The 548,698-nt window shown below is 48.9% G+C and overlaps 30 protein-coding genes across 33 annotated transcripts; 21 read left to right on the top strand and 9 right to left on the bottom strand.

Annotated features, from left to right (window-relative positions):
* Positions 1–5,711: 5,711 nt before the first annotated feature.
* LOC143955444 (uncharacterized) lies at positions 5,712–37,417 on the bottom strand. The gene is made up of 5 exons (XM_077465490.1): positions 37,388–37,417; positions 33,619–35,814; positions 14,038–14,154; positions 13,789–13,854; positions 5,712–8,140 (listed from the first exon to the last, which is right to left on the bottom strand). The coding sequence occupies exons 1-5, from the start codon at positions 37,415–37,417 to the stop codon at positions 5,960–5,962; spliced, it is 4,590 nt and encodes a 1,529-aa protein (XP_077321616.1). The 3' UTR covers positions 5,712–5,959.
* LOC143955870 (uncharacterized) lies at positions 36,843–39,730 on the bottom strand. Its single transcript, XM_077465989.1, has 5 exons — positions 39,575–39,730; positions 39,033–39,156; positions 38,819–38,916; positions 38,370–38,729; positions 36,843–38,246 (listed from the first exon to the last, which is right to left on the bottom strand). The coding sequence occupies exons 1-5, from the start codon at positions 39,659–39,661 to the stop codon at positions 38,043–38,045; spliced, it is 873 nt and encodes a 290-aa protein (XP_077322115.1). The 5' UTR covers positions 39,662–39,730; the 3' UTR covers positions 36,843–38,042.
* A 46,691-nt stretch (positions 39,731–86,421) lies between these two features.
* LOC143955442 (uncharacterized) lies at positions 86,422–88,457 on the top strand. The gene is made up of 3 exons (XM_077465489.1): positions 86,422–86,496; positions 87,815–87,938; positions 88,055–88,457. Exons 1-3 carry the CDS (start codon positions 86,422–86,424, stop codon positions 88,216–88,218), a joined length of 363 nt encoding a protein of 120 aa, XP_077321615.1. The 3' UTR covers positions 88,219–88,457.
* Positions 88,458–88,509: 52 nt separating this feature from the next.
* On the top strand, positions 88,510–89,590 carry LOC143955441 (uncharacterized). Its single transcript, XM_077465488.1, has 2 exons — positions 88,510–88,740; positions 88,837–89,590. Exons 1-2 carry the CDS (start codon positions 88,510–88,512, stop codon positions 89,038–89,040), a joined length of 435 nt encoding a protein of 144 aa, XP_077321614.1. The 3' UTR covers positions 89,041–89,590.
* Positions 89,591–90,192: 602 nt separating this feature from the next.
* Positions 90,193–106,466, top strand: LOC143955440 (uncharacterized). The gene is made up of 2 exons (XM_077465487.1): positions 90,193–92,572; positions 104,322–106,466. Exons 1-2 carry the CDS (start codon positions 90,506–90,508, stop codon positions 106,191–106,193), a joined length of 3,939 nt encoding a protein of 1,312 aa, XP_077321613.1. The 5' UTR covers positions 90,193–90,505; the 3' UTR covers positions 106,194–106,466.
* LOC143956003 (uncharacterized) lies at positions 102,353–104,333 on the top strand. Its single transcript, XM_077466132.1, has 2 exons — positions 102,353–102,628; positions 102,751–104,333. Exons 1-2 carry the CDS (start codon positions 102,392–102,394, stop codon positions 102,955–102,957), a joined length of 444 nt encoding a protein of 147 aa, XP_077322258.1. The 5' UTR covers positions 102,353–102,391; the 3' UTR covers positions 102,958–104,333.
* A 16,802-nt stretch (positions 106,467–123,268) lies between the features above and the next one.
* On the top strand, positions 123,269–124,044 carry LOC143955961 (uncharacterized). The gene is made up of 3 exons (XM_077466088.1): positions 123,269–123,426; positions 123,541–123,638; positions 123,718–124,044. Exons 1-3 carry the CDS (start codon positions 123,342–123,344, stop codon positions 124,012–124,014), a joined length of 480 nt encoding a protein of 159 aa, XP_077322214.1. The 5' UTR covers positions 123,269–123,341; the 3' UTR covers positions 124,015–124,044.
* A 20,381-nt stretch (positions 124,045–144,425) lies between these two features.
* On the top strand, positions 144,426–148,963 carry LOC143955439 (uncharacterized). The gene is made up of 3 exons (XM_077465486.1): positions 144,426–144,662; positions 144,743–144,949; positions 145,075–148,963. The coding sequence occupies exons 1-3, from the start codon at positions 144,426–144,428 to the stop codon at positions 145,276–145,278; spliced, it is 648 nt and encodes a 215-aa protein (XP_077321612.1). The 3' UTR covers positions 145,279–148,963.
* A 105-nt stretch (positions 148,964–149,068) lies between these two features.
* Positions 149,069–205,662, top strand: LOC143955438 (uncharacterized). The gene is made up of 3 exons (XM_077465485.1): positions 149,069–153,810; positions 197,439–197,445; positions 202,937–205,662. Exons 1-3 carry the CDS (start codon positions 151,478–151,480, stop codon positions 205,373–205,375), a joined length of 4,779 nt encoding a protein of 1,592 aa, XP_077321611.1. The 5' UTR covers positions 149,069–151,477; the 3' UTR covers positions 205,376–205,662.
* On the top strand, positions 189,844–195,921 carry LOC143955840 (uncharacterized). Its single transcript, XM_077465959.1, has 6 exons — positions 189,844–191,047; positions 191,164–191,261; positions 191,341–191,547; positions 193,959–194,171; positions 194,253–194,456; positions 194,578–195,921. The coding sequence occupies exons 1-6, from the start codon at positions 190,963–190,965 to the stop codon at positions 194,779–194,781; spliced, it is 1,011 nt and encodes a 336-aa protein (XP_077322085.1). The 5' UTR covers positions 189,844–190,962; the 3' UTR covers positions 194,782–195,921.
* Positions 205,663–237,519: 31,857 nt separating the features above from the next.
* Positions 237,520–533,936, top strand: LOC143956045 (uncharacterized). The gene is made up of 4 exons (XM_077466175.1): positions 237,520–238,310; positions 530,993–531,116; positions 531,231–531,331; positions 531,430–533,936. Exons 2-4 carry the CDS (start codon positions 531,032–531,034, stop codon positions 531,634–531,636), a joined length of 393 nt encoding a protein of 130 aa, XP_077322301.1. The 5' UTR covers positions 237,520–238,310; positions 530,993–531,031; the 3' UTR covers positions 531,637–533,936.
* LOC143955742 (uncharacterized) lies at positions 238,344–511,343 on the top strand. Its single transcript, XM_077465863.1, has 8 exons — positions 238,344–238,812; positions 238,929–239,026; positions 239,106–239,312; positions 241,724–241,936; positions 282,899–283,105; positions 310,184–310,381; positions 510,137–510,496; positions 511,059–511,343. Exons 1-8 carry the CDS (start codon positions 238,728–238,730, stop codon positions 511,260–511,262), a joined length of 1,572 nt encoding a protein of 523 aa, XP_077321989.1. The 5' UTR covers positions 238,344–238,727; the 3' UTR covers positions 511,263–511,343.
* Positions 247,355–252,587, top strand: LOC143955746 (uncharacterized). The gene has a single exon (XM_077465866.1). The coding sequence runs from the start codon at positions 250,738–250,740 to the stop codon at positions 252,298–252,300; it is 1,563 nt and encodes a 520-aa protein (XP_077321992.1). The 5' UTR covers positions 247,355–250,737; the 3' UTR covers positions 252,301–252,587.
* LOC143955673 (uncharacterized) lies at positions 291,987–296,796 on the top strand. The gene has a single exon (XM_077465781.1). The coding sequence runs from the start codon at positions 294,605–294,607 to the stop codon at positions 296,507–296,509; it is 1,905 nt and encodes a 634-aa protein (XP_077321907.1). The 5' UTR covers positions 291,987–294,604; the 3' UTR covers positions 296,510–296,796.
* On the top strand, positions 312,673–315,068 carry LOC143955890 (uncharacterized). Its single transcript, XM_077466011.1, has one exon. The coding sequence runs from the start codon at positions 314,016–314,018 to the stop codon at positions 314,760–314,762; it is 747 nt and encodes a 248-aa protein (XP_077322137.1). The 5' UTR covers positions 312,673–314,015; the 3' UTR covers positions 314,763–315,068.
* Positions 318,563–325,621, top strand: LOC143955334 (uncharacterized). The gene is made up of 4 exons (XM_077465404.1): positions 318,563–318,601; positions 324,634–324,846; positions 324,927–325,130; positions 325,236–325,621. Exons 1-4 carry the CDS (start codon positions 318,563–318,565, stop codon positions 325,437–325,439), a joined length of 660 nt encoding a protein of 219 aa, XP_077321530.1. The 3' UTR covers positions 325,440–325,621.
* Positions 327,059–342,068, top strand: LOC143955333 (uncharacterized). The gene is given in 2 exon segments (XM_077465403.1): positions 327,059–328,818; positions 340,557–342,068. Coding segments are annotated over 2 exon segments (2,730 nt in total). The 5' UTR covers positions 327,059–327,228; the 3' UTR covers positions 341,697–342,068.
* Positions 334,277–339,194, top strand: LOC143955962 (oocyte zinc finger protein XlCOF29-like). Its single transcript, XM_077466089.1, has 3 exons — positions 334,277–334,352; positions 338,147–338,261; positions 338,602–339,194. Exons 2-3 carry the CDS (start codon positions 338,166–338,168, stop codon positions 338,983–338,985), a joined length of 480 nt encoding a protein of 159 aa, XP_077322215.1. The 5' UTR covers positions 334,277–334,352; positions 338,147–338,165; the 3' UTR covers positions 338,986–339,194.
* On the bottom strand, positions 364,456–422,608 carry LOC143955332 (uncharacterized). The gene is given in 8 exon segments (XM_077465402.1): positions 364,456–366,339; positions 381,396–382,150; positions 383,327–383,468; positions 383,616–383,825; positions 383,915–384,040; positions 395,831–396,019; positions 396,022–396,375; positions 420,871–422,608. Coding segments are annotated over 8 exon segments (5,190 nt in total). The 5' UTR covers positions 422,416–422,608; the 3' UTR covers positions 364,456–364,470.
* On the bottom strand, positions 366,339–367,369 carry LOC143956004 (uncharacterized). Its single transcript, XM_077466133.1, has 2 exons — positions 367,118–367,369; positions 366,339–367,007 (listed from the first exon to the last, which is right to left on the bottom strand). The coding sequence occupies exons 1-2, from the start codon at positions 367,352–367,354 to the stop codon at positions 366,804–366,806; spliced, it is 441 nt and encodes a 146-aa protein (XP_077322259.1). The 5' UTR covers positions 367,355–367,369; the 3' UTR covers positions 366,339–366,803.
* Positions 367,490–368,590, bottom strand: LOC143955976 (uncharacterized). Its single transcript, XM_077466101.1, has 3 exons — positions 368,476–368,590; positions 367,634–367,980; positions 367,490–367,517 (listed from the first exon to the last, which is right to left on the bottom strand). Exons 1-3 carry the CDS (start codon positions 368,569–368,571, stop codon positions 367,505–367,507), a joined length of 456 nt encoding a protein of 151 aa, XP_077322227.1. The 5' UTR covers positions 368,572–368,590; the 3' UTR covers positions 367,490–367,504.
* Positions 384,113–387,521, bottom strand: LOC143956059 (uncharacterized). Its single transcript, XM_077466187.1, has 3 exons — positions 387,477–387,521; positions 385,660–385,774; positions 384,113–384,431 (listed from the first exon to the last, which is right to left on the bottom strand). The coding sequence occupies exons 2-3, from the start codon at positions 385,753–385,755 to the stop codon at positions 384,192–384,194; spliced, it is 336 nt and encodes a 111-aa protein (XP_077322313.1). The 5' UTR covers positions 385,756–385,774; positions 387,477–387,521; the 3' UTR covers positions 384,113–384,191.
* On the bottom strand, positions 406,012–410,622 carry LOC143955937 (uncharacterized). Of its 3 annotated transcripts, XM_077466064.1 has the most exons (4): positions 409,269–409,896; positions 407,417–407,975; positions 407,131–407,337; positions 406,012–407,005 (listed from the first exon to the last, which is right to left on the bottom strand). In XM_077466064.1, the coding sequence occupies exons 3-4, from the start codon at positions 407,263–407,265 to the stop codon at positions 406,802–406,804; spliced, it is 339 nt and encodes a 112-aa protein (XP_077322190.1). In that variant the 5' UTR covers positions 407,266–407,337; positions 407,417–407,975; positions 409,269–409,896; the 3' UTR covers positions 406,012–406,801. The 3 variants fall into 3 exon arrangements, with proteins under 3 accessions (XP_077322190.1, XP_077322189.1, XP_077322188.1); XM_077466063.1 differs by lacking the exons at positions 406,012–407,005; positions 407,131–407,337 and adding an exon at positions 410,442–410,622 and having other exon boundaries at positions 407,422–407,975; positions 409,269–409,383; XM_077466062.1 differs by lacking the exons at positions 406,012–407,005; positions 407,131–407,337 and adding an exon at positions 409,905–410,435 and having other exon boundaries at positions 407,422–407,975; positions 409,269–409,383.
* Positions 442,079–472,709, bottom strand: LOC143955331 (uncharacterized). The gene is made up of 6 exons (XM_077465401.1): positions 472,701–472,709; positions 470,580–470,699; positions 470,131–470,490; positions 469,858–469,999; positions 460,329–461,842; positions 442,079–447,591 (listed from the first exon to the last, which is right to left on the bottom strand). The coding sequence occupies exons 1-6, from the start codon at positions 472,707–472,709 to the stop codon at positions 445,579–445,581; spliced, it is 4,158 nt and encodes a 1,385-aa protein (XP_077321527.1). The 3' UTR covers positions 442,079–445,578.
* LOC143955994 (uncharacterized) lies at positions 448,232–454,204 on the bottom strand. 2 transcript variants are annotated; one of them, XM_077466122.1, is made up of 5 exons: positions 454,123–454,203; positions 449,980–450,094; positions 449,219–449,779; positions 448,936–449,142; positions 448,232–448,810 (listed from the first exon to the last, which is right to left on the bottom strand). In XM_077466122.1, exons 4-5 carry the CDS (start codon positions 449,068–449,070, stop codon positions 448,607–448,609), a joined length of 339 nt encoding a protein of 112 aa, XP_077322248.1. In that variant the 5' UTR covers positions 449,071–449,142; positions 449,219–449,779; positions 449,980–450,094; positions 454,123–454,203; the 3' UTR covers positions 448,232–448,606. The 2 variants fall into 2 exon arrangements, with proteins under 2 accessions (XP_077322248.1, XP_077322247.1); XM_077466121.1 differs by lacking the exons at positions 448,232–448,810; positions 448,936–449,142 and having other exon boundaries at positions 449,224–449,779; positions 454,123–454,204.
* On the top strand, positions 484,599–486,156 carry LOC143955992 (uncharacterized). Its single transcript, XM_077466119.1, has 3 exons — positions 484,599–484,652; positions 485,088–485,216; positions 485,562–486,156. Exons 2-3 carry the CDS (start codon positions 485,121–485,123, stop codon positions 485,910–485,912), a joined length of 447 nt encoding a protein of 148 aa, XP_077322245.1. The 5' UTR covers positions 484,599–484,652; positions 485,088–485,120; the 3' UTR covers positions 485,913–486,156.
* LOC143955893 (uncharacterized) lies at positions 486,215–487,723 on the top strand. The gene has a single exon (XM_077466014.1). It carries the CDS (start codon positions 486,570–486,572, stop codon positions 487,296–487,298), a length of 729 nt encoding a protein of 242 aa, XP_077322140.1. The 5' UTR covers positions 486,215–486,569; the 3' UTR covers positions 487,299–487,723.
* Positions 492,793–495,126, top strand: LOC143956002 (uncharacterized). The gene is made up of 2 exons (XM_077466131.1): positions 492,793–493,870; positions 494,289–495,126. Exons 1-2 carry the CDS (start codon positions 493,775–493,777, stop codon positions 494,637–494,639), a joined length of 447 nt encoding a protein of 148 aa, XP_077322257.1. The 5' UTR covers positions 492,793–493,774; the 3' UTR covers positions 494,640–495,126.
* Positions 495,220–497,069, top strand: LOC143955820 (uncharacterized). The gene has a single exon (XM_077465941.1). It carries the CDS (start codon positions 495,637–495,639, stop codon positions 496,780–496,782), a length of 1,146 nt encoding a protein of 381 aa, XP_077322067.1. The 5' UTR covers positions 495,220–495,636; the 3' UTR covers positions 496,783–497,069.
* On the top strand, positions 511,449–536,411 carry LOC143955437 (uncharacterized). Its single transcript, XM_077465484.1, has 2 exons — positions 511,449–514,335; positions 533,853–536,411. Exons 1-2 carry the CDS (start codon positions 512,422–512,424, stop codon positions 536,148–536,150), a joined length of 4,212 nt encoding a protein of 1,403 aa, XP_077321610.1. The 5' UTR covers positions 511,449–512,421; the 3' UTR covers positions 536,151–536,411.
* Positions 536,412–548,698: the final 12,287 nt, after the last annotated feature.

The raw sequence follows: 548,698 nt of genomic DNA, 5'->3' as shown, positions 1-548,698 counted from the left end.
GTTAGAATCCTGAGATTAAACCTTAGGAAAACATTCCTGAGAGTTCGTATCCACAGGTCAGGGTGTTGTCTCAGGGTTAAACAAGGAGTTGTCCCACCTGTCCCATATTTTAGAAAATTTGGGTAGGGAGTCCTGTACCAGGGCAGTCATATGTTTCATCCTGCGTATATATGCAATGGCGGAGATTAGCTGTGAGTGAGTCGGGGGGGGAAGGGGACAACCAGAGGGCAGGGATCACTCTCTTAGCAGCTAGGAGGATATAAGCTGTCAGCTTCTTGGCGTGTTTAGATAGCGCCGCAATAGGTAGGCCTAGTAAATAATGCCTAGGGTCTAAAGGGATATCTGTCCCCAATACAGATTGGAGTAGGGATTGGACCATAGACCAAAAAGGTACAATCAAAGGGCAGCTCCAGAAAATATGATAATGGGTGCCTTCATTTCGTAGACACCTCCAACACAGCTTAGATACGGTGTGATCGTATTTGTGTAACATTTCAGGGGTCTTGTACCAAAACATCAGTATCTTATAAGCCGTCTCTCTCTGCTCCACACATCTAGAGACTTTAGAAGTGGACGTCCAGATGTCCTGCCATTGAGAAAGAGTTAAGGGAATCGGTAGAATTGTGGCTCATCTCCTCATGTAGAGGTGGGTTTCCGTGGTGGGAGAGATTGAATTGTGAAGGATGTTGTAAATAGAGGATATAAGGCCTTTCTGACAAGGACCCTGGGAGCACAAAGTTTCAAAGGCGCTAGGGTTGACTAAGGTCAGGTCAGGAGATCTGGAGTGAAAATAGTGTTTAAATTGGAGGTACGAAAAAAGGAGCTGGTTCGGGATGTCATATTTATTCTGAAGCTCGGGGAAAGATCGGAATTTGCGAGATATCGGGTGCACCAGGTGGCGGAGTTGGAAGATGCCCGAACTGAACCAAGGAAACATATTCTTCACAGAGAGACTGTCTGGCATATCTGGGTTGAAGATGACATTCAATAGGGGTGAGCATGGAGAAGAGAGAGAGAACCTCCTATGACACTTTTTCCATATGGACAGAGTAAAGAGCATCGGCCCAAGGCTTATGCGCCTAAGCTGAGCCATAGAGGAGGGCAGATCTGACCACAGCATGGAGCAAGGATGAACAGGATTGATAACACTCATTTCCAGCTCTGACCATCTACTGGTAGCGAAACACGACGACCAGGAGATAGCCGCCAGAAGATGAGTTGCATAATAATACTTCACTATATCGGGGGCTCCCAACCCTCCATGGGACCGTGGCGCAAAAACCACTGTTTGGGCTATTCTATGCAATTTATTCCCCCATATAAATTTAGTGAAGGCCCGTTGAATATTACTAAGCTGAGGCATGGGAATAGCAATTGGTAACGTTTCAAAGAGATATAAAAACTTAGGGAGTATGGCCATTTTTAATACATTAATCCTGCCCATGAGAGACAGAGGGCATGATGTCCAACCTCGAAGCAGGCTATGTGTTTCCGCGATCAGAGAGATGAAGTTAGCTTCGTAGAGGGAGCTGTACTTGGCGGTCAAGTTGATGCCAAGGTACTTGAGGGAAACAGGGCACCAATGATAGGGGAATTTGCGTTTCAAAGAAGCTAGAAGTGAGGGTGGAATATGAATAGAGGAGCGCTTCAGTTTTAGTTGTATTAACCCTATAACCCGAGAGTCCGCTAAATGTATCTAAAAGAGTGTGAAGTTTGGGAAGGGAGATGTGAGGTTTCGTCAAGGTGAGGAGTATGTCGTCTGCAAAAAGAGACAACTTGTATTCTTTCAGTCTGAGGGAGATTCCGCTTATGTCCGGGTCCTCCCGTATAGCTGCAGCCAAAGGCTCCAGGCATAATATAAACAGCAAGGGGGAGAGGGGACATCCCTGTCTAGTGCCATTACTGTGTGTAAAGAGCGGGGATCTATAAGATGCCAATTGGACTTGGGACGTGGGAAGCGAGTACAAGGCCTGCAGGGCTGACAGAAAAGAACCAGAAAAGCCAAAACGCTGGAGCGTGGCAAACATGTAGGGCCATCCAGTGGCGTAACTAGAACCTTCAGGGCCCCGATGCAAGAAACCATGAAAGGCCCCTCTGAACCCCAGCCAGGGCCCTTCCCTCAGAGTCCGGCGGTGGAACTCCAGGGCGTGGTCACAGGTATGACCTTTGTGAGCCCTGTAGTTCCACCACTGGTATCAGTAGTTTTTTTTTTATTATTTTTTTTTTTAGGTGCCCCATTGGGGGACTGTCCCTAGGCAGGATGGGGTCCCCGTCCCCAGAAGAGATGAGGTCCTTTTCTCCAGGGCAGATGAAGTTACTGCCCCCAGGTGAGAAGGGGTCCCTGTCCCCAGGGGAGTTGGGGGTCCCTGTCCCCACATGAGAAGGAGTCCCTTGTCCCCAGGGGGAGATGGAGGGGGTATGTAATGGTGTGTGGGGATGGGGTCCTCTCACTCACCATGACCAAGCTGTAGGCCGCGCATTCATCCATGTTGGCCTGGGCTCCATCCAGTGTGCTGGACGGGTGATGAGCATATCTCCCAGAAAGACCTTTCATCATCTGTGTATGACGGGGGAGGAGAGGGGGTGGCAGACAAGGCTGCAGTGTCCTCCGGGGGCTCTCATAGGGCGGCACTGCATCTGTGTGCTTAAAGTTTGTTTACCCGGGAGAAGTGCGCAGTGCAGTGTGGACCGGACTCAGGGGGGGGGGGGCGGGACTCTGGCTGGGGAGAACAGACATCGGACTGAGCGGCAATGCATGGAGCATGAGAGGGGTACTCTGAGGAGCCGGCTGAGGACACAGGTCATGCGGGGAATGCACAACTAAAGAGCAGCCAGTGCGATAGTCGAGCATGGAGCTCTGCTAGTGCATGGGCCCCCTGCATCACAGGGCCCGGTTGCGGTCGCGACTGCTGCACCCCCTATAGTTACGCCCCTGGGACCATCCCAGCCTGTCAAAGGCTTTTTGTGCGTCTAAACTCAAAATAATGGCAGGGCGGGACGTTGTATCGAGCAAATCTATAAGGTCTATGGTACGTCTAGTGTTGTCACCGGCCCGTCTACCCAGGACAAAACCCCACCTGGTCGTTGTGGACCAGGGCGGGAATCATTGAGGAAAGTCTATTAGCTAAAATTTTTGTGAAGATCTTATAGTCGGAGTTAAGTAAGGCTATGGGTCTGTAATTATCCGGTAGGGTAGGGGAATTTACCCGGTTTCGGGATAACCGTAATGTGCGCATGGAGGAACTGAGAATGAGGCACAATGCCCTTCTGTAGGGAGGTAAAAAGATTTAGCAAGCGGGGGCTTAGTGTCGGAAGAAAAGTTTTATAATAAATATAGGGAAGCCCATCGGGACCTGGGGATTTATGGGACGGGAGTTCTTTTACAACCGCTGCCAGTTCTTCTGGCGTGACGGTAGCATTAAGGGCATCTACTTGTGAAGAGGACAACACTGGCAATTTCAAGGAAGCACAGAAGAACACGTGATTGGGATCTGAAGCTAGGCAATTATATAATTTTTTGTAGAAAACACCAAAGACTTTAGACATTGTTAAGGGGCAGTAAGTCGGAGTGCCGTCTGACTGTAGAAGGAGATCAGGATAGGAATGAAATGGGCGGGGCTTAAGCTTGTTCAGCAACATCCTATGAGGCTTGTTGGCAAACTCATAAAATTTCTGTTTTGCCCAAAGTAGGGCTTTAAAGCATTTATGCACATCTAGGGATTTTAACCTTTCGCGTAGGGAGGTCACTGTGCGAAGACGAGGCACCGAAGGGGAGGACAAGAGCAGAGCCTCAGGCCGCGTACACACGGGCGGATTGTCTGGCCAACTAAGTTCATCAGACAATCCGACAGACAGTCCGTTCAACTTTTGAATGAACGGACTTGACCACACACGATGAACAGACAGTCCGCCGAAAGCTTGCGCGATGACGTGTACGGCACGTACGACGGGACTAGAAATTCGACGTCCAATACACTGCAATGCAACCTTCCGCCGTGTAAATCCTTTCTGAGCATGCGCCAAACTTAGTCCGTCGAACTAGCCTACTCACGAGCGGATTGTCCGCTGAAACCAAGTTTGGACGGACTGTATTACGGAAATTCCGAAAGACTAAGTCCGTCAGACTGTCCGCTGAAAAAATCCGCTGAAGCCCACACACGAGCGGACTGTCCGCTGAAACACGGTTCAGCGGACTAAGTTGGACAGACAGTCCGCCCGTGTGTACGCGGCCTCAGCTTTTTTGCAGTTGCGAAAGAATGTCCAGTCTCTGCGCAGCCGAGTCCCGCTTAAGGCGGGAGCCGGGCCGAAATACACAATCCTCTGAAAAAGGCCTTGAGGGCCTCCCAAAGGGTGGACACGTCCCGCACCGACCCTTCGTTAAGTTGAAAAAATTCGGCTAAACTTTGGGACAAATGAGTTTCAGTGAGCGGATCGCGGAGGAGAAAGTCATTGAGTCTCCAGTGGCAAGTCCTGGGTGTAGAGGAGGAAAGAGGCGAGGTCGAGTTGGACCGAGGCATGATCCGACCATGTCATGGGGTTCAACTCTGAGGCTACTGCAGACGTTAGTAGAGGAGCCGTAACAAAGATATAGTCCAATCTGGAGTACATCTTGTGTGGGGGAGAATAGAAGGAAAATTGCCGGTGTGTAGGGTGTTTAATCCTCCAGATGTCTAAAAAATTATGGGACCTAATGAGTTTGCGAAACGCAGTAGATTGACGTTCCGTTTTGGAGGAGGGGTTATCTGAGAACAGGGTCTGTCTATCCCTCCTAGCGGACATGGTCATATTGAAGTCCCCCCAATATTGTTGGTTTATGTTCTTCGATGTCTACTGTAGTCATAGGTGTATGGGTAGAATATCTCCGGGACTTGTAGGAAACCATGCCTGATGACGGGAACCAAGGGGTCAACGTACAGAAGATCTGATGGACGAGTGTGACAAGAATGAGCCCAGATGTGATCAATTCTGGCCGTATTGTAATTAGAGTGATTTCCTATGATTGTCAGCTCCATCTAGTGGCCATAATGAAATATTTTTCCTAAAATACCTCCATCTGTAAAAATATTGCGATACCGAATTATGGACACTAGATGGAGGCAATGATCATAGGAAATCACTGAGTTATATAAAATATGGACAATATTCGTCACGGCTGGGCAGACCTGTGCCACATTCCATTAACTATTTGTTTTCTTATTCATAATAGACCTCTAAGTCTCCATACCACAAAATGTACTCAGCCAATGAGGGGTAATGACTCAATTTTTATTTCAAAAGGCCTAGAGGACCGCCTTTTAAGTGGTGGGGTTTACGTGTTTCGTCCTGGAAGACGACTTGAGAAAACAGACCTCTTGCAAGAGAATAATAGACTTATAAGACTCCATACCACAAAATGTACTCAGCCAATGAGAGGTAGTGACTCCATTTTTATTTTAAAAGGCCTAGAGGACCACCTTTTAAGTGGTGGGGCTAACGTGTTTCGTCCTGGAAGACGACTTGAGAAAACAGACCTCTTGCAAGAGAATAATAGACCTCTAAGTCTCCATACCACAAAATGTACTCAGCCAATGAGAGATAATGACTACATTTTTATTTTAAAAGGCCTAGAGGGCAGCTTTTTAAGTGGTGGGGTTGACGTGTTTCGTCCTTGAAGACGACTTGAGAGAACAGACCTCTTTCAAGAGTTCACACCACAAAATGCACTCAGCCAATGAGAGGTAATGACTCCATTTTTATTTTTCTCCTGCTATCAATGGCCGACACGGTACAACACTTCATCCATGTCTTTGGTGATCTCTGATCTCCTTATCAACTGTTTCTTCCATGATGAAGATCAGCCATGGAGTATATCTGAGGTGTATATCAGGGGGTGCTTCTTCCCCACATGTCCAGCAACATTCATATACAAGACATTTCCCGCACTCACAGGAAGACAGGACTTCAGTGAGGAACATTTCCCTCACTCAGGACAGGAATACGGCTTCTCCCCCGTGTGAGATCTCTGATGTGCATATAAATACAACCTCCGTGAAAAACGTTTTCCGCACTCAGGACAGGAATACGGCTTTTCCCCCGTGTGAGATCTCTGATGTTTGACAAGTTGTGATTTTTCTACAAAACATTTCCCGCAATCAGAACAGGAGTACGGCTTCTCCCCCGTGTGAGATTTCTGATGCCTGGAAAGATGGGCTATCTGCGAAAAACATTTCCCGCACTCAGAACAGGAATACGGCTTCTCCCCCGTGTGCAATCTCTGATGTCTAAAAAGAGAGACCTTCTGTGAAAAACATTTCCCGCACTCAGAACAGGAAAATTGCTTCTCCATGTGAGATTTCTGATGTTTGACAAGGTCCGATTTTATTGCAAAACATTTCCAGCACTCAGAACAGGAATACGGTTTCTCACCCGTGTGAGAACTCTGATGTCTAAAAAGATGGTTTTTCTGTGAAAAACATTTCCCGCACTCAGAACAGAAAAATTGCTTCTGCTCCGTGTGATACCTCTGATGTTTGACAAGGTCCGATTCTACTGCAAAACATTTCCCGCACACAGAACAAGAAAATGGCTTTACCTCCATGTGAGATCTCTGATGTATGACAAGGCGCGACTTTAATACAAAACATTTCCCGCATTCAGAACAGGAATACGGTTTCTCACCCGTGTGCAATGTCTGATGTAGAGAAAGATAGTACTTCACTGCAAAACATTTCCCGCACACAGAACAGGAAAAAGGCTTCACCTCTACGTGAGACTTTTGATGATTGACAAGGCGTGATTTTACTGCGAAACATTTCCCGCATTCAGAACAAAAATATGGCTTCTCCCCGGTGTGTGATCTCTGATGTATGGAAAGATTGGCCTTCACTGAAAAACATTTCCCGCACTCAGAACAAAAATACGGCTTCTCCCCGGTGTGAGATCTCTGGTGTGTGTAAAGATGGTCTATCTGTGAATAACATTTCCCGCATTCAGAACAGGAATACGGCTTCTCCCCCGTATGTGATCTCTGATGTCTAAAAAGACTGGACTTCAATGAGAAACATTTCCCGCACTCGGAACAGAAAAATTGCTTCTCCTCCGTGTGAGACTTCTGATGTGTGAAAAGTTCTGATTTCATTTCAAAACATTTCCCACAATCGGGACAGGAATGCGGCTTCTCGCCCGTGTGCAATTTCTGATGTCTGTAAAGATTGGACATAAATGAAAAACATTTCCCGCACTCAGAACAAGAATACGGCTTTTCTTCTGTGTGAGATGTCTGATGTGTGTGAAGATTGGCCTTCCGTGAAAAACATTTCCCGCACTCAGGACAGGCATACTTTTTCTCCAAGTTTGGCTTTTCCCCTGTGTGAGATCTTTTATGCGCAATAAGACGGCATTTAAAACGGAAACACTTCCCACATTCAGTACAGGAAAATGTCTTATCTGTTGGAAGGACGGCACCATCCCGCACAGTCTGAGGTTCCTCGGGATAAGAGGAATACGATGGTCCGGCACCGTCCCGCACAGTCTGAGGTTCCTCAGGATAAGAGGAATACGATGGTCCGGCACCGTCCCGCACAGTCTGAGGTTCCTCAGGATAAGAGGAATACGATGGTCCGGCACCGTCCCGCACAGTCTGAGGTTCCTCGGGATAAGAGGAATACGATGGTCCGGCACCGTCCCGCACAGTCTGAGGTTCCTCAGGATAAGAGGAATACGATGGTCCGGCACCGTCCCGCACAGTCTGAGGTTCCTCGGGATAAGAGGAATACGATGGTCCGGCACCGTCCCGCACAGTCTGAGGTTCCTCGGGATAAGAGGAATACGATGGTCCGGCACCGTCCCGCACAGTCTGAGGTTCCTCGGGATAAGAGGAATACGATGGTCCGGCACCGTCCCGCACAGTCTGAGGTTCCTCGGGATAAGAGGAATACGATGGTCCATCTACACTGTGTGGTGCCGGATGGACATTTGAGGTAGTCGGGTTTTCTCCTGGACTATACTGTGTGATGTCCTCATCTTCTACTTTACAGTCTGGAGACAAAGTGAGACAATCCTCTGAGGTTTTCCTCATCTCCCGTCCATCTACTAAAATAGAAATACAAAAGATTATTACTAGACATGAGCTGATTGGTTCCCCTAAACCAGAACTCCGCCCACATCAGGCAGCTTTGTCTCTGAGGATCTTACAATTCCCCCCTCAAGGTATTTAGTAAATGGGTTGAAATGAATTAAATGTGATATCCACATACAGAATAACTAACAGTGTGCAAAATGGTCTAATAAAGTCCAAGTGCTTCGTTTTCTGCACAGTATCCTTATTCAATCCAATGCATAATTATTGTTATACAGGATTTATATAGCGCTTTACAACATCAGGGAAGACAGTACAATTACAATACAATTCAGTACAGGAGGGATCAGAGGGCCCTGCTCATTAGAGCTTACAATCTAGAAATCATATGTAGATCGATAGATAAACAGATAACTTGGTGTCTTCACACTGTGTGCACAAACTATCATAGTGCTGCCCTCCACCGGATGTGCCCTCACCTTATGGGCTTATTGAAAGCGCCTGTGATACAAATAAATCCAGTAAGATATTCCTCCTGTGGTTCCTCCTTCCTGTAGTGAAATCTCTAGCTCAGATGCCCGGTCAACATATGGACTACTCCTTCCTGATGGTAGCCGGTGACCTCCACTCACATTGACCGCATGAAAAGCAGCAGAAGCTTGCAATAGTGTATTAATCGTTTTAAATATTTATTCTAAAAAAAAAAAACACACCACATATATACACTCACATTTCTTTAAAATAGAACAAGCCTTGGTGTACCCATATGCTCTAGGGCGATGGCATCACCTGAAATCGGCTCTGCAGCCCCAGTCAGCGGTGTTCCCTCCATCTGTAGCACTGGAAGCCTTCGCTAAGGCGGTTGCTTTTCATGTGAGTCAATGTGAGTGGAGGTCACCGGCTACCATCAGGAAGGAGTACTCCATAATTTGACCGGGCATCTCAGCTAGAGATTTCACTACAGGAAGGAGGAACCGCAGGAGGAATATCTTAATGGATTTATTTGTATCACAGGAGCTTTCAATAAGCCCATAGGGTGAGGGCACATCCGGTGGAGGGCAGCACTACGATAGTTTGTCAATGTGAGTGGAGGTCACCGGCTACCATCAGGAAGGAGTAGTCCATATGTTGACTGGGCATCTGAGCTAGAGATTTCACTACAGGAAGGAGGAACCACAGGAAGAATATCTTACTGGATTTATTTGTATCACAGGCGCTTTCAATAAGCCCATTAGGGTGAGGGCACATCTGGTGGAGGGCAGCACTAGGATTGTTTGTGCACATAGTGTGAAGACACCAAGTTATCTATTTATCTACATATAATAGATTGTCACATTACGCATTGGATTGAATAAGGATACTGCGTGGAACAGGAAGCACTTGCACTTTATGTTTGGACGTTATTTGCACTTCATTAGACCATTTCGCACACTGTTAGTTATTTTCAACCATAGCATAATCTGTGTGTGGAGATCACATTTAATTCCTATATATATATACACACACACACACACACACATTTTATATATTTACTCATCGATTTAGCACCGCACTAATTGGTTTCAAATCAAAAATGCAGCTGACCCCACCCAGCCTATTCGGGAGACTTGATTATGGAAATGTAGGAAGTATGAACTTTCGGCTCCTGGACCTTTACGAAAAGGAAGATACTTTATACCAACCCAAAAATTTTTTTGAACATGGTAACAAGGCTTACTTACTTATTTGGCCAGACCTGACCCCACCCCCACTTCTATTTCCCCCATTTGCCTGTCTACCGGCAATATTAGTGCCGCCCCCGGCACAAGATACTGTGTCCTTCTACTCCTCTCTTTATACCTCTACTGGGAACTGGGATGACCAACAATTGTTTGATGATGTTTGATGATGAGCCTCTTCCCTTCCTGTCCTCACGTAAGCGGGAAGCCAATTTCTGAAGAAAAGATTGAAATTTTCCATTTTGCAGCTACCTGCTCATATGACCCCCGGGGGGGGGGGATAAATCTCCAGCTGAGCGCTACGTCCAATTTAAGCACTTTCCGCCAAATGACGGCTACAGCGCGGGCTTCCAGTGCAGGGAGCGGGCGTCAATAGACGTCCTCCCCCGATCGCGCTGCTCGAAAACCCAGAGTCCTTTGGGCTTGGATGATCACAGAGCAAGGTAAAAGGGCCAGTCGCAGTGGGCCCTTTACCAGGTGATCAGCTGATCAGGAAGTAAACAGAAGCTGGTTATCTGTTATTTCTCTTTCTCCTCACCATCAGCATGAGAAAAGAAAAAAAAAATCCGGTAATTGGCTTCTGTTACAGGGACATTGGTCCCGATCAGTGCCACCTATCAATGCCCACATGTGCTGCTAATCTGTGCCCACGAGTGCCACCTACCAGTGCCCACCAGTACCACCTGGCAGTGCCCACCAGTGCCACCTGGCAACGCCAATCAGTGCCCACTAGTGCCACCTTTCAGTCAGTGATGCCAATCAGTGCCCCCTATTAGTGCTGCCAATCAGTGCCTCATCATCAGTGTCATCTACCAGTGTTCCCTATCAGTGCTCATCAGTGGCACCTATCAGTGCCCACAAGTGCTGTTAATCAGTGCCCACCAGTGCCACCTTTCAGTGCCAATCAGGGTCTACTAGTGCCACCTTTCAGTGCAATCAGTGCTGCCAATCAGTGCCCCCTATTAGTGCTGCCAATCAGTGCCTCATCATCAGTGTCACCTACCAATGCCGCCTATCAGTGCCCACCAGTGCCACCTGGCAGCGCCAATCAGGGCCCACTAGTGCCACCTTTCAGTCAGTGATGCCAATCAGTGCCTCATATTAGTGCTGCCAATCAGTGCCTCATCATCAGTGTCATCTACCAGTGTTGCCTATCAGTGCTCATCAGTGGCATCTATCAGTGCCCACAAGTGCTGCTAATCAGTGCCCACCAGTGCCACCTTTCAGTGCCAATCAGGGCCCACTAATGCCACCTTTCAGTGCCAATCAGGGCCCACTAGTGCAACCTTTCAGTGCCAATCAGGGCCCACTAGTGCCACCTTTCAGTGCAATCAGTGCTGCCAATCAGTGCCCCCTATTAGTGCTGCCAATCAGTGCCTCATCATCAGTGTCACCTACCAGTGTCGCCTATCAGTGCTCATCAGTGGCACCTATCAGTTGCCCACAAGTGCTGCTAATCAGTGCCCACCAGTGCCACCTTTCAGTGCCAATCAGGGCCCACTAGTGCCACCTTTCAGTGCAATCAGTGCTGCCAATCAGTGCCCCCTATTAGTGCTGCCAATCAGTGCCTCATCATCAGTGTCACCTACCAGTGCCGCCTATCAGTGGCACCTATCAGTTGCCCACAAGTGCTGCTAATCAGTGCCCAACAGTGCCACCTGGCAGTGCCCACCAGTGCCACCTTTCAGTCAGTGATGCCAATCAGTGCCCCATATTAGTGCTGCCAATCAGTGCCTCATCATCAGTGGCACCTCTCAGTGCATCTATCAGTGCCCATTAGTGATGCATCTCAGTGCAGCCTCATCAGTGCCCTCCAGTGCCGCCTCATTAGTGAAGGAGAAAAATTACCCGTTTTCAAAATTTTATAACAAAATATGAAAACTTTTATTTTTTTTTTAAATTTTGGGTCAAAATTTCCCACCATTCCCATCTTACCCCAACTAGACCGTTCAATGACTCCCTCCCGCTCTATAGGCTTACTTCTGAAATACGAAAAAAACTAAAACTAAAAGGATTTAATAAGCTCTGGGGAGACATTATATTGGAATGCCATGTAGTTTGGAGACCATATATGCTTCTGGGGAAGTCCAATCAGGATGCAACGCATCAGATGGGCGTGGTTTGAGGACGTCATTACGTTAGGCGGAGTGCCCTCAAGTTTCACGGAGACTGGTGCTTGGGGAATCTGCAGTGATTATGTGTATTCAATGCTGGATTGGCTTTTTTTTTTAACCATGTGAGTGCTTTTCTATCTTATCCGTTTAATACATAGGACAGTGAGCACTATGTAGTCTCTTTATCTCTTCTTGAGTATATTCTGACTAAGAAAAGTGGAGTACATGGAAGGAGCTGGCAACTTAAAGAGGAGGCTCCATCTACATGGACCTGAAGGTGTGCGATTTCATGCTGGTTATGTCCTCTTGTTATTTAGCAATGGAGTCCATCTGAAGAGGTGAGAGCACACCTGGAGGTGTATGAGGGTATTGCAGATTGGCACATGGTCAGATTATTGTCTGTGACACGAGGAGGGTGGATTTGTGGCACATTCATGTTTGTGTGTATTGTGTAGATATAATATAGTTTATGTTTGGACATAGGGGTGCAGGGGGTCAGGAATATGTAAGGTACAACATAGAGTATATAGTGCGGGGGTCAGGAGTATGTAATGTACAACATACAAAGACATGCAGGTAGGTTAATTGGCTTCTGTCCAAAATTGGCCCCTAGTATAAGAATGGGGAATTTGGATTGTGGGCTCCTTGAGGGTAGGGACTGATGTGAGTGTGCAATGTACAGGGATAGGAATTGTAGACACTCACTCTGGTTGAACTGGATGGACTGGTGTCTTTATTCAACCTTACTAACTATGTAACTATATAGAGTATATAGTGCAGGGGTCAGGCTTATGTAATGTACAAGGTAGAGTATATAGTGCAGGGGTCAGGCTTATGTAATGTACAATAAAGAGAATATAGTGGTGGGGTCAGGACTATGTATTGTACAACAGTGTATATTGTGCAGGGGTCAGGACTATAATTTACAACATAAATGTACAATGTCATGTACAATATAAATGTTATACTGTGATGGACAGGACTCGTAATATTGATGATCAGTAAACAGTGGAAGATGAAATGTTTACATGAGACAAGTTGCAGAGGTCCCACACCGCTGCCTCCCATCTCCTGAGACTGCACTCAGTGACTTGGGTCTGAGACTATACAGACATATCCCTCCACCCGGCACAGCCACCAAATAACAGAGCAAGTAACCCCGGGGGGATTGTTCTGTCTGAGGTCTTGTTAGATCCAAGGATGGGGCAGAAGACCCAAGGTACATACCCCAGGTGTCTAGGCCAAGCAAACCCTATGGTGAAAATCAACATTTTGCTGATCCCCAGAATTTCCATAAATCCAGTCTAGATCCATAAATTGTGTCGGCAGCACAGAGAAGGAAGATTATCGGAGAGAAATCCAGGAATACAGGACGGGGAACACAGCTCAGGAAAGTGACCAGGGGATTACAGGCTGATATCACCCAGCCCCCGCCCTACTCTGGACCAATCAGTGAGCAGTATGGGTGGAGGAATGTATTTAGTGTTAATGACCCACCTGTGCTGATCTCTGTAGGAGTGTCCTCCTCTATAAATGTCCCCGTTATTCCATCCTCCTCCATAGACTGCTGATCATCCCTCACATACCTCTCTTCTTCTTCTGATTTCACCTCAAATTCTATATCCATTGGATCTCCACTCTAAACCAAGAAAATGAGAGAAAATATCATCTGTAAGATAGAAGATTTATTATTGTGACATCACATAGAAAATCCACACATCATCTCTAGGAGTCCATGTTCTAGATGCTCCGTCCCACCAACCTTGTAACAGTGGGGGATGGTGTGACCTTCCTGTGTGGAATCCCGGGAATACAGAGGACGGGGACATCTCTCTGGTGGGTTCCTGGTATTTGGTGGCTCCATCATATCCTTGTGTCCTTCAGAATACTTCTCCATCACTCCATACTCCTCATCCTCTTCTTTATACTCGTCTTTTACAACAATATTATCCTTGGGGTTTTCATTCTGAGAGATGTAATAAAACATTCATTGTAACAAACACAACACTATAACAATTTTAACTACCAATAATTGTTCCTCATCTACCTGATGATGGTGGGGGATGGTGTGACCTTCCTGTGTGGAATCCCGGGAATACAGAGGACGGGGACATCTCTCTGGTGGGTTTCTGTAGCTGGATGGCTCCACCATGGTGTCCTGGTACAGATCCTGGTGGTATTTTAGAAACTCCGACTCCTCCTTCACCCCATCCTCCTCTTTTATCTCTTCTTTAATAACAATTTTAAACTCACTCAGGTTTCCACTCTGAATATATAATAAAAATGACATCAATGGTAACAATGCAGATAATGTACAGATCCTAATGATACTATCAGTGATTGTTCCTCATCTACCTGATGATGGTGGGGGATGGTGTGACCTTCCTGTGTGGAATCCCGGGAATACAGAGGACGGGGACATCTCTCTGGTGGGTTCCCATTACTGGATCCATCTGTAGGAAACACACACACTGACTGAATACATTGTTTCTATGTGTTTATCAGATGATGGGGGATGGGTGGAGCCTCCGTACTGCTCTCTCCTTTACAATAAAGTCTCCTCTTACCCGGTGATGTGAGGGGCGGCTGATTGTCCATCATGACGTCCTTGTAGAGATCCTTGTGTCCTTCTAAATACTCCCACTCCTCCATGGAGAAATAGACAGTGACATCCTGACACCTTATAGGAACCTGACACACACAATGATACAGTCACCATCCAGACACATCCCTTGTGTGGGACCTTCACAGACATCAGGAATAGTTATTTTCCCTCTTCTACATAAAGCTTATAAAATACAAACATGTGCATTAAAAAAATCCATCTCCATCCCCCCCCCCCCCCCCCCCACACACACATCCCATATTATCGTATAATTATTTCGTATAGACTGATGAGGTGAGAAGGAAGGAAGGGCCGAAAGACCTCCCGTTTGGTTCGCACCAGAACTTTCGAACATCGGGAAAGTTTTGAACCAAATTATGAACTCCATTGAAGTCTATGGGCCCATTTTGAAGGCTTATATGCAAGTAATTGGACATAAATTGGTTATGGGGGTCCGGGGTACTGCCCTGGGGGGGGGGGGGGGGGCATGTATCAATAAAAAAAAAAAAAGGCAGAAGGTGCATTCTATGCATTAAAGTGGAAGTAAACTCCCCTATCGTTTTCAGCCAAGGAAGCGGCCATCTTTTCCTCTGTTTAATCCTCAACTGCTATGGTGCTGCACATGTGATTCATTATGACACCAGCCATTGGATGGTTTGATAGTTTGGCTGAGAGTACAGCCAATGTGCAGTTAGCATTCCCAGCATGCCTTCTTTTTTTTTTAACTATTTAAATCGATGGGTTTACTTCCACTTTAAGATAAAAAAAACCTCCTGTGTGCAGCAGCCACCCCCAGCACCCCCTAATACTTACCTGAGCCCCATCTCTATCCAGCGATGTCCACGACTGTCTCAGCCATTCGAGACTCTCCCTCCTGATAAGCCTCCCACTGCTGTTAAATCAAAGTCAGTCAGCCAATCAGGAGAGAGACGGGGGCGTGGCCAGGTCACAGCTTCCTGTCTGAATTAACACAGGAAGCTGTAACTTGGCTTGGCTGCCCCCATAGCAAGCGGCTTGCTGTGGGGGGAACGTGCCTGGAGGCCAGGAGCACAGTTATTTTTAGTGAAAAAACTAAAACAAAAACGGAGAATTTACAATCACTTTAAAGTGAAAGCATAAAAATGAGAAATATAGATAAAAATGAAAAAAGTAATTCAATATAGCGCTTTGGGGGTCCCCTTAGTCTGCCTGTAATGTGACACATCTGTACTGTGTATAGAACCCGCTGCAGCAATAATTGCATTTATAAAAGGCAAAAAAAAAGAAATTTTCCCTGCGAGCTTTCTTTATTTTATGGACAACAGCTTGGGGAGCCAGTCTGTATGATGAGGCCACAATGTAGTGCACTGGAAACAAGATTAGGGATTTTTTGGGATAAATTCTGGTGTCTCTTTCGCAGACTTTGTATAGGAGTAACAGCTGCGGAAAAATTGGTCTTTGGGTGTGCCGATGGCGCCTTCACGTTGTAACCCTATAGAGGTACTCTTGATGAAAAGGAAGAATTGCCTTGCTGTCAAAAATTTAAATGATATGCACCTGTCAAACATTTGCGGAAAAAGTGGTATTTGGGTGTTAATTGTGCCCATGAAACCTACACCAAAAAAAAAATCTTCCAGAAGAAATCAACACCCACAACACCAGGCAGCCTAGAAGACCTGCAGAGATTCCACATCCCAAAAACACTTAATCAGCGACATCTGCATCAGGGGCTTCATAGCTTCTGGTAATCCAGGACTAATTGATTTTGATAAATGTCAGCCGCTCCACAGAGTCTATGGACAGACGCGCTCTATTATCAGTAACAAAACCTCCAGCAGCACTGAATGCCCGTTCGGAAAGCACCCTGGATGCAGGGCAGCCCAGCAGCTCAATTGAATACTGGGCAAGTCCTGGCCAGTGGTCAATTCTCATTAATCCCAGTAATCCAGTGGATCATCAACTTGAAAGCTCTACATCTTTGTTTTCGCCCCTAAATAATCATCCACTGCATGATGCAGACCCTGCCTATGGGATGTGGAAGCTGACAGCCCTGGGCACGAGGACTAAAAAAAAAAATAGTGAAATGAATGAATGAATGAATGAAATACTTATATAGCGCACAATGCGAACTGAATCGCCTCTAGGTGGCCTCCTTCTCCACCACTCCTCTCCTGACCAACAGAAGCCTCAAAACTAAAATTTCCAGGACACTGTAACCTACCAGAGCCAGAAAAATAAGTAGATAAACTCCTCTTTATGGTGCCCTCAAGATGATTTCATCTTCTGCTCCCTCTATGGGGGCGGGATGAGTTCTGAGACTTTCCCTTTGTAACGGTGTTCAAGGAGGGTTGCCAACCAATAGTGATCCTTCTCCTTGATGTCACGTATTCTCAGGTCCTTTCGCAGGCTTAGAAGCATGAGGGAGCCCATGTACAGCAAGTTTGCGGAGGCATGAGAAGCAGAGACCACAGGGTCACTGACCATTAGTATCTAGTACGTGGCTGGGAGGAGGCAGTTCTACTCCCAAGGGTTCTGGGGATGGGAAAACTATCTCTTAAGGTTTGAAGTAGGTCTTCCTCTGCTTAAATCCTCCAGAATCCTTCTCCCCTTCCTCTCCTCATGTGTTCTGTGGTGTAAGAAGAATGGTGTCTGCATAAAGCGGGCCTTGAGAGGAAAGGAAGTCCTCCTTCCCCCACCGCCGTTGCTCTGCCTCAAGTGCCCTGTCCATAATGCCACACAGAGTCTGCTCCAGCAGGAAGACAACAGGGACTGTGTCACTGCATTGTCACAGCTCACCAGCCTTGTTGCATCTTACAATGGTGACAGTACAGTGCATGCATGCTTTATGAGTAGCTATTGGCGTAACCCAGCGGAACCCAGGAGGCCCTAGATAAACAAGCCTTCTGCCACAACAGGGCATAGCTCCTCTAAGCGAGCACTGTAAGGATACGTTTCCAAGGTCCCATTCCAAGCCCTTTTGCTATAATTGTATTAATAAACTAGCAGGGAAAGAAGCTTCAACCCTAAAGAAGAAGTTTCTTTCATCTAAACAGACAGAAATTCTGGCAACAGTCAAATCTTTCAGTGAAGCCCCAGGGAAAACAACGGCCCAGGGCCCTGATCCAGGAGGAGCTTGCCCCTAGAGTAGGCCCATCCTCCCAAGAATGTTCTTCTGGAGGGGGACCCAGTGCTCTTCTCCCGCCCTCACAATCACTACCTCTAACCCAGGGAGAGGAGGAAGAGGAATATGGAGGAGAAATAGAAAGCCAGGACAAATCAGACAGCAGCTTAGATGGGGAAGGGGATCCAGACCAGTTAAGTGAGACACAGGAGGATGTCAGGCTAAGGAGACACCTCTTCATCCCAGAGGATCTGGAAGGGCTTTTACAGGTGATATATGCCACCGAGAAAATTCCAGAGACACCCTGAGTGACCTCCGCACAGGATAAGGTATACAGGGGGCTAAGCAAGGCTGAATCCAGGGTGTTCCCACTTCATCATTCTCTTAAGGGTTTGATCTTTGATCATTCTCTTTAAAGAGGGTGACGAGGAGACATTCTTTAAGCTCCCAAAGCTGGATGCCGCTCTATCTCAGGTCACCAAAAGGTCTGACCTCTCCTTTGAGGATGCAGGGTGTACTGCATGGACCGTAGATCAGAATCCCTCCTTAAGAAAGCCTAGAATACAAATACATCAGCCATGGGTCCAGCCTTAGTGGCAGCCTGTGAAGCCAGGAATGCAGGCTTCTGGGTAGAGAAGCTGACCAATCACCTGTCACAGGAACCCAATTCAGACGACATCCTTGACTCCCTATCAGTGATAGGAAAAGCCATTACATACCTTGCGGATGCCGCAGTTGAATCCGTAAGGCCGCGTACACACGGGCGGATTGTCTGCCCAACTTAGTCCGCTGAACCGTGTTTCAGCGGACAATCCGCTCGTGTGTGGGCTTCAGCTGACTTTTTCAGCGGACAGTCTGACGGACTTTGTCTTTAGGAATTTCCGTAATTTTGTCCGTCCAAACTTGGTTTTGTCCGTTCAAACTTGGTTTCAGCGGACAGTCCGCTCATGTGTAGGCAAGTTGGACGGACTAAGTATGGCGCATGCTCAGAAAGGATTTACACGGCCGAAGGTTGCATTGCAGTGTATAGGACGTCGTTTTTCTAGTCCTGTTGTACGTGCCGTACACGTCATCGCGCAAGTTTTCAGCGGACTGTCTGTTCATCGTGTGTGGTCAAGTCCGTTCATTCAAAAGTAGGACGGACTGTCTGTCGGATTGTCTGACGAACTTAGTTGGGCAGACAATCCGCCCGTGTGTACGCGGCCTAAGAGCCTCACACAAGACGGTCGCATTTATCAATTCAGCTAGAAGGGCTGTCTGGATTAAGGCATGGGAAGGAGATGTCACACCAAAAGGTATGTGGCCTTCCATTTCAGGGCTCATTGCTGTTTGGCCCGGGCCTAGATGGAGGTCCTGTCTAGGTCCTTGGAAAATGGACAGGCGTTCCTAGTAAAACCCAAGAAAGAAAAACTTAAACCTTTTTTCATGGCCCCCCAGGGCAATCGCAGCATAGAGCCAGGAAAGAGCCCAACAGGAAGTGGGGCAATGGTAGGGGAAGGCAAAGGAGCAATTTAATGTTTCGTTTCCCGCAGAGTTTGGGGCCAAAGAAACTAAGCGATGCCAAGATAAGGGTGGGGGGGCCGGATGCCTTCATGGGTGGGAGGCTCTCCTAGAAAAAGTCAAAGCCCAGGACCAATGGAACAGCTCACTGGGTCGGAAGTCATCCAACCACAGGGTGCTCAGGGTGGTGGGATAGGCCTTGAAGGCCATCAAGGAAAACATCATAAACAGGGAGGTTGAGGTCAGCTCCAACAATGCCACTGTTGTAGCTTGAATAACCAAGGAGGTACCAGGTCCAGATCCCTCCTGGACTTATCCAAGGATATGCTGGACTGGGCCGAGGGGAAGATTCTCTCCATATCAGCTGTCCACATAAAAGGGAAAAGCAACACTGAGGCAGATTTCCTCAGCCATCAGCTAATAAGGCAAGGGGAATGGGAGTTGAACCCCGAGGTATTTCAAGACCTGGTGCAGTGCTTCCAAAATCCAGAAATCAATCTGTACGCCAATCGACAGAACAGGAAGATGAAGAGATAGTTCTCGATTTCCCAAGAGAGGGAGTCAGAAGGCTTAGGCGCCCTGACTCAGACTTGGCAGTGCAGGCTGGCATATGCCTTCCCTCCCCTAGCACTGATTCAGCGGGTCCTTTAGAAGCTCAACCAATCCCCAGCTCCTCCTGATAGCTCCCTGGTGGCCAAGGATGGCTTGGTTCATAAGCCTAAGATCCATGGTGATGGCAGAGCTGTGGAAGCTCCTGAACAGGCCGGATCTTCTCAGGCAGGATGGCTTGGTTCTTAAGTCTAAAATCCATGGCGATGGCAGAGCCGTGGAAGATCCTGAACAGGCCGGATCTTCTCAGGCAGGGTCCAGTGCTTCACCCAAGGCCGGAATTTTTCCAGCTGACGGCTTGTCTAGTGAGCACCAGATCTTAAAGAGTAAGGGCTGCTCAGAGAGAGTGATAGATACTCTTCTTCTGAGCAGAAAACCAGTTACTAGGAAAACTTTCTGTTCCTGGGGTAAACAAATCAGGTGACCTCTACCACTGTTCCGGTGATCCTGGAGTTTCTCCAGGACAGCATAGAGAAGTGATTAGTGGTCAGCACCCTTCGAGTACAGATCGCAGCACTCTGGGTCTACCCTGATACAAAACTAGCAAAGGATGACCTGATTAAGGGGTTTCTGGTAGCCAAGGAAAGGGTTACCCAAGTTTCCAAAGGTAGCTTCCCACCATGGGACCTGACAAGGGTGTTAGAGGCATTACTTAAACACCCAGTTGAACCTATAGGGGAGGTTCCCTTTAGGTTTCTAACTCTAAAATTATCATTTTTGTTAGCAATCACTTCGGCCAGGAGGGTTGGGGATCTCCAGGAGTTGTCCATGAAAGAACCCTTTTTATTGATCTAGCCAGAGTCACCCTCAGGCCGGATCCCTTACATCTACCGAAGGTAGCATCTTTATTTCATAGGAATATACAACATTGCCGTCAAAAAATGAAAAAGAATAGAAATTTCATTGCCTGGATGTACGGTGTCTCCTTACTTAGTTGCATAGAACAAAAGAGTTTAGGAGATCCAATCACCTACTAATTATATTCTCTGGACCAAGTAAGGAACTCCAGGTATCTAAGGCCTCAAGGTGGATCAGGGGAGCTATCTCCCTGGCTTCCGAGAGTTCTGGGGTCCCAGCACCAACAAAGGTTAAGGCCCATTCAACCAGGTTACTGTCAACTTCCTGGGCTGAGAAGGCAGGGGCCTCCTAGGAACAAATCTGCAGTGCAGTCACCTGGTACAGTCAATATACCATCCTGAAGCACTACCGAGTGTAACTGTTGTCACAGCATGAAGGAAGGTCCTACAAGCTGTGGTCCCACCGTGAAGGTAGGTCAGTGTTTACTTGACTATCCTCTCAGGTGTGCCATCCTGTAAGGTGATAGGAGAATAGCCCCTTGACCACTTAAGGGGGAACTTGTGGTTCATAGGACAATTCAGCAGAGGAGGGCATGGAGGTGGAGGAGGAGCTGGAGTTTAGAAATCTCGCATCATCACCACTAGCTGTATGGAGACGTGGCGGCACAACAAGCTGCATCACTGAGCCCTGTCCTGCAACCTTCAGAGTTGCAAGCAGAGTTCCTCAGTGTGCTCTGAACTAAATATATTGTCCCTGACCATGCTTGCTAGACCACGTGTCAGCAGTACTTGGATGGGCTGACTGCCTTGCCCAACGATGCCACAACATTGCCTTCGATGTTATGGTAGAGAGCTGGAATAGCCTTATGTTGAAAGAAATAGCAACTGGGAACCTGCCATTGTAGTACAGCACATTCTGCAAATTCACAGAAGGGGGCAGAATCCACCAGATGGAAAGTCAGAAGTTGTAGAGCCAGCAGCTTTGACAAGCATGCATTTAGACGCTGGGCATGTGGGTGTCAGTGACTATTTTTTATTTTTTTTGTGCTGCAGCAGAGAAATTTTCCAGTTATAGTCTACAGCTGGTGGAGAACTTCTGGCAGATGTGCTGCAAGGACCTGTGACACCCTTCACTATATCATCATCCCTGTCAGTGGAGGCTTCTGAGAAGCCATGAGGTATAGTGCGGGTAGACTGAGGCGAGTAAGGAGGATGAACAGAATTACGCCCCTTTTGTTTGGCTTTCAGGTGCCCTTGCTAAGGGGCCGAGTGGTTGGAGGTTAAATGCCTGGTCAAGCTTGTGGTACCCAAAAGGCTGGCGTTTTTTCCACTCTTGATGTGCTTGAGACAAAGTTCGCAAATTGCAACAGTGCGACAAAAGGCCCAGACAGCTGAGCTGTGGGAAGTGGGCCAGGAGATAACAGCTCCACAATGTGATGGAATAGGGTGGCTGCTCTCTACTCTTCCATGATGGTGGCCTTTTCGGGGGTTGTGCTTCACCCTCACCTTCCTCCTCTGCTCTATCCAACATCTGTCAATGACCTATCAGCATCATCTCCTCCATCCTCATTATTACTGGAGGCAACTTGGCAATACGCGTCGGCTGGGGGGGAACATAACCGCCAATTTGTGTGCCAGTATTCTCCCCTCTCTGTAGGCTCATCTGCCTTCCTTCCTCAATCTCCGACCCAACATCTGAATCAAGTAATGTCTGTACATTGTCAAGGGGCAAGTGGCTGACGTTGTGTTCAAATAACTCAGCCGACTCCTCAATGGCTGATGGTGGGGCTACGGCAGGAATAGATGTGGACAAGGAGGTAGGTTTAGCCACTCTGGCAGCTGCGGTGGACTGCACACTAGTCTCTGCTTGGGTGTCGGAGGAGGAGGAGGATGATGAGGAAGGTTTAGTAAGCCAGTCCACCACCTCCTCTGCATGCTGTGGCTGGATAGCACGGGCAACATCACTAAACAGAGGAAATTATGCCCTGCCTGAGGGCTGACCACGTCCACCTTTGCCTGTGGACACCTACACTTCTGGCCCCCTCACAGTGCCATGAGAACATCTGCCTCTCCTTGTTGTCCTCCCAGACATGATGAAGGGTGCTAATTAACAAAATGTAATAAAGATGTGGAAATGTGTAGGTGGATGCACTTTAATCAATGGAAAGTGGTGTTTGGATTACTTTAACCTGAGTACTCACTACACAGACACACTAAAATATACTGCATTAAACGTGCAGTAACACACAGAAATATACGTTAAACGTGCACTAACGCACTGCAATATACTGCGTTAAACTCATGTTCGGGCCAAACCATTTGTCCATCCCTAGTTAGAAAGTAATTGATGAAAAAGGTGACATCTCCAATATGAAGAGAATGTTTCGGCCCATAAGTGGGGGGAATGTTCTGCCCCTGAAGGGGGTAATCTAGGTTTCCACACTATATATGTGTGTATCATCATCTGCTGGAGATAAAAGACGTCACAGTGACTATGGAGGAAGAGGACAGACATGACGGGGGGCAGTTACGGGGTGTAAATAGAAAATAAGATCTTATTACCTCCTCTGCTGTCTCTTCCAATAATGTCTTCTCTCTATTTCCGCCTGACTCACCTTTTGTCCTTCTCTTTGTTTTAGTACCTGACATCACTTCCTGTCTTCCATAGAGACTTCCTGTCTCTATGGTAGAAGTGAGATCTCCACCTTGTGGAGATCAGAGGAACTGCATCCCCCGAGAAACGTCTCGTAGTGTGAACACGGCCTTATAGATGGGGTCATCTCCACTCCCACCAAGGTGTAGAGAAATACACTATATTACCAAAAGTATTGTGACGTCTGCCTTTACACGCACATGAACTTTAATGGCATCCCAGTCTTAGTCCGTGGGGTTCAGTATTGAGTTGGCCCCACCCTTTGCAGCTATAACAGCTTCAACTCTTCTAGGAAGACCGTCCACAAGGTTTAGGAGGGTGTCTATGGGAATATTTGGCCATTCTTCCAGAAGGGCATTTGTGAGGTGTGGCACTGATGTTGGACGAGAAGGCCTGGCCTGCAGTCTCCATTCTAATTCATTCCAAAGATGTTCTATCAGGTTGTGGTCAGGACTTTGTGCAGGCCAGTCAAGTTCCTCCACCCCAAACTCCCTCATCCATGTCTTTATGGACCTATGAAAGTGTTTTTTTTTTTTTTCTGCCTTTTTTTTTGTTTGCTTAGCAAAAAATAACCCTCCAGTGGTGATTAAATACCACCAAAAGAAATCTATATTTGTGTGAAAACAATGATAGAAATGTCCTATGTGTACAGTGCTGTATGACCGCTCAATTGTCATTCAAAGTGCGACAGCGCTGAAAGCTGAAAATTGGCCTGGGCAGGAAGGGGGTTTAAGTGCCCGGTAGGCAAGTGGTTAATTATTCACCTGGGGTGCCACTTTTATTGTTAACATAGTGTTCCATATTTGAATAAGCCCCCGTCCACAGACCACGTTACCCACCGCAGATTTGTGGGGAAGAGGCCCCTGTCCTCTCAACAGTGGAATAAGCTGCTTTGTCAATGCAGGGGTTTGGAAGCTGGCAGTGGGTTATAGGTGGGGGTGAGGATGACAGGGGGTGGGGTGTTAGTAAGGTGGCAGTGGGGTGCCAGGTGGGGTGAACATGAGAATGACAGGCAGTAGGTTGTTGGCAAGGTGGCAGTGGGATGAGGATGACAGAGGGTGGGGTGTTATCTAGGTGGCAGTGGGGTGCCAGGTGGGATGAACATCAGGATGACAGAGGGTGGGGTGTTATCTAGGTGGAAGTGGGGTGCCAGGTGGGATGAGAATGACAGTGAGTGGGGTGTTATCTAGGTGGCAGTAGGGTGCCAGGTGGGATGAGGATGACAGAGGGTGGGGTGTTATCTAGGTGGCAGTGGGGTGCCAGGTGGGATGAGGATGACAGAGAGTGGGGTGTTATCTAGGTGGAAGTGGGGTGCCAGGTGGGATGAGGATGACAGATGACGGGGTGTTATCTAGGTGGCAGTGGGGTGCCAGGTGGGATGAGGATGATAGAGGGTGGGGTGTTATCTAGGTGACAGTGGGGTGCCAGGTGGGATGATGATGACAGTGGGTGGGGTGTTATCTAGGTGGCAGTGGGGTGCCAGGTGGGATGAGGATGATAGAGGGTGGAGTGTTATCTAGGTGGCAGTGGGGTGCCAGGTGGGATGATGATGACAGTGGGTGGGATGTTATCTAGGTGGCAGTGGGGTGCCAGGTGGGATGATGATGACAGTGGGTGGGGTGTTATCTAGGTGGCAGTGGGGTGCCAGGTGGGATGAGGATGACAGAGGGTGGGGTGTTATCTAGGTGGCAGTGGGGTGCCAGGTGGGATGAGGATGATAGTGGGTGGAGTGTTATCTAGGTGGCAGTGGGGTGCCAGGTGGGATGAAGATGACAGAGGGTGGGGAGTTATCTAGGTGACAGTGGGGTGCCAGGTGGGATGAACATCAGGATGACAGAGGGTGGGATGTTATCTAGGTGGCAGTGGGGTGCCAGGTGGGATGAGGATGACAGAGGGTGGGGTGTTATCTAGGTGGCAGTGGGGTGCCAGGTGGGATGAGGATGACAGAGGGTGGAGTGTTATCTAGGTGGCAGTGGGGTGCCAGGTGGGATGAGGATGACCGAGGATGGAGTGTTATCTAGGTGGCAGTGGGGTGCCAGGTGGGATGAGGATGATAGAAGGTGGGGAGTTATCTAGGTGGCAGTGGGGTGCCAGGTGGGATGAGGATGACAGAGGGTGGGGTGTTATCTAGGTTGCAGTGGGGTGCCAGGTGGGATGAGGATGACAGAGGGTGGGGTGTTATCTAGGTGGCAGTGGGGTGCCAGGTGGGATGAGGATGACAGAGGGTGGAGTGTTATCTAGGTGGCAGTGGGGTGCCAGGTGGGATGAGGATGACAGAGGGTGGAGTGTTATCTAGGCGGCAGTGGGGTGCCAGGTGGGATGAGGATGACAGAGGGTGGGGTGTTATCTAGGTGGCAGTGGGGTGCCAGGTGGGATGAGGATGATAGAGGGTGGAGTGTTATCTAGGTGGCAGTGGGGTGCCAGGTGGGATGAAGATGACAGAGGGTGGGGAGTTATCTAGGTGACAGTGGGGTTCCAGGTGGGATGAACATCAGGATGACAGAGGGTGGGATGTTATCTAGGTGGCAGTGGGGTGCCAGGTGGGATGAGGATGACAGAGGATGGAGTGTTATCTAGGTGGCAGTGGGGTGCCAGGTGGGATGAGGATTACAGAGGGTGGAGTGTTATCTAGGTGGCAGTGGGGTGCCAGGTGGGATGAGGATGACAGAGGATGGAGTGTTATCTAGGTGGCAGTGGGGTGAGGATGACAGAGGATGGAGTGTTATCTAGGTGGCAGTGGGATGAGGATGACAGAGGATGGAGTGTTATCTAGGTGGCAGTGGGGTGCCAGGTGGGATGAGGATGACAGAGGATGGAGTGTTATCTAGGTGGCAGTGGGGTGCCAGGTGGGATGAGGATTACAGAGGGTGGAGTGTTATCTAGGTGGCAGTGGGGTGCCAGGTGGGATGAGGATGACAGAGGATGGAGTGTTATCTAGGTGGCAGTGGGGTGAGGATGACAGAGGATGGAGTGTTATCTAGGTGGCAGTGGGATGAGGATGACAGAGGATGGAGTGTTATCTAGGTGGCAGTGGGGTGCCAGGTGGGATGAGGATGACAGAGGATGGAGTGTTATCTAGGTGGCAGTGGGGTGCCAGGTGGGATGAGGATGACAGAGGATGGAGTGTTATCTAGGTGGCAGTGGAGTGCCAGGTGGGATGAACATCAGGATGACAGAGGGTGGGGTGTTATCTAGGTGGCAGTGGGGTGCCAGGTGGGATGAGGATAATAGAGGGTGGGGTGTTATCTAGGTGGCAGTGGAGTGCCAGGTGGGATGAGGATGACAAAGGGTGGGGTGTTATCTAGGTGGCAGTGGAGTGCCAGGTGGGATGAGGATGACAAAGGGTGGGGTGTTATCTAGGTGGCAGTGGGGTGCCAGGTGGGATGAGGATGACAGAGGGTGGGGTGTTATCTAGGTGGCAGTGGGGTGCCAGATGGGATGAGGATGACAGTGGGTGGGGTGTTATCTAGGTGGCAGTGAGGTGCCAGGTGGGATGAGGATGACAGAGGGTGGGGTGTTATCTAGGTGGCAGTGAGGTGCCAGGTGGGATGAGGATGACAGTGGATGGGGTGTTATCTAGGTGGAAGTGGGGTGCCAGGTGGGATGATGATGACGATGACGGGGGTAGGTTGTTAGCAAGGTTACATAGTCAGGTTGAAAAAATGACACAAGTCCATCTAGTTCAACCAAAAAAAAAAAAAACATACAATTCCATATACACGATCCTTCACCCACAGTTGATCCAGAGGAAGGGGAAAACCCCCAGCAAAGCATGATTCAATTTTCCTCTCGGGGGATCAAGAAGGAATTTTTTCCCTTGCTGTAGCAATCGGATTTTCCCCGGATAAACTTCACCTATAAATGTCAGTACCCAGTTATATTCTGTACATTTAGGAAATCATCCAGAACTTTTTAAAGCAATCTACTGAGCTGGACGGATCCACCTCTGCAGGGAGTCTATACCACACTTTCACAGCTCTTAGCCCTTGTACACACGGTCGGAGATTTCGACGGAATGTGTCCGATCGGAGCGTTTTGTCGGATATTCCAACTGTGTGTGTGTGGTCTGCATCGGACTGTTTCCGTCGGAGTATCCGACAAAATGCTCCGATCGGACATACTCCGATCATGTGTAGAGAATTCAGATCGGACAAAGTGCCACGCATGCTCAGATCAAATTCCTACACCAAAGCTATTGGCTACTAGCCTGAACGTAGTCCCGTCGTAACGAAATAACGTCACCACATTACGTACGATCTGATTTTCCGACAACTTTGTCCGACCGTGTGTATACAACAGTTTCGGACAAAATCCGACGGATTTGGTTGTCAGAATCTCCGACCGTGTGTACAAGGGCTTACTGTGAAGAAACCTTTCCGTATTTGGAGATGAAATCTCTTTTCCTCTAGATGTAAAGAGTGCCCCCCTTGTCCTCTGTGTTGGCTGTAAAGTGAACAACTCAACACCAAGTTCACTATATGGACCTCTTATATATTTATACATGGAGATCATATCCCCCCTTATCTCCTCTTATCAAGAGAGAATAAATTCAGTTCCTCCAATGCCGCGTACACACGAGCAGACTTTTGAACATCCAAAGTCCGATGGACTGATTCCGTCAGACTATTCGATCGTGTGTGGGCTGCAATGGACTTTTGATTCGCAAAAGTCTGACGGACTTTAGAATATGGAACATGCTTCAAATTTTTCCGACGGAACTCCGCCGGACCCGGTCCCTCCGAAAAATTTGCTCGTGTGTATGCTATTCCGACGGACTAAAACCGACGCTAGGGCAGCTATTGGCTACTGGCTATGAACTTCCTTATTCGAGTCGAGTCGTACGTCATCACGTTCGAATCCGTCGGAGTTTAGTGTGATTGTGTGTGGCCAAGTCCGCTCAGTCGAAAAGTCCGTCAGAACTCTTTTGGGACTCCGGCAGAACTCCTTCGGAAGTCTGTCGGACATAAGTCCTCTCATGTGTACGGGGCTTAATCTTTCCTCATAGCTGAGCTCCTCCATGCTTCTTATCAGTTTGGTTGCAAAACTACAAGTCCCATGAGGCATTTCAAGGCTGACAGTTACAAGCATGACTCCCATCAGGCAGAGGCATGACAGGACTTGTAGTTTCGCAACAGCTGGAGGATCACTAGTTGGAGACCCCTGCTCTAATCTGTCCTCATAGCTGAGCTCCTCCATGCCTCTTATCAGTTTGGTTGCCCTTCTCTGCACTTTCTCCAGTTCCCCGATATCCTTTTTGAGAACTGGTGCCCAAAACTGAACTGCATATTCCAGATGAGGTCTTACTAATGATTTGTACAGATGAGATCTCTCTCTCTGGAGTCCTTACCTCTCCTAATACAAGAAAGAACTTTGCTCACTTTTGGAAACTGCAGCTTGGCATTGCATGCTATTATTGAGCTTATGATCTACCACAACCCCCAGGTCCTTCTCCACTATTGATCCCCCCCAGATCCTTCTCCACTATGGATCCCCCCCAGATTCTTCTCCACCATGGATACCCCCCCCAGATCCTTCCCCACTATGGATTCCCCCAGATCCTTCTCCACTATGGATCCCCCCAGATCCTTCTCCACCATGGATCCCCCCCCCAGATTCTTCTCCACCATGGATACCCCCAGATTCTTCTCCACTATGGATTCCCCCCAGATCCTTCTCCACTATGGATCCCCCCAGATCCTTCTCCACTATGGATCCCCCCAGATCCTTCTCCGCCAAGCACTCCCCCAGATTCTTCTGTACTACGGATCCCCCCAGTCGTACTCCCTCTAGTATGTATGATGCATATTCTTAGCCCCCAAGTGCAGAACTTTACATTTATCACCATTAAACCTCATTTGCCACACAGTTGCCCAATTAGACAGAGCATTGAGGTTGGCTTGTAAGTTGGAGACATCCTGTAAGGACGTTATTCCACCACATAGCTTGGTGTCATCTGCAAAGACTGAAATGGTACTTCTAATATCAGACCCTATATAATTTATAAAGGTAATAAAAAGTAAAGGTCCCAGCATGGAACCTTGGGGTACACCACTGATAACCTTAGACCATTCAAAGTAAGAATCATTAACCATGACTCTCTGAATTCGTTTTTTTTAGCCAGTTTTCTATCCATTTACAAACTGATATTTCCAAACCTGTAGACTTTACCTTACACATGAGCCGTGTGTGGGGAACTGTGTCAAGCGCTTTTGCAAAATCCAGGTATACCACGTCTAAAACAGCCACCCCTCTGTCCAAGTATACCACGTCCATAGCCACCCCTCTGTCCAAGTATACCACGTCCATAGCCACCCCTCTGTCCAAGTATACCACATCCACCGCCACCCCTCTGTCCAAGTATACCACGTCCACAGCCATCCCTATGTCCAAGTATACAACGTCCACAGCCACCCTTCTATCCAAGTATAATACGTCCACCGCCACCCCTCTGTCCAAGTATACCACGTCCACAGGCACCCCTCTGTCCAATTATACAACGTCCACAGCCACCAGTCTGTCCAAGTATACCACATCCATAGCCACCCTTCTGTCCAAGTATACCACGTCCACAGGCACCCCTCTGTCTATGTATACAACATCCACAGCCACCCTTCTGTCCAAGTATACCACGTCCACCCCTCTGTCCAAGTATATAACTTCCATAGCCACCCCTCTGTCTAAGTATACCACGTCCACAGGCACCCCTCTGTCCAAGTATACAATGTCCACAGCCACCCTTTTGTCCAAGTATACCACATCCACAGCCACTCTTCTGTCCAAGTATACCAAGTCCACAGCCACCCCTCTGTCCAAGGTTTTACTTATCTCTTCATAAAAAGAAATCAGGTATGTTTGACAACTTCTGTCTTTCGTGAATCCATGCTGTCTGTTGTTTAAAATATTTTTTTACAGCAAGAACTCGTCAATGTGGTCTTTTATTAAACTCTCCAGTATCTTCCCGACTATAGAAGTTACACTAACAGGTCTATAGTTACTTGGTAAAGACTTTGATCCCTTTTAAATATGGTCACCACATTGGCCCATCGCCAATCCAGTGGTACAATTCCCATCATTAATGTGTCCCTAAAAATTAGATACAATGGCATTGAAATGACAGAGCTCAAATCATTTAGGTTCCGTGGGTGGATGCCATCTGGTCCAGGTGTTTTATCTTTACCTCTGTCTCAATATTTCTGGACCATATCACTTTTGAGCCTTTGTGGATCATTTGGGGCTGTGTCACTACCACCCCCCATTATGGACATGAGCTCCCCCATGCTCCTTTGTACACACAGAGCTGAAGAAAGTATTTAATAAATTAGCCTTCTCTTTGTCCCCAGTCACCCACTCTAGATTATTTTGTAAAGGGCCTACATGCTCAGACCTGACCTTTTTACTATTAATATATTTGAAGAATTTTTGGGGGGTTGTCCTACTATCTTTTGCAATCCACCATTCCTTTTGAATTTTATAATCCTTGATTTTCTTTTTACATATTCTGTTATATTCTTTGTAACATTTAAACGATGATAGTGTTCCTTCATTTTTATATGTTTTAAAAGTTATTTTCTTATTATTTATAGCCATTTTAACTTTGCTGCAGTGGGGTGCCAGGTGTAATGGACATGAGGATAACCGAAGTAGATATTAGCAGGTTTGCAATGGGGTGCCAGGTATGATGAGGATGACAGGGGGTGGGGTGTTATCAAGGTGGCAGTGGGGTACCAGGTGTGATGAAGATGATGATGACAAGGGTAGGTTGTTAGCAGGGTTGCAGTGGGGTGTCAGGTGAGAGGAGGATAAGACAGTATAGTGTGTTAGCAAGGTGGCAGTGTGGTGCCAGGTGGGAGGCTGAGAGGGAATAGTGTGTTAGCAAGAGGGCAGTGGGGTGCCAGGTATGAGAATGACAGGGGGTAGTGTGTTAGGAAGGTGGTATTGGGGTGCCAGGTGGGAGGATGACAGGGAGTAGTGTTAGCAAGGTGGCAGTGGGGTGCCAGGTGGGAGAATGAGTGGTTAGTGTGTTAGCAAGATGGCAGTGAGGTGACAGGTGGGATGATGAGAGGGGGTAGTGTGTTAGCAAGGTGGCAGTAGGGTGTCAGCTGGGAGGAGGATGAGAGGGAGTAGTGTGTTAGGAAGATGGAAGTGGGGTGCCAGATAGGATAATGAGAGGGAGTAGTGTGTTAAGAAGGTGGCAGTGGGGTGCCAGGGGGATGAGAGTGTGTTAGCAAACTGACAGTGGGGTGCCAGGTGGGAGGATGAGAGGGAGTAGGGTGTTAGGATGATGAGAGGGGGTAGTATGTTAGCAAGGTGACAGTGGGGTGCCAGGTGGGAGAAGGATGAGAGGGGGTAGTGTGTTAGCAAGCTGGCAGTGGTGTGCCAGATAGGAGGAGGATGAGAGGGGGTAGTGTGTTAGGAAGGTGGCAGTGGGGTACCAGGTGGGAGGAGGAAGAGAGGGGGTAGTGTGTTAGGAAGGTGGTAGTGGTGTACCAGGTGGGAGGAGGAAGAGAGGGGGTAGTGCGTTAGAAGGTGGCAGCGGGGTGCCAGGTGGGAGGAGGATGAGAGTGGGTAGTGCGTTAGAAGGTGGCAGCGGGGTGCCAGGTGGGATGAGGATGAGAGGGGGTAGTGCGTTAGAAGGTGGCAGCGGGGTGCCAGGTGGGATGAGGATGAGAAGAGGTAATGCGTTAGAAGGTGGCAGCGGGGTGCCAGGTGGGATGAGGATGAGAGGGGGTAGTATGTTAGAAATTGGCAGCGGGGTGCCAGGTGGGATGAGGATGAGAGGGGGTAGTGCGTTAGAAGGTGGCAGCGGGGTGCCAGGTGGGATGAGGATGAGAAGAGGTAATGCGTTAGAAGGTGGCAGCGGGGTGCCAGGTGGGATGAGGATGAGAGGGGGTAGTATGTTAGAAATTGGCAGCGGGGTGCCAGGTGGGATGAGGATGAGAGGGGGTAGTGCGTTAGAAGGTGGCAGCGAGGTGCCAGGTGGGATGAGGATGAGAGGGGGTAGTGCGTTAGAAGGTGGCAGCGAGGTGCCAGGTGGGATGAGGATGAGAGGAGGTAGTGCGTTAGAAGGTGGCAGTGGGGTGCCAGGTGGGATGAGGATGAGAAGAGGTAATGCGTTAGAAGGTGGCAGCGGGGTGCCAGGTGGGATGAGGATGAGAGGGGGTAGTGCGTTAGAAGGTGGCAGCGGGGTGCCAGGTGAGAGGAGGATGAGAGAGAGGGTAGTGCGTTAGAAGGTGGCATCGGGGTACCAGGTGAGATGAGGATGAGAGGGGGTAGTGCGTTAGAAGGTGGCAGCGGGGTACCAGGTGGGATGAGAGGGGGTAGTGCATTAGAAGGTGGCAGCGAGGTGCCAAGTGGGAGGAGGATGAGAGGGGGTAGTGCATTAGAAGGTGGCAGCGAGGTGCCAGGTGAGAGGAGGATGAGAGGGGGTACAGCATTAGAAGGTGGCAGTGGGGTGCCAGGTGGGAGGAGGAAGAGGGGGTAGTGCGTTAGAAGGTGGCATCGGGGTGCCAGGTGAGAGGAGGATGAGAGGGGGTAGTGCATTAGAAGGTGGCAGCGAGGTGCCAGGTGGGAGGAGGATGAGAGGGGTGAGAGAGAGAAAAAGAGGAAAGGCACAAAAAGAGAAAGAAGGATCACAAATATGAACAAAAGAAAACAACGCATTTTTTTTTTCAGGATTTGTTTTATTTTCTGAATGTAGAAATTGTGAAATAAATGTAATTATAAAAGGTGAGAAATCTCTCTTCCCTCACAGGAACGTCTGCCGATCAATGGTGTCTTCTCCTTTATGGGATTCCCCGCTTCTTGAAATCCAGCACAGCCGGCGTCCTCCCGCAGTTATGGGAGGCGGAGTTTCCGTCCATCAAGATGTGACATCCCACCCACTCTGTTCTTTTTTTAGTTACTGGGCATGGAGGAGGAAGGAGGGGGGGTGACTGGGCTGTCATATAGGACCTGTAGACCCGTCCAAATGTGTGACGTCATACCACGTGACCTGAATAGCTCGGTGCAAACAGGAAATGTTCTCTCCGGCAACAAAGACCAAACTGAGCATGTGCAGCCCCCGACTAACCTCGCTGTGTCTTATCCAGACTTGTCCAGTGTGACGGTGCAGGATCTGTGCATACAGGATCAAACAGCCTTTTTTTACACAAGGCAGAGGATTAACCACTTAAGTCCCATTGTGCAGAATAGCATGCTTGTTATAATCACGGAGTTTACTGTTGTGGGTTCAGTAACACTTTAAGTCTCTATACCAAAACATTTACTTTGCACAAAAAAAAAAAAAAAAGGTGAGGACTCCATTTTTATTTTAGTTTTTTTGTGCCTCTTTGCCACATGAGAGCTGCGATTGTCCAGGAACATTCATACAGAAGACATTTCCCGCACTCAAAGGCACAAATACACCTCTGGGGTTGTGTGGGACCCCCTGATGTACAGGAAGACAGCAAGGAACATTTCCCTCACTCAGGACAGGGATATGGCTTCTCCCCCGTGTGAGATCTCTGATGTGCATATAAATGCGACCTCCGTGAAAAACATTTTTTGCACTCAGGACAGGAATACGGCTTCTCCCCCGTGTGAGATCTCTGATGTGTGAGAAGTTGTGCTTTTTCTACAAAACATTTCCCGCACTCAGAACAGGAATACGGCTTCTCCCCCGTGTGCGATCTCTGGTGTCTGGAAAGATGGGCTATCTGCGAAAAACATTTCCCGCACTCAGGACAGGAATACGGCTTCTCCCCCGTGTGCGATCTCTGATGTCTATAAAGACTGGACTTCTGTGAAAAACATTTCCCGCACTCTGAACAGGAAAATTGCTTCTCCCCCCTGTGAGACCGCTGATGTATGACAAAGTCTGATTTCACTGCAAAGCATCTCCCGCACTCGGAACAGGAATACGGTTTCTCACCCGTGTGCGCTTTCTGATGTCTAAAAAGACTGAACTTCAGTGAAAAACATTTCCCGCACTCAGAACAGGAAAATTGCTTCTGCTCTGCGTGAGACTTCTGATGTGTGACAAGGTCTGATTTTACTGCAAAACATTTCCCGCACGCAGAACAGGAAAATGGCTTCACCTCTATGTGAGACCTGTGATGTTTGAGAAGGCGGGATTTTACTGCAAAGCTTTTCCCGCAATCAGAGCAGGAATACGGCTTCTCACCCGTGTGCAGTTTCTGATGTAAGGAAAGACTGAACTTCAATGAAAAACATTTCCCGCACACAGAACAGTAAAATGGCTTCACCTCCATGTGAGACCTCTGATGTTTGGCAAGGTCTGAACTTGCTGAAAAACTTTTCCCGCATTCAGAACAGGAATATGGTTTCTCCCCCGTGTGGCATCTCTGATGTATAGAAAGACTGGACTTGAATGAAAAACATTTCCCGCACTCAGGACAGGAATAAGGCTTCTCCCCAGTGTGAGATCTCTGATGTGTGTAAAGATGGGCTCTCTGTGAAAAACATTTCCCGCACTCAGAACAGGAATGCGGCTTCTCTCCCGTGTGTGATCTTTGATGTCTAAAAAGACTGGACTTCAATGAGAAACATTTCCCGCACTGCGAACAAGAAAATTGCTTCTCCTCCGTGTGAGATCGCTGATGTGTGGCAAGTTCTGATTTCATTTCAAAACATTTCCCGCAATCAGGGCAGGAATGCGGCTTCTTCCCCGTGTGCAATCTCTGATGTCTGTTAAGACCGAACTTCCCTGAAAAACATTTCCCACACTCAGAACAAGAATACGGCTTTTCTTCTGTGTGAGATGTCTGATGTGTGTGAAGATTGAACTTCCGTGAAAAACATTTCCCGCACTGGGGACAGGAATACGGCTTTTCCCCGTTTGGCTTCTCTCCTGTGTGAGATCTTTTATGCGCATTGAGACGGCACTGAAAACGGAAACACTTCCCGCACTCAGTACAGGAAAACGTCTTATCTGTTGGAAGGACGGCACCACCCCGCACAGTCTGAGGTTCCTCGGGATAAGAGGAATACGATGGTCCGGCACCGTCCCGCACAGTCTGAGGTTCCTCAGGATAAGAGGAATACGATGGTCCGGCACCGTCCCGCACAGTCTGAGGTTCCTCGGGATAAGAGGAATACGATGGTCCGGCACCGTCCCGCACAGTCTGAGGTTCCTCGGGATAAGAGGAATACGATGGTCCGGCACCGTCCCGCACAGTCTGAGGTTCCTCGGGATAAGAGGAATACGATGGTCCGGCACCGTCCCGCACAGTCTGAGGTTCCTCAGTATAAGAGGAATACGATGGTCCGGCACCGTCCCGCACAGTCTGAGGTTCCTCGGGATAAGAGGAATACGATGGTCCGGCACCGTCCCGCACAGTCTGAGGTTCCTCGGGATAAGAGGAATACAATGGTCCGGCACCGTCCCGCACAGTCTGAGGTTCCTCGGGATAAGAGGAATACGATGGTCCGGCACCGTCCCGCACAGTCTGAGGTTCCTCAGTATAAGAGGAATACGATGGTCCGGCACCGTCCCGCACAGTCTGAGGTTCCTCGGGATAAGAGGAATACGATGGTCCGGCACCGTCCCGCACAGTCTGAGGTTCCTCGGGATAAGAGGAATACGATGGTCCGGCACCGTCCCGCACAGTCTGAGGTTCCTCGGGATAAGAGGAATACGATGGTCCGGCACCGTCCCGCACAGTCTGAGGTTCCTCGGGATAAGAGGAATACGATGGTCCGGCACCGTCCCGCACAGTCTGAGGTTCCTCGGGATAAGAGGAATACGATGGTCCGGCACCGTCCCGCACAGTCTGAGGTTCCTCGGGATAAGAGGAATACGATGGTCCGGCACCGTCCCGCACAGTCTGAGGTTCCTCGGGATAAGAGGAATACGATGGTCCATCTACACTGTGTGGTGCCGGATGGACATTTGAGGTAGTCGGGTTTTCTCCTGGACTATACTGTGTGATGTCCTCATCTTCTACTTTACAGTCTGGAGACAAAGTGAGACAATCCTCTGAGGTTTTCCTCATCTCCCGTCCATCTACTAAAATAGAAATACAAAGATTATTACTAGACATCAGCTGATTGGTTCCCCTAAACCAGGACTCCGCCCACATCAGGCAGCTTTTCTACATTGAACCTCATTTGCCATGTAGTTGCCCCTCCCCCCATTCATTTGTTCAGATCTTCTTGGAAGGTTTCCACATCCTGCGGAGAAGTTATTGCCCTGCTTAGCTTAGAATCGTCCCCAAATATAGAGATTGAGCTGTTTCCCCCATCCTCCAGGTCATCTATAAACACATTAAATAGGATTGGTACCAGCACAGAACCCTGGGGGACCCCACTACCCACCTCCGACCATTCCGAGTACTCCCCATTTATCACCACCCTCTGAACTCGCCCTTGTAGCCAGTTTTCAATCCATCTACTCACCCTATGGTCCATGCCAACTGACCTTACTTTGTACAGTAAACGTTTATGGGGAACTGTGTCAAATGCTTTTGCAAAATCCAGATACACCACGTCTACGGGCCTTCCTTTATCTAGATACACCACGTCTACGGACCTTCCTTTATCCAGATACACCACGTTTATGGGCCTTCCTTTATCCAGATACACCAAGTCTACGGGCCTTTCTTTATCTAGATACACCACGTCTACAGGCCTTCCTTTATCTAGATACACCACATCTACAGGCCTTCCTTTATCTAGATACACCACATCTACAGGCCTTCCTTTATCTAGATACACCACATCTACGGGCCTTCCTTTATCTAGATGACAACTCACCTCCTCGTAGAAGGTTAGTAGATTGGTTTGGCAAGAACGATTCTTCATGAATCCATGCTGAATACTGCTAATGATAGCGTTCTCATTACTAAAATCTTGTATATAGTCCCTTATCATCCCCTCCAAGAGTTTACATACTATTGATGTTAGGCTAACTGGTCTGTAATTCCCAGGGATGTATTTTGGGCCCTTTTTAAAATATTGGTGCTACATTGGCTTTTCTCCAATCAGCTGGTACCATTCCAGTCAGTAGACTGTCAGTAAAAATTAGGAACAATGGTCTGGCAATTACTTGACTGAGTTCCCTAAGTACCCTCGGGTGCAAGCCATCTGGTCCCGGTGATTTATTAATGTTAAGTTTCCCAAGTCTAACTTTAATTCTGTCCTCTGATAACCATGGAGGTGCTTCCTGTGATGTGTCACGAGGACACTGCAGTTTTGATTACTGATCGTGTTAAATTTCTAAACCCCACAAAGACCCACTAAATTGTGACCCGTATAGCCCCATTTCATTAACCACTTCCTTCCCGGGCTATAGCCGAACAACGGTTCTGGAGGTGTATGAGGGCAGAGCCGATGCACAAGGTGCACGGCAAGCTGAGGAAGGGGGGGGGGGGCACCGAAGCTCAGGGGCAGAGTCCTCCCCTCCATCCTCCTCTCCTTGTGTATGCCACACAGAGCTGCGATCTCCCGCTGTGTCACAGAGCTTGGATCTGAAATGTTCGACTCCTGGACCGGTTCCTGTGATAAGATCCAATGCTCGGGAAATTGAGTGCGACGTCTATCACAGGAACCGGTCTAGGAGGTGCGACTTTGTTACAGTGGCCACTGAGTCATTCAAATCCAGGCTCTGTGACACAGCGGGAGATCGCCGTTGTGGGGCTGCATTTGAAGGGCACTGGTGAGCCCGAAATATGATGGGCACTGGTGGGGCTGCATTCATCTCTTGTAGTATGTCTGCAGTATATCTGGGGGGCTCTTTCTAACAGAATCTCCATAAATCCAGTCTAGATACATAAATTGAGTCGGCAGCACAGAGAAGGAAGATTATCGGAGAGAAATCCAGGAATACAGGACGGGGAACACAGCTCAGGAAAGTGACCAGGGGATTACAGGCTGATATCATCCAGCCCCTGCCCTACTCTGGACCAATCGGTGAGCAGTATGGGTGGAGGAATGTATTTAGTGTTAATGACCCACCTGTGCTGATCTCTGTAGGAGTGTCCTCCTCTATAAATGTCCCCGTTATTCCATCCTCCTCCATAGACTGCTGATCATCCCTCACATACCTCTCTTCTTCTTCTGATTTCACCTCAAATTCTATATCCATTGGATCTCCACTCTAAACCAAGAAAATGAGAGAGAAAATCATCTGTAAGATAGAAGATTTATTATTGTGACATCACATAGAAAATCCACACATCATCTCCATGAGTCTGTGTTTTATAAGCTCCATCCCACCAACCTTGTAACAGTGGGGGATGGTGTGATCTTCCTGTGTGGAATCCCGGGAATACAGAGGACGGGGACATCTCTCTGGTGGGTTCCTGGTATTTGGTGGCTCCATCATATCCTTGTGTCCTTCTGAAAACTCCTCCATCACTCCATACTCCTCATCCTCCTCTTTATACTCTTCTTTAACATCAATATTATCATCCCCGAGGTTTCCACGGGGACATCTCTCTGGTGGGTTCCTGTATCTGGATGACTCCACCATGGTGTCCTGGTACAGATCTTTGTGTTCTTCCTCCATCACCCCATCCTCATCATCCTCCTCTTTTATCTCTTCTTTAACCTCAACTTTAGGATCTCTCAGGTTTCCACTCTGAATATATAATAAAAATGACATCAATGGTAACAATGCAGATAATGTACAGATCCTAATGATACTATCAGTGATTGTTCCTCATCTACCTGATGATGGTGGGGGATGGTGTGATCTTCCTGTGTGGAATCCCGGGAATACAGAGGACGGGGACATCTCTCTGGTGGGTTCCCATTACTGGATCCATCTGTAGGAAACACACACACTGACTGAATACATTGTTTCTATGTGTTTATCAGATGATGGGGGATCTAGGTGGAGCCTCCGTACTGCTCTCTCCTTTACAATAAAGTCTCCTCTTACCCGGAGATGTGAGGGGCGGCTGATTGTCCATCATGACGTCCTTGTAGAGATCCTTGTGTCCTTCTAAATACTCCCACTCCTCCATGGAGAAATAGACAGTGACATCCTGACACCTTATAGGAACCTGACACACACAATGATACAGTCACCATCCAGACACATCCCTTGTGTGGGACCCTCACAGACATCGGGAATCTTTATTATCCCTCAATATATCTATAAAAAGCTTATAAAATACAAAAGTATGCATCATAAATCCACTGCTAAAAATAATAAAAACCCCATCCCGTAATATCTTATAATCTGTTAGTATAGACTGATGAGGTGATTGGTGGGAAAGGTGACACATCTCCAATATGAGGGGAATATTCCGGCCCCGTAAGTGGGGGAATGTTCTACCTCTGGAGGGGGTAATCTAGGTTTCCACACTATATATGTATCATCATCTGCTGGAGATAAAAGACATCACAGTGACTATGGAGGAAGAGGACGGACATGACGGGGGGGTTACTGGGTGTAAATAGAAAATAAGATCTTATTACCTCCTCTACTGCCTCATCCAGCGATGTCTCCTCAATACTACCGCCCGACTCACCTCTCACCTGGAACTTCCTGTCTGTACCTGACATCACTTCCTGTCTTCCATAGAGACTTCCTGTCTCTATGGTAGAAGTAAGAAGATCACCACCTTGTGGAGATCAGAGGAACTGCAGCCCCAAAGAACCGTCTCGTAGTGTGAACACGGCCTTGTGCTGTGTATGTACTGTATATCCTTATAGATGGGGTCATCTCCACTCCCACCAAGGGGGGGATCGCAATAGATGATATATCCAAAAGTATTGGGATGCCTGCCTTTACATGCACATGAACTTTAATGGCATCCCATTCTTAGTCCATAGGGTTCAATATTGAGTTGTCCTATGGCAGCTTCAACTCTTCTGGGAAGGCCGTCCACAAGGTTTAGGAGGGTGTCTATGAGAATGTTTGACCATTCTTCCAGAAGCGCATTAGTGAGGTCAGGCACTGATGTTGGACGGGAAGGCTTAGCTCGTAGTCTCTGCTATACTATTTCATCCCAAAGGTGATCTATGGGGTTGAGGTCAGGACTCTGTGCAGTTGGGAGCATGAAATTGTCCAAAATGTCTTGGTATGCTGACGCCTTAAGAGTTCCCTTCACTGGAACTAAGGGGCCAAGCCCAACCCCTGAAAAACAACCCTCACACTATAATCCTCCCTCCACCAAATGATTTGGACCAGTACACAAAGCAAGGTCCATAAAGACATGGATGAGCGAGTTTGGGATGCAGGAGCTTGACTGGCCTGCAGAGAGTCCTGTCCTCAACCGCTCAGCGCTCACCCCTCAGCGCTCACCTCTCACCGCTCAGCGCTCACCCCTCAGCGCTCACCCCTCAGCGCTCACCCCTCAGCGCTCACCTCTCAGCGCTCACCCCTCAGCGCTCACCTCTCACCGCTCAGCGCTCACCCCTCAGCGCTCACCCCTCAGCGCTCACCCCTCAGCGCTCACCCCTCAGCGCTCACCCCTCAGCGCTCACCCCTCAGCGCTCACCCCTCAGCGCTCACCTCTCACCCCTCAGCGCTCACCGATCACCCCTCAGCGCTCACCCCTCAGCGCTCACCTCTCAGCGCTCAGCGCTCACCTCTCACCGATCGCCCCTCAGCGCTCACCCCTCATCGCTCAGCGCTCACCTCTCAGCGCTCACCTCTCAGCGCTCACCTCTCAAGCGCTCACCTCTCAAGCGCTCACCTCTCAAGCGCTCACCTCTCAAGCGCTCACCTCTCAAGCGCTCACCTCTCAGCGCTCACCTCTCACCCCTCACCGCTCACCTCTCATCGCTCAGCGCTCACCTCTCAGCGCTCACCTCTCAAGCGCTCACCTCTCAAGCGCTCACCTCTCAAGCGCTCACCTCTCAAGCGCTCACCTCTCAGCGCTCACCTCTCAGCGCTCACCTCTCATCGCTCAGCGGTCACCTCTCAGCGCTCACCTCTCAAGCGATCACCTCTCAAGCGCTCACCTCTCAAGCGCTCACCTCTCAAGCGCTCACCTCTCAGGCGCTCACCTCTCAGGCGCTCACCTCTCAGGCGCTCACCTCTCAAGCGCTCACCTCTCAAGCGCTCACCTCTCAAGCGCTCACCTCTCAAGCGCTCACCTCTCAAGCGCTCACCTCTCAGCGCTCACCTCTCAGCGCTCACCTCTCAGCGCTCACCTCTCAAGCGCTCACCTCTCAAGCGCTCACCTCTCAAGCGCTCACCTCTCACCTCTCAAGCGCTCACCTCTCAAGCGCTCACCTCTCAAGCGCTCACCTCTCACCTCTCAAGCGCTCACCTCTCAAGCGCTCACCTCTCAAGCGCTCACCTCTCAAGCGCTCACCCCTCAAGCGCTCACCTCTCAAGCGCTCACCTCTCAAGCGCTCACCTCTCAAGCGCTCACCTCTCAGCGCTCACCTCTCAGCGCTCACCTCTCAGCGCTCACCTCTCAAGCGATCACCTCTCAGCGCTCTCGCACTTTGACTGACAATTGCGCGGTCCCCAAATGACATTTTTATTATTATTATCACACAAATAGAGCTTTCTTTTGGTGGTATTTATCCGCCACAATCCCGGGCACTTCCCAGCCCAGCGCTCAGCTCTCAGCGCTCTCGCACTTTGACTGACAATGGCGCGGTCGCGCTGCGCTCTACTCCCATGACATTTTTATCATTTTGTTCACACAAACAGAGCTTTAGTTCGGTGGTATTTATTCACGACTTTTTTTTATTTTTTTGCGATATAAGTGAAAAAAAGAGCAGAAATTTGGGGAAAAAAAAGCAATATTTTCTTCTTTCTATTTTAAAAGAAATCCAATAAAATCTAATTTTGTCATAAATTTAAGCCAAAATGTATTCCGCTACATGTCTTTGGTACAAAAAATCCCGTTAAGTGTATAATAATTGGTTTGTGATGATCATGTACAGATGTGCGCAGGTGATCACGGACATATGTGTGCAGATAATCAATGGGACATGTGATTTTAGTGGGACGTGTTTTTATTATTTGGGGACACTGTGTGGTGACATGTGTGTTTTGGGGACATGTGTGGGACATGTGTGTTTTGGGGACATGTGTGGGACATGTGTGTTTTGGGGACATGTGTGTTTTGGGGACATGTGTGGGGACATGTGTGTTTTGGGGACATGTGTGGGGACATGTATGTTTTGGGGACATGTATGTTTTGGGGACATGTGTGGGGACATGTGTGTTTTGGGGACATGTATGTTTTGGGGACATGTGTGGGGACATGTATGTTTTGGGGACATGTGTGCGGACATGTATGTTTTGGGGACATGTATGTTTTGGGGACATGTGTGGGGACATGTATGTTTTGGGGACATGTGTGGGGACATGTATGTTTTGGGGACATGCGTGTTTTACACTACACTGGTGATCAGTAAGTAAAAAGCTGTAAAAAGCAGCTCATACTCACTGATCACCAGCCGCCCGCAGTGATCAACCGGCTGTTTGTTTACATGACATGACGGCTGTGATTGGACACGGCCGTCATGTGATCAGGAGGGCCAATCACAGAACCCTCCTACCGACCCGAAATGCACCGTGTCCGGGTGACACGAGAGCATCGGGATCGCGCTGCTGCGCAGGCACACACGACCCCCCCCTCATTCTCAAGGCCGTTCAGGAACGTCCAGTCAGGAGGAGAGAGCGCCCCCCAGGCTGTATATAGATAGATTGGCCGGGTGGGAAGTCGTTACTGTTGTGGAACGAAAACAAAAAAGACCAAAAATTTAGAAGAAAAATAAATAATAATAATAATAATAATAATAATTTTTCATAGTTTGTTATAAAATTTTGAAAATAGGTAATTTTTCTCCTTCATTGATGTGCTCTGCTGAGGCGGCACTAATGAGCGGCACTGAAAACACTGGTAGGTGGCACTGGTGGGTACTGTTTGGTAGCACTGGTGGGTACTGATAGGTGGCACTGTTGGGCATTGATAGGTAGCACTGGTGGGCACTGATAGGTGGCACTGGTGGGCACTGATAGGTGGCACTGGTGGGTACTGATAAGTGGCACTGTTGGGCATTGATAGGTGGCACTGGTGGGTACTGATAGGTGGCACTGGTGGGTACTGATAGGTGGCACGGTTGGGCATTGATAGGTGGCACTGTTGGGCATTGATAGGTGTCACTGGTGGGCATTGATAGGTGTCACTGGTGGGCATTGATAGGTGTCACTGGTGGGTACTGTTTTGGTAGAAATTTGGGGTACTGTTTGGTAGCACTGTTGGGCATTGATAGGTGGCACTGGTGGGTACTGATAGGTGGCACTGTTGGGCATTGATAGGTGGCACTGTTGGGCATTGATAGGTGGCACTGTTGGGCATTGATAGGTGGCACTGTTGGGCATTGATAGGTAGCACTGGTGGGTACTGATAAGTAGCACTGTAGGGCATTGATAAGTGTCACTGGTGGGCATTGATAAGGTGTCACTGGTGGGTACTGTTTGGTAGAACTTTTGGGTACTGTTTGGTAGCACTGTTCGGCATTGCTAGGTGGCACTGTTGGGTACTGATAGGTGGCACTGGTGGGTACTGATAGGTGGCACTGGTGGGTACTGATAGGTGGCACTGGTGGGCATTGATAGGTGGCACTGGTGGGCATTGATAGGTGGCACTGGTGGGTACTGATAGGTGGCACTGTTGGGCATTGATAGGTGGCACTGTTGGGCATTGATATGTGGCACTGGTGGGTACTGATAGGTAGCACTGGTGGGCACAGATGAGGTAGCCGCAGCTCTCTGTGTGAGGGACCGATGTCCCTCTGACAGAAACATTTTCTTTTTTTTTTCCCCATGAAAATAGCGATTACCGATCTCCTGTTTACATCACGTGATCGGCTGTCTTTGGCTGACCGCTGATCACATGGTAAGGGGCCCCGGGTTTGGCCCTTTACTTTGATCTGCGATCAGCCGGGTGTCATAGACTCGGTGGTCACACAGCGCCCCACAGGGGGCGCCGCAGGCAGCTAATGCACGGGAGGATGTCATATGATGGAACTCCCGCCAACTAAGGCCCGGGCTGTAGACGTCATCCCGCTATAGCGCGGGCGGGAGGTGGTTAAGGTTTATGTGCGTGTAAAGGCAGGCGTCCCAATACTTTTGATAATATACTGTGTATTACTGTCTAGTCCAGCCGTTCTCAGCCCGGGGTTCCTCCAAAGGTGTAAAGAGAAAATAAGATCTTATTACCTCCTCTGCTGCCACTTCCAGCGACGTCTCCTCTCTACTTCCTCCCTCATGGATCTTCCTGTCTTTATCTAAGATTACTTCCTGTCTGTATCTGACATCACTTCCTGTCTCTATGGTAGAAGTGAGATCACCATCTTGTGGAGATCAGAGGAACTGCAGCCCCGAGAAACGTCTCATAGTGTGAACACGGCCTTGTGCTGTGTGTGTATGTACTGTATATCCTTATAGATGGGGGTCATCTCCACTCCCACCAAGGGGGAAAGAAATATATTACTGCCTAGTCCAGCCTTTCTCAGCCAGGGTTCCTCCAAAGGTTTCTAGGGGTTCCCTGAGCAATGAACAATTTCTGTCTCTCAGTAACAACTGATATCAATGATCTGTTAGGGGGGCAGTCAGGGTTGGCCCTACCATGGGCGCCAGAGGGTCTGATGGATCCAGGCGGCAAGTTGAGGGGGGGGGGGGCAGAGCAGGGTTGGCGCTACTCACACGATCCACACCGAGTGCAGACTCAGTGAGAGTGTCACGGGGTGCCTGTCTCAGCGCCGTCCCCGTCCATATCATAGAGCAGGGAAGAACTTCCTCACACCAGCTTCTGAGCAGGGGTTGTGCCAGGTGAGTCTGTATACACTAGCCCAGTGATGGCGAACCTTGGCACCCCAGATGTTTTGGAACTACATTTCCCATGATGCTCTGGCACTCTGCAGTGTAGTGGAGCATCATGGGAAATGTAGTTCCAAAACATCTGGGGTGCCAAGGTTCGCCATCACTGCACTAGCCTGTCTGTATACTACACTAGCCTGTCTGTATACTACACTAGCCTGTCTATATACTACACTAGCCTGTCTGTATACTACACTACCCTGTCTGTATACGGCACTAGCCTGTCTGTATACTACACTAGCCTGTCTGTATACTACACTAGCCTGTCTGTATACTACACTAGCCTGTCTGTATATAACCTAGCCTGTCTGTATACTACACTAGCCTGTCTGTATACTGCACTAGTCTGTCTGTATACTATACTAGCCTGTCTGTATACTACACTAGCCTGTCTATATACTACACTAGCCTGTCTGTATACTACACTAGCCTGTCTGTATATAACCTAGCCTGTCTGTATACTACACTAGCCTGTCTGTATACTGCACTAGTCTGTCTGTATACTATACTAGCCTGTCTGTATACTACACTAGCCTGTCTATATACTACACTAGCCTGTCTGTATACTACACTAGCCTGTCTGTATATAACCTAGCCTGTCTGTATACTACACTAGCCTGTCTGTATACTACACTAGCCTGTCTGTATACTGCACTAGTCTGTCTGTATACTGCACTAGCCTGTCTATATACTGCACTAGCCTGTCTGTATACTGCACTAGCCTGTCTATATACTACACTAACCTGTCTGTATACTACACTAGCCTGTCTATATACTACACTAACCTGTCTGTATACTACACTAGCCTGTCTGTATACTACACTAGCCTGTCTGTATACTACACTAACCTGTCTGTATACTACACTAGCCTGTCTGTATACTACACTAGCCTGTCTGTATACTGCACTAGTCTGTCTATATACTGCACTAGCCTGTCTATATAAAGCACTAGCCTGTCTGTATACTACACTAGCCTGTCTATATACTGTACTAGTCTGTCTATATACTGCACTAGTCTGTCTGTATATTGCACTAGTCTGTCTATATACTTGCACCAGACATAGCCAAAAAGTTCAATTTTAGTCTCATTAGACCAGATCACCTTCCTCCATACATCAGAGCAGATCACCTTCCTCCGTACATCAGAGCAGATCACCTTCCTCCATACATCAGACCAGATCACCTTCCTCCATACATCAGACCAGATCACCTTCCTCCATACATCAGAGCAGATCACCTTCATCCATACATCAGACCAGATCACCTTCCTCCATACATCAGAGCAGATCACCTTCCTCCATACATCAGACCAGAGCACCTTCCTCCATACATCAGAGCAGATCACCTTCATCCATACATCAGACCAGATCACCTTCCTCCATACATCAGAGCAGATCACCTTCCTCCATACATCAGACCAGAGCACCTTCCTCCATACATCAGAGCAGAGCACCTTCCTCCATACATCAGAGCAGATCACCTTCCTCCATACATCAGACCAGATCACCTTCCTCCGTACATCAGAGCAGATCACCTTCCTCCATACATCAGACCAGATCACCTTCCTCCATACATCAGACCAGAGCACCTTCCTCCATACATCAGAGCAGATCACCTTCCTCCATACATCAGACCAGATCACCTTCCTCCATACATCAGACCAGAGCACCTTCCTCCATACATCAGAGCAGATCACCTTCCTCCATACATCAGACCAGATCACCTCCCTCCATACATCAGACCAGATCACCTTCCTCCATACATCAGACCAGATCACCTCCCTCCATACATCAGACCAGATCACCTTTCTCCATACATCAGACCAGATCACCTTCCTCCATACATCAGACCAGAGCACCTTCCTCCATACATCAGAGCAGATCACCTTCCTCCATACATCAGAGCAGATCACCTTCCTCCATACATCAGAGCAGATCACCTTCCTCCATACATCAGAGCAGATCACCTTCCTCCATACATCAGACCAGATCACCTTCCTCCATACATCAGAGCAGATCACCTTCCTCCGTACATCAGACCAGATCACCTTCCTCCATACATCAGACCAGAGCACCTTCCTCCATACATCAGAGCAGATCACCTTTCTCCATACATCAGACCAAATCACCTTCCTCCGTACATCAGAGCAGATCACCTTCCTCCATACATCAGACCAGATCACCTTCCTCCATACATCAGACCAGATCACCTCCCTCCATACATCAGACCAGATCACCTTCCTCCATACATCAGAGCAGATCACCTTCCTCCATACATCAGAGCAGATCATCTTCCTCCATACATCAGACCAGATCACCTTCCTCCATACATCAGACCAGATCACCTTCCTCCATACATCAGAGCAGATCACCTCCATCCATACATCAGACCAGATCACCTTCCTCCATACATCAGAGCAGATCACCTTCCTCCATACATCAGAGCAGATCACCTTCCTCCATGCATCAGACCAGATCACCTTCCTCCATACATCAGACCAGATCACCTTCCTCCATACATCAGAGCAGATCACCTTCCTCCATACATCAGAGCAGATCACCTCCATCCATACATCAGACCAGATCACCTTCTTCCATACATCAAAGCAGATCACCTTCCTCCATACATCAGAGCAGATCACCTTCCTCCATACATCAGAGCAGATCACCTTCCTCCATACATCAGACCAGATCACCTTCCTCCATACATCAGAGCAGATCACCTTCCTCCATACATCAGAGCAAAGCACCTTCCTCCATACATCAGAGCAGATCACCTTCCTCCATACATCAGAGCAGATCACCTTCCTCCATACATCAGACCAGATCACCTTCCTTCGTACATCAGACCAGATCACCTTCCTCCATACATCAGAGCAGATCACCTTCCTCCATACATCAGACCAGATCACCTTCCTCCATACATCAGACCAGATCACCTTCCTCCATACATCAGACCAGATCACCTTCCTCCATACATCAGAGCAGATCACCTTCCTCCATACATCAGACCAGATCACCTTCCTCCATACATCAGAGCAGATCACCTTCCTCCATACATCAGACCAGAGCATCTTCCTCCATACATCAGACCAGATCACCTTCCTCCATACATCAGAGCAGATTACCTTCCTCCATCCATCAGAGCAGATCACCTTCCTCCATACATCAGACCAGATCACCTTCCTCCATACATCAGAGCAGATCACCTTCCTCCATACATCAGACCAGATCACCTCCCTCCATACATCAGAGCAGATCACCTTCCTCCATACATCAGACCAGATCACCTTCCTCCATACATCAGAGCAGATCACCTTCCTCCATACATCAGAGCAGATCACCTTCCTCCATACATCAGAGCAGATCACCTTCCTCCATACATCAGAGCAGATCACCTTCCTCCATACATCAGACCAGATCACCTTCCTCCGTACATCAGAGCAGAGCACCTTCCTCCATACATCAGACCAGATCACCTTCCTCCGTACATCAGAGCAGATCACCTTCCTCCGTACATCAGACCAGATCACCTTCCTCCATACATCAGAGCAGATCACCTTCCTCCATACATCAGAGCAGATCACCTTCCTCCATACATCAGACCAGATCACCTTCCTCCATACATCAGAGCAGATCACCTTCCTCCATACATCAGACCAGATCACCTTCCTCCGTACATCAGAGCAGATCACCTTCCTCCGTACATCAGAGCAGATCACCTTCCTCCATACATCAGAGCAGAGCACCTTCCTCCATACATCAGACCAGATCACCTTCCTCCGTACATCAGAGCAGATCACCTTCCTCCGTACATCAGAGCAGATCACCTTCCTCCATACATCAGAGCAGATCACCTTCCTCCATACATCAGAGCAGATCACCTTCCTCCATACATCAGAGCAGATCACCTTCCTCCATACATCAGAGCAGATCACCTTCCTCCATACATCAGACCAGATCACCTTCCTCAATACATCAGAGCAGATCACCTTCCTCCATACATCAGACCAAATCACCTTCCTCCATACATCAGAGCAGATCACCTTCCTCCATACATCAGAGCAGATCACCTTCCTCCATACATCAGAGCAGATCACCTTCCTCCACACATCAGAGCAGATCACCTTCCTCCATACATCAGACCAGATCACCTTCCTCCATACATCAGAGCAGATCACCTTCCTCCATACATCAGACCAGAGCACCTTCCTCCATACATCAGAGCAGATCACCTTCCTCCGTACATCAGAGCAGATCACCTTCCTCCATACATCAGACCAGATCACCTTCCTCCATACATCAGACCAGAGCACCTTCCTCCATACATCAGAGCAGATCACCTTCCTCCATACATCAGACCAGATCACCTTCCTCCATACATCAGACCAGAGCACCTTCCTCCATACATCAGAGCAGATCACCTTCCTCCATACATCAGACCAGATCACCTCCCTCCATACATCAGACCAGATCACCTTCCTCCATACATCAGACCAGATCACCTCCCTCCATACATCAGACCAGATCACCTTTCTCCATACATCAGACCAGATCACCTTCCTCCATACATCAGACCAGAGCACCTTCCTCCATACATCAGAGCAGATCACCTTCCTCCATACATCAGAGCAGATCACCTTCCTCCATACATCAGAGCAGATCACCTTCCTCCATACATCAGAGCAGATCACCTTCCTCCATACATCAGACCAGATCACCTTCCTCCATACATCAGAGCAGATCACCTTCCTCCGTACATCAGACCAGATCACCTTCCTCCATACATCAGACCAGAGCACCTTCCTCCATACATCAGAGCAGATCACCTTTCTCCATACATCAGACCAAATCACCTTCCTCCGTACATCAGAGCAGATCACCTTCCTCCATACATCAGACCAGATCACCTTCCTCCATACATCAGACCAGATCACCTCCCTCCATACATCAGACCAGATCACCTTCCTCCATACATCAGAGCAGATCACCTTCCTCCATACATCAGAGCAGATCATCTTCCTCCATACATCAGACCAGATCACCTTCCTCCATACATCAGACCAGATCACCTTCCTCCATACATCAGAGCAGATCACCTCCATCCATACATCAGACCAGATCACCTTCCTCCATACATCAGAGCAGATCACCTTCCTCCATACATCAGAGCAGATCACCTTCCTCCATGCATCAGACCAGATCACCTTCCTCCATACATCAGACCAGATCACCTTCCTCCATACATCAGAGCAGATCACCTTCCTCCATACATCAGAGCAGATCACCTCCATCCATACATCAGACCAGATCACCTTCTTCCATACATCAAAGCAGATCACCTTCCTCCATACATCAGAGCAGATCACCTTCCTCCATACATCAGAGCAGATCACCTTCCTCCATACATCAGACCAGATCACCTTCCTCCATACATCAGAGCAGATCACCTTCCTCCATACATCAGAGCAAAGCACCTTCCTCCATACATCAGAGCAGATCACCTTCCTCCATACATCAGAGCAGATCACCTTCCTCCATACATCAGACCAGATCACCTTCCTTCGTACATCAGACCAGATCACCTTCCTCCATACATCAGAGCAGATCACCTTCCTCCATACATCAGACCAGATCACCTTCCTCCATACATCAGACCAGATCACCTTCCTCCATACATCAGACCAGATCACCTTCCTCCATACATCAGAGCAGATCACCTTCCTCCATACATCAGACCAGATCACCTTCCTCCATACATCAGAGCAGATCACCTTCCTCCATACATCAGACCAGAGCATCTTCCTCCATACATCAGACCAGATCACCTTCCTCCATACATCAGAGCAGATCACCTTCCTCCATCCATCAGAGCAGATCACCTTCCTCCATACATCAGACCAGATCACCTTCCTCCATACATCAGACCAGATCACCTTCCTCCATACATCAGAGCAGATCACCTTCCTCCATACATCAGACCAGATCACCTTCCTCCATACATCAGAGCAGATCACCTTCCTCCATACATCAGAGCAGATCACCTTCCTCCATACATCAGAGCAGATCACCTTCCTCCATACATCAGAGCAGATCACCTTCCTCCATACATCAGACCAGATCACCTTCCTCCGTACATCAGAGCAGAGCACCTTCCTCCATACATCAGACCAGATCACCTTCCTCCGTACATCAGAGCAGATCACCTTCCTCCGTACATCAGACCAGATCACCTTCCTCCATACATCAGAGCAGATCACCTTCCTCCATACATCAGAGCAGATCACCTTCCTCCATACATCAGACCAGATCACCTTCCTCCATACATCAGAGCAGATCACCTTCCTCCATACATCAGACCAGATCACCTTCCTCCGTACATCAGAGCAGATCACCTTCCTCCGTACATCAGAGCAGATCACCTTCCTCCATACATCAGAGCAGAGCACCTTCCTCCATACATCAGACCAGATCACCTTCCTCCGTACATCAGAGCAGATCACCTTCCTCCGTACATCAGAGCAGATCACCTTCCTCCATACATCAGAGCAGATCACCTTCCTCCATACATCAGAGCAGATCACCTTCCTCCATACATCAGAGCAGATCACCTTCCTCCATACATCAGAGCAGATCACCTTCCTCCATACATCAGACCAGATCACCTTCCTCAATACATCAGAGCAGATCACCTTCCTCCATACATCAGACCAAATCACCTTCCTCCATACATCAGAGCAGATCACCTTCCTCCATACATCAGAGCAGATCACCTTCCTCCATACATCAGAGCAGATCACCTTCCTCCACACATCAGAGCAGAGCATCTTCCTCCATACATCAGACCAGATCACCTTCCTCCATACATCAGAGCAGATCACCTTCCTCCATACATCAGAGCAGATCACCTTCCTCCATCCATCAGACCAGATCACCTTCCTCCATACATCAGAGCAGATCACCTTCCTCCGTACATCAGACCAGATCACTTTCCTCCATACATCAGACCAGATCACCTTCCTCCGTACATCAGAGCAGATCACCTTCCTCCATACATCAGACCAGATCACCTTCCTCCATACATCAGAGCAGATCACCTTCCTCCATACATCAGAGCAGATCACCTTCCTCCGTACATCAGAGCAGATCACCTTCCTCCATACATCAGACCAGAGCACCTTCCTCCATACATCAGAGCAGATCACCTTCCTCCATACATCAGACCAGATCACCTTCCTCCGTACATCAGAGCAGATCACCTTCCTCCATACATCAGAGCAGATCACCTTCCTCCATACATCAGAGCAGATCACCTTCCTCCGTACATCAGAGCAGATCACCTTCCTCCATACATCAGACCAGATCACCTTCCTCCATACATCAGAGCAGATCACCTTCCTCCATACATCAGAGCAGATCACCTTCCTCCATACATCAGAGCAGATCACCTTCCTCCATACATCAGAGCAGATCACCTTCCTCCATACATCAGACCAGATCACCTTCCTCCATACATCAGAGCAGATCACCTTCCTCCATACATCAGAGCAAAGCACCTTCCTCCATACATCAGAGCAGATCACCTTCCTCCATACATCAGAGCAGATCACCTTCCTCCATACATCAGACCAGATCACCTTCCTCCGTACATCAGACCAGATCACCTTCCTCCATACATCAGAGCAGATCACCTTCCTCCATACATCAGACCAGATCACCTTCCTCCATACATCAGACCAGATCACCTTCCTCCATACATCAGACCAGATCACCTTCCTCCATACATCAGACCAGAGCATCTTCCTCCATACATCAGAGCAGATCACCTTCCTCCATACATCAGACCAGAGCATCTTCCTCCATACATCAGACCAGATCACCTTCCTCCATACATCAGACCAGATCACCTTCCTCCATACATCAGAGCAGATCACCTTCCTCCATCCATCAGAGCAGATCACCTTCCTCCATACATCAGACCAGATCACCTTCCTCCATACATCAGAGCAGATCACCTTCCTCCATACATCAGACCAGATCACCTCCCTCCATACATCAGAGCAGATCACCTTCCTCCATACATCAGACCAGATCACCTTCCTCCATACATCAGAGCAGATCACCTTCCTCCATACATCAGAGCAGATCACCTTCCTCCATACATCAGAGCAGATCACCTTCCTCCATACATCAGAGCAGATCACCTTCCTCCATACATCAGACCAGATCACCTTCCTCCGTACATCAGAGCAGAGCACCTTCCTCCATACATCAGACCAGATCACCTTCCTCCGTACATCAGAGCAGAGCACCTTCCTCTATACATCAGACCAGATCACCTTCCTCCGTACATCAGAGCAGATCACCTTCCTCCGTACATCAGAGCAGATCACCTTCCTCCATACATCAGAGCAGATCACCTTCCTCCATACATCAGAGCAGATCACCTTCCTCCATACATCAGACCAGATCACCTTCCTCCATACATCAGAGCAGATCACCTTCCTCCATACATCAGACCAGATCACCTTCCTCCATACATCAGAGCAGATCACCTTCCTCCATACATCAGAGCAGATCACCTTCCTCCATACATCAGAGCAGATCACCTTCCTCCACACATCAGAGCAGAGCATCTTCCTCCATACATCAGACCAGATCACCTTCCTCCATACATCAGAGCAGATCACCTTCCTCCATACATCAGAGCAGATCACCTTCCTCCATCCATCAGACCAGACCACCTTCCTCCATACATCAGAGCAGATCACCTTCCTCCGTACATCAGACCAGATCACTTTCCTCCATACATCAGACCAGATCACCTTCCTCCGTACATCAGAGCAGATCACCTTCCTCCATACATCAGAGCAGATCACCTTCCTCCATACATCAGAGCAGATCACCTTCCTCCATACATCAGAGCAGATCACCTTCCTCCATACATCAGACCAGAGCACCTTCCTCCATACATCAGAGCAGATCACCTTCCTCCATACATCAGACCAGATCACCTTCCTCCGTACATCAGAGCAGATCACCTTCCTCCATACATCAGAGCAGATCACCTTCCTCCATACATCAGAGCAGATCACCTTCCTCCATACATCAGAGCAGATCACCTTCCTCCGTACATCAGAGCAGATCACCTTCCTCCATACATCAGAGCAGATCACCTTCCTCCATACATCAGACCAGATCACCTTCCTCCATACATCAGACCAGATCACCTTCCTCCATACATCAGACCAGATCACCTTCCTCCGTACATAAGAGCAGATCACCTTCCTCCATACATCAGACCAGATCACCTTCCTCCATACATCAGACCAGATCACCTTCCTCCATACATCAGACCAGATCACCTTCCTCCGTACATCAGACCAGATCACCTTCCTCCATACATCAGACCAGATCACCTTCCTCCATACATCAGACCAGATCACCTTCCTCCATACATCAGACCAGATCACCTTCCTCCATACATCAGACCAGATCACCTTCCTCCATACATCAGACCAGATCACCTTCCTTCATACATCAGACCAGATCACCTTCCTCCATACATCAGACCAGATCACCTTCCTCCATACATCAGAGCAGAGCACCTTCCTCCATACATCAGACCAGATCACCTTCCTTCATACATCAGACCAGATCACCTTCCTCCATACATCAGACCAGATCACCTTCTTCCATACATCAGACCAGATCACCTTCCTCCATACATCAGACCAGATCACCTTCCTCCATACATCAGACCAGAGCACCTTCCTCCATACATCAGAGCAGATCACCTTCCTCCGTACATCAGAGCAGATCACCTTCCTCCATACATCAGAGCAGATCACCTTCCTCCATACATCAGAGCAGATCACCTTCCTCCATACATCAGACCAGATCACCTTCCTCCATACATCAGACCAGAGCACCTTCCTCCATACATCAGAGCAGATCACCTTCCTCCATACATCAGACCAGATCACCTCCCTCCATACATCAGACCAGATCACCTTCCTCCATACATCAGACCAGATCACCTCCCTCCATACATCAGACCAGATCACCTTTCTCCATACATCAGACCAGATCACCTTCCTCCATACATCAGACCAGAGCACCTTCCTCCATACATCAGAGCAGATCACCTTCCTCCATACATCAGAGCAGATCACCTTCCTCCATACATCAGAGCAGATCACCTTCCTCCATACATCAGAGCAGATCACCTTCCTCCATACATCAGACCAGATCACCTTCCTCCATACATCAGAGCAGATCACCTTCCTCCGTACATCAGACCAGATCACCTTCATCCATACATCAGAGCAGATCACCTTCCTCCATACATCAGAGTAGATCACCTTCCTCCATACATCAGACCAGATCACCTTCCTCCATACATCAGAGCAGATCACCTTCCTCCATACATCAGACCAGATCACCTTCCTCCATACATCAGAGAAAATCACCTTGTTCCATACATCAGAGCAGATCACCTTCCTCCATACATCAGAGCAGATCACCTTCCTCCATACATCAGAGCAGATCACCTTCCTCCATACATCAGACCAGATCACCTTCCTCCATCCATCAGACCAGATCACCTTCCTCCATACATCAGAGAAAATCACCTTGTTCCATACATCAGAGCAGATCACCTTCCTCCATACATCAGAGCAGATCACCTTCCTCCATACATCAGAGCAGATCACCTTCCTCCATACATCACACCAGATCACCTTCCTCCATACATCAGAGCAGATCACCGTCCTCCATACATCACACCAGATCACCTTCCTCTATACATCACACCAGATCACCTTCCTCCATACATCAGAGCAGATCACCTTCCTCCATACATCAGACCAGATCACCTTCCTCCATACATCAGACCAGAGCACCTCCTCCATACATCAGAGCAGATCACCTTCCTCCATACATCAGAGCAGATCACCTTCCTCCATACATCAGACCAGATCACCTTCCTCCATACATCAGAGCAGATCACCTTCCTCCATACATCATACCAGATCACCTTCCTCCATACATCAGAGCAGATCACCTTCCTCCATACATCAGAGCAAAGCACCTTCCTCCATACATCAGAGCAGATCACCTTCCTCCATACATCAGAGCAGATCACCTTCCTCCATACATCAGACCAGATCACCTTCCTCCGTACATCAGACCAGATCACCTTCCTCCATACATCAGAGCAGATCACCTTCCTCCATACATCAGACCAGATCACCTTCCTCCATACATCAGACCAGATCACCTTCCTCCATACATCAGACCAGATCACCTTCCTCCATACATCAGACCAGAGCATCTTCCTCCATACATCAGAGCAGATCACCTTCCTCCATACATCAGACCAGAGCATCTTCCTCCATACATCAGACCAGATCACCTTCCTCCATACATCAGACCAGATCACCTTCCTCCATACATCAGAGCAGATCACCTTCCTCCATCCATCAGAGCAGATCACCTTCCTCCATACATCAGACCAGATCACCTTCCTCCATACATCAGAGCAGATCACCTTCCTCCATACATCAGACCAGATCACCTCCCTCCATACATCAGAGCAGATCACCTTCCTCCATACATCAGAGCAGATCACCTTCCTCCATACATCAGACCAGATCACCTTCCTCCATACATCAGAGCAGATCACCTTCCTCCATACATCAGAGCAGATCACCTTCCTCCATACATCAGAGCAGATCACCTTCCTCCGTACATCAGAGCAGATCACCTTCCTCCATACATCAGACCAGATCACCTTCCTCCGTACATCAGAGCTGTAAGGATTGAGGTATGTTGAAACAAAATGGCTGACCGTATGTCATACTAAATACATGTATTTTTCTATCCTTCTCTTTAAAATAAGGACTAGTCATCTTTAGTCACGTACGCATAAGGAGAGGCCGCATCAGCCCTAAAAAGCAGTCTACGCCCAGAAGATTGTCTTATCAGCTGATAACACCCGGAGAATTGTCTTTACTTTGAAAATGTTGTTTTTTTTACATTTGCTGATGTTTGCCCTTTTCTGTCTATAAAAGATGTAATAAAGAAGCCTCAGAGCCAGAGTCAGTCAGAGACAGTCAGAGTTAACGACGGACTTCTGAGCAGAAATACTGAATAATACCTCCGTGTCTCTTTGCTTGGATAAGAACTCTAACTAACAATTGGGAAACGGTAACATAACCTGACAAATAGGTGACTTGTTGAGGTCACACCTAACATTTCTGGCGCCGCGAACACGGACTCGCTGAAGAAACTACAAGAGGCGAACGAACATAAGGACGGAACGAAATGGTCGGGCACATCAAAGAACCACAGACAAATCCTGCGCAGGTAAGAAAAGCTTTATTTTCTTATAAACTCTGTGCTTCTTAGATTTGTGCCCACCTGATCTGTCTGAATTGTTCTTCAGGTAAACACCAACCTCTGTAGTATGCGGGTCTTGAACTTAATATTTTGGCTTATGTTACCGTTGTTTCTTGTCTGTCTACTTGTCATCTGTCTGTTGTGAATGAGATAAGCCCTGTTTGTATGGTGTGAATTGAAACATATATCATCCCAATGGGTAACGGAATGCGCCCTTAACTCGTAAGAGTACTTTGGGGGTCCGACACTTAAGTTTGATATACGCTTTTTGATTCATGAGCCTAAAAACGGGTTGAAAGTATAAGTCCTGACTGCCTCGATAAAGCAGGAATAAGAAACGAATGCTGAGAGATTCCATGGTAATGGGACGGGAATAAAGGTCTCCACAAAGTCCCGGAGACCTAGTCATATGTGTTTGGCCACCAAAAGGGAATGCTTGTATATGTTGTAGCCGTCAGTCTGGTCATAATATTTGTCAGTTGGCTAGCATATAAAGTAATTCGATTTCAGAAATCTCATCCAGGAGAGGTTTTTAGTATTTTGGCACCCTAGGAGGAGAAGGCAACGAGACACTTAGTAAGTGATCCAAACGCCACCTAGGCAGGACTGTCAAAATGGGCCAGACACATGGTAAACCCCAGGAGGAATCTCAGAAATGTTATGCTGTTAAAGACATAATTACAATGTTGTATGGGAAGGATAAGGCACAGGGCACAAATAGGATTCTCAAGAAATTGGGGATGGATGGAGAAAATGGATTAAGTGTAGAAGGTTGGGAAGAAATAAAGAAAGACAGACAGGGAGAGATATTGCAGAACAGATGGGTATCACAAATACGATGTTTAATTAAGGTTTCCAACAGGGCTAAAGAGGAGGGATGGGAGTATTGTCAGGAAAAGGGTGGATGGGATATGAAGGTCCGACGCAAAAGTCTTCCTTCTGCTCCCGGCGATAGGGTAAATACGGGAGATACTCCACCTCCTTATAACACTACCACACCAGGTAATGAAAGACCAAAACTTTATCCTTCCTTAAGAGGAAGAGGATGGGTATGCCGAGTATGCGGTACCCAGAACCCAGACTGGGCACAGGAATGTGTGCATTGCGGCGCTCAAAGACCAGAGCCCGAAGCTCCAGTCCATAGTCGGACTAGGGTAATACAAGTAAATAATCCAAATGCGGGTCAAGCAGGACAGCCACCTACAGTGACCCGACAAGTCGTTCTGAGGACATGGACACCTTGGTCGGCTGACACTCTTATGGCATTAATACAGAATGCTCCTGATCCCGTAGCAAAACCTGCCGCATTCTGTAGATTCGTGACACAATTACTAGACACACATGAAGCGACTTGGCAAGATGGGGAAGATATATGTAGACATAAAATGACACTAACGATGTTTAATCAATTTATGAATGAAATTGCTCCACATAGACCACAAGGGGATCCAGCGGCAGATCCACCAGGAGTACACCCTCGTCATATAGACTCTAGACCCCTGTTTATTGCTCAGTTACGAGAATTTTGCCAAGGGAAACAGCAGGAAAGGGGTTCGACAGCGCCCATAAAACAGGCCCCAGGTCAGACTGTTACAGAATTTTACCTCAACATGGAAAGCATGATGGCTGACGAAGGTCTAGATTTAGCCTTACCCGTCACCATTAGGGCTTTCAATCGACAGTTTATGGAAGGACTAGTACCCCAAATAGGTGACAAACTGAAGGCATGTACTCCCGAATGGAGAGCCATACGGGACAGAGGAACATTGTTGCAGAAAGCACAAGGCATAGAGGCTGATTTAGCAGAAACTAAACCCAGAAGGACACCGGGAGTTAACACTGTTGCCCGGGTCAATGAAGGAGGGAATTCCTCCCGTAAACCTCTTACCTGTTATTACTGCAACAAGGTGGGACATATAAAAAGAGACTGTAGGAAAAGGATAAAAGACGAACAGGAAGGAAACACGGACAGAGACACGAGGGACTACAGACAGAGGCGTACCAATGATAGGGACGATCCGACTGCATGACTTGCCCCAGTCCTAGCTGAATCAGAGAACAAAATGCTCCACATGTTGATGAAGGTGGAAGGTAAACATATTCCTTGTTTGGTTGACACAGGAGCGTCACGCAGTCTGTTGTCTGATTCAGTAGTCCCTCCACACATGACATCCCGTGACACCATACCCATAAGTGGTTATGACGGTCTTTTGTCCGATGCCCCACTGACTAAACCTTAAAAAGTAAAAATAGGGGGAATGGCTACCGCCTGACACTTGTGTATTGTTGCAATATGTAGATGACCTATTGTTATGTTGTCCGGATAACGAAACTTGTTTAAAAGCCACTCTATCATTGTTACAATTCCTGGCTGAAAAAGGGTGCAAGGTGAATAGAACTAAGTTACAGGTATGTCAGAAAAAGGTTGTCTTTTTGGGCCACTGTATATCCCAGGGTACTCGACATCTCACTGAAGACCGAGTCCAGGCCATAAGACAAATGAATATCCCACGCAATTTTAAGCAACTTCGTATGTTTCTGGGAATGGTATCATATTGTAGACAATGGATACCACATGCCAGTTCTCTGATGCAGCCATTATATGATTGCTTGAAAATAGTACCCTATGTACTCACAGAAGCAGGTCATGAATCTTTTAGCACCTTAAAAAGGTTACTAATTTCGGCACCTGCGATCGGGATCCCTGATTATACCAAAACATTTCATTTGTACATTGCTGAAATCACGGGACACGCAACAGGGGTGTTGACACAACAACACATCAAACAAAGGCCGGTAGCATACTTCTCGGCGGCTCTCGATCCTGTCTCTAGAGGATCACCGTCCTGTGTACGAGCAGTTGCAGCAGTGTCAATTATCATTGACAAATCCTCAGAAATTGTCTTAGACAATCCTGTAGTGGTACATACCACACATGACATACACGCCATCTTATCACAGGTCCAACCAAAACACATATCAATGGCGAGGCAGCTGCGTCTGCAATGCACCTTGCTCCTACCTCCCAATGTTACCTTTCAGCGAAGCACAGCTTTTACCATTACAGACAGATTTGACAGGGGGGAGTAATGATGATAATGGTGTAGACACAGCACAAGATACTCAGGATTCTGACACACTTTCATTTCATGACATAACATCTGATGAACACGATTGTTTTCAACTTATGGAACAAGAAACCACGGGGTTCCCACATGTCACAGACATACCCATTGCAAATGCAGAACACACACTGTACATAGATGGTAGTAGATTTGCCGATGACAAAGGTAAATATCACACAGGTTATGCTGTGGTAACGGACACACAGGTAATTGAGGCAAAGTCACTACCAGCACACATGTCGGCACAAGAAGCGGAACTAACCGCTCTAGAGAAAGCCCTAGAACACTTGGAGGGACAAGAAGGGAACATTTACACTGATTCCGCATACGCCTACGGTGTGGCACATGATTATGGCCACATATGGAAAGCTAGAGGTTACCTTACAGCAGCAGGCACACCTGTTAAACATGGTGAAGGAATCAAAAGAGTCCTGAACAATCTTCAAAAGGTTATAAGAGTAGCCATCATGAAGATAGCGGCACACACGAGCGCAAAAACAACTGAGGCAAAAGGAAACGCATTTGCAGATTTAACTGCAAAGAAGGCAGCTCTAGGGGAAGTAAGCCCTGAGACCTTAGCTACGGTACAGGTGAGTATGCCCGAAACCACATGGCAGCAGCTAATGGAACTACAGGAACAAGCAGGGGCTATTGAGAAGGACCGTTGGGTTAAGGAGGGAGCTGCACCAGGCCTTGACAATGTATGGAGAGAAGGAGACAAAATATGTCTACCCGGTTCTCTATACCCAGCAATGGCAGCGGCTGTTCACTTACCCACTCATGTCAGCTCCAATTCTATGTATAGGATTGTAAGCCAAGGATGGCTAGCCCCTGGATTCAGTAGTACTGCAAGGAACTACTGTGCTGCATGCCAAATCTGTCTGATTAATAACCCAGGACAGAGAGTGAAAACCCCACGTAAACATCAGGTCCGGGCCCAATATCCCTTTCAGAGACTGCAGATTGACTACATACAAATGCCTAAGAGCGGCCCCTTTGAATTTGTTCTCGTGTGCATCTGCCTATTTTTCAGGCTGGTCCGAAAGTTATCCTGTGAAATCAGCTACGGCAAAAGCCACCGCCAAGAAACTGATTACTGAGCTGATACCTAGGTTTGGTCTCCCAGAAACAATAGAATCAGATAGGGGGACACATTTCACAGGAGAAATAATGCAAAATGTGATGGCAATGTTAGGGGTTCAACAAAGTTTTCATACTCCTTACCACCCACAGAGTTCAGGATCAGTAGAAAGAGTAAATGGTACAATCAAGCTGAAAATACAAAAAGCTATGCAGGAGTTGAACAAACCATGGCCTGAGTGCCTACCCTTAGCTTTGTTCTCTATTAGGTACACCCCAACAGGAAAAACAGGGTTATCCCCATATGAAATACTGTTTGGAAGTGCACCTAGATTAGGTTTATATTTTCCTCAAAGTATGCAATTACAATGTGATAGTACAGTTGCAACAACGTCTGACTAAAATCCACAAGAGTGTGTATTCTTCTCTTCCAGACCCTAATTCTGTCACAGGTACACACGATCTACAACCAGGAGACTATGTGTATGTAAAGAAACATACCAGAAAGACACTGGAACCAAGGTTTGAAGGTCCTTTCCAGGTGCTATTGATTACAGCAACCTCAGTGAAATTGGAAGGGAAACCTACCTGGATCCACGCTTCTCATTGTAAAAAGGAGCCAGTTGGCAAATGACAACATGTATCTTTTTATTGTTTCAGTAATCCTGGCTAATAGTTTGGTTACCTCACAGAATAAAATATACAAGGATGAAGGATTTTCTAAAAAAATGTTATTACTGAAGTTTAAATATGCTTATGCCCAGAAGTCAGGATATGAGAAATGTTGGATTTGTAGCGAATTACACCCCAGCACAGCAAGTATACCACTGATGGCAGTTCCTATAAACTATACTGATCTTGCTAACAGTAGCATTAACATAATTAGAACAAATACCAGTAAGACAGTAATGTTTAAGTCGAATGGTCTCGCCTTTTTCCCTGATTGGTGTTTCAACTTAGGGAACACAACGGGAGGAAATGGAGAATGCCAAGACAGCAAGTTTAATTTGTCCATTGTCGTATTAAATGGAAGCTTCTATCCCAGTAATTCCAGCACACACCAGACATTATCTGACTTCCTCACTAACATTGTGGATAATAATGTTAGGTGGTTAGTATCCAACTTATCCCTCTATGGATACACCTCTCGTTATAGAAATGATATCAGTTCAAGATCAGTAGCACTGGGAAATAATATATACATCTGTTGTGAGGATAAATGTTATACTTGGATACCTAGAAGAGCTCAGGGATGGTGCTACCTCGCAAGTTTAGTACCAGTAATGGGAGTAGTAGGTGATGAACGAGGTGATCACCTATTAGAAGCTAGCATGCATCCTAGATATCCCCTCAGGTATCGTAGTAAAAGAGAAATATTCCTGAAGAAGGACATGGCATGGGCTTGGTTCCCGTCCTGGACAGGATGGGGTATAGACTTAATGAAAAGACTAAATAACTATACAGGAATTATTAATGATGTTTTGGAGAAAAACTCTGATGACATTACTAAGTTAAATCTGGAGACCAGAGCCATCAGACAACAATTAGAATTACATGAATTAGCAATTGAAAGTATGAGTGCAGCACTGACAGGACTCTGTGAAACTACTGAGGACTATGAGTGCTGTACTTGGATACATAACACCAGCATTGAGGTACCTGACTATTATGACATCATTGCACAACACCGTACGGAAGTAAAGAATTTACAAGAGAAGGCCCGAAATATTGGTCGCGACTGGGATCCGTTTGGTGGAACTTTTAGTTTCTCAGGGTTATTCTCTTGGGTTAAGAAGGCAGCAATGACGATTATAGTGGTGCTCTTATTCGTATTTTTCTTTTATGCATGCTTTAAGTTGTTTATGTGCTTTTGCAAGAAAGCCAAGGTAAATGATGCGGAAAAGATGGAACTTTTGTGAAGATAGGTAGATTTAGTTTCTTGACATCACCCATCTGTCAGAAAAGCCACTCTTCCTGAATTTTAGATGTTGGTACTGTCCAGGGGGATGGGTGTATACCCCTCTGACAACTCGCGGTCAGGGAGAGTACTCTGGATATAGGCCGACTAGAACTTGTTCAGGTGGACCCAGGGCAAGAGGGAGGGGTGATGTCAAAGGGGGAAATGTAAGGATTGAGGTATGTTGAAACAAAATGGCTGACCGTATGTCATACTAAATACATGTATTTTTCTATCCTTCTCTTTAAAATAAGGACTAGTCATCTTTAGTCACGTACGCATAAGGAGAGGCCGCATCAGCCCTAAAAAGCAGTCTACGCCCAGAAGATTGTCTTATCAGCTGATAACACCCGGAGAATTGTCTTTACTTTGAAAATGTTGTTTTTTTTACATTTGCTGATGTTTGCCCTTTTCTGTCTATAAAAGATGTAATAAAGAAGCCTCAGAGCCACAGTCAGTCAGAGACAGTTAGAGTTAACGACGGACTTCTGAGCAGAAATACTGAATACTTCTGTGTCTCTTTGCTTGGATAAGAACTCTAACTAACAATTGGGAAACGGTAACATAACCTGACAAATAGGTGACTTGTTGAGGTCACACCTAACAGAGCAGATCACCTTCCTCCGTACATCAGAGCAGAGCACCTTCCTCCATACATCAGACCAGATCACCTTCCTCCGTACATCAGAGCAGATCACCTTCCTCCATACATCAGAGCAGATCACCTTCCTCCATACATCAGAGCAGATCACCTTCCTCCATACATCAGACCAGATCACCTTCCTCCATACATCAGAGCAGATCACCTTCCTCCATACATCAGACCAGATCACCTTCCTCCATACATCAGAGCAGATCACCTTCCTCCATACATCAGAGCAGATCACCTTCCTCCATACATCAGACCAGATCACCTTCCTCCATACATCAGACCAGATCACCTTCCTCCATATATCAGAGCAGATCACCTTCCTCCATCCATCAGACCAGATCACCTTCCTCCATACATCAGAGCAGATCACCTTCCTCCACACATCAGAGCAGATCACCTTCCTCCATACATCAGAGCAGATCACCTTCCTCCATCCATCAGACCAGATCACCTTCCTCCATACATCAGACCAGATCACCTTCCTCCGTACATCAGACCAGATCACTTTCCTCCGTACATCAGAGCAGATCACCTTCCTCCATACATCAGACCAGATCACCTTCCTCCATACATCAGAGCAGATCACCTTCCTCCGTACATCAGAGCAGATAACCTTCCTCCATACATCAGACCAGATCACCTTCCTCCATACATCAGACCAGATCACCTTCCTCCATACATCAGACCAGATCACCTTCCTCCATACATCAGACCAGAGCACCTTCCTCCATACATCAGAGCAGATCACCTTCCTCCATACATCAGACCAAATCACCTTCCTCCGTACATCAGAGCAGATCACCTTCCTCCATCCATCAGACCAGATCACCTTCCTCCATACATCAGAGCAGATCACCTTCCTCCACACATCAGAGCAGATCACCTTCCTCCATACATCAGAGCAGATCACCTTCCTCCATCCATCAGACCAGATCACCTTCCTCCATACATCAGACCAGATCACCTTCCTCCGTACATCAGACCAGATCACTTTCCTCCATACATCAGACCAGATCACCTTCCTCCGTACATCAGAGCAGATCACCTTCCTCCATACATCAGACCAGATCACCTTCCTCCATACATCAGAGCAGATCACCTTCCTCCATACATCAGAGCAGATCACCTTCCTCCGTACATCAGAGCAGATCACCTTCCTCCGTACATCAGAGCAGATCACCTTCCTCCATACATCAGACCAGAGCACCTTCCTCCATACATCAGACCAGAGCACCTTCCTCCATACATCAGAGCAGATCACCTTCCTCCATACATCAGACCAAACCACCTTCCTCCGTACATCAGAGCAGATCACCTTCCTCCATACATCAGACCAGATCACCTTCCTCCATACATCAGACCAGATCACCTTCCTCCATACATCAGAGCAGATCACCTTCCTCCGTACATCAGAGCAGATCACCTTCCTCCATCCATCAGACCAGAGCACCTTCCTCCATACATCAGAGCAGATCACCTTCCTCCGTACATCAGAGCAGATCACCTTCCTCCATACATCAGACCAGATCACCTTCCTCCGTACATCAAAGCAGAGCACCTTCCTCCATACATCAGACCAGAGAACCTTCCTCCATACATCAGAACAGATCACCTTCCTCCATACATCAGAGCAGATCACCTTCCTCCATAGATCAGAGCAGATCACCTTCCTCCATCCATCAGACCAGATCACCTTCCTCCATACATCAGAGCAGATCACCTTCCTCCATACATCAGACCAGATCACCTTCCTCCATACATCAGAGCAGATCACCTTCCTCCATACGTCAGACCAGATCACCCTCCTCCGTACATCAGAGCAGAGCACCTTCCTCCATACATCAGACCAGATCACCTTCCTCCATACATCAGAGCAGATCACCTTCCTCCATACATCAGAGCAGATCACCTTCCTCCATACATCAGAGCAGATCACCTTCCTCCATACATCAGAGCAGATCACCTTCCTCCATACATCAGACCAGATCACCTTCCTCCATACATCAGACCAGAGCACCTTCCTCCATACATCAGAGTGGATCACCTTCCTCCATACATCAGACCAGATCACCTTCCTCCATACATCAGAGCAGAGCACCTTCCTCCATACATCAGAGCAGATCACCTTCCTCCGTACATCAGAGCAGATCACCTTCCTCCATACATCAGACCAGATCACCTTCCTCCGTACATCAAAGCAGAGCACCTTCCTCCATACATCAGACCAGAGAACCTTCCTCCATACATCAGACCAGATCACCTTCCTCCGTACATCAGAGCAGATCACCTTCCTCCGTACATCAGAGCAGATCACCTTCCTCCATACATCAGACCAGAGCACCTTCCTCCATACATCAGACCAGAGCACCTTCCTCCATACATCAGAGCAGATCACCTTCCTCCATACATCAGACCAAATCACCTTCCTCCGTACATCAGAGCAGATCACCTTCCTCCATCCATCAGACCAGATCACCTTCCTCCATACATCAGAGCAGATCACCTTCCTCCACACATCAGAGCAGATCACCTTCCTCCATACATCAGAGCAGATCACCTTCCTCCATCCATCAGACCAGATCACCTTCCTCCATACATCAGACCAGATCACCTTCCTCCGTACATCAGACCAGATCACTTTCCTCCATACATCAGACCAGATCACCTTCCTCCGTACATCAGAGCAGATCACCTTCCTCCATACATCAGACCAGATCACCTTCCTCCATACATCAGAGCAGATCACCTTCCTCCATACATCAGAGCAGATCACCTTCCTCCGTACATCAGAGCAGATCACCTTCCTCCGTACATCAGAGCAGATCACCTTCCTCCATACATCAGACCAGAGCACCTTCCTCCATACATCAGACCAGAGCACCTTCCTCCATACATCAGAGCAGATCACCTTCCTCCATACATCAGACCAAATCACCTTCCTCCGTACATCAGAGCAGATCACCTTCCTCCATACATCAGACCAGATCACCTTCCTCCATACATCAGACCAGATCACCTTCCTCCATACATCAGAGCAGATCACCTTCCTCCGTACATCAGAGCAGATCACCTTCCTCCATCCATCAGACCAGAGCACCTTCCTCCATACATCAGAGCAGATCACCTTCCTCCGTACATCAGAGCAGATCACCTTCCTCCATACATCAGACCAGATCACCTTCCTCCGTACATCAGAGCAGATCACCTTCCTCCATACATCAGACCAGATCACCTTCCTCCATACATCAGAGCAGATCACCTTCCTCCATACATCAGAGCAGATCACCTTCCTCCGTACATCAGAGCAGATCACCTTCCTCCGTACATCAGAGCAGATCACCTTCCTCCATACATCAGACCAGAGCACCTTCCTCCATACATCAGACCAGAGCACCTTCCTCCATACATCAGAGCAGATCACCTTCCTCCATACATCAGACCAAACCACCTTCCTCCGTACATCAGAGCAGATCACCTTCCTCCATACATCAGACCAGATCACCTTCCTCCATACATCAGACCAGATCACCTTCCTCCATACATCAGAGCAGATCACCTTCCTCCGTACATCAGAGCAGATCACCTTCCTCCATCCATCAGACCAGAGCACCTTCCTCCATACATCAGAGCAGATCACCTTCCTCCGTACATCAGAGCAGATCACCTTCCTCCATACATCAGACCAGATCACCTTCCTCCGTACATCAAAGCAGAGCACCTTCCTCCATACATCAGACCAGAGAACCTTCCTCCATACATCAGAACAGATCACCTTCCTCCATACATCAGAGCAGATCACCTTCCTCCATAGATCAGAGCAGATCACCTTCCTCCATCCATCAGACCAGATCACCTTCCTCCATACATCAGAGCAGATCACCTTCCTCCATACATCAGACCAGATCACCTTCCTCCATACATCAGAGCAGATCACCTTCCTCCATACGTCAGACCAGATCACCCTCCTCCGTACATCAGAGCAGAGCACCTTCCTCCATACATCAGACCAGATCACCTTCCTCCATACATCAGAGCAGATCACCTTCCTCCATACATCAGAGCAGATCACCTTCCTCCATACATCAGAGCAGATCACCTTCCTCCATACATCAGAGCAGATCACCTTCCTCCATACATCAGACCAGATCACCTTCCTCCATACATCAGACCAGAGCACCTTCCTCCATACATCAGAGTGGATCACCTTCCTCCATACATCAGACCAGATCACCTTCCTCCATACATCAGAGCAGAGCACCTTCCTCCATACATCAGAGCAGATCACCTTCCTCCGTACATCAGAGCAGATCACCTTCCTCCATACATCAGACCAGATCACCTTCCTCCGTACATCAAAGCAGAGCACCTTCCTCCATACATCAGACCAGAGAACCTTCCTCCATACATCAGACCAGATCACCTTCCTCCGTACATCAGAGCAGATCACCTTCCTCCGTACATCAGAGCAGATCACCTTCCTCCATACATCAGACCAGAGCACCTTCCTCCATACATCAGACCAGAGCACCTTCCTCCATACATCAGAGCAGATCACCTTCCTCCATACATCAGACCAAATCACCTTCCTCCGTACATCAGAGCAGATCACCTTCCTCCATCCATCAGACCAGATCACCTTCCTCCATACATCAGAGCAGATCACCTTCCTCCACACATCAGAGCAGATCACCTTCCTCCATACATCAGAGCAGATCACCTTCCTCCATCCATCAGACCAGATCACCTTCCTCCATACATCAGACCAGATCACCTTCCTCCGTACATCAGACCAGATCACTTTCCTCCATACATCAGACCAGATCACCTTCCTCCGTACATCAGAGCAGATCACCTTCCTCCATACATCAGACCAGATCACCTTCCTCCATACATCAGAGCAGATCACCTTCCTCCATACATCAGAGCAGATCACCTTCCTCCGTACATCAGAGCAGATCACCTTCCTCCGTACATCAGAGCAGATCACCTTCCTCCATACATCAGACCAGAGCACCTTCCTCCATACATCAGACCAGAGCACCTTCCTCCATACATCAGAGCAGATCACCTTCCTCCATACATCAGACCAAATCACCTTCCTCCGTACATCAGAGCAGATCACCTTCCTCCATACATCAGACCAGATCACCTTCCTCCATACATCAGACCAGATCACCTTCCTCCATACATCAGAGCAGATCACCTTCCTCCGTACATCAGAGCAGATCACCTTCCTCCATCCATCAGACCAGAGCACCTTCCTCCATACATCAGAGCAGATCACCTTCCTCCGTACATCAGAGCAGATCACCTTCCTCCATACATCAGACCAGATCACCTTCCTCCGTACATCAAAGCAGAGCACCTTCCTCCATACATCAGACCAGAGAACCTTCCTCCATACATCAGAACAGATCACCTTCCTCCATACATCAGAGCAGATCACCTTCCTCCATAGATCAGAGCAGATCACCTTCCTCCATCCATCAGACCAGATCACCTTCCTCCATACGTCAGAGCAGATCACCTTCCTCCATACATCAGACCAGATCACCTTCCTCCATACATCAGAGCAGATCACCTTCCTCCATACGTCAGACCAGATCACCCTCCTCCGTACATCAGAGCAGAGCACCTTCCTCCATACATCAGACCAGATCACCTTCCTCCATACATCAGAGCAGATCACCTTCCTCCATACATCAGAGCAGATCACCTTCCTCCATACATCAGAGCAGATCACCTTCCTCCATACATCAGAGCAGATCACCTTCCTCCATACATCAGACCAGATCACCTTCCTCCATACATCAGACCAGAGCACCTTCCTCCATACATCAGAGCGGATCACCTTCCTCCATACATCAGACCAGATCACCTTCCTCCATACATCAGAGCAGAGCACCTTCCTCCATACATCAGAGCAGATCACCTTCCTCCGTACATCAGAGCAGATCACCTTCCTCCATACATCAGACCAGATCACCTTCCTCCGTACATCAAAGCAGAGCACCTTCCTCCATACATCAGACCAGAGAACCTTCCTCCATACATCAGAACAGATCACTTTCCTCCATACATCAGAGCAGATCACCTTCCTCCATAGATCAGAGCAGATCACCTTCCTCCATCCATCAGAGCAGATCACCTTCCTCCATAGATCAGAGCAGATCACCTTCCTCCATACATCAGACCAGATCACCTTCCTCCATACATCAGAGCAGATCACCTTCCTCCATACGTCAGACCAGATCACCCTCCTCCGTACATCAGAGCAGAACACCTTCCTCCATACATCATACCAGATCACCTTCCTCCATACATCAGACCAGATCACCTTCCTCCATACATCAGACCAGATCACCTTCCTCCATACATCAGACCAGATCACCTTCCTCCATACATCAGACCAGATCACCTTCCTCCATACATCAGACCAGAGCACCTTCCTCCATACATCAGAGCGGATCACCTTCCTCCATACATCAGACCAGATCACCTTCCTCCATACATCAGAGCAGATCACCTTCCTCCATACATCAGACCAGATCACCTTCCTCCGTACATCAGACCAGAGCACCTTCCTCCATACATCAGAGCAGATCACCTTCCTCCACACATCAGAGCAGAGCATCTTCCTCCATACATCAGACCAGATCACCTTCCTCCATACATCAGAGCAGATCACCTTCCTCCATCCATCAGACCAGATCACCTTCCTCCATACATCAGAGCAGATCACCTTCCTCCACACATCAGAGCAGATCACCTTCCTCCATACATCAGAGCAGATCACCTTCCTCCATCCATCAGACCAGATCACCTTCCTCCATACATCAGAACAGATCACCTTCCTCCATACATCAGAGCAGATCACCTTCCTCCATAGATCAGAGCAGATCACCATCCTCCATCCATCAGACCAGATCACCTTCCTCCATACATCAGAGCAGATCACCTTCCTCCATACATCAGACCAGATCACCTTCCTCCATACATCAGAGCAGATCACCTTCCTCCATACGTCAGACCAGATCACCCTCCTCCGTACATCAGAGCAGAGCACCTTCCTCCATACATCAGACCAGATCACCTTCCTCCATACATCAGAGCAGATCACCTTCCTCCATACATCAGAGCAGATCACCTTCCTCCATACATCAGAGCAGATCACCTTCCTCCATACATCAGAGCAGATCACCTTCCTCCATACATCAGACCAGATCACCTTCCTCCATACATCAGACCAGAGCACCTTCCTCCATACATCAGAGTGGATCACCTTCCTCCATACATCAGACCAGATCACCTTCCTCCATACATCAGAGCAGAGCACCTTCCTCCATACATCAGAGCAGATCACCTTCCTCCGTACATCAGAGCAGATCACCTTCCTCCATACATCAGACCAGATCACCTTCCTCCGTACATCAAAGCAGAGCACCTTCCTCCATACATCAGACCAGATCACCTTCCTCCGTACATCAAAGCAGAGCACCTTCCTCCATACATCAGACCACAGAACCTTCCTCCATACATCAGACCAGATCACCTTCCTCCGTACATCAGAGCAGATCACCTTCCTCCGTACATCAGAGCAGATCACCTTCCTCCATACATCAGACCAGAGCACCTTCCTCCATACATCAGACCAGAGCACCTTCCTCCATACATCAGAGCAGATCACCTTCCTCCATACATCAGACCAGAGCACCTTCCTCCATACATCAGACCAGAGCACCTTCCTCCATACATCAGAGCAGATCACCTTCCTCCATACATCAGACCAAATCACCTTCCTCCGTACATCAGAGCAGATCACCTTCCTCCATCCATCAGACCAGATCACCTTCCTCCATACATCAGAGCAGATCACCTTCCTCCACACATCAGAGCAGATCACCTTCCTCCATACATCAGAGCAGATCACCTTCCTCCATCCATCAGACCAGATCACCTTCCTCCATACATCAGACCAGATCACCTTCCTCCGTACATCAGACCAGATCACTTTCCTCCATACATCAGACCAGATCACCTTCCTCCGTACATCAGAGCAGATCACCTTCCTCCATACATCAGACCAGATCACCTTCCTCCATACATCAGAGCAGATCACCTTCCTCCATACATCAGAGCAGATCACCTTCCTCCGTACATCAGAGCAGATCACCTTCCTCCGTACATCAGAGCAGATCACCTTCCTCCATACATCAGACCAGAGCACCTTCCTCCATACATCAGACCAGAGCACCTTCCTCCATACATCAGAGCAGATCACCTTCCTCCATACATCAGACCAAATCACCTTCCTCCGTACATCAGAGCAGATCACCTTCCTCCATACATCAGACCAGATCACCTTCCTCCATACATCAGACCAGATCACCTTCCTCCATACATCAGAGCAGATCACCTTCCTCCGTACATCAGAGCAGATCACCTTCCTCCATCCATCAGACCAGAGCACCTTCCTCCATACATCAGAGCAGATCACCTTCCTCCGTACATCAGAGCAGATCACCTTCCTCCATACATCAGACCAGATCACCTTCCTCCGTACATCAAAGCAGAGCACCTTCCTCCATACATCAGACCAGAGAACCTTCCTCCATACATCAGAACAGATCACCTTCCTCCATACATCAGAGCAGATCACCTTCCTCCATAGATCAGAGCAGATCACCTTCCTCCATCCATCAGACCAGATCACCTTCCTCCATACATCAGAGCAGATCACCTTCCTCCATACATCAGAGCAGATCACCTTCCTCCATACATCAGAGCAGATCACCTTCCTCCATACATCAGAGCAGATCACCTTCCTCCATACATCAGACCAGATCACCTTCCTCCATACATCAGACCAGAGCACCTTCCTCCATACATCAGAGCGGATCACCTTCCTCCATACATCAGACCAGATCACCTTCCTCCATACATCAGAGCAGAGCACCTTCCTCCATACATCAGAGCAGATCACCTTCCTCCGTACATCAGAGCAGATCACCTTCCTCCATACATCAGACCAGATCACCTTCCTCCATACATCAAAGCAGAGCACCTTCCTCCATACATCAGACCAGAGAACCTTCCTCCATACATCAGAACAGATCACTTTCCTCCATACATCAGAGCAGATCACCTTCCTCCATAGATCAGAGCAGATCACCTTCCTCCATCCATCAGACCAGATCACCTTCCTCCATACATCAGAGCAGATCACCTTCCTCCATACATCAGAGCAGATCACCTTCCTCCATACATCAGACCAGATCACCTTCCTCCATACATCAGAGCAGATCACCTTCCTCCATACGTCAGACCAGATCACCCTCCTCCGTACATCAGAGCAGAGCACCTTCCTCCATACATCAGACCAGATCACCTTCCTCCATACATCAGAGCAGATCACCTTCCTCCATACATCAGAGCAGATCACCTTCCTCCATACATCAGAGCAGATCACCTTCCTCCATACATCAGAGCAGATCACCTTCCTCCATACATCAGACCAGATCACCTTCCTCCATACATCAGACCAGAGCACCTTCCTCCATACATCAGACCAGATCACCTTCCTCCATACATCAGAGCAGAGCACCTTCCTCCATACATCAGAGCAGATCACCTTCCTCCGTACATCAGAGCAGATCACCTTCCTCCATACATCAGACCAGATCACCTTCCTCCATACATCAGAGCAGATCACCTTCCTCCATACGTCAGACCAGATCACCCTCCTCCGTACATCAGAGCAGAGCACCTTCCTCCATACATCAGACCAGATCACCTTCCTCCATACATCAGAGCAGATCACCTTCCTCCATACATCAGAGCAGATCACCTTCCTCCATACATCAGAGCAGATCACCTTCCTCCATACATCAGAGCAGATCACCTTCCTCCATACATCAGACCAGATCACCTTCCTCCATACATCAGACCAGAGCACCTTCCTCCATACATCAGACCAGATCACCTTCCTCCATACATCAGAGCAGAGCACCTTCCTCCATACATCAGAGCAGATCACCTTCCTCCGTACATCAGAGCAGATCACCTTCCTCCATACATCAGACCAGATCACCTTCCTCCATACATCAGAGCAGAGCACCTTCCTCCATACATCAGAGCAGATCACCTTCCTCCGTACATCAGAGCAGATCACCTTCCTCCATACATCAGACCAGATCACCTTCCTCCGTACATCAAAGCAGAGCACCTTCCTCCATACATCAGACCAGAGAACCTTCCTCCATACATCAGACCAGATCACCTTCCTCCGTACATCAGAGCAGATCACCTTCCTCCGTACATCAGAGCAGATCACCTTCCTCCATACATCAGACCAGAGCACCTTCCTCCATACATCAGACCAGAGCACCTTCCTCCATACATCAGAGCAGATCACCTTCCTCCATACATCAGACCAGATCACCTTCCTCCATACATCAGACCAGAGCACCTTCCTCCATACATCAGACCAGATCACCTTCCTCCATACATCAGAGCAGAGCACCTTCCTCCATACATCAGAGCAGATCACCTTCCTCCGTACATCAGAGCAGATCACCTTCCTCCATACATCAGACCAGATCACCTTCCTCCATACATCAGAGCAGATCACCTTCCTCCATACGTCAGACCAGATCACCCTCCTCCGTACATCAGAGCAGAGCACCTTCCTCCATACATCAGACCAGATCACCTTCCTCCATACATCAGAGCAGATCACCTTCCTCCATACATCAGAGCAGATCACCTTCCTCCATACATCAGAGCAGATCACCTTCCTCCATACATCAGAGCAGATCACCTTCCTCCATACATCAGACCAGATCACCTTCCTCCATACATCAGACCAGAGCACCTTCCTCCATACATCAGACCAGATCACCTTCCTCCATACATCAGAGCAGAGCACCTTCCTCCATACATCAGAGCAGATCACCTTCCTCCGTACATCAGAGCAGATCACCTTCCTCCATACATCAGACCAGATCACCTTCCTCCATACATCAGAGCAGAGCACCTTCCTCCATACATCAGAGCAGATCACCTTCCTCCGTACATCAGAGCAGATCACCTTCCTCCATACATCAGACCAGATCACCTTCCTCCGTACATCAAAGCAGAGCACCTTCCTCCATACATCAGACCAGAGAACCTTCCTCCATACATCAGACCAGATCACCTTCCTCCGTACATCAGAGCAGATCACCTTCCTCCGTACATCAGAGCAGATCACCTTCCTCCATACATCAGACCAGAGCACCTTCCTCCATACATCAGACCAGAGCACCTTCCTCCATACATCAGAGCAGATCACCTTCCTCCATACATCAGACCAAATCACCTTCCTCCGTACATCAGAGCAGATCACCTTCCTCCATCCATCAGACCAGATCACCTTCCTCCATACATCAGAGCAGATCACCTTCCTCCACACATCAGAGCAGATCACCTTCCTCCATACATCAGAGCAGATCACCTTCCTCCATCCATCAGACCAGATCACCTTCCTCCATACATCAGACCAGATCACCTTCCTCCGTACATCAGACCAGATCACTTTCCTCCATACATCAGACCAGATCACCTTCCTCCGTACATCAGAGCAGATCACCTTCCTCCATACATCAGACCAGATCACCTTCCTCCATACATCAGAGCAGATCACCTTCCTCCATACATCAGAGCAGATCACCTTCCTCTGTACATCAGAGCAGATCACCTTCCTCCGTACATCAGAGCAGATCACCTTCCTCCATACATCAGACCAGAGCACCTTCCTCCATACATCAGACCAGAGCACCTTCCTCCATACATCAGAGCAGATCACCTTCCTCCGTACATCAGAGCAGATCACCTTCCTCCATACATCAGAGCAGATCACCTTCCTCCATACATCAGACCAAATCACCTTCCTCCGTACATCAGAGCAGATCACCTTCCTCCATACATCAGACCAGATCACCTTCCTCCATACATCAGACCAGATCACCTTCCTCCATACATCAGAGCAGATCACCTTCCTCCGTACATCAGAGCAGATCACCTTCCTCCATCCATCAGACCAGAGCACCTTCCTCCATACATCAGAGCAGATCACCTTCCTCCGTACATCAGAGCAGATCACCTTCCTCCATACATCAGACCAGATCACCTTCCTCCGTACATCAAAGCAGAGCACCTTCCTCCATACATCAGACCAGAGAACCTTCCTCCATACATCAGAACAGATCACCTTCCTCCATACATCAGAGCAGATCACCTTCCTCCATAGATCAGAGCAGATCACCTTCCTCCATCCATCAGACCAGATCACCTTCCTCCATACATCAGAGCAGATCACCTTCCTCCATACATCAGACCAGATCACCTTCCTCCATACATCAGAGCAGATCACCTTCCTCCATACGTCAGACCAGATCACCCTCCTCCGTACATCAGAGCAGAGCACCTTCCTCCATACATCAGAGCAGATCACCTTCCTCCATACATCAGAGCAGATCACCTTCCTCCATACATCAGAGCAGATCACCTTCCTCCATACATCAGAGCAGATCACCTTCCTCCATACATCAGAGCAGATCACCTTCCTCCATACATCAGACCAGATCACCTTCCTCCATACATCAGACCAGAGCACCTTCCTCCATACATCAGAGCGGATCACCTTCCTCCATACATCAGACCAGATCACCTTCCTCCATACATCAGAGCAGAGCACCTTCCTCCATACATCAGAGCAGATCACCTTCCTCCGTACATCAGAGCAGATCACCTTCCTCCATACATCAGACCAGATCACCTTCCTCCGTACATCAAAGCAGAGCACCTTCCTCCATACATCAGACCAGAGAACCTTCCTCCATACATCAGAACAGATCACTTTCCTCCATACATCAGAGCAGATCACCTTCCTCCATAGATCAGAGCAGATCACCTTCCTCCATCCATCAGACCAGATCACCTTCCTCCATACATCAGAGCAGATCACCTTCCTCCATACATCAGACCAGATCACCTTCCTCCATACATCAGAGCAGATCACCTTCCTCCATACGTCAGACCAGATCACCCTCCTCCGTACATCAGAGCAGAGCACCTTCCTCCATACATCATACCAGATCACCTTCCTCCATACATCAGACCAGATCACCTTCCTCCATACATCAGACCAGATCACCTTCCTCCATACATCAGAGCAGATCACCTTCCTCCATACATCAGACCAGATCACCTTCCTCCATACATCAGACCAGAGCACCTTCCTCCATACATCAGAGCGGATCACCTTCCTCCATACATCAGACCAGATCACCTTCCTCCATACATCAGAGCAGATCACCTTCCTCCATACATCAGACCAGATCACCTTCCTCCGTACATCAGACCAGAGCACCTTCCTCCATACATCAGAGCAGATCACCTTCCTCCACACATCAGAGCAGAGCATCTTCCTCCATACATCAGAGCAGATCACCTTCCTCCATCCATCAGACCAGATCACCTTCCTCCATACATCAGACCAGATCACCTTCCTCCGTACATCAGACCAGATCACTTTCCTCCATACATCAGAGCAGATCACCTTCCTCCGTACATCAGAGCAGATCACCTTCCTCCATACATCAGACCAGATCACCTTCCTCCATACATCAGACCAGATCACCTTCCTCCATACATCAGAGCAGATCACCTTCCTCCATACATCAGACCAGATCACCTTCCTCCGTACATCAGACCAGAGCACCTTCCTCCATACATCAGAGCAGATCACCTTCCTCCACACATCAGAGCAGAGCATCTTCCTCCATACATCAGAGCAGATCACCTTCCTCCATCCATCAGACCAGATCACCTTCCTCCATACATCAGACCAGATCACCTTCCTCCGTACATCAGACCAGATCACTTTCCTCCATACATCAGACCAGATCACCTTCCTCCGTACATCAGAGCAGATCACCTTCCTCCATACATCAGACCAGATCACCTTCCTCCATACATCAGAGCAGATCACCTTCCTCCATACATCAGAGCAGATCACCTTCCTCCGTACATCAGAGCAGATCACCTTCCTCCGTACATCAGAGCAGATCACCTTCCTCCATACATCAGACCAGAGCACCTTCCTCCATACATCAGACCAGAGCACCTTCCTCCATACATCAGAGCAGATCACCTTCCTCCATACATCAGACCAAATCACCTTCCTCCGTACATCAGAGCAGATCACCTTCCTCCATACATCAGACCAGATCACCTTCCTCCATACATCAGACCAGATCACCTTCCTCCATACATCAGAGCAGATCACCTTCCTCCGTACATCAGAGCAGATCACCTTCCTCCATCCATCAGACCAGAGCACCTTCCTCCATACATCAGAGCAGATCACCTTCCTCCGTACATCAGAGCAGATCACCTTCCTCCATACATCAGACCAGATCACCTTCCTCCGTACATCAAAGCAGAGCACCTTCCTCCATACATCAGACCATAGAACCTTCCTCCATACATCAGAACAGATCACCTTCCTCCATACATCAGAGCAGATCACCTTCCTCCATAGATCAGAGCAGATCACCTTCCTCCATCCATCAGACCAGATCACCTTCCTCCATACATCAGACCAGATCACCTTCCTCCATACATCAGACCAGATCACCTTCCTCCATACATCAGAGCAGATCACCTTCCTCCGTACATCAGAGCAGATCACCTTCCTCCATACATCAGACCAGATCACCTTCCTCCGTACATCAGAGCAGAGCACCTTCCTCCATACATCAGACCAGATCACCTTCCTCCATACATCAGAGCAGATCACCTTCCTCCATACATCAGAGCAGATCACCTTCCTCCATACATCAGAGCAGATCACCTTCCTCCATACATCAGACCAGAGCACCTTCCTCCATTCATCAGAGCAGATCACCTTCCTCCATACATCAGACCAGATCACCTTCCTCCATACATCAGACCAGAGCACCTTCCTCCATACATCAGGCCAGATCACCTTCCTCCATACATCAGACCAGATCACCTTCCTCCATACATCAGAGCAGATCACCTTCCTCCATACATCAGACCAGATCACCTTCCTCCGTACATCAGAGCAGATCAGCTTCCTCCATACATCATAGCAGATCACCTTCCTCCATACATCAGACCAGATCACCTTCCTCCGTACATCAGAGCAGATCACCTTCCTCCGTACATCAGAGCAGATCACCTTCCTCCATACATCAGAGCAGATCACCTTCCTCCATCCATCAGACCAGATCACCTTCCTCCATACATCAGAGCAGATCACCTTCCTCCATACATCAGACCAGATCACCTTCCTCCATACATCAGAGCAGATCACCTTCCTCCGTACATCAGAGCAGATCACCTTCCTCCATACATCAGACCAGATCACCTTCCTCTGTACATCAGAACAGAGCACCTTCCTCCATACATCAGAGCAGATCACCTTCCTCCATACATCAGAGCAGATCACCTTCCTCCATACATCAGAGCAGATCACCTTCCTCCATACATCAGACCAGAGCACCTTCCTCCATATATCAGAGCAGATCACCTTCCTCCATACATCAGACCAGATCACCTTCCTCCATACATCAGACCAGAGCACCTTCCTCCGTACATCAGAGCAGATCACCTTCCTCCATACATCAGAGCAGATCACCTTCCTCCATACATCAGAGCAGATCACCTTCCTCCATACATCAGACCAGATCACCTTCCTCCATACATCAGAGCAGATCACCTTCCTCCATACATCAGACCAGATCACCTTCCTCCGTACATCAGACCAGAGCACCTTCCTCCATACATCAGAGCAGATCACCTTCCTCCACACATCAGAGCAGAGCATCTTCCTCCATACATCAGAGCAGATCACCTTCCTCCATCCATCAGACCAGATCACCTTCCTCCATACATCAGACCAGATCACCTTCCTCCGTACATCAGACCAGATCACTTTCCTCCATACATCAGAGCAGATCACCTTCCTCCGTACATCAGAGCAGATCACCTTCCTCCATACATCAGACCAGATCACCTTCCTCCATACATCAGACCAGATCACCTTCCTCCATACATCAGAGCAGATCACCTTCCTCCATACATCAGACCAGATCACCTTCCTCCGTACATCAGACCAGAGCACCTTCCTCCATACATCAGAGCAGATCACCTTCCTCCACACATCAGAGCAGAGCATCTTCCTCCATACATCAGAGCAGATCACCTTCCTCCATCCATCAGACCAGATCACCTTCCTCCATACATCAGACCAGATCACCTTCCTCCGTACATCAGACCAGATCACTTTCCTCCATACATCAGACCAGATCACCTTCCTCCGTACATCAGAGCAGATCACCTTCCTCCATACATCAGACCAGATCACCTTCCTCCATACATCAGAGCAGATCACCTTCCTCCATACATCAGAGCAGATCACCTTCCTCCGTACATCAGAGCAGATCACCTTCCTCCGTACATCAGAGCAGATCACCTTCCTCCATACATCAGACCAGAGCACCTTCCTCCATACATCAGACCAGAGCACCTTCCTCCATACATCAGAGCAGATCACCTTCCTCCATACATCAGACCAAATCACCTTCCTCCGTACATCAGAGCAGATCACCTTCCTCCATACATCAGACCAGATCACCTTCCTCCATACATCAGACCAGATCACCTTCCTCCATACATCAGAGCAGATCACCTTCCTCCGTACATCAGAGCAGATCACCTTCCTCCATCCATCAGACCAGAGCACCTTCCTCCATACATCAGAGCAGATCACCTTCCTCCGTACATCAGAGCAGATCACCTTCCTCCATACATCAGACCAGATCACCTTCCTCCGTACATCAAAGGAGAGCACCTTCCTCCATACATCAGACCAGAGAACCTTCCTCCATACATCAGAACAGATCACCTTCCTCCATACATCAGAGCAGATCACCTTCCTCCATAGATCAGAGCAGATCACCTTCCTCCATCCATCAGACCAGATCACCTTCCTCCATACATCAGACCAGATCACCTTCCTCCATACATCAGACCAGATCACCTTCCTCCATACATCAGAGCAGATCACCTTCCTCCGTACATCAGAGCAGATCACCTTCCTCCATACATCAGACCAGATCACCTTCCTCCGTACATCAGAGCAGAGCACCTTCCTCCATACATCAGACCAGATCACCTTCCTCCATACATCAGAGCAGATCACCTTCCTCCATACATCAGAGCAGATCACCTTCCTCCATACATCAGAGCAGATCACCTTCCTCCATACATCAGACCAGAGCACCTTCCTCCATTCATCAGAGCAGATCACCTTCCTCCATACATCAGACCAGATCACCTTCCTCCATACATCAGACCAGAGCACCTTCCTCCATACATCAGGCCAGATCACCTTCCTCCATACATCAGACCAGATCACCTTCCTCCATACATCAGAGCAGATCACCTTCCTCCATACATCAGACCAGATCACCTTCCTCCGTACATCAGAGCAGATCAGCTTCCTCCATACATCATAGCAGATCACCTTCCTCCATACATCAGACCAGATCACCTTCCTCCGTACATCAGAGCAGATCACCTTCCTCCGTACATCAGAGCAGATCACCTTCCTCCATACATCAGAGCAGATCACCTTCCTCCATCCATCAGACCAGATCACCTTCCTCCATACATCAGAGCAGATCACCTTCCTCCATACATCAGACCAGATCACCTTCCTCCATACATCAGAGCAGATCACCTTCCTCCGTACATCAGAGCAGATCACCTTCCTCCATACATCAGACCAGATCACCTTCCTCTGTACATCAGAACAGAGCACCTTCCTCCATACATCAGAGCAGATCACCTTCCTCCATACATCAGAGCAGATCACCTTCCTCCATACATCAGAGCAGATCACCTTCCTCCATACATCAGACCAGAGCACCTTCCTCCATATATCAGAGCAGATCACCTTCCTCCATACATCAGACCAGATCACCTTCCTCCATACATCAGACCAGAGCACCTTCCTCCATACATCAGACCAGATCACCTTCCTCCATACATCAGAGCAAATCACCTTCCTCCATACATCAGAGCAGATCACCTTCCTCCATACATCAGAGCAGGTCACCTTCCTCCATACAACAGAGCAGATCACCTTCCTCCATACATCAGACCAGATCACCTTCCTCCATACATCAGAGCAGATCACCTTCCTCCATACATCAGAGCAGATCACCTTCCTCCATACATCAGAGCAGATCACCTTCCTCCATACATCAGACCAGATCACCTTCCTCCGTACATCAGAGCAGATCACCTTCCTCCGTACATCAGAGCAGATCACCTTCCTCCATACATCAGAGCAGATCACCTTCCTCCATACATCAGACCAGAGCACCTTCCTCCATACATCAGACCAGATCACCTTCCTCCATACATCAGACCAGATCACCTTCCTCCAGACATCAGACCAGATCACCTTCCTCCGTACATCAGACCAGATCACCTTCCTCCGTACATCAGAGCAGATCACCTTCCTCCATACATCAGAGCAGATCACCTTCCTCCATACATCAGACCAGATCACCTTCCTCCATACATCAGAGCAGATCACCTTCCTCCATAAATCAGACCAGATCACCTTCCTCCATACATCAGACCAGATCCCCTTCCTCCATACATCAGACCAGATCCCCTTCCTCCATACATCAGAGCAGATCACCTTCCTCCATACATCAGACCAGATCCCCTTCCTCCATACATCAGAGCAGATCACCTTCCTCCATACATCAGAGCAGATCACCTTCCTCCATACATCAGAGCAGATCACCTTCCTCCATACATCAGACCAGATCACCTCCCTCCATACATCAGACCAGATCACCTTCCTCCATACATCAGAGCAGATCACCTTCCTCCATACATCAGAGCAGATCACCTTCCTCCATACATCAGAGCAGATCACCTTCCTCCATACATCAGAGCAGATCACCTTCCTCCATACATCAGAGCAGATCACCTCCCTCCATACATCAGACCAGATACCTTCCTCCATACATCAGAGCAGATCACCTTCCTCCATACATCAGAGCAGATCACCTTCCTCCATACATCAGAGCAGATCACCTTCCTCCATACATCAGACCAGATCACCTTCCTCCGTACATCAGAGCAGATCACCTTCCTCCGTACATCAGACCAGAGAAGTCCAGGCGCCATCTTTAATTAACAATCCATATTATTCATTAGAATTTATATGATAAAAACATCACAAAGTGATTACTCCCCCCCCCCCCCCGGTAATGGTGGGTCCCCCGGCACACATCAGTAATGGTGGACCCTCCCTCCCCACACACCCCAGTAATAGTGGATCCTACCCCCGTACACCCGGGTAATGATAGGGCCACCCACACACCCAGGTAATGGTGGGTCCTACCACACAGCCTGGTAATGATGGGTCTCCCCCCCACCCACTCCAGTAATGATGGGTCTCCCCCACACACCCTGATAATAGTGGGTTCCCCCATACACCCCAGTAATGGTGGGTCCTCCCTGTGCACCCCTGTAATGATAGGACCCCCACACACCCGGTAATGATGGGTCCTACTGCATACCCTGGTATTGGTGGATCCTCCGCACACCCCAGCAATGATGGGTGCTCTGCGCACCTTGGTAATGGTGGGTCTTGCGCACACCCAAGTAACGGTGGGTTCTCTGCATCCCCCCAGTAATGATGGGTCCTCCGCACCCCCCCTGGTAATGGTAAGTCCCCTTGCACACCCCAGTAATAGTGTGTTCGAAGCACATCCTGATAATAGTGGGTCCTACACACACCCCTATAATGGTGGGTCCCCTAGCACACCCCAGTAATGATGGGTCCCCTGCGCACCCTAGTAATGGTGGGTCCCCCTGCACATGCCAGTAATAGTGGATTCTCTGCACACCCTTTTAATAGTGAGTTCTCCACAAACCCCTGTAAAGATGGGTCCCCGAGCATACCCCAGCAGTGGTGGGTCCCCCGGTACACAACAGTAATGATGCATCCCCCACTCACTCTGGTAATGGTGGGTCCTCCCACACCCTCCGGTAATGGTGGGTCCCCCTGCACACCCCAGTAATAGAACGTTCTCTGTACATCCTGATAATAGTGAGTTCTACACATACCCTGGTAATGGTGGGATTGTGTGTGGGGGGGGGGGGGGGGTGCTGGCCGAGAGGAGGAATTGCAAAGGATGTGATAAGAGGGGTGATTCAGGTGGGGGGGGGGGTTGTGCTGGAGGGGGAAGTCAGGGTGTGACAGGGGTAAGGTTAGCTTTGGCAAGGATGTGGAAAGGGTGTAATTTGTGGGGCGGGGGGTGCTGGAGGGGGAAGTTGGGGGGGGGGGCGTAACAGGGCTAAGATTTGAAAGGTGCTCAGTTGGGATAGAAGCAAACCAACTCCTCCTTTCCTTGGGCCTAGGTGAGTGAGTTCAGTGGCGGACCCCATGGGAGAGGAGAGTGGGAGAGGCAGGGTCAGATTCTTGAAGCCAGGTTTCACTGATTGCAAGTAGGCTAAGGGAATGGGAGACAAAAAGGTCATGGACAGAGGTGAGCATGTTACAGACAGAGGGGGCATTCCAAAGGAGAAGGGGGGGGGGTAGAAGCCGAGGAATATGGATTGCAGGTATTGCCAGAGGAAGGAGGGGGCTGGATGTGGGGTGACAGTGAGATACCGGAGGACTAGTAGTAGGGGAGATCTCCTCAGAGATTAGGAGAAGAAAGAGGGTGAAGAAAGTACGATGGGATGTATATGAGTGCATGGACCTCCCTGTCCTGGTGTTTGGGTTCAGTATTTACAAGAGGTGATGAGTACGGTAGTAGGGAGAGGGTAGAAGTGAGGGTGATAGGTAAAAGCTTTGGGGTTGAGAAGAGGGGTAAAGAAATGAGAATTTGAGAACGGAGGATGAGAAGGAAGAGAAGAAGGGGCATAGTAAAGGGTAGAGGGAGTAGGAATCTAGACTTGTAAGAGATGATTTACAAAATGTTGGTTTGCTTGCGGTCAGTCCAGGGTGAAGCCGATTTCTTTGCTGCTTTAGTTGCTGAACACTCTGTCAAAAAAAGACTAAAACAGCGAGTCTTGAAAGAAGAGAAGGATAAAGAGGGGGGGGGGGGGGTAGGAAGGACTTGAAAGGTGGGGATAGAAGAAAACCAGCACCACCTCCTTTCCGTCCACTTGGTCTGGGTGAGTCCAGTGGAGGCCTCTATGGGAGAGAGCAGCGGGAGAGGCAGAGTCAGATTCTTGAAGCCAGGTTTCAGCGATTGCAAGGAGGTTAAGAGATTGGGAGACAAAAAGATCATGGGCAGAGGTGAGCATGTTACAGACAGGGAAGGCATCCCAGAGGGCACATAATAAGGGGGGTTCGGAAGCCGGGGGGGGGGGATCAGGATAAACCTGAGTGGATTGCAGCTATTGCCAGAGCAAGGAGGGGGCTGGATGTGGGGTGGCAGTGAGATACCAGAGAACCAGGATTAGGGGAGATCTTCTCAGAGATCAGAAGAAGAAAGAGGGTGAAGAAAGTACGATGGGATGTATATGATTGCATGGACCTCCCTGTCCTGGTGTTTGGGTCAGCATGGGGGTTCAGTGTTTACAAGAGGTGATGAGTACGGTAGTAGGGAGAGGGTAGAAAAATGCCCTGACTGTGATTTGCCCCACATGCTGATCTAAATTCATAGGGAGATGGGGCGGGGAAGGATTAGTCGATTGATCAATTAGGAAGTGGTCCGTTTATTGGTCCCTTACATTGGTGGTCAATGGGAGAAGGATTTCCATATAGGAGTAGTCAGTGGGAGAAGGAAAATTATTGTTACTGAGAGACAGAAATTGTTCATTGCTCAAGGAACCCCTGGAGACCTTTGGAGGAACCCTGGCTGAGAAAGGCTGGACTAGGCAGTGATATATTTCTCTCCCCCTTGGTGGAAGTGGAGATGACCCCATCTATAAGGATATACAGTACATACACACACAGCACAAGGCCGTGTACACACTACGAGACGTTTCTCTGGGGCTGCAGTAACTCTGACCTCCACAAGGTGGTGAACTCACTTCTACCATAGAGACAGCAAGTCTCTATGGAAGACAGGAAGTGATGTCAGAACAGACAGGAAGTGATGTCAGAACAGACAGGAAGTGATGTCAGAACAGATAGGAAGTGATGTCAGGTACAAACAGGAAGTTCCATGTGCCACGGAGTAGCGAGGAGACATCGCTAGAAGTGGCAGCAGAGGAGGTAATAAGATCTTACTTTCTATTTACACCCAGTAACCCCCCCCCCGTCATGTCCATCCTCTTCCTCCATAGTCACTGTGACGTCTTTTATCTCCAGCAGATGATGATAAACACACTATATTGCCAAAAGTATTGGGACGCCTGCCTTTACACGCACATGAACTTTAATGACATCCCAGTCTTAGTCCGGAGGGTTCCATATTGAGTTGGTCCACCTTTTACAGCTACAAGAGCTTCAACTCTTCTGGGAAGGCCGTCCACAAGGTTTAGGAGGGTGTCTATGGGAATCTTTGACTATTCTTCCAGAAGAACATTTGTGAGGTCAGGCACCGATGTTGGACTTGAAGGCCTGGCTCGCAGTCTCCGCTCTAATTCATCCCAAAAGTGTTCTATCGGGTTGAGGTCAGGACCATTCAAGTTCCTCCACCACAAACTCGCTCCTCCATGTCTTTATGGACCTTGGTTTGTGCACTGGGGTGCAGTCATGTTGGAACAGGAAAGGGGCCGTCCCCCAAACTGTTCCCACAATGCTGGGAGGACGAAATTGTCCAAAATGTCTTGGTATGCTGACGCCTTTTACGAGTTCCCTTCACTGGAACTAAGGGGCCAAACCCAACCCCTAAAAAACAACCCCCCCACACCATAATCCCCCCTCCACCAAATAGTTTGGACCAGTGCACAAAGCAAGGTCCATAAAGACATGGACGAGCAAGTTTGGGGGTGGAGGAACTTGACTGGGTCCTGACCTCAACCCGATAGAACACTTTTGGGATGAATTCGAGTGGAGACTGTGAGCCAGACCTTCATATCCAACATCAGTGCCTGACCTCACAAATGCTCTTCTGGAAGAATGGTCAAACATTCCCATAGACACCCTCCTAAACCTTGTGGACAGCCTTCCTAGAAGAGGTGAAGCTGTTATAGCTGCAAAGGGCCAACTCAATATTGAATCCTACGGACTAAGACTGGGATGCCATTAAAGTTCATGTGTGTGTAAAGGCAGGCGTCCCAATACTTTTTGTAATATAGTATGGAAACCTAGATTAACCTCTTCAGGGTCAGAACATTCCCCGCTTAAGGGAGCAGGAACATTCTCTTCATTTTGGAGATGTTTCCTACCAATCACCTTCTCACCTCATGAATCTATGTTAACAGATTATACTATAATATGGGATGGGGGTTTTATTGAGAGGGGGATTTATAATACGTATGTTTGATTTTAAAATCTTTATGGAGGAAGAAACGATTATTCCCGATGTCTGTGAAGGTCCCACACAAGGGATGTGTCTGGATGGTGACTGTATCATTGTGTGTGTCAGGTTCCTATAAGGTGTCAGGATGTCACTGTCTATTTCTCCATGGAGGAGTGGGAGTATTTAGAAGGACACAAGGATCTCTACAAGGACGTCATGATGGACAATCAGCCGCCCCTCACATCACCGGGTAAGAGGAGACTTTATTGTAAAGGAGAGAGCAGTACGGAGGCTCCACCTAGATCCCCCATCATCTGATAAACACATAGAAACAATGTATTCAGTCAGTGTGTGTGTTTCCTACAGATGGATCCAGTAATGGGAACCCACCAGAGAGATGTCCCCGTCCTCTGTATTCCCGGGATTCCACACAGGAAGGTCACACCATCCCCCACCATCATCAGGTAGATGAGGAACAATCACTGATAGTATCATTAGGATCTGTACATTATCTGCATTGTTACCATTGATGTCATTTTTATTATATATTCAGAGTGGAAACCTGAGAGATCCTAAAGTTGAGGTGAAAGAAGAGATAAAAGAGGAGGATGATGAGGATGGGGTGATGGAGGAAATACACAAAGATCTGTACCAGGACACCATGGAGGAGTCATCCAGATACAGGAACCCACCAGAGAGATGTCCCCGTCCTCTGTATTCCCGGGATTCCACACAGGAAGGTCACACCATCCCCCACCATCATCAGGTAGATGAGGAACAATTATTGGAAGTTATGATTCATATACAGGATGTTTGTTACAATGAATGTTTTATTATATATTCAGAGTGGAAACCTCGGGGATGATAATATTAATGTTAAAGAAGAGTATAAAGAGGAGGATGAGGAGTATGGCGTGATGGAGGAGCTTTCAGAAGGACACAAGGATATGATGGAGCCACCAAATACCAGGAACCCACCAGAGAGATGTCCCCGTCCTCTGTATTCCCGGGATTCCACACAGGAAGATCACACCATCCCCCACTGTTATAAGGTTGGTGGGACGGAGCTTCTAGAACATGAACTGGTGGAGATGATGTGTGAATCTTCTATTTTACAGATGATATTTTCTCTCATTTTCTTGGTTTAGAGTGGAGATCCAATGGATATAGAATTTGAGGTGAAATCAGAAGAAGAAGAGAGGTATGTGAGGGATGATCAGCAGTCTATGGAGGAGGATGGAATAACGGGGACATTTATAGAGGAGGACACTCCTACAGAGATCAGCACAGGTGGGTCATTAACACTAAATCCATTCCTCCACCCATACTGCTCACTGATTGGTCCAGAGTAGGGCGGGGGCTGGGTGATATCAGCCTGTAATCCCCTGGTCACTTTCCTGAGCTGTGTTCCCCGTCCTGTATTCCTGGATTTCTCTCCGATAATCTTCCTTCTCTGTGCTGGCCAGAAAATGTTGACTTTTGGTATAGGCACTGCTCAGCATAGGCCCCTGGGGGATGTGTTTTAAATCTTGGCAAAAGGGGGACCTACCCAATTTTAGGTGGGTGGTTATGATTTCATGGCCAGTTGGTGTATTGCATGGTACATACTCCTGACCCCTGCACTGTATACTCCATGCTGTACATTACATACCCCTGACACTCGTCCTATAATCCCCTCATCACTGTCACTCCTATAAAAGACAGTTCTCGTTGTTTCCTCACTCTCTGACTAAGGTCCATGAATAAAGAAATGATCTGGTAGGAGATCAGAGGACCCATTTACTAGTTACCTTGAGGGGGGAATTGTAAGATCCTCAGAGACAAAGCTGCCTGATGTGGGCGGAGTCCTGGTTTAGGGGAACCAATCTGCTCGTGTCTAGTAATAATAAGCCAAATGGTCCGGGGCTGAAGTGATTAAACAATTCTACTTATAATTTGTCCTAAGTCACAACCTTTTTATTTTTACCTTATAACAGAATTATCATTAGGTCAGTAGATACTAAAATTGTAATCGTATCTGTGACCTGGAATATAATATGTATAATTTGAATGACTTATAACCACATGTATTTTAAACACAATACTGACTGCACCATTTGAAGTGAACTTTGGACAAACTCAGTGGATATTTAGAGATGGATTAGGTATCTACACAGCTCCTAAAATCTAACACAATGGGTTTTGCTGGACGAGGGTGATTTCTACGTGATAACAGTCTGTATAACCCTTTTGTCTAAGGCTGTCTGTCGCTTTTCTTTACCCACCAAAGATAGGTAAATATCTTCTTTGTTTTGTGAAATGGGACATTATTGTTCAGGCAAATCTGTTTCAACACCAGGTTTGTATAATCTAAAAATGGTTGATCCATTGAAATCATATGTTTTCCAAGTTTTCAATGGATCCGCCATTTTTTTTGTCACTCCTATAGAAGACAGTTCTCGTTGTTTCCTCCCTCTCTGACTAAGGTTCATGAATAAAGAAATGATCTGGTAGGAGATCAAAGGACCCATTTACTAGTTACCTTGAGGGGGGAATTGTAAGATCCTCAGAGACAAAGCTGCCTGATGTGGGCGGAGTCCTGGTTTAGGGGAACCAATCTGCTCGTGTCTAGTAATAATAAGCCAAATGGTCCGGGGCTGAAGTGGTTAAACAATTCTACTTATAATTTGTCCTAAGTCACAACCTTTATATTTTTACCTTATTACAGAATTATCATTAGGTCAGTAGATACTAAAATTGTAATCGTATCTGTGACCTGGAATATAATATGTATAATTTGAATGACTTTTGAATGATCCTCAGAGACAAAGCTGCCTGATGTGGGCGGAGTCCTGGTTTAGGGGAACCAATCAGCTCATGTCTAGTAATAATCTTTGTATTTCTATTTTAGTAGATGGACGGGAGATGAGGAAAACCTCAGAGGATTGTCTCACTTTGTCTCCAGACTGTAAAGTAGAAGATGAGGACATCACACAGTATAGTCCAGGAGAAAACCCGACTACCTCAAATGTCCATCCGGCACCACACAGTGTAGATGGACCATCGTATTCCTCTTATCCCGAGGAACCTCAGACTGTGCGGGACGGTGCCGGACCATCGTATTCCTCTTATCCTGAGGAACCTCAGACTGTGCGGGACGGTGCCGGACCATCGTATTCCTCTTATCCCGAGGAACCTCAGACTGTGCGGGACGGTGCCGGACCATCGTATTCCTCTTATCCCGAGGAACCTCAGACTGTGCGGGACGGTGCCGGACCATCGTATTCCTTTTATCCCGAGGAACCTCAGACTGTGAGGGAAAGTGCTGCTCTTCCAACACATAAGAGGTTTGCCTGTCCTGAGTGTGGGAAGTCTTTCCATTTTCAATCCAAACTTAATGTGCATATAAGATCTCACACAGGTGAGAAACCGTATTCCTGTGCTGAGTGCGGGAAATGTTTTTTAGTAAAGTCCCATCTTTCCCGACATCACCGAACTCACATGAGGGAAAAGCCATATTTCTGTTCTGAGTGCGGGACATTTTTTTCACAGATTGATAATTTTACTGCACATCAAAGATCTCATATGGGGAATAGTCCAGGAGAAAACCCGACTACCTCAAATGTCCATCCGGCACCACACAGTGTAGATGGACCATCGTATTCCTCTTATCCCGAGGAACCTCAGACTGTGCGGGACGGTGCCGGACCATCGTATTCCTCTTATCCCGAGGAACCTCAGACTGTGCGGGACGGTGCCGGACCATCGTATTCCTCTTATCCTGAGGAACCTCAGACTGTGCGGGACGGTGCCGGACCATCGTATTCCTCTTATCCTGAGGAACCTCAGACTGTGCGGGACGGTGCCGGACCATCGTATTCCTCTTATCCTGAGGAACCTCAGACTGTGCGGGACGGTGCCGGACCATCGTATTCCTCTTATCCTGAGGAACCTCAGACTGTGCGGGACGGTGCCGGACCATCGTATTCCTCTTATCCTGAGGAACCTCAGACTGTGCGGGACGGTGGCGTCCTTCCAACAGATAAGAAGTTTTCCTGCATTGAGTGCGGAAAACGTTTCGGTTTCAAATCCCATCTTAATGTGCATAAAAGATCTCACACAGGTGAGAAACCGTATTGCTGTCCCGAGTGTGGGAAATGTTTTATAGTAAAGTCCCATCTTTCCCGACATCTGCAATGTCACACAGGGGATAGGCCTTTTTTATGTTCCGAGTGCGGGAAACGTTTTTTTAAGAGGGATAATCTTACAGCACATCTGAGGTCTCACACAGGGGAGAAGCCGTATTCCTGCCCTGAGTGCGGGAAACATTTCAAAGCGAGGCGCAATGTTAGAGAGCATAAAAGAACTCACACAGGTGAGAAGCCATATTCCTGCCCCGAGTGCGGGAAATGCTTTTCAGTTAAGTCACATCTTTGCCGACATCAGAAATTGCACACGGGGAAGAATCTGTATCCCTGCCCTGAGTGCGGGAAATGTTTTTCACAGAAGTCCAGTCTTTGCAGACATCTGAAATCTCACACGGGGGAGAATCCGTATAGCTGCCCTGAGTGCGGGAAAGGTTTTGTAGAGAAATCATATCTTACCCGACATCAGAGGTATCACACGGGGGAGAAGCCTCATTCCTGCGCCGAGTGCGGAAAATGCTTTTTCAAAAAGGCAGAACTTCTCAAACATCAGAGATCCCACACGGGGGAGAAGCCGTATCCCTGTCCTGAGTGCGGGAAGCGTTTTTCACAGCAGTCCAGTCTTCACAGACATCTGAGATCCCACACTGGGGAGAAGCCGTATTTCTGTCCTGATTGCGGGAAGTGTTATTCAGATAAGTCCCATCTTCAAAGACATCAGAAATTGCACACGAGGGAGAAGCAACTTTCTGATACGGAGTGAGGGAAGTGTTCCTTACGGAAGTCCTTGGTTTACTACTAATTTCTGAGATCATCCTCCTACACTTTTTAGTTTAGTAGACATGAGGAACATAAGATGATTATAGGTCATCCCCTATTCTTTTTTTTTTGTCCATCTCCTCTATATATACGGTATATACTGTGTGTATGTGTATGTATGTGTATATATATAAATGACAATCTAGATCACCTTACTTGACTGTAGAAATCCCATGTACACTCACTTGATGGAACTCCTAAGCTGATTCCTTTTGTCGTTGTACTGCATCAAAAAACCTTCAATAAAGCTTGTATAAAAAAAAAAAAAAAAAAAAAAGATGAAGCTGCATTGTTCTTATTAGTGTCATCATCCCGCGTTCTGTCCATTTCCACACCAACATCTCCTCCACCATCCCGCTGTATTTGTTGTCTCACCATGTTTCCAATGGTGGAGATCCAGAGGTTGACCGGATTCTTCTTCTCCGTGTCACCAGACCTCTTCATCCTTAATTATTGGGGTGCTGGGCCTTTCTATGACTACTCAGGACCCCCAAATTTATCTAAAGGATTGTGAGGAATTCTAGTTGTCTCACCATGTTTCCAATGGTGGAGATCCAGAGGTTGACCGGAGTCTTCTTCTCCATGTCACCAGATCACCTCTTCCTCTACTATTGGAATGTTGGACCTTTCTATAACTACTCAGGACCCCCCAACTTTATCTATAGGATTGTGAGGAATTCTAGTTGTCTCACCATGTTTCCAATGGTGGAGATCCAGAGGTTGACCAGAGTCTTCTTCTCCATGTCACCAGACCACCTCTTCTTCAATTATTGGGGTTCTGGGCCTTTCTATGACAATTAAGAACCACCAACTTTATCTATAGATTTGTGAGGATTTCTAGTTGTCTCACAATGTTTTTATCCAATGGTGGAGATCCAGAGATTGACCGGAGTCTTCTTCTCCATGTCACCAGACCACCTGTTCCTCCTACTATTGGGGTACTGGGCCTTTCTATAACTACTCAGGACCCCCAACTTTATCTATAGGATTGTGAGGATTTCTAGTTGTCTCACCATGTTTCCAATGATGGAGATCCAGAGGTTGACCGGATTCTTCTTCTCCATGGCACCAGATCACCTCTTCCTCTATTATTGGGGTGCTGGACCTTTCTATGACCACTCAGGACCCCCAAATTTATCTATAGGATTGTGAGGAATTCTAGTTACCTTACGATGTTTCCAATGGTGGAGATCCAGAGGTTGACCGGATTCTTCTTCTCCATGTCACCCAACCACCTCTTCCTCAATTATTGGGGTGCTGGGCCTTTCTATGACAATTAAGGACCCCCAACTTTATCTATAGGATTGTGAGGATTTCTAGTTGTGCCACGATGTTTCCAATGGTGGAGATCCAGAGGTTGACCGGAATCTTCTTCTCCATGTCACCAGATCACCTCTTTCTCTACTATTGGAATGTTGGACCTTTCTATGACCACTCAGGACCCCCAACTTTATCTATAGGATTGTGAGGATCTCTAGTTGTCTCACCATGTTTCCAATGGTGGAGATCCAGAGGTTGACCGGATTCTTCTTCTCCATGTCACCAGACCACCTCTTCTTCAATTATTGGGGTTCTGGGCCTTTCTATGACAATTAAGAACCACCAACTTTATCTATAGATTTGTGAGGATTTCTAGTTGTCTCACAATGTTTTTTTCCAATAGTGGAGATCCAGAGATTGACCGGAGTCTTCTTCTCCATGTCACCAGACCACCTGTTCCTCTACTATTGGGGTACTGGGCCTTTCTATAACTACTCAGGACCCCCAACTTTATCTATAGGATTGTGAGGATTTCTAGTTGTCTCACGATGTTTCCAATGATGGAGATCCAGAGATTGACAGGATTCTTCTTTTCCATGTCACCAGACCACTTCCTCCTCTACTATTGGAATGCTGGACCTTTCTATGACCACTCAGGACCCCCAAGCTCTTCTATAGTATTGTAAGTATTTCTAGTTGTCTCACCATGTTTCCAATGGTGGAGATCCAGAGGTTGACCGGAGTCTTCTTCTCCATGTCACCAGACCACTTCTTCCTCTATTATTGGGGTACTGGGCCTTTCTATGACTACTCAGGACCCACCAACCTCTTCTATAGGATTGTGAGGATTTCTAGTTGTCTCACCATGTTTCCAATGGTGGGGATCCAGAGGTTGACCGGATTCTTCTCCATGTCAGCAGACCACTTCATCCTCTACTATTGGAATGTTGGACCTTTCTATGACTACTCAGGACACCCAACTTTATCTATAGGATTGTAAGTATTTCTAGTTGTCTCACCATGTTTCCAATGATGGAGATCCAGAGATTGACCAGGTTCTTCTTCTCCATGTCACCAGACCACCTCTTCCTCTACTATTGGGGTGCTGGGCCTTTCTATGACTACTCAGGACCCCCAACTTTATCTATAGGATTGTGAGGATTTCTAGTTGTCTCACCATGTTTCCAATGATGGATAAATATACAGTACATTTATATTTTTGGTTGTAACATGACAAAATGTGGAAAATTTCAAGGGGTGTGAATACTTTTTCAAAGCACTGTATAGTAGGAGCAGCATCAACCTTCACTCTGTAACCAAGTCCTAGTCTGGCAATGCCTAGAATGATACGAATTAGTCTCTGACCAATCTCACGGTTTGGATGGACTTTCTCCTTTTCACCATGTCCAGGTGACCATGAATTAGAGTTCCGATATCTCCCCTGTGTTCTGCAGACAGATATACATTTCCCGATGTCTTATGTTGTACAGATCCCTCATGTTCCCCGATACGAGCTCGTACATTGGACTTATTCAACTTTTCCAACCAGGAGGGAATGGACTAGGCAAGAGTTGGCATGTTGAGGACATATTACTGACACCGGGTATGGTTCAGAAGTGGGCATGCTCACTCCACCCCCCCCCCCCCACACTCTTTCCTACCCAGCCAGGCTTCATGTTCAAATGAGGATCTGGTATGGATTTTAGGGGTACCTCATATATGTAGCAGGTACCTCTCCAGGCTGATGAAATCCATGAGCGGGCAAGCTGCCTACTAGCAGTTGCTTTGGCTTTATCATACCCCCTTCCTCTCTTCTGACACACACACACAGAGATAAACAGAACTGCTTGCTTTGTAGCCTCCCTATTGGAAGAGACCGAGAGCCAATCATCAGGCAGCAGCAGCAAAGCACTGTGGAATATGAAGTCCCGGCACAAAGCAGCCTGACTGACTGGTGAGGGGGAGCAGGACTGCAAATCCCAGGCAGCACTACAGAGAGCAAGAGGATTGTGGGGGTGTCTATAAAAGACACAGGGCAGACTAGGCCGAGGAGCCTAGTTTCTGGACCCCGTCAGGAGAGCAACCCCTCTGTTGCTGTATGCAAGGGGGATTGCGGCCTACCGAGGGACACACAGCCTGTAGCTCTAGCCCAGAGGAACAGAACCTGCAGGCTTCCAGAAGGACGCTCTGTAGCCGTGCAGAACGTCATGGAAAAGGCTGTTTTAACAGCTCAGAGACTGAACGCCATCGTGACACACCTGCAGCCAGGAGAGTTGGTTGATCGCTCTGTGGAGGACCCCTGATTGTGTATAGGATTGGTGAGAGGGCTTTGCCCAGGAACCTTATTGCCTTCCATAAGATACCACACTTGAACACTGTGCACAGACACCTATTATCTGGCTCACATAGAGGAGTGCTATATCACAGCACCAGCTACTTTACATTCCTCCTCATCACCCTGTTATATTGAGGGACCCTTGCCCACAGAGCTCCTACATGCCGGTGAAGAGAACAAACGCAAAGCTTTGCTCATAGAACATTACTCTTATTGTTCTTAAAGGGGACACGCCACGGGTGCTTAAATGACTTAATTGTGTGTATTGGAGGTATTATAGGCCGGCCTGGGTTTCCTCTTTAGCCATAGCATTCTACATATATCAGTAGCTTGTTTGTGTACCTTGTTATTAGGGATGAGCCAAACACCCCCCCCCCCCCCAGTTCGGTTTAAGGCAGAAAATGCGAACAGACTAAAAATTTGTGCGAACCCCGCTAAAGTCTATGGGACTCGAATGTGAAAAATCAAAAGTGTGAATTTTAAAGGCTTATATGCAAGTTATTGTCCTAAAAAGTGTTTGGGGACCCGGCTCCTGCCCCAGGCTACATGTATCAATGCAAAAAAAAGTTTAAAAAACTTCAGTTTTTTGGGGGCTGTGATATTAATAATGCCTAAAGTGAAACAATAAAAGTGAAATATTCCTTTAAATCTCGTACCTGGGGGGTGTCTCTAGTATGCCTGTAAAGTGGCGCATTTTTCCAGTGATTAGAACAGTCCGAGAGCTTAATAAAATTTATAAAGGAAAAAAAGTCATTTAAAACTGCTTACGGCTGTAATGTTGCCCCCCCCCCCAGCCCATTACCAGGCCCTTTGGGTCCAGTATGGATATTAAGGTGAACCCAGCACCCAAATTAAAAAAAACAAAAGGCGTGGGGCCCCCAGGCCCTATATACTCTGAACAGCAGTATACAGGTGTTCCCCGGGTTACAAACAAAGTAGGTTTATTGTTAAGTTGAATCTGTTTGTAATTTGGAACTGGCACATTTTGTAAGTGTAATTCCTGCCAAAAAAAATCTATTTTAAAGCTTTTTGGAAAACATAGGGAAGGGTTATCACCCCTGTAACATTTGTTTTGCTGTCTGTTCAGAAGATTTCACCTCACTTTCTGTCCCAATGACAATTGGATTTTTGAAAATGTTGGGTTGTTGTAGAAACAAGGATTGGTGATAAAGCATCAGTGGGGAGACACCTTTTTCCCCATATTAACTCTTACAGGAGAGAATTGCCCTTCCTAGGGGTAGATTTCCTCTCACTTCCTGTTGTCTCCCTCCATTTCTAAGTAGGAGTCGTTTTTAATTTTGATCTTTGAAAATAGAGGACCGCCTGTATATACTATACAGCCTGCCTTATACACTCTGCGGAAAATTGGGCCTTAGGTGTTGGTGGTACCAGAACACTGTAAGCCCTCACAGTTACTTTTGGTGGGTGCTGGAACGGGCCCTGCTGCAAAATATTATATCAAGAATTGTAATTACATGCCCCTAAATAAATAAATATTGGGCCTTAGGTGGTGGTGGCACAACACTGTAAAGCCTCACAGATACTCTTGTTGAGTGCAGGAACGGGCCCTGCTGTGAAATATTAGAGCAAATATTGTAATTACATGCCCCTGTTAAACATGGGCAGAAAAATTGGCCCTTAGGCACTGGTTGTGGTGCCCTGAAACAAAAATGTTCTTAGAAGCTATCAACATGAACATTGAGGAGAAATAGGATAGACACTCAGTATAACAGGATAGTCACTCAGCATAGGCAGTCTTCAAGGAATCTCACATTCAAAGAAAAATGAATCGGTTACATAAGCATCAGGTACTTGGTAGCTGGTGATCTAAGACTGATTCATTTTTATGAAGGTGAGCCGATCAACTGAGTCTGTGGACAGACGCACTCTGTGATCAGTTACAAAGCCTCCAGCAACACTGAATGTGCATTCAGAAAGAATGCTGGATATCAGACAGGCCAGTAGCTCAATTGCATATTGTGCAAGCTCTGGCCAGTAATCCATCCTAAAGACCAAGTAACCCAGTGGATTTTCAGTTGGAAAGGTCTCCAAGTCTGCCCCTAGATAGTCCTGCACCATGTAAATCAGATGCTGGCGATGGTTGCAAACCTTTCTGCAAGGCCTCCCGAAGATGTCTCATCCTCTGCGAAGGCTGGATAAGTTCCGCAACCTTACCATTGTAACGTGGATCAAGAAGGGTTGACAGGCAGTAATGATCCCTCTCCTTGATACCACGAATCTGAGGGTCCTTTCACAGGCTTTGTAGGATCAGGGAGGCCATGCAGTGAGGGTTTGCTGATGCATTCGATCCTGAGTCCTCTTGGTCACTAAGGATGACATGATTCACAGCCACCTCCTCCCAGCCACATAAGTGCATGGGTTTCTGGGGACTGAAAACAATCCCTTGAAGACTGATGCTGAGTGCAATCCACCTCTTCCTGTGTGCTTGGCGAGCCACGCAGGAATGCTGTCAGGACAAAGGGGGACTTGAAAGGTAAGAAAGTCCTCCTCTTCCTCCCTCTGTTCTGCCTTAAGTGCCATGTTCATTATTCTATGCAGTGTGTGCTCCAACAGGAAGACAAGAGGGACAGTATCACTAATGCATGCAAAGTCACTGCTCACCATCCTCGTGGCCTCCTCAAATGGTGACAGGACAGTGCATGCATCCTTGATCAGTAGCCACTGCCATGGCGAAAAAAAGCCAAGCTCCCCTGACCCTGTCCTGGTGCCATACTCACACAGGAACTCATTGATGGCCCTCTGCTGCATGTGCAGCCGCTGCAGCATTGCCAACGTTGAGTTCCACCTGGTGTGCATGTCACAAATGAGGCGGTTCTTGAGCAGGTTGCATTGAAGGTCAGCCAGCTGAGCACTGGCATTATATGACCGGCGGAAATGCACACAGACTTTCCCGGTCTGCCTCAGGACATCCTGCAAGCCCGGGTACCTGCACAAGAACCGCTGCACCACCAAATTAGGGATGTGAGCCAAACAGGCAACATGGTTCAAGTGCCCCTGTCGGAGGGCGAAGAGGAGGTTGGTGTCATTGTCACAAACCACCATTCCTGCCTGAAGTTGGTGTGGCATCAACCACCTCTTAGTCTGCCCCTGCAGAGCTGACAGAATCTCTGCCCCAGTGTGGCTCCTGTCCCTTATAGCAGACCAACTCAAGCACCGCAGGGCATCTTTTTGCCTGAGTGCTTGCGTAGCCCCTTGAACGCCTACGGAGCACCGCGGGTTCAGGGGAGAAATCTGCAGAGGAAGAGGCCATAGAGGAAGAAGTAGAGGAGGTGGTGGAGCAGAGAGGTGTGGCAGAATCGCCACTACCAGCATTTTGGAGGTGTGGTGGCAGAACAAGCTCCAACATTACTGCACCCTGTCCTGCATCCTTCCCAGCTGCCAGTAGACTTACCCAGTGCGCAGTGGAAGAAAGGTAATGTCCCTGTCCATGCCTGCTGGACCATGAGTCAACGGTAATATGCCCCATACTGCTGACCACCGAGGCCAAGACATTGCCTTCCACATACCGGTAGAGAGCCGTAATGGCCTTCCATGAAAAGAAATGCCGTTTGGGAACCTGCCACTGAGGTACAGCACATTCCACAAATTCAGGAAAGGGGGGCAGATTCTACCAGCTGAAAAGGCAGCAGTTGGAGCGCTAGCAATTTAGCCAAGCTAGCATTCAGCCGCTGAGCATGTGGATGGCTGGGACCGAATTTCTTTTGACGGTTTAGCAACTGGGGTAGGGAAATTTAAAAAACAAAGCACAAACACAATATGAGAACGTATGAGATGCAAACTGAACACTATAGGCAATCACAAACACTTCCCGAATTTACAGAAATTCGTACGAAACTAATCACACGTGTCTACCAGGTACCCTCCCGGGAAATGCAGATAGGACAGGAAACATGACACATCCACTTCCACGTGTCGCTTCTAATGTCTAGTGAATGTTTGTTACAATAAAATTCATAAAAAAAAAAAAGTTGGAGCAGAGGCCACATGTTTCCTGCCAACAGTGGAGCTCCAGCTACAGCCATTCATTGATTGTTACATCTCAGGTACAGACAGGAAGTGATGTCAGGCGCAGACAGGAAGTGATGTCAGGCGCAGACAGGAAGTGATGTCAGGCACAGGCAGGAAGTAATATAAGGCACAGACAGGAATTTCCGGGTGAGAGGTGAGTCGGTAGGAAGTAGCGAGGACACATCGCTGGAATCGGCAGTAGAGGAGGTAATAAGATCTTATTTTCTATTTACACCCAGTAACCCCCCCGTCATGTTCCGTCCTCTTCCTCCATAGTCACTGTGACGTCTTTTATCTCCAGCAGATGATGATACTCACATATATAGTGTGGGAACCTAGATTACCCCCTTCATTCTCCCAGTTACAGGGCCTGAACATTCTCTTCATATTGGAGATGTGTCGCTGCTCCATCAATTTCATATTTTCAATTTATTCTAACGAATAATACGGGGTGGGGGTTTTATTTAGGGGGGGGGGGGGGTGTTTTCAAAATCTATGTTTGATTTTATAAGCTTTATGGTGGAGAATGTACTGTAACTATCCCTGATGTCTGTGAAGGTTCAACACAAGGGATGTGTCTGGATGGTGACTGTATCATTGTGTGTGTCAGGTTCCTATAAGACTGACCGGACTTGTAGGAACACCAGCCGCCACTGGATTGGGGGCCTTGCAGCCGGAGTTCTGGCAATTATCCTGATTAGCCGGCAACTCCGACCAAAAGGCAGCAAGTTCCCCTTCCTGGACATCATGATGACCCTCCATTGACCTCACAGCACTGCCTCAGAGCAAACAAGTCACAGGAAGGATCGTATTTATCATTCCTTGTCTGCAGATCTAATACTAATCAAATCCAGTTCAGAAACCAGAGAAAAGGGAATTTCTGATCCGGCATAAGACTCTCGGAAATGCAGAAAACACTAAACAGTCCAAACTAAATGTGTTCCCATGGAGGCAGTAGTTCCAAAATCTAAAAGAACCCTCCTATTATTGTGTGACCAATACCACCCAAATAATTCTTACTTTCATTTCCCCAAGTTATCCGTCTACAAGGAGACCTGTATAGATCAAATGACGCCACCAATGAGGATGGAGGAGGACCGGAGTCACATGACTGAGAAGATACTAAACCTCACCCTGGAGATCATCTACCTGCTGACCGGAGAGGTGAGGAGGATTCTGGGAGGTCACATGACATCACTCTTATCTCTATTAATAAAACACAGACCTGACCGGAGAGGTGAGGAGGATTCTGGGAGGTCACATGACATCACTCTTATCTCTATTATATAAAACACAGACCTGACCGGAGAGGTGAGGAGGATTCTGGGAGGTCACATGACATCACTCTTATCTCTATTAATAAAACACAGACCTGACCGGAGAGGTGAGGAGGATTCTGGGAGGTCACATGACATCACTCTTATCTCTATTAATAAAACACAGACCTGACTGGAGAGGTGAGGAGGATTCTGGGATCTAACATGATATTCCTATTGGTTCCTCAATACAGAGATTTCCTCTTGTGAAGTCAGGTGATCATATGACCATCACAGTGCCTCCATGTGACTCCCTAAAACCTGAGAGACACAACATGGAGAAGATTCTAGAAGTCACCAAGAAGATGATGGAGCTGCTGACAGGAGAGGTGAGGAGGATTCTGGGAATTCTGGGACATTATCCAGTAACAGACAAGGGATGTGTCTGGATGGTGACTGTATCATTGTGTGTGTCAGGTTCCTATAAGGTGTCAGGATGTCACTGTCTATTTCTCCATGGAGGAGTGGGAGTATTTAGAAGGACACAAGGATCTCTACAAGGACGTCATGATGGACAATCAGCCGCCCCTCACATCACCGGGTAAGAGGAGACTTTATTGTAAAGGAGAGAGCAGTACGGAGGCTCCACCTAGATCCCCCATCATCTGATAAACACATAGAAACAATGTATTCAGTCAGTGTGTGTGTTTCCTACAGATGGATCCAGTAATGGGAACCCACCAGAGAGATGTCCCCGTCCTCTGTATTCCCGGGATTCCACACAGGAAGATCACACCATCCCCCACCATCATCAGGTAGATGAGGAACAATCACTGATAGTATCATTAGGATCTGTACATTATCTGCATTGTTACCATTGATGTCATTTTTATTATATATTCAGAGTGGAAACCTGAGAGATGCTAAAGTTGAGATTAAAGAAGAGATAAAAGAGGAGGATGATGAGGATGGGGTGATGGAGGAAATACACAAATATCTGTACCAGGACACCATGGAGGAGTCATCCAGATACAGGAACCCACCAGAGAGATGTCCCCGTCCTCTGTATTCCCGGGATTCCACACAGGAAGGTCACACCATCCCCCACTGTTATAAGGTTGGTGGGATGGAGCCTCTAGAATAGGGAGTAGTGGAGATAGTGTTTGGATTTCTTATGTGATGTCACAAGCTAAAGCTTATATTTTACAGATGATATTTTCTCCAATTTTTTGGGTTTAGGGTGAAGATCTGATAGATATAAAAGTTGAGGTTAAATCGGAAGAAGAAGAAGAGAGGTATGTGAGGGATGATCAGCAGTCTATGGAGGAGGATGGAATAACGGGGACATTTATAGAGGAGGACACTCCTACAGAGATCAGCACAGGTGGGTCATTAACACTAAATCCATTCCTCCACCCATACTGCTCACTGATTGGTCCAGAGTAGGGCGGGGGCTGGGTGATATCAGCCTGTAATCCCCTGGTCACTTCCCTGAGCTGTGTTCCCCGTCCTGTATTCCTGGATTTCTCTCCGATAATCTTCCTTCTCTGTGCTGCCGACACAATTTATGGATCTAGACTGGTGGGGCTCAGCCCCGCTGTTATTCATGACTAAATCATGGACTAAATAAGGAAGTGCGGGACTTCTTGTGTTGGGAAGATGGCAATGAGTGATAGAGGGGGAGGGGACACTCGTCCTATAATCCCCTCATCACTGTCACTCCTATAGAAGACAGTTCTCGTTGTTTCCCCCGGCTGTGGCGGAACCGTCCAGCACCCAACCGTACAGCTTCCTCCTGTCTGGACCCAGGAACCAGGTATTAGAGCTGAGCACCCAAGAATCTAGCCCACACTGGGTTAGGTGCTCTGGAACTCACTTTATTGTAAAATCACACAGAATATATAGACCACTGGATCAGGTGAGCCTCATTACAATGTCGTATAAAAAGGAAACTATACAGGAATATAATTAACATAAGCAAGGAACAAGCAGCATAAACAGTATGCCAATCCACCTCTAACAACTAATAGCTGACAGCGATCTAATTTACAAGATCGAATTAATAATTAGCCACTTGAACCAGCCTCAGTGACCAGACCGTCCGGCACGCAGCCCACAACCCTGGATACAAAGTATATTACACGATATCATACACATAAACACTAAACATCTCACAATGGTCCCATAACAAGGTAAAGTGGTCACAATATTGATCTCATCTCTGAGCGATGATCAGACAGATGGAAACAATGGGTGACTCATTTACAACTGGCAATTCACACGCAGGAGGCACACTATGGGAGAGACACAAACGTGTGTAATCTTTCCACTATCAGAAGACACACAATGTAACAGTCTGATACAGTGGAATTCATTTATCTTTATAGATTTCTTGGGGGGGGGGGGGGGATATTATTGATGAATATTTCCATCCCCAAGTGAAGCCTCTCAAGTCTGCAGAAGGGCCACCATATTTCCTCTGACCATTAACCTGTACAAGATTCGTGTTATACCTTTCCAGCCACTCCAGAAGGGAAGCTTTATTTGTCCTTAGAATCCAGAGAATCCAAGCCTCGCTCTCCGCGTTCCTCACGCTGTTGTCCATCATTATAGAACAATCTGCTCTCTATAAAGCCAAGGCCCATAGTCTGTAGGCCAGGGGCCACCCTGCAGTCCCCTCCAAAAGCCCCTGTCCTGGTTGGGTCTGTCACACTCCCTCTCTGACTAAGGTCCATGAATAAAGAAATGATCTGGTAGGAGATCAGAGGACCCATTTACTAGTTACCTTGAGGGGGGAATTGTAAGATCCTCAGAGACAAAGCTGCCTGATGTGGGCGGAGTCCTGGTTTAGGGGAACCAATCAGCTGATGTCTAGTAATAATCTTTGTATTTCTATTTTAGTAGATGGACGGGAGATGAGGAAAACCTCAGAGGATTGTCTCACTTTGTCTCCAGACTGTAAAGTAGAAGATGAGGACATCACACAGTATAGTCCAGGAGAAAACCCGACTACCTCAAATGTCCATCCGGCACCACACAGTGTAGATGGACCATCGTATTCCTCTTATCCCGAGGAACCTCAGACTGTGCGGGACGGTGCCGGACCATCGTATTCCTCTTATCCCGAGGAACCTCAGACTGTGCGGGACGGTGCCGGACCATCGTATTCCTCTTATCCCGAGGAACCTCAGACTGTGAGGGACGGTGCCGGACCATCGTATTCCTCTTATCCCGAGGAACCTCAGACTGTGCGGGACGGTGCCGGACCATCGTATTCCTCTTATCCCGAGGAACCTCAGACTGTGCGGGACCGTGCCGGACCATCGTATTCCTCTTATCCTGAGGAACCTCAGACTGTGCGGGACGGTGCCGGACCATCGTATTCCTCTTATCCTGAGGAACCTCAGACTGTGTGGGACGGTGCCGGACCATCGTATTCCTCTTATCCCGAGGAACCTCAGACTGTGCGGGACGGTGCCGGACCATCGTATTCCTCTTATCCCGAGGAACCTCAGACTGTGCGGGACGGTGCCGGACCATCGTATTCCTCTTATCCCGAGGAACCTCAGACTGTGCGGGACGGTGCCGGACCATCGTATTCCTCTTATCCCGAGGAACCTCAGACTGTGCGGGACGGTGCCGGACCATCGTATTCCTCTTATCCCGAGGAACCTCAGACTGTGCGGGGCGGTGCCGGACCATCGTATTCCTCTTATCCCGAGGAACCTCAGACTGTGCGGGACGGTGCCGGACCATCGTATTCCTCTTATCCCGAGGAACCTCAGACTGTGCGGGGCGGTGCCATCCTTCCAACACAGAAGAGGTTTTTCTGTACTGACTGTGGGAAGTGTTTCGTTTCTAAATACAAACTCAATGTGCATAGAAGATCTCACACGGGTGAGAAGGTGTGTTCATGTCCTGAGTGCGGGAAATGTTTTTCACAGAAGCCACATCTTTACACACATCAGAGAACTCACACGGGGGAAAAACCACATTTCTGTTCTGAGTGCGGAAAATGCTTTTCACAGAAGTCTGATCTGAAAAGACACAAAATGTCTCACACGGGGGAGAAGCCGTATTCCTGTCCTGAGTGCGGGAGATGTTTTTCAAGGAAATCCGATCTCAATAAACACCAAATGACTCACACGGGGGAGAAGCTGCATTGCTGCCCTGAGTGTGGAAAATGTTTTGTAGAAAAATCAGTACTTGACTTACACCTGAGGTCTCACACGGGGGAAAAGCCATATTTCTGTTCTGAGTGTGGGGACAAATTTACGCAGCAGTCCCATCTTCTCATACATCAGAGGTCTCACACGGCTGAGAAGGCATATTCCTGTGCTGAGTGCGGGAAATGTTTTTTAGACAAGTCAACATTCCTCACACATCAAAGTTCTCACACGGGGGAAAAACCATATTCCTGTTTTGAGTGTGGGAAATGTTTTTTAAAGAAATCCACTCTCAATATTCACCAAAGGTCTCACACAGGTGAGAAGCCGTATTCCTGTCCGGAGTGCGGGAAATGTTTTTCACACAAGTCCTCTCTTAACAATCATCAGAGATTGCACACGGGGGAGAAGCCATATTCCTGTCCTGAGTGCGGGAAGAGTTTTTCAAATAAGCCCAATTTTTACAGACATCAGAGATCTCACAAGGGGGAGAAGCCGTATTCCTGTCCTGAGTGAGGGAATTGTTCCTCTTCCTGTACATCAGGGGGTCCCACCCAACCCTGGAGGTGTATTAGTGAGTGCGGGAAATGTCTTGTATATGAATGTTGCTGGACATGTGGGGAAGAAGCACCCCCTGATATACACCTCAGATATACTCCATGGCTGATCTTCATCATGGAAGAAACAGTTGATAAGGAGATCAGAGATCACCAAAGACATGGATGAAGTGTTGTACCGTGTCGGCCATTGATAGCAGGAGAAAAATAAAAATGGAGTCCTTACCTCTCATTGGCTGAGTACATTTTGTGGTGTAAATTCTTGCAAGAGGTCTGTTTTCTCAAGTCGTCTTCCAGGACGAAACGCGTTAACCCCACCACTTAAAAGTCAGTCCTCTAGGCCTTTTAAAATAAAAATGGAGTCCTTACCTCTCATTGGCTGAGTACATTTTGTGGGGGAAGATTTCACAAACACTTACAGGTCTGTTTCTATAAAACCTTTGTAGAATGAATGTGTAAAGGAAATGTGTGAGTTGTGTATAGAATTGTATTGTATTTTGTATGTATTGCACACGGCACTAATAATGTTTTCATTACATGTTTTGCATTCTTTCCAGTCCTGATTAGAATTAGCCTGCCTATGTTACGCCCCTTGTATTAGAATTAGTCTGCCTATGTTACGCCCCTTGTATTAGAATTAGCCTGCCTATGTTACGCCCCTTGTATTAGAATTAGCCTGCCTATGTTACGCCCCTTGTATTAGAATTAGCCTGCCTATGTTACGCCCCTTGTATTAGAATTAGCCTGCCTATGTTACGCCCCTTGTATTAGAATTAGCCTGCCTATGTTACGCCCCTTGTATTAGAATTAGCCTGCCTATGTTACGCCCCCTTGTTACCATAAAAGTACAATTGTAATATTAATGTGATGGCTACCTAATCATGGCGGAGTACATTTTTGTGGTGTAAACTTTTGCAAGAGGGTGGTGGCCTCCCTCGACATTGAAAAGGCCTTTGACACTGTCGAATGGCCTTTTCTCTGGGAGATCATCCGAAGGATGGGATTTCCCCTAAGTCTTCATCGAGTGGATCAAAGTCCTTTACCGTGACCCCCACCTCCGCCATAAGGCTGGGGGGGGGGGGGGGGCTGTCAAAGTCTTTTCGTTTTGTCCAGGGGTACGCGATAGGGCTGCCCTCTCTCCCTGGCTCTATTTGCCATTGCGATGGAGCCACTCGCAGAGGCCCTCGGCACCTCCCCTTGCGTTAGGGGGGGCTGCGGATTGGCTGGCTGGAGGAGAGGGTCGCCCTCTACGCGGACGACCTCCTGCTTTTTCTTAATGAAGCGGGTCCGTCACTCGAGGGAGCCCTACAGATCCTTAACTTCTTTTCCTCTGTCACGGGCCTCAGAGTCAACTGGACAAAATCTCTCTTGTTCCCCATAGACCCAGCAGCCCGAGCCAACAGCTTCTAATGTTCCTCTCCAATGGGTTGAGACCTTCAAGTACCTGGGGGTGGTGGTCTGCAGACAGGCCTCCGATTACCTACCCCTTAACCTCTCCCCAATAGTTCAGGAGACTGGGGGTGGTGGTCTCCAGACAGGCCTCCGATTACCTACCCCTTAACCTCTCCCCAATAGTTCAGGAGACTCGGCAACGACTGAAGGCATGGGAGTCATTACCACTCTCATTGCTGGGACGTATAAATGAAAATGTTACCCAAGTTCACATACCTATTTCGGCACTCCCCACGGTGGATACCCAAATCTTTTTTTTTACACGTTTACACCGCCTCCTTGCCTCTTTTCTGTGGAGATCTCAGTCCCCCAGATACAGCTGGACCACACTGATTAGACATGTGCAAATGGAAAAAATTTGTTTAGTTTCGTTTCGTTTTAATTCGTTAATTCATTAATTTCGTTTAGTTATATTCGTTAACTTCCTTAAATTCGTTTTTGGATTTCGTTTAGTTTTCTACCGAATTCGAAAAATCGGCCACATTCGAAAATATTTCAACCAAATTCGAAAATATTTCTACCGGATTCAAAATGTTTTCACCTGCATTCGAAATGGTTTCAACCGCATTCGAAATGGTTTCAACCGCATTCGAAATGAGTTCAACATGATTCGACATTATTTCAACCGCATTCGAAATGGTTACAACATGATTCGACATTATTTCAACCGCATTCGAAATGGTTACAACATGATTCGAAATTATTTCAACCGCATTCGAAATTATTTCAACATGATTTGAAATTATTTCAGCCGCATTCGAAATGGTTTCAACATGATTCGAAATTATTTCAACCGCATTCGAAATGATTTGAACATGATTAGAAATTATTTCAACCGCATTCGAAATGATTTCAACATGATTCTACATTATTTCAACCGCATTCGAAATTATTTCAACATGATTCTACATTATTTCAACCGCATTCGAAAGTATTTTGTGACCCGACTTTAGGGCCATGTATCTCGGGGTCACTTGCTGCTAGAAACTCCATATTTGGATATGTTGTAGTGCTAGTACTATTGTGTTTGTATACCAAATTTGGGGTTTCTAGCTATAAGTGACCCCGAGATATGTGGCCCCAAAATCGGGTCGCAAAATGTCATTCTCTGCTGCAGAAAAGTGCTTGACATTGTGTGACCCGAATTTGGGGCCACGTATCTCGGGATCGCTTGGTGCTAGAAACCCCAAATTTGGTATACAAACACAATAGTACTAGCACTACAACATATCCAAATATGGAGTTTCTAGCAGCAAGTGACCCCGAGATACATGGCCCTAAAGTCGGGTCACAAAATACTTTCGAATGCGGTTGAAATAATGTAGAATCATGTTGAAATAATTTCGAATGCGGTTGAAATAATGTAGAATCATGTTGAAATCATTTCGAATCATGTTCAAATCATTTCGAATGCGGTTGAAATAATTTCGAATCATGTTGAAACCATTTCGCAAACACAATAGTACTAGCACTACAACATATCCAAATTTGGAGTTTCTAGCACTAAGTGACCCCGAGATACATGGCCCTAAAGTCGGGTCACAAAATATTTTTCGAATGCGGTTGAAATAATGTCGAATCATGTTGAAATCATTTTGAATGCGGTTGAAATAGTGTCGAATCATGTTGAAATCATTTCGAATCCGGTATTGAGTCGAATTTCGGCCGAATTCGGTTGAATTCGTTAGCATTGTAATTTGGTCATTCGGATGCATCCGAATGTCCGAATAATGAAAATTTGTCCGAATTTCGAATCGGAACGAAACGAAACGCACATGTCTAACACTGATACGGCCGCTCTCTCGGGGTGGCTTGGCATGTCCGAACTTACATAAGTATTACTTAAGCCACCCAGCTAGTCACGGCGGCCGTTCAATCCGGAACACCTCCAATCCAGCTGCCCAGATTGAGACGGCGGTGCTGGGATCCCTTGAGGCCCTCAGATTTTTACTCTTTCGAAGGCCCTCGAGCCCCCTATCCACTGACGCCCTCCATGCACACCACGATACGTGCATGGGGAGCAGGTATAAAAAAAACATACAATACCCCAAACAGGCAATTTCACCCAGCGCCCCCCCCCCATGGCGAAACCCAACACTAGAGCACATCTACGAATTACCCGAGCCCCATGCCTGGACTAAAGTCAACATAAAAACAATATCACAGATTGTTTCCAACCAATCCCTGGTTCCGCTCTCCGAACGGAATTCTAACTTTAACGTGCCGCGGTCCAATTTTTTTTCGATACCATCAACTCTCCCATGCCTTCAGTAGTCAATTCTCCAGCTCCCCCCCCCCCCCCCCCCCCCTCAACCGACCCAGTCTTCACTAGAAGACCTCCTTAGATCTGATTTGCGCGAAAAAACCCACCACTCAATTGTACGCACACCTGATCATTACCTCCCTCCCAGCGTTGGAGGCGCTAAGAACTAAGTGGTCCTGTGACATCCCTGATCTTGGCAACGACGATTGGTACGACATTTGGGACTTCCCTTTTAAATCCCTGGTCTCTTTGAGAGACCGCCTGATCCAGTTCAAGACCGTCCAACCGGGCATACTTTACCCCCTACAGGTTACATAAAATGAACCCTGACTCCCCTCCCGGATGTTGGAGAAGTAGTGGGACTCCTGCAGACTTCACCCATGTCTTCTGGTCCTGCCCAGCAATTGCTGGTTACTGGAAAGAGATTCTGGCCTTCATTACGCAGGTTACCTCAGTGCCACTTCAACCGACAATGGCAATTTGCATATTAGGCCTGGTTGAGCAACTGATCCCCACAGTAGCTGGTCGCACGCTCGTGGGACTCCTGCTGTTCTATGCCCGCAAAGCAATAGCCCTCAGCTGGTGCAAACCAACCCCCCCTCCTCTCTCTCTCTGTGGAAACAACTCATCAATAATAGCCTACCTCTCTACAAAGACACTTACGCCAATAGGGGCTGTCCCAACAAGTATGACAAAATATGGTCCAAATGGCTCGCAGATCCCTACTCTGCTTCGGAGGTTGCCTGGGAGTACCTGCTCCTAACAGCTCCCACATGAGTACCAACTATGCACACCAAGTATATCCGATGTTATGCAAACGTACACAAAGGTTCACGATAGTACCCGGTGACACAGGACTCTCTGTTGATGTACAACAATGGGTATATGCCTGTTATTTATGTAAGACATAACCATACGGAGTCCCCCCGGGGATTCCAATGTTGCCATGTAAGACCAAAGTATGTTTAACTGTCTATGTTTTGTTTAAATAAATAAAAAAATATTTTAAAAAAATAAAAAAAAACTTTTGCAAGAGGTCTGTTTTCTCGAGTCGTCTTCCAGGACGAAACACGTTAACCCCACCACTTAAAAGGCGGTCCTCCAGGCCTTTTAAAATAAAAAATGGAGTCATTACCTCTCACTGGCTGAGTACATTTTGTGGTATGGAGACTTAGAGGTCTATTATTCTCTTGCAAGAGGTCTGTTTTTCTCGAGTCGTCTTCCAGGACGAAACACGTTAACCCCACCACTTAAAAGGCGGTCCTCCAAGCCTTTTAAAATAAAAAATGGAGTCTTTACCTCTCATTGGCTGAGTACATTTTGTGGTATGGAGACTTAGAGGTCTATTATTCTCTTGCAAGAGGTCTGTTTTCTCGAGTCGTCTTCCAGGACGAAACACATTAACCCCACCACTTAAAAGGCGGTCCTCCAGGCCTTTTAAAATAAAAAATGGAGTCATTACCTCTCATTGGCTGAGTACATTTTGTGGTATGGAGACTTAGGGGTCTAATATTCTCTTGCAAGAGGTCTGTTTTCTCGAGTCGTCTTCCAGGACGAAACACGTTAACCCCACCACTTAAAAGGTGGTCCTCCAGGCCTTTTAAAATAAAAAATGGAGGCGTTACCTCTCATTAGCTGAGTACATTCTGTGGTATGGAGACTTAGAGGTCTATTATGAATAAGAAAACAAATAGTTAATGGAATGCGGCACAGGTTTGCCCAGCCGTGACGAATATTGTCCATATTTTATATAACTCATTGATTTCCTATGATCATTGCCTCCATCTAGTGTCCATAATTCTGTATCACAATGTCTGTATCACAGAGTCCCCCCTGGGTCTACTGAAGGCGAGTGTCATCTCTTGAGGCAGGGGGTGAGCTAGCATGTACCCCCGGGCTGAGTCCATGGTTATAATGGGGAGTTTTGAACAAAAATTGGGTGCCAGTCACTTATGATCTTTTCAAAGCTTTAACCACTTTCGGACCGGGCCTATTTTTTTAACTTGCTGTTTACAAGTTAAAATAATTATTTTTTTTGGCTAGAAAATTACTTAGAACCCCCAAACATTATATGTTTTTTTTTCCAGACATCCTAGAAAATAAAATGGCGGTCGTTGCAATACTTTATGTCACACCTTATTTGCGCAGCGGTTTTACAAACGCAATTTTGTTTGAAAAAAATACACTTTTTTTTTAATAAAAAGAATAAGACAGCAGTAAAGTTTGCCCAATTTGGTTTTTATATTGTGAAAGATGATGTTACGCCGAGTAAATTGATACCCAACACGTCACGCTTCAAAATTTGCGCCCCGCTCGTGGAACGGAGACAAACTTTGACGCTTAAAAATCTTCATAGGCGACGTTTAATAGACTTCAGATCTTACATTTACACTTAAATGCAATAAAAAAATGTAAAAAATTTCCCTTTCAGGCCATTGGGCGGAAGTGACGTTTGATGTCACTTCCGTCATCCAATGGCATAGAGTCGAGTTGGGGGGGGCATCATTCCCTCACTTAACTTAGTGCCTCTGAGGAGAAAGGATCGGATTGTCTCTGCCGCTACCAACGGCTATCTGGTAAGCGTCTGAGACGACCGAAACGTGGCGGGAGGGGGGGTGGGCACCTCTCCCGCCGCCGATAAAAGTGATCTTGCGGCGCATCCGCCACTGAGACCACTTTTATTTTAGTGGACCGGGATCGTGGCAGCTATCTGCTGCCATAACCCCCCGGTATTTGACGTCAAAGTACTGGCGTATATATATATCGACGGCGGGCGGTCCTGAAGTCGTTAATGGAGAACGTGGAAGGAAGTAGTAGGAGAAAGGGTTGGGGGTCTCCCGATACCAGCAGCAGATCACTTATGGACTCCTTGGATCCAGAAAAAGTACAGCTTCGCATTAGTAGAACCTTTAAGCCGACCCGGCGATACTTCAAGCAGGTTTTCAGATGTAGAACAAAATTCGGCTTCACAGTGTCGGAAACTATAAGCCGACCCGTCGACACTGTAAGCAGGTTTTAGATGTAGGCGCCTCCTTCAAACGAGTCACCAGGCCCTTCCGGAAGACCAGCCTGCGTCCTGGCTCTCTCCACCATGGGTCCTCCCCCTGGATCTTCTCTATTTGGTTTGGTTTCCTCTACCCTGGACAAGACAGCCTAAGGACCACCTCCAGGATTAGTAGGCCCCAGACAGGCTTCTAGGCCTACTTGCAGAGCTCACTTCAGCAGCACATCCCCAGGCCAGGAGGGCCTGAGGCAAGAGAGTGAGCACATGGCCCAGCCCAAATATATATATCCTCTCCCAGAACGCACCACTGGTCAAGCACCTCCTACTGGGCTGACTGGAAGAAAAATGAATATTGATTATTGAATATTCAGCTCGGTTGAATATAACTCAACCTAGTTGTACTTCTCATAGTGGCCTGTGGCACCAGTGACTCCAACTGGCGATAGTGAGACACGTACAACCTAATTGAGTTTAGGGAAAGACCAGATAAGCGGTACAATCAATCTGAGATGCCTACAGCCCCAGCCCGAAACTACATTTATATTATAACCCCAGTTCCGGACCAGGGGGCTACAACAATCCTTTTATAGATGGAGGAATTTCAGGAAAAATACTTCATTATGGCCACTAGATGGAGCTGGCAATCATAGGAGATAACTCTGCTAATTACAATACGGCCAGAATTGATCGCATTTGGGCTAAAGCTTGTCACAGTCGTCCAACAAATCTTCTGTACATTGATCCCTTGGTTCCCGTCATCAGTCATGGTTTCCTACAAGTCCCGGAGATATTCTACCCATACACTTATGACTACAGTAGATATCGAAGAACATAAACCAACCACTGATTCAAAACCAAAATACTGAATTTGGACGTTCGTGCAATCTACATTTCGTATGTAGGCGCCCGTGACATGGCGTTTATGTTCATGGGGACTAAAAAATTTGGAGGGGGGGGGTAACTTTAATGTTTGCTTTATTTTACGTCACCCGGGGGGGGAGAGACAGAGCCGAGGGGTCACGTGATCGCATTGTAATATAAAATTAAATAGTTCAACTTACCACCATAATGCAGAATCAGTGGAAGTCCTGAGCGTGTCCCTTGCCACATCGCCTGCCACCAGATGCAGCTTGTCCCTCGCCACATCGCCTGCCACCAGATGCAGCTTGTCCCTTGCCACATCGCCTGCCACCAGATGCAGCTTGTCCCTTGCCACATCGCCTGCCACCAGATGCAGCTTGTCCCTTGCCACATCGCCTGCCACCAGATGCAGCTTGTCCCTTGTCACATCGCCTGCCACCAGATGCAGCTTGTCCCTCGCCACATCGCCTGCCACCAGATGCAGCTTGTCCCTCGCCACATCGCCTGCCACCAGATGCAGCTTGTCCCTTGCCACATCGCCTGCCACCAGATGCAGCTTGTCCCTTTCCACATCGCCTGCCACCAGATGCAGCTTGTTCCTCGCCACATCTCCTGCCACCATATGCAGCTTGTCCCTCGCCACATCGCCTGCTACCAGATGCAGCTTGTCCCTTTCCACATCGCCCGCCACCAGATGCAGTTTGTCCCTCGCCACATCTCCTGCCACCATATGCAGCTTGTCCCTCGCCACATCGCCTGCCACCAGATGCAGCTTGTCCCTTGCCACATCGCCTGCCACCAGATGCAGCTTGTCCCTCGCCACATCGCCTGCCACCAGATGCAGCTTGTCCCTCGCCACATCGCTTACCACCAGATGCAGCTTGTCCCTTGCTACATCTCCTGCCACCAGATGCAGCTTGTCCCTTGCCACATCTCCTGCCACCAGATGCAGCTTGTCCCTTGCCACATCGCCTGCCACCAGATGCAGCTTGTCCCTTGCCACATCTCCTGCCACCAGATGCAGCTTGTCCCTTGCCACATCGCCTGCCACCAGATGCAGCTTGTCCCTTGCCACATCTCCTGCCACCAGATGCAGCTTGTCCCTTGCCACATCGCCTACCACCAGATGCAGCTTGTCCCTTGCCACATCGCCTGCCACCAGATGCAGCTTGTCCCTTGCCACATCGCCTGCCAGCAGATGCAGCTTGTCCCTTGCCACATCTCCTGCCACCAGATGCAACTTGTCCCTTGCCACATCTCCTGGCACCAGATGCAGCTTGTCCCTCGCCACATCGCCTGCCACCAGATACAGCTTGTCCCTCGCCACATCACCTGCCACCAGATGCAGCTTGTCCCTCGCCACATCGCCTGCCACCAGATGCAGCTTGTCCCTTGCCACATCGCCTGCCACCAGATGCAGCTTGTCCCTCGCCACATCGCCTGGCAACAGATGCAGCTTGTCCCTTTCCACATCTCCTGCCACCAGATGCAGCTTGTCCCTTGCCACATCGCCTACCACCAGATGCAGCTTGTCCCTTGCCACATTGCCTGCCACCAGATGCAGCTTGTCCCTTGCCACATCGCCTGCCACCAGATGCAGTTTGTCCCTTGCCACATCGCCTGCCACCAGATGCAGCTTGTCCCTTGCCACATCTCCTGCCACCAGATGCAACTTGTCCCTTGCCACATCTCCTGGCACCAGATGCAGCTTGTCCCTTGCCACATCGCCTGGCACCAGATGCAGCTTGTCCCTTGCCACATCGCCTGCCGCCAGATGCAGCTTGTCCCTTTCCACATCGCCTGCCGCCAGATGCAGCTTGTCCCTTGCCACATCGCCTGCCACCAGATGCAGCTTGTCCCTTGCCACATCGCCTGCCACCAGATGCAGCTTGTCCCTTGCCACATCGCCTGCCACCAGATGCAGCTTGTCCCTTTCCACATCGCCTGCCACCAGATGCAGCTTGTTCCTCGCCACATCTCCTGCCACCATATGCAGCTTGTCCCTCGCCACATCGCCTGCCACCAGATGCAGCTTGTCCCTTTCAACATCGCCTGCCACCAGATGCAGTTTGTCCCTCGCCACATCTCCTGCCACCATATGCAGCTTGTCCCTCGCCACATCGCCTGCCACCAGATGCAGCTTGTCCCTTGCCACATCGCCTGCCACCAGATGCAGCTTGTCCCTCGCCACATCGCCTGCCACCAGATGCAGCTTGTCCCTCGCCACATCGCTTACCACCAGATGCAGCTTGTCCCTTGCTACATCTCCTGCCACCAGATGCAGCTTGTCCCTTGCCACATCTCCTGCCACCAGATGCAGCTTGTCCCTTGCCACATCGCCTGCCACCAGATGCAGCTTGTCCCTTGCCACATCTCCTGCCACCAGATGCAGCTTGTCCCTTGCCACATCGCCTGCCACCAGATGCAGCTTGTCCCTTGCCACATCTCCTGCCACCAGATGCAGCTTGTCCCTTGCCGCATCGCCTACCACCAGATGCCGCTTGTCCCTCGCCACATCGCCTGCCACCAGATGCAGCTTGTCCCTTGCCACATCGCCTGCCACCAGATGCAGCTTGTCCCTTGCCACATCTCCTGCCACCAGATGCAACTTGTCCCTTGCCACATCTCCTGGCACCAGATGCAGCTTGTCCCTTGCCACATCGCCTGCCACCAGATACAGCTTGTCCCTCGCCACATCACCTGCCACCAGATGCAGCTTGTCCCTCGCCACATCGCCTGCCACCAGATGCAGCTTGTCCCTTGCCACATCGCCTGCCACCAGATGCAGCTTGTCCCTCGCCACATCGCCTGCCACCAGATGCAGCTTGTCCCTTTCCACATCGCCTGCCACCAGATGCAGTTTGTCCCTCGCCACATCTCCTGCCACCATATGCAGCTTGTCCCTCGCCACATCGCCTGCCACCAGATGCAGCTTGTCCCTTGCCACATCGCCTGCCACCAGATGCAGCTTGTCCCTCGCCACATCGCCTGCCACCAGATGCAGCTTGTCCCTCGCCACATCGCTTACCACCAGATGCAGCTTGTCCCTTGCTACATCTCCTGCCACCAGATGCAGCTTGTCCCTTGCCACATCTCCTGCCACCAGATGCAGCTTGTCCCTTGCCACATCGCCTGCCACCAGATGCAGCTTGTCCCTTGCCACATCTCCTGCCACCAGATGCAGCTTGTCCCTTGCCACATCGCCTGCCACCAGATGCAGCTTGTCCCTTGCCACATCTCCTGCCACCAGATGCAGCTTGTCCCTTGCCACATCGCCTACCACCAGATGCCGCTTGTCCCTCGCCACATCGCCTGCCACCAGATGCAGCTTGTCCCTTGCCACATCGCCTGCCACCAGATGCAGCTTGTCCCTTGCCACATCTCCTGCCACCAGATGCAACTTGTCCCTTGCCACATCTCCTGGCACCAGATGCAGCTTGTCCCTTGCCACATCGCCTGCCACCAGATACAGCTTGTCCCTCGCCACATCACCTGCCACCAGATGCAGCTTGTCCCTCGCCACATCGCCTGCCACCAGATGCAGCTTGTCCCTTGCCACATCGCCTGCCACCAGATGCAGCTTGTCCCTCGCCACATCGCCTGGCAACAGATGCAGCTTGTCCCTTTCCACATCTCCTGCCACCAGATGCAGCTTGTCCCTTGCCACATCGCCTGCCACCAGATGCAGCTTGTCCCTTGCCACATTGCCTGCCACCAGATGCAGCTTGTCCCTTGCCACATCGCCTGCCACCAGATGCAGTTTGTCCCTTGCCACATCGCCTGCCACCAGATCCAGCTTGTCCCTTGCCACATCTCCTGCCACCAGATGCAGCTTGTCCCTTGCCACATCGCCCGCCACCAGATGCAGCTTGTCCCTTGCCACATCTCCTGCCACCAGATGCAGCTTGTCCCTTGCCACATCTCCTGCCACCAGATGCAGCTTGTCCCTTGCCACATCGCCCGCCACCAGATGCAGCTTGTCCCTTGCCACATCGCCTGCCACCAGATGCAGCTTGTCCCTCGCCACATCACCTGGCACCAGATGCAGCTTGTCCCTTTCCACATCTCCTGCCACCAGATGCAGCTTGTCCCTTGCCACATCGCCTACCACCAGATGCAGCTTGTCCCTCGCCACATCGCCTGCCACCAGATGCAGCTTGTCCCTCGCCACATCGCCTGCCACCAGATGCAACTTGTCCCTTGCCACATAGCCTGCCACCAGATGCAGCTTGTCCCTTGCCACATCTCCTGCCACCAGATGCAGCTTGTCCCTTGCCACATCGCCTACCACCAGATGCAGCTTGTCCCTTGCCACATCGCCTGCCACCAGATGCAGCTTGTCCCTTGCCACATCTCCTGCCACCAGATGCAGCTTGTCCCTTGCCACATTGCCTGCCACCAGATGCAGCTTGTCCCTTGCCACATCGCCTATGATGTCCCTTGCCACATCTCCTGGCACCAGATGCAGCTTGTCCCTTGCACCTGCCACCAGATACAGCTTGTCCCTTGCCACATCACCTGCCACCAGATGCAGCTTGTCCCTCACCACATCGCCTGCCACCAGATGCAGCTTGTCCCTTGCCACATCGCCTGCCACCAGATGCAGCTTGTCCCTCGCCACATCGCCTGGCAACAGATGCAGCTTGTCCCTTTCCACATCTCCTGCCACCAGATGCAGCTTGTCCCTTGCCACATCGCCTGCCACCAGATGCAGCTTGTCCCTTGCCACATCGCCTGCCACCAGATGCAGCTTGTCCCTCGCCACATCGCCTGGCAACAGATGCAGTTTGTCCCTTGCCACATCGCCTGCCACCAGATGCAGTCTGAGACGACCGAAACGTGGCGGGAGGGGGTGGGCACCTCTCTCGCCGCCAATAAAAGTGATCTTGCGGCGTATCCGCCACTGAGACCACTTTTATTTTAGTGGACCATTTCAGAAAATACCGGGATCGTGGCAGCTATCTGCTGCCATAACCCCCTGGTATTTGACGTCAAAGTACTGGCGTATATATCGACGACGGGTGGTCCTGAAGTCGGTAATGAAGAACGTGGAAGGAAGTAGTAGGAGAAAGGGTTGGGGATCTCCCGATACCAGCAGCAGATCACTTATGGACTCCTTGGATCCAGAAAAAGTACAGCTGCACATTAGTACAACCTTTGAGCCGACCCGGCGATACTTCAAGCAGGTTTTCAGATGTAGAACAAGATTCGGCTTCACAGTGTCGGGACCTATAAGCCGACCCGTCGACACTGTAAGCAGGATTTAGATGTAGGCGCCTCCTTCAAACGAGTCACCAGGCCCTTCCGGAAGACCAGCCTGCATCCTGGCTCTCTCCACCATGGGTCCTCCCCCTGGATCTTCTCTATTTGGTTTGGTTTCCTCTACCCTGGACAAGACAGCCTAAGGACCACCTCCAGGATTAGTATGCCCCAGATAGGCTTCTAGGCCTACTTGCAGAGCTCACTTCAGCAGCACATCCGCAGGCCAGGAGGGCCTGAGGCAAGAGAGTGAGCACATGGCCCAGCCCAAATATATATATATATATCCTCTCCCAGAACGCACCACTGGTCAAGGACCTCCTACTGGGCTGACTGGAAGAAAAATGAATATTGATTATTGAATATTCAGCTCGGTTGAATGTAACTCAACCTAGTTGTACTTCTCATAGTGGCCTGTGGCACCAGTGACTCCAACTGGCGACAGTGAGAAACGTACAACCTAATTGAGTTTAGGGAAAGACCAGATAAGCTGTACAATCAATCTGAGATGCCTACAGCCCCAGCCCGAAACTACATTTATATTATAACCCCAGTTCCGGACCAGGGGGCTACAACAATCCTTTTATAGATGGAGGAATTTCAGGAAAAATACTTCATTATGGCCACTAGATGGAGCTGGCAATCATAGGAGATAACTCTGCTAATTACAATACGGCCAGAATTGATCGCATTTGGGCTAAAGCTTGTCACAGTCATCCAACAAATCTTCTGTACATTGACCCCTTGGTTCCCGTCATCAGTCATGGTTTCCTACAAGTCCCGGAGATATTCTACCCATACACTTATGACTACAGTAGATATCGAAGAACATAAACCAACAATATTAAACCAACCACTGATTCAAAACCAAAATACTGAATTTGGACGTTCGTGCAATCTACATTTTGTATGTAGGCGCCCGTGACATGGCGTTTATGTTCATGGGGACTAAAAAATTTGGAGGGGGGGGGTAACTTTAATGTTTGCTTTATTTTACGTCACCCGGGGGGGAGAGACAGAGCCGAGGGGTCACATGATCGCATTGTAATATAAAGTGAAATAGTTCAACTCACCATAATGCAGAATCGGTGGGAGTCCTGAGCGTGTCCCTTGCCACATCGCCTGCCACCAGATGCAGTTTGTCCCTTGCCACATCGCCTGCCACCAGATGCAGCTTGTCCCTTGCCACATCGCCTGCCACCAGATGCAGCTTGTCCCTTGCCACATCGCCTTCCACCAGATGCAGCTTGTCCCTCGCCACATCGCCTGCCACCAGATGCAGTTTGTCCCTTGCCACATCGCCTGCCACCAGATGCAGTTTGTCCCTTTCCACATCTCCTGCCACCAGATGCAGCTTGTCCCTTGTCACATCGCCTGCCACCAGATGCAGCTTGTCCCTTGCCACATCGCCTGCCACCAGATGCAGTTTGTCCCTTGCCACATCGCCTGCCACCAGATGCAGCTTGTCCCTTGCCACATCGCCTGCCACCAGATGCAGCTTGTCCCTTGCCACATCGCCTGCCACCAGATGCAGCTTGTCCCTTGTCACATCGCCTGCCACCAGATGCAGCTTGTCCCTCACCACATCGCCTGCCACCAGATGCAGTTTGTCCCTTGCCACATCGCCTGCCACCAGATGCAGCTTGTCCCTTGCCACATCGCCTGCCACCAGATGCAGCTTGTCCCTTGCCACATCGCCTACCACCAGATGCAGCTTGTCCCTTGCCACATCGCCTGCCACCAGATGCAGCTTGTCCCTTGCCACATCGCCTGCCACCAGATGCAGCTTGTCCCTTGCCACATCGCCTGCCACCAGATGCAGCTTGTCCCTTGCCACATCACCTGCCACCAGATGCAGCTTGTCCCTTGCCACATCGCCTGCCACCAGATGCAGCTTGTCCCTTGCCACATCTCCTGCCACCAGATGCAGCTTGTCCCTTGCCACATTGCCTGCCACCAGATGCAGCTTGTCCCTTGCCACATCACCTATGATGTCCCTTGCCACATCTCCTGGCACCAGATGCAGCTTGTCCCTTGCACCTGCCACCAGATACAGCTTGTCCCTCGCCACATCACCTGCCACCAGATGCAGCTTGTCCCTCGCCACATCGCCTGCCACCAGATGCAGCTTGTCCCTTGCCACATCGCCTGCCACCAGATGCAGCTTGTCCCTCGCCACATCGCCTGGCAACAGATGCAGCTTGTCCCTTTCCACATCGCCTGCCACCAGATGCAGCTTGTCCCTTTCCACATCGCCTACCACCAGATGCAGCTTGTCCCTTGCCACATCTCCTGGCATCATCTAACCAACAAGACCAGACCTTCTGGAACTTAGAGGGGCATCCTCTATTAGTATAAGTGGCTTGGTACAGAGGCAAATTAGAGGCATCCAAAGGGGCATTGCGGGGGGGAGAGACTTTTTTCCAACACATAGTAATTGCCTTATGAGCCTAAAATAACAGGAGGCTGATAAGGGTCCTTTTATCCACCATCGCAGCCAACAATCCCACCAGACCCAGTAAACATTATTGTGGTGCAAGGGGAAAGACAATTTGTGTTGGGCGACCTGTCACTTCCAATACGTCTTGCCAATATTGTACTATAGCCGGAAAGGTCCAAAAGATGTGAAAAGAATTGGTGCAAGCAGTGCCAGCATGCTGGGGAAAGTGAGGTAATCATCTAAATTGGATAATTGTATCCCTAGCTGAGACTAAATGAGAGAAGGGAAAGTCACAGATCTCTTTCATCGTCCAGTCCAGGAATATCCACAGTCCATTTCTGGAGGAATGAAGATCGCTCGGGACTGGCCACCACGAAAAGATATAATTCAAAGGTGGGCTTCTCCATGTCTGGCGCTTTAAAGAGGAAGTAAACCCTGATGGGTATTACTTCCTCTTTCATTCCCTGCAAAGGTAATAATGGACTACTATGCATCGCATCGCATCGCATAGTAGCCCATTATGTGTCACTTACCTGACGCAGGAGCCAGCGAAGTCACCGATATCCCCTTGTGTACGGAGCCTCCGTCTTCTCGGTGGGTCTCGCTGCACCGACACTGTCATTCGACGGAGCCGCGATGACGTCACTCCCGCGCATGCGCACGGGAGCCGCCACTCGCGGCATTTCACCGTAGACAGCGGTGCCTGTCTTTTTTTTCAAATATCTCCTAAACCGTGTAGGTTTCGGAGATATTTCTTGGACCTACAGGTAAGCCTTGATGTAGGCTTACCTGTAGGTCAAAGTGGTTTGTAAGGGTTTACAACCACTTTAAGGTCAGGATAGCCTCCAGCTCAGAACATGAGAGGGACAATTGGTGCTCTGAAAATTGACAACTGAAGGCATGGGAAACCTGAAGGTATCTAAAATAATAATGGGAGGGTGAATTAAATTTGGATCTAAGGGTATGTAAGTGTAGTAGGCCAGTGCTTCCAGCTATATGCTTCAAGGTTTTTCTTTTCTTCTTTTTCTTTTATATTTGGATATTTGGATCCCCAAGCCTGGGGATCCCGGGGGAGTATAAAAGTGTGGAAGAGAAGGATTCAACCAAAGAGGGATATGTGGAGATGGGGTAGCAGGGGGAGAGATAGGAGGTGTTTATTTCTACCCCCCTTGGTGGGAGTGGAGATGACCCCATCTATAAGGATATTCAGTACATACACACACAGCACAAGGCTGTGTTCACACTACGAGACGTTTCTCAGGTGCTGCAGTTCCTCTGATCTCCACAAGATGGTGATCTCACTTCTACCCAGACAGGAAGTCTCTATGGAAGACAGGAAGTGATGTCAGGTTATAAATAGGCTGTTCCGGGTGAGAGGTGAGTCGAGAAGACGTAGAGAGGAGACATTGCTGGCAGCAGAGGAGGTAATAAGATCTAATTTTCTATTTACACCCAGTAACCCCCCCCCGTCATGTCCGTCCTCTTCCTCCATAGTCACTGTGACGCCTTTTATCTCCAGCAGATGATGATACACACATATATAGTGTGGAGACCTAGATTACCCCCTTCAGGGGCAGAACATTTCCTTCATTTTGGAGATGTGTCGCTGTTCCATCAATTTCACCTTTTCAGTTTATACGATAATACGGAATGGCGGTTTTATTTAGGGGGGGGGGGGGGTTGGGTTTACAAAATGTGCGATTTGAAGGATAATAACAATTCCTGATGTCTGTGAAGGTCCCACACAATTGATGTGTCTGGATGGTGACTGTATCATTGTGTGTGTCAGGTTCCTATAAGGTGTCAGGATGTCACTGTCTATTTCTCCATGGAGGAGTGGGAGTATTTAGAAGGACACAAGGATCTCTACAAGGACGTCATGATGGACAATCAGCCGCCCCTCACATCACCGGGTAAGAGGAGACTTTATTGTAAAGGAGAGAGCAGTACGGAGGCTCCACCCATCCCCCATCATCTGATAAACACATAGAAACAATGTATTCAGTCAGTGTGTGTGTTTCCTACAGATGGATCCAGTAATGGGAACCCACCAGAGAGATGTCCCCGTCCTCTGTATTCACGGGATTCCATACTAAAAGAACACGACTATGCAAAACATCATCAGGTAGATGAGGAACAATTATTGGTAGTTCTGATTTATACACAGCATGTTTGTTACAATGAATATTTTATTATATATTCAGAGTGGAAACCTCGGGGATGATAATATTGTTGTTAAAGAAGAGTATAAAGAGGAGGATGAGGAGTATGGAGTGATGGAGGAGTCTTCTGAAGGACACAAGGATATGATGGAGCCACCAAATACCAGGAACCCACCAGAGAGATGTCCCCGTCCTCTGTATTCCCGGGATTCCACACAGGAAGGTCACACCATCCCCCACCATCATCAGGTAGATAAGGAACAATCACTGATAGTATCATTAGGATTAGAGATGGGCCGAACACCCCCCTGTTCGGTTCGCAGGAGAACTCCCGCCTGAACAGGGGAAAAGTTCGGCCCCCGAACCACCAACTTCATTCGAGTCTATGGGAGCCGAGTATGAGAAAGAGAGTCCCCATTTTGAAGGCTTAAATGCAAGTTATTGCCCATAGAAAGGGGTTAAGGGGGTCAAGGTACCGCCCTTTGGGGACACGTATCAATGCAAAAAAAATTCTAAAAACAATCGTTTTTAACCACTTCCGCTCCGGAAGGTTTTACCCCCATCCCGACCAGGGCATTTTTTGCGATACGCCACTGCGTCCCTTTAACTGACAATTGCGCGGTCCTGCAATGCTGCACCCAAATAGAATTGATGTCCTTTTTTTTTTTCCCCCCACATATAGAGCTTTCTTTTGGTGGTATTTTATCACCTCTGCGGTTATAAGCAAAAAAAGAGCAACAAATTTACAAAAAAAAACAACAATTTTTTACTTTCTGCTATAAAACATCCAATAAAACAAATTTAAAAAAATCAAATTTCTTCATCAATTTAGGCCAATATGTATTCTGCTACGTATTTAAAAAAAAAAAAAAAATCCCAATAAGTGTATATCGATTTGGTTTGTGTAAAAGTTATAGCGCCTACAAACTTATGGGATAAATGTATGTACTTTAAATTTTTTTGTATTTTGTTTTTACTAGTAATAGTGGCGATCAGCGATTTTTAGTGGGACTGCGAGTCTGACACTTTTTTTTTTCCAATTCTGTTTTTATTTTCAATTATTATAAAGCATTATACATAATTAAGCAATTTCATACATATGAATATATATTGCTTGCATATATAATAATCACATTTATTATTTTATTTCCTCTTCCCTCCCTCCCTCCCTCCAAAGAGAAAAAAAAAAAAAAAAAAAAAACAATAAGGAGGAAAAGGGGAAGAATATATATCTGGTTTCTCCCCCTCCTCCACTTCTCACTCCTCTCTCCTCCACAAGTCCCTCCCTCCCCCCTCTTCCCTCCTAATTCCTCAGTCCTTTACCAATTTCCTATGCTGACTCCAAGGAGTCCAGACCGAGAGACACCTTTCATATGTATCTAATTCTTGAGCTAAGAGTATCTCTATTCTCTCTATGTTATCCATTTCTAAAGCCCATTCGTTTATCGTAGGGGATTGGGATGATCGCCAGTGTCGCGGTATTACAGTTCTTGCCGCCGTCAACCAGTATCCCAGAAGATTCTTTTTAACGTTTTTATATGTTCTTGGTAACATAGAAAGAAGGGTGACTTGTGGTGTATTTGGAATTACCTCCCCAGTGATTGTTGTATATAATTGCATAAGCTTTTCCCAAAATCTGAAAATTAGGGGGCATTCCCACCAGATGTGGAGCAATGTACCCTTGTCTCTATGGCACCGCCAACATATATCTGATTTTTCTGGGTATATACGATGGAGTGTCACTGGGCTCCAATACCATCTTGAGAGCAATTTATAATTCGTCTCTTGTGCTTTAATCGACGGTGATAAACAGTGAGTGAAACTAAATGCCTTCTCCCATTCCCCAACCGTAATCTGAGCGCTGATCTCATTAACCCATTTGTTTATATATTCTGGGGGCTCCGGGTGATTTTTAATGATAAACATCTTATACAGTACTGATATAACATGCTTTGGTTTCTGATCTTGTGTCAAGAGGGTTTCAAGTTGTGTTAAATCTCTACCCAGAGACTTATTTGAATGAATTGTACACCAAAATGACCGCAACTGCCAAAACTCCAACATTTGCATAGGTGATGGTCGCTGTGTAGAGAATAGATTTAATAAAGACGGAATTGTCCCCTGGCTTAGAATATTGCTCAATCTATAATGGGATTCCCTATTCCATATAAGAAAACTTGTCCTATTTAATGCCGGTGGAAAGAAAGGGTTGCCAAATAGAGGTGTCATAGGTCCTTCATAGGAGGAAAGTTCCAATTTTATAGCTGTTTTTCCCCATATATTCAGCACATGGGATGTGAGGGAGGGCATAGACTCTTTCAACTCCTGATTTAAATTGCTATCAGACAGATCTAACCATGGTAACACCTTTAAATCCAGTTGATTTAACCCTTGTTCTATTTTTACCCATTGTTTGGTTTCCGAGCAATAAAACCAGTCCACCAGTCTAGTCAAAACAGCCGAAACATAATAATAATATAAATCAGGTGCACCCGCACCTCCTTTTATTTTAGGTAATGATAATAATTTCTTTTGTAATCTTGGTTTTTTATGTCCCCAAATAAATTTTGTAAAAGCCGATTGCAGAGTGGAAAAAAATGATCGAGGGACACTAATTGGGATAGTTTGAAAAAAATACAGAAACCGCGGTATTATATCCATTTTCAATATATTAATCCTCCCAAACCATGAATATTGCTTAACATCATATTTTTTTAGATCTTGTAGGGTACGTTGCAGAAGAGGAACATAGTTCATTGAGTATAAATACTTTGAGTCCGGGGTGATTTTAACACCTAAATATTTTACAGCTACAGGGCAAATCCTAAACATAAAATTGGCTCTCAACCTTGCAACCTGTTCGGGTATGAGCGACACGTTGAGAATTTCTGATTTTGATACATTTACTTTAAAATTGCTCAATTTTCCAAACCGCTGGAATTCAGCTAACACAGAGGGAATTGCAATGTGTGGATTAGTGATATAAAGTAGTAAATCATCAGCAAACAAAGCCATTTTTATTTCCCTCTGTTTTATCTGTACACCAGAAATAGAGGGGTTCCGTCTAATAGCCGTCGCTAAATATTCCATTACTATAACATAAAGTAAAGGGGATAACGGGCATCCCTGGCGGGTACCATTTTGTATATTAAAACTTGTTGTCAATGAACCATTAATTTTTATTCTGGCTGCCGGTTTAGTATAAAGTGCCATAATCTTATGCAATATATTCGACCCCAGTCCTATTTGCATTAAAGAGTGTTTAAGAAAAGGCCATCCCACCCGATCAAATGCCTTTTCTGCATCAACTGAAAGAAGGCATACTGGAATTTTAGCCCTTTGTGCATAGTTCATCAACAGAAAAGTTTTGATCGTGTTATCGCGTGCTTCTCTATTCTGAACGAATCCTACCTGGTCCATATGTATTAAGCTTGGGAGGAGTGGTTGAAGACGGAGTGCAATCAGTTTAGCATATATCTTCAAATCTATCCCAATCAATGATATAGGTCGATAACTAGAGCAAACTGTTAAATCCTTTTCTGGTTTGGGGATCAAAGTAATATGAGATTCCAAGGTCTGTATTGGAAATTGGTTCATAGAAGAAATAGAATTAAACACTTGAAGCATAAACGTGGCTATATGCTCTTTAAACGTCTTATAGAATTTTGATGTAAACCCGTCGGGACCTGGGCTCTTATTTGTTGGAGTATTAGCAATTACTTCTAATAGTTCCTCGAGCGAAAATGGAGAATCCAAAGATTCCCTAGTAACATTATCTATTGTCGGAATAGCGTTTTCCCGCACATATTCCCCAATAATATCGTCTCCAGCTCCCTTATCCTCCAATAATGATGATGGAGTTAGATTATAGAGGCCTGAGAAATATTCCCTAAAGGTTTGTTGGAGCTCACGTGGATCCGATGTCAGTTCTCCTGATGATTTTTTTATACTTGGTATAAAAGTCTGTGATTGACGTGGGTGTAACATATCAGCCAACATTTTCCCACACTTATTCTCAAATCTATATCTACCCACTACCCGTCTTTGTCGGTATGAGTTCTGAGATGATTTGAATAGTTGTAACAAAGAAATCCTTGTGGAGAAGATATCGGCTGATATATCTGGAGAATGATGGGCTTTATGTCGAGTTTCTAAAGAATGAAGTTTTAATAACGTATTTTCGATAATTTTAGATTTTTCTTTTTTAAGACGGGAACCATGTTGAATAAATACCCCTCGTATTACTGCCTTTAAGGCCTCCCATTTCAAGGGTAGAGCAGTTTCATCCTGTTCATGGTCGGAGATAAAATTATCAATCGCCTCTGCAATTGCTTTATAACAGTTTTGATCTTGCATAAGTGTATCATTCAAACGCCACGACCAATTAGTACCCTGAGTCTGGGGGGGTGCTATTGTTAGAAATACTGGTGAATGGTCGGACCAAATGAATGAACCGATATCTATAGACGGGTTCCATTCCAATATTTTAGGACCAGTTAAGAAAAAATCTATTCTGCTATATGTTTTATGTGCTAAAGAAAAATATGTGTAGTTACGATCTTTAGGGTTAAGGGTCCGCCAGAGATCCATCAACCTATGTTCGTATAGTTTGTTTTTAAGTGCCCTCAGACGAGCATGTGAAATATTTGATCGTTGAGCTGACGTGTCTAGTGAAGGGTCCAAAGCTAGGTTAAAATCTCCTCCCACAATAACCGTACCTTCTGCAAAGTCTGCTAAGAGGCCAAGATAATTCACAATTGTCTTAGTTTGATCATAATTTGGAATATAAAAGTTTGCAATTGTGAAGATTTTATCCCACAATCTAATTTTAAGAAACAGATATCTTCCATCTAAATCAGCTCTATATTCCAAATTCTGAACTGGTAGGTGCTTATGCAAAGCAATAGAGACCCCTCTTGATTTTGAGCTCGACATAGTGCTATGGAACCACTGCGAGTATTGTTTACGAGAACACACTGGAATATTATCACTTCGGAAATGGGTCTCTTGAAAAAGTATAATATCTACCTTAGCTTTATATAAACTATATAGAATCTGACCTCTTTTTGATTTATTATTAAGACCTTTAATATTGTAGGTACATAATTTCAATGTCACTGGTGAGGAGAAAATCGCTGCCATAACAAATTATCAGGGGACTCAAAGAACACGAAAGAAAAAGGGGAAAAAGAAAGAGGGGAGAGAGGGAACGAGGAAAAAAAAAAAAAAAAACACACCCCGGCGCAGCAATTACCGAGTTGTGCTCTCTAAAATTGGAGAAGCTCCTTCTCCCCGATTCCCAAGTTACCTAGGGAAACGTTAACTATTTACCCCGAAAAAAAAAAAAAAAAAAAGAGAACTTATAAAAAAAAAAAAAAAAAACCCACCCAGTAAGGAATCTATCCCAAAAAAAACACCAAACCCTACCCGAGGGACGGTGATTCCTATGAGGGAAAAAAGTTAATGAGCATTGAGGATGGCTCTATGCAGTGACAATGGGCATCCACAACCAACATAATAATAATAGTCCGAAAAAAAATAAAAAAATAAATAACAATTCTTAATTCATTATTAAATTCAATGCCTACTACTCCAATTACATTTGGGATCATCAGCTGGTTTACTCTGCCTGATTGAATTATAGATTTTCAGAATGAATGTTTCTATTGTCCTCCCGAGGTTGCGATCTTCTAAACTGTGTATAAGTCTTGGGCCACGTTATTAATGGAAGATCGTGTAAACCTAGGGTAGATTGTATTGCAGGAATATCTGAGGGATCACGTAGATTTAGCCACCTGCCATCTTTCTTGATTTGTAGCTGAAAAGGGAAATTCCATCTATATACAATGTTACGATCTTGCAACATTTTTAGTAAAGGCCTTAACGCTTTCCTCTTCTCTAGTGATGGCCGAACGGTTCGCCCGGCGGTCGTTTCGCGGCGAATTTCCGACTTTCGCCGTCCGCGGGTTCGAACGCCTTTTTCCGTCGTTCGCCCCGGCGGACTTACGTGTTTAATGTATACAAGAACTTTAACCTTTCGTGACACGTTTATCATGTGTTACAGGACAACCAATTGAGACATGACAGCTCATGGACACTTGGACATTCCCCCTAACCTATAAATACACCCGATCCGGTGGCCATTTTACATTCTTTCTTCTGTCACTGTAGGGAAAGGATCCTGTGTGGAGTAGGGACAGAGAAAACGCTAGCTATTTGGTACACAAAAGTTCTTTTCAGGACTGGTATAGGTGTTAGGTCAGCAGCCTGAGTTTCTTTTGTCAGTTTAGATAAAGGGACAGAGCGCTGTATGCTGCTATTTTAGGGACAGCTCAGCCAGATTAGTCTTTCTTCATCATCATCATCATCATCATCATTAGCTGTTACTATCAGGTCCACAAAAGAGCTGTTCCAGCTAATCGTTCCAGCCTACTCTTTTTTGCCAATTTGTATAGGGACAGGCAGGAAGCAGTGTGTCAGGCAGTGAGGATAATTTTAAAGACTTGCTGTTACTATTAGTTCCACAAAGGTTCTTTTCAGGACTGGTATCAGTGGTACGGTAATAGGCTTGTACACGTATAATATTCTTTCTTCCAAATATAGAAAGAATATTATACTTGACTGCTGCCCTTCTGCTGCAGTCTGCTAATCATTCACAACTCACTTGTTCCACAAAGCTCTTTATCAGGACTGGTAACTTGGTCTGTCTAGGGTGCTACGGTACATAGGCTTGGGTGCGGTACAGTCTGCTGTTCTGTAAGGACCGCTATCGGTCCACAATACATAGGGTTGCCGTGCACTACTGCTGACCGCTGCCCTATACTGCAGCAGTCCTTCATTGGTATAGGGACTGACGTACAGTCTGCTAATCACTAACACACAACCTGCTTGGTCCACAAAAGTTCTTATAAGGACTGGTAACTTGGTATAGGGTGCTACGGTACATAGGCTTGAGTGCGGTACAGTCTGCTGTTCTGTAAGGACCGCTATCGGTCCACAATACATAGGGTTGCCGTGCACTACTGCTGACCGCTGCCCTATACTGCAGCAGTCCTTCATTGGTATAGGGACTGACGTACAGTCTGCTAATCACTAACACACAACCTGCTTGTTCCACAAAAGTTCTTATAAGGACTGGTAACTTGGTATAGGGTGCTACGGTACATAGGCTTGAGTGCGGTACAGTCTGCTGTTCTGTAAGGACCGCTATCGGTCCACAATAGATAGGGTTGACGTGCACCACTGCTGACCGCTGCCCTATACTGCAGCAGTCCTTCAGCGGTATAGGGACTGACGTACAGTCTGCTAAACACTAATACACAACCTGCTTGGTCCACAAAAGTTCTTATAAGGACTGGTAACTTGGTATAGGGTGCTACGGTACATAGGCTTGAGTGCGGTACAGTCTGCTGTTCTGTAAGGACCGCTATCGGTCCACAATAGATAGGGTTGACGTGCACCACTGCTGACCGCTGCCCTATACTGCAGCAGTCCTTCAGCGGTATAGGGACTGACGTACAGTCTGCTAAACACTAATACACAACCTGCTTGGTCCACAAAAGTTCTTATAAGGACTGGTAACTTGGTATAGGGTGCTACGGTACATAGGCTTGAGTGCGGTACAGTCTGCTGTTCTGTAAGGACCGCTATCGGTCCACAATAGATAGGGTTGACGTGCACCACTGCTGACCGCTGCCCTATACTGCAGCAGTCCTTCAGCGGTATAGGGACTGACGCACAGTCTGCTAAACACTAACACACAACCTGCTTGGTCCACAAAAGTTTTTATAAGGACTGGTAACTTGGTATAGGGTGCTACGGTACATAGGCCTGAGTGCGTTACAGTCTGCTGTTCTGTAAGGACCGCTATCGGTCCACAATACATAGGGTTGCCGTGCACTACTGCTGACCGCTGCCCTATACTGCAGCAGTCCTTCATTGGTATAGGGACTGACGTACAGTCTGCTAATCACTAACACACAACCTGCTTGGTCCACAAAAGTTCTTATAAGGACTGGTAACTTGGTATAGGGTGCTACGGTACATAGGCCTGAGTGCGTTACAGTCTGCTGTTCTGTAAGGACCGCTATCGGTCCACAATACATAGGGTTGACGTGCACCACTGCTGACCGCTGCCCTATACTGCAGCAGTCCTTCAGCGGTATAGGGACTGACGTACAGTCTGCTAAACACTAATACACAACCTGCTTGGTCCACAAAAGTTCTTATAAGGACTGGTAACTTGGTATAGGGTGCTACGGTACATAGGCTTGAGTGCGGTACAGTCTGCTGTTCTGTAAGGACCGCTATCGGTCCACAATAGATAGGGTTGACGTGCACCACTGCTGACCGCTGCCCTATACTGCAGCAGTCCTTCAGCGGTATAGGGACTGACGCACAGTCTGCTAAACACTAACACACAACCTGCTTGGTCCACAAAAGTTTTTATAAGGACTGGTAACTTGGTATAGGGTGCTACGGTACATAGGCCTGAGTGCGTTACAGTCTGCTGTTCTGTAAGGACCGCTATCGGTCCACAATACATAGGGTTGCCGTGCACTACTGCTGACCGCTGCCCTATACTGCAGCAGTCCTTCATTGGTATAGGGACTGACGTACAGTCTGCTAATCACTAACACACAACCTGCTTGGTCCACAAAAGTTCTTATAAGGACTGGTAACTTGGTATAGGGTGCTACGGTACATAGGCCTGAGTGCGTTACAGTCTGCTGTTCTGTAAGGACCGCTATCGGTCCACAATACATAGGGTTGACGTGCACCACTGCTGACCGCTGCCCTATACTGCAGCAGTCCTTCAGCGGTATAGGGACTGACGTACAGTCTGCTAAACACTAATACACAACCTGCTTGGTCCACAAAAGTTCTTATAAGGACTGGTAACTTGGTATAGGGTGCTACGGTACATAGGCTTGAGTGCGGTACAGTCTGCTGTTCTGTAAGGACCGCTATCGGTCCACAATACATAGGGTTGCCGTGCACTACTGCTGACCGCTGCCCTATACTGCAGCAGTCCTTCATTGGTATAGGGACTGACGTACAGTCTGCTAATCACTAACACACAACCTGCTTGTTCCACAAAAGTTCTTATAAGGACTGGTAACTTGGTATAGGGTGCTACGGTACATAGGCTTGAGTGCGGTACAGTCTGCTGTTCTGTAAGGACCGCTATCGGTCCACAATAGATAGGGTTGACGTGCACCACTGCTGACCGCTGCCCTATACTGCAGCAGTCCTTCAGCGGTATAGGGACTGACGTACAGTCTGCTAAACACTAATACACAACCTGCTTGGTCCACAAAAGTTCTTATAAGGACTGGTAACTTGGTATAGGGTGCTACGGTACATAGGCTTGAGTGCGGTACAGTCTGCTGTTCTGTAAGGACCGCTATCGGTCCACAATAGATAGGGTTGACGTGCACCACTGCTGACCGCTGCCCTATACTGCAGCAGTCCTTCAGCGGTATAGGGACTGACGTACAGTCTGCTAAACACTAATACACAACCTGCTTGGTCCACAAAAGTTCTTATAAGGACTGGTAACTTGGTATAGGGTGCTACGGTACATAGGCTTGAGTGCGGTACAGTCTGCTGTTCTGTAAGGACCGCTATAGGTCCACAATAGATAGGGTTGACGTGCACCACTGCTGACCGCTCACCTATACTGCAGCAGTCCTTCAGCGGTATAGGGACTAAGAGTTTTGTCACAGGGTCATTTAAAAAATGACATGCAGAGGAAGAGGCAGGCCCTTCCGCAGGGGTGGTAGGGGTAGGGCAGGAGCAACAGGCTTGAGCCAAAGTGGGAAGTTGCAGAAGGTGCGTTCAATTACTTTAAAGGATGCACCAGACTTGGTTGAGTGGCTCGCTCAGCCTTACTCTTCTGCACCCTCCTCATCCTCTCGATCTGCACCCTCTTCTTCACTCTCTGCTATGTGCACCCCCAAAGACACTACCACCAACAACACGACCACCACCACCACCACCACATACCTTCCGCTTGAGTCACTGGAATTATTTTCCGATCCATATCAAGAGGACATTTCTGATGCGCAGCCACTCTTGGTATTGGATCAGGAAGAGGAGGTAGCAACAAGCGCTACTCAGCAGTCTGACGCCAGTACCCAGATCAGCCCAAGGAGGAGGTTGGTCCCCGGTGTTGCTGCCTACTCTACTTATAGCGGTGGGGAAGGTGACGTTGATGATGACGTGTCTAGTGATGTCACGTGGGTGCCCACAAGAGAGGAAGAGGAGGGGAGTTCAGAGGGAGATATGGACCAGCAGATAGGGAGGAGAAGCAGCAATGACTTACATTGCACAGCAGGGACAAAGCAGACTGCAAATGTATCAGGAGCGAGTCATCGACCATGTACGGTCACATCTGGCGCTCCCAGGACACCGGCACATGGCTCCGCAGTGTGGGCTTTTTTTAACGTGTCCGCTGCTGACAATAGCGTTGCCATCTGCAATCTTTGCAGTCAACGCGTTAGTCGCGGTAAGCCCAATACTCACCTAGGGACGACCGCCTTAAGAAGGCACATGAGCAGCCATCACCGAGCCCAGTGGGAGCAACGGAACACACAAAGCCACACTGCAGGCTCTCACCGTCCAGCCTCGTCTTCTACTTCTCCTTCTCCTCTCTCCTCACAATTGTCCTCCACTCCACCTTCCATCACGCCAAGCTCACATTTTTCTGCAAAAAGGCAGGCTTCCGTGGGCCTAATGTTTGAGCGTAAAAAAATGATGACGCCGGATAACCCTCTTGCCCAACGGTTGGCGGCTGGCTTGTCAGAACTCATAGCCCGCCAACTACTGCCATATAAACTGGTGGACTCGGAGGCCTTTCGCAAATTTGTGGCCATTGGAACACCACAATGGAAGGTCCCAGGAAGGAAGTATTTCTCAGAGAAGGGCATCCCAGAGCTATATGGCCATGTTCAGCGGCAAGTGAATGTATCTCTGGCACACAGTGTCGGTGCCAAGATACATCTGACCACAGACACGTGGTCTAGCAAACACGGGCAGGGAAGGTATATCAGTTTTACTGCCCACTGGGTGAACCTTCTGACGGCCGTCAAGCATGTAACCCGTGGCACCCGTGTAGATTTGGTTTTACCGCCACGGATTGCATGCAGGCCTGACTCTTCTTCTCCTCCTCCTACTCCATCCTCCTCCCTCTCCTCCTCAGCTGCCTCCTCCTTTTCCGCTGCTAGCGTCTCTTCCACTGCACCGCCCAAGCTCCCCAGAACCTATTCCACATGCCAGGTGAGACGTTGCCATGCCGTGCTGCGTCTGTTGTGCCTGGAAGCAAAGAGCCACACTGGCCCGGCACTCCTTTCAGCTTTGCGTTCACAGGCAGATGAGTGGCTAACACCGCTCAATTTGACAGTTGGTAAAGTGGTGTGTGACAACGGTGCCAATCTGCTTAGCGCATTGAAACAGGGCAAAATCACGCACGTGCCGTGCATGGCACACGTCTTAAACTTGGTCGTGCAGCGATTCCTTGTCAAATACCCTGGGGTCCAGGACATCTTGCGGCAGGCAAGGAAAATCTCGGCCCATTTCAGAAGATCTTACACGGCCATGGCTCGCCTTGCTGACATTCAGCGGCGACACCATCTGCCGGTCAGACGTCTTATTTGCGATTGCCCGACGCGATGGAACTCAACCTTCTATATGCTTGATAGGCTGCTCCAGCAGAAACGTGCAGTTAACGTCTACCTGTATGAACTCTGCGAAAGAAACGGTTCTGGGGAGCTGGGTTTTTTTTCACCGCGCCAGTGGCTGCTCATGCGCGACACATGCAGACTTCTGCGGCCATTTGAGGAGATCACCAAACTGGTCAGTCGCAGCCATGGCGCCATCAGTGACATGGTACCTTATGCCTTCTTTCTGGAGCGTGCATTGCGTCGTGTCATTGATCAGGCTGTGGAGGAGCAGGAGCGGGAAGATGAGGAAGTCGCAATGCTGGATGAATTCCCAGGGGGGGCTACTCTATCTGAGACAAGTCAACAACAGGAGTCTGATGAGGAGTCAGAGGAGGATGGTGCCGGGGCGGATGAGCAGGAGCAAGAAGAGCATGCTTTAAACCTTTCTGGGATCCCTGTTGTGCGAGGATGGGGAGAGGAGAATGAAGAGGACGACATTATCCTGGATGATGAGCAGGAGCCAGGCCACCACACCGCTTCCACTTTAGTGCAAATGGGGGCCTTCATGCTCCAGTGTTTTAATAGGGACCCCCGTATAAAAAGCATGAGGGTCAAGGACCAGTACTGGGTGGCAACGTACTTAGACCCCCGGTACAAACACAAAATGGCGGAAATGTTACCGCCGTCGCAGAGGGCTGTCAGAATGCAGCACTTCCAGGCCTTGCTTCGAGAAATGCTGCATTCTGCTTTTGCGTGCGCTGGCAGAGGAGCAATTCCCACTCCCAGAGAAGGATTTGCGGGTACCAATCCAACAGCGCCTGCAAGAAGAGGCCGGTTTGAAGATGTGTTGGTGACTTCGGATATGAGGTCATTCTTTCAGCCGACCCATCGACAGGTGTCATCCGGATCCAGCATCAGGGAACGCCTAGACCGTCAGGTGTCCGACTACATTGGGTTAACGGCCGATGTGGACGCTCTGAGGAGTGATGAACCCCTAGACTACTGGGTGGGCAGGCTTGACCTCTGGCCAGAGCTTGCCCAATTTGCAATCGAACTGTTGGCTTGCCCCTCATCCAGTGTCCTGTCCGAAAGGACGTTCAGCGCAGCAGGGGGGATTGTGACCGATAAGCGTACTCGCCTAGCTCACCACAGTGTTAACTACCTCACATTTCTAAAAATGAATGAGGCATGGATCTCGGAGGAATTCAACACATGTGATCAGTAGACCATGTATATGTCTATAAACAATTTTTGGAATCAAGCACACAGACCTTCTTAATTCATTTGGCTCACTTCCCTGACCCAAAAAAGCACACCGTACTATATGCCCCTACCCTCCTCTTTGAAGAGGTTGAGCGGTGTCATATTTCTACTGGGGCTGCTTATTATGAGGGGTTCCCACCATCCCTGTGCTGTGCTGACTTCCTCCTGGGTGTTCTTATTATGAGGGGCTCCCACCATCCCTGTGCTGTGCTGACTTCCTCCTGGGGGTTCTTATTATGAGGGGATCACACCATCCCTGTGCTGTGCTGACTTCCTCCTGGGGCTGCTTACGGTGCTGCTGTCAGCGCTGTATGTCACGGAGCTGCTGTCAGCGCTGTATGTCACGGAGCTGCTGTCAGCGCTGTATGTCACGGAGCTGCTGTCAGCGCTGTATGTCACGGAGCTGCTGTCAGCGCTGTATGTCACGGAGCTGCTGTCAGCGCTGTATGTCACGGAGCTGCTGTCAGCGCTGTATGTCACGGAGCTGCTGTCAGCGCTGTATGTCACGGAGCTGCTGTCAGCGCTGTATGTCACGGAGCTGCTGTCAGCGCTGTATGTCACGGAGCTGCTGTCAGCGCTGTATGTCACGGAGCTGCTGTCAGCGCTGTATGTCACGGAGCTGCTGTCAGCGCTGTATGTCACGGAGCTGCTGTCAGCGCTGTATGTCACGGAGCTGCTGTCAGCGCTGTATGTCACGGTGCTGCTGTCAGCGCTGTATGTCACGGAGCTGCTGTCAGCGCTGTATGTCACGGAGCTGCTGTCAGCGCTGTATGTCACGGTGCTGCTGTCAGCGCTGTATGTCACGGAGCTGCTGTCAGCGCTGTATGTCACGGAGCTGCTGTCAGCGCTGTATGTCACGGAGCTGCTGTCAGCGCTGTATGTCACGGAGCTGCTGTCAGCGCTGTATGTCACGGAGCTGCTGTCAGCGCTGTATGTCACGGAGCTGCTGTCAGCGCTGTATGTCACGGAGCTGCTGTCAGCGCTGTATGTCACGGTGCTGCTGTCAGCGCTGTATGTCACGGAGCTGCTGTCAGCGCTGTATGTCACGGAGCTGCTGTCAGTGCTGTATGTCACGGAGCTGCTGTCAGCGCTGTATGTCACGGAGCTGCTGTCAGCGCTGTATGTCACGGAGCTGCTGTCAGCGCTGTATGTCACGGTGCTGCTGTCAGCGCTGTATGTCACGGAGCTGCTGTCAGCGCTGTATGTCACGGAGCTGCTGTCAGCGCTGTATGTCACGGAGCTGCTGTCAGCGCTGTATGTCACGGAGCTGCTGTCAGCGCTGTATGTCACGGAGCTGCTGTCAGCGCTGTATGTCACGGTGCTGCTGTCAGCGCTGTATGTCACGGAGCTGCTGTCAGCGCTGTATGTCACGGAGCTGCTGTCAGTGCTGTATGTCACGGAGCTGCTGTCAGCGCTGTATGTCACGGAGCTGCTGTCAGCGCTGTATGTCACGGAGCTGCTGTCAGCGCTGTATGTCACGGTGCTGCTGTCAGCGCTGTATGTCACGGAGCTGCTGTCAGCGCTGTATGTCACGGAGCTGCTGTCAGCGCTGTATGTCACGGAGCTGCTGTCAGCGCTGTATGTCACGGAGCTGCTGTCAGCGCTGTATGTCACGGAGCTGCTGTCAGCGCTGTATGTCACGGTGCTGATGTCAGTGCTCTGTATTACGGTGCTGCTGTCAGTGCTCTGTATCTCCTGCACCCTCTTGTTTGCCTACCCTGGTCCCTGACCTTCCCTCTCCTCCATTGCCTTCATTAGCTCCATAGTCCTGAATTGTCAGAACAATTTCCCAAATAAAAAAAAAATGCTTGTAGTTATCGATCCCAAATTCACCTCATACATGTATTATGCTATTGTCCAGGTGGTGGGACTACGTGCTACCCCCTAATAATTACCCCGTGGCCGCAAATTCGACCTAAAGGTTTGCGAAATTCGCCTCCCATTGAAGTCAATGGAGCCCGCGGCGAACGGTCGTTTTCGCGAACGTTTGTGTCCGTTCGCGTTTCGCGTTCGCGAAACGTCCCGTCGGAAGTTCGTCCATCACTACTCTTCTCCAGAGTAAATTGGCAAAGATCTTGTAACAATTGTATATTTGCTCCATTAACATTAATTCGTCCCCTCTCTCTTGCCCTTCTCATAATCTCCTCCTTATCCTTATAGAAATGTATTCGACATATTATATCTCTTGGTTTATCTGGGTCTAATTTACGTGGTCCCACTGTCCGATGTACTCTATCCAGTTCCAAATTTGATTCCTCGGGTTTTCCCAACAATGAGGTAAAAATTTGGTTAACTGTTATACCAAGCTCCTCATTTCTAACTGATTCTGGCAAACCCCTGATCCTAATATTATTTCTTCTATTACGGTTGTCTTGGTCCTCCCATAATTGAAATAGTGTATGAATATGGGGCTCTTGGGCATCTATGCGCTGTTCCTGTGATTGTACACGATCCACCAATATATCTACAGAACGTTCAACTTCTGTTATTTTCTTCCCAGTTGCCTGTAATTCTTTATGCACAGATTGAATCTCCTTGTGGAAACCATGTTCTAGACGCTGAATAAAAGCTTCCATTTCATGGCGAGTGGGCAGTGCTCTTAAATAAGTCCGTACATCCCCTACTTCTGATCCCAACTCTTCACTCATCGTATCACCTTTTGGATTCCCATCTATATTCTCACTATCCATTATATTCACTGGGTTATATCCCCCTAACAACGGGGGGGATGGGGTTGAATATTGAGGGCCACCCTCGGGTCCTCCCACATTCATATGCATATCTAATACGCCTATATCTGAGGTATTAGACACTTCGTTAATATCTACGGATTCTACAGATCCAATCGGTTCTTGTAACTCCAAAGCCGATTCCCTCATGTTTTTTATGGCCTCTGCACTATCCATTTTTGCTATCTGTGCGTTTTTTACTGCCCCAATGCCTAAGGAGCCCAACGGTATTACAGATGACACTGATGGTTTTATTATTGATACTACTGGTGTTAATATAGTTTTTTCTGCTTGTAATGATTGTATATGTGTATCCTGCATAGCAGCAGAGGCCAATGTTCCCCTGCTACTATCTATTGTTGTCTTCGATGTACGTGATCGTGTCCGGCCACCTACTGGAAAAAACTCTGCTATCCCTTGCTGAGCGTTAGAGGAGACTATTAATGGGTGTTTAGAAATATTACCTATTGTACCCTTATTGCACACAACCGGACTCGCCGGTTTACATACTGTGTTATACTCTCCTCTCCTCTTCCTCCGTCCCATTAGGTATTCCCAGTGGTCACTACTTTAGAGTCCTTTTCAAAGACAGCTTATCCACGCAGTCTACCTTCTGGTATAGCTATTGTTATTGAGTGCAGTCCTCCCAATGTTAATAACTTATGATCACTTCTATTGTCAAAACATGAAAGTCAATAGTTTCAGCAATAACAGCTGAATCTATGACATTCTTATTTTCTAAGATATTAATAATATCAGCAATTTTAGCGACATTAGCAATTTAGCACCAACGAAAAATTAGTAGTGTCTAAATTTCAGAAATATATCAGCAATTGGTCACCGTCAGCAGTTGAGCACCGTCACCCGCTGAATACCGTCAGTAATTGTGCACCGTCAGCAATAGAACATTATCGGCAGTTAAACGCTGTCATCAATTAGGCACTATCAATGATTGTGCGTTGCCAATAGTTGAACACTTTCAGCAGTTGGACACCGACAGCAATTGAGCACCAACAGCAGGTCGACACTGTCAGCAGTTAGACCCTCTCAGCAAACACTGTCAGCAGTCAAACACTGTCAGCGGCCGACCACCGCCAGTGGACAAACACCGTCAGTGGTCAAGCACCGCCAGCAATCGAATAATATCTGCAGTTTAGCAATGATAGCAGTTGAATACTATCAACAGTTAAGCACCAACAGCAGTTGGACACCAGCAGCAGATATTATCTAATATAGAAAACTGTCAACAGCTGGACCCAGTCAGTAGATGAACACCGTCGACAGTCAAACACTGTCAATAGCCAGACAGTTTCAATAATTGAACGATATCATTAATTAAACAATTTCAACATTTGAACAGTGACAAGATTTGAGAAATTTCGGCAGTTAAACAGTGTCTATAGTCATGCGATTTCAAAAGTTTAAGCAGTTTTAACAATTAAGCGACTCCCACAATAGAGCGATTTCATCAGTTGAACTGTTCCATCAGTTGAATGATTTCATCGGCTGAACAATTTCAGCAATTGAGCGATTTCAGCAATTGAGCGAATTCAACAGGTGAGCGAGTTCAACAAATGAACGAGTTCAACATTGAGCGAGTTCAACAAGTGAGCGGGTTCAACAAGTTAGCGGGTTCAACAATTGAACGAGTTCAACAATTGGGCAAATTCAACAGTTGGGCGAGTTTCAGCAATTGGGCAAGTTCAGCAATTGGGCGAATTCAGCAATTAGGCGAGTTCAGCAATTAGGCGAGTTCAGCAATAGAGCGATTTCAGCATTAATGCATTTTCAGCAATAGAGCATTTTCAGCAATAGAGCAGTTTCAGCAATCAATCAATTTCAGCAACTGAGCGATTTCCGCAATTATGCAATTTCGGCAGTTGAGCGATCTCAACACTTGAGCAATTCCAGCAATTGAGCAGTTTCAGCGATTGAGCAGTTTCAGCGATTGAGCAGTTTCAGCGATTGAGCAGTTTCAGCAATTGAGCAGTTTCACCAATTGAGCAGTTTCACCAATTGAGCATTTTCAGCAATTGTGCAGTTTCAGCACCTGAGCACTTTCAGCAATTGAGCACTTTCAGCAATTGAGCAGTTTCAGCAAATGAGCGATTTTAGCAAATGAGCGATTTTAGCAAATGAGCGATTTCAGCAAATGAGCGATTTCAGCAAATGGACGATTTCAGCAATTAAGCGATTTCAGGATTTGAGCGTTTTCAGTAACTGAGCGATTTTGAACAATGCCAGCTTTTGAACCCTGTCAACAGTTGAACCATATTAGTGGATTTCATCACGTCAACCAGATCTTCAGTTACAAAATGTCAACAGCTGGTTAATGATAATAATTAAGCAGTAGCTATAATAGTTGAGCGATGTCTGCAGTTTAACAATTAAGCGATATCAACAGTCAAGTGATACTAACATTTAGGCGATATCTGCGATTAAACGTTGTTAACCATTAAGCGATATCAATAGTTAATAGTCAAAATAGCAATGATTGCATAATATTTGCAGTTTTGCATTGCTGGTGAGTCTACATTTAGTATCAGTAGTTCAAATCGCATCGGTTCAACAATGCCAGCATTTCTCTGTTCACAATAGAAACTAAACTAAAATAATAGTATTAGCAATATTAGTATTCTCCTGGATACTGATGTCAATTGCAGAATTAGTTTATAGATGTTACTGATGGCATTAAATCTGTGATGCCTGCGATGCCTGCGATGCCTGTGATATCTAAGATAACAGTCAATATAGTATTCATAACTTTGTCATAACTTTGTCGGCCACATGAAGAAGTCAACTTCACCAAATAGCAAATAGTTCTCTGATAGATTTACTGAGTTGAAAGTGCTATCTGGAGGCATCTAAATCAGCAGCAGGAGCCTGTCTCACCAGTTGCTCAAGTCCTTATCCACATCTAAAGTACATCGAGGCCATCCACACCAGCATAGTTAACAAGCCCGACAGATCAGGCAGCCTTCACTCACCGCCCGCCCGAAGTCCAGCGTCCTCACTCCATGTGCTCTCTGCCGAATCCCCACAGGGCCTCCAAAGGATCCCTCAGACACCTCTGCCACCGCATCCGAGAAACATCAACACCAACACTGACGAGGGCCAACGGAAGCCGTCAGGGGGCGGCGGGAGCCGGCGGGAACCGGCGGGATCCGGCCAGCAGCGACGGAACAGCGGCAGCGGCAGTAGCGGTAACGGCAATGGCGGTGGTGGTAGTAATGATGATACTGGTACGGTGATGGTATAGTGATGGTACGGTGATGGTACGGTGATGGTACCACTATACTACAGCAGCGGTAGTGTTGGTAGCGATAGCGCCAGTGTTGATAGCGGTAGCGGTAGCGGCAGCGGTGGTATCGATGATAGCAGCAGTGGCGGTAGCAGCAGCAGCAGCTATTTCAAAAAAGTCCAGCCCAAGTCACTGCCAGAGCTCGGAGCACGTCTAGCACGCTCCCTCTTCCTCCATGCTCAGCCACTTCCTCTGACACTTTTTGAGCACCATCGATACATAAGGAGGGATATGATCACCATTCGAAATGGGCTGAACACTCCCCCCCAGTTTGGTTAGCTCCAGAACTCTCGAACAGTGTGAAAGTTCAGAGTTGAATAACGAACCCCCATCGAAGTCTATGGGACCCGAACTAGCACAATTAAACGTGCCCAATTTGACTTAGATGCAAGTAATTGGACATACAATGGGGATAGGGGTCCGGGTACGTCCTGGGGGACATGTATCAATGAAAAAAAGTTTGTAAAAAACATAATTTTTAAAGGTTCAGTGATATTAATCATGCTTAAAGTAAAACAATAAAAATGAAAAATTCCTTTAAATATAGTGCCTGGGGGGTCCTCTTAGCCTGCCTGTAAAGTGGCGTATATGTACCATGTATAGAACCTGCTGCAGCAAAACTGACATAGTTAAAGAAAAATAAAATGAGTAAAATCCCATTTAAATTCACTCGCGGTTGCTGGTACCCGGCTATTTAAAAAAAGAAAGAAAGAAAAAAAGGTGTGGGCCCCCCCCCCCCCCCCCCCCCAGGCCTTACCAGGCCCAAAATTTTAAAAAACAGTGTGGGGTCCCTCCTCAAAATCCATACCAGACCCTTATCTGAGCATGCAGCCTGGCAGACCAGTAAAGGGGGGGGGACAAGCAAGCACCCCCCTCCTGAACCATACCAGGCCACATACCCTCAACATGGCAGGGGGTGCTTTGGAGCATGTTGAAGGGGACAAGGGTCTCTTTCCCCCACAAACCTGGGCTGTGAATGAATAAATGAATGAAATACTTGTATAGCGCACAATGCGAACTGAATGGCCTCTAGGCGCTGGGCTGTGGTTGTTGGGGTCTGCTTATCGCAATCTGGAAGCAAGGGGGGCCTCCAGATCCCAACCCCCCTCATTATACCCCTACCCATTCACCGAAAAAAAGGGTCAAGAATAAATAAAAACCGTAGACAGGTTTTTAACAAGTCCTTTATTAAAAAAAACAATGTCCCTTGATGTAGAGCCGTCGCCCACCGCCACCACCGAAACCCAAAAAACGCTCCGTCGTACATGAAGGCTGACTGCCTACTGTTTGACGGTTCTAATAGGTAAGGGGCGGAGCCACCCGGTGACCTGTGCCTGGGGGGGTCCCCTTAGTCTGCCTGTAAAGTGGTGTATCTGTACCATGTATAGAACCTACTGCAGCAAAACTGACAATAATTAAAGAAAAAAAATTGTCAAATTTAATTTTCATTTCATAAATTGACTGGTGGCCCCACCCCATTGTGACATCACTGATCGATGCATGCTGGACCTGGTATGGAGGGGGGACCCCATAGCATTTTTTTTTTCTTTTCACTTTTTTATTGCCGACAATGCTGACAGCTGATGACTCAACGGTTGTTAAGGATGCCGCGGTCGGCTTCCTGGCTCCACTCCTTAACAACCAGCTATTCACTGTGTCCTGATTGAAGAAAGCTTTGCCCAATTAGGGCTTAGAATGCTCTGTGTAGCCTGAATTCGGGTGTTCACCGAATGGGGCCAAACCTTTCGCCCAACTCTAATTTGTATCTGTACATTATCTGCATTGTTACCATTGATGCCATTTTTATTATATATTCAGAGTGGAAACCTGAGAGATCCTAAAGTTGAGGTTAAAGAAGAGATAAAAGAGGAGGATGATGAGGATGGGGTGATGGAGGAAGAACACAAAGATCTGTACCAGGACACCATGGAGGAGTCATCCAGATACAGAAACCCACCAGAGAGATGTCCCCGTCCTCTGTATTCCCGGAATTTCACACTGGAAGATCACAACTACACGAAACATCATCAGGTAGATGAGGAACAATTATTGGTAGTTATACATTATACACAGCATGTGTGTTACAATAAATGTATTATAATATATTGCAGAGTGGAGATCTCTGGAATGATAATATTGATGTTAAAGAAGAGTATAAAGAGGAGGATGAGGAGTATGGAGTGATGGAGGAGTTTTCAGAAGGACACAAGGATATGATGGAGCCACCAAATACCAGGAACCCACCAGAGAGATGTCCCCGTCCTCTGTATTCCCGGGATTCCACACAGGAAGGTCACACCATCCCCCACTGTTACAAGGTTGGTGGGATGGAGCATCTTCTACATGGACTTGTGGAGAGGATGTGTGGATTTTTTTAATGTGATGTCACAATAATAAATCTTCTATCTTACAGATGATATTCTCTCTCATTTTCTTGGTTTAGAGTGGAGATCCAATGGATATAGAATTTGAGGTGAAATCAGAAGAAGAAGAGAGGTATGTGAGGGATGATCAGCAGTCTATGGAGGAGGATGGAATAACGGGGACATTTATAGAGGAGGACACTCCTACAGAGATCAGCACAGGTGGGTCATTAACACTAAATCCATTCCTCCACCCATACTGCTCACTGATTGGTCCAGAGTAGGGCGGGGGCTGGGTGATATCAGCCTGTAATCCCCTGGTCACTTTCCTGAGCTGTGTTCCCCGTCCTGTATTCCTGGATTTCTCTCTGATAATCTTCCTTCTCTGTGCTGCCGACACATTTTATATATCTAGACTGGATTTATGGAGATTCTGGGGATCAGCTGGCAGAAAAATGTTGATTTTCATCATAGATGTTGCTAAACATAAACCATTTATATTGTACATTACATACTCCTGACTTCTGCTCTCTCCCCTCCACCCACTGCTATATATACACATAATATGTATTCTCTTTTGTTACACCCATTTCCTACCAGCTGGACATTTTATATATGATGATTTGATTGGAGCACAGACTTTTACATGTTGATAATTGTCACGGTACTACTTACAGCGAACCCTCAGGCGAGCAGGTGACACGGGATCCCCCAGGGCGTGGAATCTAAGAGTCAGCCGGTGTTCTGCCAGGGACCTTCTCGCGAAGGTTTGGACTTAGCTGCGTGCTGACCCCAGGTCACGCCCCCCCGGGTTCACCCTGCTCGCTAGGGGAAGTACCAGAAGACACTGTAGACAAGGTTGGATGGATGAAGCAAGGAAAGCCAGGTAGTGAGCCAAGGTCAGGGCGGGCTGCAGACAATTGTAATCAGAACAAGCCGGGTTGGTACACAGAAGATCAGTTCACGAGAAGTCAGGTAAAACAGGTTACACAGGGGAGCTTCAGAAACAAACGTTGCTCAAGCAATGGTAGCTAGTTAGGAAGGGATTTAAATAGAGAAGCACATGAGGGGCTGGACAGGAAGTAGCAGGAAGGAAACATATATTAGGCAACAGGTGAAGGGCGGCGACACCCATAGCTGGAGAGTGCACAGAACTGAACACCAGACAGTGGACAACAGATGCCAGCCGACCCACTGCAGTAAAGGTGAGACACAGATCAGCTCCGCAGCTGATCAGTGACAGTACCCCCCCCTCTTACGAGGCCTCCCTACACGTCTGGGGGCTGGCTTGGAGGGAAATTTCTGATGGAAACTGGTCACCAGACGTGGGGCACAGACATCAGTGGCAGTGACCCAAGACCTCTCCTCCGGACCATAGCCCTTCCGATCAATGAGATAGAATAACTTTCCCCCGGGAGTACTTGGAGTCCAATATTACTTTAATCTCATACTGATCCATGGTATCACCCACAGGAGCGGGGTGAGAAGAAGGGCGAGAGAAGCAATTGAGGACCAGTGGCCTGAGCAGGGAGACATGGAAGGTGTTGGGTATCCTGAGATGAGAGGGTAGACGGAGCTTGAAAGCCACTGGATTGATCTGGCGGAGAATAGGAAATGGACCAATGAAGCGAGGGGCAAATTTCATTGAGGGTACCCGGAGTCGGATGTGCTTGGTAGAGAGCCAAACTCTATCGCCAGGCAGGAACTTAGGAGCCGGACAGCGATGACGATCTGCTGCTGTTTTATGCTTGGAAGCAGCTAGATGAAGATTCTCCGAGACTTCTTTCCAGATTGAGTTGAAGGACCTTTGGGTCTCGGCTGCTGCTGGTACCACAGGAGAAATGGGAACAGGAAAGGGAACAGAAGGATGCTGCCCATAAACTGTGAAGAAAGGAGATTTCCCAGAAATGGCATTGGCGTGATGGTTTAAGGCAAACTCTGCCCAGGGCAAAAGGTCCACCCAGTCATCTTGGTGGGCTGAAATGAAGGCACGGAGAAAACGTTCTACATTTTGATTGGCACGTTCCGTTTGCCCATTGGACTGGGGATGAAAGGCAGATGAAAAATCCAATTTAATCCCAAAGGAGCTGGCCAAGGCTCTCCAAAACCGGGCAGTAAATTGAACTCCTCTGTCAGAGACGATATGGGAAGGCATCCCATGAAGATGAAAGATCTCCTTAATGAAAGTTGTGGCAAGACTGGGAGCAGAAGGTAGGCCTGGGAGAGGAATCAAGTGACACATTTTGGAGAACCGATCCACCACTACCCAGATGACTGTAGAACCTGTTGAGGGAGGCAGATCTGATATAAAGTCCATGGCAATACAACGCCAAGGTACATCGGGCACTGGTAAGGGCAAAAGCAACCCAGCAGGGGCGGACGTGGAAGATTTGGAAAGTACACAAACCGAACAAGCTTGAACGTATTCCTTGACATCCTTATGAAGAGAAGGCCACCAATAATGACGCTGAAGAAGGTCACAAGTACGAGGAATGCCAGGATGTCCAGAGAACTTGGAGTCATGTGACCAGGCAAGGAGTTTGGGACGAAGTGCAGGGGCTACAAAAGTTTTACCAGGAGGAGGCTGAGTAGACTGGAGCTGAGTGATGGCTAGAATACGATGCGGAGGAATGATGGGACCAGGATCTAGGTGATTCTCAGAATCATTGACATCAAACGACCTGGACAGGGCATCGGCTCGAAGGTTCTTGGGACCAGGACGGAAAGTAATGTTAAAATTAAAGCGGGCGAAAAAGAGGGCCCAGCGAGCTTGACGTGGGTTCAAGCGTTTCGCGGAATGTAAATACTGCAGATTTTTATGATCAGTATAGATGGCAATACAATGGGGAGAACCCTCTAGAAGATGTCGCCATTCTTGAAGAGCTAGTTTAATGGCGAGTAGCTCACGGTCCCCAATGATATAGTTTTTCTCAGCATCAGAAAACTTCTTGGAAAAGAATCCACAAGGTTGAGACTTGCCCTGCTGAGCTTGAAGTAGGACGGCCCTGACTCCTACAGAAGAGGCATCAACCTCCAAAGAAAAGGGTTTAGTAATGTCCGGGCGTAGAAGAATAGGGGCGGAGAGGAAGGCTGCCTTGAGTTTGCGGAAAGCTTCAATGGCTTCAGGGGACCAGAGCCGAGCATTTACACCTTTTGCGTGTGAGCGATGTAATAGGAACCACCAAGGTGGAGTAGTTACGAACGAATTGGCGGTAGTAATTGGTGAAGCCCAAAAAGCGTTGGGTGGCTTTAAGACCAGAGGGCTGAGGCCACTCGGAGATGGATCGAAGTTTGGCTGGGTCCATGAGGAGACCTTGTGATGAGATTATATAGCCCAGGAATGGAACTTGTTTTTGTTCAAATAGACACTTCTCCAATTTAGCATATAGACAATTGTCCCGTAGGCGCTGTAGCACAGTTTTTACATGAAGACGATGGGTAGGTAAGTCTGGCGAGAAAATTTGAATATCATCCAGATATACGATAACACAGACATACAGAAGGTCGCGAAAGATCTCGTTAACAAAATTTTGGAAGACCGCTGGGGCACTGCATAAGCCGAAGGGCATCACCAGATACCTATAATGTCCATCCCTGGTGTTAAAGGCGGTCATCCATTCGTCTCCTTCCCGGATTCATATTAAATTGTAGGCCCCTCTAAGCCCCTGTACACACGGTCGGAGATTTCGACAACCAAATCCGTCTGATTTTCTCCGTCGGATTTTCTCCGTCGGATCTTGTCCGAAACTGTTGCATACACACGGTCGGGCTAAGTTGTCGAAAAATCCGATCTTTCAGAACGTGATGACGTAATTTCGTTACGATGGGACTACATTCAGGCTAGTAGCCAATAGCTTTGGTGTAGGAATTTGATCTGAGCATGCGTGGCACTTGGTCCGATCAAAATTCTCTACACGTGATCGGAGTATGTCCGATCGAACCAGTTGGTCGGAAAATATTTCCAACAAGTTGGAAAATTGGGTCCAACGGATATTCCGACGGAATCAGTCCGATGCATACCACACACAGTCGGATTATCTGACGACGCGGTCCGATAGGACACATTCCAACGGATTCTCCGACCGTGTGTACAAGGGCTTAGATTTCCTGATGAAACCCTTTTGTAGGTTTTCCCGAATGTATTCAGACATGGCTTGTGTCTCGGGGATAGATAGAGGGTAGACTCGGCCACGGGGAGGAGCGGTCCCAGGTAAAAGCTCAATGCAGCAGTCAAAGTCTCTATGAGGAGGAAGGCGATCGGCGGCCTTTTTGCAGAAAACATCTCGGAAGGACTGATATTGGGCAGGCAACATGGGCGTTGTGGAGGTCTCAGCAAGAGGAATGGAAGGAGGAGGTAGCACCTTGGAAATACATTGTTGTTGGCATGGAGGACTCCAAGCCAATACTTGTCCAGAATTCCAGTCAAGATATGGGGAGTGTTTCTGCAACCATGGAAGGCCCAGGATGATGGGACTGGAGGATTTAGGCAATATTAGGAAAGAGATCTCCTCTCTATGCAAAGCCCCAGTGCGTAACTCTATAGGAGAGGTTTTAAACCGGATTGGACTCATAGGCAAGAAGGAGCCGTCTACTGCGGTCACGGAGAGGGGTATAGCCAAGGCAACAAAGGCGATGCCCAACTCGGAAGCTAAAGATTGTTCAATGAAATTCCCGGCAGCACCAGAATCCACGTATGCAGAGAGTTGATAGGCATTCTGAGCCCAGCGGTTAGCCACGGGAAGGGTGAAACGAGAAAAATTAACGGATCGGTCTAGATCACCTCCCTCCGAATGAGATAGACCCTGGAGTTTTCCCGGACGGACTGGACAGGAGTTCAAAAGATGTCCTTTATCGCCACAGTAAAGGCACAAACCCAGTCCCATGCGTCGGCCACGCTCCTCGGGAGTGAGGCGGGTTCGCCCAAGCTGCATAGGTTCTTCCAACACGTGAGAGGTCGAAGACGGAGAGGATTGCACCGATCTATGGACTACCTGTGCTGGACAGCCAGCCGGGGGGATGACTGGATCTGGATTTCTCCAGAGCCCGCTCCTGGAAGCGAATGTCAGTTTGAATGCTCAATGCGATTAAGTCCATCCAATGTGGTGGGAATGGCGCGTCCAGCGAGTTCATCCTTGACACGGTCAGATAGGCCTTGCCAGAAGGTAGCAGTAAGGGCCTCATTATTCCATTGGAGTTCAGCGGCCAGCGTACGGAATCGAACTGCGTATTGGCCGACTGTCATTTCTTGCTGACGAAGACGAAGGAGGGCCCCAGCAGACGAAGACGCTCTGCCGGGCTCATCAAAAGTTTTCCCGAAATGCATCCAAAAAGAGCTGGAGGTCAGAGGTGATAGGAGCGTGTGATTCCTAGAGTGGAGAGGCCCAAGCTAAGGCATCATCGGAGAGGAGAGAGATGATGTATGCGACTTTGGTGCGATCAGTAGGAAAATGGTGGCTGGAAAGTTCGAAGGGGATGGAACACTGATTGATGAAGCCCCGACAAGCCTTAGGATCACCGGAGAACCGAGGTGGCGACGGCAGATGCAGGCAGGGATTGCCAGGTGCAGCAGGTAAAACCGGAGGAACAGAAGCAGGAGCCGGAACGGGAGGAGCTGAAGTTGCAGCGAGTTGCAGACGATCCAGACGAGAGGCAAGATCCTGGAGAACCAGCATTATTTGCTCTTGATTAGCTTGCTGGGAGTTAAGTCTCTGAACTAGATGTTGCATTGGATCCTCGGTCAATGGCCGATTCTCAGAGACGCTCATGGCTTGAGCAAACTGTCACGGTACTACTTACAGCAAACCCTCGGGCGAGCAGGTGACACGGGATCCCCCAGGGCGTGGAATCTAAGAGTCAGCCGGTGTTCTGCCAGGGACCCTCTCACGAAGGTTTGGACTTAGCTGCGTGCTGACCCCAGGTCACGACCCCCCGGTTCACCCTGCTCGCTAGGGAAGTACCAGAAGACACTGTAGACAAGGATGGATGGATGAAGCAAAGGAAAGCCAGGTAGTGAGCCAAGGTCAGGGCGGGCTGCAGACAACGTAATCAAAACAAGCCGGGTCGGTACACAGAAGATCAGATCACGAGAGGTCAGGTAAAACAGGTTACACAGGGGAGCTTCAGAAACAAACGTTGCTCAAGCAATGGTAGCTAGTTAGGAAGGGATTTAAATAGAGAAGCACATGAGGGGCTGGACAGGAAGTAGCAGGAAGGAAACATATATCAGGCAACAGGTGAAGGGCGGCGACACCCATAGCTGGAGAGTGCACAGAGCTGAACACCTGTCAGTGGACAACAGATACCAGCCGACCCACTGCAGTAAAGGTGAGACACAGATCAGCTCCGCAGCTGATCTGTGACAATAATAACATTGGAACCTTAAACAGAAAGTGATAATGAGGGAGGAGTCAGTAACCCAATGATGGGGGTCTTCAGGATCAGCCTGGTCTTTATCTTGGTTGGTTTAGGGGAACCAATCAGCTCATGTCTAGTAATAATCTTTGTATTTCTATTTTAGTAGATGGACGGGAGATGAGGAAAACCTCAGAGGATTGTCTCACTTTGTCTCCAGACTGTAAAGTAGAAGATGAGGACATCACACAGTATAGTCCAGGAGAAAACCCGACTACCTCAAATGTCCATCCGGCACCACACAGTGTAGATGGACCATCGTATTCCTCTTATCCCAAGGAACCTCAGACTGTGCGGGACGGTGCCGGACCATCGTATTCCTCTTATCCCGAGGAACCTCAGACTGTGCGGGACGGTGTCGGACCATCGTATTCCTCTTATCCCGAGGAACCTCAGACTGTGCGGGACGGTGTCGGACCATCGTATTCCTCTTATCCTGAGGAACCTCAGACTGTGCGGGACGGTGCCGGACCATCGTATTCCTCTTATCCCGAGGAACCTCAGACTGTGCGGGACGGTGTCGGACCATCGTATTCCTCTTATCCCGAGGACCCTCAGACTGTGCGGGACGGTGCCGGACCATCGTATTCCTCTTATCCCGAGGAACCTCAGACTGTGCGGGACGGTGCCGGACCACCGTATTCCTCTTATCCCGAGGAACCTCAGACTGTGCGGGACGGTGCCGGACCATCGTATTCCTCTTATCCCGAGGAACCTCAGACTGTGCGGGACGGTGTCGGACCATCGTATTCCTCTTATCCCGAGGACCCTCAGACTGTGCGGGACGGTGCCGGACCATCGTATTCCTCTTATCCTGAGGAACCTCAGACTGTGCGGGACGGTGCCGGACCATCGTATTCCTCTTATCCCGAGGAACCTCAGACTGTGCGGGACGGTGCCGGACCACCGTATTCCTCTTATCCCGAGGAACCTCAGACTGTGCGGGACGGTGCCGGACCATCGTATTCCTCTTATCCTGAGGAACCTCAGACTGTGCGGGACGGTGCCGGACCATCGTATTCCTCTTATCCTGAGGAACCTCAGACTGTGCGGGACGGTGCCGGACCATCGTATTCCTCTTATCCCGAGGAACCTCAGACTGTGCGGGACGGTGCCGGACCACCGTATTCCTCTTATCCTGAGGAACCTCAGACTGTGCGGGACAGTGCCGCCCTTCCAACACATAAGAGGCTTCCCTGTACTAAGTGTGGAAAGTGTTTCCATTCTAAATACTATCTTAATGTGCATAAAAGATCTCACACAGGAGAGAAGCCATATTCCTGTCCTGAGTGCGGGAAGGGTTTCAGTTTTAAAATCGGTCTTAATATTCATATAAAATCTCACACAGGGGAGAAGCTGTATTCCTGTCTTGAGTGCGGGAAAGGTTTTTCAAAGAAGTCTCGTCTTTCCCAGCATCAGAGATTTCACACGGGGCAAAAAACATATTTCTGTTCCGAGTGTGGAAAATGTTTTTCACAGAAGTCTCACCTTTTTAGACATCAGAGATCTCACACGGGGGAAAAACCATATTTTTGTTCTGAGTGCGGGAATTTTTTTTCCATGAAATCCGATCTCACCAGACACCAAAGGTCTCACACAGGGGAGAAGCCGTATTCTTGTCCTGAGTGCGGCAAACATTTCACAGAAAGAAGCACCCTTAATATCCATAAAAGAACTCACACGGGGGAGAAGCCCTATTCCTGTTCTGGGTGCGGAAAATGTTTTTCACAGAAGTCCAGTCTTTACACACATCAGAGACGTTTGTTCGGGAAATGTGTTCTAGAGAGATCAGATCTTGTCAGACATGGGAAATCTCACAGGGAAAAGAAGCCCTATTCCTGTCCTGAATGTGGGAAATGTTTTACACAGAAGTCCAGTCTTAGCTGTCATCAGAGATCTCACACGGGGGAGAAACCGTATTCCTGCCTTGAGTGCGGGAAATGTTTTGCTCAGAAGTCCAATCTTTCCGTACATCAGAGAACTCACACGGGGGAGAAACCTTATTCCTGCCTTGAGTGCGGGAAATGTTTTTCACAGAAGTCCTATCTTTCCGTACATCAAAGATGTCACACAGGAGAGAAGCCGTATTCCTGTCCTGTGTGCGGGAAATGTTGTTCACAGAAATCCAGTCTTTTGAACCATCAGATAAATTCCTGCGGGAAAAGTTTTGCAGAGAAATCAGAGCTTGTCACACATCGGAGATGTCACACGGGGGAGAAGCCGTATTCCTGTCCTGAGTGCGGGAAATGTTATTCACAGAAGTGCAATCTTCAAAAACATCAGAAATTGCACACGATGGAGAAGCAACTTTTCTGTAATGAGTGCGGGATTTGTTTTTCAAAGAAGTCCGATCTGTACAGACACCAGAGACTGCACATGGTGGTGAAGTCATTTTCCTGTCCTGAGTGAGGAAAATGTTCCTCGCTGAAGTCCGGTCTTCCTGTACATCAGGTGGTCCCACACAACCCTGGAGGTGTATTAGTGAGTGCGGGAAATGTCTTGTATATGAATGTTGCTGGACATGTGGGGAAGAAGCACCCCCTGATATACACCTCAGATATACTCCATGGCTGATCTTCATCATGGAAGAAACAGTTGATAAGGAGATCAGAGATCACCAAAGACATGGATGAAGTGTTGTACCGTGTCGGCCATTGATAGCAGGAGAAAAATAAAAATGGAGTCATTACCTCTCATTGGCTGAGTACATTTTGTGGTGTAAACTCTTGCATGACGTCTGTTTTTTCAAGTCGTCCTTTGCGACGAAACACGTAAACCCACCACTTAAAAAGTGGTCCTCTAGGCCTTTTAAAATAAAAAATGGAGTCCTTACCTCTCATTGGCTGAGTACATTCTGTGGTATGGAGACTTAGAGGTCTATTATGAATAAGAAAATAAATAGTTAATGGAATGCGGCACAGGTCTGCCCAGCCGTGACGAATATTGTCCATATTTTATATAACTCAGTGATTTCCTATGATCATTGCCTCCATCTAGTGTCCATAATTCGGTATCACAATGTAGAGTCCCCCCTGGGTCTACTGAAGGTGAGTGTCATCTCTTGAGGCAGGGGGCGAGCTAGCATGTACCCCCGGGCTGAGTCCATGGTTATAATGGGGAGTTTTGAACAAAAATTGGGCGCCAGTCACTTATGATCTTTTCAAAGCTTTAACCACTTTCGGACCGGGCCTATTTTTTTAACTTGCTGTTTACAAGTTAAAATCATTTATTTTTTTGGCTAGAAAATTACTTAGAACCCCCAAACATTATATGTTTTTTTTTTCCAGACATCCTAGAAAATAAAATGGCGGTCGTTGCAATACTTTATGTCACACCTTATTCGCGCAGCGGTTTTACAAACGCAATTTTGTTTGAAAAAAATACACTTTTTGGAATAAAAAAAAACAGTAAAATTTGCCCAATTTGATTTTTATATTGTGAAAGATGATGTTACGCCGAGTAAATTGATACCCAACACGTCACGCTTCAAAATTTGCGCTCCGCTCGTGGAACGGCGACAAACTTTGACGCTTAAAAATCTTCATAGGCGACGTTTAATAGACTTCACATCTTACATTTACACTTAAATGCAATAAAAAAATGTAAAAAATTTCCCTTTCAGGCCATTGGGCGGAAGTGACGTTTGATGTCACTTCCGTCATCCAATGGCATAGAGTCGAGTTGGGGGGGGGGGGGGCCATCATTCCCTCACTTAACTTAGTGCCTCTGAGGAGAAAGGATCGGATTGTCTCTGCCGCTACCAACAGCTATCCGGTAAGCGTCTGAGACGACCGAAACGTGGCGGGAGGGGGGGTGGGCACCTCTCCCGCCGCCGATAAAAGTGATCTTGCGGCGTATCCGCCACTGAGACCACTTTTATTTTAGTGGACCGCCCGACATTTAAGAAAATACCGGGATCGTGGCAGCTATCTGCTGCCATAACCCCCGGTATTTGACGTCAAAGTACTGGCGTATATATAGACGGCGGGCGGTCCTGAAGTCGTTAATGGAGAACGTGGAAGGAAGTAGTAGGAGAAAGGGTTGGGGGTCTCCCGATACCAGCAGCAGATCACTTATGGACTCCTTGGATCCAGAAAAAGTACAGCTTCGCATTAGTAGAACCTTTAAGCCGACCCGGCGATACTTCAAGCAGGTTTTCAGATGTAGAACAAAATTCGGCTTCACAGTGTTGGAAACTATAAGCCGACCCGTCGACACTGTAAGCAGGTTTTAGATGTAGGCGCCTCCTTCAAACGAGTCACCAGGCCCTTCCCGAAGACCAGCCTGCATCCTGGCTCTCTCCACCATGGGTCCTCCCCCTAGATCTTCTCTATTTGGTTTGGTTTCCTCTACCCTGGACAATACAGCCTAAGGACCACCTCCAGGATTAGTAGGCCCCAGACAGGCTTCTAGGCCTACTTGCAGAGCTCACTTCAGCAGCACATCCCCAGGCCAGGAGGGCCTGAGGCAAGAGATTGAGCACATGGCCCAGCCCAAATATATATATATATATCCTCTCCCAGAACGCACCACTGGTCAAGGACCTCCTACTGGGCTGACTGGAAGAAAAATGAATATTGATTATTGAATATTCAGCTCGGTTGAATATAACTCAACCTAGTTGTACTTCTCATAGTGGCCTGTGGCACCAGTGACTCCAACTGGCGACAGTGAGAAACGTACAACCTAATTGAGTTTAGGGAAAGACCAGATAAGCTGTACAATCAATCTGAGATGCCTACAGCCCCAGCCCGAAACTACATTTATATTATAACCCCAGTTCCGGACCAGGGGGCTACAACAATCCTTTTATAGATGGAGGAATTTCAGGAAAAATACTTCATTATGGCCACTAGATGGAGCTGACAATCATAGGAGATAACTCTGCTAATTACAATACGGCCAGAATTGATCGCATTTGGGCTAAAGCTTGTCACAGTCGTCCAACAAATCTTCTGTACATTGACCCCTTGGTTCCCGTCATCGGGCATGGTTTCCTACAAGTCCCGGAGATATTCTACCCATACACTTATGACTACAGTAGATATCGAAGAACATAAACCAACCACTGATTCAAAACCAAAATACTGAATTTGGACGTTCGTGCAATCTACATTTCGTATGTAGGCGCCCGTGACATGGCGTTTATGTTCATGGGGACTAAAAAATTTGGAGGGGGGGGGTAACTTTAATGTTTGCTTTATTTTACGTCACCCGGGGGGGAGAGACAGAGCCGAGGGGTCACATGATCGCATTGTAATATAAAATGAAATAGTTCAACTTACCACCATAATGCAGAATCAGTGGGAGTCCTGAGCGTGTCCCTTGCCACATCGCCTGCCACCAGATGCAGCTTGTCCCTTGCCACATCGCCTGCCACCAGATGCAGCTTGTCCCTCGCCACATCGCCTGCCACCAGATGCAGCTTGTCCCTTGCCACATCGCCTGCCACCAGATGCAGCTTGTCCCTTGCCACATCGCCTGCCACCAGATGCAGCTTGTCCCTTGCCACATCGCCTGCCACCAGATGCAGCTTGTCCCTTGCCACATCGCCTGCCACCAGATGCAGCTTGTCCCTCGCCACATCGCCTGCCACCAGATGCAGCTTGTCCCTCGCCACATCGCCTGCCACCAGATGCAGCTTGTCCCTCGCCACATCGCCTGCCACCAGATGCAGCTTGTCCCTTGCCACATCGCCTGCCACCAGATGCAGCTTGTCCCTTTCCACATCGCCTGCCACCAGATGAAGCTTGTTCCTCACCACATCTCCTGCCACCATATGCAGCTTGTCCCTCGCCACATCGCCTGCCACCAGATGCAGCTTGTCCCTTTCCACATCGCCTGCCACCAGATGCAGTTTGTCCCTCGCCACATCTCCTGCCACCATATGCAGCTTGTCCCTCGCCACATCGCCTGCCACCAGATGCAGCTTGTCCCTTGCCACATCGCCTGCCACCAGATGCAGCTTGTCCCTCGCCACATCGCCTGCCACCAGATGCAGCTTGTCCCTCGCCACATCGCTTACCACCAGATGCAGCTTGTCCCTTGCTACATCTCCTGCCACCAGATGCAGCTTGTCCCTTGCCACATCTCCTGCCACCAGATGCAGCTTGTCCCTTGCCACATCGCCTGCCACCAGATGCAGCTTGTCCCTTGCCACATCTCCTGCCACCAGATGCAGCTTGTCCCTTGCCACATCGCCTGCCACCAGATGCAGCTTGTCCCTTGCCACATCTCCTGCCACCAGATGCAGCTTGTCCCTTGCCACATCGCCTACCACCAGATGCAGCTTGTCCCTTGCCACATCGCCTGCCACCAGATGCAGCTTGTCCCTTGCCACATCGCCTGCCACCAGATGCAGCTTGTCCCTTGCCACATCTCCTGCCACCAGATGCAACTTGTCCCTTGCCACATCTCCTGGCACCAGATGCAGCTTGTCCCTTGCCACATCGCCTGCCACCAGATACAGCTTGTCCCTCGCCACATCACCTGCCACCAGATGCAGCTTGTCCCTCGCCACATCGCCTGCCACCAGATGCAGCTTGTCCCTCGCCACATCGCCTGCCACCAGATGCAGCTTGTCCCTCGCCACATCGCCTGGCAACAGATGCAGCTTGTCCCTTGCCACATTGCCTGCCACCAGATGCAGCTTGTCCCTTGCCACATCGCCTGCCACCAGATGCAGTTTGTCCCTTGCCACATCGCCTGCCACCAGATGCAGCTTGTCCCTTGCCACATCGCCTGCCACCAGATGCAGTTTGTCCCTTGCCACATCGCCTGCCACCAGATACAGCTTGTCCCTTGCCACATCTCCTGCCACCAGATGCAACTTGTCCCTTGCCACATCTCCTGGCACCAGATGCAGCTTGTCCCTTGCCACATCGCCTGGCACCAGATGCAGCTTGTCCCTTGCCACATCGCCTGGCACCAGATGCAGCTTGTCCCTTGCCACATCGCCTGGCACCAGATGCAGCTTGTCACTTGCCACATTGCCTGCCACCAGATGCAGCTTGTCCCTTTCCACATCGCCTGCCACCAGATGCAGCTTGTCCCTTGCCACATCGCCTGCCACCAGATGCAGCTTGTCCCTTGCCACATCGCCTGCCACCAGATGCAGCTTGTCCCTTGCCACATCGCCTGCCACCAGATGCAGCTTGTCCCTTGCCACATCGCCTGCCACCAGATGCAGCTTGTCCCTTGCCACATCTCCTGCCACCAGATGCAGCTTGTCCCTTGCCACATCGCCCGCCACCAGATGCAGCTTGTCCCTTGCCACATCGCCTGCCACCAGATGCAGCTTGTCCCTCGCCACATCGCCTGGCACCAGATGCAGCTTGTCCCTTGCCACATCGCCTGCCACCAGATGCAGCTTGTCCCTCGCCACATCGCCTGGCACCAGATGCAGCTTGTCCCTTTCCACATCTCCTGCCACCAGATGCAGCTTGTCCCTTGCCACATCGCCTACCACCAGATGCAGCTTGTCCCTTGCCACATCGCCTGCCACCAGATGCAGCTTGTCCCTTGACACATCGCCTGCCACCAGATGCAGCTTGTCCCTTGCCACATCTCCTGCCACCAGATGCAGCTTGTCCCTTGCCACATCGCCTACCACCAGATGCAGCTTGTCCCTTGCCACATTGCCTGCCACCAGATGCAGCTTGTCCCTTGCCACATCGCCTGCCACCAGATGCAGCTTGTCCCTTGCCACATCTCCTGCCACCAGATGCAACTTGTCCCTTGCCACATCTCCTGGCACCAGATGCAGCTTGTCCCTTGCACCTGCCACCAGATGCAGCTTGTCCCTCGCCACATCGCCTGGCACCAGATGCAGCTTGTCCCTTTCCACATCTCCTGCCACCAGATGCAGCTTGTCCCTTGCCACATCGCCTACCACCAGATGCAGCTTGTCCCTTGCCACATCGCCTGCCACCAGATGCAGCTTGTCCCTTGACACATCGCCTGCCACCAGATGCAGCTTGTCCCTTGCCACATCTCCTGCCACCAGATGCAGCTTGTCCCTTGCCACATCGCCTACCACCAGATGCATCTTGTCCCTTGCCACATCGCCTACCACCAGATGCAACTTGTCCCTTGCCACATCGCCTGCCACCAGATGCAGCTTGTCCCTTGCCACATCGCCTGCCACCAGATGCAGTTTGTCCCTCGCCACATCTCCTGCCACCATATGCAGCTTGTCCCTCGCCTCATCGCCTGCCACCAGATGCAGCTTGTCCCTTGCCACATCGCCTGCCACCAGATGCAGCTTGTCCCTTTCCACATCGCCTGCCACCAGATGCAGCTTGTCCCTTTCCACATCGCCTGCCACCAGATGCAGTTTGTCCCTCGCCACATCTCCTGCCACCATATGCAGCTTGTCCCTCGCCACATCGCCTGCCACCAGATGCAGCTTGTCCCTCGCCACATCGCCTGCCACCAGATGCAGCTTGTCCCTTTCCACATCGCCTGCCACCAGATGCAGTTTGTCCCTCGCCACATCTCCTGCCACCATATGCAGCTTGTCCCTCGCCACATCGCCTGCCACCAGATGCAGCTTGTCCCTTGCCACATCGCCTGCCACCAGATGCAGCTTGTCCCTCGCCACATCGCCTGCCACCAGATGCAGCTTGTCCCTCGCCACATCGCTTACCACCAGATGCAGCTTGTCCCTTGCTACATCTCCTGCCACCAGATGCAGCTTGTCCCTTGCCACATCTCCTGCCACCAGATGCAGCTTGTCCCTTGCCACATCGCCTGCCACCAGATGCAGCTTGTCCCTTGCCACATCTCCTGCCACCAGATGCAGCTTGTCCCTTGCCACATCGCCTGCCACCAGATGCAGCTTGTCCCTTGCCACATCTCCTGCCACCAGATGCAGCTTGTCCCTTGCCACATCGCCTACCACCAGATGCAGCTTGTCCCTTGCCACATCGCCTGCCACCAGATGCAGCTTGTCCCTTGCCACATCGCCTGCCACCAGATGCAGCTTGTCCCTTGCCACATCTCCTGCCACCAGATGCAACTTGTCCCTTGCCACATCTCCTGGCACCAGATGCAGCTTGTCCCTTGCCACATCGCCTGCCACCAGATACAGCTTGTCCCTCGCCACATCACCTGCCACCAGATGCAGCTTGTCCCTCGCCACATCGCCTGCCACCAGATGCAGCTTGTCCCTCGCCACATCGCCTGCCACCAGATGCAGCTTGTCCCTCGCCACATCGCCTGGCAACAGATGCAGCTTGTCCCTTGCCACATTGCCTGCCACCAGATGCAGCTTGTCCCTTGCCACATCGCCTGCCACCAGATGCAGTTTGTCCCTTGCCACATCGCCTGCCACCAGATGCAGCTTGTCCCTTGCCACATCGCCTGCCACCAGATGCAGCTTGTCCCTTGCCACATCGCCTGCCACCAGATGCAGTTTGTCCCTTGCCACATCGCCTGCCACCAGATACAGCTTGTCCCTTGCCACATCTCCTGCCACCAGATGCAACTTGTCCCTTGCCACATCTCCTGGCACCAGATGCAGCTTGTCCCTTGCCACATCGCCTGCCACCAGATGCAGCTTGTCCCTTGCCACATCTCCTGCCACCAGATGCAGCTTGTCCCTTGCCACATCGCCCGCCACCAGATGCAGCTTGTCCCTTGCCACATCGCCTGCCACCAGATGCAGCTTGTCCCTCGCCACATCGCCTGGCACCAGATGCAGCTTGTCCCTTGCCACATCGCCTGCCACCAGATGCAGCTTGTCCCTCGCCACATCGCCTGGCACCAGATGCAGCTTGTCCCTTTCCACATCTCCTGCCACCAGATGCAGCTTGTCCCTTGCCACATCGCCTACCACCAGATGCAGCTTGTCCCTTGCCACATCGCCTGCCACCAGATGCAGCTTGTCCCTTGACACCTCGCCTGCCACCAGATGCAGCTTGTCCCTTGCCACATCTCCTGCCACCAGATGCAGCTTGTCCCTTGCCACATCGCCTACCACCAGATGCAGCTTGTCCCTTGCCACATCGCCTGGCACCAGATGCAGCTTGTCCCTTTCCACATCTCCTGCCACCAGATGCAGCTTGTCCCTTGCCACATCGCCTACCACCAGATGCAGCTTGTCCCTTGCCACATCGCCTGCCACCAGATGCAGCTTGTCCCTTGCCACATCGCTTGGCTTCAGATGCAGCTTGTCCCTTGCCACATCGCCTGCCACCAGATGCAGCTTGTCCCTTGCCACATCGCCTGCCACCAGATGCAGCTTGTCCCTTGCCACATCTCCTGCCACCAGATGCAGCTTGTCCCTTGCCACATCGCCCGCCACCAGATGCAGCTTGTCCCTTGCCACATCGCCTGCCACCAGATGCAGCTTGTCCCTCGCCACATCGCCTGGCACCAGATGCAGCTTGTCCCTTTCCACATCTCCTGCCACCAGATGCAGCTTGTCCCTTGCCACATCGCCTACCACCAGATGCAGCTTGTCCCTTGCCACATCGCCTGCCACCAGATGCAGCTTGTCCCTTGCCACATCGCCTGCCACCAGATGCAGCTTGTCCCTTGCCACATCTCCTGCCACCAGATGCAGCTTGTCCCTTGCCAGATCGCCTACCACCAGATGCAGCTTGTCCCTTGCCACATCGCCTGCCACCAGATGCAGCTTGTCCCTTGCCACATCGCCTGCCACCAGATGCAGCTTGTCCCTTGCCACATCTCCTGCCACCAGATGCAACTTGTCCCTTGCCACATCTCCTGGCACCAGATGCAGCTTGTCCCTTGCACCTGCCACCAGATACAGCTTGTCCCTCGCCACATCACCTGCCACCAGATGCAGCTTGTCCCTCGTCACATCGCCTGCCACCAGATGCAGCTTGTCCCTCGCCACATCGCCTGGCAATAGATGCAGCTTGTCCCTTTCCACATCTCCTGCCACCAGATGCAGCTTGTCCCTTGCCACATCGCCTGCCACCAGATGCAGCTTGTCCCTCACCACATCGCCTGCCACCAGATGCAGCTTGTCCCTTGCCACATCGCCTGCCACCAGATGCAGCTTGTCCCTTGCCACATCGCCTGCCACCAGATGCAGCTTGTCCCTTGCCACATCGCCTGCCACGAGATGCAGCTTGTCCCTTGCCACATCACCTGCCACCAGATGCAGTTTGTCCCTTGCCACATCGCCTGCCACCAGATGCAGCTTGTCCTTTGCCACATCACCTGCCATCAGATGCAGGTTGTCCCTTGCCACATCGCCTGCCACCAGATGCAGCTTGTCCCTTGCCACATCACCTACCACCAGATGCAGCTTGTCCCTCGCCACATCGCCTGCCACCAGATGCAGCTTGTCCCTTGCCACATTGCCTGCCACCAGATGCAGCTTGTCCCTTGCCACATCGCTTGGCTTCAGATGCAGCTTGTCCCTTGCCACATCGCCTGCCACCAGATGCAGCTTGTTCCTTGCCACATCGCCTGCCACCAGATGCAGCTTGTCCCTTGCCACATCGCCTGCCACCAGATGCAGCTTGTCCCTTGCCACATCGCCTGCCACCAGATGCAGCTTGTCCCTTGCCACATCGCCTGCCACCAGATGCAGCTTGTCCCTTGCCACATCGCCTGCTACCAGATGCAGCTTGTCCCTTGCCACATCGCCTGCCACCAGATGCAGCTTGTCCCTTGCCACATCGCCTGCCACCAGATGCAGCTTGTCCCTTGCCACATCGCCTACCACCAGATGCAGCTTGTCCCTTGCCACATTGCCTGCCACCAGATGAAGCTTGTCCCTTGCCACATCGCCTGCCACCAGATGCAGTTTGTCCCTTGCCACATCGCCTGCCACCAGATGCAGCTTGTCCCTTGCCACATCTCCTGCCACCAGATGCAACTTGTCCCTTGCCACATCTCCTGGCACCAGATGCAGCTTGTCCCTTGCCACATCGCCTGGCACCAGATGCAGCTTGTCCCTTGCCACATCGCCTGCCACCAGATGCCGCTTGTCCCTTTCCACATCGCCTGCCGCCAGATGCAGCTTGTCCCTTGCCACATCGCCTGCCACCAGATGCAGCTTGTCCCTTTCCACATCGCCTGCCACCAGATGCAGCTTGTCCCTTGCCACATCACCTGCCACCAGATGCAGCTTGTCCCTTGCCACATCGCCCGCCACCAGATGCAGCTTGTCCCTTGCCACATCGCCTGCCACCAGATGCAGCTTGTCCCTTGCCACATCGCCTACCACCAGATGCAGCTTGTCCCTCGCCACATCGACTGCCACCAGATGCAGCTTGTCCCTTGCCACATCGCCTGCCACCAGATGCAGCTTATCCCTTGCCACATCGCCTGCCACCAGATGCAGCTTGTCCCTTGCCACATCTCCTGCCACCAGATGCAGCTTGTCCCTTGCCACATCGCCTACCACCAGATGCAGCTTGTCCCTTGCCACATCGCCTGCCACCAGATGCAGCTTGTCCCTTGCCACATCGCCTGCCACCAGATGCAGCTTGTACCTTGCCACATCTCCTGCCACCAGATGCAACTTGTCCCTTGCCACATCTCCTGGCACCAGATGCAGCTTGTCCCTTGCACCTGCCACCAGATACAGCTTGTCCCTCGCCACATCACCTGCCACCAGATGCAGCTTGTCCCTCGTCACATCGCCTGCCACCAGATGCAGCTTGTCCCTTGCCACATCTCCTGCCACCAGATGCAGCTTGACCCTCGCCACATCGCCTGGCAACAGATGCAGCTTGTCCCTTTCCACATCTCCTGCCACCAGATGCAGCTTGTCCCTTGCCACATCGCCTGCCACCAGATGCAGCTTGTCCCTCACCACATCGCCTGCCACCAGATGCAGTTTGTCCCTTGCCACATCGCCTGCCACCAGATGCAGTTTGTCCCTTGCCACATCACCTGCCACCAGATGCAGTTTGTCCCTTGCCACATCGCCTGCCACCAGATGCAGCTTGTCCCTTGCCACATCACCTGCCACCAGATGCAGCTTGTCCCTTGCCACATCGCCTGCCACCAGATGCAGCTTGTCCCTTGCCACATCTCCTGCCACCAGATGCAGCTTGTCCCTTGCCACATCGCCTGCCACCAGATGCAGCTTGTCCCTTGCCACATCGCCTGCCACCAGATGCAGCTTGTCCCTTGCCACATCGCTTGGCTTCAGATGCAGCTTGTCCCTTGCCACATCGCCTGCCACCAGAAGCAGCTTGTCCCTTGCCACATCTCCTGCCACCAGATGCAGCTTGTCCCTTGCCACATCGCCCGCCACCAGATGCAGCTTGTCCCTTGCCACATCGCCTGCCACCAGATGCAGCTTGTCCCTTGCCACATCGCCTGCCACCAGATGCAGCTTGTCCCTTGCCACATCTCCTGCCACCAGATGCAGCTTGTCCCTTGCCACATCGCCTACCACCAGATGCAGCTTGTCCCTTGCCACATCGCCTGCCACCAGATGCAGCTTGTCCCTTGCCACATCGCCTGCCACCAGATGCAGCTTGTCCCTTGCCACATCTCCTGCCACCAGATGCAACTTGTCCCTTGCCACATCTAATGGCACCAGATGCAGCTTGTCCCTTGCACCTGCCACCAGATACAGCTTGTCCCTCGCCACATCACCTGCCACCAGATGCAGCTTGTCCCTCGTCACATCGCCTGCCACCAGATGCAGCTTGTCCCTCGCCACATCGCCTGGCAACAGATGCAGCTTGTCCCTTTCCACATCTCCTGCCACCAGATGCAGCTTGTCCCTTGCCACATCGCCTGCCACCAGATGCAGCTTGTCCCTCACCACATCGCCTGCCTCCAGATGCAGCTTGTCCCTTGCCACATCGCCTGCCACCAGATGCAGCTTGTCCCTTGCCACATCGCCTGCCACCAGATGCAGCTTGTCCCTTGCCACATCGCCTGTCACGAGATGCAGCTTGTCCCTTGCCACATCACCTGCCACCAGATGCAGTTTGTCCCTTGCCACATCGCCTGCCACCAGATGCAGCTTGTCCTTTGCCACATCACCTGCCATCAGATGCAGCTTGTCCCTTGCCACATCGCCTGCCACCAGATGCAGCTTGTCCCTTGCCACATCACCTACCACCAGATGCAGCTTGTCCCTCGCCACATCGCCTGCCACCAGATGCAGCTTGTCCCTTGCCACATTGCCTGCCACCAGATGCAGCTTGTCCCTTGCCACATCGCTTGGCTTCAGATGCAGCTTGTCCCTTGCCACATCGCCTGCCACGAGATGCAGCTTGTTCCTTGCCACATCGCCTGCCACCAGATGCAGCTTGTCCCTTGCCACATCGCCTGCCACCAGATGCAGCTTGTCCCTTGCCACATCGCCTGCCACCAGATGCAGCTTGTCCCTTGCCACATCGCCTGCCACCAGATGCAGCTTGTCCCTTGCCACATCGCCTGCCACCAGATGCAGCTTGTCCCTTGCCACATCGCCTGCCACGAGATGCAGCTTGTCCCTTGCCACATCGCCTGCCACCAGATGCAGCTTGTCCCTTGCCACATCGCCTGCCACCAGATGCAACTTGTCCCTTGCCACATCGCCTGCCACCAGATGCAGCTTGTCCCTCGCCACATCGCCTGGCAACAGATGCAGCTTGTCCCTTTCCACATCTCCTGCCACCAGATGCAGCTTGTCCCTTGCCACATCGCCTGCCACCAGATGCAGCTTGTCCCTCGCCACATCGCCTGCCACGAGATGCAGCTTGTCCCTCGCCACATCGTCTGCCACCAGATGCAGCTTGTCCCTTGCCACATCGCCTGCCACCAGATGCAGCTTGTCCCTTGCCACATCGCCTGCCACCAGATGCAGCTTGTCCCTTGCCACATCGCCTGCCACCAGATGCAGCTTGTCCCTTGCCACATCGCCTGCCACCAGATGCAGCTTGTCCCTTGCCACATCGCCTTCCACCAGATGCAGCTTGTCCCTCGCCACATCGCCTGCCACCAGATGCAGCTTGTCCCTCGCCACATCGCCTGGCACCAGATGCAGCTTGTCCCTTTCCACATCTCCTGCCACCAGATGCAGCTTGTCCCTTGCCACATCGCCTACCACCAGATGCAGCTTGTCCCTTGCCACATCGCCTGCCACCAGATGCAGCTTGTCCCTTGCCACATCGCTTGGCTTCAGATGCAGCTTGTCCCTTGCCACATCGCCTGCCACCAGATGCAGCTTGTCCCTTGCCACATCGCCTGCCACCAGATGCAGCTTGTCCCTTGCCACATCGCCTGCCACCAGATGCAGCTTGTCCCTTGCCACATCGCCTGCCACCAGATGCAGCTTGTCCCTTGCCACATCGCCTGCCACCAGATGCAGCTTGTCCCTTGCCACATCTCCTGCCACCAGATGCAGCTTGTCCCTTGCCACATCGCCCGCCACCAGATGCAGCTTGTCCCTTGCCACATCTCCTGCCACCAGATGCAGCTTGTCCCTTGCCACATCGCCCGCCACCAGATGCAGCTTGTCCCTTGCCACATCGCCTGGCACCAGATGCAGCTTGTCCCTCGCCACATCGCCTGGCACCAGATGCAGCTTGTCCCTTTCCACATCTCCTGCCACCAGATGCAGCTTGTCCCTTGCCACATCGCCTACCACCAGATGCAGCTTGTCCCTTGCCACATCGTCTGCCACCAGATGCAGCTTGTCCCTCGCCACATCACCTGCCACCAGATGCAGCTTGTCCCTCGTCACATCGCCTGGCAACAGATGCAGCTTGTCCCTTTCCACATCTCCTGCCACCAGATGCAGCTTGTCCCTCGCCACATCGCCTGGCAACAGATGCAGCTTGTCCCTTTCCACATCTCCTGCCACCAGATGCAGCTTGTCCCTTGCCACATCGCCTGCCACCAGATGCAGCTTGTCCCTCACCACATCGCCTGCCACCAGATGCAGTTTGTCCCTTGCCACATCGCCTGCCACCAGATGCAGTTTGTCCCTTGAAACATCACGTGCCACCAGATGCAGTTTGTCCCTTGCCACATCGCCTGCCACCAGATGCAGCTTGTCCCTTGCCACATCTCCTGCCACCAGATGCAGCTTGTCCCTTGCCACATCTCCCGCCACCAGATGCAGCTTGTCCCTTGCCACATCACCTGCCACCAGATGCCGCTTGTCCCTCGCCACATCGCCTGGCACCAGATGCAGTTTGTCCCTTTCCACATCTCCTTCCACCAGATGCAGCTTGTCCCTTGCCACATCGCCTACCACCAGATGCAGCTTGTCCCTCACCACATCGCCTGCCACCAGATGCAGCTTGTCCCTTGCCACATCGCCTGCCACCAGATGCAGCTTGTCCCTTGCCACATCGCCTGCCACCAGATGCAGCTTGTCCCTTGCCACATCGCCTGCCACCAGATGCAGCTTGTCCCTTGCCACATCGCCTGCCACCAGATGCAGCTTGTCCCTTGCCACATCTCCTGCCACCAGATGCAGCTTGTCCCTTGCCACATCGCCTACCACCAGATGCAGCTTGTCCCTTGCCACATCGCCTGCCACCAGATGCAGCTTGTCCCTTGCCACATCGCCTACCACCAGATGCAGCTTGTCCCTTGCCACATATCCTGCCACCAGATGCAACTTGTCCCTTGCCACATCTCCTGGCACCAGATGCAGCTTGTCCCTTGCACCTACCACCAGATACAGCTTGTCCCTCGCCACATCACCTGCCACCAGATGCAGCTTGTCCCTCGTCACATCGCCTGCCACCAGATGCAGCTTGTCCCTTGCCACATCGCCTGCCACCAGATGCAGCTTGTCCCTCGCCACATCGCCTGGCAACAGATGCAGCTTGTCCCTTTCCACATCTCCTGCCACCAGATGCAGCTTGTCCCTTGCCACATCGCCTGCCACCAGATGCAGCTTGTCCCTCACCACATCGCCTGCCACCAGATGCAGTTTGTCCCTTGCCACATCGCCTGCCACCAGATGCAGTTTGTCCCTTGAAACATCACGTGCCACCAGATGCAGCTTGTCCCTTGCCACATCTCCTGCCACCAGATGCAGCTTGTCCCTTGCCACATCTCCCGCAACCAGATGCAGCTTGTCCCTTGCCACATCACCTGCCACCAGATGCCGCTTGTCCCTCGCCACATCGCCTGGCACCAGATGCAGTTTGTCCCTTTCCACATCTCCTTCCACCAGATGCAGCTTGTCCCTTGCCACATCGCCTACCACCAGATGCAGCTTGTCCCTCGCCACATCGCCTGCCACCAGATGCAGCTTGTCCCTTGCCACATCGCCTGCCACCAGATGCAGCTTGTCCCTTCCCACATCGCCTGCCACCAGATGCAGCTTGTCCCTTGCCACATCGCCTGCCACCAGATGCAGCTTGTCCCTTGCCACATCGCCTGCCACCAGATGCAGCTTGTCCCTTGCCACATCTCCTGCCACCAGATGCAGCTTGTCCCTTGCCACATCGCCTACCACCAGATGCAGCTTGTCCCTTGCCACATCGCCTGCCACCAGATGCAGCTTGTCCCTTGCCACATCGCCTACCACCAGATGCAGCTTGTCCCTTGCCACATATCCTGCCACCAGATGCAACTTGTCCCTTGCCACATCTCCTGGCACCAGATGCAGCTTGTCCCTTGCACCTACCACCAGATACAGCTTGTCCCTCGCCACATCACCTGCCACCAGATGCAGCTTGTCCCTCGTCACATCGCCTGCCACCAGATGCAGCTTGTCCCTTGCCACATCGCCTGCCACCAGATGCAGCTTGTCCCTCGCCACATCGCCTGGCAACAGATGCAGCTTGTCCCTTTCCACATCTCCTGCCACCAGATGCAGCTTGTCCCTTGCCACATCGCCTGCCACCAGATGCAGCTTGTCCCTCACCACATCGCCTGCCACCAGATGCAGTTTGTCCCTTGCCACATCGCCTGCCACCAGATGCAGTTTGTCCCTTGCCACATCACCTGCCACCAGATGCAGTTTGTCCCTTGCCACATCGCCTGCCACCAGATACAGCTTGTCCCTTGCCACATCTCCTGCCACCAGATGCAGCTTGTCCCTTGCCACATCTCCTGCCACCAGATGCAGCTTGTCCCTTGCCACATCGCTTGGCTTCAGATGCAGCTTGTCCCTTGCCACATCGCCTGCCACCAGATGCAGCTTGTTCCTTGCCACATCGCCTGCCACCAGATGCAGCTTGTCCCTTGCCACATCGCCTGCCACCAGATGCAGCTTGTCCCTTGCCACATCGCCTGCCACCAGATGCCGCTTGTCCCTTGCCACATCGCCTGCCACCAGATGCAGCTTGTCCCTTGCCACATCACCTGCCACCAGATGCAGCTTGTCCCTTGCCACATCGCCTGCCACGAGATGCAGCTTGTCCCTTGCCACATCGCCTGCCACCAGATGCAGCTTGTCCCCTACCACATCGCCTGCCACCAGATGCAGCTGGTCCCTTGCCACATCGCCTGCCAGCAGATGCTGCTTGTCCCTTGCCACATCGCCTGCCACCAGATGCAGCTTGTCCCTTGCCACATCGCCTGCCACCAGATGCAGCTTGTCCCTTGCCACATCGCCTGCCACCAGATGCAGCTTGTCCTTCGCCACATCGCCTGCCACCAGATGCAGCTTGTCCCTCGCCACATTGCCTGGCACCAGATGTAGCTTGTCCCTTTCCACATCTCCTGCCACCAGATGCAGCTTGTCCCTTGCCACATCGCCTACCACCAGATGCAGCTTGTCCCTCGCCACATCGCCTGCCCACAGATGCAGCTTGTCCCTTGCCACATCGCCTGCCACTAGATGCAGCTTGTCCCTTGCCACATCTCCTGCCACCAGATGCAGCTTGTCCCTTGCCACATCGCCTACCACCAGATGCAGCTTGCCCCTTGCCACATCGCCTGCCACCAGATGCAGCTTGTCCCTTGCCACATCGCCTGCCACCAGATGCAGCTTGTCCCTCGCCACATCGCCTGCCACCAGATGCAGCTTGTCCCTTGCCACATCTCCTGCCACCAGATGCAACTTGTCCCTTGCCACATCTCCTGCCACCAGATGCAGCTTGTCCCTTGCACCTGCCACCAAATACAGCTTGTCCCTCGCCACATCACCTGCCACCAGATGCAGCTTGTCCCTCGTCACATCGCCTGCCACCAGATGCAGCTTGTCCCTTGCCACATCGCCTGCCACCAGATGCAGCTTGCCCCTCGCCACATCGCCTGGCAACAGATGCAGCTTGTCCCTTTCCACATCTCCTGCCACCAGATGCAGCTTGTCCCTTGCCACATCGCCTGTCACCAGATGCAGCTTGTCCCTCACCACATCGCCTGCCACCAGATGCAGCTTGTCCTTCGCCACATCGCCTGCCACCAGATGCAGCTTGTCCCTCGCCACATCGCCTGGCACCAGATGCAGCTTGTCCCTTTCCACATCTCCTGCCACCAGATGCAGCTTGTCCCTTGCCACATCGCCTACCACCAGATGCAGCTTGTCCCTCGCCACATCGCCTGCCACCAGATGCAGCTTGTCCCTTGCCACATCTCCTGCCACCAGATGCAGCTTGTCCCTTGCCACATCGCCTACCACCAGATGCAGCTTGTCCCTTGCCACATCGCCTGCCACCAGATGCAGCTTGTCCCTTGCCACATCGCCTGCCACCAGATGCAGCTTGTCCCTTGCCACATCTCCTGCCACCAGATGCAACTTGTCCCTTGCCACATCTCCTGGCACCAGATGCAGCTTGTCCCTTGCACCTGCCACCAGATACAGCTTGTCCCTCGCCACATCACCTGCCACCAGATGCAGCTTGTCCCTCGTCACATCGCCTGCCACCAGATGCAGCTTGTCCCTTGCCACATCGCCTGCCACCAGATGCAGCTTGTCCCTCGCCACATCGCCTGGCAACAGATGCAGCTTGTCCCTTTCCAAATCTCCTGCCACCAGATGCAGCTTGTCCCTTGCCACATCGCCTGCCACCAGATGCAGCTTGTCCCTCACCACATCGCCTGCCACCAGATGCAGTTTGTCCCTTGCCACATCGCCTGCCACCAGATGCAGTTTGTCCCTTGAAACATCACCTGCCACCAGATGCAGTTTGTCCCTTGCCACATCGCCTGCCACCAGATGCAGCTTGTCCCTTGCCACATCTCCTGCCACCAGATGCAGCTTGTCCCTTGCCACATCGCCCGCCACCAGATGCAGCTTGTCCCTTGCCACATCGCCTGCCACCAGATGCCGCTTGTCCCTCGCCACATCGCCTGGCACCAGATGCAGTTTGTCCCTTTCCACATCTCCTGCCACCAGATGCAGCTTGTCCCTTGCCACATCGCCTACCACCAGATGCAGCTTGTCCCTTGCCACATCGCCTGCCACCAGATGCAGCTTGTCCCTCGCCACATCGCCTGCCACCAGATGCAGCTTGTCCCTTGCCACATCGCCTGCCACCAGATGCAGCTTGTCCCTTGCCACATCGCCTGCCACCAGATGCAGCTTGTCCCTTGCCACATCGCCTGCCACCAGATGCAGCTTGTCCCTTGCCACATCTCCTGCCACCAGATGCAGCTTGTCCCTTGCCACATCGCCTACCACCAGATGCAGCTTGTCCCTCGCCACATCGCCTGGCAACAGATGCAGCTTGTCCCTTTCCAAATCTCCTGCCACCAGATGCAGCTTGTCCCTTGCCACATCGCCTGCCACCAGATGCAGCTTGTCCCTCACCACATCGCCTGCCACCAGATGCAGTTTGTCCCTTGCCACATCGCCTGCCACCAGATGCAGTTTGTCCCTTGAAACATCACCTGCCACCAGATGCAGTTTGTCCCTTGCCACATCGCCTGCCACCAGATGCAGCTTGTCCCTTGCCACATCTCCTGCCACCAGATGCAGCTTGTCCCTTGCCACATCGCCCGCCACCAGATGCAGCTTGTCCCTTGCCACATCGCCTGCCACCAGATGCCGCTTGTCCCTCGCCACATCGCCTGGCACCAGATGCAGTTTGTCCCTTTCCACATCTCCTGCCACCAGATGCAGCTTGTCCCTTGCCACATCGCCTACCACCAGATGCAGCTTGTCCCTCGCCACATCGCCTGCCACCAGATGCAGCTTGTCCCTTGCCACATCGCCTGCCACCAGATGCAGCTTGTCCCTTGCCACATCGCCTGCCACCAGATGCAGCTTGTCCCTTGCCACATCGCCTGCCACCAGATGCAGCTTGTCCCTTGCCACATCTCCTGCCACCAGATGCAGCTTGTCCCTTGCCACATCGCCTACCACCAGATGCAGCTTGTCCCTTGCCACATCGCCTGCCACCAGATGCAGCTTGTCCCTTGCCACATCGCCTGCCACCAGATGCAGCTTGTCCCTTGCCACATATCCTGCCACCAGATGCAACTTGTCCCTTGCCACATCTCCTGGCACCAGATGCAGCTTGTCCCTTGCACCTGCCACCAGATACAGCTTGTCCCTCGCCACATCACCTGCCACCAGATGCAGCTTGTCCCTCGTCACATCGCCTGCCACCAAATGCAGCTTGTCCCTTGCCACATCGCCTGCCTCCAGATGCAGCTTGTCCCTCGCCACATCGCCTGGCAACAGATGCAGCTTGTCCCTTTCCACATCTCCTGCCACCAGATGCAGCTTGTCCCTTGCCACATCGCCTGCCACCAGATGCAGCTTGTCCCTCACCACATCGCCTGCCACCAGATGCAGTTTGTCCCTTGCCACATCGCCTGCCACCAGATGCAGTTTGTCCCTTGCCACATCACCTGCCACCAGATGCAGTTTGTCCCTTGCCACATCGCCTGCCACCAGATACAGCTTGTCCCTTGCCACATCTCCTGCCACCAGATGCAGCTTGTCCCTTGCCACATCTCCTGCCACCAGATGCAGCTTGTCCCTTGCCACATCGCTTGGCTTCAGATGCAGCTTGTCCCTTGCCACATCGCCTGCCACCAGATGCAGCTTGTTCCTTGCCACATCGCCTGCCACCAGATGCAGCTTGTCCCTTGCCACATCGCCTGCCACCAGATGCAGCTTGTCCCTTGCCACATCGCCTGCCACCAGATGCCGCTTGTCCCTTGCCACATCGCCTGCCACCAGATGCAGCTTGTCCCTTGCCACATCACCTGCCACCAGATGCAGCTTGTCCCTTGCCACATCGCCTGCCACGAGATGCAGCTTGTCCCTTGCCACATCGCCTGCCACCAGATGCAGCTTGTCCCCTACCACATCGCCTGCCACCAGATGCAGCTGGTCCCTTGCCACATCGCCTGCCAGCAGATGCTGCTTGTCCCTTGCCACATCGCCTGCCACCAGATGCAGCTTGTCCCTTGCCACATCGCCTGCCACCAGATGCAGCTTGTCCCTTGCCACATCGCCTGCCACCAGATGCAGCTTGTCCTTCGCCACATCGCCTGCCACCAGATGCAGCTTGTCCCTCGCCACATTGCCTGGCACCAGATGTAGCTTGTCCCTTTCCACATCTCCTGCCACCAGATGCAGCTTGTCCCTTGCCACATCGCCTACCACCAGATGCAGCTTGTCCCTCGCCACATCGCCTGCCCACAGATGCAGCTTGTCCCTTGCCACATCGCCTGCCACTAGATGCAGCTTGTCCCTTGCCACATCTCCTGCCACCAGATGCAGCTTGTCCCTTGCCACATCGCCTACCACCAGATGCAGCTTGCCCCTTGCCACATCGCCTGCCACCAGATGCAGCTTGTCCCTTGCCACATCGCCTGCCACCAGATGCAGCTTGTCCCTCGCCACATCGCCTGCCACCAGATGCAGCTTGTCCCTTGCCACATCTCCTGCCACCAGATGCAACTTGTCCCTTGCCACATCTCCTGCCACCAGATGCAGCTTGTCCCTTGCACCTGCCACCAAATACAGCTTGTCCCTCGCCACATCACCTGCCACCAGATGCAGCTTGTCCCTCGTCACATCGCCTGCCACCAGATGCAGCTTGTCCCTTGCCACATCGCCTGCCACCAGATGCAGCTTGCCCCTCGCCACATCGCCTGGCAACAGATGCAGCTTGTCCCTTTCCACATCTCCTGCCACCAGATGCAGCTTGTCCCTTGCCACATCGCCTGTCACCAGATGCAGCTTGTCCCTCACCACATCGCCTGCCACCAGATGCAGCTTGTCCTTCGCCACATCGCCTGCCACCAGATGCAGCTTGTCCCTCGCCACATCGCCTGGCACCAGATGCAGCTTGTCCCTTTCCACATCTCCTGCCACCAGATGCAGCTTGTCCCTTGCCACATCGCCTACCACCAGATGCAGCTTGTCCCTCGCCACATCGCCTGCCACCAGATGCAGCTTGTCCCTTGCCACATCTCCTGCCACCAGATGCAGCTTGTCCCTTGCCACATCGCCTACCACCAGATGCAGCTTGTCCCTTGCCACATCGCCTGCCACCAGATGCAGCTTGTCCCTTGCCACATCGCCTGCCACCAGATGCAGCTTGTCCCTTGCCACATCTCCTGCCACCAGATGCAACTTGTCCCTTGCCACATCTCCTGGCACCAGATGCAGCTTGTCCCTTGCACCTGCCACCAGATACAGCTTGTCCCTCGCCACATCACCTGCCACCAGATGCAGCTTGTCCCTCGTCACATCGCCTGCCACCAGATGCAGCTTGTCCCTTGCCACATCGCCTGCCACCAGATGCAGCTTGTCCCTCGCCACATCGCCTGGCAACAGATGCAGCTTGTCCCTTTCCAAATCTCCTGCCACCAGATGCAGCTTGTCCCTTGCCACATCGCCTGCCACCAGATGCAGCTTGTCCCTCACCACATCGCCTGCCACCAGATGCAGTTTGTCCCTTGCCACATCGCCTGCCACCAGATGCAGTTTGTCCCTTGAAACATCACCTGCCACCAGATGCAGTTTGTCCCTTGCCACATCGCCTGCCACCAGATGCAGCTTGTCCCTTGCCACATCTCCTGCCACCAGATGCAGCTTGTCCCTTGCCACATCGCCCGCCACCAGATGCAGCTTGTCCCTTGCCACATCGCCTGCCACCAGATGCCGCTTGTCCCTCGCCACATCGCCTGGCACCAGATGCAGTTTGTCCCTTTCCACATCTCCTGCCACCAGATGCAGCTTGTCCCTTGCCACATCGCCTACCACCAGATGCAGCTTGTCCCTTGCCACATCGCCTGCCACCAGATGCAGCTTGTCCCTCGCCACATCGCCTGCCACCAGATGCAGCTTGTCCCTTGCCACATCGCCTGCCACCAGATGCAGCTTGTCCCTTGCCACATCGCCTGCCACCAGATGCAGCTTGTCCCTTGCCACATCGCCTGCCACCAGATGCAGCTTGTCCCTTGCCACATCTCCTGCCACCAGATGCAGCTTGTCCCTTGCCACATCGCCTACCACCAGATGCAGCTTGTCCCTCGCCACATCGCCTGGCAACAGATGCAGCTTGTCCCTTTCCAAATCTCCTGCCACCAGATGCAGCTTGTCCCTTGCCACATCGCCTGCCACCAGATGCAGCTTGTCCCTCACCACATCGCCTGCCACCAGATGCAGTTTGTCCCTTGCCACATCGCCTGCCACCAGATGCAGTTTGTCCCTTGAAACATCACCTGCCACCAGATGCAGTTTGTCCCTTGCCACATCGCCTGCCACCAGATGCAGCTTGTCCCTTGCCACATCTCCTGCCACCAGATGCAGCTTGTCCCTTGCCACATCGCCCGCCACCAGATGCAGCTTGTCCCTTGCCACATCGCCTGCCACCAGATGCCGCTTGTCCCTCGCCACATCGCCTGGCACCAGATGCAGTTTGTCCCTTTCCACATCTCCTGCCACCAGATGCAGCTTGTCCCTTGCCACATCGCCTACCACCAGATGCAGCTTGTCCCTCGCCACATCGCCTGCCACCAGATGCAGCTTGTCCCTTGCCACATCGCCTGCCACCAGATGCAGCTTGTCCCTTGCCACATCGCCTGCCACCAGATGCAGCTTGTCCCTTGCCACATCGCCTGCCACCAGATGCAGCTTGTCCCTTGCCACATCTCCTGCCACCAGATGCAGCTTGTCCCTTGCCACATCGCCTACCACCAGATGCAGCTTGTCCCTTGCCACATCGCCTGCCACCAGATGCAGCTTGTCCCTTGCCACATCGCCTGCCACCAGATGCAGCTTGTCCCTTGCCACATATCCTGCCACCAGATGCAACTTGTCCCTTGCCACATCTCCTGGCACCAGATGCAGCTTGTCCCTTGCACCTGCCACCAGATACAGCTTGTCCCTCGCCACATCACCTGCCACCAGATGCAGCTTGTCCCTCGTCACATCGCCTGCCACCAAATGCAGCTTGTCCCTTGCCACATCGCCTGCCTCCAGATGCAGCTTGTCCCTCGCCACATCGCCTGGCAACAGATGCAGCTTGTCCCTTTCCACATCTCCTGCCACCAGATGCAGCTTGTCCCTTGCCACATCGCCTGCCACCAGATGCAGCTTGTCCCTCACCACATCGCCTGCCACCAGATGCAGTTTGTCCCTTGCCACATCGCCTGCCACCAGATGCAGTTTGTCCCTTGCCACATCACCTGCCACCAGATGCAGTTTGTCCCTTGCCACATCGCCTGCCACCAGATACAGCTTGTCCCTTGCCACATCTCCTGCCACCAGATGCAGCTTGTCCCTTGCTACATCGCCTGCCACCAGATGCAGCTTGTCCCTTGCCACATCTCCTGCCACCAGATGCAGCTTGTCCCTTGCCACATCGCTTGGCTTCAGATGAAGCTTGTCCCTCGTCACATCGCCTGCCACCAAATGCAGCTTGTCCCTTGCCACATCGCCTGCCACCAGATGCAGCTTGTCCCTCGCCACATCGCCTGGCAACAGATGCAGCTTGTCCCTTTCCACATCTCCTGCCACCAGATGCAGCTTGTCCCTTGCCACATCGCCTGCCACCAGATGCAGCTTGTCCCTCACCACATCGCCTGCCACCAGATGCAGTTTGTCCCTTGCCACATCGCCTGCCACCAGATGCAGTTTGTCCCTTGCCACATCACCTGCCACCAGATGCAGTTTGTCCCTTGCCACATCGCCTGCCACCAGATACAGCTTGTCCCTTGCCACATCTCCTGCCACCAGATGCAGCTTGTCCCTTGCTACATCGCCTGCCACCAGATGCAGCTTGTCCCTTGCCACATCTCCTGCCACCAGATGCAGCTTGTCCCTTGCCACATCGCTTGGCTTCAGATGAAGCTTGTCCCTTGCCACATCGCCTGCCACCAGATGCAGCTTGTCCCTTGCCACATCGCCTGCCACCAGATGCAGCTTGTCCCTTGCCACATCGCCTGCCACCAGATGCAGCTTGTCCCTTGCCACATCGCCTGCCACCAGATGCAGCTTGTCCTTGCCACATCGCCTGCCACCAGATGCAGCTTGTCCCTTGCCACATCGCCTGCCACCAGATGCAGCTTGCCCCTTGCCACATCGCCTGCCACCAGATGCAGCTTGTCCCTTACCACATCGCCTGCCACCAGATGCAGCTTGTCCCTCGCCACATCGCCTGCCACCAGATGCAGCTTGTCCCTTGCCACATCTCCTGCCACCAGATGCAACTTGTCCCTTGCCACATCTCCTGCCACCAGATGCAGCTTGTCCCTTGCACCTGCCACCAGATACAGCTTGTCCCTCGCCACATCACCTGCCACCAGATGCAGCTTGTCCCTCGCCACTTCACCTGCCACCAGATGCAGCTTGTCCCTCGTCACATCGCCTGCCACCAGATGCAGCTTGTGCCTTGCCACATCGCCTGCCACCAGATGCAGCTTGTCCCTCGCCACATCGCCTGGCAACAGATGCAGCTTGTCCCTTTCCACATCTCCTGCCACCAGATGCAGCTTGTCCCTTGCCACATCGCCTGCCACCAGATGCAGCTTGTCCCTCACTCATCGCCTGCCACCAGATGCAGTTTGTCCCTTGCCACATCGCCTGCCACCAGATGCAGTTTGTCCCTTGCCACATCACCTGCCACCAGATGCAGTTTGTCCCTTGCCACATCGCCTGCCACCAGATACAGCTTGTCCCTTGCCACATCGCCTGCCACCAGATGCAGCTTGTCCCTTGCCACATCTCCTGCCACCAGATGCAGCTTGTCCCTTGCCACATCGCCTGCCACCAGATGCAGCTTGTCCCTTGCCACATCTCCTGCCACCAGATGCAGCTTGTCCCTTGCCACATCGCTTGGCTTCAGATGCAGCTTGTCCCTTGCCACATCGCCTGCCACCAGATGCAGCTTGTTCCTTGCCACATCGCCTGCCACCAGATGCAGCTTGTCCCTTGCCACATCGCCTGCCACCAGATGCAGCTTGTCCCTTGCCACATTGCCTGCCACCAGATGCAGCTTGTCCCTTGCCACATCGCCTGCCACCAGATGCAGCTTGTCCCTTGCCACATCACCTGCCACCAGATGCAGCTTGTCCCTTGCCACATCGCCTGCCACGAGATGCAGCTTGTCCCTTGCCACATCGCCTGCCACCAGATGCAGCTTGTCCCTTGCCACATCGCCTGCCACCAGATGCAGCTGGTCCCTTGCCACATCGCCTGCCAGCAGATGCAGCTTGTCCCTTGCCACATCGCCTGCCACCAGATGCAGCTTGTCCCTTGCCACATCGCCTGCCACCAGATGCAGCTTGTCCCTTGCCACATCGCCTGCCACCAGATGCAGCTTGTCCTTCGCCACATCGCCTGCCACCAGATGCAGCTTGTCCCTCGCCACATCGCCTGGCACCAGATGCAGCTTGTCCCTTTCCACATCTCCTGCCACCAGATGCAGCTTGTCCCTTGCCACATCGCCTACCACCAGATGCAGCTTGTCCCTCGCCACATCGCCTGCCACCAGATGCAGCTTGTCCCTTGCCACATCGCCTGCCACCAGATGCAGCTTGTCCCTTGCCACATCTCCTGCCACCAGATGCAGCTTGTCCCTTGCCACATCGCCTACCACCAGATGCAGCTTGCCCCTTGCCACATCGCCTGCCACCAGATGCAGCTTGTCCCTTACCACATCGCCTGCCACCAGATGCAGCTTGTCCCTCGCCACATCGCCTGCCACCAGATGCAGCTTGTCCCTTGCCACATCTCCTGCCACCAGATGCAACTTGTCCCTTGCCACATCTCCTGCCACCAGATGCAGCTTGTCCCTTGCACCTGCCACCAGATACAGCTTGTCCCTCGCCACATCACCTGCCACCAGATGCAGCTTGTCCCTCGCCACATCGCCTGCCACCAGATGCAGCTTGTCCCTTGCCACATTGCCTGCCACCAGATGCAGCTTGTCCCTCGCCACATCGCCTGGCAACAGATGCAGCTTGTCCCTTTCCACATCTCCTGCCACCAGATGCAGCTTGTCCCTTGCACCTGCCACCAGATGCAGCTTGTCCCTTGCCACATCGCCTGCCACCAGATGCAGCTTGTCCCTCGCCACATCGCCTGCCACCAGATGCAGCTTGTCCCTTGCCACATCGCCTGCCACCAGATGCAGCTTGTCCCTTGCCACATCGCCTGCCACCAGATGCAGCTTGTCCTTCGCCACATCGCCTGCCACCAGATGCAGCTTGTCCCTCGCCACATCGCCTGCCACCAGATGCAGCTTGTCCCTTTCCACATCTCCTGCCACCAGATGCAGCTTGTCCCTTGCCACATCGCCTACCACCAGATGCAGCTTGTCCCTCGCCACATCGCCTGCCACCAGATGCAGCTTGTCCCTTGCCACATCGCCTGCCACCAGATGCAGCTTGTCCCTTGCCACATCTCCTGCCACCAGATGCAGCTTGTCCCTTGCCACATCGCCTACCACCAGATGCAGCTTGCCCCTTGCCACATCGCCTGCCACGAGATGCAGCTTGTCCCTTGCCACATCGCCTGCCACCAGATGCAGCTTGTCCCTTGCCACATCTCCTGCCACCAGATGCAACTTGTCCCTTGCCACATCTCCTGCCACCAGATGCAGCTTGTCCCTTGCACCTGCCACCAGATACAGCTTGTCCCTCGCCACATCACCTGCCACCAGATGCAGCTTGTCCCTCGCCACATCGCCTGCCACCAGATGCAGCTTGTCCCTTGCCACATTGCCTGCCACCAGATGCACCTTGTCCCTTGCCACATCGCCTGCCACCAGATGCAGCTTGTCCTTCGCCACATCGCCTGGCAACAGATGCAGCTTGTCCCTTTCCACATCTCCTGCCACCAGATGCAGCTTGTCCTTCGCCACATCGCCTGCCACCAGATGCAGCTTGTCCCTCGCCACATCGCCTGCCACCAGATGCAGCTTGTCCCTTTCCACATCTCCTGCCACCAGATGCAGCTTGTCCCTTGCCACATCGCCTACCACCAGATGCAGCTTGTCCCTCGCCACATCGCCTGCCACCAGATGCAGCTTGTCCCTTGCCACATCGCCTGCCACCAGATGCAGCTTGTCCCTTGCCACATCTCCTGCCACCAGATGCAGCTTGTCCCTTGCCACATCGCCTACCACCAGATGCAGCTTGCCCCTTGCCACATCGCCTGCCACCAGATGCAGCTTGTCCCTTGCCACATCGCCCGCCACCAGATGCAGCTTGTCCCTTGCCACATCTCCTGCCACCAGATGCAACTTGTCCCTTGCCACATCTCCTGCCACCAGATGCAGCTTGTCCCTTGCACCTGCCACCAGATACAGCTTGTCCCTCGCCACATCACCTGCCACCAGATGCAGCTTGTCCCTCGCCACATCGCCTGCCACCAGATGCAGCTTGTCCCTTGCCACATTGCCTGCCACCAGATGCAGCTTGTCCCTCGCCACATCGCCTGGCAACAGATGCAGCTTGTCCCTTTCCACATCTCCTGCCACCAGATGCAGCTTGTCCCTTGCACCTGCCACCAGATGCAGCTTGTCCCTTGCCACATCGCCTGCCACCAGATGCAGCTTGTCCCTCGCCACATCGCCTGCCACCAGATGCAGCTTGTCCCTTGCCACATCGCCTGCCACCAGATGCAGCTTGTCCCTTGCCACATCGCCTGCCACCAGATGCAGCTTGTCCTTCGCCACATCGCCTGCCACCAGATGCAGCTTGTCCCTCGCCACATCGCCTGCCACCAGATGCAGCTTGTCCCTTTCCACATCTCCTGCCACCAGATGCAGCTTGTCCCTTGCCACATCGCCTACCACCAGATGCAGCTTGTCCCTCGCCACATCGCCTGCCACCAGATGCAGCTTGTCCCTTGCCACATCGCCTGCCACCAGATGCAGCTTGTCCCTTGACACATCTCCTGCCACCAGATGCAGCTTGTCCCTTGCCACATCGCCTACCACCAGATGCAGCTTGCCCCTTGCCACATCGCCTGCCACCAGATGCAGCTTGTCCCTTGCCACATCGCCTGCCACCAGATGCAGCTTGTCCCTTGCCACATCTCCTGCCACCAGATGCAACTTGTCCCTTGCCACATCTCCTGCCACCAGATGCAGCTTGTCCCTTGCACCTGCCACCAGATACAGCTTGTCCCTCGCCACATCACCTGCCACCAGATGCAGCTTGTCCCTCGCCACATCGCCTGCCACCAGATGCAGCTTGTCCCTTGCCACATTGCCTGCCACCAGATGCAGCTTGTCCCTTGCCACATCGCCTGCCACCAGATGCAGCTTGTCCTTCGCCACATCGCCTGGCAACAGATGCAGCTTGTCCCTTTCCACATCTCCTGCCACCAGATGCAGCTTGTCCCTTGCCACATCGCCTGCCACCAGATGCAGCTTGTCCCTCGCCACATCGCCTGCCACCAGATGCAGCTTGTCCCTTGCCACATCGCCTGCCACCAGATGCAGCTTGTCCCTTGCCACATCGCCTGCCACCAGATGCAGCTTGTCCTTCGCCACATCGCCTGCCACCAGATGCAGCTTGTCCCTCGCCACATCGCCTGGCACCAGATGCAGCTTGTCCCTTTCCACATCTCCTGCCACCAGATGCAGCTTGTCCCTTGCCACATCGCCTACCACCAGATGCAGCTTGTCCCTCGCCACATCGCCTGCCACCAGATGCAGCTTGTCCCTTGCCACATCGCCTGCCACCAGATGCAGCTGGTCCCTTGCCACATCTCCTGCCACCAGATGCAGCTTGTCCCTTGCCACATCGCCTACCACCAGATGCAGCTTGCCCCTTGCCACATCGCCTGCCACCAGATGCAGCTTGTCCCTCGCCACATCGCCTGCCACCAGATGCAGCTTGTCCCTCGCCACATCGCCTGCCACCAGATGCAGCTTGTCCCTTGCCACATCTCCTGCCACCAGATGCAACTTGTCCCTTGCCACATCTCCTGCCACCAGATGCAGCTTGTCCCTTGCACCTGCCACCAGATACAGCTTGTCCCTCGCCACATCACCTGCCACCAGATGCAGCTTGTCCCTCGCCACATCGCCTGCCACCAGATGCAGCTTGTCCCTTGCCACATCGCCTGCCACCAGATGCAGCTTGTCCCTCGCCACATCGCCTGGCAACAGATGCAGCTTGTCCCTTGCCACATCGCCTGCCACCAGATGCAGCTTGTCCCTTGCCACATCGCCTGCCACCAGATGCAGCTTGTCCCTCGCCACATCGCCTGCCACCAGATGCAGTTTGTCCCTTGCCACATCGCCTGCCACCAGATGCAGCTTGTCCCTTGCCACATCGCCTGCCACCAGATGCAGCTTGTCCCTTGCCACATCTCCTGCCACCAGATGCAACTTGTCCCTTGCCACATCTCCTGGCACCAGATGCAGCTTGTCCCTTGCACCTGCCACCAGATACAGCTTGTCCCTCGCCACATCACCTGCCACCAGATGCAGCTTGTCCCTCGTCACATCGCCTGCCACCAGATGCAGCTTGTCCCTTGCCACATCGCCTGCCACCAGATGCAGTTTGTCCCTTTCCACATCGCTTACCACCAGATGCAGCTTGTCCCTTTCCACATCGCCTACCACCAGATGCAGCTTGTCCCTTGCCACATCGCCTGCCACCAGATGCAGCTTGTCCCTTGCCACATCGCCTGCCACCAGATGTAGCTTGTCCCTTGCCACATCTCCTGCCACCAGATGCAGCTTGTCCCTTGCCACATCGCCTACCACCAGATGCAGCTTGTCCCTTGCCACATCGCCTGCCACCAGATGCAGCTTGTCCCTTGCCACATCGCCTGCCACCAGATGCAGCTTGTCCCTTGCCACATCGCCTGCCACCAGATGCAGCTTGTCCCTCGCCACATCGCCTGGCAACAGATGCAGCTTGTCCCTTTCCACATCGCCTGCCACCAGATGCAGCTTGTCCCTTGCCACATCGCCTGCCACCAGATGCAGCTGGTCCCTTGCCACATCGCCTGCTAGCAGATGCAGCTTGTCCCTTGCCACATCGCCTGCCACCAGATGCAGCTTGTCCCTTGCCACATCGCCTGCCACCAGATGCAGCTTGTCCCTTGCCACATCGCCTGCCACCAGATGCAGCTTGTCCTTCGCCACATCGCCTGCCACCAGATGCAGCTTGTCCCTCGCCACATCGCCTGGCACCAGATGCAGCTTGTCCCTTTCCACATCTCCTGCCACCAGATGCAGCTTGTCCCTTGCCACATCGCCTACCACCAACCACCAGATGCAGCTTGTCCCTCGCCACATCGCCTGCCACCAGATGCAGCTTGTCCCTTGCCACATCGCCTGCCACCAGATGCAGCTTGTCCCTTGCCACATCTCCTGCCACCAGATGCAGCTTGTCCCTTGCCACATCGCCTACCACCAGATGCAGCTTGCCCCTTGCCACATCGCCTGCCACCAGATGCAGCTTGTCCCTCGCCACATCGCCTGCCACCAGATGCAGCTTGTCCCTTGCCACATCTCCTGCCACCAGATGCAACTTGTCCCTTGCCACATCTCCTGCCACCAGATGCAGCTTGTCCCTTGCACCTGCCACCAGATACAGCTTGTCCCTCGCCACATCACCTGCCACCAGATGCAGCTTGTCCCTCGCCACATCACCTGCCACCAGATGCAGCTTGTCCCTCGTCACATCGCCTGCCACCAGATGCAGCTTGTGCCTTGCCACATCGCCTGCCACCAGATGCAGCTTGTCCCTCGCCACATCGCCTGGCAACAGATGCAGCTTGTCCCTTTCCACATCTCCTGCCACCAGATGCAGCTTGTCCCTTGCCACATCGCCTGCCACCAGATGCAGCTTGTCCCTCACCACATCGCCTGCCACCAGATGCAGTTTGTCCCTTGCCACATCGCCTGCCACCAGATGCAGTTTGTCCCTTGCCACATCACCTGCCACCAGATGCAGTTTGTCCCTTGCCACATCGCCTGCCACCAGATACAGCTTGTCCCTTGCCACATCTCCTGCCACCAGATGCAGCTTGTCCCTTGCCACATCTCCTGCCACCAGATGCAGCTTGTCCCTTGCCACATCGCTTGGCTTCAGATGCAGCTTGTCCCTTGCCACATCGCCTGCCACCAGATGCAGCTTGTTCCTTGCCACATCGCCTGCCACCAGATGCAGCTTGTCCCTTGCCACATCGCCTGCCACCAGATGCAGCTTGTCCCTTGCCACATTGCCTGCCACCAGATGCAGCTTGTCCCTTGCCACATCGCCTGCCACCAGATGCAGCTTGTTCCTTGCCACATCGCCTGCCACCAGATGCAGCTTGTCCCTTGCCACATCGCCTGCCACGAGATGCAGCTTGTCCCTTGCCACATCGCCTGCCACCAGATGCCGCTTGTCCCTTGCCACATCGCCTGCCACCAGATGCAGCTGGTCCCTTGCCACATCGCCTGCCAGCAGATGCAGCTTGTCCCTTGCCACATCGCCTGCCACCAGATGCAGCTTGTCCCTTGCCACATCGCCTGCCACCAGATGCAGCTTGTCCCTTGCCACATCGCCTGCCACCAGATGCAGCTTGTCCTTCGCCACATCGCCTGCCACCAGATGCAGCTTGTCCCTCGCCACATCGCCTGGCACCAGATGCAGCTTGTCCCTTTCCACATCTCCTGCCACCAGATGCAGCTTGTCCCTTGCCACATCGCCTACCACCAGATGCAGCTTGTCCCTCGCCACATCGCCTGCCACCAGATGCAGCTTGTCCCTTGCCACATCGCCTGCCACCAGATGCAGCTTGTCCCTTGCCACATCTCCTGCCACCAGATGCAGCTTGTCCCTTGCCACATCGCCTACCACCAGATGCAGCTTGCCCCTTGCCACATCGCCTGCCACCAGATGCAGCTTGTCCCTTACCACATCGCCTGCCACCAGATGCAGCTTGTCCCTCGCCACATCGCCTGCCACCAGATGCAGCTTGTCCCTTGCCACATCTCCTGCCACCAGATGCAACTTGTCCCTTGCCACATCTCCTGCCACCAGATGCAGCTTGTCCCTTGCACCTGCCACCAGATACAGCTTGTCCCTCGCCACATCACCTGCCACCAGATGCAGCTTGTCCCTCGCCACATCGCCTGCCACCAGATGCAGCTTGTCCCTTGCCACATTGCCTGCCACCAGATGCAGCTTGTCCCTCGCCACATCGCCTGGCAACAGATGCAGCTTGTCCCTTTCCACATCTCCTGCCACCAGATGCAGCTTGTCCCTTGCACCTGCCACCAGATGCAGCTTGTCCCTTGCCACATCGCCTGCCACCAGATGCAGCTTGTCCCTCGCCACATCGCCTGCCACCAGATGCAGCTTGTCCCTTGCCACATCGCCTGCCACCAGATGCAGCTTGTCCCTTGCCACATCGCCTGCCACCAGATGCAGCTTGTCCTTCGCCACATCGCCTGCCACCAGATGCAGCTTGTCCCTCGCCACATCGCCTGCCACCAGATGCAGCTTGTCCCTTTCCACATCTCCTGCCACCAGATGCAGCTTGTCCCTTGCCACATCGCCTACCACCAGATGCAGCTTGTCCCTCGCCACATCGCCTGCCACCAGATGCAGCTTGTCCCTTGCCACATCGCCTGCCACCAGATGCAGCTTGTCCCTTGCCACATCTCCTGCCACCAGATGCAGCTTGTCCCTTGCCACATCGCCTACCACCAGATGCAGCTTGCCCCTTGCCACATCGCCTGCCACCAGATGCAGCTTGTCCCTTGCCACATCGCCTGCCACCAGATGCAGCTTGTCCCTTGCCACATTGCCTGCCACCAGATGCAGCTTGTCCCTTGCCACATCGCCTGCCACCAGATGCAGCTTGTCCTTCGCCACATCGCCTGGCAACAGATGCAGCTTGTCCCTTTCCACATCTCCTGCCACCAGATGCAGCTTGTCCCTTGCCACATCGCCTGCCACCAGATGCAGCTTGTCCCTCGCCACATCGCCTGCCACCAGATGCAGCTTGTCCCTTGCCACATCGCCTGCCACCAGATGCAGCTTGTCCCTTGCCACATCGCCTGCCACCAGATGCAGCTTGTCCTTCGCCACATCGCCTGCCACCAGATGCTGCTTGTCCCTCGCCACATCGCCTGGCACCAGATGCAGCTTGTCCCTTTCCACATCTCCTGCCACCAGATGCAGCTTGTCCCTTGCCACATCGCCTACCACCAGATGCAGCTTGTCCCTCGCCACATCGCCTGCCACCAGATGCAGCTTGTCCCTTGCCACATCGCCTGCCACCAGATGCAGCTTGTCCCTTGCCACATCGCCTGCCACCAGATGCAGCTTGTCCCTTGCCACATCGCCCGCCACCAGATGCAGCTTGTCCCTCGCCACATCGCCTACCACCAGATGCAGCTTGCCCCTTGCCACATCGCCTGCCACCAGATGCAGCTTGTCCCTTGCCACATCGCCCGCCACCAGATGCAGCTTGTCCCTCGCCACATCGCCTGCCACCAGATGCAGCTTGTCCCTTGCCACATCTCCTGCCACCAGATGCAACTTGTCCCTTGCCACATCTCCTGCCACCAGATGCAGCTTGTCCCTTGCACCTGCCACCAGATACAGCTTGTCCCTCGCCACATCACCTGCCACCAGATGCAGCTTGTCCCTCGCCACATCGCCTGCCACCAGATGCAGCTTGTCCCTTGCCACATCGCCTGCCACCAGATGCAGCTTGTCCCTCGCCACATCGCCTGGCAACAGATGCAGCTTGTCCCTTGCCACATCGCCTGCCACCAGATGCCGCTTGTCCCTTGCCACATCGCCTGCCACCAGATGCAGCTTGTCCCTCGCCACATCGCCTGCCACCAGATGCAGTTTGTCCCTTGCCACATCGCCTGCCACCAGATGCAGCTTGTCCCTTGCCACATCGCCTGCCACCAGATGCAGCTTGTCCCTTGCCACATCTCCTGCCACCAGATGCAACTTGTCCCTTGCCACATCTCCTGGCACCAGATGCAGCTTGTCCCTTGCACCTGCCACCAGATACAGCTTGTCCCTCGCCACATCACCTGCCACCAGATGCAGCTTGTCCCTCGTCACATCGCCTGCCACCAGATGCAGCTTGTCCCTTGCCACATCGCCTGCCACCAGATGCAGTTTGTCCCTTTCCACATCGCTTACCACCAGATGCAGCTTGTCCCTTTCCACATCGCCTACCACCAGATGCAGCTTGTCCCTTGCCACATCGCCTGCCACCAGATGCAGCTTGTCCCTTGCCACATCGCCTGCCACCAGATGCAGCTTGTCCCTTGCCACATCTCCTGCCACCAGATGCAGCTTGTCCCTTGCCACATCGCCTACCACCAGATGCAGCTTGTCCCTTGCCACATCGCCTGCCACCAGATGCAGCTTGTCCCTTGCCACATCGCCTGCCACCAGATGCAGCTTGTCCCTTGCCACATCTCCTGCCACCAGATGCAACTTGTCCCTTGCCACATCTCCTGGCACCAGATGCAGCTTGTCCCTTGCACCTGCCACCAGATGCAGCTTGTCCCTCGCCACATCACCTGCCACCAGATGCAGCTTGTCCCTCGTCACATCGCCTGCCACCAGATGCAGCTTGTCCCTTGCCACATCTCCTGCCACCAGATGCAACTTGTCCCTTGCCACATCTCCTGGCACCAGATGCAGCTTGTCCCTTGCACCTGCCACCAGATACAGCTTGTCCCTCGCCACATCACCTGCCACCAGATGCAGCTTGTCCCTCGCCACATCGCCTGCCACCAGATGCAGCTTGTCCCTCGCCACATCGCCTGCCACCAGATGCAGCTTGTCCCTTGCCACATCGCCTGCCACCAGATGCAGCTTGTCCCTCGCCACATCGCCTGGCAACAGATGCAGCTTGTCCCTTTCCACATCTCCTGCCACCAGATGCAGCCTTTCCCTTGCCACATCGCCTGCCACCAGATGCAGCTTGTCCCTCGCCACATCGCCTGCCACCAGATGCAGTTTGTCCCTTTCCACATCTCCTGCCACCAGATGCAGCCTTTCCCTTGCCACATCGCCTGCCACCAGATGCAGCTTGTCCCTCGCCACATCGCCTGCCACCAGATGCAGTTTGTCCCTTGCCACATCGCCTGCCACCAGATGCAGTTTGTCCCTTGCCACATCGCCTGCCACCAGATGCAGTTTGTCCCTTGCCACATCGCCTGCCACCAGATGCAGTTTGTCCCTTTCCACATCGCTTACCACCAGATGCAGCTTGTCCCTTTCCACATCGCCTACCACCAGATGCAGCTTGTCCCTTGCCACATCTCCTGGCATCATCTAACCAACAAGACCAGACCTTCTGGAACTTAGAGGGGCATCCTCTATTAGTATAAGTGGCTTTGTACAGAGGCAAATTAGAGGCATCCAAAGGGGCATTGCGGGAGGAGAGACTTGTTTCCAACACATAGTAATTGCCTTATGAGCCTAAAATAACAGGAGGCTGATAAGGGTCCTTTTATCCACCATCGCAGCCAACAATTCCACCGGACCCAGTAAACATTATTGTGGTGCAAGGGGAAAGACAATTTGTGTTGGGCGACCTGTCACTTCCAATACGTCTTGCCAATATTGTACTATAGCCGGAAAGGTCCAAAAGATGTGAAAAGAATTGGTGCGAGCAGTGCCAGCATGCTGGGGAAAGTGAGGTAATCATCTAAATTGGATAATTGTATCCCTAGCTGAGACTAAATGAGAGAAGGGAAAGTCACAGATCTCTTTCATCGTCCAGTCCAGGAATATCCACAGTCCATTTCTGGAGGAATGAAGATCGCTCGGGACTGGTCACCACGAAAAGATATAATTCAGAGGTGGGCTTCTCCATGTCTGGCGCTTTAAAGAGGAGGTAAACCCTGATGGGTTTACTTCCTCTTTCATTCCCTGAAAAGGTAAAGCATAATGGACTACTATGCATCGCATAGTAGTCCATTATCTGTCACTTACCTGACACAGGAGCCAGTGAAGTCACCGCTGTCCCCTTGTGTACGGAGCCTCCGTCTTCTCGGTGGGTCTCGCTGCACCGACGCTGTCATTCGACGGAGCCGCGATGACGTCACTCCCGCGCATGCGCACGGGAGCCGCCACTCGCGGCATTTCGTCGTAGACACCGGTGCCTGTCTTTTTTCAAATATCTCCTAAACCGTGTAGGTTTCGGAGATATTTCTTGGACCTACAGGTAAGCCTTGATGTAGGCTTACCTGTAGGTCAAAGTGGTTTGTAAGGGTTTACAACCACTTTAAGGTCAGGATAGCCTCCAGCTCAGAACATGAGAGGGACAATTGGTGCTCTGAAAATTGACAACTGAAGGCATGGGAAACCTGAAGGTATCTAAAATAATAATGAGAGGGTGAATTAAATTTGGATCTAAGGGTATGTAAGTGTAGTAGGCCAGTGCTTCCAGCTATATGCTTCAAGGTTTTTCTTTTCTTCTTTTTCTTTTTCTTTTATATTTGGATATTTGGATCCCCAAGCCTGGGGATCCGGGAGAGTATAAAAGTGTGGAAGAGAAGGATTCAACCAAAGAGGGGTATGTGGAGATGGGGTAGCAGGGGGAGAGATACGAAGTGTTTATTTCTACCCCCCTTGGGGGCAGTGGAGATGACCCCATCTATAAGGATATACAGTACATACACACCCAGCACAAGGCCGTGTTCACACTACGAGACGTTTCTCAGGTGCTGCAGTTCCTCTGATCTCCACAAGATGGTGATCTCACTTCTACCCAGACAGGAAGTCTCTATGGAAGACAGGAAGTGATGTCAGGTTATAAATAGGCTGTTCCGGGTGAGAGGTGAGTCGAGAAGACTAGAGAGGAGACATTGCTGGCAGCAGAGGAGGTAATAAGATCTTATTTTCTATTTATACCCAGTAATCCCCCCCCCCCCGTCATGTCCGTCCTCTTCCTCCATAGTCACTGTGATGTCTTTTATCTCCAGCAGATGATGATACACACATATATAGTGTGGAGACCTACATTACCCCCTTCAGGGGCAGAACAGTTCCTCACAAACAGGGCCAGAACATTTCCTTCATTTTGGAGATGTGTCGCTGTTCCATCAATTTCACCTTTTCAGTTTATACGATAATACGGAATGGCGGTTTTATTTAGGAGGGGGGGTGGGGGTTGGGTTTACAAAATGTATGATTTGAAGGATAATAACAATTCCTGATGTCTGTGAAGGTCTGGATGGTGACTGTATCATTGTGTGTGTCAGGTTCCTATAAGGTATCAGGATGTCACTGTCTATTTCTCCATGGAGGAGTGGGAGTATTTAGAAGGACACAAGGATCTCTACAAGGACGTCATGATGGACAATCAGCCGCCCCTCACATCACCGGGTAAGAGGAGACTTTATTGTAAAGGAGAGAGCAGTACGGAGGCTCCACCTAGATCCCCCATCATCTGATAAACACATAGAAACAATGTATTCAGTCAGTGTGTGTGTTTCCTACAGATGGATCCAGTAATGGGAACCCACCAGAGAGATGTCCCCGTCCTCTGTATTCACGGGATTCCATACTAAAAGAACACGACTATGCAAAACATCATCAGGTAGATGAGGAACAATTATCGGTAGTTCTGATTTATACACAGCATGTTTGTTACAATGAATATTTTATTATATATTCAGAGTGGAAACCTCGGGGATGATAATATTGTTGTTAAAGAAGAGTATAAAGAGGAGGATGAGGAGTATGGAGTGATGGAGGAGTTTTCTGAAGGACACAAGGATATGATGGAGCCACCAAATACCAGGAACCCACCAGAGAGATGTCCCCGTCCTCTGTATTCCCGGGATTCCACACAGGAAGGTCACACCATCCCCCACCATCATCAGGTAGATGAGGAACAATCACTGATAGTATCATTAGGATTAGAGATGGGCCGAACACCCCCCCTGTTCGGTTCGCAGGAGAACTCCCGCCTGAACAGGGGAAAAGTTTGGCCCCCCCCGAACCACCAACTTCATTCGAGTCTATGGTAGCCGAGTATGAGAAAGAGAGTCCCCATTTTGAAGGCTTAAATGCAAGTTATTGCCCATAGAAAGGGGTTAAGGGGGTCAAGGTACCGCCCTTTGGGGACACGTATCAATGCAAAAAAAATAAAAAATAAATTCTAAAAACAATCGTTTTTAACCACTTCCGCTCCGGAAGGTTTTACCCCCATCCCGACCAGGACATTTTTTGCGATACGCCACTGCGTCCCTTTAACTTACAATTGCGCGGTCCTGCAATGCTGCACCCAAATAGAATTGATGTCCTTTTTTTTTTTCCCCCCACATATAGAGCTTTCTTTTGGTGGTATTTTATCACCTCTGCGGTTATAAGCAAAAAAAGAGCAACAAATTTACAAAAAATTAATAATAATTTTTTACTTTCTGCTATAAAACATCCAATAAAACAAATTTAAAAAATCAAATTTCTTCATCAATTTAGGCCAATATGTATTCTGCTACGTATTTAAAAAAAAAAAAAAAAAATCCCAATAAGTGTATATCGATTTGGTTTGCGTAAAAGTTATAGCGCCTACAAACTTATGGGATAAATTTATGTGCTTTAAATTTTTTTTGTATTTTGTTTTTACTAGTAATAGTGGCGATCAGCGATTTTTAGTGGGACTGCGAGTCTGACACTTTTTGAGCACCATTAATACATAAGGAGGGATATGATCACCATTAGAAATGGGCTGAACACTCCCCCCCAGTTTGGTTAGCGCCAGAACTCTCGAACAGTGTGAAAGTTCAGAGTTGAATAACGAACCCCCATCGAAGTCTATGGGACCCGAACTAGCACAATTAAACGTGCCCAATTTGACTTAGATGCAAGGGTACGTCCTGGGGGTCCGGGTACGTCCTGGGGGACATGTATCAATGAAAAATAGTTTGTAAAAAACATAATTTTTAAAGGTTCAGTGATATTAATCATGCTTAAAGTAAAACAATAAAAATGAAAAATTCCTTTAAATATAGTGCCTGGGGGGGTCCTCTTAGTCTGCCTGTAAAGTGGCGTATATGTACCATGTATAGAACCTGCTGCAGCAAAACTGACATCATTAAAGAAAAATAAAATCCCATTTAAATTCACTCGCGGTTGCTGGCACCCGGCTATTTAAAAAAAGAAAGAAAGAAAAAAAGGTGTGCCCCCCCCCCCCCCCCCCCAGGCCTTACCAGGCCCAAAATTTAAAAAAACAGTGTGGGGTCCCTCCTCAAAATCCATACCAGACCCTTATCTGAGCATGCAGCCTGGCAGACCAGTAAAGGGGGGGGGGGGGGACAAGCAAGCACCCCCCTCCTGAACCATACCAGGCCACATACCCTCAACATGGCAGGGGGTGCTTTGGAGCATGTTGAAGGGGGACAAGGGTCTCTTTCCCCCACAAACCTGGGCTGTGAATGAATGAATGAATGAAATACTTGTATAGCGCACAATGCGAACTGAATGGCCTCTAGGCGCTGGGCTGTGGTTGTTGGGGTCTGCTTATCGCAATCTGGAAGCAAGGGGGGCCTCCAGATCCCAACCCCCCTCATTATACCCCAACCCATTCACCGAAAAAAAGGGTCAAGAATAAATAAAAACCGTAGACAGGTTTTTAACAATTCCTTTATTTAAAAAAACAATGTCCCTTGATGTAGAGCCGTCGCCCACCGCCACCACTGAAACCCCAAAAACGCTCCGTCGTACATGAAGGCTGACTGCCTACTGTTTGGAGGTTCTAATAGGTAAGGGGCGGAGCCAGCCGGCGACCTGTGCCTGGGGGGGTCCCCTTAGTCTGCCTGTAAAGTGGCGTATCTGTACCATGTATAGAACCTGCTGCAGCAAAACTGACAATATTAAAGAAATAAAAATTGTCAAATTTTATTTTCATTTCATAAATTGACTGGTGGCCCCACCCCATTGTGACATCACTGATCGATGCATGCTGGACCTGGTATGGAGGGGGGACCCCATAGCATTTTTTCTTTTCACTTTTTTATTGCCGACAATGCTGACAGCTGATGACTCAACGATTATTAAGGATGCTGCGGTCGGCTTCCTGGCTCCACTCCTTAACAACCAGCTATTCACTGTGTCCTGATTGAAGAAAGCTTTGCCCAATTAGGGCTTAGAATGCTCTGTGTAGCCTGAATTCGGGTGTTCGCCGAATGGGCGAACTGGCGATGTTCGGGGCCAAACCTTTCGCCCAACTCTAAATTGTATCTGTACATTATCTGCATTGTTACCATTGATGTCATTTTTATTATATATTCAGAATGGAAACCTGAGAGATCCTAAAGTTGAGGTTAAAGAAGAGATAAAAGAGGAGGATGATGAGGATGGGGTGATGGAGGAAGAACACAAAGATCTGTACCAGGACACCATGGAGGAGTCATCCAGATACAGGAACCCACCAGAGAGATGTCCCCGTCCTCTGTATTCCCGGAATTCCACACTGGAAGATCACAACTACACAAAACATCATCAGGTAGATGAGGAACAATTATTGGTAGTTAAAATTGTTATAGAAGTGTGTTTGTTACAATGAATGTTTTGTTATATCTCTCAGAATGAAAACCCCAAGGATAATATTGATGTCAAAGAAGAGTATAAAGAGGAGGATGAGGAGTATGGAGTGATGGAGGAGTTTTCAGAAGGACACAAGGATATGATGGAGCCACCAAATACCAGGAACCCACCAGAGAGATGTCCCCGTCCTCTGTATTCCCGGGATTCCACACAGGAAGGTCACACCACCCCCCACTGTTACAAGGTTGGTGAGACGGAGCTTATAAAACAGACTCATGGAGATGATGTGTGGATTTTCTATGTGATGTCACAATAATAAATCTTCTATCTTACAGATGATATTTTCTCTCATTCTCTTGGTTTAGAGTGGAGATCCAATGGATATAGAATTTGAGGTGAAATCAGAAGAAGAAGAGAGGTATGTGAGGGATGATCAGCAGTCTATGGAGGAGGATGGAATAACGGGGACATTTATAGAGGAGGACACTCCTACAGAGATCAGCACAGGTGGGTCATTAACACTAAATACATTCCTCCACCCATACTGCTCACTGATTGGTCCAGAGTAGGGCGGGGGCTGGGTGATATCAGCCTGTAATCCCCTGGTCACTTTCCTGAGCTGTGTTCCCCGTCCTGTATTCCTGGATTTCTCTCCGATAATCTTCCTTCTCTGTGCTGCCGACACAATTTATGTCTCTAGACTGGATTTATGGAGATTCTGGGGATCAGCCGGCAGCAAAATGTTGTATTTCACCATAGGTGTTGCTAAACATAAACCATTTATATTGTACATTACATAGTCCTGACTTCTGCTCTCTCCCCTCCCCCCACTGCTATATATACTCATAATATGTATTCTCTTTTGTTACACCCATTTCCTACCAGCTGGACATTTTATACCTGATGATTTGATTGGAGCACAGACTTTTACATGTTGATAATTGTCACGGTACTACTTACAGCGAACCCTCAGGCGAGCAGGTGACACGGGATCCCCCAGGGCGTGGAATCTAAGAGTCAGCCGGTGTTCTGCCAGGGACCTTCTCACAAAAGTTTGGACTTAGCTGCGTGCTGACCCCAGGTCACGACCCCCGGGTTCACCCTGCTCGCTAGGGGAAGTACCAGAAGACACTGTAGACAAGGTTGGATGGATGAAGCAAGGAAAGCCAGGTAGTGAGCCAAGGTCAGGGCGGGCTGCAGACAACGTAATCAGAACAAGCCGGGTCGGTACACAGAAGATCAGTTCACGAGAAGTCAGGTAAAACAGGTTACACAGGGGAGCTTCAGAAACAAACGTTGCTCAAGCAATGGTAGCTAGTTAGGAAGGGATTTAAATAGAGAAGCACATGAGGGGCTGGACAGGAAGTAGCAGGAAGGAAACATATATTAGGCAACAGGTGAAGGGCGGCGACACCCATAGCTGGAGAGAGCACAGAACTGAACACCAGACAGTGGACAACAGATACCAGCCGACCCACTGCAGTAAAGGTGAGACACAGATCAGCTCCGCAGCTGATCAGTGACAGTAAAAGTGGTCAGCCTTCGCGCCGCTAAGTGGTAATAAGTGACTAAAGTGGAACAAAATCCAAAATCAGATATAATGAAACACAGATGCTGTGAAAAAGAGCCTGAGTGATATAAAGTGCAAATGCTAACTAAAAAATGCAGCAGGACAAAATAGTGAGCACAAACTATCAAATAATGAATATAAAGGGGTGGGTCCTGCGCAAATCGTGCCACTCAAATAAAATACACAAATTCAAAATAATATAAATATGTGCATACATACAATGCCGTGAAAAAAATATAGTCCAAAAAACAGCACGCATAAAAATATATAAAAAATATATAAAAAAATGGAAAAAAGGTTTAATGATAGAACAATAATAAAATGTCCGCTACTCAAGGCTCCCAGAACTCTCACCTTTAAACGAAGTGAATAAGCAAATCAAACAAACTCCAGGATTCTCTTATTTCATTCATAAATAATAAATAATAGCCATCAGGAAATCCAAAGGAGGGATGCAATGATACAATTCCGCCACTAGAGGGCCAGTCCCAGCTTCCAGAACAGGTGAAATGGATCTTCACTTCTATTTCACAGTGTATGGCTCAAAATAAGAGAGAGGAGGGGGAGAGAGAGAAACAGGAGACTTCCATAGTGTAGTAGTTTAAAAAACGGCAGGTAGATTTATTAAAAAGCAGTAAAGACTCTCACATTTTAATTGCAAAAACAAGCACAATCAGGAAGAGGGTATAATGACAACTTCCTCCCGCCTTACTCTACTTCCGGTTCGTCCTCTGGCCAATCCCTACGCGTTACGTCATGTGACTTCTTCATGGGGATCCCCATGAAGAAGTCACATGACGTAACGCGTAGGGATTGGCCAGAGGACGAACCGGAAGTAGAGTAAGGCGGGAGGAAGTTGTCATTATACCCTCTTCCTGATTGTGCTTGTTTTTGCAATTAAAATGTGAGAGTCTTTACTGCTTTTTAATAAATCTACCTGCCGTTTTTTAAACTACTACACTATGGAAGTCTCCTGTTTCTCTCTCTCCCCCTCCTCTCTCTTATTTTGAGCCATACACTGTGAAATAGAAGTGAAGATCCATTTCACCTGTTCTGGAAGCTGGGACTGGCCCTCTAGTGGCGGAATTGTATCATTGCATCCCTCCTTTGGATTTCCTGATGGCTATTATTTATTATTTATGAATGAAATAAGAGAATCCTGGAGTTTGTTTGATTTGCTTATTCACTTCGTTTAAAGGTGAGAGTTCTGGGAGCCTTGAGTAGCGGACATTTTATTATTGTTCTATCATTAAACCTTTTTTCCATTTTTTTATATATTTTTTATATATTTTTATGCGTGCTGTTTTTTGGACTATATTTTTTTCACGGCATTGTATGTATGCACATATTTATATTATTTTGAATTTGTGTATTTTATTTGAGTGGCACGATTTGCGCAGGACCCACCCCTTTATGATCAGTGACAGTACCCCCCCTCTTACGAGGCCTCCCTACACGTCTGGGGGCTGGCTTGGAGGGAAATTTCTGATGGAAACTGGTCACCAGACGTGGGGCACAGACATCAGTGGCAGTGACCCAAGACCTCTCCTCCGGACCATAGCCCTTCCGATCAATGAGATAGAATAACTTTCCCCCGGGAGTACTTGGAGTCCAATATTACTTTAATCTCATACTGATCCATGGTATCACCCACAGGAGCGGGGTGAGAAGAAGGGCGAGAGAAGCAATTGAGGACCAGTGGCCTGAGCAGGGAGACATGGAAGGTGTTGGGTATCCTGAGATGAGAGGGTAGACGGAGCTTGAAAGCCACTGGATTGATCTGGCGGAGAATAGGAAATGGACCAATGAAGCGAGGGGCAAATTTCATCGAGGGTACCCGGAGTCGGATGTGCTTGGTAGAGAGCCAAACTCTATCGCCAGGCAGGAACTTAGGAGCCGGACGGCGATGACGATCTGCTGCTGTTTTATGCTTGGAAACAGCTAGATGAAGATTCTCCGAGACTTCTTTCCAGATTGAGTTGAAGGACCTTTGGGTCTCGGCTGCTGCTGGTACCACAGGAGAAATGGGAACAGGAAAGGGAACAGAAGGATGCTGCCCATAAACTGTGAAGAAAGGAGCTTTCCCAGAACTGGCATTGGCGTGATGGTTTAAGGCAAACTCTGCCCAGGGCAAAAGGTCCACCCAGTCATCTTGGTGGGCTGAAATGAAGGCACGGAGAAAACGTTCTACATTTCGATTGACACGTTCCGTTTGCCCATTGGACTGGGGATGAAAGGCAGATGAAAAATCCAATTTAATCCCAAAGGAGCTGGCCAAGGCTCTCCAAAACCGGGCAGTAAATTGAACTCCTCTGTCAGAGACGATATGGGAAGGCATCCCATGAAGACGAAAGATCTCCTTAATGAAAGTTGTGGCAAGACTGGGAGCAGAAGGTAGGCCTGGGAGAGGAATCAAGTGACACATTTTTGGAGAACCGATCCACCACTACCCAGATGACTGTAGAACCTGTTGAGGGAGGCAGATCTGATATAAAGTCCATGGCAATACAACGCCAAGGTACATCGGGCACTGGTAAGGGCAAAAGCAACCCAGCAGGGGCGGACGTGGAAGATTTGGAAAGTACACAAACCGAACAAGCTTGAACGTATTCCTTGACATCCTTATGAAGAGAAGGCCACCAATAATGACGCTGAAGAAGGTCACAAGTACGAGGAATGCCAGGATGTCCAGAGAACTTGGAGTCATGTGCCCAAGCAAGGAGTTTGGGACGAAGTGCAGGGGCAACAAAAGTTTTACCAGGAGGAGGCTGCGTAGACTGGAGCTGAGTGATGGCTAGAATACGATGCGGAGGAATGATGGGACCAGGATCTAGGTGATTCTCAGAATCATTGACATCAAACGACCTGGACAAGGCATCGGCTCGAAGGTTCTTGGCACCAGGATGGAAAGTAATGTTAAAATTGAAGCGGGCGAAAAAGAGGGCCCAGCGAGCTTGACGTGGGTTCAAGCGTTTTGCGGAATGTAAATACTGCAGATTTTTATGATCAGTATAGATGGTAATACAATGGGGAGAACCCTCTAGAAGATGTCGCCATTCTTGAAGAGCTAGTTTAATGGCGAAGTAGCTCACGGTCCCCAATGGTATCGTTTTTCTCAGCATCAGAAAACTTCTTGGAAAAGAATCCACAAGGCTGAGACTTGCCCTGCTGAGCTTGGAGTAGGACGGCACCGACTCCTACAGAAGAGGCATCAACCTCCAAAGAAAAGGGTTTAGTAATGTCCGGGCGTAGAAGAATAGCGGCAGAGAGGAAGGCTGCCTTGAGTTTGCGGAAAGCTTCAATGGCTTCAGGGGACCAGAGCCGAGCATTTACACCTTTTACGTGTGAGCGATGTAATCGGAGCCACCAAGGTGGAGTAGTTACGAATGAATTGGCGGTAGTAATTGGTGAAGCCCAAAAAGCGTTGAGTGGCTTTAAGACCAGAGGGCTGAGGCCACTCGGAGATGGCCCGAAGTTTGGCTGGGTCCATGAGGAGACCTTGTGATGAGATTATATAGCCCAGGAATAGAACTTGTGTTTGTTCAAATAAACACTTCTCCAATTTAGCATATAGACAATTGTCCCGTAGGCGCTTTAGCACAGTTTTTACATGAAAACGATGGGTAGGTAAGTCTGGCGAGAAAATTAGAATATCATCCAGATATACGATAACACAGACATACAGAAGGTTGCGAAAGATCTCGTTAACAAAATTTTGGAAGACCGCTGGGGCATTGCATAAGCCGAAGGGCATCACCAGATACCTATGTCCATCCCTGGTGTTAAAGGCGGTCATCCATTCGTCTCCTTCCCGGATTCATATTAAATTGTAGGCCCCTCTAAGCCCCTGTACACAGGGTCGGAGATTTCAACACCCAAATCCGTCTGATTTTCTCCGTCGGATCTTGTCTGAAACTGTTGCATACACACGGTCGGGCTAAGTTGTCGAAAAATCCGATCTTTCAGAACGTGAAGATGTAATTTCGTTACGATGGGACTACGTTCAGGCTAGTAGCCAATAGCTTTGATGTAGGAATTTGATCTGAGCATGCGTGGCACTTTGTCCGATCAAAATTCGCTACACATGATCGGAGTATGTCCGACCGGCCCAGTTGGTCGGGAAATATTTCCAACATGTTGGAAAATTGGGTCGGACGGATATTCCGACGGAAACAGTCCGATGCATACCACACACAGTCGGATTATCCGACGACGCGGTCTGATAGGACACATTCCGACGGATTCTCCGACCGTGTGTACAAGGGCTAAGATCCAATTTAGTAAAGATATGAGAACCTCGCAGTCTGTCAAAGAGTTCAGAAATTAAAGGAAGGGGGTATCGGTTCTTCGCAGTGATGGCGTTAAGACCCCTGCAGTCGATGCATGGACAGAGTGAACCATCTTTTTTCGCTACAAAGAAGAACCCAGCTCCGGCAGGTGAGTTAGCCCCTGTACACACGGTCGGAGATTTCTACAACCAAATCCGTCGGATTTTGCCCATCGGATTTTGTCCGAAACTGTTGCATACACACGGTCGGACTAAGTTGTCGAAAAATCCGATCATTCAGAACGTGATGACGTAATTTCGTTACGATGGGACTACATTCAGGCTAGTAGCCAATAGCTTTGGTGTAGGAATTTGATCTGAGCATGCGTGGCACTTGGTCCGATCAAAATTCTCTACACATGATCGGAGTATGTCCGATCGGCCCAGTTGGTCGGAAAATATTTCCAACAAGTTGGAAAATTGGGTCCGACGGATATTCCGACGGAATCAGTCCGATGCAGACCACACACAGTCGGATTATCCGACAACACGGTCCGATAGGACACATTCCGACGGATTCTCCGACCGTGTGTACAAGGGTTTAGATTTCCTGATGAAACCCTTTTGTAGGTTTTCCCGAATGTATTCAGACATGGCTTGTGTCTCGGGGATAGATAGAGGGTAGACTCGGCCACGGGGAGGAGCGGTCCCAGGTAAAAGCTCAATGCAGCAGTCAAAGTCTCTATGAGGAGGAAGGCGATCGGCGGCCTTTTTGCAGAAAACATCTCGGAAGGACTGATATTGGGCAGGCAACATGGGAGTTGTGGAGGTCTCAGCAAGAGGAATGGAAGGAGGAGGTAGCACCTTGGAAATACATTGTTGTTGGCATGGAGGGCTCCAAGCCAATACTTGTCCAGAATTCCAGTCCAGATGTGGGGAGTGTTTCTGCAACCATGGAAGGCCCAGGATGATGGGACTGGAGGATTTAGGCTATATTAGGAAAGAGATCTTCTCACTATGCAAAGCCCCAATGCTTAACTCTATAGGAGAGGTTTTAAACTGGATTGGACCCATAGGCAACAAGGAGCCGTCTACTGCGGTCACGGAGAGGGGTATAGCCAAGGCAACAAAGGCGATACCCAACTCGGAAGCTAAAGATTGTTCAATGAAATTCCCGGCAGCACCAGAATCCACGTATGCAGAGAGTTGATAGGCATTCTGAGCCCAGCGGTTAGCCACGGGGAGGGTGAAACCAGGAAAATTAACGGATCGGTCTAGATCACCTCCCTCCGAGTGAGCTAGACCCTGGAGTTTTCCCGGACGGACTGGACAGGAGTTCAAAAGATGTCCTTTATCGCCACAGTACACAGGCACAAACCCAGTCCCATGCGTCGGCCAAGCTCCTCGGGAGTGAGGCGGGTTCGCCCAAGCTGCATAGGTTCTTCCAACACGTGAGAGGTCGAAGACGGAGAGGATTGCACCGATCTATGGACTACCTGTGCTGGACGGCCAGCAGGGGGGATGACTGGATCTGGATTTCTCCAGAGCCCGCTCCTGGAAGCGAACGTCAATTTGAATGCTCAATGCGATTAAGTCCATCCAATGCGGTGGGAATGGCGCGTCCAGCGAGTTCATCCTTGACACGGTCAGATAAACCTTGCCAGAAGGTAGCAGTAAGGGCCTCATTATTCCATTGGAGTTCAGCGGCCAGCGTACGGAATCGAACTGCGTATTGGCCGACTGTCATTTCTTGCTGACGAAGACGAAGGAGGGCCCCAGCAGACGAAGACGCTCTGCCGGGCTCATCAAAAGTTTTCCCGAAATGCATCCAAAAAGAGCTGGAGGTCAGAGGTGATAGGAGCGTGTGATTCCTAGAGTGGAGAGGCCCAAGCTAAGGCATCATCGGAGAGGAGAGAGATGATGTATGCGACTTTGGTGCGATCAGTAGGAAAATGGTGGCTGGAAAGTTCGAAGGGGATGGAACACTGATTGATGAAGCCCCGACAAGCCTTAGGATCACCGGAGAACCGAGGTGGCGACGGCAGATGCAGGCAGGGATTGCCAGGTGCAGCAGGTAAAACCGGAGGAACAGAAGCAGGAGCCGGAACGGGAGGAGCTGAAGTTGCAGCGAGTTGCAGACGATCAAGACGAGAGGCAAGATCCTGGAGAACCAGCATTATTTGCTCTTGATTAGCTTGCTGGGAGTTAAGTCTCTGAACTAGATGTTGCATTGGATCCTCGGTCAATGGCCGATTCTCAGAGACGCTCATGGCTTGAGCAAACTGTCACGGTACTACTTACAGCAAACCCTCGGGCGAGCAGGTGACACGGGATCCCCCAGGGCGTGGAATCTAAGAGTCAGCCGGTGTTCTGCCAGGGACCCTCTCACGAAGGTTTGGACTTAGCTGCGTGCTGACCCCAGGTCACGACCCCCCGGTTCACCCTGCTCGCTAGGGAAGTACCAGAAGACACTGTAGACAAGGATGGATGGATAAAGCAAAGGAAAGCCAGGTAGTGAGCCAAGGTCAGGGCGGGCTGCAGACAACGTAATCAAAACAAGCCGGGTCGGTACACAGAAGATCAGATCACGAGAGGTCAGGTAAAACAGGTTACACAGGGGAGCTTCAGAAACAAACGTTGCTCAAGCAATGGTAGCTAGTTAGGAAGGGATTTAAATAGAGAAGCACATGAGGGGCTGGACAGGAAGTAGCAGGAAGGAAACATATATCAGGCAACAGGTGAAGGGCGGCGACACCCATAGCTGGAGAGTGCACAGAGCTGAACACCTGTCAGTGGACAACAGATACCAGCCGACCCACTGCAGTAAAGGTGAGACACAGATCAGCTCCGCAGCTGATCTGTGACAATAATAACATTGGAACCTTAAACAGAAAGTGATAATGAGGGAGGAGTCAGTAACCCAATGATGGGGGGTCCTCAGGATCAGCCTGGTCTTTATCTTGGTTGGTTTAGGGGAACCAATCAGCTCATGTCTAGTAATAATCTTTGTATTTCTATTTTAGTAGATGGACGGGAGATGAGGAAAACCTCAGAGGATTGTCTCACTTTGTCTCCAGACTGTAAAGTAGAAGATGAGGACATCACACAGTATAGTCCAGGAGAAAACCCGACTACCTCAAATGTCCATCCGGCACCACACAGTGTAGATGGACCATCGTATTCCTCTTATCCCAAGGAACCTCAGACTGTGCGGGACGGTGCCGGACCATCGTATTCCTCTTATCCCGAGGAACCTCAGACTGTGCGGGACGGTGTCGGACCATCGTATTCCTCTTATCCCGAGGAACCTCAGACTGTGCGGGACGGTGTCGGACCATCGTATTCCTCTTATCCTGAGGAACCTCAGACTGTGCGGGACGGTGCCGGACCATCGTATTCCTCTTATCCCGAGGAACCTCAGACTGTGCGGGACGGTGTCGGACCATCGTATTCCTCTTATCCCGAGGACCCTCAGACTGTGCGGGACGGTGCCGGACCATCGTATTCCTCTTATCCCGAGGAACCTCAGACTGTGCGGGACGGTGCCGGACCACCGTATTCCTCTTATCCCGAGGAACCTCAGACTGTGCGGGACGGTGCCGGACCATCGTATTCCTCTTATCCCGAGGAACCTCAGACTGTGCGGGACGGTGTCGGACCATCGTATTCCTCTTATCCCGAGGACCCTCAGACTGTGCGGGACGGTGCCGGACCATCGTATTCCTCTTATCCTGAGGAACCTCAGACTGTGCGGGACGGTGCCGGACCATCGTATTCCTCTTATCCCGAGGAACCTCAGACTGTGCGGGACGGTGCCGGACCACCGTATTCCTCTTATCCCGAGGAACCTCAGACTGTGCGGGACGGTGCCGGACCATCGTATTCCTCTTATCCTGAGGAACCTCAGACTGTGCGGGACGGTGCCGGACCATCGTATTCCTCTTATCCTGAGGAACCTCAGACTGTGCGGGACGGTGCCGGACCATCGTATTCCTCTTATCCCGAGGAACCTCAGACTGTGCGGGACGGTGCCGGACCACCGTATTCCTCTTATCCTGAGGAACCTCAGACTGTGCGGGACAGTGCCGCCCTTCCAACACATAAGAGGCTTCCCTGTACTAAGTGTGGAAAGTGTTTCCATTCTAAATACTATCTTAATGTGCATAAAAGATCTCACACAGGAGAGAAGCCATATTCCTGTCCTGAGTGCGGGAAGGGTTTCAGTTTTAAAATCGGTCTTAATATTCATATAAAATCTCACACAGGGGAGAAGCTGTATTCCTGTCTTGAGTGCGGGAAAGGTTTTTCAAAGAAGTCTCGTCTTTCCCAGCATCAGAGATTTCACACGGGGCAAAAAACATATTTCTGTTCCGAGTGTGGAAAATGTTTTTCACAGAAGTCTCACCTTTTTAGACATCAGAGATCTCACACGGGGGAAAAACCATATTTTTGTTCTGAGTGCGGGAATTTTTTTTCCATGAAATCCGATCTCACCAGACACCAAAGGTCTCACACAGGGGAGAAGCCGTATTCTTGTCCTGAGTGCGGCAAACATTTCACAGAAAGAAGCACCCTTAATATCCATAAAAGAACTCACACGGGGGAGAAGCCCTATTCCTGTTCTGGGTGCGGAAAATGTTTTTCACAGAAGTCCAGTCTTTACACACATCAGAGACGTTTGTTCGGGAAATGTGTTCTAGAGAGATCAGATCTTGTCAGACATGGGAAATCTCACAGGGAAAAGAAGCCCTATTCCTGTCCTGAATGTGGGAAATGTTTTACACAGAAGTCCAGTCTTAGCTGTCATCAGAGATCTCACACGGGGGAGAAACCGTATTCCTGCCTTGAGTGCGGGAAATGTTTTGCTCAGAAGTCCAATCTTTCCGTACATCAGAGAACTCACACGGGGGAGAAACCTTATTCCTGCCTTGAGTGCGGGAAATGTTTTTCACAGAAGTCCTATCTTTCCGTACATCAAAGATGTCACACAGGAGAGAAGCCGTATTCCTGTCCTGTGTGCGGGAAATGTTGTTCACAGAAATCCAGTCTTTTGAACCATCAGATAAATTCCTGCGGGAAAAGTTTTGCAGAGAAATCAGAGCTTGTCACACATCGGAGATCTCACACGGGGGAGAAGCCGTATTCCTGTCCTGAGTGCGGGAAATGTTATTCACAGAAGTGCAATCTTCAAAAACATCAGAAATTGCACACGATGGAGAAGCAACTTTTCTGTAATGAGTGCGGGATTTGTTTTTCAAAGAAGTCCGATCTGTACAGACACCAGAGACTGCACATGGTGGTGAAGTCATTTTCCTGTCCTGAGTGAGGAAAATGTTCCTCGCTGAAGTCCGGTCTTCCTGTACATCAGGTGGTCCCACACAACCCTGGAGGTGTATTAGTGAGTGCGGGAAATGTCTTGTATATGAATGTTGCTGGACATGTGGGGAAGAAGCACCCCCTGATATACACCTCAGATATACTCCATGGCTGATCTTCATCATGGAAGAAACAGTTGATAAGGAGATCAGAGATCACCAAAGACATGGATGAAGTGTTGTACCGTGTCGGCCATTGATAGCAGGAGAAAAATAAAAATGGAGTCATTACCTCTCATTGGCTGAGTACATTTTGTGGTGTAAACTCTTGCATGACGTCTGTTTTTTCAAGTCGTCCTTTGCGACGAAACACGTAAACCCACCACTTAAAAAGTGGTCCTCTAGGCCTTTTAAAATAAAAAATGGAGTCCTTACCTCTCATTGGCTGAGTACATTCTGTGGTATGGAGACTTAGAGGTCTATTATGAATAAGAAAATAAATAGTTAATGGAATGCGGCACAGGTCTGCCCAGCCGTGACGAATATTGTCCATATTTTATATAACTCAGTGATTTCCTATGATCATTGCCTCCATCTAGTGTCCATAATTCGGTATCACAATGTAGAGTCCCCCCTGGGTCTACTGAAGGTGAGTGTCATCTCTTGAGGCAGGGGGCGAGCTAGCATGTACCCCCGGGCTGAGTCCATGGTTATAATGGGGAGTTTTGAACAAAAATTGGGCGCCAGTCACTTATGATCTTTTCAAAGCTTTAACCACTTTCGGACCGGGCCTATTTTTTTAACTTGCTGTTTACAAGTTAAAATCATTTATTTTTTTGGCTAGAAAATTACTTAGAACCCCCAAACATTATATGTTTTTTTTTTCCAGACATCCTAGAAAATAAAATGGCGGTCGTTGCAATACTTTATGTCACACCTTATTCGCGCAGCGGTTTTACAAACGCAATTTTGTTTGAAAAAAATACACTTTTTGGAATAAAAAAAAACAGTAAAATTTGCCCAATTTGATTTTTATATTGTGAAAGATGATGTTACGCCGAGTAAATTGATACCCAACACGTCACGCTTCAAAATTTGCGCTCCGCTCGTGGAACGGCGACAAACTTTGACGCTTAAAAATCTTCATAGGCGACGTTTAATAGACTTCACATCTTACATTTACACTTAAATGCAATAAAAAAATGTAAAAAATTTCCCTTTCAGGCCATTGGGCGGAAGTGACGTTTGATGTCACTTCCGTCATCCAATGGCATAGAGTCGAGTTGGGGGGGGGGGGGGGCCATCATTCCCTCACTTAACTTAGTGCCTCTGAGGAGAAAGGATCGGATTGTCTCTGCCGCTACCAACAGCTATCCGGTAAGCGTCTGAGACGACCGAAACGTGGCGGGAGGGGGGGTGGGCACCTCTCCCGCCGCCGATAAAAGTGATCTTGCGGCGTATCCGCCACTGAGACCACTTTTATTTTAGTGGACCGCCCGACATTTAAGAAAATACCGGGATCGTGGCAGCTATCTGCTGCCATAACCCCCGGTATTTGACGTCAAAGTACTGGCGTATATATAGACGGCGGGCGGTCCTGAAGTCGTTAATGGAGAACGTGGAAGGAAGTAGTAGGAGAAAGGGTTGGGGGTCTCCCGATACCAGCAGCAGATCACTTATGGACTCCTTGGATCCAGAAAAAGTACAGCTTCGCATTAGTAGAACCTTTAAGCCGACCCGGCGATACTTCAAGCAGGTTTTCAGATGTAGAACAAAATTCGGCTTCACAGTGTTGGAAACTATAAGCCGACCCGTCGACACTGTAAGCAGGTTTTAGATGTAGGCGCCTCCTTCAAACGAGTCACCAGGCCCTTCCCGAAGACCAGCCTGCATCCTGGCTCTCTCCACCATGGGTCCTCCCCCTAGATCTTCTCTATTTGGTTTGGTTTCCTCTACCCTGGACAATACAGCCTAAGGACCACCTCCAGGATTAGTAGGCCCCAGACAGGCTTCTAGGCCTACTTGCAGAGCTCACTTCAGCAGCACATCCCCAGGCCAGGAGGGCCTGAGGCAAGAGATTGAGCACATGGCCCAGCCCAAATATATATATATATATCCTCTCCCAGAACGCACCACTGGTCAAGGACCTCCTACTGGGCTGACTGGAAGAAAAATGAATATTGATTATTGAATATTCAGCTCGGTTGAATATAACTCAACCTAGTTGTACTTCTCATAGTGGCCTGTGGCACCAGTGACTCCAACTGGCGACAGTGAGAAACGTACAACCTAATTGAGTTTAGGGAAAGACCAGATAAGCTGTACAATCAATCTGAGATGCCTACAGCCCCAGCCCGAAACTACATTTATATTATAACCCCAGTTCCGGACCAGGGGGCTACAACAATCCTTTTATAGATGGAGGAATTTCAGGAAAAATACTTCATTATGGCCACTAGATGGAGCTGACAATCATAGGAGATAACTCTGCTAATTACAATACGGCCAGAATTGATCGCATTTGGGCTAAAGCTTGTCACAGTCGTCCAACAAATCTTCTGTACATTGACCCCTTGGTTCCCGTCATCGGGCATGGTTTCCTACAAGTCCCGGAGATATTCTACCCATACACTTATGACTACAGTAGATATCGAAGAACATAAACCAACCACTGATTCAAAACCAAAAAACTGAATTTGGACGTTCGTGCAATCTACATTTCGTATGTAGGCGCCCGTGACATGGCGTTTATGTTCATGGGGACTAAAAAATTTGGAGGGGGGGGGTAACTTTAATGTTTGCTTTATTTTACGTCACCCGGGGGGGAGAGACAGAGCCGAGGGGTCACATGATCGCATTGTAATATAAAATGAAATAGTTCAACTTACCACCATAATGCAGAATCAGTGGGAGTCCTGAGCGTGTCCCTTGCCACATCGCCTGCCACCAGATGCAGCTTGTCCCTTGCCACATCGCCTGCCACCAGATGCAGCTTGTCCCTCGCCACATCGCCTGCCACCAGATGCAGCTTGTCCCTTGCCACATCGCCTGCCACCAGATGCAGCTTGTCCCTTGCCACATCGCCTGCCACCAGATGCAGCTTGTCCCTTGCCACATCGCCTGCCACCAGATGCAGCTTGTCCCTTGCCACATCGCCTGCCACCAGATGCAGCTTGTCCCTCGCCACATCGCCTGCCACCAGATGCAGCTTGTCCCTCGCCACATCGCCTGCCACCAGATGCAGCTTGTCCCTCGCCACATCGCCTGCCACCAGATGCAGCTTGTCCCTTGCCACATCGCCTGCCACCAGATGCAGCTTGTCCCTTTCCACATCGCCTGCCACCAGATGAAGCTTGTTCCTCACCACATCTCCTGCCACCATATGCAGCTTGTCCCTCGCCACATCGCCTGCCACCAGATGCAGCTTGTCCCTTTCCACATCGCCTGCCACCAGATGCAGTTTGTCCCTCGCCACATCTCCTGCCACCATATGCAGCTTGTCCCTCGCCACATCGCCTGCCACCAGATGCAGCTTGTCCCTTGCCACATCGCCTGCCACCAGATGCAGCTTGTCCCTCGCCACATCGCCTGCCACCAGATGCAGCTTGTCCCTCGCCACATCGCTTACCACCAGATGCAGCTTGTCCCTTGCTACATCTCCTGCCACCAGATGCAGCTTGTCCCTTGCCACATCTCCTGCCACCAGATGCAGCTTGTCCCTTGCCACATCGCCTGCCACCAGATGCAGCTTGTCCCTTGCCACATCTCCTGCCACCAGATGCAGCTTGTCCCTTGCCACATCGCCTGCCACCAGATGCAGCTTGTCCCTTGCCACATCTCCTGCCACCAGATGCAGCTTGTCCCTTGCCACATCGCCTACCACCAGATGCAGCTTGTCCCTTGCCACATCGCCTGCCACCAGATGCAGCTTGTCCCTTGCCACATCGCCTGCCACCAGATGCAGCTTGTCCCTTGCCACATCTCCTGCCACCAGATGCAACTTGTCCCTTGCCACATCTCCTGGCACCAGATGCAGCTTGTCCCTTGCCACATCGCCTGCCACCAGATACAGCTTGTCCCTCGCCACATCACCTGCCACCAGATGCAGCTTGTCCCTCGCCACATCGCCTGCCACCAGATGCAGCTTGTCCCTCGCCACATCGCCTGCCACCAGATGCAGCTTGTCCCTCGCCACATCGCCTGGCAACAGATGCAGCTTGTCCCTTGCCACATTGCCTGCCACCAGATGCAGCTTGTCCCTTGCCACATCGCCTGCCACCAGATGCAGTTTGTCCCTTGCCACATCGCCTGCCACCAGATGCAGCTTGTCCCTTGCCACATCGCCTGCCACCAGATGCAGTTTGTCCCTTGCCACATCGCCTGCCACCAGATACAGCTTGTCCCTTGCCACATCTCCTGCCACCAGATGCAACTTGTCCCTTGCCACATCTCCTGGCACCAGATGCAGCTTGTCCCTTGCCACATCGCCTGGCACCAGATGCAGCTTGTCCCTTGCCACATCGCCTGGCACCAGATGCAGCTTGTCCCTTGCCACATCGCCTGGCACCAGATGCAGCTTGTCACTTGCCACATTGCCTGCCACCAGATGCAGCTTGTCCCTTTCCACATCGCCTGCCACCAGATGCAGCTTGTCCCTTGCCACATCGCCTGCCACCAGATGCAGCTTGTCCCTTGCCACATCGCCTGCCACCAGATGCAGCTTGTCCCTTGCCACATCGCCTGCCACCAGATGCAGCTTGTCCCTTGCCACATCGCCTGCCACCAGATGCAGCTTGTCCCTTGCCACATCTCCTGCCACCAGATGCAGCTTGTCCCTTGCCACATCGCCCGCCACCAGATGCAGCTTGTCCCTTGCCACATCGCCTGCCACCAGATGCAGCTTGTCCCTCGCCACATCGCCTGGCACCAGATGCAGCTTGTCCCTTGCCACATCGCCTGCCACCAGATGCAGCTTGTCCCTCGCCACATCGCCTGGCACCAGATGCAGCTTGTCCCTTTCCACATCTCCTGCCACCAGATGCAGCTTGTCCCTTGCCACATCGCCTACCACCAGATGCAGCTTGTCCCTTGCCACATCGCCTGCCACCAGATGCAGCTTGTCCCTTGACACATCGCCTGCCACCAGATGCAGCTTGTCCCTTGCCACATCTCCTGCCACCAGATGCAGCTTGTCCCTTGCCACATCGCCTACCACCAGATGCAGCTTGTCCCTTGCCACATTGCCTGCCACCAGATGCAGCTTGTCCCTTGCCACATCGCCTGCCACCAGATGCAGCTTGTCCCTTGCCACATCTCCTGCCACCAGATGCAACTTGTCCCTTGCCACATCTCCTGGCACCAGATGCAGCTTGTCCCTTGCACCTGCCACCAGATGCAGCTTGTCCCTCGCCACATCGCCTGGCACCAGATGCAGCTTGTCCCTTTCCACATCTCCTGCCACCAGATGCAGCTTGTCCCTTGCCACATCGCCTACCACCAGATGCAGCTTGTCCCTTGCCACATCGCCTGCCACCAGATGCAGCTTGTCCCTTGACACATCGCCTGCCACCAGATGCAGCTTGTCCCTTGCCACATCTCCTGCCACCAGATGCAGCTTGTCCCTTGCCACATCGCCTACCACCAGATGCATCTTGTCCCTTGCCACATCGCCTACCACCAGATGCAACTTGTCCCTTGCCACATCGCCTGCCACCAGATGCAGCTTGTCCCTTGCCACATCGCCTGCCACCAGATGCAGTTTGTCCCTCGCCACATCTCCTGCCACCATATGCAGCTTGTCCCTCGCCTCATCGCCTGCCACCAGATGCAGCTTGTCCCTTGCCACATCGCCTGCCACCAGATGCAGCTTGTCCCTTTCCACATCGCCTGCCACCAGATGCAGCTTGTCCCTTTCCACATCGCCTGCCACCAGATGCAGTTTGTCCCTCGCCACATCTCCTGCCACCATATGCAGCTTGTCCCTCGCCACATCGCCTGCCACCAGATGCAGCTTGTCCCTCGCCACATCGCCTGCCACCAGATGCAGCTTGTCCCTTTCCACATCGCCTGCCACCAGATGCAGTTTGTCCCTCGCCACATCTCCTGCCACCATATGCAGCTTGTCCCTCGCCACATCGCCTGCCACCAGATGCAGCTTGTCCCTTGCCACATCGCCTGCCACCAGATGCAGCTTGTCCCTCGCCACATCGCCTGCCACCAGATGCAGCTTGTCCCTCGCCACATCGCTTACCACCAGATGCAGCTTGTCCCTTGCTACATCTCCTGCCACCAGATGCAGCTTGTCCCTTGCCACATCTCCTGCCACCAGATGCAGCTTGTCCCTTGCCACATCGCCTGCCACCAGATGCAGCTTGTCCCTTGCCACATCTCCTGCCACCAGATGCAGCTTGTCCCTTGCCACATCGCCTGCCACCAGATGCAGCTTGTCCCTTGCCACATCTCCTGCCACCAGATGCAGCTTGTCCCTTGCCACATCGCCTACCACCAGATGCAGCTTGTCCCTTGCCACATCGCCTGCCACCAGATGCAGCTTGTCCCTTGCCACATCGCCTGCCACCAGATGCAGCTTGTCCCTTGCCACATCTCCTGCCACCAGATGCAACTTGTCCCTTGCCACATCTCCTGGCACCAGATGCAGCTTGTCCCTTGCCACATCGCCTGCCACCAGATACAGCTTGTCCCTCGCCACATCACCTGCCACCAGATGCAGCTTGTCCCTCGCCACATCGCCTGCCACCAGATGCAGCTTGTCCCTCGCCACATCGCCTGCCACCAGATGCAGCTTGTCCCTCGCCACATCGCCTGGCAACAGATGCAGCTTGTCCCTTGCCACATTGCCTGCCACCAGATGCAGCTTGTCCCTTGCCACATCGCCTGCCACCAGATGCAGTTTGTCCCTTGCCACATCGCCTGCCACCAGATGCAGCTTGTCCCTTGCCACATCGCCTGCCACCAGATGCAGCTTGTCCCTTGCCACATCGCCTGCCACCAGATGCAGTTTGTCCCTTGCCACATCGCCTGCCACCAGATACAGCTTGTCCCTTGCCACATCTCCTGCCACCAGATGCAACTTGTCCCTTGCCACATCTCCTGGCACCAGATGCAGCTTGTCCCTTGCCACATCGCCTGCCACCAGATGCAGCTTGTCCCTTGCCACATCTCCTGCCACCAGATGCAGCTTGTCCCTTGCCACATCGCCCGCCACCAGATGCAGCTTGTCCCTTGCCACATCGCCTGCCACCAGATGCAGCTTGTCCCTCGCCACATCGCCTGGCACCAGATGCAGCTTGTCCCTTGCCACATCGCCTGCCACCAGATGCAGCTTGTCCCTCGCCACATCGCCTGGCACCAGATGCAGCTTGTCCCTTTCCACATCTCCTGCCACCAGATGCAGCTTGTCCCTTGCCACATCGCCTACCACCAGATGCAGCTTGTCCCTTGCCACATCGCCTGCCACCAGATGCAGCTTGTCCCTTGACACCTCGCCTGCCACCAGATGCAGCTTGTCCCTTGCCACATCTCCTGCCACCAGATGCAGCTTGTCCCTTGCCACATCGCCTACCACCAGATGCAGCTTGTCCCTTGCCACATCGCCTGGCACCAGATGCAGCTTGTCCCTTTCCACATCTCCTGCCACCAGATGCAGCTTGTCCCTTGCCACATCGCCTACCACCAGATGCAGCTTGTCCCTTGCCACATCGCCTGCCACCAGATGCAGCTTGTCCCTTGCCACATCGCTTGGCTTCAGATGCAGCTTGTCCCTTGCCACATCGCCTGCCACCAGATGCAGCTTGTCCCTTGCCACATCGCCTGCCACCAGATGCAGCTTGTCCCTTGCCACATCTCCTGCCACCAGATGCAGCTTGTCCCTTGCCACATCGCCCGCCACCAGATGCAGCTTGTCCCTTGCCACATCGCCTGCCACCAGATGCAGCTTGTCCCTCGCCACATCGCCTGGCACCAGATGCAGCTTGTCCCTTTCCACATCTCCTGCCACCAGATGCAGCTTGTCCCTTGCCACATCGCCTACCACCAGATGCAGCTTGTCCCTTGCCACATCGCCTGCCACCAGATGCAGCTTGTCCCTTGCCACATCGCCTGCCACCAGATGCAGCTTGTCCCTTGCCACATCTCCTGCCACCAGATGCAGCTTGTCCCTTGCCAGATCGCCTACCACCAGATGCAGCTTGTCCCTTGCCACATCGCCTGCCACCAGATGCAGCTTGTCCCTTGCCACATCGCCTGCCACCAGATGCAGCTTGTCCCTTGCCACATCTCCTGCCACCAGATGCAACTTGTCCCTTGCCACATCTCCTGGCACCAGATGCAGCTTGTCCCTTGCACCTGCCACCAGATACAGCTTGTCCCTCGCCACATCACCTGCCACCAGATGCAGCTTGTCCCTCGTCACATCGCCTGCCACCAGATGCAGCTTGTCCCTCGCCACATCGCCTGGCAATAGATGCAGCTTGTCCCTTTCCACATCTCCTGCCACCAGATGCAGCTTGTCCCTTGCCACATCGCCTGCCACCAGATGCAGCTTGTCCCTCACCACATCGCCTGCCACCAGATGCAGCTTGTCCCTTGCCACATCGCCTGCCACCAGATGCAGCTTGTCCCTTGCCACATCGCCTGCCACCAGATGCAGCTTGTCCCTTGCCACATCGCCTGCCACGAGATGCAGCTTGTCCCTTGCCACATCACCTGCCACCAGATGCAGTTTGTCCCTTGCCACATCGCCTGCCACCAGATGCAGCTTGTCCTTTGCCACATCACCTGCCATCAGATGCAGGTTGTCCCTTGCCACATCGCCTGCCACCAGATGCAGCTTGTCCCTTGCCACATCACCTACCACCAGATGCAGCTTGTCCCTCGCCACATCGCCTGCCACCAGATGCAGCTTGTCCCTTGCCACATTGCCTGCCACCAGATGCAGCTTGTCCCTTGCCACATCGCTTGGCTTCAGATGCAGCTTGTCCCTTGCCACATCGCCTGCCACCAGATGCAGCTTGTTCCTTGCCACATCGCCTGCCACCAGATGCAGCTTGTCCCTTGCCACATCGCCTGCCACCAGATGCAGCTTGTCCCTTGCCACATCGCCTGCCACCAGATGCAGCTTGTCCCTTGCCACATCGCCTGCCACCAGATGCAGCTTGTCCCTTGCCACATCGCCTGCTACCAGATGCAGCTTGTCCCTTGCCACATCGCCTGCCACCAGATGCAGCTTGTCCCTTGCCACATCGCCTGCCACCAGATGCAGCTTGTCCCTTGCCACATCGCCTACCACCAGATGCAGCTTGTCCCTTGCCACATTGCCTGCCACCAGATGAAGCTTGTCCCTTGCCACATCGCCTGCCACCAGATGCAGTTTGTCCCTTGCCACATCGCCTGCCACCAGATGCAGCTTGTCCCTTGCCACATCTCCTGCCACCAGATGCAACTTGTCCCTTGCCACATCTCCTGGCACCAGATGCAGCTTGTCCCTTGCCACATCGCCTGGCACCAGATGCAGCTTGTCCCTTGCCACATCGCCTGCCACCAGATGCCGCTTGTCCCTTTCCACATCGCCTGCCGCCAGATGCAGCTTGTCCCTTGCCACATCGCCTGCCACCAGATGCAGCTTGTCCCTTTCCACATCGCCTGCCACCAGATGCAGCTTGTCCCTTGCCACATCACCTGCCACCAGATGCAGCTTGTCCCTTGCCACATCGCCCGCCACCAGATGCAGCTTGTCCCTTGCCACATCGCCTGCCACCAGATGCAGCTTGTCCCTTGCCACATCGCCTACCACCAGATGCAGCTTGTCCCTCGCCACATCGACTGCCACCAGATGCAGCTTGTCCCTTGCCACATCGCCTGCCACCAGATGCAGCTTATCCCTTGCCACATCGCCTGCCACCAGATGCAGCTTGTCCCTTGCCACATCTCCTGCCACCAGATGCAGCTTGTCCCTTGCCACATCGCCTACCACCAGATGCAGCTTGTCCCTTGCCACATCGCCTGCCACCAGATGCAGCTTGTCCCTTGCCACATCGCCTGCCACCAGATGCAGCTTGTACCTTGCCACATCTCCTGCCACCAGATGCAACTTGTCCCTTGCCACATCTCCTGGCACCAGATGCAGCTTGTCCCTTGCACCTGCCACCAGATACAGCTTGTCCCTCGCCACATCACCTGCCACCAGATGCAGCTTGTCCCTCGTCACATCGCCTGCCACCAGATGCAGCTTGTCCCTTGCCACATCTCCTGCCACCAGATGCAGCTTGACCCTCGCCACATCGCCTGGCAACAGATGCAGCTTGTCCCTTTCCACATCTCCTGCCACCAGATGCAGCTTGTCCCTTGCCACATCGCCTGCCACCAGATGCAGCTTGTCCCTCACCACATCGCCTGCCACCAGATGCAGTTTGTCCCTTGCCACATCGCCTGCCACCAGATGCAGTTTGTCCCTTGCCACATCACCTGCCACCAGATGCAGTTTGTCCCTTGCCACATCGCCTGCCACCAGATGCAGCTTGTCCCTTGCCACATCACCTGCCACCAGATGCAGCTTGTCCCTTGCCACATCGCCTGCCACCAGATGCAGCTTGTCCCTTGCCACATCTCCTGCCACCAGATGCAGCTTGTCCCTTGCCACATCGCCTGCCACCAGATGCAGCTTGTCCCTTGCCACATCGCCTGCCACCAGATGCAGCTTGTCCCTTGCCACATCGCTTGGCTTCAGATGCAGCTTGTCCCTTGCCACATCGCCTGCCACCAGAAGCAGCTTGTCCCTTGCCACATCTCCTGCCACCAGATGCAGCTTGTCCCTTGCCACATCGCCCGCCACCAGATGCAGCTTGTCCCTTGCCACATCGCCTGCCACCAGATGCAGCTTGTCCCTTGCCACATCGCCTGCCACCAGATGCAGCTTGTCCCTTGCCACATCTCCTGCCACCAGATGCAGCTTGTCCCTTGCCACATCGCCTACCACCAGATGCAGCTTGTCCCTTGCCACATCGCCTGCCACCAGATGCAGCTTGTCCCTTGCCACATCGCCTGCCACCAGATGCAGCTTGTCCCTTGCCACATCTCCTGCCACCAGATGCAACTTGTCCCTTGCCACATCTAATGGCACCAGATGCAGCTTGTCCCTTGCACCTGCCACCAGATACAGCTTGTCCCTCGCCACATCACCTGCCACCAGATGCAGCTTGTCCCTCGTCACATCGCCTGCCACCAGATGCAGCTTGTCCCTCGCCACATCGCCTGGCAACAGATGCAGCTTGTCCCTTTCCACATCTCCTGCCACCAGATGCAGCTTGTCCCTTGCCACATCGCCTGCCACCAGATGCAGCTTGTCCCTCACCACATCGCCTGCCTCCAGATGCAGCTTGTCCCTTGCCACATCGCCTGCCACCAGATGCAGCTTGTCCCTTGCCACATCGCCTGCCACCAGATGCAGCTTGTCCCTTGCCACATCGCCTGTCACGAGATGCAGCTTGTCCCTTGCCACATCACCTGCCACCAGATGCAGTTTGTCCCTTGCCACATCGCCTGCCACCAGATGCAGCTTGTCCTTTGCCACATCACCTGCCATCAGATGCAGCTTGTCCCTTGCCACATCGCCTGCCACCAGATGCAGCTTGTCCCTTGCCACATCACCTACCACCAGATGCAGCTTGTCCCTCGCCACATCGCCTGCCACCAGATGCAGCTTGTCCCTTGCCACATTGCCTGCCACCAGATGCAGCTTGTCCCTTGCCACATCGCTTGGCTTCAGATGCAGCTTGTCCCTTGCCACATCGCCTGCCACGAGATGCAGCTTGTTCCTTGCCACATCGCCTGCCACCAGATGCAGCTTGTCCCTTGCCACATCGCCTGCCACCAGATGCAGCTTGTCCCTTGCCACATCGCCTGCCACCAGATGCAGCTTGTCCCTTGCCACATCGCCTGCCACCAGATGCAGCTTGTCCCTTGCCACATCGCCTGCCACCAGATGCAGCTTGTCCCTTGCCACATCGCCTGCCACGAGATGCAGCTTGTCCCTTGCCACATCGCCTGCCACCAGATGCAGCTTGTCCCTTGCCACATCGCCTGCCACCAGATGCAACTTGTCCCTTGCCACATCGCCTGCCACCAGATGCAGCTTGTCCCTCGCCACATCGCCTGGCAACAGATGCAGCTTGTCCCTTTCCACATCTCCTGCCACCAGATGCAGCTTGTCCCTTGCCACATCGCCTGCCACCAGATGCAGCTTGTCCCTCGCCACATCGCCTGCCACGAGATGCAGCTTGTCCCTCGCCACATCGTCTGCCACCAGATGCAGCTTGTCCCTTGCCACATCGCCTGCCACCAGATGCAGCTTGTCCCTTGCCACATCGCCTGCCACCAGATGCAGCTTGTCCCTTGCCACATCGCCTGCCACCAGATGCAGCTTGTCCCTTGCCACATCGCCTGCCACCAGATGCAGCTTGTCCCTTGCCACATCGCCTTCCACCAGATGCAGCTTGTCCCTCGCCACATCGCCTGCCACCAGATGCAGCTTGTCCCTCGCCACATCGCCTGGCACCAGATGCAGCTTGTCCCTTTCCACATCTCCTGCCACCAGATGCAGCTTGTCCCTTGCCACATCGCCTACCACCAGATGCAGCTTGTCCCTTGCCACATCGCCTGCCACCAGATGCAGCTTGTCCCTTGCCACATCGCTTGGCTTCAGATGCAGCTTGTCCCTTGCCACATCGCCTGCCACCAGATGCAGCTTGTCCCTTGCCACATCGCCTGCCACCAGATGCAGCTTGTCCCTTGCCACATCGCCTGCCACCAGATGCAGCTTGTCCCTTGCCACATCGCCTGCCACCAGATGCAGCTTGTCCCTTGCCACATCGCCTGCCACCAGATGCAGCTTGTCCCTTGCCACATCTCCTGCCACCAGATGCAGCTTGTCCCTTGCCACATCGCCCGCCACCAGATGCAGCTTGTCCCTTGCCACATCTCCTGCCACCAGATGCAGCTTGTCCCTTGCCACATCGCCCGCCACCAGATGCAGCTTGTCCCTTGCCACATCGCCTGGCACCAGATGCAGCTTGTCCCTCGCCACATCGCCTGGCACCAGATGCAGCTTGTCCCTTTCCACATCTCCTGCCACCAGATGCAGCTTGTCCCTTGCCACATCGCCTACCACCAGATGCAGCTTGTCCCTTGCCACATCGTCTGCCACCAGATGCAGCTTGTCCCTCGCCACATCACCTGCCACCAGATGCAGCTTGTCCCTCGTCACATCGCCTGGCAACAGATGCAGCTTGTCCCTTTCCACATCTCCTGCCACCAGATGCAGCTTGTCCCTCGCCACATCGCCTGGCAACAGATGCAGCTTGTCCCTTTCCACATCTCCTGCCACCAGATGCAGCTTGTCCCTTGCCACATCGCCTGCCACCAGATGCAGCTTGTCCCTCACCACATCGCCTGCCACCAGATGCAGTTTGTCCCTTGCCACATCGCCTGCCACCAGATGCAGTTTGTCCCTTGAAACATCACGTGCCACCAGATGCAGTTTGTCCCTTGCCACATCGCCTGCCACCAGATGCAGCTTGTCCCTTGCCACATCTCCTGCCACCAGATGCAGCTTGTCCCTTGCCACATCTCCCGCCACCAGATGCAGCTTGTCCCTTGCCACATCACCTGCCACCAGATGCCGCTTGTCCCTCGCCACATCGCCTGGCACCAGATGCAGTTTGTCCCTTTCCACATCTCCTTCCACCAGATGCAGCTTGTCCCTTGCCACATCGCCTACCACCAGATGCAGCTTGTCCCTCACCACATCGCCTGCCACCAGATGCAGCTTGTCCCTTGCCACATCGCCTGCCACCAGATGCAGCTTGTCCCTTGCCACATCGCCTGCCACCAGATGCAGCTTGTCCCTTGCCACATCGCCTGCCACCAGATGCAGCTTGTCCCTTGCCACATCGCCTGCCACCAGATGCAGCTTGTCCCTTGCCACATCTCCTGCCACCAGATGCAGCTTGTCCCTTGCCACATCGCCTACCACCAGATGCAGCTTGTCCCTTGCCACATCGCCTGCCACCAGATGCAGCTTGTCCCTTGCCACATCGCCTACCACCAGATGCAGCTTGTCCCTTGCCACATATCCTGCCACCAGATGCAACTTGTCCCTTGCCACATCTCCTGGCACCAGATGCAGCTTGTCCCTTGCACCTACCACCAGATACAGCTTGTCCCTCGCCACATCACCTGCCACCAGATGCAGCTTGTCCCTCGTCACATCGCCTGCCACCAGATGCAGCTTGTCCCTTGCCACATCGCCTGCCACCAGATGCAGCTTGTCCCTCGCCACATCGCCTGGCAACAGATGCAGCTTGTCCCTTTCCACATCTCCTGCCACCAGATGCAGCTTGTCCCTTGCCACATCGCCTGCCACCAGATGCAGCTTGTCCCTCACCACATCGCCTGCCACCAGATGCAGTTTGTCCCTTGCCACATCGCCTGCCACCAGATGCAGTTTGTCCCTTGAAACATCACGTGCCACCAGATGCAGCTTGTCCCTTGCCACATCTCCTGCCACCAGATGCAGCTTGTCCCTTGCCACATCTCCCGCAACCAGATGCAGCTTGTCCCTTGCCACATCACCTGCCACCAGATGCCGCTTGTCCCTCGCCACATCGCCTGGCACCAGATGCAGTTTGTCCCTTTCCACATCTCCTTCCACCAGATGCAGCTTGTCCCTTGCCACATCGCCTACCACCAGATGCAGCTTGTCCCTCGCCACATCGCCTGCCACCAGATGCAGCTTGTCCCTTGCCACATCGCCTGCCACCAGATGCAGCTTGTCCCTTCCCACATCGCCTGCCACCAGATGCAGCTTGTCCCTTGCCACATCGCCTGCCACCAGATGCAGCTTGTCCCTTGCCACATCGCCTGCCACCAGATGCAGCTTGTCCCTTGCCACATCTCCTGCCACCAGATGCAGCTTGTCCCTTGCCACATCGCCTACCACCAGATGCAGCTTGTCCCTTGCCACATCGCCTGCCACCAGATGCAGCTTGTCCCTTGCCACATCGCCTACCACCAGATGCAGCTTGTCCCTTGCCACATATCCTGCCACCAGATGCAACTTGTCCCTTGCCACATCTCCTGGCACCAGATGCAGCTTGTCCCTTGCACCTACCACCAGATACAGCTTGTCCCTCGCCACATCACCTGCCACCAGATGCAGCTTGTCCCTCGTCACATCGCCTGCCACCAGATGCAGCTTGTCCCTTGCCACATCGCCTGCCACCAGATGCAGCTTGTCCCTCGCCACATCGCCTGGCAACAGATGCAGCTTGTCCCTTTCCACATCTCCTGCCACCAGATGCAGCTTGTCCCTTGCCACATCGCCTGCCACCAGATGCAGCTTGTCCCTCACCACATCGCCTGCCACCAGATGCAGTTTGTCCCTTGCCACATCGCCTGCCACCAGATGCAGTTTGTCCCTTGCCACATCACCTGCCACCAGATGCAGTTTGTCCCTTGCCACATCGCCTGCCACCAGATACAGCTTGTCCCTTGCCACATCTCCTGCCACCAGATGCAGCTTGTCCCTTGCCACATCTCCTGCCACCAGATGCAGCTTGTCCCTTGCCACATCGCTTGGCTTCAGATGCAGCTTGTCCCTTGCCACATCGCCTGCCACCAGATGCAGCTTGTTCCTTGCCACATCGCCTGCCACCAGATGCAGCTTGTCCCTTGCCACATCGCCTGCCACCAGATGCAGCTTGTCCCTTGCCACATCGCCTGCCACCAGATGCCGCTTGTCCCTTGCCACATCGCCTGCCACCAGATGCAGCTTGTCCCTTGCCACATCACCTGCCACCAGATGCAGCTTGTCCCTTGCCACATCGCCTGCCACGAGATGCAGCTTGTCCCTTGCCACATCGCCTGCCACCAGATGCAGCTTGTCCCCTACCACATCGCCTGCCACCAGATGCAGCTGGTCCCTTGCCACATCGCCTGCCAGCAGATGCTGCTTGTCCCTTGCCACATCGCCTGCCACCAGATGCAGCTTGTCCCTTGCCACATCGCCTGCCACCAGATGCAGCTTGTCCCTTGCCACATCGCCTGCCACCAGATGCAGCTTGTCCTTCGCCACATCGCCTGCCACCAGATGCAGCTTGTCCCTCGCCACATTGCCTGGCACCAGATGTAGCTTGTCCCTTTCCACATCTCCTGCCACCAGATGCAGCTTGTCCCTTGCCACATCGCCTACCACCAGATGCAGCTTGTCCCTCGCCACATCGCCTGCCCACAGATGCAGCTTGTCCCTTGCCACATCGCCTGCCACTAGATGCAGCTTGTCCCTTGCCACATCTCCTGCCACCAGATGCAGCTTGTCCCTTGCCACATCGCCTACCACCAGATGCAGCTTGCCCCTTGCCACATCGCCTGCCACCAGATGCAGCTTGTCCCTTGCCACATCGCCTGCCACCAGATGCAGCTTGTCCCTCGCCACATCGCCTGCCACCAGATGCAGCTTGTCCCTTGCCACATCTCCTGCCACCAGATGCAACTTGTCCCTTGCCACATCTCCTGCCACCAGATGCAGCTTGTCCCTTGCACCTGCCACCAAATACAGCTTGTCCCTCGCCACATCACCTGCCACCAGATGCAGCTTGTCCCTCGTCACATCGCCTGCCACCAGATGCAGCTTGTCCCTTGCCACATCGCCTGCCACCAGATGCAGCTTGCCCCTCGCCACATCGCCTGGCAACAGATGCAGCTTGTCCCTTTCCACATCTCCTGCCACCAGATGCAGCTTGTCCCTTGCCACATCGCCTGTCACCAGATGCAGCTTGTCCCTCACCACATCGCCTGCCACCAGATGCAGCTTGTCCTTCGCCACATCGCCTGCCACCAGATGCAGCTTGTCCCTCGCCACATCGCCTGGCACCAGATGCAGCTTGTCCCTTTCCACATCTCCTGCCACCAGATGCAGCTTGTCCCTTGCCACATCGCCTACCACCAGATGCAGCTTGTCCCTCGCCACATCGCCTGCCACCAGATGCAGCTTGTCCCTTGCCACATCTCCTGCCACCAGATGCAGCTTGTCCCTTGCCACATCGCCTACCACCAGATGCAGCTTGTCCCTTGCCACATCGCCTGCCACCAGATGCAGCTTGTCCCTTGCCACATCGCCTGCCACCAGATGCAGCTTGTCCCTTGCCACATCTCCTGCCACCAGATGCAACTTGTCCCTTGCCACATCTCCTGGCACCAGATGCAGCTTGTCCCTTGCACCTGCCACCAGATACAGCTTGTCCCTCGCCACATCACCTGCCACCAGATGCAGCTTGTCCCTCGTCACATCGCCTGCCACCAGATGCAGCTTGTCCCTTGCCACATCGCCTGCCACCAGATGCAGCTTGTCCCTCGCCACATCGCCTGGCAACAGATGCAGCTTGTCCCTTTCCAAATCTCCTGCCACCAGATGCAGCTTGTCCCTTGCCACATCGCCTGCCACCAGATGCAGCTTGTCCCTCACCACATCGCCTGCCACCAGATGCAGTTTGTCCCTTGCCACATCGCCTGCCACCAGATGCAGTTTGTCCCTTGAAACATCACCTGCCACCAGATGCAGTTTGTCCCTTGCCACATCGCCTGCCACCAGATGCAGCTTGTCCCTTGCCACATCTCCTGCCACCAGATGCAGCTTGTCCCTTGCCACATCGCCCGCCACCAGATGCAGCTTGTCCCTTGCCACATCGCCTGCCACCAGATGCCGCTTGTCCCTCGCCACATCGCCTGGCACCAGATGCAGTTTGTCCCTTTCCACATCTCCTGCCACCAGATGCAGCTTGTCCCTTGCCACATCGCCTACCACCAGATGCAGCTTGTCCCTTGCCACATCGCCTGCCACCAGATGCAGCTTGTCCCTCGCCACATCGCCTGCCACCAGATGCAGCTTGTCCCTTGCCACATCGCCTGCCACCAGATGCAGCTTGTCCCTTGCCACATCGCCTGCCACCAGATGCAGCTTGTCCCTTGCCACATCGCCTGCCACCAGATGCAGCTTGTCCCTTGCCACATCTCCTGCCACCAGATGCAGCTTGTCCCTTGCCACATCGCCTACCACCAGATGCAGCTTGTCCCTCGCCACATCGCCTGGCAACAGATGCAGCTTGTCCCTTTCCAAATCTCCTGCCACCAGATGCAGCTTGTCCCTTGCCACATCGCCTGCCACCAGATGCAGCTTGTCCCTCACCACATCGCCTGCCACCAGATGCAGTTTGTCCCTTGCCACATCGCCTGCCACCAGATGCAGTTTGTCCCTTGAAACATCACCTGCCACCAGATGCAGTTTGTCCCTTGCCACATCGCCTGCCACCAGATGCAGCTTGTCCCTTGCCACATCTCCTGCCACCAGATGCAGCTTGTCCCTTGCCACATCGCCCGCCACCAGATGCAGCTTGTCCCTTGCCACATCGCCTGCCACCAGATGCCGCTTGTCCCTCGCCACATCGCCTGGCACCAGATGCAGTTTGTCCCTTTCCACATCTCCTGCCACCAGATGCAGCTTGTCCCTTGCCACATCGCCTACCACCAGATGCAGCTTGTCCCTCGCCACATCGCCTGCCACCAGATGCAGCTTGTCCCTTGCCACATCGCCTGCCACCAGATGCAGCTTGTCCCTTGCCACATCGCCTGCCACCAGATGCAGCTTGTCCCTTGCCACATCGCCTGCCACCAGATGCAGCTTGTCCCTTGCCACATCTCCTGCCACCAGATGCAGCTTGTCCCTTGCCACATCGCCTACCACCAGATGCAGCTTGTCCCTTGCCACATCGCCTGCCACCAGATGCAGCTTGTCCCTTGCCACATCGCCTGCCACCAGATGCAGCTTGTCCCTTGCCACATATCCTGCCACCAGATGCAACTTGTCCCTTGCCACATCTCCTGGCACCAGATGCAGCTTGTCCCTTGCACCTGCCACCAGATACAGCTTGTCCCTCGCCACATCACCTGCCACCAGATGCAGCTTGTCCCTCGTCACATCGCCTGCCACCAAATGCAGCTTGTCCCTTGCCACATCGCCTGCCTCCAGATGCAGCTTGTCCCTCGCCACATCGCCTGGCAACAGATGCAGCTTGTCCCTTTCCACATCTCCTGCCACCAGATGCAGCTTGTCCCTTGCCACATCGCCTGCCACCAGATGCAGCTTGTCCCTCACCACATCGCCTGCCACCAGATGCAGTTTGTCCCTTGCCACATCGCCTGCCACCAGATGCAGTTTGTCCCTTGCCACATCACCTGCCACCAGATGCAGTTTGTCCCTTGCCACATCGCCTGCCACCAGATACAGCTTGTCCCTTGCCACATCTCCTGCCACCAGATGCAGCTTGTCCCTTGCTACATCGCCTGCCACCAGATGCAGCTTGTCCCTTGCCACATCTCCTGCCACCAGATGCAGCTTGTCCCTTGCCACATCGCTTGGCTTCAGATGAAGCTTGTCCCTCGTCACATCGCCTGCCACCAAATGCAGCTTGTCCCTTGCCACATCGCCTGCCACCAGATGCAGCTTGTCCCTCGCCACATCGCCTGGCAACAGATGCAGCTTGTCCCTTTCCACATCTCCTGCCACCAGATGCAGCTTGTCCCTTGCCACATCGCCTGCCACCAGATGCAGCTTGTCCCTCACCACATCGCCTGCCACCAGATGCAGTTTGTCCCTTGCCACATCGCCTGCCACCAGATGCAGTTTGTCCCTTGCCACATCACCTGCCACCAGATGCAGTTTGTCCCTTGCCACATCGCCTGCCACCAGATACAGCTTGTCCCTTGCCACATCTCCTGCCACCAGATGCAGCTTGTCCCTTGCTACATCGCCTGCCACCAGATGCAGCTTGTCCCTTGCCACATCTCCTGCCACCAGATGCAGCTTGTCCCTTGCCACATCGCTTGGCTTCAGATGAAGCTTGTCCCTTGCCACATCGCCTGCCACCAGATGCAGCTTGTCCCTTGCCACATCGCCTGCCACCAGATGCAGCTTGTCCCTTGCCACATCGCCTGCCACCAGATGCAGCTTGTCCCTTGCCACATCGCCTGCCACCAGATGCAGCTTGTCCCTTGCCACATCGCCTGCCACCAGATGCAGCTTGTCCCTTGCCACATCGCCTGCCACCAGATGCAGCTTGCCCCTTGCCACATCGCCTGCCACCAGATGCAGCTTGTCCCTTACCACATCGCCTGCCACCAGATGCAGCTTGTCCCTCGCCACATCGCCTGCCACCAGATGCAGCTTGTCCCTTGCCACATCTCCTGCCACCAGATGCAACTTGTCCCTTGCCACATCTCCTGCCACCAGATGCAGCTTGTCCCTTGCACCTGCCACCAGATACAGCTTGTCCCTCGCCACATCACCTGCCACCAGATGCAGCTTGTCCCTCGCCACTTCACCTGCCACCAGATGCAGCTTGTCCCTCGTCACATCGCCTGCCACCAGATGCAGCTTGTGCCTTGCCACATCGCCTGCCACCAGATGCAGCTTGTCCCTCGCCACATCGCCTGGCAACAGATGCAGCTTGTCCCTTTCCACATCTCCTGCCACCAGATGCAGCTTGTCCCTTGCCACATCGCCTGCCACCAGATGCAGCTTGTCCCTCACTCATCGCCTGCCACCAGATGCAGTTTGTCCCTTGCCACATCGCCTGCCACCAGATGCAGTTTGTCCCTTGCCACATCACCTGCCACCAGATGCAGTTTGTCCCTTGCCACATCGCCTGCCACCAGATACAGCTTGTCCCTTGCCACATCGCCTGCCACCAGATGCAGCTTGTCCCTTGCCACATCTCCTGCCACCAGATGCAGCTTGTCCCTTGCCACATCGCCTGCCACCAGATGCAGCTTGTCCCTTGCCACATCTCCTGCCACCAGATGCAGCTTGTCCCTTGCCACATCGCTTGGCTTCAGATGCAGCTTGTCCCTTGCCACATCGCCTGCCACCAGATGCAGCTTGTTCCTTGCCACATCGCCTGCCACCAGATGCAGCTTGTCCCTTGCCACATCGCCTGCCACCAGATGCAGCTTGTCCCTTGCCACATTGCCTGCCACCAGATGCAGCTTGTCCCTTGCCACATCGCCTGCCACCAGATGCAGCTTGTCCCTTGCCACATCACCTGCCACCAGATGCAGCTTGTCCCTTGCCACATCGCCTGCCACGAGATGCAGCTTGTCCCTTGCCACATCGCCTGCCACCAGATGCAGCTTGTCCCTTGCCACATCGCCTGCCACCAGATGCAGCTGGTCCCTTGCCACATCGCCTGCCAGCAGATGCAGCTTGTCCCTTGCCACATCGCCTGCCACCAGATGCAGCTTGTCCCTTGCCACATCGCCTGCCACCAGATGCAGCTTGTCCCTTGCCACATCGCCTGCCACCAGATGCAGCTTGTCCTTCGCCACATCGCCTGCCACCAGATGCAGCTTGTCCCTCGCCACATCGCCTGGCACCAGATGCAGCTTGTCCCTTTCCACATCTCCTGCCACCAGATGCAGCTTGTCCCTTGCCACATCGCCTACCACCAGATGCAGCTTGTCCCTCGCCACATCGCCTGCCACCAGATGCAGCTTGTCCCTTGCCACATCGCCTGCCACCAGATGCAGCTTGTCCCTTGCCACATCTCCTGCCACCAGATGCAGCTTGTCCCTTGCCACATCGCCTACCACCAGATGCAGCTTGCCCCTTGCCACATCGCCTGCCACCAGATGCAGCTTGTCCCTTACCACATCGCCTGCCACCAGATGCAGCTTGTCCCTCGCCACATCGCCTGCCACCAGATGCAGCTTGTCCCTTGCCACATCTCCTGCCACCAGATGCAACTTGTCCCTTGCCACATCTCCTGCCACCAGATGCAGCTTGTCCCTTGCACCTGCCACCAGATACAGCTTGTCCCTCGCCACATCACCTGCCACCAGATGCAGCTTGTCCCTCGCCACATCGCCTGCCACCAGATGCAGCTTGTCCCTTGCCACATTGCCTGCCACCAGATGCAGCTTGTCCCTCGCCACATCGCCTGGCAACAGATGCAGCTTGTCCCTTTCCACATCTCCTGCCACCAGATGCAGCTTGTCCCTTGCACCTGCCACCAGATGCAGCTTGTCCCTTGCCACATCGCCTGCCACCAGATGCAGCTTGTCCCTCGCCACATCGCCTGCCACCAGATGCAGCTTGTCCCTTGCCACATCGCCTGCCACCAGATGCAGCTTGTCCCTTGCCACATCGCCTGCCACCAGATGCAGCTTGTCCTTCGCCACATCGCCTGCCACCAGATGCAGCTTGTCCCTCGCCACATCGCCTGCCACCAGATGCAGCTTGTCCCTTTCCACATCTCCTGCCACCAGATGCAGCTTGTCCCTTGCCACATCGCCTACCACCAGATGCAGCTTGTCCCTCGCCACATCGCCTGCCACCAGATGCAGCTTGTCCCTTGCCACATCGCCTGCCACCAGATGCAGCTTGTCCCTTGCCACATCTCCTGCCACCAGATGCAGCTTGTCCCTTGCCACATCGCCTACCACCAGATGCAGCTTGCCCCTTGCCACATCGCCTGCCACGAGATGCAGCTTGTCCCTTGCCACATCGCCTGCCACCAGATGCAGCTTGTCCCTTGCCACATCTCCTGCCACCAGATGCAACTTGTCCCTTGCCACATCTCCTGCCACCAGATGCAGCTTGTCCCTTGCACCTGCCACCAGATACAGCTTGTCCCTCGCCACATCACCTGCCACCAGATGCAGCTTGTCCCTCGCCACATCGCCTGCCACCAGATGCAGCTTGTCCCTTGCCACATTGCCTGCCACCAGATGCACCTTGTCCCTTGCCACATCGCCTGCCACCAGATGCAGCTTGTCCTTCGCCACATCGCCTGGCAACAGATGCAGCTTGTCCCTTTCCACATCTCCTGCCACCAGATGCAGCTTGTCCTTCGCCACATCGCCTGCCACCAGATGCAGCTTGTCCCTCGCCACATCGCCTGCCACCAGATGCAGCTTGTCCCTTTCCACATCTCCTGCCACCAGATGCAGCTTGTCCCTTGCCACATCGCCTACCACCAGATGCAGCTTGTCCCTCGCCACATCGCCTGCCACCAGATGCAGCTTGTCCCTTGCCACATCGCCTGCCACCAGATGCAGCTTGTCCCTTGCCACATCTCCTGCCACCAGATGCAGCTTGTCCCTTGCCACATCGCCTACCACCAGATGCAGCTTGCCCCTTGCCACATCGCCTGCCACCAGATGCAGCTTGTCCCTTGCCACATCGCCCGCCACCAGATGCAGCTTGTCCCTTGCCACATCTCCTGCCACCAGATGCAACTTGTCCCTTGCCACATCTCCTGCCACCAGATGCAGCTTGTCCCTTGCACCTGCCACCAGATACAGCTTGTCCCTCGCCACATCACCTGCCACCAGATGCAGCTTGTCCCTCGCCACATCGCCTGCCACCAGATGCAGCTTGTCCCTTGCCACATTGCCTGCCACCAGATGCAGCTTGTCCCTCGCCACATCGCCTGGCAACAGATGCAGCTTGTCCCTTTCCACATCTCCTGCCACCAGATGCAGCTTGTCCCTTGCACCTGCCACCAGATGCAGCTTGTCCCTTGCCACATCGCCTGCCACCAGATGCAGCTTGTCCCTCGCCACATCGCCTGCCACCAGATGCAGCTTGTCCCTTGCCACATCGCCTGCCACCAGATGCAGCTTGTCCCTTGCCACATCGCCTGCCACCAGATGCAGCTTGTCCTTCGCCACATCGCCTGCCACCAGATGCAGCTTGTCCCTCGCCACATCGCCTGCCACCAGATGCAGCTTGTCCCTTTCCACATCTCCTGCCACCAGATGCAGCTTGTCCCTTGCCACATCGCCTACCACCAGATGCAGCTTGTCCCTCGCCACATCGCCTGCCACCAGATGCAGCTTGTCCCTTGCCACATCGCCTGCCACCAGATGCAGCTTGTCCCTTGACACATCTCCTGCCACCAGATGCAGCTTGTCCCTTGCCACATCGCCTACCACCAGATGCAGCTTGCCCCTTGCCACATCGCCTGCCACCAGATGCAGCTTGTCCCTTGCCACATCGCCTGCCACCAGATGCAGCTTGTCCCTTGCCACATCTCCTGCCACCAGATGCAACTTGTCCCTTGCCACATCTCCTGCCACCAGATGCAGCTTGTCCCTTGCACCTGCCACCAGATACAGCTTGTCCCTCGCCACATCACCTGCCACCAGATGCAGCTTGTCCCTCGCCACATCGCCTGCCACCAGATGCAGCTTGTCCCTTGCCACATTGCCTGCCACCAGATGCAGCTTGTCCCTTGCCACATCGCCTGCCACCAGATGCAGCTTGTCCTTCGCCACATCGCCTGGCAACAGATGCAGCTTGTCCCTTTCCACATCTCCTGCCACCAGATGCAGCTTGTCCCTTGCCACATCGCCTGCCACCAGATGCAGCTTGTCCCTCGCCACATCGCCTGCCACCAGATGCAGCTTGTCCCTTGCCACATCGCCTGCCACCAGATGCAGCTTGTCCCTTGCCACATCGCCTGCCACCAGATGCAGCTTGTCCTTCGCCACATCGCCTGCCACCAGATGCAGCTTGTCCCTCGCCACATCGCCTGGCACCAGATGCAGCTTGTCCCTTTCCACATCTCCTGCCACCAGATGCAGCTTGTCCCTTGCCACATCGCCTACCACCAGATGCAGCTTGTCCCTCGCCACATCGCCTGCCACCAGATGCAGCTTGTCCCTTGCCACATCGCCTGCCACCAGATGCAGCTGGTCCCTTGCCACATCTCCTGCCACCAGATGCAGCTTGTCCCTTGCCACATCGCCTACCACCAGATGCAGCTTGCCCCTTGCCACATCGCCTGCCACCAGATGCAGCTTGTCCCTCGCCACATCGCCTGCCACCAGATGCAGCTTGTCCCTCGCCACATCGCCTGCCACCAGATGCAGCTTGTCCCTTGCCACATCTCCTGCCACCAGATGCAACTTGTCCCTTGCCACATCTCCTGCCACCAGATGCAGCTTGTCCCTTGCACCTGCCACCAGATACAGCTTGTCCCTCGCCACATCACCTGCCACCAGATGCAGCTTGTCCCTCGCCACATCGCCTGCCACCAGATGCAGCTTGTCCCTTGCCACATCGCCTGCCACCAGATGCAGCTTGTCCCTCGCCACATCGCCTGGCAACAGATGCAGCTTGTCCCTTGCCACATCGCCTGCCACCAGATGCAGCTTGTCCCTTGCCACATCGCCTGCCACCAGATGCAGCTTGTCCCTCGCCACATCGCCTGCCACCAGATGCAGTTTGTCCCTTGCCACATCGCCTGCCACCAGATGCAGCTTGTCCCTTGCCACATCGCCTGCCACCAGATGCAGCTTGTCCCTTGCCACATCTCCTGCCACCAGATGCAACTTGTCCCTTGCCACATCTCCTGGCACCAGATGCAGCTTGTCCCTTGCACCTGCCACCAGATACAGCTTGTCCCTCGCCACATCACCTGCCACCAGATGCAGCTTGTCCCTCGTCACATCGCCTGCCACCAGATGCAGCTTGTCCCTTGCCACATCGCCTGCCACCAGATGCAGTTTGTCCCTTTCCACATCGCTTACCACCAGATGCAGCTTGTCCCTTTCCACATCGCCTACCACCAGATGCAGCTTGTCCCTTGCCACATCGCCTGCCACCAGATGCAGCTTGTCCCTTGCCACATCGCCTGCCACCAGATGTAGCTTGTCCCTTGCCACATCTCCTGCCACCAGATGCAGCTTGTCCCTTGCCACATCGCCTACCACCAGATGCAGCTTGTCCCTTGCCACATCGCCTGCCACCAGATGCAGCTTGTCCCTTGCCACATCGCCTGCCACCAGATGCAGCTTGTCCCTTGCCACATCGCCTGCCACCAGATGCAGCTTGTCCCTCGCCACATCGCCTGGCAACAGATGCAGCTTGTCCCTTTCCACATCGCCTGCCACCAGATGCAGCTTGTCCCTTGCCACATCGCCTGCCACCAGATGCAGCTGGTCCCTTGCCACATCGCCTGCCAGCAGATGCAGCTTGTCCCTTGCCACATCGCCTGCCACCAGATGCAGCTTGTCCCTTGCCACATCGCCTGCCACCAGATGCAGCTTGTCCCTTGCCACATCGCCTGCCACCAGATGCAGCTTGTCCTTCGCCACATCGCCTGCCACCAGATGCAGCTTGTCCCTCGCCACATCGCCTGGCACCAGATGCAGCTTGTCCCTTTCCACATCTCCTGCCACCAGATGCAGCTTGTCCCTTGCCACATCGCCTACCACCAACCACCAGATGCAGCTTGTCCCTCGCCACATCGCCTGCCACCAGATGCAGCTTGTCCCTTGCCACATCGCCTGCCACCAGATGCAGCTTGTCCCTTGCCACATCTCCTGCCACCAGATGCAGCTTGTCCCTTGCCACATCGCCTACCACCAGATGCAGCTTGCCCCTTGCCACATCGCCTGCCACCAGATGCAGCTTGTCCCTCGCCACATCGCCTGCCACCAGATGCAGCTTGTCCCTTGCCACATCTCCTGCCACCAGATGCAACTTGTCCCTTGCCACATCTCCTGCCACCAGATGCAGCTTGTCCCTTGCACCTGCCACCAGATACAGCTTGTCCCTCGCCACATCACCTGCCACCAGATGCAGCTTGTCCCTCGCCACATCACCTGCCACCAGATGCAGCTTGTCCCTCGTCACATCGCCTGCCACCAGATGCAGCTTGTGCCTTGCCACATCGCCTGCCACCAGATGCAGCTTGTCCCTCGCCACATCGCCTGGCAACAGATGCAGCTTGTCCCTTTCCACATCTCCTGCCACCAGATGCAGCTTGTCCCTTGCCACATCGCCTGCCACCAGATGCAGCTTGTCCCTCACCACATCGCCTGCCACCAGATGCAGTTTGTCCCTTGCCACATCGCCTGCCACCAGATGCAGTTTGTCCCTTGCCACATCACCTGCCACCAGATGCAGTTTGTCCCTTGCCACATCGCCTGCCACCAGATACAGCTTGTCCCTTGCCACATCTCCTGCCACCAGATGCAGCTTGTCCCTTGCCACATCTCCTGCCACCAGATGCAGCTTGTCCCTTGCCACATCGCTTGGCTTCAGATGCAGCTTGTCCCTTGCCACATCGCCTGCCACCAGATGCAGCTTGTTCCTTGCCACATCGCCTGCCACCAGATGCAGCTTGTCCCTTGCCACATCGCCTGCCACCAGATGCAGCTTGTCCCTTGCCACATTGCCTGCCACCAGATGCAGCTTGTCCCTTGCCACATCGCCTGCCACCAGATGCAGCTTGTTCCTTGCCACATCGCCTGCCACCAGATGCAGCTTGTCCCTTGCCACATCGCCTGCCACGAGATGCAGCTTGTCCCTTGCCACATCGCCTGCCACCAGATGCCGCTTGTCCCTTGCCACATCGCCTGCCACCAGATGCAGCTGGTCCCTTGCCACATCGCCTGCCAGCAGATGCAGCTTGTCCCTTGCCACATCGCCTGCCACCAGATGCAGCTTGTCCCTTGCCACATCGCCTGCCACCAGATGCAGCTTGTCCCTTGCCACATCGCCTGCCACCAGATGCAGCTTGTCCTTCGCCACATCGCCTGCCACCAGATGCAGCTTGTCCCTCGCCACATCGCCTGGCACCAGATGCAGCTTGTCCCTTTCCACATCTCCTGCCACCAGATGCAGCTTGTCCCTTGCCACATCGCCTACCACCAGATGCAGCTTGTCCCTCGCCACATCGCCTGCCACCAGATGCAGCTTGTCCCTTGCCACATCGCCTGCCACCAGATGCAGCTTGTCCCTTGCCACATCTCCTGCCACCAGATGCAGCTTGTCCCTTGCCACATCGCCTACCACCAGATGCAGCTTGCCCCTTGCCACATCGCCTGCCACCAGATGCAGCTTGTCCCTTACCACATCGCCTGCCACCAGATGCAGCTTGTCCCTCGCCACATCGCCTGCCACCAGATGCAGCTTGTCCCTTGCCACATCTCCTGCCACCAGATGCAACTTGTCCCTTGCCACATCTCCTGCCACCAGATGCAGCTTGTCCCTTGCACCTGCCACCAGATACAGCTTGTCCCTCGCCACATCACCTGCCACCAGATGCAGCTTGTCCCTCGCCACATCGCCTGCCACCAGATGCAGCTTGTCCCTTGCCACATTGCCTGCCACCAGATGCAGCTTGTCCCTCGCCACATCGCCTGGCAACAGATGCAGCTTGTCCCTTTCCACATCTCCTGCCACCAGATGCAGCTTGTCCCTTGCACCTGCCACCAGATGCAGCTTGTCCCTTGCCACATCGCCTGCCACCAGATGCAGCTTGTCCCTCGCCACATCGCCTGCCACCAGATGCAGCTTGTCCCTTGCCACATCGCCTGCCACCAGATGCAGCTTGTCCCTTGCCACATCGCCTGCCACCAGATGCAGCTTGTCCTTCGCCACATCGCCTGCCACCAGATGCAGCTTGTCCCTCGCCACATCGCCTGCCACCAGATGCAGCTTGTCCCTTTCCACATCTCCTGCCACCAGATGCAGCTTGTCCCTTGCCACATCGCCTACCACCAGATGCAGCTTGTCCCTCGCCACATCGCCTGCCACCAGATGCAGCTTGTCCCTTGCCACATCGCCTGCCACCAGATGCAGCTTGTCCCTTGCCACATCTCCTGCCACCAGATGCAGCTTGTCCCTTGCCACATCGCCTACCACCAGATGCAGCTTGCCCCTTGCCACATCGCCTGCCACCAGATGCAGCTTGTCCCTTGCCACATCGCCTGCCACCAGATGCAGCTTGTCCCTTGCCACATTGCCTGCCACCAGATGCAGCTTGTCCCTTGCCACATCGCCTGCCACCAGATGCAGCTTGTCCTTCGCCACATCGCCTGGCAACAGATGCAGCTTGTCCCTTTCCACATCTCCTGCCACCAGATGCAGCTTGTCCCTTGCCACATCGCCTGCCACCAGATGCAGCTTGTCCCTCGCCACATCGCCTGCCACCAGATGCAGCTTGTCCCTTGCCACATCGCCTGCCACCAGATGCAGCTTGTCCCTTGCCACATCGCCTGCCACCAGATGCAGCTTGTCCTTCGCCACATCGCCTGCCACCAGATGCTGCTTGTCCCTCGCCACATCGCCTGGCACCAGATGCAGCTTGTCCCTTTCCACATCTCCTGCCACCAGATGCAGCTTGTCCCTTGCCACATCGCCTACCACCAGATGCAGCTTGTCCCTCGCCACATCGCCTGCCACCAGATGCAGCTTGTCCCTTGCCACATCGCCTGCCACCAGATGCAGCTTGTCCCTTGCCACATCGCCTGCCACCAGATGCAGCTTGTCCCTTGCCACATCGCCCGCCACCAGATGCAGCTTGTCCCTCGCCACATCGCCTACCACCAGATGCAGCTTGCCCCTTGCCACATCGCCTGCCACCAGATGCAGCTTGTCCCTTGCCACATCGCCCGCCACCAGATGCAGCTTGTCCCTCGCCACATCGCCTGCCACCAGATGCAGCTTGTCCCTTGCCACATCTCCTGCCACCAGATGCAACTTGTCCCTTGCCACATCTCCTGCCACCAGATGCAGCTTGTCCCTTGCACCTGCCACCAGATACAGCTTGTCCCTCGCCACATCACCTGCCACCAGATGCAGCTTGTCCCTCGCCACATCGCCTGCCACCAGATGCAGCTTGTCCCTTGCCACATCGCCTGCCACCAGATGCAGCTTGTCCCTCGCCACATCGCCTGGCAACAGATGCAGCTTGTCCCTTGCCACATCGCCTGCCACCAGATGCCGCTTGTCCCTTGCCACATCGCCTGCCACCAGATGCAGCTTGTCCCTCGCCACATCGCCTGCCACCAGATGCAGTTTGTCCCTTGCCACATCGCCTGCCACCAGATGCAGCTTGTCCCTTGCCACATCGCCTGCCACCAGATGCAGCTTGTCCCTTGCCACATCTCCTGCCACCAGATGCAACTTGTCCCTTGCCACATCTCCTGGCACCAGATGCAGCTTGTCCCTTGCACCTGCCACCAGATACAGCTTGTCCCTCGCCACATCACCTGCCACCAGATGCAGCTTGTCCCTCGTCACATCGCCTGCCACCAGATGCAGCTTGTCCCTTGCCACATCGCCTGCCACCAGATGCAGTTTGTCCCTTTCCACATCGCTTACCACCAGATGCAGCTTGTCCCTTTCCACATCGCCTACCACCAGATGCAGCTTGTCCCTTGCCACATCGCCTGCCACCAGATGCAGCTTGTCCCTTGCCACATCGCCTGCCACCAGATGCAGCTTGTCCCTTGCCACATCTCCTGCCACCAGATGCAGCTTGTCCCTTGCCACATCGCCTACCACCAGATGCAGCTTGTCCCTTGCCACATCGCCTGCCACCAGATGCAGCTTGTCCCTTGCCACATCGCCTGCCACCAGATGCAGCTTGTCCCTTGCCACATCTCCTGCCACCAGATGCAACTTGTCCCTTGCCACATCTCCTGGCACCAGATGCAGCTTGTCCCTTGCACCTGCCACCAGATGCAGCTTGTCCCTCGCCACATCACCTGCCACCAGATGCAGCTTGTCCCTCGTCACATCGCCTGCCACCAGATGCAGCTTGTCCCTTGCCACATCTCCTGCCACCAGATGCAACTTGTCCCTTGCCACATCTCCTGGCACCAGATGCAGCTTGTCCCTTGCACCTGCCACCAGATACAGCTTGTCCCTCGCCACATCACCTGCCACCAGATGCAGCTTGTCCCTCGCCACATCGCCTGCCACCAGATGCAGCTTGTCCCTCGCCACATCGCCTGCCACCAGATGCAGCTTGTCCCTTGCCACATCGCCTGCCACCAGATGCAGCTTGTCCCTCGCCACATCGCCTGGCAACAGATGCAGCTTGTCCCTTTCCACATCTCCTGCCACCAGATGCAGCCTTTCCCTTGCCACATCGCCTGCCACCAGATGCAGCTTGTCCCTCGCCACATCGCCTGCCACCAGATGCAGTTTGTCCCTTTCCACATCTCCTGCCACCAGATGCAGCCTTTCCCTTGCCACATCGCCTGCCACCAGATGCAGCTTGTCCCTCGCCACATCGCCTGCCACCAGATGCAGTTTGTCCCTTGCCACATCGCCTGCCACCAGATGCAGTTTGTCCCTTGCCACATCGCCTGCCACCAGATGCAGTTTGTCCCTTGCCACATCGCCTGCCACCAGATGCAGTTTGTCCCTTTCCACATCGCTTACCACCAGATGCAGCTTGTCCCTTTCCACATCGCCTACCACCAGATGCAGCTTGTCCCTTGCCACATCTCCTGGCATCATCTAACCAACAAGACCAGACCTTCTGGAACTTAGAGGGGCATCCTCTATTAGTATAAGTGGCTTTGTACAGAGGCAAATTAGAGGCATCCAAAGGGGCATTGCGGGAGGAGAGACTTGTTTCCAACACATAGTAATTGCCTTATGAGCCTAAAATAACAGGAGGCTGATAAGGGTCCTTTTATCCACCATCGCAGCCAACAATTCCACCGGACCCAGTAAACATTATTGTGGTGCAAGGGGAAAGACAATTTGTGTTGGGCGACCTGTCACTTCCAATACGTCTTGCCAATATTGTACTATAGCCGGAAAGGTCCAAAAGATGTGAAAAGAATTGGTGCGAGCAGTGCCAGCATGCTGGGGAAAGTGAGGTAATCATCTAAATTGGATAATTGTATCCCTAGCTGAGACTAAATGAGAGAAGGGAAAGTCACAGATCTCTTTCATCGTCCAGTCCAGGAATATCCACAGTCCATTTCTGGAGGAATGAAGATCGCTCGGGACTGGTCACCACGAAAAGATATAATTCAGAGGTGGGCTTCTCCATGTCTGGCGCTTTAAAGAGGAGGTAAACCCTGATGGGTTTACTTCCTCTTTCATTCCCTGAAAAGGTAAAGCATAATGGACTACTATGCATCGCATAGTAGTCCATTATCTGTCACTTACCTGACACAGGAGCCAGTGAAGTCACCGCTGTCCCCTTGTGTACGGAGCCTCCGTCTTCTCGGTGGGTCTCGCTGCACCGACGCTGTCATTCGACGGAGCCGCGATGACGTCACTCCCGCGCATGCGCACGGGAGCCGCCACTCGCGGCATTTCGTCGTAGACACCGGTGCCTGTCTTTTTTCAAATATCTCCTAAACCGTGTAGGTTTCGGAGATATTTCTTGGACCTACAGGTAAGCCTTGATGTAGGCTTACCTGTAGGTCAAAGTGGTTTGTAAGGGTTTACAACCACTTTAAGGTCAGGATAGCCTCCAGCTCAGAACATGAGAGGGACAATTGGTGCTCTGAAAATTGACAACTGAAGGCATGGGAAACCTGAAGGTATCTAAAATAATAATGAGAGGGTGAATTAAATTTGGATCTAAGGGTATGTAAGTGTAGTAGGCCAGTGCTTCCAGCTATATGCTTCAAGGTTTTTCTTTTCTTCTTTTTCTTTTTCTTTTATATTTGGATATTTGGATCCCCAAGCCTGGGGATCCGGGAGAGTATAAAAGTGTGGAAGAGAAGGATTCAACCAAAGAGGGGTATGTGGAGATGGGGTAGCAGGGGGAGAGATACGAAGTGTTTATTTCTACCCCCCTTGGGGGCAGTGGAGATGACCCCATCTATAAGGATATACAGTACATACACACCCAGCACAAGGCCGTGTTCACACTACGAGACGTTTCTCAGGTGCTGCAGTTCCTCTGATCTCCACAAGATGGTGATCTCACTTCTACCCAGACAGGAAGTCTCTATGGAAGACAGGAAGTGATGTCAGGTTATAAATAGGCTGTTCCGGGTGAGAGGTGAGTCGAGAAGACTAGAGAGGAGACATTGCTGGCAGCAGAGGAGGTAATAAGATCTTATTTTCTATTTATACCCAGTAATCCCCCCCCCCCCGTCATGTCCGTCCTCTTCCTCCATAGTCACTGTGATGTCTTTTATCTCCAGCAGATGATGATACACACATATATAGTGTGGAGACCTACATTACCCCCTTCAGGGGCAGAACAGTTCCTCACAAACAGGGCCAGAACATTTCCTTCATTTTGGAGATGTGTCGCTGTTCCATCAATTTCACCTTTTCAGTTTATACGATAATACGGAATGGCGGTTTTATTTAGGAGGGGGGGTGGGGGTTGGGTTTACAAAATGTATGATTTGAAGGATAATAACAATTCCTGATGTCTGTGAAGGTCTGGATGGTGACTGTATCATTGTGTGTGTCAGGTTCCTATAAGGTATCAGGATGTCACTGTCTATTTCTCCATGGAGGAGTGGGAGTATTTAGAAGGACACAAGGATCTCTACAAGGACGTCATGATGGACAATCAGCCGCCCCTCACATCACCGGGTAAGAGGAGACTTTATTGTAAAGGAGAGAGCAGTACGGAGGCTCCACCTAGATCCCCCATCATCTGATAAACACATAGAAACAATGTATTCAGTCAGTGTGTGTGTTTCCTACAGATGGATCCAGTAATGGGAACCCACCAGAGAGATGTCCCCGTCCTCTGTATTCACGGGATTCCATACTAAAAGAACACGACTATGCAAAACATCATCAGGTAGATGAGGAACAATTATCGGTAGTTCTGATTTATACACAGCATGTTTGTTACAATGAATATTTTATTATATATTCAGAGTGGAAACCTCGGGGATGATAATATTGTTGTTAAAGAAGAGTATAAAGAGGAGGATGAGGAGTATGGAGTGATGGAGGAGTTTTCTGAAGGACACAAGGATATGATGGAGCCACCAAATACCAGGAACCCACCAGAGAGATGTCCCCGTCCTCTGTATTCCCGGGATTCCACACAGGAAGGTCACACCATCCCCCACCATCATCAGGTAGATGAGGAACAATCACTGATAGTATCATTAGGATTAGAGATGGGCCGAACACCCCCCCTGTTCGGTTCGCAGGAGAACTCCCGCCTGAACAGGGGAAAAGTTTGGCCCCCCCCGAACCACCAACTTCATTCGAGTCTATGGTAGCCGAGTATGAGAAAGAGAGTCCCCATTTTGAAGGCTTAAATGCAAGTTATTGCCCATAGAAAGGGGTTAAGGGGGTCAAGGTACCGCCCTTTGGGGACACGTATCAATGCAAAAAAAATAAAAAATAAATTCTAAAAACAATCGTTTTTAACCACTTCCGCTCCGGAAGGTTTTACCCCCATCCCGACCAGGACATTTTTTGCGATACGCCACTGCGTCCCTTTAACTTACAATTGCGCGGTCCTGCAATGCTGCACCCAAATAGAATTGATGTCCTTTTTTTTTTTCCCCCCACATATAGAGCTTTCTTTTGGTGGTATTTTATCACCTCTGCGGTTATAAGCAAAAAAAGAGCAACAAATTTACAAAAAATTAATAATAATTTTTTACTTTCTGCTATAAAACATCCAATAAAACAAATTTAAAAAATCAAATTTCTTCATCAATTTAGGCCAATATGTATTCTGCTACGTATTTAAAAAAAAAAAAAAAAAATCCCAATAAGTGTATATCGATTTGGTTTGCGTAAAAGTTATAGCGCCTACAAACTTATGGGATAAATTTATGTGCTTTAAATTTTTTTTGTATTTTGTTTTTACTAGTAATAGTGGCGATCAGCGATTTTTAGTGGGACTGCGAGTCTGACACTTTTTGAGCACCATTAATACATAAGGAGGGATATGATCACCATTAGAAATGGGCTGAACACTCCCCCCCAGTTTGGTTAGCGCCAGAACTCTCGAACAGTGTGAAAGTTCAGAGTTGAATAACGAACCCCCATCGAAGTCTATGGGACCCGAACTAGCACAATTAAACGTGCCCAATTTGACTTAGATGCAAGGGTACGTCCTGGGGGTCCGGGTACGTCCTGGGGGACATGTATCAATGAAAAATAGTTTGTAAAAAACATAATTTTTAAAGGTTCAGTGATATTAATCATGCTTAAAGTAAAACAATAAAAATGAAAAATTCCTTTAAATATAGTGCCTGGGGGGGTCCTCTTAGTCTGCCTGTAAAGTGGCGTATATGTACCATGTATAGAACCTGCTGCAGCAAAACTGACATCATTAAAGAAAAATAAAATCCCATTTAAATTCACTCGCGGTTGCTGGCACCCGGCTATTTAAAAAAAGAAAGAAAGAAAAAAAGGTGTGCCCCCCCCCCCCCCCCCCCAGGCCTTACCAGGCCCAAAATTTAAAAAAACAGTGTGGGGTCCCTCCTCAAAATCCATACCAGACCCTTATCTGAGCATGCAGCCTGGCAGACCAGTAAAGGGGGGGGGGGGGGACAAGCAAGCACCCCCCTCCTGAACCATACCAGGCCACATACCCTCAACATGGCAGGGGGTGCTTTGGAGCATGTTGAAGGGGGACAAGGGTCTCTTTCCCCCACAAACCTGGGCTGTGAATGAATGAATGAATGAAATACTTGTATAGCGCACAATGCGAACTGAATGGCCTCTAGGCGCTGGGCTGTGGTTGTTGGGGTCTGCTTATCGCAATCTGGAAGCAAGGGGGGCCTCCAGATCCCAACCCCCCTCATTATACCCCAACCCATTCACCGAAAAAAAGGGTCAAGAATAAATAAAAACCGTAGACAGGTTTTTAACAATTCCTTTATTTAAAAAAACAATGTCCCTTGATGTAGAGCCGTCGCCCACCGCCACCACTGAAACCCCAAAAACGCTCCGTCGTACATGAAGGCTGACTGCCTACTGTTTGGAGGTTCTAATAGGTAAGGGGCGGAGCCAGCCGGCGACCTGTGCCTGGGGGGGTCCCCTTAGTCTGCCTGTAAAGTGGCGTATCTGTACCATGTATAGAACCTGCTGCAGCAAAACTGACAATATTAAAGAAATAAAAATTGTCAAATTTTATTTTCATTTCATAAATTGACTGGTGGCCCCACCCCATTGTGACATCACTGATCGATGCATGCTGGACCTGGTATGGAGGGGGGACCCCATAGCATTTTTTCTTTTCACTTTTTTATTGCCGACAATGCTGACAGCTGATGACTCAACGATTATTAAGGATGCTGCGGTCGGCTTCCTGGCTCCACTCCTTAACAACCAGCTATTCACTGTGTCCTGATTGAAGAAAGCTTTGCCCAATTAGGGCTTAGAATGCTCTGTGTAGCCTGAATTCGGGTGTTCGCCGAATGGGCGAACTGGCGATGTTCGGGGCCAAACCTTTCGCCCAACTCTAAATTGTATCTGTACATTATCTGCATTGTTACCATTGATGTCATTTTTATTATATATTCAGAATGGAAACCTGAGAGATCCTAAAGTTGAGGTTAAAGAAGAGATAAAAGAGGAGGATGATGAGGATGGGGTGATGGAGGAAGAACACAAAGATCTGTACCAGGACACCATGGAGGAGTCATCCAGATACAGGAACCCACCAGAGAGATGTCCCCGTCCTCTGTATTCCCGGAATTCCACACTGGAAGATCACAACTACACAAAACATCATCAGGTAGATGAGGAACAATTATTGGTAGTTAAAATTGTTATAGAAGTGTGTTTGTTACAATGAATGTTTTGTTATATCTCTCAGAATGAAAACCCCAAGGATAATATTGATGTCAAAGAAGAGTATAAAGAGGAGGATGAGGAGTATGGAGTGATGGAGGAGTTTTCAGAAGGACACAAGGATATGATGGAGCCACCAAATACCAGGAACCCACCAGAGAGATGTCCCCGTCCTCTGTATTCCCGGGATTCCACACAGGAAGGTCACACCACCCCCCACTGTTACAAGGTTGGTGAGACGGAGCTTATAAAACAGACTCATGGAGATGATGTGTGGATTTTCTATGTGATGTCACAATAATAAATCTTCTATCTTACAGATGATATTTTCTCTCATTCTCTTGGTTTAGAGTGGAGATCCAATGGATATAGAATTTGAGGTGAAATCAGAAGAAGAAGAGAGGTATGTGAGGGATGATCAGCAGTCTATGGAGGAGGATGGAATAACGGGGACATTTATAGAGGAGGACACTCCTACAGAGATCAGCACAGGTGGGTCATTAACACTAAATACATTCCTCCACCCATACTGCTCACTGATTGGTCCAGAGTAGGGCGGGGGCTGGGTGATATCAGCCTGTAATCCCCTGGTCACTTTCCTGAGCTGTGTTCCCCGTCCTGTATTCCTGGATTTCTCTCCGATAATCTTCCTTCTCTGTGCTGCCGACACAATTTATGTCTCTAGACTGGATTTATGGAGATTCTGGGGATCAGCCGGCAGCAAAATGTTGTATTTCACCATAGGTGTTGCTAAACATAAACCATTTATATTGTACATTACATAGTCCTGACTTCTGCTCTCTCCCCTCCCCCCACTGCTATATATACTCATAATATGTATTCTCTTTTGTTACACCCATTTCCTACCAGCTGGACATTTTATACCTGATGATTTGATTGGAGCACAGACTTTTACATGTTGATAATTGTCACGGTACTACTTACAGCGAACCCTCAGGCGAGCAGGTGACACGGGATCCCCCAGGGCGTGGAATCTAAGAGTCAGCCGGTGTTCTGCCAGGGACCTTCTCACAAAAGTTTGGACTTAGCTGCGTGCTGACCCCAGGTCACGACCCCCGGGTTCACCCTGCTCGCTAGGGGAAGTACCAGAAGACACTGTAGACAAGGTTGGATGGATGAAGCAAGGAAAGCCAGGTAGTGAGCCAAGGTCAGGGCGGGCTGCAGACAACGTAATCAGAACAAGCCGGGTCGGTACACAGAAGATCAGTTCACGAGAAGTCAGGTAAAACAGGTTACACAGGGGAGCTTCAGAAACAAACGTTGCTCAAGCAATGGTAGCTAGTTAGGAAGGGATTTAAATAGAGAAGCACATGAGGGGCTGGACAGGAAGTAGCAGGAAGGAAACATATATTAGGCAACAGGTGAAGGGCGGCGACACCCATAGCTGGAGAGAGCACAGAACTGAACACCAGACAGTGGACAACAGATACCAGCCGACCCACTGCAGTAAAGGTGAGACACAGATCAGCTCCGCAGCTGATCAGTGACAGTAAAAGTGGTCAGCCTTCGCGCCGCTAAGTGGTAATAAGTGACTAAAGTGGAACAAAATCCAAAATCAGATATAATGAAACACAGATGCTGTGAAAAAGAGCCTGAGTGATATAAAGTGCAAATGCTAACTAAAAAATGCAGCAGGACAAAATAGTGAGCACAAACTATCAAATAATGAATATAAAGGGGTGGGTCCTGCGCAAATCGTGCCACTCAAATAAAATACACAAATTCAAAATAATATAAATATGTGCATACATACAATGCCGTGAAAAAAATATAGTCCAAAAAACAGCACGCATAAAAATATATAAAAAATATATAAAAAAATGGAAAAAAGGTTTAATGATAGAACAATAATAAAATGTCCGCTACTCAAGGCTCCCAGAACTCTCACCTTTAAACGAAGTGAATAAGCAAATCAAACAAACTCCAGGATTCTCTTATTTCATTCATAAATAATAAATAATAGCCATCAGGAAATCCAAAGGAGGGATGCAATGATACAATTCCGCCACTAGAGGGCCAGTCCCAGCTTCCAGAACAGGTGAAATGGATCTTCACTTCTATTTCACAGTGTATGGCTCAAAATAAGAGAGAGGAGGGGGAGAGAGAGAAACAGGAGACTTCCATAGTGTAGTAGTTTAAAAAACGGCAGGTAGATTTATTAAAAAGCAGTAAAGACTCTCACATTTTAATTGCAAAAACAAGCACAATCAGGAAGAGGGTATAATGACAACTTCCTCCCGCCTTACTCTACTTCCGGTTCGTCCTCTGGCCAATCCCTACGCGTTACGTCATGTGACTTCTTCATGGGGATCCCCATGAAGAAGTCACATGACGTAACGCGTAGGGATTGGCCAGAGGACGAACCGGAAGTAGAGTAAGGCGGGAGGAAGTTGTCATTATACCCTCTTCCTGATTGTGCTTGTTTTTGCAATTAAAATGTGAGAGTCTTTACTGCTTTTTAATAAATCTACCTGCCGTTTTTTAAACTACTACACTATGGAAGTCTCCTGTTTCTCTCTCTCCCCCTCCTCTCTCTTATTTTGAGCCATACACTGTGAAATAGAAGTGAAGATCCATTTCACCTGTTCTGGAAGCTGGGACTGGCCCTCTAGTGGCGGAATTGTATCATTGCATCCCTCCTTTGGATTTCCTGATGGCTATTATTTATTATTTATGAATGAAATAAGAGAATCCTGGAGTTTGTTTGATTTGCTTATTCACTTCGTTTAAAGGTGAGAGTTCTGGGAGCCTTGAGTAGCGGACATTTTATTATTGTTCTATCATTAAACCTTTTTTCCATTTTTTTATATATTTTTTATATATTTTTATGCGTGCTGTTTTTTGGACTATATTTTTTTCACGGCATTGTATGTATGCACATATTTATATTATTTTGAATTTGTGTATTTTATTTGAGTGGCACGATTTGCGCAGGACCCACCCCTTTATGATCAGTGACAGTACCCCCCCTCTTACGAGGCCTCCCTACACGTCTGGGGGCTGGCTTGGAGGGAAATTTCTGATGGAAACTGGTCACCAGACGTGGGGCACAGACATCAGTGGCAGTGACCCAAGACCTCTCCTCCGGACCATAGCCCTTCCGATCAATGAGATAGAATAACTTTCCCCCGGGAGTACTTGGAGTCCAATATTACTTTAATCTCATACTGATCCATGGTATCACCCACAGGAGCGGGGTGAGAAGAAGGGCGAGAGAAGCAATTGAGGACCAGTGGCCTGAGCAGGGAGACATGGAAGGTGTTGGGTATCCTGAGATGAGAGGGTAGACGGAGCTTGAAAGCCACTGGATTGATCTGGCGGAGAATAGGAAATGGACCAATGAAGCGAGGGGCAAATTTCATCGAGGGTACCCGGAGTCGGATGTGCTTGGTAGAGAGCCAAACTCTATCGCCAGGCAGGAACTTAGGAGCCGGACGGCGATGACGATCTGCTGCTGTTTTATGCTTGGAAACAGCTAGATGAAGATTCTCCGAGACTTCTTTCCAGATTGAGTTGAAGGACCTTTGGGTCTCGGCTGCTGCTGGTACCACAGGAGAAATGGGAACAGGAAAGGGAACAGAAGGATGCTGCCCATAAACTGTGAAGAAAGGAGCTTTCCCAGAACTGGCATTGGCGTGATGGTTTAAGGCAAACTCTGCCCAGGGCAAAAGGTCCACCCAGTCATCTTGGTGGGCTGAAATGAAGGCACGGAGAAAACGTTCTACATTTCGATTGACACGTTCCGTTTGCCCATTGGACTGGGGATGAAAGGCAGATGAAAAATCCAATTTAATCCCAAAGGAGCTGGCCAAGGCTCTCCAAAACCGGGCAGTAAATTGAACTCCTCTGTCAGAGACGATATGGGAAGGCATCCCATGAAGACGAAAGATCTCCTTAATGAAAGTTGTGGCAAGACTGGGAGCAGAAGGTAGGCCTGGGAGAGGAATCAAGTGACACATTTTTGGAGAACCGATCCACCACTACCCAGATGACTGTAGAACCTGTTGAGGGAGGCAGATCTGATATAAAGTCCATGGCAATACAACGCCAAGGTACATCGGGCACTGGTAAGGGCAAAAGCAACCCAGCAGGGGCGGACGTGGAAGATTTGGAAAGTACACAAACCGAACAAGCTTGAACGTATTCCTTGACATCCTTATGAAGAGAAGGCCACCAATAATGACGCTGAAGAAGGTCACAAGTACGAGGAATGCCAGGATGTCCAGAGAACTTGGAGTCATGTGCCCAAGCAAGGAGTTTGGGACGAAGTGCAGGGGCAACAAAAGTTTTACCAGGAGGAGGCTGCGTAGACTGGAGCTGAGTGATGGCTAGAATACGATGCGGAGGAATGATGGGACCAGGATCTAGGTGATTCTCAGAATCATTGACATCAAACGACCTGGACAAGGCATCGGCTCGAAGGTTCTTGGCACCAGGATGGAAAGTAATGTTAAAATTGAAGCGGGCGAAAAAGAGGGCCCAGCGAGCTTGACGTGGGTTCAAGCGTTTTGCGGAATGTAAATACTGCAGATTTTTATGATCAGTATAGATGGTAATACAATGGGGAGAACCCTCTAGAAGATGTCGCCATTCTTGAAGAGCTAGTTTAATGGCGAAGTAGCTCACGGTCCCCAATGGTATCGTTTTTCTCAGCATCAGAAAACTTCTTGGAAAAGAATCCACAAGGCTGAGACTTGCCCTGCTGAGCTTGGAGTAGGACGGCACCGACTCCTACAGAAGAGGCATCAACCTCCAAAGAAAAGGGTTTAGTAATGTCCGGGCGTAGAAGAATAGCGGCAGAGAGGAAGGCTGCCTTGAGTTTGCGGAAAGCTTCAATGGCTTCAGGGGACCAGAGCCGAGCATTTACACCTTTTACGTGTGAGCGATGTAATCGGAGCCACCAAGGTGGAGTAGTTACGAATGAATTGGCGGTAGTAATTGGTGAAGCCCAAAAAGCGTTGAGTGGCTTTAAGACCAGAGGGCTGAGGCCACTCGGAGATGGCCCGAAGTTTGGCTGGGTCCATGAGGAGACCTTGTGATGAGATTATATAGCCCAGGAATAGAACTTGTGTTTGTTCAAATAAACACTTCTCCAATTTAGCATATAGACAATTGTCCCGTAGGCGCTTTAGCACAGTTTTTACATGAAAACGATGGGTAGGTAAGTCTGGCGAGAAAATTAGAATATCATCCAGATATACGATAACACAGACATACAGAAGGTTGCGAAAGATCTCGTTAACAAAATTTTGGAAGACCGCTGGGGCATTGCATAAGCCGAAGGGCATCACCAGATACCTATGTCCATCCCTGGTGTTAAAGGCGGTCATCCATTCGTCTCCTTCCCGGATTCATATTAAATTGTAGGCCCCTCTAAGCCCCTGTACACAGGGTCGGAGATTTCAACACCCAAATCCGTCTGATTTTCTCCGTCGGATCTTGTCTGAAACTGTTGCATACACACGGTCGGGCTAAGTTGTCGAAAAATCCGATCTTTCAGAACGTGAAGATGTAATTTCGTTACGATGGGACTACGTTCAGGCTAGTAGCCAATAGCTTTGATGTAGGAATTTGATCTGAGCATGCGTGGCACTTTGTCCGATCAAAATTCGCTACACATGATCGGAGTATGTCCGACCGGCCCAGTTGGTCGGGAAATATTTCCAACATGTTGGAAAATTGGGTCGGACGGATATTCCGACGGAAACAGTCCGATGCATACCACACACAGTCGGATTATCCGACGACGCGGTCTGATAGGACACATTCCGACGGATTCTCCGACCGTGTGTACAAGGGCTAAGATCCAATTTAGTAAAGATATGAGAACCTCGCAGTCTGTCAAAGAGTTCAGAAATTAAAGGAAGGGGGTATCGGTTCTTCGCAGTGATGGCGTTAAGACCCCTGCAGTCGATGCATGGACAGAGTGAACCATCTTTTTTCGCTACAAAGAAGAACCCAGCTCCGGCAGGTGAGTTAGCCCCTGTACACACGGTCGGAGATTTCTACAACCAAATCCGTCGGATTTTGCCCATCGGATTTTGTCCGAAACTGTTGCATACACACGGTCGGACTAAGTTGTCGAAAAATCCGATCATTCAGAACGTGATGACGTAATTTCGTTACGATGGGACTACATTCAGGCTAGTAGCCAATAGCTTTGGTGTAGGAATTTGATCTGAGCATGCGTGGCACTTGGTCCGATCAAAATTCTCTACACATGATCGGAGTATGTCCGATCGGCCCAGTTGGTCGGAAAATATTTCCAACAAGTTGGAAAATTGGGTCCGACGGATATTCCGACGGAATCAGTCCGATGCAGACCACACACAGTCGGATTATCCGACAACACGGTCCGATAGGACACATTCCGACGGATTCTCCGACCGTGTGTACAAGGGTTTAGATTTCCTGATGAAACCCTTTTGTAGGTTTTCCCGAATGTATTCAGACATGGCTTGTGTCTCGGGGATAGATAGAGGGTAGACTCGGCCACGGGGAGGAGCGGTCCCAGGTAAAAGCTCAATGCAGCAGTCAAAGTCTCTATGAGGAGGAAGGCGATCGGCGGCCTTTTTGCAGAAAACATCTCGGAAGGACTGATATTGGGCAGGCAACATGGGAGTTGTGGAGGTCTCAGCAAGAGGAATGGAAGGAGGAGGTAGCACCTTGGAAATACATTGTTGTTGGCATGGAGGGCTCCAAGCCAATACTTGTCCAGAATTCCAGTCCAGATGTGGGGAGTGTTTCTGCAACCATGGAAGGCCCAGGATGATGGGACTGGAGGATTTAGGCTATATTAGGAAAGAGATCTTCTCACTATGCAAAGCCCCAATGCTTAACTCTATAGGAGAGGTTTTAAACTGGATTGGACCCATAGGCAACAAGGAGCCGTCTACTGCGGTCACGGAGAGGGGTATAGCCAAGGCAACAAAGGCGATACCCAACTCGGAAGCTAAAGATTGTTCAATGAAATTCCCGGCAGCACCAGAATCCACGTATGCAGAGAGTTGATAGGCATTCTGAGCCCAGCGGTTAGCCACGGGGAGGGTGAAACCAGGAAAATTAACGGATCGGTCTAGATCACCTCCCTCCGAGTGAGCTAGACCCTGGAGTTTTCCCGGACGGACTGGACAGGAGTTCAAAAGATGTCCTTTATCGCCACAGTACACAGGCACAAACCCAGTCCCATGCGTCGGCCAAGCTCCTCGGGAGTGAGGCGGGTTCGCCCAAGCTGCATAGGTTCTTCCAACACGTGAGAGGTCGAAGACGGAGAGGATTGCACCGATCTATGGACTACCTGTGCTGGACGGCCAGCAGGGGGGATGACTGGATCTGGATTTCTCCAGAGCCCGCTCCTGGAAGCGAACGTCAATTTGAATGCTCAATGCGATTAAGTCCATCCAATGCGGTGGGAATGGCGCGTCCAGCGAGTTCATCCTTGACACGGTCAGATAAACCTTGCCAGAAGGTAGCAGTAAGGGCCTCATTATTCCATTGGAGTTCAGCGGCCAGCGTACGGAATCGAACTGCGTATTGGCCGACTGTCATTTCTTGCTGACGAAGACGAAGGAGGGCCCCAGCAGACGAAGACGCTCTGCCGGGCTCATCAAAAGTTTTCCCGAAATGCATCCAAAAAGAGCTGGAGGTCAGAGGTGATAGGAGCGTGTGATTCCTAGAGTGGAGAGGCCCAAGCTAAGGCATCATCGGAGAGGAGAGAGATGATGTATGCGACTTTGGTGCGATCAGTAGGAAAATGGTGGCTGGAAAGTTCGAAGGGGATGGAACACTGATTGATGAAGCCCCGACAAGCCTTAGGATCACCGGAGAACCGAGGTGGCGACGGCAGATGCAGGCAGGGATTGCCAGGTGCAGCAGGTAAAACCGGAGGAACAGAAGCAGGAGCCGGAACGGGAGGAGCTGAAGTTGCAGCGAGTTGCAGACGATCAAGACGAGAGGCAAGATCCTGGAGAACCAGCATTATTTGCTCTTGATTAGCTTGCTGGGAGTTAAGTCTCTGAACTAGATGTTGCATTGGATCCTCGGTCAATGGCCGATTCTCAGAGACGCTCATGGCTTGAGCAAACTGTCACGGTACTACTTACAGCAAACCCTCGGGCGAGCAGGTGACACGGGATCCCCCAGGGCGTGGAATCTAAGAGTCAGCCGGTGTTCTGCCAGGGACCCTCTCACGAAGGTTTGGACTTAGCTGCGTGCTGACCCCAGGTCACGACCCCCCGGTTCACCCTGCTCGCTAGGGAAGTACCAGAAGACACTGTAGACAAGGATGGATGGATAAAGCAAAGGAAAGCCAGGTAGTGAGCCAAGGTCAGGGCGGGCTGCAGACAACGTAATCAAAACAAGCCGGGTCGGTACACAGAAGATCAGATCACGAGAGGTCAGGTAAAACAGGTTACACAGGGGAGCTTCAGAAACAAACGTTGCTCAAGCAATGGTAGCTAGTTAGGAAGGGATTTAAATAGAGAAGCACATGAGGGGCTGGACAGGAAGTAGCAGGAAGGAAACATATATCAGGCAACAGGTGAAGGGCGGCGACACCCATAGCTGGAGAGTGCACAGAGCTGAACACCTGTCAGTGGACAACAGATACCAGCCGACCCACTGCAGTAAAGGTGAGACACAGATCAGCTCCGCAGCTGATCTGTGACAATAATAACATTGGAACCTTAAACAGAAAGTGATAATGAGGGAGGAGTCAGTAACCCAATGATGGGGGGTCCTCAGGATCAGCCTGGTCTTTATCTTGGTTGGTTTAGGGGAACCAATCAGCTCATGTCTAGTAATAATCTTTGTATTTCTATTTTAGTAGATGGACGGGAGATGAGGAAAACCTCAGAGGATTGTCTCACTTTGTCTCCAGACTGTAAAGTAGAAGATGAGGACATCACACAGTATAGTCCAGGAGAAAACCCGACTACCTCAAATGTCCATCCGGCACCACACAGTGTAGATGGACCATCGTATTCCTCTTATCCCGAGGAACCTCAGACTGTGCGGGACGGTGCCGGACCATCGTATTCCTCTTATCCTGAGGAACCTCAGACTGTGCGGGACGGTGCCGGACCATCGTATTCCTCTTATCCTGAGGAACCTCAGACTGTGCGGGACAGTGCCGCCCTTCCAACACATAAGAGGCTTCCCTGTACTAAGTGTGGAAAGTGTTTCCATTCTAAATACTATCTTAATGTGCATAAAAGATCTCACACAGGAGAGAAGCCATATTCCTGTCCTGAGTGCGGGAAGGGTTTCAGTTTTAAAATCGGTCTTAATATTCATATAAAATCTCACACAGGGGAGAAGCTGTATTCCTGTCTTGAGTGCGGGAAAGGTTTTTCAAAGAAGTCTCGTCTTTCCCAGCATCAGAGATTTCACACGGGGCAAAAAACATATTTCTGTTCCGAGTGTGGAAAATGTTTTTCACAGAAGTCTCATCTTTTTAGACATCAGAGATCTCACACGGGGGAAAAACCATATTTTTGTTCTGAGTGCGGGAATTTTTTTTCCATGAAATCCGATCTCACCAGACACCAAAGGTCTCACACAGGGGAGAAGCCGTATTCTTGTCCTGAGTGCGGCAAACATTTCACGGAAAGAAGCACCCTTAATATCCATAAAAGAACTCACACGGGGGAGAAGCCCTATTCCTGTTCTGGGTGCGGAAAATGTTTTTCACAGAAGTCCAGTCTTTACACACATCAGAGACGTTTGTTCGGGAAATGTGTTCTAGAGAGATCAGATCTTGTCAGACATGGGAAATCTCACAGGGAAAAGAAGCCCTATTCCTGTCCTGAATGTGGGAAATGTTTTACACAGAAGTCCAGTCTTAGCTGTCATCAGAGATCTCACACGGGGGAGAAACCGTATTCCTGCCTTGAGTGCGGGAAATGTTTTGCACAGAAGTCCTATCTTTCCGTACATCAAAGATGTCACACAGGAGAGAAGCCGTATTCCTGTCCTGTGTGCGGGAAATGTTTTTCACAGAAGTCCAGTCTTTTGAACCATCAGATAAATTCCTGCGGGAAAAGTTTTGCAGAGAAATCAGAGCTTGTCACGCATCGGAGATCTCACACGGGGGAGAAGCCGTATTCCTGTCCTGAGTGCGGGAAATGTTTTTCACAGAAGTGCAATCTTCAAAAACATCAGAAATTGCACACGATGGAGAAGCAACTTTTCTGTAATGAGTGCGGGATTTGTTTTTCAAAGAAGTCCGATCTGTACAGACACCAGAGACTGCACATGGTGGTGAAGTCATTTTCCTGTCCTGAGTGAGGAAAATGTTCCTCGCTGAAGTCCGGTCTTCCTGTACATCAGGGGGTCCCACACAACCCTGGAGGTGTATTAGTGAGTGCGGGAAATGTCTTGTATATGAATGTTGCTGGACATGTGGGGAAGAAGCACCCCCTGATATACACCTCAGATATACTCCATGGCTGATCTTTATCATGGAAGAAACAGTTGATAAGGAGATCAGAGATCACCAAAGACATGGATGAAGTGTTGTACCGTGTCGGCCATTGATAGCAGGAGAAAAATAAAAATGGAGTCATTACCTCTCATTGGCTGAGTACATTTTGTGGCGTAAACTCTTGCAAGACGTCTGTTTTTTCAAGTCGTCCTTTGCGACGAAACACGTTAACCCCCACCACTTAAAAAGTGGTCCTCTAGGCCTTTTAAAATAAAAAATGGAGTCATTTCCTCTCATTGGCTGAGTACATTTTGTGGTATGGAGACTTAGAGGTCTATTATTCTCTTGCAAGAGGTCTGTTTTCTCAAGTCGTCTTCCAGGACGAAACACGTTAAACCCCACCACTTAAAAGACGGTCCTCCAGGCCTTTTAAAATAAAAAATGGAGTCATTACCTCTCATTAGCTGAGTACATTCTGTGGTATGGAGACTTAGAGGTCTATTATGAATAAGAAAACAAATAGTTGATGGAATGCGGCACAGGTCTGCCCAGCCGTGACGAATATTGTCCATATTTTATATAACTCAGTGATTTCCTATGATCATTGCCTCCATCTAGTGTCCATAATTCTGTATCACAATGTAGAGTCCGCCCTGGGTCTACTGAATGTGAGTGTCATCTCTTGAGGCAGGGGGCGAGCTAGCATGTACCCCCGGGCTGAGTCCATGGTTATAATGGGGAGTTTTGAACAAAAATTGGGCGCCAGTCACTTATGATCTTTTCAAAGCTTTAACCACTTTAGGACCGGGCCTATTTTTTTAACTTGCTGTTTACAAGTTAAAATCATTTTTTTTTTTGGCTAGAAAATTACTTAGAACCCCCAAACATTATATGTTTTTTTTTTCCAGACATCCTAGAAAATAAAATGGCGGTCGTTGCAATACTTTATGTCACACCTTATTCGCGCAGCGGTTTTACAAACGCAATTTTGTTTGAAAAAAATACACTTTTTGGAATAAAAAGAATAAGAAAATTTGCCCAATTTGATTTTTATATTGTGAAAGATGATGTTACGCCGAGTAAATTGATACCCAACATGTCACGCTTCAAAATTTGCGCCCCGCTCGTGGAACGGCGACAAACTTTGACGCTTAAAAATCTTCATAGGCGACGTTTAATAGACTTCACATCTTACATTTACACTTAAATGCAATAAAAAAATGTAAAAAATTTCCCTTTCAGGCCATTGGGCGGAAGTGACGTTTTGATGTCACTTCCGTCATCCAATGGCATAGAGTCGAGTTGGGGGGGGGGGACATCATTCCCTCACTTAACTTAGTGCCTCTGAGGAGAAAGGATCGGATTGTCTCTGCCGCTACCAACGGCTATCCGGTAAGCGTCTGAGACGAACGAAACGTGGCGGGAGGGGGGTGGGCACCTCTCCCGCCGCCGATAAAAGTGATCCTGCGGCGCATCCGCCACTGAGACCACTTTTATTTTAGTGGACCGCCCGACATTTAAGAAAATACCGGGATCGTGGCAGCTATCTGCTGCCATAACCCCCGGTATTTGACGTCAAATTACTGGCGTATATATATCGACGGCGGGCGGTCCTGAAGTCGTTAATGGAGAACGTGGAAGGAAGTAGTAGGAGAAAGGGTTGGGGGTCTCCCGATACCAGCAGCAGATCACTTATGGACTCCTTGGATCCAGAAAAAGTACAGCTTCGCATTAGTAGAACCTTTAAGCCGACCCGGCGATACTTCAAGCAGGTTTTCAGATGTAGAACAAAATTCGGCTTCACAGTGTCGGAAACTATAAGCCGACCCGTCGACACTGTAAGCAGGTTTTAGATGTAGGCGCCTCCTTCAAACGAGTCACCAGGCCCTTCCGGAAGACCAGCCTGCGTCCTGGCTCTCTCCACCATGGGTCCTCCCCCCTGGATCTTCTCTATTTGGTTTGGTTTCCTCTACCCTGGACAAGACAGCCTAAGGACCACCTCCAGGATTAGTAGGCCCCAGACAGGCTTCTAGGCCTACTTGCAGAGCTCACTTCAGCAGCACATCCCCAGGCCAGGAGGGCCTGAGGCAAGAGATTGAGCACATGGCCCAGCCCAAATATATATATATATATATCCTCTCCCAGAACGCACCACTGGTCAAGGACCTCCTACTGGGCTGACTGGAAGAAAAATTAATATTGATTATTGAATATTCAGCTCGGTTGAATATAACTCAACCTAGTTGTACTTCTCATAGTGGCCTGTGGCACCAGTGACTCCAACTGGCGACAGTGAGAAACGTACAACCTAATTGAGTTTAGGGAAAGACCAGATAAGCTGTACAATCAATCTGAGATGCCTACAGCCCCAGCCCGAAACTACATTTATATTATAACCCCAGTTCCGGACCAGGGGGCTACAACAATCCTTTTATAGATGGAGGAATTTCAGGAAAAATACTTCATTATGGCCACTAGATGGAGCTGACAATCATAGGAGATAACTCTGCTAATTACAATACGGCCAGAATTGATCGCATTTGGGCTAAAGCTTGTCACAGTCGTCCAACAAATCTTCTGTACATTGACCCCTTGGTTCCCGTCATCGGGCATGGTTTCCTACAAGTCCCGGAGATATTCTACCCATACACTTATGACTACAGTAGATATCGAAGAACATAAACCAACCACTGATTCAAAACCAAAATACTGAATTTGGACGTTCGTGCAATCTACATTTCGTATGTAGGCGCCCGTGACATGGCGTTTATGTTCATGGGGACTAAAAAATTTGGAGGGGGGGGGGGTAACTTTAATGTTTGCTTTATTTTACGTCACCCGGGGGGGAGAGACAGAGCCGAGGGGTCACATGATCGCATTGTAATATAAAATGAAATAGTTCAACTTACCACCATAATGCAGAATCAGTGGGAGTCCTGAGCGTGTCCCTTGCCACATCGCCTGCCACCAGATGCAGCTTGTCCCTTGCCACAACGCCTGCCACCAGATGCAGCTTGTCCCTCGCCACATCGCCTGCCACCAGATGCAGCTTGTCCCTTGCCACATCGCCTGCCACCAGATGCAGCTTGTCCCTTGCCACATCGCCTGCCACCAGATGCAGCTTGTCCCTTGCCACATCGCCTGCCACCAGATGCAGCTTGTCCCTTGCCACATCGCCTGCCACCAGATGCAGCTTGTCCCTCGCCACATCGCCTGCCACCAGATGCAGCTTGTCCCTTGCCACATCGCCTGCCACCAGATGCAGCTTGTCCCTTGCCACATCGCCTGCCACCAGATGCAGCTTGTCCCTTTCCACATCGCCTGCCACCAGATGCAGCTTGTTCCTCACCACATCTCCTGCCACCATATGCAGCTTGTCCCTCGCCACATCGCCTGCCACCAGATGCAGCTTGTCCCTTTCCACATCGCCTGCCACCAGATGCAGTTTGTCCCTCGCCACATCTCCTGCCACCATATGCAGCTTGTCCCTCGCCACATCGCCTGCCACCAGATGCAGCTTGTCCCTTGCCACATCGCCTGCCACCAGATGCAGCTTGTCCCTCGCCACATCGCCTGCCACCAGATGCAGCTTGTCCCTCGCCACATCGCTTACCACCAGATGCAGCTTGTCCCTTGCTACATCTCCTGCCACCAGATGCAGCTTGTCCCTTGCCACATCTCCTGCCACCAGATGCAGCTTGTCCCTTGCCACATCGCCTGCCACCAGATGCAGCTTGTCCCTTGCCACATCTCCTGGCACCAGATGCAGCTTGTCCCTTGCCACATCGCCTGGCACCAGATGCAGCTTGTCCCTTGCCACATTGCCTGCCACCAGATGCAGCTTGTCCCTTTCCACATCGCCTGCCGCCAGATGCAGCTTGTCCCTTGCCACATCGCCTGCCACCAGATGCAGCTTGTCCCTTGCCACATCGCCTGCCACCAGATGCAGCTTGTCCCTTTCCACATCGCCTGCCACCAGATACAGTTTGTCCCTCGCCACATCTCCTGCCACCATATGCAGCTTGTCCCTCGCCACATCGCCTGCCACCAGATGCAGCTTGTCCCTTTCCACATCGCCTGCCACCAGATACAGTTTGTCCCTCGCCACATCTCCGGCCACCATATGCAGCTTGTCCCTCGCCACATCGCCTGCCACCAGATGCAGCTTGTCCCTTGCCACATCGCCTGCCACCAGATGCAGCTTGTCCCTTGCCACATCGCCTGCCACCAGATGCAGCTTGTCCCTTGCCACATCTCCTGCCACCAGATGCAGCTTGTCCCTCGCCACATCGCCTGCCACCAGATGCAGCTTGTCCCTTGCCACATCGCCTGCCACCAGATGCAGCTTGTCCCTTGCCACATCGCCTGCCACCAGATGCAGCTTGTCCCTTGCCACATCGCCTGCCACCAGATGCAGCTTGTCCCTTGCCACATCGCCTGCCACCAGATGCAGCTTGTCCCTTGCCACATCGCCTGCCACCAGATGCAGCTTGTCCCTTTCCACATCGCCTGCCACCAGATGCAGCTTGTTCCTCGCCACATCTCCTGCCACCATATGCAGCTTGTCCCTCGCCACATCGCCTGCCACCAGATGCAGCTTGTCCCTTTCCACATCGCCTGCCACCAGATGCAGTTTGTCCCTCGCCACATCTCCTGCCACCATATGCAGCTTGTCCCTCGCCACATCGCCTGCCACCAGATGCAGCTTGTCCCTTGCCACATCACCTGCCACCAGATGCAGCTTGTCCCTCGCCACATCGCCTGCCACCAGATGCAGCTTGTCCCTCGCCACATCGCTTACCACCAGATGCAGCTTGTCCCTTGCTACATCTCCTGCCACCAGATGCAGCTTGTCCCTTGCCACATCTCCTGCCACCAGATGCAGCTTGTCCCTTGCCACATCGCCTGCCACCAGATGCAGCTTGTCCCTTGCCACATCTCCTGCCACCAGATGCAGCTTGTCCCTTGCCACATCGCCTGCCACCAGATACAGCTTGTCCCTTGCCACATCTCCTGCCACCAGATGCAGCTTGTCCCTTGCCACATCGCCTGCCACCAGATGCAGCTTGTGCCTTGCCACATCGCCTGCCACCAGATGCAGCTTGTCCCTTGCCACATCTCCTGCCACCAGATGCAACTTGTCCCTTGCCACATCTCCTGGCACCAGATGCAGCTTGTCCCTTGCCACATCGCCTGCCACCAGATACAGCTTGTCCCTCGCCACATCGCCTGCCACCAGATGCAGCTTGTCCCTCGCCACATCGCCTGCCACCAGATGCAGCTTGTCCCTTGCCACATCGCCTGCCACCAGATGCAGCTTGTCCCTCGCCACATCGCCTGGCAACAGATGCAGCTTGTCCCTTTCCACATCTCCTGCCACCAGATGCAGCTTGTCCCTTGCCACATCGCCTACCACCAGATGCAGCTTGTCCCTTGCCACATTGCCTGCCACCAGATGAAGCTTGTCCCTTGCCACATCGCCTGCCACCAGATGCAGTTTGTCCCTTGCCACATCGCCTGCCACCAGATGCAGCTTGTCCCTTGCCACATCTCCTGCCACCAGATGCAACTTGTCCCTTGCCACATCTCCTGGCACCAGATGCAGCTTGTCTCTTGCCACATCGCCTGGCACCAGATGCAGCTTGTCCCTTGCCACATCGCCTGCCACCAGATGCCGCTTGTCCCTTTCCACATCGCCTGCCGCCAGATGCAGCTTGTCCCTTGCCACATCGCCTGCCACCAGATGCAGCTTGTCCCTTGCCACATCGCCTGCCACCAGATGCAGCTTGTCCCTTGCCACATCACCTGCCACCAGATGCAGCTTGTCCCTTGCCACATCGCCCGTCACCAGATGCAGCTTGTCCCTCGCCACATCGCCTGCCACCAGATGCAGCTTGTCCCTTTCCACATCGCCTGCCACCAGATGCAGTTTGTCCCTCGCCACATCTCCTGCCACCATATGCAGCTTGTCCCTCGCCACATCGCCTGCCACCAGATGCAGCTTGTCCCTTGCCACATCGCCTGCCACCAGATGCAGCTTGTCCCTTGCCACATCTCCTGCCACCAGATGCAACTTGTCCCTTGCCACATCTCCTGGCACCAGATGCAGCTTGTCCCTTGCCACATCGCCTGCCACCAGATACAGCTTGTCCCTCGCCACATCGCCTGCCACCAGATGCAGCTTGTCCCTCGCCACATCGCCTGCCACCAGATGCAGCTTGTCCCTTGCCACATCGCCTGCCACCAGATGCAGCTTGTCCCTCGCCACATCGCCTGGCAACAGATGCAGCTTGTCCCTTTCCACATCTCCTGCCACCAGATGCAGCTTGTCCCTTGCCACATCGCCTACCACCAGATGCAGCTTGTCCCTTGCCACATTGCCTGCCACCAGATGAAGCTTGTCCCTTGCCACATCGCCTGCCACCAGATGCAGTTTGTCCCTTGCCACATCGCCTGCCACCAGATGCAGCTTGTCCCTTGCCACATCTCCTGCCACCAGATGCAACTTGTCCCTTGCCACATCTCCTGGCACCAGATGCAGCTTGTCTCTTGCCACATCGCCTGGCACCAGATGCAGCTTGTCCCTTGCCACATCGCCTGCCACCAGATGCCGCTTGTCCCTTTCCACATCGCCTGCCGCCAGATGCAGCTTGTCCCTTGCCACATCGCCTGCCACCAGATGCAGCTTGTCCCTTGCCACATCGCCTGCCACCAGATGCAGCTTGTCCCTTGCCACATCACCTGCCACCAGATGCAGCTTGTCCCTTGCCACATCGCCCGTCACCAGATGCAGCTTGTCCCTCGCCACATCGCCTGCCACCAGATGCAGCTTGTCCCTTTCCACATCGCCTGCCACCAGATGCAGTTTGTCCCTCGCCACATCTCCTGCCACCATATGCAGCTTGTCCCTCGCCACATCGCCTGCCACCAGATGCAGCTTGTCCCTTGCCACATCGCCTGCCACCAGATGCAGCTTGTCCCTCGCCACATCCCCTGCCACCAGATGCAGCTTGTCCCTCGCCACATCGCTTACCACCAGATGAAGCTTGTCCCTTGCTACATCTCCTGCCACCAGATGCAGCTTGTCCCTTGCCACATCTCCTGCCACCAGATGCAGCTTGTCCCTTGCCACATCGCCTGCCACCAGATGCAGCTTGTCCCTTGCCACATCTCCTGCCACCAGATGCAGCTTGTCCCTTGCCACATCGCCTGCCACCAGATGCAGCTTGTCCCTTGCCACATCTCCTGCCACCAGATGCAGCTTGTCCCTTGCCACATCGCCTGCCACCAGATGCAGCTTGTCCCTTGCCACATCGCCTGCCACCAGATGCAGCTTGTCCCTTGCCACATCTCCTGCCACCAGATGCAACTTGTCCCTTGCCACATCTCCTGGCACCAGATGCAGCTTGTCCCTTGCCACATCGCCTGCCACCAGATACAGCTTGTCCCTCGCCACATCGCCTGCCACCAGATGCAGCTTGTCCCTCGCCACATCGCCTGCCACCAGATGCAGCTTGTCCCTTGCCACATCGCCTGCCACCAGATGCAGCTTGTCCCTCGCCACATCGCCTGCCACCAGATGCAGCTTGTCCCTTTCCACATCGCCTGCCACCAGATGCAGTTTGTCCCTCACCACATCTCCTGCCACCATATGCAGCTTGTCCCTCGCCACATCGCCTGCCACCAGATGCAGCTTGTCCCTTGCCACATCTCCTGGCACCAGATGCAGCTTGTCCCTTGCACGACGATCGTATGTACGCGCAGCGCACGCACGCACGAGCGTACGTTAGCTCGATCGGCGCCAATGACCCTTTTTAAGGGCACAGTTGTTGTGGTTCTGTGCTGTCTCGTCTGCAGCTAGTGCCTGAAGTTACCTGATACCTGCCTGCTACTCATCTGATACCCGACCCGGCTCCGTTTGACCTTGCTGACCTCTCCTGCTCCGACCCCGGCTTGTTTGACCCTTCTTGGACTGTTTTCCTGTTGCCAGACCTCCTGCTTGTACCTGACACCTCTGCTTGATTCCTGCCTGTTCCTGAGTCGGCTACCTCCTCGTCCAGCGGACCTCCTCCATCCAGGATCCACAGTCAGCAGCCTTCTCCCTGTTTCTTCCATACTACTGGGAGTTCCTGCTCCAAGGATCCTCATCTACCCAGCACCGGTTGCTGCACCCGGCCGGACTCTTCTACCCCGCTGTGCTCCTGTCTCCCTGTCCCCATTCCAGAGAGACCGGAACCAGAGCCGTAGGAGAGGTCCCCTTCCACCAAGTCAGACTCAATACTAGACGTTCCTAACACCCTCGCCACATCTCCGGCCACCAGATGCAGCTTGTCCCTCGCCACATCGCCTGCCACCAGATGCAGCTTGTCCTTTGCCACATCGCCTGCCACCAGATGCAGCTTGTCCCTTGCCACATCGCCTGCCACCAGATGCAGCTTGTCCCTTGCCACATCTCCTGCCACCAGATGCAGCTTGTCCCTCGCCACATCGCCTGCCACCAGATGCAGCTTGTCCCTTGCCACATCGCCTACCACCAGATGCAGCTTGTCCCTCGCCACATCGCCTGCCACCAGATGCAGCTTGTCCCTTGCCACATCGCCTGCCACCAGATGCAGCTTATCCCTTGCCACATCGCCTGCCACCAGATGCAGCTTGTCCCTTGCCACATCTCCTGCCACCAGATGCAGCTTGTCCCTTGCCACATCGCCTGCCACCAGATGCAGCTTGTCCCTCACCACATCGCCTGCCACCAGATGCAGCTTGTCCCTTGCCACATCGCCTGCCACCAGATGCAGCTTGTCCCTTGCCACATCGCCTGCCACCAGATGCAGCTTGTCCCTTGCCACATCGCCTGCCACGAGATGCAGCTTGTCCCTTGCCACATCACCTGCCACCAGATGCAGTTTGTCCCTTGCCACATCGCCTGCCACCAGATGCAGCTTGTCCTTTGCCACATCACCTGCCATCAGATGCAGCTTGTCCCTTGCCACATCGCCTGCCACCAGATGCAGCTTGTCCCTTGCCACATCACCTACCACCAGATGCAGCTTGTCCCTCGCCACATCGCCTGCCACCAGATGCAGCTTGTCCCTTGCCACATTGCCTGCCACCAGATGCAGCTTGTCCCTTGCCACATCGCTTGGCTTCAGATGCAGCTTGTCCCTTGCCACATCGCCTGCCACCAGATGCAGCTTGATCCTTGCCACATCGCCTGCCACCAGATGCAGCTTGTCCCTTGCCACATCGCCTGCCACCAGATGCAGCTTGTCCCTTGCCACATCGCCTGCCACCAGATGCAGCTTGTCCCTTGCCACATCGCCTGCCACCAGATGCAGCTTGTCCCTTGCCACATCGCCTGCTACCAGATGCAGCTTGTCCCTTGCCACATCGCCTGCCACGAGATGCAGCTTGTCCCGTGCCACATCGCCTGCCACCAGATGCAGCTTGTCCCTTGCCACATCGCCTACCACCAGATGCAGCTTGTCCCTTGCCACATTGCCTGCCACCAGATGAAGCTTGTCCCTTGCCACATCGCCTGCCACCAGATGCAGTTTGTCCCTTGCCACATCGCCTGCCACCAGATGCAGCTTGTCCCTTGCCACATCTCCTGCCACCAGATGCAACTTGTCCCTTGCCACATCTCCTGGCACCAGATGCCGCTTGTCCCTTGCCACATCGCCTGGCACCAGATGCAGCTTGTCCCTTGCCACATCGCCTGCCACCAGATGCCGCTTGTCCCTTTCCACATCGCCTGCCGCCAGATGCAGCTTGTCCCTTGCCACATCGCCTGCCACCAGATGCAGCTTGTCCCTTTCCACATCGCCTGCCACCAGATGCAGCTTGTCCCTTGCCACATCACCTGCCACCAGATGCAGCTTGTCCCTTGCCACATCGCCCGCCACCAGATGCAGCTTGTCCCTTGCCACATCGCCTGCCACCAGATGCAGCTTGTCCCTTGCCACATCGCCTACCACCAGATGCAGCTTGTCCCTCGCCACATCGACTGCCACCAGATGCAGCTTGTCCCTTGCCACATCGCCTGCCACCAGATGCAGCTTATCCCTTGCCACATCGCCTGCCACCAGATGCAGCTTGTCCCTTGCCACATCTCCTGCCACCAGATGCAGCTTGTCCCTTGCCACATCGCCTACCACCAGATGCAGCTTGTCCCTTGCCACATCGCCTGCCACCAGATGCAGCTTGTCCCTTGCCACATCGCCTGCCACCAGATGCAGCTTGTACCTTGCCACATCTCCTGCCACCAGATGCAACTTGTCCCTTGCCACATCTCCTGGCACCAGATGCAGCTTGTTCCTTGCACCTGCCACCAGATACAGCTTGTCCCTCGCCACATCACCTGCCACCAGATGCAGCTTGTCCCTCGTCACATCGCCTGCCACCAGATGCAGCTTGTCCCTTGCCACATCGCCTGCCACCAGATGCAGCTTGACCCTCGCCACATCGCCTGGCAACAGATGCAGCTTGTCCCTTTCCACATTTCCTGCCACCAGATGCAGCTTGTCCCTTGCCACATCGCCTGCCACCAGATGCAGCTTGTCCCTCACCACATCGCCTGCCACCAGATGCAGTTTGTCCCTTGCCACATCGCCTGCCACCAGATGCAGTTTGTCCCTTGCCACATCACCTGCCACCAGATGCAGTTTGTCCCTTGCCACATCGCCTGCCACCAGATGCAGCTTGTCCCTTGCCACATCACCTGCCACCAGATGCAGCTTGTCCCTTGCCACATCGCCTGCCACCAGATGCAGCTTGTCCCTTGCCACATCTCCTGCCACCAGATGCAGCTTGTCCCTTGCCACATCGCCTGCCACCAGATGCAGCTTGTCCCTTGCCACATCGCCTGCCACCAGATGCAGCTTGTCCCTTGCCACATCGCTTGGCTTCAGATGCAGCTTGTCCCTTGCCACATCGCCTGCCACCAGAAGCAGCTTGTCCCTTGCCACATCTCCTGCCACCAGATGCAGCTTGTCCCTTGCCACATCGCCCGCCACCAGATGCAGCTTGTCCCTTGCCACATCGCCTGCCACCAGATGCAGCTTGTCCCTTGCCACATCGCCTGCCACCAGATGCAGCTTGTCCCTTGCCACATCTCCTGCCACCAGATGCAGCTTGTCCCTTGCCACATCGCCTACCACCAGATGCAGCTTGTCCCTTGCCACATCGCCTGCCACCAGATGCAGCTTGTCCCTTGCCACATCGCCTGCCACCAGATGCAGCTTGTCCCTTGCCACATCTCCTGCCACCAGATGCAACTTGTCCCTTGCCACATCTCCTGGCACCAGATGCAGCTTGTCCCTTGCACCTGCCACCAGATACAGCTTGTCCCTCGCCACATCACCTGCCACCAGATGCAGCTTGTCCCTCGTCACATCGCCTGCCACCAGATGCAGCTTGTCCCTCGCCACATCGCCTGGCAACAGATGCAGCTTGTCCCTTTCCACATCTCCTGCCACCAGATGCAGCTTGTCCCTTGCCACATCGCCCCGCCACCAGATGCAGCTTGTCCCTCACCACATCGCCTGCCTCCAGATGCAGCTTGTCTCTTGCCACATCGCCTGCCACCAGATGCAGCTTGTCCCTTGCCACATCGCCTGCCACCAGATGCAGCTTGTCCCTTGCCACATCGCCTGCCACGAGATGCAGCTTGTCCCTTGCCACATCACCTGCCACCAGATGCAGTTTGTCCCTTGCCACATCGCCTGCCACCAGATGCAGCTTGTCCTTTGCCACATCACCTGCCATCAGATGCAGCTTGTCCCTTGCCACATCGCCTGCCACCAGATGCAGCTTGTCCCTTGCCACATCACCTACCACCAGATGCAGCTTGTCCCTCGCCACATCGCCTGCCACCAGATGCAGCTTGTCACTTGCCACATTGCCTGCCACCAGATGCAGCTTGTCCCTTGCCACATCGCTTGGCTTCAGATGCAGCTTGTCCCTTGCCACATCGCCTGCCACGAGATGCAGCTTGTTCCTTGCCACATCGCCTGCCACCAGATGCAGCTTGTCCCTTGCCACATCGCCTGCCACCAGATGCAGCTTGTCCCTTGCCACATCGCCTGCCACCAGATGCAGCTTGTCCCTTGCCACATCGCCTGCCACCAGATGCAGCTTGTCCCTTGCCACATCGCCTGCCACCAGATGCAGCTTGTCCCTTGCCACATCGCCTGCCACCAGATGCAGCTTGTCCCTTGCCACATCGCCTGCCACCAGATGCAGCTTGTCCCTTGCCACATCGCCTGCCACCAGATGCAGCTTGTCCCTTGCCACATCGCCTGCCACCAGATGCAGCTTGTCCCTCGCTACATCGCCTGGCAACAGATGCAGCTTGTCCCTTTCCACATCTCCTGCCACCAGATGCAGCTTGTCCCTTGCCACATCGCCTGCCACCAGATGCAGCTTGTCCCTCGCCACATCGCCTGCCACGAGATGCAGCTTGTCCCTCGCCACATCGTCTGCCACCAGATGCAGCTTGTCCCTTGCCACATCGCCTGCCACCAGATGCAGCTTGTCCCTTGCCACATCGCCTGCCACCAGATGCAGCTTGTCCCTTGCCACATCGCCTGCCACCAGATGCAGCTTGTCCCTTGCCACATCGCCTGCCACCAGATGCAGCTTGTCCCTTGCCACATCGCCTGCCACCAGATGCAGCTTGTCCCTCGCCACATCGCCTGCCACCAGATGCAGCTTGTCCCTCGCCACATCGCCTGGCACCAGATGCAGCTTGTCCCTTTCCACATCTCCTGCCACCAGATGCAGCTTGTCCCTTGCCACATCGCCTACCACCAGATGCAGCTTGTCCCTCGTCACATCGCCTGCCACCAGATGCAGCTTGTCCCTTGCCACATCGCCTGCCACCAGATGCAGCTTGTCCCTTGCCACATCTCCTGGCACCAGATGCAGCTTGTCCCTTGCACCTGCCACCAGATACAGCTTGTCCCTCGCCACATCACCTGCCACCAGATGCAGCTTGTCCCTCGTCACATCGCCTGCCACCAGATGCAGCTTGTCCCTTGCCACATCGCCTGCCACCAGATGCAGCTTGACCCTCGCCACATCGCCTGGCAACAGATGCAGCTTGTCCCTTTCCACATTTCCTGCCACCAGATGCAGCTTGTCCCTTGCCACATCGCCTGCCACCAGATGCAGCTTGTCCCTCACCACATCGCCTGCCACCAGATGCAGTTTGTCCCTTGCCACATCGCCTGCCACCAGATGCAGTTTGTCCCTTGCCACATCACCTGCCACCAGATGCAGTTTGTCCCTTGCCACATCGCCTGCCACCAGATGCAGCTTGTCCCTTGCCACATCGCCTGCCACCAGATGCAGCTTGACCCTCGCCACATCGCCTGGCAACAGATGCAGCTTGTCCCTTTCCACATTTCCTGCCACCAGATGCAGCTTGTCCCTCGCCACATCACCTGCCACCAGATGCAGCTTGTCCCTCGTCACATCGCCTGCCACCAGATGCAGCTTGTCCCTTGCCACATCGCCTGCCACCAGATGCAGCTTGACCCTCGCCACATCGCCTGGCAACAGATGCAGCTTGTCCCTTTCCACATTTCCTGCCACCAGATGCAGCTTGTCCCTTGCCACATCGCCTGCCACCAGATGCAGCTTGTCCCTCACCACATCGCCTGCCACCAGATGCAGTTTGTCCCTTGCCACATCGCCTGCCACCAGATGCAGTTTGTCCCTTGCCACATCACCTGCCACCAGATGCAGTTTGTCCCTTGCCACATCGCCTGCCACCAGATGCAGCTTGTCCCTTGCCACATCACCTGCCACCAGATGCAGCTTGTCCCTTGCCACATCGCCTGCCACCAGATGCAGCTTGTCCCTTGCCACATCGCCTGCCACCAGATGCAGCTTGTCCCTTGCCACATCGCCTGCCACCAGATGCAGCTTGTCCCTTGCCACATCGCCTGCCACCAGATGCAGCTTGTCCCTTGCCACATCGCCTGCCACCAGATGCAGCTTGTCCCTTGCCACATCGCCTGCCACCAGATGCAGCTTGTCCCTTGCCACATCGCCTGCCACCAGATGCAGCTTGTCCCTCGCCACATCGCCTGCCACCAGATGCAGCTTGTCCCTCGCCACATCGCCTGGCACCAGATGCAGCTTGTCCCTTTCCACATCTCCTGCCACCAGATGCAGCTTGTCCCTTGCCACATCGCCTACCACCAGATGCAGCTTGTCCCTCGTCACATCGCCTGCCACCAGATGCAGCTTGTCCCTTGCCACATCGCCTGCCACCAGATGCAGCTTGTCCCTTGCCACATCTCCTGGCACCAGATGCAGCTTGTCCCTTGCACCTGCCACCAGATACAGCTTGTCCCTCGCCACATCACCTGCCACCAGATGCAGCTTGTCCCTCGTCACATCGCCTGCCACCAGATGCAGCTTGTCCCTTGCCACATCGCCTGCCACCAGATGCAGCTTGACCCTCGCCACATCGCCTGGCAACAGATGCAGCTTGTCCCTTTCCACATTTCCTGCCACCAGATGCAGCTTGTCCCTTGCCACATCGCCTGCCACCAGATGCAGCTTGTCCCTCACCACATCGCCTGCCACCAGATGCAGTTTGTCCCTTGCCACATCGCCTGCCACCAGATGCAGTTTGTCCCTTGCCACATCACCTGCCACCAGATGCAGTTTGTCCCTTGCCACATCGCCTGCCACCAGATGCAGCTTGTCCCTTGCCACATCACCTGCCACCAGATGCAGCTTGTCCCTTGCCACATCGCCTGCCACCAGATGCAGCTTGTCCCTTGCCACATCGCCTGCCACCAGATGCAGCTTGTCCCTTGCCACATCGCCTGCCACCAGATGCAGCTTGTCCCTTGCCACATCGCCTGCCACCAGATGCAGCTTGTCCCTTGCCACATCGCCTACCACCAGATGCAGCTTGTCCCTCGCCACATCGCCTGCCACCAGATGCAGCTTGTTCCTTTGCCACATCGCCTGCCACCAGATGCAGCTTATCCCTTGCCACATCGCCTGCCACCAGATGCAGCTTGTCCCTTGCCACATCTCCTGCCACCAGATGCAGCTTGTCCCTTGCCACATCGCCTACCACCAGATGCAGCTTGTCCCTTGCCACATCGCCTGCCACCAGATGCAGCTTGTCCCCTGCCACATCGCCTGCCACCAGATGCAGCTTGTCCCTTGCCACATATCCTGCCACCAGATGCAACTTGTCCCTTGCCACATCTCCTGGCACCAGATGCAGCTTGTCCCTTGCACCTGCCACCAGATACAGCTTGTCCCTCGCCACATCACCTGCCACCAGATGCAGCTTGTCCCTCGTCACATCGCCTGCCACCAAATGCAGCTTGTCCCTTGCCACATCGCCTGCCACCAGATGCAGCTTGTCCCTCGCCACATCGCCTGGCAACAGATGCAGCTTGTCCCTTTCCACATCTCCTGCCACCAGATGCAGCTTGTCCCTTGCCACATCGCCTGCCACCAGATGCAGCTTGTCCCTCACCACATCGCCTGCCACCAGATGCAGTTTGTCCCTTGCCACATCGCCTGCCACCAGATGCAGTTTGTCCCTTGCCACATCACCTGCCACCAGATGCAGTTTGTCCCTTTCCACATCGCCTGCCACCAGATACAGCTTGTCCCTTGCCACATCTCCTGCCACCAGATGCAGCTTGTCCCTTGCTACATCGCCTGCCACCAGATGCAGCTTGTCCCTTGCCACATCTCCTGCCACCAGATGCAGCTTGTCCCTTGCCACATCGCTTGGCTTCAGATGAAGCTTGTCCCTTGCCACATCGCCTGCCACCAGATGCAGCTTGTTCCTTGCCACATCGCCTGCCACCAGATGCAGCTTGTCCCTTGCCACATCGCCTGCCACCAGATGCAGCTTGTCCCTTGCCACATCGCCTGCCACCAGATGCAGCTTGTCCCTTGCCACATCTCCTGCCACCAGATGCAGCTTGTCCCTTGCCACATCGCCCGCCACCAGATGCAGCTTGTCCCTTGCCACATCGCCTGCCACCAGATGCAGCTTGTCCCTCGCCACATCGCCTGGCACCAGATGCAGCTTGTCCCTTTCCACATCTCCTGCCACCAGATGCAGCTTGTCCCTTGCCACATCGCCTACCACCAGATGCAGCTTGTCCCTTGCCACATCGCCTGCCACCAGATGCAGCTTGTCCCTTGCCACATCGCCTGCCACCAGATGCAGCTTGTCCCTTGCCACATCGCCTGCCACCAGATGCAGCTTGTCCCTCGCCACATCGCCTGGCACCAGATGCAGCTTGTCCCTTTCCACATCTCCTGCCACCAGATGCAGCTTGTCCCTTGCCACATCGCCTACCACCAACCACCAGATGCCGCTTGTCCCTCGCCACATCGCCTGCCACCAGATGCAGCTTGTCCCTTGCCACATCGCCTGCCACCAGATGCAGCTTGTCCCTTGCCACATCTCCTGCCACCAGATGCAGCTTGTCCCTTGCCACATCGCCTACCACCAGATGCAGCTTGCCCCTTGCCACATCGCCTGCCACCAGATGCAGCTTGTCCCTTACCACATCGCCTGCCACCAGATGCAGCTTGTCCCTCGCCACATCGCCTGCCACCAGATGCAGCTTGTCCCTTGCCACATCTCCTGCCACCAGATGCAACTTGTCCCTTGCCACATCTCCTGCCACCAGATGCAGCTTGTCCCTTGCACCTGCCACCAGATACAGCTTGTCCCTCGCCACATCACCTGCCACCAGATGCAGCTTGTCCCTCGCCACATCACCTGCCACCAGATGCAGCTTGTCCCTCGTCACATCGCCTGCCACCAGATGCAGCTTGTGCCTTGCCACATCGCCTGCCACCAGATGCAGCTTGTCCCTCGCCACATCGCCTGGCAACAGATGCAGCTTGTCCCTTTCCACATCTCCTGCCACCAGATGCAGCTTGTCCCTTGCCACATCGCCTGCCACCAGATGCAGCTTGTCCCTCACCACATCGCCTGCCACCAGATGCAGTTTGTCCCTTGCCACATCGCCTGCCACAAGATGCAGTTTGTCCCTTGCCACATCACCTGCCACCAGATGCAGTTTGTCCCTTGCCACATCGCCTGCCACCAGATACAGCTTGTCCCTTGCCACATCTCCTGCCACCAGATGCAGCTTGTCCCTTGCCACATCGCCTGCCACCAGATGCAGCTTGTCCCTTGCCACATCTCCTGCCACCAGATGCAGCTTGTCCCTTGCCACATCGCTTGGCTTCAGATGCAGCTTGTCCCTTGCCACATCGCCTGCCACCAGATGCAGCTTGTTCCTTGCCACATCGCCTGCCACCAGATGCAGCTTGTCCCTTGCCACATCGCCTGCCACCAGATGCAGCTTGTCCCTTGCCACATTGCCTGCCACCAGATGTAGCTTGTCCCTTGCCACATCGCCTGCCACCAGATGCAGCTTGTCCCTTGCCACATCGCCTGCCACCAGATGCAGCTTGTCCCTTGCCACATCGCCTGCCACGAGATGCAGCTTGTCCCTTGCCACATCGCCTGCCACCAGATGCAGCTTGTCCCTTGCCACATCGCCTGCCACCAGATGCAGCTGGTCCCTTGCCACATCGCCTGCCAGCAGATGCAGCTTGTCCCTTGCCACATCGCCTGCCACCAGATGCAGCTTGTCCCTTGCCACATCGCCTGCCACCAGATGCAGCTTGTCCCTTGCCACATCGCCTGCCACCAGATGCAGCTTGTCCTTCGCCACATCGCCTGCCACCAGATGCAGCTTGTCCCTCGCCACATCGCCTGGCACCAGATGCAGCTTGTCCCTTTCCACATCTCCTGCCACCAGATGCAGCTTGTCCCTTGCCACATCGCCTACCACCAGATGCAGCTTGTCCCTCGCCACATCGCCTGCCACCAGATGCAGCTTGTCCCTTGCCACATCGCCTGCCACCAGATGCAGCTTGTCCCTTGCCACATCTCCTGCCACCAGATGCAGCTTGTCCCTTGCCACATCGCCTACCACCAGATGCAGCTTGCCCCTTGCCACATCGCCTGCCACCAGATGCAGCTTGTCCCTTACCACATCGCCTGCCACCAGATGCAGCTTGTCCCTCGCCACATCGCCTGCCACCAGATGCAGCTTGTCCCTTGCCACATCTCCTGCCACCAGATGCAACTTGTCCCTTGCCACATCTCCTGCCACCAGATGCAGCTTGTCCCTTGCACCTGCCACCAGATACAGCTTGTCCCTCGCCACATCACCTGCCACCAGATGCAGCTTGTCCCTCGCCACATCGCCTGCCACCAGATGCAGCTTGTCCCTTGCCACATTGCCTGCCACCAGATGCAGCTTGTCCCTCGCCACATCGCCTGGCAACAGATGCAGCTTGTCCCTTTCCACATCTCCTGCCACCAGATGCAGCTTGTCCCTTGCACCTGCCACCAGATGCAGCTTGTCCCTTGCCACATCGCCTGCCACCAGATGCAGCTTGTCCCTCGCCACATCGCCTGCCACCAGATGCAGCTTGTCCCTTGCCACATCGCCTGCCACCAGATGCAGCTTGTCCCTTGCCACATCACCTACCACCAGATGCAGCTTGTCCCTCGCCACATCGCCTGCCACCAGATGCAGCTTGTCACTTGCCACATTGCCTGCCACCAGATGCAGCTTGTCCCTTGCCACATCGCTTGGCTTCAGATGCAGCTTGTCCCTTGCCACATCGCCTGCCACGAGATGCAGCTTGTTCCTTGCCACATCGCCTGCCACCAGATGCAGCTTGTCCCTTGCCACATCGCCTGCCACCAGATGCAGCTTGTCCCTTGCCACATCGCCTGCCACCAGATGCAGCTTGTCCCTTGCCACATCGCCTGCCACCAGATGCAGCTTGTCCCTTGCCACATCGCCTGCCACCAGATGCAGCTTGTCCCTTGCCACATCGCCTGCCACCAGATGCAGCTTGTCCCTTGCCACATCGCCTGCCACCAGATGCAGCTTGTCCCTTGCCACATCGCCTGCCACCAGATGCAGCTTGTCCCTTGCCACATCGCCTGCCACCAGATGCAGCTTGTCCCTCGCTACATCGCCTGGCAACAGATGCAGCTTGTCCCTTTCCACATCTCCTGCCACCAGATGCAGCTTGTCCCTTGCCACATCGCCTGCCACCAGATGCAGCTTGTCCCTCGCCACATCGCCTGCCACGAGATGCAGCTTGTCCCTCGCCACATCGTCTGCCACCAGATGCAGCTTGTCCCTTGCCACATCGCCTGCCACCAGATGCAGCTTGTCCCTTGCCACATCGCCTGCCACCAGATGCAGCTTGTCCCTTGCCACATCGCCTGCCACCAGATGCAGCTTGTCCCTTGCCACATCGCCTGCCACCAGATGCAGCTTGTCCCTTGCCACATCGCCTGCCACCAGATGCAGCTTGTCCCTCGCCACATCGCCTGCCACCAGATGCAGCTTGTCCCTCGCCACATCGCCTGGCACCAGATGCAGCTTGTCCCTTTCCACATCTCCTGCCACCAGATGCAGCTTGTCCCTTGCCACATCGCCTACCACCAGATGCAGCTTGTCCCTCGTCACATCGCCTGCCACCAGATGCAGCTTGTCCCTTGCCACATCGCCTGCCACCAGATGCAGCTTGTCCCTTGCCACATCTCCTGGCACCAGATGCAGCTTGTCCCTTGCACCTGCCACCAGATACAGCTTGTCCCTCGCCACATCACCTGCCACCAGATGCAGCTTGTCCCTCGTCACATCGCCTGCCACCAGATGCAGCTTGTCCCTTGCCACATCGCCTGCCACCAGATGCAGCTTGACCCTCGCCACATCGCCTGGCAACAGATGCAGCTTGTCCCTTTCCACATTTCCTGCCACCAGATGCAGCTTGTCCCTTGCCACATCGCCTGCCACCAGATGCAGCTTGTCCCTCACCACATCGCCTGCCACCAGATGCAGTTTGTCCCTTGCCACATCGCCTGCCACCAGATGCAGTTTGTCCCTTGCCACATCACCTGCCACCAGATGCAGTTTGTCCCTTGCCACATCGCCTGCCACCAGATGCAGCTTGTCCCTTGCCACATCGCCTGCCACCAGATGCAGCTTGACCCTCGCCACATCGCCTGGCAACAGATGCAGCTTGTCCCTTTCCACATTTCCTGCCACCAGATGCAGCTTGTCCCTCGCCACATCACCTGCCACCAGATGCAGCTTGTCCCTCGTCACATCGCCTGCCACCAGATGCAGCTTGTCCCTTGCCACATCGCCTGCCACCAGATGCAGCTTGACCCTCGCCACATCGCCTGGCAACAGATGCAGCTTGTCCCTTTCCACATTTCCTGCCACCAGATGCAGCTTGTCCCTTGCCACATCGCCTGCCACCAGATGCAGCTTGTCCCTCACCACATCGCCTGCCACCAGATGCAGTTTGTCCCTTGCCACATCGCCTGCCACCAGATGCAGTTTGTCCCTTGCCACATCACCTGCCACCAGATGCAGTTTGTCCCTTGCCACATCGCCTGCCACCAGATGCAGCTTGTCCCTTGCCACATCACCTGCCACCAGATGCAGCTTGTCCCTTGCCACATCGCCTGCCACCAGATGCAGCTTGTCCCTTGCCACATCGCCTGCCACCAGATGCAGCTTGTCCCTTGCCACATCGCCTGCCACCAGATGCAGCTTGTCCCTTGCCACATCGCCTGCCACCAGATGCAGCTTGTCCCTTGCCACATCGCCTGCCACCAGATGCAGCTTGTCCCTTGCCACATCGCCTGCCACCAGATGCAGCTTGTCCCTTGCCACATCGCCTGCCACCAGATGCAGCTTGTCCCTCGCCACATCGCCTGCCACCAGATGCAGCTTGTCCCTCGCCACATCGCCTGGCACCAGATGCAGCTTGTCCCTTTCCACATCTCCTGCCACCAGATGCAGCTTGTCCCTTGCCACATCGCCTACCACCAGATGCAGCTTGTCCCTCGTCACATCGCCTGCCACCAGATGCAGCTTGTCCCTTGCCACATCGCCTGCCACCAGATGCAGCTTGTCCCTTGCCACATCTCCTGGCACCAGATGCAGCTTGTCCCTTGCACCTGCCACCAGATACAGCTTGTCCCTCGCCACATCACCTGCCACCAGATGCAGCTTGTCCCTCGTCACATCGCCTGCCACCAGATGCAGCTTGTCCCTTGCCACATCGCCTGCCACCAGATGCAGCTTGACCCTCGCCACATCGCCTGGCAACAGATGCAGCTTGTCCCTTTCCACATTTCCTGCCACCAGATGCAGCTTGTCCCTTGCCACATCGCCTGCCACCAGATGCAGCTTGTCCCTCACCACATCGCCTGCCACCAGATGCAGTTTGTCCCTTGCCACATCGCCTGCCACCAGATGCAGTTTGTCCCTTGCCACATCACCTGCCACCAGATGCAGTTTGTCCCTTGCCACATCGCCTGCCACCAGATGCAGCTTGTCCCTTGCCACATCACCTGCCACCAGATGCAGCTTGTCCCTTGCCACATCGCCTGCCACCAGATGCAGCTTGTCCCTTGCCACATCGCCTGCCACCAGATGCAGCTTGTCCCTTGCCACATCGCCTGCCACCAGATGCAGCTTGTCCCTTGCCACATCGCCTGCCACCAGATGCAGCTTGTCCCTTGCCACATCGCCTACCACCAGATGCAGCTTGTCCCTCGCCACATCGCCTGCCACCAGATGCAGCTTGTTCCTTTGCCACATCGCCTGCCACCAGATGCAGCTTATCCCTTGCCACATCGCCTGCCACCAGATGCAGCTTGTCCCTTGCCACATCTCCTGCCACCAGATGCAGCTTGTCCCTTGCCACATCGCCTACCACCAGATGCAGCTTGTCCCTTGCCACATCGCCTGCCACCAGATGCAGCTTGTCCCCTGCCACATCGCCTGCCACCAGATGCAGCTTGTCCCTTGCCACATATCCTGCCACCAGATGCAACTTGTCCCTTGCCACATCTCCTGGCACCAGATGCAGCTTGTCCCTTGCACCTGCCACCAGATACAGCTTGTCCCTCGCCACATCACCTGCCACCAGATGCAGCTTGTCCCTCGTCACATCGCCTGCCACCAAATGCAGCTTGTCCCTTGCCACATCGCCTGCCACCAGATGCAGCTTGTCCCTCGCCACATCGCCTGGCAACAGATGCAGCTTGTCCCTTTCCACATCTCCTGCCACCAGATGCAGCTTGTCCCTTGCCACATCGCCTGCCACCAGATGCAGCTTGTCCCTCACCACATCGCCTGCCACCAGATGCAGTTTGTCCCTTGCCACATCGCCTGCCACCAGATGCAGTTTGTCCCTTGCCACATCACCTGCCACCAGATGCAGTTTGTCCCTTTCCACATCGCCTGCCACCAGATACAGCTTGTCCCTTGCCACATCTCCTGCCACCAGATGCAGCTTGTCCCTTGCTACATCGCCTGCCACCAGATGCAGCTTGTCCCTTGCCACATCTCCTGCCACCAGATGCAGCTTGTCCCTTGCCACATCGCTTGGCTTCAGATGAAGCTTGTCCCTTGCCACATCGCCTGCCACCAGATGCAGCTTGTTCCTTGCCACATCGCCTGCCACCAGATGCAGCTTGTCCCTTGCCACATCGCCTGCCACCAGATGCAGCTTGTCCCTTGCCACATCGCCTGCCACCAGATGCAGCTTGTCCCTTGCCACATCTCCTGCCACCAGATGCAGCTTGTCCCTTGCCACATCGCCCGCCACCAGATGCAGCTTGTCCCTTGCCACATCGCCTGCCACCAGATGCAGCTTGTCCCTCGCCACATCGCCTGGCACCAGATGCAGCTTGTCCCTTTCCACATCTCCTGCCACCAGATGCAGCTTGTCCCTTGCCACATCGCCTACCACCAGATGCAGCTTGTCCCTTGCCACATCGCCTGCCACCAGATGCAGCTTGTCCCTTGCCACATCGCCTGCCACCAGATGCAGCTTGTCCCTTGCCACATCGCCTGCCACCAGATGCAGCTTGTCCCTCGCCACATCGCCTGGCACCAGATGCAGCTTGTCCCTTTCCACATCTCCTGCCACCAGATGCAGCTTGTCCCTTGCCACATCGCCTACCACCAACCACCAGATGCCGCTTGTCCCTCGCCACATCGCCTGCCACCAGATGCAGCTTGTCCCTTGCCACATCGCCTGCCACCAGATGCAGCTTGTCCCTTGCCACATCTCCTGCCACCAGATGCAGCTTGTCCCTTGCCACATCGCCTACCACCAGATGCAGCTTGCCCCTTGCCACATCGCCTGCCACCAGATGCAGCTTGTCCCTTACCACATCGCCTGCCACCAGATGCAGCTTGTCCCTCGCCACATCGCCTGCCACCAGATGCAGCTTGTCCCTTGCCACATCTCCTGCCACCAGATGCAACTTGTCCCTTGCCACATCTCCTGCCACCAGATGCAGCTTGTCCCTTGCACCTGCCACCAGATACAGCTTGTCCCTCGCCACATCACCTGCCACCAGATGCAGCTTGTCCCTCGCCACATCACCTGCCACCAGATGCAGCTTGTCCCTCGTCACATCGCCTGCCACCAGATGCAGCTTGTGCCTTGCCACATCGCCTGCCACCAGATGCAGCTTGTCCCTCGCCACATCGCCTGGCAACAGATGCAGCTTGTCCCTTTCCACATCTCCTGCCACCAGATGCAGCTTGTCCCTTGCCACATCGCCTGCCACCAGATGCAGCTTGTCCCTCACCACATCGCCTGCCACCAGATGCAGTTTGTCCCTTGCCACATCGCCTGCCACAAGATGCAGTTTGTCCCTTGCCACATCACCTGCCACCAGATGCAGTTTGTCCCTTGCCACATCGCCTGCCACCAGATACAGCTTGTCCCTTGCCACATCTCCTGCCACCAGATGCAGCTTGTCCCTTGCCACATCGCCTGCCACCAGATGCAGCTTGTCCCTTGCCACATCTCCTGCCACCAGATGCAGCTTGTCCCTTGCCACATCGCTTGGCTTCAGATGCAGCTTGTCCCTTGCCACATCGCCTGCCACCAGATGCAGCTTGTTCCTTGCCACATCGCCTGCCACCAGATGCAGCTTGTCCCTTGCCACATCGCCTGCCACCAGATGCAGCTTGTCCCTTGCCACATTGCCTGCCACCAGATGTAGCTTGTCCCTTGCCACATCGCCTGCCACCAGATGCAGCTTGTCCCTTGCCACATCGCCTGCCACCAGATGCAGCTTGTCCCTTGCCACATCGCCTGCCACGAGATGCAGCTTGTCCCTTGCCACATCGCCTGCCACCAGATGCAGCTTGTCCCTTGCCACATCGCCTGCCACCAGATGCAGCTGGTCCCTTGCCACATCGCCTGCCAGCAGATGCAGCTTGTCCCTTGCCACATCGCCTGCCACCAGATGCAGCTTGTCCCTTGCCACATCGCCTGCCACCAGATGCAGCTTGTCCCTTGCCACATCGCCTGCCACCAGATGCAGCTTGTCCTTCGCCACATCGCCTGCCACCAGATGCAGCTTGTCCCTCGCCACATCGCCTGGCACCAGATGCAGCTTGTCCCTTTCCACATCTCCTGCCACCAGATGCAGCTTGTCCCTTGCCACATCGCCTACCACCAGATGCAGCTTGTCCCTCGCCACATCGCCTGCCACCAGATGCAGCTTGTCCCTTGCCACATCGCCTGCCACCAGATGCAGCTTGTCCCTTGCCACATCTCCTGCCACCAGATGCAGCTTGTCCCTTGCCACATCGCCTACCACCAGATGCAGCTTGCCCCTTGCCACATCGCCTGCCACCAGATGCAGCTTGTCCCTTACCACATCGCCTGCCACCAGATGCAGCTTGTCCCTCGCCACATCGCCTGCCACCAGATGCAGCTTGTCCCTTGCCACATCTCCTGCCACCAGATGCAACTTGTCCCTTGCCACATCTCCTGCCACCAGATGCAGCTTGTCCCTTGCACCTGCCACCAGATACAGCTTGTCCCTCGCCACATCACCTGCCACCAGATGCAGCTTGTCCCTCGCCACATCGCCTGCCACCAGATGCAGCTTGTCCCTTGCCACATTGCCTGCCACCAGATGCAGCTTGTCCCTCGCCACATCGCCTGGCAACAGATGCAGCTTGTCCCTTTCCACATCTCCTGCCACCAGATGCAGCTTGTCCCTTGCACCTGCCACCAGATGCAGCTTGTCCCTTGCCACATCGCCTGCCACCAGATGCAGCTTGTCCCTCGCCACATCGCCTGCCACCAGATGCAGCTTGTCCCTTGCCACATCGCCTGCCACCAGATGCAGCTTGTCCCTTGCCACATCGCCTGCCACCAGATGCAGCTTGTCCTTCGCCACATCGCCTGCCACCAGATGCAGCTTGTCCCTCGCCACATCGCCTGCCACCAGATGCAGCTTGTCCCTTTCCACATCTCCTGCCACCAGATGCAGCTTGTCCCTTGCCACATCGCCTACCACCAGATGCAGCTTGTCCCTCGCCACATCGCCTGCCACCAGATGCAGCTTGTCCCTTGCCACATCGCCTGCCACCAGATGCAGCTTGTCCCTTGCCACATCTCCTGCCACCAGATGCAGCTTGTCCCTTGCCACATCGCCTACCACCAGATGCAGCTTGCCCCTTGCCACATCGCCTGCCACCAGATGCAGCTTGTCCCTTGCCACATCGCCTGCCACCAGATGCAGCTTGTCCCTTGCCACATCTCCTGCCACCAGATGCAACTTGTCCCTTGCCACATCTCCTGCCACCAGATGCAGCTTGTCCCTTGCACCTGCCACCAGATACAGCTTGTCCCTCGCCACATCACCTGCCACCAGATGCAGCTTGTCCCTCGCCACATCGCCTGCCACCAGATGCAGCTTGTCCCTTGCCACATTGCCTGCCACCAGATGCAGCTTGTCCCTTGCCACATCGCCTGCCACCAGATGCAGCTTGTCCTTCGCCACATCGCCTGCCACCAGATGCAGCTTGTCCCTTGCCACATCGCCTGCCACCAGATGCAGCTTGTCCCTCGCCACATCGCCTGCCACCAGATGCAGCTTGTCCCTTGCCACATCGCCTGCCACCAGATGCAGCTTGTCCCTTGCCACATCGCCTGCCACCAGATGCAGCTTGTCCTTCGCCACCTCGCCTGCCACCAGATGCAGCTTGTCCCTCGCCACATCGCCTGGCACCAGATGCAGCTTGTCCCTTTCCACATCTCCTGCCACCAGATGCAGCTTGTCCCTTGCCACATCGCCTACCACCAGATGCAGCTTGTCCCTCGCCACATCGCCTGCCACCAGATGCAGCTTGTCCCTTGCCACATCGCCTGCCACCAGATGCAGCTTGTCCCTTGCCACATCTCCTGCCACCAGATGCAGCTTGTCCCTTGCCACATCGCCTACCACCAGATGCAGCTTGCCCCTTGCCACATCGCCTGCCACCAGATGCAGCTTGTCCCTTGCCACATCGCCTGCCACCAGATGCAGCTTGTCCCTCGCCACATCGCCTGCCACCAGATGCAGCTTGTCCCTTGCCACATCTCCTGCCACCAGATGCAACTTGTCCCTTGCCACATCTCCTGCCACCAGATGCAGCTTGTCCCTTGCACCTGCCACCAGATACAGCTTGTCCCTCGCCACATCACCTGCCACCAGATGCAGTTTGTCCCTTGCCACATCGCCTGCCACCAGATGCAGCTTGTCCCTTGCCACATCGCCTGCCACCAGATGCAGCTTGTCCCTTGCCACATCTCCTGCCACCAGATGCAACTTGTCCCTTGCCACATCTCCTGGCACCAGATGCAGCTTGTCCCTTGCACCTGCCACCAGATACAGCTTGTCCCTCGCCACATCACCTGCCACCAGATGCAGCTTGTCCCTCGTCACATCGCCTGCCACCAGATGCAGCTTGTCCCTTGCCACATCGCCTGCCACCAGATGCAGTTTGTCCCTTTCCACATCGCTTACCACCAGATGCAGCTTGTCCCTTTCCACATCCCCAACCACCAGATGCAGCTTGTCCCTTGCCACATCGCCTGCCACCAGATGCAGCTTGTCCCTTGCCACATCGCCTGCCACCAGATGCAGCTTGTCCCTTGCCACATCTCCTGCCACCAGATGCAGCTTGTCCCTTGCCACATCGCCTACCACCAGATGCAGCTTGTCCCTTGCCACATCGCCTGCCACCAGATGCAGCTTGTGCCTTGCCACATCGCCTGCCACCAGATGCAGCTTGTCCCTTGCCACATCTCCTGCCACCAGATGCAACTTGTCCCTTGCCACATCTCCTGGCACCAGATGCAGCTTGTCCCTTGCACCTGCCACCAGATGCAGCTTGTCCCTCGCCACATCACCTGCCACCAGATGCAGCTTGTCCCTCGTCACATCGCCTGCCACCAGATGCAGCTTGTCCCTTGCCACATCTCCTGCCACCAGATGCAACTTGTCCCTTGCCACATCTCCTGGCACCAGATGCAGCTTGTCCCTTGCACCTGCCACCAGATACAGCTTGTCCCTCGCCACATCACCTGCCACCAGATGCAGCTTGTCCCTCGCCACATCGCCTGCCACCAGATGCAGCTTGTCCCTCGCCACATCGCCTGCCACCAGATGCAGCTTGTCCCTTGCCACATCGCCTGCCACCAGATGCAGCTTGTCCCTCGCCACATCGCCTGGCAACAGATGCAGCTTGTCCCTTTCCACATCTCCTGCCACAAGATGCAGCCTTTCCCTTGCCACATCGCCTGCCACCAGATGCAGCTTGTCCCTCGCCACATCGCCTGCCACCAGATGCAGTTTGTCCCTTTCCACATCTCCTGCCACCAGATGCAGCCTTTCCCTTGCCACATCGCCTGCCACCAGATGCAGCTTGTCCCTCGCCACATCGCCTGCCACCAGATGCAGTTTGTCCCTTGCCACATCGCCTGCCACCAGATGCAGTTTGTCCCTTGCCACATCGCCTGCCACCAGATGCAGTTTGTCCCTTGCCACATCGCCTGCCACCAGATGCAGTTTGTCCCTTTCCACATCGCTTACCACCAGATGCAGCTTGTCCCTTTCCACATCGCCTACCACCAGATGCAGCTTGTCCCTTGCCACATCTCCTGGCATCATCTAACCAACAAGACCAGACCTTCTGGAACTTAGAGGGGCATCCTCTATTAGTATAAGTGGCTTGGTACAGAGGCAAATTAGAGGCATCCAAAGGGGCATTGCGGGAGGAGAGACTTGTTTCCAACACATAGTAATTGCCTTATGAGCCTAAAATAACAGGAGGCTGATAAGGGTCCTTTTATCCACCATCGCAGCCAACAATTCCACCAGACCCAGTAAACATTATTGTGGTGCAAGGGGAAAGACAATTTGTGTTGGGCGACCTGTCACTTCCAATACGTCTTGCCAATATTGTACTATAGCCGGAAAGGTCCAAAAGATGTGAAAAGAATTGGTGCGAGCAGTGCCAGCATGCTGGGGAAAGTGAGGTAATTATCTAAATTGGATAATTGTATCCCTAGCTGAGACTAAATGAGAGAAGGGAAAGTCACAGATCTCTTTCATCGTCCAGTCCAGGAATATCCACAGTCCATTTCTGGAGGAATGAAGATCGCTCGGGACTGGTCACCACGAAAAGATATAATTCAGAGGTGGGCTTCTCCATGTCTGGCGCTTTAAAGAGGAGGTAAACCCTGATGGGTTTACTTCCTCTTTCATTCCCTGAAAAGGTAAAGCATAATGGACTACTATGCATCGCATCGCATCGCATAGTAGTCCATTATCTGTCACTTACCTGACACAGGAGCCAGTGAAGTCACCGCTGTCCCCTTGTGTACGGAGCCTCCGTCTTCTCGGTGGGTCTCGCTCCACCGACGCTGTCATTCGACGGAGCCGCGATGACGTCACTCCCGCGCATGCGCACGGGAGCCGCCACTCGCGGCATTTCATCGTAGACAGCGGTGCCTTTTTTTCAAATATCTCCTAAACCGTGTAGGTTTCGGAGATATTTCTTGGACCTACAGGTAAGCCTTGATGTAGGCTTACCTGTAGGTCAAAGTGGTTTGTAAGGGTTTACAACCACTTTAAGGTCAGGATAGCCTCCAGCTCAGAACATGAGAGGGACAATTGGTGCTCTGAAAATTGACAACTGAAAGCATGGGAAACCTGAAGGTATCTAAAATAATAATGAGAGGGTGAATTAAATTTGGATCTAAGGGTATGTAAGTGTAGTAGGCCAGTGCTTCCAGCTATATGCTTCAAGGTTTTTCTTTTCTTCTTTTTCTTTTTCTTTTATATTTGGATATTTGGATACCCAAGCCTGGGGATCCGGGAGAGTATAAAAGTGTGGAAGAGAAGGATTCAACCAAAGAGGGGTATGTGGAGATGGGGTAGCAGGGGGAGAGATACGAAGTGTTTATTTCTACCCCCCTTGGGGGAGTGGAGATGACCCCATCTATAAGGATATACAGTACATACACACACAGCACAAGGCTGTGTTTACACTACGAGACGTTTCTCAGGTGCTGCAGTTCCTCTGATCTCCACAAGATGGTGATCTCACTTCTACCCAGACAGGAAGTCTCTATGGAAGACAGGAAGTGATGTCAGGTTATAAATAGGCTGTTCCGGGTGAGAGGTGAGTCGAGAAGACGTAGAGAGGAGACATTGCTGGCAGTAGAGGAGGTAATAAGATCTTATTTTCTATTTACACCCAGTAACCCTCCCCCCCCGTCATGTCCGTCCTCTTCCTCCATAGTCACTGTGACGTCTTTTATCTCCAGCAGATGATGATAACACATATATAGTGTGGGAACCTAGATTAACCCCCTTCAGGGGCAGAACAGTTCCTCACAAACAGGGCCAGAACATTTCCTTCATTTTGGAGATGTGTCGCTGTTCCATCAATTTCACCTTTTCAGTTTATACGATAATACGGAATGGCGGTTTTATTTAGGGGGGGTGGGGTTTACAAAATGTATAATTTGAAGGATAATAACAATTCCTGATGTCTGTGAAGGTCCCACACAAGGGATGTGTCTGGATGGTGACTGTATCATTGTGTGTGTCAGGTTCCTATAAGGTGTCAGGATGTCACTGTCTATTTCTCCATGGAGGAGTGGGAGTATTTAGAAGGACACAAGGATCTCTACAAGGACGTCATGATGGACAATCAGCCGCCCCTCACATCACCGGGTAAGAGGAGACTTTATTGTAAAGGAGAGAGCAGTACGGAGGCTCCACCTAGATCCCCCATCATCTGATAAACACATAGAAACAATGTATTCAGTCAGTGTGTGTGTTTCCTACAGATGGATCCAGTAATGGGAACCCACCAGAGAGATGTCCCCGTCCTCTGTATTCCCGGGATTCCATACTAAAAGATCACAACTATGCAAAACATCATCAGGTAGATGAGGAACAATTATTGGTAGTTCTGATTTATACACAGCACGTTTGTTACAATGAATATTTTATTATATATTCAGAGTGGAAACCTCGGGGATGATAATATTGATGTTAAAGAAGAGTATAAAGAGGAGGATGAGGAGTATGGAGCGATGGAGGAGTTTTCAGAAGGACACAAGGATATGATGGAGCCACCAAATACCAGGAACCCACCAGAGAGATGTCCCCGTCCTCTGTATTCCCGGGATTCCACACAGGAAGGTCACACCATCCCCCACCATCATCAGGTAGATGAGGAACAATCACTGATAGTATCATTAGGATTAGAGATGGGCCGAACACCCCCCTGTTCGCTTCGCAGGAGAACTCCCGCCTGAACAGGGGAAAAGTTCGGCCCCCCCCGAACCACCAACTTCATTCGAGTCTATGGTAGCCGAGTATGAGAAAGAGAGTCCCCATTTTGAAGGCTTAAATGCAAGTTATTGCCCATAGAAAGGGGTTAAGGGGGTCAAGGTACCGCCCTTTGGGGACACGTATCAATGCAAACAATAAAAATAAAAAAATTCTAAAAACAATCGTTTTTAACCACTTCCGCTCCGGAAGGTTTTACCCCCATCCCGACCAGGACATTTTTTGCGATACGCCACTGCGTCCCTTTAACTGACAATTGCGCGGTCCTGCAATGCTGCACCCAAATAGAATTGATGTCCTTTTTTTTTCCCCCACATATAGAGCTTTCTTTTGGTGATATTTTATCACCTCTGCGGTTATAAGCAAAAAAAGAGCAACAAATTTAAAAAAAAACAACAATTTTTTTACTTTCTGCTATAAAACATCCAATAAAACAAATTTAAAAAATCAAATTTCTTCATCAATTTAGGCCAATATGTATTCTGCTACGTATTTAAAAAAAAAAAAAAAAAATCCCAATAAGTGTATATCGATTTGGTTTGCGTAAAAGTTATAGCGCCTACAAACTTATGGGATAAATTTATGTACTTTAAATTTTTTTGTATTTTGTTTTTACTAGTAATAGTGGCGATCGGCGATTTTTAGTGGGACTGCGAGTCTGACACTTTTTGAGCACCATCAATACATAAGGAGGGATATGATCACCATTAGAAATGGGCTGAACACTCCCCCCCCCAGTTTGGTTAGCGCCAGAACTCTCGAACAGTGTGAAAGTTCAGAGTTGAATAACGAACCCCCATCGAAGTCTATGGGACCCGAACTAGCACAATTAAACATGCCCAATTTGACTGAGATGCAAGTAATTGGACATACAATGGGGATAGGGGTCCGGGTACGTCCTGGGGGACATGTATCAATGAAAAAAAGTTTGTAAAAAACATAATTTTTAAAGGTTCAGTGATATTAATCATGCTTAAAGTAAAACAATAAAAATGAAAAATTCCTTTAAATATAGTGCCTGGGGGGGTCCTCTTAGTCTGCCTGTAAAGTGGCGTATATGTACCATGTATAGAACCTGCTGCAGCAAAACTGACATCATTAAAGAAAAATAAAATGAGTAAAATCCCATTTAAATTCACTCGCGGTTGCTGGTACCCGGCTATTTAAAAAAAGAAAGAAAGAAAAAAAGGTGTGGGGCCCCCCCCCCAGGCCTTACCAGGCCCAAAATTTAAAAAAACAGTGTGGGGTCCCTCCTCAAAATCCATACCAGACCCTTATCTGAGCATGCAGCCTGGCAGACCAGTAAAGGGGGGGGGGGGGGACAAGCAAGCACCCCCCTCCTGAACCATACCAGGCCACATGCCCTCAACATGGCAGGGGGTGCTTTGGAGCATGTTGAAGGGGACAAGGGTCTCTTTCCCCCACAAACCTGGGCTGTGAATGAATGAATGAATGAAATACTTGTATAGCGCACAATGCGAACTGAATGGCCTCTAGGCGCTGGGCTGTGGTTGTTGGGGTCTGCTTATCGCAATCTGGAAGCAAGGGGGGCCTCCAGATCCCAACCCCCCTCATTATACCCCAACCCATTCACCGAAAAAAAGGGTCAAGAATAAATAAAAACCGTAGACAGGTTTTTAACAATTCCTTTATTTAAAAAAACAATGTCCCTTGATGTAGAGCCGTCGCCCACCGCCACCACTGAAACCCCAAAAACGCTCCGTCGTACATGAAGGCTGACTGCCTACTGTTTGGAGGTTCTAATAGGTAAGGGGCGGAGCCAGCCGGCGACCTGTGCCTGGGGGGGTCCCCTTAGTCTGCCTGTAAAGTGGCGTATCTGTACCATGTATAGAACCTGCTGCAGCAAAACTGACAATATTAAAGAAATAAAAATTGTCAAATTTTATTTTCATTTCATAAATTGACTGGTGGCCCCACCCCATTGTGACATCACTGATCGATGCATGCTGGACCTGGTATGGAGGGGGGACCCCATAGCATTTTTTCTTTTCACTTTTTTATTGCCGACAATGCTGACAGCTGATGACTCAACGATTATTAAGGATGCTGCGGTCGGCTTCCTGGCTCCACTCCTTAACAACCAGCTATTCACTGTGTCCTGATTGAAGAAAGCTTTGCCCAATTAGGGCTTAGAATGCTCTGTGTAGCCTGAATTCGGGTGTTCGCCGAATGGGCGAACTGGCGATGTTCGGGGCCAAACCTTTCGCCCAACTCTAAATTGTATCTGTACATTATCTGCATTGTTACCATTGATGTCATTTTTATTATATATTCAGAATGGAAACCTGAGAGATCCTAAAGTTGAGGTTAAAGAAGAGATAAAAGAGGAGGATGATGAGGATGGGGTGATGGAGGAAGAACACAAAGATCTGTACCAGGACACCATGGAGGAGTCATCCAGATACAGGAACCCACCAGAGAGATGTCCCCGTCCTCTGTATTCCCGGAATTCCACACTGGAAGATCACAACTACACAAAACATCATCAGGTAGATGAGGAACAATTATTGGTAGTTAAAATTGTTATAGAAGTGTGTTTGTTACAATGAATGTTTTGTTATATCTCTCAGAATGAAAACCCCAAGGATAATATTGATGTCAAAGAAGAGTATAAAGAGGAGGATGAGGAGTATGGAGTGATGGAGGAGTTTTCAGAAGGACACAAGGATATGATGGAGCCACCAAATACCAGGAACCCACCAGAGAGATGTCCCCGTCCTCTGTATTCCCGGGATTCCACACAGGAAGGTCACACCATCCCTCAATATTGCAAGGTTGGTGAGACGGAGCTTATAAAACAGACTCATGGAGATGATGTGTGGATTTTCTATGTGATGTCACAATAATAAATCTTCTATCTTACAGATGATATTTTCTCTCATTCTCTTGGTTTAGAGTGGAGATCCAATGGATATAGAATTTGAGGTGAAATCAGAAGAAGAAGAGAGGTATGTGAGGGATGATCAGCAGTCTATGGAGGAGGATGGAATAACGGGGACATTTATAGAGGAGGACACTCCTACAGAGATCAGCACAGGTGGGTCATTAACACTAAATCCATTCCTCCACCCATACTGCTCACTGATTGGTCCAGAGTAGGGCGGGGGCTGGGTGATATCAGCCTGTAATCCCCTGGTCACTTTCCTGAGCTGTGTTCCCCGTCCTGTATTCCTGGATTTCTCTCCGATAATCTTCCTTCTCTGTGCTGCCGACACAATTTATGTCTCTAGACTGGATTTATGGAGATTCTGGGGATCAGCCGGCAGCAAAATGTTGTATTTCACCATAGGTGTTGCTAAACATAAACCATTTATATTGTACATTACATAGTCCTGACTTCTGCTCTCTCCCCTCCCCCCACTGCTATATATACTCATAATATGTATTCTCTTTTGTTACACCCATTTCCTACCAGCTGGACATTTTATACCTGATGATTTGATTGGAGCACAGACTTTTACATGTTGATAATTGTCACGGTACTACTTACAGCGAACCCTCAGGCGAGCAGGTGACACGGGATCCCCCAGGGCGTGGAATCTAAGAGTCAGCCGGTGTTCTGCCAGGGACCTTCTCACAAAAGTTTGGACTTAGCTGCGTGCTGACCCCAGGTCACGACCCCCGGGTTCACCCTGCTCGCTAGGGGAAGTACCAGAAGACACTGTAGACAAGGTTGGATGGATGAAGCAAGGAAAGCCAGGTAGTGAGCCAAGGTCAGGGCGGGCTGCAGACAACGTAATCAGAACAAGCCGGGTCGGTACACAGAAGATCAGTTCACGAGAAGTCAGGTAAAACAGGTTACACAGGGGAGCTTCAGAAACAAACGTTGCTCAAGCAATGGTAGCTAGTTAGGAAGGGATTTAAATAGAGAAGCACATGAGGGGCTGGACAGGAAGTAGCAGGAAGGAAACATATATTAGGCAACAGGTGAAGGGCGGCGACACCCATAGCTGGAGAGAGCACAGAACTGAACACCAGACAGTGGACAACAGATACCAGCCGACCCACTGCAGTAAAGGTGAGACACAGATCAGCTCCGCAGCTGATCAGTGACAGTAAAAGTGGTCAGCCTTCGCGCCGCTAAGTGGTAATAAGTGACTAAAGTGGAACAAAATCCAAAATCAGATATAATGAAACACAGATGCTGTGAAAAAGAGCCTGAGTGATATAAAGTGCAAATGCTAACTAAAAAATGCAGCAGGACAAAATAGTGAGCACAAACTATCAAATAATGAATATAAAGGGGTGGGTCCTGCGCAAATCGTGCCACTCAAATAAAATACACAAATTCAAAATAATATAAATATGTGCATACATACAATGCCGTGAAAAAAATATAGTCCAAAAAACAGCACGCATAAAAATATATAAAAAATATATAAAAAAATGGAAAAAAGGTTTAATGATAGAACAATAATAAAATGTCCGCTACTCAAGGCTCCCAGAACTCTCACCTTTAAACGAAGTGAATAAGCAAATCAAACAAACTCCAGGATTCTCTTATTTCATTCATAAATAATAAATAATAGCCATCAGGAAATCCAAAGGAGGGATGCAATGATACAATTCCGCCACTAGAGGGCCAGTCCCAGCTTCCAGAACAGGTGAAATGGATCTTCACTTCTATTTCACAGTGTATGGCTCAAAATAAGAGAGAGGAGGGGGAGAGAGAGAAACAGGAGACTTCCATAGTGTAGTAGTTTAAAAAACGGCAGGTAGATTTATTAAAAAGCAGTAAAGACTCTCACATTTTAATTGCAAAAACAAGCACAATCAGGAAGAGGGTATAATGACAACTTCCTCCCGCCTTACTCTACTTCCGGTTCGTCCTCTGGCCAATCCCTACGCGTTACGTCATGTGACTTCTTCATGGGGATCCCCATGAAGAAGTCACATGACGTAACGCGTAGGGATTGGCCAGAGGACGAACCGGAAGTAGAGTAAGGCGGGAGGAAGTTGTCATTATACCCTCTTCCTGATTGTGCTTGTTTTTGCAATTAAAATGTGAGAGTCTTTACTGCTTTTTAATAAATCTACCTGCCGTTTTTTAAACTACTACACTATGGAAGTCTCCTGTTTCTCTCTCTCCCCCTCCTCTCTCTTATTTTGAGCCATACACTGTGAAATAGAAGTGAAGATCCATTTCACCTGTTCTGGAAGCTGGGACTGGCCCTCTAGTGGCGGAATTGTATCATTGCATCCCTCCTTTGGATTTCCTGATGGCTATTATTTATTATTTATGAATGAAATAAGAGAATCCTGGAGTTTGTTTGATTTGCTTATTCACTTCGTTTAAAGGTGAGAGTTCTGGGAGCCTTGAGTAGCGGACATTTTATTATTGTTCTATCATTAAACCTTTTTTCCATTTTTTTATATATTTTTTATATATTTTTATGCGTGCTGTTTTTTGGACTATATTTTTTTCACGGCATTGTATGTATGCACATATTTATATTATTTTGAATTTGTGTATTTTATTTGAGTGGCACGATTTGCGCAGGACCCACCCCTTTATGATCAGTGACAGTACCCCCCCTCTTACGAGGCCTCCCTACACGTCTGGGGGCTGGCTTGGAGGGAAATTTCTGATGGAAACTGGTCACCAGACGTGGGGCACAGACATCAGTGGCAGTGACCCAAGACCTCTCCTCCGGACCATAGCCCTTCCGATCAATGAGATAGAATAACTTTCCCCCGGGAGTACTTGGAGTCCAATATTACTTTAATCTCATACTGATCCATGGTATCACCCACAGGAGCGGGGTGAGAAGAAGGGCGAGAGAAGCAATTGAGGACCAGTGGCCTGAGCAGGGAGACATGGAAGGTGTTGGGTATCCTGAGATGAGAGGGTAGACGGAGCTTGAAAGCCACTGGATTGATCTGGCGGAGAATAGGAAATGGACCAATGAAGCGAGGGGCAAATTTCATCGAGGGTACCCGGAGTCGGATGTGCTTGGTAGAGAGCCAAACTCTATCGCCAGGCAGGAACTTAGGAGCCGGACAGCGATGACGATCTGCTGCTGTTTTATGCTTGGAAACAGCTAGATGAAGATTCTCCGAGACTTCTTTCCAGATTGAGTTGAAGGACCTTTGGGTCTCGGCTGCTGCTGGTACCACAGGAGAAATGGGAACAGGAAAGGGAACAGAAGGATGCTGCCCATAAACTGTGAAGAAAGGAGCTTTCCCAGAACTGGCATTGGCGTGATGGTTTAAGGCAAACTCTGCCCAGGGCAAAAGGTCCACCCAGTCATCTTGGTGGGCTGAAATGAAGGCACGGAGAAAACGTTCTACATTTCGATTGACACGTTCCGTTTGCCCATTGGACTGGGGATGAAAGGCAGATGAAAAATCCAATTTAATCCCAAAGGAGCTGGCCAAGGCTCTCAAAAACCGGGCAGTAAATTGAACTCCTCTGTCAGAGACGATATGGGAAGGCATCCCATGAAGATGAAAGATCTCCTTAATGAAAGTTGTGGCAAGACTGGGAGCAGAAGGTAGGCCTGGGAGAGGAATCAAGTGACACATTTTTGGAGAACCGATCCACCACTACCCAGATGACTGTAGAACCTGTTGAGGGAGGCAGATCTGATATAAAGTCCATGGCAATACAACGCCAAGGTACATCGGGCACTGGTAAGGGCAAAAGCAACCCAGCAGGGGCGGACGTGGAAGATTTGGAAAGTACACAAACCGAACAAGCTTGAACGTATTCCTTGACATCCTTATGAAGAGAAGGCCACCAATAATGACGCTGAAGAAGGTCACAAGTACGAGGAATGCCAGGATGTCCAGAGAACTTGGAGTCATGTGCCCAAGCAAGGAGTTTGGGACGAAGTGCAGGGGCAACAAAAGTTTTACCAGGAGGAGGCTGCGTAGACTGGAGCTGAGTGATGGCTAGAATACGATGCGGAGGAATGATGGGACCAGGATCTAGGTGATTCTCAGAATCATTGACATCAAACGACCTGGACAAGGCATCGGCTCGAAGGTTCTTGGCACCAGGATGGAAAGTAATGTTAAAATTGAAGCGGGCGAAAAAGAGGGCCCAGCGAGCTTGACGTGGGTTCAAGCGTTTTGCGGAATGTAAATACTGCAGATTTTTATGATCAGTATAGATGGTAATACAATGGGGAGAACCCTCTAGAAGATGTCGCCATTCTTGAAGAGCTAGTTTAATGGCGAAGTAGCTCACGGTCCCCAATGGTATCGTTTTTCTCAGCATCAGAAAACTTCTTGGAAAAGAATCCACAAGGCTGAGACTTGCCCTGCTGAGCTTGGAGTAGGACGGCACCGACTCCTACAGAAGAGGCATCAACCTCCAAAGAAAAGGGTTTAGTAATGTCCGGGCGTAGAAGAATAGCGGCAGAGAGGAAGGCTGCCTTGAGTTTGCGGAAAGCTTCAATGGCTTCAGGGGACCAGAGCCGAGCATTTACACCTTTTACGTGTGAGCGATGTAATCGGAGCCACCAAGGTGGAGTAGTTACGAATGAATTGGCGGTAGTAATTGGTGAAGCCCAAAAAGCGTTGAGTGGCTTTAAGACCAGAGGGCTGAGGCCACTCGGAGATGGCCCGAAGTTTGGCTGGGTCCATGAGGAGACCTTGTGATGAGATTATATAGCCCAGAAATGGAACTTGTGTTTGTTCAAATAAACACTTCTCCAATTTAGCATATAGACAATTGTCCCGTAGGCGCTTTAGCACAGTTTTTACATGAAAACGATGGGTAGGTAAGTCTGGCGAGAAAATTAGAATATCATCCAGATATACGATAACACAGACATACAGAAGGTTGCGAAAGATCTCGTTAACAAAATTTTGGAAGACCGCTGGGGCATTGCATAAGCCGAAGGGCATCACCAGATACCTATGTCCATCCCTGGTGTTAAAGGCGGTCATCCATTCGTCTCCTTCCCGGATTCATATTAAATTGTAGGCCCCTCTAAGCCCCTGTACACAGGGTCGGAGATTTCAACACCCAAATCCGTCTGATTTTCTCCGTCGGATCTTGTCTGAAACTGTTGCATACACACGGTCGGGCTAAGTTGTCGAAAAATCCGATCTTTCAGAACGTGAAGATGTAATTTCGTTACGATGGGACTACGTTCAGGCTAGTAGCCAATAGCTTTGATGTAGGAATTTGATCTGAGCATGCGTGGCACTTTGTCCGATCAAAATTCGCTACACATGATCGGAGTATGTCCGACCGGCCCAGTTGGTCGGGAAATATTTCCAACATGTTGGAAAATTGGGTCGGACGGATATTCCGACGGAAACAGTCCGATGCATACCACACACAGTCGGATTATCCGACGACGCGGTCTGATAGGACACATTCCGACGGATTCTCCGACCGTGTGTACAAGGGCTAAGATCCAATTTAGTAAAGATATGAGAACCTCGCAGTCTGTCAAAGAGTTCAGAAATTAAAGGAAGGGGGTATCGGTTCTTCGCAGTGATGGCGTTAAGACCCCTGCAGTCGATGCATGGACAGAGTGAACCATCTTTTTTCGCTACAAAGAAGAACCCAGCTCCGGCAGGTGAGTTAGCCCCTGTACACACGGTCGGAGATTTCTACAACCAAATCCGTCGGATTTTGCCCATCGGATTTTGTCCGAAACTGTTGCATACACACGGTCGGACTAAGTTGTCGAAAAATCCGATCATTCAGAACGCGATGACGTAATTTCGTTACGATGGGACTACATTCAGGCTAGTAGCCAATAGCTTTGGTGTAGGAATTTGATCTGAGCATGCGTGGCACTTGGTCCGATCAAAATTCTCTACACATGATCGGAGTATGTCCGATCGGCCCAGTTGGTCGGAAAATATTTCCAACAAGTTGGAAAATTGGGTCCGACGGATATTCCGACGGAATCAGTCCGATGCAGACCACACACAGTCGGATTATCCGACAACACGGTCCGATAGGACACATTCCGACGGATTCTCCGACCGTGTGTACAAGGGTTTAGATTTCCTGATGAAACCCTTTTGTAGGTTTTCCCGAATGTATTGAGACATGGCTTGTGTCTCGGGGATAGGTAGAGGGTAGACTCGGCCACGGGGAGGAGCGGTCCCAGGTAAAAGCTCAATGCAGCAGTCAAAGTCTCTATGAGGAGGAAGGCGATCGGCGGCCTCTTTGCAGAAAACATCTCGGAAGGACTGATATTGGGCAGGCAACATGGGAGTTGTGGAGGTCTCAGCAAGAGGAATGGAAGGAGGAGGTAGCACCTTGGAAATACATTGTTGTTGGCATGGAGGACTCCAAGCCAATACTTGTCCAGAATTCCAGTCAAGATGTGGGGAGTGTTTCTGCAACCTTGGAAGGCCCAGGATGATGGGACTGGAGGATTTAGGCAATATTAGGAAAGAGATCTCCTCACTATGCAGAGCCCCAATGCATAACTCTATAGGAGAGGTTTTAAACCGGATTGGACTCATAGGCAACAAGGAGCCGTCTACTGCGGTCACGGAGAGGGGTATAGCCAAGGCAACAAAGGCGATGCCCAACTCGGAAGCTAAAGATTGTTCAATGAAATTCCCGGCAGCACCAGAATCCACGTATGCAGAGAGTTGATAGGCATTCTGAGCCCAGCGGATAGCCACGGGGAGGGTGAAACCAGGAAAATTAACGGATCGGTCTAGATCACCTCCCTCCGAGTGAGCTAGACCCTGGAGTTTTCCCGGACGGACTGGACAGGAGTTCAAAAGATGTCCTTTATCGCCACAGTACACAGGCACAAACCCAGTCCCATGCGTCGGCCACGCTCCTCGGGAGTGAGGCGGGTTCGCCCAAGCTTCATAGGTTCTTCCAACACGTGAGAGGTCGAAGACGGAGAGGATTGTACCGATCTTTGGACTACCTGTGCTGGACGGCCAGCAGGGGGGGATGACTGGATCTGGATTTCTCCAGAGCCCGCTCCTGGAAGCGAATGTCAATTTGAATGCTCAATGCGATTAAGTCATCCAATGTGGTGGGAATGGCGCGTCCAGCGAGTTCATCCTTGACACGGTCAGATAGGCCTTGCCAGAAGGTAGCAGTAAGGGCCTCGTTATTCCATTGGAGTTCAGCGGCCAGCGTACGGAATCGAACTGCGTATTGGCCGACTGTCATTTCTTGCTGACGAAGACGAAGGAGGGCCCCAGCAGACGAAGACGCTCTGTCGGGCTCATCAAAAGTTTTCCGAAATGCATCCAAAAAGAGCTGTAGGTCAGAGGTGATAGGAGCGTGTGATTCCTAGAGTGGAGAGGCCCAAGCTAAAGCTTCATCGGAGAGGAGACAGATGATGTATGCGACTTTGGTGCGATCAGTAGGAAAATGGTGCCTGGAAAGTTCGAAGGGGATGGAACACTGATTGATGAAGCCCCGACAAGCCTTAGGATCACCGGAGAACCGAGGTGGCGACGGCAGATGCAGGCAGGGATTGCCAGGTGCAGCAGGTAAGACCGGAGCAACTGAAGCAGGAGCCGGAATGGGAGGGGCTGAAGTTGCAGCGAGTTGCAGACGATCCAGACGAGAGGCAAGATCCTGGAGAACCAGCATTATTTGCTCTTGATTAGCTTGCTGGGAGTTAAGTCTCTGAACTAGATGTTGCATTGGATCCTCGGTCAGTGGCCGATTCTCAGAGACGCTCATGGCTTGAGCAAACTGTCACGGTACTACTTACAGCAAACCCTCGGGCGAGCAGGTGACACGGGATCCCCCAGGGCGTGGAATCTAAGAGTCAGCCGGTGTTCTGCCAGGGACCCTCTCACGAAGGTTTGGACTTAGCTGCGTGCTGACCCCAGGTCACGACCCCCCGGTTCACCCTGCTCGCTAGGGAAGTACCAGAAGACACTGTAGACAAGGATGGATGGATGAAGCAAAGGAAAGCCAGGTAGTGAGCCAAGGTCAGGGCGGGCTGCAGACAACGTAATCAAAACAAGCCGGGTCGGTACACAGAAGATCAGATCACGAGAGGTCAGGTAAAACAGGTTACACAGGGGAGCTTCAGAAACAAACGTTGCTCAAGCAATGGTAGCTAGTTAGGAAGGGATTTAAATAGAGAAGCACATGAGGGGCTGGACAGGAAGTAGCAGGAAGGAAACATATATCAGGCAACAGGTGAAGGGCGGCGACACCCATAGCTGGAGAGTGCACAGAGCTGAACACCTGTCAGTGGACAACAGATACCAGCCGACCCACTGCAGTAAAGGTGAGACACAGATCAGCTCCGCAGCTGATCTGTGACAATAATAACATTGGAACCTTAAACAGAAAGTGATAATGAGGGAGGAGTCAGTAACCCAATGATGGGGGTCTTCAGGATCAGCCTGGTCTTTATCTTGGTTGGTTTAGGGGAACCAATCAGCTGATGTCTAGTAATAATCTTTGTATTTCTATTTTAGTAGATGGACGGGAGATGAGGAAAACCTCAGAGGATTGTCTCACTTTGTCTCCAGACTGTAAAGTAGAAGATGAGGACATCACACAGTATAGTCCAGGAGAAAACCCGACTACCTCAAATGTCCATCCGGCACCCCACAGTGTAGATGGACCATCGTATTCCTCTTATCCCAAGGAACCTCAGACTGTGCGGGACGGTGCCGGACCATCGTATTCCTCTTATCCCGAGGAACCTCAGACTGTGCGGGACGGTGTCGGACCATCGTATTCCTCTTATCCCGAGGAACCTCAGACTGTGCGGGACGGTGTCGGACCATCGTATTCCTCTTATCCTGAGGAACCTCAGACTGTGCGGGACGGTGCCGGACCATCGTATTCCTCTTATCCCGAGGAACCTCAGACTGTGCGGGACGGTGTCGGACCATCGTATTCCTCTTATCCCGAGGAACCTCAGACTGTGCGGGACGGTGCCAGACCATCGTATTCCTCTTATCCTGAGGAACCTCAGACTGTGCGGGACGGTGCCGGACCATCGTATTCCTCTTATCCCGAGGAACCTCAGACTGTGCGGGACGGTGCCGGACCATCGTATTCCTCTTATCCCGAGGAACCTCAGACTGTGAGGGACGGTGCCGCCCTTCCAACACATAAGAGGCTTCCCTGTACTAAGTGTGGAAAGTGTTTCCATTCTAAATACTATCTTAATGTGCATAAAAGATCTCACACAGGAGAGAAGCTGTATTCCTGTCCTGAGTGCGGGAAGGGTTTCAGTTTTAAAATCAGTCTTAATCTTCATATAAAATCTCACACAGGGGAGAAGCTGTATTCCTGTCTTGAGTGCGGGAAAGGTTTTTCAAAGAAGTCTCGTCTTTCCCAGCATCAGAGATCTCACACGGGGGAAAAACCATATTTTTGTTCTGAGTGCAGGATTTTTTTTTCCATGAAATCCGATCTCACCAGACACCAAAGGTCTCACACAGGGGAGAAGCCGTATTCTTGTCCTGAGTGCGGCAAACATTTCACAGAAAGAAGCACCCTTAATATCCATAAAAGAACTCACGTGGGGGAGAAGCCATATTCCTGTTCTGGGTGCGGAAAATGTTTTTCACAGAAGTCCGGTCTTTACACACATCAGAGACGTTTGTTCGGGAAATGTGTTCTAGAGAGATCAGATCTTGTCAGACATAGGAAATCTCACAGGGAAAAGAAGTCCTATTGCTGTCCTGAATGTGGGAAATGTTTTACACAGAAGTCCAGTCTTAGCGCTCATCAGAGATCTCACACGGGGGAGAAACCGTATTCCTGCCTTGAGTGCGGGAAATGTTTTGCTCAGAAGCCCAATCTTTCCGTACATCAGAGAACTCACACTGGGCAGAAGCCGTATTCCTGTCCTGAGTGCGGGAAATGTTTTTCACAGAAGTCCAGTCTTAGCTCTCATCAGAGATCTCACACGGGGGAGAAACCGTATTCCTGCCTTGAGTGCGGGAAATGTTTTGCACAGAAGTCCTATCTTTCCGTACATCAAAGATGTCACACAGGAGAGAAGCCGTATTCCTGTCCCGTGTGCGGGAAATGTTTTTCACAGAAGTCCAGTCTTTTGAACCATCAGATAAATTCCTGCGGGAAAAGTTTTGCAGAGAAATCAGAGCTTGTCACACATCGGAGATCTCACACGGGGGAGAAGCCGTATTCCTGTCCTGAGTGCGGGAAATGTTATTCACAGAAGTGCAATCTTCAAAAACATCAGAAATTGCACACGATGGAGAAGCAACTTTTCTGTAATGAGTGCGGGATTTGTTTTTCAAAGAAGTCCGATCTGTACAGACACCAGAGACTGCACATGGTGGTGAAGTCATTTTCCTGTCCTGAGTGAGGGAAATGTTCCTCACTGAAGTCCTGTCTTCCTGTACATCAGGGGGTCCCACACAACCCTGGAGGTGTATTAGTGAGTGCGGGAAATGTCTTGTATATGAATGTTGCTGGACATGTGGGGAAGAAGCACCCCCTGATATACACCTCAGATATACTCCATGGCTGATCTTCATCATGGAAGAAACAGTTGATAAGGAGATCAGAGATCACCAAAGACATGGATGAAGTGTTGTACCGTGTCGGCCATTGATAGCAGGAGAAAAATAAAAATGGAGTCCTTACCTCTCATTGGCTGAGTACATTTTGTGGTGTAAACTCTTGCAAGACATCTGTTTTTTCAAGTGATCTCTTTGCGACGAAACACGTTAACCCCACCACTTAAAAAGTGGTCCTCTAGGCCTTTTAAAATAAAAATGGAGTCATTACCTCTCATTGGCTGAGTACATTTCGTGGTATGGAGACTTAGACCTCTTGCAAGAGAATAATAGACCTCTGTTTTCTCAAGTCGTCTTCCAGGACGAAACAGGTTAACCCCACAACTTAGAAGGCAGCCCTCTAGGGCTTTTAAAATAAAAATGGAGTCAATACCTTTCGTTGGCTGAGTACATTTCGTGGTATGGAGACTTAGAGGTCTATTATTCTCTTGCAAGAGGTCTGTTTTCTCAAGTCGTCTTCCAGGACGAAACACGTTAACCCCACAACTTAGAAGGCAGCCCTCTAGGGCTTTTAAAATAAAAATGGAGTCAATACCTTTCGTTGGCTGAGTACATTTCGCGGTATGGAGACTAAGAGGTCTATTATTCTCTTGCAAGAGGTCTGTTTTCTCAAGTCGTCTTCCAGGACGAAACAGGTTAACCCCCACTACTTAAAAAGCGGTCCTCTAGGGCTTTTAAAATAAAAATGGAGTCATTACCTCTCATTGGTGGAAGATTTCACAAACACAGGTCTGTTTCTAAAAAAATAAATGTTGAAAGAATGTGATAAATATTGGAACATCGGCTCCATCCAGTGGCAGAAATCTGGCCCTGTGGTATTAATATTGCCGTTTGGCCACTAGATGGAGCTGACAGTCAAAGGAAATGACTCATTTAGATATGGATAGGATTTGTCACGAATGGGCCAATGCTCGTCGCGTTCCTTCAACACATTTTTTATTCGTTTCCTTCGTCAGGCGCGGTTTACAACAAATGACTGAGATCAGACTCTCTCTGCACTTTTGAGTTTAGTAGACATCAAAGAACGTAAGTTAATTAATCGCCCGTTTTTTGAGGCCTAGTCTGAAAAAAAAAATCATATATATTTTTTTTTTTTTTTTTTACTTAGAACCCCGTAAACATTATATATGTTTTTTTTTTTTAAGCAGAGGCCCCAGAGAAAAAAAAATGGTGGGTGTTGCAATTTTTTTACGTCACGCGGCATTTGCGCTGAGGTTTTCTTTTTTAAACGCCGGTGTTTTGGAAAAATTATACTTTAGTGCAAACAAACACAATATAATACCAGTTTTTTTTTTTTTTTTTGGGTGGTAAAATGTAAAAGATGATGTTATGCCAAGTAAATAGATACCTAACATGCCACGCTTTAAAATGGCAAAAACGCCTGCGGAGAACGGCGCCAAACCACGATACGTTTTGGAAAAATTTACACTTTAACAAATTTTCGTGCAAATACAATATAATATTTAGTTTTTTTTGGTAAAATTTAAAAGATGATGTTATATCCAATAAATAGATACCAAACATGCCACGCTTTAAAATCGCAGAAACGCCTGTGGAACGGCGCCAAATGGTTGTAGAAAAATGACACTTTCGAGAACTTTAGTGCAAACAAACACAATATAATAAAAAAAATTGCAGTAAAATATAAAAGAGGATGTTATGCCGAGTAAATAGATATGTAACACGACACGCTTTAAAAATCGCGGAAAACGCCTGTGGAAAAACCGCGGCAAAAGGTTGTGGAAAAATGACACTTTCGCGAACTTTAGTGCAAACAAACACAATATAATAAAAAAAAATTGCGGTAAAATATAAAAGAGGATGTTATGTCGAGTAAACAGATATGTAACACGCCATGCTTTAAAAATCGCGGAAACGCCTGTGGAACGGCGCCAAAAGGTTGTGGAAAAATTACACTTTCGCGAACTTCAGTGCAAACAAACACAATATAATAAAAAAAAAAATTTGCGGTAAAATATATAATAGGATGTTATGCCGAGTAAATAGATATGTAACACGCCACGCTTTAAAAATCGCGGAAACGCCTGTGGAATGGCGCCAAAAGGTTGTGGAAAAATTACACTTTCACGAACTTTAGTGCAAACAAACACAATATAATACAAATTTTTTTTGCGATAAAAAATACAAGATGATGTTATGCCGAGTAAATAGATATGTAACACGCCACGCGTTAAAAATCGTGGAAAACGCCCGTGGAACGGCGCCAAACTACAATACCTAAACATTTGGGGAAAAAATTACACTTTAACCACTTGCCGCCCCGTGCGGCTCTCGTTCTGGGCGCACGTCATATTACACCAAATCTAGTTTAGGCCGATATTTATTTTTCTATATATTTTTGGTAAAAAAAATTAAAAAATAAAAATCGCAATAAGCATATATTGATTATTTTGCGCAAAAGTTATAACGCCTACAAAGTAGGGGATAGATTTCTGTCATTTTTATTATTATTTTTATTACTAGTAATGGTGGTGATCTGCGATTTTTATCGGGACTGCGCCGGACACATCAGACACTATTTTGGGACCAGTGACATTTATACAGCGATCAGTGCTAAAAAATAGCCACTGATTACTGTATAAATGTCAATGGCAGGGAAGGGGGTTAACACTAGGGGGCGATCAAGGTGTTAAATGTGTTCCCTATGTGTGTGTTCTAACTGTAGGGAGCGATAGGACTGACTGGGGGAGGAGACCAATCGGTGTTCCTACTTAGTAGGAACACGCGATCTGTCTCCTCTCCCTTGAGAAAACCAGGATCTGTGCTCTGTCAAGGGAGAGGAGACAGATTGTGTGTTCCTACTAAGCCCCGTTCTCATTCTGTCACGAGGGCGATCACGGGTGCCCGTCGGACATCGAGCCCGCACGCGCGCCTGCTATGACGTCTTAAAGGAGCGACGTATAGCTTGCGCAGATTTGCACAGCCGTGCCAACCTGCCGCTGTATAACTGCGGCGGCTGGTCGTCAAGCGGGTTAAATATCACTAAAAGAAAGCTCTATTTGTGTGGGAAAAAAAATGATAAAAATGTCATATGGGTACAACGTTGTATCACCGCGCTATTGTCATTCAAAGTACGACAGCGCTATTGTCATTCAAAGTACGACAGCGCTATTGTCATTCAAAGTACGACAGCGCTATTGTCATTCAAAGTACGACAACGCTATTGTCATTCAAATGTACGACAGCGCTATTGTCATTCAAAGTGCGACAGCGCTATTGTCATTCAAAGTGCGACAGCGCTATTGTCATTCAAAGTGCGACAGCGCTATTGTCATTCAAAGTGCGACAGCGCTATTGTCATTCAAAGTACGACAACGCTATTGTCATTCAAAGTGCGACAGCGCTATTGTCATTCAAAGTGCGACAGCGCTATTGTCATTCAAAGTACGACAGCGCTATTGTCATTCAAAGTACGACAACGCTATTGTCATTCAAATGTACGACAGCGCTATTGTCATTCAAAGTACGACAGCGCTATTGTCATTCAAAGTGCGACAGCGCTATTGTCATTCAAAGTGCGACAGCGCTATTGTCATTCAAAGTGCGACAGCGCTATTGTCATTCAAAGTGCGACAGCGCTATTGTCATTCAAAGTGCGACAGCGCTATTGTCATTCAAAGTGCGACAGCGCTATTGTCATTCAAAGTACGACAGCGCTATTGTCATTCAAAGTACGACAGCGCTATTGTCATTCAAAGTGCGACAGCGCTATTGTCATTCAAAGTGCGACAGCGCTATTGTCATTCAAAGTACGACAGCGCTATTGTCATTCAAAGTACGACAGCGCTATTGTCATTCAAATGTACGACAGCGCTATTGTCATTCAAATGTACGACAGCGCTATTGTCATTCAAATGTACGACAGCGCTATTGTCATTCAAAGTACGACAGCGCTATTGTCATTCAAATGTACGACAGCGCTATTGTCATTCAAAGTACGACAGCGCTATTGTCATTCAAAGTACGACAGCGCTATTGTCATTCAAAGTACGACAGCGCTATTGTCATTCAAAGTACGACAGCGCTATTGTCATTCAAAGTGCGACAGCGCTATTGTCATTCAAAGTGCGACAGCGCTATTGTCATTCAAAGTGCGACAGCGCTATTGTCATTCAAAGTGCGACAGCGCTATTGTCATTCAAAGTGCGACAGCGCTATTGTCATTCAAAGTACGACAGCGCTATTGTCATTCAAAGTACGACAGCGCTATTGTCATTCAAAGTACGACAGCGCTGACAGCTGAAAATTGGCCTGGGGCATGAAGGGGGTAAAAGTGTCCGGTAAGCAAGTGGTTGAAGAACATGCCTGTGGTGGGGGGGGGGGGGGGTCCTAATTCTGCCTGTGAAAGGGAACATCAAAGTTCCCCAAAATGACATACAAGACCCTGTGAGTCTGGTAGGGATTTTAGGAGGGGGTCCTTACACAAAAAAAAACTAAAATAAATGCATGAGGTCCACCAGAAAATCAATGCCAAACCTTTAATCCGAGCGTACCGCCAGCCTGGCCAGGAAAGGGGGGATGAGCGCGCAATCGTTTTTATCAATGATAGTAATAAGAAAAAACGTGGAGTGGAGATGACCCCCATCTATAAGGATATACAGTACATACACACACAGCCCAAGGCCGTGTTCACACTACGAGGCATTTCTCGGGGGCTGCAGTTCCTCTGAGCTCCACAAGGTGGTGATCTCAATACTACCCAGACAGGAAGTCTCTATGGAAGACAGGAAGTGACATCAGGGTAGACAGGAAGTGACGTCAGGGTAGACAGGATATGACGTCAGATACAGACAGGAAGTTCCGGGTGAGAGGTGAGTCGGGAGGAAGTAGAGAGAAGACGTTGCTGGAAGTTTCAGTAGAGGAGGTAATAAGATCTTATCTTCTATTTACACCCAGTAACCCCCCCCCCCGTCATGTCCGTCCTCTTCCTCCATAGTCACTGCGACGTCTTTGCCACTTTTTGGGAAGTAACAGAGCAGCAGCCCTAAACAATCCAGCCCTGTGATCCAGGGCTGGAGCTGTGTGCACACTGTGGGAATGAACACAGCCACAGGCGTATGGGTGAAAACACGTACAGCCCCAAAACACAGACGGTGTGCGTTTGGTGGTGGTGGGGGGGGGGGGGGCGCTACTCACCCGTGCCTGCAAACTTGCCAAATTAGGACCTGCGGCTGTGTTCGTACAGCCGCGGCATCCCAATGGAGTAACATGCGGCTCCAGTTCCAGGAACACTCCGCTCATTCAAACGGCCAGAATACCGATGTGAATGAGTCCTTAGGATAAAATTTACAGATGAGGTTGGGGGGGGTGGTAAGAACCCATGGCTGAGCTTCTATTTTTACCACTAACAGCTACCCCCTTTAGCAACAGAGGCTGTGCCTAATGCCGCGTACACGCGACCGGACTTTCTGGCAGAAAAGGTCATTTCATCGAATATTCCGATCGTGTGTGGGGCTTCAGCAGACTTTTTTTTTTTCAAAAAGTCTGACGGACCTAGAAATAGAACATGTTTTAACTCTTTCCGACGGAATCAATTCCTAACGGGAAAACGGTTTGTCTGTATGGTAGTCCGATGGACCAAATACGACGCAAGGGCAGCTATTGGCTACTGGCTATTGAACTTCCTTTCCTAGTCCCGTCGTGCGTCATCGCGTTTCGAAAAACGAACGGACTTTGGTGTGATCGTGTGTAGGCAAGTCCGCTCGGTTGGAACTCCGTCGGAAACTCAGTTAAAAGACCATCTGACGGAGAGTCCGCGGCACAAGAGTGTACTCATCGCAACAGCCGCAATACTAAGCTTTGTAGCAATAGCAGAAAATGATGCTCCTCTTAGACAAATGAATAGCGCTGCTCTGAATGTCCCCCCATATATATATATATATCGATAGATAGATACGTTATTTTGTCAAAAGTATTGGGACACCTGCCTTTACATGAACTTTAATGGCATCCCAGTCTTAGTCCGTAGGCTTCAATATTGACTTGGCCCCACCCTTGGCAGCTATAACAGCTTCACCTCTTCTGGGAACTCCGTCCACAAGGTTTAGGAGGGTGTCTATGGGAACGTTTTGAGAATTCTTCCAGAAGGGCATTTGTGAGGTCAGACGCTGATGTTGGACGAGAAGGCCTGGCTTGCTGTCTCTGCTTTAATTCATCGCAAAGGTGTTCTATCGGGGGTGAGGGCAGGCCAGTCAAGTTCCTCCACCCTCAAACTCGCTCATCCGTGTTTTTATGGACCTTGCTTTGTGCACTAGTGGGCAGTCATGTTGGAACAGGAAGGGGGCCATGGCCAAAGTTGGAAGCATAAAATTGTCCAAAATGTCTTGGTATGCTGACGCCTTATGAGTTCCCTTCACTGGAACTAAGGGGGCCAATCCCAACCCCTGAAAAACAACCCCCCCCCCCACACCATAATCCCCCCTTCACCAAATGATTTGGACCAGTGCACAAACCAAGGTCTATAAAGACATGAATGAGCGAGTTTGGGGTGGAGGAACTTGACTGGCCTGCACAGAGTCCTGACCTCAACCCGATAGAACACCTTCGGGATGAATTAGACCCGTATGGGTCTGTCACACCGGCTACGGCAGTCATACGCGTGGCAAGACATCTAGAACACTGGTTAAACCAGCTTGAAGGGAGCATGGAATCGTCCAAAATGTCTTGCTATGCTGATGCCTTAAAGTGGTTGTAAACCCTTACAATCCACTTTTTGCTACAGGTAAGCCTTATTATAGGCTACCCCGGATATATCCTAAACCTGCACTCAATATTGAACCCTATGGAGTAAGACTGGATTGCCATTAAAGTTCACGTGCGTGTAAAGGCAGGCGTCCTAATACTTTTGATAATATAGTGTATGTGCGAATTGGATGGTCCTGTGCATTTTTTGGTCCAGTTTAGGTGCAAATTTCAGGTGAAAATTTGCACCTGAACTGGTGAACACAAACGCACAGGACACCGGAATGCAAACCGCAGCCAGACCTGTGTGAACCTGGCCTTAGGGATCTATTCCCAATACTTTTGGTGATCTTGTGTGTGTGTGTGTGTGTGTATATATATATATATATATATATATATATATATATATATATATATATATATATATATATATATATATTTACAGCAGTTTCTCGGGAGTTGCAGTTCTTCTGAGCTCCATAAGGTGGTGATCTCACTTCTACCATAGAGACAGGAAGTGATGTCAGGGAGAGACAGGAAGTGATGTTGGCTATAAACAGGAAGTTGCGGGTGAGAGGCGATTCGGGAGAAAGTAGATGGGACGTCGCTGGAAGTTTTAGCAGAGGAGGTAATAAGATCTTATTTTCTATTTACACCCAGTAACCCCCCCCCCCGTCATGTCCGTCCTCTTCCTCCATAGTCACTGTGACGTCTTTTATCTCCAGCAGATGATGATACACACATATATAGTGTGGGAACCTAGATTACCCCCTTCAGGGGCAGAACATTTCCCCACTTACGGGGCCGGAACATTCTCTTCATATTGGAGATAAATTCTAGTAATATGTTCCTCTAAACAAACAGCACTGACCATAAATAGACAAGACAACAGGGTCGTTTCTGGGGGGGCGCTAAGCCCCCCCAGCCCCAATTTTAATTCTGCCCCCCAAAGCCAAGGAAGATCCTGTGTGTCCACTGTGAAGCACAGTGTCCACCTGCCACTGTCTTCTCTACAGCGCTACCTACATCTACTTCTTGCAACGGGGATGACTTTGGGGATCCTGATGTAAACTGGGAGGCTCTGTGTAAACCCTAATATAAGGGGGTCCCTGAAGTAAGGAGAGGTGGCTCTGGGGACCCCGATGTAAGGTAGGGGGGCCCCCAGTAGCCCTGATGTAAAGAGGGGGGATCTGAGGACGCTATTGTAAAGGGGGTGACTCTGGGGACCCTGATGTAAAGAGAGTAAGGTTAAATCTTCAGTCGATGATTCGGTGTTGGAGGGGCAGTTCTGGAGACCCTAATGTTAAGGATAGAGATTATGGGGACGCTGATGTAGAGGGGGGGCTCTGGAAACCCTAGTGTAAGGAAGGGGGTTCTGGGAGCCCTGGTGCAACAGGGGTGAATTCGGGGATCCTGATGTAAACTGTGTGGCTCTGTGTAAACCCTAATGTAAGATGGACCCTGATGTAAGGGGGGGGGGGGTAGCTCTAGGAACACTGATGTAAGGGGGTGACTCTGAGAACCCTGATCTAAGGTAGGGGGGGCCCTGTAGCCCTCATGTAAGGAAGGGGACTCTGAGGACACTAGTGTAAAGGGGGGTGACTCTGGGGATCCTGATGTAAAGGGGATAGTTCTGGGGACCATAATGTAAGGGGGGACCCTGTTGTAAAAGGGGGTGACTCTGAGGACCCCGATGAAAGGAAGAGGGGTGACCCTGATATCAGGGGGGGGGGTCTGGGGACCCTGATGTAAGGAGGGGGGCCCTTGGGATACTGATATCAGGGAGATTTCTCTAGGGACCCTGATGTAGAGGAGGGGACTCTGGGACCCCTGATTTTGGGAGGGATTCTTGGGATGCTGACACACGGGGAAGAACACTGATATAAAAAGGGAACTCTTATGGGAATTCTTGACGTAAGGGGGAAACCTGATGTGAACAAGCTGGGCTCATCCGGATACTGCACTCTGGTGGTTCCTTTCTACATTACTTACTCCTGACCCCTTCACTCTATACATTATGTTGTACATAGACCTGACCAAGGTGTTCATCATCCCAACAGTTGCTGGTTTTAATGAAGTTCTTTTTTTTTTAAGGTCGGATCAGACAGACACAGAGATCACATTTTGTGTGCAGAAAAGCATATGTGATGGAAACTTTTATAGTTTTAGAAATGATCCTTTGTTCTGAGGTTTATGCGTGTCTGTGAGACTGTCGCTTGTAGTAAGTAGGAGTATTTTGTGTAGGGATGCACCGAATGGGTTTTTTGGTGCCGAAACCGATACCGAAAATGATTGTTTTTAAAAAATATTTTTATACAGGAGGTGGTCAGAGACTGGGGACACGGTACAGGAGGTGGTCAGAGACTGGGGACATGGTACAGGAGATGGTCAGAGACTGGGGACACGGTACAGGAGATGGTCAGAGACTGGGGACATGGTACAGGAGATGGTCAGAGACTGGGGACACGGTACAGGAGATGGTCAGAGACTGCAGACACGGTACAGGAGATGGTCAGAGACTGCAGACACGGTACAGGAGATGGTCAGAGACTGGGGACACAGTACAGGAGATGGTCAGAGACTGGGGACATGGTACAGGAGATGGTCAGAGACTGCAGACACGGTACAGGAGATGGTCAGAGACTGGGGACACAGTACAGGAGATGGTCAGAGACTGGGGACATGGTACAGGAGATGGTCAGAGACTGGGGACATGGTACAGGAGATGGTCAGAGACTGCAGACACGGTACAGGAGATGGTCAGACTGGGGACATGGTACAGGATATGGTCAGAGACTGGGGACATGGTACAGGAGATGGTCAGAGACTGGGGACATGGTACAGGAGATGGTCAGAGACTGGGGACATGGTACAGGAGATGGTCAGAGACTGGGGACATGGTACAGGAGATGGTCAGAGACTGGGGACGTGGTACAGGAGATGGTCAGAGACAGGGGACGTGGTACAGGAGATGGTCAGAGACAGAGGACGTGGTACAGGAGGTGGTCAGAGACAGAGGACATGGTACAGGAGGCATCCCCCATTGCAGCCAGTGTGCCCCATTGCAGCCAATTGCAGCCAGTGTGTCCCCATTGCAGCCAGTGTGTCCCCATTGCAGCCAGTGTGTCCCCATTGCAGCCAGTGTGTCCCCATTGCAGCCAGTGTGTCCCCATTGCAGCCAGTGTGTCCCATTGCAGTCTGTGTGCCATTTTGCAGCCAGCCTGTGCACTGTGTGCAGGGAAGAGAACCGCCTCCGCCGCCTGTTTGATCACAGCGCCGGGAACATCACAGCTTTCATTTCAATAGCTGTGTGTTTCCTGCCGCGCGCCGTCACACGCAGCCCCTCCCCCTTGTCCACCCAGGCCACGCCCCATTTTCGGCTCCATTATCGGCCGTTTTTCTCTTTCTGCAAACTGCCGAAAAAGGCATTTTCGGCCGATATGTTTCGGCGGCCGAAATTTCGGTACATCACTAATTTTGTGGGCCCTCTTTAAGTCCCTCCCACTGTTCGGCAATATCTGTCCTTTGTGTACTAACCCCTGAACTCTCCCTATACACTGTCCTGCTGACCACCCATCCCCCCCCCCACCCCTCTGACATCTTTCACTGCACCCCTGCACCAGACAGGCTAGATCCAGCCCTGCAAGACAATGACCATCCTGACCATACATGGCCTACAAAGGGCAATTATTACACTACACAGGCAGCCAATGGACAATCCTTACACTATGCAGCCAACACGATGATGGAGTGCCGGGGTCAGGACTATGGACCATTACATTGCTGGTCAGGAGGAAGACAACCATCCCCAGCTTGACATGAAGAATATGTTCCATCATTGGTGTCGGGGAGGAAAATACTGAGGGTTCTGAGGGATAAAGCTGAGGAACTCTTGGGACCGCTTTGGGGGTAGTGGGACTCAACAGCTCTCAGGGGGTAGTGGGGCTGAAGGGCTCTGGGTCCTTGGAGGGTTGGTGGAACCCAGGGCTCTGATGGAATAGGAGGCTGTAGGGCTCAGGGGGACTCTAAGGTAGGGAGGGGGGCTCTTGATCTATGATAAACCTCCCATCTGCACTTACTTTTCAGACCTCCTGCCAGGAAATGGAGGCGACCTTCACCTTCTTACCATCTCACTGATCACATAACATTTTTCAAGATACAAAGTGGAAGGAAGGAGGACAGTCCTTCACCCCTTGGTGGTCACTTGTACTTAGAGGAGGTCTGTTTGTGCAGCATTGCCTAATGGGTGGTCAGTATTCTGTGTTGTGAATCAGGGGGTTCAGTCCACTACCTTCCAATGACACAGGGTCTGGCAGTGCCCGGGGCTGGAATTCAGGGCCCCAGGAACTCACCACCACCCTGTACAATGTCCTGAGTACTACAGGATGCTTGGCAACCACAAGAAAAAACCCCTCACCCTTGCTGCCCTCCTCTTCAATGGTAGCCCAGTGTGGGTAGGAGAACAGACCCTTCCTTAAAAGCTCTCTACTCCACCAGCAGCATCCTCCTGCTATCCAATCCAATCCCTTCCCTTACTGCAGAGAGTGACATCACTCCTGTCAGTCAGCAGGCTGCCGGAGATTGGAGCCTTGCAGTCGGAGTTCTGGTAATTTATTCTGATTATCCGGCAACTCCGACCAAAAATCAGCGAGTTCCCCTTCCTGGACATCATGATGACCCTCCATTGTCCTCACAGCACTGCTTCAGAGCAAACAAGTCACAGGAAGGATCGTATTTATCATTCCTTGTCTGCAGATCCAATACTAATCAAATCCAGTTCAGAAACCAAACAGAGGAAAGGGAAATTCTGATCCAGCAGACCCAGAGGGTTCATGAAAATGTAGAAAACACTAAACAGTCCAAAATAAATGTGTTCCTATGGGTGGGTAGTAGTTCTTAAATCTACAGCAACCCTCCTATTACCCCTCTCACATCCACTTCTTCTAATTATTGTGTGACCAATACCATCCAAATAATTATTTCTTTCATTTCTCCAAGTTATCCGTCTACAAGGAGACCTGTATAGATCAAATGAAGTCAAAAAAGAGGATGGAGGAGGACCGGAGTCACATGACTGAGAAGATACTAAACCTCACCCTGGAGATCATCTACCTGCTGAACGGAGAGGTGAGGAGGATTCTGGGAGGTCACATGACATCACTCTTATCTCTATTAATAAAACACAGACCTGACCGGAGAGGTGAGGAGGATTCTGGGAGGTCACATGACATCACTCTTATCTCTATTAATAAAACACAGACCTGACCGGAGAGGTGAGGAGGATTCTGGGAGGTCACATGACATCACTCTTATCTCTATTAATAACACACAGACCTGACCAGAGAGGTGAGGAGGATTCTGGGAGGTCACATGACATCACTCTTATCTCTATTAATAAAACACAGACCTGACCGGAGAGGTGAGGAGGATTCTGGGAGGTCACATGACATCACTCTTATCTCTATTAATAAAACACAGACCTGACCGGAGAGGTGAGGAGGATTCTGGGAGGTCACATGACATCACTCTTATCTCTATTAATAAAACACAGACCTGACCGGAGAGGTGAGGAGGATTCTGGGAGGTCACATGATATCATTCTTATCTCTATTAATAAAACACAGACCTGACCGGAGAGGAGAGGAGGATTCTGGGAGGTCACATGACATCACTCTTATCTCTATTAATAAAACACAGACCTGACCGGAGAGGAGAGGAGGATTCTGGGAGGTCACATGACATCACTCTTATCTCTATTAATAAAACACAGACCTGACCGGAGAGGTGAGGAGGATTCTGGGAGGTCACATGACATCACTCTTATCTCTATTAATAAAACACAGACCTGACCGGAGAGGAGAGGAGGATTCTGGGAGGTCACATGACATCACTCTTATCTCTATTAATAAAACACAGACCTGACCGGAGAGGAGAGGAGGATTCTGGGAGGTCACATGACATCACTCTTATCTCTATTAATAAAACACAGACCTGACCGGAGAGGTGAGGAGGATTCTGGGAGGTCACATGACATCACTCTTATCTCTATTAATAAAACACAGACCTGACCGGAGAGGTGAGGAGGATTCTGGGATTCTAACATGATGTTCCTATTGGTTCTCCAATACAGAGATTTCCTCTGGTGAAGTCCGGTGATCATATGACCATCACAGTGCCTCCATGTGACTCCCTAAAACCTGAGAGACACAACATGGAGAAGATTCTAGAAGTCACCAAGAAGATGATGGAGCTGCTGACCGGAGAGGTGAGGAGGATTCTGGGAATTCTGGGACATTATCCAGTAACAGACAAGGGATGTGTCTGGATGGTGACTGTATCATTATAAAGTATCGGATTCCTAAGTGGTGTCACTGTCTATTTCTCTTTGTAGAAGTATTTAGAAGGACACAAGGATCTCTACAAGGACGTCATGATGGACAATCAGCCGCCCCTCACATCACCGGGTAAGAGGAGACTTTATTGTAAAGGAGAGAGCAGTACGGAGGCTCCACCTAGATCCCCCATCATCTGATAAACACATAGAAACAATGTATTCAGTCAGTGTGTGTGTTTCCTACAGATGGATCCAGTAATGGGAACCCACCAGAGAGATGTCCCCGTCCTCTGTATTCCCGGGATTCCACACAGGAAGATCACACCATCCCCCACCATCATCAGGTAGATGAGGGACAATTATTGGTAGTTATGATTTATCTACAAGCATGATTGTTACAATGAATGTTTTATCATATATTCAGAGTGGAAACCTTGAGAATTATAACATTGTTGTCAAGGAAGAGGATAATGAGGAGGATGAGGAGTATGGAGTGATGAAGGAGGTTTCAGAAGGACACAAGGATATGATGGAGACACCAAATACCAGGAACCCACCAGAGAGATGTCCCCGTCCTCGGGATTCCACACAGGAAGGTCGCACCACCCCCCACCATCATCAGGTAGATGAGGAACAATCACTGATAGTATCATTAGGATCTGTACATTATCTGCATTGTTACCATTGATGTCATTTTTATTATATATTCAGAGTGGAAACCTGAGAGGTCCTAAAGATGATTTTAAATCAGAAGTAGAAGAGAGTTATGTGAGGGATGATCAGCAGTCTATGGAGGAGGATGGAATAACGGGGACATTTATAGAGGAGGACACTCCTACAGAGATCAGCACAGGTGGGTCATTAACACTAAATCCATTCCAGCTCTGTACCATCAAGTAGGAGGCAATGTTGTGGTATCATTGGGCAAGGCAGTCAGCAGCAAGGTCCACGTAACTGCCGACACGTGGTCCAGCAAGCATGGTCGGGGACGATATATTTTGTTCACAGTACACTGGGTAACTCTGCTTGCAACTCGGAAGGATGCAGGACAGGGCTCAGTGCTGCTGCTTGTTTTGCTTCCCATGTCTCCATACAGCTGGTGGAGAGGATGCAAGATCTGTCGGCTCCACCCCCTCCTCCTACTTCTCCTTCTCCATGTCCTCCTCTGTTGGATTTTCCTATTAACCTCAAGTACCCCCTAAGTGTCCAAAGGGCTTTTCAATGAGTCAGGCTAAAAGGTGCCATACAGTGCTTCAGCTGGTGTGTTTCGGGGACGGGAAGCACATCAGAGCAGAGATTCTTTCTGCTCTTCAGGGGTGGGCCTAGAGATGGTTCACGCCATGCCAGCTTGAGCCAGGAATGGTGGTGTGTGATAATGGCACAAACCTCCTGTCTGCCCTTCGACAGGGAAAGTTGACACATGTGCCATGCTTGGCACATGTTCTCAATTTGGTGGTGCAGCATTTCCTAACTAGGTACCCAGTGTTGCAAGATCTAAGGCAAGCCAGAAGAGTCTGTAGCCATTTCAGGCAGTCATACACAGCCAGTGTTGGCAGAAATTCCACCTGCCCGTAAACCGCCTGATTTGTGACATGCCCACCAGGTGGAACTTCACTTTGGCAATGCTGCAGTGGCTGCACATGTAGCAGAGGCTGTCAATGAGTACCAGTGTGAGTATGGTACGAAGACAGGCTTAGGGCGGCTCAGCTTTTTTGCCGCTATGCCAATAGCTGCTCATAAAGGATGCATGCACTGCACTGTCACCATTTAGGAGGCAACAAGGATGGTGAGTCGTCACAATGCAATCATCAGTGCCACAATCCCTGTTGTGTTCCTGCTGGAGCAGACTCTATGTGGCATTATAGAGAGGACACTCGAGGCAGAGCAGCAGGAGGAAGAAAAGGACTTCCTTTCCTCTCAAGGCCTGTTTTATGCAGACACCATTCTTGTGATTCCACAGAACACACAAGAGGAGGAGGATGATGGCTGTTTTGGAGGCATTGAAGCAAAGTAAGAAATACGTCAAACCTTAAGAGATGGTTTTCCATCCCCAGAACTGTTGGGAGTAGTATGTGGCTGGGAGGAGTCAGTTCCAGATACTGTGACCCTGAGGACTCTGCTTCTCATGCCTCCGCAAACTTGCGGTGCATGGGCTCCCTCACACTTCTGCGAAAGGACCTGAAAATGTGTAGCATCAAGTAGAAGGATCATTATTGGTTGGCAACCCTCCTTGACCACCATTACAAGGAGAAAGTCTTAGAACCCATCCTATCCCCACAGAGGGGGCAGAGGATGAAATATTCTGAGGACACCGGCATTAGGGGCTTGATAACTGCTTCTAATCTAGGAATGATTCATTTTAATAAATGTCAGCTGGTCAACAGAGTCTGTGGACAGACAAGCTCTTTTAATCTGTGACAAAACCTCTAGCAGCACTGAATGCCGTTCAGAAAGCAAGCTGGATGCAGGGCAGCTCAGCAGTTTAAATGCATACTGAGCAAGTTCTGGCCAGTGGTCTGTGCTTATGACCCAGTAATCCAGTGGATCATCGATTGGAAAGCTCTCCATGTCTGTTTTCGCCCCTAGATAAATCTCCAACCATATGATGCTGCCGATGAGCTGTGGAAGCTGACAGCTCTGGGCGCCAAGGACTAATACAACTAATACAATGAAGAGTTTGTGTAATGCCTTTCCAGACTCTTGTTGGTTACAGTCTCATTGGAAAAGGTAGTTTTGAGGCTTCTGTTTGGTCAAAGTAGGAACGGTGCAGAAGGGGGGGCCGCCTCAGTGACACATATCAAAATTGTATTAGTCCTTGGCGCCCAGAGCTGTCAGCTTCCACATCTCATCGGCAGCATCATATGGTTGGAGATTTATCTAGGGGTGAAAACAGACATGGAGAGCTTTCCAATCGATGATCCACTGGATTACTGGGTCATGAGCACAGACCACTGGCCAGAACTTGCTCAGTATGCATTTAAACTGCTGAGCTGCCCTGCATCCAGCGTGCTTTCCGAACAGGCATTCAGTGCTGCTAGAGGTTTTGTGACAGATTAAAAGAGCTTGTCTGTCCACAGACTCTGTTGACCAGCTGACATTTATTAAAATTAATCATTCCTATATTAGAAGCAGTTATCAAGCCCCTAATGCCGATGTCACAGATTTAAGTGTTTTTGGGATGTGGAATCTCTGCAAGACTGTCGAGGCTGCCTTGCTCTGGTGTTGGTATAGGTTTCATGGGCACAATTAACACCCAAAGCCCAATGTTTGACCTGGGCAATTTTAGATTTTTTTACAGAAAGGCCAATTCTTGCTTTCATCAGGAGTACCTCTATAGGGTTACGGTGTGAAGGCGCCACCATCACCCAGAGACCAATTTCTGCACACCTGTTACTTCTATCCAAAGTCTGCAAATGAAACACCAGAGTTTATCCCCAAAATTCTCTAATCTTTTTCCCAGTGCACTAAATGTGGCCTCATTATACAGACTGGCTCCCCAAGTCGTCGTTTACAAAATTAAGAAAGCTTGCAGGGAAAATTTAATTTTTGTTTCCTTTTGTAAATGTCAGTTTTGCTGCAGCAGGTTTCATACATGCTACAGATGCACCACTTTACAGACAGACAAAGGGGGCCCCCCAGGCACTATATTTAAAGGAATTTTTCATTTTTATTTTTTCACTTTGAGCATTTCTCATTTTAAAAATTATCTTTTTTTAAAAACAGGGCAGTACCCAGACCTCCATACAGTTTGTATGCTCAATAACTTGCACATAAGCCTTAAAAATGGGCACTGATTTTTCCAGTTTTCATTCCATAGACTTTTTAATGATGTCCGTTGTTCTGCTCCGAACTTTTGCAATAATCGAAAGTTCTGCCACCGAACCGGGGGGTGTTCGGCCCATCTCTATTCACTTTTACATCATACATAGACCTGACCCCTGCACTGTATACTCTATGTTGTATATTACATACTCCAGACCCCTGCATTTTATACTGTATATTGTATATTACATAGTCATAATACTATATAGCCCTTACTGTTGTATCCTATACAATACGTTGTACTTTACATAGTCCTGACACTCATCCTATAATCCCCTCATCACTGTCACTCCTATAAAAGACAGTACTCGTTGTTTCCTCCCTCTCTGACTAAGGTCCATGAATAAAGAAATGATCTGGTAGGAGATCAGAGGACCCATTTACTAGTTACCTTGAGGGGGGAATTGTAAGATCCTCAGAGACAAAGCTGCCTGATGGGGGCGGAGTCCTGGTTTAGGGGGACCAATCAGCTCATGTCTAGTAATAATCTTTGTATTTCTATTTTAGTAGATGGACGGGAGATGAGGAAAACCTCAGAGGATTGTCTCACTTTGTCTCCAGACTGTAAAGTAGAAGATGAGGACATCACACAGTATAGTCCAGGAGAAAACCCGACTACCTCAAATGTCCATCCGGCACCACACAGTGTAGATGGACCATCGTATTCCTCTTATCCTGAGGAACCTCAGACTGTGCGGGACGGTGCCGGACCATCGTATTCCTCTTATCTGTCGGAAGGACGGCGCCGCCCCACACAGTTTGAGGTTCCTCAGGATAAGAAGAGGTTTCTCTGTACTGAGTGCGGGAAGTGTTTTGGCCAAAAATCTAATCTTGTCACACATCAGAGATCTCACACGGGGGAAAAGCCGTATTGCTGTCCTGAATGCGGAAAATGTTTTTCAGGGAAGTCCAATCTTATCACACATCTGAGGTTTCACACGGGGGAGAGGCCGTATTCCTGTCCTGAGTGTGGGAAATGTTTTGTACAAATATCGGAGGTGGTCAAACATCGGAGGTCTCACACGGGGGAAAAGCCGTATTCCTGTCCAGAGTGTGGGAAATGTTTTTCACAGAAGTCCAACCTTTCCAGACATCAGAAATCTCACACAAAGCAGAAGCTCCATTCCTCTTCACTCAAAGTCATCTGTTTACCGTCTGAGATTGGACACGGAGGAGAATGAACTTTCTTGGTCTGAGTGAGGGAAATGTTCCTCACTGAAGTCCTGTCTTCCTGTACATCAGGGGGTCCCACACAACCCTGGAGGTGTATGAGTGAGTGCGGGAAATGTCTTGTATATGAATGTTGCTGGACATGTGGGGAAGAAGCACCCCCTGATATACACCTCAGATATACTCCATGGCTGATCTTCATCATGGAAGAAACAGTTGATAAGGAGATCAGAGATCACCAAAGACATGGATGAAGTGTTGTACCGTGTCGGCCATTGATAGCAGGAGAAAAATAAAAATGGAGTCATTACCTCTCATTGGCTGAGTACATTTTGTGGTGTAAAATCTTGCAAGAGGTCTGTTCTCTCAAGTCGTCTTCCAGGACAAAACACGTTAACCCCACCACTTTAAAGGCGGTCCTGTAGGGCTTTTAAAATTAAAAATGGAGTCATTACCTCTCATTGGCTGAGTACATTTTGTGGTATGGAGACTTAGAGGTCTATTACTCTCTTGCAAGAGGTTTGCTTTCTCAAGTCGTCTTCCAGGACGAAACACGTTAATCCCACCACTTAAAAGGCGGTCCTCTAGGGCTTTTAAAATAAAAATGGAGTCATTACCTCTCATTGGCTGAGTACATTTTGTGGTGGAAGATTTCACAAACACTTACAGGGCTATTTGTTAAAAAAAACGAGTTGAATGAATATGATCAGCATTCAACCAGCTGTGACAAATATTGTACATATTTTAATTCATGCAGTGATTTGCTATGACCATTAGCACCATCTAGTGGCCTTAATGCGCAATTGAGCTTTTTTTTTACATAAGCATTTCAGGAAAATACCTTATTATGGTCGCTAGATGGAGCTGATAATCATAGGAAATCACACGATCACCAGGAAGCGCAATCCGTTGTGTCCACCACGAGTGGCATGCTGCACGCCCCTAACCCATAGCAGGCTGGATGACGTACCGGCACATTGTCTGGCCGCTAGATAGAGCTAATAATCATAGGAAATCACACAATTACCGGAGTGACATGCTGCACACCCCTAACTTGCAGCAGGCTGGATGATGTACTTGCCATCCAGCCTGCCTGCGCCGGCCACTAGATGGAGCTGATATTCATAGGAAATCATATGATCACCGTAACCGGAATCAGCTGGGACCGGCGTGCACAACAGTCACCGGCGTGGCAAGTTGCATGGCCCCCTAACCAGACCTGTCAGACGGATTGTAAGAGGGATCCTCATGCAAATAGAAAAGTGTGAGGTCCCTCAGGAAATCTATGCCAGACCCTAAATCTGGGAGAGGAGGGGGGATTGGATAATATTTAGCAGTACGAGGTACTCAACTCCGATTGAGTGAGTGAATTCCCATTTCGTTCAGTCGTTATCTGAATCTTTGAACAAGTAAAATACAGTCTGAACATAATATGGGTCAGACGAGACTTGGAGCCCATTCCTAGTGGTCCCTTACATTGGTGACCAATGGGAGAAGGACCCCTTATATCAGTGGTCAGTGTAGTGGTCCCTTACATTGGTGGCCAATAGGAGAAGGACCCCCTTATATCAGGGATATGCAATTAGCGGACCTCCAGCTGTTGCAGAACTACAATTCCCATGAGGCATAGCAAGACTCTGACAGCCACAGGCATGACACCCAGAGGCATGATGGGAGTTGTAGTTTTGCAACAGCTGGAGGTCCGCTAATTGCATATCCCTGCCTTATATCAGTGGTCAGTGTAGTGGTCCTTTACATTGGTGACCAATGGGAGAAGGACCCTCTTATGTTACTGGTCAGTGTAGTGATCTCAATGGCATATGGACCTCCTTATATCAGTGGTCAGCATAGTGGTCCCTTACATTGGTGACCAATGGCAGATGGACCTTCTTATACCAGTGGTGACTCATGGGAGAAAGACAGTCTTGCATCATTATTGGTGGAAAGACTGCCCCTCCCCTTACAGATTGTTATTCACGATTTATATAGCGCCAACAGTTTATGCAGCCCTTTACAATGTATAGGGGGGACAACACAATTACAGTACAATACCAAAGGTACAGGAGGGCCCGGCTTGTAGAGCTTACATTCTAAAGGGAGGGGGTGGTGGTACAAAAGGTAATAGCTGCAGAGAATGATTTGATGGGGGTGGCTTTGGGACAGTTGTTAGGTGGGGGTGGGATCGACTTCCCTGAATAAGTGAGTTTTCAGGGATCTTCTGAAGGTGGACAGGGTAGGGGCTGATCAGATATATCTGGGCAGGGAGTTCCAGAGGATGGAAGAGGCTCTGGAGAAGTCCTGAAGGTGGACAGGTTAGGGGCTGATAGGACATACCAGGGCAGGGAGTTCCAGAGGATGGGAGAGGCTCTGGAGAAGTCCTGAAGGTGAGCATGGGAGGAGGTAACAAGGGAGCTAGAAAGCAGGAGGTCCTCAGAGCGGAGGGGACGATTTGGGCGATATCTGCAGATGAGGTTGGTGATGTAGATGGGGGCGAGGTTGTGGATGGCCTTGTATGTTATGGCTAGCATTTTGAATTTTACACGGTGGGGTAGGGGAAGCCAGTGAAGGGATTGGCAGAGAGGAGGCAGTCACAGAATGATTAGTGAGGTGTATTAAGCCGCGTACACACGGGCGGACTGTCTGTCCAACTTAGTCCGCTGAAACACATTTCAGCAGACAGTCCGCTCGTGTGTGGGCTTCAGCGGACTTTTTCAGCGGACAGTCTGGCGGACTAAGTCTTTCGGAATTTCCGTAATACAGTCCGTCCAACTTTGGTTTCAGCGGACAGACTGCTCGTGAGTAGGCTAGTTGGACGGACTAAGTATGGCGCATGCTCAGAAAGGATTTACACGGCGGAAGGTTGCATTGCTGTGTATTGGACGTCCTATTTCTAGTCCCGTCGTACGTGCCGTATACGTCATCGCGCAAGCTTTCAACGGACTGTCTGTTCATCGTGTGTGGTCAAGTCCGTTCATTCAAAAGTAGGACGGACTGTCCGTCGGATTGTCTGACGGACTTAGTTGGCCAGACAGTCCGACCCGTGTGTACGCGGCTTTAGTCTAGCAGCAGCATTCATAATAAACTGAAGGGGGAGGAGCCTGTGTAAGGGTCGGCCATTAAGGAGAGAGTTGCAGTAGACAAGGCGGGAAATAATCAAGGAGTGAACGAGTTGCTTTGTGATGTCATTAGTCGGGAAGGTGGAATTCTGGAGATGTTGCGGAGGTGAAGGCAGCAGGATTTAGCCAGTGATTGGATGTGGGGAGAAGGAGAGGTCAGAGTCAAGGATTACACCCAGGACCCCGGCATGTGTGGAGGGACCAATGGTTGTGTTGTTGATATTAATGGTAAAGTCACGGGGGGGAGGGGACGTGAAGGAGGAAATATAAGAAGCTCAGTTTTAGAAAGATTGAGTTGGAGGAAGTGGTGTGACCTCTATAGTGAGATGTCATTCAGTAAGTTGGAGATCTGTGAGGAGATGGAGGGGGTGAGGTGAGGAGATGGAGGGGGTGAGTTGAGGAGATGGAGGGGATGAGTTGAGGAGTGGAGCGATAGATCTGGGTGTCGTCGGCATAGAGGTGATATTGGAAGCCATGGGAGGTTATCAACTGGCCCAGGGAAGAGGTATAGAGCGAGAATAGGAGGGGCCCAAGGACAGAACCTTGGGGTACCCCAACAGAAAGAGGAAGTGATGTGACCTCCATACCGATATGTCATTCAGTAAGTTGGAGATCTGTGAGGAGATGGAGGGGGTGAGTTGAGGAGTGGAGAGATAGATCTGGGTGTCGTCGGCATAGAGGTGGTATTGGAAACCATGGGAGGTTATCAACTTGCCCAGGGAAGAGGTGAAGAGGTATAGAGCGAGAATAGGAAGGGCCCAAGGACAGAACCTTGGGGTACCCCAACAGAAAGGGGAGCGGAGGAGATGGAGTTGTAAGTGACACTGAAAGTGCACTGAGATAGGTAGGGGGAGAACCAGGATAAAGCAGAATCGCAGAGGCCAAGGGAGCGTAATTTGCTGAGGAGCAGGTGGTCAACTGTGTCAAAGGCAGCAGAGAGGTCTAAAAGTATGGAGTATGGAGTAGTGGCCGTTGGTTGTAGCAGTTAGTAGGTCATTGGTGAGTTTTAGTAGGGCAGTTTCAGTAGAATGTTGTGGGCGGAAGCCGGACTGTAGGGGGTCAAGAAAGTTGTTGTCCATGAGGTAGTGACTCATTCGGTGATGGACAAGGCGTTCGATGAGCTTGGAGGCAAACGGGAGCAGGGAGATGGGTCTTAAGTTGTTCAAACAGGTGGGGTCTAATGAGGGTTTTTTGAGTATGGGGGTAACCAGTGCATGTTTGAGCGGGGAAGGAAAGGTGCCCCGGAGGAGAGGGAGAGGTTGAAGATGTGGGTTAGGGAGTTGAGGATGGAGTGGGAAGGTGGTCACAGTAATTGTGAAGGGACGGGGTCCAGGGAACAGGTAGTGAGGTGGGCCGTGGAGAGGAGTTTATTCATTTCATCTGTGGTAACTGGGCAAAAAGAGGAGAGTATTGAGCGTTGGTGTTGGACCTGTTGGTTAGGGGAGGAAGTTGAATGCTGGATATCGCTTTGCGAATTGTGTCAATTTTGCTATTGAAATGGTTGGCAATCTGTTGAGTGATAAGCAAGTTGGTGGGTGGAGGGCAGTGGGGGGTGAAGTAAGGAATTAAGGGTAGAAAAGAGGTGACGTGGTTTGGATGAGAGGGTTTGATGAGAGTGTTGTCAGAGGTTTGTTTAGCAGTGTGGAGGCAGGAGTTGTATTTGAGAAGGGCAGATTTGTAGAGGGTAAAGTCTTGCAGGGATTTAGATTTACGCCACGCTCGCTCAGGAGCACAGCCGAGTCTCTTGAGACTTCTGGTGTCGTCTGTTTGCCAGGGTTGTGGCAGACGGGTCCGGGTTCTGTGTGTAGAAAGAGGAGCGAGTACGTCTAGGGAGGAGGACCGCGTGTTGTTGTAGATGGAAGTGGTTAGGTCTGGGCAGGACAGGGGGTGCGATTTGGTCATAAAGGCCATCAGTAGCAGAGTGAAGAAGGGAAGGGTTGAGGTGGTGAAGGTTTCTGCGGGTCGTGGTTTGTAGGTTGGCAGCATGGGATGTAGGAGACAAGGAGAGAGTGAAACGGATAAGGTTGTGATCAGAGAGAGGAAAGGGGGTGTTAGAGAGGTTGCAGGGAGTGCAGCGATGGGAGAATACGAGGTCGAGAGGGTTGCCGTTGGAGTGAGTGGGGGTTTGTGTCCATTGTGTGAGGGTAAAAGAGGAGGTTGGGTTGAGTAGTTTAGAAGTGGTTGCCGTATTAACATTGATTGGAATGTTGAAGTCACCTAGGATGATGGCAGGTACTTCAGAGGAGAGAAGATAGGGTAGCCATGCAAAGAAGTCATCCAGAAAGCGTGACACTGGTCCAGGAGGCCAATAAATGACTGCGACTCTCGGACAAGCTGGAGAGAAAAGACGAATGCAGTGCATTTGGAAAGAGCAGAGGAAAAAGAGGGGGGTGTGGGAAGAACCTGAAAGGTGCATTGTGGGGAGAGGAGAAGTCCGACACCACCTCCTTTTTCGTCCGCTGGGTCTGGTGGAGTGAGTCCAGAGGAGGCCACTGTGGGACAGGGCAGCTGGAGAGGTGGTGTCAGATTCCTGGAGTCAGGTTTCGGTTATAGCAAATAGATGAAGGGATTTGGAGAGGAAAAGGTCATTGCTAGAGGCTTTGTTTGTTGAAGACCGAGCGGGCATTCCAGAGGGCACATGAAAGAGGGGGGCCGACTTGTGGAATTAGGATGAGAAGGTGGGGGTTATGACTGTTGGAGGAGGTAGACAGCATATTTTGGGGGGCGGGAATTGGGTGTGGGAGGGCCGGGGGTTTGGTGCAATGTCACCAGACATTAGGAGCAGTAGGAGGGCGATAAGGCGGGAGTGGGATTTATAGGGGGGGGGGGGGGCAGATGCTGTGGTGGAATGGATGTGGTGATACTGCGTGGGCTTAGAATGAGCAGGAGGTGGTAAGTGGCGTGATATTGAGTGGGAAGAAGAGAGGGAGATATGTACAGATTGGGGGCTGGAGGGGGGGGGGGGTAAAGAAATGGGAGTTTGAGGAGAGAGGACGTTATGACAAAAATTAGTGTGAGCGTGTTGGAGGGGGAGGGGGAGAAGAGAATAGAAGGAAGGCAGAGGTAAGTTAGAGTATTAAGAGGAACTTCCTACCAAATAACAGTGGATCAATGTCTGTACTTACTTTTTGTAGCAGTGCCTTAGTCAAAGTGCGGGGCACTTTGTGCCCCAGTGACCAGCCTAAACCCTCGCCAGCCGTCCCAAGAAATGAACTACATTTATATTGGGAAGGTGTGGGGGGGGGGGGGGGATGATTCAAAATTATTCAATTAGAAGCTGATAAAACCAGCCTTGTAGGGGGGGATCTACAACTGGCCTGGGCAGATTGCAGTGCAAGAGGGGGCAATAAGGTGAAATGTTTGATCTTGTTCAGGGCAGCAAAATAAGTGACACTTTCAAAAATAAACAAATATAGACAATTTTCAAATTCTTAGTAAGGCAAAATTAAAGGTCAGTTAGGCAATGAAGTCCAGCGTTTAAGAGTGAAGTCTTTGCAGTTACCAGAGGATAAGAAGAGCAGTCAGGTGGGAAAATCGCAGACAGGTAGAGCGACTTTTTGTTGCAGGGAAGATCCGTGCAGATCATTGATGTCAGTTGTTACTGAGAGACAGAAATTGTCCATGGCTCAAGGAACCCCTAGAGACCTTTGGAGAAATCCTGGCTGAGAAAGGCTGGACTAGGCAGTAATATATTTCTATCCCCCTTGGTGGGAGTGGAGATGACCCCATCTATAAGGATATACAGTACATACACACGCAGCACAAGGCCGTGTACACACTGCGAGACGTTTCTTGGGGCTGCAGTGCAGTTCCTTCGACAGCCTTCTACCCAGACAGGAAGTCTCTATGGTAGACAGGAAGTGATGTCAGGGACAGACAGGAAGTTGCGGGTGAGAGGTGAGTCGGGAGGAAGTAGAGAGGAGACATCGTTGGAAGAGACCGTAGAGGAGGTAATAAGATCTGATCTTCTATTTACACCCAGTAACGCCCCGTCATGTTCCGTCCTCTTCCTCCATAGTCACTGTGACGTCTTTTATCTCCAGCAGATGATGATACACACATATATAGTGCGGGAACCTAGATTACCCCCTTCAGGAGCAGAACATTCCCCCCACTTACGGGGCCGGAACATTCTCTTCATTTTGGAGATGTCACATCACCCCCCCCCCCCCCCCATAGTAGTGTCTTCTGTCCCCCTAAACAGCTCTGCCCCATCACAGTCCCCCCGCCTGTGTCCTCTGACCCTTCACATCACAGAGCCCTGCAACTCGGCCCCCCGCTTTACACTCCCCCTGCAGATGTGCCTTCCACTTCCAAACCCCCCATTTCTCACCATAGGCTCCCCTACTTCAAACCGCAGCCCTCCTCCCCTCTTCGCACCACAGCTCCCCCTCCCTTCTTCACACCACAGCTCCCTCTCCCCTCTTCACACCACAGCTCCCCCTCCCCTCTTCACACCGCAGCCACCCCTCCCCTCTTCACATCGCAGCTTCCCCTCTCCTCTTCACACCACAGCCCCCCCTCCCCTCTTCACATCGCAGCCCCCCCTCCCCTCTTCACATCGCAGCTTCCCCTCTCCTCTTCACATCGCAGCTTCCCCTCTCCTCTTCACACCACAGCCCCCCCTCCCCTCTTCACATCGCAGCCCCCCCTCCCCTCTTCACATCGCAGCTTCCCCTCTCCTCTTCACACCACAGCTCCCTCTCCCCTCTTCACACCACAGCTCCCCCTCCCCTCTTCACACTGCAGCTCCCCCTCCCCTCTTCACATCACAAGTTCCCCTCTCCTCTTCGCACCGCAGCTCCTCCTCCCTTCTTCACACCACAGCTCCCCCCCCTCTCCTCTTCACACCACAGCTCCCCCTCCCCTCTTCACACCGCAGCTCCCCCTCCCCTCTTCACACCGCAGCTCCCCCTCCCCTCTTCACACCACAGCCCTCCTCCCCTCTTCACACCACAGCTCCCCCTCCCTTCTTCACACCACAGCTCCCCCTCCCCTCTTCACACCGCAGCTCCCCTTCCCCTCTTCACACCACAGCCCTCCTCCCCTCTTCGCACCACAGCTCCCCCTCCCTTCTTCACACCACAGCTCCCCCTCCCCTCTTCACACCGCAGCCCCCCTCCCCTCTTCACACCACAGCTCCCCCTCCCCTCTTCACACCACAGCTCCCCCTCCCCTCTTCACACCACAGCTCCCCCTCCCCTCTTCACACCACAGCTCCCCCTCCCTTCTTCACACCGCAGCTCTTCCTTCCTCACTGTCCTACATTTGCACAGAGCAGAGAACTGGAGGCAGGGCGGCTCTGGACTGAGGGCGGGAGCAGAAGCTGCAGTCAAAATGAACTTTTCATATCAACAAGCTGGTGATTGGTTGCTAGAACCACCCTGCATCCTGGAAACCAATCGCCAACTGCTTAACTTAAACAGTGAACTCCTGTAGCTCCAGCTCTCCGCTCTGCTTTGATAATGGCAATGGCAGAAGCTGGGGGAGGAGGAGACCAGCTGCTAAATGGTGATGTTTGTAAAGGGATGCTGGGACTGTTGTTCCTGCATTGTGTGTAATGATACCAGAATTCCTTGTGTCAAGCTTGTAACCTACAGAGTTTGGGACCCCGTGTGGGTAAATGATATCCCGGCCTGAAGGGGGGGGGGGGGGGGTGACCTGACCGGAGAGGTGAGGAGGATTCTGGGAGGTCACATGACATCACCCTTATCTCTATTAATAAAACGCAGACCTGACCGGAGAGGTGAGGAGGATTCTGGGAGGTCACATGACATCACTCTTATCTCTATTAATAAAACACAGACCTGACTGGAGAGGTAAGGAGGATTCTGGGAGGTCACATGACATCACTCTTATCTCTATTAATAAAACACAGACCTGACCGGAGAGGTGAGGAGGATTCTGGGAGGTCACATGACATCACTCTTATCTCTATTAATAAAACACAGACCTGACTGGAGAGGTGAGGAGGATTCTGGGAATATCATTTGATTTTACTCTTTGTGTTCTGATCTAGAGTTTTCCTCCTGTGAAGTCTGGAGATCACATGACCATCACATTGCCTCCACCTCCCTCCCTGATAGAATAGAGAAATACAAAGAAGATTCTAGAAGTCACCAGAGAGATGATGGAGGAGAGGTGAGGAGGATTCTGGGAATTGTGGGACATTATCCAGTAACAGACAAGGGATGTGTCTGGATGGTGACTGTATCATTGTGTGTGTCAGGTTCCTATAAGGTGTCAGGATGTCACTGTCTATTTCTCCATGGAGGAGTGGGAGTATTTAGAAGGACACAAGGATCTCTACAAGGACGTCATGATGGACAATCGTCCTATGTATTCCTGGGATTCCACACAGGAAGGTCACACCATCCCCCACCATCATCAGGTAGACGAGGAACAAATATTGGTAGTCATGATTTATACACAAGAATATTTGTTACAATGAATGTTTCATTATATTTCAGAGTGGAAACCTCGGGGATTATACTAATGTTGTTAAAGAAGAGTTTATAGAGGAAGATCAAAAGTATTGTGTGAGGAATGAGTATTCAGAAGGACATAAGAATATGAAAGAGCCACATAATTATGGGAACCCACCAGAGAGATGTCCCCGTCCTCTGTATTCCCGGGATTCCACACAGGAAGATCACACCATCCCCCACCATCATCAGGTAGATGAGGAACAATCACTGATAGTATCATTAGGATCTGTACATTATCTGCATTGTTACCATTGATGTCATTTTTATTATATATTCAGAGCGGAAACCTGAGAGGTCCTAAAGTTGAGGTTAAAGAAGAGATAAAAGAGGAGGATGATGAGGATGGGGTGATGGAGGAAGAACACAAAGATCTGTACCAGGACACCATGGAGGAGTCATCCAGATACAGGAACCCACCAGAGAGATGTCCCCGTCCTCTGTATTCCCGGGATTCCACACAGGAAGGTCACACCATCCCCCACCATCATCAGGTAGGTGAGGAACAATCACTGATAGTGGTGGTTTATGCACAAGCTTATTCGTTATCATGAATATTTTATTATACATTCAGAGTGGAAACGTCTGCATTGATAATGTTGTAAAAGAAGAGTATAAAGAGGAGGATGAGGAGTATGGAGTGATGGAGGAGTTTTCAGAAGGACACAAGGATATGATGGAGCCACCAAATACCAGGAACCCACCAGAGAGATGTCCCCGTCCTCTGTATTCCCGGGATTCCACACAGGAAGATCTCACCATCCCCCACTGTTACAAGGTTAGTGAAATGGATAATCCTGGTGGAGATAATGGGTTATTTTTCTTTATTTGATGTCACAATATTAAAGCTTATATTTTACAGATGTTACTTCTCTTGGTTTAGGGTGAAGATCTGATAGATATAAAAGTTGAGGTGAAATCAGAAGAAGAAGAGAGGTGTGTGAGGGATGATCAGCAGTCTATGGAGGAGGATGGAATAACGGGGACATTTATAGAGGAGGACACTCCTCCAGAGATCAGCACAGGTGGGTCATTAACACTAAATCCATTCCTCCACCCATACTGCTCACTGATTGGTCCAGAGTAGGGCGGGGGCTGGGTGATATCAGCCTGTAATCCCCTGGTCACTTTCCTGAGCTGTGTTCCCCGTCCTGTATTCCTGGATTTCTCTCCGATAATCTTCCTTCTCTGTGCTGCCGACACAATTTATGTATCTAGACTGGATTTATGGAGATTCTGGGGATCAGCCGGCAGCAAAATGTTGTATTTCACCATAGGCGTTGCTTGACCTAGGCATCTGGGGTCTTCTGCCCCATGCCCGGGTCTAGTAAGATCTCAGACAGAACAATCCCCCCGGGGTTACTTGCTCTGTTATTTGCTGGCTGTGCCGGGTGGAGGGATATGTCTGTATAGTCTCAGACCCAAGTCACTGAGTGCAGTCTCAGGAGATGGGAGGAGCGGTGTGGGACCTCTGCAACTTGTCTCACGTAAACATTTAATCTTCCACTGATTACTGCATACTGATTTTATGAGTCTTGACCCTTACACTGTATACTTTATGTTGTACATTACATACTCCTGACTTCTGCTCTCTCCCCTCCACCCACTGCTATATATACACATAATATGTATTCTCTTTTGTTACACCCATTTCCTACCAGCTGGACATTTTATATCGGATGATGTGATTGGAGCACAGAGTTTTACATGTTGATAATAATGTGATAACATTCACTAACTTTTGAACCTTAAACAGAAAGTGATAATGAGGGAGGAGTCAATAGCCCAATGATGGGGGTCTTCAGGATCAGTCTAGTCTTCATCTTGGTTGTTCTCCCCCCATCCTCACTCTCTGACCTCTGGTGGGGCTCAGCCCCGCTGTTATTCATGACTAAATCATGGACTAAATAAGGAAGTGCAGGACTTCTTGTGTTGGGAAGATGGCAATGAGTGATAGAGGGGGAGGGGACACTCGTCCTATAATCCCCTCATCACTGTCACTCCTATAAAAGACAGTTCTCGTTGTTTCCTCCCTCTCTGACTAAGGTCCATGAATAAAGAAATGATCTGGTAGGAGATCAGAGGACCCATTTACTAGTTACCTTGAGGGGGGAATTGTAAGATCCTCAGAGACGAAGCTGCCTGATGTGGGCGGAGTCCTGGTTTAGGGGAACCAATCAGCTCATGTCTAGTAATAATAAGCCAAATGGTCCGGGGCTGAAGTGGTTAAACAATTCTACTTATAATTTGTCCTAAGTCACAACCTTTATATTTTTACCTTATAACAGAATTATCATTAGGTCAGTAGATACTAAAATTGTAATCGTATCTGTGGCCTGGAATATAATATGTATAATTTGAATGACTTATAACCACATGTATTTTAAACACAATACTGACTGCACCATTTGAAGTGAACTTTGGACAAACTCAGTGGATATTTAGAGATGGATTAGGTATCTACACAGCTCCTAAAATCTAACACAATGGGTTTTGCTGGACGAGGGTGATTTCTACGTGATAACAGTCTGTATAACCCTTTTGTCTAAGGCTGTCTGTCGCTTTTCTTTACCCACCAAAGATAGGTAAATATCTTCTTTGTTTTGTGAAATGGGACATTATTGTTCAGGCAAATCTGTTTCAACACCAGGTTTGTATAATTTAAAAATGGTTGATCCATTGAAATCATATGTTTTCCAAGTTTTCAATGGATCCGCCATTTTTTTTGTCACTCCTATAGAAGACAGTTCTCGTTGTTTCCTCCCTCTCTGACTAAGGTCCATGAATAAAGAAATGATCTGGTAGGAGATCAGAGGACCCATTTACTAGTTACCTTGAGGGGGGAATTGTAAGATCCTCAGAGACAAAGCTGCCTGATGTGGGCGGAGTCCTGGTTTAGGGGAACCAATCAGCTCATGTCTAGTAATAATCTTTGTATTTCTATTTTAGTAGATGGACGGGAGATGAGGAAAACCTCAGAGGATTGTCTCACTTTGTCTCCAGACTGTAAAGTAGAAGATGAGGACATCACACAGTATAGTCCAGGAGAAAACCCGACTACCTCAAATGTCCATCCGGCACCACACAGTGTAGATGGACCATCGTATTCCTCTTATCCTGAGGAACCTCAGACTGTGCGGGACGGTGCCGGACCATCGTATTCCTCTTATCCTGGGGAACCTCAGACTGTGCGGGATGGTGCCGGACCATCGTATTCCTCTTATCCCGAGGAACCTCAGACTGTGCGGGACGGTGCCGGACCATCGTATTCCTCTTATCCCGAGGAACCTCAGACTGTGCGGGACGGTGCCGGACCATCGTATTCCTCTTATCCTGAGGAACCTCAGACTGTGCGGGACGGTGCCGGACCATCGTATTCCTCTTATCCCGAGGAACCTCAGACTGTGAGGGACGGTGCCATCCTTCCATCAGATAAGAAGTTTCCATGTCCTGAGTGCGGGAAGTGTTTCCGTTTTAAATCTCATCTTAAAGTGCATAAAAGATCTCACACAGGCGAGAAGCCATATTCCTGTCCTGAGTGTGGAAAATGTTTTTCAGATAATTCCAGTCTTTACAGACATAAGAGAGTGCACACGGGGGAGAAGCCGTATTCCTGTCCTGAGTGTGGGAAATGTTTTGCACATAAATCCAGTTTTTCCACTCATCAAAAATGGCACAGACGGGAGAAGCCATTTTCCTGTCCTGAGTGCGGGGAATGTTTTTCACGGATTTCCAATCTTCATACACATCAGAGATCTCACACGGGTGAGAAGCCGTATGCCTGTCCTGAGTGCGGGAAATGTTTTACAGCCAAGTCACATATTTACAGACATCAAAGATTGCACACGGGTGAAAATCTGCATACCTGTTTTGATTGCGGAAAATGGTTTATTCAAAAATCTGATCTTGTCTCACATCAGAGGACTCACACGGGGGAGAAGCCGTATTCCTGTCCTGAATGCGAGAAATGTTTTTCACACAAGTCCGATCTTTATAGACATCGAAGACTGCACAAGGGGGAGAAGCCGTATTTCTGCCCTGAGTGCGGGAAATCTTTTTCGGTGAAGTACAATCTTAATGCACACCTGAGATCTCACACGGGGGAAAAGCCGTATTCCTGTCATGTGTGCGGAAAATGTTTTTCAGTAAAGACCTATCTTTCCAAACATCAGAGCTTGCACACGGGGGAGAAGCCGTATTGCTGTCCTGTGTGCGGGAATTTTTTTTCACAGAAGTCTAATCTTTACACCCATCAGAAATCGCACACGGGGTTGAAGCCACTTTCATGTTCTGAGTGCGGGAAATGTTTCACACGGAAGTCCAGCCTTTTCAGACACCAGAGATTGCACACGGGGGAGAAGCCGTATTCCTGTTCTGACTGCGGGAATTGTTTTTCAAGAAAGTCCAGTCTTTACACCCATCAGAGATCTCACATGGGGGAGAAGCCGTATTCCTGTCCTGAGTGAGGGAAATGTTCCTCACTGAAGTCCTGTCTTCCTGTACATCAGGGGGTCCCACACAACCCTGGAGGTGTATTAGTGAGTGCGGGAAATGTCTTGTATATGAATGTTGCTGGACATGTGGGGAAGAAGCACCCCCCTGATATACACCTCAGATATACTCCATGGCTGATCTTCATCATGGAAGAAACAGTCGATAAGGAGATCAGAGATCACCAAAGACATGGATGAAGTGTTGTACCGTGTTGGCCATTGATAGCAGGATAAAAATTGAGTCATTACCTCTCATTGGCTGAGTACATTTTGTGGTGGAAGCTTTCGCCATGTTTTATGTAATTCTGTGTTTTTTTTTATTCATCAGCTCCATCTATTGGCCATAATGTACTATTTTGCTATTTTTCCGATTGCAGTATTTCAGAAAAAATGATGGCCACTAGATGTCTTGAAGAGATTTGAGATCCCATTAACACTTAATCAGCGACATCAGCATAAGGGGCTTAATATCTGCTGCTAATCTAGGACTGATTCATTTTGATAAATGTTAGCCGGTCAATGGAGTCTGTGGACAGACACGCTCCTTTATCTGTCACAAAACCTCCAGCAGCACTGAATTCCGTTCGGAAAAAATTGAGTCATTACCTCACATTTTGTGGTGAAAACTCTTGCAAGAGGTCTGTTTTCTCAAGTCGTCTTCCAGGACGAAACACATTAACCCCACACTTAAAAGGCGGTTCTCGAGGCCTTTTAAAATAAAAATGGAGTCATTGCCTCTCATTGGCTGAGTACATTTTGAGGTATGGAGACTTGGAGGTCTATTATTCTCTTGCAAGAGGTCTGTTTTTACTCAAGTCGTCTTCCAGGACGAAACACGTTAAGTCCCACCACTTAAAAGGCTTTCCTCTAGGGCTTTTAAAATAAAAAATAGACTCATTACCTTTCATTGACTGAGTACATTTTGTGGCATGGAGACTTAGAGGTCTATTATTCTCTTGCAAGAGGTCTGTTTTTACCCAGGTCGTCTTCCAGGACGAAAAACACGTTAACCCCACCACTTAATGGGCCTTCCTCTAGGGCTTTTTAAAAAAAAAAATGGAGTCATTACCTCTCATTGGCTGAGTACATTTTGTGGTGTGAAGACTTGGAGGTCTATTATTCTCTTGTAAGAGGTCTGTTTTTACTCAAGTCGTCTTCAAAGACGAAACGCGTTAACCCCACCACTTAATAGGCGTTCCTCTAGGGGTTTTTTAAAATAAAAAATGGAGTCATTACCTCTCATTGGCTGAGTACATTTTGTGGTATGGAGACTTAGAGGTCTATTATTCTCTTGCAAGAGATCTGTTTTCTCAAGTCGTCTTCCTGGACGAAACATGTTCACCCCCACCATTTAAAAGGCAGGCCTCCTAGAGCTTTTAAAATTAAAAACTGAGTCATTACCTCTCATTGACTGAGTACATTTTGTGGCGGAAGATTTCACAAACACTGTCTGTTTTTGAAAAATGTGTTGGAGAAACGTGACCCACCCGTAGTGAATATTTGTTTTATTTAATGTATGTATTTTTTAATAAAATGAAATGAATAAATGTGACGAGCATTTGCCCAATTATGACAAATTTTGTCCGTATTTAAATTCTTACAACGATTTCCTATGATCATTGGCTCCATCTAGTGGCTATTTTTCCTGATGGAGGTGTTTCAGAAAAAAAAAAATACCTTGTTTTGGCCACTAGATGGAGCTGACCATCATAGGAAATCGATGTGTTAATTGAAATAAGGCCAGAGGTTCGTCACGGCCGGGTGTCGAAATTTGTGCAACTTGTTTTTTTTAGTAAGTAGGTCCCTTTTGTTTCCTTGGTCAGGCGTGGTCTACTACAAGTACCTGAGGTCACCCTCGTGCAGCTATGAGTACAGGCGACTTTGAAGAAACGATGTTAATTAATCCAACAATTGTAAACCAAACATTTTGTTTTAAAATATAAAGTGATTTTACTGACCAATTGGATTTCTTCCTTCACTGTTTCCTGATTTTATGACTGCAATCTTGTTAAAAGTAAAAAATTCAATGATGTCAAACTTGGGTACCTGAAAACGGCTCTTGGGTGGCACTTTGACACCCTCCCGTCTGGCCTAAAGTAAAATGACGGCCTGGCGGGACATTCAACATTCTGGGTGGACGTCTCCCCCCCCCCCCCCCGGCAAAACACACCTCCCACGGGCCAGACACAGCAGCAGACAGATCAGGGTACCAACTCGCTGCCGGTACCATGTGATCGCTGTGACCAATCCAAGCAGATTTCATGACAATTGTACACAAAGGATGCTTTCTATTTATCCCATTCAGTGTGTACTATTGTGTTGATCTCTGTAGATTGGGCACAGTGATCACATGGTATAGACAGGGCCAGTCAAAGAAATGGAGCAGAATGACCGATCAGGGTACCGACTCGCTGCCGGTACCATGTGATCGCTGTGACCAATCCCAGCAGATTACATGACAATTGTACACAATGGGTGCTTTCCATTTATGCCATTCAGTGTGTACTATTGTGTTGATCTCTGTGGATTGGTCACAGTGATCACATGGTATAGACAGGGCCAGTCAAAGAAATGGAGCAGAATGACCGATCAGGGTACCGACTCGCTGCCGGTACCATGTGATCGCTGTGACCAATCCCAGCAGATTTCATGACAATTGTATACAGTGGATGGTTTATATTCATCCCATTCAGTGTGTACTATCGTGTTGATATCTGTAGATTGGGCACAGTGATCACATGGTAAAGACAGGGCCAGTCAAAGAAGAGCTGCTGGTACCATGTGATCGCTGTGCCCAATCCCAGCAGATTACATGACTATTGTACACAGTGGATGGTTTCTATTCATCCCATTCAGTGTGTACTATCGTGTTGATCTCTGTAGATTGGGCACAGTGATTACATGGTACAGACAGGGCCAGTCAAAGAAATGGAGCAGAATGACCGTTCAAAGTACCGACTTGCTGCTGGTACCATGTGATCGCTGTGACCAATCCCAGCAGATTTCATGACAATTGTACACAAAGGATGCTTTCTATTCATCCCATTCCGTGTGTACTATTGTGTTGATCTCTGTAGATTGGGCACAGTGATCACATGGTAAAGACAGGGCCAGTCAAAGAAGAGCTGCCGGTACCATGTGATCGCTGTTCCCAATCCCAGCAGATTTCATGACAATTGTACACAAAGGATGCTTTCTATTCATCCCATTCAGTGTGTACTATTGTTTTGATCTCTGTAGATTGGGCACAGTGATCACATGGTATAGACAGGACCAGTCAAAGAAATGGAGCAGAATGACCACTTAGGGTACCGACTCGCTGCCGGTACCATGTGATCGCAGTTACCAATCCCAGCAGATTGCATGACAATTGTACACAAAGGATGCTTTCCATTCATGCCATTCATTGTGTTGATCTCTGTGATTGGTCACAGTGATCACATGGTACAGACAGGCCCAGTCAAAGAAATGGAGCAGAATGAACGATCAGGGTACCGACTCGCTGCCGGTACCATGTGATCGCAGTTACCAATCCCAGTAGATTACATGACAATTGTACACAATGGATGCTTTCCATTCATGCCATTCAGTGTGTACTATTGTCTTGATCTCCGTGGATTGGTCACAGTGATCACATGGTACAGACAGGGCCAGTTAAAGAAATGATGGCACTGTAACCCTATAGCGGTAATCTTTGATGGAAGCAAGAACTGGCCTTGGTGTAAAAAATGTAAATGATTTGCAAATGTCAAACAGGTGCGGAAAAATTGGTCCTTGAGTGTTAATTGTGTCCATGAAACCTACACCAAAAAATGTCTTCCAGATAAAATCAACACCCACAAAGCTGGGCAGTCTTGCAGAGATTCCCGATCCAGAAAACACTTAACCACTTCAGACCCGGACCAATTTGCAGCTGAAGGACCAGACCTCTTTTTGCGATTCGTCGCTTTAACTGACAATTGCGCAGTCGTGCGACGTGGCTCCCGAACAAAATTGGCGTCCTTTTTTTCCCCACAAATAGAGCTTTCTTTTGGTGGTATTTTGCGGTTTTTATTTTTTGCGCTATAAACAAAAATAGAGCGACAATTTCGAAAAAAATGCATTTTTTTTTACTTTTTGCTATAATAAATATCCTCAAAAAATATATATAAAAAAAAATTTTTCCTCAGTTTAGGCCAATACGTATTCTTCTACATATTTTTGGTTAAAAAAAATATCGCAATTAGCGATTATTGAATGGTTTGCGCAAAAGTTATACAAAACAGGGGATAGTTTTATGGCATTTTTATAAAAAAAAATTTTTTACTAGTAATAGCGGCGATTTTTATTGTGACTGCGACATTATGGCGGACACATCGGACATTTTTGACAAATTTTCGGGACCATTGTCATTTATACAGCAATCAGTGCTATATAAATGCACTGATTCCTGTGTAAATGACACTGGCAGCGAAGGGGTTAACCACTAGGGGCCAGTGTAGGTGTTATGTATGACGTTATGTGTTTTTTTTTATTGTAGGGGGGCGTGGCCTGGCATGTGACGTCACTGATCGTCATTCTCTATAAAAAGGGAACAGACGATCGGTGACAGCCACACAGGGAAGCACAGGGAGAGGTTTGTTTACACAGACCTCTCCTCGATCTTCAGCTCTGTGACCCGACCAGTACACAAAGCAAGGTCCATAAAGACATGGATGAGCGAGTTTGGGGTGGAGGAACTTGACTGGTCCTGACCTCAACCTGACAGAACACCTTTGGGATGAATTTGAGTGGAGACCCAGAGCCAAGCCTTCTTGTCCAAGTTCCAACATCAGTGCCTGACCTCACAAATGCCCTTCTGGAAGAATGGCCAAATATTCCCATAGACACCCTGCTAAACCTTGTGGACGGCTTTCCCAGAAGAGTTGAAGCTGTTATAGCTGCAAAGGGCGGGCCAACTCAATATTGAACCCTACGGACTAAGACTCGGATGCCATTAAAGTTCATGTGCATGTAAAGACAGGTGTCCCAATACTTTTGGTAATATAGTGTATATATTTATCTCCATTTAGCAAGTCCACACCAGGTCTAGCTATGGCCCAAGACATAGGAAACAAAATGATTAACTTCTTTTTTTGTTATGCTTGAGAAAAATGTAAGTCTTGGAACATTTCTGCTTATATTATTTATATAAGTCCATTGCCATCGTAATGGATTAGGATGGATTAGTCATGAATGTAATTCCCCACAAAGAATAATATTTAGGGGAAAATATAACAAGAAAACATTTAAAATGCTAAACAGGTAGACCAAGGCCGTGTTCACACTACTTTCTTTGGGCTGCAGTTCCTCTGAGCTCCACAAGGTGGCGATCTCACTACTACTCAGACAGGAAGTCTCTATGGAAGACAGGAAGTGAGGTCAGCTACAGACAGGAAGTGAGGTCAGGTATAAATAGGAAGTTTCGGGTGAGCAGTGAGTCGGGAGGAAGTAGAGAGGAGACATCGCTGGAAGTGGCAGCAGAGGAGGTAATAAGATCTTATTTTCTATTTATCTGCCACCACCCCCTCTTTAGACCGAGCCGGGCGAGGAGGACTCGTAATTTTAGCAATACCAATTATAATTTTAGAATAAGCGTCTGCAACACACACACACCGCCACCACAGCCAGGTCTGCTCAGAGGCCTTACTTTGCAACAGTAGCACTCTTCAAGAGACGGGTCCGTTTGTAGCTTGCATTAAAGCGGAGCTCCACCCTAAAGTGGAGCTTCCGCTCATTGGAACCCTCCCCCCCCTCCGGCGCCACAATTGGCACCTTTCAGGGGGGAGGGGGGGTGCAGGTACCTGTACAGTACAGGTATCTGCACCCATTTCCGGCATAGATATCCGCAGAATCTGCGGATATTTACACCCCCTTCCCGCGGGTCCCCCGCTGTCTGCTGGGAAACACACGGATCCCAGAGACAGCGGGGGCCGTCCTTATTGCGCAGCGCGACTCGCGCATGCGCAGTAGGGAACCGGGAAGTGAAGCCGCAAGGCTCCACTTCCTGATAGCCATACCCAAGATGGCGGCAGCAGCACCCGAGAGACGATCGAGAGATCGGCTTCGGGGTGCCGACATCGCGGGCGCGCTGGGCGGGTAAGTGTCCTTATTTTAAAAGTCAGCAGCTGCAGTATTTGTAGCTGCTGGCTTTTAAAAAAAAAAAAAACGGCGGAACTCCCGGCGGACTCCCGCTTTAAATGGGTTGTAAAGTGAATTATTATTTTTTTTTAAATAGCAAACTTGTTATACTTGCCTCCACTGTGCAGCTCGTTTTTGCACAGAGTGGCCCCGAACCTGCTCTTCTGGGGTCCCTCGACGGCGGTCTCTGCTTCCTCCCACATGTGCTTCTCACGTTCATGCCAGCTCCCTCGCATGGTGAGAAGCACCTGCGGGCGCGCTCCCGTGATAGAGCCGGCGGCTATAGCCGCTCGCTGTATCACACGGCCCCGCCCCCCCCCCCGCGTCAGTGGATGTGATTGACAGCAGCGCGAGCCAATGGCTGCGCTGCTTTCCATCCATCCACTCCAGCCAATCAGCGGCCAGGCTGAACGGTGGAAAGGACGTCGGGGGACGAGCGCGGGACTTTCGAGGGGTGAGGTAAGTAAAACGGAGGGGGTGGTGGCGCAGGCACTGTCAGATGTTTTTTCACCTTAAAGCGGGAGTTCCGCCGTTTTTTTTTTTTTTTTTTAAAAGCCAGCAGCTACAAATACTGCAGCTGCTGACTTTTAAAACAAGGACACTTACCCGCCCAGCGCGCCCGCGATGTCGGCACCCGAAGCCGATCTCTCGATCGTCTCTCGGGTGCCGCCGCCGCCATCTTGGGTATGGGAATCAGGAAGTGGAGCCTTTCGGCTTCATTTCCCGGTTCCCTACTGCGCATGCGCGAGTCGCGCTGCGCAATAAGTACTGTACAGGTACCTGCACCCCCCTCCCCCCCCCTGAAAGGTGGCAATTGTGGCGCCGGAGGGGGGGGAGGATTCCGATCAGCGGAAGGTCCACTTTAGGGTGGACCTCCGCTTTAATGCGTAGAATGCATTAAGGTGAAAAAACATTTACCTTTACAACCCCTTTAAGAGCTTTAGAGACAAGGGTAACACTTTTCGACATAAGGGTTCAATAATGAAAAGGTCAAAATTGGTGCAAATGTAAAATATTTACAGAAAAACATGTTTCAAAGAGATAAAAAGACAATATACAGCCACAAAGAAGTGAGGTAGAATTGGGGAGGAAGGATACTTGCGATTAATATCCGAGGGTTGATCAGAGGTCGATCGATGAGCTGGGTAATCGGTTCTCAAACTTGGCAGATGTTCCTGTTCGATGTTAAAAGGAGAACTGACCATTGTCTTGGCATCTCCTCTTTTCTGTGGGATCAAAGGGGGTGTTGACAGCGACCAGTGACCAATCGTCCGGTCATCTTGTTTAGGGGTTGATTACGGGGAGGTGTCTACACTCATGGCTATAAGGATTATCAAGTCTCCATTTTGTTATACTGTATTCCATCTTTAAACTTTGTATGACCAAGTTAGAATTCTAAGTACTAAGACATAGCTGCTCTCTATCTGGGAAATATGCTGTTTTCTTAGAATGCCCTTGGCCGCGAGAGTTTGTGCAAAGAAAGCCAGACTTACGGTCATCTCACATTCCCTTAACTGCGTCTGTGACCTAGAACGTCTGGATCACAGGCTACTAGCACAATGTTGATGAATATTGTAGTCTTACTCTTATCTCGTGAAGGTTAATGACGTGCTTTGCCATGAAGACCTGATTTCTGCTTATTCTGCTTGTTCTGTCAATAAACCTGTTACTAGGAAAAGTTTGGTGTATAGCTACGAGGGGATCCCTGATTGGCTACTCCACAGGGTGCCACCCCAACTGTCTCAGCATATAACCTGTTGTATTCAAAACATTAAATGTAATCATTATTCACATACATCTCGTGTATGAGTCTTGGTTATCTCACCGGTGAAAGGGACTCCCAGGATCATACAGACCACAGCCTAGGCAAGATAGGAAGAGGGAAATCGAGCACCTAACAGAGCAAGGACCTACCTTTACAGCGACCATGTCCCAGGAACACTTTGTGATACATATTCATATCTCTGCATCTACTGCAAATAGCCATATTATTGTCCAGCGTGACATTTGCTTCAAAACAAATACACACATGCCAGGTCTCCAAGACCTAGTTCCCCCTCGAAGGAATAAGGGGTACCAGTGGTTTCCCATATGATCTGACATGGGGGTGTCTGGACTTGAAGCGTTACAGATTATCAGAGGAAACAAAATACGTCCATATTATGGCTGTGCTATTATTACTTTGGAAGTTATGAAACTTGCTGGAATTTCAGAACGATCCTCAACTCTTTGAGCTTTATGTGGATGGAGGTATTTACGACCGGTATCTGTCGGTTCTCTGAATTGAGAGGGTGACAGTTTTACAACGGGCCTGGACAAGGCCGACATTGGTTGTTTTCACAGGCCTAATCCTGGTTCTCCATGTTGAGATAAGAACTCTTTTGAAGAGTTAAGCCTATGAATTCCTGAAAATAAGGGAGGAGGGAGAGGGTTCAGATTTCTACTGCACCGTTTAACTGTTCGCCAGGACTGTCATGGCTGCCATAAGGTTCCCCCGACAACATGGCCGCTAGCTACAGCTTTTCGTGTGTCCAGTACGTGATATCATTACACTCATGCTATGGTTTTTTTGGGGGGGGATTTTCCCTTGATGTTTATCAAGGATAAGGGTCCGGTATATACATTTTTTGCATCATTTATTTATTTATTTTTTTGGTGAAAGTCCCCTATTAATGTCCTATAGTAGACCCTTATTTTGGATAAGGGTCCAGTACTGATCAAAGAATCCCAGGCCGCTTTGTTCAGGAACTGGACCGAAACCGGGTACATTTGGCTCCTCACTATCACCAGCTTCAATACACTGCCATCATGGCTGCTCTCAGACCTCCCAATGGGCATAAGGGGCACCCTGTGACCTCTGCAGCCTCTGACTCTACATTTAGGTCTGTTGGTGCTTCATACAAACGTATCTGTCTCCAATAAGATTTTTTCTGATATAAATTTTTTTTTTATATTTTGCGACTACTACAGTACTTCTGGTAGTCAAAGCAGGTCAAGTACAGGTTTGTAGGAAACGCTAAGTAACCCAACCTGCCTGTCCCAATTCCCACTGGGGGGCAGCCTGCTTATAAACCCCTTATATCCCCATCCGAACATTGTACAACCAATACAGTCCAGATAATTCTCCACTGTCCTTCTACAGAGAAACCCACATAGATCACATGACCACACCAATGAGGATGGAGGAGGACCGAAGTCACATGACTGAGAAGATACTAAACCTCACCCTGGAGATCATCTACCTGCTGACCGGAGAGGTGAGGAGGATTCTGGGAGGTCACATGACATCACTCTTATCTCTATTAATAAAACACAGACCTGACCGGAGAGGTGAGGAGGATTCTGGGAGGTCACATGACATCACTCTTATCTCTATTAATAAAACACAGACCTGACCGGAGAGGTGAGGAGGATTCTGGGAGGTCACATGACATCACTCTCATCTCTATTAATAAAACACAGACCTGACCGGAGAGGTGAGGAGGATTCTGGGAGGTCACATGACATCACTCTGGTCTAGTGTGGTCAGTAGTCCATGTTCTTCTTGTAGATGATGTCAGATGATTGATGTCGGTTTATCTTTCTCCTGATCTGTAGGATTATGTTGTAGTGAAGAAGTCTAGTGGGGAGCCAATCTCAGGAGGATGGAGCAGGACCCAGAGCCCCACCATGGTGCCTCCCCCTCCTTCTCCCATACCTGAGAGGAGCAAAGAGCAGAAGATCCTGGAACTGACCACCATGATGGTCCATCTGCTGACAGGAGAGGTGAGGAGGATTCTGGGAATTCTGGGACATTATCCAGTAACACACAAGGGATGTGTCTGGATGGTGACTGTATCATTGTGTGTGTCAGGTTCCTATAAGGTGTCAGGATGTCACTGTCTATTTCTCCATGGAGGAGTGGGAGTATTTAGAAGGACACAAGGATCTCTACAAGGACGTCATGATGGACAATCAGCCGCCCCTCACATCACCGGGTAAGAGGAGACTTTATTGTAAAGGAGAGAGCAGTACGGAGGCTCCACCTAGATCCCCCATCATCTGATAGACACATAGAAACAATGTATTCAGTCAGTGTGTGTGTTTCCTACAGATGGATCCAGTAATGGGAACCCACCAGAGAGATGTCCCCGTCCTCTGTATTCCCGGGATTCCACACAGGAAGGTCACACCATCCCCCACTGTTATAAGGTTGGTGGGACGGAGCTTCTAAAACAGACTCATGAAGACCATGTGTAGATTTCTATTTGATGTCACAGTAATAAATCTTCTATCTTACAGATAATATTCTCTCTCATTTTCTTGGTTTAGAGTGGAGATCCAATGGATATAGATTTTGAGGTGAAATCAGAAGAAGAAGAGAGGTATGTGAGGGATGATCAGCAGTCTATGGAGGAGGATGGAATAACGGGGACATTTATAGAGGAGGACACTCCTACAGAGATCAGCACAGGTGGGTCATTAACACTAAATACCTCCCTCCACCCATACTGCTCACTGATTGGTCCAGAGTAGGGCGGGGGCTGGGTGATATCAGCCTGTAATCCCCTGGTCACTTTCCTGAGCTGTGTTCCCCGTCCTGTATTCCTGGATTTCTCTCCGATAATCTTCCTTCTCTGTGCTGCCGACACAATTTATGGATCTAGACTGGATTTATGGAGATTCTGGGGATCAGCTGGCAGCAAAATGTTGTTTTACATCATGGGTGTTGCTTGACCCAGACACCCGGGGTATGTTTCTTTCCGGGTCTACCAAGATCTCAGACAGAACAATCCCCCCGGGGTTACTTGCTCTGTTATTTGCTGGCTGTGCCGGGTGGAGGGATATGTCTGTATAGTCTCAGACCCAAGTCACTGAGTGCAGTCTCAGGAGATGGGAGGAGCGGTGTGGGACCTCTGCAACTTGTCTCCAGTAATTATTTCATCCACCACTGATTACTAAATGCCAATATTATAAGTCCTGACCCCTGCACTATATTCTCTATGTTGTACATTACATACTCCTGACTTCTGCTCTCTCCCCTCCCCCTACTGCTATATATACACATAATATGTATTCTCTTTTGTTACACCCATTTCCTACCAGCTGGACATTTTATATCGGATAATGTGATTGGAGGACAGACTTTTACATGGTGATAATAATGTGATAACATCCTCCAACTTTAGAACCTTCAACAGAAAGTGATAATGTGGGAGGAGTCAATAACCCAATGATGGGGGTCTTCAGGATCAGTCCAGATCTTGGTTGTTCTCCCCCCATCCTCACTCTCTGACCTCTGGTGGGGCTCAGCCCCGCTGTTTTTCATGACTAAATCATGGACTAAATAAGGAAGTGCAGGACTTCTTGTGTTGGGAAGATGGCAATGAGTGATAGAGGGGGAGGGGACACTCGTCCTATAATCCCCTCATCACTGTCACTCCTATAGAAGACAGTTCTCGTTGTTTCCTCCCTCTCTGACTAAGGTCCATGAATAAAGAAATGATCTGGTAGGAGATCAGAGGACCCATTTACTAGTTACCTTGAGGGGGGAATTGTAAGATCCTCAGAGACAAAGCTGCCTGATGTGGGCGGAGTCCTGGTTTAGGGGGACCAATCAGCTGATGTCTAGTAATAATCTTTGTATTTCTATTTTAGTAGATGGACGGGAGATGAGGAAAACCTCAGAGGATTGTCTCACTTTGTCTCCAGACTGTAAAGTAGAAGATGAGGACATCACACAGTATAGTCCAGGAGAAAACCCGACTACCTCAAATGTCCATCCGGCACCACACAGTTTAGATGGACCATCGTATTCCTCTTATCCCGAGGAACCTCAGACTGTGCGGGACGGTGCCGGACCATCGTATTCCTCTTATCCTGAGGAACCTCAGACTGTGCGGGACGGTGCCGGACCATCGTATTCCTCTTATCCCGAGGAACCTCAGACTGTGCGGGACGGTGCCGGACCATCGTATTCCTCTTATCCCGAGGAACCTCAGACTGTGCGGGACGGTGCCGGACCATCGTATTCCTCTTATCCTGAGGAACCTCAGACTGTGCGGGACGGTGCCGGACCATCGTATTCCTCTTATCCTGAGGAACTTCAAACTGTGCGGGACGGTGCCGGACCATCGTATTCCTCTTATCCCGAGGAACCTCCGACTGTGAGAAATGGTGCCGGACCATCGTATTCCTCTTATCCCGAGGAACCTCCGACTGTGAGGAACGGTGCCATCCTTCCAACAGATAAGAGGCTTTCCTGTACTGAGTGCGGGAAGCGTTTCCGTTTTCCATCTGATCTTAATAGACATAGAAGATCTCACACAGGTGAGAAGCCGTATTCCTGTCCTGAGTGCGGGAAATGCTTTTCACAGAATTCCCATCTTTGTAGCCATCAGAGATCGCACACGGCAGAGAAACGACTCTCCTGTTCTGAATGCGGGAAATGTTTCTCATTTAAGGGCAGTCTTACCATACATCAGAGATGGCACACGGGGGAGAAGCCGTATTCCTGTTCTGAGTGCGGGAAATGTTTTGTACAAAAATCTGATCTTGTCAAACATCAGAGATCTCACACAGGGGAGAAGCCGTATTCCTGTCCTGAGTGCGGGAAATGTTTTTCAGATAAGTCCAGTCTGTACAGACATCAAAGATCTCACACGGAGAGAAGAAACGTTCCTGTCCTGAGTGCGGGAATTGTTGGTCACTGAAGTCCTGTCATCATGTGCATCCGAGATCCCATACAACCCTGGAGGTGTATTAGTGAGTGCGGGAAATGTCTTGTATATGAATGTTACTGGACATGTGGAGAAGAAGCACCCCCTGATATACACCTCAGATATACTCCATGGCTGATCTTCATCATGGAAGAAACAGTTGATAAGGAGATCAGAGATCACCAAAGACATGGATGAAGTGTTGTACCGTGTCGGCCATTGATAGCAGGAGAAAAATCTAAATTTTGTGGTGTAAACTCTTGCAAGAGGTCTGTTTTCTCAAGTTGTCTTCCGGGACGAAACGCGTTAACCCCACCACTTAAAAGGTGGTCCTCTAGGCCAGGGATATGCAATTAGCGGACCTCCAGCTGTTGCAGAACTACAAGTCCCATGAGGCATAGCAAGACTCTGACAGCCACAAGTATGACTCCCAGAGGCCTCTGGGAGTCATACTTGTGGTTGTCAGAGTCTTGCTATGCCTCATGGGACTTGTTGTTTTGCAACAGCTGGAGGTCCGCTAATTGCCTATCCCTGCTGTAGGCCTTTTAAAATAAAAAGGGAGTCATTACCTCTCATTGGCTGAGTACATTTTGTGGTGTAAACTCTTGCAAGAGGTCTCTTTTCTCAAGTCGTCTTCCAGGACGAAACACGTTAACCCTAACACTTAAAAGATGGTCCTCTAGACCTACCCTTCAGTATTCGTGTTTCCTGTGAAAATAAAATGTGGGTTACTTTTAATTCTTATTACACTTCGCAATTATGTGCCACGTTGTGTTGGTCTATCACATAAAATCCCAATAAAATACTTTTACGTTTTTTGGGTTGTAACATGAGAAATGTGGGAAATTTCAAGGGGTCTGACTATTGAACGAAACACCTAAAAGATACCGCCTGTGGAAGGGAATTCCACATCCTTGCCGCTCTTACAGTAAAGAACCCTCTACATAGTTTAAGGTTAAACCTCTTTTCTTCTAGTTTTAATGAGTGGCCACGAGTCTTGTTATACTCCCTTCTGCAAAAAAGTTTTCTCCCTATTGGTGGGTCACCAGTCCGGTATTTATATATTGTGGGGTCACCAGTCCGGTATTTATATATTGTGGGGTCACCAGTCCGGTATTTATATATTGGGGGGTCACCAGTCCGGTATTTATATATTGGGGGGTCACCAGTCCGGTATTTATATATTGTGGGGTCACCAGTCCGGTATTTGTATATTGTGGGGTCACCAGTCCGGTATTTATATAATGAAATCATATCCCCTCTCAGGCGTCTCTTCTCCAGAGAGAATAAGTTCAGAGCTCACAACCTTTCCTCATAACTAATATCCTCCAGACCCTTTATTAGCTTTGTTGCCCTTCTTTGTAGTCGCTCCATTTCCAGTACATCCTTCCTGAGGACTGGTGCCCAGAACTGGACAGTATACTCCAGGTGCGGCCGGACCAGAGTCTTGTAGAGCGGGAGAATTATCGTTTTCGTGATCCCCTTTTTAATGCCAATATTCTGTTTGCTTTGTTAGCAGCAGCTTGGCATTGCTGAGCCCATCATCTACTAGGACCCCCAGGTCCTTCTCCATCCTAGATCCCCCCAGAGGTTCCCCTCCCCCCAGTCTATAGATTGCATTCAGATTTTTGCCACCCAAATGCATTATTTTACATTTTTCTACATTGAACCTCATTTGTCGTGTAGTTGCCCCTCCCCCTATTCATTTGTTCAGATCTTCTTGGAAGGTTTCCACATCCTGCGGAGAAGTTATTGCCCTGCTTAGCTTAGCATCGTCCACAAATACCGAGATTGGACTGTTTCCTCCATCCCCATCCTCCAGGTCATCTATGAACACATTAAATAGGATTGGTCCCAGCACAGAACCCTGGGGGGCCCCACTACCCACCCCGACCATTCCGAGTACTCCCCATTTATTACCACCCTCTGAACTTGCCCTTGTAGCCAGATTTCAATCCATGTACTCACCCTATGGTCCATGCCAACGGACCTTACTTTGTACAGTAAACGTTTATGGGGAACTGTGTCACATGCTTTTGCAAAATCCAGATACACCACGTCTACGGGCCTTCCTTTATCTAGATACACCACGTCTAAGGGCCTTCCTTTATCTAGATACACCACGTCTACGGGCCTTCCTTTATCTAGATACACCACGTCTACGGGCCTTCCTTTATCTAGATACACCACTTCTACGGGCCTTCCTTTATCCAGATACACCATGTCTACGGGCCTTCCTTTATCTAGATACACCACGTCTACGGGCCTTCCTTTATCTAGATACACCACTTCTACGGGCCTTCCTTTATCCAGATACACCATGTCTACGGGCCTTCCTTTATCTAGATACACCACGTCTACGGGCCTTCCTTTATCTAGATACACCACTTCTACGGGCCTTCCTTTATCCAGATACACCACGTCTACGGGCCTTCCTTTATCCAGATACACCACGTCTACGGGCCTTCCTTTAACCAGATACACCATGTCTATGGGCCTTCCTTTATCCAGATACACCACATCTACGGGCCTTCCTTTATCCAGATACACCATGTCTACGGGCCTTCCTTTATCCAGATACACCACGTCTACGGGCCTTCCTTTAACCAGATACACCACTTCTACGGGCCTTCCTTTATCTAGATACACCACATCTACGGGCCTTCCTTTATCCAGATACACCACGTCTACGGGCCTTCCTTTATCCAGATACACCACATCTACGGGCCTTCCTTTATCTAGATACACCACGTCTACGGGCCTTCCTTTATCCAGATACACCACTTCTACGGGCCTTCCTTTATCCAGATACACCACATCTACGGGCCTTCCTTTATCCAGATACACCACGTCTACGGGCCGTCCTTTATCCAGATACACCACTTCTACGGGCCTTCCTTTATCCAGATACACCACATCTACGGGCCTTCCTTTATCCAGATACACCATGTCTACGGACCTTCCTTTATCCAGATACACCACGTCTACGGGCCTTCCTTTATCCAGATACACCACGTCTACGGGCCTTCCTTTATCCAGATACACCACGTCTACGGGCCTTCCTTTATCTAGATACACCACTTCTATGGGCCTTCCTTTATCTAGATACACCACGTCTACGGGTCTTCCTTTATCTAGATACACCACATCTACGGGCCTTCCTTTATCTAGATACACCACGTCTACGGGCCTTCCTTTATCCAGATACACCACTTCTATGGGCCTTCCTTTATCTAGATACACCACGTCTACGGGCCTTCCTTTATCCAGATACACCACTTCTATGGGCCTTCCTTTATCTAGATACACCACGTCTACGGGCCTTCCTTTATCTAGATACACCACGTCTACGGGCCTCCCTTTATCCAGATACACTACTTCTACGGGCCTTCCTTTATCCAGATACACCACATCTACGGGCCTTCCTTTATCTAGATACACCACGTCTACGGGCCTCCCTTTATCCAGATACACTACTTCTACGGGCCTTCCTTTATCCAGATACACCACATCTACGGGCCTTCCTTTATCTAGATACACCACATCTACGGGCCTTCCTTTATCTAGGTACGTAACGTCTATGGGCCTTCCTTTATCTAGATACACCACGTCTATGGGCCTTCCTTTTATCTAGATGGCAACTCACCTCCTCATAGAAGGTTAGTAGATTGGTTTGGCAAGAACCATTCTTCATGAATCCATGCTGATTACTGCTAATGATGCCATTCTCATCACTAAAATCTTGTATATAGTCCCTTATCATCTCCTCCAAGAGCTTACATACTATTGATGTTAGGCTAACCGGTCTGTAATTCCCAGGGATGTATTTTGGGCTCTTTTTTTAAATATTGGTGCTACATTGGCTTATCTCCAATCAGCTGGTTCTGGTGAGGGGCACCTTTCGTCTCTCATGCACTTGGGTGTGTTTTTGGAGAGGTTGGGTAGCTTGAGTCTCAACCTTCCCGTCTCTGTTTTCTGATTTCAAGACAAGGCCCTCGCGGCGCAAGCAGTTTGTGCGGCTAAATCGAGGTCATCTTGGAGTAAACATCTTTGCCGCACATATATATATATATATATATATATATATATATATATATATATATACACTGTAGCTTGATTAAGGATGATCCAGCAACAGCCTGTCATAAAATGCTTACTTCTCTAAGAGACGAGCTAACCTCGACGTTTAACTCATTCAGATCCATGATTGACAAGATGCAGCCCCCTTCTTGGGGTCCGTCTCCTGATAGGCCTGGGGTTTCTACTGGTGCCCCTCCGCGGAGTGCGGAAAGGGAATATTCTGTGGAGGAAACTAGGTCTCCCCATTCTTTCCAGGCAGATTCAGGATTGAAGGCAGAGCCCAAGGATAGTGAATCCCTCAGGGGCTCTAGGTACAAACTATCGCTGGATGACGTTTATGATTTGTTAACCACTTCCAGCCCAAGGACATCCTATGACGTCTTAGACCAGCCTTTCTCAGCCTTTTTAACACAGCGGAACCCTTGATATAACGTTCTGGTCTTGGGGAACCACTGCTAAAAATGACTATATTTACAACTCCTGATACATTAGTGTGATGGTCAGTGGGAAGAATTCTCCTTACACTTATGGACACTGAGAAGAATTACCCCCTTACAAATAGCTGAAAAGATCAATGATGGCAGTGGGAACTTATCTGAGAGACAGAAATTGCTCATTACTCAAGGAACCCCTAGCAACCACTGGAGGAACCCTAGGGTTCCATAGAACCCTGGTTGAGAAAGTCTTAGCTCACGTACACACGGTCGGAGATTTTGGCAACCAAATCCGTCGGATTTTGTCCGTCGGATCTTGTCCGAAACTGTTGCAAACACACGGTCGGTCTAAGGTGTCGAAAAATCCGATCATTCAGAACGTGATGACGTAATTTCGTTACGATGGGACTACGTTCAGGCTAGTAGCCAATAGCTTTGATGTAGGAATTTGATCTGAGCATGCGTGGCACTTGGTCCGATCAAAATTCTCTACACATGATCGGAGTATGTCCGATCGAACCAGTTGGTCGGGAAATATTTCCAACATGTTGGAAAATTGGGTCCGACGGATATTCCGACGGAATCAGTCCGATGCAGACCACACACAGTCGGATTATCCGACGACGCGGTCTGATAGGACACATTCCGACGGATTCTCCGACCGTGTGTACAAGGGCTAAGACTTTCAGTGGGGATATCTGAATGATGGGTGCAGCTGCAGATCATATATCCTTTTCAGCCGGCGATTCTATGCACCGTAAGACCAATCGCAGTGGCAGTTCAGCAACTTGATCGTTCTTACAGGCAGTGGGAGAGGACATCCCCACCCCCTTCCCGCAGCCCTCCGGTGCTTCTCCAGGCTCGCCCATGCGATTGGGGACCCGGAGAAAGAATCCGCTGCCTGACGATGATCATAGAGATTTTCGGGGACCAGATGGTCCCTAGTCATCTCTATGACCATCGGAGAGCCCATGCTGGTGGCGTTTATGACGTCGCTTCCAGGCTGTGGCAGTAAACAAAGCCGAGATCTCAGCTGGAAAGAAAGAGATCGGTAATTGTTTTGTTTTTATCTCAGTCTTCCCAACCTGGAGGGGGGATGTGGGGGTCTTATAGACCTCACATCTCTCCATTAAGAGGACCTGTCACGCACCATTCCTATTATAAGGGAGGTTTACGTTCCTTGTGATAGGAATAAAAGTGATCAAAAAATAAAATGAAAATGTTTAAAAAGAAAGCGTAAAAATAAAAAAAGTAAGTAAAATAAACAATAAAACAAATTTGATTTGCTCTCCCACAGAAGCGAACGCACACGTAAGTCACATCCACATATGTAAACAATGTTCAAATCACATATGTGAGGTATCGCCATAATCGTTGGAGCGAGAGCAAAAATTTTAGCACTAGATCTCCTCTGTAACTCTAAACTGGTAACTTGTAGAATTTTGTAAACGTTGCCTATGGAGATTTTTAAGGGTAAAAGTTTGCCACCATTTCACGACCGGGCTCCTCTGATGAAGTCATTCCACGAGCGGGGTCTCCTGATGAAGTCATTCCACGAGAGGGCTCCCCTGATGAAGTCATTCCACGAGAGGGCTCCCCTGATGAAGTCATTCCACGAGAGGGCTCCCCTGATGAAGTCATTCCACGAGCAGGCTCCCCTGATGAAGTAATTCCACGAGCGGGATACCCTAATGAAGTCATGTGACCGTGACGATACATGTAGGGACGTAGAGGCACCAGAAGGGATGCAGGCGAGCTCGCCACTCGTGGCTTGATGACTGTAATTTACTTTGTGAATGTGAGTACCTGTTACCATAATTTTTATTAAATAAATGAAATTGTTTCAAAACATACTACACTATCCTGGGATCCCTCTCTTCTTCCGCTTCCCATCTTACATTTACCTGTATTGCGGGAGTTACACATTTATGTGTAAAAATTTAAGTGCCGCTAGATTGAAGCGTCACCTATGGAGATTTTTAAGTACCAGAGTTTGGCGCCGTTCCACGAGCGGGTGCAATTTTAAAGCGTGACATGTTGGGTATCTACTCGGCTTAACATCATCTTTCTCATTATACAAAAAAATTTGGCTAACTTTACTGTTTTGTTCTTTTTTAATTCACGATGTGGGGACCCTTAACCACTTATGGACCAAGCCTCTTTCTGAGATTGATGTTGATTTTTTTTGCTTGAAAATTACTTAGAGCCCCCAAACAAAAAAAGTATGTCTCTTTAAGAGCTATGGGCGGAAGGGACATTTTGACGTCGCTTCCGCCCTGCAATGGTCTGGAAACGGGTGGGGGGGCCATCTTCCCCTCACTCGTCTCCATGCCCAGGAAGGACAAGCATTCGATCGCCTGCACTGCTGCCGACGGCTCCGGTAAGCGGTGGAAAGGGAACCGGAGCGCAGCGGGACGGGGTGGGCCCTCTCCCGCTGCCGATAAAAGTGATCTTACGACGAATCCGCCACAGAGACCACTATTATCGGAAACCGGACCACCGGCCGAAGAAGAGGATACCAGGGTTGTGGCAGCTATCTGCTACCATTGCAAAGAAATCCCTCTTCAAATTTAGGACGTATATCGGCGTGCGGCGGTCCTGATGTGGTTAAGGATCCCATGGATAAAAGAGGTGATATTCTTTTGTGCAAGGCCTGGGATTCTTTGTCATTGTCGGTCTGAAACTAAACCTTAGCGTCTACGTGTGTGTAGCTGTGTATGTAAGGCCTCATGCACACGGGGTGTTTTTACAGCTGCTTTTTTACGAGCTTCAGACTTTTTTTTTTTTTTTGCAGCTTAAAAACGCCTCTCCGTGTTATTCTACGGCCTCATGCACACACAGGCTTTTAAAAGCTGTGGCATAGGCATTTTTAAGCTGCAAAAATAAAATAAAAGCTCAGGGCCAGCGCGTTCTGAAGACCAGTGGTTATGGTTTAGGTATAGGGTTAGGGTTATGGGTTAGGTATAGGGTTAGTTGTTAGGTAGAAGGTTAGGTAGAGGGTTAGGTATAGGGTTAGTTGTTAGGTAGAGGTTTAGGGTTATGGGTTAGGTATAAGGTTAGGGTTATGGATAGTGTCAGGGTTATGGGTTTGGTATAGGGTTATGTATAGGGTTATGGGTGATGTTTAGGGTTATGAGTTAGGTATAGGGTTAGGGTTAGGGTTATGGGCTAGGTATAAGGTTAGAGTTATGGGTTAGGTATAGGGTCAGGGTTATGTATAGAGTTAGGGGCTAGGTATAGGGTTATCGTTATGGGCTAGGTATAGGGTTAGGGTTATGGGTTAGGGTTATGGGTTAGGTATAGGGTTAGTTGTTAGGTAGAGGTTTAGGGTTATGGGTTAGGTATAAGGTTAGGGTTATGGATAGTGTCAGGGTTATGGGTTAGGTATAGGGTTAGTTATGGGTTAGGTATAGGGTCAGGGTTATGTATAGGGTTAGGGGCTAGGTATAGGGTTAGAGTTATGGGTTAGGTATAGGGTTATGGGTTAGGTATAGGGGTTAGGGTTAAGGGTTAGGTATAGGGTTATGGGTTAGGCATAGGGTTAGTTGTTATGTAGAGGGTTAGGGTTATGTATAGGGTTATGGGTTAGGTATAGGGTTAGTTGTTAGGTAGAGGGTTAGGGTTATGGGTTAGGATTATGTATAGGGTTAGGGTTATGGGTTAGGTATAAGGTTAGGGTTATGGATTAGGGTTATGTATAGGGTCAGGGTTATGGGTTAGGTATAGGGTTATGGGTGAGGTTTAGGGTTATGTGTTAGGTATAGGGTTATGAGTTAGGTATAGGGTTAGGGTTATGGGCTAGGTATAAGGTTAGAGTTATGGGTTAGGTATAGGGTCATGGTTATGTATAGGGTTAGGGGCTAGGTATTGGGTTAGAGTTATGGGTTAGTTATAGGGTTATGGGTTAGGTATAGTGTTAGGGTTATGGGTTAGGTATAGGGGTTAGGGTTAAGGGTTTCCCCTTGAAAAACAAGGTTAGGACTCAGGGATTGAAATAGGGACCTCCTCCCAAGGTTAGCAGGTGGATCCCCAAAGGTCAAGAGGTCTGGCTGACCCACCCCCACAAAGTGTTCCCCCTACCCCTAACTAAGTCGGGGAATGAACAAGTCGGGTGAAAGTAATCAGGCTGTAAAAAGATCTGACGCTGCTAAACAGGAACGTTGTTAAGCTGCGTGAAGCATTTTTTTTTTTTTTTTTACGTCAAAATCAATGGTTCCCTATGAGAGCCGTCTTAACTGATCCGACTTTTAGCCCAATTATTTGAATGGAGGTCGCATCCAAATTGGGTCATCATGATCCGACTTGTGCTCTGAGGATCTTGAAGGGAAACCCCACGACCAAAATGTAAAAGAAACGGCCTGGAGGTCCCCCCCCCCCCCCAAGATCCATACCAGGCCCTTTGAGTCTGGTATGGATCTTGAAAGGGAACCCCATGCCAAAATGAAAACAAAAATGGCTTGGGGGCCCCTCCCCCAAGACTCTATAAGACCCAAGACCATACCATGCACTTTTTTTTTTTTTGGTGTGGGGTTTCCCCTCAAAACATCATACCAGACCCTTACCTGAGCATGCAGGTCAGGGAAGGGGGAACAAGCAAGTGCCCCCTCTTGGATCATACCAGGCCACACATACTCAACATGGGGGGTATGTACTTTTAAGCAGGGGGCTTTTTCAAGGCGCCATACAGAGTGCAGAGGTCAGGAGTATAGATACACTTTTAGCCACGTTAGCTTTTAGCAGCGTTTCTCTGCCGCTATTCAAAATCAGTGGTTCCCTATGAGAGGCCATCTTAACTGATCCAACTTTCAGCCAATTGATATTAATAGAAGTCGCCTCCAAGTCGGATCATCATGATCTGACTTGCGGTGTGACGTGTGCACTGAGGTTCTTAAAGGGGAACTCCACGCCAAAATTAAAAAAAGAAAATGGCGTGGGGTGCCCCCCCTCCCACCCCAAACCATACCATACCAGACCCTTATGTGAGGGTATAGATATACTCCTGACCACTGCACTCTAGGACCATTATTCACAGTTAATTCCAAACTGATGACCTCCGAAGGCTTAAAACGTCACCTACGAGAAATATATAGATATTGTCGTCGGCGCACCGAAACGCACAACTTTTTTCACTTTTTTATAAGATTTGCAGTCATAAAATCAGGAAATCGTAAAAGGCCTGGAATGTGGAGGCGGAGTCGTACAATACAATACACAACGTGTTACATTATTATAACAAGGTGTTGTAGAAAAGATCACACCATAGCAAACAGGGGAAAAGGAGAAAATAAACCCGGATATGAAGGGGAAATTTGTGTGCGAGGAACATCTTAACAATCACCACCATTTTATTCTCCGGGGCCTCTGCTTTCAGATAATATATGTTTGGGGGTTTGATCTAATCTTCAACCCCAAAAATCTGCATTTTACCTTCTAAAAAAAAAAAAAAACCTCTAGCATTGAAAGGGTTATTGTGAGCTAGATGGGATCACTGTGCTGTGGTCACACAGAGCTCCCCCTAGCTGCAGCCTGGTAAATAACATTGCTAGGAGGTGAAAGGTGCATTTTCACCTTTTTAAACTCTAGTCCAGACTATTATCTTATTATCTAAATATAATTACCTTTTCATCGGCCGATTCCCTGGCCTCATATCCACATATATATCTCTATGCATGGGTGACACAATAGTCATTTATCTGCTCCATACTTCCTGTAATGACACCCCGAGTATGAAGGGGGTTTAAAGCCGTTTAGGACATTCCATTTCTGAACACAAAGGCAGCTACCAAACACTCCGATCAGCCGAACAAGAAACCCATAGGAATAATTATTCCTCCAAGTACGAGACGAGGCTCTGTCTTGAGGGTCAAGCAGGCATCTGACTCTTTATTTTGAGATCTCACACAAATATATACAGCAGGATGAAAATACAGCCTGTAATCAGAAACCTAATTAACATTAGCTAATTATCTAATCCAGTGATGGCGAACCTTGGCACTCCAGATGTTTTGGAACTACATTTCCCATGATGCTCCTGTACTCTGCAGTGTAGTGGAGCATCATGGGAAATGTAGTTCCGAAACATCTGGGGTGCCAAGGTTCGCCATCACTGATCTAATCCTTTAGACAGCCTAGGTGACTCAGAGACATGACCTTTAGGGCAGGCTTCACGTCTCCTAGCTCGAATAATTCTCCCCCCCCCCCCCAAGTACGAGACGAGGCTCTGTATGGAGGGTTAAACAGGAATCAGACTCCTTTTTATTAGAATCAAAATGACAAGTATTTATATACAGTAGAAGAGGAGGTTACCTCCTCCTGCTCATATTACTCTAAGCCCTTGTACACACGGTCGGAGAATCCGTCGGAATGTGTCCTATCGGACCGTGTTGTCGGATAATCCGACTGTGTGTGGTATGCATCGGACTGTTTCCGTCGAAATATCCGTCAGACCAAATTTTCCAACTTGTTGGAAATATTTTCCAACAAACTGGTCCAATAGGACATACTCCGATCATGTGTAGAGAATTCCGATTGGACAAAGTGCCACGCATGCTCAGATCAAATTCCTATATCAAAGCTATTGGCTACTAGCCTGAACGTAGTCCTATCGTAACTAAATTACGTCATCACGTTCTGAAAGATCGGATTTTTCGACAACTTTGTCCGACCGTGTGTATGCAACAGTTTCGGACACAATCCGACGGACAAAATCCGACAGATTTGGTTGGCAGAATGTCCGACCGTGTGTACGGGGGCTAACAATACACCTGTAACCAGAAACCTAATTAACAAGAGCTAGTTTACCAAGTCATTTACCCAGACTAGGTGACTCAGAGACATGACCTGTAGGACAGACTTCACGTCTCTTGGCTCGAATAATTCCCCCCCCCCCCCCCCCCCAAGTACGAGGCTCTGTATGGAGGGTCAAACAGGAATCAGACTCCTTTTTATTAGAACCAAAATGACAAGTATTTATATACAGTAGAAGAGAGAGGAGGTTCCCCCCTCCTGCTCATATTACTCTAACAATACACCTGTAACCAGAAACCTAATTAACATGAGCTAGTTTACTAGGTCATTTACCCAGACCAAGCGACTCAGAGACATGACCTGTAGGACAGACTTCACGTCTCCTAGCTCGAATAATTCTTCCCCCCCAAGTACGAGACGAGGCTCTGTATGGAGGGTCAAACAGGAATCAGACTCCTTTTTATTAGAACCAAAATGACAAGTATTTATATACAGTAGAAGAGGAGGTTTCCCCCTCCTGCTCATATTACTCTAACAATACACCTGTAACCAGAAACCTAATAGACATGACCTTTAGGACAGACTTGCCGTCTTTTAGCTCAGAAGACACAATCAACATTATCATAAATAGAACACAGAAAACCTTCTCACAATAGCAGAGGTTAATTAACACAAACAACAATGGGTGAAAGGCTCTTAGAGCCCACACTAGCCTTATTTACAATAAACACATTATAGCAGAACACAGACAGGTGGCTGGAGTTGATGACATCAGCATCTTCTATGAGCCACAACATTATGAATCAGTCACTATTTATAATATGGCATATACAGGGTTCCCAGAGTCTGTGTGTCTTGGAGGGACATGGACCTGAATCCAAAGTAACACCACCTCCAGGGTTCATTCATTTCTTGGTCACCCTGCGCCCCAACAGTGACTCCCCTCACACTTCCCATCTATATATAAAAGTCTCCTGCCATTTAGTCTGGGTTCATATATATATATATATATATGCGAATTGGGTGCATGTTTTACACAGCACCCAAATTGCATAACGTGAGTGTGACCGGCTTTCAATGGAGCCGGTTCACATGTCTGGGGCGGCTGCGGAGTGAATTTGAAAAAGGGTTCTGTGCGTTTCTGGGTCGGGTTTCAGGTGCGAATTCGGGGAAAAATTTGCACCTGAACTGGTGAACACAAAATGCACAGGACACCGGAGGGCAAACCGCAGCCGGACCTGTGTGAACCCGGCCAAAGGGATCTATTCATAAAAGATTATGCATAGCAATTTGGTGATCTCCTTCTGAGATGCTGGCGTTAACGTGTTTCTTCCTGGAAGACGACTTGAGAAAATCGACCTCTTGCAAGAGTTTACACCACAAAATGTACTCAGCCAATGAGAGGTAATGACTCAATTTTTATTTTATGTTAATTCTGATTCTATTTCAAGTTATTGTAGAACATTACACATATTTAAACAAATTCCGAACTTACATACATAATAAATACATATCTTAAGTACTTTAACACCGAAAAAAAAAAAAAAGGGAAAAAGAAAACGAAGAAAAAACCCCACAAAAAAAGTGAAACAAGGGGGCCCCCACCCCCCCCCCTTTCCCTCCCCTCCATCCCTTCCCCTCCTCTCTCCTCCAGCATAGTCTTTCCTACCATTTCTTTCCTCCTTCTACCTTCAGCTTTTTACCAATTTCCTATACTGCCTCCATGGGTTCCAAACCAGGAGGCATTTTTCGTACGTATCTAATTCTTGTGCTATAAATATCTCCATCCTCTCTATATTATCCATTTCTAAGGCCCATTCGTTTATCGTAGGGGACTGAGTTGATTGCCAGTGACGCGGTATCACAGTTCTTGCTGCAATCAACCAGTGCCCAAGAAGCTTCTTTTTAATGTTCTTATATGTTCCTGGTAACATGGAGAGAAGGGTAATTTGCGGCGTATTTGGGATTATCTCCCCAGTAACTAGTGTGTATAATTGCATAACCTTTTCCCAGAAACAAAAAATTAGGGGACATTTCCACCAAATATGGAGCAAAGAGCCCCTCTCTGTATGGCACCGCCAGCATATGTCTGTTTTTTCTGGGTATATACGGTGTAATGTCACTGGGCTCCAGTACCATCTTGAGAGCAACTTATAGTTCGTCTCTTGTGCTTTAGTTGTCTGTGACAGGGGCGTAACTATAGGGGGTGCAGCAGTTGCGACCGCAACTGGGCCCTGTGCTGCAGGGGGCCCATGCAGCCCCCTCTACATATGGCCGGCAGTAGCATAGGCAGCTAGGGGTACCAGTGCACCATGCACACGAGTGGCTGGAGGTGGAGGGTGACAAGCAGAGCTCCATGCTCGACTATCACACTTGCTGCTCTTTAGTTGTGCATTCCCCGCATGACCTGTGTCCTCGGCTGGCTCCTCAGAGTACCCCTCTCCTGCTTCATGCATTGCCGCTCAGTCCGATGTCTGTTCTCCCCAGCCAGAGTTCCGCCCTCCCCCCGAGTCCGGCCCACACTGCACTGCATACTTCTCCCGGGAAAACAAACTTTAAGCACACAGATGCAGTGCAGCCCTATGAGAGTCGGCTCCCCGGAGGACACTGCAGGCTTGTCAGCCAGCCCCCCTCCTCCCCCGTCATACACAGATGATGAAAGGTCTTTCTGGGAGATATGCTGATCACCCGTCCAGCACACTGGATGGTGCCCAGGCCAACATGGATAAGTGTGCGGCCTGCAGCTTGGTCATGGTGAGTGAGAGGACCCCATCCCCCACACACCATTACATACCCCTCCATCTCCCCCTGGGGACAGGGACCCCTTCTCACGTGGGGACAGGGACCCCCATCTCCCCTGGGGACAGGGACCCCTTCTCACCTGGGGGCAGTAACTTCATCTACCCTGGAGAAAAGGACCTCATCTCTTCCGGGGACGGGGACCCCATCCTGCCTAGGGACAGTCCCCCAATGGGGCACCTAAAAATAAAATAAAAAAAACTACTGATGCCAGTGGTGGAACTACAGGGCTCACAAAGGTCATATCTGTGACCACGCCCTGGAGTTCCACCGCCGGACTCGGAGGGAAGGGCCCTGGCTGGGGTTCAGGCGGGGCCCTTCATGGTTTCTTACATCGGGGCCCTGAAGGTTCTAGTTACGCCACTGGTCTGTGATAAGCAGTGGGATAGCTTAAATGCCTTCTCCCATTCCCCAACCTCAATTTGAACATTGATCTCATTAACCCATTTATTTATATATTCCGGGGGCTCCGGATGGTTTTTAATTATAAACATCTTGTAAAGCGCTGATAGAACGTGTTTTGGTTTTTGATCTTGTGTCAGAAGAATTTCAAGTTGTGTTAAATCTCTACCCGGGGATTTACTCGAACGAATAGAAGACCAAAACGTCAGTAACTGCCGGTGTTCCAGCATTTGCACGAAAGATGGTCGCTGTATAGGGAATAGGTTTATTAAAGACGGAACTGTTCCCTGGCATAAAATATTGCTCAGTCTATAATGAGATTCCCTATTCCATATAAGAAAACTTGTCCTATTTAATGCCGGGGGAAAAAAAGGGTTGCCAAATAGGGGTGTCATTGGTCCTTCGTAGGAAGACAGTTTCAATTGTATAACTGTTTTAACCCATATATTCAGCAGATGGGATGTAAGAGATGGCATATTCTCTAATAATTCTCGATGTAGCTTGCTACCAGATAAATCTACCCATGGCAACACCTTTAAATCTAATTGGTTCAACCCTTGTTCTAATTTTACCCACTGTTTAGTTTCCGAACAGTAAAACCAATCCACCAGTCTAGTCAAGACTGCCGAAACATAGTAATAATACAAGTCAGGTGCGCCCGCACCTCCTTTTGTTTTTGGTAATGATAATAATTTCTTTTGTAGTCTTGGTTTTTTATGGCCCCAGATAAATTTTGTAAAGGCCGATTGTAAAGTAGAGAAAAATGATCTGGGGACACAGACAGGAATAGTTTGAAAAAAAATACAAAAATCTCGGTATTATATCCATTTTTAATATATTGATCCTCCCAAACCATGAATGTTGCTTGACATCGTATTTTTTTAAAGTCTTGTAGAGTACGTTGCAGGAGAGGTACGTAATTCATTTTATATAAGTGGTTTGGGTCTGCGGGAATTTTAACGCCTAAATATTTTAACGCTGAGGAGCAAATCTTAAACGAAAAATCAGCTCTCAGCATAGCAACTTGTTCGGGTATAAGCGACACATTTAAGCCCCGTACACACGAGCGGACTTTTCAACGTCCAAAGTCCGACGGACTGATTCCGTCAGACTATTCGATCGTGTGTGGGCTGCAACGGACTTTTGATTCACCAAAGTCTGACGGACTTTAGGATATGGAACATGCTTCAAATTTTTCCGACGGAACTCCGCCGGACCCGGTCCCTTCGAAAAATTCGCTCGTGTGTATGCTATTCCGACGGACTAAAACCGACGCTAGGGCAGCTATTGGCTACTGGCTATGAACTTCCTTATTCGAGTCCAGTCGTACGTCATCACGTTCGAATCCGTCAGAGTTTAGTGTGATTGTGTGTGGCTAAGTCCACTCAGCCGAAAAGTCCGTCAGAACTCTGTCGGAACTCCGGCAGAACTCCGGCGGAACTCCTTCGGAAGTCTGTCGGACATAGGTCCTCTCGTGTGTACGGGGCTTAAGAATTTCTGATTTTGATACGTTTACTTTGAAGTTGCTCAATATCCCGAACCGCTGAAATTCAGATAATATAGAAGGTAGTGCAATATGTGGATTAGTGATATATAGTAATAGATCATCAGCAAACAAGGACAATTTTATTTCCCTTTGTTTAATCTGTATGCCAGTAATGGAGATATTCCGTCTAATAGCTGTTGCTAAATATTCCATTACTATAACATAAAGCATAGGGGACATCCCTGCCGGGTACCGTTTTGTATATGAAAATTCGTTGTCAATGAGCCATTAATCTTTATTCTAGCTGTCGGTTTAGTGTATAGTGCCATGATCTTATGGAGTATATTAGGTACTAGTCCTATTTGCATTACGGAATGTTTGAGAAAGAGCCATCCCACCCAGTCAAATGCCTTTTCCGCATCAACTGAGAGAAGGCATACTGATACTTTAGCCCTTTGTGCATAATTCATTAATAAGAAAGTTTTGATCGTGTTATCACGTGCTTCTCTACTTTGAACAAATCCTACCTGGTCCGTATGTATTAAGCTTGAGAGGGGTGATTGGAGACGAAGCGCAATCAGTTTAGCATATATCTTTAAATCTACCCCAATCAGAGATATAGGTCGGTAGCTAGAGCAGAGTGTTAAATCTTTTTCTGGTTTAGGAATCAAAGTGATATGGGATTCTATAGTCTGTTTTGAGAATTGATTACTAGAAGAGATTGAATTAAACACTTGAAGCATAAACGGGGCTATATGTTCCTTACAAGTTTTATAAAATTTAGGTGTAAATCCGTCAGGGCCTGGGCTCTTATTTGTCAGAATATTGGCGATTATTTCCAATAATTCTTCAAGCGAAAATGGAGAATCCAAAGATTCCTTAGTGACCTCATCTATTGTCGGAATGGCGTTTTCCCGCACATATTCTTTAATAATATTTTCTCCAACTCCCTTATCCTCCAACATTGATGGAGGGGTCAGGTTATAAAGGGCCGAAAAATAATCCCTAAAGGTTTGTTGAAGCACATGTGGATCTGATGTCAATTCTCCCGATTGGTTTTTTAATACTTGGTATAAAAGTCTGTGATGGACGTGGATGTAGTATATCAGCCAACATTTTCCCACACTTGTTCTCAAATCTATATCTACCCACTGCTCGTCTTTGTTGATATAAGCTCTGGGACGATTTAAAAAACTGTAATAGTGATACCCTTGTAGAGAAAATATTGGCTGATATTTCTGGAGAACAATGGGCTTTATGTAAAGTTTCCAAAGTGTGAAGTTTTAATAAGGTATTTTCAATCATTTTAAATTTTTCTTTTTTAAGACGTGAACCGTGTTGGATGAACACCCCTCTTACTACCGCCTTTAAGGCTTCCCATTTTAAGGGTAGGGCAGTTTCATCCTGTTCATGATCAGAAATAAAATTAACAATCGCCTCTACAATTGCTTTATGGCAGATTGGATCTAACGTAAGTGTGTCATTAAGACGCCACGACCAATTTGTACCCTGGATCTGAGGGGGTGTCATGGTCAATAATACTGGTGAATGGTCAGACCAAATAAATGATCCGATTTCTATAGAGGGGTTCCATTCCAACACCTTCAGGCCAGTTAAAAAAAAATCTATTCTACTACAGTGGTGTGAAAAAGTGTTTGCCCCCTTCCTTATTTCCTGTTCCTTTGCATGTTTGTCACACTTAAGTGTTTCGGAACATCAAACCAATTTAAACAATAGTCAAGGACAACACAAGTAAACACAAAATGCAATTTGTAAATGAAGGTGTTTATTATTAAAGGTGAAAAAAAATCCAAACCATCATGGCCCTGTGTGAAAAAGTGATTGCCCCGTAAACCTAATAACTGGTTGGGCCACCCTTAGCAGCAACAACTGCAACCAAGCGTTTGCGATAACGTGCAATGAGGCTTTTACAGCGTCCTGGAGGAATTTTGGCCCACTCATCTTTGCAGAATTGTCCTAATTCAGTTACATTAGAGGGTTTTCGAGCATGAACTGCCTTTTTAAGGTCATACCACAACATCTCAATAGGATTCAGGTCAGGACTTTGGCTAGGCCACTCCAAAGTCTTCATTTTGTTTTTCTTCAGCCATTCGGTGGTGGACTTGCTGGTGTGTTTAGGATCATTGTCCTGCTGCAGAACCCAAGTTCGTTTCAGCTTGAGTACACGAACAGATGGTCGGACATTCTCATTCAGGATCTCTTGGTAGACAGCAGAATTCATAGTTCCTTTTATCACGGCAAGTCTTCCAGGTCCTGAAGCAGCAAAACAGCCCCAGACCATCACATTACCACCACCATATTTTACTGTTGGTATAATGTTCTTTTTATGAAATGCAGTGTTCCTTCTACGCCAGATATACTTGGACACACACCTTCCAAAGAGTTCCACTTTTGTCTCATCGGTCCACAGAATGTTGTCCCAAAAGTCTTGGGGATCATCAAGATGTGTTGTGGAGAAATTGAGACAAGCTTTGATGTTCTTTTTGCTCAGCAGTGGTTTTCTCCTTGGAACTCTGCCATGCAGGCCATTTTTTGCCCAGTCTTTTCCTGATGGTGGAGGCATGAACGCTGACCTTAACTGAGGCAAGTGAGGCCTGCAGTTCCTTGGACGTTGTTGTGGGGTCTTTTGTGACCTCTTGGATGAGTCGTCGCTACGCTCTTGGGGTAATTTTGGGCGCCCGGCCATTCCTGGGAAGGTTCACCACTGTTCCATGTCTTCGCCATTTGTGGATAATGGCTCTCACTGTGGTTCGCTGGATTCCCAAAGCTTTGGAAATGGCTTTATAACCCTTTCCAGACTGATAGATCTCAATTACTTTCTTTCTCAATTGTTCCTGAATTTCTTTGGGTCTCGGCATGATGTGTAGCTTTTAAGGATCTTCTGGTGGACCTTACTGTGTCAAGCAGCTCCTATTTAAGTGATGCCTTGATTGTGAACAGGTGTGGCAATAATCAGGCCTGGGTGTGGCTAGAGAAATTGAACTCAGGTGTGGACAACCACAGTTATAGTATGTTTTAACAAGGGGGGCAATCACTTTTTCACACAGGGCCATGATGGTTTGGATTTTTTTTCACCTTTAATAATAAACACCTTCATTTACAAATTGCATTTTGTGTTTACTTGTGTTGTCCTTGACTATTGTTTACATTGGTTTGATGTTCCGAAACACTTAAGTGTGACAAAGATGCAAAGGAACAGGAAATGAGGAAGGGGGCAAACACTTTTTCACACCACTGTATATGTTTTATGTGCTGATGAAAAATATGTATAATTGCGATCTTTAGGGTTAAGGGTCCACCATAGGTTGATTGATCTATGTTCAAAAAGTTTATTCTTGAGTGCTTTAAAACGAGAGTATGGAACATTCGATCGTTGAGCTGAGGTATCTAATATAGGATCCAAGGCTAGATTAAAATCTCCTCCCACCAAAACAGTGCCTTCTGCAAAGTCCGCTAAAAGACTAAGATAACGCTCGATTGTCATAGTTCGATCATGATTTGGAATACATAAGTTCGCAATTGTGAAGATTTTGTCCCACAATCTGATTTTAACCACTACAATACCGGGGGGCACTTTCGCCCCCTTCCTTCCCAGCCCAATTTTCAGCGTTCATCGCTCTCGCGCTTTCAGTGACAATTGCGCGGTCGTGCTACACTGTACCCAAATGAAATTGTTATCATTTTGTTCGCACAAATAGAGCTTTATTTTGGTGTTATTTATTCACGACTCAGTTTTTTATTTTTTGCGATATAAGCGCAAAAAAAGCGGAAATTTGGAAAAAAAACAATATTTTCTTTTTTCTATTTTAAAAGAAATCCAATAAAATCAAATTTTGTCATAAATTTAAGCCAAAATGTATTCTGCTACATGTTTTTGGTAAAAAAAAAATCCGTTAAGTGTATAATAATTGCTTTGTGTGATCACGGACATATGTACGCAAATGATCATGTACATATGTGTGCAGGTGATCACGGACATATGTGCGCAGATAATCATTGGGACATGTGATTTTAGTGGGACATATGTGGGGGACATGTTTTTATTATTAGGGACATGTGTTTTTATTATTTGGGGACATGTGTGTTTTGGGGACATGTGTGTTTTGGGGACATGTGTGGGGACATTGTGTTTACACTGTGTTGTGTATGTGTGTTTACACTACACTGATGATCAGTGAGTAAAAAGCTGTAAAAAACATCTCATACTCACTGATCATCAGCCGGCTGCAGCGATCTGCTCTCCTCTCCTCAGCGATGACTTCCGTGTGAGGAGAGGAGAGCCGATTGCCTAGCAACCGGCTTGTTTGTTTACATCACATGACGGCCAAGATTGGACACGGCCGTCATGTGATCAGGAGGGCCAATCACAGAGCCCTCCTGCCGATCTGAGATGTGCCGTGTCCGGGTGACACGAGCACATCGGGATCGCGCCGCTGCGCGGGCACACGCGCGCGCGCGATCCCGCTACTTCTGCAGGACGTTCCCGAACGTCCTGTCAGAAGTAGACGGCTCCCACCCGGCCGTATATATGCATTGGCCTGGTTGGGAAGTGGTTAAGAAACAAATATCTTCCATTTAAATCAGCCTTATAATCCAAATTCTGTAATGGTAAATGTTTATGGAAAGCAATAGAAACCCCTCTCGCTTTTGAATTCGACATAGTGCTATGAAACCATTGCGAATAATGTTTACGTGGACACACTGGGATATTACCACTTCTAAAGTGGGTCTCTTGAAGGAGTATAATATCTACCTTAGCTTTGTGTAAATTATATAGAATCTGGCCTCTTTTTGATTTATTATTGAGGCCTTTAACATTGTAAGTACAGAGGTTCAGTGACGCTGGAGAGGAGAAAATTGCTGCCATATAGAATTATAAAGGAGAGAAAGAAGAAAGGAAGAGAAGAAAAAAAAAAAAAAAAAAAAATGGGGGAAAAATAAAAGTTGAATTCCCTAAAATTGGAGAGGCTCCCTCTCCCCGATCCCTGAGTTACCCAGGAAAACGTTGACTAATTTGATAAAGAAAAAAAAAAAAAAACCCCGCCCAATATGGAATTTAATCCAAAAAACACACCTAGCCCTACCCGAGGGACGGTGTACCTACAAAGGGGTACAGTTGGAAAGCATTGAGGATGTCTCTACGCAGTGACTATGGGCATCCAGAAACAAGCAGAGTAATAATAAACAATGCAGAGGAATAAAGAGAAAAAAAGAAAAAAAAAATTTAGAACACAATCGGATAACTGAAACAGCAGTATACCATAATAAGTGTAGAAGAACATGAGGATGGTGAGGAGTGGGCAAACAAACCAAAAAAAATTAAAGACAAAAAAACTAAAATAAAAAAATAAAAAAAAAATAAAAAAACCTACACCAGTGAAAAACACCCCACCGAAGGGGGAGAACAAAATATATTAATTTTCACATTTATTCATTTCCCTCCCCACTTTTTTCCCCCCACTCCTCAGAGATCCCTTTACACACAAACATTCCTAAGAAACATTCTTTTGCCCTTCTTAATCCATTATTAATCAAGTTAGCTATTATTATTACAATTACACTCTAGATCACCTGCGTATTTAGTCTGCCAGGTTGGACCTTGGGTTTTCTACTTGGTTTATTCTATTACCCTCCCGATATTCCGTTCTCCTAAACTGTGTATATGTCTGAGGCCAAATTATTACTGGGAGATCAGGCAAACCTAAGGCAGCTTGTATAACAGGGATATCGGATGGGTCACGTAAATTTAACCACCTGCCGTCTTTCTTAATTTGTAGTTGGAAGGGAAAGTTCCACCTATATACAATGTTACGATCTTGCAACATTTTTAATAAAGGCCTTAACGCCTTCCTCTTCTCCAAAGTGAATTGACATAGATCTTGTAACAATTGTATATTTGCTCCGTTAACATTAATTCGTCCTCTCTCTCTTGCCCTTCTCATAATCTCCTCCTTATCCTTATAGAAATGCACTCGGCAAATGATGTCTCTTGGTTTATCTGGATCTAATTTTCGTGGTCCCATTGTCCGGTGTACTCTATCAAGTTCCAAGTTTGATTCCCCTGGTTTCCCCAACAATGATGTAAAAATTTGATTAACTGTTATGACTAGCTCTTCACTTCTGACCGTTTCTGGTAGTCCCCTTATCCTAATATTATTTCTTCTATTACGGTTGTCTTGGTCCTCCCATAATGGAAATAATGTGTAGATATGCGATTCTTGGGCATCTATACGCTGCTCCTGTAGGTGCACACTATCTCCCAATATATCTACAGAACGCTCCACTTCTACAATTTTTTTCCCGGTTGCCTGTAGTTCTTTATTTACAGATTGAATCTCCTTATGAAAACCATGTTCTAAACGCTGAATAAACGCTTCCATCTCATGACGAGTGGGGAAGGCTCTTAAATAAGTTCGCACATCGCCCGCCTCCAGACCCACCTGCTAGAGGGATTCCTTTTAAGTGGTGGGGTAACGTGTTTCGTCCTGGAAGACGGCTTGCGAAAACAGACCTCTTGCAAGAGAATAATAGACCTCTAAGTCTCCATACCACAAAATGTACTCAGCCAAAGAGAGGTAATGACTCCATTTTTATTTTTCTCTGCTCATTATGAACTGTTTCTTCCATGATGAGGTTCAGCCATGGAGTATATCTGAGGTGTATATCAGGGGGTGCTTCTTCCCCACATAGCCAGCAACATTCATATACAAGACATTTCCCGCACTCACTAATACACCTCGAGGGTTGTGTGGGACCTCTGATGTACAGGAAAACAGGACTTCAGGGAGGAACATTTCCCTCACTCAGGACAGGAATACGGCTTCTCCCCCGTGTGAGATCTCTGATGAGAGCTAAGACTGGACTTCCTTGAAAAACATTTCTCGCACTCAGGACAGGAGTACGGCTTCTCCCCTGTGTGAGATTTTTGATGTTTGGAAAGATTGGACTTCCTTGAAAAACAATTCCCACACTCAGGACAGGAATACGGCTTTTCCTTTGTGTGAGACCTTTGATGTGTGACAAGATCAGATTTTTGTACAAAACATTTCCCGCACTCAGAACAGGAATACGGCTTCTCACCTGTGTGCCATCTCTGATGTGTGTAGAGATGGAACTTCCTAGAAAAACATTTCCCGCACTCAGGGCAGGAATATGGTTTCTCCCCCGTGTGCAATCTCTGATGGCTATTATAATGGCATTTCTGTGAAAAACTTTTCCCGCACTCAGGACAGAAATAGGGTTTCTCCCCCGTGTGCAGTCTCTGATGGGTGTTATAATGGGCTTTCTGTGAAAAACATTTTCCACACTCAGGACAGGAATATGGCTTTTTCCCCGTGTGAACCCTTTGATGTATGACCAGTTCTGATTTTTGTACAAAACATTTCCCGCACTCAGAACAGGAATAAGGCTTTTCCCCCGTGTGATACCTTAGATGTGTGACCAGCTCTGGTTTTTGTGCAAAACATTTCTCACACTCAGAACAGGAATAAGGCTTCTTACCTGTGTGCATTCTGTGATGCTTGCAAAGATTTGACTTACTTAAAAAACGTTTCCCACACTCAGGACAGGGAAACGGCTTCACACCTGTGTGAGTTCTTTTATGCACAGTAAGATCGTATTTAAAACGGAAACACTTCCCGCACTCAGTACAGGGAAACCTCTTATGCGTTGGAAGGACTGCACCATCCCTCACAGTCTGAGGTTCCTCGGGATAAGAGGAATACGATGGTCCGGCACCATCCCTCACAGTCTGAGGTTCCTCAGGATAAGAGGAATACGATGGTCCGGCACCGTCCCGCACAGTCTGAGGTTCCTCAGGATAAGAGGAATACGATGGTCCGGCACCGTCCCGCACAGTCTGAGGTTCCTCAGGATAAGAGGAATACGATGGTCCGGCACCGTCCCGCACAGTCTGAGGTTCCTCGGGATAAGAGGAATACGATGGTCCGGCACCGTCCCGCACAGTCTGAGGTTCCTCGGGATAAGAGGAATACGATGGTCCGGCACCGTCCCGCACAGTCTGAGGTTCCTCGGGATAAGAGGAATACGATGGTCCGGCACCGTCCCGCACAGTCTGAGGTTCCTCAGGATAAGAGGAATACGATGGTCCGGCACCGTCCCGCACAGTCTGAGGTTCCTCGGGATAAGAGGAATACGATGGTCCGGCACCGTCCCGCACAGTCTGAGGTTCCTCGGGATAAGAGGAATACGATGGTCCGGCACCGTCCCGCACAGTCTGAGGTTCCTCAGGATAAGAGGAATACGATGGTCCGGCACCGTCCCGCACAGTCTGAGGTTCCTCGGGATAAGAGGAATATGATGGTCCGGCACCGTCCCGCACAGTCTGAGGTTCCTCGGGATAAGAGGAATACGATGGTCCGGCACCGTCCCGCACAGTCTGAGGTTCCTCGGGATAAGAGGAATACGATGGTCCATCTACACTGTGTGGTGCCGGATGGACATTTGAGGTAGTCGGGTTTTCTCCTGGACTATACTGTGTGATGTCCTCATCTTCTACTTTACAGTCTGGAGACAAAGTGAGACAATCCTCTGAGGTTTTCCTCATCTCCCGTCCATCTACTAAAATAGAAATACAAAGATTATTACTAGACATGAGCTGATTGGTTCCCCTAAACCAGGACTCCGCCCACATCAGGCAGCTTTGTCTCTGAGGATCTTACAATTCCCCCCTCAAGGTAACTAGTAAATGGGTCCTCTGATCTCCTACCAGATCATTTCTTTATTCATGGACCTTAGTCAGAGAGTGAGGAAACAACGAGAACTGTCTTCTATAGGAGTGACAGTGATGAGGGGATTATAGGACGAGTGTCAGGAGTATGTAATGTACAACAGAGTATATAGTGCAGGGGTCAGGAGTATGTACCATGCAATACACCAAGTGGCCATGAAATCATAACCACCCACCTAATATTGAGTAGGTCCCCCTTTTGCCAAGATTTAAAACACATCCCCCAGGGGCCTATGCTGAGAAACGCCAACACCAAAAGTCAACATTTTCCTGCCAGCACAGAGAAGGAAGATTATCGGAGAGAAATCCAGGAATACAGGACGGGGAACACAGCTCAGGAAAGTGACCAGGGGATTACAGGCTGATATCACCCAGCCCCCGCCCTACTCTGGACCAATCAGTGAGCAGTATGGGTGGAGGAATGGATTTAGTGTTAATGACCCACCTGTGCTGATCTCTGTAGGAGTGTCCTCCTCTATAAATGTCCCCGTTATTCCATCCTCCTCCATAGACTGCTGATCATCCCTCACATACCTCTCTTCTTCTTCTGATTTCACCTCAAATTCTATATCCATTGGATCTCCACTCTAAACCAAGAAAATCAGAGAGAAAATATCATCTGTAAAATATAATCTTACATAGAAAATCAACACATCCTCTCCAGAAGTCCATGTTCTAGATTCTCCGTCCCACCAACCTTGTAACAGTGGGGGATGGTGTGACCTTCCTGTGTGGAATCCCGGGAATACAGAGGACGGGGACATCTCTCTGGTGGGTTCCTGTATCTGGATGACTCCTCCATGGTGTTCTGGTACAGATCTTTGTGTTCTTCCTCCATCACCCCATCCTCATCATCCTCCTCTTTTATCTCTTCTTTAACCTCAACTTTAGGATCTCTCAGGTTTCCACTCTGAATATATAATAAAAATGACATCAATGGTAACAATGCAGATAATGTACAGATCCTAATGATACTATCAGTGATTGTTCCTCATCTACCTGATGTTGGTGGGGGATGGTGTGACCTTCCTGTGTGGAATCCCGGGAATACAGAGGACGGGGACATCTCTCTGGTGGGTTCCCATTACTGGATCCATCTGTAGGAAACACACACACTGACTGAATACATTGTTTCTATGTGTTTATCAGATGATGGGGGATCTAGGTGGAGCCTCCGTACTGCTCTCTCCTTTACAATAAAGTCTCCTCTTACCCGGTGATGTGAGGGGCGGCTGATTGGCCATCATGACGTCCTTGTAGAGATCCTTGTGTCCTTCTAAATACTCCCACTCCTCCATGGAGAAATAGACAGTGACATCCTGACACCTTATAGGAACCTGACACACACAATGATACAGTCACCATCCAGACACATCCCTTGTCTGTTACTGGATAATGTCCCAGAATTCCCAGAATCCTCCTCACCTCTCCTGTCAGCAGCTCCATCATCTTCTTGGTGACTTCTAGAATCTTCTCCATGTTGTGTCTCTCAGGTTTTAGGGAGTCACATGGAGGCACTGTGATGGTCATATGATCACCGGACTTCACAAGAGGAAATCTCTGTATTGGAGAACCAATAGGAACATCATGTTAGAGTCCCAGAATCCTCCTCACCTCTCCGGTCAGGTCTGTGTTTTATTAATAGAGATAAGAGTGATGTCATGTGACCTCCCAGAATCCTCCTCACCTCTCCCGTCAGGTCTGTGTTTTATTAATAGAGATAAGAGTGATGTCATGTGACCTCCCAGAATCCTCCTCACCTCTCCGGTCAGCTCTGTGTTTTATTAATAGAGATGATAGTGATGTCATGTGACCTCCCAGAATCCTCCTCACCTCTCCGGTCAGGTCTGTGTTTTATTAATAGAGATAAGAGTGATGTCATGTGACCTCCCAGAATCCTCCTCACCTCTCCGGTCAGGTCTGTGTTTTATTAATAGAGATAAGAGTGATGTCATGTGACCTCCCAGAATCCTCCTCACCTCTCCGGTCAGGTCTGTGTTTTATTAATAGAGATAAGAGTGATGTCATGTGACCTCCTTCCAGAATCCTCCTCACCTCTCCGGTCAGCAGGTAGATGATCTCCAGGGTGAGGTTTAGTATCTTCTCAGTCATGTGACTCCGGTCCTCCTCCATCCTCATTGGTGCCGTCATTTGATCTGTGCGGGTTTCTCTGTAGATGGATATCAGAGAATTATCAGGACTGTATTGGTTGTACAATATTAGGAGGGGGATATAAGGGGTTTATAGGTGGGCTGCCCCCCAGTGGGGATTGGGACATGTAGATTGGGTTACTTTGTGTTTCCTACAAAGCTGTGCTTGGCCTGTTTTGACTAACAAAGTACTGTAGTATTACAAAAAAGGGCGTGTCTTAGCAGTCTGGACCACACCTCCCTCATTACTACACCACTATCTACTTCCTCCCTTAAGGTGATCATACACATTTCAATCTGATTGTATAATCTTCTTTAGATCTCCCATCATGTAGTGCATGGGCCTGCCTAATTTGATACAGATGGATAGATTCTTCAGGTGTGAAGGTCCTATTCCAAACTTCTGGTCAATGTAAAGGAGATCCTACAGATTGCATAGTGTGTGGCCGTTTTTTTATACAAGTACAAAGGAGGTAGTGGGTGGAGCCACTTCGCTGTCAGGCCCCGTTCACATCTTCACATAGCGGGAACTCCCTCACACACAGTTTGTTTGTTTTTTTCCCTCAAACTGTTCCTACAAAGTTGGGGGCATGAAATTGTCCAAAGTGTCTTGGTATGCTGACACCTTAAGAGTTCCCTTCACTGGAACTAAAGAGCCAAGCCCAACCCCTGAAAAACAACTCCCCCACCATAACCCCTCCTCCACCAAATGATTTGGACCAGTGCACAAAGCAAGGCCCATAAAGACATGGATGAGCGAGTTCGGGGTGGAGGAACTTGAGTCCTGACCTCAACCTGATAGAACACTTTTGGGATGAATTAGAGCAGAGACTTGCGAGCCAGGCCTTATCGTCCAACATCAGCGCCTGACCTTACAAATGCCCTTCTGGAAGAATAGTCAAACATTCCCATAGACACCCTCCTAAACCTTGTGGACGGCCTTCCCAGAAGAGTTGCAGATGTTACAGCTGCAAAGGGAGGGCCAACTCAATATTGAACCCTATGGACTAAGACTGGGATGAATGAATGAATGAAATACTTGTATAGCGCACAATGTGAACTGAATCTCCTCTAGGCCATTAAAGTTCATGTGCGTGTGACGGCAGGCGTCCCAATGACAACATAGTGTAGTTGATGGGCGAAGGATGTGTGTGCTAATGAAGTCATCTGGTAAACTCCTTCCTGTGTTTTACTGGTTTCTCCGTCCCAAATCGACACACCTGGAAGTCTCTGAAGCTTTCTAAGAAATACAGCAAGGGCCGTGGTAAGGCTTTGTTCTAAAAATCAAAGAAAGCTTTTATTTTACTGCAACAGAGATACATTGGTACATAAGGGAGGTGGAATATAGAAAAAAATAAGTGAACTTATCCTGTAATAGGGGACTCTGACCCAAAATTGTATGGGGTTTCCCCTAAAAGATACACACCGGACCCTCATCTTTGATGAGGATCTGATATGGGTGGTGAAGGGGGGGAATCCATAACAAAAATGGCCTGGGGCCCTCCCCAAATGCCATACTAGACTCTTATCTAAGCATGCTAGCTGGCCGACCAGGAATATGGGGGAGTGACGGGGGGGGGGGGGGGTTACTGGGTGTAAATATAAAATAAGATCTTATTACCTCCTCTTCTACCACTTCCAACAATGTCTCCTCTCTACTTCCTCCCGACTCACCTCTCACCCGAAACTTCCTGTCTGTACCTGACATCACTTCCTGTCTTCCATAGAGACTTCCTGTCTCTATGGTATAAGTGAGACCACCATCGTCTCGTAGTGTGAACATGGCCTTGTGCTTATTCATTTAGCATCTTTAATGTTTTCTTGTCACATATGTCCTTAACCACTTCAATTCCCGGACACTTTCACCCCCTTTCCTACCCAGGCTAATTTTCAGCGCTCTATCGCGCTTTAAATGAGAATTGGGCGGTCATGCAACACTGCGCCCGTATGATTTTTTTTTTTATCATTTTGTTCACGCAAATAGAGCTTTATTTTGGTGGTATTTATTCACTACTTTCGTTTTTTTTTTTTTTTTTGCGATATAAAGCGGTTTTGTACAGAAAATTTCAAGTTCATCTTATCCAAATCGCTTTGGAACATAGATGCAGTTATGAGCATTGAAATAAAATAATATGCAGTATATACCTTGTATTTGTAATGTTTATGCCGACTTCCAGGCTCTCCTCCCGTGGGAGTAGGTGTGTTTATCGGCTTCGCAATGGTCCCTGGGAACTTTTTTAGCTATTTCCCAAGAATCCATGGGGGACACAGTCTTGCCGAAATCTCGTGAGATTTCGGAAGGAGGACGCCGGTCACGTGACGTGACGTCATCTGTTACTTTCGTTGCCATCACAACAGGAGCGGGAACTTCCGAGGACGCCGCCCGTTGCGATGGCAACCAGAATCTTTTACAGCGCTGCTCACTGCTACCAATGAGCATGCGCGGGATGGAGCGGTGGATGCTGGGAGCACAGCGTCATCGCATCCAGGAAGTAAATGCTTGTGGGCTTCAAACGCCCACAGTGAAAATGGAAACCGCCGGACTGCATTTTTAAAAGTTATCCTTAGAAATTAAATCGTCACGCTGGGGGTTAAAAAGACGCCGATCGTGACTACAAAGACACCTTAGGAATCGCCCACCAGTGACACCGGTAAAAAAAAAAAAAAAAAACGGCAGCGGAATCCCGCTATAAGCAAAAAAAGAGCGTAAATTTTGAAAAAAAACAACAACATTTTCTACTTTCTATTTTAAAAGAAATCCAATAAAATCTAATTTTGTCATAAGAGATATATATAAAAATGGGAGCTTGGTCCCCAACCAAGCTACCTTAGAAGACAGAGACAATTGGACTATTGCGGTACAGGTGAAGCCAGTGTAAATATAAACAATTGTATAGAAAAATATATAAAAGTTTATTATATATAATAAACCATGTAATATAATAATAATACACGTCAAATAACCAAAAACAGATTAAAAAAACATGGTAACAATCCATGAGTATCAACAAAATAATGGTCCCCAAACGGGGGGAAAATCGCAGTGCGATAGTAGTTGATCACGGATAGCCTAGTGGGTAAAAGAGAAAATATCCAGTGAGCGGGAATTGTGTGGAGGAAAATGCGTTTTTGAGATCAGAGGAGAATGGGCAGACTGGTTCCAGGTGATAGAAAGACAACAGTAACTCCACCACTCGTTACACCCAAGGTATGCAGAATACCATCTCTGAACGCACAACACATCCAACCTTGAAGCAGATGTGCTACAGCAGCAGAAGACCACCCCGGGTGCCACTCCTGTCAGCTAAGAATAGGAAACTGAGGCTACAATTGGCACAGAATCACCACAATTGGACCACAGAAGACTGGAAAAACGTTGCCTGGTCTGCTGAATCTGGATTTCAGCTGCGAAATTCAGATGGTGGGGTCAGAATTTGGCACATGATTCCATCCTGCCTTGTATCACCGGTTCAGGCTGGTGGTGGTGGTGTAATAGTGTCAGGGATGGGCACACTTTGGGCTCCTTAGTACCAGTTGATCATGGTTTAAATACCACGGCCTACCTGAGTGTTGTTGCTGACCATGTCCATCCCTTTATGACTACAGTGTCCCAATCTTCCGATGGCTCCTTCCAGCAGGATAATGCACTGTGTTACAAAGCTCCAATCATCTCACCACTGGACAACGAGGTCCCTGTCCTCCAATCATCTCACCACTGGACAATGAGGTCCCTGTCCTCCAATCATCTCACCACTGGACAACGAGGTCCCTGTCCTCCAATCATCTCACCACTGGACAAAGAGGTCCCTGTCCTCCAATCATCTCACCACTGGACAAAGAGGTCCCTGTCCTCCAATCATCTCACCACTGGACAACGAGGTCCCTGTCCTCCAATCATCTCACCACTGGACAATGAGGTCCCTGTCCTCCAATCATCTCACCACTGGACAACGAGGTCCCTGTCCTCCAATCATCTCACCACTGGACAACGAGGTCCCTGTCCTCCAATCATCTCACCACTGGACAAAGAGGTCACTGTCCTCCAATCATCTCACCACTGGACAAAGAGGTCCCTGTCCTCCAATCATCTCACCACTGGACAAAGAGGTCCCTGTCCTCCAATCATCTCACCACTGGACAAAGTGGTCCCTGTCCTCCAATCATCTCACCACTGGACAATGAGGTCCCTGTCCTCCAATCATCTCACCACTGGACAATGAGGTCCCTGTCCTCCAATCATCTCACCACTGGACAACGAGGTCCCTGTCCTCCAATCATCTCACCACTGGACAACGAGGTCCCTGTCCTCCAATCATCTCACCACTGGACAACGAGGTCCCTGTCCTCCAATCATCTCACCACTGGACAACGAGGTCCCCGTCCTCCAATCATCTCACCACTGGACAAAGAGGTCACTGTCCTCCAATCATCTCACCACTGGACAATGAGGTCCCTGTCCTCCAATCATCTCACCACTGGACAAAGAGGTCCCTGTCCTCCAATCATCTCACCACTGGACAAAGAGGTCCCTGTCCTCCAATCATCTCACCACTGGACAAAGAGGTCCCTGTCCTCCAATCATCTCACCACTGGACAATGAGGTCCCTGTCCTCCAATCATCTCACCACTGGACAATGAGGTCCCTGTCCTCCAATCATCTCACCACTGGACAAAGAGGTCCCTGTCCTCCAATGGCCTCCACACTCACCACATCTCATCCAATAGCGGAGCACCTTCCAGAGATTGGCATCATTGGATGTGCAGCCAACAGATCTGCAGCAACTGCATGATGCTATCATGGGCCAAAATCTCTGAGGAATGTTTCCAACACCTTGTTGTATCTACGCCACCAAGAATGAAGGCAAAAGGGGGTCCAACCCGGGACTAGCAAGGTGGACCTAATAAAAGGGGTCCAACCTGCTACTAGCAAGGGGGACCTAATAAAGGGGGTCCAACCTGCTACTAGTAAGGGGGACCTAATAAAGGGGGTCCAACCCACTACTAGTAAGGGGGACCTAATAAAGGGGATCCAACCCGCTACTAGCAAGGGGGACCTAATAAAGGGGGTCCAACCTGCTACTAGCAAGGGGGACCTAATAAAGGGGGTCCAACCCGCTACTATCAAGGTGGACCTAATAAAGGGGGTTCAACCCGCTACTAGCAAGAGGGACCTAATAAAGGCCGTTGAGTGTATTTATCAATTATCAAGATGAGGATAGCTTGAAGAAGAGGGATTTTTTGTGAGATGTATAAATACTCAATTTTTAGATTTCAAAGTTTCCATCTGGAGACTTTGGATGATTTTCAAGATCACAGAGGATGAGATGTAGACCATATGGTAAGAACATATCCAAATCCATGGCACCTCTTCCAACCCTACACCTCTCAATGGACCATCTGGGTGGCTCCTGTCTCTAATTCAACATGAAAATATAAAAAGATAAAGAGTCGCACTCTGTAATTAGCTCACTTATGATATTGTATTCTGTTGATGACGGAGTAACTCCATACATGTAGACTCCTCCCACAAAAAAAAACACTCTCTAAACGCGTTTCACCTCCATGGGCTTGCTCACTTAGATAAGGTAGTGTTTGGGGTTACTCTAACTTTCTGAGCAAACCCATTGGGGTGAAACGCAAACTAAAATATCAGGAATGGGCTAGTTATGGAGAGTGACTCTTCATCATCTTGTAGATCGTATATGTCACAGATTACATGAGGAAACGGGAAGTGATGAAGGAAACCTTCCAATGGAGAGGATTTCCATCCCAATTATTGAACCTCATTCTATAAGATACAGTGGTGTGAAAAAGTGTTTGCCCCCTTCCTCATTTCCTGTTCCTTTGCATGTTTGTCACACTCACGTGTTTCGGAACATCAAACCAATTTAAACAATAGTCAAGGACAACACAAGTAAACACAAAATGCAATTTGTAAATGAAGGTGTTTATTATTAAAGGTGAAAAAAAATCCAAACCATCATGGCCCTGTGTGAAAAAGTGATTGCCCCCCTTGTTAAAACATACTATAACTGTGGTTGTCCACACCTGAGTTCAATTTCTCTAGCCACACCCAGGCCTGATTATTGCCACACCTGTTCACAATCAAGGCATCACTTAAATAGGAGCTGCTTGACACAGTAAGGTCCACCAGAAGATCCTTAAAAGCTACACATCATGCCGAGACCCAAAGAAATTCAGGAACAATTGAGAAAGAAAGTAATTGAGATCTATCAGTCTGGAAAGGGTTATAAAGCCATTTCCAAAGCTTTGGGAATCCAGCGAACCACAGTGAGAGCCATTATCCACAAATGGCGAAGACATGGAACAGTGGTGAACCTTCCCAGGAGTGGCCGGCCGCCCAAAATTACCCCAAGAGCGCAGCGACGACTCATCCAAGAGGTCACAAAAGACCCCACAACAACGTCCAAGGAACTGCAGGCCTCACTTGCCTCAGTTAAGGTCAGCGTTCATGCCTCCACCATCAGGAAAAGACTGGGCAAAAATGGCCTGCATGGCAGAGTTCCAAGGAGAAAACCACTGCTGAGCAAAAAGAACATCAAAGCTCGTCTCAATTTCTCCACAACACATCTTGATGATCCCCAAGACTTTTGGGACAACATTCTGTGGAGCGATGAGACAAAAGTGGAACTCTTTGGAAGGTGTGTGTCCAAGTATATCTGGCGTAGAAGGAACACTGCATTTCATAAAAAGAACATTATACCAACAGTAAAATATGGTGGTGGTAGTGTGATGGTCTGGGGCTGTTTTGCTGCTTCAGGACCTGGAAGACTTGCCGTGATAAAAGGAACTATGAATTCTGCTGTCTACCAAGAGATCCTGAAGGAGAATGTCCGACCATCTGTTCGTGTACTCAAGCTGAAACGAACTTGGGTTCTGCAGCAGGACAATGATCCTAAACACACCAGCAAGTCCACCACCGAATGGCTGAAGAAAAACAAAATGAAGACTTTGGAGTGGTCTAGCCAAAGTCCTGACCTGAATCCTATTGAGATGTTGTGGTATGACCTTAAAAAGGCCGTTCATGCTCGAAAACCCTCTAATGTAACTGAATTAGGACAATTCTGCAAAGATGAGTGGGCCAAAATTCCTCCAGGACGCTGTAAAAGCCTCATTGCACGTTATCGCAAACGCTTGGTTGCAGTTGTTGCTGCTAAGGGTGGCCCAACCAGTTATTAGGTTTAGGGGGCAATCACTTTTTCACACAGGGCCATGATGGTTTGGATTTTTTTTCACCTTTAATAATAAACACCTTCATTTACAAATTGCATTTTGTGTTTACTTGTGTTGTCCTTGACTATTGTTTAAATTGGTTTGATGTTCCGAAACACTTAAGTGTGACAAACATGCAAAGGAACAGGAAATGAGGAAGGGGGCAAACACTTTTTCACACCACTGTATATAGAAAAAAAAAATGAAATAAAGGACAGAGTGTTATAAGGAAGGTAGGGATTCCCTTTGGGACATGGTAAAATTCCCTGAGATGTGGTAAGATTATTCATTGCTGTCCACACGCTGGTTGATTTCCGCGAGAATCCCATGTTTCCCAGTCCAGACACAGGTAACATCAGTACAACAGCATTCACACGCTAAAATCCCATGCCTACCACCAGATGTTAAGGACACAAACCCATAGCAACTAGACAACCATGGCAAGGACCTTGTTTGGTGTAGGAGGATATGAGGGCAGAACTTGATTTTGGTAGGGAAAGCCAGCTGTGATACAGTTCTCACAGCCTGCAGTACCCCTGGCCACCACTAAAGGGAGACTTCACCCAGATCAAGCTAGTTGGCCACAGACAGGCAGATACAAACCTTACATGCAAGCTGGTGCACTCTAAGCCCCTTGTACACACGGTCGAACATTCTGACGGAAAATGTCCGATCGGACCGTGTTGTCGGATAATCCGACCATGTGTGTGGGCTGCATCGGACTGTTTCCGTCGGAATATCCGACCGACAAAGTTTTAGAGCTGGGCTATAAAAAATTTCCGACAACATGATCCGATCGGACTTTGTCCGATCGTTTGTAGAGAATTCCGATCGGACAAAGTGCCACGCATGCTCAGATCAAATTCCTAGACCAAAGCTATTGGCTACTAGCCTTAACGTAGTCCCGTCGTAACGAAATAACGCCATCACGTTACGAACGATCGGATTTTCCGACAACTTTGTCCGACCGCGTGTATGCAACACCAGTTTCAGACAAAATCCGACGGATTTTGTTGTCGGAATGTCCGACCGCGTGTACAAGGGCTAAGGGTTGGAGAGAAGGCTTCCCGCTGCCAATGCACACCCACATATACCAGACACACGACTTACCATAGCTTGCCACCACCTAGCAGTTTGTTTGCTGACTGGTCTACTAGGCAACCATACATACACTCAGATCTCTGTCTGACAGATTTGCTACTTTACACTCTGACACCACCTGACACATACCATTTTATTTAAGAAGGACAAATCCTTTTCAGCCCATTGGGAGTCCGTTGTGCACAAAAAAATAATATACAGTATATTTCATTTGGGTACAGTGTTGCATGACTGCGCAATTACCAGTTGAAGTAGCACAGTGCTGAATAGCAAACAGTGGTGGTCATGAAGGGGGTACAACCTTCTGGAGCTCAAATGGTTAAGAAAGGGATATGGGAAATGAGGGGGTCCAAAAAAAAAAAAAAAAGATAAGGCAGAGGATTAAAGAGAGAGGATAAGGCCGGGGACTAAAGAGAGAAAGGGAGAAGGTAAGGCCAAGGACTGAAGAGAGAAAGGAAGAAGGTAGGGTTGAGGACAAAAGAGAGAGAGGAAGAAGGTAGGGCTGAGGACTAAAGAAAGAGGATAAGGCCGGGGACTAAAGAGAGAAAAGGAGAAGGTAAGACCAAGGACTAAAGAGAGAAAAGGAGAAGATGAAGCAGAGGACTAAAGAGAGAAAAGGAGAAGGTAAGGCGAGGACTAGAGAGGGAAAGGGAGAAGGTAAGGCCTGGGCTAAAAGAGAAAAGGGAGAAGGTAAGGTAAGGAATAAAGAGATAAAGGGAGAAGGTAAGGAAGAGGACTAAAGAGCGAAAGTGAGAAGATAAAGGCCAAGGACTAGAGAGAGAAAGGGAGAAGATAAGGCCGGGGACCAAAGAGAGAAGATAAGGTCTGAGAACTAAAGAGAGAAAGGGAGAAGGTAAGGCGAGGACTAGAGAGAGAAAGGGAGAAGGTAAGGCGAGGACTAGAGAGAGAAAGGGAGAAGGTAAGGCGAGGACTAGAGTGAGAAAGGGAAAAGGTAAGGCTGGGGACTAAAAGAGAGAAAGTGAGAAGGTAAGGCCGGGGACTAAAGGGAGAAAGGGAGACGATAAGGCCGGGGACTAAAAGAGAGGGAGAAGGTAAGGCCGAGAACTAAAGAGAGAAAGGGAGAAGGTAGAGCAAAGACTAGAGAGAGAGAAAGGGAGAAGGTAAGGCAAAGACTAGAGAGAGAAAGGGAGAAGGTAGGGCCGAGGACTAAAGGGAAAAGATAAGGCCGGGGACCAAAGAGAGAAGATAAGGTCTGAGAACTAAAGAGAGAAAGGGAGAAGATAAGGCCGGGTACTAAAAAGACAAATGGAGAAGGTAAGGCCAATGACTAAAGAGACAAATGGAGAAGGTAAGGTCAAGGACTAAAGAGACAAAGGGAGAAGATCAGGCCGAGGGTGGACAAATATGTCAGATGTAGAAAGATAGGAAAGGAGGGGAGAGGAAGAGGGGAAAAAAGGGGGGGCTGCAGGGAATGAGGGAAGGGGTTGGAGAGCTGGAAGCCACTCTAGATGTCTGTAGTCGAAAGCATACCTTTGTGAAACCCTACAAAGGATCATAGGGTAGAAGGGTAGCATACTCCTGGAGATTGTGCCAACAATACCACATTTTATTAAATTGCTCCTCTTATCAAGAGGTGGGATTTCATCTCAGGTCATCAGTTTAGAGTTAACCATGAATAATGGTCCAGAGTGCAGTGCTAAGGAGTATAACATGTACAGACTTTGGGATGTTGCATCCAACGAGTTTCTCCAACAAATTATTTTGTAAAAATTCCCCCCTCTGGGGCCTGTCCATTGCCAAAAAATGCATCATTGTTAAATCAAAATTGTGGCTTAGACCTACATGTCCACCAATCGGGGAGACGATCGTTCCAATTCCAGTATAATATACGTGGTCGTGAATTCTTTTGTGGAATGGCCTCTTTTTTCTTCCAGTGTAGAAAGTGCCACAGTCACAAATCATTAAACAACCCCCCCCCCCACCCCCGCGAGGTGTTTAGGAATGAACCATTCACCATTTGGAAGTGACCATTTAGTACTTTCTTTGATGAATGGGCAACTGCCACAACTGAAAGTTCCATTGGGCCTTTTTCTCTGTGTAGTTCCTGGGGCAACATTTTTTTTTACCAACCTATCTCTGAAGGATGTACATCGTCTATAAACCAACCCGGGGTGAGACTTTACATATTTACCAATTAATTCATCTGGGCTTAACAAGGACCAATATTTCTCCAATGCTTTAGATCAGTGGTCTCCAAACTGCCCAGTGGCCAGATGCGGCCCTCTGCTTGCTTTTATTTGGCCTTAGGGGCACGATTTCATTCACTGACACCAATAATGAGGCACAATTCCCACCCAATGACACCAACGATGGGGCACAGTTTCTCAAAATTACATCCAACAATGACGTCAGTGATGGGTCACAATCCCTCTCAATGAAATCAGTGATGGGGCACAATTCCTCCCAAAGAAACCAATGATGGGGCACAATTCCTCTCAATGACACCAACGATGGGCCACAATTCCTCCCAAAGAAACCAGTGATGGGGCACAATTCCTCTCAATGACACCAACGATGGGCCACAATTCCTCCCAAAGAAACCAATGATGGGGCACAATTCCTTTTAATGACATCAACGATGGGCCACAGTTCCTCCCAATGACTCCAGTGATGGGGCACAATTCCTCCCAATGACTCCAGTGATGGGACACAATTCCTCCCAGTGACTGGTATCTTTAGTTATAATAAATGTAACGATCTCTGGATCTTTTCTTTTAATTGGGCCAAGGAGGTGTTCTCAAAGCAACCTCCCTGTAGCCTGCATTTTTAAGGGATTTCTTGCTATACCCACATAATAGCAGGCGGTCCCTCAACGCTGCTGCCTATCTTTGGAAATCAACATCTTCTGAGCAGTTCCTCTTTAGTCTTAAAATACTGCCCATATGGAATTCTCCTAATTAATGCTCTAGATTGGGCACTGGTTGCCCTTAGATTAGTAGTGACCCTTGTCTCCTTTCTATAAAACGAGGTAGCTTGCCTCCCGTCCTCTTGAGTTCGAATTTTAATATCCAGAAATGAAATCCTTGTATCAAATGTTTGTGTGAACCTTAAATTAAAATCATGTACCTCCCCTCAATTTCTGTTTTGAAACCATCCATACTATGAGGATATCATCTATGTATCTGTACCATAGGATAAATGGAGTCCTCCCTGGTAAATAATTGAAGCTCTCGCCGACCCCAGTACAAATTGGCATATGATGGAAGAAATCATCTATGTATCTGTGCCATAGGATAAGTGGAGTCCTCCCTGGTAAATAATTGGCGCTCTTGCTCTCCCAATACAAATTGGCATATGATGGAAGAAATCATCTATGTATCTGTGCCATAGGATAAGTGGAGTCCTCCCTGGTAAATAATTGGCGCTCTCGCCCCCCCGGTACAAATTGTCATATGATGGAAGAAATCATCTATGTATCTGTGCCATAGGATAATGGGGCACAGGTACATAGACACGTCCTCCCTGGCACATAATTGGCGCTCCCTCTCCCCAGGTATAGATTGGCAAATGATGGAGGATATCATCTATGTATCTGTGCCATAGGATAATGTGGCCCAGGTACATAGATAAGTCCTCCCTGGTAAATAAATGGTGCTCTCACCCCCCCAGATACAAATTGGCATATGATGGAAGAAATCATCTATGTATCTGTGCCATAGGATAATATGGAACAGGTACATAGACGTGTCCTCCCTGGCACATAATTGGCGCTCTCTCTCCCCAGGTATAGATTGGCAAATGATGGAGGATATCATCTATGTATCTCTGCCATAGGATAATGTGGCCCAGGTACATACATAAGTCCTCCCTGGTAAATAATTGGCGCTCTCGCACCCCCAGGTACAAATTGTCATATGATGGAAGAAATCATCTATGTATCTGTGCCATAGGATAATGTGGCACAGGTACATAGACGTGTCCTTCCTGGAACGATTGGTGCTGCGAATTGATCTATGGGCTGGTCAGGGCAAAACTTCAGTCCCAAGCCTAAGACCCGCATCTCTAAATCCGTAAATCGTTTTAATGGAAGATATATTATATCTAATCGTGGGCCTCTAAAATTAATATTGAGCAGAATTAAGGTCGGCCCTCTGCAACAGTCCCAGATTCTCATGTGGCCTCCAGAGAAAATGATTTGCCAAACCTTGCTCTACACCACAAAATGTACTCAGCCAATGAGAGGTAATGACTCCATTTTTATTTTTCTCCTGCTATCAATGGCCGACACGGTACAACACTTCATCCATGTCTTTGGTGATCTCTGATCTCCTTATCAACTGTTTCTTCCATGATGAAGATCAGCCATGGAGTATATCTGAGGTGTATATCAGGGTGTGCTTCTTCCCCACATGTCCAGCAACATTCATATACAAGACATTTCCCGCATTCACTAATACACCTCGAGGGTTGTGTGGGACCCCCTGATGTACAGGAAGACAGGACTTCAGTGAGGAACAATTCCCTTACTCAGGACAGTGCCTTCTTCCGTATGTGTAATCTTTGATGTGTATAAAGATTGGACTTATGAGAAAAACATTTCCCGCAGTCAGGACAGGAATACGGTTTCTCCCCCGTGTGCAATCTCTGATGTGTGTGAAGATTGGACTTATCTGAAAAACATTTCCCACACTCACTACAGGAATACGGCTTCTCCCCCGTGTGAGATCTCTGATGTTTGACAAGATCTGATTTTTGTACAAAACATTTCCCGCACTCAGAACAAGAATATGGCTTCTCACCTGAGTGAAGTCTTTGATGTATGTAAAGATGAGATTTATGAGAAAAACACTTCTCACAATCAGGACAGGAATACGGCTTCTCCCCTGTGTGAGTTCTTTTATGAACCTTAAGACTGAACTTAGAATAGAAACTCTTTCCGCACTCAGTACAAGGAAACCTGTTATCTGTTGGCAGGACTACAACGTCCTTCACAGTCTGAGGTTCCTCAGGATAAGAGGAATACGATGGTCCGGCACCGTCCCGCACAGTCGGAGGTTCCTCAGGATAAGAGGAATACGATGGTCCGGCACCGTCCCGCACAGTCGGAGGTTCCTCAGGATAAGAGGAATACGATGGTCCATCTACACTGTGTGGTGCCGGATGGACATTTGAGGGAGTCGGGTTTTCTCCTGGACTATACTGTGTGATGTCCTCATCTTCTACTTTACAGTCTGGAGACAAAGTGAGACAATCCTCTGAGGTTTTCCTCATCTCCCGTCCATCTACTAAAATAGAAATACAAAGATTATTACTAGACATGAGCTGATTGGTTCCCCTAAACCAGGACTCCGCCCACATCAGGCAGCTTTGTCTCTGAGGATCTTACAATTCCCCCCTCAAGGTAACTAGTAAATGGGTCCTCTGATCTCCTACCAGATCATTTCTTTATTCATGGACCTTAGTCAGAGAGTGAGGAAACAACGAGAACTGTCTTCTATAGGAGTGACAGTGATGAGGGGATTATAGGACGAGTGTCCCCTCCCCCTCTATCACTCATTGCCATCTTCCCAACACAAGAAGTCCTGCACTTCCTTATTTAGTCCATGATTTAGTCATGAATAACAGCGGGGCTGAGCCCCACCAGAGGTCAGAGAGTGAGGATGGGGGGAGAACAACCAAGATGAAGACTGGACTGATCCTGAAGACCCCCATCATTGGGTTATTGACTCCTCCCTCATTATCACTTTCTGTTTAAGGTTTCAAAGTCTGAGGATGTTATCACATTATTATCACCATGTAAAAGTCTGTCCTCCAATCACATCATCCGATATAAAATGTCCAGCTGGTAGGAAATGGGTGTAACAAAAGAGAATACATATTATGTGGGTGGAGGGGAGAGAGCAGAAGTCAGGAGTATGTAATATACAACATAGAGAATATAGTGCAGGGGTCAGGACTTATAATATTGGCATTAAGTAATCAATGGAAGATGAAATGTTTACTGGAGACAAGTTGCAGAGGTCCCACACCGCTGCCTCCCATCTCCTGAGACTGCACTCAGTGACTTGGGTCTGAGACTATACAGACATATCCCTCCACCCGGCACAGCCAGCAAATAACAGAGCAAGTAACCCCGGGAGAATTGTTCTGTCAGAGGTCTTGGTAGACCCGGAAAGATACATACCCCAGGTGCCTAGGTCAAGCAACACCCATGATGTAAAACAACATTTTGCTGCCAGCTGATCCCCAGAATCTCCATAAATCCAGTCTAGATACATAAATTGTGTCAGCAGCACAGAGAAGGAAGATTATCGGAGAGAAATCCAGGAATACAGGACGGGGAACACAGCTCAGGAAAGTGACCAGGGGATTACAGGCTGAGATCACCCAGTCCCCGTCCTACTCTGGACCAATCAGTGAGCAGTATGGGTGGAGGAATGGATTTAGTGTTAATGACCCACCTGTGCTGATCTCTGTAGGAGTGTCCTCCTCTATAAATGTCCCCGTTATTCCATCCTCCTCCATAGACTGCTGATCATCCCTCACATACCTCTCTTCTTCTTCTGCTTTAATCTCAACTTGTATATCTATCAGATCTTCACCCTAAACCAAGAGAATGATCAACAATAACATCTGTAAAATATAACTTCTAATAACATGAGACCAAATAGAAAATAAAAATCATCTTGTAGGCTTCACACATTGTCTACATGAGTAACGTTTGTGTTCTAGACGCTCCTTCCCACCAACCTGATGATGGTGTCCATAGCTGTGACCTTCCTGTGTGGAATACAGAGGACGGGGACATCTCCCTGGTGGGTTTCTGTAACTGGATGACTCCACCATGGTGTCCTGGTACAGATCTTTGTGTTCTTTTGATTTCTCCATCACCCCATCCTCATCATCCTCCTCTTTTATCTCAACTTTAACAACAACTTTAGAGTGTCTCAGGTTTCCACTCTGAATATATAATAAAAATGACATCAATGGTAACAATGCAGATAATGTACAGATCCTAATGATACTATCAGTGATTGTTCCTCATCTACCTGATGATGGTGGGGGATGGTGTGACCTTCCTGTGTGGAATCCCGGGAATACAGAGGACGGGGACATCTCTCTGGTGGGTTCCCATTACTGGATCCATCTGTAGGAAACACACACACTGACTGAATACATTGTTTCTATGTGTTTATCAGATGATGGGGGATCTAGGTGGAGCCTCCATACTGCTCTCTCCTTTACAATAAAGTCTCCTCTTACCCGGTGATGTGAGGGGCGGCTGATTGTCCATCATGACGTCCTTGTAGAGATCCTTGTGTCCTTCTAAATACTCCTACATAGAGAAATAGACAGTGACCTGATACTTACAAAGATACAGTCACCATCCAGACACATCTGTTGGCCTAGAATTCCCAGAATCCTCCTCACCTCTCCTGTCAGCAGCTCCATCATCTTCTTGGTGACTTCTAGAATCTTCTCCATGTTGTGTCTCTCAGGTTTTAGGGAGTCACATGGAGGCACTGTGATGGTCATATGATCACCTGACTTCACCAGAGGAAATCTCTGTATTGGAGAACCAATAGGAATATCATGTAAACCCGGCCACAGACAGGTCCAAATTTGGCCAGTTCAACAAGAACCAGATGAGTTTAATACCATCTATGGACAGGCTGCTTGTACTGAAGTCATTATATCGACTTGACTTTTTTGTACGATCACAGCCGATGGCTATAGCTTGGAAACCTCCTTTGTCAGAATAAAATAGAGCAGTGGGAGGGACTCCCCCATCAACACTGACAACTCTGACTGTATTGATGGAGGAATCAAGTCATTTCCTTTCCTTCAACCCGTGGTTGAAGGAAAGAAAATTGCATCATTCGTGGCCATCCTTAGAAACCCAAATCCTCCTCACCTCTCCGGTCAGGTCTGTGTTTTATTAATAGAGATAAGAAGTGATGTCATGTGACCTCCCAGAATCCTCCTCACCTCTCCGGTCAGGTCTGTGTTTTATTAATAGAGATAAGAGTGATGTCATGTGACCTCCCAGAATCCTCCTCACCTCTCCGGTCAGGTCTGTGTTTTATTAATAGAGATAAGAAGTGATGTCATGTGACCTCCCAGAATCCTCCTCACCTCTCCGGTCAGGTCTGTGTTTTATTAATAGAGATGAGAGTGATGTCATGTGACCTCCCAGAATCCTCCTCACCTCTCCGGTCAGGTCTGTGTTTTATTAATAGAGATAAGAGTGATGTCATGTGACCTCCCAGAATCCTCCTCACCTCTCCGGTCAGGTCTGTGTTTTATTAATAGAGATAAGAAGTGATGTCATGTGACCTCCCAGAATCCTCCTCACCTCTCCGGTCAGGTCTGTGTTTTATTAATAGAGATAAGAGTGATGTCATGTGACCTCCCAGAATCCTCCTCACCTCTCCGGTCAGGTCTGTGTTTTATTAATAGAGATAATAGTGATGTCATGTGACCTCCCAGAATCCTCCTCACCTCTCCGGTCAGGTCTGTGTTTTATTAATAGAGATGAGAGTGATGTCATGTGACCTCCCAGAATCCTCCTCACCTCTCCGGACAGGTCTGTGTTTTATTAATAGAGATAAGAGTGATGTCATGTGACCTCCCAGAATCCTCCTCACCTCTCCGGTCAGGTCTGTGTTTTATTAATAGAGATAAGAGTGATGTCATGTGACCTCCCAGAATCCTCCTCACCTCTCCGGTCAGGTCTGTGTTTTATTAATAGAGATAAGAGTGATGTCATGTGACCTCCCAGAATCCTCCTCACCTCTCCGGTCAGCAGGTAGATGATCTCCAGGGTGAGGTTTAGTATCTTCTCAGTCATGTGACTCCGGTCCTCCTCCATCCTCATTGATGTGGTCATGTGATCTCTGCGGGTTTCTCTGTAGACGGATAGTGGAGAATTATCGGTTGGTTGGTTGGTTGTACAATATTCAGATGGGGATATAAGGGGTTAATAGGTGGGCTGCACAAATTTGAATTAGTAAACACGTAAATTGGGTTTTTGTTCACCATTTTTTTCGCTATTGTATCATTGTAGATGCTGGCTGCTACACATATTTTTAGATTTTTTTTTTTGGTAGCGCAATTATAATTATATTTGGTAAGTAAATTGGGTTACCTAGGGGTCAATTTATAAATAAAATTTACACTATTAATCACAATAATGGAGAGATGGGAGGACAGCTGGATCGTAGGGGATTAGAGGAGAGTGCTGACAAATCGGGGAGCAAACGTAAGTTATCGTGTTTTTCCTGGTTCCCTACACCAAAACAGGAGTTGAGTTGCCCCCGCTATGTAAGGGTTAAATGCTCATTTAGATTTCGGTCATTTTTCATTTCCCCGGAGCTGGGCTTTTTAAAAAAAAAAAAAAAATATATATATATATATATATTTTGTTACACACTGTAAAATCTGCAGTTTCGCTCGAATAAAAAACGTAACCTATGCGGCTGGTTTTAATGGGCTTACTGTTACCTTCTTGACCTCGTGTGCGTCTAGGGTTTTTCGAGGTAGATGGCCCAAAGAATTGCAGAAACTGACACTGGATCCACTTTTGGGATATTTATTTGAAAACAAGTAGACAAAACAGTCTCTCAAAGAAGGGTTGGGTAAGAAGTTCAGGTACTCTTGGAACTGCAAAAAATAGGAAGTCTCTCACTATAGAAATCCAGAGAATTACCGTTCACAACTGGATTCTCACAGCTACCGGATAGACCTCCTCTCACTAGGCCTAGCAGCCGATAGAGGGTTTGAGTAAAGCAAAGTCTCTGCCACAGACTTGATGTAGAACACTTGAACAAAAGTTTCTGCCACAGACTTGGATGTAACGTAGATAAATTTAGAGAGCTATCATAAGGTATCAGTATCTCTCAGCCGGTCCGGCGATACCGTATGAGTGCAGATCCACTCAACTGAGCCTCCAGGCTCCTTCTGAGAAGCCAGCCTTATGCGTAGCCTTCTCCCGAAGAGTCCTCCCCTGGTTGCTTCTCCAGTTGCTGGGCCTCTCCACAGATGAGACGGCACCGGACCACCTTTGAATCCTCCTTCCAGTTACTTTGCCTCGGGCTAGCCAGCCCCAAGACTTGAAATTGGATGGATCCGTACCCCAGGCCATGAGGGCCGGTCAGGAGGACCAGGACCAAGCAGACAGAAATATCTTCTAGACCGGAACCCAGAAGCACGTGATCCCAGTACCTTAAGTACCCTCTCCCAGAATGCACAGCAAGATGACACTCCCACTGGGCTGGCTCCGAGAAAGAATGGCACTCAACACGCCCAGCTAGACTGCGTTCTCACACTTGCCAGTCGTGACAGCGCCACCTGTGCCCGAGCAGAACACAGTGCAATCCAGCTAGACTGGTACTGAAACCATAATTTGGTATAATTAACCCTAAAACCCAACTATGGCTTTAGGAATTTTAAATAGAAAAAAAAAAACACACAGCGCGTGCTCTTCAGGAGCCGGCGGTACATGTGTATCATCATCTGCTGGAGATAAAAGACGTCACAGTGACTATGGAGGAAGAGGACGGACATGACGGGGGGGTTACTGGGTGTAAATAGAAAATAAGATCTTATTACCACCTCTACTGCCACTTCCAGCAATGTCTCCTCTCTACTACCTCCCGACTCACCTCTCACCCGTAACTTCTTGTCTGCACCTGACATCACTTCCTGTCTTCCATAGAGACTTCCTGTCTCTATGATATAGGTGAGATCGCCAACTTGTGGAGCTCAGAGGAACTGCAGCCCCGAGAAACATCTCATAGTGTGAACACGGCCTTGTGCTGTGTGTGTATGTACTGTATATCCTTATAGATGGGGGTCATCTCCACTCCCACCCAAGGGGGAGAGAAATATATTACTTCCTAGTCCAATCTTTCTCAGCCAGGGTTCCTACAGAGGTTTTTAGGGGTTCCTTGAGCAATGAACCCTTTCTGTCTCTCAGTAACAACTGACATCAATGATCTTCTTACCGATGGCAATGTAAAAATGTCCTTCTACCACTGACCACTGATATAAGGGGGTCCTATTCCCATTGATCACCAATGTAAGGGACCACTACACTGACCACTGATATAAGGGGGTCCTATTCCCATTGATCACCAATGTAAGGGACCACTACGCTGATATAAGGGGGTCCTATTCCCTTTGGTCACCAATGTAAGGGATAGAGTTAGGCCGAAAAGCCTCCGGTTTGGTTCACACCAGAATTCTCGAGCATCGCAAAAGTTCGGGCCCAAACCGCAAATCCTATTAAAGTCTAAGGGACCTGAACTTGAAAAATAAGAAGCCAATTTTGAAGGCTTATATGCAAGTTATTGGCCATTAAAAGGTTATGGGGTTTTTAAATGAGCAGTTATTTTATTCATGATTAAAGTGAAACAATAAAAATGAAAACTTCCTTTAAATATAGTGCCTGGGGGGGTCCCCTTAGTCTGCCTGTAAAGTGGTGCGTCTGTACCATGTATAGAACCTACTGCAGAAAAAAATTACATTTATTAAAAAAAAAAAAAATCCCTGCAAGCTTTCTTTATTTTAGAAACAATGGCTTGGGGAGCCAGTCTGTTTCCCTCATATAGACTGGCTCCCCAAGCCATTGTTTCTAAAATAAAGAAAGCTTGCAGGGAATTTTTTTTTCTATCTGGTGCATTTAGATCAGGATAAGAGATTTTTTGGGGATAAATTGTGGTGTCTCTTTGTCAGATCTTGGATGGAAATAACAAAGTTTTGCACCACGATGAGCAAGTCTTATGTGAAGAAGCCAAATTATAGTACACTCAGGCCAAGATTAATATTTTTTTTTTTTTTGATAGTCTGGTGTCTCTTTCGAAAGACTTTGGATAGTAGTAACAGGTGCAGAAAAATTGGGCTTTGGATGTTGGTGGTGCCTTCACACTCTTGATGAAAGCAAGAATTGTCCATGCAGTAAAATATTGAAATTTGAGTCACCTGTCCAACAGGTGAGGAAAAATTGGTCTGGTGTCTCCTACACAGAGTTTGGATAGAAGTAACAGGTGTGGAGAAGTTGGGCTTAGGGTGTTGGTGGTACCTTCGCACCGTAACCCAACATAGGTACTCTTGAAAATAAATCTGTTTATTTTACTTAACGAAACATACAAAAACTGTATGGAGACGAGGCGGCAAAACAAGCTCCTGCACTGAGCCCTGTCCTGCATCCTTCCTAGTTGCAAGTAGTGTTACCCAGCGTGTATAACGTCCCTGACCATGCTTGCTGGACCACATGTTAGTAGTAATGTGGACCTTGCTGCTGACTGCCTTGCCCAACGATGCCAAAAAATTGTCTTCAACATGATGGTACAGAGCTAGAATGGCCTTACGTGCAAAGAAATAGCGACTGGGAACCTGCCATTGTGGTACAGCACATTCTGCAAATTCATGGAAGGGGGCAGAATTCACCTGATGGAAAGCCAGGAGTTGTAAAGCCAGCAGCTTTGACAAGCTGGAATTTAGACATTGGGTATGTGGGTGGCAGGGAGTGTATTTGTTTTCAATGCAGCAGCTGGGCAGAGAAATGTGCCTGCTATACTCTACAGCTGGTGGTGTGCTGCAGGGATCAGTGACACCCTTTCGATATACCATCATCCCTGTCCATGGAAGCTGCTGAGAGGTCATGATATATAGCAGGGGTGGACCTGAAAGGTGAGGAGTGAGAAGAATTATGTGCCTTGTGTGTGGCTTTCAGGTGCTCTTGCCAATGGGCTGAGTGGTGGGAGGTTAAATGCCCTGTCAAGCAAGTGGTTCCCAAATGGTTGGTGTTTTGCAACGCTTGATCTGCTTGCGGCAGAGATTGCAAATTTCAACAGTGCGATTGACTGCACATGTGCTAAAAAGGCCCACACAGCTGAGCTGTGGGAAGTGAGCCGGGAGATAACTCCACAACGTGATGGAATATTGTGGCTGCTCTCTGCTATTCTATGATGGCTGACTGTCTCTGGAGGACATCCTCTATGACCTAAGCTGACACTAGTGCGCAGTCCACCGCAGCTGCCAGAGAGACTTATTCTGCCTCCTTGTCCACAGCTATTCCTGCCATAGCCCCAGCATCATGCATGGAGGAGTCAGTTGAGTTATTTGAACACAGAATCAGCCACTTGCTCCTTGACGATGCACAGCCATTACTTGATTCTGATGTTGGTTCTGAGGTAGAAGAAGGTAGGAACACGAGCCCACAGAGAAGGGAGAACACTGGTAAACAACAAATTGGCAGTCGTGTTCCCTCAGCCACAGCGTATTGCCAAGTTGCCTCCAGTGATCATGAGGATGGAGGGGATGATGATGATGAGGTCATGCAACTTGGGTCCTAGATAGAGAAGAGGAGGAAAGTGAGGGGGAGAAACAACCTCAATGAGGCAGCCACCCTATTCCATCACATCGTAGAGCTGTTGACTCCCGGCCCACTTCCCACAGCTCAGCTGTAGGCCTTATTTAGCACGTGTGGCTGATCGCACTGTTGCAATTTGCAGTCTCTGCCACAAGCAGACCAAGTATGGTAAGAACACCAGCCATTTCTGTACCACATGCTTGACAAGGCATTTAACCACCCACCACTCAGCCTGTTGGCAAGAGCACCTGAAAGCCACAAAAAAGGGAATCAATTCATCTCCTCCTCGTCTTTCAGATCTACCCCCACTATATCTCATGACCTCTCAGCAGCCTCCACTGACAGGGGTGATGGTATAGGGAAGGGTGTCACAGGTCCTTGCAACATGTCTGCCAATAGCACACCACCAAGCTGTAGAGTATAGCAGGCAAATATCTCTGCCCTAGCTGCTGTAGCGAAACAAAAAAAAAACACTCCCTGCTGGGTAACTCTGCTTGCAACTCTGAAGGATGCAGGACAGGGCTCAGTGGGGCAGCTTGTTTTGCTTCTATGTCTCCATACAGCTGGTGAAGATGATGCGAGATCTGTCAGCTCCACCCCCTCCTCCTACTTCTCCTCCATGCCCTCCTCTGCTGGATTTTCCTATGAACCTCAAGTACCCCCTAAGCGTTTAAGGGGCTATTCAACGAGCCAGGCTTAAAGGTGTCATACGGTGCTTCAACTGGTCTGTCTAGGGGACAGGAACCCCATGGAGCAGAGATTATTTTAGCCCTGCGGGGTCAGGCCCAGAGGTAGTTCACGCCACGCCAGTTTGAGCCAGGAATGGTGGTGTGCGATAATAGCAGAAACCTCCTGTCCGCCATTAGATAGGGAATGTTGACACATGTACCATGCCTGGCACATGTCCTCAATTTGGTGGTGCAGCATTTCTTAAACAGGTACCCAGTGTTGCAAGTCAGACCAGAAAAGTCTAGCCATTTCAGGTGGTCATACACGGCAAGTGCTTGGTTGGCTGAAATTCAGTGGGAATTCCATCTGCCCATAAACTGCCTGATTTTTGATATGCCTACCAGGTGGAACTCAACTTTGGCAATGCGCAGCAACTGTGCATGCAGTAGAGGGCCGTAAATGAGTACCTGTGTGAGTATGGCACAAGGACTGGCTCAGACCAGCTTACCTTTTTTTTTTCCCCACGCCAATGGCTGCTTATAAAGGATGCATGCACTGCACTGTCACCATTTGAGGAGGCCACAAGGATGGTGAGCCGTCACAATGCATGCATCAGTGACACAATCCCTCCTCTGTTCCTGCTGGAGCAGACTCTGCGTGGCATTATGGACAGGGCACTGGAAGCAGAGCAGCAAGAGGAAAAGGAGAACTTTCTTTCCTCTCAAGGCCCACTATATGCAGACACCATTCTTCCTACACCATAGAACATACAAGAGGAGAGGGAGGAGGAGGATTCTGGCATTTTGGAGACATATAAGTAGAGAAACACATACGTTAAACCTTAAGAGATGGTTTTCAGTCCCCCAGAAACCTTGGTAGTAGTACGTGGCTGTGAGGAGGTAGTTCTAGATACTGTAATCCTCAGTGACCCCAAAGGACTCTGCTTCTCATGCCTCCGCAAACTTGCGGTGCATGGGCTCCCTTATTCTGCAAAGCCTGCAAACGGACCCAAGAATACGTGGCATCAAGGAGAAGGATCATTATTGGTTGGCAACCCTCCTTGACTACTGTTACAAAGGGAAAGTCTCATAACTCATTCATTTCAGAGGATGAAATATCTTGAGGACACCTTAAAGAGGAGTTTATATAACGCCTTTCCAGACTCTTGTAGGTTACAGCCTCATGGAAAAGCTAGTTTTGAGGCTTCTGTTGGTCAAAGGAGGAGTGGTGGCGAAGGGGGCCACCTCAGTGATGCATTTCAAAAAATGTTTGTACCCGCCGCCCAGAGCTGTCAGCTTCAAGATCCCATCGGCAGCGTCTGCATCACATGGTGTAAGATTATCTAGTGGCGAAAACAGACATGGAGAGCTTTGCAGTAGACGATCCACTGGGTTTCTGGGTCATGAGAATAGACCACTGGCCAGAACTTGCCCGGTATGCCCTGCATCCAGCATGCTTTCCAAACGGGCATTCAGTGCTGGCGGAAGTTTTGTGACAGATAAAAGAGCGTGTCTGTCCACAGACTCCATTGACCGGCAAACATTTATCAAAATGAATCAGTCCTGGATTAGCAGCAACTATTAAGCCCCTGATGCCGATGTCGGTGAATAAGTGTTAATGGGATCTCAAATCTCTTCAAGACTGTCTAGGTTCCCTTGCTTTGTGGGTGTTGATTTCATCTTGAAGTACTGTAATTTTTTGGTATAGCTTTCATGGGCACAATTCACACTCAAGGACCAATTTTTCCTCACCTGTTGGACAGGTGAATAAAATTTCAATATTTTACTGCATGGACAATTCTTGCTTTCATCAAGAGTGTGAAGGCACCACCAACATCCAAAGCCCAATTTTTCTGCACCTGTTACTACTATCCAAAGTCTGCGAAAGAGACACCAGGCTATCTAAAAAAAAAATATTAATCTTGACCTGAGTGTACTATAATTTGGCTTCTTCAAGTAAGGCTTGCTCACTGTAGTGCAAAACTTTGTTATCTTTATCCAAAGTCTGCCAAAGCGACACCAGAATTTATCCAAAAAATCTCTAATCTTGTTCCCTGTGCACTACAATTGTGGCCTTATCATACAGACTCCCCAAGCTATTGTTTTTTTTTAATTAAGAGAGAATTTATTAAGGACTAAAACAAGAAACAAAAACAGTAGTACACATATAAAAAGTTTCAAAGACAGTTCCACAAATCCTATTAGCATCTGGTTATAGCATTATATTTATCAACAACTGAAGCAGTGATACAGAATTGAAAAAGCCAAAAAAGGGGGTAGTTTAATAACCACCTCATTGGGTACATACAGGGACATACTACACTAGCCAACAATCGTACTGCAACAAACACTAGCCAGGTGAGTCTGACCTATATGGCCTATAAGTAGTCTATCCAGTACTAACTCCAATGGGCTCAGATCTGGTGTATGCAGCCATGGCCCCCCATAGGTTGTTAAATTTACTGGAACGCCCCCTATGCTGGTAAACATATATCTCTAGTCTGATGCCTTGTACACACGGTCGGACATTCCGACAATAAAATCCGTTGTTGTGGTGTTGCATACACACGGTCGGTCAAAGAGCCAGTACCTTGGCCGTGATTTTGATTTCATTCTGAAGTAGAAAAATCGGCCTATATGATCCTGTGTCTGAGGGGTCCTTACCTAGTTTGAGCAAGAGAATGATGTTAACTTTAGTCATAGAGTATGGTAAAGTGCCACACTGCCTAGCAGCATTCAACACCCTTAACAGGTACGGCAGTACCTTTTCCCCCCATATTGTTTGTACACCTCTATGGGTAAGCCATCATCACCTGGTGCCTTGCAATTAGGGAACGCAGCGACCACCTGTGGCAACTCCTCCAATATAATTGGAGAGTCAAGCATTCTCCTATTTTGGGGAGACAATTCCGGTAGACTAATGCCATTCAAATATGCCAAAATGTCATCTGGTGTGCAGATTTGTTTGGATTGATACAGAGTGGAGTAAAAGGAGACAAGCTCCAACATGATAAGAGTCTGGGGTAGTGACTAGTCTTCCATCCCCTCTTCACCAGGCACCAATAGTACCCCCTGAGGTTTGTGCTCTAGCAATTCTGATGAGCAGCTTCTCCCTTTGTTCTCCCTCTTCATAAAATTCCAGTTTCGAGAAGAAACGCTTTTTATCTGCTGATGATGAACCACCCCATCTAGAGCATCTTGTGCAGACCCAAGTCATTGTTTATTAAAAAAAAAAAAGAAAGCTTGCAGGGAAAATGTCATTTTTTTTGCCTTTGTAAATGTAAATTTTGCTGCGGCAGGTTCTATACATGATGCGTCATATTAAAAGTAGACTAAGGGGACTATAGTTAAAGGAATTTTTCGTTGTTATTGTTGCTTTAAGCATCATTAAAATCACCGCTCCTTTAAAAAAATAAAAAATTGCATTGATTCATGTCCCCCAGGGCAGTACCTGAGTCCCCATACCCCTTTTATGGCCAATAACATGCATATAAACCTTCAAAACAGGGACTATTGATTTTTCAAGTTTGGGTCCCATAGACTTTAAAAGGGTTTGTGGTTCAGGTCCGAACTTACGTTGTTCGAAAGTGGTGGCGCGAAACAAAACGGGGGTGTTCGACCTACCTCTATCAATGGTTGGTTTAACACTGTTGGTTCAATTAACATATGTCCCTCAATAACTACTGTCCTGGAAGACGACTTGAGAAAACAGACCTCTTGCAAGAGTTTACACCACAAAATGTACTCAGCCAATGAGAGGTAATGACTCAATTTTTTCCGAACGGAATTCAGTGCTGCTGGAGGTTTTGTGACAGATAAAGGAGCGTGTCTGTCCACAGACTCCATTGACCGGCTAACATTTATCAAAATGAACCAGTCCTAGATTAGCAGCAGATATTAAAGCGGTTCTGCACACATAATAATACAATTTTCCCATTCTGTTGCCTCTAGACCGTACATTTGATAATGCCACATTTTTTTTATTAATCTACCTTTTGTAATTTGTAGTATTTGATTTTCCTCCCCTGCGGCGATGGGCGGTCTCTTTTGCGGGGATCAGCATCACTTCCTGCTGAACCCCGCACTGTCTCCTGGGATTTCGTCCAAGTAATCCCAGGAGACATTGTGGCTAATGCAGCCGAAATCTCGCGAGATTTCAGCTGTAATAGCCAAAATCACGCGAGATTTCAGCTGCATTAGCCGCAATGTCTCCTGGGATTACTTGGACGAGATCCCAGGAGACAGTGCGGGGTTCAGCAGGAAGTGATGCTGATCCCCGCAAGAGACCGCCCATCGCCGCAGGGGAGGAAAATCAAATACTACAAATTACAAAAGGTAGATTAATAAAAAATAAAAAAAATGTGGCATTATCAAATGTACGGTCTAGAGGCAACAGAATGGGAAAATGTTATTATTATGTGTGCAGAACCGCTTTAAGCCCCTTATCTTATCTTATCTTATTTTCAAGACATCTAGTGCCCAGAATTTCTTCTGAAATACTGCAATCGGAAAAATTGCAAAATAGTACATTATGGCCAATAGATGGAGCTGATGAATATAAAAAAAACACAGAATTAAATAAAACATGGCGAAAGCTTCCACCACAAAATGTACTCAGCCAATGAGAGGTAATGACTCCATTTTTATTTTTCTCCTGCTATCAATGGCCAACACGGTACAACACTTCATCCATGTCTTTGGTGATCTCTGATCTCCTTATCAACTGTTTCTTCCATGATGAAGATCAGCCATGGAGTATATCTGAGGTGTATATCAGGGTGTGCTTCTTCACCACATGTCCAGCAACATTCATATACAAGACATTTCCCGCACTCACTAATACACCTCCAGGGTTGTGTGGGACCCCCTGATGTACAGGAAGACAGGACTTCAGTGAGGAACATTTCCCTCACTCAGGAATGCGGCTTCTCCCCCGTGTGAGATCTCTGATGTCTGGAAAGATCAAACTTCTGTGAAAAACGTTTCCTGCACTCAAGACAGAAATACGGCTTCTCCCCCGTGTGAGACATCAGATGTCTGTGAAGATTGGACTTCCGTGAAAAACATTTCCCACACTTAGGACAGGAAGTAACAATTCCCTCACAGGACAGAAAAGTTCCTTTTTCCGTAAGTGCAATCTCTGATGTTTGTAAAGATTTGACTTATGAGAAAAACTTTTACCACACTCAGCGCAGGAATACGGCTTCTCACCTGTGTGCAATCGCTGATGTGAGTGAAGATTGGACTTATCTGCAAAACATTTCCCGCACTCAGTACAGGAATATGGCTTCTCCCCCGTGTGCAATCTCTGATGTTTGACCAGATCTGATTTTTGTACAAAACATTTACCGCACTCAGAACAGGAATACAGCTTCTCACCTGTGTGCAATCTCTGATGGCTGTAAAGATGAGACTTATGAGAAAAACTTTTCCCGCACTCAGGACAGGAATACGGCTTCTCACCGGTGTGAGATCTTTTATGCTCATTAAGTTTGGATTTATAAGGGAAACACTTCCCGCACTCAGTACAGGAAAGCCTCTTATGTATTGGAAGGATGGCACCGTCCCTCACAGTCTGAGGTTCCTCAGGATAAGAGGAATACGATGGTCCGGCACCGTCCCGCACAGTCTGAGGTTCCTCAGGATAAGAGGAATACGATGGTCCGGTACCGTCCCTCACAGTCTGAGGTTCCTCGGGATAAGAGGAATACGATGGTCCGGCACCGTCCCGCACAGTCTGAGGTTCCTCGGGATAAGAGGAATACGATGGTCCGGCACCATCCCGCACAGTCTGAGGTTCCTCGGGATAAGAGGAATACGATGGTCCGGCACCGTCCCGCACAGTCTGAGGTTCCTCAGGATAAGAGGAATACGATGGTCCATCTACACTGTGTGGTGCCGGATGGACATTTGAGGTAGTCGGGTTTTCTCCTGGACTATACTGTGTGATGTCCTCATCTTCTACTTTACAGTCTGGAGACAAAGTGAGACAATCCTCTGAGGTTTTCCTCATCTCCCGTCCATCTACTAAAATAGAAATACAAAGATTATTACTAGACATCAGCTGATTGGTTCCCCTAAACCAGGACTCCGCCCACATCAGGCAGCTTTGTCTCTGAGGATCTTACAATTCCCCCCTCAAGGTAACTAGTAAATGGGTCCTCTGATCTCCTACCAGATCATTTCTTTATTCATGGACCTTAGTCAGAGAGTGAGGAAACAACGAGAACTGTCTTCTATAGGAGTGACAGTGATGAGGGGATTATAGGACGAGTGTCCCCTCCCCCTCTATCACTCATTGCCATCTTCCCAACACAAGAAGTCCCGCACTTCCTTATTTAGTCCATGATTTAGTCATGAATAACAGCGGGGCTGAGCCCCACCAGAGGTCAGAGAGTGAGGATGGGGGCAGAACAACCAAGATGAAGACTGGACTGATCCTGAAGACCCCCATCATTGGGTTATTGACTCCTCCCTCACTATCACTTTCTGTTTAAGGGTCCAAACTTGGAGGATGTTTTTTTTATATATTCTTTATTTTTCTTTTTTATACCGTATTCAAACATATTTATACAATTCTTGAGAGTGGAGTCATTCTACAGTATATTTCACAAACCAAAAACTCCTTACACCTCTCCTCTTACAAAATACATTTAAAACCCCAAATCCCCTCTCCCCCCCCCCTCTGGGCAAAAAAAAAAAACACCTAGGAGGAGATGTGCCCCCCCATCTCCTCCCATGTCCTTCGTCCTCCTCCCTGTTCCCTTCCCTTACTAATCAGACATGGCAGTTCCCACTCTCTAAGAATGTCAGCCATTTTTGCCACTTTCCTTGAATTTCACTTTCTATCTCCTGGGTTTTATTGATCGAATCTTCCATCCGCCTAATCTGCTCCACCCTCTTCACCCACTCAAGAATTGTCGGCCCCTGAGGATCCCCCCAATGATTTGGGATTAAGGCTTTGGCTGCATTCAAAAGATAAGGGACGAGGGAAGCTTTGTACTGCCTTACTCCCATGTCTGTATCGTGGAACAGGCAGGTCCATGGGCATTTCCTAATCCTCCTTCCGGTTATCAAAAAAATGTTTTCAATTATCTTATCCCAGAAAGGTCTTATTTTTGGGCAATCCCACCATATATGTTTAAACGAGCCTTGTTCCTTACATTCCCTCCAACACATAGATTCCTCTCCACCTCTTAGTTTCTGCATTCTTGTGGGCGTCATGTACCACCTCGCTATTAATTTGTACGCCATTTCATAAGTTTGTGAATCTTTCGCTAGTGCATGTGTCATTTTTACTAATTTCCTTCTGTGTTCATCGTTTCTAAGTGTCCCCAATTCCCCTTCCCATTTCCCTACATATTCAGGTACTTCACCCTCTCCCTCCCCTCGTAATATTTTGTATAATTTGGAGACCCTCTTCACTATACAATGTGCATCTTTAAATAATTTTTCTAATGGCCTTAACTCATTCATTCCTCGTAAGGGCTGTGGGAGCCCTTGTGTAAAGTGTAGTATTTGATTATGTCTCCATCTATCTAATGGTCTATGTCCCCATTCTTCTGTGATTTCCCTATACGTTACCATCCTATTTCCTTTAATCACCTCTCCTAGTGTTACTTCTGCTTTCTGTGCCCATCTACTGTAGTACAACCGCTCTTCCAATCCTGGCAAAAAATATTTTGTGTCGAGTAGTGACATTAGTGGAGAATTATATGTCCAATTGTGTAACTTATTTACTTTATCCCATATTCTAAATGTGTGTCTTGTAATTATACTAGTGCCTGTTCCTAGATTCCGCACCTGGGCCAGTATCCAAATCATTTTAGCTAATTCCGTCCCACTTAATCTGGTTTCAAGCTCCGCCCAGCTCTTTTCCTTTAAATTATGTATCCAGTCTGCTATCCTGGATAATATTATGGCCTCATGATATTTTTTGAAGTCTGGGAGACCCACTCCTCCTCCTTCCTTTTCCCTCACAAGAACTCTATGCGCAATACGCGCTTTTTTTGGATGCCATATAAATGCAAGGACTAAGGATTTTAGTTTTCTAAAAAAGCTTCCCGGCAGGGAGACAGGGATCATTTGGAATGTATATAATACCGTGGGTAATATGAACATTTTTATTACATTCACTCTGCCTATCCAGGATAGTCCTTTATGTTTCATGTTTTTCATTTGGGATTTAATTTTATTCAGCAGAGGAATATAATTAGCTTCATACAAATTCGCCCTTTTTGCTGTTAATTTTATCCCCAGGTAGCTCAGTTCCCCTCCGCTCCATCTAAAGGGTAGACTAGCGGTTAGTTCTCTTTGCTCCACTTCAGGTATATTTAGGTTTAATATTTCTGTTTTTGATAAATTCACTTTAAAATTTGATAGTCGACCGTACTGTTCCATTTCCTTCACTGCCGCCGGGATCGATATTCTGGGATATGTGATATATAATAGCAGATCATCGGCGAATGCAGAGACCTTATACTCTCTTCCCCCCACCTCGATTCCCCGCAAGTCCCGGTTTCCCCGTATTGCTGCCAATAACGGCTCCAAGGCAATCACAAAGAGTATCGGGGATAGGGGGCATCCCTGTCTCGTCCCGTTGAACAATTCAAGGGGGCGGGACAGGGAGCCGTTTACCTTAATCCTTGCTGTCGGTTTATTATATAACGCTTTGACCCACTTCATCATTCTAACGCCCAGGCCCATGTGTTCCAAGGTCCCATTTATGAACTCCCAGTCCGTTCTATCGAAGGCTTTCTCAGCGTCTACCGACAGTAGCAGCGTGGGGATCTCTCTTCTAGATGTTTCCTGTATCAACATAATTGATTTCAAAGAATTATCCCTCCCCTCTCGTCCCTGGACGAATCCCACCTGATCGGTATGGATCCACTCGGGGAGGAGTGTTTTCAGTCGCTCGGCCAAAATTTTCGCGTAGATCTTCACGTCCGTGTTCAACAATGATATCGGCCTATAACTCTCCACTGCTGCGGGGTCCTTACCTTCCTTTAAGATCAGTGTGATATGAGCGAGCAGGGCCTCTTCACGAAAGGCCCCCCCCCTCCCCTACCTCATTGAAATATTCACATAGTTTAGGAGCCAAAAAACTTTGAAATTTTTTATAATATAAAATCGAGTAACCATCTGGGCCCGGGCTTCCCCCTAAAGCTGTATCTTTAATTGCTTTTTCCACTTCCATAACTGAGATTGGGGTCTCTAATTCCTGCCTCTCTTCCCGTCTATCTTTTGGGAGGTCGAGCTTTTCTAGATATTCCCTGATTGTTTCTTTCCTTTTCCCCCCCTCCTCCCTTCTATTACCTATATTATATAAAACACTGTAATATTGATGGAAGTTCTCTGCGATCTCCGGTGTTGCGAATTTCATCTCACCCTTTTTGTCTCTGATCTTCGGTATGTAGGTCCTATTTTTCTGTTCTTTTACTCTTCTTGCTAACCACTTACTTGACTTGTTCCCCCATAAGTGTCTCTCTCTATTTATTTTATGGAAAGCTGTCCTCCTCTCTTGTTCTAATAATTCTTCAAACTCCCTTTTTTTTTTTTTTTGTAGTTCCTGGGTTTCTTGGAGCCCTCTAGGTCTAGTCATTTGTTCGAGTTCCTCTATTTCTTTATAGAGCTGGGCCTTCACCTTTTCCCTGTCTCTCTTCTTCCCAGCGCCAATTCCTATCAAAATCCCTCTGATAACCACCTTATGTGTCTCCCAGATAGTAGCCTTTGAACATTCTACTGTATCGTTCACCTCATAAAAATCCCTTAATTCCTGCAAAATTTTTATACTTACGTCTTGTTCTTGGATGAGTGAGTCATTCAATTTCCAGGCGCTTCCTGTCCCCATATGGCCCTGTATTTCTAGTTGGATTTTCACAGGGGCATGATCGGATAGGGTAATTGGTTTAATTTCTGATTTTTTTATATTGGCCATTAATTGTTGTCCTACAAATATATAGTCCAGTCTTGTGAAGGTTTTATGGACTGAGGAGAAATGGGTATAATCCCGTTCTTTTTGGTGGTTGACCCTCCAAACATCATGAAGCTGTGCGTTAGTCAATGCTTTGTTTATTTTTCTATACCGCTGTTCTGCCCCCCGTATACCACCCGCTGAGGAGTCCAACTTAGGGTCTAAACACCAGTTTAGGTCACCTGCTAGGATTACCATACCCGTTCTAAATTCCTCCAATTTACTTAATACTCTCAATAGAAATTTCTCTTGGTTTCTATTTGGTGCGTACACATTGACAATGGTGCATTGCATATTTCCCAGTTTACCCTTTAAAAATAAATATCTCCCCTCTGGGTCCGTCAATCGTTCCTCTATTTCGAATCTTACTGATTTATCAAAACCAATAGCTATCCCTCTGGAATGCACCGAGGGAGAGTCTCCATAGAACCACATTGGGAATTGGGGTGATGACAGTTTTATCCCTGAGTTACTGGTAATATATGTTTCTTGGAGGCATATAACATTTCCCCCCATAAATTGAAGTTCTTTATTAATTTTGTATCTTTTTTCTTTTGTATTTAGTCCCCTCACATTATATGTTATCACATTAATCAGAACCATTGACAGCTATTCTGTTATTCAACGAATATCGACCCAGAGGGGGCAGGGAGGACACGAAGGACATACCAAAAAAAAATAATAAAAAAAACCCAACCCGCCCTTCCCTCCCTCCCCCCATCCCTCCCTCCCTCCCTCCCCCCCTCCCCAACTCTGCAACTGCAGACGTTGGCGGGGGACTCTCCCCCATTTTATGGATATATGAAACCGACCTTTATCCCTCTGATAACGTCTGTATCTCATATTTACCCGGGGGTTCACACCTGGTGGCGCCTACCCGACAGTGACGACTCCCTCCTCCCCTCTCCATCTCCCCCTCTCCTTCCCCAGCCCCACCTGACCTTCAGCATTGTTGCCCCCTGTTTCTGTTATCTCCTTCCCTGCCATTCGTCTCTCTATTTCTCCTTCTCTGCCATCTTAATTTACTTTGGGAGGAGTGTGTATCTATTTCTTCCTGCCAACCTGGTAGGGAAGGGGGGGTAATCTCTAAGCTCTCACAAAACCCTCTTAGGTCCTCCGGGAAGCGCAGAACCGCTGAGCGGCCGTCTCTTCGCCCTCTCAGGCACGCTGGGAAGCCCCACTGATAGGGGACTCCCGCCGCGTTCATAGCTTCCGTTAGGGGTTTTAACAGTCTCCTTCTCCTCAGTGTTTCCGGGGCTAAGTCTGAAAACACTCGCAGCTCTGCACCCTCAAAGGAGAGCTCCGGCTCTGCCCTTAGTTTCCCCATTAATTGCCCTTTCTCCTCTGCGTAGTGGAACCTGACAATCACGTCTCGTATGGCTTCCTTGCTTACTGCCCCCCTGGTTGCAATCCTATGAACCCTGTCTAGCTTTATACTTTCAGTGGGCTCCTTTTGTAATAGCGGGTTAAAGACCTGCTGCACTATTTTACCCAGCTCAGTGGTACCATATTTTTCGGGGATACCTTTAATACGTACATTCCTCCTCCTACTCCTATTTTCTTGATCTTCTAATTTGTACAGGAGGGACCTATTTGTTTTCTGGAGATTCTGTACCTGTTCTGCTATCTCGTCTATCCTAAGCTCCTGGTTGTCAATTCTATCTTCAATCTCCTCTACCCTCTCCAGTACACGACCTATGTCTGCACGTACCCCAGCTATTTCTGTCTTCAAGGCCGCCTCCATTTTTGCGAACATTTCCCCCAACATCTCTTTTATCAAAGTAGTCTCCACTTGGGGGCCTGGTCGCAAGGTCTCTTCCTCGGGCACTGATTCTTCTATTGTTCTTTCCTCCTCTTTATCTCTTAGGCCTCTAGCTGGGTTTTGTGTTGTGAGGCTTGTCTCTTTCATCCCCCCGCTTTTAGCCCCATTTACCTTCACTCCCTTACCTTCCTCTCCTAACTTCTGTCTACTCGGACCTGACCTCCTTCCCCCTCCTTGTTTTGGGCTTTCCTGTCCCTCCTCTAGAGTACTGGTGTTGGTGATGTTACTTGCCATATATCTCTGAATCCCCCCGGGGCTGGATACTGGCGGGGCATTTTTTCCTGCTTTTGCCTTCCCCCTCATTCTTTCTTCCTGCCTTTCTTTCCAAGATTCCCGGTTTATTTCTACTACCTCCCACCTTTCTAAACCCTGAACGGCCCTTCAGAGGGACTCGTGTAGACCCCTGAGGGGTAAACCTTCCCGGGATCCACCCGAATCCCCTTTTCCAGTGCATGCAAAAAAAAAAAAATGTCAATAAAGACCTTCTACATATGCATCAAACAAGATCAAGAAAAGAGAGGGTGGTACCCTCATAGGCAGTCAGACTGTAAAGAAAACAAAGGCAAATATCTCCTGAAGGGGTCAGGGGGGTAAAGTAAGTCGTCTTTTCTCGAGTATATTGGGGTACCCGGGTCTTCCAAAATTTCATCAATTGCCGGCCGTATCCTCTCCAACCCCTTTCTCGTTTCCCCTCTCCTAGGCTAGAGATTATTTATTGTCTCTGCCCCCCTTGCCTCTGCCTTTGGCTCAATAGGTAAGGTAGTGTCCTTCTGTAACGTAGGGACGATTCCTTCCCAGGTCTCCACTTTGATCTCAATACTTCTTGGAAGGGGCACAGATATTCAAATACTCTTCCATAGCGGAATTGTTGGGGTTAAAAAAAAAAAGGCGGGGGAGGGGATGAGAAGAAAGAGAAAAAAAGAGAAAAAAAAAAAAGGGGAAGAGGCTCCAAGTCCAGATCAAGCAATCCGATGAGAGAAGGACTCTCCAATCCAAAAAGGGCCCCAACAGAGTACAGACACACTTTTCCCTGTAGTTGCCTGTAGTTGCCTGTAGTTGCCGCAGTCCCTCTCTCTTTCGTCTTTCAGTTTTATGAGGGTTCCCTTATTCTTGGATTTAAGTCCAATCGGGGTGTAATTTGGGGCTTTCTAGGTGCGTGAGCAGCGGCCGATATACGCTGGTGCACTCCCGGGCCGACCTATGTATTTTCAGGGCTTGCTGCAGTCTTTTACTTTATTACTTGTTACTTGCAGTGTCTAGACCGTGTTGGCTTGTGGGGGGAGGTGATGTGCTGATTATGATAATACCCTCCAAACAACCTGTGAGGTAGATAGGAACTTTTCCCTTCTTATTAGCCGACTTAAACCAGTCACATTAACTATTGTCCATCAGCGTCCCAGGTCTCTATCTCTGTAACAGTCCTCTATTTGTTCACAGCCTTTCACAGAACAATTTGATCATTTCATGCACCTAGTCATTCTCCCCTTCCCCATCAGGTACCTTTCCTTGCAGTGTCGTCCTCTACAGCTTGGGTCCACTGACTCCTGGCTCCGCTCCGCCGCTCTCCTATTCCCTCAGCGGGACACCCTTACAAGCATTAATCTTCGCGGGTTGAGAGCTGCCGTGCAGTATTTCCGCCGTTCTCCTGTCCGCTGGTTCCTGAGACGCTCACTCCTTCAGCGGTCTGTCCACCTGACTGCTCCACCTTCTCCGCCCCCCTCCGCCACGCGGGGTCGCTGTTACTGGCTTACGCAGAGTATGCTATTCCTGGGTCAGTGAAGCGTCTCGGCCTCGGTCTCGATCTCGCTGACGGCTACGCTCTCCACGCTCGTCGCCGCTCGTCATGGGGCTACGCTATTCGGCGGGGATCTTGGAGGTCAACTTGGAGGATGTTATCACATTATCAACATGTAAAAGTCTGTGCTCCAATCACATCATCAGATATAAAATGTCCAGCTGGTAGGAAATGGGTGTAACAAAATAGAATACATATTATGTGTATATATAGCAGTGGGTGGAGGGGAGAGAGCAGAAGTCAGGAATAAGTAATGTACAACATAGAGTATATAGTGCAGGGCAGAGGAGGACGCCTAAGGCCTCACACTCACAGGGGCCTCGCAGCTACTTAATTTGCTTGTGCTCAATCGCTGATGTTGACGCCGGTGGTTCTGCCTACCCCCGCTGGGACTCTGTGGCCCAGGGGCTGACTGACAAATCGGGTACTGCCCGAGGAATAGCGGCCCCAGCACGGAGCGGCTGCATCCCTGTCCGGTGGCAGCAGGTGAGGGGAGAGGGACAGTAGAAGCCTCTAGGTGACGGCAGCGGCCGGATGACAGCACCCGGCTCCAGGTGCCATCTCTACAAGGTGTGTGTGCGGGCGGCATGTCCATGTTGGAGCCGCAGCTGGGCTGCTCCTTCAGCCTGCGCCACTCACCCGACCTCTCCGCACCTGCCTCCAGCTGAGCTACCTCGTGACTGAAGATGAAGGAGCTCCGCCTCCAAATCTCCTGATGTCGCCTGGCCAACCAGAGAGAACGTGAGTGCCCGTGCAGCCTCCCTGTGTGCCTGGATAGGAGGAGCAGTGGGTGCCTGCATATAGAGGAATTGATTTTTCTATATTTCTCCTGCAGTGGCTGAATGTCTGCAGGAGGGAGAGGAGAAGTGAGCATTCAGTGGCTGCAGGAGGAATATAGAAAGATCAATTCCTCTATATGCAGGCCTCCCATCTAACTTCTTCTGGGCCCCCATGCTCTCCGCCCCATCCTTGTGATCCCTGGCTCCACCCCTTGTTCTCTGGCCCCTCCTTGTGCTCCCTGGCTCTGCCCCCTGCTCTCCAGCCCCTCCCTGGCTCTGCCCCCATGCTCTCCGGCCCCTCCTTGTGCCCCCTGGCTCCTCCCCCAGTGCTCTCCACCTCCCTGCTCTCCAGCTCCTCCTGCTTTCCACTCCAATTCTTTCTGATTCCCCTCCTCTCAAGCTCCCCCCCCAGCGCTCTCCAGCCCCCACCCCTCCTATGCTCTCCACCTTCCCCAGTGCTTTCGGCCTCTACTCCCCCCCCAGTGCTCTCATAGACTGGAACATGGAACACAGGAGGGTCAGGGCTAGGGATCTCTCTCACCCCCCTTTCTCACCTCCTCCTATCTCTCTCTCCCACTCCTCCCTCTCACCCCTCTCTCTTTATGTCACCCTCCTCCCTCATCTCTTTCTCTCTCGCACCACCCCTCTCTTCAATAACCCTTCTCTCTCTCCCTCACCCCCTCTCTTTCTCACCTCCCTCCTCTATGTCACCCCCAGTCTCTCTCACACCCACTCACCCCTTCCCACCACTCACTCTCTCTCTCTCTCTCCCTCCTCCCTCTATCTATGCACTGTGCTGGGATCCCCCACTCATCTTCCTCCCAAGGCATGGGAAATTCTTAGAGGGGTGGGTTGCCACCTTGCTGGGTCCCAGATGTTATTTTGGCTGCATATGTCTGATGGGTGAGGCCTGGAAGTGGTGCTGATGAACTGTGTGCTATATCCGTGCATCTTTCTGCAGCCATTTTTATTACTTGAAATTTTTTTCCCATTATGGCCATGAGTGGGGCCTCATGTGTAAGTTTCGCCTAAAGCCTAGAGCCGCCTCTGGTGCAGGGGTCAGGACTCATAATATTGATGATCAGTAATCAGTGGAAGATTAAATGTTTACGTGAGACAAGTTTCAGAGGTCCCACACCGCTCCTCCCATCTCCTGAGACTGCACTCAGTGACTTGGGTCTGAGACTATACAGACATATCCCTCCACCCGGCACAGCCAGCAAATAACAGAGCAAGTAACCCCGGGGGGGATTCTTCTGTCAGAGATCTTGCTAGACCCGGGCATGGGGCAGAAGACCCAAGGTACATACCCCAGATGCCTAGATCTAGTACCGCCTATGGTGAAATTCAATATTTTCTTCCAGCTGATCCCCAGAATCTCCATAAATCCAGTCTAGATCCATAAATTGTGTTGGCAGCACAGAGAAGGAAGATTATCGGAGAGAAATCCAGGAATACAGGACGGGGAACACAGCTCAGGAAAGTGACCAGGGGATTACAGGCTGATATCACCCAGCCCCCGCCCTACTCTGGACCAATCAGTGAGCAGTATGGGTGGAGGAATGGATTTAGTGTTAATGACCCACCTGTGCTGATCTCTGTAGGAGTGTCCTCCTCTATAAATGTCCCCGTTATTCCATCCTCCTCCATAGACTGCTGATCATCCCTCACATACCTCTCTTCTTCTTCTGATTTCACCTCAACTTTTATATCTATCAGATCTTCACCCTAAACCAAGAAAATGAGAGAAAATATCATCTGTAAAATATAAGCGTGAATATTATAACAACACAAAAAGAAACTTCACACATCATCTTTATGAGTCCATGTTCTAGATGTTCCATCCTACCAACCTTGTAACAGTGGGGGATGGTGTGACCTTCCTGTGTGGAATCCCGGGAATACAGAGGACGGGGACATCTCTCTGGTGGGTTCCTGGTATTTGGTGGCTCCATCATATCCTTGTGTCCTTCTGAAAACTCCTCCATCACTCCATACTCCTCATCTTCTTCTATAAACTCTTTCTTAACAATAATATTATAATCCCTGAGGTTTCCACTCTGAATATATAATAAAACATTCATTGTAACAAACATGCTGTGTATAAATCACAACTACCAATAATTGTTCCTCATCTACCTGATGATGGTGGGGGATGGTGTGACCTTCCTGTGTGGAATCCCGGGAATACAGAGGACGGGGACATCTCTCTGGTGGGTTCCCATTACTGGATCCATCTGTAGGAAACACACACACTGACTGAATACATTGTTTCTATGTGTTTATCAGATGATGGGGGATGGGTGGAGCCTCCGTACTGCTCTCTCCTTTACAATAAAGTCTCCTCTTACCCGGTGATGTGAGGGGCGGCTGATTGTCCATCATGACGTCCTTGTAGAGATCCTTGTGTCCTTCTAAATACTCCCACTCCTCCATGGAGAAATAGACAGTGACATCCTGACACCTTATAGGAACCTGACACACACAATGATACAGTCACCATCCAGACACATCCCTTGTCTGTTACTGGATAATGTCCCAGAATTCCCAGAATCCTCCTCACCTCTCCTGTCAGCAGCTCCATCATCTTCTTGGTGACTTCTAGAATCTTCTCCATGTTGTGTCTCTCAGGTTTTAGGGAGTCACATGGAGGCACTGTGATGGTCATATGATCACCGGACTTCACAAGAGGAAATCTCTGTATTGGGGAACCAATAGGAACATCATGTTAGAATCCCAGAATCCTCCTCTCCTCTCCGGTCAGGTCTGTGTTTTATTAATAGAGATAAGAGTGATGTCATGTGACCTCCCAGAATCCTCCTCACCTCTCCGGTCAGGTCTGTGTTTTATTAATAGAGATAAGAGTGATGTCATGTGACCTCCCAGAATCCTCCTCACCTCTCCGGTCAGGTCTGTGTTTTATTAATAGGGATAAGAGTGATGTCATGTGACCTCCCAGAATCCTCCTCACCTCTCCGGTCAGGTCTGTGTTTTATTATTAGAGATAAGAGTGATGTCATGTGACCTCCCAGAATTCTCCTCACCTCTCCGGTCAGGTCTGTTTTATTAATAGAGATAAGAGTGATGTCATGTGACCTCCCAGAATCCTCCTCACCTCTCCGGTCAGGTCTGTGTTTTATTAATAGAGATAAGAGTGATGTCATGTGACCTCCCAGAATCCTCCTCACCTCTCCGGTCAGGTCTGTGTTTTATTAATAGAGATAAGAGTGATGTCATGTGACCTCCCAGAATCCTCCTCACCTCTCCGGTCAGGTCTGTGTTTTATTAATAGGGATAAGAGTGATGTCATGTGACCTCCCAGAATCCTCCTCACCTCTCCGGTCAGGTCTGTGTTTTATTATTAGAGATAAGAGTGATGTCATGTGACCTCCCAGAATCCTCCTCACCTCTCCGGTCAGGTCTGTGTTTTATTAATAGAGATAAGAGTGATGTCATGTGACCTCCCAGAATCCTCCTCACCTCTCCGGTCAGGTCTGTGTTTTATTAATAGGGATAAGAGTGATGTCATGTGACCTCCCAGAATCCTCCTCACCTCTCCGGTCAGGTCTGTGTTTTATTATTAGAGATAAGAGTGATGTCATGTGACCTCCCAGAATCCTCCTCACCTCTCTGGTCAGGTCTGTGTTTTATTAATAGAGATAAGAGTGATGTCATGTGACCTCCCAGAATCCTCCTCACCTCTCCGGTCAGGTCTGTGTTTTATTAATAGGGATAAGAGTGATGTCATGTGACCTCCCAGAATCCTCCTCACCTCTCCGGTCAGGTCTGTGTTTTATTAATAGGGATAAGAGTGATGTCATGTGACCTCCCAGAATCCTCCTCACCTCTCCGGTCAGGTCTGTGTTTTATTATTAGAGATAAGAGTGATGTCATGTGACCTCCCAGAATCCTCCTCACCTCTCCGGTCAGGTCTGTGTTTTATTAATAGAGATAAGAGTGATGTCATGTGACCTCCCAGAATCCTCCTCACCTCTCCGGTCAGCAGGTAGATGATCTCCAGGGTGAGGTTTAGTATCTTCTCAGTCATGTGACTCCGGTCCTCCTCCATCCTCAGTGATGTGGTCATGTGATCTCTGCGGGTTTCTCTGTAGATGGATAGCGGAGAATTATCGGTTGTATTGGTTGGTTGTACAATATTCAGATGGGGATATAAGGGGTTAATAGGTGGGCTGCACAAATGTAAATTGGAACAAGTTATTTGGGTTAGCCAGGGGTCAATTTATAAATAAAATTTACACTATTAATCACAATAATGGAGAGATGGGAGGACAGCTGAATCGTAGGGGATTAGAGGAGAGTGCTGACAAGCCGGGGAGCAAACTTAAATAACCGTGTTTTTCCTGGTTCCCTACACTGAAACAACCATGTAACCTTTGGAGTTGAGTTGCCTCCGCTATGTAAGGGTCAAATGCTCATTTAGATTTCAATCATTTTTCATTTCCCCGGAGCTGGGCTTTAAAAAAAAATAAAAAAAATTTCATACACGGTAAAATCTGTGTGTATCATCATCTACTGGAGATAAAAGACGTCACAGTGACTATGGAGGAAGAGGACGGACATGACGGGGGGGGTTACTGGGTGTATATAGAAAAGAAGATCTTATTACCTCCTCTGCTGGCGATTCCAGCGATGTCTCCTCTCTACTTCCCCCAACTCACCTCTCACCCGGAACTTCCTGTCTGTACCTGACATCACTTCCTGTCTTCCATAGAGACTTCCTGTCTGGGTAAGAGTGACATCACCACCTTGTGGAGCTCAGAGGAACTGCAGCCATGAGAAACGTCTCATAGTGTGAGCACGGCCTTGTGCTGTGTGTGTATGTACTGTATATCATTATAGATGTGGTCTTCTCCACTCCCACCAAGGGGGGAGTGAAGTAATAAAGATACAATAAATATTATTGTACCTATATATATTCATTTGTCTAATCCCTATAGTTAGTTAGTCTATTAAACCTCTGACCACGATATTAATGATATCACTATAATACAAGGTTAGTTATGACACCAAACACACGATTTATAAATAATAAAGTCTTATTTCCCAAGGAAATAAGAAAACGCTAACAAAGTATTAAAAGATATTACAATGCTTACAAACAGAACATAATATAAGAATATACTTATCACATCCTGTAGCATACACTCTTTAGCTGGTCCCTAGATGTTGAAAGAGAGGGCCAGAGCCATAAGGCTTAGGCCCAAGCCATGATCCAAAGGGAAAGGGGAAGAGAGAGAGAGAGAGAGAACCAATGTGGCTCAGGCAAAGGCCGGCATCGGAAGAGAGAGAGCTCTTTGTTTACATCTCATCCAAACCCCCCCCCCCCCCCCATTGCCAGCCCCACTCAGTCTTGGACGAATCAGAGTGTTCACAGGACAGTCTTCCTGAATAGATTATATTACTGGCTGTCTTGCAGTAATTGGCCTCTGGGGGGCAGTGTTTGTCCATGAATCATCTCTATTAGCCCTGGGCTGTCTTAGCTAGCTATTATTCTCTTTGAAACCTGTAATCACACATATCACAGCAGGTGGGCTTGAGCCAAGCCATAGTTATTCTGATATGCTACAAAGCTTTGATGTGTTTCATTCCAACTTAGGCCAACTGGCTGTATCAACAAGGAAATGAAATACCAGAAGTATGATATTAAACCATGTTGCTATCCAACAGGGAGAGAAAAATATTACTACCTAGTCCAATCTGCAGGGGCAGGCCCAGAGGTAGTTCATGCCATGGCAGGTGGAGCCAGGAATGGTGGTGTGCAATAATGGCATAAAGCCCCTGTCCGCCCTTAGACAGGGAATGTTGACACATGTACCATGCCTGGCACATGTCCTCAATTTGGTGGTGCAGCATTTTCAGTAATCAAAGGTAAAGGTGGTCACATGTGTACCTGAAGAGTTATACCAAAATGTTATTATGTTATCATTTTTTGTGATGGCCACCTCCTGGGCCTCCCCCCTAGACCAAACAGAAAAGGGATAGGCAGCATGGTCGTCATGAAGTGGGCGGAATCTTGTCCTCAGGGGTTGGAGCTTTCTTGCAGTGGGAGGTGTATATTCAGGTATTCTTCCCGGCCAATTCGACTGAGGTGGCTGTGGTCAACAAAACTTGGAATGGACCATCATATCTGGGTTCAAGAGAATGTTTTCTCACAAATTTCTTTACCAGCCCCCAATCTCCAGGCAGTAGTTGGTGTGTTCCTGTACCTAATTCAGGATCTGGAATGGAAGAAAACACCTGGACATGCATTTGGGTTAATTCTTGTGATAATGCGGTCACATAATTAGTCAACACAACATCAGATTGCAACTGTAACTGTTGGGGAAAGTGACAGCCAAGTCTGGGGGCTGAACCAAACAATTTCATAAAGGGGATAGGGCATGTTTCCCCCGGGGTGTGTGTCTGACACTGAACAGTACAATGGGCCAACTGTCTGGCTGACTCATGTTAGTCTTTTGGGCCATCTTTAACATCCTGTTTTTTAATGTCCCTTTCATCCTTTTTACCTTTCCGCTACTTTGAGGGTGGTAAGGGGTGTGTAGAGCCAACTGAACCCCCAGTGCTGCCCTAATATTTTGCAAGGGTTGCTGTGAAGGCTGGGCCTGATCGCTCTCTATCACCTCTGGGACCTCAAATCTACATACTATCTCACTCAGTAGTTCCTTAGCTGTGGTCCTGGCAGTCATGTCCACCTCCTCTAGGGCGTATTCGAATCTGTCACTCCTTTGGCATTTGGGAGTGATCAATTTGTATCCCCTGGAAGGGGTATAGAGCTTTTGCCAGGTGTTTCTTCTGTGCCTTTTCTGTACATTCTGGGTTACATTTGTTGCAGATAGTGCATGATCTGCAGAAGTTGTTGGTCAATGGAGTAACATAGTACTTGATAAGAGAGTTCATCAGAGTCTTTGTCAAGTGGGCAGCTCCATTTCCCCATTGCACCATAGCTGGGTACATACTCCTGGGTAGACAAGGCTTCTTGTTGCACTCAAATCGTCCATCTCTGAGAGTTCCTCCTCTCCGTTTCCAGCTTTCCTTCTCATCCGGACTTGCTGCTTCCTGTAATTATTTCAGATAAACTCTGTCCACTGGGAGAGTCTGTAGGATAAGCACGGAGTGGTCTTCTTCTACCACCCTGCTGTCCACTTCCCGTGGACCACTGGCTGTCTGTTTGGCAGCTGAATCGGCTAGATTGCCTCGAGCTTCCTTCGAGTTGAGTTTGTTGTGTTCTTTTACTTTTAGAATAGTCACTTGGGTTGGGAGAAGCAGGGCGTCCATCAAGTCCTTGATGACTGAGCTATGTTTCACAGGTGTTCCTTCAGACGTCAGGAACCCTCTGTCCTTCCAGATAACACCAAAATCATGGGCAACGCTGAAAGCATATCTTGAGTCCGTATGAATGTTGGCTCTTTTTCCCTCTGCCAATTTACATGCTGTAATAAGTGCTTGCAGCTCTGCCACCTGTGCAGACATCAGTTTGGAGAACCGAGTTTTCAGTGGTGACCTGGATCCTGCAGGGGTATTTCACTCACGGTGGGGAGATGCGTGGTTTCCAGCCGCATTAGTTTGATGCAGTCATGGGGTGACAAGTCAACACTGGACTCCTCCTCCTTTCCCCCCTCGAGAAGTGAAAGAAGGGTGGTAGTTTTCAGTGTTTGACAACGTAATAGAATAATGCTGTCTAGAAGGTAGGTACACAGGAGTCTCAAGTGTCTGGCAGTGGACAGATGTTTTGGCTGGATGTTGGTGGAGTATGGGAGCAATGTCATGGGGAGCAAGCAGAACGAGGCAGAGTCCGAGGACCAAGCCCAAAGTTTTGTCAAACAAGGCTTGTGCAGCAAAGACAGCTCGCAAACACGATGGGCCTCCTCTTGCTATCGCATCCAGCCGACAGGAATAATATTCTATAGGGCGTAGGCAGATGCCGTGTGATTGGATGAGTAAACCTGTAGCATGTTCCAGATGTTCGGATACAAAGGGCTTGAACGTTTTGTCGTAGTCTGGGAGCCCTAGCGCCAGAGATGGTGTGCTTGAAGGCCTCAAAGTTGGATATTGCTTCAGGAGACATCTGAAAGGGGTCTGATTTCAGAGCTTCATACAAAGGTTGCATCAGTAGGGAGAGTTCTGGAACCCATGCTCTGCAATAGGAAATTAGTCCAAGGAAGGAATGAAGGGGCTTCTGGCCTTGTGGCAGTGGGATGTCGGAGATTGCTTTGACCCTGTCTTCAGTGAGGTGTCTTGTCCCATGAGACAAGACAGTGTCCAAGAAAAATGACAGATGTTGAGCACCACTGCAATTTGGGCTTTGCAGCCCTGTTTGGCAAGATAGCATAACTGGCTTTCTGAGGTGACTTCAACAGTGGGTAAGTCAGCTGCACAGTGGAGAAGGATATCAGCATATTGGAGGAGAATCACTTCCAGGTGATCCTCTTGATATGTGTTAAGGATGATAGCCATAGCTTTTGAAAACTAGCTTGGAGAGTTCTGTGCCCCTTTTGGCATAACTGTCTAGGTATGTTGCTGTTTTTTGATGGGTGAACGCAAAAGGTACCAGCAGGAGGGGTGAGGGTGGACACTGAAGAGAGCGTTTGCATGGTCCACCACTGTGAGGTACTTTGCAGTCAGGGACACCCCCGCAAGTAGCTTGTTCTCTTTTAGCGGGTATCAGGGCTCCATTTGACACGAGGGCCTTGACATGCTTAAAAATAGCTGCAGATTTAGCTAACTTTAGGGGGGGGGGGTATTGTGGTTTCCGGGGCAATGATGCGCCCTCTTTGAACTTGACTGAAACTGGTGGCACCTTTAAGTGACAGTTGTCTTCCAGTCCTGTGGATCATAGGCACGCAGGGATTCTGTCAAGTACTTCCTGCGGTATTGAACTTGGAGTTATTGCTCCATGAAGTGTCATCAGGAGAGGCAGAGAATACAAAGCAGATGAGTCTTCTAAAGATAGGGGAGCAAGCCTTTTCTGATATCCTCTTTAAGCCCTGAGACAAAAGCAGCCGATAACGTGTGTGTGTGCGCCTTTCCATAGTGGGAGAAGCCCAGATCATCAAAGGCCTTTATGAGTCTAGCATGATACTTCTCCGCAGACTCGCCTTTATCTTGGGTTGTGATAGACTGATCTGCCAATTTCTCCTTTGCCCAGTCACGAAGTTGTGCACAGAACTCCACGCCTGTGGTGTAGGAAGTGGCACTTGTCAGGCAGACATCATAGTAGGGCCGCCTGCATGACTGGCTAAAAGACATGTCCTTCTTTAATTTGGCATAGGCTGATCAAGTCTCTTGTATCCGCACTATCCTGCGGTAGAAGGGCATTGGCTGTTTCTCTGCGTCAGGCAGACATGTCACTAAGGCCGCTGCTTGTGATGGGGTAAAAGCGACATACATCACTGGTGCCCCTTCTGGTAACCGAGACTGGTGTTGGGGCGGGGGCTGAGAATGGGCACTGTTTCTTATGGTTGCCAGCATATGTTTGAGATCCTCTCGGAACTGTGAGTCCGGAGCCGGATTGGGGGTTAAATCAGCAGGTGGCCTTGCTGCCTGTTGTTGGCCTTCCCACTCGGACGCTTCTTCATCATTAACATATCCCGCCTGTGAAGGTAGTGCTTCCGTATTGGGGAAGACAGGTTTGTGGTAGGAACCATCCTGGTTTAAAACAGGAAGAACTGGGTACAGGCCATGGCTGGGCCTACTGGGTGTACCAAGATGGCCGCCGGCAAAAAGTGCACTGGGCTGTGCAGAAAGCGAAGGCCTGGGTGCACTAAGATGGCTGCCGGGTGGAGTTGTCACAGTGGGTTGTGCTTGGGCTGGAGTGGTGAGAAGGGAGTGGGTGTTAGGGTTGTGACACTCACCGGGAAGCCGCTGACTGTGAGCCCCCCCAGACCCTCCAAGTGAGTGAGCTGAGCACTGTCTGTAGCTAACCAGACCCTGACCCCCCTCTCTGCCCTCCTTCCTCTCTCTCCCCCCTCTGTCTCCCTGTCCCCCCTCTCTCTCTCCCCTCCCTCTCTCTCCCTGCCCCCCCTCTGTCTCCCTGTCCCCCTCTCTATCCCTGCCCCCTATCTCTCCCTGTCCCCCCTCTGTCTCCCCCTCTCTCCCTGTCCCCCTCTCTATCCCTGCCCCCTATCTCTCCCTGTCCCCCCTCTGTCTCCCCCTCTCTCCCTGTCCCCCTCTCTATCCCTGCCCCCTATCTCTCCCTGTCCCCCTTCTGTCTCCCTGTCCCCACTCTCTCTCCCCCCTCTCTATCCCTTTTCCCCCCTCTGTCTCCCTGTCCCCCCTCTGTCTCCCTGTCCCCACTCTCTCTCCCCCCTCTCTCTGCTTGCCCTCGCGCCCGCGATGTCGGCACCCGAAGCCGATCTCTAGATCGACACTCGGGTGCTGCCGCCGCTATCTTGGGTATGGGATTTAGGAAATGGAGCCTTTCGGCTTCATTTCCCGGTTCCCTACTGCGCATGCGCGAGGCGCGCGGCGCGCGGCGCAATCAGGACGGTCCCCGCTGCCTCTGGGATCTGTGTGTTTCCCAGCAGGCAGCGGGGCACTTGCGCAAAGGGGCGGGCACTTGCGGAAAGGGGCGTAATCTACGCCCCCTTTCCGCAGACAGCTATCCCGGAAGTGGGTGCAGTTACCTGGATTATCCAGGTAACTGCACCCCCCTCCCCCCTGAAAGGTGCCAATCGTGGCGCCGGAGGGGGGGGGGATTCCGATGAGCGGAGGTCCATTTTAGGGTGGACCTCCGCTTTAACTATTTCAACATCTTCTCTCCTCTTCACATTATCACATGCTAGCATTCCCTTCTCTCTCTCAGCGGACGGCTTCAGAGGAGAATACAAACAACTAATGGGTTAATACTCCTCTGACTGCTGTCTTATCAAAGAATTCCTAGGGTGGGGGCTCACATCCCTGCCAGCTATCCTGTCTCCTTGCAGGCTCCTGGCTGTTCTATCTCTTAGAGGGTCTGCCCAAACCCCCGTTTTACTGGGTAATGTACGTTTAATCTCAAAACTAGCACGTCAGGGGTGGTGGGGAGCAGTGGCTTATGGCTAGAGGTCGACCGATATTTGCCGTTTTTTAATTAATCGGCATCGGCCGATTGAGCTGATAAAAAGGCCGATTTAGAACTACAGGACTTGGAAATTACTTCTGTAATAGAAGTCAATGCAAGTTGCCTGAGTCTTCATAGAAGAGACTTGTTTCCTCTCTGGGCTCTGCCAAGAAAAGAGCAAAAAGATACAATGTTTACACTTGTGAATGAATGAACTCATCTCTGTGTGTAGAAGTTCTCAGTTTAACCATTTAAAGACTAAATCTTTTCTGGCACTTGTTGCTTACAAGTAAAAGTCCTGTATTTTCTGCCAGAAAATCACTTAGACCCCCAAAAATTATATATATTTTTTTAGCAGAGACCCTAGGGAATAAAATAGCAGTTGTTGCAATATTTTATGTCACATGGCATTTGCGCAGAGGTCTTTCAAATGCATTTTTTGGGGGAAAAAATACACTAAATTATTTAAAAAAAAAAAAACTAAAAAACAGTAGTTAGCCCATTTTTTTTTTCGTCCAAAAGTTTTGACTACCAGTTTTTATTTTGTAAAATGCTGCCAGTTTTAGCAACGCTTTACCATCATTTTAGCAGTGCTATTCGGCCGCATATAACCCAGCTAGAGGCCGAGGAAGAGTTTAAATGCGCCCGTGAAGCACCGCTGCCAAATCGCATTGCATGCGCTTCGGCAGTGGTGCCCATTAATATCAATGGGCAGGAGTGGTGGAGGAGCGGTATACACCACTCCAAACGTGCTGCTTGCAGGACTTTTTTTTAACATCCTGCCAGCGCATCGCCTCCGTGTGACAGCACTCTGTCTTTCACACAGACTGCAGGGGAGCCGTTTTGCAGGCACTTTACAGGCGCTATTTTTAGCGCAAAAGCGCCTAAAAAAACGCCCCAGTGGGAAAGGTGTCTGTTAGGTTTTATGAGATGAAGGGCGATAAAAAAAAAAAAATATAAAAAAAAATCGGCCTAACATATCGGCCCAAAAAAATCGGCCGCCATGATTTCTAAATATCGGCATCGGCCAGAGAAAACCCCATATCGGTCGACCTCTACTTATGGCCCAACTGATCCTTCAGGTAGCCACCTTCTCTCACCTTCACCAATCCCCAACCCTCCTCGTGTATGGCAAACAGTAATCCACAAATAAACTCAGGACAGGACATTACACCTGATACTCTTTGCACTGCAAAGATAGCTCTCGGGAGAAGCTCACCTGAGTTGCAAGACTGCCAAATTCCAGCGAGCCTTCGTCCAAGTCTACCCAATCCGCAGCTGAGATAAACCCTCAGGAAAAGCTCACCCGAGAAAAACGTTTATAGACGTTTGCAAGACTGCCAATTCCGCAAGCCTTCTTTCAAACTGCCAATTCCGCAGCTGAGATAAACCCTCAGAGGTCCTACACAGCCAACCTCGAGTAACCCGTCTAAAAACGCCTGCAGAATTCCACCCCACCACTAGAGGTAGAATCAAGGGGTGAGGATGGACACACGCCTACAGCTGCACTTTCAGTCTGCTAAATTTGCAGCCCTTCAGAATGACAGGCACTGAACAGATAATAGTCAGCAGAAAACCATTAGCAGGTTTGTTAAAACAGCCCCAGGCGAGAAATAAGTTACCTGCCTCTTTGAACAATCGAAAGGAGCCAACAAGACAAAATCAACCGGCCCAACCAGAGAAGTCGTACAGTGGTAAGAATAAATGTGCTTACCGTACTGTTAGGCTGGCGCGCTTAACCCCCTTCTCTGTTCTGGCCAGCTGTTCGGTCCTGGAATGCGGTCTCCCTTCGATTGAAGCCTGGAGCCCCCACGTTCTGGGCGCCAAATGAAATGGATAAGAACTACAAACTAGTTCAAGGTTATCTGCTGCTATTTCTAATTAAAAAGTATAAATGTGCATGCACATTAGAAGTAAACACTCTCTGAGACACGTTCAGCTCAGGCTACTTCTAACTTCTGATTTATTTCTGGGCGGTGTTAATATTTTATACAGAAAGATACGTCATTGCTATGTCAGTCTAATAGGTACATCTTATTGGTTAAAATACAAGAGAAATAGAGAAACTTGATGCTTGAAGTTTGGTTGAAGCTGGTTCTGTTATCTCATATGCATTCTTCTAACGCGTGGGATGTAGGGGGTACCCACCATCTTTAAGGCCGCGTACACACGGGCGGATTGTCTGGCCAACTAAGTTCGTCAGACAATCCGACAGACAGTCCGTTCAAAATTTGCATGAACGGACTTGACCACACACGATGAGCAGACAGTCCGCTGAAAGCGTGCGCGATGACGTGTACAGCACGTACGACGGGACTAGAAAAACGACGTCCTATACACTGCAATGCAACCTTCCGCCATGTAAATCCTTTCTGAGCATGCGACATACTTAGTCCGTCCAACTTGCCTACACACGAGCGGACTGTCCGCTGAAACCAAGTTTGGACGGACAAAACCAAGTTTGAACGGACAAAATTTCGGAAATTCCGTAAGACTTTGTTCGTCAGACAGTCCGCTGAAAAAGTCCGCTGAAGCCCACACACGAGTGGATTGTCCGCTGAAACACGGTTCAGCGGACTAAGTTGGACAGACAATCCGCCCGTGTGTACGCGGCCTAAGAGTCAATCTGTATACTACATAATAAGTAAGGAGCATCGGAACATGTATACACATAAGCAAATAGACATTTTCTGATTATCATTATGTACATTAGATTCCTTCACAGAACAGCAAGCAGGATCTGGAGCCAGAAGATATATCAGCAAAGCAAGTCTTTGAACAGGAATGCAGGTGATAGTCTCTATGATGTTTGACCAAGGCGAAAGCAGAGATCCTCTGGGCTGAACAGCTTAAGTAGGCAGGACTGACGAGCAGGATATCATCACCAGCTGAGGACCTGTGGAGAGATAGGAGCTGGCAATTAGCCGACAGCTGAGTGGCCAGCTCTGAGAAAGAAGGGCTGAGCCAATCCCTGACACAGACTCTACATGGCATTATGAACTGGACACTGGAAGCAGAGCTGCAAGAGGAAGATTAGAAATCCTTTCCTCTCAAGGCCCGCTTTATGCAGACACCATTCTTCCTACGCCATAGAACATACAAGAGGAGAGGGAGGAGGAGGATTCTGGCAGTTTTGGAGGCATAGTAGAAGAGGAAGACATACGTCAAACCTTAAGAGATGGTTTTCAGTCCCCAGAAACCTTGGTAGTAGTACGTGGCTGAGAGGAGGTAGTTCAAGATACTGTAATCCTCAGTGACCCCCGAGGACCCTGCTTCTCATGCCTCCGCAAACTTGCGGTGGATGGGCTCCCTTATTCTGCAAAGCCTGCAAACGGACCCAAGAATACGTGGCATCAAGGAGAGGGATCATTATTTGTTGCCAACCATCCTAGACTACTGTTAAAAAAGGGAAAGTCTCTGAACTCATTCTGCCCTCACAGAGGATGAAATATCTTGAGCACACCTTAAAGAGACATTTATATAACGTCTTTCCAGACTCTTGTAGGTTACAGCCTCATGGAAAAGCTAGTTTTGAGGCTTTTGTTGGTCAAAGGAAGAGCGGTGGACCTCAGTGATGCATTTCAAAATTGTTTTGTACTTGGCGCCCATGGCTGTCAGCTTCAAGATCCCATCGGCAGCGTCTGCATCATACGGTGTAAGATTATCTAATGGCAAAAACAGACATGGAGAGCTTTCCAGAAGACGATCCACTGGGTTTTCTGGGTCATGAGAATAGACCACTGGCCAGAACTTGCCCAGTATGCATTTGAGCTGCCCTGCCTCCAGCATGCTTTCCGAATGGAATTCAGTGCTGCTGGAGGTTTTGTGACAGATAAAAGAGCGTGTCTGTCCACAGACTCCATTGACCGGCTAACATTTATCAAAATGAATCAGTCCTGGATTAGCAGCAGATATTAAGCCCCTTATGCTGATGTCGCTGATTAAGTGTTAATGGGATCTCAAATCTCTTCAAGACATCTAGCGGCCATCATTTTTTCTGAAATACTGCATTTGGAAAAATATCAAAATAGTACATTATGGCCAATAGATGGAGCTGATGAATATAAAAAAAAAACACAGAATTAATTAGAACATGGCGAAAGTTTCCACCACAAAATGTACTCAGCCAATGAGAGGTAATGACTCAATTTTTTTTTTCCTCCTGCTATCAATGGCCGACACGGTACAACACTTCATCCATGTCTTTGGTGATCTCTGATCTCCTTATCAACTGTTTCTTCCATGATGAAGATCAGCCATGGAGTATATCTGAGGTGTATATCAGGGTGTGCTTCTTCCCCACATGTCCAGCAACATTCATATACAAGACATTTCCCGCACTCACTAATACACCTTGAGGGTTGTGTGGAACCCCCTGATGTACAGGAAGACAGGACTTCAGTGAGGAACATTTCCTTCACTCAGGACAGGAATACGGCTTCTCCACTGTGTGAGATCTCGGTGGTCTAGAAAGATTGGACTTCTGTGAAAAACAATTCCCGCACTCAGGACAGAAAAGTTATTATTTCCTTATGTGCAATCTCTGATGTTTGTAAAGATTTGACTTATGAGAAAAACTTTTCCCACACTCATCACAGGAATACGGCTTCTCACCTGTGTGCAATCTCTGATGTGAGCGAAGATTGTACTTATCTGCAAAACATTTCCCGCACTCAGTACAGCAATATGGCTTCTCTCCCGTGTGAGATCTCTGATGTTTGACCAGATCTGATTTTTGTACAAAACATTTCACACACTCGGAACAGGAATACAGCTTCTCACCTGTGTGAAATCTCTGATGGCTGTAAAGATGAGGCTTATGAGAAAAACACTTTCCGCACTCAGGACAGGAATACGGCTTCTCACCCGTGTGAGATCTTTTATGCACTTTAAGATGAGATTTAAAACGGAAACACTTCCCACACTCAGCACAGGAATATGGCTTCTCATCCGTGTGAGATCTTTTATGCTCATTAAGTTTGGATTTAAAAGGAAAACACTTCCTGCTCTCAGTACAGGAATACAGCTTCTCACCTGTGTGCAGTTTCTGATGGCTGTGAAGATGAGGCTTATGAGAAAAACACTTCTCGCACTCCGGGCAGGAATACGGCTTCTCGCCTGTGTGAGATCTTGTATGCACTTTAAGATGAGATTTAAAACGGAAACACTTCCCACACTCAGGACACGGAAACCTCTTAGGTGTTGGAAGGATGGCACCGTCCCTCGCAGTCTGAGGTTCCTCAAGATAAGAGGAATACGATGGTCCGGCACCGTCCCGCACAGTCTGAGGTTCCTCAGGATAAGAGGAATACGATGGTCCGGCACCGTCCCGCACAGTCTGAGGTTCCTCGGGATAAGAGGAATACGATGGTCCGGCACCGTCCCGCACAGTCTGAGGTTCCTCGGGATAAGAGGAATACGATGGTCCGGCACCGTCCCGCACAGTCTGAGGTTCCTCAGGATAAGAGGAATACGATGGTCCGGCACCATCCCGCACAGTCTGAGGTTCCTCGGGATAAGAGGAATACGATGGTCCGGCACCGTCCCGCATAGTCTGAGGTTCCTCAGGATAAGAGGAATACGATTTTCCGGCACCGTCCCGCACAGTCTGAGGTTCCTCGGGATAAGAGGAATACGATGGTCCGGCACCGTCCCGCACAGTCTGAGGTTCCTCGGGATAAGAGGAATACGATGGTCCGGCACCGTCCCGCACAGTCTGAGGTTCCTCAGGATAAGAGGAATACGGTGGTCCGGCACCGTCCCGCACAGTCTGAGGTTCCTCAGGATAAGAGGAATACGATGGTCCGGCACCGTCCCGCACAGTCTGAGGTTCCTCAGGATAAGAGGAATACGATGGTCCATCTACACTGTGTGGTGCCGGATGGACATTTGAGGTAGTCGGGTTTTCTCCTGGACTATACTGTGTGATGTCCTCATCTTCTACTTTACAGTCTGGAGACAAAGTGAGACAATCCTCTGAGGTTTTCCTCATCTCCCGTCCATCTACTAAAATAGAAATACAAAGATTATTACTAGACATGAGCTGATTGGTTCCCCTAAACCAGGACTCCGCCCACATCAGGCAGCTTTGTCTCTGAGGATCTTACAATTCCCCCCTCAAGGTAACTAGTAAATGGGTCCTCTGATCTCCTACCAGATCATTTCTTTATTCATGGACCTTAGTCAGAGAGTGAGGAAACAACGAGAACTGTCTTCTATAGGAGTGACAGTGATGAGGGGATTATAGGACGAGTGTCCCCTCCCCCTCTATCACTCATTGCCATCTTCCCAAAACAAGAAGTCCTGCACTTCCCTATTTAGTCCATGATTTAGTCATGAATAACAGCGGGGCTGAGCCCCACCAGAGGTCAGAGAGTGAGGATGGGGGGAGAACAACCAAGATGAAGACTGGACTGATCCTGAAGACCCCCATCATTGGGTTATTGACTCCTCCCCCATTATCACTTTCTGTTTAAGGTTCAAAAGTTAGTGAATGTTATCACATTATTATCAACATGTAAAAGTCTGTGCTCCAATCACATCATCCGATATAAAATGTCCAGCTGGTAGGAAATGGGTGTAACAAAAGAGAATACATATTATGTGTATATATAGCAGTGGGGGGAGGGGAGAGAGCAGAAGTCAGGAGTATGTAATATACAACATAGAGAATATAGTGCAGGGGTCAGGAATATGTAATGTACAATATAAATGATATAGTGTCAGGACTCATAATATCAGTAATCAGTGGTGGATGAAATGTTTACATGAGACAAGTTGCAGAGGTCCCACACCGCTCCTCCCATCTCCTGAGACTGCACTCAGTGACTTGGGTCTGAGACTATACAGACTTATCCCTCCACCCGGCACAGCCAGCAAATAACAGAGCAAGTAACCCCAGGAGAATTCTTCTGTCATAGATCTTGCTGGACCCAGGTATGGGGCAGAAGACTTAAGGTACATACCCCAGGTGTCTAGGTCAAGCAACGCCTATGGTGAAAATGAACATTTTGATTGATCCCCAGAATCTCCATAAATCCAGTCTAGATACATAAATTGTGTCGGCAGCACAGAGAAGGAAGATTATCGGAGAGAAATCCAGGAATACAGGACGGGGAACACAGCTCAGGAAAGTGACCAGGGGATTACAGGCTGATATCACCCAGCCCCCGCCCTACTCTGGACCAATCAGTGAGCCGTATGGGTGGAGGAATGTATTTAGTGTTAATGACCCACCTGTGCTGATCTCTGTAGGAGTGTCCTCCTCTATAAATGTCCCCGTTATTCCATCCTCCTCCATAGACTGCTGATCATCCCTCACATACCTCTCTTCTTCTTCTGATTTCACCTCAAATTCTATATCCATTGGATCTCCACTCTAAACCAAGAGAATGAGAGAGAAAATCATCTGTAAAATATAAGCATGAATATTGTAACACCACAAAAAGAAACTTCACAAATCATCTTTATGAGTCCATGTTCTAGATGTTTCGTCCCACCAACCTTGTAACAGTGGGGGATGGTGTGATCTTCCTGTGTGGAATCCCGGGAATACAGAGGACGGGGACATCTCTCTGGGGGGTTCCTGGTATTTGGTGGCTCCATCATATCCTTGTGTCCTTCTGAAATCTCCTTCATCACTCCATACTCCTCATCCTCCTCTTTATACTCTTCTTTAACATCAATATTATCATCCCCGAGGTTTCCACTCTAAATATATAATAAAACATTCATTGTAACAAACATGTTGTGTATAAATCAGAACTACCAATAATTGTTCCTCATCTACCTGATGATGATGGGGGATGGTGTGACCTCCCTGTGTGGAATCCCGGGAATACAGAGGACGGGGACATCTCTCTGGTGGGTTCCCATTACTGGATCCATCTGTAGGAAACATACACACTGACTGAATACATTGTTTCTATGTGTTTATCAGATGATGGGGGATCTAGGTGGAGTCTCCGTACTGCTCTCTCCTTTACAATAAAGTCTCCTCTTACCCGGTGATGTGAGGGGCGGCTGATTGTCCATCATGACGTCCTTGTAGAGATCCTTGTGTCCTTCTAAATACTCCCACTCCTCCATGGAGAAATAGACAGTGACATCCTGACACCTTATAGGAACCTGACACACACAATGATACCGTCACCATCCAGACTAGGGATGAGCTGAACACCCCCCGCTTCAGTTCGCATCAGAACTTTCGAACGGACCGCAAATTCGTACGAACTTTAGAACCCCATTGAAGTCTATGGGACTCAAACGTTCGAAATAAAAAGTGCTAATTTTAATGGCTAATATGCAAGATACTGTCGTAAAAAGGCTCCTTTTTGCGGGAGCACTGATTTTAATGACGATTAAAGTGAAAAAAAAGTGAAATATTCCTTTAAATATGGTGCCTGGGGGGTATCTGTAGTGTGCCTGTGAAGTGCCACGTGTTTCCCGTGTTTAGAACAGTCCCTGCACAAAATGACATTTAACGGAAAAAAAGTCATTTAAAACTGCTTGCGGTTTTAATGTTATATCTGGTTCCTGCAATATGGATGAAAATCATTGAGAAAAATGGCATGGGTAGCCCCCCGCCCATTACCAGCCCCTTTGGGTCTTGTATGGATATTAAGGGGAACCCCGTACCCATATTAAAAAAAGGAAAAGCGTGGGGCCCCCAGAACTCATAACAGCAGTATACAGGCGGTGCAAACAAGACAGGGACTGTGTAGGTTTGTTGTGTTAAGTTGAATCTGTTTGTAATTTTGAACTGGTACATTTTTAAAGTGTAGCTCCAGTCACAAAATCTATTTTTAAGCTTTTTGGAAAACATAGGGAAGGGTTATCACCCCTGTATAATTTGTTTTGCCGTCCGTCTTCTTTCATCTCACTTGCTGCTGTCTCCTTCCGTTTGCAAGTAGGAGACGTTTGTAAGTTGGATGTTTGAAAGTAGAGGCCTGCCCTATATGCTCTGCAGAAATGGCGGAACAAGGTGTTGGTGTTGCCACAACATTGTAAGCCCTCAAAGTGACTCTTGGTGGGTGCTGGAGCGCCCTGCTGTGAACAATTATATCAAGAATTGTAATTACATCCCATTGTTGAACAGGGGTAGAAAAATTGGGCCTTTGGTGGTTGTGGTGCTGGTGCCACAACACTATAAGTCCTCACAGTTACTCTGGGTGGGCACAGGAACGGGCCCTCCTGTGAAATATTATATCAAGAATTGTAATTACATGCCCCTGTTAAAGAGGGGCTGAAAAATTGGGCCTTAGGTACTGGTGCTGGTGCCACGACACTGCAACCTCTCCCATATACTCTAGTTGTAGTGCAGGAATGAGCCCTGCTGCAAAGCATTGCATCAAAAATTTTAATTAAACGCCCCTGTTAAACAGGGGCTGAAAAATTGGGCTCGTGGCATCACCCAGAACCAAAAATGTTCTTCCAACATATCAGCGGAGGAGGAAGAGGATAGACAATCAACATAACAGGACAGTCACTCAGCATCAGCATAGGCAGTCTTGAAGGGATGTGATATCTCAAAAAAAAAAAAAATTATTCAGTTACATCAGCTTCAGGTGCTTGGTAGCTGTGGGTGATCCAAGACTGATTCATCATTATGAAGGTCAGTCGATCAACCGAGTCGTGGACAGGCGCACCCTGTGATCGGTAACAAAGCCACCAGCAGCACTGAAGGTGCGTTCCGAAAGAACGCTGGATGCAGGACAGGCCAGTAGCTCAATTGCATACTGTGCAAGCTCTGGCCAGTGATCCATCCTCAAGACCCAGTAAGCCAGAGGATTTTCGGTGGGAAAGGTGTCCAAGTCTGACCTTGCCCCTAGGTATTCCTGCACCATGTAAATCAGACGCTGGCAATGGTTGCTGGAACCGATCATACCTTGGGGCTGCGGACTAAAAAATTGTCTGAGCGCATCGGTCAGACGGCCACCTTCTCCACCGCACCTTCTGACTGATGCCTCAGCAACACGTTGTCCAGGACCTGGAGTTTGTAACCTCCCAGTCTCTGGAAACGCGTTGCACAGACCTTTCTGCAAGGCCTCCCGGAGATGTCTCATCCTCTGCTCCCTCTGCGACGGCAAGATAAGGTCGGCAACCTTACCCTTGTACCGTGGATCAAGGAGAGTGGCCAGCCAGTAATGGTCCCCCTCCTTGATCCGAAGAATACGAGGATCCTTCCGCAGGCTTTGCAGGATCAGGGAGGCCATGCAGCGTAGGTTAGCTGAGGCATTCGGTCCGGAGTCCTCTGGGTCACTAAGGACAACATGATCCGCAGCTACCTCCTCCCAGCCACGTACAAGTCCACTGGTTTCTTGGGACTGTAAATCATCCCTACAAGACTGCTGCTGCTGCTGAGTGCCAGCCTCCACCTCCATGCTGACACAATCATCCTCCTCCTCCTCATCCTGTGTGATGGGACAGCAGGAACACTGTCTGGATAAAGGGGGCCTTGAGAGGCAAGGAAGTCCTCCTCTTCCTGCCTCTGTTCTGCCTCAAGTGCCCTGTCCATTATTCCACGCAGCGTATGCTCCAAGAGGTGGACAAGAGGTACAGTGTCACTGATGCATGCACTGTAAAATAAATAAATTGCGGCGCTACCTAAAAAATTAATACACTATAATAAAATAGCAAAATATAAGGTGCAAAAGTGAATCCACCTCACTAAAGTGACAAATGTGCAATAATAAACCATAAAATATGTTGCATCTAATATAGAATAAAATTGATAATATATGTGCATAAAAAAATCATGCGTGAAATAATTTCAAAGTCCAAAATGTAGAATAAGCACTAATGTGCAAAAAATGCAATAATAAATAGTGATCCTCAAATGAAGTCCATGCAAATGATTGGTGACCATATAACAAAGTCCATGCAAAAAATATATAAAGTGACTTCCAATGTGTGACTGTCCAAGATAGAACTTCAGTGCCAAGCTTGTGCACCACCAGTTTCCCCCAGCCTCTCACCTCAAATACATAGCATAAAGGCACTGTATATAACCAGATGCTATTCCATCCTTATCCGTCCAGCCTCAATGGCATACACTGTCATGATGCATGCACTGTCACTGCTCATCATCCTTGTGGCCTCCTCAAACGGTGACAGGACAGTGCATGCATCCCTGATCATGCCCCACTGGCGTGGTGAAAAAAAACCGAGCTCCCTTGACCCTGTCCTGGTGCCGTAGTCCCACAGGTACTCATTGATGGCCCTCTGCTGCGTGTGCAGCCGCTGCAGCATGGCCAATGTTGAGTTCCATCTGGTGGGCATGTCACATATAAGGCGGTTCTTGGGCAGGTTCAACTCCTTTTGGAGCTCAGCCAGCCGAGCACAGGCATTAAATGATCTGCGGAAATGCACACAGACTTTCCTGGCCTGCCTCAAGACATCCTGTAAGCTCGGGTACCTGCTCAAGAACCGCTGCACCACCAGGTTAAGGACATGAGCCACACAGGGCACATGGGTCAGTTGTCCCTGTCGGAGGGCGGAGAGGAGGTTGGTGCCATTGACGCAAACCACCATTCCTGGCTTAAGCTGGCGTGGCGTCAACCACCTCTCGGCCTGCCCCTGCAGAGCTGACAAAACATCCGCCCCAGTGTGGCTCCTGTCCCCCAAACAAACCAGCGCAAGCACGGCATGGCATCGTTTTGCCTGCGTACTTGCGTAGCCCCTTGAACGCCTACGGAGCATCCTGCCTGTGGCCAATCATGGCTCTCCTTGTTGCCGGCACTGTGATTGGCCAAGCATGCGGGGTCACAGTGCATGCTTGGCCAATCATGAGCCAGCAATGCACTGCGATGGCGCAGTGCATTGTGGGCCATGAGCGCCACACTAATTTGGCGCGAACGGCCCATAACGTTCGTTATTCGCCGAACGTGTGAACAGCCGATGTTCGCGTCGAACGTATGTTTGACTCGAACACCAAGCTCATCCCTAATCCAGACACATCCCTTGTCTGTTACTGGATAATGTCCCAGAATTCTCCTCACCTCTCCTGTCAGCAGCTCCATCATCTTCTTGGTGACTTCTAGAATCTTCTCCATGTTGTGTCTCTCGGGTTTTAGGGAGTCACATGGAGGAACTGTGATGGTCATATGATCACCGGACTTCACCAGAGGAAATCTCTGTATTGGGGAACCAATAGGAATATCATGTTAGAATCCCAGAATCCTCCTCACCTCTCCGGTCAGGTCTGTGTTTTATTAATAGAGATAAGAGTGATGTCATGTGACCTCCCAGAATCCTCCTCACCTCTCCGGTCAGGTCTGTGTTTTATTATTAGAGATAAGAGTGATGTCATGTGACCTCCCAGAATCCTCCTCACCTCTCCGGTCAGGTCTGTGTTTTATTAATAGAGATAAGAGTGATGTCATGTGACCTCCCAGAATCCTCCTCACCTCTCCGGTCAGGTCTGTGTTTTATTAATAGAGATAAGAGTGATGTCATGTGACCTCCCAGAATCCTCCTCACCTCTCCGGTCAGGTCTGTGTTTTATTAATAGAGATAAGAGGGATGTCATGTGACCTCCCAGAATCCTCCTCACCTCTCCGGTCAGGTCTGTGTTTTATTAATAGAGATGAGAGTGATGTCATGTGACCTCCCAGAATCCTCCTCACCTCTCCGGTCAGGTCCGTGTTTTATTAATAGAGATGAGAGTGATGTCATGTGACCTCCCAGAATCCTCCTCACCTCTCCGGTCAGGTCTGTGTTTTATTAATAGAGATAAGAGTGATGTCATGTGACCTCCCAGAATCCTCCTCACCTCTCCGGTCAGGTCTGTGTTTTATTAATAGAGATAAGAGTGATGTCATGTGACCTCCCAGAATCCTCCTCACCTCTCCGGTCAGGTCTGTGTTTTATTAATAGAGATGAGAGTGATGTCATGTGACCTCCCAGAATCCTCCTCACCTCTGTGATTTATTAATAGAGATAAGAGTGATATCATGTGACCTCCCAGAATCCTCCTCACCTCTCCGGTCAGGTCTGTGTTTTATTAATAGAGATAAGAGTGATGTCATGTGACTTCCCAGAATCCTCCTCACCTCTCCGGTCAGGTCTGTGTTTTATTAATAGAGATGAGAGTGATGTCATGTGACCTCCCAGAATCCTCCTCACCTCTCCGGTCAGGTCTGTGTTTTATTAATAGAGATAAGAGTGATGTCATGTGACCTCCCAGAATCCTCCTCACCTCTCCGGTCAGGTCTGTGTTTTATTAATAGAGATAAGAGTGATGTCATGTGACCTCCCAGAATCCTCCTCACCTCTCCGGTCAGCAGGTAGATGATCTCCAGGGTGAGGTTTAGTATCTTCTCAGTCATGTGACTCCGGTCCTCCTCCATCCTAATTGATGTGGTCATGTGATCTCTGCGGGTTTCTCTGTAGATGGATAGTGGAGAATTATCGGTTGTATTGGTTGGTTGTACAATATTCAGATGGGGATATAAGGGGTTAATAGGTGGGCTGCACAAATGTGAATTGGAACAAGTAATTTGGGTTAGCCAGGGGTCAATTTATAAATAAAATTTATACTATTAATCACAATAATGGAGAGATGGGAGGACAGCTGGATCGTAGGGGATTAGAGGAGAGTGCTGACAAGCCGGGGAGCAAACGTAAGTAGCCGTGTTTTTCCTGGTTCCCTACACCAAAACAACCATGAACCCCTTGGAGTTGAGTCGCCTCCGCTATGTAAGGGTCAATTGCTCATTTAGATTTCGGTAATTTTTCATTTCCCCTGAGAAAGAAAAAAAAAAAGTAAAATTGTAAAATCTGCATTTTTGCTCGTATAAAAAAACATAGCCCCCCCCCCCCCGCACACAATTATGTCAACCTTAAAATTAAGTTTAAATGGCAACTAAATTCACTACCCAAAATGGGAAAATGGGTCAAAGACAACGCTGTAAAAGCTTCAACAGTTCATCAATTTAGGGAAAATCCGGAATAACGGCCCCAGAATTATTGCTCTCACTCCCACGTGTGGCCAATATCCCCCTATGTGATAGCCTAGTAGAAAGGAAAGGTCCTCTTTATGGAGACATTAGGGGTCTATTAGACCCCCTAATATCACAGATGAACCCCAGTGAAAAAGTAATGATTGGGATTAATCAGCCTCTTCCCTGACCACAGTGACCAGGGAATGACGGCTCTGAGCCTGGAAGTCTCTTCTCTGATCCTCTTCTCTGACCCTCCACACCATCCGCCATACCGGTCTCGGGCCTGCAGGAGGGGTAGAGGAGCCCCGGGTACATGGCGGAGGTAGTCTAGCTTGGTGGTGGGGTTGGTATCTTTGGGTGTGAAAATAAAGATTTCAGTACAACCCAAATCCGAATCTCATCCCTCGTTACAAGAGACTGCTAAGGGGAGAAGGTGACACATCCCCAAAATGAAGAGAATGTTCCGTCCTGTAAGTGGGAGAATTTTCTGACCCTGAAAGGGTTAATCTAGGTCTCCACACTATATATGTGTATCACACACATATATATACTGTGGAGACCTAGATTAACCCTTTCAGGGTCAGAAAAATTTCTGCTGGAGGTAAAAGATGTCACAGTGACTATGGAGGAAGAGGACGGACATGACGGGGGGGGGTTACTGGGTGTAAATAGAAGATAAGATCTTATTACCTCCTCTACTGCCAGTTCTAACAATGTCTCCTATCTACTTCCTCCCGACTCACCTCTCACCCAGAACTTTCTGTCTGTACCTGACATCACTTCCTGTCTTCCATAGAGACTTCCTGCCTGGGTAGAAGTGAGATCACCACCTTGTGGAGCTCAGAGGAACTGCAGCTCAGAGAAACGTCTCGTAGTGTGAACACGGCCTTGTGCTGTGTGTGTATGTACTGTATTTTCTTACAGATGGAGTCATCTCCACTCCCACCAAGGGGGAGAGAAATATATTACTGCCTAGTCCAGCCTTTCTCAGCCAGGGTTCCTCCAAAGGATTCTAGGGGTTCGCTGAGCAATGGACAACTTCTGTCTCTCAGTAACAAATGACATCAATGATCCGTTGACAATGTAAAGCCTCATACACACGATCGTAATTTTCCGCAGACAAAGCCTCTTTTGTCCGAAGGGCGTTGGCCAAAAACTTGTCTCGCATACAAACGGCACACGATTGTTGGGCAACAAACGCGAACGTACGTGGTTTTTCAGCTCTTGAGCACCACCCTTTGGGCACCTTCTGCTAATGTCGCGTTTGGTGAGCATTTATTCCGAGCATGCGTGTTTGGACTTTTGTCTGACGGACTTTTGTACACACGCTCGGAAAATCTGACAACAGAAAAAAACGCTGAAAATTTTAAAGCCTGCCATCCAACACTTGTCAGCGGAAAATCCGACAATTGTCCGATGGAGCATACAGTCAGATTTTCCTGTCATCACACAATTCCCGTCAGAAAATCCGATCGTGTGTATGAGGCTTTAGAATGTACTTCTCCCACTGACCTACTGATATAAGGGGGTTCTCCTCCCATTGATCACCAATATAAGGGACCACTACACTGACATAAACGGGTCCTTCTCCCATTGATCACCAATGTAAGGGATAGAGTTGGGCGGAACACCATCTGGTTTGGTTCACACCAGAATTTTTTGAGCATTGTAAAAGTTTGGATCCAAACCGCAAACCTTATTAAAGTCTATTCGACCTGAACTTAAAAAATCGAAAACCAATTTTGAAGGCTTATATTCAAATTATAGGCCATAAAAATGGTATGGGGTTTTTAAATGGGCAGTGATTTTAATGATGCTTAAAGTGAAACAATAAAAACAAAAAATTCCTTTAAATATAGTGCCTGGGGGGTCCCCTTAGTCTGCCTGCAAAGTGGTGCATCTATTCAGTGTATAGAACCTGCTGCAGCAAAAATTACATTCATAAATAAAAAAAATAAAAAAAATTTTTGCCTGCGAGCTTTCTTTATTTTTGAAACAATGGCTTGAGGAGCCAGTCTGTATGTTGAGGCCACAATTTAGTGCACTCACAACAAGGTTAAAGATTTTTTTAAATAAATTGTAGTGTCTCTTTGGCAGACCTTGGAAGGGAAATAACAAAGTTTTGCACCACAGTGAGCAAGCCTTATGTGAAGAAGCCAAATAATAGAACACTCAGGCCAAGATTAAAATGTTTTTTTTAGATAAAGTCTGGTGTCGCCGTCACAGACTTTGGATAGAAGTAACAGGTGTGGAAAAATTGGGCTTAGGGTGTTGGTGGTGCCTTCACACTGTAACACTACATAGGTACTATTGAAAATAAAACTGTATGTAGACGCGGTGGCAAAGAAAGCTCCAGCACTGACCCCTGTCCTGCATACTTCCTAGTTGCAAGCAATGTTACCCAGTGTATATATCGTCCCTGACCTTGCTTACTGGACCACATGTCAGCAGTAATGTGGACCTTGCTGCTGACTGTCTTGCCCAACGAGCTGGAATGGCCTTACATGCATACAAATAGCGATTGGAAACCTGCCATTGTGGTACAGCACATTCTGCAAATTCGAGGAAGGGGGCAGAATTCACCAGACAGAAAGGCAGGAGTTGTAAAGCCAGCAGCTTTGACGAGCTAGAAATTAGATGCTGGGTATGTGGGTGGCAGGGAGTGTATTTGTTTTCAATGCAGGAGCTGGGGCAGAGAAATTTGCCTGTTATAGTCTACAGCTGGTGGTGTGTTGCTGGCAGACGTGTTGCAGGGATCAGTGACGCCCTTTTGATATACCATCATCCCTGTCCATGGAGGCTTCTGAGAGGTCATGAGATATAGCAGGGGTAGACCTGAAAGGTGAGGAGGAGAAGAATTGTGTGCCTTGTGTGTGGCTTTCAGGTGCTCTTGCGGACTGGTGGGAGGTTAAATGCCCCGTCAAGCATGTGGTTCCCAAATGGTTGGTGTTTTGCCACGGTTGATCTGCTTGCAGCAGAGATTGCAAATTGCAACAGGGCAATCGAATGCACATTTGCTAATAAAGGCCCACACAGCTGAGCTGTGGGAAGTGGGCTGGGAGAGAACAGCTCCACAACATGTTGGAATATTGTGGCTGCTTTCTACTATTCCATGATGGCTGTTTCTGGAGGACATCCTCTATGACCCAAGCTGACACTAGTGCGCAGTGCACCGCAGCCGCCAGGGAGACTTATTCTGCCTCCTTGTCCACAGCTACTCCTGCCATAGCCCCAGCATCATGCATGAAGGAGTCAGTTGAGTTATTTGGACACAGCATCAGCCACTTGCTCCTTGACGATGCACAGCCATTACTTGATTCTGATGTTGGTTCTGAGGTAGAGGAAGGTAGGAACAGGAGCCCACAGAGAGGGGAGAACACTGATAAACAACAAATTGGCAGTCATGTTCCGCCAGCCACAGCAGATTGCCAAGTTGGCTCCAGTGATGATGAGGATGGAGGTCGTGATGATGATGAGGCCTTTTGCGACTTGGGTCCTGGATAGAGGAAAGAGAGGGGATGGAACAACCCCAACAAGGCAGCCATTATGGAGGAGTAGAAAGCAGCCACCCTATTCCATCACATAGTAGAGCTGTTACCTCCCGGTCCACTTCCCACAGCTTAGCTGTGGGGCATTTTAGTACATGTGCAGCTGGTCGCACTGTTGCAATTTGCAGTCTCTGCCACAAGCAGATCAAGCATGGCAAGAACACCAGCCACGTGAGTACCTCATGCTTGACAACGCATTTAACCACCCACCACTCAGCCTGTTGGCAAGAGCACCTGAAAGTTACAAATAAGGGAATCAATTCTACTAATCCTCACCTTTCAGGTCTACCCCCACTATATCTCATGACCTTTCAGCAGCCTCCACTGACAGGGGTGATGGTATAGGGAAGGGTGTCACAGATCTTTGCAACATGTCTGCCAATAGCACACCACCAGCTATAGAGTATAGCAGGCAAATTTCTGAAGCAGCGGAAAAAAAATACACTCCCTGCCACCTACATTCCAGCTTGTCCAAATTGCTGGCTTTACAACTTCTGCCTTTCCTTCTGGTGGATTTTGCCCCTTTCCATGAATTTGCAGAATGTGCTGTACCACAATGGCAGTTTCCCATTCAGTATGTATTTGCAGGTAAGGCCATTCCAGCTTTGTACCATCATGTGGAAGGCAATGTTTTGGTATTGTTGGGCAAAACAGTCAGCAGCAAGGTCCACGTTACTGCTGACACGTAGTTCGGAAAGCATGGACAGGGACGATTTATTTTGTTCACAGCACACTCTGTAACTCTGCTTACAACTCAGAAGGATGCAGGAAAGGGCTCAGTGCTGGAGCTTGTTTTATTGCCACATCTCTATACAGCTAGTGGTGATAATGCGAGATCGGTCAGCTCCACCCCCTCCTCCTTCATGCCCTCCTCTGCTGGATTGTCCTATGAACCACCAGTACCCCTAAGTGTTTCAGGGGCTATTCAACGAGCCAGGCTAAAAGGTGTCATTCAGTTCTTCAGCTGGTCTGTCTAGGGGACAGGAGCCACACCAGAGCAGAGATTCTTTTTGCTCTGCAGAGACAGGCCCAGAAGTGGTTCACGCCATGCCAGTTGGAGCCAGGAATGGTGGTGTGCGATAATGACACAAACTTCCTTTCCACCCTTAGACAGAGAATGTTGACACATGTTCCATGCCTGGCGTGTCTTCAATTTGGTGCTGCAGTATTTCTTAAACAGGTACCCAGAATCGCAAGATCTTCTAAGGCAGACCAGAAAAGTCTAGCCATTCCAGGTGGTCCTACACAGCAAGTGCTTGGTTGGCTGAAATTCAGTGGCAATTCCTCCTGCCCATATGGCACAAGGACAGGCTCAGGCCGGCTCAGCTTTTTTTTTTTTCCATGCCAATGGCTTCTCATAAAGGATGCATGCACTGTACTGTCACCATTTAGGAGGCAACAAGGATGGTGAGCCGTGACAATGCATGCATCAGCGACACAATCCCTCCAGTGTTCCTGCTGGAGCAGACTGCGTGGCATTATGGACAGGGCACTGCAGGCAGAGCAGCAGGAGGAAGAAGAGGACTTCCTTTCCTCTCAAGGTCCTCTTTATGCAGACACCATTCTTCCTACACCACAGAGCATATAAGAGGAGAGGGAGGAGGATTCTGGCAGTTTTGAAGGCATAGAAGTAGAGGAAGACATACTTCAAACCTTAAGAGATGGTTTTCAGTCCCCAGATACATTGGTAGTAGTGCGTGGCTGAGAGGAGGTAATTCCAGATACTGTAATCCTCACTGAGGACCCTGCTTCTCATGCCTTTGCAAACTTGCGGTGCATGGGCTCCCTTATTCTCCAAAGCCTGCAAACAGACCCGAAAATAAGTGGCATCAAAGAGAAGGATCATTATTGGTTAGCTACCCTCTTTGACTACCATTACAAAGGGAAAGTCTCGGAAATCATTCTCCCCTCTTAGCCCCTGTACACACGGTCAGACATTCCGACAACCAAATCCGTCGGATTTTGTCCGTCGGATTTTGTCAGACGGATTTTGTCCGAAACTGTTGCATACACACGGTCGGACAAAGTTGTTGGAAAATCCGATCGCTCAGAACGCGGTGACGCTATTTCGTTATGACGGGACTACGTTCAGGCTAGTAGCCAATAGCTTTGGTGTAGGAATTTGATCTGAGCATGCGTGGCACTTTGTCCGATCTGAATTCTCTACACATGATCGGACAAGGTCCGATCGGATCATGTTGTCGGAAAATTTTAAAGCCAAGCTGGAAAACTCGGTCCGTCGGATATTCAGACGGAAACAGTCCGATGGAGCCCACACACAGTCGGATTATCCGACAACACAGTCCGATCGGACATTTTCCGTCGGAATGTCCAACCGTGTGTACAAGGGCTAAGAGGGAGCAGAGGATGAAATATTTTGAGGACACCTTAAAAAGGAGTTTCTGTAATGCCTTTCCAGACTCCAGTAGGTTAAAGTCTGATGGGAAAACTAGTTCTGAGGCTTTTATTGGTCAAAGGAGGAGCGTGGATAAGGGGGCCACCTCAGTGATGCATTTCAAAAGAAAATTGTAGTCGGCACCCAGGGCTGTCAGCTTCAAGATCCCATCGACAGCGTCTGTATCATATGGTGTAAGATTATCTAGTGAGGAAAACAGACATGGAGAGCTTTCCAGTAGACAATTCACTGGGTTTTTGGGTCATGACAATAGACCACAGGCCAGAACTTGCCCATTATGCAAATGAGCTGCTCTGCATCAAGCATGCTTTCCAAACAGGCATTCGGTGCTGCCGGAGGTTTTGTGACAGATAAAAGAGTGCGTCTGTCCACAGACTCCATTGACCGGCCGGCATTTATCAAAATGAATCAGTCTTGGATTAGCAGCAGCTATTAAGCCCCTGATGCCGATGCTGCTGATTAAGTGTTATTGGGATTTCAAAATTTCTTCAAGACTGTCTAGGCTGCCTAGCTTTTTGGGTCTTGATTTCATCTTGAAGTAATTTTAAAGGTGCTGGTTTCATGGGCACAATTAACACCCAAGGACCAATTTTAATCCTCACCCGTTTGACAGGTGCATCAAATTTCAATATTTTTCAGCAAGGCCAATTCTTGCTTTCATCGAGAGTGTGAAGGCACCACCAACACCCAAAGCCCAATTTTTCCGGAAAATGTTACTACTAGCCAAAGTCTGAGAAAGAGACACCAGACTTTATCTAAAACAAAATTTGTTAATCCTGACCTGAGTGTGCTGGAATTTGGCTTCTTCACATAAGGCTTGCTCACTGTGGTGCAAAACTTTGTTATCTTTATCCAAAGCCTGCCAAAGAGACAACAGAATTTATCCAAAAAATCTCTAATCTTGTTCCGAGTGCACTACATTGTGGCCTTCTCATACAAACTGGCTCCCCAAGCCATTTTTCTTTTTTTAAATCAGAGAGGTTTTATTAAGAAATAAAACAAGAAACAAAAATAATAGTATACAGTATATAGTATATATAGTATACAATATAAAGTTCCCAAGACAGTTCCACAAATACTATTAGCATCCGGTTATAGCATTACATTTATCAACAACTGAAGCAGTGATACAGAATTGAAAAATCTAAAAGGGGATAGTTTAATAACCACCTCATTGGGTACATACAGGGACATACTACACTAGCCAACAATCGTACTGCAACAAACACCAGACAGAGTCTGACCTAGCCTAGAAGTAGTCTATCCAGTACTAACTCCAACAGGCTCAGACCTGGTGTGTCCAGCCATGGCCCCCCCATAGCTTGTTAAATCTACTGAAAAGCCCCCTATGCTGGTAAACATATTTCCATATACATTGTATCCATTCTTTGTGGGAAGGAGAGTCAGCAAACTTCCATTTTCTCAGTATTACCCTTCGGGCTTGAAAGAGGGCTCTAGCAACTGCTTCTCTTGTAGGAACTTGTAGTTGGAAGTCATCCAAAATCCCCCCAAAGGCAGGGCTTAGGATCAAGTGGTATGGAAATCTGAAATAGTATTTATGGTGTTCATCATCCCCACCCAATAAAGATGCAGTTTTGGACACCTCCAGGTTAAGTGAATCAGGTCTCCATGATCCCTCAAACATTTGTCACAGGTAGGAGAGTCTAGAATGCCCATTGTATGCAACCTGGCTGGGGTAAGGTGAGCCCTCAGGAGAATATATAACTGCATGAGTCTCTGTGTTACTGTCATGAATCTGCAGTAACGTTTCATGCCCTGTCCGTCTGCTTACCTCTGGTCTGTGTATCAGCTTAGGGACCGCGCTCTCTCACCTGCATATTTAAGTCGTTTTCTCTCAGTTTGGCTCCACCCAAGCCTCTAACAGGAAACACTATTTAACACCGTGCACTGCAAGCCAGCCTTTTCCGAGCAATTGTGTGTTTAGGCTCCCCTGTGTGTCTCTATGTTTGATTCCGTGTACCGAGTTTGGCTAGTTCTCCCTACTATCCCTGTCTGCTTGTAGCCCCGACCTTTGGCCTGTTCTCCTGACCATCCCTGTCTGCTTGCTACCCTGACCCTTTGCTTGTCCTTCTGACTATTCCCTGTTGCCCTGAACTGCTGCTTCCTCTCCATCCACCAGAGCCTTCCCTGAGCTGGGAGACCCTGGGGGGCCGCGACCTGGAGTCAACTGCAGCAAAGTCCATCCTCACCATCAGAGGCTCTGGTGAAAATCTGCTGGCTCTTATGCCCCATACACACGTGTCGGACATTTCGAACACAAAATCCGTCTGATTTTTTTACCGACGGATTTTGGCTGAAACTAGTCTTGCATACACACGGTCGCAAAAAGTAGTCGGAAAATCCGATCATGTGTGGGCTCTATCTGACTTTTTCTGTCGGAATTTCCGACGGAAATATTTTGAGAGCTGGATTTAAACTTTTCCGATAACACAATCCGATCGGACTTTTTCCGATCGTGTGTAGAGAATTCCGAAGCACAAAGTGCCACGCATGCTCAGAAAAAAAATTGGCGATGAAAGCTATTGGCTACTGGCCTCTACGTAGTCCCGTCGTACGTTACGAACGTCACCTCGTTCGTAGAGGCCAGTAGCCAATAGCTTTCATCTCCAATTTTTTTTCTGAGCATGCGTGGCACATTGTGCTTCGGAATTCTCTACACACGATCGGAAAAAGTCCGATCGGATTGTGTTGTTGGAAAATTTTTAAATCCAGCTCTGAAACTTTTTCCTGTCTGAAATTTCCGACAGAAAAAGTCAGATAAATCCCACACACGATCGGATTTTCCGACAACATAATCCGATCTGACTTTTTCCGTCGGAATTTCCAACCGCGTGTATGGGGCATTAGACTTTGCGCCCTGGGGAATATTATGCTCTAGCTCTCTGTTCAATCCGTGTCGGCGCTCAGGTGGTGCTGCTTTCCTGTACCACCCAGAGCTCCATCTGCAGCGCTCAGCCGAAGGTTCCACAAGCTTAGCGGCGAGCTCCCGACCCTGTCACCTGGCATCAGCTGACCCGACAGTTACGTTAGGGGGCATTGGGGTACAACCTGCAGAGCCTCCTCCCACTAATCTTCTTTTTTTGCACCACATAGTTTTTATTTCATTTTCAAATTTGCAACAACAAAACCCCCCCCCCCCCAAAAAAAAAAACAACGTCAAAACGCACAAAGCATTCCCACAGAACCACCCCATTAAACAACAACGAGAGCAAAAAAAAGGCACACAAAAGGATTATTCTTTACAAAACCTCACATCAAATTGAATTTAATAGTTTCATTTTTTTTTTGTACATGAGTTTAACACTATAAAGCTAACCATTAAATTTAGTTTAATTACTACCCCCCTTTAAATATCCACCTCTAATGCTGTGTACACACGACTGGACTTTCCGGCAGACTAGGTCACACGGGTTTTCCAACGGACTTTCAGAACGAACAGACTTGGCCACACGCAATCACACCAAAGTCCGATGGAATCGAACGTACGACCGGACTACAATAAGGAAGATCACAGCCAGTAGCCAATAGCTGCCCTAGCGTCGGTTGTCGTCCGGACTAGCATACACACAAACTGTTTTTTTTTTTTTTATTTATAATTGGAAAAAAGGACCAACCAGGCCACAACAAGTACACAATCAAAGCGACCACAGTGCAGGCACAGGAAATAACAGTACAGAGAAAAAAAAAAATCACAGAATACAACATCAGCATGGGTATTCCCTGGTACCTACATTCTACAACCAGTTGCCATGGCTCGGCGTGGCTTCCCCCCGTTTTTTAAGATATGTGAACAGTAATGCCCCGTACGCACGAGCGGACTTTTCGACATCAAAGGTCCGACGGAACAATTCCGGCAGACCAGTCGATCGTGTGTGGGCTGCAGCGGACTTTTGATTTGCAAAAATCCAATAGACTTTACAAATGGAACATGTTTCAAATTTTTCCGCTGGACCCAGTTTCTACTGAGAAATCCGCTCGTGTGTGTGCTAGTCCGACGGACAAAAAAATGACACGAGGGCAGCTATTGGCTACTGGCTATGAACTTCCTTATTCTAGTCCGGTCGTACGTCATCACGTTCAAATCCGTCGGACTTTGGCGTGATTGTGTGAGGCCAAGTCCGTTCATTCGGAAAGTCCGTCAGAACTCTGTCAGAACTCCATCAGAACTCCGTCGAAAGTCTGTCGGACCTAAGTCCCTCGAAAAGTCCAGTCGTGTGTACGCGGCATTAGAGCTCGAGTAAAGCCCTGGAGTGCAGAGTAGAGAGAAGAGAAGCAAGACTAGAAAAAGAAAGTAGGAAGCGGGGAAAATAGGAGGGTAGGTGAAAGAGAGGATCTAGGGGAGGACAGGGGGAGAGGGGGTGGGGGAGGGGAGAACTCACGAACATGGGTGTCTAGTTTCCGTATGGGTAAAGCAGAGCATCCGTACGGTTTTTCATGATACTATTTGCCTTACGGTGGTTGTCCTAGGGGCTCTCTGAGGGCCTGCCCCTCTTGTGAATATTTAAACATATTCCAAAGCTGCCATGTCTTGGAGTATAGCTCCTGTCTATGTTGACTCGTCAGGACGAGGTCTTCCATCTTATTAATATCTTCCACTTTCCTAATCCAAGTATCTAGATTGGGCGGGAGCAGGGACTTCCAAGCAAGGGGGATACATGCCTTCGATGCGTCCACTAAGTGCCGTATCAAGGATTTTTTTATAGGAACGTGTGGGTATGTCGGGTTGCGTGGAGTAGGAAGAATGCCGGATCATTGGGAATTACATGATCAGTGAATTTCTGTAGTATACGGCGGACCTCCCCCCCAGAAACTCTGAAGTCGGGGGCAGGACCAAAAAATATGTAACAGAGTTCCTCTTTTCCTCCCGGTAGCGCCAGCACACATCTACGAACGTATTTTTTGACCAGACTCAAGTCCGTCGGAAAGATTTGAAACGTGTTCTAAATCTAAAGTCCGTCTGATTTTTTCGGCAGCAAAGGTCCGATGAAGCCCCCACACACGGTCGAATCGTCTGACGGATTCGCTCCGTCGGAACCTTTGCTGTCAAAGTCTGGCCGTGTGTACACGGCATAAGGATCCATCTCATTAACTTTTCCTCAGTATCATTAATATGTTCAACTACTTGCTCAGACAAAATTGGAGACTAACCACCAGGACCAAAATTTTCAAAAACATTTTTTTAGGGCTTCCTCTATGTCTATATGTCAATCCCTCCCGTTTTTTAAATGAAGAATTACGCTTTGGACCATTGAGCCACTCATTGACCACGGACCCACTGATCTTCAACAAATGGACCAATATCCCTCTCCCATCGCTCGTCCACCTTCAAGGGGAATAAAGTTAGAAAATCATTCGGCAACAATGCATAACATCTGGATATAAATCCCTTTTGTGGAGACCGTTATAGCCATCGCATTGAACACTGGGGTTTGTTGCCGTCCTATCGCTGAGCCCAGTGCTGTTACAGCATGTTTGAGTTGAATATAGTAAAATAGCATGGACCTAGGGAGGGAGAACTTCACAATCAGTTCCTCAAAAGGAGCACAAGGTTCCATTTCTAAACATATAATGAAGGTGGAGAATACCCTACTTGCGCCATCTTGAGGCTTGTTGGGTTTTAGCCAACTCAGGGTAGTTATGATTCTGCCAAATCGGGCTGTAGCGAGTAAAACTGGTGACTTGCTGGAGCTGCTTAGCTTTGTTCCATACTATTTGGATAAGTCTGCATATGGGTAACAAGCGGTTAGATTTAGCAAAGGCCATAGCCCCCAAGCCAGTAGGCATATCAACCAACACCCCCCCCCCCCCCAGTCGTATACAGGAGAATGTTTAGAGAGGAATCAGAATGCAATTGGAGCTGACCAGCGTCGGGCAACAGATCCTTGCAATTGTGCAGCCAAGTGATAAAGCCATGGGTTGGGCATAGCCAGGCCACCCGCATCCTTAGGTCTTTTGCAGGAGTTCTATCCTCACTCTTCGAAACTTAGTGTGCCATAACCATTGCCTAAAAATAGAGTTCACCTCCTGAAAGACACTCAGTGGTATAACTGCAGGTGTATTGTGCAGGAAGGACAATAACTGGGGCATAAAGATCATTTTTACCAAGTTAATTTTGCCGGCTAAAGGCATGCCAGTGTCTAAAAAGTTTATCTCTGAAACGGCCAAGCAGAGAAGCCAAAGTTGGGCGATTGTGTGCATTGCTGCCTCTTGAGAACTCGAGATGTCCTCCAGTAACAGCATAGCGTCATCAGTGTAAAGCATGACCTTCTACTGCGTTTCCCTAAATTGAAAGCCCACTATGTTACGAGTTTTGTCTGATAGAGGCGGCCAAAGGTTTAATTGCCAGTGTGAATAATAAGGGGGATAGGGGACATTCTTGCCGGGGTACCCTTGCTCAGGGGGAACGTGGTCAAAATCCGCCCTGTCTCTTGAATAATCGCCAACGGGTGATCGTGTAAGCCCTTGTACACACGGGTCGGACATTCCGACAACAAAATCCGTCGGATTTTTTCTGACGGATTTTGTCCGAAACTGGTGTTGCCTACACAAGGTCGGACAAAGTTGTCGGAAAATCCAATCGTTCAGAACGTGATGATGTTTTTTTAGTAATGACGGGACTACGTTCAGGTTAGTAGCCAATAGCTTTGGTCTAGGAATTTGATCTGAGCAGGCGTGGCACTTTGTCCGATCGGAATTCTCTACAGTCCGATCGGATCATGTTGTCGGAAAATTTTATATCCAGCTCTTAAACTTTCTTGGTCGGACATTCCGATGGAAAAAGTTTGATGAAGCCCACACACACACACGGTCGGATTATCCGACAACGCGGTTCCGATCGGACATTTTCCATCGGAATGTCCGACCGTGTGTACAAGGGCTAACAGTTTGACCCATGATGTGAAGACCCTGCCAAAGCCGAATCTAGCAAGGACAGCCCAAATGGTAGACTAATGCCATTCAAATATGCCAAAATATCATCTGGTGTGCAGATTTGTTTGGATTGATACAGAGTGGAGTAAAAGGAGACAAGCTCCAACATGATAAGAGTCTGGGGTAGTGACTAGTCTCCCATCCCCTCTTCGCCAGGCACCAATAGAACCCCCTGAGGTTTGTGCTCTAGCAATTCTGATCAGCAGCCTCTCCCTTAGTTCCCCCTCTTCATAAAATGCCAGTTTCGAGAAGGAACGTTTTTTTGTCTGCCGATGATGAACCACCCCATCTAAAGCATGTTGTGCAGACCCAAGCCATTGTTTATGAAAAAAAAAAAAGAAAGAAAAGAAAGCTTGCAGGGAAAACGTCATTTTTTTGGGCTTTGTAAATGTAAATTTTGCTGCAGCAGGTTCTATACATGATGCGTCACTTTAAAAGTAGACTAAAGGCACTATAGTTAAAGGAATTTTTCATTTTTTATTGTTGCTTTAAGCATCATTAAAATCACTTCTCCTTTAAAAACGATCTTTTAAAAAAAAAAAAAAAATTGCATTGATTCATGTCCCCCAGGGCAGTACCCGGGTCCCCATACCCTGTTTATGGCCAATAGCATGGACTATTGCTTTTTCAAGTTCGGGTCCCGTAGACTTTAAAAGGGTTTGTGGTTCGGTATCTAAAGCATTTTGTGCAGACCTAAGCCATTGTTTATGAACAAAAAAAAGAAAGAAAAGAAAGCTTGCAGGGAAAATGTCATTTTTTTTTGGCTTTGTAAATGTAAATTTTGCTGCGGTAGGTTCTATACATGATGCGTCATTTTAAAAGTAGACTAAAGGCACTATAGTTAAAGGAATTTTTCATTTTTATTGTTGCTTTAAGCATCATTAAAATCACTTCTACTTTAAAAACGATATTTAAAAAAAAAAAAAAATTAGCATTGATTCATGTCCCCCAGGGCAGTACCCGGGTCCCCATACCCTTTTTATGGCCAATAGCATGCATATAAACCTTCAAAGCAGGGACTATTGATTTTTCAAGTTCGGGTCCCGTAGACTTTAAAAGGGTTTGTGGTTCGGGTCCGAACTTTTACCATGTTTGACAGTTGTGGTGCGAAAAGAATCGGGGGTTTTCGACCTACCTCTATCAATGGTTGGTTTAACACTGTTGGTTCAATTAACCACTTTCAGAACGGACCAATTTGCTGGTCAAAGACCAGACCACTTTTTGCGATTCGGCACTGCGTTGCTTTAACTGACAATTGCGCGGTCGTGTGACGTGGCTTCCAAACAAAATTGACGTTCTTTTTTTTCCCACAAATAGAGCTTTCTTTTGGTGGTATTTGATCACCCCTGCGGTTTTTATTTTTTGCGCTATAAACAAAAATAGAGCGACAATTTTGAAAAAAACGCATTATTTTTTACTTTTTGTTATAATAAATATCCCCCAAAAATATATAAAAAAACATTTTTTCCCTCAGTTTAGGCCGATACGTATTCTTCTACATATTTTTGGTAAAAAAAAACGCAATAAGCGATTATTGATTGGTTTGCGCAAAAGTTATAGCGTTTACAAAATAGGGATAGTTTTATAGCATTTTTATTAATACATTTTTATTTTACTAGTAATGGCGGCGATCAGCGATTTTTATTGTGGCTGCGACATTGTGGGGGACCCATCGGACATTTTTGGGACCATTGTCATTTATACAGCAATCAGTGCTATATAAATGCAGTGATTCCTGTGTAAATGACACTGGCAGTGAAGGGGTTAACCAGTGGGGTGGCAATGTAGGGGTTAAGTGTTCCTAGGGGTGTGTTACTAACTGTGGGGGGGGGGGGTTGGGCTTTCATTTAGTGAACACTGATCTCTGCTCCAATCACATGGAGCAGAGATCAGCATCACTAGTTGCTAGGCAGAATGGAGAAATGATGTTTACAATGGCACTTCTCCATTCGGCCGCTCCGTGAGACGATTGCGGGGATGCCCGCGGCGATTGAGTCCGCGGGTCCCGCGACCGGACTCACGGGGGCCCCAACCAGCGCGGGAGCGTGCCGCCGGCGGCGCGCTCCCGATGGCAGGGCGGCAAATTTAAAGGGACGTACATGTACGCCCATTTGCCTGCCCGTGCCATTCTGTCGACGTACATCGTCGTGCGCTGGTCGGCAAGTGGTTAACTTATGTCCCTCAATAACTACTATCAACTGTTTCTTCCATGATGAAGATCAGCCATGGAGTATATCTGAGGTGTATATCAGGGGGTGCTTCTTCCCCACATGTCCAGTAACATTCATATACAAGACATTTCCCGCACTCACTAATACACCTCCAGGGTTGTGTGGGACCCCCTGATGTACGGGAAGACAGGACTTCAGTGAGGAACATTTCCCTCACTCAGACCAGGAAAGTTCATTCTCCTCCGTGTCCAATCTCAGATGACTGTAAACAGAGGACTTCTGTGACGGACAATTCTCATACTCAGGACAGGAAAGTGGCTTCTTCTTTGTGTGAGATCTCTGATGTCTGGAAGCACTGGTCTTATAAGAAAAACATTTCCCGCACTCAGGACAGGAATACGGCTTTTCCCCCGTGTGAGATCTCTGATGACCGGAAAGATGGGACTTCTGTGAAAAACACTTCCCGCACTCAGGACAGTAATAAGTCTTCTCCCCCTTGTGAAATTGCTGATGACTAGAAAGATTGGACTTCCGTGAAAAACATTTTCCGCACTCAGAACAGGAATACGGCTTTTCCCCCGTGTGCAATCTCTGATGATCGGAAAGATGGGACTTCTGTGAAAAACTTTTCCCACACTCAGAACAGGAATACGGCTTCTCCCCCGTGTGCAATTTCTGATGACTGAAAAGATGGGACTTCTGTGAAAAACATTTTTCGCACTCAGAACAGGAATACGGCTTCTCCCCCGTGTGCCAAGACTTATGATGGGAAAGAGCGGACATCTGTGAAAAACATTTCCCGCACTCAGGACAGGAATATGGCTTTTCCCCTGTGTGAGATCTCTGATGTGAGTGAAGATTGGACTTACGTGAAAAACATTTCCCGCACTCAGGACAGGAATATGGCTTCTCCCCCGTGTGCAATCTCTGATGTTTGACAAGATTTGGTTTTTGTACAAAACATTTCCCACACTCGGAACAGGAATACCGCTTCTCACCTGTGTGCAATCTCTGATGGCTGTAAAGATAATACTTATGAGAAAAACATTTCCCGCACTCAGGACAGGAATACGGCTCCTCTCTCGTGTGAGATCTTTTATGTATATTAAGTTTGGATTTAAAAGGGAAACATTTCCTGCACTCAGTACAGGAAAGAGTCTTATCTGTTGGAAGGACGGCACCATCCCTCACAGTCTGAGGTTCCTCGGGATAAGAGGAATACGATGGTCCGGCACCGTCCCGCACAGTCTGAGGTTCCTCAGGATAAGAGGAATACGATGGTCCGGCACCGTCCCGCACAGTCTGAGGTTCCTCAGGATAAGAGGAATACGATGGTCCGGCACCATCCCGCACAGTCTGAGGTTCCTCGGGATAAGAGGAATACGATGGTCCGGCACCGTCCCGCACAGTCTGAGGTTCCTCAGGATAAGAGGAATACGATGGTCCGGCACCGTCCCGCACAGTCTGAGGTTCCTCAGGATAAGAGGAATACGATGGTCCGGCACCGTCCCGCACAGTCTGAGGTTCCTCGGGATAAGAGGAATACGATGGTCCGGCACCGTCCCGCACAGTCTGAGGTTCCTCAGGATAAGAGGAATACGATGGTCCGGCACCGTCCCGCACAGTCTGAGGTTCCTCGGGATAAGAGGAATACGATGGTCCGGCACCGTCCCGCACAGTCTGAGGTTCCTCAGGATAAGAGGAATACGATGGTCCGGCACCGTCCCGCACAGTCTGAGGTTCCTCGGGATAAGAGGAATATGATGGTCCGGCACCGTCCCGCACAGTCTGAGGTTCCTCGGGATAAGAGGAATACGATGGTCCGGCACCGTCCCGCACAGTCGGAGGTTCCTCAGGATAAGAGGAATACGATGGTCCGGCACCGTCCCGCACAGTCTGAGGTTCCTCAGGATAAGAGGAATACGATGGTCCGGCACCGTCCCGCACAGTCTGAGGTTCCTCAGGATAAGAGGAATACGATGGTCCATCTACACTGTGTGGTGCCGGATGGACATTTGAGGTAGTCGGGTTTTCTCCTGGACTATACTGTGTGATGTCCTCATCTTCTACTTTACAGTCTGGAGACAAAGTGAGACAATCCTCTGAGGTTTTCCTCATCTCCCGTCCATCTACTAAAATAGAAATACAAAGATTATTACTAGACATCAGCTGATTGGTTCCCCTAAACCAGGACTCCGCCCACATCAGGCAGCTTTGTCTCTGAGGATCTTACAATTCCCCCCTCAAGGTAACTAGTAAATGGGTCCTCTGATCTCCTACCAGATCATTTCTTTATTCATGGACCTTAGTCAGAGAGGGAGGAAACAACGAGAACTGTCTTCTATAGGAGTGACAGTGATGAGGGGATTATAGGACGAGTGTCCCCTCCCCCTCTATCACTCATTGCCATCTTCCCAACACAAGAAGTCCTGCACTTCCTTATTTAGTCCATGATTTAGTCATGAATAACAGCGGGGCTGAGCCCCACCAGAGGTCAGAGAGTGAGGATGGGGGGAGAACAACCAAGATGAAGACTGGACTGATCCTGAAGACCCCCATCATTGGGTTATTGACTCCTCCCCCATTATCACTTTCTGTTTAAAGCGGAGGTTCACGCAAAAAGTGAACCTCTGTTTTTTTCGGAACCCTCCCCCTCTCCGGTGTCACATTTGGCACTTTTCAGGGGGTGCAGATACCTGTATAATACAAGTATCTGCACCCACTTCCGGGAATAGACTCCCTTGGGAGTCACGCCCTTTGCGTCACCCGCCGCTGTGTTCTGGGAAACACACAGGTCCCAGAACACAGCGGGGACCAGTGAGGCCGCAACGCTTCACTTCCCGATTCCTTCACTGAGGATGGCGGAGGGGGGGGGGGGGGGGCGCCTCCGATCTCCTGAGACTATACAGACATATCCCTCCACCCGGCACAGCCAGCAAATAACAGAGCAAGTAACCCCGGGGGGGATTGTTCTGTCAGAGATCTTGCTAGACCCGGGTATGGGGCAGAAGAACCAAGATACATACCCCAGGTGTCTAGGTCTAGTAACGCCTATGGTGAAATTGATCATTTTGCTGCCAGCTGATCCCCAGAATCTCCATAAATGCAGTCTAGAGACATAAATTGTGTCGGCAGCACAGAGAAGGAAGATTATCGGAGAGAAATCCAGGAATACAAGACGGGGAACACAGCTCAGGAAAGTGACCAGGGGATTACAGGCTGATATCACCCAGCCCCCGCCCTACTCTGGACCAATCAGTGAGCAGTATGGGTGGAGGAATGTATTTAGTGTTAATGACCCACCTGTGCTGATCTCTGTAGGAGTGTCCTCCTCTATAAATGTCCCCGTTATTCCATCCTCCTCCATAGACTGCTGATCATCCCTCACATACCTCTCTTCTTCTTCTGATTTCACCTCAAATTCTATATCCATTGGATCTCCACTCTAAACCAAGAAAATGAGAGAGAATATCATCTGTAAGATAGAAGATTTATTATTGTGACATCACATAGAAAATCCACACGTCATCTCCATAAGTCTTTTTTTTTTTTAAGCTCCGATCCACCAACCTTATAACAGTGGGGGATGGTGTGATCTTCCTGTGTGGAATCCCGGGAATACAGAGGACGGGGACATCTCTCTGGTGGGTTCCTGGTATTTGGTGGCTCCATCATATCCTTGTGTCCTTCTGAAAACTCCTCCATCACTCCATACTCCTCATCCTCCTCTTTATACTCTTCTTTAACGTCAACTTTAGAATCACTTAGGTTTCCACTCTAAATATATAATAAAACATTCACTATAACACACTTGTGTATAGATTACAACTACCAATAATTGTCCCTCATCTACCTGATGATGGTGGGGGATGGTGTGACCTTCCTGTGTGGAATCCCGGGAATACAGAGGACGGGGACATCTCTCTGGTGGGTTCCCATTACTGGATCCATCTGTAGGAAACACACACACTGACTGAATACATTGTTTCTATGTGTTTATCAGATGATGGGGGATCTAGGTGGAGCCTCCGTACTGCTCTCTCCTTTACAATAAAGTCTCCTCTTACCCGGTGATGTGAGGGGCGGCTGATTGTCCATCATGACGTCCTTGTAGAGATCCTTGTGTCCTTCTAAATACTCCCACTCCTCCATGGAGAAATAGACAGTGACATCCTGACACCTTATAGGAACCTGACACACACAATGATACAGTCACCATCCAGACACATCCCTTGTGTGTTACTGGATAATGTCCCACAATTCCCAGAATCCTCCTCACCTCTCCTGTCAGCAGCTCCATCATCTTCTTGGTGACTTCTAGAATCTTCTCCATGTTGTGTCTCTCAGGTTTTAGGGAGTCACATGGAGGCACTGTGATGGTCATATGATCACCGGACTTCACAAGAGGAAATCTCTGTATTGGAGAACCAATAGGAACATCATGTTAGAATCCCAGAATCCCCCTCACCTCTCCGGTCAGGTCTGTGTTTTATTAATAGAGATAAGAGTGATGTCATGTGACCTCCCAGAATCCTCCTCACCTCTCCGGTCAGGTCTGTGTTTTATTAATAGAGATAAGAGTGATGTCATGTGACCTCCCAGAATCCTCCTCACCTCTCCGGTCAGCAGGTAGATGATCTCCAGGGTGAGGTTTAGTATCTTCTCAGTCATGTGACTCCGGTCCTCCTCCATCCTCATTGGTGTGGTCATGTGGTCTCTGCAGGTTTCTCTGTAGATGGATAGTGGAGAATTATCTGGACGGTATTGGTTGTATAATGTTCAGATGGGGATATAAGGGGTTAATAGGTGGGCTGCTCAAATGTGAAAGTACATTGGGTTGTCTTGGGTTCAATTTACAAACAACATTTGTACAATAATTCATGCAGTAAATCCGCATTCTTTTTATACAAGTTTGGCAAATACAACCAGTGGCCACTCCCAGGGTTAAATGGTGGTTTAGGTGTAGGGATGAGCTTCGAGTTCGACTCGAACATTGCCTGTTCAGCAAACAGTGAACAATTTGGGGTGTTTGCGGGAAATTCGAAAAGCCGGAACACCCTGTACAAGTCTATGGGAGAAATCTAAAGTGCTAATTTTAAAGGCTGATATGCAGGTTACTGTCCTAAAAAGTGTTTGGGGACCCGGGTCCTGCCCCAGGGGACATGGATCAATGCAAAAAAACGTTTTCATAACGTCCGTTTTTTCAGGAGCAGTGATTTTAATAATGATTAAAGTGAAACAATAAAAGTGTAATATTCCTTTAAATTTCGTACCTGGGGGGTGTCTATAGTATGCCTGTGAAGGGGCGCATGTTTCCCATGATTAGAACTGTCCCTGCACAAAGTGTCATTTCGCAAGGAAAAAAAAGTCCTTTAAAATCACTCGCGGCTATAATGAATTGTCGGCTCCCGTAATACAGAGAACACCCATTGAAAGTCATTGATAAAAAAAAAAAAAAAAGCATGGGGTTCCACGTTAAATTAAAAAAAAATTGAAGTGGGGTTCCCCCTAAATATCCATACCAGACCCTTTATCCGAGCACGCAACCTGGATCAGATCAGCCATCGCTGGACCCCGGAGAGATGATCATCCGTCGCTGGATAGCAAGAGTGGATTCCCACCGCTGGAATCTTTTTTTTATTTTTAATAAAGGAATTTTTCAAAAGTGTGTTTGTCTTATTTAACTATTTTTTACACTTTCTTTGTGAAATGGTAGGGGTACTTTTGTACCCCCTTACCATTTCAAACAGGGGAGGGCCGGGATCTGGGGGTCCCCTTGTTAAAGGGGGCTTCCAGATTCTGATAAGCCCCCCCGCCCGCAGACCCCCACAACCACCGGCCAGGGTTGTGGGGATGAGGCCCTTGTCCCCATCAACATGGGGACATGGTGCTTTGAGGGGTCACAGACCCCCAAAGCATCCTCCCAATGTTGAGGGCATGTGGCCTGGTACGGTTCAGGAGGGGGGGGCGCTCTCTCTTCCTCCCCCTTCTTTTCCTGCGTCCTGCCAGGTTGCGTGCTCGGATAAAGAGTCTGGTATGGATTTTTAGGGGGAACCCCACGTCATTTTTTTTTTATTTTACACGGGGGGGTTCCCCTTAACCTCCCTGGCGGTACCATTATTTCGGATTTTAGGTGCTAAAAGCGGTACCATTATTTTGCATGAAAATTTGGCGTTTTATATTGTAGTCCTGTAATTCTTAGGAATAACTCTCTTAAATCTGTCCAAACCAGAGTCTAGCAGACATCCCGGGTATGATAAAGTTTGAAAAATTAAATCATAAATTATAATATAAGAAATAATTATAAATAATTGTACCAAATAATAATATAACAATAATAAAAATTATTCAATAATGTAATCACATCAAAAACACTGAAATTTGCTCAGTTGCAGAATTGTCACTGTCATTACTTTTCAGTATTTGATGACGGATCTCCCCACAAATCGCTATCGCTCAATTCTGCGAGTGATTCTAATTTATTATCGCTGTTTTCTAGCTGCTCTAAAATCATTTTTGATGTACAGTGACAGTTTTGGTTGCTATGGACAATCTCCAGTTTCCAGGTATAAAGAACAGCTTTTATTATATAAAACTACATGCAGGACACTGGGCAGACCACTAGGGACAACGGGGATGTGAAATGTTTACATACAGCAATGTAATCTGTAAGATTACATTATACTGTATGTATACTGTGTGTTTCACTTTTTGAATTTGGCGCCGATCTCCGTGCCCGTGCGTCGCAACGCTCGCAGGGCACGGAGATCGCCGATGTGATAGATCGAGCGAGACACGGCTCGCTCGTACAGCGGGGAGACGACGCTGGATCCGAGGGAGAAGGTGAGTATTCCTCCTCCTGGATCCAGCGATGCAGTCCCGAGTCTGACTCGGGGATACCGCTAATGGTATAAAAAATCCACCCCGAGTCAGACTCGGGAAAACCGTCAGGGGGGTTAATATCCATACCAGACCTGAAGGGCCTGGTAATTGAATTTGGGGGAACCCCATGCTTTTTTTTTTTTTATCAATGACTTTCAATGAGTGTTCTCTGTATTACCGGAGCCGACAATTCATTATAGCCGCGAGTGATTTTAAAAGACTTTTTTTCCTGCAGAAATGACACTTTGTGCAGGGAAAGTTCTAAGCTCCAGAAACATGCGCCCCTTTACAGGCATACTATAGACACCCCCCAGGTACGAAATTTAAAGGAATATTACACTTTTATTGTTTCACTTTAAGCATTATTAAAATCACTGCTCCCGAAAAAATGGCAGTTTTTAAAACTTTTTTTTGCATTGATCCATGTCCCCTGGGGCAGGACCCGGGTCCCCAAACACTTTTTTAGGACAGTAACTTGCATATTAGCCTTTAAAATGAGCACTTTAGATTATGAACGTTCGAGCCCCATAGACTTTAATAGGGTTCTAAAGTTCACACGAAGTTTAGGTCTGTTCGCAGATTCTGGTGCGAACCGAACCGGGGGGGGGGGGGGGGGGAGGTGTTCGGCTCATCCTTAGTAGGGAACCTGGAAAAGCACATTTACTTCATCGATCGTCCACTCCCACAGGCTCCTCTGGGTTATGCGGCTCGCCCTCGCAGCCTCTTCTCCCCTATGCTCCAGCAGCCTCAGGTTCTTTGATGTAATCAAAACCAATGCAGAGCCCAAAGTCCTTCATTGGACAGGAAGAGGGACAATTCCCCTCGCTGAATTGTAGGAGAGGAGAGGAGAGGAGAGTGCTGACAGCCGTGAAGCAAACTTAAGTGTTTTTCCTGGTTCCCTACACCGAAACAGCCATATATCCCTTGGAGTGGTGCCGCCCCCCTTATGTAAGGGTTAAATGCTCATTTAGGTGTCGGCCATTGTCCCTTTCCCTGGAGATGGGCTTTAGAAAAATAATTCACACACACGGGTAAATCTGCATTTTTGCTCAGAAACAATCGTAACCCCCCGCCCCCCCCACACACACACACACATTTATGTCAAACCTTATGTGTCCCCTATGAAAGGGGGACTCTTCACTACCCAACATGGTGCAAAGACAACGCTGTAGAAGCTCCTACAGGTCATCAGCTTAGAGAAAACCGGGAATAACGGCTCCACAATTATTCCTCTAACTCCGGGGGTGGGGGGTGACAATGTGCGGCCAACACCCCCCTATGTGATAGTATAGTAGAAGGTCCTCTTTAAGGAGACATCAGAGGTCTATTAGACCCCCTAATATCACCTATGGACGTCAGTGAATCTGATGAAGTTCAGATCGGGATCGATCAGCTTCTTCCCCGACCACAGTGACCGGGGAATGACGGCTCGGAGCCTGGAAGTGATGGGTTCATTCACTGGAGGGGAGATCCGAGAACTGATCACCCTCCACTCCATCCGCCATGCCGGTCCCGGGCCTGCAGGAGGGGTAGAGGAGCCCGGAGTACACGGCGGAGGTAGTCAGGAGTGGGTCTGTGTCTTCGGAGGAAGGGCGTTGAAGTGGCAATTTCAGTACAATCTGAATCTCATCCCTCCTTATAAGAGACTGATGAGGTGATTGGTGGGAAAGGTGACATGTCTCCAATATGAAGAGAATATTCCGGCCCTGTAAGTGGGGGAATGTTCTGCCCCTGAAGGGGGTAATCTAGGTTCCCACACTATATATGTGTGTATCATCATCTGCTGGAGATAAAAGACGTCACAGTGACTATGGAGGAAGAGGACGGACATGACGGGGGGTTACTGGGTGTAAATAGAAAATAAGATCTTATTACCTCCTCTACTGCTTCATTCAGCGACGTCTCCTCAATACTACTTCCTGACTAACCTCTCACCTGGAACTTCCTGTCTGTATCTGACATCACTTCCTGTCTTCCATAGAGACTTCCTGTCTCTATGGTAGAGGTGAGATCACCACCTTGTGGAACTCAGAGGAACTGCAACCCCTGAGAAACATCTGGTAGTGTGAACACGGCCTTGTGCTGTGTGTGTATGTACTGTATATTCTTATAGATGGGGGTCATCTCCACTCCCACCAAGGGGGAGAGAAATATATTACTGCCTAGTCCAGCCTTTCTCAGCCAGGATTCCTCCAAAGCTTTCTAGGGGTTCCTTGAGCAATTAACAATTAATGTCTTTCCATAACAATTGATATCAATGGTCTGTAGGGGCAGTCTTCCTACTGATAATATAAGGGGGTCCTTCTCCCATTGGCCACCACTGTAAGGGACCAGTATACTGACCTCTGATATAAGGTGGTCCTTCTCCCATTGGTCACCAATGTAAGGGACCACTACAATGACCTCTGATATAAGGGGGTCCTTCTCCCATTGGCCACCACTGTAAGGGACCACTACACTGACCACTGATATACGGGGTGTCTTTTTATCATTTTTTATCACATTTTTTTCAAATCTTTTTATTTATTTTATTAAAGCGGAGTTCCACCCTGAAAAAAAACATTTTTACATTATCATAGTCCTTTACTAGTATTAACAAACATTTGGATTAAAAAAAAAAACGATTTTTACTCACCAGAAATGCCCTGTTGCCATGTGGTGGCTCCTAATCTGCCACATTCTGAGTCCGCGGTGCTAATCATCACTTCCTCCCTCGCCTGCGCTCCAGGAAAATGTGAGTCAGTGGGCAGGAGCGTGTCAGAAAAAAATTGCGTTATTTCCCAACAGGAAATGACGCCATTTAAGGCGGATCTGTCTAGGTTTCCAAAACAACGGGACGTGCACCTCTCCATCGCTAATCCAGGAAGAGGTTGCGATCTGGCTTTACATGCCCGCAATCATCATGGCAACGGGCAAAAGAGGATTTTCTAAATCGTAAGTATATATATATATATATATATATATATATATATAAAAAAATATATAATTCATATACACTAGCAAACATATATATATATACACTTTATTTGGGTTGTTAATGAATTATGATGGGATGCCTGTAATAAAAAATTAAAAAATACTGTGGCCGGAACTCCGCTTTAATAAATAAAGAGTCCTGACCTCAAAATGTACCTACTGGAGAAGCTTATCGTTTCCACCACAAGCATGTTGATGCACATGTACCCCTAGTCCCAGACTTCGAGAACTATAACAGAGTTGTAGATAAAAAATAAAAAATAAATCGCCAAAGTGAAGGCAGTTGTGCCAATTAATCCTGTCTTGAAGAACTTGGCCAACTGGGCCCACAGGCAATCTGGACATTTGGGGCAGAAAGCAACATATGAATGGGCAGAGAGGATTGCCTATATCCATGGACATGAGGACATGACTCTAAGCCCTTGTACACACGGTCGGATATTCCGACGGAAAATGTCCAATCGGATCCGTGTTGTCGGATAATTCGACTGTGTGTGGGCTCCATCGGACTTTGTCCGTCGGAATATCCGACCGACAGCGTTTTAGAGCTGGGCTATAAAATTTTCCGAGAACATGTTCCGCTCGGACTTTGTCCGATCGTTTGTAGAGAATTCTGATCGGACAAAGTGCCACGCATGCTCAGATCAAATTATGACACCAAAGCTATTGGCTACTAGCCGCAACGTAGTCCTGTCGCAAGGCACGAACGTCGTCCCGTTCCGAACGATCGGATTTTCCAACAACTTTGTCCGACCAACACCACTTTCGGACAAAATCCGTCAGAAATAAAATCTGACGGATTTTGTTGTCGGAATTTCCGACCGTGTGTACAAGGGCTTATAGGGAACTGTACAGTGTGTGCAGAAGTACGACAATGGCCATTGCAAAAGTACTCAACTAGCTCGCTTTAAGAGGGGTGAGAGGCCTGCAGAGATCTGGCAGATTGACTTCATCGGGTTCCTTGCCCCGGGGGAAACAATGGACTGAGATATCGTTGCACTGCAGTGGACACCTATTCAGGACTTTTGCTTGTTCGTCCTTGCAAACATGTATATCAAGCCGCAAAACTTCAACTGCTCCAGAAACTTTTCATTGCTTAAGGTCGTCTCAAACAAGTCCAAAAGTGACAACGGCTCACACTTCACTGGATCAACAGTACAGCAGTGGGCCAAAGATTCTGGAGTGTACTGGTTGTGCCACATCCCATACCAACCACAGGCAGCTGGTAAGATTGCAAGATACAACAAGCTATTGAAGGACCAGATGCACAAGCTTACACCCACACATACACTAAGGGGTTGGGATCGGGTCCTCGCACAGGCAGTCATGTTGTTAAATTCTAGGCCAATAGCCAAAAGCACACCATATGAGAGGATGGTAGGGGCCGGGGCATAGATTCCAAAGCTGAAGTGCAGAGTTGAGTGTTTATGTAAGGTTCCTGAAAGAACAGGGCTTAATAGATACCACGTTACTGCTTCCCATGACATAGGAACCAAGAGTGACATATCTGAAGCTGAAGCCTATCTAGGAATGAGAGGAAATCTGTCAGGAAGGGTTGAAGTTATATTTGCATTGGGAGATGAGCTTCAAGACAGTGGCTGGGACTCTGACTGGTTAATGGATACTTCTCAGCAAGAGTGGAAAGTGAGGCTACATAATATCGAACCTTCCAACATAAACAGCAGTGATCTTCTGGAAAATATCAGTATATTTCCTCTCCTCCCTATTGATGTTCTTTGGGAGGGTCAGAAGTGGGTACAGGTAGGTGGCAAAGTGTTGGTCAGATATCCAGGCAAGAAGCCAGTTAGAGGAGAGATTGTAGCGGAAGGGGGCGGGATCTACTGTTTATGAATTATTAGAAGGAACAGATAATCCACTTTGTTTTCCACTCCACGGGCTGTCTCCGATTTGATCCATAGGAAGAGAAAAGTGGTTTCATGATGGACAGAATAATGGAAGGCTACAAGAGCTGTGGAGAGCAAGGCCTTTGATGCATTACAAGCCTGGACTTGTTTCTAAAGAACTTTCGAATGGACTTTCTAATGAACTTTTAGCCAAAGACTGAAACACCTTCTCAGTGACAGAAAAATGGGAGGGGTTGCATTCAAGGAAAATGTATGTGTAGAATGAGTTGTTAGTAATGAAGAGATTTTGTGTGTGTAGTCTGAGAGAAAGATCAAGGGCGGAATGTGTTGCATTTGATTTGAGTATATATTATCTAGATATATTTATTCAATTAATTCTTTTCTCCATCAGATTAGCTTTCACAGGAACAGAATCAGGTTTTGTTTGAGGCTGTTTAACTAATGTTTTAGTAATGAATACATGCTGTCCTTAACCACTTACAGACCGGACCAATTTGCTGGTCAAAGACCAGACCACTTTTTGCGATTCGGCACTGCGTCGCTTTAACTGACAATTGCGCGGTCGTGCGACGTGGCTCCCAAACAAAATTAACGTCCTTTTTTTCCCACAAATAGAGCTTTCTTTTGGTGGTATTTGATCACCCCTACGGTTTTTATTTTTTGCGCTATAAACAAAAATAGAGCGATAATTTTGAAAAAAACGCATTATTTTTTACTTTTTGTAATAATAAATATCCCCCAAAAATATATAAAAAAACATTTTTTTCCCTCAGTTTAGGCCGATACGTATTCTTCTACATATTTTTGGTAAAAAAAATCGCAATAAGCGATTATTGATTGGTTTGCGCAAAAGTTATAGCGTTTACAAAATAGGGATAGTTTTATAGCATTTTTATTAATAATTTTTTATTATTTTTTTTTTTACTAGTAATGGCGGCGATCTGCGATTTTTATTGTGACTGCGACATTGTGGGGGACCCATCGGACATTTTTGACACATTTTTGGGACCATTGTCATTTATACAGTAATCACTGCTATATAAATGCAGTGATTCCTGTGTAAATGACACTGGCAGTGAAAGGGTTAACCAGTGGGTGGCAGTGTAGGGGTTAAGTGTTCCTAGGGGTGTGTTACTAACTGTAGGGGGGTTGGGCTTTCATTTAGTGTACACTGATCTCTGCTCCAATCACATGGAGCAGAGATCAGCGTCACTAGTTTCTAGGCAGAATGGAAAAATGTTGTTTATACAGCATTTCCTCCATTTGGCTGCTCCGTGAGACGATCGCGGGGATGCCCGCGGCGATCGAGTCCGCGGGTCCCGCGACCGGACTCACGGGGGTCCCGACCAGCGCGGGAGCGCGCCGCCGGCAGCGCGCTCCCGATGGCACGGCGGCAACGAATATTGGACGTACATGTACGCCAATATGCCTGCCCGTGCCATTCTGTCGACGTACATCGTCGTGCGCTGGTCGGGAAGTGGTTAAAGAGTGGGAACTGTTGACAGTTTCAGCAGTCCATTGTCTCTACAGCTACAGTAAACAAGTATGTTTTCTGTTCTTTGGTAACTATGGTAAACAGCCTGACACATAAAACGGGTTGTCAGGCATAAGCTAGGGGGGCCACTCAATCATGCATTAGAACCAAGGACACTCGAATCTGTTCCAGCCAAGAAGATGATGCCCTGATCCCCAGAAGCAATGGAGATCATGAACATACAGTAACCGGAAATTAAGTAACTTCTAAGCATATTTTTATTGCGTATACACCATAGTTTATGCTTATTTGCTAGGCATCTCGCTATAGATATCTGTCGGTTTTGTATTGTATTCCTAATATTGTAATAGTTTTGTATGTACAGCATTGTTTTAGAGTAAAAGCACATTTACACACTGCCGAGGTCTGAGTTTCCTTGTTTATACCGCAAAGTAACCTTGCTAGATAGACACAACCAAAACAGGGGGTTATAAGTAATTCTTTAGCAAAAAAATACTGATAGTAACAAAATGTGTCAGAAAAGGAGCGGGTCTCGGGGTCCATCCATACAAAAATGTGGCGTAGCCGTTCTCCCGGTGAAAGTGCGTGTACATTCGTTCTGTGTGGATGGGGGGGTAAAAGATGAATGCTACAATCATTTCCCAACCGTGCCGAATTCTGCCCCCTAATTTAATAAAAACAATCATTTCCTATGACTGTCCGCAACATCTAGCGGCCATAATTTTTTCTGAAAAACCTTAATCGTAAAAATAACGAACTAACACACTTTGTCCAATAGCTGGAGCCTGAGAATATAAAAAAAAAAAACCACTGTATTATATAAAACATGGCGAATATTTGTCACGGCTGGGGGCATGTGCGTCACATTCGTTCAACTTTCTTTCTTTATTTTATTTTTTTTAAACAGACCTGTAAGTGTTTGTGAAATCTTCCACCACAAAATGTACTCAGCCAATGAGAGGTAATGACTCCATTTTTATTTTAAAGGGCCTAGAGGGCCGCCTTTTAAGTGGTGGGGTTAACGTTTTTTGTCCTGGAAGACGACTTGAGAAAACAGACCTCTTGCAAGAGTTTACACCACAAAATGTACTCAGCCAATGAGAGGTAATGACTCAACTTTTTCCTAACGGAATTCAGTGCTGTTGAAGGTTTTGTGACAGATAAAAGAGCGTGTCTGTCCACGGACTCCATTGACCGGCTAACATTTATCAAAATGAATCAGTCCTAGATTAGCAGCAGATATTAAGCCCCTTATGTTGATGTCGCTGATTAAGTGTTAATGGGATCTCAAATCTCTTCAAGACATCTAGTGGCCATAATTTTTTCTGAAATACTGCAATCAGAAAAATAGCAAAATAGTACATTATGGCCAATAGATGGAGCTGATGAATATAAAAAAAACACAGAATTAAATAAAACACGGCGAAAGTTTCCACCACAAAATGTACTCAGCCAATGAGAGGTAATGACTCAATTTTTATTTTTATCCTGCTATCAATGGCCAACACGGTACAACACTTCGTCCATGTCTTTGGTGATCTCTGAACTCCTTATCAACTGTTTCTTCCATGATGAAGATCAGCCATGGAGTATATCTGAGGTGTATATCAGGGGGTGCTTCTTCCCCACATGTCCAGCAACATTCATATACAAGACATTTCCCGCACTCACCAATACACCTCGAGGGTTGTGTGGGACCCCCTGATGTACAGGAAGACAGGACTTCAGTGAGGAACATTTCCCTCACTCAGGACAGGAATACGGCTTCTCCCCGTGTGAGATCTCTCATGTCTTTCAAGGCTTGATTTACGTGCAAAACTTTTCCCACATTGAGGACAGGAATACGGTTTTTCACTGGTGTGAGATCTCTGATGTCTGGAAAGATTGGACTTCTGTGAAAAACATTTACCGCAATCAGGACAGGAAAGTGGCTTCTCCCCCGTGTGAGATCTCTGATGTTTGGAAAGACTGGACTTATCTGAAAAATATTTCCCACACTCTGGACAGGAATGCGGCTTTTCCCCCGTGTGTAATCTCTGATGTGTGTTAAAAGCGGACCTATCTGAAAAACATTTCCCACACTCAGCACAGGAATATGGCTTCTCCCCAGTGTGTAATCTCTGATGTGTGTAAAAACTGGACTTATCTGAAAAACATTTCCCGCACTCAGGACAGGAATATGGCTTCTCCCCCGTGTGAGATCTCTGATGTATGTAAAAACTGGACTTAACTGAAAAACATTTCCCACACTCAGGACAGGAATACGGCTTCTCCCCCGTGTGAGATCTCTGATGTGTGTAAAAAGTGGACCTATCTGAAAAACGTTTCCCGCACTCAGGACAGGAAAACGGCTTCTCTCCCGTGTGTAATCTCTGATGTGTGTAAAAAGTGGACTTATCTGAAAAACATTTCCCACACTCAGGACAGGAATAAGGCTTTGCCCCAGTGTGTAATCTCTGATGTCTGGATAGATTGTGCTTCTGCGAAAAACATTTTCCGCACTCAGGACAGGAATACGGCTTCTCCCCCGTGTGAGTTCTCTGATGTATGGAAAGACTGGTCTTGTCTGAAAAACCTTTCCTGCACTCAGGACAAGAATACAGCTTCTCACTCATGTGAGATCTTTTATGAACATTAAGACTGGATTTAGTATAGAAACACTTCCCACACTCAGGGCAGCAATATGGCTTCTCACCTGTGTGGGATCTTTTATGTACATTAAGATCAGATTTCAAACGGAAACACTTCCCGCACTCAGTACAGGAATACCTCTTATCTGTTGGAAGGACGGCACCGTCCCGCACAGTCTGAGGCTCCTCGGGATAAGAGGAATACGATGGTCCGGCACCGTCCCGCACAGTCTGAGGTTCCTCGGGATAAGAGGAATACGATGGTCCGGCACCGTCCCGCACAGTCTGAGGTTCCTCGGGATAAGAGGAATACGATGGTCCGGCACCGTCCCGCACAGTCTGAGGTTCCTCAGGATAAGAGGAATACGATGGTCCGGCACCGTCCCGCACAGTCTGAGGTTCCTCGGGATAAGAGGAATACGATGGTCCGGCACCGTCCCGCACAGTCTGAGGTTCCTCAGGATAAGAGGAATACGATGGTCCATCTACACTGTGTGGTGCCGGATGGACATTTGAGGTAGTCGGGTTTTCTCCTGGACTATACTGTGTGATGTCCTCATCTTCTACTTTACAGTCTGGAGACAAAGTGAGACAATCCTCTGAGGTTTTCCTCATCTCCCGTCCAGCTACTAAAATAGAAATACAAAGATTATTACTAGACATGAGTCATCTTCCCAACACAAGAAGTCCTGCACTTCCTTATTTAGTCCATGATTTAGTCATGAATAACAGCGGGGCTGAGCCCCACCAGAGGTCAGAGAGTGAGGATGGGGGGAGAACAACCAAGATGAAGACTGGACTGATCCTGAAGACCCCCATCATTGGGTTATTGACTCCTCCCCCATTATCACTTTCTGTTTAAGGTTCTAAAGTTGGAGAATATTATCACATTATTATCACCATGTAAAAGTTGTGGAGAAGTATAAAGCAGGGTTAGGTTATGTAAAACAATCTCCCAAGCTATTACCATCTCACGGAGCTCTGTTCAATCCATCATCAGAAAATGGAAAGAGTATGGCACAACCGCAAACCTACCAAGACATGGCCGTCCACCTAAACTGACCGGGCCGGGCAAGGAGAGCATTCATCAGAGAAGAGCCAAGAGGTCCATGGTAACTCTGGAGGAGCTGCAGAGATCCACAGCTCAGGGGGGAGAATCTGTCCACAGGACAACTATTAGTCGTCTCTCCACAAATCTGCCCTTTATGGAAGAGTGACAAGAAGAAAGACATTGGAGAAAGAAAGTCATAAGAAGTCCTGTTTGTAGTTTGTGAGAAGCCATGTGGGGGAGGGGGCAGCAAACATGTGGAAGAAGGTGATCTGGTCAGAGGAGACCAAAATTCTACTTTATGGCCTAAACGCAAAACGCTATGTGTGGGGAAAACTAACATCGCCCATCCCCCGAACACACCATCCCCACCGTGAGACATGGTGGTGGCAGCATCATGTGGTGGGGATGGTTTTCTTCAGCAGGGACAGGGAAGCTGGTCAGAGTTGATGGGAAGATGGATGGAGACAAATACAGGACAATCTTAGAAGAAAACCTGTTAGAGTCGGCAAAAGACTTGAGACCGGGGCGGAGGTTCCCCTTCCAGCAGGACAACGACCCGAAACATCCAGCCAGAGCTACAATGGAATGGTTTACATCAAAGCATATTCATGTGTTAGAATGGCCCAGTCACAGTCCAGACCTAAATCCCATTGAGAATCTGTGGCCAGACTTGAAAATTGCTGATCACAGACGCTCTCCATCCAATCTGACAGAGCTTGAGATATTTTACAAAGAAGAAGAATGGGCAGAAATGTCCTCTCTAGATGGGCAAAGCTGGTAGAGACACCCCCAAAAAGACTTGTAGAGAAAGGGGGTTCTACAAAGTATTGACTCCGGGGGGCGCCATACAAATGCCCCTCCCCCACACTTTTCACATATTTATTTGTATCATTTATGATTTTCCTTCCACCTCACAATTATGTGACACTTTGTGTTGGTCCATCACATAAAATCCCAATAAAATACATTTATGGTTTTGGGTGTAACATGAGAAAATGTGGGGAATGTCAGGGGGTATGAATACCCTGAGCAATTTTCTAGCAATAAATACAGATTTTAACTTGTAAGCAACAAGTGTCAGAAAAAGGTTTAGTCTTTATGGTGTTTAAACTGATCTCGTTTACAGACCGAAGTACATTCCTTTGATCTAAGAACGAAATGTTACTTTTTATAGTAATCTGCAATGTTGAGATAAAACTTGGCAGACTTTTTTTTTTTTGGTCAGAGAACTCTCTGCACTTGTTAGATGGAATCGGGAAATGCGGTTTTAAGAGATCGGGAAGGGGATAGAATCGCAATTTCGATTCTTAATGATTAATTGTGCAGCTCTAATATATATACATATATGTGATAAAATCAAATGAAATGATGAAATAAAGTGCACAAAATTCATGCAAATAATGGTAAATATGGTCCGAGACACACAAAACGGAAAATTTATATCAAATACTTACTGTAATTTTCCTTTACTGATGGACTCCATGGCAGCCTACGTATGGGTTAACCCCGCCTCTCCTACCTCATAGGACTCCACTCCCATAAATCTTTGCTTCTGGTCAGAGACCACGTTCCGTAACTTAGCCTACTCCAGCAAATGGGAGGGAACTCCTGCTGCCATGGAGTCCATCAGGAAAGGAAAATTACGGTAAGTATTTGATATAAATTTTCAGTTTTCCTGACAGACTCCATGGCAGCCTACGTATGGGAAATGACTAGCCATACACACCCGGGTGGGCAATTGCTGGATAAAGAAAAGAAGGTTTAATTGGCACCGTCAACAGATAAGACATTCACACCAAAATTAACTGAGGATAAGGAAGCCGGTTCTACACAATAGTGTGTCATAAAAGTATTAATTGACGACCATGAGGCCGCTTTACAGATCACTTCCGGGGAAACGTGACGGGAAGCTGCCCATGATGTAGAAACGCTCCTAGTAGAATGAGCAGTAACCGCTTCTGGGGGAGCCAGACCCTTAGCCTTATATGCCCTTTGGATAGCTTGGACAATCCAAGATGCTATAGTTCTTGAAGAAGCACGTAAACCTCTGTTCTTCCCATAAAAGTAGATGAATAAGTGGTCGGAATTCCGGAAAGGAGCTGTGGCTTCTAGGTATTGCTTTAAGACTTCTCCGACGTCCAGCGGATGAATATTGGAGTCTTCATCTGCCTGGAAAATTGGAAGGACAATTTCCTGATTTTCGTGAAAAACAGTTGTTACTTTCGGATTTGAACCTAACATAGGAATCAGGACTGCCCGATCTGGGAAAAAAGTGAGAAATGGCTCCTTGCAGCCTAGGGAACTAATCTCAGAGACCCTTTTGGCCGATGTTATGGCCACAAGGAAGGCAGTCTTAAGAGAGAGATCTTTAATAGATGCTTGACCCATATGCATTTCTGAGAAAAAATCCAAGACGAAAGGAAGATCCCATTTTGGAAACCTCTGCTTTCTCTGAGGTCTGAGTCTTCTTGCTCCTCTGAAAAACTGCCTAGTGAGAGGATGCTTGGCCCAGGAAACACCTGAAAATGCAGAGATCGCAGAGACCTGGACCAGCAAGGAACTTACAGATAGTGACAAGTCTAGACCCTTCTGAAGAAAACCGATAACATCTCGTATCTTCGGATCTCTACATGAGCCGTTGAATGTAGACACATAGTCCGCAAATTTTGCCCAAATCCTCTGATAAACTTTGTTGGTACCTGGTCTTCTGGCATTTAGTAGAGTAGAAATGGCTGTATCAGGACAGCCTAATGCCTCCAGCCTTTCCCTTTCAAAAACCAAGCCATCAGATGAAGCTGAGATGGGCAAGGGTGATAGATTGTTCCCTGTGACAAGAGGTCCGGCCTGAGAGGGAGCGGAACTGGATCCTGGTAGCGGAGTTGTAACAAGAGAGGGAACCATGGTCTGTTGGGCCAGTATGGAACAACCGCTACTACATCGACTTCTTCCCACCTGAGCCTGGACAGAAAACGGAGAATGACTGGAACCGGGGGAAAGGCATAAGCCTTGTGGAACCTCCACTGGTCCGTCAATGCATCCACTCCGAATGCCTGGGGACAACGACATCTCGTGTAATACTTCTCCAGCTTGAAGTTGCACGGGGAGGCAAACAGGTCCACCTCTGGTAGAACTCCCAGAGACAGAACCCAGTTGAACACCTCGATGTGGAGAGACCACTCGTTGTTGTCCAGAGAAAATCTTGATAGAAAGTCCGCCTGGACATTTTGAATTCCCGGAAGATAGACTGCCGTTAGATTCAACAGATTTGACTGGGCCCAAGTCATGATTGGCTTTACTTCCCTCAGTAAGGAAAGACTGCGGGTGCCCCCTTGTCTTTTGATGTAGGAAACAGCCGTCGTATTGTCCATCCTTAGAAGGACTGAGGATCCTGATGTCAGATGGAGAAAGGCCTGTAAGGCACGGAAGGGGCCCGAAGTTCCAGCACATTTGAGACTACCTTCTGGGACGGGAAGTCCCACATGCCCTGGGCTACTTCCGACAAGCATAGAGCACCCCAACCTCTGTTGCTGGCATCCGTTGTCACCGTTATCCAGGAGACCGGGGCTATTGAATGGCAATTCAGAAGATTCTTCTGCTGTAACCACCAAGGAAGACTCTCCCTCATTGAAGGGGTTATCCGAACCAGATGATCTCCGGAGTTCGGATCCCACTGCTGGAGAAAGCCCCTCTGAAAGGGACGCATTCTCCATTGCGCCCACTTCACCATTGGAGCTGTGGCCACCATGGTACCTATTATCATCATACACTGTGAGGCCCTGAGAAGGGGAGATGACATTGCAAGATAGATTCTGTCGCGAATCACCGGAATCTTCTCTAGAGGTAAGGAGATTGTACTCTTTACTGTGTTGAATCGGGCTCCAAGAAACGTTAAGGACTGGGTTGGAATTAGATGACTTTTCTCCTTGTTCAGTAGCCACCCGAACTCCGTGAGGGTAGAAATGACCTGGTCCCGATGTGCCAAAAGATGGTCTCTGTTTTGAGAGAGTAAGAGCAGATCGTCCAAGTAATGGTGTAAACGAATCCCTTTGACCCGGATTAGAGCTACAATGGCCAGTAAGAGCTTGGAAAATACTCGAGGCGATGTTGTAAGCCCGAATGGGAGACATGTAAACTGAAGGTGCGTTTGACCCACTGCAAAGCGGAGATACTTCTGAAACTCCCTTGCGATCGGAACATGAAAGTAAGCGTCTTTCAGGTCTATGGAAATAAGCCAATCGCCTGGTTGGATCGTCTGGCGTATTGTTAGCAATGTCTCCATCTTGAACCTTTCTTTCTTTATAAATGTGTTCAGGTGTGTTAGATCGATGACCGGCCTCCAGGAACCACTCTTCTTGAGGACCATGAAAAGGGGGGAGTAAATGCCTTTGAACCTTTCCTCGGTTGGAACCTGAACGGCGGCTCCTTGGGCCAACAGGGAATCTGTATAAGATAGGAGAATTTGTCTCTTTTCTTCTGAGTGTGGCAGAACCGTCGGAACAAATCGGTGTATGGGTGGGCTGCTGAACACCCAGGAATGGCCCGTTGACACTGTTTTGATTGTCCAATAGTCTTTGACTGAGGCTGCCCAGACGTGCTGGAAAAGGAGTAACCGGGCCCCAACCCGCTCCGCCTGGACAGGCTCTATATCAAAAAGACTTGGAAGGCTCCCGTCCCCCAGATGTGGCTGACTTTGAGGCCTTCTGGCCAGAGGGCTGATTTCTCCTGCAATTTTTTCTAAATTCACGACCAGGCCTGTAGCGACGGGCATCTCTAGCGCGTTCTGGATCTGATCTATATTGAGATCTCCTCTGACCCAGGAGACGGCGATCCTGGGGTAAGAACCCCGACTTACCACCTGTAGCGCGTGTAATGGCAGAATCCAATTTATTCCCAAAAAGGGAAGATCCCTCAAAGGGAATTCTGCACCATGCCTGTTTGGAGGCAGGATCAGCAACCCAGGGACGAAGCCATAGGGCACGTTTAGCCGTAACAGAGGAAAGCATAACACGTGCTACAAGGCGAATAATATCAAGGGACGCCTCCCCCAGAAAGACCGAAGCGAGTCTCAGCTCATGTAATGGTGATCTCCTGACCAATTCTTCGGACATACTGCCCAGGGTTGCACCAACTTCATCCGTCCAGGCCTCCATAGCTTTTGATAATGCTGCCAGAGCTAAGGCTGGTTTACAAGCCATACCTGCTGTTATATAAATACGTTTCAAGTCCGTATCAATCTTTCTTTCCAGGCCATCCCTGAAGGACACAGTATCTTCCAGAGGAAGTGTAACATGTCTCACTAGCCTCATCAAGGCTGCATCAATAAGAGGGGCCGACTCTAAGGCCGCGTACACACGCGCGGACTGTTCGCCCAACTTTGTCCGTCCAACAGTTTCAGCAAACAGTCCGCTCAAAATTAGCATGGACGGACATGCCCACACACGACGAACGAACAGTTTGCTGAAACCGTGCGCGATGACGTGAACGGCACGTACGACGGGACGAAAAATACGACGTCCTATACACTGCATTATAACTTTCGGCGTGTAAATCCTTTCTGAGCATGCGCGCAACTTTGTTTGACGAACAAGCCTACACACGAGCGGGCTGTTCGCTGAAACAAGGTTTCAGCGGACAGTTTTTCGGAAATTCCGAAAAACCTTGTCCGTCCAACTGTCCGCTGAAACTGTCCGCTGAAAGCCCACACACGAGCGGACTGTCCGCCCAAACACTGTTCAGCGGACAAAGTTGGGCGAACAGTCCGCCCGTGTGTACGCGGCCTAAGTGTTTCACCTCATCGCTCTTAAATGGGTACATTTTTGAAATTTTCGAAATCAGGGAGTTTTTTCTCTGAACTTTACTCCACTCGTCCATAATAATTTCACCAAGTTCACCCAAGAAGGGGAAGTTTGGGCGCTCCTTTTTGAGATGCTTAAAATATTTCCTCTGTTTAGAGGGAGCTTCTACAGGATCTTCCCATCTCAACGTCTCCTTGACCGCCCTGACCAACTGCGGAACTAAGGAAAAGTCAAAACCGGCACCAGGTTCCAAACTTTCAGTTTCACTGTCAGAAGAGCCGGAAAAAGAGGGATTATGACGAGACGGACCGGGAACCTCTGAATCCGAAACATCAGTGGCTAGAGCCGTACCGGAAGGAGGGATAAACGGTTGATCAGAATCTGTTTTATTCAGTGATTCTTGAACTACTCTCCTGACCAGAGCTTCTACTTGCTGGTCCCCAGCTCCTCTCTCCTTTATGGCTCTAGCATAACATAGCTCACAGAGAGATTTACCCTCTGGGACCTGAGCATTACATCCCCAGCAGGCTCTTTTCTCTGAGCGGCTGGTATGGCAGTGAGAATGACGACCAGACTCAGACCTAGACCTTTCTTTATGTTGTCTGGATGGTGACCTGGTAAGTCTAGAACTTGACATGGAATGGTGATGTTGTGAATCTTTATGTGCTGATAACTGAGGTTCAGACCTGGAAGGGCTGGAAAGAAAAAACATGCAAAACAAAGTCATCCTAATCCTAACCCAAGCAATACAGGCAGAATGAAAGGAAAAAATTCATTCCTACCTGCGGCATAAGGGTTGGCCACTGGGGGGCGGCGATACGTCCATAGCAGCAGACTCAAACAGCTAGGAAGTAAAAATAAATACAGTGCTTACAGAGTATGAAAAGCAGAGTAGCCCCAGCTGATCATGAGAATGAGGGAGACATACCTTGAGAAGACAGAGAGCTTACACCGGGATCACAGCAGAGCTCAAAAAAACATCCCAATCAGATAGCTGTCTCTGACAGCTATTTGAATCTGCCGCCGAGTGATGACGTCATCACGCCCACCGCGCCGTCGTACAGCGCCCGCGCGCATGCGCGGCCGCCGCCATCTTGCCCCGACCGCACCTGTGCAAACCAAGCCTCGGTTTCAAACGAGACTCGGCGGCTGCGCAGAACGAAGCAGGAAGCGGCGAGATGGAACGCAGGAGCGTCCCAGCGCCATAACCAGGAAGACCACAGACAAAACGGTACAAACAAACAAAAACTGCTGCCATAGATAAAATATGAATACATTACCAGTCCCGCACATCACCTGATCCGACCTGGTACTGGGAGCTTGAAGGGCTCATAGTGCATTCGGGGCATCATAAATGGGGGGGCCTCCTGCTAATAGCAAGGACGTTTGGCCAAATTGCCGCTTGCCAGCCAATGGCTGGTTAGTAAGCTCTTCATGGCATCGCATCAAAATTGCCCGTGCCCACCCTGCTAATAGCTGGGTAATTGGGCTCCAGAAGAACCGCCATCCTGAAATCGTGCACAAACCAGCCGGCCTGGATCCAACTTCACAAAACCTTAGTCCTAGGAGGACAAAAAAGGAATGTGGTCTCTGACCAGAAGCAAAGATTTATGGGAGTGGAGTCCTATGAGGTAGGAGAGGCGGGGTTAACCCATACGTAGGCTGCCATGGAGTCTGTCAGGAAAGTAATAATTGATTGACCCTGAAATGCACAATTTCTTCAACTTCTTATAATTCCCCAAAACATTTTACCCCACTACTCCGTGCTGGAGGAATGGATTTAGTGTTAATGACCCACCTGTGCTGATCTCTGTAGGAGTGTCCTCCTCTATAAATGTCCCCGTTATTCCATCCTCCTCCATAGACTGCTGATCATCCCTCACATACCTCTCTTCTTCTTCTGATTTCACCTCAAATTCTATATCCATTGGATCTCCACTCTAAACCAAGAAAATGAGAGAGAAAATATCATCTGTAAGATAGAAGATTTATTATTGTGACATCATATAGAACAAATACACATCCTCTACACAAGTTCTAGATCTAGTTCTAGATTCTCCGTCCCACCAACCTTGTAACAGTGGGGGATGGTGTGACCTTCCTGTGTGGAATCCCGGGAATACAGAGGACGGGGACATCTCTCTGGTGGGTTCCTGGTATTTGGTGGCTCCATCATATCCTTGTGTCCTTCTGAAAACTCCTCCATCACTCCATACTCCTCATCCTCCTCTTTATACTCTTCTTTAATATCAATATTATCATCCTCGAGGTTTCCACTGGGACATCTCTCTGGGGGGTTCCTGTATCTGGATGACTCCACCATGGTGTCCTGGGACAGATCTTTGTGTTCTTCCTCCATCCCCCCATCCTCATCATCCTCCTCTTTTATCTCTTCTTTAACCTCAACTTTAGGATCTCTCAGGTTTCCACTCTGAATATATAATAAAAATGACATCAATGGTAACAATGCAGATAATGTACAGATCCTAATGATACTATCAGTGATTGTTCCTCATCTACCTGATGATGGTGGGGGATGGTGTGACCTTCCTGTGTGGAATCCCGGGAATACAGAGGACGGGGACATCTCTCTGGTGGGTTCCCATCACTGGATCCATCTGTAGGAAACACACACACTGACTGAATACATTGTTTCTATGTGTCTATCAGATGATGGGGGATCTAGGTGGAGCCTCCGTACTGCTCTCTCCTTTACAATAAAGTCTCCTCTTACCCGGTGATGTGAGGGGCGGCTGATTGGCCATCATGGCGTCCTTGTAGAGATCCTTGTGTCCTTCTAAATACTCCCACTCCTCCATGGAGAAATAGACAGTGACATCCTGACACCTTATAGGAACCTGACACACACAATGATACAGTCACCATCCAGACACATCCCTTGTCTGTTACTGGATAATGTCCCAGAATTCCCAGAATCCTCCTCACCTCTCCTGTCAGCAGCTCCATCATCTTCTTGGTGACTTCTAGAATCTTCTCCATGTTGTGTCTCTCAGGTTTTAGGGAGTCACATGGAGGCACTGTGATGGTCATATGATCACCGGACTTCACAAGAGGAAATCTCTGTATTGGGGAACCAATAGGAATATCATGTTAGAATCCCAGAATCCTCCTCACCTCTCCGGTCAGGTCTGTGTTTTATTAATAGAGATAAGAGTGATGTCATGTGACCTCCCAGAATCCTCCTCACCTCTCCGGTCAGGTCTGTGTTTTATTAATAGAGATAAGAGTGATGTCATGTGACCTCCCAGAATCCTCCTCACCTCTCCGGTCAGGTCTGTGTTTTATTAATAGAGATAAGAGTGATGTCATGTGACCTCCTCCCAGAATCCTCCTCACCTCTCCGGTCAGGTCTGTGTTTTATTAATAGAGATAAGTGTGATGTCATGTGACCTCCCAGAATCCTCCTCACCTCTCCGGTCAGGTCTGAGTTTTATTAATAGAGATAAGAGTGATGTCATGTGAACTCCCAGAATCCTCCTCACCTCTCCGGTCAGGTCTGTGTTTTATTAATAGAGATAAGAGTGATGTCATGTGACCTCCCAGAATCCTCCTCACCTCTCCGGTCAGGTCTGAGTTTTATTAATAGAGATAAGAGTGATGTCATGTGAACTCCCAGAATCCTCCTCACCTCTCCGGTCAGGTCTGTGTATTATTAATAGAGATAAGAGTGATGTCATGTGACCTCCCAGAATCCTCCTCACCTCTCCGGTCAGCAGGTAGATGATCTCCAGGGTGAGGTTTAGTATCCTCTCAGTCATGTGACTCCGGTCCTCCTCCATCCTCATTGGTGCCGTCATTTGATCTATACAGGTCTCCTTGTAGACGGATAACTTTGGGAAATGAAAGTAAAAATTATTTGGATGGTATTGGTCACACAATAATATGACGGGAGGGGGAGGGGGGGTAATAGGAGGGTTGCTGTACATTGACAAACTACTCCCCCCCCCCATGGGAACACATTTACTTTGGACATTTACATTTTCATGAACCCTCTTGGCCTGTCGGATCAGAAATCCCCTTTTCTCTGTTGGGTTTCTGAACTGGATTTGATTAGTATTGGATCTGCAGACAAGGAATGATAAATACGATCCTTCCTGTGACTTGTTTGCTCTGAGGCAGAGCTGTGAGGTCAATGGAGGGTCATCGTGATGTCCAGGAAGAGGAACTTCCTACACAAATGGACTCATCTCTAGGTGGGTCTTCTATATGGTCTCTCTTGTTATTCTGGTCTCAGGTGCAATGCCCAGTTCCTCACCTGAAGACTAGGAGGCACAAAAATTCCAAAATTGAAATTTTGCAGCGTGCGGCCATCCAGAATTTTTGTGCATCCCAAGAGGAACTTGCTGAGTTTTGGTCGGAGTTGCCGGATAATCAGGATAATTGCCAGAACTCCCGACTGCAAGGCTCCAATCTCCGGCAGCCTGCTGACTGACAGGAGTGATGTCTCTGCAGTAAGGGAAGGGATTGGATTGGATAACAGGAGGATGCTGCTGGTGGAGAAGAGAGCTATAGGGGAGGAGTCCGTTCTCTTCCCTCCAATGGCAACCCAGTGTGGGTGGGAAGAGGGCAGTGGGGGGGGGGGGGGGTTTGTTCTCTTGGTTTCTAAGTATACTGTCATACCAAAGACATTGTACAGGGTGGTGGTGGGTTCCTTAGGCTCTGAATTCCAGCCCTGGGCAGTGCCAGAGCCTATGTCATGGGTAGGTATCAGACCAACCTACAAGAAACCCAATTCAGACCAAAGGCCACCCAATAGTCAATGCTGCTCAAACAGACCTCCTCTAAGAACAAGTGCCCCGCGTCCTTAACAAATGATGACTCATCAGCTGTCAGCGGGCTTCCCCACAGACAGCTGAAACTTAGACCAAAGAAAAAAAAAAAAACGGCGTGGGGTCCCTCCCAAAATCCATACCGGATCATTATCCAAGCATGCAGCCCAGCAGGCCAGGAAAAGGGAAGGGGACCAGTGACCACCCCCGCTCCAAAATCATAGCAGCCCACAAGCTCTCAACATGGAGGGGTGCTTTGGTGCTCTGCCCTCCTACCCCAAAGCACCTTGTCCCCATCAGTTGGTAAGAAGGTGTAGGCTGCTATCAATTCCTTGTAGGTTCCAGTTCTGTAAGGAAGTCTGAAAATTAAATGCAGGTGGGAGGACCATCATAGACCAAGAGCTCCACCCCTATCTTACAATCCCCTTGAGTCCTACGGCCTCCTTTTTCGACTCTGAGTCCTGCTGTCCAGCAACACGATTAAGAGCCCAGAGTACTTCAGAAACATTACCCCATCATATCCCTTCTAGCCCAATACCCCTTCAAGGTCCCTTAGAGCCCATTAGCTATCCATTATACCTCACAGCCCCTCAACTCCTCTATTTTCCTCAGAACCTTCAGTATTTTCCTCTCTCTGACACCAAGGACTTGTCCCTTGTAGAGGAGCCTTGGCCATGGAAAAGTGTCCTTATTCTACCAGACCCTAAGTAGGAAGGCACTCTTGATGTTCTTGAAGATGTTGTCTAGAGATGTCCCAAAAGAACGACTGCCCGCATAGAAGTCAAAATGTTATTTGGACGTTTGATCTTTGGATCCACAAAGCAGACACCGCAAAACCACACCGGAAACCATCAGATGGAAGACCAGGTGACCGGAAGCCATCAGATGGAAGACCAGGTGACCGGAAGCCATCAGATGGAAGACCAGGTGACCGGAATCCATCAGATGGAAGACCAGATGACCGGAAGACATCAGATGGAAGACCAGGTGACCGGAAGCCATCAGATGGAAGACCAGGTGACCGGAAGCCATCAGATGGAAGACCAGGTGACCGGAATCCAGGGCTGCATTACACAAGTACTGCGAACCTCGAACCCAACTCATCGGCCAATTCCATATAGCGTGGAGACTTCTCCGAAGCCAGACCCTGGCACAACAGCTTTGCTCATTCTGTCAGCGTCTGAGGAAACCAAGGCCGATATTGGCAAAGATTGGACATACGTAGAATATCAACTTAGCCACTTGCTTACTGGGCACTTAAACCCCCCCTCCTGCCCAGACCAATTTTCAGCTTTCAGCGCTGATGCACTTTGAATGACAATTGCGCGGGCATACAACACTGTACCCAAATGACATTTTTATCATTTTTTTCCCACAAATAGAGCTTTCTTTTGGTGGTATTTAGTTACAGCTCGGAGTTTTATTTTTTGCTAAACAAACAAAAAAGATGCAAAATAAAAAAAATAAAAAAAATCATGTTTAATAGTTTGTTATAAAATTTTGCAAACAGGTCATTTTTCTCCTTCATTGAAGTGCGCTGATGAGGCGGCACTGGTGGGCACTGATAGGCATAGTTAAGGCGGCACTAATAGGCACAGATAAAGTGGCATCGATAGGCACAGATAAAGTGGCAACGATAGGCACAGATAAGGCAGTACTGATGGGCACAGATAAGGCGGCACAGATGGGCAAAGATGGGCACAGATAAGATGGCACGGATGGGTGGCATGGATGGGTACCACTGATAGATGGGACTGATGGGCACTAATAGGTGGCTCTGATAGGTGGCACTGCTGGGCACTGATGGGCGGCACTGATGGGCACTGGTAGATGACACTGATGGGCACGGATATGTGGCACTGGGGTGCAGCACCGTTGTTGAGGCAGATTGTGGGCACTGATGGGTGGCACTGTGGGCACTGATGTGTGGCACTGTGGGCACTGATGTGTGGCACTGTGGGCACTACTGGGTGGCACTGATGGGGGGCACTTTTTTATTACAGAGGTGGCACTGGCAGGGGGCAGGTGGGCACAGGTAACCTGGCCGTGATCAGGACTGTTGTCCCGATCACGGCCGCCGGTGATCGGCTCTTTTTATTCGCTGACAGCGCGAGGAGGAAAAATAGCCGATTGCCGGCTCCGTTATATCACATGATCAGCTGTCATTGGCTGACAGCTGATCACGTGGTAAGGGGTCGGGATCGACCCCTTGCTCGGATCCGTGATCAGGCGAGTCTCGTAGACTCGCCGATAACAGAGCGCGCCGCGCGGGCCCCTCAGGGGGCGCGCAGGCCGCTCATGCACGGGACGACGTCAATAGACGTCATCCCGGCAAAGGAGGTCCGCGCTGTAGCCGTCATTTGGCTATAGCGAGGATCCCTAGTGGTTAAGGACCATTGACCTCTTTTTGGAGAGATCTGAGGTCTAGAAGACCCCAAATCTCTCCTCTACCTTTGAAAGCGAAAGATCCAAAAAAAAAAAAAAATTGATCTTTTGCTTAAAAAAAGAAAAAAAAATTACCTCTGCCTCTACGTACGGAAGTGACGTCATGATGTCGCTATGGTCCTCCTAGATCATAGAGGTGATGAGAGATGATCTGGTCTCTGTTTAACTTTATGGCCAGTCGGATCGTTTCTCAGGCTCGTCAGTAAGAACAGGAAGCTCGAGAAACACTGCAAAGCAGCGGGGGTGAAGGGGAAGACCCCTCCCGATGCTTATAAAAGCGATCCAGCGGCTAATCAGCCGCTCGGACCACTTTTATGAGAAACTGAATCGACGGCTGAAGAAAAAAATACCGGGGGTTATGGCTGATACCTTCATCCATAACTCCAGTAAATCACTTCAAAGCCGCAATGTACATATACATATTGCGGTCCTCAGTGCCAGAACAAGGTGACCTAAAGCCTAGGGAGAACATGCCGAACTGTGTCCCCCGAAGATGTATGTTTGTGTGTCAGCAAAAATCCCAACCCCCTCAAAAAAAGCACTAATCTGCATCCTCCCCCCTATTCCTATTCCTCCCAGTACAAATCCACCCCAGTGCAGAAATCCCCCCTCCTGGCACAAATCTTTGCTCCTTTCCCCCCCCCCCCCCCAGCTCAAATCATCTCTCTTCCCATATGCCCCCCGCAAAACAAAAACTCCCACTCTACCCTTTCTTCACAATCCCCTCCAAGCAAAAATCCTCACCCCCAACTCCAAATACCCCCCCCTAGCACAAATACCCCCCAGTCATCCCTTACTCGCATTAATCCCCCCTGAAAAAAACTCCAATCTTAGCACAAATCCCCCCAACCACATTACTTTTTCCAGCAAACCCCCCCCCCCCTCCTCCAAGCACAAATCCTCTTCACCCATCCCCCTTCCCAACACAAATGTCCCCAAATCACCACTCCTAGCACACTTCCCCAAGCTTCCTAAAACAATTCTTACCACCTGACACCCCCCCCCCCTCCAACACAAATTCCCTCTCCCCAATATCCTTAAGGTGCCCCCCCTCACCTCACATGATACCACAGTGCCTGCTGCCCCTCCCTGGGCAGACTTGAAGTGGATATGCAGCGCTTTCCACCATTCTGCCTGATTGTTTCCCGTAAGAGGGGGATTCCTGACACAGAATGATGGCGGCTTTATTCAAGTCTTGAAATAGGAGGGTCTACTATTGGAGGAGCAGAACAGTTTTTGACCAACACCTCCTCAGAAAGGATAGAACAGGGAGAAGAGTTTTAGGCAAGGTGAACGACTTAGATCGAGGTGACCAAGTCTTGTAGATGAAATCATCATTAAAAAAAAAAAAGGGTGGGGGGGGGGGGGGCGGGGTCACACGGAAAATCTTTACAGGACTTTTTCTTCACCTGCAAGTGACATGAGAACCTGGGAATCCATTGAAGTAGATGAGGAATCCTCCATCTTTAACATTTCCTGGACTGCCGTGACCAGCTTCTTCTCACGACCCCGAAGTGGCCACCAGTAGCTCCTCTTCACTATCTGAAGCAGGAAGGGAAGGAATCCACTTCGGAGGTCCAACCTGAAGAACCCACAGAGTTGTGGCAAAACACATCAGGCTGAAGTAATCATCTTAATCGATTTCACCTGACCAATATACCCAAAAGGTACCTCAAAAATTAAAGGACCGCTTTGAAAAAACGCATCAGAAATTTCATTGCAGCAACTCAAAATGGTTCTCAGTAGTTTGTATGGCCCCCACGTGCTTGTATGCATGTCCCTAAGGAGATGACGGATTGTGTCCTGGGGTCTTTCCTCTCAGATCTGGACCAGGGCATCACTGGAGCTCCTGAATAGATTGAGGTGCAACCTGGCGGTGTCGGATGGACCGTAACATAATGTCCCAGAGGTGTTCTATTGGATTTAGGTCAGGCGAGCGTGGGGGGGGGGGGGGGCATTCAATGGTATAAATTCCTTCATCCTCCAGGACGCTCTCCACATGAGGCCGGGCATTGTCGTGCACCAGGAGGAACCCAGGACCCACCGCACCAGCATAGAGTCTGACAACGGGTCCAAGGATTTCATCCCGATACCTAATGGCAGACAGGGTGCCATTGTCTAGCCTGTAGAGGTCTGTGCGTCCCTCCATGGACACGCCTCCCCAGACCATCACTGACACACCACCAATCCGATCATGCTGAACGATGTTACAGGCAGCACAACGTTCTCCACGGCTTCTCCAGGCCCTTTCATGTCCGTCACATGTTCTCCGGGTGAACCCGCTCTCATCTGAGAAAAGCACAGAGCGCCAGTGGTGGACCTGCCAATCATGGTGTTCAATAGCCAATGCCAATCAAGCTCCACTGTGCTGGGCAGTGAGCACAAGGCCCACTAGAGGAGATTGGGCCCTCAGGCCACCAACATTGAAGTCCGTATCTGATTGTTTGGTCAGAGACATTCACACCAGTGGCCTGATGGAGGTCATTTTACAGGGCTCTGGCAAGGCTCATCCTGATCCTCCTTGTACAAAGGAGCAGATACTGGTCCCGCTGATGGGTTAAGGACCTTCTATGGCCCGGTCCAGCACTCCTAGAGTAACTACCTGTTGCCTGGAACCTCCTCCATGCTCTTCAGACTGTGCTAGGAGACACAGCAAACCTTCTGGCAATGGCACATAGTGATGTGCCATCCTGGAGAAGTTGGACTGCCTGTGCAACCTCTATAGGGTCCAGGTATGGCCTCATGCTACCTGTAGTGACACTGACTCGCTTGTTCATGTTTTTATGGACCTTGCTATGTGCACTGGTCCAAATCATTTGGTGGAGGGGGGGGGGGGGTTATGGTATGGGGGGGGGGGAGGGATTTTGATGTGGGGTTGTTTTTCAGGGGTTGGGCTTGGCCCCTTAGTTCCAGTGAAGGGAACTCTTAGCCCTTGTACACACGGTCGGAGATTCCGACAACCAAATCCGTTGGAGTAATTCCGACGGATTAAATCCGGAAGAGGTCCGGAAGTGATGTTGCATACACACGGTCGGACTAAGTTGTCGGAAAATCCGATTGTACATAACGTGATGACGTTATTTTGTTACGACGGGACTACGTTCAGGCTGGTAGCCAATAGCTTTGGCCTAGAAATTTGATCTGAGCATGCGTGGCACTTTGTCCGTCGGAGTAGGCTACACATGATCGGAGTATGTCCGATCGGAGCATTTTGTCAGAAAATTTTACCGGCAGGTCGGAAAAGTTGGTCCGTCGGATATTCCGACGGAAAGAGTCCGATGCAGACCACACACAGTCGGAATATCCGACAAAACGGTCCGATAGGAAACATTCCGACGGAATCTCCGACCGTGTGTACAAGGGCTTAAGGTGTCATCATATCAAGACATTTTGGACAATTTCATGCTCCCAACTGTGTGGGAACAGTTTGGGGACGGCCCCTTCCTGTTCCAACATGACTGCCCACCAGTGCACAAAGCAAGGTCCATAAAGACATGGAGGAGCGAGTTTGGGGTGGAGAAACTTGACTGGCCTTCACAGAGTCCTGACCAACACCTTTGGGATGAATTAGAGCGCAGACTGCGAGCCAGGCCTTCAAGTCCAATGTCAGTGCCTGACCTCACAAATGCTCTTCTGGAAGAATGGTCAAACATTCCCATAGACACCCTCCTAAACCTTGTGGACGGCCTTCCCAGAAGAGTTGAAGCTGTTATAGCTGCAAAGGGTGGGCCAACTCAATATTGAACCCTCCGGACTAAGACTGGGATGCCATTACAGTTCCTGTGCGTGTAGAGGCAGGCGTCACAATACTTTTGGTAATATAGTTGAATTGAGAGGTATCTTAATATAGCGCGTTCTTACCCCGAAGGGTCCCGACGCGCATAGCAGAGTTCCTGGGAAGAGAGGGCCCAGGGACCAGAAGCAGCACAGAGCGGCAGATGAGTAGAAGATAGAGACTACGCAGGAAAAGCCAAGTCTTCAGTACCCCATGGAAGACCACGGGATACAAAGAAATTGAATAGATACATTTCCTTTCAGTGCAACTCTAGTTATAGACATATATTCGATCTCTGATTTAGAAGGAAAAGGAGTTCCAAAAAATGAATAGGATCACCACCTGATCAGAACATGGGCCCAATCCGCACTGCTGTAGAGAGAAACGGCTGTGGTTTTCGGGCAGCTACATTGGAAAGGGACCATCCCCATCCCACCACCCTCCACAACAGCTTAGACCTGTAGGAAATACAGCCAGGGATGTTGAAGAAAAATGGTGCCCTGTGGCCCCATCCCTTTCGACTCCGTTTCACCAGCACCATGTGACTGAGCTCAACGTCAGTACTCACGGGAAAGAAGCAGCCTCTAATCCTCCAGTGATCCGGGTGACGTCGCCTTTAATGCCGCGTCACAACCAAAGGGCCAGGTCCGACCGTTATATACGCATCCGCCAATGTGTGGACCTCCTACAGACCACTCTGTAAGCACAGTCATCACAGCTGACCCCGCCATAGTGGGGAACTGCATGTGCTCTATGGCAGTGCTGGGGGACACTGCCTAAATCTATATGCATCATGCTCTGTCACCCAGCACCGCAGTTGATGGACCATAAAGAAATCCATTGGCTGGAACAAAAAATTCCATCAAACGCAACATAAAAGGAGCAGAGAAAAAAAAAAATTCCTAAGTCCTCGCTCCTGACCGCTAGGCCAAAAAAACTATCACTAGTGTTGGAAATGTGGGGTTTGGCCACCAGCAATCGGTCGACCACGAGATGTGTTTTTAGTTTTGGCTGCACCCAGTGTCCTGCTCCCACAGGTACCAACACTAAACCCATTCATCGTGAAGATCTGGCTGTATCTTCCAATGGACGGAAGAGAAATAATATCTTATTACCTCCTCTACTGCCACTTCCAGCAACGTCTCCTCTCTACTTCCTCCCGACTCACCTCTCACCCAGAACTTCCTGTCTGTACCTGACATCACTTCCTGTCTTCATAGAAACTTCCTGTCTCTATGGTAGAAGTGAGATCACCACCTTGTGGAACTCAGAGGAACTGCAGCCCGAGAAACGTCTCGTAGTGTGAACACGGCCTTGTGCTGTGTGTGTATGTACTGTATATCCTTATAGATGGGGGTCATCTCCACTCCCACCAAGTCCAACAACCTAGTCCAGCCTTTCCCAGCCAGGGTTCCTCCAAAGGTTTCTAGGGGTTCCTTGAGCAATGGACAATTTCTGTCTCCCAGTGACATCAATGATCAGTAAGGGGGCAATCTTCCCACTGATGATACATAGGAAAGGCCCATGGTGACATTTCTGGTTTTATTCCCACTGATGATGTTGTAAGAATGTCCTTCTCCCAATGACCACTGATATAAGGGGGTAATTTTCTCATTCGTCACTAAATTAAGGGACCACTACATTGACCACTCAAATAAGGGGGTCCTTCTCCCATTGGTCACCAATGTAAGGGACCACTACACTGACCACTGATATAAGGGGATCCTTCTCCCATTGGTCAACAATATAAGGGACCACTACACTGACCACTGATATAAGGGGGTCCTTCTCCCATTGGTCACCAATATAAGGGACCACTACACTGACCACTGATATAAGGGGGTCCTTCTCCCATTGGTCACCAATGTAAGTGACCACTACACTGACCACTTATATAAGGGGGTCCTTCTCCCATTGGTCACCAATGTAAGTGACCACTACACTGACCACTTATATAAGGGGGTCCTTCTCCCATTGGTCACCAATGTAAGGGACCAAGACACTGACAACTGATATAAGGGGGTCCTTCTCCCATTGGTCAGCAATGTAAGGGACCAAGACACTGACCACTGATATAAGGGGGTCCTTCTCCCATTGGTCACCAATGTAAGGGCCCACTACACTGACCACTGATATAAGGGGGTTCTTCTCCCATTGGTCACCAATGTAAGGGACCAAGACACTGACCACTGATATAAGGGGGTTCTTCTCCCATTGGTCACCAATGTAAGGGACCTCTACACTGACCACTGATATAGTGGGGTCCTTCTTCCATTGGTCACCAATATAGGAGCCACTACATTGACCAATAGGGGTGAGTTCTGTGTTTAGTTGTCAGAGAGTAGGGATGAGCTGACAGTCCAAACCAAACTTAGGCTCTTCCGGTTCCCTGTTTGGCATCATTAGAGAGCGGAATTTCCGCGATTCAAAACCGCGACAAGATGTGGGATGCGTTTGCGATGCCATCTCTTCTTAATGGCAATTTTGCTGCGACTGTCCCGCAACTAATCGCGGCAAAATCGTGTAAACAAAATGTAAAAAGTAACGGCATCACAAACGCGTGCTGACGCGATTTGGAATTGCCGGCAAGGTGTGAATGGAGCCTTATAGAAGAGATATTTCTACCACATTTATATATGATAGCCTACCACTTTCACCCAAAGAAGCCATGGATGCTTCCAGCTGCTACTATCACTGATGTCATTGGGAATCCCTTCCATCTAAGCAAGCGGGTGGGGATAGGAGTGACATCACCGACCAAATATGGCCACTGGTATTAGGGTCACCACTATCTCTGTTCCTTCACTTACTGTATGTAGATGGTGACAGTTTAGGGAGCCATCATCCGGCTAGTGCTCCTGTCCAGTACTATATACCCCATACTCATTCACGTAGAAAGAAGGTATATGGGGACCTACTAAGTATGATCCTCATCCACAAATGCTTTCCCTGGGGAATCCCCACGTCAGTGCAACCCGCATGTCCTGGGCATGTGAAGTGGTATGGTTCGGGGGGGGGGGGGGTTTGCAAACTACAGCCCACTTCTGCACTCTGTATGGTGGGCTCTATATGATATAGAAATGCCGCATTATATCTGCTACGCATATACGCATAACACCTGGTGATAACACCTGGTGATGTCCTGGTGGGTCTCCCCTGTACACACCCTGTTAATGGTGGGTCTCCCATGTACACACCCTGGTAATGGTGGGTCTCCTCTGTATACACCCTGGTAATGGTGGGTCCCCCATGTACACACCCTGGTAATGATGGGTCTCCTCTCTACACACCCTGGTAATGGTGGGTCTCCCCCTGTACACACCCTGGTAATGGTGGATCTCCCCTGTACACAGTCTGGTAATGGTGGGTCTCCCCTGTACACACCCTGTTATTGGTGGGTCTCCCATGTACACACACTGGTAATGGTGGGTCTCCCCTGTACACACCCTGGTAATGGTGGTTCCCCCATGTACACGCCCTGGTAATAGTGGGTCCCCCATGCACACAACCTGGTAATGGTGGGTCCCCCATGTACACAACCTGGTAATGGTGGGTCTCCCCTGTACACGCCCTGGTAATGGTGGGTCTCCCCTGTACACGCCCTGGTAATGGTGGGTCTCCCCTGTACACGCCCTGGTAATGGTGGGTCTCCCCTGTACACACCCTGGTAATGGTGGATCTCCCCTGTACACACCCTGGTAATGGTGGGTCCCCCATGTACACACCCTGGTAATGGTGGGTCTCCCCTGTACACGCCCTGGTAATGGTGGGTCTCCTCTGTATACACCCTGGTAATGGTGGGTCCCCCATGTAAAAACCCTGGTAATGATGGGTCCCCTCTCTACACACCCTGGTAATGGTGGGTCTCCCCCTGTACACACCCTGTTATTGGTGGGTCTCCCATGTACACACACTGGTAATGGTGGGTCTCCCCTGTACACACCCTTGTAATGGTGGGTCTCCCATGTACACACCCTGGTAATGGTGGGTCCCCCATGCACACAACCTGGTAATGGTGGGTCCCCCATGTACACAACCTGGTAATGGTGGGTCTCCCCTGTACACACCCTGGTAATGGTGGGTCCCCCATGTACACACCCTGGTAATGGTGGATCTCCCATGTGCACAGTCTGGTAATGGTGGGTCTCCCCTGTACACGCTCTGTTATTGGTGGGTCTCCCATGTACACACCCTGGTAATAGTGGGCCCCCCCCTGTATAAACCCTGGTAATGGTGGATCTCCTCTGTACACACACTGGTAATGGTGGGTCTCCCCTGTACACACCCTGGTAATGGTGGTTCCCCCATGTACACGCCCTGGTAATGGTGGGTCCCCCATGTACACAACCTGGTAATGGTGGTTCCCCCATGTACACGCCCTGGTAATGGTGGGTCCCCCATGTACACAACCTGGTAATGGTGGGTCCCCCATGTACACAACCTGGTAATGGTGGGTCCCCCATGTACACAACCTGGTAATGGTGGGTCTCCCCTGTACACACCCTGGTAATGGTGGGTCTCCCCTGTACACACCCTGGTAATGGTGGGTCCCCATGTGCAGACCCTGGTAATGGTGGGTCACCCATGTACAGACCCTGGTAATGGTGGGTCTCCTGTGTACACACCCTGGTAATGGTGGATCTCCACTATACACACCCTGGTAATGGTCCCCCTCCCCTGTATACACCCTGGTAATGGTGGATCTCCCCTTTACACACCCTGGTAATGGGCCCCCTCCCCTGTATACACCCTGGTAATGGTGGATCTCCTCTGTACACAGTCTGGTAATGGTGGATCTCCTCTGTACACACCCTGGTAATGGTGGATCTCCTCTGTACACAGTCTGGTAATGGTGGGCCCCCCATGTACACGCGCTGTTATTGGTGGATCTCCTCTGTACACACCCTGGTAATGGTGGGTCCCCCCATGTACACACACTGGTAATGGTGGATCTCCCCATTACACACGCTGGTAATGGTGGGTCTCCCATGTACATACCCTAGTAATGGTGGGCATACCTCCCAACTTGTTGAGATGGGAATTATGGACACCTATAAGCAAAAATATGCAGGCATATGACACGTCCCTTGCCACACCCCCTTAAAGGGGAATTGTACAAAAAACAAGATTGGTTAAACCCACAAGTGCTTTTCTACCACTACTATTCCTTTATATTGGCTTTTGGAAATTACGAATGCAGCAATTTAGAAATCAGATGAAAGGTTCGGTGCTGGGAAAACCCTTTTTGATAGATAAAAAGTGTATTTTATATACATCTATATAGATCAGACCAAAATGAGGGACAAATGAGGAGGAATGAGGGAGAGAGGGACATTGCTTCAAATCAGGGACAGTTGGGAGCTAAGCCCTACACACACAGCACAAGGCCGTGTTCACACTATGAGATGTTTCTCAGGGCTGCAGTTCCTCTGAGCTCCACAAGGTGGTGATCTCACTTCTACCCAGACAGGAAGTCTCTATGGAAGACAGGAAGTGATGTCAGATATAAATAGAAAGTACCGGGTGAGAGGTGGGTCGGGAGGAAGTAGAGAGGAGACATTGTTGGAAGTGGCAGCAGAGGAGGTAATAAGATCTTATTTTCTATTTACACCCAGTAACCCCCCCCGTCATGTCCGTCCTCTTCCTCCATAGTCACTGTGATGTCTTTTATCTCCAGCAGATGATGATGCACACATATATAGTGTGGAAACCTAGATTACCCCCTTCAGGGGCAGAACATTCCCCCACTTACGGGGCCGGAACATTCTCTTCATATTGGAGATGAATTCTAGTAATTTGTTCCTCTAAACAAACAGCACTGACCATAAATAGACAAGACAATGACCATCCTGACCATACATGGCCTACAAAGGGCAATTATTACACTACTAGGCAGTGTTCCCATAGGGGTAGTAGTTCTTAAATATAAAGTAACCCTCCTATTACCCCCCTCACATCCACATCCTATTATTTTCTGAGCAAAACCATCCAAATAATTTTTACTTTAATTTCTCAAAGTTATCCGTCTACAAGGAGACCTGTATAGATCAAATGACGGCACCAATGAGGATGGAGGAGGACCGGAGTCACATGACTGAGAAGATACTAAACTTCACCCTGGAGATCATCTACCTGCTGACCGGAGAGGTGAGGAGGATTCTGGGAGGTCACATGACATCACTCTTATCTCTATTAATAAAACACAGACCTGACCGGAGAGGTGAGGAGGATTCTGGGAGGTCACATGACATCACTCTTATCTCTATTAATAAAACACAGACCTGACCGGAGAGGTGAGGAGGATTCTGGGAGGTCACATGACATCACTCTTATCTCTATTAATAAAACACAGACCTGACCGGAGAGGTGAGGAGGATTCTGGGAGGTCACATGACATCACTCTTATCTCTATTAATAAAACACAGACCTGACCGGAGAGGTGAGGAGGATTCTGGGATTCTAACATGATGTTCCTATTGGTTCCCAATACAGAGATTTCCTCTTGTGAAGTCCGGTGATCATATGACCATCACAGTGCCTCCATGTGACTCCCTAAAACCTGAGAGACACAACATGGAGAAGATTCTAGAAGTCACCAAGAAGATGATGGAGCTGCTGACAGGAGAGGTGAGGAGGATTCTGGGAATTCTGGGACATTATCCAGTAACAGACAAGGGATGTGTCTGGATGGTGACTGTATCATTGTGTGTGTCAGGTTCCTATAAGGTGTCAGGATGTCACTGTCTATTTCTCCATGGAGGAGTGGGAGTATTTAGAAGGACACAAGGATCTCTACAAGGACGCCATGATGGCCAATCAGCCGCCCCTCACATCACCGGGTAAGAGGAGACTTTATTGTAAAGGAGAGAGCAGTACGGAGGCTCCACCCATCCCCCATCATCTGATAAACACATAGAAACAATGTATTCAGTCAGTGTGTGTGTTTCCTACAGATGGATCCAGTAATGGGAACCCACCAGAGAGATGTCCCCGTCCTCTGTATTCCCGGGATTCCACACAGGAAGGTCACACCATCCCCCACTGTTACAAGGTTGGTGGGATGGAGATTATAAAACAGACTCATGGAGACGATGTGTGAATTTCTATTTGATGTCACAATAATAAATCTTCTATCTTACAGATGATATTCTCTCTCATTTTCTTGGTTTAGAGTGGAGATCCAATGGATATAGAATTTGAGGTGAAATCAGAAGAAGAAGAGAGGTATTTGAGGGATGATCAGCAGTCTATGGAGGAGGATGGAATAACGGGGACATTTATAGAGGAGGACACTCCTACAGAGATCAGCACAGGTGGGTCATTAACACTAAATCCATTCCTCCACCCATACTGCTCACTGATTGGTCCAGAGTAGGGCGGGGGCTGGGTGATATCAGCCTGTAATCCCCTGGTCACTTTCCTGAGCTGTGTTCCCCGTCCTGTATTCCTGGATTTCTCTCCGATAATCTTTGTATTTCTATTTTAGTAGATGGACGGGAGATGAGGAAAACCTCAGAGGATTGTCTCACTTTGTCTCCAGACTGTAAAGTAGAAGATGAGGACATCACACAGTATAGTCCAGGAGAAAACCCGACTACCTCAAATGTCCATCCGGCACCACACAGTGTAGATGGACCATCGTATTCCTCTTATCCCGAGGAACCTCAGACTGTGAGGGCAGGTGCCATCATTCCAACAGATAAGAGGCTTTCCTGTACTGAGTGCGGGAAGTGTTTCTACTACAAATCCAAACTTAATGTGCATATAAGGTCTCACACAGGTGAGAAGCCGTATTCCTGTCCTGAGTGCGGGAAATGTTTTTTAGTAAAGTCACATCTTTCCCGACATCAGAGATCTCACAGGAGGGAAAAGCCATATTTCTGTTCTGAGTGCAGAAAATGTTTTTCACATAAGTGCAATCTGTATAATCATCAGAGATTGCACACAGGGGAGAAGCCATATTTCTGTCCAGAGTGCGGGAAATGTTTTTCACAGAAGTCCACTCTTTCCACACATCAGAGATTGCACACGGGGGAAAAGCCATATTCCTGTCTTGAGTGCGGGAAATTGTTTTCACTAAGGTCATATCTTTTCAGCCATCAGAGAGTGCACACAAAGGTAGAGCCACTTTCCTGTCCTGGGTACGAGAATTGTCCTTCACAGAAGTCCTCTGTTTACAGTCATCTGAGATTGGACATGGAAGAGAATGAACTTTCTTGGTCTGAGTGAGGGAATTGTCCCTCACTGAAGTCCTGTCTTCCTGTACATCAGGGGGTCCCACACAACCCTGGAGGTGTATTAGTGAGTGCGGGAAATGTCTTGTATATGAATGTTGCTGGACATGTGGGGAAGAAGCACCCCCTGATATACACCTCAGATATACTCCATGGCTGATCTTCATCATGGAAGAAACAGTTGATAAGGAGATCAGAGATCACCAAAGACATGGAATGGTTGTACCGTGTCGGCCATTGATAGCAGGAGAAAAATAAAAATGGAGTCCTTACCTCTCATTGGCTGAGTACATTTTGTGGTGTAAACTCTTGCAAGAGGTCTGTTTTCTGAAGTCGTCTTCCAGGACGAAACGCGTTAACCCCGCCACTTAAAAGGCGGTCCTCTAGGGCCTTTTAAAATAAAAATGGAGTCATTACCTCCACATTACCTCTACATTTTGTGGTGGAATATTTCACATGGGGCAGATTCCGTTTCGATCAGCTCACAAAACTCCCGGTAATCAGAGCAGTCTGGGCGCCTGGAAGTAAACGGACTCCGCTTTCTTTTTACACCCAACTGCCCACTGATCCGCTCTACCTAAACGAAAGTAGACACGTTGCAGAATGGAAAAATTCTCCTTTAGTTTCGGATAGATTTGTTATGTTACTAATTTCATTTTGTTAATTTGTTTGGTTAAGTTTAGTTTAATATCATTTTGTATATAAATGTTCAAATTAATTCCAATATTTTGGAACAGTTGGAATTTGGATCGGTTGAAAAATGACCGATTCGAATTCTGTGTGAAGAATAGCTGGTTCTAAAGCAAGGGAAGCCGGCCGCCACCTCCTTAACAACCGATGACTCAGCAGCTCTCAGCGGGCTTCCCCACCGACAGCTGAAATGTAAACAAAACAATGCTGGCAATCAAAAATTCAGAAAAAAAAAACTGCATTGGGTTCCCCAATCCATACCAGGCCCTCATCTAAGCATACAGCCTGGCAGACCAGGAAATGAACCATACCGAGCGTCATGCCCTCAATATGGGGGTGTGTGCTCTGCCCCCCCCCCCCCATCCCAAAGCACCCTTCCCTGCATGTTGATGGAGACACAGGCCTCATCCCCACAACCCTGGCCAGGGGGTCTGCGGGCGGGAGCTTATCAGAATCTGGATTCCCCCTTTCCTTCGTTAATGAGTATGGGTACATGGTACCGCTACCCATCCACCAAAGAAGTGAGTGTAGCACCCTGGAGTTTAGGCAGGGTTGCTCCCAAACTTGCCTGTCGGGTATAGCTGCCTTGTCTAATTGTTGAGGATCAATTGATTTCACTCTAAATCTAACCACCCATGGCTTCCACTACCACCTCTATGCCAACGACGCCCAGATCTATCTCTCCACTCCTCAACTCACCCCCTCAATCTCCTCACGGATCTCAATCTTACTGAATGACATATCGGTATGGATGTCTGTCGTGGTTATGCAGTGATCTCCCTCTGTTTTCTTACCTCCCCTCATGTCTTCTGACTAAGAGGCCAGCCACTTCCACCTGATGGTTTTTATAACCTCTCCTCTAAGCATGGCTTCTTCCCAGGCCTTATCAGGGAACCTTATATTAACCTGTGCACTGCAAGCCAGCCCTGCTGATCAACCATTGTGTATCCATTGTGTGTTTGGCTTCCTGTTTCCTGCTTGCCGTGTGCTCTGTTTGTCTCTGTTACCGACCTTGGCGTGTTCTCAACGATTCCTGTCTGCTTGTGACCTTGACCTTTTGGCATGTCCCCGACCATCCCTGTCTGCCTGTGACCCTGAACCTTTGGCGTGTCCTCTGTTGTTCCTGTCTGCTAGTTGCCCTGACCTCTGCCTTATCCCCTTACTATCCTTGTTGTCCCAGCCTGCTGCTTCCTTCTTCTGTAGTCTACCGTTAGCTTGAGCTGTGAGACCCTAGGGGCCGCGACCTGGAGCCAGACTGCAGCGAAGTCCATCCTCACCACTAGAGGCTCTGGTGAACACCCGCTGGCTCTTAGACTCCGCGCCCTGTGGAATCTATGCTCCAGCTCCCATTGGGATCTGTGTTGGTGATCCTGTAGACCTGTGTCCTGAATCTCCCTGGGTACAATCCCCAGCAGTCAGTCCTTAGATCCACTACCTAGCGGTGCACTTCCGACTCCTACGGAGTGCATCTGTCACCTGGTCTCCGGTGACCTGACAATGTCACACCACTTCCTCAAACTCCATCTTTCTAAAACTGAGCTTGTTATATTTCCTCCTTCACGGTCCCCTCCCCCCCCTCCCCATGACTTCAGCATTAATATCAACAACACAACCATTGGTCCCTCCACACATACCAGGGTCCTGGATGTAATCCTTGACTGACCTTTATGGCATTATGGACAGGGCACTGGAGGCAGAACATCAGGAGGAAGAGGACTTCCTTTCCTCTCAAGGCCCACTTTATCCAGACACCATCATTCCTATGTCACATAACACACAGGGGGAGAGAGGGGAGGATGATGAAGAGGAGGATTCTGGCACTTTCATAGGCTTCGAAGAAGCGGAAGACATGCGTCAATCGTGTAAGCTATGGCTTTTCAACCACAGGACCCTTGGGAGTAGTACGTGGCTGGGAGGAGGAAGTTCCAGATGCTGTCCTCCTGAGTGACCCCGAGGAGTCTACTTCTCAAGCCTCTGCAAATTTGAGATGCATGGGCAACCTCATGCTTCAAAGCCTGCGAAAGGACCCAAGAATTCCTGGCATAAAGGAGATGGATGATTACTGGTTGACAACCCTCCCTGACCACCGTTATAAGAGGAAGTTCTCAGAACTCATCCCGTCCCCACAGAGAGTGTAGAAGATAAAATCTCTTGAATACACGTTAAAGAGGATTTTATTGAACGTTTTTCCTGACTCCAGTAGGTTACAGTGTCGTGGAAAGTTTTGAGTCTTCTTTTGGTCAAGAGAGAAGCGTTGGAGAAGGCGTCCGCCTAAGTGAGGCCTTTTTGATTTTTTTTTTTAGTCTTCGCCATCCAGGGCTGGCAGCTTCCACATCCCCTCGGCAGCGTCTGCATCAGATGGTGGACGATTACCTCGGGGCCAAAACAGAGATGGAGAGCTTTCCACTGACTTACTGGGTAATGAGAATAGACCACTGGCCAGAACTTGCCCAGTATGCTATTGAGTTGTTGGGCTGCTCTGCATCCAGCGTGCTTTCAGAACGGGCATTCAGTGCTGCGGGAGGTTTCATTACTGATCATAGAACGAGTCTGTCCACAGACTCCGTGGACCGCTTGACTTTTATAAAAATGAATCAGTCCTGGATTACCACCTATGAAGCCCCTGATGCCGATGTCACTGATTAAGTCTTTTTGGAATGTGGAATCTCTGCAGGACTTCGAGGCTGCTTAGCTTTGAGGGTGTTCAATCATTTCATCTGCAAGAATGTTTTTGGTGTAGGTTTCATGGCCACAATTTACACCGAAAGACCAATTTTTCTGCACCTGTCTGACAGCTGCATATCATTGCAATTTTGTTTTGCCTTCATCAAGAGCACCTCTATAGGGTTACAGTGGGAAGGCGCCCCCAACACCTAAAGAGTAATTTTTCAGCACCTGTTTGACAGGTGCATATCATTGCAATTGTTTACAGCAAGGCCAATTCTTGCTTTCATCAAGAGTACCTCTATAGGGTTATGGTGGGAAGTCACCACCGACGCTAGGGTTTCCACCTGTCCGGGATTCACCCGGACAGTTCGGGTTTGGAATCGTGTGTCCGGGTTTCAAACTGCCTGAAACCCGGACACATTATTCAGATTGGACTATGGCCTCCCAACAGGGTTGCTGACTCCAGTTGCCTAAGTTGAGAGTGTCTGTTACACCCGTTCACACTTCCCAAAGCCAGCACTAACAGATCCCCCCAACATACAGATGGGAGAGGAGAGAGGGCTCGATCTGCTTCTCTTCCCCCCCACGCCTACCCCTCTATGTCTGCCCACACTCCAATCCCCAGCACTGTGCCTCAAAAAAGGAAAGTGGGGCCTGTAAATTTGAAGTCCAGCAGCCTCGGATACATCAGGATGAGAGGTGCTGACTGTCAAGGGGTGAGTGAGCTCACCACCCATCCCTGTCTGTGACTGAAGTCCCACGTTATCTCTCCTGCCTCTGAGTACACTAAGGTAAATCGGGGTTCTCAGAGCATCCCTTATATCACAGTTCCCCTTTACACCAGAGGCCAGTGTTCCCCCTTACATCATGGTTCCCACAGCATGCCTTATGTTAGAGTCCCCAGAGTTCTCCCTTACATCAGAGTCTGCAGAGTCCCACCTTACAGTATAAGGGAAGTGTTTGGGTTTGACTTGAAGAAAAGGTGGCAACCCTAACCGACTCCCAAAGCCCAATTTTTACGCACCCGTTACCTCTGTCCAAAGTCAAAGTGACACCAGAATGTACACAAAAAATCTATGATCTTGTTCCTAGTGCACTACATTGTGGCCTCATCATACACACTGGTTCCCCAGCTGTTGCTGAGCATAATAAAGGCAGCTTTCAGGGAAAGGGTCATTTCTTTTGGCTTTATAAATTCAATTATTGCTACAGCAGATTCTAGATATGGTACAGATGCGCCACTTTACAGGTAGACTAAGGGGACCCCCCAGGCAATATATATATATATATATATATATATATATATATATATATATATATATATATATATATGCTTTCACTTTAAAAATCAAAAAATCACTGCTCATTTAAAAATGACGTTTTTCACAAACTTTTTTTTTTTTTATTGATACATGTCCCCCAGGGCAGGACCTGGACCCCTATAACCATTGTATGCCCAATTACTTGCATATAAGCCTTCAAAATGGGCACTTTTGATTTTTGACTTTCGGGTCCCATTGACTATAATGGAGTTCGTTATTCGGGTCTGAACTTTCGCAGTGTTCGAAAAGTTCTGGTGCGAACCGAACAGGGTTCCGTTTGACCCATCCCTAGTGCTGAGGAGGGCAAAACGCTGCCTCCTCCTCAGCTGGACTCTCCTCTCCAGGCAAAGGGCCACTTCCTGTGTCTCCTCACTTGGATGTAAATAGCCCTTCCTAGCATGCATAGGGGACACTTTGCCTGCAATTGGCTGGGATGGCCTCCAAATTCATGCCACTGGTCTGCATGAGTCACTCCCGTCCACCCAGCAATTTCCAACAATTCCCCGGATACAGATAAGTCAATGCAAGATCCAGTAACACTTGTTAAACACAAAGGACTCCCTCACTACACCAATTCAGCCTCCCTGTTAGGCAGGAAACTACTATGTTATACCTTGGTTTCCTGTTAAGCAGGAGACTACACTATACTATTAGAGATGGGCTCGGGCTTGTTCGACTTCCCACGTGCCCGATCCCACCAGGAAGCCAACACTGCACATCGCTAATCACAGGCAGTGAGACATTTCCCGATCCGCAGCTGCACAGATCGGGAAATATCTCACTACCTGTGATTAGCCATGTGCAGTGTCGGCTTTCTGGTGGGATCGGGCATGTGGGATTTCGAAAAAAAGCCTGAGCCCACCTCTACTAACTAAATACATCCTAGCAGCCTACCTAGGAGGGTGCTACACTTACACATTACCATTTTTTTTTCTGCTTTCAACATGTTAACTTCAGAGACAATATATTCACTTGCTGCCTAATACATCCACCCCACTTTCAGATGTCATTGTAATGAGATAATCCAATGCTATTCACTTCTTCTGTCAGTGATCCGAATGTTATGGCTGATCGATGTACAGTACATACACACATGGCACAAGGCCTTGTTCATACTACGAGACGTTTCTCTGGCCTGCAGTTCCACTGAGCGCCACAAGATGGTGATCTCACTTCTACCAAGACAGGAAGTCTCTATGGAAGACAGGAAGTGATGTCAGGAACAAACAGGAAGTGAGGGGAGGTATAAATAGGAAGTTCTGGGTGAGAGGTGAGTCAGGAGGAAGTAGATGAGACGTTGCTGGTAACAGTGGCAACAGAGGAGGTAATAAGATCTTATTTTCTATTTACACCCAGTAACCCCCCCGTCATGTCCGTCCTCTTCCTCCATAGTCACTGTGACGTCTTTTATCTCCAGCAGATGATGATACACACATATATAGTGTGGGAACCTAGATTACCCCCTTCAGGGGCAGAACATTCCCCCACTTATGGGGCTGTAACATTTCCTTCATTTTGGAGATACGTTCTAGTAATATGTTCCGCTAAACAAACTGCACTGACAATAAATAGACAAGACAATCACCATCCTGACCATACATGGCCTACAAAGGGCAATTATTATACTGCACAGGCAGTGTTCCCATAGGGGTATTAGTTATTAAATATAAAGCAACCCTCTTATTACCCCCCTCATATCCACATCCTATTATTTTCTGACCAATACCACCCAAATAATTCTTACTTTCATTTCAAAAAGTTATCCGTCTACAAGGAGACCTGTATAGATCAAATGGCGGCACCAATGAGGATGGAGGAGGACCGGAGTCACATGACTGAGAAGATACTAAACCTCACCCTGGAGATCATCTACCTGCTGACCGGAGAGGTGAGGAGGATTCTGGGAGGTCACATGACATCACTCTTATCTCTATTAATAAAACACAGACCTGACCGGAGAGGTGAGGAGGATTCTGGGAGGTCACATGACATCACTCTTATCTCTATTAATAAAACACAGACCTGACCGGAGAGGTGAGGAGGATTCTGGGAGGTCACATGACATCACTCTTATCTCTATTAATAAAACACAGACCTGACCGGAGAGGTGAGGAGGATTCTGGGAGGTCACATGACATCACTCTTATCTCTATTAATAAAACACAGACCTGACCGGAGAGGAGAGGAGGATTCTGGGAGGTCACATGACATCACTCTTATCTCTATTAATAAAACACAGACCTGACCTGAGAGGTGAGGAGGATTCTGGGATCTAACATGATGTTCCTATTGGTTCTCCAATACAGAGATTTCCTCTTGTGAAGTCCGGTGATCATATGACCATCACAGTGCCTCCATGTGACTCCCTAAAACCTGAGAGACACAACATGGAGAAGATTCTAGAAGTCACCAAGAAGATGATGGAGCTGCTGACAGGAGAGGTGAGGAGGATTCTGGGAATTCTGGGACATTATCCAGTAACAGACAAGGGATGTGTCTGGATGGTGACTGTATCATTGTGTGTGTCAGGTTCCTATAAGGTGTCAGGATGTCACTGTCTATTTCTCCATGGAGGAGTGGGAGTATTTAGAAGGACACAAGGATCTCTACAAGGACGTCATGATGGACAATCAGCCGCCCCTCACATCACCGGGTAAGAGGAGACTTTATTGTAAAGGAGAGAGCAGTACGGAGGCTCCACCTAGATCCCCCATCATCTGATAAACACATAGAAACAATGTATTCAGTCAGTGTGTGTGTTTCCTACAGATGGATCCAGTAATGGGAACCCACCAGAGAGATGTCCCCGTCCTCTGTATTCCCGGGATTCCACACAGGAAGGTCACACCATCCCCCACCATCATCAGGTAGGTGAGGAACAATTATTGGTACTTATGATTTATACACAGCATGTTTGTTGCAATTGATGTTTTATTGTAACTTTCAGAGTGGAAACCACGTGGATGATAAGTTTGTTGTTAAAGAAGAGATAAAAGAGGAGGATGAGGAGTATGGAGTGATGGAGGAGTTTCCTGAAGGACACAAGGATATGATGGAGCCACCAAATACCAGGAACCCACCAGAGAGATGTCTCCGTCCTCTGTATTCCACACAGGAAGGTCACACCATCTCTTATCATTTTAAGGTTGGTGGGACAGATTATCTGGAACATGGACTCGTGGAGATGTAGTGTTATGATTATATTTTACTGATGATATTTTCTCTCTCATTTTCTTGGTTTAGAGTGGAGATCCAATGGATATAGAATTGGAGGTGAAATCAGAAGAAGAAGAGAGCTATGTGAGGGATGATCAGCAGTCTATGGAGGAGGATGGAATAACGGGGACATTTATAGAGGAGGACACTCCTACAGAGATCAGCACAGGTGGGTCATTAACACTAAATACACGACATACTCTATGTTGTGCAGGACTTCTTGTGTTGGGAAGATGGCAATGAGTGATAGAGGGGGAGGGGACACTCGTCCTATAATCCCCTCATCACTGTCACTCCTTTAGAAGACAGTTCTCGTTGTTTCCTCCCTCTCTGACTAAGGTCCATGAATAAAGAAATGATCTGGTAGGAGATCAGAGGACCCATTTACTAGTTACCTTGAGGGGGGAATTGTAAGATCCTCAGAGACAAAGCTGCCTGATGTGGGCGGAGTCCTGGTTTAGGGGAACCAATCAGCTCATGTCTAGTAATAATCTTTGTATTTCTATTTTAGTAGATGGACGGGAGATGAGGAAAACCTCAGAGGATTGTCTCACTTTGTCTCCAGACTGTAAAGTAGAAGATGAGGACATCACACAGTATAGTCCAGGAGAAAACCCGACTACCTCAAATGTCCATCCGGCACCACACAGTGTAGATGGACCATCGTATTCCTCTTATCCCGAGGAACCTCAGACTGTGCGGGACGGTGCCGGACCATCGTATTCCTCTTATCCTGAGGAACCTCAGACTGTGCGGGACGGTGCCGGACCATCGTATTCCTCTTATCCTGAGGAACCTCAGACTGTGCGGGACGGTGCCGGACCATCGTATTCCTCTTATCCCGAGGAACCTCAGACTGTGCGGGTTGGTGCCGTCCTTCCAACAGATGAGAGGTTTTACTGTGCTGAGTGCGGGGAGTGTTTCCATTTCAAATTTAGGCTTCGTATGCATAAAAGATCTCACAAGGGGGAAAAGCCTTATTCCTGTCCTGAGTGCGGGAAATGTTTTCCATGGAAGTCCACTCTTTACAAACATCAGCGATTTCACACGGGGGAGAAGCCATTTTCCTGTCCTGAGTGCGGGAAATGTTTTTCACAGAAGTCCAATCTCTACAGACATCAGAGACTGCACACGGACAAGGAGCCACTTTCCTGTAATGAGTGCGGAAAATGTTTTTCACATAAATGCAATCTGTATAATCATCAGAGATTGCACACGGGGGAGAAGCTGTATTCCTGTTCTGAGTGTGGGAAATGCTTTGTACAAAAATCAGAACTTGTCCTACATCAAAGATCTCACACGGGAGAGAAGCCGTATTCCTGTCCTGAGTGCGGGAAATGTTTTTCACAGAAGTCCACTCTTTCCACACATCAGAGATTGCACACGGGGGAAAAGCCATATTCCTGTCTTGAGTGTGGGAAATGTTTTTCGCTAAGGTCATATCTTTACAGCCATCAGAGAGTGCACACAAAGGTAGAGCCACTTTCCTGTCCTGAGTACGGGAATTGTAACCCACAGAAGTCCTCTGTTTACAGTCATCTGAGATTGGACACGGAGGAGAATGAACTTTCCTGGTCTGACTGATGGAATTGTTCCTCACTGAAGTCCTGTCTTCCTGTACATCAGGGGGTCCCACACAACTCTGGAGGTGTATTAGTGAGTGCGGGAAATGTCTTGTATATGAATGTTGCTGGACATGTGGGGAAGAAGCACACCCTGATATACACCTCAGATATACTCCATGGCTGATCTTCATCATGGAAGAAACAGTTGATAAGGAGATCAGAGATCACCAAAGACATGGATGAAGTGTTGTACCGTGTTGGCCATTGATAGCAGGAGAAAAATAAAAATGGAGTCATTACCTCTCATTGGCTGAGTACATTTTGTGGTGTAAACTCTTGCAAGAGGTCTGTTTTCTCAAGTCGTCTTCCAGGACGAAACACGTTAACCCCCACCACTTAAAAGGTGGCCCTCTAGGGCCTTTTAAAATAAAAATGGAGTCAATACCTCTCATGAGTACATTTTGTGGTGGAAGATTTCACATGGGGCAGATTCCATTTCGATCAGCTCACAGAACCCCCCGGTAATCAGAGCAGTCTGGGGGCCTGGAAGTAAACTAACTCCGCTTTCTTTTTACACCCAACTACCTGCTGATCTGCTCTACCCAAACGAAAGCAGACATGTTGCAGAATGGAAAATTTGTCTCCTTTCGTTTCGGATAGATTTGTTATGTTACTGTTTTTGGTTACATTTCATTTAAGTTCATTTTGTTTATTAATTTTCGAATGAATTCAAAATATTCGGAACAGTTTGAATTTGGATCGGTTGAAAAACGATTGACCGATTATAATTCTGTGTGAAGAATAGCTGGTTCTTAAGCAGTGGGCCAGGAAGCTGGCTGCCACCTCCTTAACCACCGATGACTCGGCAGCTGTCAGCGGGCTTCCCCACTGACAGCTGAAATGTAAACAAAACAATGCTGGCAATCAAAAATTCTGGAAAAAAAAAACAGCATTGGGGCCCCCCCCAATCCATACCAGGCCCTTATCTAAGAATGCAGCCTGGCAGACCAGTAAATGAACCATACCAAGCCACATGCCCTCAATATGGGGGTGGGGTAGCACCCTTCCCCGTATGTTGATGAAGACAAGGGCCTCATCCCCACAACCCTGGCAAGGGGTCTGTGGGTGGGAGCTTATCAGAATCTGGAAGTCCCCTTTAACAGATCCCAACCCCCCCCCCCCCCCCCTTCGAGTATGGGGTGCTTGGTACAACTATCAAAAAGAACCAAAAACACTGCGCTATTCAAATGTGTAACCAGTATACAAACAGCAGCTAACACAACATCTAGGCGTGCAAATGTGACATAATAAATTTTGTGAAAAACGTGTAGCGCTTATTTGTTTTTACCACATTACAATGTGACCAATGTAATCAATACATGTATTAGACTGTGCACAAAAAATAAAAACATTTAAACACTCATTGCTGTATACGCAAAACTAGAATGTCCAAGCAAATACATGAAAAAATATATCCAAAAAAGTGGAAAAACAGCATGGAAACAAGTGAAGAGTTCTCCAAATTTTCCAAGTTTTCTGTGTGTGATACGATGAAGTGAAAAAAGTCCTACACCTTCTCCAAGGAATAATCACACAATCACCGCGTGAACCCTCCACCGCATAAAATGGGGGCTTACCAGATTTAATGGATCCTACTCAAAATTATATTTGGAGGATCATATATGCTTGTAGATATACATAGGCTATTTTTGGGGTGTTGTCCTTTTCTGGAAGACTTTCAGGTGTGGCTATTTCCTCTGCGGTATGTCTCCATCCACATAAATCATCATAGGTAATGGGATAGATATATGCTTGGTACAACTACCCATTCACCAAAAGTCACAACATGAGTTTTTGACAAGCCCTTCATTAAAACATAAAAAACAGGGGCGTGGTTGAACAGCGAATGTAACAAGACGTGTGAACTGCTCTTTCCGTCGGAGATCATGCTAATTATCCTTGGGGTGACCTGAAACAGACCCCTTTCACCACAAATGCATGTCGGCAGATTGCTACAGCACAACTCATCACCATGGCCAAATGCTGAAAGAAGCTCTTACTTTCCCGGACCTAGCATTCCAAGATGGCGACCGGCCACAGAGCGTGGCAAAAGGAGGCCGTGCAGAAGTTCTTTGCGTAGTCTTCCCTGAAGGCCCCTCACGCTTCCTCCATCTCCAGGGATGAAATTATCAGGGGCACATCAAGAAGCAGATGACACGGCGCCGCTGGAGGATCCGACCAGACTGCTGGCTGAATGGGATAAAGTAAGTGCACAAACTGTCTCCACTACTGTGCCACCACAATCCTCTAGGTATGGCCCAGAGCCCACTCTCAAAGATATCATGAAGGCGATCACTAGCTGCACTACTTTCATTACTGTTTTAACTTCTGAGATAAAGGGAGTGAAGACAGAAGTGTTTTCATTTGGCATGACTTACAAAAATTGAGGGAACGGCCCTCAGCTCTGGAGGGTCGAGTCAGTACAGTAGAGAATGACATGGAGCCATTGCTGCGAGATGTGAAGCAAAATGTGATGATGACTGCTCACCATGCTGCTCGCTTAGATGATTTGGAGAATAGGATGAGGCGCAATAATGTGAGGGCAACCGGTATACCAGAAAGAGCAGAGGGGAAAAATCCCGTTGCTTTTATTGAATCTTGGTTGCTCACAGTATTTGGGAAGGAATCTTTTACCCCCAGGTTTTCCATGGACCTCCGGGACCCCCGCCTCGCACCTTCTTGTTCAAAATGTTAAATTACAAGGACAGAGATGTGATACTGGCCAAGGCACGAGGAATGAACGGAGCTTTGGCTATGGATAATATGAAAATGTCCTTATTCCCAGATTACTCGGCAGAAGTACAGAAGCAGACGGCACAATTGGGTCCCTCAATCTACAACAGGGGTGGCCAACCCGCGGCTCCCGAGCCGCATGCGGCTCTTTGCCCGGTTCCATGCGGCTCTTACGTTCAGGGATGGACTGGCCATCGGGACCACCGGGAGTATCCCGGTGGGCCGATGGCTCAGTGGGCTGGTTTACAGTGACAGGCAGCCCGAGTCTCTGCACTCCTCTGCTTATGAGAGTATAAGCGAGGACCTGCTCCGCTCCTCCCACACATCAACAGCCAATCAGCAGGTAGTGTAACCCTCCCCAGCCCGCCACATTTGAATACATAGGTGCTGGAGCGGGGCTGAAGGGGGGCAGAGGAAGGAGAAACACGCTGTATCTGAAGCCAATGAGATACAAGAAGGTATGACCACAACTACAGCAAAACCAGTCCCACAGCACACAGAGCACTACCTGAATGTGAACAAGATCGTGGGATTAGGGATGTCCCCCGATCAAGCAATGTCACATGTACACTGGCTGCAGTGTCTTCCAGAAATCAATGGCTTCGGGCAGTGTGCAGGTTACTGATCTGTCCTCCCTTCTCCCTCTGTCATGCTCTGTACTTTTTTTTTTTTTTTAATAGCTGTTTTACCTGCACACTGATAAGATCTGCTCAGCACATTCTCTGTCTGTTGATAGTGTGACACACGGCTGGCTGTTAACCATTTCAGCTTCTTTTCCGTTATTTATCCAGAGCTCTGTGTGTGCTGCATGCTTTCTGTGATGTTTTTTGGAAGAATTTACTGCTAGTTCAGGCTAGAAGACCCATTAATTGTTTATTGTTATCCTGACCAGTTCACTGTTTGTAAGACAATTTGTATTTTGGAAATTAGATGAGCTGCTGTCTTCTGTCACATGGATGTACTTTCAAAGGAAGATTACTGACTTGATGAAAATGACTGGCCTGTGGTCTTTGTAGTGTTAAAACAGTGTGTGACATTTACAATAAATCAAGCTGAGCAAAAGTATGTGTGTATGAGGAAGGGATGGGGTGATGTTCAAGTGTGCCCATGCGTATGATGTGGCTCTTTGCGGTAACTTGGTAAAAAATGTGGCTCTTGGGCTTTGTCTAGTTGGCCACCCCTGATCTACAATATGCCATGCTCTTCTCAGCGAAGCTACGAGTGGTGGCCAATGGAGGGGGGGCGCAAACAAACTGAACAATATGTTAAAAAGAAATCAATTGCAGCCTCATTGTGCGTATCAAATTCAGCCACTGTGCCATCAATTGCAGCCACTGTGCCCATCATATGCAGCCACTGTGCCCATCAAATGCAGCCACTGTGGCCCATCATATGCAGCCACTAGGGATGAGCTCAGTGTTCGAGTCGAGCGCATGTCCGTTTGGCAAATTACGAATTTTTTGGGCCGTTCGCGACATATTTGAGTGGTGCTCACGGCCCGCAATGCACTGAGCTATCGCTGGCTGATGTTTGGTCAAGCATGCACTTGCATGACCCCGCATGCTTGGCCAATCACAGCACCGGCAGCGAGGAGAGCCATAATTGGCCACAGGCAGGATTCCTGTGGCCAATTATAGCTCAGGGGGTTTAGTACACACCCCACACTATATAAGGCTGCCAGAGCAGCGGCCTTGTGTAGTGTGTTGCGGCGTTCAGGGAGAGAGCAGGATAGGCAGGGACAGTGCAATCTTTTCTTATGAACCTAGAGCAATTACAGTCGGTGTATTGTGCCTCCTGCACAATATACACCTGAAGCTACCTCTTATTGCTGGTGTTGTTCTGTTTCTATACCACAGGCATCTGCAGCAGTTACAGTCGGTGTATTGTGCCACCTGAACAGTAATCACCTGAAGCTACCCCCAATTGCTCGTGTTGTTCCGTTTCTATACCACAGGCATCTGGAGCAGTTACAGCCGGTGTATTATGCCACCTGCACAGTATACACCTGAAGCTACCCCCAATTGCTGGTGTTGTTCCGTTTCTATACCACAGGCATCTGGAGCAGTTACAGTCGGTGTATTGGGCCTCCTGCACAGTATACACCTGAAGCTACCCCCAATTGCTGGTGTTCTCATCTCCCTGCAGGCTTTAGTAAGTCTGGAAGGCCAACAAGGAGAGGCAGACAGTCATGAGCCAATAAAAGAGGGCAAGCAGGCTCTGTGTCTAGAGGCAACAGTGCTGGTCGTGGACGTGGTGCATCGTGGCCATGGGACACCCTTGTCCTTATTTTCGGCAGCTGGACGTGTTGAGCCGCAACATGTCGAAGACTTGGTAGAGTGGATGACCAAGCCCTCCTCATCCTCTCTCACCCAGGCTCAGGGTACTGGCAAAGCAGCTGCCAATGTGTCCTCTTCTCTTGTCTCAATGTCATCAGTCACTCCTTCCCTAGACCCACTATGTCCTGAGGAGTCCCCCGAATTGTTTGAGCACAGTGTTGGGTACATGCTCCAGGAGGAGGCCCAGTGTTTTGAAGGCTTTGCTGATTATACCCAGCTAGAGGAAGGCAGTAGTGTGAGCCCAGAGAGAGGGGATGCTCAAGAAGGACAGCAATCTGGCAGTCATGTTCCACCAGCTGCAGCATACTGCCAGGTTTGCTCCAGTGATGAGGGCACTGACTCCACGTGGGTGCCTGATAGGAGGAGGAGGCACATCTCCAACGAGGCAGGATGCTGTCAGGGAACTCACCGTGTGAATGCCCGCCCCCGTGCAGCAGCGGTTTATTTTCGTTCCAAGGGCTATGCGCGGTGTCCCCGTCAGAGGCGAACGAGTTCTGGAAGGAACGGACGCATGCTCACGCCAATATGAACAAGTGGACGCACTCGCGCCAACCGAACGTATGTGCGTACTCACGCATGCATGACCACATCCACCAATCCTGGCACATCTCACCATATATAAACAGGATCCTGACCTGATACCAGTGCTGGATCGTTTTCAGCTTGTCCCTGAGATACCTGATCGTTGTTTGTACCTGTGACCTTGTTCCTGATTACCCGGCTTGCTCGACTATTCTTTTGGATCATCCCTGCTTACTACTTCCTGGATTATTACTGACCTCGGCTTGGACTTCCTACTTCGGCTTGCTTCCTGATTTTGTACCTCACTGCCAGCACGTTACCAGACCCCTGCTCGTCCTTGACTACATATCTGCGTTCCGTTCCTGTACCTCGTTGCCAGCCAGTTGCCAACCTTGCTTGTTCCTGACGTGCAGTGTTTTCCTCATACCTGCTTGGCTTTCGCTGAATACCTCCGGTGACCAGTCTACACCTCTTCCTCCGTGAGGATCTAGTGTCTTCAAGCCTTCATCTTCAAATCCGCAGGCACCTGCACCCTTTCGCTGCCTCAACACTCCCTGTCCCCACTTCCAGGGGTGTTGAGACCAGAACCGTGCAAGAGGCCACCCCCAGCAGTCTGACTCCGCTGTAAGGTATGTGGCAGATGCCCTCCAGGGGCCAGCTTAAGGGCAGCACACCTACTGAATCATACCACAGAGCTCCACCTGTGCAGGGCGCTGCCTCTGCACGTTATTCCAAAAGTTCTTTGGTGTGGGCCTTTTTTGAGACGAGTGCTTGAGATTGCACCGCTGCTATTTGCAACATATGTCTCAAGCTTATCTCGCATAGCCAAAAATCAGCCGCTTGGGCACCACATGCTTGACTAGACATATGTTGACCTGCCATGCAATTCGTTGGCAAGTGTACCTTAAAGACCCACACCAAAGAGCAAAGCGGACCTCTCCTTGCTCCTCATCAGCTGGGATCTCCAACCCCACTAGACCTTCAGTCCTCTCTGACACCTGCACTGAGAGGAATGAAGGTGTAGAATTAGGTGTGTCACAGCCAAGTACTTGCGGGCAATCTGCTAGCAGTACACCGACGTCCGATTGTAGCATGCAAATTTCCCTGCCCCAGCTGCTGGACCGTCAAAAGAAGTTCACTCCCAGCCATCCACATGCCCATCGGTTGAATGCTAGCTTGGCTAAATTGCTAGAACTTCAACTGCTGCCTTTTCAGTTGGTAGACTCGGCCCCCTTTGGTGAGTTTGTGCAATGTGCGGTTCCTCAGTGGCAGGTTCCCAAACGCCACTTTTTCTCAGGGAAGGCATGTGGAAGTCAATGTCCATGCCTCGCTGGACAGGGTGGTCAGTGGTAAGGTGCATATTACTGCTGAAACAGCAAATTCTCCTGCGCTCTGGTTTCTTGGTCTTTAAATGTGATATAAACAGTTTGAAATGGTGTAGTCACTACGTCTTGCAGCCCTCCTTTAGAACATTGGGTGTTCAAATACTAAAAAGAGAGAATACAAAGAAGGGGAAGGCGCACTGACCTAGTGCATTACCATAAAACAGCTTTATTTAAAATTGAATCAAATAGCAAAATGGCTACTCACAAACGAGTATTGATCACAGGCAAAATCAATACAAATAAATCCATCGCACCAAACGTTTGGCGACTCCAGACCAGATGTCCGAGGAATTTGATGAGTACCTCTACGGAAATGGCTAACGCGTTTCGGGAGTGACCCCCTTTCTTCAGAGCCAAAGAGGGCCCTCTTTGGCTCTGAAGAAAGGGGGTCACTCCCGAAACGCGTTAGCCATTTCCGTAGAGGTACTCATCAAATTCCTCGGACATCTGGTCTGGAGTCGCCAAACGTTTGGTGCGATGGATTTATTTGTATTGATTTTGCCTGTGATCAATACTCGTTTGTGAGTAGCCATTTTGCTATTTGATTCAATTTTAAATAAAGCTGTTTTATGGTAATGCACTAGGTCAGTGCGCCTTCCCCTTCTTTGTATTCTCGCATATTACTGCTGACTCATGGCCCAGCAGGCATGGACAGGGATGTTAACTATCTTTCATGGCGCATTGGGTCACTCTTCTGGCAGCTGGGAAGGATGCAGGATAAGGTGCAGTAGTGTTGGAGGTTGTTCCACCACCACACCTCCAGAATGCTACTACTGGTTGTGACACACCTCTCTCCTCCACCCCCTCTTCCTCCCTGGCCTCTTCCTGTGCTTTGTCCTCGGAACTAGTGGTGCTCCGTAGGCATTCAAGGGGATACGCAAATACGCAGGCAAAAAAAATGCCATGCCGTGCTTGCGCTGGTGTGTTAGGGGGACAGGAGCCACACTGGGGCAGATGTTTTGTCAGCTCTGCAGGGGCAGGCCGAGAGGTGGTTGACGCCATGCCAGCTTAAGCCAGGAATGGTGGTTTGCGACAATGGCACCAACTTCCTCTCCGCTCTCCGACAGGGACAACTGACCCATGTGCCCTGTGTGGCTCACGTCCTTAACCTGGTGGGGCAGGTACCTGGGCTTACAGGATGTCCTGAGGCAGGCCAGGAAAGTCTGTGTGCACTTCCGCTGATCATTTAATGCCAGTGCTCGGCTGACTGAGCTCCAAAAGGATTTGAACCTGCCCAAGAACCGCCTTATATTTGACATGCCCACCAGGTGGAACTCAATGTTGGCCATGCTGCAGCGGCTGCACACGCAGCAGAGGGCCATCACTGAGTACCTGTGCGACTACGGCACCAGGACAGGGTCAGGGGAGCTCGTTTTTTTTTCACCACGCCAGTTGGGCATAATCAGGGATGCATGCACTGTCCTGTCACCATTTGAGGTGGCCACGAGGATGGTGAGCAGTGACAGTGTATGCATCAGTAACACTGTACCTCTTGTCCACCTGTTTGTGCATACACTGCATGGAATAATGGACAGGCACCAGAGGCAGGAAGAGGAGGACTTCCTTGCCTCTCAAGGCCCCCTTTATCCAGACAGTGTTCTTGCTGTCCCACCCATCACACAGGATGAGGAGGAGGATTGTGCCAGCATGGAGGTGGAACCTGGCACTCAGCATCAGCAGTCTTTTAGGGATGATTTACAGTCCCAAGAAACGCGTGGACTTGTACGTGGCTGGGAGGAGGTGGCTGCGGATTATCTCACCCTTAGGGACCCAGAGGACTATGGACCGAATGCCTCAGCTAACCTTCGCTGCATGGCCTCCCTGATCCTGCAAAGCCTGCGGAAGGATCCTCGTATTCTTCGGATCAAGGAGAGGGACCATTACTGGCTGGCAACTCTCATTGATCCACGGTACAAGGGTAAGGTTGCCGACCTTATCTTACCATTGCAGAGGGAGAAGAGGATGAGACATCTCCGGGAGGCCTTGCAGAAAGGTCTGTGCAACGTGTTCCCAGAGATTGGGAGGTTACAAACTCCTGATCCTGGACAACGTGTTTCTGAGGCTTTGGTCAGTCACAGAAGGAGCGGTGGAGAAGGTGGCCATCTGACCGAAGCGTTCAGACAATTTTTTAGTCCACAGCCCCAAGGTATGATCGGTTCTAGCAACCATCGCCAGCGTCTGATTTACATGGTGCAGGAATACCTAGAGGCAAGGTCAGACTTGGACACCTTTCCCATCGAAAATCCTCTGGCTTACTGGGTCTTGAGGATGGATCACTGGCCAGAGCTTGCACAGTATGCAATTGAGCTACTGGCCTGTCCTGCATCCAGCGTTCTTTTGAAACGCACCTTCAGTGCTGCTGGTGGCTTTGTAACCAATCACAGGGTGCGCCTGTCCATCGACTCGGTTGATCGACTGACCTTCATAAAGATGAATCAGTCTTGAATCACCACCAGCTACCAAGCACCTGAAGCTGATGTAACCAAATAACTTTTTTTTTGAAATGTCACATCCCTTCAAGACTGCCTATGCTGATGCTGAGTGACTATCCTGTTATGTTGACTGACTATCCTCTTCCTCCTCAATGATCCTGCTGATAGCTTGGAAGAACATTTTTGGTTCTGGGTGCCGCCATCAGTACCTAAGGCCCAATTTTTCAGCCCCTGTTTAACAGGGGCGTGTAATTACAATTTTTGATGCAATACTTTGCAGCAGGGTTCATTCCTGCACTCCAACTAGAGTATATGGGAGAGGTTGCAGTGTCGTGGCACCAGCACCAGTGCCTAAGGCCTGATTTTTCAGCCCCTGTTTAACAGGGGCATGTAATTACAATTTTTGATGCAATGCTTTGCAGCAGGGCTCATCCTGCTCTCCAACTAGAGTTTCTGTGAGGTGTTGCAGTGTTGTGGCACCAGTGCCTAAGGCCCAATTTTTCAGCACCTCTTTAACAGGGGCATGTAATTACAATTCTTGATATAATATTTCACAGCAGGGCCTTTTCCTGCGCCCACCCAGAGTAACTGTGAGGACTTACAGTGTTGTGGCACCAGCACCACCACCAAAGGCCCAATTTTTCTACCACTGTTCAACAATGGCATGTAATTACAATTCTTGATATAATAGTTCACATCAGGGCGCTCCTGCGCCCACCAAGAGTCACTTTGAGGGCTTACAGTGTTAACTTTTGGCAACACCAACACCTTGTTCTGCCATTTCTGCAGAGCATATAGGGCAGGCCCCTACTTTCAAATATCCAACTTACAAATGTCTCCTACTTGCAAACGGAAGGAGACAACAGGAGTGAGATGAAAGAAGACGGACGGCAAAACAAATTATACAGGGGTGATGATAACCCTTCCCTATGTTTTCCAAAAAGCTTAAAAATAGATTTTTTGACTGGAGCTACACTTTAAAAATGTACCAGTTCAAAATTACAAACAGATTCTACTTAACACAACAAACCTACACAGTCCCTGTCTTGTTTGCACCGCCTGTATACTGCTGTTCTGAGTATATGGGGGCCCCACACCTTTCCTTTCTTTTAATTTGGGTATGGGGTTCCCCTTAATATCCATAAAAGACCCAAAGGGGTTGGTAATGGGCAGGGGGTGTGCCCATGCCATTTTTTCTCAATGATTTTCATCCATATTGCCAGAACCCGACATTATATTAAAACCGCAAGCAGTTTTAAATGACTTTTTTTCTGTTAAATGTAATTTTGTGCAGGGACTGTTCTAAACACGGGAAACACGTGGCACTTCACAGGCATACTATAGATACCCCCCAGGCACGATATTTAAAGGAATATTTAACTTTTTTTTTTCACTTAAATCGTCATTAAAGTCAGTGCTCCCGAAAAAACGGCCATTTAAAAAAAAAAAATTGCATTGATCCATGTGTTTTTAGGACAATAACTTGCATATTAGTCTTTAAAATTAGCACTTTTGATTTCGAATGTTCGAGTCCCAAAGACTTCAATGGGGTTCTAAAGTTGGTACGAATTTTCGGTCCGTTCGAAGGTTCTGGTGCGAACCGAACCGGGGGGTGTTTGGCTCATCCCTAGCAGCGACTGTGCAATCAAATGCAGCCACTGTGCCCATCAAATACAGCCACTGTAACCATTATATGCAGCCAACTGTACCCATCACATGCAGCCACTGTGCCCATCATATGCAGCCACTGTGCCCACCAAATAAAGCCACTGTGCCCATCATATGCAGCCACTGTGCCCACCAAATAAAGCCACTGTGCCCATCATATGCAGCTACTGTGCCCACCAAATAAAGCCACTGTGCTCATCATGTGCAGCCACTGTGCCTGCCAAAAATAGCCACTGTGCCCATCATGTGCAGCCAGGTGTGTCCCCCAGCTGTCACTTTAATCCCCTCCACGCGGCTGGTCCGGCAGCGCTTACCGCTTGTATGGCGGGTCTCTGCTCCTCTTCTGGAGTGACGGGGGTCTCCTCTTCTTCTGTAGTGGCAGGAAGGGGCGAATCCTGTGTCCGCTCGGCTCCAGTATTCAGGCTTCCTCCGCCATGTCTCCTCTTTTGCCAAAGCGTTAGGCATCCAATAGAATCCTATTGGATACCCATGCTGTTTTTTTTTTATTTTCTATTGCCGGCATTCTTTTGTTTACATTTCAGCTGTCTGTAGGATAGCCCACTGACGGCTGATGAGTCATCGGTCGTTAAGGACGCCGCAGCCGGCTTCCCGGGACACTTCTCACCAAACCAGCTATTCTTCACGCAGAATTCCAATCAGTCAATCATTCTTCGACATGATTTGAATAGTTCTGAAAATTTGGAATTCGCCAGAAAACAAATCAACGAAACAAAATGAAACAAATTTCAACAAAATCAGAGACTATGTTACATCCGAATCTCCGAATAACCATAAATTTTGTTTCCGACTTCATATTTGGACCAAAAATTAATTGGGTGTGTCTACCTGGAGGTAAGTGGGAGATGACCCCCATCTATAAGGTTATACAGTACATACACACACAGCACAAGGCCGTGTTCACACTACGAGATGTCTCTTGGGGGCTGCAGTTCCTCTGAGCTCCATAAGATGGTGATCTCACTTCTACCTAGACAGGAAGTCTCTATGGAAGACAGGAAGTGATGTCAGGTATAAATAGGAAGTTCCAGGTGAGAGGTGAGTCAGGAAGAAGTAGAGCGAAGACATTGCTGGAAGTTGCAGCAGAGGAGGTAATAAGATCTTATTTTCTATTTACACCCAGTAACCCCCCCCGTCATGTCCGTCCTCTTCCTCCATAGTCACTGTGACGTCTTTTATCTCCAGCAGATGATGATACAAACATATATAGCAGGGTAATACGGATACTAGTATATACCCTCTCTATACTCCGCTCCTGTCCCTCCCCTCTGTATACATCACAGTTCCTCCTCCCAATGTCCCTCCAACCAGAGACAGAGAATCCTATGACATCACACTGACCTCACAGTTCCTCCTCCCAATGTCCCTTTTATAAGCAAAGCCGGGATTTTGCTCCTGCATTTTGTGTAATGACATCAGAATACCTTATGATAAGGTTTTAACCTACAGAGTTGGGGGCCCTTTGTGGGTAAATTATATCTCAACTTGAAGTAAGGCTCTAAAAAAAAAAGGAGAGGAGACCAGACGGGTGAGGAGGATTCTAGGAACTTCATTTGATTTTGCTCTTTGTGTTCAGATCTAGAGTTTTCCTCCTGTGAAGTCTGGAGATCACATGACCATCACATTGCCTCCACCTCCCTCCCTGATAGAATAGAGAAATACAAAGAAGATTCTAGAAGTCACCAGAGAGATGATGGAGGAGAGGTGAGGAGGATTCTGGGAATTCTGGGACATTATCCAGTAACAGACAAGGGATGTGTCTGGATGGTGACTGTATCATTGTGTGTGTCAGGTTCCTATAAGGTGTCAGGATGTCACTGTCTATTTCTCCATGGAGGAGTGGGAGTATTTAGAAGGACACAAGGATCTCTACAAGGACGTCATGATGAACAATCAGCCGCCCCTCACATCACCGGGTAAGAGGAGACTTTATTGTAAAGGAGAGAGCAGTACGGAGGCTCCACCTAGATCCCCCATCATCTGATAAACACATAGAAACAATGTATTCAGTCAGTGTGTGTGTTTCCCACAGATGGATCCAGTAATGGGAACCCACCAGAGAGATGTCCCCGTCCTCTGTATTCCCGGGATTCCACACAGGAAGGTCACACCATCCCCCACCATCATCAGGTAGATGAGGAACAATCACTGATAGTATCATTAGGATCTGTACATTATCTGCATTGTTACCATTGATGTCATTTTTATTATATATTCAGAGTGGAAACCTGAGAGATCCTAAAGTTGAGGTTAAAGAAGAGATAAAAGAGGAGGATGATGAGGATGGGATGATGGAGGAAGAACACAAAGATCTGTACCAGGACACCATGGAGGAGTCATCCAGATACAGGAACCCACCAGAGAGATGTCCCCGTGGAAACCTCGGGGATGATAATATTGATGTTAAAGAAGAGTATAAAGAGGAGGATGAGGAGTATGGAGCGATGGAGGAGTTTTCAGAAGGACACAAGGATATGATGGAGCCACCAAATACCAGGAACCCACCAGAGAGATGTCCCCATCCTCTGTATTCCCGGGATTCCACACAGGAAGGTCACACCATCCCCCACTGTTACAAGGTTGGTGGGACGGAGCATCTAGAAAAGCCTTTGATCAGGGTGCCTTCAGGATTCTTCAGCGGTGTCTTGGCAAAATGGCTAAAGCTAAAGACTCAAGCCGGCCTTTTTGTTACACAAAGCCTCAGGCTTTCAATGGGCACCAATACAAGCGCCCAGCCACTGGCGTCCTAACAACCAATGACGTCATCGGCTGATAAGGGGAATGTCAGGTGCTTCCACAGCATCCTTGTTTGCCTTTCTTCATCAGCACTGGGGTCACATTAGCTAAGTGAGGGAGAAGAGAAACATTGGACTACTAGTCAGAACCAGCATGCAAAGGTGTAATTGCTTTGGAAGAATAAATTGTGTGTAATGCCGGGGGCCCTACATGTGTGGCTGTTGTTGTGTTAGTTTAGTTTTACTTATTTACATTTTAGAATGGTGTGTCCTGAGATAGGGTCATTGACTGAAAAAATGGGCGAGAAACACTGATTTAAAACATGGACTGGTGGAGATGATGTGTGGATTTTGTATGTAAGATTATATCTTACAAATTATATTTTCTCTCGTTTTCTTGGTTTAGAGTGGAGATCCAATGGATATAGAATTTGAGGTGAAATCAGAAGAAGAAGAGAGGTATGTGAGGGATGATCAGCAGTCTATGGAGGAGGATGGAATAACGGGGACATTTATAGAGGAGGACACTCCTACAGAGATCAGCACAGGTGGGTCATTAACACTAAATACATTCCTCCACCCATACTGCTCACTGATTGGTCCAGAGTAGGGCAGGGGCTGGGTGATATCAGCCTGTAATCCCCTGGTCACTTTCCTGAGCTGTGTTCCCCGTCCTGTAATCCTGGATTTCTCTCCGATAATCTTCCTTCTCTGTAGGCAGGAAAATTTTGTTTTTTTTTGGCATAGGCGTTTCTCTGCCTAGGCCCCTGGGGGATGTGTTTCAGATCTTGGAGGACCTGCTCAATATTAAGTGGATGGTCATGATTTTATGGCTGATTGGTGTATTGTATGATACATACTCCTGACCCCTGCACTATATACTCTATGTTGTAAAAGACAGTTCTCGTTGTTTCCTCACTCTCGGACTAAGGTCCATGAATAAAGAAATGATCTGGTAGGAGATCAGAGGACTCATTTACTAGTTACCTTGAGGGGGCAATTGTAAGAACCTCAGAGACAAAGCTGCGTGATGTGGGCGGAGTCCTGGTTTAGGGGAACCAATCAGCTCATGTCTAGTAATAATAAGCCAAATGGTCCGGGGCTGAAGTGGTTAAACAATTCTACTTATAATTTGTCCTAAGTCACAACCTTTTATATTTTTACCTTATAACAGAATTATCATTAGGTCAGTAGATACTAAAATTGTAATCGTATCTGTGGCCTGGAATATAATATGTATAATTTGAATGACTTATAACCACATGTATTTTAAACACAATACTGACTGCACCATTTGAAGTGAACTTTGGACACTCAGTGGATATTTAGAGATGGATTAGGTATCTACACAGCTCCTAAAATCTAACACAATGGGTTTTGCTGGACGAGGGTGATTTCTACGTGATAACAGTCTGTATAACCCTTTTGTCTAAGGCTGTCTGTCGCTTTTCTTTACCCACCAAAGATAGGTAAATATCTTCTTTGTTTTGTGAAATGGGACATTATTGTTCAGGCAAATCTGTTTCAACACCAGGTTTGTATAATCTAAAAATGGTTGATCCATTGAAATCATATGTTTTCCAAGTTTTCAATGGATCCGCCATTTTTTTTATTTTTTTTGTCACTCCTATAGAAGACAGTTCTCGTTGTTTCCTCACTCTCTGACTAAGGTCCATGAATAAAGAAATGATCTGGTAGGAGATCAGAGGACCCATTTACTAGTTACCTTGAGGGGGGAATTGTAAGATCCTCAGAGACAAAGCTGCCTGATGTGGGCGGAGTCCTGGTTTAGGGGAACCAATCAGCTCATGTCTAGTAATAATCTTTGTATTTCTATTTTAGTAGATGGACGGGAGATGAGGAAAACCTCAGAGGATTGTCTCACTTTGTCTCCAGACTGTAAAGTAGAAGATGAGGACATCACACAGTATAGTCCAGGAGAAAACCCGACTACCTCAAATGTCCATCCGGCACCACACAGTGTAGATGGACCATCGTATTCCTCTTATCCCGAGGAACCTCAGACTGTGCGGGACGGTGCCGGACCATCGTATTCCTCTTATCCTGAGGAACCTCAGACTGTGCGGGACGGTGCCGGACCATCGTATTCCTCTTATCCTGAGGAACCTCAGACTGTGCGGGACGGTGCCGGACCATCGTATTCCTCTTATCCTGAGGAACCTCAGACTGTGCGGGACGGTGCCGGACCATCGTATTCCTCTTATCCCGAGGAACCTCAGACTGTGCGGGACGGTGCCGGACCATCGTATTCCTCTTATCCTGAGGAACCTCAGATGGTGAGGGACGGTGACTTCCTTCTAACACATAAGAGTCTTTCCTGTCCGGAGTGCGGGAAGTGTTTCCATTCTACATACAATTTTAATGTGCATAAAAGATCTCACACAGGAGAGAAGCCGTACTCCTGCTCTGAGTGCAGGAAATGTTTTTCACACAAGTCCCATCTTTCCCGACATGAGAGATCTCATACGAGGGATAAGCCGCATTATTGTCCTGAGTGCGGGAAATGTTTTTCAATGAAATCCTCTCTTAATAATCATCTGAGATATCACACAGGGGAAAAAACATTTCTCTGTTCTAGATGTGGGAAATGTTTTTCACAGAAGTCCTATCTTTCCCAACATCAGAGATCTCACGTGGAGAAGCCATATTCCTGTCCTGAGTGTGGTAAATGTTTTTCGGTGAAGTCGTCTCTTGAAAATCATCAGAAATCTCACACAGAGAAGCCATATTCTTGTCGTGAGTGCGGGAAATGTTTTTCAGAAAAATGCAAGCTTTACATTCATCAGAGCTTGCATATGGGGCAGAAACCATTTTCCTGTCCTGAGTGCGGGAATTGTTTTTCACAGAAGTCTGACCTTTACAAACATCAGCGATTGCACACGGGGGAGAAGCCATATTCCTGTCATGAGTGCGGGAAAGATTTTTCACAGATGCCTGATCTTTACAAACATCAGAAATTGCACATGGGTGAAAAGCCCTATTCCTGTTCTGAGTGCGGGAAATGTTTTGTACAAAAATCAGAACTTGTCACACATCAGAGATCCCACAAGGGGGAGAAGCCGTATTCCTGTTCTGAATGTGAGAAATGTTTTCGAGTAAAATCAAAGCTGGTCACGCATCAGAGGTCTCACACGGGGGAAAAACCCTATTCCTGTCCCGAGTGCGGACAAAGTTTTTCACAGAAATCTAATCTTTACAAACATCAGAAACTGCACACAGGGGAGAAGCCGTATTCCTGTCCCGAGTGCGGGAAATGTTTTTCACAGATGAGCTCCCTTTACGATCATCAGAAATTGCACAAAGGGGAGAAACCGTATTCCTGTTCTGAGTGCGGGAAAGCTTTTTTACACAAGTCATATCTTTACTATCATCAGAGATCTCACACAGGTGAGAAGCCCTACTCATGTTCTGTGTGCGGGAAATGTTTTGTTCAAAAATCATGTCTTGTCAAACATGAAAGATCTCACACGGGGGAAAAACCGTATTTCTGTCCTGAGTGCGGGAAATGTTTTTCACAGAAGTCCAGTCTTTACAAACATCAGAGATTGCACACGGGTGAGAAGCCATTTTCCTGTCCTGAGTGTGGGAAATGTTTTTCAGATAAGTCCAATTGTTGCAGACATCAGAGATCTCACACGAGGGAGAAGCCACTTTCCTGTCCTGAGTGAGGGAATTGTTCCTCACTGAAGTCCTGTCTTCCTGTACATCAGGGGTCCCACACAACCCTTGAGGTGTATTAGTGAGTGCGGGAAAAGTCTTGTATATGAATGTTGCTGGACATGTGGGGAAGAAGCACCCCCTGATATACACCTCAGATATACTCCATGGCTGATCTTCATCATGGAAGAAACAGTTGATAAGGAGATCAGAGATCACCAAAGACATGGATGAAGTGTTGTACCGTGTTGGCCATTGATAGCAGGAGAAAAATAAAAATGGAGTCCTTACCTCTCATTGGCTGAGCACATTTCATGGTGTAAACTCTTGCAAGAGGTCTGTTTTCTCATGTCGACTTCCAGGACGAAACACGTTAACCCCACCACTTAAAAGGTGGTCTTCTAGGCCTTTTAAAATAAGAATTTAGTTATTGGCCATTGAAAGGACTGATTCATTTTGATAAATGTTAGCCGGTCAATGGAGTCTGTGGACAGACACGCTCCTTTATCTGTCACAAAACCTCCAGCAGCACTGAATTCTGTTCGGAAAAAATTGAGTCATTACCTCTCATTGGCTGAATACATTTTCTGTTGTAAACTCTTGCAAAGAGGTCTGTTTTCTCAAGTCGTCATCCAGGACGAAACACGTTAACCCCACCAATTAAAAGGGGCCTCTAGGACTTTTCAAATAAAAATGGAGTCATTACTTCTCATTGGCTCATGCACATATGAGTACAGTAGACATTGGGAAAAAATAAGTTAATTAAACCAATCATTGATGTAAAACGAAAAAAATGACTGAATTTGGCTTACTAAGTATCATAGGAATTGGCTCCACCTACAGGCAAAATGTGGTATTTTTCATTTTAAATCAATGGAAAACGTTTGCTTTGCACAGCAAATATCCTAATAACCTTTGTTTATCCCCCATTCGCAGAGAAGGAATGTACTTTCTATTACACTGAGCGTACTGCTGTGCAAATTTCTTTATGAACAGACCCCTAAAACGTCGGGAGATTTTTATTTTAAGATGGGAAGTTTGTGGCAGATAAATGAATAGACCTCCCAGCTATGTAATTACCAGGCTGCAGCTAGGGGGAGCTCTAATGTTTTTCGAGTGTGACCACAGGAGAGAGAATCCATCTGTTAAAATGGACATTTTGGACCTGAAGCTTAGTTAAGACCCCCCCCCCCCCCCCCACCACCACCACAAAATGTATATTTTCTGAAAACCCCCAAAACATATATTTTCTGATAACAAGGGCCCTGGAGAATAAAATGGCGGTAGTTCCAGTTTTTTTTTATATATCAGATGATGGATTATTAAGCGTAAATATGAGTAAACAATACACCAAAATGTGTTTCAAGTGCACACAAATACAATATAATAGCCAATTTTTCTGGTAAAATAGAAAAGTTGAGGTTGTACCAAGTAAAGAGATACCCAACACGCCCAAGCCTGTCCACAAGGGTCCATATTTTTGTCATATGGACCCTACTCTCTATTGGTGCCTTTATAACCTCTCGTGTTTCATGATTGTAACACACTATAATGCTCTATGTCTGTATACCTTCTGGATTGTTCTTTTCTCTTGAGTAAAGAAATTATATAAATAAAAATTGTGTGTTTGTTTTAGGGGAAATGACAAAAAAACTTTGGTCCTCCAAAAATGGTCCATGGGTGACGCTTCAAAAGCCCTCACAGGTCATCAGTTTTGGAGTTAACCGTGAATAATGGACTGACAGTTATTGGTCTCACTCCAGAACGCATGGCGATATGTATCTAAGCGCTTGCCACATGTGTGTTCACATTCATATGATGCGTGTACATGGGGGGGGGCTCAAAAAAACTGGGAGGGTTAAGTGCTTTGAAGCAACTTTAATATCTTAATCATACCGTGCAGGACACCGGAAACATATTCATACACCGTGGGGTTATAGGCACGCAACTTTGGGTGATTGGACACTGGCAAGCTTTTGAGAAAACCCCCCCGTAAGAGAACTGTTGCAGTGCGTCAGGCGCACACGCGCGTGCGCATGCGCGCACACGGAACCTGGCTGATCGCAGGTGCGGGAGTGCGTCCACAGTTCCCTCTGGCCGATCCTCTGACTTTGCTACTGGCTCCACGCTTCCTCCAAGTACCTGAGCTGACTTCCTCTCTTCCAAGCTCCATTGAACACCGTGCACTCCTGGCTCCTGTCTGCTGGAAGCTCTGGCAAGCCGCATTTCCTGAAATTGCGAGCCTGTTGGAGTTCCCCTTTGATCTACCCAGCATCATCACAGTTCCAGACTTGATGTTTTCCTTGAATATCCGAGTCTTCGACTTCTGCCGCAAGCTCTGCTGCAACTTACACCTGCAGGCTCTTGTGTTCCTCCTGTCCCTTGGCACCCTCTCTCTCGCTCTCAGTGGGGCCTGGGCTGGAGATACAGGGGAGGCCTCAAACTCATCACTTCAGACTCTTATCAGGTACATGACACCCCCCCCATGGGGGGGTACCTTTCCTATAACCCTCTCCCACTCAGTGAGTCCTCAATTTTAAAGGCAATGGGGAGTCTCTGCCCTTCTCACCCCAAAACAACCTTGTCCCCATATTGATGGGAAGAAGGGCCTCATCCCCACAACCCTGGGTTGTGGGTGTCTGAGGGCAGGGGGCCCTCAGACACCCACAACCCAGGGTTGTGGGGATGAGGCCCTTGTTCCCATCAATATGGGGACAAGGTTGTTTTGGGGTGAGAAGGGCAGAGACTCCCAGCAAACCCCTCCCCCCCCCACCATTTGAATGAGTATGAGGTGTATAGTGCTCCTACCCATTCACCAAAAAAGTGTAAAACAAAAACAGGAGGTCGTTTTTGACAATTTCTTTATTAAAAATAGGGATGAGCCGAACACCCGACCCCCCCCCCCCTCCCCCATGCCGATTCGAGTTCCACCAGAACATGCCAACAGGTAAAAAGTTCTAGCGAACATGCACACCCTATTAAAGTCTATGGGACACAAACATGAAAAATCAAAAGTGTTCATTTTAAAGGCTTATATGCAAGTTATTGTCATAAAAAAAGTTTATGGAGACCCTGGTCCTGCCCCAGGATACATGTATCAATGCAAAAAAAAAAATGTTTTTACAACGGACGTATTTTCAGGAGTAGTGATTTTAATAATGCTTAAAGTGAAACAAAAAAAATGAAAGATTATTTTAAATATCGTGCCTGGGGGTCCCCTTAGTCTGCCTATAAAGTGGTGCATCTATGCGATGTGTAGAACATGCCACAGAAATAATGACATTTCTAAAGGAAAAAAATGTCATTCAAACTTGCTCACAGCTGTAATGTATTGCAGGCTCCCGCCAATATAGATGAAAAATCAAGGAAAAAAATAGGCGTGTCTTCTCCCCACAGTCCATACCAGGCCCTTTGGGCCCTTTGGACCCTTTGGAACTCCACACCAACATTGAAAAAAAATTGTCGTGGGGCCCCCCAAAATCCATACCAGACCCTTATCCGAGCAAGCAGGCAAGGGGGGAGACAAGCGAGCGCACCCCCCCCCCCTCCTGAACCATACCAGGCCGCTTGCCCTTAACATGGGGAGGGTGCTTTGGTGATAGGGACAAAGGGCCTCTTCCCGACAACCTTGGCCATTGGTTGTCAGGGGGCTTATCGGAATCTGACGTAACTGGATGACCCCGCCCTGTCTGACATCACATGACATCAGAAGGGTGGGGGTCACTCGGTTATGTCACCGGGTGGCCCCGCCCTTGCCTTTATAACTGCTGTCACAGCCAAGAGACAGCAGTCACCGGGAGGCCTCCCATCGAGGCGGAGCTTTTTTTTTGTCTATTTTTTGGGTCCCTTAGGCACCGTGATTGATGGATGGATCTTTTTTTTTTTAAAATACAGGAATTGTCAAAAACTGTGCGGTTTTTACTTTTTGACAAAAAGACAGTGAGCCCCGAGCGCGTAGCCTGTATGTTCTATCTATTCTCTGTGTCTGGATGCTTGCCGAGCACTGCTGACGTCACTTCCTCCCCCGCGTTCCAGGGTGGTTAGCGTGGAGCTTCCCACACCATGTACAACACGGACTAGCTGCTAAAACAACCAGGACTAACATCCTTACAGCAAAAGGACTGCCAGCGGAGCCTGCACCCTATCACCAACGCACTCCAGGATTTTTTTTAACCTTTGATGGACATCACCACTTTATGAACCTGCAAACCAGTAAGTTAAAAAAAAAACAATATATATTTATGTGATAGAACTACTGGAGTTGGCACCTCCAAAAAACCCCCCTTCCTGTCTTTTTTGCTTGTATACTGAGGTTATGGACACCCTCTGAGGATGGCTGCCTTCTCGCCTGCAAATAAATAGTGACTGATTTTAATGAGCCATTTAAGCTTGTATTGCACCATTCTAATAAGACATTACAAAAACTGGAGTGCCGGAATCCAAAACAATGTACCCGATACCCATTCACATGGGGGGGGGCGGTATCTGGGGGCCCCCTTTAACTTCCAGATTCCGTTAAGCCTCCCCCCCCGCCCACAGACCCCGACAACCAATGGCCAAGAATGTTGGGAAGAGGACCTTGTCCCCATCAACATGGGGACAACATGCTTTGTGGGGGATGTTGAGAGTAAGCGGGCTTGTATGGTTCAGGAGGGGGAGACTGCTCGCTCGCCCCCCCCCCCTTTCTGGCCTGCCAAGCTGCTTCCTCGGATAAGGGTCTGGTATGGATTTTGGGGGAGACTTCTTGCCAATTTTTTTTTAAATTTTGTCTTGGAGTTCCCCTTAAAATCTATGTCAGATCCAAAGGGCCTGGTATGGATTTTGGGGGGGACCCCACACTGTTTTTTTTTTTTTTTAAATTGTCATGGTGTTCCCCTTAAAATCTATACTTTTTTTCGGGGGGGAACCCCATGCCGTTTTCTTTCTTAATTCTGTCACAGGATTCCCCTTAACCACGTCAATGCATTGTTTTATACACTCTGCACTGCACTAAATACCCTGCACTGTATTATATATACTACAAATGGTAACCTCCCAGGGTCAGGAAAGGTGTTACACAAACTTTTCTTCAAGGCATCCTGAAGATGTTTCATCCTCTGCCCCCTCTGCGAAGGCAGGATGAGCTCTGCAACTTCACCCTTGTAATGTGGATCAAGAAGTGTTGCCAGCCAGTAATGATCCCTCTCCTTGATACCATGTGATTCCTAGGGTCCTTTCCCAGGCCTTGCAGAATCAGGGAGTCCATGCAGCGTAAGTTGGCAGAGGCATTTGATTCTGAGTCCTCTGGGTCACTAAGGATGACATTGTCAGGAACTAACCCCTCCCAGCCACGTACAACTCCTTAGGTTTCTGGGGACTAAAAACCATCCCTTGAAGACTGCTGCTGCGTGTTATCCTCTACATCCATGCTGACACAATCCTCCTCCTCTTTTTCCTGTGTGTTTGGCGGCCCTGCAGGAATGCTATCTGCATAAAGGGGGCCTTGAGAGGTAAGGAAGTCCTCCTCTTCCTCCCGCTGTTGTGCCTCAAGCCCTGTCCATGATTCCACGAAGCGTGTGCTCCAGCAGGAAGACTAGAGGGACAGTGTCACTGATGCATGCATTGTCACTGCTCACCATCCTTGTGGCCTCCTCAAATGGTGACAGGACAGTGCATGCATCCTTGATCAGTAGCCACCGGCGTGGCAAAAAGAAGCCAAGCTCCCCTGACCCTGTCCTGGTCCCATACCCACACAGGTACTCGTTGATGGCCCTCTGCTGCATGTGCAACCGCTGCAGCATTGCCAAAGTCGAGTTCCACCTGGTGGGCATATTACAAATCAGGCGGTTTATGGGCAGGTGGAATTCCCGCTGAATTTTAGACAACCGAACACTGGCTGTGTATGATAGCCTGAAATGGCTACTAACTTGCTTTAGCAGATCTTTCAGCCCTGGGTACCTATTTAAGGAACGCTGGACCACCAAATTGAGGACATGTGCCAGGCATGGCACGTGTCAACGTTCCCTGTCAAAGGGCAGACAGGAGGTTAGTGCCATTATCGCACACCATCATTCCTGACTCAAGCTGGCATGGTGTGAACATCCTCTGGACCTGCCCCTGCAGAGCTGACAGAATCTCTGCTCCGTTGTGCCTCCTGTCCCCTAGACACACCAGCTGAAGCACTGCATGGCACCTTTTAGCCTGACTCATTGAATAGCCCCTTTGAACGCTTAGGGGGTACTGGTGGGTCATAGGACAATTCAGCAGAGGAGGGCATGGAAGAGGAGCAGGAGGAGGGGGTGGAGCTGACACTAGCTGTATGGAGACGTGGCAGCGCTACAATCTGAAGCACTGAGCCCTGTCCGCCATCCTTCCAAGTTGCAAGCAGAGTTACCCAGTGTGCTGTGAACGAAATACTGTATATTGTTCCTGACCATGCTTGCTGGACCACATGTCAGCAGTAATGTGGACCTTGCCGCTGACTACCTTGTCCAACGATGCCACAACATTGCCTTCCACGTGATATTACAGAGCTGTAATGCCCCTACGTGCAAAGAAATAGTGACTGGGAACCTGCCCTTGCGGTACAGCACATTCTGCAAATTCACAGAAGGGGTAAGAATCCATCAAATGGAAAGGCAGAAGTTGTAAAGCCAGCAGCTTTGGCAAGCTGGAATTTAGATGCTGGGCATGTGGGTGGCAGTGACTGTATTTTTATTTTATTTTTTTGCTGCAGCAGATGGGGCAGAGAAATTTGCCTGCTATAGTCGACAGCTGGTGGTGTGCTTATGGCAGGCGTGCTGCAAGGACCTGGGACACCCTGAGCTACTGTATACCATCATCCCTGTCAGGGGAGGCTGCTGATAGGTCATGAGATATAGCGGGGGTAGACCTTAAAGGGGAGGAGTGAGGAGGGGCAGAATAGCACCCTTTTGTGTGGCTTCAAGGTGCTCTTGCCGGAGGGCTGAGTGTTGGGAGGTTAAATACCTTGTCAAGCATGTGGTACTCAAATGGCTGATGTTTTTGCCACGCTTGATGTACTTGAGGCAAAATTTGCACGTCGCAGTGCGATCGACTGCACATGTGCAAAAAAAGGCCCAGACAGCTGAGCTGTGGGAAGCGGGCTGGGAGATGAGATAGGGTGGCTGCTCTCTACTCTTCCATGATGGCTGCCTCATTGGGGTTTTGCCTCACCCTCACCTCCTCTGCTCTTTCCGGCACCGAAGTCGTGTCAGTGACCTCATCATCATCATCATCCCCTCCATCGTCATCACTGGAGACTTAGCAATACGCTGTGGCTGGGGGGAACATGACTGCCAATTTGTTGCTTACCAGTGTTCTCCCCTCTTTGTAGGCTCATGTTCCTCAATAGGGATGGCTGAACTGTTCGCCCGGCAGTCGGTTCGCGGCGAATTTTGCGTGTTCGCGATTTGCCCGATCTGCGGACTATTGCCGTTGTTCGCCCGGCGGACATATGTGTTTACAGTGTGAAAGAACTTTGACCCATGATGACACATCCATCATGGGGTACAGGACAGCCAATTGAGACATTTCAGCATGTGGACATTCCCCCTACCTTATAAATAGACCTGAGCTGGCGGCCATTTTACATTCTGTCCTATGTCAGTTTAGGGACAGGGCGCTGTGTGGAGCAGGGAGAGACTGTAGTGACACAAATTGCTAGCTATTAGGTCCACAAAAGTCGTTTTAAGGACTGGTATAGGTGAGGTACAGTATATAGGGTTCAGTGCACTGCTGTGCTGGTGATTGCAGCAGCCTGTCTTTTGTCAGTGTAGGGAGGGACAGGACGCTGTGTGCAGCAGGGACAGTCAGTTTAATCACTAGCTATTACTATTAGGTCCACAAAGGCCCTTTTAAGGACTGGTATAGGTGTAGTACAGTATATAGGGTTCAATGCACGGCTGTGCTTGTGATTGCAGCAGCCTGTCTTTTGTCAGTGTAGGGGCAGGACGCTGTGTGCAGCAGGGACAGTCAATTTAATCACTAGCTATTACTATTAGGTCCACAAAGGTCCTTTTAAGGACTGGTATAGGTGTACAATATATAGGGTTGTACACATATAATATACTTTCTTCCAAATATAGAAAGAATATTATACTTGACTGCTGCCCGATTCTGCAGCAGTCCTTAATCAGTGTAGAGACTGAGGTACAGTCTGCAAATCACTAGCTACTAGGTCCACAAAGGTCCTTGTAAGGACTGGTATAGGTGTACAATATATAGGGTTGTGGTGCACTGCTGCTCACTGCTGGCCTATTCTGCAGCAGTCCTTTATCAGTGTAGGGACTGAGGTACAGTCTGCAAACCACTAGCTACTAGGTCCACAAAGGTCCTTGTAAAGACTGGTATAGGTGTACAATATATAGGGTTGTGGTGCACTGCTGCTGACTGCTGGCCTATTCTGCAGCAGTCCTTTATCAGTGTAGGGACTGAGGTACAGTCTGCAAATCACTAGCTACTAGGTCCACAAAGGTCCTTGTAAGGACTGGAATAGGTGTACAATATATTGGGTTGTGGTGCACTGCTGCTAACTGCTGCCCTATTCTGAAGCAGTCCTTTATCAGTGTAGGGACTGAGGTACAGTCTGCAAATCACTAGCTACTAGGTCCACAAAGGTCCTTGTAAGGACTGGTATAGGTGTATAATATATAGGGTTGTGGTGCACTGCTGCTGACTGCTGGCCTATTCTGCAGCAGTCCTTTATCAGTGTAGGGACTGAGGTACAGTCTGCAAATCACTAGCTACTAGGTCCACAAAGGTCCTTGTAAGGACTGGTATAGGTGTACAATATATAGGGTTGTGGTGCACTGCTGCTGACTGCTGGCCTATTCTGCAGCAGTCCTTTATCAGTGTAGGGACTGAGGTACTGTCTACAAATCACTAGCTACTAGGTCCACAAAGGTCCTTGTAAGGACTGGTATAGGTGTACCGGGGGGTGTCTTAATCCTGGGGGCTATATTAATCCTGGGGGGTGTCTTAATCCTGGGGGTTGTCTTAATCCGGGGGCTGTCCTAATCCTGGGGGGTGTCTTAATCCTGGGGGTATGCTAATCCTGGGTGTGTCCTAATCCTGGGGGTATCCTAATCCTGGGGGTGTCCTAATCGTGGGGGGTATCCTAACCCTGGGAGGGGATCCTAATCCTGCCTGTGAAGGGGGATAGGTCTGTAAAGGACAGAAGGAGCTGCAGCAGCACTGACATTTATGAAGGAAAAAGGTTTAAAATTAGCAGCAAATGACAATTCTTTGCCGGCTTGTAGGAGACGGTACAGCAAAAGTGACATTTACCAAGAAGAAAATGATGCAGTTTAAATTGCTGACAAATGACATTTCACTGCCGACTCCTTTTATTAACCACTTCCCTACACTTCCCTACCCACCCATAGCAAAATGACGCCCGCAGATGGGATCTCCCTTCCTTGGTGGGCGTCATATGACGTCCTCCCATTCCCGGCCGCCTGCGGCGTCGTTCGGGACCCGGTGCGCGTGCCCGGCGGCCCGAGATGTCCGCCAGGCACCCGCGATTGCCCGGGAACACAGCAGGACCATGGATCTGTGTTATGTAAACACACAGATCCACGGTCCTGTCAGAGGAGAGGAGACCGATGGTGTGTTCCCAGTACAGAGGAACAGCGATCGGTCTCCTCCCCTTGTGAGTCCCCTCCCCCCCACAGTTAGAATCACTCCCAGGGAACATAATTAACCCCTGCAGTGCCTCTTGGTGTTAACCCCTTCCCTGCCAGTCACATTTACACAGTAATCAGTGCAATTTTATAGCTCCGATCGCTGTGTAAATGTGAATGGTCCAAAAAATGTGTCAAAAGTGTCCGATGTGTCCGCCATAATGTCGCAGTCACAAAAAAAAATCGCAGATCGCCGCCATTACTATTAAAAAAAATTCCATAAATCTATCCCCTATTTTGTAGATACTATAACTTTTGCGCAAACCAATCAATATACGCTTATTGCGATTTTCTTTTAACAAAAATATGTAGAAGAATACATATCGGCCTAAACTGAGGAAATTTTTTTAAATTTTTTTTTTAAATGGGATATTTATTATAGCAAAAAGTAAAAAATATTGTGTTTTTTTTTTTTCAAAATTGTCGCTCTTGTTTTTTTTATAGCGCAAAAAATAAAAACCGCAGAGATGATCAAATACCACCAAAAGAAAGCTCTATTTGTGGGCAAAAAATTACGTCAATTTTGTTTGGGAGCCACGTCGCACGACCGCGCAATTGTCAGTTAATGCGACGCAGTGCCGAATTGCAAAAAGTGCTCTGGTAAGGAAGGGAGTAAAGTCGTCCGGGCAGAAGTGGTTAAAAAAAATAAAAAATTGGATGAAACGTTTAGCACTGGGAATCACTTTTTGAAAGATAAAAAATGCATTTTATATACAACTATACTATATAGATCAGACCAACATGAGGGACAAATGAGGGGGAAAGAGGGACATTGTTCCAAATCAGGGACAGTCCTCGAAATCAGGGACAGTTGGGAGCTATGGCTCAAGGAACCCCTAGAGACTTTTTGGAGGAACCCTGGCTGGGAAAGGCTGGACTAGGCAGTAACATATTTCTCTCCCCCTTGGTGGGAGTGGAGATGACCCCCATCTATAAGGATATACAGTACATACACACACAGCACAAGGCCGTGTTCACACTACGAGACGTTTCTCGGGGGCTGCAGTTCCTCTGATCTCCACAAGGTGGGGATCTCACCTCTTCCCAGACAGGAAGTCTCTATGGAAGACAGGAAGTGATGTCAGGGTCAGACAGGAAGTTACGGGTGAGAGGTGAGTCGGGAAGAAATAGAGAGGAGACAAAGCTGGAAGAGGCAGCAGAGGAGGTAATAAGATCTTATTTTCTATTTACACCCAGTAACCCCCCCCCCGTCATGTCCGTCCTCTTCCTCCATAGTCACTGTGACGTCTTTTATCTCCAGCAGATGATGATACACACATATATAGTGTGGGAACCTAGATTACCCCCTTCAGGGGCAGAACATTCCCCCAGTTACGGGGCCGGAACGTTCCTTTCGTATTGGAGACGTGTCACCTTCTCCCCTTATCAGTCTCTTGTAATGAGGGATGAGATTTGGTTTTTGGGTTGCACTAAAATTTGCATTTCCACACCCTTCCTCCAAAGATACCAACCCCTCCCCCGCACTCTGCTACCTCCACCATGTACCCCGGGCTCCTCTGTAGAGTTGCCACCTCAACCCTTTAAACCCGAACACATATGAATTACACGGGTTCTGAGGCTGATTAAATGCAGATAAGGCAACCAAGTGAGTTTAATTACAAGAGTTTCATGTCTGTAATGTGGTTATGACTAAGGCCTTATAGGCTGAAACGCGTCGACCTTTCTTATTTGCGTTTGGTCACTGTGGCTTGTTAATAAATACTACATTTTTTAAGAGCAATCACCGGAGTGCGGATCATCTTTTCCTCATTTCTCTACTCAGCCACACATTCGTCACCCCCCCCCCCCCCTCGGAGTGAGAGGAATAATTCTGGGGCCGTTATTCCTGGTTTTCTCCAAACTGATGCCCTGTAGGAGCTTCTACAGCGTTGTCTTTGCACCATGTTGGGTAGTGAAGGTTGCCGCAGTTTTAAAAGTTGACGTTGAAATGGATATTTTATAGATAGGCAACTCCTATCCTCATATTGATTAGTGGTTCCAAATTAATAACTACTGCAGTGGGGAACAGACACAAAAGATACGCTCAGCATCTTTCCAAATAACCGTTCTCCTTTATTATGACGCCTTTGAAGGTTTTTATACACATGATTACGTAGGTATCACATTAATATTACAATACTCTGCATGATTCTTCATCCCTGTGGACTTTGGCGGTAACCCAGTTACCCTTTGTGGATCCCTGTCCACTTTAACCATTAATCTAGGGGCCTCAGTATAAGCGGAACCAGATATATCGCTCCTCTTGCACTGGGCATTTTTGAGGGTCTCTTTCCCTTCGTTCCCTTACTTCATTTAATGCCCATAATGACTGGCCAGTCTTCTCTACGTGTGCCTACACCCTCTGGCCTCTAAACTACTTTGTCTAGCAGATGTACTACATATACCTGTGATCAGCACTATTCTTCCCTTTCTCTCTAACACTCCGATTGGACAGTAGACAGTGACAACATAACATATAACCACCAATCAATACAGTTTGATTAAGGGGAGTAAAATAGGTTCCCTTTTGTCCCGAAAATGCCTCACCGATCAAGGAAGTCTGATAACTCAAATGTAAGCAAAAGGCTTACCTTAGCCGGCTGATTATCAGAAATTCCCGGATCGTCTCAAGCTCCTCGTTTCGGATACTCGGGGTCACCTGGGAACAGCTCCTGGCTGGCTCGCCAACTGATATAGATATTCAGTAGATAGGCAACTCCTATCCTCATATTGATTAGTGGTTCCAAATTAATAATAACTACTGCAGTGGGGAACAGACACAAAAGATACGCTCAGCATCTTTCCAAATAACCGTTCTCCTTTATTATGATGCATTTGAAGGTTTTTATACACATGATTACATAGGCTTCACATTAATATTACAATTGTACTTTTATGGTAACAAGGGGGCGTAACATAGGCAGGCTAATTCTAATACAAGGGGCGTAACATAGGCAGGCTAATTCTAATACAAGGGGCGTAACATAGGCAGGCTAATTCTAATCAGGACTCGAAAGAATGCAAAACATGTGCTGAAAACATTATTAGTGCCGTGTGCACAGTGAGGGCATTGTGCAATACATATAAAATAGAATACAATTATATACAGAACCTACAAATTTCCATTACAACGTCATTGTCTATGTGTGTTGCGGGGGGATGGGTAACTTTATTACGAACAAAAAAAAAAAGCTGATTTTACCATCTGTGTGAAGAAAAAAAAAAATTTTTAAAGCCCATCTCCGGGGGTAAGGAAAAAATGTCCGAGACCTAAAGGAGCATTTAGCCCTTGTACACACGGGTCGGACATTCCGACAACAAAATCCGTCTGATTTTTTTTCCGACGGATTTTGTCCGAAACTGGTGTGGCATACACACGGTCGGACAAAGTTTTTCGGAAAATCCGATCGTTCAGAACGTGATGACATTATTTAGTTACGATGGGACTACGTTCAGGTTAGTAGCCAATAGCTTTGGTCTAGGAATTTGATCTGAGCATGCGTGGCACTTTGTCCGATTGGAATTCTCTACAAATGATCAGACGAATTCCGATCGGATCGTGTTGTCGGAAAAATTTTATATCCAGCTCTCAAACTTTGTTGGTCGGAACATTCCTATGGAAAAAGTCAGATGAAGCCCACGCACGGTCAGATTATCTGACAACGCGGTCCGATCGGACATTTTCCATCGGAATGTCCGACCGTGTGTACAAGGGCCTACATAACGGTCCACCTCCGAAGGTTAAATGGTCATTTAGGTGTAGGGAAGCAGGAAAAACACTTTTACTAACCCGGTCCTCTTCTTCCCTGGTGGCCAGCGCTCTCTTCTACTTCCCCCCCCCCAACTCCGCCAATGGACTGTCCCTTCTCCTGTCCAGTGATGGATGACCTCCGAGAGCCTGCAGCCAATGGAGCTTAGGGAAGAAGAGGCTGTGTGGAGCGGTCCTACAACCTGGAGGAGTCTGCGGAAGTGGGGGGGCTCGGGGGTGTAAAAGTACATCATATTAAAGTAATAAACTCCGCCCCTCTGGAAGAAATACCCAATCTGTATGGTACAGCTGCTGAGCACCCACTATGGTATCCTTATGGACAGTAGGCAACTGGAAGTGTGTCACCTCCTGTGTGTGCTGTGTAATTGGTTGGAGATGTGCTGTGCTTCTAGTTTTTGCAGCCCTACCTCCAGTGGCATCGGGAGGGGGGGGGCTGGAGCCCCGAGTGGGTCCCCAAAAAGCCCCGGGTCTTAGGCATGCACGATTCTATTATAACCCCCGAGCGCCGCCGCCAAGCGGGGACCCATCTGATCCCGAGCGCGGCCGAGTGACATAGCAGGTCCCGCTTTCTGGAGCCTGCAGCGCCTATGATGGACATCCCACTGGTCCAGTGCGGGGACTGCGGGACGTGTGACGTCCATCGTGGGCGCTGCAGGCTCCAGAAGGCGAGAATTACAATGCGGCCACGTCACTAAGAGATCCCTACTCAGGCGGCTCTCCACTCCTCCTCTGGCTCTGTCTCTGCCTGCTGTGATGATGATAATGGGCACACCACACACTACGGCTGAGCTTCAGGACACATGAAGTCTATCTCTTGGTCAGGTAGGTCAGTGTATGTCAGGTAGGTCAGTGTAATGGTCAGTGGGGGTCAGGTAGGTGAGTTTAGTGGTCAGCATTGGTAAGCCAGGCAGCAACCAGCAAGTGAGCTTACCCCCCCGCCACACAACCCCACCGCCCAGCCAAAAACCCCTGGGCCACCCCACGCCCCCCCCCCCCCGGTGCTGGGCTCAGGACTTCGGGCTGAAGCCCCTGGTCTTTTTGCCACTTAGCAACGCCCCTGCCTACCTCTGTTATGTTCCTCAGCAACTGTTCTCCTCCTACTATCTCCCTGTGCAGCAACTGCTCTCCCCCTACTATCTCCCTGTGCAGCAACTGCTCTCCCCCTACTATATCCCTGTGAAGCAACTGTTCTCCCCCTACTATCTCACCGTGCAGCATCTACTCTCCCCCTACTATCTCCCTGTGCAGCAACTGTTCTCCCCCTATTATCTCACCATGTAGCAACTGTTCTCCCCTCTACTATCTCCCCGTGCAGCAACTGTTCTCCCCTCTACTATCTCCCCGTGCAGCAACTGTTCTCCCCTCTACCATCTCCCCGTGCAGCAACTGTTCTCCCCTCTACTATCTCCCCGTGCAGCAACTGTTCTCCCCTCTACTATCTCCCCGTGCAGCAACTGTTCTCCCCTCTACTATCTCCCCGTGCAGCAACTGTTCTCCCCTCTACTATCTCCCCGTGCAGCAACTGTTCTCCCCTCTACTATCTCCCCATGCAGCAACTGTTCTTCCCCTACTATTTCCCTGTGCAGCAACTGTTCTTCCCCTACTATTTCCCTGTGCAGCAACTGCTCTCCCCCTACTATGTCCCCATGGCAGGGATAGATGTGTGATGCTTTTAGTGCGCACTCTTTTTCATACAGGAAAGTGACAGCAGGCTGCATACAAATGGGGCTCCAACAACTTTTCAACAACTTGCGTATGCTGCACACCCATTAGTTACATTTATTTGCTCATTCCCTCTAGCGTTATCCAGAAAAACATTGTAAGGCTCCGCGAACACTGGCATAAACAAATCACTGCTTCTCCAGGAGTTTTGTGTTCTGCCTGTAGAAGCAGCTCAGTGTTCTTCTATGTGTCCAAACACATTAGGACGTTTACAGGCATAGTTTGAGCTCAACATTTAGAGGCAGGAAAAAAAAAAAAAAAGAACCTTCCGGTTTGTGTTTTTTGATTGGAGCTCAGTGGCAGAAAAAAAATCTTAATATTGTACAACCAATACAGTCCTAATAATTGTCCACTGTCCATCTACAGAGAAACCCGCAGAGATCACATGACCACATCACTGAGGATGGAGGAGGACCGGAGTCACATGACTGAGAAGATACTAAACCTCACCCTGGAGATCATCTACCTGCTGACCGGAGAGGTGAGGAGGATTCTGGGAGGTCACATGACATCACTCTTATCTCTATTAATAAAACACAGACCTGACCGGAGAGGTGAGGAGGATTCTGGGAGGTCACATGACATCACTCTTATCTCTATTAATAAAACACAGACCTGACCGGAGAGGTGAGGAGGATTCTGGGAGGTCACATGACATCACTCTTATCTCTATTAATAAAACACAGACCTGACCGGAGAGGTGAGGAGGATTCTGGGAGGAGGTCACATGACATCACTCTTATCTCTATTAATAATACACAGACCTGACCGGAGAGGTGAGGAGGATTCTGGGAGGTCACATGACATCACTCTTATCTCTATTAATAATACACAGACCTGACCGGAGAGGTGAGGAGGATTCTGGGAGGTCACATGACATCACTCTTATCTCTATTAATAAAACACAGACCTGACCGGAGAGGTGAGGAGGATTCTGGGAGGTCACATGACATCACTCTTGTCTCTATTAATAAAACACAGACCTGACCGGAGAGGTGAGGAGGATTCTGGGAGGTCACATGACATCACTCTTGTCTCTATTAATAAAACACAGACCTGACCGGAGAGGTGAGGAGGATTCTGGGAGGTCACATGACATCACTCTTATCTCTATTAATAAAACACAGACCTGACCGGAGAGGTGAGGAGGATTCTGGGAGGTCACATGACATCACTCTTATCTCTATTAATAAAACACAGACCTGACCGGAGAGGTGAGGAGGATTCTGGGATTCTAACATGATGTTCCTATTGGTTCCTCAATACAGAGATTTCCTCTTGTGAAGTCCGGTGATCATATGACCATCACAGTGCCTCCATGTGACTCCCTAAAACCTGAGAGACACAACATGGAGAAGATTCTAGAAGTCACCAAGAAGATGATGGAGCTGCTGACAGGAGAGGTGAGGAGGATTCTGGGAATTGTGGGACATTATCCAGTAACAGACAAGGGATGTGTCTGGATGGTGACTGTATCATTGTGTGTGTCAGGTTCCTATAAGGTGTCAGGATGTCACTGTCTATTTCTCCATGGAGGAGTGGGAGTATTTAGAAGGACACAAGGATCTCTACAAGGACGTCATGATGGCCAATCAGCCGCCCCTCACATCACCGGGTAAGAGGAGACTTTATTGTAAAGGAGAGAGCAGTACGGAGGCTCCACCCATCCCCCATCATCTGATAAACACATAGAAACAATGTATTCAGTCAGTGTGTGTGTTTCCTACAGATGGATCCAGTAATGGGAACCCACCAGAGAGATGTCCCCGTCCTCCTCTGTATTCCCGGGATTCCACACAGGAAGAAGACACCATCCCTCACTGTTACAAGGTTGGTGGAACGGAGAACATCTAGAACTTCAAAGTGACTCATGGAGGTGATTTATGGACCTTACAGGGTGTGATTTTTTTCTCCTTCTCTTGGTTTAGGATGAAGATCTGATAGATATAAAAGTTGAGGTGGAATCAGAAGAAGAAGAAGAGAGGTATGTGAGGGAAGATCAGCAGTCTATGGAGGAGGATGGAATAACGGGGACATTTATAGAGGAGGACACTCCTACAGAGATCAGCACAGGTGGGTCATTAACACCAAATCCATTCCTCCACCCATACTGCTCACTGATTGGTCCAGAGTAGGGAGGGGGCTGGGTGATATCAGCCTGTAATCCCCTGGTCACTTTCCTGAGCTGTGTTCCCCGTCCTGTATTCCTGGATTTCTCTCCGATAATCTTCCTTCTCTGTGCTGCCGACACAATTTATAGATCTAGACTGGATTTATGGAGATTCTGGGGATCAGCAAAATGTTCATTTTCACCATAGGTGTTGCTCGACCTAGACACCTGGGGTATGTACCTTGGGTCTTCTGCCCCATGCCCGGGTCTAGTAAGATCTCTGACAGAACAATCCCCTCGGGGTTTCTTGCTCTGTTATTTGCTGGCTGTGCCGAGTGGAGGGATATGTCTGTATAGTCTCAGACCCAAGTCACTGAGTGCAGTCTCAGGAGATGGGAGGAGCGGAGTGGGACCTCTGCAACTTGTCTCAGTTCAGGAAATATTAACATAGCTGGTGAGGTTGACTAAAGACAACAGTCCATCCAGTTCAAGCTGTGTAGGTGTGTGGTTCATGTCGATAATCATTTCCCATATCCCTGTATGTTGTGTTCACTAAGATGCACATCCGTCTTTTAAAATTATCCATACTTCCTGCTGACACCGACAATTGTGGAAGAGAGTTCCACATCCTTATTACCCTGACAGTGAAAAAAAAAAACCCTAAACAGCTTAAGGTTCAACCTCTTCCCTTCCAATCTCATTGGGTACCCCCATGTCTTCTAAGAACCCCGAGACTGAATCGTTTCCTCCCTACGCTGGGATCACCATTGAGATATTTGTATATCGATATCATATCACCTCTTGGGCTTCTCTTCTCCAGGGAGAATAGGTCTAATGTTTGTAGTTGGTCCTCCAGCCTTCTTTTTAATTTAGTTGCCCTTCTCTGAACCCTCTCCACCTCCAGCACATCCTTCCTGAGGACTGGTGACCGGAACTGGACAGAATGCTCCAGATGTGGCTGGACCAGAGTTTTATAAATTGGAAGATTATCGTTTTATCTCTGGAGTATCTCCCCTTTTTAACGCATTCTAATAGTCTTCTGGCTTTTCTTGCTGCAGCTTGGCATCGCATGCCGCTGCTGAGTCTGTCTTCTACTAGGAACCCCTAGATCAGTGATGGCAAACCTTGGCACTCCAGATGTTTTGGAACTACATTTCCCATGATGCTCAACTACATTGAAGAGTGCATGAGCATTATGGGAAATGTAGTTCCAAAACATCTGGGGTGCCAAGGTTCGCCATCACTGCCCTAGATCCTTCTCCATCATGGATTCCCCCCAGAGGTTCGCCCCCTAGTGAGTAACTTGCGTTTATATTTTGAGCCCCCATATGCATTACCTTACATTTTTTCAAAATTAAACTTAATATACCATGTAGTTGCCAACCTCATCATTTTTTTTCAGGTCTTTTGTAAGGTTTCTGTATCCTGATGTGAAGTTATTGTCCTGCTTAGCTTTGTATCCTCAACAACCACTGAGATCGAGGCGGTTTATAGCAACCGCTATATCATATATCACCCGTCCTATAATCCCCTCATCACTGTCACTCCTATAGAAGACAGTTCTCGTTGTTTCCTCCCTCTCTGACTAAGGTCCATGAATAAAGAAATGATCTGGTAGGAGATCAGAGGAGCCATTTACTAGTTACCTTGAGGGGGGAATTGTAAGATCCTCAGAGACAAAGCTGCCTGATGTGGGCGGAGTCCCTGTTTAGGGGAACCAATCAGCTCATGTCTAGTAATAATAAGCCAAATGGTCCGGGGCTGAAGTGGTTAAACAATTCTACTTATAATTTGTCCTAAGTCACAACCTTTATATTTTTACCTTATAACAGAATTATCATTAGGTCAGTAGATACTAAAATTGTAATCGTATCTGTGGCCTGGAATATAATATGTATAATTTGAATGACTTATAACCACATGTATTTTAAACACAATACAATACAAAATATCTTCTTTGTTTTGTGAAATGGGACATTATTGTTCAGGCAAATCTGTTTCAACACCAGGTTTGTATAATCTAAAAATGGTTGATCCATTGAAATCATATGTTTTCCAAGTTTTCAATGGATCCGCCATTTTTTTTTTGTCACTCCTATAGAAGACAGTTCTCGTTGTTTCCTCCCTCTCTGACTAAGGTCCATGTATAAAGAAATGATCTGGTAGGAGATCAGAGGATCCATTTACTAGTTACCTTGAGGGGGGAATTGTAAGATCCTCAGAGACAAAGCTGCCTGATGTGGGCGGAGTCCTGGTTTAGGGGAACCAATCAGCTCATGTCTAGTAATAATCTTTGTATTTCTATTTTTAGTAGATGGACGGGAGATGAGGAAAACCTCAGAGGATCGTCTCACTTTGTCTCCAGACTGTAAAGTAGAAGATGAGGACATCACACAGTATAGTCCAGGAGAAAACCCGACTACCTCAAATGTCCATCCGGCACCACACAGTGTAGATGGACCATCGTATTCCTCTTATCCCGAGGAACCTCAGACTGTGCGGGACGGTGCCGGACCATCGTATTCCTCTTATCCCGAGGAACCTCAGACTGTGCGGGACGGTGCCGGACCATCGTATTCCTCTTATCCTGAGGAACCTCAGACTGTGCGGGACGGTGCCGGACCATCGTATTCCTCGTATCCCGAGGAACCTCAGACTGTGCGGGATGGTGCCGGACCATCGTATTCCTCTTATCCCGAGGAACCTCAGACTGTGCGGGACGGTGCCGGACCATCGTATTCCTCTTATCCCGAGGAACCTCAGACTGTGCGGGACGGTGCCGGACCATCGTATTCCTCTTATCCCGAGGAACCTCAGACTGTGCGGGATGGTGCCGGACCATCGTATTCCTCTTATCCCGAGGAACCTCAGACTGTGCGGGACGGTGCCGGACCATCGTATTCCTCTTATCCTGAGGAACCTCAGACTGTGCGGGACGGTGCCGGACCATCGTATTCCTCTTATCCCGAGGAACCTCAGACTGTGCGGGATGGTGCCGGACCATCGTATTCCTCTTATCCCGAGGAACCTCAGACTGTGCGGGACGGTGCCGGACCATCGTATTCCTCTTATCCTGAGGAACCTCAGACTGTGCGAGACGGTGCCGTCCTTCCAACACATAAGAGGTTTTCCTATACTGAGTACGGGAAGGGTTTCCATTCTAAATCCAAACTTAGTGATCATAAAATATCTCACACAGATTTTGTCGCATATCAGAGGTCTCACACGGGGGGAAAACCATACTCCTGTCTTGAGTGTGGGAAATGTTTTTCACAGAAATCCAAACTTAATTTACACCAGAGGTCTCACACGGAAGAAAAGCCATATTTTTGTCCTGAGTGCGGGGAAAGTTTTTCGGAGATGTTTAAGCTATACAGACATCAGAAATCTCACATGGGGGAGAAGCCACATTCCTGTTCTGAGTGCGGGAAATGTTTTGTACAAAAATCAGAACTAGTCCTACATCAGAGGTCTCACGCGGGGGAAAAGCCGTATTTCTGTTCTAAATGTGAGAAATGTTTTCAAGCAAAATCAGACCTTGTTACACATCAGAGGTCCCACACGGGGGAGAAGCCGTATTCCTGTCTTGAGTGCGGGAAATGTTTTTCAGTCATGTCCAATCTTTACACACATCAGAGGTTACATACGGGGGAGAAGCCGTATTCCTGCCTTGAGTGTGGGAAATGTTTTTCACAGAAGTGTAGTCTTTACAAACATCAGAAGTTGCACACAGAAGAGAAACCACATTCCTGTCCTGAGTGCGGGAAATGTTATTTACAGAGGTCCAGTCTTAACAAACATCAGAGATCTCACATGGGTTTGAAGCCATATTCCTGTCCTGAGTGCGGAAAATGTTTTCCATATAGGTCCAATCTTTCCGTACATCAGAGATCTCACACGGGGGAGAGGCCATATTCCTGTCCTGAGTGTGGCAAATGTTTTTCAGATTATTCCCGTCTTTACAGACATCAGATATTGCACACGGGGGAGAAGCCGTATTCCTGTCCTGAGTGTGGGAAATGTTTTTCACAGAAATCGAATCTTTACAAACATCAGAAATTGCACACGGGGGTGAAGCCGTATTCCTGTCCTGAGTGCGAGAAATCTTTTTCACAGAAGGGCTCTCTTGACGATCATCAAAAATTGCACACGGGGGAGAAACCACTTTCCTGCCCTGAGTGCGGGAAATGTTTTTTGCAGAGGTCCAGTCTTAACAAACATCAGAGGTCTCACACGGGTGTGAAGCCGTATTCCTGTGCTGTGTGCGGGAAATGTTTTTCAGATAAGTCCAATTTTTACAGGCATCAGAGATCTCACACGGAGGAGAAGCCTCTTTCCTGTCCTGAGTGCGGGAAATGTTTTTCACAGAAGTCCAGTCTTGCCAGACATCAGAGATCTCACACGGGGGAGAAGCCGTATTCCTGTTTAGAATGCGGGAAATGTTTTTCAGATAAGCACAATTTGTACAAACATCAGAGATCTCACATGGGGGGGAGAAGCCATATTCCTGTCCTGAGTGAGGGAAATGTTCCTCAGTGAAGTCCTGTCTTCCTGTACATCAGGGGGTCCCACACAACCCTGGAGGTGTATTAGTGAGTGCGGGAAATGTCTTGTATATGAATGTTGCTGGACATGTGGGGAAGAAGCACCCCCTGATATACACCTCAGATATACTCCATGGCTGATCTTCATCATGGAAGAAACAGTTGATAAGGAGATCAGAGATCACCAAAGACATGGATGAAGTGTTGTACCGTGTTGGCCATTGATAGCAGGAGAAAAATAAAAATGGAGTCATTACTTCTCATTGGCTGAGTACATTTTGTGGTGGAAGCTTTCGCCATGTTTTATGTAATTCTATGTTTTTTTTATATTCATCAGCTCCATCTATTGGCTATAATGTACTATTTTGCTATTTTTCCAATTGCAGTATTTCAGAAAAAATTATGGCCACTAGATGTCTTGAAGAGATTTGAAATCCCATTAACACTTAATCAGCGACATCAGCATAAGGGGCTTAATATCTGCTGCTAATCTAGGACTGATTCATTTTTGATAAATGTTAGCCGGTCAATGGAGTCTGTGGACAGACACGCTCCTTTATCTGTCACAAAACCTCCAGCAGCACTGAATTCCGTTCGGAAAAAATTGAGTCATTACCTCTCATTTTGTGGTGTAAACTCTTGCAAGTGGTCTGTTTTCTCAAGTCGTCTTCAAGGACGAAACACGCTAACCCCCACCACTTAAAAAGTGGTCTTCTAGGCTTTTTAAAATAAAAATGGAGTCATTACCTCTCATTGGCTGAGTACATTTTATGGTGGAAGATTTCACAAACACTTACAGGTCTAATTTTTTATTTTGTTTTTTTTAAAGTGTGATTTCCTATAATCTTCAGTTCCATCTAGTGGCCATAATGTGTTATTTCGCTATTTTTTTTCTCTGAATAACCGCAAGGTCAGTACCAATATGTGGTGAGCCAGTCGCCTAAGCACCGAGCTCCTTCATCACCGGTGCCTCCTTCCCCCGACCTGAAACGTCACCCGCTTCCTGACTGGCTGGCTGCTTGTGCACCTGATACTAGCACTGTAGTCATTGATAACAGCAATTTATCGTCCTCCGGACAGCTCCTCTGCTGGTTGAACATTGGCACAGCATTCGCCAACTCCTCTCTTCCCCTGTCAGGCCCGGGCATCTATTGATACGCCACGCATGCACCCCCTTCACTGGTTTGAGATTAGGGATTTTAAGGTTGAATATATTTTTATTGTATGCCAGACATGGTAAAATAACACAATTGTAAACAGGCAACTACATCACATACGTCGCCTTTGACATCAAATAAGGCACATCAATATAAACAGAACAGAAAGGGGGGGGGGGGGATTAGAGGTAGTGGGTACAGCAAGGAAGAAAAGAAAAAAAGAGGGGGGGAGGGGGGGGAGGAAGAGAAAGCCAGTTCAAATAGAGAAAGAAAGAAAGTAGGGTGGGGAAAAACAGGGGGAGCACAGCAATCCCAATTATCAGAAGGAATATGTGCAGGATATGCACCATTGTCGTTCACGTGTGTCACAACAGAAATGTTCCCCAAAGGGGCAGAGGTAATCAAGGCTCGGCCGCTAATGTCTCCAGTGGTCCACATAACGTCACCATCCCCCGCCCAATCTTGGCAGGAGGATTGCTTAGGAGATCTTGAGGTTGTTGAGAATTAATTCCGTCTGAGAATGGTTTCGCCAGATGGACCACAACATGGTAAACCTATCGTAAGCATCGTCCGCCTTCACCTGCAATTCCTCCATGAGCATAGTGTCATTAAGGATATCCACCCACGCTGAAACGGGGGGGGGGGGGGGGGTGGGTGGAGTCCTTTTTCCAGTATAGAGAGATGGTATGACGAGCCGCTGAGAGAAAGAATCTCAGAAGACTGCATTTCTGAGACCGGATCGACCCAGGGAGAATGGATAAAAGTGCAGACAGAGGCGACGGAGGCAACGAAGCCTGATACACAGCATTACGAATCGCGAAGATCTTATCCCAAAAAGGACGAATCCTATCACACTCCCACCAAATATGAATGTATGATCCCTGTGCTCCGTGACAGCGCCAACACACGTCAGTCTGTGACCCCTCAAAGCACCTTGTCCCCATGTTGATGAGGACAAGGGCCTCATCCTCACAACCCTGGCCGTTGGTTGTGAGGGTCTGCGGGCGGGGGACTTATCAGAATCTGGAAGCCCCCTTTAACAAGGGGACCCCCAGATCCCGCCCCCCCTCCCTGTTTGAAATGGTAAGGGGGTAAAAGGACAGTAACTTGCATATTACCCTTTAAAATGAGCACTTTAGATTGTGAACATTCGAGTCCCATAGACTTTAATAGGGTTCTAAAGTTCACACGAAGTTTAGGTCTGTTCGCAGGCTCTGGTGCGAACCGAACAGGGGGGTGTTCGGCTCATCCCTAGTCTTGGGGTTTGAGCCAGGTTGCAGAGATCCTCAAATAGCGTAAGTGGCCTGTGTGTTTTACCGGAGAGGTGAAGATCTCTGCAAATCTGGGTTAGCGAAATTGTAGTAAGCCAGTCCGTCATGATATTGGTCTGGGGATCTGGAGGGGGGGGGGCGGAAATGTCCAGTGGTGGGGTGAACAAACTGATTGGCTGTGGGCCAGTGTTCACGGGTATAGTTCCCACAGTGCAGCTTAGCAGCAAGGGTCGGGAGGGCCCCGATTGTCAAATAATGGGGTTAACGGTCCAGGATCCGTGGACAGATCGTGAGGGACAGCTTTAATATACCATAACGTGAGAGCTGCCCTCGTCAGAGGGGAGACTCCCTGCATCACCCGAAACCCGGTGTGATGCCCCCATAGTAGGGCCCGTAGGTCTACCGGGGGCCATGTCCTGTTCATTTAGAGTGGAGGGTTTAATACGAGGTCTCGGGAACCAGTCCAAGAGTCGGGATAGTATCGCGCATGTGTGGTACAAACGGAAATCCGGGAGGCCCGCACCTCCTCTAAGCTTGGGGGCACATAAAACCTTGTGTTTAAGAGGGATGGTGTTGCCACACAAACGTGCCCACCATAGCTCGCAAAGCCAGGAAGAAGGACGTCGGTAGAAGGATGGGGAGGGTTTGGAACAGATATAATGCCCTCGGAAGGATATCCATTTTAATAACACTCATTCTCCCCCACCAAGAGAGCTTGAGGTTGTGCCAATTCTCGAGAGAGCGCTTAATGGAAGTCAGCAATGGACTAAAATTAAGAGCGTACACGTCATGGAAGTTAGCAGGGATCTCAGTACCGGGGTCAGTATTTGATCGAACGAGGTTGCCATTTAAAGGAGAATCGTTGCTGAACAAATTTTAGGTTTAAAGTTACTATGAGCCCCAAACCTATCAAGCTCCTCGAGTATGGCAGGGAGGCTAAGACGGGGTCGAGTGACATATAAGAGTAAATCATCTGCGTAGAGAGACAGCTTACGGGGAGCCGAGGGGGTGTTGATCCCATGAATAGAGTGATTGTTTCTGATGGCTTGAGCCAAATGTTCGACAGTAATCGCGAACAGAGGTGGCGATAGGGGGCACCCTTGTCTGGCGCCGTTCTGGATCCCGAAAGCCTCCGACGATTCCCCCGTTAGCTAGGACCCTGGCAGACGGGTTTTTGTAAAGAGCCATTATTTTAGTGAGCATACGTGGACCTAAACCTATTTGCCGCAGGGAGGCCTGGAGAAACGTCCAGTTCACCCGATCGAACGCCTTTTCGGCATCGCAAGCCAAAAGACAAGTAGGGATGTTGTGGAGTTTGGCGTATGAGATAAGGTGTAGGGTTTTAGTGGTGTTGTCCCTGGCCTCTCGGCCTGGGACAAAGCCCACTTGGTCACTGTGAATGATAGAGGGGAGCAGGGGAGCTAGGCGTGTTGCCAGAATTTTAGAGTAAAGCTTGAGGTCAACGTTTAAGAGGGATATACAGTGGTGTGAAAAAGTGTTTGCCCCCTTCCTCATTTCCTGTTCATTTGCATGTTTGTCACACTTAAGTGTTTCGGAACATCAAACCAATTTAAACAATAGTCAAGGACAACACAAGTAAACACAAAATGCAATTTGTAAATGAAGGTGTTTATTATTAAAGGTGAAAAAAAATCCAAACCATCATGGCCCTGTGTGAAAAAGTGATTGCCCCCCTTGTTAAAACATACTATAACTGTGGTTGTCCACACCTGAGTTCAATTTCTCTAGCCACACCCAAGCCTGATTATTGCCACACCTGTTCACAATCAAGGCATCACTTAAATAGGAGCTGCTTGACACAGTAAGGTCCACCAGAAGATCCTTAAAAGCTACACATCATGCCGAGACCCAAAGAAATTCAGGAACAATTGAGAAAGAAAGTAATTGAGATCTATCAGTCTGGAAAGGGTTATAAAGCCATTTCCAAAGCTTTGGGAATCCAGCGAACCACAGTGAGAGCCATTATCCACAAATGGCGAAGACATGGAACAGTGGTGAACCTTCCCAGGAGTGGCCGGCCGCCCAAAATTACCCCAAGAGCGCAGCGACGACTCATCCAAGAGGTCACAAAAGACCCCACAACAACGTCCAAGGAACTGCAGGCCTCACTTGCCTCAGTTAAGGTCAGCGTTCATGCCTCCACCATCAGGAAAAGACTGGGCAAAAATGGCCTGCATGGCAGAGTTCCAAGGAGAAAACCACTGCTGAGCAAAAAGAACATCAAAGCTCGTCTCAATTTCTCCACAACACATCTTGATGATCCCCAAGACTTTTGGGACAACATTCTGTGGACCGATGAGACAAAAGTGGAACTCTTTGGAAGGTGTGTGTCCAAGTATATCTGGCGTAGAAGGAACACTGCATTTCATAAAAAGAACATTATACCAACAGTAAAATATGGTGGTGGTAGTGTGATGGTCTGGTTTTGCTGCTTCAGGACCTGGAAGACTTGCCGTGATAAAAGGAACTATGAATTCTGCTGTCTACCAAGAGATCCTGAAGGAGAATGTCCGACCATCTGTTCCTGTACTCAAGCTGAAACGAACTTGGGTTCTGCAGCAGGACAATGATCCTAAACACCAGCAAGTCCACCACCGAATGGCTGAAGAAAAACAAAATGAAGACTTTGGAGTGGCCTAGCCAAAGTCCTGACCTGAATCCTATTGAGATGTTGTGGTATGACCTTAAAAAGGCCGTTCATGCTCGAAAACCCTCTAATGTAACTGAATTAGGACAATTCTGCAAAGATGAGTGGGCCAAAATTCCTCCAGGACGCTGTAAAAGCCTCATTGCACGTTATCGCAAACGCTTGGTTGCAGTTGTTGCTGCTAAGGGTGGCCCAACCAGTTATTAGGTTTAGGGGGCAATCACTTTTTCACACAGGGCCATGATGGTTTGGATTTTTTTTCACCTTTAATAATAAACACCTTCATTTACAAATTGCATTTTGTGTTTACTTGTGTTGTCCTTGACTATTGTTTAAATTGGTTTGATGTTCCGAAACACTTAAGTGTGACAAACATGCAAAGGAACAGGAAATGAGGAAGGGGCAAACACTTTTTCACGCCACTGTAGGCCTATAATTTCCACAGTGTGCTTGATCCTTACCCGGTTTGGGTATGACCACTATTTGGGCTTGAAGAATCTGTGGGGAAAGGGGATGCGAGTCATCTATCTCCTCGAATGTCTTGGCCATAAGTGGGGCAAGTTGGTGAGCAAATTTCTTATAAAATAGCGGGGAGTATCCATCGGGACCAGGGCTTTTACCATTCTTCAGACCTTTAATCGCTACTAGGAAGTCAGTCGCGGTTAGAGGCAACTCCAGGTCAGCGCTATCAGTTAAAGAAATGGTGGGTAAGGCCGTATCTTGAATATATTGCTGCAAATCGGACGACGAGGCGGAGGAGCAAGAGGTACTCGGGGAGGGGAGATTATATAGGGAGGAATAGAAGTCCCTGAATTCCCGAAACAATCTCGGAATTCCTGAACCTCTTCTGTTGGGCAGAGGAGAAGAGATAGGGAATGTTTTGCCTCCGCTGTCTAGGGTGGATAACGCGCGCTAGATGCTTTCCACATTTGTCTGCCTGCGAGTAGTGGGTGTGGCGGCCTTTATGATACGCGTTCAGCGATCTCGCCGAGAAGATCTGAAGCAGGTCCCGACGCGCGTTAGAGGGTTCCGTCAGAGTCCGCGAGTCTAGAGTGCGTTTATGTGAGGCTTCCAGGGAAGCTATCCGGGAGAAAAGGCGGCGTATGTCCTCCGTACGCGCACGTTTCAACCTAGAGCCGTGCTTTATAAAAAATACCGCGAATGACGCATTTCAGGGCCTCCCATGTTGCTAGTCTCATCGTGGGCATGATCATTAGTGAAATCCGTAATCGCTTGAGACACTTCTGAAATGCATAATGAATCCGTCAGCAAGTTGTCGTTCAACCTCCACGCACCTCGACGAGGGCAGCGAGGAAGATTCCCGAGGGTCAAGTGTACCGGGAGCGTGATCCGACCATAGCCGTATCCCTATCTCGCAGTGAGGGGCAAAGTCTAGAAGTTTTGGCTGAGGAGAATGTAATCAATCCTACTATAAGAGTTATGTGCTGGGGAGTAATAGGTGTAATCCCTGTCAGAGGGGTGTAGTAGTCTCCAGGCGTCTACCAATGTCATATCCGCTAGGGTGGCCCTGAGTTTGGACAAAGAGGTGGGTGACAGGTGGGACTTACCCGTGGAGGAGTCGAGTCTCGGCAAACAAGAGGGACATTCAAATCGCCCCCTAGGATCAAATTAGTGGTCCCAAAAGATTTGAGGCGAGCGGTCACGGAGCACAGGAATTGGAGTTGATTCTGATTGGGGAGATAAACATTGGCAATAGTTAATACATTGTCAAAACATTGTAATTTCAAAAATAAAAAGGGTCTATGTCGCTTGCAAGCACTTGCGGAGTAAAAGAGCAATGAAAAGCCACCGAGACCCCTCTGGAGCAGGCAAGGGGGTTCGTGCTGTGAAACCATGACGTGTAATGTTTATCTGGAATAGAAGGCACCTTATCAGTCCTAAAGTGGGTCTCCTGTAATAATAGAACTTTCGAGCCGGCCTTGTGAAAATGACGTAAAATCTGTCTACGCGTTTCAGGAGTGTTAAATCCTCTACAATTAAGAGAGGAAAACTTAATATCTAGCCCAACAGCCATAGTGCGGGGAGGTAGGTGGCATGATCCTCGGGGGCCAATAAATGCAACTAAACAGGAGAGTGCGCAGATGAGCCGTGCAGCAGGGGTGAGGGAGAGAAGGGAAGAGGGGGAGAACAAGAAAGGAGAGGAGAAAAGGAGGTCAAAGCGTTGAAGTAGGACAGTGTGGAGATGAATCCCTAGAAGGGCTAGGGGCATGTAATGCAGGTAAGATTGTGAACAAGAGTCCCGTAACAGCATGAGGATGTTGTTCGCTAGAAAGCTGAAGATGTAGAATTATAGGGAGAGTGCTCCCTCTAGTGTCCATGTGGGGGGGTAAAAGTGATAGACACTACAAAAAAAAAAAAAAAAGGCTAAAGAATATATCAGAAGCAAAGTCACTAAAGACTCTGTGCACCCTACCGTGGGTAGGGTTGCCACCTTTTCTTCAAGTCAAACCCGAACACTTTAGCGGCGCACAGCAATATTTTTTATTTTTTATTTTTGTATAAAATATACATATATTTTGCTAATACCATTTGTAATCATATGATGTTAATAAAAAATAGCCCCCCTTCACATCAGAGTCCACAGAGTTCCACTTTTACATCTGAACTCGCAGAGTTCCCTTTCACTGTAAGGGGGGGACTCTGCAGACACTGATGTAAGGGAGAACTCGGAGAAGCCTGATTTAAGGAGGAGGAACACTGAGAACTCTGTAAGGGAGAGCACTGTGGCCTCTGGTGTAAAGAGGAACTCTGATGTAAGGGCCGCTCTGAGAACCCTGAGTTACCTTAGTGTAGTCACTCAGAGGCAGGGGAGAGAAGGGGGGAGACTTCACTCACAGACAGGGGTGGATGGTAAGCTCACTCACCCTTTTGCAGTCAGCACCTCTCATCCAGATGTATCTGAGGCTGCTGGACTTCAAATTTCCAGCCCCCGCTTTTCTTTTCTGAGGTACAGCACCGGGGATTGGAGTGTAGGCAGACAAGGAGGGTTGGGGGTGGGACGAAGAGGTGTAGATTGAGCCCTCTCTCCTCTCCCGTCTGTGTGTGTGTGTGTGTTGGGGGGGGGGGGGGGAGTGTTGGCTTTGGTCAGCATGAAAGAGAATGTAACACACTCTCAGCTTAGATAACTGCAGCCAGCAACCCTGCTGGGAAGCCATAGTCCAGTCTAAATAATGTGTCCGGGTTTCAGGCAGTCTGAAACCCGGCCACATGATTCTAAACCCGAACTGTCCGGGTGAATCCCGGACAGGTGGCAACCCTAACCGTGGGGGAACGTGGGCAAAATGAACTCAGGGGCTCCGCCCCAACTGTAATAAACTGTAAATCTGGATGAACTGATGGACAGCACACAGCGCCTAGAAATACAAAGGTCATATAGTGTGCGCCAATTGAAACAGGTGGCTAAGCAAAAGGGCGGACGTCCGTCTGCTAATGTTTGAAAGGCACACAACATCAAACTAAGAGATCAAAGCAAGTGGTCTTAGCATAGATATATGTAATCAGAACAGCAACCTAATAAGATGAAAAATTTCAAACGACAGGTAAGTCAAGTAAGGCATTTTGCTAAACCACATAGCCATCTCCCTGTCCCCTCCCCCCCCCGCCGCCCCCCACAACATAATATAACATGACACAAACCCTCAACAAACAGGGTACAACATGAAAGGGGGGGGCCCACAGATCTTGTAGCAAGGGGGGAGAGCGGCAGGGGGTGATCCGCATATGAGACACACCAAAAAAATAAAAAAAAATTAAAAAAAGGGGGGGGGGGGGGGAGGAGAATGAAAATACAAAAGTGCTAATATGACACAATGTTAAGCGTCAACAGGGGTAAGCAGGAGAATGAGCGAGTGGGTGACACTCAGGCCACTGGGTGTAGAGGGACAACCTGAGGGCCAGGAGTCCAGTAAGGCAGTGGTAAAAACGTAGAAGTCAGACACCCACTTTCCAGTGGGACGCAAGGTGTTCATCCTGGGGGGGGATTTGGTGGTGCGGGAGCGGGACCTCTTCTTCTTGGCTTGCGTCACCCAGGCAGAGGCGCTGGGTAGGCCAGGGGTAAAGGCAGTCAGGGGCCAGTCCGGGATCCTGATTTGGTAGAAGTCAGACACCCACTTTCCAGTGGGACGCAAGGTGTTTGTCAGGGAATCAACAGCAGAAGAAGGACTTTAGGACCCAGCATCTCTGGCAGGAGAAGGGCTTTAGGACCCAGCATCTCTGGCAGGAGAAGGGCTTTAGGACCCAGCATCTCTGGCAGGAGAAGGACTTTAGGACCCAACATCTCTGGCAGGAGAAGGGCTTTAGGACCCAGTGTCTCTACCAGCAGGTCACATGGGCCTTTATAAGGAAGTCTGCTAGTGTCTGCAGTTGCTGGTTTGTCTTCAGCTCACCCTGTGTTCCTGTGCCCTGTATTATCTGCTGATCTGATCTCCTGTGTACCGACCCGGCTTGTTTTGACCTGTCCTTCCTGATCCTCTGGTTTGACCCTTTGGCTTGCACCTGACTACCTCCTGCCTGCTACCAGCATCTGATCCCGGCCTGGCTATTGGACTCTGCTTATCCTGCTCCCTGTACTAGACGCAGCTGACCATAGGTCATTCTGATCCTGGACTTTGTCTCCTGGACCTTCCAAGCACGCCTGTCTCCAGCATCCCGGCACCCGTGCTTCTGTGGGCACCACACCTGCTGTTCCACCTTCAGTGGTGTGCTGCGCTCAGCCGCAAGGGGAGCCCTCCCAGCATCTCGGCCTCCTACCAAGTTACTGACAGTACAACCAGCCATGTCAGAGGCCGACGGAGGTGTCTCCCCGCTGGAAGCCGCAAGTCTACAGATCACGGCCCTCAATCAGGTCATCCAAAAACTTCAGGAAGGATACCTTCAGTTAGAGGACCGCCTGCAGCGACTGTATGCAACACCTACCGCCACAGATCAAGGGTTGTCTGCAGCCGACCCTCTGGTAGTTTCTCCTACTGTGGTGATGCCCCTTCCGGAACCACAAGTACCAACACCAGAACGCTTCTCTGGTGATCGGAGGAAATTCAGATCCTTCAAGAATGCCTGCTACTTATACTTGGCCCTGCAACCACGGACTTTTTCCACTGAAACAGTGAAGGTGGGATTCATTATTTCTTTGTTGACTGATGAACCCCAGGTATGGGCTCATGGCTTGTTGGAGCAGGAGAGTCCTCTCATCAACTCTCTGGACCAGTTCTTTGAAACCATGGCCCAATTATACGATGACCCCCTGCGGGTGGCCACTGCTGAAGCTGCTCTGCATACGCTACGGCAGGGTCAGCGAACTGCGGAAGATTACACGGTGGAATTCCGTACCTGGTCCTCAGACTCAGGTTGGAACGAGGCAGCGTTACGTTATCAGTATCGGCTGGGGCTGTCCGAATCCCTCAAGGATGAACTGTCCAGAATTGAGACCCCCTTAACACTAGAAGGTCTCATCCTACTGACCATTCAACTCGATAGACGCTTACGGGAACGCCAGTCTGAGCGTATCCAAACCTTTCGGCAACCCGAAGTCCCGCCTACAGCCAATCCCATGAAGCTTGGCCGAGCCCATCCAACATTAACTTCAGCCGAGAAACTTCATCGCCGACAGGCGAACCTTTGCTTCTACTGTGGGGGAACAGGACATTACATAACCTTTTGCCCTGTAAGACCCAGGAAATCAGTTCCCCGCACTCCGGTCCATTTTCAGGTATCCAGGTCTTCTCCAACCCATATCAGTCTTCCTGTCACATTACTGGTGGCAGGAGAGGAAGTTCATCTCCAAGCAATACTGGATTCCGGAGCATGCAGCTGTTTCTTGGATCTGACCTTGGCAAAGAGACTTGCTATCCCTCTTCACCGCAAAAGGCAAAGACTGACCGTCCATCTGGCCGATGGCTCAATGCCCAGTTCCGGGCATATCACCCAAGAAACGGCACCTATCTTTACCTCCATCAATTCCAGTCATCAGGAATTTCTACGTTTTGATGTTCTGAGCTCCCCTATATTCCCTGTGATCCTGGGAATTCCATGGTTACAGGCGCACAATCCTCAGGTTGACTGGTCCAAGAGGGAAGTTCTCTTTACTTCTTCTTACTGCCAACAGCACTGTCTTGCTCCTGGATCCAAGGACTTTTCTAGTTGTCTGTCTGTCCTACCCACACCCAGTATGGATTCCAATATACCAGCGGCCTACCATGAATTCCAAGATGTTTTTGATAAGAAGAAAGCAGATACTCTACCCCCGCATCGTCCCTACGATTGCCCCATTGACTTGCTACCGGGGGCTGAGATTCCTTTTGGCCGTATTTTTCCCCTTTCCGAGACGGAACTTGAAACTTTGAGGCATTATATTGATGAAAACCTTGAAAAGGAATTTATCCGCCCTTCCTCCTCTCCCGCTGGTGCAGGCATTTTCTTTGTTGAGAAGAAAGATAAAACCTTGAGGCCATGTGTGGACTACAGGGACTTAAACAAAATTACCCTCAAGAATCACTATCCGCTCCCCCTCATCCCTGAGCTCTTCCAGAGGTTTCGTACAGCCCACATTTTTACCAAACTAGACCTACGTGGAGCTTACAATCTTGTCCGTATCCGAGAGGGGGATGAGTGGAAAACCGCATTCAGAACCAGGTTCGGGCACTTTGAATACTTAGTAATGCCATTTGGACTATGCAACGCCCCGGCCACATTCCAACATTTCATAAATGATATTTTTCGGCAGTACTTAGACCATTTCGTTATCGTCTACCTCGACGATATTCTCATATTTTCAGCTACTCTGGAGCTTCACAGAACACATGTAAAAAAGGTACTGGGCATCCTCAGAACGCATGGATTGTACGTAAAAGCCGAGAAATGCGACTTTGAGAAGACGACAATCCAATTCCTCGGACTCATCATTACCACTAATGGGGTAGCTATGGATCCTCAAAAGGTGAAGGCTATCCTTGAGTGGCCGGCTCCGTCCGATAAGAAGGGTGTTCAGAGGTTCATCGGCTTCGCAAATTTCTACAGGAGATTTATAAAAAACTTCTCTAGCATTGTAGTGCCTATCACCCAGATAACCCGCCAACATACCAGATTCCAGTGGTCCGAAGCAGCACAAACTGCCTTCGATCAACTGAAGCTCCTCTTTACCTCCGCACCTATCTTACAGCATCCTGATCCTACCTTACCCTATGTCCTGGAAGTTGATGCATCAGAAGTAGCCACGGGGGCAGTTCTTTCCCAACGTCAGGGGCCCAAAGCCCTACTTCATCCCGTGGCCTTCTCTTCACGGAAGATGAGTCAGCCGGAGAAGAACTACGACGTGGGGGATCGGGAGCTCTTGGCGATTAAGACTGCACTGGAAGAATGGAGATATCTCCTAGAGGGTGCCGTCCACCCTATATTAATCTTTACAGACCATAAGAACCTAGAATATCTCCGC

The sequence above is a fragment of the Lithobates pipiens genome, unplaced genomic scaffold, assembly GCF_037356315.1.
Source record: "Lithobates pipiens isolate NorthernLeopardFrog02 unplaced genomic scaffold, aLitPip1_a1.2 Scaffold_35, whole genome shotgun sequence".
NCBI lineage: Eukaryota > Metazoa > Chordata > Amphibia > Anura > Ranidae > Lithobates > Lithobates pipiens.
The sequence above is the reverse complement of the archived record's forward strand: the minus strand, read 5'-3'. Positions and strand labels throughout refer to the sequence as shown.

Coding starts and splice junctions, on each gene's coding strand:
- LOC143955992 (XM_077466119.1), top strand. CDS start 485,121: ATGACGGCACCAATGAGGATGGAGGAGGACCGGAGTCACATGACTGAG. Junction 485,217..485,561: donor TCTACCTGCTGACCGGAGAG/GTGAGGAGGATT, acceptor TTCCCAATACAG/AGATTTCCTCTTGTGAAGTC.
- LOC143955870 (XM_077465989.1), bottom strand. CDS start 39,661: ATGTCAGGTACAGACAGGAAGTTCCAGGTGAGAGGTGAGTCGGGCGGT. Junction 38,730..38,818: donor CCATCCCCCACCATCATCAG/GTAGATGAGGAA, acceptor TTATATATTCAG/AGTGGAAACCTGAGAGATCC. Junction 38,247..38,369: donor CCATCCCCCACTGTTACAAG/GTTGGTGGGATG, acceptor TTCTTGGTTTAG/AGTGGAGATCCAATGGATAT.
- LOC143955890 (XM_077466011.1), top strand. CDS start 314,016: ATGGGGGCGGAGTCCTGGTTTAGGGGGACCAATCAGCTCATGTCTAGT.
- LOC143955441 (XM_077465488.1), top strand. CDS start 88,510: ATGAATGTTTTATTATATATTCAGAGTGGAAACCTCGGGGATGATAAT. Junction 88,741..88,836: donor CCATCCCCCACTGTTATAAG/GTTGGTGGGACG, acceptor TTCTTGGTTTAG/AGTGGAGATCCAATGGATAT.
- LOC143955442 (XM_077465489.1), top strand. CDS start 86,422: ATGTCAGGTACAAACAGGAAGTTCCATGTGCCACGGAGTAGCGAGGAG. Junction 86,497..87,814: donor TAGAAGTGGCAGCAGAGGAG/GTAATAAGATCT, acceptor TGTGTGTGTCAG/GTTCCTATAAGGTGTCAGGA. Junction 87,939..88,054: donor GCCGCCCCTCACATCACCGG/GTAAGAGGAGAC, acceptor TGTTTCCTACAG/ATGGATCCAGTAATGGGAAC.
- LOC143955331 (XM_077465401.1), bottom strand. Junction 470,000..470,130: donor CCATCCCCCACTGTTACAAG/GTTGGTGGGACG, acceptor TTCTTGGTTTAG/AGTGGAGATCCAATGGATAT. Junction 447,592..460,328: donor GCCGTATTCCTGTCCTGAGT/GAGGGAAATGTT, acceptor GAATTGTAAGAT/CCTCAGAGACAAAGCTGCCT.
- LOC143955820 (XM_077465941.1), top strand. CDS start 495,637: ATGTGGGCGGAGTCCTGGTTTAGGGGAACCAATCAGCTCATGTCTAGT.
- LOC143955673 (XM_077465781.1), top strand. CDS start 294,605: ATGTCTAGTAATAATCTTTGTATTTCTATTTTAGTAGATGGACGGGAG.
- LOC143955440 (XM_077465487.1), top strand. CDS start 90,506: ATGTGGGCGGAGTCCTGGTTTAGGGGAACCAATCAGCTCATGTCTAGT. Junction 92,573..104,321: donor AGCAACTTTCTGATACGGAG/TGAGGGAAGTGT, acceptor TTGTAAGATCCT/CAGAGACAAAGCTGCCTGAT.
- LOC143955840 (XM_077465959.1), top strand. CDS start 190,963: ATGGAGGAGTGGGAGTATTTAGAAGGACACAAGGATCTCTACAAGGAC. Junction 191,548..193,958: donor CCATCCCCCACCATCATCAG/GTAGATGAGGAA, acceptor TTATATATTCAG/AATGGAAACCTGAGAGATCC. Junction 194,457..194,577: donor CCACCCCCCACTGTTACAAG/GTTGGTGAGACG, acceptor CTCTTGGTTTAG/AGTGGAGATCCAATGGATAT.
- LOC143955438 (XM_077465485.1), top strand. CDS start 151,478: ATGTCTAGTAATAATCTTTGTATTTCTATTTTAGTAGATGGACGGGAG.
- LOC143955742 (XM_077465863.1), top strand. CDS start 238,728: ATGGAGGAGTGGGAGTATTTAGAAGGACACAAGGATCTCTACAAGGAC. Junction 239,027..239,105: donor ACTATGCAAAACATCATCAG/GTAGATGAGGAA, acceptor TTATATATTCAG/AGTGGAAACCTCGGGGATGA. Junction 241,937..282,898: donor ACTACACAAAACATCATCAG/GTAGATGAGGAA, acceptor TTATATATTCAG/AGTGGAAACCTCGGGGATGA.
- LOC143956004 (XM_077466133.1), bottom strand. CDS start 367,354: ATGTCATTTTTATTATATATTCAGAGTGGAAACCTGAGAGATCCTAAA. Junction 367,008..367,117: donor CCATCCCCCACTGTTACAAG/GTTGGTGGGACG, acceptor TTCTTGGTTTAG/AGTGGAGATCCAATGGATAT.
- LOC143955746 (XM_077465866.1), top strand. CDS start 250,738: ATGATGGGGGGTCCTCAGGATCAGCCTGGTCTTTATCTTGGTTGGTTT.
- LOC143956059 (XM_077466187.1), bottom strand. CDS start 385,755: ATGACCACATCAATGAGGATGGAGGAGGACCGGAGTCACATGACTGAG. Junction 384,432..385,659: donor TCTACCTGCTGACCGGAGAG/GTGAGGAGGATT, acceptor TCTCCAATACAG/AGATTTCCTCTGGTGAAGTC.
- LOC143955937 (XM_077466062.1), bottom strand. CDS start 409,990: ATGTCAGGTACAGACAGGAAGTTCCGGGTGAGAGGTGAGTTGGGGGAA. Junction 409,384..409,904: donor TGGAATCGCCAGCAGAGGAG/GTAATAAGATCT, acceptor ATCCATCTACAG/AGAAACCCGCAGAGATCACA. Junction 407,976..409,268: donor TCTACCTGCTGACCGGAGAG/GTGAGGAGGATT, acceptor TCCCCAATACAG/AGATTTCCTCTTGTGAAGTC.
- LOC143955994 (XM_077466121.1), bottom strand. CDS start 450,075: ATGACCACACCAATGAGGATGGAGGAGGACCGGAGTCACATGACTGAG. Junction 449,780..449,979: donor TCTACCTGCTGACCGGAGAG/GTGAGGAGGATT, acceptor TCTCCAATACAG/AGATTTCCTCTTGTGAAGTC.
- LOC143955334 (XM_077465404.1), top strand. CDS start 318,563: ATGGGAGGTTATCAACTTGCCCAGGGAAGAGGTGAAGAG. Junction 318,602..324,633: donor CCCAGGGAAGAGGTGAAGAG/GTATAGAGCGAG, acceptor TTATATATTCAG/AGCGGAAACCTGAGAGGTCC. Junction 324,847..324,926: donor CCATCCCCCACCATCATCAG/GTAGGTGAGGAA, acceptor TTATACATTCAG/AGTGGAAACGTCTGCATTGA.
- LOC143955444 (XM_077465490.1), bottom strand. CDS start 37,417: ATGAAATGGGGCTATACGGGTCACAATTTA. Junction 35,815..37,387: donor GCTATACGGGTCACAATTTA/GTGGGTCTTTGT, acceptor GAGGAACCTCAG/ACTGTGCGGGACGGTGCCGG. Junction 8,141..13,788: donor AAGAGGATGAGGAGTATGGA/GTGATGGAGAAG, acceptor GCTGCCTGATGT/GGGCGGAGTTCTGGTTTAGG.
- LOC143956045 (XM_077466175.1), top strand. CDS start 531,032: ATGGAGGAGTGGGAGTATTTAGAAGGACACAAGGATCTCTACAAGGAC. Junction 531,117..531,230: donor GCCGCCCCTCACATCACCGG/GTAAGAGGAGAC, acceptor TGTTTCCTACAG/ATGGATCCAGTAATGGGAAC. Junction 531,332..531,429: donor CCATCCCTCACTGTTACAAG/GTTGGTGGAACG, acceptor CTCTTGGTTTAG/GATGAAGATCTGATAGATAT.
- LOC143955961 (XM_077466088.1), top strand. CDS start 123,342: ATGGAGGAGTGGGAGTATTTAGAAGGACACAAGGATCTCTACAAGGAC. Junction 123,427..123,540: donor GCCGCCCCTCACATCACCGG/GTAAGAGGAGAC, acceptor TGTTTCCTACAG/ATGGATCCAGTAATGGGAAC. Junction 123,639..123,717: donor ACTATGCAAAACATCATCAG/GTAGATGAGGAA, acceptor TTATATATTCAG/AGTGGAAACCTCGGGGATGA.
- LOC143956003 (XM_077466132.1), top strand. CDS start 102,392: ATGTCATTTTTATTATATATTCAGAGTGGAAACCTGAGAGATGCTAAA. Junction 102,629..102,750: donor CCATCCCCCACTGTTATAAG/GTTGGTGGGATG, acceptor TTTTGGGTTTAG/GGTGAAGATCTGATAGATAT.
- LOC143955439 (XM_077465486.1), top strand. CDS start 144,426: ATGCCATTTTTATTATATATTCAGAGTGGAAACCTGAGAGATCCTAAA. Junction 144,663..144,742: donor ACTACACGAAACATCATCAG/GTAGATGAGGAA, acceptor AATATATTGCAG/AGTGGAGATCTCTGGAATGA. Junction 144,950..145,074: donor CCATCCCCCACTGTTACAAG/GTTGGTGGGATG, acceptor TTCTTGGTTTAG/AGTGGAGATCCAATGGATAT.
- LOC143955976 (XM_077466101.1), bottom strand. CDS start 368,571: ATGACGGCACCAATGAGGATGGAGGAGGACCGGAGTCACATGACTGAG. Junction 367,981..368,475: donor TCTACCTGCTGACCGGAGAG/GTGAGGAGGATT, acceptor TCTCCAATACAG/AGATTTCCTCTTGTGAAGTC.
- LOC143955962 (XM_077466089.1), top strand. CDS start 338,166: ATGACCACACCAATGAGGATGGAGGAGGACCGAAGTCACATGACTGAG. Junction 338,262..338,601: donor TCTACCTGCTGACCGGAGAG/GTGAGGAGGATT, acceptor CCTGATCTGTAG/GATTATGTTGTAGTGAAGAA.
- LOC143955437 (XM_077465484.1), top strand. CDS start 512,422: ATGTGGGCGGAGTCCTGGTTTAGGGGAACCAATCAGCTCATGTCTAGT. Junction 514,336..533,852: donor AGAAGCCACTTTCCTGTCCT/GAGTGAGGGAAT, acceptor GCTGCCTGATGT/GGGCGGAGTCCTGGTTTAGG.
- LOC143956002 (XM_077466131.1), top strand. CDS start 493,775: ATGGCGGCACCAATGAGGATGGAGGAGGACCGGAGTCACATGACTGAG. Junction 493,871..494,288: donor TCTACCTGCTGACCGGAGAG/GTGAGGAGGATT, acceptor TCTCCAATACAG/AGATTTCCTCTTGTGAAGTC.
- LOC143955893 (XM_077466014.1), top strand. CDS start 486,570: ATGAGGAAAACCTCAGAGGATTGTCTCACTTTGTCTCCAGACTGTAAA.